At 38.4% G+C, this 508644-nt stretch overlaps 3 protein-coding genes across 18 annotated transcripts; 1 reads left to right on the top strand and 2 right to left on the bottom strand.

Moving 5' to 3' along the window:
• The first annotated feature begins 55522 nt into the window (after window positions 1–55522).
• On the top strand, window positions 55523–298538 carry AK5 (adenylate kinase 5). 3 transcript variants are annotated; one of them, XM_036825077.1, is made up of 14 exons: window positions 55523–55957; window positions 60220–60406; window positions 67080–67175; window positions 71093–71262; window positions 71360–71473; window positions 111360–111551; window positions 180232–180322; window positions 187563–187639; window positions 233152–233194; window positions 235378–235422; window positions 262721–262884; window positions 265119–265235; window positions 277927–278115; window positions 297147–298538. In XM_036825077.1, exons 1-14 carry the CDS (start codon window positions 55898–55900, stop codon window positions 297213–297215), a joined length of 1614 nt encoding a protein of 537 aa, XP_036680972.1. In that variant the 5' UTR covers window positions 55523–55897; the 3' UTR covers window positions 297216–298538. The 3 variants fall into 3 exon arrangements, with proteins under 3 accessions (XP_036680972.1, XP_036680963.1, XP_036680980.1); XM_036825068.1 differs by having other exon boundaries at window positions 67008–67175; window positions 297147–298525; XM_036825085.1 differs by lacking the exon at window positions 265119–265235 and having other exon boundaries at window positions 67008–67175.
• Window positions 298539–298619: 81 nt separating this feature from the next.
• On the bottom strand, window positions 298620–412293 carry ZZZ3 (zinc finger ZZ-type containing 3). 11 transcript variants are annotated; one of them, XM_036824975.1, is made up of 16 exons: window positions 396405–396569; window positions 395098–395265; window positions 394634–394731; window positions 373224–373357; window positions 371456–371609; window positions 364839–366394; window positions 322359–322497; window positions 319364–319511; window positions 319162–319277; window positions 317761–317832; window positions 316635–316736; window positions 315874–315969; window positions 313324–313476; window positions 307404–307538; window positions 304421–304521; window positions 298620–304105 (listed from the first exon to the last, which is right to left on the bottom strand). In XM_036824975.1, the coding sequence occupies exons 6-16, from the start codon at window positions 366341–366343 to the stop codon at window positions 303961–303963; spliced, it is 2712 nt and encodes a 903-aa protein (XP_036680870.1). In that variant the 5' UTR covers window positions 366344–366394; window positions 371456–371609; window positions 373224–373357; window positions 394634–394731; window positions 395098–395265; window positions 396405–396569; the 3' UTR covers window positions 298620–303960. The 11 variants fall into 11 exon arrangements, with proteins under 11 accessions (XP_036680870.1, XP_036680891.1, XP_036680937.1 ...); XM_036824996.1 differs by lacking the exons at window positions 395098–395265; window positions 396405–396569 and adding an exon at window positions 412161–412293; XM_036825042.1 differs by lacking the exons at window positions 394634–394731; window positions 395098–395265; window positions 396405–396569 and adding exons at window positions 385874–386185; window positions 412161–412240 and having other exon boundaries at window positions 319162–319274.
• Window positions 412294–433650: 21357 nt separating this feature from the next.
• On the bottom strand, window positions 433651–496610 carry USP33 (ubiquitin specific peptidase 33). Of its 4 annotated transcripts, none has more exons than XM_036869097.1 (24): window positions 496397–496609; window positions 470200–470331; window positions 469943–469996; window positions 469448–469510; window positions 468155–468307; window positions 465807–465909; window positions 465000–465069; window positions 463394–463507; window positions 460810–460888; window positions 459263–459674; window positions 457067–457207; window positions 455692–455807; window positions 454360–454532; window positions 454165–454259; window positions 453130–453163; window positions 451446–451491; window positions 450823–451003; window positions 450293–450419; window positions 448961–449130; window positions 447750–447831; window positions 446992–447100; window positions 436812–436914; window positions 435252–435320; window positions 433651–434850 (listed from the first exon to the last, which is right to left on the bottom strand). In XM_036869097.1, the coding sequence occupies exons 2-24, from the start codon at window positions 470278–470280 to the stop codon at window positions 434693–434695; spliced, it is 2733 nt and encodes a 910-aa protein (XP_036724992.1). In that variant the 5' UTR covers window positions 470281–470331; window positions 496397–496609; the 3' UTR covers window positions 433651–434692. The 4 variants fall into 4 exon arrangements, 3 of the variants coding, with proteins under 3 accessions (XP_036724992.1, XP_036724969.1, XP_036724978.1); XM_036869074.1 differs by having other exon boundaries at window positions 433656–434850; window positions 454165–454235; window positions 496397–496610; XM_036869083.1 differs by lacking the exon at window positions 463394–463507 and having other exon boundaries at window positions 433667–434850; window positions 496397–496521.
• Window positions 496611–508644: the final 12034 nt, after the last annotated feature.

Consider the following 508644-nt stretch of genomic DNA (forward strand, 5'->3'; position numbering starts at 1 on the left):
GTAACATTTTAAAACTTTTTTGAAAGGTGAGAGAGAAAAACGTGTGAACCCATAAACTTTAAGAAATTATTTCCTTTTTCGCGTAGGGCTGCCAATTCTTTGACTATATGAAGCATGATGTGGTGGGAAGAGTAAGCTTTGGGGCACAAAAAGATGAGTAATTGGATCAGTTACAAATGAAAAGATGGGTGAGTGCTGCAACTAACAGGCTTCGGGTCTATTACCTATTAAAAGTATGAACATGGAGAAATTAGTGAAATTTTTGTTTCTTCTGTAATTATAGAGCTAAGACATCTCAGAGTATGAGGATTTAATAAGATCCTGTGTATTCATTCCATTATGTTCATTATATGCATTTAAATTCTGCTTTGCATCTAGCACGACATTAACACGTGTTTATGCTGCTTCCTAATCTTCATGAATTTAACATTTAATGGTAACATGGAATTCTTATGCCTCAGCCAAAGTAATTGCCCTTCTTTGGGGCAATACAAAGTCTCAACGTTTTACTATTAAAATAATATTGTAAAGAGTATCTTTGGGTATTGGCTTTTTACACTTGCGAATTACTTTCTTGGGATAATTTTCCTGGAGTAGGAATGTTGAGTCAAAGGATACAAAAGTTTTGGTGGCTATGAATGATGTTGCTCTCCAAAGTGTACAAATCTACAGTGCCATCAAAATACGCAACCTAAGACCAAATTATACCATTTTTTTCTAAATTCCTTGGGATAAAATGTTACCTCAAGGTTGTTAGACTTCTAATTCTTTAATTACTATCAAGATCTGATGTCTTGTGTTTATAAAATATCTGTACGTCCTCTGATGTAAAGTTTATGTTCATAACTTTGTTTTACATATGAGTTTGAATGATATCTTTATAAAGAAGTGACATTGACCCTAGCCATATTTTATGCTATTGCTTTCCCAGTCTCTTGTCTCTCTTTCCATTTTGTTTCTCTTGCTTTTGCACTTTGTGATATCTTTAATGTTAGGTAGTCAAATTTCAGGCTTTCTCTTGTGAAGACAAGAAAGTTAGCACACTACCACCATGTCTTGTACCTGAATGCCTCAAGTTTATTTAGGTCTCAGATCAAAAATTTTATTTTCTTTTAATTGTATATTTAACTCTTCAACTATCTGGAATATATTTTGGTATATTCTATAAGATGTTTTAATATGTTGACTACTGCTGCATAACAAACCACCCAAAACTTTGTGGTGTGTCCACACCCAGAGACACAAGGATGTAGAAACAGGGAGACATGATTCTGTGGGAGCCATTGCCATAATGATCTACCAGTACTTTTATCAAAATTGGTATTTAATTATCCAGTATAATTTTCTACATAATGCTTACCTTTCTTATTGACTCATGATATCTCTTGTATTAAATTCTTACAAGAAATAGAATATTTCTAAACTCTGTTCTCTTCAATTAAAATAGGTGTCTAGTTTGGGGCCAGAACCAACTTTTTTTTTTAATATTTATTTATTTATTTTTATTTTTGGCTGCGTCGGGGCTTACGTACAGCACATGGGATCTTTCATTGAAGGGTGCGGGCTTCTCTCTAGTTGTGGTGAGCAAGCTTCTCTCTAGTTGTGGGGCACAGACTCCAGAGCACGTGGGCTCTGTAGTTGCAGCGCACAGGCTCTCTAGTTGTGGCGTGGGCTCAACAGCTGCAGCTCACGGGCTCAGTTGCCCCACAGCATGTGGGATCCCAGTTCCCTGACCAGGATTGAACCCGCGTCCCCCTCATTGGAAGGCAGACTCTGAACCACTGGAACACCAGGGAAGTCCCCCCATGTTATTTTAATTATTGTTGCTTTTAATATGTTTTGATATTTGGCCATTAGGGCTAACCATTTCAGTACACTTCATTTTTCATGAAATTCTTTGATGACTTTGCCTGGTAATTTTCCAACTGAATTTTATAGTACTTCTTTCAATTTATAAAAAAAAAAAATACTATTTGGGTTTTTTCAATGGGATTATGAAAAATCTGTTAATAAATTTGAGAGAAGCTGACATCTTTATCATATTTAGTCTCTCATTCAGGAAGATGGTAGTTTCATTTATTTGTGGTTCCTTTTTTAAATTTCTCAGTAAAACTTTAAGTCAGAGGTCACTAAATTAAGCTACTTCATAAGCATTTTTAACATTTGTTGTTATTCTTAATGGATGTCCTTTTCATTATGTAGGCAATATATATATAAATGATTATAAATAATATCTATAATATTATGTATTCTGTTCAGTTATTGTTGGGATGCAGGTCATATTTTGTGTCCAACTGCTTTTTCATTATTTTAATAAGAATTATTTAATTATCTTAATATTCAAAATTATTTAAAACTTTTGTTTCACAAATTGTTTTGGCTTTCCTAGTTTTACAGTAATGTTATCTGCAAATTATCTTTTTGTCTCTTCCTTTCCAGTATTATTTCTTGTATTGTATCTTGTATCAATATTTCATTTTCATGGCTTATGTTATGGCTTAATATTAATATATTAATTGCAGAAGACTTTCTTGTTTCATTTTAATTTTAAAAGAATGGCTTTGGCACTTTTCCATTAAGTCTGTCATTAGCTCTTGGATTTGAGTAAATACTCACTGTTATGTGAAAGGAGTAGATTTCTATTTCTCTTTTTTCGTTGAACCACTGATTTTCAAGTATGGGGTGGCCAGCTTCAGACCTTAATGTAGGACACATGAGCAGTTTTAAACACTACTCAAAGTGGGAAATAATAATTTTTTAATCTGTTAATATGTGAAATAGCATAGTTTAAAATTTGGTTAGGGGCTTCCCTGGTGGCGCAGTGGTTGAGAATCTGCCTGCCAATGCAGGGGACACGGGTTTGAGCCCTGGTCTGGGAGGATCCCACATGCCGCGGAGCAACTAGGCCCGTGAGCCACAATTACTGAGCCTGTGCGTCTGGAGCCTGTGCTCCGCAACAAGAGAGGCCGTGATAATGAGAGGCCCGCGCACCGCGATGAAGAGTGGCCCCCACTTGCCACAACTAGAGAAAGCCCTCGCACAGAAATGAAGACCCAACACAGCCATAAATAAATAAATAATTAAATAAATAAACCCAAAGTTAAAAAAAAAAAAAATATTTTTTTAGAATTGTTAACCATACTCAGATACAGAGAACAGATTGGTGGTGCCAGAGGCAGAGGGCAGAAGGTGGGCAAAAGGAATGAAGGCATTCAAAATGTATAAACTTCCACTTAAACAAATAAATCCTGTGAATAGTGACTGTAATTAACAATACTGTATTGTATATTTGAAAGTTGTTAAGAGAATAGATCTTGAAAGTTGTTAAGAGAATAGATCTTAAAAGTTCTCATCGGGCTTCACTGGTGGCGCAGTGGTTAAGAATCCGCCTGCCAATACAGGGGACACGGTTCTAAGCCCTGGTCCGGGAAGATTCCACATGCCGCAGAGCAACTAAGCCCGTGTGCCACAACTGCTGAGCCTGCGCTCTAGAGCCCGTGAGCCACAACTACTGAGCCCATGTGCCTAGACCCCTTGCTCCGCAACAAGAGAAGCCACCGCAATGAGAAGCCCGCGCACCGCAACAAAGAGTAGCCCGCTGCTCGCCACAACTAGAGAAAGCCCGCGTGCAGCAATGAAAACCCAACATAGCCAAAAATTAATTAATTAATTAATTTTAAAAGAAAAAAGTTTTCATCACAAGAAAAAAATTGTAACTATGTGATGATGGATGTTAACCAGACTAATTGTGGCAGTCATTTTGCAGTCTATGCATATATCAAATCATTATGTTGTGCACCTAAAACTGATACAATATTTATGTCATTGTATCTCAATCTTTTTAAAAAAAGGTTGTTAACCTGAGTCTGCATTTAGACTACAATTCAATTCAGTTATTCATTAAATGAATAATTGACTTAGCAACTAAAAGAGAAAACAAGCATTTGATTATCAGATCAAAATTACACACATCTATACACGTGTATTCATGGCTTCTCTAATAAAAGTTTTTATGCCTGAGCCTCACAGTAAGTAAACCATGAAGTCTATCCATGCTGGGTTTTTAAATAGCCTTTTTTTAAAATTGAACTATAGTTGATTAACAGTATTATATTAGTTTCAGGTGCACAGCATAGTGAATCAGCATTTTTACAGATTATACTCCATTAAAAGTTATTGCAAAACAATGGCTATAATTCCCTGTACTATACAATATATCCTTGTTGCTTATGTATTTTGTACGTAGAGGTTTGTATCTCTTAATCCCTTACCCTGATTTGCCCCTTCTCCCTTTCCTCTCCCCTCTGGTAACCACTAATTTGTTTTCTATATCTGTGAGCCTGTTTCTTATTTTTCTATATACATTTGTTTGTATTGGGTTGGCCAAAAAGTTCATTTGGGTTTTTCAGTAAGATGTTATGGAAAACCCGAATGAACTTTTTTGGCCAACCCAAATATTATTTTTTAGATTCCACATATAAGTAGTATATAAGTAGTATACAGTATTTGTCTTTCTCTATCTGATGTATTCACTAAGCATAATATTCTCTAGGTCCATTCACATTGCTACAAATGTCAGAGTTTCATTCATTTTACGGCTGAGTAGTATTCCATTGTGTGTGTTTGTGTGTGTGTGTGTGTGTGTGTGTGTACACATATATATATATCATATCTTCTTCATCCATTTGTCTGTTTCTGGGCACTTGGGTTGCTTCCATATCTTGGCTATTGTAATAGTGATGCTATGAACATTAGGGTGTGTGTGTCTTTTTGAATTAGCATTTTCGTCTATCCGTGCTGTTTTCACTATTGTTCTTTAATCAAACAGTAACTCAGATTGACTCTATTGATTCTCGTGTTGGATCAGTGTTTATTCTTGCTCTCTCCTCTTACCTACATCCTATCATATCTTCTTTTTCGTTCTCTTTTTCTCTCTTCTCTTTTGTGCACCAAGAACACCATTGTGTTATTCATTCGCTTGGTGGATATTTATAACACCAGTTATGTACCAAGCATTGTGCTAGTCACAGGCAACAGAAGAGAGAGCAAAAACTGAGCAAGTCTCTGCCCTCGTGGAGCTTACAGTCCAGGGGAGAAAGACATTAATTGTAGAAGCATTTAAGCAAATGTAAAAGTCTTAACAGGAGAGTTCCTAGTAGGGGACCCAAACCTTATAAGAAAAAACCAGGTTAGGTTTCCCTGAGGAAATTGACTGAAGTGAAATTAATGAGTTACTGAGGCAAAGATGGAGGGGAGGGAAAAGCTTTCAAAGCAGAGGAAATAGCTCTTGCAAAGAACCTATGGAATCTTGCCTTATTAGAGGAGCTTTTTAATCACTCATAACATTGTGCTTGCAGTTCAAGAACAAAAGAGAGAGTGCTGTAAGGTGAAACTGCATTGCTAAGCAGGTGCCTGCTCCCTTCAAATCCTTGAGGGTCAGGTTCATGGAAAGATTCAGAATGGTAAAGATCATGCTGGCTCCAAAGAGGAGAACGGCTGCAGGTAGAGCATTGGGGAAGCTGCTGTTACAGTTCAGGCAACGGTAGCTTGGACCAGAGTGGTAAGAGTAAAGATGATGAAAAATGGAGAGAACCAGTAAGAATTTTAAGATTATAACCAGCAGAACATGATGATAGATTATATTTAGGAAGTAGGAGAGAGGACAATTTTAAAGATGACTTTTGGATATTTGACTCGTACAACTAAATGCATAGTAGTGTCTTTTTTTTTAACGTAAGACTCACAGGAAGTGGACCAGGTTTAGGACTCGTATACAAGTGAGGTCTGGCTTAAACATTTGCCCAGATCAATTTGGAAGACAGACTTGCATTAACTTATTATAAGAAGTACTTCTGTGACTACTAAATAAATTTTGTTAGAAAATGAAGTGAGTGGGAAGGATAAGTTTAATCAGGATCAGAACATGGCCTCAGAGAGATTTTGCAATGTGGTTTATACTATACAGTTTAATTGCTACCAGCAAATCTGTTTGCTACAACAATCAGCACCACAAGTATTTGCTGAAAACATTTCACATCCAACAGTCAAAATATTTCTTTGGGCAAGATAATACTCAATAAAAGGACATTAGATACATAATAAAATACATATGGAAAAAATCAATTAAAATGAAGCAAAAACATTTCTTTCCAGTATATTTATATCATTTTCTAGTACTGTTTTTTTAATTTTGCACCATCTTAAATTCCATTTCAGTTTGGCCTCAAATACTTTTCTTCCCTCCTTCCAGTGAGCCATTTAATAATAATTTGTTTTTTGGTTTTTTTTAGATTCCATATATATGTGTTAGCATACGGTATTTGTTTTTCTCCTTCTGACTTACTTCACTCTGTATGACAGACTCTAGGTCCATCCACCTCACTACACATAACTCAATTTCGTTTCTTTTTATGGCTGAGTAATATTCCATTGTATTTATGTGCCACATCTTTTTTATCCATTCATCTGTCAGTGGACACTTTGGTTACTTCCATGTCCTGGCTATTGTAAATAGAGCTGCAATGAACATTGTGGTACATGACTCTTTTTGAATTTTATAGCTGATTCACTTTGTTCTACAGCAGAAGCTAACACAACCTTGTAAAGCAATTATACTCCAATAAGATGTTAAAAAAAAAAAAGAACACATGGTGTTATGGGGATGGATGGTGGTGATGGCTGCACAACAATGTGAAAGTATTTAATACCACTGAACTGTACACTTAAAAATGGTAGATTTTATATTATGTTTAATACAATTTTAAAAAGGAAGAAAAGAACATATGGTAGACCTAGGTTTTATATTTCTTGTGAACCCAATCAGGAACTAGAATATAGCCTAGAATATAGTCCTATACATATATCCTTAGAAAATACTTAGTTGTAATTTGATAATTATTAGCATCATGATTTAAATTAGTAGATATAGTACAGGAACAAATTTTATTCTGTATGTGACTTGCTTTTCATATGATGGTATACAATTACTTTTGTTTACTTCTCACCAACCTTCTTGTACCTTGCAATTTGGAGTTTTAGTCCTCAGCATTAAAATGTTTTTGGTATTTCTTCCTGTTCCAGGACAAAAATCAGAAAAATAAAAGGTATTTATTTAAAAAAAATAAAAATAGGGCTTCCCTGGTGGCGCAGTGGTTGAGAATCTGCCTGCCAATGCAGGGGACACGGGTTCGAGCCCTGGTCTGGGAAGATCCCACATGCCACGGAGCAACTGGGCCCGTGAGCCACAATTACTGAGCCTGCGCGTCTGGAGCCTGTGCTCCGCAACAAGAGAGGCCGCGATGGTGAGAGGCCCGCGCACCGCGATGAAGAGTGGTCCCCACTTGCCGCAACTAGAGAAAGCCCTCGCACAGAAACGAAGACTCAACACAGTCATAAACAAATAAATAAAAGAACGTGAATTTCTTTAAAAAAAACAAATAAAATAAAATAAAAATAAAAATAAAAAAATAATAGTTTGTTAGGCTTTAATCAGTTTCCAACTCATGACCTTCTCATTAACTTCAGAACTAACGCAGAATAACATTGCTTCAGTGCAAGAGTAGAGCAAATGCCCTTCAAAGTCTCATTTTTGGAAATCCTGTGTTGTCATGAAAATGCCATTATGACCTGGACAGAAAGTCATGTTGAATACTTTAGTGATGTAAAACTTGATATCTTATTAGTAGTGTAATGCTCCCTTGTCAATCAAGAAGCCACTGGTTCTGTTGGTACAAAGACAATTGATAGAGTTTAGTTCTCCGTGAGCTAAGAATTTCCTACAAATGCAACTGATTTTATTCAGTTGATTTTTATTCAGTTGTTTATTGCTTTTATTCATTAAGCATCTTTTGAGACTCTATGGAGTCCCAAGGGCATTTAATAAATACTGTAATTATACCATGTTTAGTAAAGTGTGGGACATTCTGAAAGCCTCTCTTAGGAAGATACTGGAGTGGTGTGGAGGGGAGGGAGGAGTTGTGTGTTTTATAGAAAGTTGCTAGAAGGGTACTGTTGTAGGCAAAATAATGGCTCCCTAGAGCCTGTGAATGTGTTTACCTAAAGTGACAAAAGGGACTTGCAAATATGATTAAGAATCTTGAAAAAAAAAAAAAGAGAATCTTGAGTTGGGGAGATTATATTGAATTATCTGGGTTGGCCCTTTATAATCACAGGAGTCCTTATAAGAAGAAGGCAAGAGGATCCAAGAAGAAAAGGAGATGTGATGACAGAGACATTAGTCAGAGTGATGAAGGGCCACCAGCCGAGGAATGTGAGTAGTTTCACAAGAAGCTGGCAAAAGAAAGAAAATGGATTCTCCCCCAGTACCTGCAAAAGAAACTCAGCTCTACCAACTCATTTTGGACTCATGACCTCCAGAACTAGAAGCTGATAAACTTGATTGCTTTAAGGCACTGAGTGCGTGGTAATTTGTTGCAGCAGCAAATAGGAAACGACTATAGGTACTTAAACTGTGAACAGTCGTTACTGTCCTCTGGAGATCTGAGAATGAAGATTGGGGTCTTAGAGGGCTTTTACTCTCCATTCTTCACACTTTTTTGTTTTATTATGGATTTATATAGCATCTTTACTAAAAATAAATAATCATTCAAAGAGAAACTAGATCATATTAAGTGAAATAAATTGTATATGGAATAATCTCTCAACCATGTAAAAAATTAGATGAAAATAAGAAGGAAGCTTACTAAAATGTTAGCAGTTTTCAGTCCTGGGTATTGAGATTGTGGATGTTCAATATTCATGTACCTGTTCATTCACTCAACAGTTTGTTTTTTTTTTCTTTTTTTTAAATTTATTTGGCTGCATTGGGTCTTCATTGCTGCACGCGGGCTTTCTCTAGTTGTGGCGATCGGGGTCTACTCTTCATTACGGTGCACGGGCTTCTCATTGCGGTGGCTTCTCTTGTTGTGGAGCACAGGCTCTAGGGGCGTGGGCCTCAGTAGTGGTGGCATGCGGGCTCAGGAGTTGTGGCTCACGGGCTTTAGAGTGCAGGCTTAGTAGTTGTGGCTCAGGGGCTTAGTTGCTCTGTGGCATGTGGGATCTTCCCAGACCAGGGCTCGCACCCTTGTCCCCTCCATTGGCAGGCGGATTCTTAACTACTGTGCCACCAGGGAAGTCCCTCGACAGTTATTCATCTATCTGTGCTGGAGAATGTGCTAGGAGCTGAGATTGCAGATGAGAATAAAATAGAGACGACCCCTGCCCTCATGGAATTTAGACGTAGTAGGGAAGGTGGATATTGAACAGACAATTACACAAATTACTAATTATGTTTAGAGAAGTTCAACAAAGGAGAAGTACAGGTGATGTCATCATGTCCTAGGGCAGGCTAACCTAGTCAGGGGATGCTTTCCTGAGGAATTTCAGCTTAAAACTAAAGGATAAATGGGAATTTGCCAGACAAAGGTGGAAAACAAAATTTTCTTAATTTTCTGTAAAGAGCACATATCACTTTTACTGTTATAAAAAATGAGTCCTTCTAGTGTTTTTTAAAAAGGAATAACTAACACTCCTCCCTCTCTTTATATCTGGAAACACAGCTGCTCAGTGCTAGAAATGGTCTGCTCATACGGCTTGATTTAGCCAAATTTAGTATAATGAACAGACATTTTCCTCTCTTTCTCTCATATACTTCAGTCAATTGAAATATTTAAGTTAATAAATTGAAGCCACTGGACAAAAAAAGTAAAATAAAATAATGGTTAAATAGCTTCTTTGTCCAGAGCTTACATTAGGAAACTATGAGATTTATTACCTTTTGATAGCCAGTCTATCAAGAAGAGCTGTGAAATGCACTTAACATTAACCTTGAGGGAAATAAAACCCAGGTTCTTTGCCCATCACAGTGCTATTTTTATCAGATCAAAATTAAGGAACACAAGGGAAGGAACAAAGAACAAAAATTATTTTGAAATCAACACAAAGTGTATCACTAAAGGAATTTTTCTTAAAGTAATTTCATAAATGAAATAACTGGATATTAAAAACACCCAAAAGTTCCAAATTTCTCAACACTAAAATCTTCTGTTACAATTCCCAGATGAGTAGTAATTTTCTGAACTATAATTTGTGATTACCTTCAGATGGGTAGAGGGGAAAATAACATCTCTATAATAAATATGCCCTCATTAATAAGTACTGTGACATCAAAATTTCTAAATAAGTAAGATCAATTTTAAGTGATCCTTTTTATTTATTTGTTTGCTTGCTTGCTTCTCAGTACACTTAGATGTCTGTAACATTTTGAGCAATAATGCCCTTTAATTAGAATCAGCATAAATGTGCCTATGTTCAATAAAAAAGTGTTATAATGTAGAATTGACTTATAATAATAATGACATAATAGGAAGTTATATGTCAGTTGCAACAGAGATTTATATCAGCTAAATTACAAATAGGAGAGACTAAAAGTAAAGATATCAATGTGATAATAAAATGGAAGATTTAGAATTCAGATAGTCTTGCTTTAGATGAAATAAAGTATTTTGGATCTGTGGTGGATTGAATAGTGTACTCCCAAAATTCTTGAACGCCTGGAACCTCAGAATGTGACTTTATTTGAAAAGAGGGTCATTGTAGATGTAATCAAAATAAGGATCAAGGGGCTTCCCTGGTGGTGCAGCAGTTAAGAATCCTCCTGCCAATGCAGGGGACAAGGGTTCGAGCCCTGGTCCAGGAAGATCCCACATGCCATGGAGCAACTAAGCCCTTGCGCCACAACTACTAAGCCTGCGCTCTGGAACCCGCAAGCCACAACTCCTGAGCCCGTGTGCCACAACTACTGAACCCACGTGCCTAGAGCCCATGCTCCGCAACAAAAGAAGCCACCGCAATGAGAAGCCTGCGCACCGCAACGAAGAGTAGCCCCTGCTCACTGCAACTAGAGAATGCCTGCGTGTAGCAATGAAGACCCAACACAGCCAAAAATAAATTAATTAATTAATTTTAAAAAATAAGGATCAAAATGAGAACATACTAGATTAGGGTGGACCCCTAAATCCAATTATTTATGTCTTTATAAGAAGAAGAAAGCACACAGAGAGACACACACAGAGAGAAGAAAGTCATGTAAGATGGTTGAGGACAGCAACTAAAAGCCAAGGAAAACCAAGGATTGCTAGGAGCCACCAAAGGCTAGCAAGAAGCAAGGAAGGATTTGTGCTTCTCCAGAGCCTTCAGAAAGAACATAGCCCTGCCAACACTTTGATTTCCAACTTATAGACTCCAGAACTGTGAGAGAAATTTTCTGTTGTTTTACACCACCTAGTTGGTGGTAATTTGTTATGGCAGCTCTAGGAAACAAATATAGGATCTAATGTAGCTATTTTCATAACCAACCAATATATTTTAGTATTATGCTGGCTGCATTCTTTATTTTGTCCTCTTCTTTAACCTCTCTTATTGTAGAAATAGAGACTAAGAACAGTTTGTTTTATGATGATTATAGCAACCAGTATTTATTCACTCAACAAACATTTGCGCACTGCATTAGTGAGGATAATTTTGCCCAAAAGCAACAGAAACTTCCACTAAAAGTGATTTAAACCAAAGATATTTAATTACTTGGCAAGACAAGCAGTGCACTGAAAGGTGGTTTCAAGGTTGGTTTGCAAACTCAATGATTTCTTCAAAGAAGACCAAGAGTCCTGTTCTGCCACCTCAGCCTATTGACTCTGGGATCCTGATTTGTTTGTCATGGTAGCAGGATAGCTGCTGAAGCTCCAAATATCATATCCTTGCATATCAAGAAAGACAATCTTAATGGCCTCCTAGCAGACTTCCCCTTACATGCGATTATCCAAGGCTTGGTCACATGCCTATTTCCAGACGTGACAAATGGGCACAGGATTAATAGTAACCAAGGTCAATCACTGTTTGTCCCTGATCTCTGGTAACTGCTTCCAGTAAAAGCTAGGATTCTGTGAGCAAAGAAGGAGGAGTAGAATCTCTGAGGAAAAGATACACATATTTAATTTCACACGGCAAAGCCAGATTTCTCTCCAAAATAGATGGTCCATGTAAACTACTACCAACAGTGCATGAGGATTCCTATGCCCCACTTGTCATTTCTCTCTCTCTCCTTTTTTTCCCATTCTAACAGGGGTAAACCGATAGCTCATTGTTTTAATGTGCATTTGCATTTCTCTGAATACTAATACTTTTGAGCATGTCTTCATATACTTGTTAACCTCTTAGAGTTCCTTTTTTGTAAATTGCCTATTCATATTCTTTGCCCATTTTACAGTTGTGTTTTCTATCTTTTCCTTGTTTATTTGCAGGTGTTCCTACAAAGTACAGATATTTAATCCTTTATTGGTTTTAGACATTTCAGATATGTTCTACCCCTCCTGTCATTGGTTTTTCTCCTTGGTTCATGTTGTCCTTCATTGAACAGAAATCCTAATTTAATGAGATTAAAGTATATATGCCTCACAGAGTTACTGTGAACTTTAAATACGACAATGTATATAAAACTCTTGGCTACGATGCCAGGTACAAAGTTAAGAGCTTCCTAAATAAATCTCAGATATTATTGCTATCATTGTTATTCATTTAGCCCTATTTTTTCCCAGAAGAGTCACAACTGTCTCTTGTTACCATAACACCCTACATGTATTTCTATTGTAGCAATAGTTTTATTGTCTCTTATGGTGGACTGATTGCATCTTTGAGGTCAAGGACCATGCCTTTTTCATCTTGTATTCCCATGATCTAGGACATACCAAATAAAAATGCTCAATAAATGTATTTTGAATAAACATATGAACAAATGAGGTTTCAAAAAATTTAAATAATGAAGAATACTAACTGGGGGAAAGAATAACTATAGAAATCATGGGAAAGTTTTATATTAAAAATATAAGATAGGAGAAAATAGTTTAAAAAGACACATCTGATAAAGGTCTGTTATCCAAAATACAGAAAGAAAATAAGAAAATGAATACCAGATTTTAAAATGGACAAAAAACCTGAACAGACACTTCACCAGAAAAGATATACAGGTGGCAAATAAGCATATGAAAAGATGATCCACATCATAGGTTATCAGAGAAATGCAAATTAAAACAACGAGATACCACTATACATGTATTAGAATGGCCAAAATCTAAACACTGACGACACCAAATGCTAGCAAGGATGTGGAGCAAAAGGAACTCTCACACATTGCTGGTGGGAATGCAAAATGGTACAATTACTTTGGAAGGCAGTTTGGCAGTTTCTTACAAAATTAAATGTACTTATACCACACAGTCCAGCAATTGTGCTCCCTAGTATTTACCCAAATGAGCTGAAGGCTTATGTCCACACAAAAACTTGTGTGTGGATGTTTATGGCAGCTTTATTCATTTTTGCCAAAACTTGGAAACAACCAAGATGTCCTTCAGTAGGTGAATGGATAAATAAATTGTGGTACATCCACACAGTGGAATATTATTCAGTGCTGAAAATAAATGGGCTATAAAGCCATAAAAAGACATGGAGGAATCTTAAATGTATATTACTAAATGAAAAGTCAATTTGTAAAAGCTACATACAATCAGTATGTTCTTCCAACTATACAACTTTCTGAAAAAGGCAAAACCATAGAGACTTTTAAAAGATTAGTAGTTGCCAGCGATTGGGGGAAGGGAGAGAAGAATAGGCGGAGCACAGAGAATTTTTAGGGCAGTGAAGCTATTCTATATGATACTACAGTGTGGACACATGTCATAATACATTTGACCAACCAATAGAATGTACCACACCAATAGTGAACCCTAATGTAAACTATGGACTTTAGGTGTTAATATAATTACATCACTTGTAACAAATATACCACTGTGGTACAGAATGTCGTTAGTGAAGAAGATTGTGTGTATGGTGCAGAGGAGGGAGCAGAAAATATAAGGGAACTCTACTTTCCATTCAATTTTGCTATGAACCTGAAAATTCTCTAAGAAATAAAGGCCTACTGTATAGCACAGGGGAAAAATAAAAAGAAGGTACAATCTGTTTGCAGGACATATATTAAGTTAACCTTAAAAATGCATTCTAATATACATTGGGTGCAGACAAATACTGTTTGATTCCACTTATACAAGGTACCTAGAATAGTCAAATTCATGGAGTCAGAAAGTACATTGGTAGATGCCAGGGGCTGGGAGTTAGCGGGGGAGGGGGAATGGGGAGTTAGTGTTTAATGGGGACAGAGTTTCAGTTTAGGAAGGTGAAAAATTCAGGAGATGGATGATGGTGAGAGTTGCACAACAATGTGAATGTACTTAGTGCCACTGAACTGTACAGTTAAATATGGTTAAAATAGTATGTTTTATATTATGTGACTTTTACCACAATAAAAAAAATTTTTTTAATAAATAAAATGCATCAATAAAAAGTACAGACCATGTTATTCTTACAGAACAAGAAAATACAATTGGTGAGGACCAAATTCAGTGAATTATTCTAAAAGAAAATGACATGGTATGTTAAAGAAAGCAAAATGAGTCTATTATTAGTAAGAAAAAGTAGGGACATTTTAAAATGATGATTCTATGTGTGATATATAATTTTATTTTGATTAAGTGTTATTTTAACCACAGTACTAACAAATATTTTTAACCACATCAGCTAACAAATAGCAAGATGGATAGATTTAAATTGCAAATAAGCAAAACAGTTGTATGGGGCAGTCAGCCAAAGGGAGCAGGACAAAAGTTAAAGGGCATGAATAATCTATAAGTTAATAATCATTACTAGACCTTTAGTATTGGCTATATATATCAACACTTGACATATTCATCAACAACTAAGAAATTCTTTGAGACTCACAAAATATTTTACCAGCCTAAAGATTATTTTAAGTAATGACCCGGAATATTCCCAAATGTCACTGCATCTCTGCAGAGTTAAACTCAGCATTTTGTATAGCTTCCTTGAATGTATATGGATGAGCAAATGATCATCATTTATACCTAAAGAAATTAGGGTTTTAATTTCAGTTTCATAAATTTGGGTTAGACATCAGAAAGAAATTTATGACCATAATGTTTTTTAAGAAGTTTGTAAACTACCTCCTCTGGAGATTTTTGTGAATTTTGTAAAAACTGCATCTTTATAATGGTTTTGGCAGTAAGGCTTCTGCAGTTATCATCAAAAATTATATGATTCTGTATGTACACCTTAATCTTCCTATTTGTGCATTTAATTTTCTTATTGTCTAAGAAGCATACTTACGATGTAGAGCCCCTTCCAAGGCCCCCAAGACCAACAGTGATCAGTCTTGACTAGACATGCTTTTCTCAATATCCTATTTGTTGAATTTCCTCTGTTGAACCTAATGATCTTAAATATAACCACCATGAATTGCTATCTATGGAGGCTAAAGCTGAACATAGAACCTCTAGAGGCCATCTTTTGGCCTCTTGATTCTGTTATGGCCTAGTGGTTAAAAGTATAGCCCTTGGAGTCAGTCCTGGTCTCGGCTAGACATTACTAGCTATGTCTCTTTGGTCAAGTTATATAATTCTTCTAAACTTTGGTGTCCTCATATACTAAGTGGAACTAATAATAATGCATACTTCATGAGATATTGCGTATATATGTATGCTAAATAAAGCCCCTAGTTCAGTGTCAGATACATGACGAGTGTTCAGTTAATAGTTATTAACATTTCCTTCTTCCCATCCATTATGGTCAGCCCCATTCCCTGTCTCCAGCAAGTTCTCTAGTTTGTTCTCTGCCTGCCCCAATAGAACACCAAATTGTGGGTCTAAGGGGTCAAAAATTATTCTGGTAATTTGATTTGTAACTGCACGGCAAAATGTACTCCCAGTGCCTTCCTGAGTTTTACTTAATTAATAAAATTAATAATTTTCAATGTTCTTGTTTTTCCCCTAACTTCAAGGAAATCTTTGCAAAATTCAAATTAGTATTTCTAATAGTTCTATCCATGGGAATAGTAAAATAGAGTTAAGTTATACTTCACATTGCCAGACACCTCTCTCTGTAGTGGCATATTTGGGGGAAAAAATGAAATTTTCACATAAATTAGATCTTTCATAGAATTTTGAATTTTATTTGTCTGTTCTGATGAAAAAGCCTAATCTTTCCATGTGTGGTTTCAAAATCTTCTTCGCCAATAAGAGATAAATTGTTTTGAATACAGAAGTACATATCAGTGAAAGATATGTAGGGTTATGATGTCAATAACTTTCTATAGCTGCATCCTATTGTTTCAAAAAATGCAAAGTAAAAATTACTTTAGTTCTTAAGGGCATCATTAAAGTGTAGAGGTCTCAGAACAAATTGAATCAAAATAAAATGCATTTTTACTCCTTTTGTTTGTACCACAAAATGAATATGAATGCTTTGCTTACATTTCATTTCTTTTTACAGTTGGAACTTTTTATCATTTGAAATCTAAGTTGATTTTTCCAGTAAGTAAAACAAATTTTAATGTCCCCGTGTAGCTCTCTCTTGTTTTCTTCATCCCTTCTTTAAAGGAGATTTATAATTATTTATTTCAAAAAAAAAAGTTAATAAGGCCATTTTAAGCCAGGCTCAAGGATTCAAAATAAAGTTTAGACTTAATTAGAGAAAATTGTCTAAAACTGATCTTGGAGAGCTTAGTGAAGACACAATTCGGGCAAGAGGAAAGCATTTTCTGACTAAGTACCATGTGCCAGGCATCACAGTAAGCCCCATAGATGCAAAGTTAAATAGCACAGTTCTTAGTTGCAAGGGGCTCATCCTGCAGGAAGGGAGGCAAAGAGCAGCCACTTGAATAAGTAATAGAGTAACAGGGTTCTAGAGCTATGATGAAGGTATATTAAAGTCTTACTGGAGTGTAGAGAAATCGTTAATTCCAGTTAACTTCTCTAAGCCTAGTTTTTCTATTTGTGTAATGGAGACTAACATTAGCCCTATCTCATAGGTCATTAAAAAGATTAAATGAGATAATAATGTGAAGCATTGTAGCTTGCATGTGGTAAGTACTCAGTAAGTTTAACAGCTGTCATTATTCTTAGTATTGCTATAATTATTATTAGGAAGAGTCAGGGAGGGTTTCACTGAGCAGGCAATATTAGAACTGGGTGTTCAGAGATGGGGGGAAAGAATAAGAATTTGCCTGATCGGAAGGGGCAAGGAGAATTCCAGGCAGAGGTAAGGACACAATCCAAGATATAAATTGGGGAAAAGCATGCTGTTAATTTTTGAGGAAGGACGAGTAACCCAAGTAACTGGAATGTAGGAGCATGGGTCTGAGTGATGAGAAATGGGGCTAGATTGTGAAGAACCTTGGGCTCAATGCCAAGCACAGCTTCATCCTGTGGACAGTGCACAGCCATTTAAAAAAGTGTTTTTCCAAGTAGCAAAGTAATACAATCAAATTTATGTTTTAGGAAGACAGCGGTAAAGATACTAGAGACAGGAGGCTACGATAATAGTTTAAATGAGAAAAGCAGTGATAGCTGACAGACAATGCTTATAATGTTCATATGCTAATTATTTGCCTATTTATGTATATTCTTATTACACCTCTATAAAGATGCTATTATCTCCATTTTACAGATGTTAAACTTAGATATACAGTTGCTAAATCATTTGCTTAAAGTTTCCATGGGTAGGAAGTGTTAAGGCTAGGATTCAAACCCAAAATGTCTTACTCCTGAGCCTGTATATTTAACCATTATCCTTCATTGCTTCTCAATTAATAAGAGTCTAGCTAGAGAAAAAGCAGTAATGGAAAGGGAAGGTGTATTCAAGGGGCATTTTGAAAGTAGAATCAACAGAATTTGATGACTGATTTTTTCACTCAATAAAATTTGAGTGAGTTCCTACCACATGGCAAGCACCTGCAGCTAAAACAATGAAAAAGTAGGCATGGCACCTGTTCTCAGGACGCTTATTTGCCAGTGGAATAGAAATCTGTGGTTTATATTAAGAACAAAGAAAGAAAGAAATAGAATGATAGTTAATAGAAAGTAATACAAGGGGAGCTACTTTACTTAGGTCAATTGTGACTCTGAGAAGGTAGTCTTTAAGCTAGCATATAAAGAATCCTGGGCTTCCCTGGTGGAGCAGTGGTTGAGAATCTGCCTGCTAATGCAGGGGACACGGGTTCGAGTCCTGGTCTGGGAGGATCCCACATGCCGCGGAGCAACTAGGCCCGTGAGCCACAACTACTGAGCCTGCGTGTCTGGAGCCTGTGCTCCGCAACAAGAGAGGCCGCGATAGTGAGAGGCCCACGCACTGCGATGAAGAGTGGCCCCCACTTGCCACAACTAGAGAAAGCCCTCGCACAGAAACGAAGACCCAACACAGCCAAAAATAAATAATAAATAAATTAAAAAAAGAAAAGAACCCTAATAAGCCAGCCATGAGGTAGAAAATCCGAGTTATTGGAGTTCAGCAAAAGGGGAATAGTGGCATGAGATGAGGTTGGAGAATTAGGCAGACACCACCTTTAGGGCCATGGTAAAACTTGCACCGAAGTCTGAGTGTTGCAAAACGCTCTAAAGAATTTCAGGGAGAGGAGTGCATTGGTGTTGAGGGAAGAAGAGTGAGGAGCAACTGAGGATTCTTTCCGAATGGGTGACTGAGACGATGCTGTTTCCAACACGAAAGGCATATACAGAAGAAGGAGCAAATTGGAGTCATGAGGGTAATAGCGAGTTCAGTTTGGGATACTTAGAGTTTGAATTACCTACAGAGCTGCCAAGCCAAAAACACAGGTCTAGACTGAGCTTACTAGTAGAAGAGTCAAGGGTAGACTGCAACATTTGTGTCATAAGCTGGTCCTTGAAATCAGTGGTGATATTACTCAGGGAGCACCTGCAGACCAGGGTTTAGGCAAAGAAAGATGGAAAACCAGCCTGAAAGGGGGCGATCAATGTGGAAGAAGAAGGACCAATAGGGAGAGAATTTGGGGGTGTAGGGGCTTGGGGAAGACACGTGCAACAAACATCAAGAAGGAAGAGGCCTGGGAAGAAGGGCTAGATTTGGGGATTCAGAGGTCATTATGATCTTTGCTAGAGCCATTAAAAATCATCTCTCCTTTTTTCACAGAAATCCATCCAGAGCCTGGACAATCCAATTGCGGTAACATGGGTAAAATCACTTACATGCAACTGTTATATATAGATATCTTTACATTTTATATACCTGTTAATATGATTAGAATGATTCATTATTTCAGTTCCTGTTATTGTTTTGTGTTTCCAGAGGGAAAGATACAGTAAGCTGGTAGGAAAGCTTCAAGAAGCAATTTAAGCTAAAATTTGAAACAAGAGTATGTTTTCCATAGATGAATTGGGGATGAGGGGTGGGGAAGGTGGGGGAGGGATTTCAAATACCCAGAAGGACACAAACAAAATTGCAGATGTCCAAAAGCAAAAGAAGTTCTAGAGAGATGGTAATTGGATCTATTTAGTGGGGCTGACTAAGGGTTCTTTTATGACAGTCGTTAGTAGTAAAGCTAGAAAGCTGATTCGTGATAGAATGTGGAGGAGCTTAAATGCAAGATTCCACATGCTGGAATCTTCTCCTGTAGGTGATGAAGAATCCCTGAGGACGAGGAAGGAAGGAAGAGACAGGATAAGACTACCATTAACCTGAGAATGGTGTTCAGCAGACTGCAGGCAGCAAGGCAAGTTAATATGAAGCCCTTTCCCAGTTAGGCAGAAGTCAGATGACTAGACTCTAGCAAGTGGAATCCTCATCAATCAAGATAGTGTGCAGGGCCGGCACACGAAATTGAAGAACAGATACCCTGAAAGACACTAAAAACAGAGCCAGACTAGAACATCCAAAATCTATTCATCCATCTAAAAAGCAATATGGAATATGAGAGCCAAGATGTAGAGTCACAACAAGGTGAGAGTAACTGAGAGATCCACAGGAGGTAGACATGGCAGAAGGAAGTGAGGCTGAAGAAATTCTCAAGTCAGGTTACATAAGCTGCCACAGTCCGGTGGCGAGAGGCAGAATGCGAATGGGGTTGCAAATATAAGAGATATTTCAAAGAAAGAATCCGTGAGATTTGTTGACTATTAGATGCCAAAAAGGGGGAGAGTTTTGGACACGGTGAATGCAAAAATGGGGATGCCATTAATAGACATGGGGAGAAAAGCGAAGGCTAGTTTTAAAAGGTGATGTGAAGGTGAAGAATTTGGATTTGGACATGTTATTTTGAGGTGATGCTAGGTCCAAGTAGAAGTGTCTTCAAGGTCACTGAAATATGAGATTGGAGGTCGGGATTGGAGGTAGGCCCTGTTTGTATAAATAGAACAAGATGAAGGTGTTGGAATGCATGAAATTCCAAAGAGTCAGAGGTTTAAGAAGAGAGAAAAATCAAGAGCCCAAACCAGAACCTCTCGGTTTGAGACAAGAGTAGAAAGGGAGAAAAAAGAACTAATTGAAGAGGTAGGAAGAAAATTAAAATAGACTAATGTCACAGAACCCAGAGAGGACTGTATGAATGGAGATGGCCACAGGTGAGAGTAAATGCTGGGGGATAGTAGCTTCAGGCTCTCGCCACTGTGTCAGTGCCCTCTCTACATTCTCCTCTGCCCATTCCCCAGCACTTCCTCACATAAGTAACTCCCCTACTTGGTCAGGGCATCCATTGCCTCCAGAGGATAGCAGGAATGTAGAAAGAAATGGTCAACACTCATATTTTGAATTCCAAAGTAGGCCCCTGAAACTTTTTTGTTTTAAAAAGCTGCACTTTAGAAAAATTGAGGCCTAATGTTTCTTCCAAAAAAGTGCCAAAGTAACACCCACTTACCATCTTCTAGGGAGAAGAGTTTCAAGAGCGAAAGAAGAAAGCTTAGACTCTGACAGGTCCTCACAATAGGCCTTTTTCCTGCCCAGCCAAGAGCCAGTCTTGGGAAAGGTAGTAGATAACAGGCCCACCATGTGAACTTTGAGGGGAGTCTCTAGACAAGGTTTGTGTCTGCTTCACATCGGTGCTCTGCACGTGAGTCACAAAGCGTCCCAAAGAAGTGCCTTGGGCCCCACAAGGGGAAGGCAGTGGGACAGAGAAGCCCAGTGACAGCTATGGGTGGCTTACGGCCCTGAGGATGGGAGGGGACACCTTCTCCTTGCTTCAGAGAATGAAATATACAAAGCAAACAGCCAGAGGACCAAAGGGCCTTAGAGTCCTTAAAAGGGGTCATATCTGCAGACCTCTGTGTGAACTGTGCAAACAGGAAACCAGATGCAGACCTAGTATATGTCAACATGAGCAATTACCAGCCACCTCAGAGAATTCCAGAGGAGAATTCTCTGCTTATTCAATGCCATAATGCTATACATGACCCCTCTAACACCTGCTCCCTCTCTCTCCCCCCTTAAATGAGATGCCATCCTAGGGAGAGGAGGGAGAGAGCTCTGAACTGGGCTACATTTAAAGCTAAATTACTAGAAATTACCATATTTACCTGAGTTTACCTCAAGTTACAAGACACAGCTCTCTACTATGAGGTGGAAACAAGTGCTGGAAGTAGAAATTAAATTTTATTATGGAAAAATAAAGTGAGTTATCATCTTTTGCACACCCTACTTGTTTGGAATTTGCACCTGCTACACATATAGGCGTAACGACTATGTTGCTCCTTGAATAATTACAATATTCTAGTTTTGATACAGACCCCAAAAGACACAAAAATGCTAAAAATTAAGAATAAAATCATACCTAAGCAATATGTAATAGTGCCACATGAGGTTATGGATGTCAGAGAAAAGTAAGTTTTTTATTCCATTGTAGATAATTAAGTGATAGTGCTACAGCCATTCAATTTTCACTACTGCTCTTCTAACAATAGCTATAAAGGACATCAAATATAATCTGTACAGTTTAAGTATGTCAAATACCATTCGACTTCTATTCTAAGAACATAGAAATGGAATCTTCTAAAAACAAGTCAATTAAATGCTTTTGAAATTACTTGGACAAAGGATCAATTTTTACCCCAAAATGTTATTATCAGGGAAGAAAGTGCTTTTAAAAATCCATTACATTATTCCAGCTGAGGGTTGTGAGTGAAGTGTAGTGATGATTTATTTTATTACAAAAAAAAAAAAAAAAGGTTTATAAAGAAAATCTAACTCCATTAAGAAAAAAAAAGCAGTATATTCCTTTAGTGCCAAACATTGTCAGATTTGATCAATTTAAGATGTATGCAATCCTGGCTTTCTCGGGCACCCTAATCAGATTGCAGAGGTCAAGGTGGTGAGCATAACAAAAACTAGGTCATGAATACAGTCTGGCTCTGAACTTTTATCCAGCAATTCTGCTGGATAAAAAAATCTATCAGTGTTGCACCACAAAATGTTCCAGTAGCCTCAGGTCTCTTCTACCTTTGTGTTAATTCCTTTACCAAACAGGGGACTTACGGAGAGGTTCAGGAAGTCTCTGTTCCCGGATATTTGCTGAATAGTCTTAGTCCTAGGGGCCTAGATCATCAATCTAAATGGGTCCCTTTTCTGTTTCCGATGAGTCCCTTCAGGTGGCCATTACAGGAAACCTGTAGTGGGTAGATGGATTGGTTCTACATCTAGGTCCTTCCTAGAAGAGACAAAGTGTACTAATCCTAAAATGTAAAAGGCATTTCCACTTCAAAAATCCAAAAGAATACGTACTCTGCTAGTACAGATTCATGATTTACCAAAGCCTGGGAAACATGCCTGCTGAGAGGGCTGTGCTTTTCCAGTGGCAAGAGTGAGGAGGGAGCCCTGTGCTCTCTGGAACTCATGGATCATCATCAGCAAATTCTCTTATTTTCTCAGTCACTTCTCTCATCATTTCCTTCACCTTCTTGCTTCATTGTAACCCTGGCTCGCCCCTGGGATCCTCTACATACAAGCTGCTTTTCCTCCATTTACCTGGAAATATCGGGCCTGCAGGTAAAATAAGATGCAAGATAGGTGTCCTCCTTACTTCACCTCCACGTCATTCTCTTTCTTTCCTTTCTAAAATTATCTGACTTTGAATCTCAAATCATCTGTCTATACTAGCCTTACCTCTTCTTGTTGCAATCATCCACCAAATTTTAATTCCTGGCTTACATCACTCTCTTCAACACAATTACTATCTTCACCCTCAGTCACTTCAAAATCCAGGTAGATGATCCTTCCAGTAGTCTAGCCTCTCCTCCATGATCCTTTACCTCCTCTCCTCCATGATCTTGTCCATCACTTTACATCAGCCACTCATTCCTATGATATATCTTAGACCTTGTTATTACCAAAAATTGCAAACCTTCCATAATCTAAAGTTCCAGCCTCTAACTTCCCACCACCACCTATTTTTCTAGCTCACTCTTTTAGAACCCTGTCTTCAAACATTTCTGATCATATCAAAACCAACGCTTCATTGATTCTATCACCTTTTCACTTTTCCTCACTTCATCTCAAGTGCTCATGTCCCTCTTCAAATAATTTGACTTCCACATTCAGTCATTACAATCCGGGCTTCCCTGGTGGTGCAGTGGTTAAGAATCCGCCTGCCAATGCAGGGGACACGGGTTCGAGCCCTGGTCCAGGAAGATCCCACATGCTATGGAGCAACGAAGCCCGTGTGCCACAACTACTGAGCCTGTGCTCTAGAGCCCGCGAGCCACAACTACTGAGCCCGCATGCCACAACTACTGAAGCCCGCGCACCTAGAGCCCATGCTCCACAACAAGAGAAGCCACCGCAATGAGAAGCCTGCGCACCGCAACAAAGAGTAGCCCCCACTCAACACAACTAGAGAAAGCCCGCGCACAGCAACGAAGACCCAACGCAGCCAAAAATAAATAAATTAATTAATTTTAAAAAATCATTACAATCCATTCTCTTACATTCATATTCACTTCATCATATTCCAGCATACAGCATATATGCTTGCTTAAAGCCTAACCCCTGTTACAGCCAACTCTCCATTGACAACATGCTCAAAACTCAATCTAATACATCATCAAACATGTCTTCAGAATATACCCTGAATACAACTGATTTTTACCACCTCTGCCATCAACACCCTGGTCCAAGCCACCATCACTCTCTCTCTCTTTCTCTCTCTCTCTCATTGTAATAACCCTCTAACTGGTTTTTCTGCCCTCTCTCTCTAAACTCTACTCTCCATGCAGTAGCCATAGTAAATCTGTTAACATGTAAGTCAGATCACATCACTCCTCTGCTAAAAACTCTAATCCCTTCCATCTCACCCAGAGTAAAAGCCAATGTTCTTACAATGACTTACCAGGGCTTACCAACCAAATATTTGTACTAAGTAAATATTTGTTGAAAAAATGAATATTTATGAATAAAGAACTATTCTAAAAATGTATCCATAGTATCTAAGGATGCCCTCTCTGTGCTTTCCTCCCTACAGCTAAGAGCTTCAGGCTCGAAGTGGGTTATACCTGGCATACCCTCCAGACCACTAGTGGAAACTTCTTAATTGTACTTGAACTCTGTGAGGTCAAGGACGAAGTGTTGGTTACTTTTATAACCTTATCCTTAACATGATGGCTGGCACAGAGTAGACGCATATATTTGTTGTGTTTACCACAAAATACCATACGTGAGGGAAGAAAGGATCTGTGTAGAATCAGTGAACCTGCCCAGGTGGCTTGAGAAATTCATTACCAATATGAAATAATTAGATCCCTGCTGCCACTCATCCTAAAGGTTACTGCCAAAACCTCTCACATGATAAAGTCCTTCATCAGAAATCAACAGCTGCAGTTTGGAGTGGATTCCCATTTGGGATCCATGTCTGAAACCCAAGTTTGGCTTCTGTGTCCTTGATCTTTCCATCTATATGCGCTTCTTTCCCACTTGGCAGCACTCAAACTTCCTGTACTTCAGTGTCATTTGCTTTAGAGGATAACTGCCTGCTGCTTTGGAATGGACCCAACAGACTCTATAAAGTGACTTTCAACTCTGTACACTCCGTATTGTAAGTCAAACCATCCTCAATGAATTCCTCTCAAACATGATGGAATCTCATCCAGGTGTTTTGGTATGCTATAGTATCACAGAGGCATGCAGAGAGAAACTTTTATTTAAAATAAAAATATATATGCTTCTGTATTTATAGATACTTCCTGGAAAGAAAAATAAGACACTATTAATCAAGTAACCCTTGGCAACAGCATAAAGTGTTAGCATAGAAGGTGAAAAAGCACAAATTTACTTTTTCACTTCTATACCTTTTGAAAGTTTTAAACCTTGAGTCTATAAGTTTATGAGCTCAGAAACATCCTTCCCAGCTATGTTTAGGGATTGCTTCTGCTTCCCGGCTTACATGTCCTTACAATCTGAGCTCCTCTCCTTCTCGTTCTGGAGCCCTTGCCTAGAGCTCTCTTCAGTTTCAGAAGAAAGATTCTTTTCATTTTATATATTTTCAAAGTAGTTTAATCTAAGGGAGAAACAGGATAAATCTTTATAGAAGCTTTGCAAATGTACTTTGTTTCTGTGTTGGCATGTCCAGTGGACTCATTCGAACCATTTCACAATAATAATAAGAGCTAGTGTTTATTGAGCCTGGTCTAAGTGCTTTACATGCATTAACTCATTGAAAGCTCACCAGAACTCCCTATGATAGTACTAATTCTATCCACATTGTTCACATGAGGAAAGTAAAACACTGAGAGCTTGAGTAACTTGCCAAAGAGCTTAAGTAACTTGCTGGAAAGAGCAGAATCAAGATTCAAAACCTGGCAGTCAGACTCTAGAGTTGCCCTCTTAAGCTATGCTATCTCTTTGCATGCAAAACTTTAAAAGAGAATTTTCTATGAATTACAAATGAAGAAATGTGTGTATGGGACTTCCCTGGTGGTCCAGAGGTTAAGACTCCATGCTCCCAATGCAGGGTGCTGGAGTTCGATCTTTGGTCAGGGAACTAGATCCCGCATGCTGCAACTGAAAAAAGATCCCACATGCTGCAATTAAAGATCCCACACGTCGCAACGAAGATCCTGCGTGCCGCAACGATGATCTTGTGAGCCGCAACTAAGACCCGGTGCAGCCAAATAAATAAATAAATATTAGGAAAAGAAAAAAGAAATGTGTGTATGGATTTGATCTAGTTCACTGTAAGTTTTTCAAAGTAAAATTTTGGCTAGCTAGTTTCTATTCGACATGTTATTTTATTATGAATTGCTTTCCTTTCCCCCTGCTTTATATTATACTCTCTCTCTATATATAAACATATATATATATATATATATATATATATATATATTTATTTTTGGGAAGTTTGTATACAAGTTACAGTATCTATGGGTCTGATAGAATTGGGGACTGCTGGCTAGGGCAATAGTTCCCAGTCTTTTGGATTTCAAAAAAAGATGGTAGTAGCTATAGTACAATGAAGATACTATGTTTAGTGGTCCCTTGATGAATACATTCTCTCACTGACCTTTCAAAATTAGAATGCAATTGTTGTAACTCAGTATCAGTTGAGGCTTCCGCTTTCCCTTGGGGATTTGTGGAAACTTGACTTGATGCCTTAATTTCAAGCTTTGTGTGAGTACAGGGCTCTTTCTATATCCTTCCTATGTCTCCACTCAAGTACTGCACTTGGGCACAAAGTTCAAGCCTACCAGTAATTTCCATGAAAGCAAAATAAAATAAAGAAGCAGTACTTTTACAGAAGATTTGGTGTCAGGCAAGTGGCATCTGTTGTCTATCACCAGAATTAGAAGTCCAAGCACTTCTGCCCACTGCATGTTATTATCAAAGGCTCCAAGGAAAACACAACACAGTCAAGCACTGGAAGGAGCGATGCTTTACTCATGTAAAGAAGAGACAGGGCAAGATCAGCTTCAGGAGTGCACAGTGGTTTCCCATAGCCAGTGGGTCCCTCTCAGCAGCCAACACAGAACAGCTGGCCTGCACGAACCCCTGTTGTGCGGCAACAGAAGGACCCTATCGGTTTCCTGCAGGGGACAGATACAGCAGTGGGGCTGGTCAGGTGTCCTATGACACACACACACTAAGCAGAACAGAAGAGTACACATTGGGTGGGAAACAGGGAAAGATATTCCCACACAGGTGACAAGTCTAACACAGGCTGCAGGTGTACTTTATCTCTTGATAAGTAAATGTTCCAGGTTCCAGGGCCATTCTTATGCAGCCAAGAAGAGACTGAAAGACTGTGTGCATGAGACTGCCTTTCCAAATATTTAGAAATATCATAGGGAAATGACCTAGAAAAGTACAGTGCAACAAAGTGCTAGGAGGCTGAGTGAGGAGGGATTAGAGCAGGAAGGCAAGGGTAAGAGGAAAAGGATAAGAAAATGTGATGAGAAAATGGGATATTAAAGTTAGAAATGCATTAGATCTTTTTCCTAAAGTGACTTAAAATACCTTAAATGACAGACAAATATGACATCTATGGGTAATAATTTAAGTGGCTTAAATACTTTTTTAAAGCTGGAAATGCTAAAAATATTCCCTAAATGAAACAAAGCATGTCATCATTCATTGCATCTGAAAACATTGAGTTAGTAGCAAAACGTGGAGGAAAAAATATCCATTCCAAGGAAATTTCTAAATCAAACTACAAAGATATTAACAGATGACATTATTAGTTTAAAAATAATTATTGTCTTTATTAAGCACAAAATTCAACCAGATTTTTAATTAAATAAATAACTTGCCAACTGTTTTAGTCAAGTATATACATTTTTTTCTCAGCTTTTTTTTTCTTTACATCCTTACTGGAGTATAATTGTTTTACAATGGTGTGATAGTTTCTGCTTTATAATAAAGTGAATCAGCTATACATTTACATATATCCCCGTATCTCTTCCCTCGTGCATCTCCCTCCCACCCTCCCTATCCCACCCCTCTAGGTGGTTACAAAGCACCGAGCTGATCTCCCTGTGCTATGCGGCTGCTTCCCACTAGCTATCTATTTTACATCTGGTAGTGTTATATATGTCCATGCCACTCTCTCACTTCGCCCCACCTTACCCTTCCCCCTCCCCGTGTCCTCAAGTTCATTCTCTACGACTGCGTCTTTATTCTTGTCCTGCCCCTAGGTTCTTCAGAACCTTTTTTTTTTTTTAATTACATGTATGTGTGTTAGCATATGGTATTTGTTTTTCTCTTTCTTACTTACTTCACTCTGTATGACAGACTCTAGGTCCATCCACCTCACTACAACTAACTCAATCTCGTTTCTTTTTATGGCTGAGTAATATTCCATTGTATATATGTGCCACATCTTCTTTATCCATTCATCTGTCAGTGGACACTTAGGTTGCTTCCATGTCCTGCTATTGTAAATAGAGCTGCAATGAACATTTTGGTACATGACTCTTTTTGAATTATGGTTTTCTCAGGGTATATGCCCAGTAGTGGGATTGCTATGTCGTATGGTAGTTCTATTTTGAGTTTTTAAAGGAACTTCCATACTATTCTCCATAGTGGCTGTATCAATTTACATTCCCACCAACAGAGCATGAGGGTTCCCTTTTCTCCACACCCTCTCCAGCACTTACTGTTTGTAGATTTTTTGATGATGGCCATTCTGACTGGTGTGAGGTGATACCTGATTGTAGTTTTGATTTGCATTTCGCTAATGATTAGTGATGTTGAGCATCCTTTCATCTGTTTGTTGGCAATCTGTATATCTTCTTTGGAGAAATGTCTATTTAGGTCTTCTGCCCATTTTTGGATTGGGTTGTTTGTTTTTTTGATATTGAGCTGCATGAGCTGCTTGAAAATTTTGGAGATTAATCCTTTGTCAGTTGCTTCATTTGCAAATATTTTCTCCCATTCTGAGGGTTGTCTTTTCATCTTGTTTATGGTTTCCTTTGCTGTGCAAAAGCTATTAAGTTTCATTAGGTCCCATTTGTTTATTTTTGTTTTTATTTCCATTTCTCTAGGAAGTGGGTCAAAAAGGATCTTGCTGTGATTTATGACATGGAGTGTTCTGCCTATATTTTCCTCTAAGAGTTTTATAGTGTCTGGACTTACATTTAGGTCTTTAATCCATTTTGAGTTTATTTTTGTATACGGTGTTAGGGAGTGTTCTAATTTCATTCTTTTACAGTAGCTGTCCCGTTTTCCCAGCACCAAGTATTGAAGTGGCTATCTTTTCTCCATTGTATATTCTTGCCTCCTTTATCAAAAATAAGGTGACCATACATGCATGGGTTTATCTCTGGGCTTTCTATCCTGTTGCGTTGGTCTATATTTCTGTTTTTGTGCCAGTACCATACTGTCATGATTACTGTAGATTTGTAATATAGTCTGAAGTCCAGGAGCCTGATTCCTCCAGCTCTGTTATTCTTTCTCAAGATTGCTTTGGCTATTCGGGGTCTTTTGTGTTTCCATACAAATTGTGAAATTTTTTGTTCTAGTTCTGTGAAAAATGCCATTGGTAGTTTGATAGGGATTGCATTGAATCTGTAGATTGCTTTGTGTAGTAGAGTCATTTTCATAATGTTGATTCTTCCAATCCAAGAACATGGTATATCTCTCCATCTGTTTGTATCATCTTTAATTTCTTTCATCAGTGTCCTATAGTTTTCTGCATACAGGTCTTTTGTCTCCTTAGGTAGGTTTATTCCTAGGTATTTTATTCCTTTTGTTGCAATGGTAAATGAGAGTATTTCTTTAACCTCTCTTTCAGATTTTTCATCGTTAGTGTATAGGAATGCAAGAGATTTCTGTGCATTATTTTGTATTCTGCTACTTTACCAAATTCATTACTTAGCTCTAGTAGTTTTCTGGTAGCATCTTTAGGATTCTCTATGTATAGTATCACGTCATCTGCAAATAGTGACAGCTTTACTTCTTTTCCGATTTGGATTCCTTTCATTTCTTTTTCTTCTCTGATTGCTGTGACTAAGACTTCCAAAACTAAGTTGAGTAATAGTGGTGAGAGTGGGCAACCTTGTCTTGTTCCTGATCTTAGAGGAAATGGTCTCAGTTTTTCACCATCGAGAACGATGTTGGCTGTGGGTGGGTCATATATGGCCTTTATTATGTTGAGGTAAGTTCCATCTATGCCTACTTTCTGGAGGGTTTTTATCATAAACGGGTGTTAAATTTTGTCAAAAGCTTTTTCTGTATCTACTGAGATGATTATATGGTTTTTATTCTTCAGTTTGTTACTATGGTGTATCACATTGATTGATTTGCGTATATTGAATAATCCTTGCATTCCTGGGATAAGCCCCACTTGATTATGGTGTATGATACTTTTAATGTGCTGTTGGATTCTGTTTGCTAGTATTTTGTTGAGGATTTTTGCACCTATGTTTATCAGTGATGTTGGCCTGTAATTTTCTTTCTTTGTGACACCTTAGTCTGGTTGTGGTATCAGGGTGATTGTGGCCTCGTAGAATGAGTTTGGGAGTGTTCCTCCCTCTGCTATATTTTGGAAGAGTTTGAAAAGGATAGGTGTTAGCTCTTCTCTAAATGCTTGATAGAATTCGCCTGTGAAGCCATCTTGTCCTGGGCTTTTGTTTGTTGGAAGATTTTTAATCACAGTCTCAATTTCAGTGCCTGTGACTGGTCTGTTTATATTTTCTATTTCTTCCTGGTTCAGTCTCGGGAGGTTGTGCTTTTCTAAGAATTTGTCCATTTCTTCCAGGTGGTCCATTTTATTGGCATATACTTGCTTGTAGTAATCTTTCATGGTCCTTTGTATTTCTGCAGTGTCAGTTGTTACTTCTCCTTTTTCATTTCTAATTCTGTTGAGTTGAGTTTTCTCCCTTTCTTTCTTGATGAGTCTAGCTAATGGTTTATCAATTTTGTTTATCTTCTCAAAGAACCAGCTTTTAGTTTTATTGATCTTTGCTTTTGTTTTCTTCATTTCTTTTTCATTTTTTTCCAGTCTGATCTTTATGATTTTTTTCCTTCTGCTAACTTTGGGGTTTTTTTGTTCTTCTTTCTCTAATTGCTTTAGGTGTAAGGTTAGGCTGTTTATTTGAGATGTTTCTTGTTTCCTAAGGTAGGATTGTATTGCTCTAAACTTCCCTCTTAGAACTGCTTTTGCTGCATCCCATAGGTTTTGGGTCATCGTGTTTTCATTGTCATATGTTTCTAGGTATTTTTTTATTTCCTCTCTGATTTCTTCAGTGATCTCTTGGTTATTTAGTAGTTTATTGTTTACCCTCCATGTCTTTGTATTTTTACAGTTTTTTTCCTGTAATTGATATCTAGTTTCATAGCATTGTGATTGGAAAAGATACTTGATATGATTTCAATTTTCTTAAATTTACCGAGGCTTGATTTGTCACCTAAGATATGATCTATCCTGGAGAATGTTCCATGAGCACTTGAGAAGAAATTGTATTCTGTTGTTTTTGGATGGAATGTCCTATAAATATCAATTAAGTCCATCTTGTGTAATGTATCATTTAAAGCTTGTGTTTCCTTATTTATTTCCATTTTGGATGATCTGTCCATTGGTGAAAGTGGGGTGTTAAATTCCCCTACTATGATTGTGTTACTGTCGATTTCCCCTTTATGGCTGTTAGTATTTGCCTTATGTATTGAGGTGCTCCTATGTTGGGTGCATAAATATTTACAATTGTTATATCTTCTTCTTGGATTGATCCCTTGATCATTATGTAGTGTCCTTCTTTGTCCTTTGTAATAGTCTTTATTTTAAAGTCTATTTTGTCTGATATGAGAATTGCTACTCCAGCTTTCTTTTGATTTCCATTTGCATGGAATATCTTTTTCCATCCCCTCACTTTCAGTCTGTATGTGTCCCTAGGTCTGAAGTGTGTCTCTTGTAGACAACATATATACAGGTCTTGTTTTTGTATCCATTCAGCCAGTCTATGTCTTTTGGGTAGAGCATTTAATCCATTTACACTTAAAGTAATTATCAATATGATGTTCCTTTTACCGTTTTCTTAATTGTTTTGGGTTTGTTATTGTAGGTCTTTTCCTTCTCTTGTGTTTCCTGCCTAGAGAAGTTCCTTTAACATTTGTTGTGAAGCTCGTTTTGTGGTGCTGAATTCTCTTAGCCTTTGCTTGTCTGTAAAGATTTTAATTTCTCCATCGAATCTGAATGAGATCCTTGCTGGGTAGAGTAATCTTGTTTGTAGGTTTTTCCCTTTCACCACTTTAAATATGTCCTGCCACTCCCTTCTGGCCTGCAGAGTTTCTGCTGAGAAATCAACTGTTAACCTTATGGGGATTCCCTTGTATGTTATTTGTTGCTTTTCTCTGCTGCTTTTGATATTTTTTCTTTGTATTTAATTTTTGATAGTTTGATTAATATGTGTCTTGGAGTGTTTTTCCTTGGATTTATCCTGTATGGGACTCTCTGTGCTTCCTGGACTTGATTGACTATTTCCTTTCCCATATTAGGGAAGTTTTCAACTATAATCTCTTCAAATATTTTCTCAGTCCCTTTCTTTTTCTCTTCTTCTTCTGGGACCCCTATAATTAGAATGTTGGTGCCTTTCATGTTGTCCCAGAGGTCTCTGAGACTGTCCTCAATTCTTTTCATTCTTTTTTCTTTATTCTGCTCTGTAGTAGTTATTTCCTCTATTATTATCTTCCAGGTCACTTATCCGTTCTTCTGCCTCAGTTATTCTGCTGTTGATTCCTTCTAGAGAATTTTTAATTTCATTTATTTTGTTGTTCATCAGTGTTTATTTGCTCTTTAGTTCTTCTAGGTCCTTGTTAAACATTTCTTGTGTTTTCTCCATTCTATTTCCAAGATTTTGGATCATCCTTACTATCAATACTCTGAGTTCTTTTTCAGGTAGACTGCCTATTTCCTCTTCATTTGTTTGGTCTGGTGGGTTTTTACCTTGCTCCTTCAACTGCTGCACATTTCTCTGTCTTCTCATTTTGCTTAACTTACTGTGTTTGGGGTCTCCTTTTCGCAGGCTGCAAGTTTGTAGTTCCCGTTGTTTTTGGCATCTGCCTCCAGTGGGTTAGTTTGGTCCAGTTTGTTGTGTAGGCTTCCTGGTGGAGGGGACTGGTGCCTGTGTTCTGGTGGATGAGGCTGGATCTTGTCTTTCTGGTGGCAAGACCACGTCCAGTTATGTGTTTTGGGGTGTCTGTGACCTTATTATAATTTAAGGCAGCCTCTCTGCTAATGCATAGAGTTGTGTTCCTATCTTGCTAGTTGTTTGGTATGTGGTGTCTAGCACTGTGGTTTGCTGGTCGTTGAGTGGAGTTGGGTCTTAGCGTTGAGGTGGAGATCTCTGGAAGAGCTTTCACCATTTGATATTACATGGTGCTGGGCGGTCTCTGGTGGTGCAATGTCCTGAACTCAGCTCTCCCACCTAAGAGGCTTAGGTCTGACACCCGGCCTGAGCACCAGGACCCTGTCAGCCACATGGCTTGGAAGAAAAAGGAGAAAAAAAAGAAAGAAAAATAAAATAAAATAAAATAAAGTTATTAAAATAAAAAATATATTATTAAAAAATTAAAAAGTAATAAAAAATTTTAAAATAAGAAAAAGAGAGCAACCAAACCAATAAACAAATCCACCAATGATAGCAAGTGCTAAAAACTATACTAAAAAAAAATTAGAGAAAAAAAAGGACAGACAGAACACTAGGACCAAATGGTAAAAGCAAAGCTATACAGACAAAATCACACAAAGAAGTATACACATACACACTCACAAAAGGAGAAAAAGGAAAAAATATATATATATTTAAAAAAAGGAAGAGAGCAACCAAATCAATAAACAAATCTATCAATGATAATAAGCTCTAAATACTAAACTAAGATAAACATAAAACCAGAAATAAATTAGATGCAGAAAGCAAACCCCAAGTCTACAGTTGCTCCCAAAGTCCACCACCTGAATTTTGGAATGATTCATTGTCTATTTTGGTATCACACAGATGCAGGGTACATCAAGTTGATTGTGGAGATTTAATCTGCTGCTCCTGAGGCTGCTGGGAGAAACTTCCCTTTGTCTTCTTTCTTCACACAGCTCCTGGGGTTCAGCTTTGGATTTTGCCCCGCCTCTGCGTGTAGGTCGCCTGAAGGCATCATTTCCCGCCCGCCCAGGCAGGACGGGGTTAAAGTAGCATCTGATTAGGGGCCTCTGTGTCACTCAGGCCGCGGGTAGGGAGGGGTACGTAATGCAGGGCAAGCCTGCGGCAGCAGAGGCCAGCAGTGACCCTGGCAGTGGTGGGCTGCACAGGTTCCCGGGAGGCGTGGTGTTGATAGTGACCTGTGCTTGCACACAGGCTTCTAGGTGGCTGCAGCAGCAGCCTTAGCGTCTCATGCTGGGCTCTGGTGTCTGTACTGATAGCCATGGCTCGCGCCTGTCTCTGGAGCTCATTTAGGCGGTGCTCTGAATCCTCTCTCCTCGCATACCCTGAAACAATGGTCTCTTGCCTCTTAGGCAGCTCCAGACTTTTTCCTGGACTCCCTCCCAGCTAGCTGTGGTGCACTAGCCCCCTTCAGGCTGTGTTCACGCAGCCAACCCCAGTCCTCTCTCTGGGATCTGACCTCCAAAGCTCGAGCCTCAGCTCCCAGCCCTGGCCCGCCCCGGCGGTTGAGCAGACAAGCCTCTCGGGCTGGTGAGTGCTGGTCGCCACTGATCCTCTGTGCGGGAATCTCTCCGCTTTGCCCTCTGCACCCCTGTTGCTGCACTCTCCTCAGTTGCTCTGAAGCTTCCCCCCAGCCCACCCCCCATCTCCTCCAGTGCAGGGACTTCCTAGTGTGTGGAACCTTTTCCTCCTTCACAGCTCCCTCCCAGAGGTGCAGGTCCTGTCCCTATTCTTTTGTCTCTGTTTTTTTCTTTTTTCTTTTGCCCCACCCAGGTACGTGGGGATTTTCTTGCCTTTTGGGAAGTCTGAGGTCTTCTGCCAGTGTTCAGTAGGTGTTCTGTAGGAGTTGTTCCACTTGTAGATGTATTTTTGATGTATTTGTGGGGAGGAAGGTGATCCCTATGTCTTACTCCTCTGCCATCTTGAAGGCCCTCTGTGTAGAGCGCTTTTGGCCACTGTAAAATTTTGACTTTTTCTCTGAGTGTGATGGGAAGCTGCTGGAGGGTTTTGGGCAAAGAATGACATGATTGGACTTAATTTTTAACAGGATCACTTTAGCTGCTGTGTTGAGAATAGTGGTAGGCCACAGGGCATGTTAGTAGGGAGAACTGTCAGAAGGCTATTGCAATAATGCAGGTGAGAAATGATGGCCTTTGGACCGAGGTGGTAGTGATGAAGGCAGAGAGAAGTGCTTGGATTCTGTATGTTGTAAAGCCACAGCAAACAGTTTGTGGCAGATGAAAGAAAGAGAAGAGTCAAGGATGACCCAAGGCTTCCGACCTGAGCCACTGAAAGTATTGAGTGACCATTAACTGAGGTAGAGAAGACTTTGAAAGGGCAGGCAGAAGAGGGATGACCAGGAAGCTGGCTTTGCAATATTAAATTTGAGGTACCAGTTAGACTTTAGAGTAGGATCATCAAGTAGGAAATTATATACAGGAGTTTCCGTAGTTTGAGGAAAAGTCTAGGCTGGGATTATAAATTTGGGAAGACTAAGCCTATTGATGGTATATAAAGCCACGAGGCTGGATGATGTCATAATGGGAGTGGATCCATAATGAGAAAAAAGGGTCCAAGGGCTGAGGCTTGGTACCCTCTACAATTAAGAGTTGGGAAGATGAAGAGGAACCAACAAAAGTAACAAAAAAGGAGTAGCCAATGAGGTGAGAGGAAAACTGGGATGTATTATTCTGCCACATCTAAGTTCATCCTGATTTTAATCTGAAACTTCCATATGCATATGTTGGTAGTGTGAATCAACAACTAATTGTGGACTTCACCTGACTTCTTTTCCATCTACTTGAAAAATTCATAAAATCCTCCTTCCCAAGGATGGCACAAAGACAAGGGGAGACAGAGTCTGTAAGAAGGAGGTGTTTAGTGCTCATAGATGAGTGAGGATGAGGGACCAACAACACAGAATATTTGAATTTACTAGTGTCCCAGAGCACCCAGCTATGACAGCTAAAATGGAGTAGAGGGGAACTGTAACCACAGGGAGCAAAACATTAGAGCAATATTAAAAGTGTGATATTGGATTATTATATGGCTTAGGAGTAACAGTGCAGCATTCAACTGTGATTAACTAATAATTAATTTCTTTATTATGAGTAATCAGAGAGACAAGAGCTAAGAAATTCAGTCAAAAGCACAAATGTTTGATTTAAACAATAAAAGATACCTAGATTATAGAAATGGATGGATGCACTACAACGTCTCTATTTTCATCTCAATGGTTTTAGTCCTGTTTTTATACTTTATGTCATTTTGAATTAGGAAGCTTGAGAGATGTTGCACTGTTGGTTTTTTCAATGTATATTATTAAACACCTTTTTAGTATGGAGAAATGCAATGGATAAATAAGAAAAGGACATTGCCAAAGACAGAAAATCTTTGTACTTTTTGTTATTTATGCATTTAGAGAACTAGTAAACTATGCTATTTTAGGAATACTTTCTTGTTATCTATCATTTTCATAAATAGTTTCTCTCTATGCCTTTTCCATCTAGACAGGTGCCTATTGAGCTCTTTAAAGAGAATTAAAGTAATTTTTGATGTTTTAGAACAAAATAGTTCCTACTAGTTCTGAAAAGGAAGAACTGGGGGCTGAAAATAACCTAATTAGCTACTTTTGAGGATCAAATAAAAATTTCTCAACTCTCCATTTTTATTGTCTAGAAAACCAGTCTCAAGAATTTCATTTATTTCTAAAGTTAATTTTCACATTTTATTCTCATTTCTTTGTTTCTTTTTTTTTTTTTTTTTTTTGCCATGCCTTGCAGCATACAGGATCTTAGTTCCCTGACTAGGGATCAAACCCATGCCCTGTGCAGTGGAAGCACAGAGTCTTAACCACTGGACCACCCAGGAACTCCCTCTCATTTATTTTCCTGTGATTCATTGAAGAAGTATATTTTAACTTAAAAGACTCTACAAAGTAATGTCAACAACAAGTAGAATTTAACCCCCAGTGTGGCTTTTGGTAAGCATAGGCTGTCTATATTATACAGTAGGAGAACTAGCTAAGAGATTTATTAAGCTTGATTCATCTAAAGCAAATAGTAAAGAGGGACCAGTAATTCTGGCTTCCCTGTTATAGAAAATGTAAGAAGATCACAACATATAATAATCATAAGAATGGTAATTGTCAATGTTTAGCATGGTTTGTGTGTCAGAGACTGTACTTGAACTCTACATTCATTACTCCTAAGCCTTATAATAATCCAACACAATAGCTATTATTTTACATTTTCTAAAGATGGAGAAATTAAGGCAGAGAGATTAAGCAATGTGCCCAAGGCCACACACCTAATAAGCAGCAGAGCTGGGAAATGAAGCTGTGCTGTTTCGTATCAAAATAGGTTTGGTCATAGATGGTTTTTCTATATTACATTACTTCCTCAATACATTACTTTTATAAAAGAACTGAGTTTTTCAGACTTTTTGTGATCCAATTATTTATTTCACTCAATAATAGCGTATAGGAATCCAGAGTCAGGTCAGGAATCCAGACTTGAAAACTTAGGTGTATAAAGTAAATGTAAATCCTTTATTTTGGTTACAGCTATTCCTGATTTCCCTTGAGCCCCTCATCCAACAAAGAGTAGGAACAAAATTAACTGTTAGTTCAATATGTTTTAAAGCTTAGTACTACATAATCATTTAAATACTCATTTGGGTAGTATTTCAGTCTTTCTTAGATAAACATATGTAGTCTCTCAGACAGCCTTTCCCTGCTTCTTTCCCTAAAATGGTCTTCATGTGATGAAGGTAGGGTGTGGCCTCGTTGGGGAGGTGCCAGGGAAGAGTCTGTCAGGTACCTGGTCCTCTGCTTCCCCTGGTCCCTGCGTGATGTCCTTTAGTTCAGCTGCTGCTTGACTTTGAGCTGCTGGAGTCAAGATCTGAAACCTATTGTCTTGGTCAGGAGCCAGTCCTCCCTGTCTCATCTCAGGCAAGAGAAAGAGACAAACATTCCTTTCCTGACTGCCCAGGGCTACTTGACTGATTTCATCTTTCTTGGAAGTAACCATTGTTCCCTTTTATGAACACTTCCACCCTGCTGTGGCAGAGTTAATTATTCCCTTTCTGTGATTATCACCGATGGTCTGGCTTCTGATCTACTGTCTCAGTGTGGAGTGAGTAGGGGTTCCAACAGACCCCACAGATGAAGTATTCAGATCCCTAAAACTCCCCTTGGACACTGATGGTACCTTGTGAGACTGGGCCTGTTCAGCTGGAGGATTCCTATTTAGCATCATGCTACATCTCTTTTCTGTGTGTGCCTCTTTGTCTCGTGCTGCAGCAGTCCCCAGCAAGTCTCTCCCTCACCCCATCTCATGGATGTCCTGCGGCACAGGGGAGGCCCCTCTGCTCATAGGTATCCACTGTATCTCTTGGAAGTAGTGAACTTGCAGGGAGTAGTTCCTGCTCCCACCCACCTGGCTGACTACAGTCACAACACCTCTTCCCAGTGTTCTTTCCCTCCCTCCAGTAACCCTAGGGCAGGTCAACAAGCCAAGAGTCAGCAAGCAACCACCAGGCTTGAGATGTCAGGCTGTTCTCCTACCAGCTACCCTGCAAATTTTCCCAAGGAGGGAAACTCTTGGGCTCCCTTCCCTCATCTTCAAGGAAGGAAACTATTTGAGCACCTCTCTTCCTTCCTCCATGAGGAGAGGGAGAGAAAACCCCTAAAACACTCTAATTTCCCAGTTTCTCACCTCCTCATCTCTGTCTCATTGGTAAAAGTCATCAATCCAGTTTTCCCCTCTCATGTGGGAACAAACCAGAAGTCTCTTGCTAAGAACTAGGATTTTTAAATTTTAAAAAAAATTTTAAGTTTTTAAAAATTGAAGTGTAGTTGCTGTACAATATTATATAAATTACAAGTGTACAATATAGTGAGTCACAATTTTTAAAGTTATACTCCATTTATAGTTCCTATAAAATATTGGCTTTATTCCCCATGTTGTACAATATGTCCTTGTAGCTTATTTTATACATAATAGTTTGTACCTCTTACTCCCCTACCCCTACATTGCCCCTCCCCACTGGTAACCACTAGTTTGTTCTCTACATCTGTGAGTCTGCTTCTTTTTTGTTATACTCACTAGTTTGTTGTATTTTTTAGATTCCACTTATAAGTGATATCATACAGTATTTGTCTTTCTCCATCTGACTTATTTCACTTAACATAATACCCTCCAAACCCATCCATGTTGCTGCAAACGGCAAAAATTCACTCTTTTTTATAGCTGAGTAGTATTCCATTGTACGTGTGTGTGTGTGTGTGTGTGTGTGTGTGTGTGTATACATATATATAGGTATATATATATATACGTCACATCTTTGTTATCCATTCATCTGTTGATGGACACTTAGGTTGCTTCCATATCTGGCTATTGTAAATAATGTTGCTATGAACATTGGGGTGCATGTGTCTTTTTGAATTAGTGGGTTTTTTTCAGATATATACCCAGGAGTGGAATTGCTGGGTCATATGGTAGTTCTATTTTTAGTTTTTTGAGAAACCACCAAACTGTTTCCCACAGTAGCTGCACCAACAGTGTAGATGGGTTCCCATTTCTCTACATCCTCATCAACATTTGTTGTTTGTGCTCTTTTTGATGATAGCCAAACTGACAGGTGTGAGGTGATATCTCATTGTTTTGATTTGCATTTCCCTGATGATTAGCAATGTTGAGCATCTTTTCATGTGCCTGTTGGCCATCTGCATTTCTTCTTTGGAAAAATGTCTACCTAGCTCTTCTGCCCATTTTTTAATTGGGCTGTTTGTTGAGTTGTATAATCCTTTAATATACGTTGGATATTAATCCCTTATTGGTCATATCACTTACAGATATTTTCTCCCATTCAGTAGGTTGTCTTTTCATTTTGTCAATCGTTCCCTTTGCTGTGCAAAAGCTTTTAAGTTTAATTAAGTCCCATTTGTTTATTTTTGCTTTTACTTCCTTTACTTTCAGAGATAGATCCAAAAAAAAAAAGATTTATGACAAAAAGTGTCCTGGAACTGGGCTTTTTTCAAACTCAGCATTAAAGAATTTAGTAATATTATTCTCAGAAAGATGTTATCTCTTTTGTAAGCCTTGCACTGTTTGTAACCTTCTGGAGCTAGAGAAGATTTCAGTTAATACTTCACACTGTCCTATAAGGATGCCTAATATTTAGGATTTAAGACATTTCATTCATTTTACTTTAATTCTTAATGTAATTGTGGTTTGGTTTTGTTTTGCTTTTGTCCAGAAGATTCCCTACTTTATTTCTCTCTGTGTGGTGAGGTTCCCATTAGTCACTGAGAGTCTGAAAATTTATTAAATGAATTTCTTCTGATAATTGTTACTGGTATAATTATTTAATGACTAATTTTAATCAGCTGCTCTTTGTACAAAACATATTTTTTCACTAAGCAAGCACAGAATCATAAAGTTCAGGCCTAAAAGGGACTTTAGATGTTAATTCACGCAAATCTCTTATTTTACAAATGAGAAAACTGAAACTCAGAGAGGTTAAGTAATTTGGCTAGTGTTATATTGTTAGTTTATTAGTAGTTTGGTCAGGACTCCCTAGTCCTTTGGAGCACTTACAAATATTGAATTTGGAATTATTTGTATAATTTTTCATGTATAATCTGGCTTACCCCACCCTCACTAAAATTAACACACTAAATTAAGCTCTGTCAGGGCAGGAACTGTCTATTTTGTTCTCTGCTATATCCCCAATGCCTAACACAGGCTCTTGTATATAATAAGTGCATAATAAGTATCTGTTAGATAAAGGAATGAATAATGGATGGTTGGATTCAACAAACAGGTATGTAGATTCTACCATGATTTAGAAACTAGCGCTTGGTTTGGGAGTTGCAAAGGTGAATAAGACTGGGTCCAGAAAAGAGGCAGACCCAGAAACCAAAGGCTACAGGAACCCCAAGGAATGATTCACTGTGGGAAATTGTGTTTCTTCTTCTCCTGGAATGGGAAGGCAGCCCTGGGTAATAGGGGCTGAGAGCCTCAGCCCTGGAGCCCTTCATGAGCTCCTGCAGGATCCAAGACATAGATCTCCGCTCAAGACCTTGTACATCATTGCCCCTTAGACAATTGCATATTGCATTTCTGTTCTGTTTTATTCTAGAAGAGTGGCTCATAGTAAGTTAAAAATACACGAATGTGTCCACAATTTCAGTGGAACAGATGACTCACAGTTCAAATCACATGAAGGGAAATGATTATAAGTCAGCTGTGAACTTACCGGTTCCAGAATAATTTAAGGCACTAGCCTGCCTAGTTCAATGAAGACACCAGTGGAATCTTTTCCATATGCGGTTCACAGTCACATGTAGAATTGATTTCCCAGGTCCCTTAGGATCCTTTTGATGTTGCCATCTGGTGTTGCAATAGTAGACAGGTTATGTCATTGTCGGGTTGAGTTGTTTTTTCCATCGAGCAAAGTACCAAAGGAGAGAGATGAGATTCCTTCTCCCTGTCCTCACATTCAAACTTTTAGTCACAAGAAGTCAGAGGCCATGAAGAAGTGCTCTCTGTTCATATTAATCACTCAACGAATTATTACCAGAGTCTGTTCTAACCACCAGAGGGAAAGTGGTAAGTGCCACTGGCAAAGAAGGATACACACTCTCCCCAGTGGCATCCGTTGTACCCATGCATTAGGTCTGCCATCTCTCTTCCAGGAGGGTGCCCAGGTTGGGAAATACACCATATGGCTGAGGTGGAAATGAAGATGCAGCAGCTGGATGTGAGTAGAGTTGACATAGAAAGCAGATTTGTAGAATTATATCACCAGTCCCTGACACTGTCATGGATCGGGTATTTCAAAATGAAATGCCTCATATAGACATTCAACAGTGGGCAGTGGCCTCAGCAGATCGTTATCCATGGGTCAGTTGACTAATATAGGCCTTCTATACAGAATAAAATAGTTCAGAATTTTGTTTAAATAAAGAGATCAGATAAGCAAGAAAAAAATAGTATATAAAATCATAGTGAATGTAGGAAATATATAGCAGAGATATTGAACACAAAAAATCTTTCACTATTAACAGAAATAAAAAATTTTAAAGAACTTGGAAAGTTAAGAACAAAGTCTGAGCAGTCTCAAGGAAAAAAAAAGAGGCAGTATTTATGCTATGAAGTTTGCAGCCTGGCTGATAAAGACATAAAATGACCAAGGTTTTGAGATTTAATGTATAGAGTTGCTAAATCAACAACTAAAATTGTTCTAAAATTTCTAGCAGAAAGAGTATAAGGAAGCAAACAGGAAGAGCTCATTTGCTCCACTGTGTGGCGTGTGAAAGTGTGTCTGTGAATTAGGATTAATAGGCAAAGTTGTTCACAGAGTTGATTGAAACCATTTGTACATATTCATATATACATTCATATTGTACAGCTAATCCATACATATTCATATCAATGTAAAAGTGAAGATGATGGCCATTACTACAAAACAAGGTACAATTGGCACTATCAGTGGACATGTAAAACTATACAGGGCTGTTCACTGGTTTGGTCCAGCATCTCCTGGTCCCTGCCTGGATGCTCATGACTGTCATAAGAGTGGTGATAGTTCACCATCAAATCATGTTTACTCATCAGAGAGCCTAAGAATTTAATAGGACTCTATGAACTTTACTAACATTTGCACAGACACAGAATGTGAAGTTACTTTGTCACTGAGTAATTTAATTCATTATGTATTCTCAAACTTTAAAACAATAGGTACCAAATTGCTGCTATGGAAAATATTTCTTGCTTATGAAGATTCAAGGTATTTACCGGTTGAATAGTCTAATGACATATGAAGCAAATGAGATTACCAGTGAAATCCATTCTTTCTTCAACAATTAAAACAGTTTGAAGCTCTAGACATTCATACCTTTCCAAGAATTCAAGACTTTTGAAAGATGGTTCAAGGAAAAATAAGCCAGCAAACCCATATTTACCAAGAACCAAGGTAGCAACTTCACTTTGAAGTTGTTCATAAGGACTTATATGAGGTAGTTTTTAGGTCTGGTTTATTACCACCATTTCTAATTTACTTTAAAACATAGAAGTGGCTTCCTGAAGACAATGAGAAGGAAGTTAAAGTGGTGAAGTGAGAATAGCAAGGGCAAATTGAGGACTGAATATGGGGAAGGAGGAGGATCCCCATTCCACACTCCATCAGTTTCTTTTTATTTCAGGGGTAAGATTGTTCCACCACGTCTTCCACAAGCTCAAATGACAAACTGTTGTCACAGTTATAATACTTCAATGCATAGATATTAATTATCATTCTCATTCGAGTATTCGATGTACCACATCTCATAAAAACAACATTTAAAAAACGTTAGAACAGAATTCTACAGGATTATATGGGAACCAGTCATTTCATGCTGCAGAAACCAAGGAAAGCTTTATGAAGAGGATTATATTTCATCAAGAGCCCCGAAGCAGGAAGAATTTAGATGTGCAGAATTGGTGAGCTATTCCAGGCAGAAAGAAGAGCCTGAGCAAAGGAAAAAGGCATCAGGCAAATGCATCCAAGGAACAGGAAGTGAATCAGTTTAATTTGAGCTCACAATGTGGGAGAGGGAACAGTGGATAATTAAGATCAGGGTCTTAAAAGATAGAATAAGACATTCAGTAGGCAACAAAATGGACTCTGGAGGCAAAGAATTAGGTTGAGTTTCAACTCTGCACTTACCAGCTCCATTAAGCCTCAAATAACTCAGTGAGTTATAGAATAATATTCTCATTTTTGTAATAGAGAAAACTGAGCCTTAGACTGGTTAATAACCTGTGGGTATCAGAGAGCTGGGTAAGAAAGAGACAAGAGTGGAAATTAGGACTCCACAGCCTATGCTCTTTCCACTCTGCTCTAGTGTCCTCTGCTGCATTGTCATCTTTGGTTTAGTAGCCTTTTCCTCTGTGGACACGATGAGCATTTTGCCACATGGGCTGTGTCTTTGTTTCCTAAAATCCTAGCACAGTGTCTGGCATATATATGTGATCAATAAATGTTAGCTGCATGAAAGAATAAGTATCTAGCAACCTGTTTTAATGGCAGAACTGAGCCCAGGAGAGAGGCTAGGGCTGGAGATAAACAGATGTGGAAGACACCTGCTGACAGGTCATTGGTATAGCCAGCAGACAGATAAGTTGATATGTGCTTGTAATAAATTCAAAGACCATTTAATGAATACATTGACTTCAGGGTGAGCATAAGAATACTTTCTCTTTCTACTCATATTGAATGGTAGCTATCAAGTCCAAAGATATCAGGATGACTATCACCATGAAGCCACCAGGGTCATGTTAGGAAACACCTTCTTCTGAAGGCACGTACTCAGCATAACGGAGATTGACAAAAACTTCTTCTCTTTTCATAAAGGCAGTTCCAACGTTGGGACTTTCAACATTTTCGTTAGCATGAATAATCTTCACAAATAACACCTGCCAATTTCTGAAAAATTACAAATGGGACTGTTGTGAAAGACAAGAGAAACACAATTCAAAATTTCCCTAAAAGGAATGTGCCATGGTCTTGTGCTGTGTTTTCTAGAGATGAGAGGAGTGATGACCTCTAGGAATCCATTTGGAGCTTATAATTTGATAATAGATTAACCAGTGAAAGGCTTTGTTTTGCTTTAAAAATGGAAGTGTAGTAATGGCCAACAGTTTTTCAGAAAGGCGGAAACAAGGTCATAACAACCTTTTTTTTTGTTCTGATGATTGTGATTCTGCAAAACAGTGACCAGTGGCAGATGAATGAAAAGACACCTAGCACATAGCACCAATTATCAGGGATTAGTAGACACTCTGTTTGATTGGCTTAAATTGCATCCTGTTTTCTAGCTATAGGCATGAGAGATAATAGAGAAGGCAGTTGAAATGCTCAAGCGTCGAATTACAGACATGAAAAGAGAAACTTGTATTTATAACTTGATACGGTTAATCCCTCCACTGCCCCCCACCCCCAAATCTAGGCTAGTCAGTGGAGATGGGGTTTGAAAATGATCACCCTAAAAAATAATGGAGCAAATAAATTTACAAATTCAAAACATATCAAACAATGGGGTTGAAGAAGAAGTAATATTTAAATGTATTATAAATTACTCAAATCATCATTTTAGAGTATTCTTCATGTACATGACACTGTGATGAGCTGTATAGTGGTACAACCATGAAGACATATTTTGGGGGCTGGAGCAGATGATAGGAACAAAAGTACATAAATCCTATACAGGGTACAATAGAGATACAGGTTTTCCACACTCTCTGAAAGTAGACCTTTCCTATTAAGTAATTTGTAAGCCAAAATGGTGTAAAGCAAAGAAGCAGGTATCTTAGGACACATCTTGCTAACGGATGCACAAAAAAATCAAGATATGGCTATCATCAAAAAGACAAGAAATAACAAGTGTTGGTGAGAATGTGGAGAAAAGGGAACCTTTGTGCACTGTTGGTGGGAATATAAATTGGTGCAGCCATTTTAAAAACGGTATGGAGGTTCCTCAAAAAATTAAAAATAGAGCTACCATATGATCCAGCAATTCTAATTCCCAGTGTTTATTCGAGAAAATGAAAACACTAATTCAAAAAGACGTATGCACCCCTTGTTCATTGCAGCATTATATACAATAGCTAAGATATGGAAGCAGCCTAAGTATCCATTGATAGATGAATAAACAAAGAAGATGTGGTATATATGTACAATGGAATATTACTCAGCCATAAAAAAGAGTGAAATCTTACCACTTGCAACAACATGGATGAACTTAGAGGGTATTATGCTTAGTGAAATAAGTCAGACAGAGAATGACAAATACTGTATGATTTCACTTATATGTAGAATCTAAAAAACAAAACAAATGAACAAACAAAACAAAACAGAAACAGACTCATAGATACAGAGAACAAACTGGTGGTTGACAGAAGGGAGAGTGGTGGGAGGACAGGCAAAATAGGTGAAGGGGATTAAGGGGTACAGACTTCCAGTTAAAAAATAAATCACAGGGTTGTAAAGTAGACCATAGGGATTATAGTCAATAATATTGTAATAACTTTGCGTGGTGGCAAATGGTAACTAGACATTGTGATCATTTCCTAATGTAAAAAATATCAAATCACTATGTTGTACACCTGAAACTAACATAAGAGTGTAGGTCAATTATAATTCGATGAAAAAGAAAAAGAATGCTGAAAGACAATAAATAAATCAAGATGAAGCACAGATGCTCACAGACACAGTTCAAAGCTATGGCAGCTTGACGCTGGGGTGCTGAGTGCAGTTCCCAGGGAAGGAGCTTGGTGGTGCCACTCTTGCTGCACAGGTCGTGTGCTGCCTCTATAACGCTAGCTACAAAACAAGTGCTGAATGCCAGTTTTTATTTTCTCCTTTTTTGTAAAAGCAAAAATCTTCGATTTCTTTTGGTTAGAGAAAACAGGTACTAATGCAAGTCTTTCATAAAAGCAAAGTGGCGTAAAGCGAACTATCAAAAACCAGGGGATACCTGTATAAGCACATTCTAGAGAACACCAAGGAAGAAATTACTTAGATCCACCAGGGCTGAATATAGATGGCTTTTATGAAGAAGGTACATTTAAGTGGATCCTTGTAGCTATGGGAATATTTCACTAAGTGGAAAACAGATGAAATTAATAATAAGTTGAGGGAATTAAATAAGTAAGGGCTCAGAAATACAAAAGTATAGGATTCATAGGTCACATGTGATCAGTATAGTGGAAGATATACCTAGTAAGGTAAACTGGAAAGAAATAATGGAGTGCTTGGAATTCTGTGCTAAAAAATTACAAGTTATTCTCTACACCAGCACTTTCCAAAAGAACTTTCTGTGATGAGAGAAATGTTCCATATCTATATCTATATTTATATCTAATTCCATCCAACATGGTGGCCACTAGCCATACATGACTACTTAGTACTTGCAGTGTATCTAGTTCAACTGAGAAACTAAAGTTTTAATTTTATTGTTTTAAAATTATTATTAAATAATGTGTTAAATTTAAATAGCCATAGGTGGCTAGTGTACCATATTGGACAGTGCAGACAATGGTAGCCACTAAAATGTTTGCACAAGAGAGTGACATGATTGGAGAAATGCTTTAGTATTAGTTTTCCTTTGCAAAATCTAAAATGTTGATTTATTCGGGGAAGGGACCTCTTTAAATTAGTCACTGCCCATGTTATCTCTACTAGATATTTAGTTTTATGATTTCACCTAATTAGAAAAACACTGTGAATGCTAATTAATTGTATTATAGAGGAACAGTTAATAGAGAAAATGTGACTAAATGAAAAAGATTTTAAAAAACAGTAGCAGATGGTAAATTCTGGTAAGTTTTAAAAATTTCTAGCACACCAACATGAATGCCTTGTGACTCTTGAGAAACAGCACATTTCATTCCTTGGATGGAAAGATTGTATCTTACTCATCCTAAGCTGATTAATATACGTATTACTAATAGACTGTTCATAAGACATAGTAAAAAGACAAAAATAAGCAATGTAGACACTTAAAAGGGCATACTGGTTCTGACACATATGTGTGATTTAGAAATTTTAGGCCTCTAGGCTCACAGAATTGCCGTTTTTCCATAATGATAAAAAAGAATAGTAAAAACTCAAATGTGTTCTTTGCATTCTGTGAAAACAGACTTAAAAACATAAATTGATGTCATGGATTTACTTTTCTCTGGGACTTCTATGAGACTCAAAAAAGCTTTTACTTCAAAGCTTCTGTCAGAATATTCATTTAAGTCAAGATGAAAATGCTTCTCTATGTATTTTAGCTAGAGCATTTAAATTTAGAAGCTCCTTGGAGTTCAAGTTGTTTCCTTATTTGTATTTATCTTAGCCAAGTTAGGTTGACTGGTGAAGACCCGATTTGATGGAATTACAGATTTCCCATTGGTAGGTAAAATAGTCATGCTGATGAATGGACATTGAAATCCTAAAACATTAAGTTCCAAGTATGTTCCTGAAATAACTGGAAATTCCTCTCTTCTACTTGCACAAGAGGTTGACTTCCTGCGACATGTACATTAACCTAACGTGAGCTCAGATGGCCGCACTTAAGCCAAAGGTTGTGTATGAAAACAGAAAATTGGTCAGTGAGTAGCAGAGAGAACTCACCATGTGCCAGGCCTCCTTCAGAGCAAGTCAAAATTCCATTCCGTGTATCTGCTTTTCTAAGTTAGCAAGCTACTTGTGGCCAATTAGTTAATAGTCTACTACCCTCAGGCCAAAAAACATGAAGTCATCCTTGATGTTTTCTCTTTCTCTCATATACCACATGCAATCTGTCCAAAAATCCTGTTTGTTCTATCTTCAAAATATATCTAGAATCTAACCAGTTCTCATCGCCTCTACTGACTTCATCTCTTCTATGAATCACATAGCCTCCCAACTGTTCCCCATGCTCCTACCTTTGCCCTCTGACCTCTTCCTAAACCAGAAGACAGATGTGCCTTTAAAAAACTTAAGTCAGATAGAAAACAAACTTATGGTTACCAAAGGGGAAAGGTAGGGGGGAGGGATAAATTAGGAGTTTGTGATTAACATATACACACTGCTATATATAAAACAGATAAACAATAAGGACCTACTATATAGCACAGGGAACTCTACTCAATATTCTGTAATAACCTATATGGGAAAAGAATCTGGAAAAGAATAGATATATGTACACCTGAAACTAACAAAACATTGTAAATTAACTATACTCCAATATAAAATTTAAACAAATTTTTTAATATACGTCAGATCATGTTAGTCTTGGCTCAAAACCCTTCACTAATTTCCCATTTCATTCAGAGGCAAAGTCTAAGAACTTACTAGGTTTACAAGGTCCTACGTGATTTGGCCGCATTCCCCTCTGCCCTTCCCCTCCTTCACTCTGCTCCAGTCAACCCACTCCCTTGCTGCAGCCAAAACATGTCAGGCATCCTTCCTCCCTAGGATATTCGAACTGGCTGCTCCCCCAGATACTGGCAGGGTTAACTCCCTCACCTTCTCAAATCTTTGCTGTAATGTCACGTTCTCCATGACACCTTCTCTCACCACTCTACTTAAAATTGTAATCAGCCACAGGCTCATGAAAAGATGCTCAACTTTGCTAATCATCAGGGAAATGCAAATCAAAACCACAATGAGATATCACCTCACAGCTATCAGAATGCTATCATCAAAAGTTTACAAATAACAAATGTTTATGAGGATGTGGAGAAAAGGGAACCCTTGTACACTGTTGGTGGGAATATAAATTGGTGCAGCTACTGTGGGAAACAGTTCGGTGGTTTCTCAAAAAACTAAAAATAGAACTACCATATGACCCAGCAATTCCACTCTTGGGTATATATCTGAAAAAAAATGAAAACACTAATTCGAAAAGATACATGCACCACAATGTTCACCGCACCATTATTTACAATTGCCAAGATATGGAAGCAACTTAAGTATCCATCAACAGATGAATGGATAAAGAAGATGTGGTATATATATATATATATATATATCCACACACACACAATGGATACTACTCAGCCATAAAAAAGAACTAAATTTTGCCATTTGCAACAAATGGATGGATTTGGAGGGCATTATGCTAAATGAAATAAGTCAGACAAAAATAAAAACTGTATGATATTGCTTATATATGGAATCTAAAAAATATAACAACTAGTGAATAAATAGTAAAAGAAGCAGATTCACAGATATAGAGAACAAATTGGTGCTTACAGGGGGGAGGGGCAATATAAGGGTAGGGAACTGGGACGTACAAACTATTGGGTGTAAGATAGGCTCAAGGATGTATTGTACGACATGGGGAATATAGCCAATATTTTGTAACAACTGTAAATGAAAAATAACATTTAAAATTGTATAAATTTTTTTTAAAAAACTGAAACTGTCCTCTGGCCCTCCTTACTCTCCTCTGCTTTTTCTTTTTGTATGGTATTTATCACATTCTAACAACCTATATCATTTATAAATATAAAAAATATATATGATTTATAACATTTTATTGTTTCCACCTTCTAGATATATGTTATACGCATGTATTTTATTTGTCTATGTGCTGAGCTGCACAGCAGTGCCTGGCACATACTAGGAACTCAAGAAATATTTGACTGAATGAATGATTATAAAACACTATTTTCCTTTTAATTTGTGTAGCTTAATCATGTATTTATAAACCATTATATTTCTAGACATTACAAAGACATTGTCTGAGTTAGATTTTCTCAGCACCTAAACTTCCACATGGTAAATCAGGAATCCCTACAAATGGCATTAACTCTTTCTAGTCATCATGGTGCAATTTTAAAAGGTTTCAACCTATTTGTTTTAAAAAAATATTAGAAAGTTTACTTTTTCCTGCTAGGATATCTTTCTAAATTTCTTTGGCTGAGTCCTAAGCATTCTACACATATAGACACAGATAGTTCATTCCTGCATTCATGCATATCTATTTTAAGCCAGACATTGTCCAAAGCACTGAGAAAACAGAGATTTCTAGGACATGGTCCCTACTGATGAGGAGCTCAGAATCTTACAGTGAGAGAGACTAAACTGTAAGTAAATTATTACTTACAAACAACATAGTGTTGAGAGCAGCAATTTGACTCTAAGTGCAATAATAAAGGCACAAGCAAAGGGCCATGGATTGCAAATTCACTTTTGATCTGCTTATTAAATGATAAAATAGCATGGAACTGTTAGGAGGGCATGGGATTTAAGAATGAGATGGTCTTGGGTTTGAATCCCGTACTTCACCATCTTTTACTTTTTAACATATGTCTTTATTGAAGTTTAATATACACACAGAGAAGTGCACATTCTATTTGCACAGCTGAATGCATTTTCACAAGATGAGCACACCCGTGTAACCTGCACCCAAATCAAGGAGCAGAACGTGAGCAGTTTCCCCTAAATCCTTCTTGAGCTCCCTCTGTCACTTCATTCTCCTATGGGTAACCACTGTCATGATTTCTAACAGCATAGATTTTTTTGGCCTGTTTTTGTTCTTTATATAAATGGAATCATACAGCTTGTATATTTTGTGTCTGGTGATTACTCAATATTATGCCCGTGAGACTCATCCGTGTTGTTACATGTAGCTGTAGACTGTTGATCCTCATTGCTTATAGTATTCCATGCTGTGAATCTAACACAATTTATGTGTTCTACTTGTTGGTGATCGTTGGAGTATATTTTAGTTCAGGACTATTTAAAATAGTGCTTCTGTGAAAATCCTAATACATATCTTTTGGTGAATATAAAAAATACATCAGTTTCAATAGTTATTCCCAGTTTTCTAAAGTGCATGTTTACATTCCCCCAGTAGTGTGTGTGAGTTCTGTTCTAAGTGCTTTTTTTTTTTTTACCATATACATATTTATATGAGTCATGTACCTTTGTGTCCCCACCATAACAGCCTACCTCAACGTATCTACCTCTATCATATTATTAAAACATAGTACTATATTTACCTGTACTTAATTACTACAAGTCCATGTCTCCCTACTAGACAGTGAACGCTTTGAGTCTTGCTGTTTGTATTCGTAGCTCCAGACACAGGTCTGGATCATATAAGATTATTTCATAATTGTTTGATCAATGAACATATTAATGAATAGATAGATCAGTATATAGGATTTTCCTATTCTTAGTGTATAAATTATATACTTGGAAATTTTCCTAAAGCTTTCAGACATTGTAGGAGAGTTTTCAATCTCTTACCTCTAACCTCCACTAACCCAAAAATTCCTAGAGGTCTTTGAGATCCAGAATCAAAGTGTCTGGCTCAGCTACTCGGCCAGTGTGGAGAAAAGAAATAGAGCATAGGGAGATTCTGCTTTGGCTGAAGAGTTGTGTTATACATCATTATTTCAGCCTGCATTTACCCCAGATTTCACAGACCAGTATGTATACTCCACATTTACAAAAGAGTAAAAGCCTCAGAAAGACCTTCTAAAAAAACCCTGTAAATAAGGGGCATACTTATCAGGCCAATGTACACAATATGGATAGTCTCATGTATTTAGATTTTTTTCTGGATAAACAAAATATTTACAAATGGCCCTGAAAATACAAATGGCCCAGTGGGTTGTCAATTAGTGAGGGAAACAGAATAATTAGGAGGGAGATATTGGGGGGTTTTTTGTGCAGAATGAGAGAAATTCAACACTCAAGATTTCAATAAATAGGAATGTTGTGTTGTCTTTTCAACCTCTGAATCATGAAAAAACTTTCAAATAGAAAAGAACCTTAAACAATTAGAAAATCTATAGAGATAAACTTGTTGTTAAACATGTTTTGTTGTTGTACTTGTGTTTTGAAACACATTTCCCCTCAAATACAAAATAACATCTGCTAAAAAAAAAGAAAGGAAGGAAGGGAATAGGAAAGGAAGAATGGAAGGATGCAGGCCTTTGTAACATCGAAAGGCATGGTGATGATGGAGTTCTAAGGAATGAGGATGCATAGGGATTTGCAGTTGCACTGATAGTAACTTCTAGTATAATCTTGGAATTAGGCTCTCTGAATCTCAGTTATTTCATTTACATAATGAAAGTAATACATATCTCACAGGTTGATTTGAGAATTAAATATGGCATATGCAATCTACTGTATAAAGTGCTTGTCACAATGCCTGACTCATAACACTCAATGAATTTTTACCTTGTATTAGGGCCAAACTTGACATGACATCATTACTATCAACTATACCAGGGCCTGTGGTAGATCCCGTTAGACTCCTCTCCTGGGGTGAGGAACTGCAACGTGAGAAATATTTGACACTTTATCAGTAAAATTTTCTGCAGTTAAACTTGCCCTATTTAAATTATAAATGGCATACATATCTGTTAGGAATGAATGAGCATTTAAGCATGGGTTCCAACCATCTCTGTGGGGTTTGGTAAGTTGCTGCCCTGGGTACAGAGCCCTTGAGCCTTCTCAGGTGGATGCAGCCAATGGTCTCTCCTCTGAGACAGCTGCTTAATAGCGACAGAGCAAGGTTCAGCCCTTTGCTGAGACATCGCCTGTGTGTCAGCAGTGAGCTAGAGAAACATTCCCACCAAGAGGCTCCTCCTCAAGGACGTCTGGATCTTTGGAAAGTTCTAGCTATCACCTCAAAAGTTATCACCATTCCCACTTGCTCTGCTACTTCCAGCAAACAATCTGGACTCCACCCCCTTGCATCAAATCAACAGTTAAGCATGTTTGATTTTCATCATTACATTTATCACTATCTGATATGTTCTCACTTATGTCTTTGGTGGGAGAGGGGTTAATTGTTTATCTGCTCTTCATTTATCTTATGTTGTTTCTGCATTTTTATTTGCTTATTGTCCATCTGCACTTCTTACATGCACTCTCCAGGAGAATGTACATTCCTTGACAGAAGGAATTATGTATGTCTTATTCACTGCTGTATAACTCAGCACACTCTCCCAATGTGGGAGCAGAAGAGATTCTGCCTGGAGACACTAGGTATGCAGTAAGCATCTTGATTCCTTGCAATGATGTATCCCCAAGTAAACAAAGGAACCCTTTATTTACCCACCCTTAGAATTTCATATCAGGGAGCGATGAGCCGGCTTTCCCATGGCAAGAATGTATTTGTTGTTCCTTGTCCCTTCTATTCCCTCTCTTCCAAACAATCAGCCTGGCTTTTAAGCATTACACTTCCCCCATATAGCCCTTCCATAACAGGCTACAACTCCCTTTGCAAAATTAATTGTGAATACTTGCTTCTTTCGTACGTCTGGAACACACCAAAAAGCACTGATTGTCAGTGTATGAGGCTACCTGAAAATCTGCCATATCTCCAGCTACTACGTTTTTTCAGGCTATTTAGAATATTTAGTGCAATGCAGTCTTCATTATCCACTCTCTTTATACAAGCAAGTTGCCATCCTTGCCTGACTACACTAAAGTGCATTTAGAATCATATATCCATTCAGGATTCATTCCTCCCTAGGAGAGAAGATGTGAGCTGTACTCTGCCAAATTCTTGTCTGTAAAGGGTGACCTTGAAAGGTCCCGCAGACAGTGGCCTCTTCAGTCCTAGACGCTTTGCCTCAGCTGTGCCTGCTCATAAAGTAAACTCTCAGGCCATGGATCCTGGTAGGTATCAAGCATTGTTGCACAGGGAACAGACAATGCTTCACTACTGCCAAAACCTGCTCTTAAACAAGGTAAAGAATGTCAGAAGCTGGAACTATAAATGATGTGGCATATTCTGAGGGCAGAAACCAATTTCTATGGAACACCTGCCTTACTTAAGGCTACCATATGACACATGGTTTCACAAGTGTTCAGAAAACTTCATTTACTTTACAAAACTCAATTAATTCTTGAGTTCCCTTCCTGGATAAAACAAAACTGCAGCTATAGTGAAGGCATGAGTAGCAGTCTTTACTGTGACAAGAAATAGAACCAAGAAAAGATCTGCAAAAGATGAACTTGAAATGGACATCCAGACACTGGTTTCTGGAAGCAGTGGCAGTGTTGCCTCTCTCCCTGGCCTGATCCCAGATGGCAATGCCTATCAGAGCCTCCTTTCCTCTGACATGCCCTCCCACGTGTTGGGTCTTGTACAGAATTAGAGGTCATGTTCCCAGGGTGGCATGGACCATTTTCAAGCAGGCAATGAAAAGACATCATAATGGGGGAAATGGGAAGATACTTGACCCGTAACGCTGCTTTATCCCACCAACCCATACCCACCCCAGGGCGCACCAGCGGCCCACGGTCCACCAGCAGCACCCTCCTCTGATCGGATTAACGGTGGCATCCAGTCACTACCAAGCACGTTTCCAGTTTAAGCAGTCTCTGGCTCTCAACCACCACCCACTTCTCGCCTCCACCTTCCCATTCCTCTCTACAGACATAATTAACTAGTTGATTACTTACTAATCCTTCTGTTAGGGAAGATTTCAGCCTCACTGTAAGGCCTTATTCTGAAATCTGTAAGGATTTGTAACACTAACAGGGAAAAAAATTCGAGACCAGCTAGCAAAACTTTCCTGAAGGATAGAAATACTCAAGATCTAAAAATTATCTTAAGGGGATGGAGTCAACACCCTCAATCCCCTTTTCTCCTTACTCCCAGCTCCCTGTTATGAAGGATCGGTAACCTTAGGAATAAACGATAAATTCTGTGACATTTAGGTTTCTTCCTGGGAGCTCCTCGGGCATGCAGGAGTAACTCGTGTGTGTGGTGGGGGGTGGGGTCGGTGGGGATGTCGGGAGAGGTGAAAGGGTCGCACGTCGCTACAGACCCCGACTCTGTTCCTTTGGCCACCTGGTCCCAGGTTGCTGCGTCCCGGGGGCGGCGCGCGCAGGGAAGCGCGGCGCCCGGCGGTGGTGTGACACGGAGGGGCGTGACTGCGAGCCCCTCGCGCGCACCCTTCCCCACCCCCGCGCCCCGCTCCGCTCGAGCAGCGTGACTGGCCGCCGCCGTCGCCGCCCGCAGGCCGGGTTCGGGAGGCTCAGAGCGCGGCGCGCCGAGCGGGACAAGCAGGCGGGCGGGCTGCTGCCTGGCGTCCGCCGCGCTGTCCTCCTTCCTCCGCCCCCTCCGCCCCTCCGCTGGCGGCCGCGCCGCCTAGAGCCCGGGAAGCCGCGGCTCCGAGCCCGCAGCTCGGGCGTGGGGACCAGCACCGCGGCGGGGGCGACGGGAGCGCTGAGACCACAGTCGCCGCGGAGAGGCGGAGGGGGCGCCCGGCCTGGGGAGGCAGAGCCGAGCGCGTATTTGCGCGTGAGAGCGAGGGCTGCGCGGCGCTCGGCGCGGACACCGCCAGCCCCAGCCCAGATCGCCGCAGCCCGGGAGCCTCCCGCCTGCGCCCCAGGGCGCGCGCGGAACAGCCATGAACACCAACGAAGCCAAGGAGTATCTGGCCCGGAGGGAAATCCCGCAGCTTTTCGAGGTAGGGGGCTAGGTCTGGCAGAGAGGACGGGAGGATCGGGGGAGGGCATCCCCGGGGTTCCGGGTGAGAGGCCGCTCCCCGTCCCACCTTGCAGACGCGGGGCACGGAAGTGAAGGCGCTTGCGGAAGCTTGCTCGCCCGCTTGCCCAGGGGTAGCTGTCTGTCTGGCGGGTTGCGGGGTCCTTGTCGGATGGCTGGACTCAGAAGCCTCCATCTCGAAAATCAAGTTTGTCTTCGAACCGGGTTCTGGAAGCAGGCTTTCCCCAGCGCATCCCTCCCATGTGGACCCCCAGGATGGGCTGCTGGCGGCGGCCGGCCGCGCTCTCCCGGGGCGAGGATCAGGCTAGGTGGGTACGCTGGCGCCCAGCAGCCAGCAAGGACTCGGAACTGGGAATCGAGAGCCTTAGTCCCTTCGCGCGCCGAGGGTTGGGACCCCCGCGTTGACGGGGAAGTGAGGACGAAAGCAGCCCTCCACAGGGACAGCTTGGAGGAGAGGGATGAAGATGCAAAAAACAAATCCAAACCCATCAAGTGCAGCACTGCCTCCCGGGTGGCTGTCACCCAGCGCTGCTCTGCGCTTTCGGTGAATGAACTCCTGAGCACGTTTCCCCGTCACCTTGGAAGGGATGCTTCTCCTTCCTCGCCTCCCCAGCCCATAGCTTTCGCCTGCCCTCACCAACCCATCTAGAGAAGGCGAGTCGGAGACGGAGTGGCGAGGCGGGCCTGACTCCTGTTGCTCCCGTCTTCCGACCGCAACACGGCATCATCTGCACCAGAGACCCGGGGAATGGGGAACACTTTGGGAATGTGGGAGAGGAGGCTTGGTGGATGAACGAGAACCTTGGTTAGTTCTAAACCATAGGCTACGTCGCGGATCGTCTTGTTTCCTTTCCTTCTCTCCGTATTTGAATTTTAGAACATTCCTGAATCCTATGTGTTTTTACTTAGGTTAAGGGAAAAAAAAAAAAAAAAATGGAAGCGAGCCAAGCTTCATAGAGCGGGCTCTGAAACCTGTTCCCCCATTTCTCAAAGATGATAGACTGTAGTCTCATGTAGTAAACTAAAAGTTATGCGTTGCTCTTTCTCCTATTTGGGGGGTTTGTTCTGCTAAAAGGGATTTTATGACACTACTTGGGAAAATAATTTTGTCTCTGTTTTCCCAAATTATCTTTAAATGGGCCGCCATAATTACAGATCTCCATTTTCCTCTCACCTCCATAAGCCACCGGTTTCAGGTCCATCTGAAGACAAGATTTCCAGGTAAATCGCCCACTGGCACAAGCCTAGTATGTGAAACCCCAATCTAGCGAGTGCGTTACTAGTATTTGAAAATAATCAGGAGGTGTTGCATAAGGACAGGTCTTGGGGGTATGCAGGATTCTTGTTAAGAATTTTTCTTTTCTTTTTTTAATTTTCAAAAACTAAATATGGAGATGAAGAGCTGAAGGGTTTTGTCATAAATACTACTACTGAGATCAATGTCATCCCTAAGAGAGTAATTAGAAACATCTGCAACAGGGCCACCTGATTGCAAAGTGCTTCTTAATAGTACATCTTTTTTCTGTATACATGTGAGTACTGTTTTTCCCCCTTGGTAACCACAGAGAATTTTGATAGTTTGTGTATGAAAATCTACAGTGTATGCAAATAAGTGATGGCAGGCATTTTTGTTCAGGTGCTATGCTTTTCCTTGGCTTTTCTGCATATGAATGGGTGTTTTAAAATAGTGCACACCCAGGAAAGGAAGTCAACTTGCTTAGGTGAAATACAGATATACAGTGTACTTAAATGCAAGGCAATGGGAAGCTGGAAGGAGACTGCTGGTGACCTCCAAAAGCTCCATCCTTCCAGTAAGAAGAATCTGTGCTGTGCACAGCACAAGAGAGAAGTAAAACTTGGCAGTTCTCCATGTGATGAGTGTAGACAGCAAAAGCAAATGCTTTAAGTTTGAGGGAGATTTTCTCCCTCAAAACCACAATGTAGGTATACAAAGTTTCTAGGCATACAAAGTTTAGCAATTAGATATCTATCAAGCCCAAAACATTGGTCACAGTTGTGGATACTAGACACCATTGTAGACCAAATGATTGATTATTGAATCTACATATTGTCAAGCAACTAGCTGTATCTAACTGACCTTTTCAGATTTCTTTCTGACTTGAAACATCACATGGGCTAAATGGGATATCTCTGGTAGGTTCAAGTTTGAAATGTGTTTGCATTTTTAGATTAAATGTTAAAACAAAAACCACTTTCCCCTGATGAGTTCTTAACTCTAGCTAACCTTATGGTGTATATATTGATCTTGTATCGCTGTACCTTAGAGCAAAGATTTGGCAATTAATTTAAATACTGGGGCAAATCAAATTAGATTGTTCAAGTTCTCAAAGGGTTGACTCAAGTAGACCGAGTAAAAAATGTTTGCTGGTTGTTTTGGATCCCCTGTGGTGACTGACTATTAGAAGAATGGATTTAAATTATCTATGAAGGAGTGGACCTCATTCCCCCTTCTAAAATCAGTACCCTTTGTGGAGTCAGATATGTTTAGGGAGGCTGGAACCATATTTTCCAGGAAAAAAAAAAAAAAAAATCTTCATTGAGTACGTTCACTCATTTTAGGCAATAATAGGGATAAAAAAACTAAAAACCTAATCTTGAGTGACTCGAATTGCAGTTGGATTATGTATGGGGCACAGAAAATCTGGCACTTTTTAAATTCCATATCATATTTTTGCAAGATGTAGAGAGAGGAATATATGGGTTTTGGAATCAAAACCATTGAGTTGGAATCCTAGGCCTACGAGTTTCTAGCTGAGTAACCTAGATCAACTCACTAACATCTCTGAGCCAGGATTTCCTGGTCTATAAATGGTGATAATGATGCCACATAGGACTGAAAGTGCATTGGGTAAGCTAAAGCATGCAAAGATACAGAGTAAGCCCTGCCACAGAGTTAGCTACATTGAGGTAGGAGGAATCCGAGGAGTTAAACGCAATGTGTGTGTATCTGTGTGTGTGTGTGTAGCACAGACCTTGACATACAAACTGGGTGTGGATGCCCAGGTTAGTTTTTTCTGCTCCCTCTGCAGTTGAACTCCTCTGATTGAACATTCTAACCTACATTATTTAGGATTTCAGAGAACAAATGTACCTGGTAGGAACTGCCTACCATTTAGAGCAAATTACACAAGAATAATTTGAAAATAAAATACTGTATTTAGGAAAGATGTCAGCTTTTCAAAGTGTGTATGTTTTGTGCATTAATAATGGTGATAATAATCCTCTATGCTTTTTCCATGAAATATTCCAAAGGAAAATATTTTGCACATCAGTTCAGTTCCCAGGAATCAGCATTTCCAAATTTATAGCATTTTTAGAAATTAGTACTTATGAAATATCAGACACCAGGTTTTCCTCTGCAATTTCAATGGATATCGTAGTGATTTATTATATATCAAATGTTTTTCTTTAAACTCAGTCTTTATGGTTTGAGTGAAGTTTTTTTTCTAAGTAGAGAACAGTTCAGTATGTACCTACCATGTGCGAAGGAAAGTGTCAGAGGCTGGATATTGCGAAATAAATAAGACCCACACTGTACTGTTGAAGAGTTTATAGGTTAGAAGAGGAGACCAACACATAAACTGGTGGTTTTAGTATGAATGACAGGTAAGATAGTTTTTTCTGGGTATCATGAACACCAAGGAAGGGTGTTGGGTCCACAAGCCAACCTGAGGGCTCAGGGGAGACTTCCTGATGATGATGATGATGATGATTAAAACCACCAACATTTATTATTTACTATGTTCCAGGCACTTAATATGTACTTTACAAATATTTACATACATTATATGTATGTAAAATACATTATATTTACAAAATATTTACATTTTTTAATCCTTAAAAAACCCTCTGAAACTGAGGCTTGGAGCCTTTAAGGATGGGTAGGAATGAGATAAATCATGACTGGGGCATTTTTACACACTGCACTTTATCTCATATTGATAGGGTTCTTCCATTTTAAACAATATAGGTGGCCTTAATTGTTTAAAAGACAGAGAATGCTGAGCTGAAAACTAATGGGTCAAGAATTTGAGGGGGTATTTTAATTATTCAATCAGAGCATAATTTCAACTCTAATTGTTTTTTTTTTTTTTTTAATGCAAAGAATCAAAACAACCCAGAATTTAAAGACGGGATATACACTGTTTTGACAAAGGTGGTTTAAAAACATATTTTCTGTGGGCATATTGTGTTGTATTTCAGAGCCTTTTGAATGGACTGATGTGTTCTAAGCCTGAAGACCCAGTAGAGTACTTGGAAAGTTGTTTACAGAAAGTAAAGGAACTAGGCGGCTGTGACAAGGTGAAGTGGGATTCATTTGTAAGCCAGGAGAAGAAGACCTTACCTCCGCTCAATGGAGGGCAGTCACGGAGATCCTTTCTAAGAAATGGTAATGTATTCGTAGAATAGTAGACAGTTTATAATTAGAGCAATTTTCTTTAAAACCTACCATACAAACTGTAGGTAATGATTTAATTTAGTAGATTTCCCAGCACCTAAAAGGATATTTGGTCCTGTAATGTGACTATTCTGTCTCTGCTACTAATTCTAATCACCTCCATGGTAAGACAAACAAAATTGCATACCGTTGTCCAGCACTTCACTAAAAGCTCAATGAAATTTTTTACTGACTTCATTAGTTTTTTTTATTCTTCTTAATTAATTAATTAATTTATTTTTGGCTACGTTGGGTCTTCGTTGCGATGCGCGGCCTTCTCGTTGCGGTGCACTGGCTTCTCATTGCGGTGGCTTCTCTTGTTGTGGAACATGGGCTCTAGGAGCGGGGACTTCAGTAGTTGTGGCATGTGGACTCAGTAGTTGTGGCTCACGGGCTCTAGAGCGCAGGCTCAGTAGTTGTGGCACACGGGCTTAGTTGCTCTGTGGTATGTGGGACCTTCCCGGACCAGAGCTCGAACCCTTGTCCCCTGCATTGGCAGGCGGATTCTTAACCACTGCTCCACCAGGGCATTCATTGTAAAACGAATTACATTAGCAAACTGAATTTTTCTTAAAATTGCAAATTAGACTTTTCCAAATAAATGAGTAGATAACAGACAAAATTGATAGTTATTATATAACTACAACATTTTTTTATTAGCTCAGAAGAGATTTAACTTATTGCTGTGTTTCCAAATTCAGAGTTCATATTAATGCATCTGCATAAATGCATGTAAAGTTTATACTAGTTAACTCAAGAAGGATTTATTTAGCAGCTACTGAATGCAATGCATGAGATTAGGCATTTGGGTGCTACAGAAGAAATGGGATGCATAAACTTGTTTAACAATTTTAGGGATAGTTTGGAACTAAGAACTGGAATTCACTAGAGGAGATTCATGGTATTCCAGCTTTCTGAAATATGTGCTTATCAAAATTAGTTCAATATCAGCCAAGCAGCCTTTTGGGCTCCAGATAAAATTGAGAAGTACAATAGTATGTGCAAAATGGAATCAGTTCCAATCAGAGGAAACCAATTAACTCTTTCCCAGTGGCCCAAATCATTCTATTTTCAAAATCTAAGCCATTCTCAAAAATTGTACCACGAAAAGTTTCAGTTATACAGACAGAATTTGAAGCAGAGACAATCTATTTGCAATAAATACAAGGGGGAAATAAATCTTAGTTTGTTTTATCTTACTTAGTCATGACCCACTTAGATTTTATTTGACCATGATGTGGGGAAAAGTCAGAGTGTGTTAATTTTTAAGAAACACAAGCAGGGAGAAAAAGCAGAAATGGCGTTGTCTCAGAAACATCTCCAGAGAGGAGAAGACTCCTTCTCTGTCAATGCAGGGTCACCACTAGGTGATTTAGGCTTGGGTGCTCAAGAGAGAACCTTTAACCAATTACCACTGCAGCACACCACTTGGTAAATTACTGCTTAAGTGAACAAAATGATATTTTTGTGAGCTTGAAGGGTTCATACACCTTCCCAAAAGGGCTAACTTCCTTCCCAGGGTGTCATCATGTGTTAGAATCTGGCTCAATGTTAAATACATGCCGTAGGCCCTTGTTAAATCAAGTGACATAAACATGGGGAATTTCTTTTTAAACCTTAAAGCACTAACAAACCTTAGGTATTACTGGATTTAGTCTAAGATATTTTTATGTTCTTAAATTTAAGTCTAAGAGGATGTGACATTCACTTAGTCGAAAAGCTGGTTATATAAAGTGACCGTTTTGTAACAAAATGAAATTTGAATGCTTCTATTTTATACTGTTACTTGACTTGATTATATGTAGAAGCCAGGCAGGCCAAGTATGTAATAGAGAATGGTGGAGACTGTGGTCAAACTAGAGAACAGAACTAGCGGGAACAGTCATTGTCTAAAGGCAGTCAAGCACAAATTTTGGAAAAATGTCGAGCTGAACAAAGCACATCTATGAGGCTACATTGGGCCCACAGATGACCAGTTTGGAACTCTTGATCTAGCAGGATAAGCTAAAATAGGAATGGAAAATGTAGATTTAACTTTCATTAGAACTGAAATCACTTGTTAATTTTAGAATCTCCATATCTGCTAGTACTTTACCAGAATTCCAACTCAGAGATCTTTTAATTAATCATCAAATAAAACCTTTCAATACTATGGTGACAAGAATGTTGTATCACACTGTCTAATATCTGGAACGTAGGCTAAAATACAGAAAATGGTTTCTAAACTGATTAATCCTATAATAATAAAATATTATTTTATGAAATGCTTTGCACATTTGTGCTTTGTAGGTTTTTAACTATGATTTACAGAATAGCTTATTAAAATCGACAAAATTGCTAACTTCCCTGTAACTTTAAGCACTATTATTATTTCTAGAAACAAAAAGTGATTCATGCATTTTTTTGCTGAAATATTGACATAGCCATGCTAATATATAATTATCATGAAAAATTATTCTGTGAAATAGAACATTTTAATAATTTTTAAGCAAATTACTTTCCTAAGTAAAAATATGATAAAAGCAAGGATAAATTATTAGCTGACAGTTCTTTAAAGCATTGTACCGTAAATATGAGGTGAGCATCCATTTTTTTCTGCCATTTGTATACAATTGAACAAATAATTACTCACAAATAAGAGTTTTAGTTCCATAGCTCCAACTGTCCATAGAGCTTTTCTTCTGGAATATCTCATTGTCATCTTTACTCAACATGTCCAAAACCAAACATATCATATTTGCTTCAAAACCAGCCCTCCTTTTCTTATTTACATGAAGTCAGTCTATGAGTCAGTTGAGCAATAAAATAACCACTTATTGAGTACTACGTGTCAGACACTCTTTTAAGAGCGAGAATGTAGCCACCAAAAAAGATCAAACATGGCACCTGCCCTCATGAACAAACATGGCACCTGCCCTTATAGTCTAGTGATGAAGTCAGGTGTTAAAAATATAATTAGAAGCACAATGGATGCTATAGAAAATACCATATGCTATAGAACTAACCATATTAACAGGAGATGGATCCAACCTAAGCCAGGGTTCAGGGCAGGCTTCCTGGAAGAAGTGATATGCTAATACTAAGAGACGGAAAGGTGAGTAGGTGTCAACTAGAGAAGGATGGAGGAGATTGAGAGTATACTAGGGAACAGAGAACAGAGATTCCTGACATAGAGGAAGAAGCCAGGATAAAGACAGGAAGGAGAGAAGCCCAGTATTTCTGGAGCATAAAAGAGAGGGCAGAAAGATACTGGATGAAATGCAATATGTTCCTTATTCTTTTAGACTTGACACCTGGCAGTTGTTTTTGAACTGTCATCTTCTGTCATCTCTCATATCTGAATCCGAATCATGTCCTTCATATCCAGCCATTCGTTTCCATTTCCCCTGCTTGCCCTCTAGTCTAAGTCGTCACCTCTCACCTGTGAATTACTTTAACAGCCTCCTAGCTGCTACTCTTTCTGCTCCTAGTTTCTCCCTACTCAAATCCATTCTAACCACCACCAGATTAATTTTCCTAAAATATATATTTCATATTCCATCATGTCATTTCTCTACCCCCCAGAAACCTCCGCTGACTTTCTACCAGATTAAAGCTAAACCCTTTACCCTGGTGATCAAGGCCCTCCACATTGTGGCCACACTCTACCTACCCATCTTCTGGCTTTTCTCCATGGGCACCATCTATTTCAGCAAGACTGTTCTCTTTGTTATTGGTTCAGCAAGTATTTATTGGACACTAACTTTGTGCCAAGCATAGTTCTAGCTCCCAGGGATACAAAGTTCCAGATAGGAAAGGTCCCTGCTCTTATGAAACTTATTCTAATGGGAGAGGACAAACAATGAATGAATTAGAGGCCTCTCAGATGGTGAAGTGGTAGGCGCTGTGCAGAGCATTATTATAAGGGGTGATGTCCTTGAAATTAACTGGCTGGCTACCCTAGATTAAAAGGTCAGTAAAGTCCTCTTATAGGAGGTGACATTTAAGCTGAGGTGTGAATGACAAGAAGCAGTCAGCCATGGGATCAACAAGGAAAGAACATTTCAAGCAATGAACTGTGGTGTAGAAGCAAGCAACTCGTAGAGTCTACAGTAGTCCAGATAAATTATGGCGGCCTGGGGAAGAGTTGTGGTAGTGGAGATGGAGAAAAACGTGTGCATTTGGGATATGCTTTGGAGAGAAGTCTATGGGAATAGATATGAAGAGTGAGGGAAGAAGGTAATCAAGGATAATGCTTAGAGTTTTGCCCTGCGTTGGGTGAAGCAGTTCAATTTCAAGGCAGAACTGGATAATGTTGTTAGTGCCTTCCCTGACGTAGCCCTTCCCAGAATTTTCTAAAGAATACCCACTGTTGGGACTTCCCTGGTGACGCAGTGGATAAGAATCCGCCTGCCAATGCAGGGAACACCGGTCCAATCCCTGGTCCAGGAAGATCCCACATGCCGCGGAGCAGCTAAGCCCGTGCCTGCTACGGAGCCTGCACTCTAGAGCCCACGTGCCACAACTACTGAGCCCACGTGCCACAACTACTAAGCCCGGGTGCCTAGAGCCCGTGCTCTGCAATAAGAGAAGCCACCGCAGTGAGAAGCCTGCACACTGCAATGAAGAGTAACCCCCTCTCACCACAACTAGAGAAAGCCTGCGCACAGCAACGAAGACCCAACACAGCCAAAAATAAATAAAATTAAAAAAAAAAAAAAGAATATCCACTGTCATCTGTAGACTACTTCACTCTTTTCGTGGAATTAAAGTGAGTTCCATGAGTCAGTAGTCAATGACCTCATTTACTGTATCAACAGAGAATGGAAAGTTCTACCTGATCAACATCTCCAGAGGAAATGTGAGCATTATGCAATGCTAAAATCCAGTAATCCGCTTAGCCAGATTTCTCATGGCAGGCCAGGTGACCTCCGTCTCCTTTGTGCAGGTGCTTTTTGGGTAGTTAGGGCTTCTCTTTGCCTCCTTGAATACCAGCACATGGATGAGGAAGGAAAGATCCATGAATCAAACAGCAATAGCTGGTAGAGAGCATCTGCCTCACTTGGGCTTGCCAGCTCTGTCCTCTGATCTATTTGAACATGTCATTTGTATTTCCGATTCTGAGTCTTTGTGTTTCATTTCTACCAACTGAGAAATACTTTCCACTTTTCATCACCTGTTCTAGTCTTTCGAAGTTCAAGTCCTGCCTCTTGCAGTCTTTTTCTACCACTCCTGCCCAAATGGATCTACCCATCGATTGAACTCCTATGGTGTTTACCATAAGAGATATTCATTTTAGCACTTATCCTGCCTGGTGTGCATACTGCTGTCAGATATAAGCATGTAAGCTCTAGTTTGTAAGCTCTGTGGGGACAGGACTACATCTTATTTTATTCTTCTACTGAACCATCCTCAACACACTAACATGTCTGACAATAAATAGCAAAGATTTATTGCTGTTGTAGATGTAAATTTAAATCTTCATAGTTACATTTTTAAATCAAGGAGGTTAAAGATAATAAATATTGGGAATGTAAAGTTAAATGATGTTGAAAGATGTTCCAAATACAGAAATTGTTTGCTACTCTTTACCTGTCTTGTGACAGTACCTTAAGTTTTTGTGCATTATGCCACCAAACCATTCCACTGGACTACAGTAGAGTACCTGGATCATAGTGAGTGCATATCTATATTTATGGATAAATGAAACACGTTGTGCATAAGCATTGCCTCCATCGGCCGCTGCATATGGTTATGAACGTTGTGAAGGTGTGCGCTACAAAACTCTAGGAGCACCATTTTCGGTGACCGGGATGTATACCAACTACCAAGCAAGACTAGGCAGTACTTAAGAAGGTTCCTCGAGGGCAGAGGTTGGCAACCTATGACCCATGGCCAAGTCTGGCTCACTGCCTGTTTTTTATAAACAAAGTTTAATTGGAACACAAGCACATCCATTTGTTTATTTGTTTATTGATTGATTGATTTAATTCTTGGCCATGTTGGGTCTTTGTTGCTGCGTGCCAGCTTTCTCTAGTTGGGTGAGCGGGGGCTACCCTTCATTGCGGTGCGCGGGCTTCTCATTGTGGTGGCTTCTCTTGCTGTGGAGCACGGGCTCTAGGTGCGCAGGCTTCAGTAGTTGTGGCACGCGGGCTCAGTAGTTGTCGCTCGCGGGCTCTAGAGCGCATGCTCAGCAATTGTGGCGCACCGGCCTAGTTGCTCCGCGGCATGTGGGATCTTCGCGGACCAGGGCTCGAACCCGTGTCCCCCGCATTGGCAGGCGGATCCTTAATCACTGAGCCACCAGGGAAGCCCCCATTTGTTTATTTACTGTCTACAACTGTTTTCCTGGCTAAGTGGAGTATGAGACTCTCTTCCTCAAAGCCCAAAATGTTGATTATCTGGCCCTTTAAGGAAAAGTTTGCTGACGACTTAAGGGGACGGGAGTCTTCTTCCAGTTGAAAAAAATCAGATTCATTTAATTTTTAAATTTCTTCAACTAATTGGTTAAGTGCAAGAAAATGTTTTATTGTGCTTTTTTTTTCCGTTTCAAAGTTATCTTACTCTTTTGCAGTAATGCCTGAAAATTCAAACTTTCCTTATCGACGGTATGATCGGCTCCCTCCAATCCATCAATTCTCCATAGAAAGTGACACAGACCTCTCCGAGACTGCGGAGTTAATTGAGGAGTATGAGGTCTTTGATCCTACTAGACCTCGACCAAAAATCATTCTTGTCATAGGTATGAGGACAGAAAGCAAAATTCTCATACTGTTGCTCACTTTGTTTATATATTTACATTTCAAAAATTATGTCAGCTATACATCCTATTTGCAAATAGTTGGATAATGACAAACAATGGAAACAAAAGCTTGAGAGACAGTAGATGGAAATATTTTTAGCATAATTTTCAATAAAACATATATTGTTATAATTATATAATCTAATGCTTATTGCACTTTTATAGAATCTCATTACAATGTCGTAGAAATTCTCTGTAATAAATCAAGATTTACCATCTTGTGGTTTTTATTTGCTTAATTTTTAACGTAGATAGCTGAATCCATTAGAAGTTTTCTAAACATGATATGTTTTTTCCCTTTAATTCAACAAATTGAATTTTTATTCACTATTAACTTCAGAGCAAAAAATAAATAACAATAATAATATGTTGGTAAAGATTCATATAAATGAATCTTCCTTATGACTGGCACCAATGATAAAATCTAAGTTTGATGTTATTAGACAAGCAAATCTAATAGAATAGTGTTTTACACAGCACGTAGCATCTGAGTATTAATGAAAATAAGAAGGATAATAGTTAATTTTTTAAATTGCCACTATGAATCTTATGTTGAATATGAAAATATCAGTCTGATGCCATTTCACAAGGATTAGATATTGAAAATGTCTTAAGTAATTTTGCAGAATGCATTTTTGACCACTTTTGCAAATTCTAACTTCCTCAGAAGCTATAAAATTTTGAAGAGACCTGTCAACATGAAATATTTGTAGTCATTGTCTCACTTTCCAATTCGACTCAGCTTTCACAAAGATGACCAAAAGCAAAAATCTAGCAGAAGATGTTAAAGCTATTCTAGCCAGTAACTGTTAGCCGAGGGCCAAATGTATACAGCCCCCAAGCAAAGAAGTACGGCTCCCAGAAGATGTAACGATGATGGCAACTGGGGAAAAAACATGCAAATAAACACACCAAAGTAGAACAAGAATTTAAGTTCACCAGTCTAGAAGGAGGGATGTTTGTACATCTATAAGTGTAATGAAATTGCAAATATGTTTATCCCTGAATTGTTATATTATAGAAAAATAATTGTAAGATGAGAGTACACAAATCAGCTTTCTAAAAGTCAAAATATTCTCATGGTTTATGGCAGCCACTATTATGCCATAAATCTCTATCTATTCTTGAAGATGGAATTTTTGTGTGTGTCCTTAAAACTTTGGGGTTCTTACCTAGAAGACAAGGAAATGCTTCATTAAAAAATAGAGCTACAGGTGGAGGAGAATTGGAAATTATTTCACCATTTTATAATGAGATATTCTTTCAATTTTGCTTTTCTTGTTGTTAGTACAATATTGGTGATTATTATCAGGATAAACAAATGAAGGCTTGACTGTCCATGAAAAAGGTGTAATACAAGTTGTTCTTGTATAAAACAGCACATATATGTGAATTTTTTGTGCATTGTGAATTTTATATGAAAATGATTAAACTATTTCAGTAAACTAAGACCTGTGGAGAAGATATAAATGCTTAAATCTCCTACACTTCACAGTTCTTTTTTACTCAGTAAAATCAACTTGCTTCCCAAGGGTGTGATTTTGGTTTTAGACTTACACTGTGTGCTGTAACATTTTATGCATTACAAGAATGTTACAGAACCAATGAGTGTAAATAACTTTTAGAGGACTGAGATAAAAGAACAGAAAAAGTGAATCTGAGGTTATCTGAGAAAATTGGGACAATTTTATGACTTTTGAGGAATTATAAAATAATTGTACCTGAACCTTACAAATTTTTATTAGTTCCAACCTGAAAAAGAGTGGGGGAGGTACAGATATCCACATCCAAATACGCAAAATTTCCCCTCTGGCAATACAGATTTTTTTTTTTTAAAGCTAACCTTCTTGGCACAGATATTAATGAATCTCTCTTATGTTAGCATAATCATAAAATCTGAGTTAGATGGATCCTAATATTTATAAGTAGAATTAAATAAATATAGCAAAATTAAACTTACTCTGGTTTCAGGGAGAAGAAAGTAAGATTAATTTGTTAGGAAGCTCTGGTAATCAAACTCATCCAATCAATTAATGCTCTTCTCTGTCAATTGTGCTAATCGTATTTTTTTGTTGTCTGCTAATGCCTCCATTAATTGACAAAAAAATTTTTTTCCTTGAAGGTGCCATAACTTTCTTAGCATGTTTGAATTTTTTAAAATTCAATATGTTCTCTTATTTTGATGATTTTTCAGATCAGGTGTGAAAATATAGTTTATGAAAGATAACTTTCATTCTTCAGGGATCAAATTAGTTTGAATTTGTTGACGGCGTTGATCATGTAGCTATTTGTCTTCAAGCCAGCCCATGGTTTGCCCATGGCTTAATAGGCCAAAAGCAATTTGGAACCAAAACTTTTCATTTGTGAAGTAATGAATTTAATACAGTAGTAGTTTATAATGGTAAGTCTAATAGTATTGGATTTAGAGTTTCTTAGAAAGACAATGTCAAAGATGTAAACAAATTTCTATCATAAGTTTAATAAGGCAATGAAAAGGCAAAAACCAGTTTTATTAGGATCATTATTTGGGATTGAGGTTAAGGAAAGGGTCTCAGTATACTAGTATATTTTAGAATTCTGCACATTAAAATTTTTAAAGAGGAAATAAGCCCTAGCCAACCAAGTTCAGTCACTCAGAACTCTTCTTACAAAATCCAGAACAAAGCAAAGCAAACACCATTCTTTTTTGCTTATGTTATTTGCAACAAGAATTTTTTAAATTGTACTAAATAATGGTATGTAAAATGATTGTTACCCCTCAAAAAACTTGATAAATTGAATTAGTAGAGAGAACATCAACTCACTTTTCTATTGAATTTTTTTTTAATATTGCTTAACCAATTATAATTATGTTTCAGTGAATATCACCAAAAACAGTTCATTACTTATTATCATTGACTTTTAAAAATATTTTTTCTATAGTCAATAATTTATGATTAAGTATTTTAAAATATTTTATTTTTATAATTGCCAACAAATAACAAATCAGACTGGGATGATTGTTATGTGCTTTAGTTTGAAATTTGCTCAGACTTTAGATTCCAATTAGTCTAGGTTGTCTAGAAATATAAATTGACTAAAATGATGTAATATGATTTGGAAATAAAATCTGAGACATACATTTTATAATTTTTTAGTGCTTGTGCTTTTAAAAAATAAATGGCAGTTACTGATTATTGGTATTGATTTATGTTGCAAAATATTGATTATTTCATGCTAATGTATCACAAAATCAAAACTATCATGAGTTCTATGAAATTGTTCTACCTTAAAGATCTCTTCAATTCACTCTGCGTATTTATTGCATAAAACTTCTTTTGAATTTTAAAGGATATAAGGCAAGGAGATGCATGAACAGACAATTCAAAGAAAGATTTAAATAAGCCATGTCAACATTGGTGTGCCTTTGGTTAAAACTAATTTTTACATTTCACGAAACTGCACATTAACTCTTTGTTCGGATGTAATACATTTCTGCCATTGCAGTCATTGTTTTTTGTAACTCATAGATTTTTCTTTGATTACAGAGGATAAAAGTATTAGAGTTTACACAGAAAAACGGAAGCGGTTTCTTTCAACTGCATTATTCAATTTTTAAAACTAGTAGTTTACTAAAATCGATAAGGGAAAAAATGTCTCTTTCATCTAATACAATCAATCACGACAATTCTACCCTTTCCTCGGCTAAATCTACACCTTCTCTGCATTCAGAGGTAGCACTGAGAATGCCACAAGTAGAATGGTTTCTGCCCTGGTACTGGTCTAGACTCTGCATCTCAAGATGACGATAATAGTTGTATAAAAGGGTGTTTCTTATTGTATCAGAAGGTCCCAATTTTGCCTGTTTTAAATGATAGGTGGTCCAGGAAGTGGAAAGGGTACTCAGAGTTTGAAAATCGCTGAACGTTATGGATTTCAGTACATTTCTGTGGGAGAATTATTAAGGAAGAAGATCCACAGTACCAGCAGCAATAGGAAATGGAGTCTTATTGCCAAAATAATTACCACTGGAGAATTGGCCCCTCAGGTACTGTTGTATAATTTGCTTCTATTCTGCAAAGATTTTTATACCACTTGTGAGTGTAAGTTTAACTGTGGTTTTTCATCTTTTTTCTTAAAAAAAGGAAACAACAATTACAGAGATAAAACAAAAATTGATGCAAATGCCTGAGGAAGTGGGCATTGTTATTGATGGATTTCCAAGGGATGTTGCCCAGGCTCTGTCTTTTGAGGACCAAGTAAGAATGTCTCCTTATCTTTTAAATGGCCTTTTTTTTTTTTTTTTTTGCTTAAATCTTTGAGATTAAAAATATATATATATTTCTTGGAAGACTTGCTCTTATTTGGAATGAATTCTAATCTGAAAATGAACAAGTACATTAATTTGGGTTGGCAGAAGGTCATTTCGTTGGCACACATGCTTAAAAACTGAAGACAGTCTCTGCCAAGAAGAAAAGATAAAAACCAATAATAGAATTCATTATTTTTTATCAAAAATGCAAATCTCTCTAACCTTTACTTCAGAATACTTTCCCTAAGATTGTATTTTTAATCTTTAATCACTTAAAACAAGCCTTATTCAGTACTGCCCAGGGATGTAAAATATCACCCTATACTCACAATCTTACCAGTTAAGGAAGCCCTCTTCACTGGGGTATGAAACACTAAACCACCTATCTATAACAAGGTAGGGTTCAGTTTGCCAAAGTTTACTCAAATTTGAGTAGACTATGCCTGCTCAATACCCAACAATCTATTTTAAAGAGGAATAAATCAATTAAAATATTTTGTATATCTATTTAATCTTTGAAAAGCTAGTGTGTCTAATTTTTCATTGAAAAATGTTAATTACAAATAATAAATTTTAAGTCCTGGTGTAAAAAGTGAACGTCCATTAATACCTTTCTTCCATTCCACTGCCCATCCTCTCCTGAGAAATAGAAATAGTGTTAAGCTTATTATATATCCTTCCAGGCCTTTTTCTACATACTACACTTTTACACACCCAGGCATGGACGTGTGTGCATGCTCATATACAAATGCAGTTTTAATTTTCATAGCTCTTTCCAAACTGTCCTCCAAAAAGAATTTTCCAAGTTATAGACCCATCGATGTTGAATAACAGTATATTTCTCCAGACCCTTTCCAACCAGATATAATTCATATTTAAAATTTTTGCCAACCTGGTAAGTAAGAAACAGTAATTCACTTTTTATATTTATATTTCTTGAGTTATTACTGAGGTTAAGTATATTTTCAGATACTTATTCACCATTTGTATTTCTTCCCTGTGTGAATGCCTGCTTTCCTTTGCCTGTTTTTCTACAAACTTGTTTTCTTTTTTCTTATTTAGAGAAGCCTTTAACATATGACCGATATTATATCAAGGAGGACTAAGTCAAATAAGTTGTCAGTTTACGTCTCATATAAAAGAAGTGTGGAGTTAGGCAGTTCAAGGCCAAAGATAGCTTCATGAAAGCTGTCTTTGAATATTCACATTAACTGCTTTGGGGATGATTATTGCGCTGGAATATCTTTCTCCCCTCCTCAGATCTCTCCCTCCCACAGCAAGTCCAGAACCTCTTCTTACTCAGCTTAAGGGCTTGGTTCTAATTGCTCTGGCCTTGAAGAGAGAAAAACTAGAAAAATCAATTTTCTGTTTTTGCTATTGCTGCCAAATGATATTGCTGTGGAAAATGGGTACTATGTCAGCCATTCCATGTGATTCGTGGCTACAGTGGAAGCATGAGAGCCAAGCAGGCAGGAATTCACACCCAAACCTGGTCCACACTTCATTTCAAATGAACTGCACTTGGCGAGTACAAGCAGAAAAGCTGAGTGATTCTTTGTGTCTATTGCTTGTCAAACATGCTATGTCTCTTGCTTCTCCCCTGGATAATAACTCAGGCAGATCCTAGAGTTTTCCTGGTCACAGATAGTTTCATTTTTAGGTATTAAAAAGCCCAGTCCACAATTATATCTCAGTAAATCCGGGAAAAAATTTAATAAAAAAAAGTCCAGTCCAATATAAATCAAAACTTCAGTTTCTCATTCAGTTTAACATGTATCTGCTATCCTCAGCTTGGGCCTGGTTCAGGCTCAGAAACCTAAAGTGATGTCTCAGAATCCTGAAATTCTTCCTCACATTGCTTGCAGTGGGGCAAGTAGTGAGGAAGGGGCAGAAAATGCAGGACTCTCCAGCAGCTCTCTCTGCATATACCTGATCAATCTCCACCTTCTCTTCTATAGCCTGGTCATGAGTGATGGGCCTTCACCACAATGGGTGAAGGGTCACGATATCGGTTTGAGGACACCTGCTAGCAGGTTCCATGAGATGGTCTGGTATCTCTCTGTAGAATGTACAGTCACTTGCATTTACTGTTCTGAGCCACACTTCTGAGGCTAGAAAAGTCCAATGTAACATTTTCTTAGGTTGCCACTGTAGCAGCCTGGAGGTTCTTGCCCCCCAGGCAGTCCAGTGGTGTCTGAAGTTGGTGCTGCCTTTGATGAGGTGCAGGAGTTTGGAGAGTGCAGAGGCAAAGCTGCAGGGTTTATGTAAAGCAAAGTGTTAGGGTCAGCCCCTATTACTCCACACCCTATGTAGGCTTAAGCTCCTGTGATGTCATTTTTTGGGGTACCATTTCTGACACCAAATGTGTGGGGAGTTTCCACACCAATTCTCCAATCCTCTGACACCAACTAGATGTCCAAGAATTGAATTCAACTCTGACACTAAATATCTGGAGTTAGCACAGACCCTGCAGGTTAAGGCTCAGTCCTACATGACTGCCCCCCGCTTCAGACATCATTCAGAAGTCCTAAGGGCACCTGTATTCTCTCCAACCAGCTGTAAATTTGGAGCTTTCCCCTTCAGATTTGATAATTCACTAGATCAACTCCAAGAAATCAGGAAAATGCTTTATTTACCTTTCCCAGTTTATTATAAAGAATACAACTCAGGAACAGCCAAACAGAAGAGACGTGTAGGACAAGGTATGGGGTTGATGATGGGGACCTTGCATGCAAGGTCTCTGGGTGCACCTCCCTCCTAGCACGTCAGTGTGTTCACAAACACAAAAGCTCCCCAAACTTCATTGCTGAAGAGTTTCTATAACCCAGTCTTCAAATCCCCTTCCACTCCGTGGAGGCGGGGGAGTGGGGCTGAATGTTCTCACCTTCTAGTCTCATGCTTGGTCTTTCCAGCAAACCAACTCCATCCTGAGGTTATCCAGTGGCCCTGCCCTGAGTCACCTCATTAGCTTAGACTCAAGTGTAGTCAGAAGGTGCTAATTATGAACAACAAAAGACACTGCTATCACTCAGGAAATTCCAAGTGTTTTAGAAGCTCTGTGCCAGGAATCAGGGACAAACACTAAATATATATATTTTATTATACCACACTCCTCAAAGTTTTTCTTTAACCAGCTTTTTTTTTTTTTTTACTGAACATGTGGGCGTGTATAAACACACAGGCAGAAATTTTTCCCCAAGACTTCCTCACAGGTCCAGAGCATAAGAAGAGATGGATTTCTGACATCAGCCATATATACTAGTGATGGTAAGACCACTGTAACAAAAAGACCTAACACTTAAGTGGACAAAGAAGTGTATTTTTTTTTTTTCTCATAGGGAAAAATGTCAATGTGAACAGTCCAGATTGACTGGGCAGCTTTTCTCCTTCAGATCATTTAGGTTTTTTCCAAGTTGTTGTTCTGCCACCTCCTAGGCCATGTCATCAGCTGTCTGATCGAAGCAGGGTTGCCATCACATATGGGTTCCAACTGGCACATAAGGGGAAGAGAACATGAAGGCCTGAAGTCCCAGATCTGGAAGTGGCATCCATCACTTCTGCTCACATGACGTTATTGACAATTTAGATGTGTTGTAATTGCAAGGCAGGCTGGGAAATTTAGTCCAGTTCTATTACTGTGGAAGGATGGGAGAACCGACTAGCAGCTTCTACCCAAGTTTGCCCCTCTGACCATCCAAATGTCTCCACGCTCCCTTCTTCCCACACAGAATGTACTCACTCGCTCCCCAAAGAAAACAGCCCAGAACCCCATCATCTAGTTCAAAAGTCGAGAATCTTTACTTGATATTCAGTTCTCTCCGTTCGGTCCAGATTTGACTCCTCATCACAGACACCTATAAACATCAAGTTATCTAACCTCCCTGCCAACAATAAACAATGGAGGAGTAATACCAGAAGAAGGGAAATAAAGGCTCCTATTCAGAAAAGGGAATTTGGGCAATATAAATGGTAGTCCCTGAACCACAGCAAATAAATCCTGTGAGGCAGGGATTGCCAAGGGTCTCTGCCCTGAAAGTGGAGTGATTTCCTGGCTTAGCCCATGGGCAACTTGACGTTCTCTCTCAAGGAGTAACTCTTTGCCTGTTCTCTTCTGAGTCCCCTGGCCCTCTGAGAAGTTCTCCTTACTGTCTATTATTCTGCATGGTCACAGGTCACATCAAAGTGATGTGTTGGAGACTATGCCTTCCTTAGGGGAGGTATGTTAAGTGTGAGAAACACACAGGCTTTTTCTGGCTAGGCTTATAGTTGCTTTGCATTTTCTCAAAAATTTGGTAGGCTTCTGCTCTTTTTGCTTGCAGGTAGTTCCATGTACCTGTAACTACATTCAAAGTTCTTTTCTGGACATATCAATAGATATTAAGCTGCTTTGTCTGTTTTCTCATCTTGATGGCAGTTACTTTGAGGCCATATAAAACAACAGGCTTGGGGAGGAAGGCAACATTCTTAGTCTGGGTTTTGCCTTAGGGCTGGGTCCCTGCTTTTGGAAGGAGCTGGGTAGTTATTGGGAGTCCTTTGAACAACACTAGCCACATATTCTGCTGTTAGAGGTATAGAGGCAGTTGGCTTTTTCAATCTTATGAGGTCTTAAATTACCAGATACTTTCTTTGTTCTTTATCTGCTTGCAAATTGGTCAGTTCTTTCTTGGGCTTATCTATTTCTTGTTATATGTTGCCAAACACAACAGAGAACATCAACACATACTAACATTCTAGCTCTTTCTAGCCATTTCTTCTCTAACTGTGGGTTCCATGGTCTGCCTTTCAAGTTATCACAATAGTTATTCCAAGTTATCACAATAGTTATACCAATCATTTTGCAATGGTATAACAAGGGTCACCAACTTCCAATCTAAAATATCTGTACCTTTATTGCCCAAGAAATCCAATACCATATAATTTAGTTTTTGATGTAGTAGTGTCCTACTCATATGACTATTGTCTGTATTATTTAGAGTGAAGCCAAGATGCTATAATAAAAAGACAGTGGTACAGTGGAGTAACACAGAAACTCATTTCTCTTGTATGTGACAGCCTCTCCGTGAATGTGGGCCCTCATTCATTCATAGCTTCAGTCCTCACATTCATCCACAGATGCAGGTTCTTTCCAAGTTATTGTTCTTCCAACCCCTAGGGCAATGGTTCTCAGCTTTTTTAGGTCATAAGACCCTTTAACACTTTTAAAAATTATTAAAGAATTCAAAAAGCTTTCATGTACATGGATTATATCTGTTGATATTTAGCATATGAGAAATTAAAACTGAAATCTTTAAATATTAAGTTATTAAAAGTTACAATAAATCCATACAGGTTAACAAAGATAACACATTTTTATGAAAAGCAACCATGTTTTCCAAAACTAAAAAAAAAAATAATAATGATATGAGAAACATTGCTTTACATTTTTACAAATCCCTTTAAGTTCTAGCTTAATATGAGAGAGCTGGATTCTTACGTCTGCTTTTGCAGTCCAGCTGCTGTGATATCACACTTCATGTAGCCCCTGGAAAACTCCTGTACATCTGTGGGAGAATGAGAGTGAAAAGGAACACAGTTTCTCAGTGTTAGTATGAAAATAGTTTTGATCTGTTTCCTCCCTGAAAGGGTCTCAGCAATCCCCAGGGGTCTCGAGAGCACACTTTGATAACCACTGCCCTGGGACATGGTTGACATCTGCGTGGTGAAAGCTAGGTCGCTGCCATGGTTACTTCCAGGTGGTTGGAAGAGGGAGAAGAGTGGAGAAGGTACGTGCTCAACTGCTTAAGTCCCAGACCCCAAGGCAGCACACGTCACTTCTCACAGTCCATTGATGAGGACTTAAGAAACATGGCTACATCCTAACCCTCAGGAAGGTTGGGACACAGAGTCACGTGGTCACGCATGGGCCTGGCTACAGAGCTGTTATTATGGAAGAGGGGAAAACGGATTTTGAGAGACAACCAGCACTTTGCACCACAAGTGACATCTGTGCCCCGTCTTTCCTTCCTGCCCTTACTTCTCAGCCTGAGCTGAGCTCTCCCAGCTCTCAGGCCTGCCGTTTGAGGGGAGACATGGTGACTCTCCTTATCACCATAGTCTAGCCCAGGTTCTCCTCCTTGCATTTTCCTTCCTATCTGAAACATTTCTTCTCATCTTTGGCCTGATTGTTGGAAAGAGATAACAGATTAGTGAGGGGAAGGGAATCCAGATAGGCAGGAATGGGAAGTCTCAGATCTTTTCACCACCAACCAAACACACTGCACAGCCAAGATTTCAATAGACAGAGTCCACAGTCAGAACCTAAGCAAGTTGGTTTTTAAAGGTTGTAGAATTTCATATTCCACGAGCTAGGAGTGGGGAGAAAAGCTTGATTTCTGTAATGAGGATTTATTAACAACACAGTAAAGCTGAAACCAAGAACTCTATGGTGCTATTTTTGAAAATGAAGGTGGAAAGCTTACACTAAATCTATTTAAAAAAAAAAAAACAAAACAACAACTGACAGTAATTAACAATACATTCAACTATCTGGCCCCAGCTAATTTTCCAATTTTATGTATCTCCCTACTCATTCTACACCACACTGGACTACTTCCTGTTTTTTGCGGTGACCTGCTCCTGCTATTTCCTCAGTGCTATTTATATCATCCCATAACTTGCTTTTTTTCCCTGTGCATTCTGTTTTTGAGCTCCATCTGTTTCGATACGTATAGACCAAGCTCATTCTTATAACTATTTCATAATGTTGCATCCTATAAATATATCATGTCTTATTAGTGGAATTTCAGGTTGCTTTAAAATTACTGCTATTACCAACAGTACTGTGATCAACATCCTTGCACACATCTCCCTTTGCATATCTCAGAAAGATCTCTCAGGAATATTTCTAGAAATGGGTTTTCGAGGGTAGAGGGAAGCTCTGTGTGTGTGTGTGTGTGTGTGTGTGTGTGTGTGTGTGTAGTTTTAACTCTATATTTTAAATTTGTTAACATGTTATTAAAAAGTGATCTTATAAATTTATGATTACTTCTTTCCTATTTCCCTGATCTCACCAATACTTTGTTTCAAATTTTATTTTCGGTTACCTGATAGATTAGAAATGTTTTTGTATTGCTATTTGAATTTATATTCTCCTAATGACTAGTGAACTGAAATATTTCAGAAACTGTGTTTACTGGCCATCTGCATCTCCTCTTTGTAGAACTGCCAAAACATAAGCTTGGTCCCTTGGATTACTTGAGTTTTTATTAGTGATTTGAACATTCGTGATAATAATTCTTTGTTATATATCTTGATTATATTTTCCTCCATTTATATTTTTCTAAATCATGTTTGGAAAACATACAGAATCAGGTCCTATCTTTTGTCCTACAGAAGTTTGAAATTTTAATATGGTAAATTTATTAGTATTTTCCTTTCGGCTTTAGCATTTAGATCTTAAGAAAGCATTCCCTATAGTCTCAAAAATATTCTATATATTTTTCTAGCTATTTTTAGTTTTGTTTTGAAGGTTCAGCTATTTATTCTATCTGCATTAATAGTTGTATATAGTGTGAGGAAGAGATAGAATTTTATTGTATGTTTTAAATGGAAATTAAAAATGTATCCAATGGTCTGAAGATCATGTTTTGACTAGTGCATCTTTTTTCCACTGAAATGACTTCTTCCTGTATAGGCATGGGTCTGGTACGTGGCTTCTCGCCTCACTTGCTTTGTCTGTTTATGTATTTCTGCCTCAATATCATGATTTCAATCAAGGAAACCTAAATTATACCTTGATGCCTGAAGGACAGACCCCTCCCCTTCTTCTTTTCTAAATTGGCTATGCCTATGCATTTACTCTTCTTTATGGATTCTAGAATCAATTTGTCAGACTCATTAAAAACTGTAGAGATTTTTATTTAAATTTCAATATAGATTATATTTTATACAGATTAATTTTCAGAGAACTGACATTTTCCCATCCATGAACATTACCGTATCACTCCATTCATTCAAGTCTTGTTTTATGTTCTTCAGTAAGTAAAGTTCTTTAGTTTTCCATAGAAAGTCTTGTACATTTTTTGTTAGCTTTGTTCCTAATTTTGCTACTATTATGAATGAGATACCTTTTTGCTAACCAATTCTTCTTAGTGTTCAGTTGATCTTTGTGGAATTAGTGTTTGTGTTTGTGAGCGTATCTGTCTGTCTGTCTCTCCCCCTCAGACAGGATCCTATTCTTTTCTCTGTCTCATTTATGCTGTAAACTTCCTTGCATTCTTCTTCCTTTCTCACCATTATCACCCCCATGACCCCCAAACCTGCCCTGCTAACTTAGCACGTTCCTTTACTGTATCGGGTTCCATTAAATGTTTGTTGGTTGGAAGTGGAAAATAAATATTAGCGTCATGGAAGGTAAGAAAACTGAAGCTCAGACAAGTTAAGTAACTTGTCTAAAGCCACCAGCAAGTGAAGTCAGAGCTAGGATTCCAAGGACGGGGATACAGATATTCAAGACCACTAGCTTTCTGTCAACTTGAGATCCCAAACTGGCAGCCCTCAGGCTGAATGTGGGCTTCAGACAATGTTTTTGAGTGTATCAGATTCTAAAATTGGAAGATTGCATATTAAAAGGCAGATTTCTGGCTTGTCTGGAAACTTCTGGAGATTTGGTAGCTCCCGGTCCACATTCCTACATCTGAGTAGTGCTGCTGGCATGGGACAGTGTACATGCTCTCCAGTTCATGGCAATCCCTCATTCCCACCCCAGTTGGTAGCTCGCCTTTGCATCACCAGCCTGGCCCTTAGAAGGCACTGGAGTCCGTACCCCACAGTGCCATGGCTCTCCCCAGGGTCCTCCCCTTGTCTCAGCTGTGGCTGATTTTAACTGTTGTTTTGTCACCAAAAAAAAAAAAAAAAAAAACCTCACAAATATACGTAGACCCTCCATAAGTGACATATGGCTGTCTGACATAGTGGGGGCCACACTGTCAGCCTATATATTAAATATTTGTGAAGCTTAATTTCTCCCACTTGTCAAATTAAAAAATCTATTTAAAATGAAGATCTAATATTCCTTCCTGCACTCCAGTTCATCATCTCGAGCCATCTTCTGGGGTGCTTACATCGCACTTGAGGAATTATAGACTGGGGGATTAAATATGTCTGATTCATTAGAGATCATTAGCAGAATAACTGAAGTAATGGCTTCTTTAACGCAAATTCAAACTCCCATTTAAAGCAGCAGTTCACTGTGGTTTGTTTCCTGAGATGTGTTTTGAGGTGTGGTGTTCATAGTTAAAGTACTGATGCTTAGTGAAAACAGGCGCTAAGCATTTTCACTTGGGTTGTAGTGGAATAAGGGGTCAAGTGAAGGAGGTAATGGGGAGGGGACTTTAAAGTCCCCTCAAGACACCCTAGCTTTGGCCATTGCTTGGGAATATTTATTTTAAATAAAGTAATGACCCAGGATTATCCCTATAATAATGTCAGTCTTACTCATTTGCATCCCTTCAGGCTTCTTGAGTAAGAGAAAAAGGACTCCAGGAATTGTACCTCCAAGGGTTGTGGCCCGGGACAGACACAGCTCTTGTGAATTCCATTTCTCATGAATTGTGGGATAAAAGAGGGTGAGACCTGCTGGAGCAGGTACATACGACAATTAAAAATTTATTCTTCTTCTAGTTGTGATTTCCTCTAGGATCTGTAATTTAGCCTCACCTTTGCCATTTAAAAGGAGTCTAAGAATAGAGTTAAGTTCTGAGTTGAGTGAGTGAGATTGGATATATGAGAAATTCTCAACTAGATAAATATAGTTTTAAAAAATGCTTAGAGATAAAATAAAAAATGCTCAGAGGGTTGTCATCCTACTTTCGTAGTGAATTGATTTGACAGACTCATAATTTGATTTGCTATTCCTAAGGGAGACAAATTTGATTTGCTTCTAAAGGGTAGTGATTTAATTTTAATTAACAAATTTTTTTGTAAGCATTAGCATGCTCATGCAAAATAGTAAAGAAAATGTGGATGTTTTCCCCCTGGAATTAATGACTTGAAGCTTGCTTTTTTTTTTTTTTAACATTTTTATTGGAATATAATTGCTTTACAATGGTGTGTCAGTTTCTGCTGTATAACAAAGTGAATCAGCTATACGTATACATATATCACGATCTCTCGGGACATCGTATTTAAATAGTGGTTGAAGTTAGGCTTCTTTACTAACATGTCTGGTGCTTGGTTTGGGAGGAAGACTCAAAGAGCTGGGGTCTGGAACAGCTGGAGTTCCTCAAGCATCTTTTCCTATCCCATCACATGGAGGTCTCAGGGTGACTGGACTTCACAGTAGCTCAGGGCTCCAAAGGCATGTCACCCAAGAGAGCCAGAGGAAGCCCTATCACTTTTTCTAACCTAGCTTCAAAGGTCATGCATCACATCTATCACTTTCTGTTTGTTAGAAATCAGTCACTAATTCTCCCATATTCAAGGAGCAGGGACTTAGAATCCACTGTTTTTTTTAATTAGGAGAGTGTCAAAAAAAAAAAAAAAACTTGTCAGCATGTTTTAAAGCGCCACACCATGACACTCAGTAAATAAATACCTACTCATTCTTCACTTTGCTCACATCTATCCCTTCCCTTCATTTCCTTTCTTCCTAGTCTTTTCATGCTACGTGCTCACTTCCATCTATTGTCTTCACTTTTCCACCTTTCTGGTCCTTATTCTCTCCACATCCAGTCTGTCTTGTGTCCTGTGACCAGATTAATCTTTCTAAAAGACCACTGTCATTAATTCATTCTTCTGGTCGAAAGCCTTTAATGCCAATTACTATCCACAAACATGTTTCTCCCTGTATGGTTTGTTTCATAATCAGGTATGTGCCTTGCCAAAAAATGTGCATTGTTCAAGTCCCTTCACAGAATTACTGAATTAGAATTTCTCGTGGGTGGAACCCAAGAATCTGCAAATTAACAAGTTAAAAATCTTTAGCAAAGCTGATTCTTAAGCACACTAAAGTGCAAATTGATTTAGTGTTTAACAGCACACAGCAAAGGTTCTCAGCCATAGCATGTTGCCATAGTTATGGAGCAAGCCGGCTGTTGCTAATAATACTGAAGTTCTGAAATTAGAGCATAAGCCCACAGTTATCCCAATAATGTCATCTTCAGTAGTCTTCACACTTGCTTTTTTGAGTGGGAGAGTAATTCCTTAGAATGGGAGGAATTTCACATAAGCTGTGTTCTCAGTAATAGTGTCATAGGGTTCTTGGGTCTCTGTGAAATCACTGCCCCGTGCAATCTGATCTGAGATGGACTTGGCTTGTCTTACCATCTCTTGAATACATTTTGCCCTTGCTCTCTCATTATTTGTCTCTCCTTGATAGTCATTTTTTGCTGTTTGTCAAATCTCACCCTCCCCCGGACACCTTCCCTTAGGATCCCAAGTCTTGGAGATTTCTCTCTACTCTCAGCTAGTTGAGCAAAATATTTTACTGTCTGTAATATTTGTATAACACTTATCATATAGTACCTTAAATTGTTAACTATTAGTTCATTAGATTTCTGTGTCAGGTTCCAACAGGAAAGATATAGAACATGCAAACAGGCTAAACAGAAAAGTTTTATTAAAAATTATTGATAGGGTATGTATAGGACACAAGGAAACTACAAAGGATAGTTCAATATCACAAGGCTGGTAAAAGTGGGATCAGTTACCATCCCCAGGCTCACAGTGCAGTAAGGGGAAGAAGTTCCTTGAACTCAGAGAAAAGACAGATATATGAAGAAGGCTTCCTTACTGAAGCCTTGACCTTCAGTAGAGAGAGGTAGCCAGCCTATGATAAACCCAGAGGACCAGAACCAAGGGAATAGGTATCCAGACTTTCATCTCCTCCCTTCCTCTGATCTCCTCCTGATGTTGACCGCAGCCCAAAACCAACTGAAAACCACAGAGCGACAGAACCCATTGATTCATTCCAGAAAGTCAGCCAGCCAGGCCCAGAGCTGGGGAGAGAACGGTGGAGAGTGGAGCAAGAGAGGCAAAGGGAAAAGATACTGCACAATTACAAATTCATTAAGGCAGAGAGTCTTGCATCTACTTTTTGTCATCCTCACATCCCTGTAATGAGCTACTGCATATAGTTGTTGTTCTGTAAATATATCTTCATTTTTTAATGCCAGCACCCATTGGTTTTATTTCCCCAGAATGCTGGATAAGGATGAGTGATAAAAGGCTTTCCCAATGTTAACATTTTGTATTTTTTGCACAGTGATTCATTCAAACAGAAACTCCTGTATTTCCTTAATTTCCAGGCCCAATTCCCTTAATGTCTTTAGTAGAAAAGGCCAGTTCCTTGAGAAAATGCAGATGCAGTTATAATTTGAGTCTCCTCAGTAATTACCAAAAATATAAATTCAAATTAAACTGGCTGTCATATATTTTGGAAGCCCACAGTACTCTTATCAGATCCTACCAATTTAGCCTCACTGACTCTAAGCACATCACATTCTGTGTAGAGTAAATATGTGCACAAGTGTGCCCCGTGTTATGAGAAAATAAGGTCAGAGATGCTGAATTTCTATGAAGAATAAACAGGGTCATTGTTTACATTACAAAAGAACTCCTACCTTTACAGAAAGATTCAACTGGGATTTTCATTATTTGGGTAGAAACAAACATATTTTAGTTTTATAATAGTTGCTTTTTAAAAATAAAGGCACAGACAGGTTGAAAATAAAGGACAGAAAAAGATATATCCTGCAAATACTAAATATAAGAAAGCTGGAATGACTTTATTGGTATTAGGTAAAGTAGACTCTAAGACAAAAACTCTTAACAGAAATAAAGAGGAACACTTCATAGTGATAGAAAGGTCAACTCATCAGAAAGATAGGAAAATTATAATGTGTATATACCTAATAAAAATGTTTCAAAATATGTGAGTCAAACAGTTGACAGAAATAAGGTGAGAAACAGACAAATCCACACTCATACTTGGTAATTTTAACAATCCTTTCTCATTATTTCACATAAAAATGAGACAAAACATCAGTAAAGACCTGGAAGATCTGAGGAACAATAAACATAACTGGAATACAATATCCAACAACTGCACAGTAGACATTGTTTTCAAATGCACAAGGGACCTTCATGAAGATAACCTATATACTCGGCCATAACACAAGTCTTAATACATTTTAAAAGTTTGAAATCTTATAGAGTATGTTCTTTGGCCAAAATGGCAGAAAAAGCATTTGACAACATTCAGTATTTGTTTATGTAAAAAACTCAGCAAATTGGGACTAGAAGGGAGGAACTTATTTATTTATTTAATATTTATTTATTTATTTATGTGACCACACTGGGTCTTAGTTGCAGCATGTGGAATCTTTAGTTGCGGCATACAGGATCTTCAGTTTCACCATGCAAACTCTTAGTTGAGGCATGTGGGATCTAGTTCCCTGACCAGGGATCAAACCCAGGCCCCCTGCATTGGGAGCATGGAGTCTTAGCCACTGGACCACCAGGGAAGTCCCAGGAGGAACTCTTTTAATCTGATAAAGGGCATCTATAAAAAAACCAATAGCTAATATCATACCTAATTATGAAATATTGAGTGCTTTCTCCCTACGATTGGGAACTGCAGAGATGTCTACTCTTACCACTTCTATTAAACTTTGTACTGAAGGTTCTAATAATAGCTAAGACAAGAAAAATAAATTAAAGGCATAAATATAGGAAGGAAGAAGCAAAACTGTCTGTAGGTGTGTATGACATGATTGTTTACAAAGAAAATCCTAAGGAATCTACAAAATGACTACCAAAACTAATAAATTTAGCAAGGTCACAGAATACAAGGTCAAGGTACAAATCAATTGTAGTTCTATATATTAGCAGCAAATTTCTATGTATTATAAAAATAGGGTGAGCCATCTCTGGCTTATTATTTAACTTCCTATGATGATTCCTTATTAAAATATTGACTTAGAAGGATATCTCTATTCAAATACATAGTCATTGGTACCACTCTATAAATGTGGATGGGACAGAGGATAATACACTTGTGCTTGTTTGCATCAAAAAAGTAGTAGTGACTAATTTTCTAATGTGGTGAGTAGTACTTGATTATTGCATTTAATATGGTGTAGTCTTCAGTTCTCTCTTTTGTATGTGTGTGAATCATGGCCAAAAAGAAAAATCTCCCCATTCGTGCTTTATATCTCAATATACTCAATATCCTCCATGAGTACATAGATTCACAGAAGTACAAATTTTAGAGGCTACTTTATCCTGCATATCATAACTGGTGGTCTCTGCCTCTGGGGTTCTGGGTCATTCCAGAGGCAAACAAAAGTAGGCAAAATAAGCACTTTCTCAATCAACTGACAGCAAAAGTACAGCTTTTACTACATGGAAACTCTTAGCATTTTTTAAAAACCTTTAAAAAGAATCTTTGAATTAAAAAAGCTTGGTAGTACCAATCTCATTTTGTAAATGAGAAAATTGATTCCCAGAGAGGTTAAGTGACTGACTGGATTTCATAAATCTAGTTAATGTGAAAGCCAGAGTAACCCTTGAGCTAGAAGAAGCAACCCACACTTCTATGCCCAGTGCTCTTTCCACCCAACTATATTGTCTCCCTGAGCAATTGAAAAGGTCAAGTCTAGTCTCAAAGGACTGGGTTGTACCCCACAAAAGAACCTCTTTAGACTTAGATCCAAAAGGCAGTCCCAAAAACATTTTGAACAGTGGACAACATATTAAAATGACTTTTTAATTCCCCAAAGGATCTATTTTGAAGGAGAAAGCACATTTAGCTTTATTAGTTCTGTGATGTTTACTTCAAAATCATTGTTTGTCTTCATAGTCATTTCCGCATAACTGTTTTTCAAGCATGTCTAAGAGTTTTATCAATAGTATATTGTCTGATTCTTCTCTGCCGACTAAATGTATTTGTATTTAAGAGAATAATTTTGAATTACATATAATGAAAACCTCTTTAAAAGTACCAATTGTTAAGCATTAAAGCAAGTTATTAGAACCAACCATTGATTCTTCTTGTCTAGAAATTTTTAGAAATTCTTTAATATTATTTTTGCACAACTGAACACTCAATATTTACTGAATGAGTGAGCAAATGAGTAAGTGATAATAAAAGGATAATAGTCTAAAATCTCTGGTGGGCCTTTTCATATCCATGGTTCTTTGCTTTCTATTAAAAGTTAATAATGAGTCTTCTGAAAACTCACCCAAGTATGTTATATTTGAACTACCAAGTATTCTAATATATATTATTCTTTCAGCTGTGTGTATGTACACATGTGCATGTATGTGTATACATACACAGGGATAGGTAGATAAATAGATAGACAGATAGATAGGAAGGAGAGAAATATTTGGAAAGTGTTTCCAGCTCAGATTTGTTTCTTCCCAAATCACTCATACATTTCAAAGCACTAAATGAATAAAAATATCCTCTTAGAGTTATTATATTTCAGCGCTCTGGCTCACTGTTAGAGCAGAAAGGCCAAGATGAAGGCAGCTGTTGTGGCAAAAAAAGACTCAGAAGTCTGGTTTCAGCTCAGTGGCACCAGGACAGTTTGAAAAGACCCATTTTTACAATAGCTGTTGTCTTCTAGAGCCTTGGAAAATTACTCATTGACTAATGGGAAAGTAAGCTAAAGATTAGCCTGCTGAAACCGCTGAGTAGAATATTGAAAGTGGAAATCAACCATTTTGGGAAAAACTTCCTTGGTTTTAATTTTTTAAAAAACCGTCTTCTCTCCATCACTACTTAGCATTTAAAACTCTAGTTAATTGTATTGCTTGTGTGTGTGTGTTACTCATTATGACTATAGAGTGAGATTGAAACTAATTCTTATGCATGGCTTATGGAACCATCTCACTAATGTGTATAAGCCAGCAGTGACAAAAATATTTCATCTGGTGTACTATATTCAAATGAGAATGGCTCCCTGGCCTGCTATGTTGAGAAAGATGTTGAAGCTGAATCCGGAGTGCTATGATCATTAGCAATGATGAAACTCTGCCCATTCCAGATAGAAAGCCTCCTGATGGGCCGTATCTGAGGTGTATAGACTCGAGATTATAACACTTTGAATTCCCATCCCAGATGTTCTAAAACACTGAACCTACTAAGCCCATTTATTAGCTCGTTAAAGGAAAAAAACATATCCTTTACCCACCTCCTAGAAGTGGGGTTGCATTTAAGGAACAGGGGATAGGATGGGGATACCCACAGAGACTACTCCTGGTTGTCAGAAAGACTCCTGATTTCACATATAGTGCTGGTCATTTCATTGGGTAGTCTCTCAGCTTAGCTCAGTCCTCTTGATGTAACCATGTCTACCAGGCCATCAACTTCTAGAATAAACCTTGAGTTCATCACATTCTGATACATCAGAGCAATTAAGAGCTGGAGGCCAGATTATGAGATACATTATTAATACAAAATGCAACTATTATACTTCTGGTGCTTGGTAGTATTCAACAAAATCTCACTAAGTGAATGAATAAGTGATAGAAGAGGAATTTGATTATATCAGCAGGATTTCTCATAGATCCAGTTTTGCTTACCAAACATAGACTTGGATATAATTTCTTCATTTCTTCCTCTCTCTACACACTTACCCCCGGAAAAGTGGAGCCCTGGAAAGTTTCTGGCGAAAGAAGATATCCCTTTTAGTCATGTGGTATTCACATGGGCCACAAGCTTCACAACTCCAGGCCCTGTTCTGTGTCTCTGTTGTGCCCTGCCCCTGGCTTTCATTTTGGAACTGTATTCCAACATAGTGGAATTTCCATTGTATTGAAATAATACCTTATGTGTCTGCTTCCACATTGGATTGGGAGATCCTTGTGGGCAAGCACCATGTGTTGCCCCTTCTGCATCTCTTTCATCCAGTATGGTAGTTGGCTCATAGTAGATGCTCAATATATGTTGAACTGAACACCTATAAATGCATTTCCAAGTAGTGCTAGAACTCTGCTTATCAGATTAAAAAAAAAAAAAGAAATGAATGAAAAAAGAGGATCTAGTTTAACCACTGTGGGCACATATTAAAATAGTTAATAAACACTTACAGATTGAGTGGAAGAATGAAGGAGTCTTCCTTAGTGGTTCTCATACTTATGATGTCTGAGAAAATCTTAAAAACAAGATGTTCTAAAGATATGTTTTCAAATTCTGACTGGAATTTGGGTCTTACTTAATGCCTCAAATGTTGTCTGAGGATATGAGTTTAAAGTATTTTTCATCATTATCTATATGAATGAGAAGAGTTACTCTAAGATAAGCTAAGCAGAGAGAGAATGTAATGTCTAAGGAAGAGAGGGAAATACCATCCCCCCTCCTCCAACTACTAATAACTTAATAGTCTTTTCTGAATTTCCTTGGAGACAGCCTTTGTGTTTAAGTAAATGCTAAGCAATCAACATAGATAAGTGTGAAACAGAACTGTATTCAGCATGCTCTTCTTTTTTTTTTTTTAAACATCTTTATTGGAGTCTAATGGCTTTACAATGGTGTGTTAGTTTCTGCTTTATAACAAAGTGAATCAGCTATACATATACATATATCCCCATATCTCCTCCCTCTTGCGTCTCCCTCCCACCCTCCCTATCCGACCCCTTTAGGTGGTCACAAAGCACCGAGCTGATCTCCCTGTGCTATGCGGCTGCTTCCCACTAGCTATCTATTTTACATTTGGTAGTCTATATATGTCAATGTTACTCTCTCACTTCGTCCCAGCTTACCCCTCTCCCTCCCCGTGTCCTCAAGTCCATTCTCTACATCTGCGTCATTATTCCTGTCCTGCCTCTAGGTTCTTCATAACCATATATATTTTTTTCTTTTTTTTTTAGATTCCATATATATGTGTTAGCATATGGTATTTTTCTCTTTCTGACATACTTCATCTGTATGACAGACTCTAGGTCCATCCACCTCACTACAAATAACTCAATTTCGTTTCTTTTTATGGCTGAGTAATGTTCTATTGTACATATATATGCCACATCTTCTTTATCCATTCATCTGTTGATGGACACGTAGGTTGCTTCCATGTCCTGGCTATTGTAAATAGAGCTGCAATGAACATTGTGGTACATGCCTCTTTTTGAATTATGGTTTTCTCAGGGTATATGCCCAGTAGTGGGATTTCTGGGTCATGTAGTAGGTCTATTTTTAGTTTTTTAAGGAACCTCCATACTGTTCTCCATAGTGGCTGTATCAATTTACATTCCCACCAATAGTGCAAGAGGGATCCCTTTTCTCCACACCCTCTCCAGCATTTATTGTTTGTAGATTTTTTGATGATGGCCATTCTGACCAGTGTGAGGTGGTACCTCATTGTAGTTTTGAATTGCATTTCTCTAATGATTAGTGATGTTGAGCATTCTTTCCTGTGTTTGTTGGCTGTCTGTATATCTTCTTTAGAGAAATGTCTATTTAGGTCTTCTGTCCATTTTTGGATTGGGTTGTTTGTTTTTTGAATATTGAGCTGCATGAGCTGCTTATAAATTTTGGAGATTAGTCCTTTGTCAGTTGCTTCCTTTGCAAATATTTTCTCCCATTCTGAGGATTGTCTTTCATCTTGTTTATGGTTTCCTTTGCTGTGCAAAAGCTTTTAAGTTTCATTAGGTCCCATTTGTTTATTTTTGTTTTTATTTCCATTTCTCTAGGAGGTGGGTCAAAAAGGATCTTGCTGTGATTTATGTCATAGAGTGTTCTGCCTATGTTTTCCTCTAAGAGTTTTACAGTGTCTAGCCTTACATTTTGGTCTTTAATCCATTTTGAGTTTTTTTTTTCTTTTAACGTTTTTATTGGAGTATAATTGCTTGACAATGGTGTGTTAGTTTCTGCTTTATAACAAAGTGAATCAGTTATACATATACATGTGTTCCCATATCTCTTCCCTCTTGCATCTCCCTCCCTCCCACCCTTCCTATCCCACCCCTCTAGGTGGTCACAAAGCACCGAGCTGATCTCCCTGTGCTATGCGGCTGCTTCCCACTAGCTATCTATTTTACATTTGGTAGTGTATATATGTCTATGCCACTCTCTCACCCTGTCACATCTTACCCCTCCCCCTCCCCATATCCTCAAGTCCATTCTCTAGTAGGTCTGTGTCTTTATTCCCATCTTGCCACTAGGTTCTTCATGACCTTTTTTTCCCCTTAGATTCCATATATATGTGTTAGCATACTGTATTTGTTTTTCTCTTTCTGACTTACTTTACTCTGTATGACAGACTCTAACTCCATCCACCTCACTACAAATACCTCCATTTCATTTCTTTTTATGGCTGAGTAATATTCCATTGTATATATGTGCCACATCTTCTTTATCCATTCATCTGTCAATGGACATTTAGGTTGCTTCCATGTCCTGGCTATTGTAAATAGAGCTGCAATGAACATTTTGGTACATGACTCTTTTTGGATTATGGTTTTCTCAGGGTATATGCCCAGTAGTGGGATTGCTGGGTCATATGGTAGTTCTATTTTTAGTTTTTTAAGTAACCTCCATACTGTTGTCCATAGTGGCTGTATCAATTTACATTCCCACCAACAGTGCAAGAGGGTTCCCTTTTCTCCACACCCTCTCCAGCATTTACTGTTTCAAGATTTTTTGATGATGGCCATTCTGACCGGTGTGAGATGATATCTTATTGTAGTTTTGAATTGCATTTCTCTAATGATTAATGATGTTGAGCATCCTTTCATGTGTCTGTTGGCAATCTGTATATCTTCTTTGGAGAAATGTGTATTTAGGTCTTCTGCCCATTTTTGGATTGGGTTGTTTGTTTTTTTGTTATTGAGCTGCATGAGCTGCTTGTAAATCTTGGAGATTAATCCTTTGTCAGTTGCTTCATTTGCAAATATTTTCTCCCATTCTGAGGGTTGTCTTTTGGTCTTGTTTATGGTTTCCTTTGCTGTGCAAAAACTTTTAAGTTTCATTAGGTCCCATTTGTTTATTTGTGTTTTTATTTCCATTTCTCTAGGAGCTGGGTCAAAAAGGATCTTGCTGTGATTTATGTCATAGAGTGTTCTGCCTATGTTTTCCTCTAAGAGTTTGATAGTGTCTGGCCTTACACTTAGGTCTTTAATCCATTTTGAGTTTATTTTTGTGTATGGTGTCAGGGAGTGTTCTAACTTCATATTTTTACATGTACCTGTCCAAGTTTCCCAGCACCACTTATTGAAAAGGCTGTCTTTTCTCCACTGTATATGCTTGCCTCCTTTATCAAAGATAAGGTGACCATATGTGCGTGGGTTTATCTGTGGGCTTTCTATCCTGTTCCATTGATCTATATTTCTGTTTTTGTGCCAGTACCAAACTGTCTTGATAACTGTGGCTTTGTAATACAGTCTGAAGTCTGGGAGCCTGATTCCTCCTGCTCCATTTTTCGTTCTCAAGATTGCTTTGGCTATTCGGGGTCTTTTGTGTTTCCATACAAATTGTGAAATTTTTTGTTCTAGTTCTGTGAAAAATGCCAGTGGTAGTTTGATAGGGATTGCATTGAATCTGTAGATTGCTTTGGGTAGTAGAGTCATTTTCACAATGTTGATTCTTCCAATCCAAGAACATGGTATATCTCTCCATCGTTTTGTATCATCTTTAATTTCTTTCATCAGTGTCTTATAGTTTTCTGCATACAGGTCTTTTGTCTCCTTAGGTAGGTTTATTCCTAGGTATTTTATTCTTTTTGTTGCAATGGTAAATGGGAGTGTTTCCTTAATTTCTCTTTTAGATTTTTCATCATTAGTGTATAGGAATGCAAGAGATTTCTGTGCATTAATTTTGTATCCTGCTACTTTACCAAATTCATTGATTAGCACTAGTAGTTTTCTGGTAGTGTCTTTAGGATTCTCTATGTATAGTATCATGTCATCTGCAAACAGTGACAGCTTTACTTCTTTTCCGATTTGGATTCCTTTTATTTCTTTTTCTTCTCTGATTGCCGTGGCTAAAACTTCCAAAAGTATGTTGAATAATAGTGGTGAGAGTGGGCAACCTTGTCCTGCTCCTGATCTTAGTGGAAATGGTTTCAGTTTTTCACCATTGAGAACGATGTTGGCTGTGGGTTTGTCATGTACGGCCTTTATTATGGTGAGGTAAGTTCCCTCTATCGGCATGCATCTTCTTTCGAAGTGTTAGCTTCTTTCAAGCCACATAAATCAAGATAATTTACACTTGAGAAAAAGATACCAGCCTTTTCTTTGGACTGATACCAAAGTTGAAGGGCAAAAAGTATTTCCATCTAAACTTCAAATAGAAATATTCAATAATGGCTTTTAGTGGTGAATTTTCAGCCTGTATTCCACTCAGTAAGTCTGCGCATGGAGTATTAATGGAACTATCACATAATTTCTTATCTACTTTACATTCTCATATCAGTTAGCACTTAATATACTCTTGAATTTCATTTTCCTCCAAGAAATGCTTTTAAAAGTTTCGAAAATGCACTTTTTGCTTTAATTTCTAAGTCACTTTTCTAATACTTCCTTTGAATGGATGCAGTATGTCTCAAAGCATAAAATCCAGTTGTCTAAAATCAGTAGGTCAGGGAGAAACTGCACTGTTCTTGCTTTATAAAATGAATATATTTTATCTTATTTGCTGCAACCAAAAATATACCCTATATTTTACTCCAACAGTTTTGGTGTTTTTTTGGAAAACTGATTGCTATGCAGTAAACCAGACAGGGATTTGGACCACATGATCATTAAGAATCTTTCCCTCTCTTCTTTGCTTCCATGAATTTAGAATGTAGTGGACAATATAAGTGGGGTTTGTGCCCACATACCAATGACAGGATCTCTTGGATAGTTATTCCTATTGTCAGTATTATGGATTTAAATATTAAATGTTTGTAAAGAGGCAAGGTATAGAGAGGTGCTGCTTTAGAAGTTGGCTAAGCGTGAGCAATAGCCACATGCTGAGATCTTCCACTTCAAGGTCTGTCTCTGTGGTGATTTTCTTGGCTGGGTCTGGCAACATCAGCCAACATCATCATACAATTGTTTGACTGCTTTCTTAATAGATACTGTTTTCTGTGGTCTAATCAGTCCTGTGTCACGTGCAGTAGTAATGAAGAGTGCAGAAACCGACCACTATGAATCAGGCAGGCATGGCTCATCCCACAGGTGTAAGAACAGCTGTTGTATTTTTGGACTCTACCCATTTGTCTTCATTCCACTCTCCCCTCCAATGTCAGGAGGTCTTTTTGTTTTATTTCAGGGTCGTTTGCCTAATGCTGGCACTACTGGTTTCTCCTATTTCCTAAATGATCATTAAAATCAAGCACATCTATAAAGACAGTATTAAGAATAATGATCATGTTTTACATTGTACTTTATTTGACCACTATTCATAAGGAGCACATCATTGTAGACAGTTCAGGTTCATTAGCTCTTCCATTAGATGATCTGCTTGCCTTCAGTCTCTCCCTATCCAGTCTGCCCCCTGCACTACCATTGGCATTCATTCTAAGGCACAAAATAAAACGTATTACTTCCATGTTTATAAGATAAAACCCCAAATGCTTAGCGTGGAAAGCAATGCCAGCCCATCTAGTCTCGGTTTACCTTTCCAGAACTTCAATTTCTGGCTCCCGATAGGATCCTAGTAAATATTAAGTGAATGAATAAATAAATGAATGAAGTAGATGCCTGCATAATCAAATTAGTGCTGGGGAAAAAATATCTTGGAAAAAATAGTATTATAAGTTTACATTCATTTCCATATTGTCATCCTGGTATATATTAAATAAAACCTTAATCTTTTCCTCTTCATTAAATTCCTCCATTTTGGCAGCTTAATGTACTCCAATTGCCTTTATTGAAATGAAGATTTGCACCATAAAAATCAAACCACAGAAATGTACTTTTCATAAACTAATGATATCTTTTTGCAACCATTAATGATATACTCTGTTCAGCAGATATGATTAATTTGACATGTGACAAATTATGAAAAGACAGAGTAACGTAGATAACTATTTAACTAAAGTAGTGGAAGCAATATGCATTGGACTGTAAGAGATCACCACTGGGCCATGGAAATGGATAGAATAGAGTTTTTCAATGAGAAACGCCCAAACTATAAAAAATAAAGTTTCACATACTAGCTTTCTCCCCAAGTGAAATAAAATGATTAGTTTCTTTCATTTTTATACTTAATCATATTGATCCACTTTGGATTTTTATTGTTGTTATTTTACTTTTAAAGAGCTTACAACTTCATTAAGTTACTGTTTCAAGCACTCATGTCTATATACAGTGTTTCTTATAATATAAAGCAAAGGTTAAAACATAGTTTCCTGGGTCCCATCTCCAGAGCTTTTGATTCAGTAGAATGGAGTGGAGCTCATGAATTTGCATTTCTAACAAGCTTCCAGGGATGCCCATGCAAGGGCAGCTGGTGTAACGACTACTCTCTCAGTAACAGCTGTAGGGTCTTCTTCACATTGTTATCAGAGTTTGCTTCAGTGAAACAAATTTCATTTAATTCCTGTAATTTCACGTAATTGTAACAGTAATGGAAATCTGGAATGGCAGTTTTCTTGTAAAAAAGAACGCTTAGGGAGAATATGTTAACTGACATCCAGTATTATAAAAATAGCCATATGGAAGAGGCCCTCCTCTTTATTCCCATATTTTTTAAAGCATTGTGCTAGTCATATTGTATTATAATTATTGTTTCATCTCAACTACTAAACTATAGCTCCTTAAGGTCAGAAAAAATGTCTTATTCCTCTTCCTAATCAAAGCCTAATACTCTGTACTGATCATTGGAAATATGAGAGATTAAAATGATATTTGGGGAACAAGAAAGCCTATCCTTAGTCTACTAGTCCTCCACCGTGATCCCTAAATCAAATACGTGCAGGGACAGCAACTAACAGCAAAAGAAATGTATATTCTTTTACTGTGAAACTTTGTCTTTAAACCCAGTGGAGCCCAAGAGTACCATCTGAACCACATGGAGAATTCCTTTCCTCTAGGCTATCAGCAGCTTAGAGCCTAGGACCAAATCAGGCCAGGAGACCTCCTCCAACCCTAATCTCACCCACTAAGTCTCAGATTGTCACAGTGTCATCACAGAAATGTTCATCCAGAGAATGCCATTGGAGGAGAAGACAGGAAGTAGAGCCAGGAAGCCGTGAATTGTGCCAGTGCTTAGAGGTGCCCAATGCAAGCCTTCTGAAAATTAAGTCCAGCCAATCTCACTAGCTGCACTAGAAAGAAGCAAGTTCAAAAAAAAAAAAAAAAAAAAAAGATGAGCAGCAAAAAGAAAGAGAAATGAGTATTACTTCTCAACCTCTTGGAAGTAAAAGAGAGGATCTTAAGTGAGAGAAACCATGCCCCTACCTAGGACTGTAGCTCAGTGAAAAGTCTTGCTCTGACCAACTTTGGCCACACCTTTCTCCTCAAAAGTGAAGAGAAGAGGATGAGGAAGAATGGAAGAAGAGTCTTGAACTACTTTCCTTAGAGATTCACATTATCCTACTTTTTGTCCTTTTCTGTAAACCCAAGGGTCTTAATATAATAGCTCAAGTCGTGGAGTTTATAACCAAGTTGTGTGGTGCAGAGCCCATGCGTGTTAATTGGGAAAAGAGAGTAGACCAAGAAAACAGATGACAGAACTTCATATTTGCCAGGGTCCCAGTTCATCTGTTCCTGTGTCTAGAATTTTCTACCTGTACATGTCAAACTTAATTTGGAGAGATTCCCAATCAAGACATTAATTGCTTCCCCTATCCTGGAAAAAAAAATTGCCTACCTGTTTAGATGGTCTTCTCTCTAGGAGGATGATGTCTAAAAGATTCTCATCTTGTGAGCTGCAAACTTCATGCAAAATTTGGGTGTTGCATTCCTCTTAGGCCCACATGCTGGCTCTTCTCTATGAATTTCTGGTCTTTTGGAAAGACCACTCTTTCCTCCCCTTCTTTCTCTAGTTAATCCTTTCTTATCTTCAGATTTCAGCTCAATTGTCAGTTCCTCATAGGAGCCTTCCATGATCTCCATGATAAGGTTGGATCTCCCTATTATAATATTCTCATAGTAAGAGCTACTTACCACAGTTATAGATTTATATTTATCTGTGTGATTCTTTGATTAAAATTTGTCTCCTCCAACTGGCCATAAGCTCAACCAGGGAAAGGACATACCTGATTTGTGGTCATTGTTAGTCTTTGGTGTATAGAATAGAATCTAGCACATAGTAGGTACACAGGTTTTGAGTGTGCTGTTTGATAAATTATCACAAACTTGCTCCAATTGTTATATATTCTTGCTAACATTTGGTATTGTTGGTCTTCTTTCTTAATTTTAGCCATTCCGGTGGGTACGTATTTCAATTTGCATTCCCTGGATTATTAATGATGTTGGCACCTTTTCAATTCATTAGTCATTTGGATATCCTCTTTTGTAAAAATACCTGATCAAGTTTCTTGCCCATTTTTCTATTGTTTTCTCCTTCTCTTATTGATTTTTAAGATTTCTTTTCATGTTTTCAAAACAAGTCTTTTGTTGATTATATGTGTTGCAAATATCTTCTTCCACTATGCAACTGACATTTTCACTCTCTTACTAGTCTATTTTAATAAATATATTAGTGTTTTTTAATTTTAAAGCCATCCAATTTATCAAACTTTTCTGTTATGGTTAGGGTATTTTAGGCCCTATTTAAGAAATCCTTGTCTTCCCTAAGGTCTAGAAGCTATTTTCTTATATGTCACCTTCTCAAATCTTCATCATTTTATTTTTCACATTTAGATCTGAAAATCCATTTGGAATGAATCTTTGCATATCCTATGATGTAGGGAGTCAAGAGTTATTGTTTTCCATATGAACATCCAATTGACCCAGTACCATGTATTGAAAAGACTGTGCTTTCCTCACTGCGCTGCAAAACCACCTTTGTTGTAAATCATATATTTGGGCAGTGGATCTGATTCTGAGTTCTCTCTCTGTTCCAGTGGTTTACTGGTCTTCCTTAAAACCAATACCACACTGTCTTAATTACTGTAGATTTGTAATAAGTCACACTATCTGGCAGTAAGTTCTATCACTTTATTCTTTTTTTCAAGATTGTCTTGAAGATAGCCTTGGCTATTCTTGGCTGTCTGAATTTCCAAATAAATTTCAGAGTCAATTTTTCAATTCCCATATACACATACACAAAAAAAACCCTGCTGGAATTTAAAGATTACATTAAATCTATAGATCAATTTGGGAAGAATGACATTATGATATTGTGTTCCATTCATGAATATGACATATACCTCATTTTATTTAAATCTTTAATTTCTGCCAAGGTCTGTGTAGTATTCTTTTTTTTTTTAACATCTTTATTGCAGTATAATTGCTTTACAATGGTGTGTTAGTTTCTGCTTTATAACAAAGTGAATCAGTTATACATATACATATGTTCCCATATCTCTTCCCTCTTGCATCTCCCTCCCTCCCACCCTCCCTATCCCACCCCTCTAGGTGGTCACAAAGCACAGAGCTGATCTCCCTGTGCTATGCGGTTGCTTCCCACTAGCTATCTATTTTACGTTTGGTAGTGTATATATGTCCATGCCACTCTCTCACTTTGTCACATCTTACCCTTCCCCCTCCCCATATCCTCAAGTCCATTCTCTAGTAGGTCTGTGTCTGTATTCCCGTCTTGCCACTAGGTTCTTCATGACCTTTTTTTTTTTCCCTTAGATTCCATATATATGTGTTAGCATACTGTATTTGTTTTTCTCTTTCTGACTTACTTCACTCTGTATGACAGACTCTAACTCCATCCACCTCACTACAAATAACTCAATTTCGTTTCTTTTTATGGCTGAGTAATATTCCATTGTGTATATGTGCCACATCTTCTTTATCCATTCATCCGATGATGGACATTTAGGTTGCTTCCATGTGTGTAGTATTCCTATACCACTTTTCACTAGATTTTTCCCTAGGTAATTAAATGATTTTTTTATTATTTAACTAGCATTTTCATTTCATTTTAAATTGTTTGTTCTTAGTATATAGAAATAAAATTGATTTTTGTATACTGTCCTTCTAGGCAGAGACCATACTGAATTTGCATATTTATTCTTATGGCTTTTAAATTCTTTTGGATTTTTTACACATACAATCATATTATCTCAAATGACTATTATATTTCTTCCTTTTAAATCCTGTGGGGAGTTTTTTTTTCATGTCTTAATTTACTGTCTAAGATCTCCATTACAGTGTTGACTAGAAATAATGATAATGGACATCTTTATTTCATCTCAGAGGGAAGGTTTCAGCATTTCCCAGTTAAGTATGATGCCTGCTGTAACTTTTATGTATTTATTATTTATCAGATTAAGGATATTCTCTTGAATTCCTAGTTTGATAAGCGTATTTATCGTGAAGGGATGTTAAGTTTTACTAAGTGCTTTTTTCATATTTAAGATGATCATATGATTTTTTTTTTCTTTTTTATTCTGTTGGTTTGGTAAATAACAGTGCTTGATTTTTGAAAGGTAAACACATTTTTCATTCATGGAATAAACCTGAATTGGTCATGGTGTATATAATCTTTTTATACATTGATGGATTCATTTGCTAATATTTTACTTAGAATATTTGCTTGCATTCATGAGTGAGATTGACCTATAACTTTTCTTTCTTTCAATGTCCCTGTCAGGCTTTGGATTCAAAGATTATGCAGCCCTAATAAAATGAATTGGGAAGTATTTACTTCTTTATATTTAGTAGAAGGGTTTCTGTTAGATTGGTGTCTGATACAATTCACTAGTGAAGCCATCTGGGTTCAGAGTTTTCTTTGTGTAAGTTTTGAATTGTGGATTTAATATCTTCCATAAATAAAGAGCCATTCTGGTTTTCTGGTTATTCTTTTTTTTTTTTTTTTTTGGGAGAGTTGTGTTTTTCTAGAAATCTGTCCATTTCATATAGATTTTCCAATTTGTTTTCATGAAGTGTTTCTTAATATCCTATTTTATCATCTTAATCTCTGTACGATATTTAGGGGTACCTTCCTTTTTATTCTCAATATTTTGCCTTTTCTTTTCCTTGATTAGTTTCACCAGGGATTATTGATTTTATTAGTGTTTTCAAAGAATGAACCCTTAGCTATAATGTGTTTATTATGCATTTTAACTATGTATGTAATTTAATTTATGCTCTTATTTTATTCCTTTTTTAGTAGACCTAAAAGGTCTGATTTTTTTTTCTTCTTTTTTTTTAACCATTTTGAGATGGATGCTTAGATCACTAATTTCAACCTTTCTTTTTTCCCCTAACATATTCATTTAAGGCATTAAATGTCCCTGTAACTATGGATATAGCTACATCCCACAAGTTTTGGAATGTTATATATAATTTGATCCTAATTTAATTCAAAATATTTTTATTTCCATTGTGATTTCTTTGACCCAGGAATTATATTGAAATGTATTGCTTAATTTCCAAACAGGGATTTTCTATTTATATTTTTATTATTTATGCAAAGTTTATTTCCATTGTAGTCATTAAAGATAATCTGTGTGATCATTTGAAATTTGTTTAGATTTCCTTTATGGCTCAGAATATGGTCAACTTTCTTAAATTTTCTGTCTGTATTTTAAAATTTTTGTGTTCAAGTTGATGGTTATAGTTTATAAATATATATCAATTTGTTAATTATATTAAACTCTTCTATATCCTTACTGATTTTTTTCCATATTGATTTTTTTGCCACTTGTTCTATCAGTTATTTGGAAAGATTTATGAAAATCTCCCATTCTGACTGTGGATTTGTAACTTTCTACTTTTAGTCCTGTCCAAGTTCAGTATACTTTGAGCATATATTATTGGGTAATGCAAATTAAGAGTTATGTCTTCCTGGATAATTAAATCTTTTATCATAATGAAATGACACTCTTTACCTCTAGTAATATTTCTCTCCCTAAAGTCGACTACTTTGTCTGATTTTTTTTCACCTTTATTGAGGTATAATTGGCAAATAAAAATTGCATCTGTTTAAGGCGTACAATTTGACGTTTTGGTATATATATACATTGTGAAGTAGTCACCACAATCCAGCTCACTAACATATTCACACTTCACACAGTTACACTTTTCTTCTTTTTAAAAAAAATTTTTTTTGTGATGAGAACATTTGAGATCTACCCTCTAAGCAAAGTTCAAGTACACAATACAGTACTATTAACTATCTGTGGTCACATTGCTGTACATTAGATCTCCAGAACTTATTCATCTTACATAACTGATACCTTGCACCCTTTGATCAACATCTTCCCCTCCACCCAGCGCCTGACAACAACCATTCTACTCTCTGCTTTTGTGGATTTGACTACGTTAGACTCCACATAAAAGTGAGATCATGTCCCACAAGGACTCAGAGGCAAAGAATATACAAATCAATTTTCACTGCAAAGTAAAGGAGCTGTTACAGTGGAGGATTACTGGACTGAATGTCAATATTATGACATAGTATGAGTGTGTTTCATGTTTGGTAATTTCAATCATTGTTGCTTTTGTTGTGGTCATCCATTTACAATGCTTGGTGTCAGTCTATTTATCTCTTGTAAAAATAAAATACAGTGTGTGTGTGTGAAAAAAAAATAACAACAACAAATCTTGATGCTTACCTCTCACAATTCATCAAAATTAACTTGAAATGTATCAAATAAATAAATATAAAAGCTAAACTAGAATTCTTTGTGACTTTGGTTTAGCAGAGGATTTCTTAGAACACAAAAAGCACAATCCATAAAAATTTATAAACTAGAATGTATAGAAAACAAAATTCTCTTCAAGAGAAACCATGAATAAAATGAAAATCAATCCACCATCAAGGAGAAAATATTGGCAACGCATATGTGTGACAAAGTACTTTTCTCCAGAATATATAAAAAATACTTACAACTCTGCATTAAGTAGACAAAGGAAAAAAACAGGCAAAAGATTTGAACAGATAATTCACAAGAGATAATATAAAAATGGTCAATAAGCTCATAAAAATGCTCAACATGATTAGTCATCAGGAAAATACAAATTAAAATCACAATGCGATATCATTAAATTGGCTAAAATAAAAACAACTTACAACATCCAATTTTGGCAGGGATGTAGAGCAGCTAGAGCTCTGAGATAGTGTTGAAGGGTGTGTAAAATGATATAACTACTCTGGAGAACTCTGTTGGGCAGTTTCTTGCAGAGTTATACATACTTACTATTTCACATAGCAATTCTACTTCTAGGCATTTACCAAAAGAAATAAAAACATGTTTCCCAACAAAGAAAATATTTGTAGCAATTTCATTTATGATGGACATAAACCTGAAGACAACTCAAAGCTCATCAATGTGAATGGATAAGGAAATTTTTGTGTAGATATACCATAGACTACTACTCAGTAATAAAAAGAAGCGACATACTGACAAATGCAACAATACAGCCGAACATCAAAAACATCATGCTAAGTGGAAGGATCCACTCACAAAAGACTATCTATTATATAATTTGAACATACTAACTGATTACATTTTGTGTTTAAGAATGCTCAATATCATGACATAAAAATTCTCCCCAAATTCAAGAAATTTCCATCAAAATTCCAGCAGAGTATATTATGAAATATGATAATCTGATCTCAAAATTCATACAAAAGGATAGGAAAGTTCATTCCAGGACTTATTGCAAGGCTATTTTAATTCAAACAGAATGGAACAGAATCAAAAGCCCAGAAACAAATTTATGGACATAAGAGAACCTGGAATATGATAAAGATAACATTAAAAATTAATGGGGAAATAATGAATGAATCAATAAACTGTTCTGGAACAAAAAAAAAAAGTGAGATCATGCAATATTTGTTTTTCTGTGTCTGGCTTATTACAATTAACATAATGTCTTCCAGGTTCATCCATGTTGTCACAAATGGCAGGTTTTCCTGCTTGTTTAAGGCTGAATATTTAGCTGTGTGTGTGTATATATATATATATGTATATATATATATATACAATACTAATTTTCTTTACCTATTCATTCATCAAGGGACTTTTAGGTTGTTTCCATATCTTGGCTATTGTAAATAATGCTACAATGATCAAGGGAGTGCAGATATCTCTTTGAGATACTGATTTTATTTCCTTTGGATATATACCCAAAAGTGGGATTACTGAATTGAGGTAGTTCTAGTTTTAATTTTTTTTGAGGAATCTTCATGCTGTTTTCCATCATCGCTGAACCAATTTCCATTCCCACCAACAGTGCACAAGGGTTCCCTTTTCCTCACATCCTCACCAACACTTATCTTTTGTCTTTTGATAATGGCCCTTCTAACAGGTGTGAGGTGATATCTCATTGTGTTGTTTTCTTGTTGTTGTTGTTTGTTTTCGGGGGTATTTTTTGCCGCACTGCACAGCTTGAGGGATCTTAGTTCCCCAACCAGGGATCGAACCTGGGCCCCAGCAGTGAAAACGCCAAGCCCTAACTGCTGGACCGCCAAGGAATTCCCCCGTTGTGGTTTTGATTTGCACTCCCCTGATGATTAGTGATTCTGAGCACATTTTTTTTGTACCTGTTGGCCATTTGTATGTCCTCTAATGAGAAATGTCTGTTCAAGTCCTTTGCCCTTTATTTTGTAGAAAATGGATTGTTAAGCATTTTATTAATTTAAAAAAATTATTGAGGAATAATTGTATTAATTCCAATTATATTAGTTTCAGGTGTACAACCTAATGATTTCATATTTGTATGTACTGCAAAATGATCGCCACAGTAAGTCTAGTTAATGTCCATCACCATACATAGTTATAAAAATTTTTCCTCCTGATGAGAACTTTCAAGACCCACTTTCCTAGTGGATACTTTCAATTGATATTTTCAATTTTTTTTTCCTTTGCCCATTTTTAATTGGATTTGCTATTTGTATGGTTTTACCACCTTTCTATTGGTTAATGTTTCCATGGTATGTTTTTTCCATCCCTTTACTTTTAGCATTTCTGTGTCTTTATATTTCAAGTGTACTGCTGTATCAAGCACCTCTGATGCCCTACCTTATATTCTCTCAGCCCACCTTTTACTTGGCCTTTGCTGCTGTGACCAGTTTTGTACCCATGTAATGCTGCCCAGGACAGCAACTCACTGACTTCCTGCCCTGAGATATACACATTGTGAAAGTGTGAAGGAGGCAATGTGCCAAGGGGGTACTTTTGACCAGCAGGGGACAGGCTCTGATAAATAGAGGCTCCTCACACATGTCCCCTTAGAAGGGCCAGCAGCATGGCGTCCCAGTCTCCATCACAGTGACTAACCCGACACTGCACCTTGGCACTGGCTTGCCCCCTCCTCTGCATTCTCCCCGGTCCCCACTCCTGCTTTCCTGTCTATGGCTGCTTTGATGCTACAAGACCACATGGCCTGAAAAGCCTAAAATGTTTGCTGTCTGACCCTTTACAAAAAAAGTTCGCTGATTCCTGTTCTACGGATTATGACACGTATCACTAACTTATTCATGTCTCATAGAAATCAGTACTTTTACCACTTCCTAAACAAGACCTTAGAACAGTTGAACTTCATTTACCTGCCTCATGACTCATCTCTATTTTAAGTACCACAAGATACTTTTAATATTTTTTATATGGTCAATCTTCATTTAGGTTCACCCACAGATTTATCATTTCATTACTCTTCATTCATTCCTCTGGGCCAGATTTCTATCTTGGATCATTTTTCTCCTACCAGAAGAATATTCTTTAATATTCCCATTAGAGTAGAATTTCTGATGAGAATTCTCTCAGTGTTTGTTTGAAAATATCTGTATTTACTTTTAGTTTTTGAAAGATATTTTGACTGGATATTGAAACCTAGATGGGCAGTTATTTTTTATTGGCACTTTAAAGATGTCATATCATCGTTTTCTGGCTTTCATTGTTTCTTTGGCAAATTTAGCTGTCTTGTTATTGCTCCTCTGAAGGTAATCTATCATTTCTTTTTTCTGGCTGCTTTAAAGATTTTTTTTTTTTTTATTATTCACTGATAAGACAGTATAGACTCCCAGAGATTAATTTTGTCTAAACAAATCTTTTATTCTTCTATTGTGCCATCTTGCCTCAGATTAAATATTGGGTACAAAAGGAGTAATATACTGAGCCCTAGACTGAAATATAAGGTTTTATCATGTATATTAATCTTGATACTTCACTGTGTCCTATTATGCTCTTCTGTATATGGACATTTTAATATTGTCTTGGAAGAAAAAAAATCAGAACAAAGGAAATGGAGGAAGGAAGAAAAGGAGGACGAAAGGAACGAAGGAAGGGCTAGAGTGAGACTATGGACACACCTGTCAGAACTTGAGAGCATTATGGGAAAAAACATGACTGGGGTAAATTATAAATAAAATGATAAAAGGCAGTTGACAAGAGAAATATGAAGAATAAAGAAAATATAGGAAGAAATTATTTTTAACATACTTGATATTTTGTAAGAGTTTATGAAAAGACTGTGTGTTCCACTACACACAGACTTAATGAGCTGAACCTCATATTCTGGATTCCTTCACTCCCACAAAATTCAGGCTTTCTTTATAATACTGTCACTGTCTGTCTAGATGTCTATGTCCTATCACTGATTTTTTTTTTTTTGTCTGTCTAGCCTTTCAGCAGTTTTATTATGATGTGCTTAGATCTGAGTTTTTTCTTCTTGGTTTTTATATTGCTTCTTGAATCTGGGACTTGATATTATTTATGAGTTTAGAAAATTCTTAGCTATTACATTTTCAAACACTGCTTCTTCATTTTCTCTCTTCTTCTTCTAGAATTTTCTAACTGTTGTCTCATATGTCTCTGTTGCTCTTTTCTGTACTTTTCCTACCCCTCTCTCCCCCTTGCTTCACTCTGGATATTTTCTCCCAAACTTTTAGTTCACTAATTCTGTTTTCAATGCCTAATTGGCTATTAACACATTTAGTATAATGAGGATATGGGATGATTCTAAATGGAATTTAGTCCTGTGAAGGCTGATTCATGCAAACTCTGATGGTATAGCCCTTTAGGATTCCAACCAGGAACCTAAGTTGGGAGCAGCAGTAGTAGTTTCTAGAGCTCCTCCTCCGTGGTGGGCCCCATATTCCAGTTTTTGTCCCCTCAGCCCCATAGTCCGTTAAGAGCTTTGCCCAGAAATTATCTCCATGTTAAATGATAGCAAAGTCCAGGTATCTATCCTTTTTCCCTTTTTGATCTAGTCTAGCCTCTGCAATAATGCTATTGTATGTATATTCTGAATGTATATTCAATAAATGCTTAATGGGTGAAAGAAATGATTTCTTTTACACTTTCCCTATAGGCAGAATTAAGAAAGCAAATTTTAGCCCAGTATTAGAAAGAATTTCCCAGTTATTAGAGTTATCCAGTAATGACAGGGGCTGCCTCAAAAGTAGTGAGGCATCACAAGAAATGCTCACAAAGAACATTCAAGTTTAAAGGTTCAAGTTTAAAAATCACTTGTCAAGAGATTGTAGAGATGATTACAGGTTTGGCATTAATTTGGGCTAGATAACCTCCAAGATTTTCTCATCTCTTATTTCTGTCATTCCAGTTTTTGTTCCAACTGTGATCTTCTCTCTTTGTGGGGTTTTTTTTTTTTCATACTTTGCTTCTTGGTTTCTGACAGTGATCTGAACTATGGAGTATAGGCCTTTTAACACGTCTTCATAAAGAATAGGGCAGTCAAAAGCACTGACAGTTAAGAAGAGAGCTCACTAAAATAAGCTCACTTAGTAGTCTGATGCTGTGAATAATACATCTTTGCTAATCAAAGATGGTCATAGGTTCTTTTTAACAGAGTAATCATTCAGATAAGGACTTTGAGAAAATGGATAGAGGAAGATTGACTTGTCCATATAATGACAGGGAAAAAAAGATTGATTTAGTTGATCCAATGGGAGAAAAAATATCAGCAATTGGGAAGTTTACTTCCATGTAGACAAAAGTGATATCTTGGTCTTTGTTCTCATTTATTTATTTACTCACTCATTCATTCAATCAGCAAATACATTTTGAGAACATAGGCTAAGAAAAGGTATGCCAAGGATCCACTTTGTTTGGTGATACTTTTCAACGTTTCATGAGTGAATTTCATGAAAACTTTCTAGGTGCTTCACATCTTCTGGGAAAGAATGGTATCTGCTTCTATTTTACATTTTGGGGGAAAAAAACATAAACAATTAAATTTTTTCTTTTAAAATTGAGCACTGTTGGAGAACGAGGGTCCTAATGAGTGGGCATATGTGGGGGTGACTAGGAATCAGGTGAGCATGCTTGTGGCTGAGATCACTGCTGAGCACAGTCAGCTGGTTATCCCAGCTGCCATGGAGGTCTCGCCTGTTCCACGTTTTAATTTTTTGTATCACTGGTTATATGTTGTTTAGTTTATACCAAGAGAAGACAGCAAGTTAATTACAATTATAAAATTAAATAACTTTGCAGATTCACTTCAAAGTCATCTATATCAGACCTGAAGTTGTGTTCATTGATCAAAAATCTTAGATATAAAAAATATATTAAAAAATAAAAATAAATATCAAATATGTAGGAATAATTTTTAAATGGGCAAGAACATTACATAGAAAACTACAGAGCTCTGCAATAAAAAGTATTGGGAGAAGTTAAAGAAACAACAACAACAAATATCTTAGATATTCTACTCGTTTCCTGTAAACTTACAACTGCTTTTTTTTAAGTCTATTAATTAAAATAAACAAAATGCAGTTTTATTCAAAGTGTAAAAAAGTCTTTTATAAATTTCAAGCTAATTTCAAAAGCCAATTCTAAAAGACAAAATATAGTGATGATTACATATTTAAGTCTCCCATAACCTCATTGTGTTAAGTAGGGAGAAGCACATACATTGCAGTCTGAAACAAAACACAAAATGTATTAAAGTATTAATAAGTAAAGCAAAATTTGTTTAAATGCAAAATGCAAGAATTTCTAAATGCAAGTTTTACCTGCATTCAACACTGAGCTAGTAGCTGAAGTTTTTTCCATATTTTAATATACAATATGACCAAACCAAGAACAATATAATGTCATTTTAATTTTTTTTTAATAAATTTATTTTTATTTATTTATTTTTGGCTGTGTTGGGTCTTTGCTGCTGTGCATGGGCTTTCTCTAGTTGCGGCAAGCGGCGGCTACTCTTTCTTGTGAAATGAAGGCTTCTATTGTGGTGGCTTCTCTTGTTGAGGAGCATGGGCTCTAGGCACGCGGGCTTCAGTATTTGTGGTGCGTGGGCTCAGTAGTTGTGGCGCACGGGCTTAGTTGCTCCACGGCATGTGGGATCTTCCCGGACCAGGGCTCAAACCCGTGTCTCCTGCATTGGCCGGCAGATTCTTAACCACTGCACCACCAGGGAAGCCCTGTCATTTTAATTTATTTGTCAGAAATTGTCTTCTCCCTTATATGCTATTCAAAGTAAATTTAAAAGGATGTCATTTGTTATGTTGGGTAAGACTGAATATTACCAAAGATTTTATTTAATTTGAATTTTGCATTATAATATTTGATAGTATAAAAGTTTTAACTTCAGATAATCTCTTTACCATATATCACACAAAAATTACAAAGTGATTTTGTAAATTGTTAAGGGTTCTCAAAAGCTACTTAAAAGTGTTTTATGGGACATATTAAACTACTGAGATGGGAAGGGAAAAATAATTGAGAAAACTGAAGTTCAGAGATATTGAACCTTTTGCCCAAGGACAAATGACTAATAGCAGATTCTACATATAAAATCAGCATGATCTGATTTTAAAATTCATGCTCTTAATCACTTATGCACGTATGTGCCTGTGCTTACACCATGGCAGTGGGAACTGGGAGAAGGGGAATTTGAGTAGTGTTTCAAGACAAAACTCCACAGTCCATGGTGATAGCTCCGAGAGACTGAAGTTTTGATAAGGGTTATAAATGATATTAAGATTTCTAGCTGAGAATTCGAAAAGACACAATGTTCATAGCAGCGTTATTTATAATTGCCAAGGTACGGAACTAACCTAAATGTCCATCAGCAGATGAACGGATGAAGAGGTGGTTGTATATGCCACTTGCAGCAACATGGATAGACTTGGAGGGCATTATGCTAATGAAATAAGTCAGACAGAGAAAGACAAATACTATATGATATCACTTATATGTGGAATCTTAAAAATACAACAAACTAGGGAATAAATCAAAAAAGAAGCAGACTCACAGATATAGAGAACAAACTAGTGGTTACCAGGGGGAAGGGAGGAGGGGCAATATAAGAGTAGGGAATTTTAAAAGGAGTTATTATGTGATTATATGAAATCACATTTGTGAAACTTTTGAAAATTGTAAAGCACTATAGAATTTAAAGAATCTTTCATTCAGGACATCCTTGGTGGCGTAGTGGTTAAGAATCCACCTGCCAATGCAGGGGACACGGGTTCGAGCCCTGGTCCAGGAAGATCCCACATGCCACAGAGCAACTAAGCCTGAGCACCACAAATACTAAGCCTGCTCTCTAGAGCCCACAAGCCACAACTACTGAAGCCCGTGTGCCTAGGGACCGTGCTCCGCAACCGCAATGGGAAGCCCACGCATCACAACGAAGAGTAGCTCCCATACCTACTCACCGCAACTAGAGAAAGCCTGCGCACAGCAACAAAGACCCAACGCAGCCAAAAATAAATAAATAAATTTATTTTTTTTTAAAAAGAATCTTTCATTCAATTAAAAAATAGTTTTAAAAAAGACATCTAGTTGAGAGATTCAGGAAAGTAGTGTTGCTACCATAAAAATAAATAAATAAACAAATACATATATAAGCAAGATGGGAATTTCATTCAGGTAAAAAGGTGCTGGGACTGATTTGGTCTTGCTGAGTCACATGTAATATTAAGACTTTCAGGGACTTCCCTGGCGGTCCAGTGGTTAAGACTTCGCCTTCCAGTGCAAGGGGTGTGGGTTCAATCCCTGGTTGGGGAGCTAAGATCCCACATGCCTCGCGGTCAAAAAACAAAACATAAAAACAGAAGCAATATTGTCACAAATTAAAAAGACTTAAAAAATGATCCACATCAAAAAAACTTAAAAAAAAAGACTTTCAGGTAGAGCCGTCATATAAGCGTTTGATAATGTAGGACATAAGTGCTGTTGAAAGTCAGTGCTGAAAATGTACATTTGGAATCCATCAACAAAAGATAGGTGGTTGAAACCAGAACAGTGGAAGGGAGCTGAGAGAATAAGAACCTGGAGAGGGAAAAACAAAACAAAACATTATCTAAGGCTCATAAACATCATTATTTGTGAGTGTTATATTTTTAAGGAAAAAAATTTGAGCAAAGAGAAAAAGAAAATACAGAACAAAAAGTTAAATGAGAACCAGGACAATATAGAATCATGAAAACCAAGAGATAGTAAACATGGCTAAAATTCGTTGAGCGCCTACCATTGATCAAGTTTGTGCTGATCTTATTTAATCTTTATAATAACTCAGGTAGGAGGTTCATGTATCTCTTTTGACAGCTGAAGGCATGGAGGCTTAGTAAAGTTAAGCCATATGCCCAGAGCTCAGCTGGTAAATCCTAGGGCAAGAACTGTAATCCATGTTTCCCAGACTCCAGGGTCCATTTTCTAGCCAGTGGTCTCAAGAGTGCACAAGGCAAACCACTGTAGTGTGGGAAGAAAATGTTAAAATTACGATTATCATATGTCACCCTTTTAAAATTGTATTTTTGTGTGTATTTTACAACATACATACTATTATACAATATATTACATACATACATATGTATGTATGTACATATGTCATACATACAATATATTAGTATGGTAGTACATGGCTATCATACATTCATGCATAATTTATAATTTAATAAGTATATAGTTACTGAGGTAGATGCTCAAATAATTTACTAACGTGAGGATACAGTAAAAAATTTTTGGAGCTCGTTTCTTTAAAGCGCTATGCAAAACTGCCTCTTTTTCTTGTCCCATTTTCAACAAGAAAGTACATTCACTTTAAATGATCATGTTATCTTTTACATACATTACTAGTTCTAACTGAGTTAAATAAAAACTGTTTAGTTCATAGGTTCTTTTCATGTTATTCCTTGGTATTTTCAGAAATTCATGAAGGCCTTTGAGCCATTTGATTCTTTGTAATAGTGGAGGGAACAGAGACCATAGACCAGACAGACCTGGGTTCAAATATCACCTTTGACCTTACTGACCATGTGACCTCAGACAAGTACTTAATTTCTCAGAGCCTCAGTTTGCTCATCTTTAAAATGGAGATAATATTTACCTTGCAGACTGTTGTAAAGTTTAGCAACAGCATAAGGAAATAACTTAGCACTGGGCCCGGCATACAGTACATACTTTTAAAGGGGCAGCACATAGTAATAATAGCAACAGTACTTGTTTACTGTAGAGAATATCTGTAGCTCAGTAGTCATTTCCCCTCTAAACGGGTCACATCTACCTTTGGCAGAGTTTGGCCTATGTTGATCTTAACTTGAAACTTGAAAACTTATTTGAGCATAGACAAAAAGTATTTTCCAGAAATTTGGAGGGCCACTGTACACGGCTCTGTGAGTTGAAGTATACCATTTACATGGACTGTAATAGCAATAGCTCCTCCTGGCCTTGTGTGGAGCCGTAGCCCTGGAAATATGCTGGCAAAAACATAGAGGGTCAAACATATGGCAGCCTCCACAGACCCAGAAGAGAGAAATGCCACTGCCCACACTCACATTGGTTGGTATGTTGAATGCCTGTCTACTTGTTTGATGCTCTCCACAGATCTGTACTCCCGACTTGGTGGTGTTCCTGGCCTGTACCAATCAGAGGCTCAAAGAAAGATTACTGAAGCGCGCAGAGCAACAGGGACGGCCTGATGACAATTTGAAAGCTACCCAAAGGAGACTAATGAACTTCAAGCAGAACGCTGCTCCATTGGTTAAATACTTCCAGGAAAAGGGGCTCATCATGACAGTAAGTTAGATATACTTTACATGTCTAGTACAAGAACGATCTTTCAGATTTCTAATTATCCTATGTTCTTCTCATTTAGAAATCCTTTTACTTTAAAAAAGTGACTTTTCTTGGGTGGAGATCCAATGAAAAAAAATTGGTAATTTTGACCTGATTTGCCTTTATTAAGCCATGATGGTAAAAACACTTTCACTTTAGTTTAATTGATTTTACAAAAAATGATAAATTTTAACCTTGGCTAGAATTCTGTGGCCCCCAAGTTTTAAAGTATTTTTACATAATTTTTTGATCATTTTAAGCAATATTGGCCCAGTTTCTCAACTATTCTGTCTCTGAAAACCTAATAAAATTGATAGGCTTATAAACAGAATTGATACAGTGTTATATTAGACTTAAATTGTAAGTTAGACTTTATCATAGGTTACCACATAAAGAAATGAGATTCTGATGGCCCAAAAAGTTATTAAGGGTTTGACTTGTCATAAAGAAGTGATATTGTCTCAAAATGGAAGGCATCGATCTTTCTGCTCCATCGATACAATGCAAATATTAACTTTGTTCATAAATAGTTTGTTTTGTGTTTAATGATACTGAATGTGCCAAAGAAGGATGAAGCTGAATTACTGGTTAGTACAGTTATTAGAATACAGGAAGCTGGAGGTGAAAAGTCAGCTAAATTTATGATCCCCACACATCAGAGATTCAATTATGGAATAGAGGAGACAGAGGATCGTTGGCCAGCTGAGGCATTTTGCAGAAGAAGACGCTAAAACCCAGAGCAGCTCGGGGTGCTCCGTGGTGGTAGCAGACCTCGGCATAACCCTCCCTTCAGCCCTTAGCTCTTCTCACGAGACCAGAGATTCTTGTCTAGTGGGGCTACAAGCTGAGGCGAATCTGATGAAAGTGATACATGCCCATCCCAATAAAATGCACATAAGATGCTTTCCATAAATTTTAGGTAAATCTACTGAAGCCCATCCACAGCGCTCCTATGACCTAACAATGACTGTGTTAAAAATCTCTTCATTAGCCTAAAATGCCCTTATATTGAAAGAGACAGTCAATGACATTTGAATAATAATCTCTTTGCAGTCTTTTTAGCACTATAAAGAAATATTTATTAGAATTTGCCCTTTGAGTCAAAGTTGTCATGTCAGAGAATTATAAGTCTGACCTGAAAGTTGTTCACAATGCCAGAGTCCATTTATGGTCTAAAAGAGACATTGAGTGATATGAAAGATTCAAGAAAATCAGGGTGGATGTTTCTCTGGCTCTTTTTTGTTGGGGTTGTTGCTTGTTTCTCCTGGAAATTAGCAATGCTGACTTCTGTGTCGTGTCATAAAAATAGAAATTTACCCTACAGACCAAAGCTCAACTGCAAGCTGCAGAGCCAGAGTTTTAACTGATGTTTGCAAGGCTTAAAGGTATTACCAGAGTGTCTCTGATTACTCCCTGCTTGTCACGTTCATCATCACAAGCAGAAGATATTTCCCAAATGAATGCAGAATGGGGACTGTTAATCTACTAATATTTTGCATGGAGGTGAAATGCCATTGCCTCTAATTGAGGGAGTCAATACCAATGCGGATGACAGCCTGTAACCTCCCTGCTAAACCCCATGAGCTTTAAGATAAATGCCTCTAATTACTGGGAGAAGACTTGCATTGGAAAGTCACCTTTTGAAAATCGGTGAACACAAACACAGGCTAAGCTCTGGGAAATGTCACTGGAAATTTTAGTCTGACAAAAGAGGGAGTGCAGTATCCTGAAGCACATGTCCTCCTTCAGAACCTGGATCATAGGTCCCTCTGGGAATTAAAATATACTTGGTAGCATTTCTGCTTTTAAAGATGAGTTAAATTATTAAAACGGTTATCTGATTAATCAAAAACATATTAAGATTTTAATAAAAATCTGGGAGTTAATAGATTAAACCCAAATATTTCCTTTTCTCTGTAATTTTTTTTCTTTTGCTTCTACCTGCCCCCCCTAATTGATTCATTTATTCATTCAGTAAATATTTATTGAGAACCAACTGGTGCCAGACCCTCTGCTAGGTGCTAGGGGCGCAATGCTAAATAAGCAAAAGGTAAGGATCTTTATTTTATTTCCTGACACTCTTCAAACTCCTAGAACAGTGCCTCTCTGGTACACAGTACGTTGCCAGTAAATGAACAGAGCTTGCAGTCTATGGGGAAACAGATATTAAACAATGAGTTATTAAGTGTGATGACTGTTGTAAAGGAGAATGTACAGGGGGGCCTCACATATATGTCGTGCACCACAGGAAAGCCCCGTAGTGAGTAGAACAGACTCTCTCTGCCCGCGTGTAGGATTCATCATTGATCTTGGTGTGAGGTTCTTAAAGACCACAGAGACCACATACCTCTCAGTCCAGGTGAGAAACTTTATCTTGGTGCTCCTCTTCCCTAGGGATTTAGAGTCTGAAACCCTTCACCTGGAATCTCAGCTCCACTGCCATTTAATAAATTCATGGTGCTCTAGGACTCAGTCTCTATCTATAACTTGGAAATGACGTTACCGACATAATAATGTTGTATGGGTGAAATGAGAGAATGCATGTAGCCTGGCGGACGATGGCAGTGCAGAGGTCATGGTTCGGATGCACCATGTAGCCACAGTGCCTGGTGCAGATTCCTGCTGCATCACCTACCACCCGTGCGACCTCCTGAAGGTTACTTATCTTGTCTGTGACTCAGATGCCCGACCCATGCAGTGGATATAATCATCGGTCCTACCTCAGTGTAATTGTGTGGAGTAAGTGGATATCTAGTGCTTAGAATGGTGTCAGGAATGTTGTGACATATAAGTGATTGAAATTATTTTGTAATTTTCATATTTCCTCCTTTTTCTTCCTTCCACCTCTAATGACCATTTTTGGAACCTACAATTACCACTAACAAATCCGTGCTCTTGGAGGGTACTCTGTTGCCTTTTCTCCCATAGATAGATTGTTGAAGAAGTCCAAAATGAAGAATTTAGATTTTAAAAACTTTTCCCCCAATTCTCTTTTTTTTCTTTAAAAGTGTCTGTTAATCAGTTAGAAAATTGTCCCAGTGTTTTCTTTGACTTCTTTATCACCCGTGTAATCAAGCTATATAATAGGTATGTGTCAATATGGTAGTTGAATTGTAACAGATGTCAACCCATTCTTTTTTCTTTTTCACTTCAACATTAACTGTATCGATTGGCAGATTTGACTGAAGAACAAATCCAGTTTGAAGAGAAAACCTAATCAAAATAGCCAGGAAAACAGGCTGTTGCCTGAATACTGTATCTTATTGACATCGTTCCCATCACATGGACTGCTTCACTTTTATTCTTTTCTAATACTTGTCTGTATACAGTCATCCATGCAAGTACGAATTAAATGATAGGAAATCACAAGGCTAGTATGTTAGGGACTTCATAGAATCTTTTCAGACAAGCTTGTATGTTGTTTTTTAACTTACCGTAGGTTGGATGTAATAGCTCATCATGTCTTTTACAGCCTTTTGCTCCTAATTAAAGATTAGGATGCTGTGAGTTCCCAAAGTTTATCAGAAGTTTTCTTTGAAGTTTGTTTTAGTATTCCTGGGACTAGGAAAGCTACTTATTTAGTCTTACTGAGTAAGCTATGTCTCATGACATTTTGGAGCTCTTGGACTTCGTGAAACTGTATAAGAACCCCAATAATGTGTCTGCTTAGAGATAATTTTTTATCTTTATTGTATTTTATTTAGTCTTTGTTTTAGTCATCTTCACAAGGTGGAACCCTTTTTAAAGAAATAGTGGGAATTCCCTGGTGGTCCAGTGGTTAAGACTCTTGTGCTCTCACTGTGGAGGGCCCTTGTTCGATCCCTGGTCAGGGAACTTAAAATTCCACAAGCCGTGCAGCACGGCCAAGAAAAAAAAAAAGAAATATTATTAGTTGAAACAGGTCAAGTCTTTACAAGCTTGATGAACTCTTTAAAAAATATATGCTGTTTTGTTTATATTTTTAAGAAAAGGGTCTTTTTAAATGCTTGAAAAATAATAGGGTAAAACGTAGTGTTTATGTTATTATTTTCCAAAATGCATGTGCCATTGGATATTCCACTCAGCTGGAACAACACTCAACTTACCAGGGAAATGGTTGCACACTCATGTGCATTGAACAAACGCTACCTAATGTGCATGGCAATCAGTGAAGGTCCACATTTAGTTTTAGACTGTGAAGTAAGCTGATGGTCATTTTTCTTCTGGACTTTTTATAGGAGGAAGCAAGAGAAGCATAACTTAAAAATGAGAAGTCAGCTAGAGTCATAGGATGTATGAAGAGGCCTACTAACTAATACCCTGATTAACTGACTGGATCTCTTCAGCCAGGAAATGTGAAAGATGTTAAAACAGGATTATTTCTTGTTCACCAACACCAATTTTCCTAGGGAAGCAAGTGAGAGACTAATTATAAACCATCTTAGCATATAACAAGGCCACATAGGCCAGTGATTTCCTATTTCAGTAATTAATAGATCAGGAAAAAAATTTTAATGGGGCTAAGATGAAGTTGGTTTTTTTTTTTTAAGACTTCATTTTTTTAGAGCGGTTTTAGGCCCACAGCAAAACTGAAAGGAGGATACAGAGATTTCTTGTATTCTTCCTGCCCCTACACAGGCATGGCCTCCCCCATTATCAACATCCTCCACCAGAGTGTTATATTTGTTACAGTTAATGAACCTATATTGACACATCATAATCTCTCAAAGTTCACAGTTTACCTTAGGGTTCACACTTGGTGTGGTACATGCTATGCTTTTGGACAAATGTACAGTGACATGTATCCATCATTACAATATCATATAGAGTATTTTCACTGCCCTTAAATACCTCTGTGCTCTGCTTATTCATCCCTCACCCATCCACATCCCCCAGCCTGGCTCCTGACAACCACTGATCTTTTTACTGTCTTCATAGTTTTACCTTTTCCAAAATGTCATATAATTGGAATCTATATAGCCTTTTCAGATTGGCTTCTTTCATTTTGGTTTCCTCCAATGGCTTGATAGCTCATTTTTTGGAACACTAAATAACATTCCACTGTCTGGATATACCACAGTTTATCTATTCACCTACTGAAGGGCATCTTGGTGGCTTCCAAGTTTTTGCAATTATGAATAAAGCTGCTGTAAATATCCGTGTACAGATTTTTGTGTGGACATAAGTTTTCAGTTCATTTCAATAAATACCAAGGAGCATGTTTGCTGGTAAGAGTATGTGTAGTTTTGAAAGAAACTGCCAAACTGTCTTCCAAAGTGACTGTGCCATTTTGCACTCTCACCAGTAACACATTTGGTGTTGTCAGTGCTCCAGATTTTGGCCATTCTAGTAGGTCTGTAGTAGTATCTTGTTTTAATTTGCATTTCCCAAGTTGACATGTTAAAAAATTTTACTAAATGAGGGCATTGGAAAGGAAAATAATCTATTATTGCCATTGTTTGAAAGGGATATTTTTAGCACAAAAAATTAGGAATAACATAGCTCCAAATAAAGTCTCTAAACAAATCTGTTTGACTATAAGAAAAATTCCCAACATTTGCCTTATTTTTGTCATTTTGTTATGGATTAAGGAACACTTCATCATAAACTGGCATCAGTTCTGGGGAACCCCTGGCATAGAAAACACATCCTTGTCAAAACCACACTATTAGTGATTCACCAGGCATTGTCCCTGAGCCCCCAGATAACCCCATTGGCACTACATTTGCTTAATTTGCCCGTATGACTGCCTTCAAATTTGAGAATGCTCCCATGATGTATTTCAAATTTACCACTGAAACTATGTAATTCCCATCCCACCAGGCACTCCTAACCAGAGGGAAAATAAACAGGAATAGTAAAAGTTATAGACAGAACTGCTGAATAATCATTTCTTAATTAACTTCAATTTTCATAGGCATCAACACTAAGATTTTAAATACAAGTACACTTATCCCTAAACTCCTAGTGCACAGCCATTGGTTAATTATCACCATCTCCACTAGCATCACTGCATGGGGTGGTAGGAAAGAAATCTAAACAGCACAAGCCCTCTGTAAATTCAGCAGCCCACATAAACAGAAGAAAGGCAATGAAAATACCCGATAACAGTTTACTCAGACAAACCCATTCTCCTAAAATTACTAGGAGGAAAATTCTGTTACTGCATCCCAATGCTTGAGGTTGATAAATTTGTAATATGTAACATAATGAAGCTATATTTCCTTTATATACCATCACTGATTATATGCTGTTTAAGCATTCATTGTTACGTAACCAAAAGCCCCCACTAATTCCTATTTGGTGGATTTAGTAACTAAGATAGAAAATAGTCAGGGAGGAGTTTTCAAAGGTTAATAAATGGGAAAGGCTATGGGGGTATTCTGTAAGATATTTGCTTGGGTGATGATGGTATATACGTGCACCTGGATATATGGCCCTCTGAATTGTTTTAAATTCAAAGTACTTTTTCATACAGATGAAATTATTTTCAAAACAGAACAGACTCACAGACTTAGAGAATGAACTTACGGTTACCGGGGGGAGTGGGCAGGAGGGATAGATTGAAAGTTTTGGATTGATGTGCACACACTGCTATATTTAAAATAGATAACCATGCAACTTCCCTGGTGGTCCAGAGCATAAGACCCTGCGCTCCCAATGCAGGGGGCCCAGGTTTGATCCCTGGTCAGGGAACTAGATCCCACATGCATACCACAACTGAAGATCCCACGTGCTGCAACTAAGACCTGGTGCAGCCTAAATAAATAAATAAATAATGAAATAAATAAATAAATATGTTTTTAAAAGACAAAGGAAAAAATATATTAAAAAAATAAAATAGATAACCAACAAGGACCTACTGTAAAAATAAATAAATAAATAAATAATTTTTTTAATTCAAAGTATTTTAAATCTAGTTGACAGTACTTTCTGGCATCAAACCTAATACCGATAAAGCCTCAATGTGAAGCACCCCAAAGAAACATGAGAAATATCCATTTTTGGCTTGACTTAAGAGCAGCTTATAAGGAATCACACTGTCTGGGCAACAGACATTTATCAAATCCTACTGTGTGCAAAGCTGGCAAGACAGTGCTGCCCTAGAAAAAGTACCATGGCCTACTTTAGGAGGGTACCATCTCTGTGGGTTAGTCAGTGGGACCCATTTAATTTACCTAGTGACACAGACCTTTGTATCCTGGCTTTAAAATATCCAAAACTAAATTGAAAAGTGAATCTGATTACTTTCGTAACTGTCATTATTGTGGGCTCTAAAAACTAAAATACGATTATGATATCAGTTTCATTCTCGGATCTTTTATATATAGAAAGGAAAATAAAAGCACTGAGAGATCACTATTTGCTCATAAAGTGGCAACCTACTTGTAGCAAAGTAACATCCACATTCCGGGGCAAATTATGCTGGTTCCTAAACAGCATCAAAACAAAAGGGAGAACAAGCAGATACTGTATTTATAGCTAATTCTGTCGTTCTGTCTTAGTAACAAGCAAGCACCCTGACACAACTTTTCCATACGCAAAGCTCACGCAGTATCAGACCTATCCATACTCCACTGTCACAGAGCAAACCAAATGGCTCAGAGAATGCAGCTCCTTTCAAAGTGGGAAATTAATGCCAACTACATGGCGAACCTATTGCCGTTGCCTGATGAGAAGAGCTCTCACGCCAACAAATGCAATATACTCATTGTGATGTTTCATACAGATGTTTACAGGAAAAATGAGGATGAACTTAAAGAATGAACATGGTTCCATCCCCAAAAGGATATAAGATATTTTTCTGCTGATTTTATTATTACAAATACCCATGAAATAGAGTCCAAAAAGCTCTACGCACTACTCTTTAATCAGCTAAAGTATAAACTAGGGTCCTTACATGATAACCATGAAATAAGTAGTATGGATAAAATCAAGATAATATTCAAGTGAACACATGTGGAAAATTCACATTAAGAAAATCCCAATTCCAGGAACTATTATTGACAAGTCTACCTAAGAATACTTTAGTTTAAGGCCTGGGGCTGCCTTCTACAATAGCTTGTCTTTATTCATAATTTTTTTTTAAGTAAAATAAAGCAGATTAGTAGATAGTTGGTAGCTGAATGTCATGTCACACTGACAGCTTACTGTAAACTCTTGTTTCAACTCTTCAGTTCCTGACAGGAAAATGTACACACACACACACACACACACACACACATTTTCAGCTGGTCACTTCTCCAGGAGAAGCTCTCTGATCAGAACAATAATTATGATAATAGTGTCAGCAAGGGCTTCCCTGGTGGCTCAGTGGTTAAGAATCCACCTGCCAATGCAGGGGACACAGGTTCGAACCCTGGTCCAGGAAGATCCCACATGCCATGGAGCAACTAAGCCCATGAGCCACAACTACTGAGCCCCCATGCCACATCTACTGAAGCCATGTGCCTAGAGCCCATGCTCCACAACGAGAGAGACCACCGCAATAAGCCCACACACTGCAACGAAAAGTAGGCCCTGCTCCCCACAACTAGAGAAAGCCCATGCCCAGCAACGAAGACCCAACACAGCCAAAAATAAATAGATTGATTAAATTAAAAAAATTAGTGTCAGTGAACATTCCACACTTCCAGAATTAGATCTTAATTTATTTTAATATTTTATACTGAGACTTATCAGGAACATGAGTAAGAAAATAATATTTTTTGTAAAGTTCTTGGGCTAAATTCTTTCTGTTTCAGACAAAACTAATTGGAATTGATCAATATTTTTAAATAGAGACACTATAACTAAATTAAGTGACCAAAAATAAAAGAGAAGAAGACAAAAGAAAAGAAAAGAACAGGCATTTAAGACTTACCAGTGAGGAAAATACAAGAATATATTATGAATAGATGGTGTCAAAAAACAATAGCTAACAATTTATAAGTGCTTAATATGTGCTTGGTACTATTCAAAGTGCTTCACATGTGGTAGGTCCTTAATCCTCACCAGATCTCCATGAGTCTGATATTATTATCATCTCCATTTTGTAAATGAGAAAGCTGAAGCACACCAAAGTGTAGCTGGCCCAGGATCCCATAAGAGCAGTAGAGCCTTGGCCCAGATGCAGAGCGCTGACCCCAGAGGCAGCACCTGTGATTGCTCTGTTTTCCCTTCATTGAAGCATGGCACCTATGCACTCTGGATCTTGAAGAGAAAGCCCATTACTGCTTTCTCCAGGCATTTATCATTTGATAAGCACCTCTATTCAGCTGTAATCGCTTCATTTATATTTCTTTGGAAAGAATAAATGAGAAAATTAATTCTGTTGGTGCATTACACTGAGAGGTTTTTCAAAAAGTAATTTTACTAGATAACAGATGTAAAATAATTAAGATAATTCATAAAATTGATTAATCTGAGCACACATTACAAGAAGACAATTTAACTGGGAATGGCCAGTTATTGGGCCTTGTATTTTTGTTTATCTACACTACCCGTCATTTCTGATCTTGCTCAGTTCTACAAATCAAATGTAAAACCATGGCTGCAGTTCTGCTTCAGGCAAAACCCTATCCTTATCTACTTGGAGTTTTATCATTCATCTTCCCCATTATGACAGGCCTTTTACAGTCATCCATTCAAGCAGTTTTATCGAGGGCCTGTTGCATGTCAAACAAAGGGGCCACATCAGGCACTGTAGGGAATAGAGAGATGATATGGAGGTAGATCTGCCTTCGTGGAGTTTGTGTGCAGGCAATAACGTAAACATAAATAACTTGAATATAGCACAGGAAGGGGTAAGTGTCACACACAGAGGTGTAATAAGCCAGGAAGAGTCAGGGGCAGGGAAGTGACTTACTCCTGGAAAGATTAAGAAAGGCTTTCCTAGAAACATTGGCGCTTGTGGGTTGGGGAAGAGAACCCAGAAATGGAAAGGAAGGGCATTATAAGCAGACATGAACAGACACAAGGCGGGGAGGGTATATGACGAAGTAGTGAGAATTAGAAAGGAAGTGGGGGGTGGGGGGCTTCCCTGGTGGCGCAGTGGTCGAGAATCTGCCTGCCAATGCAGGGGACACGGGTTCGAGCCCTGGTCTGGGAAGATCCCACATGCCGTGGAGCAACTAGGCCCGTGAGCCACAACTACTGAGCCTGCGCATCTGGAGCCTGTGCTCCGCAACAAGAGAGGCCGCGATAGTGAGAGGCCCGCGCACCGCGATGAAGAGTGGCCCCCACTCGCCGCAACTAGAGAAAGCCCTTGCACAGAAACGAAGACCCAACACAGCCAAAAATAAAAATAAATAAAGGAGTTCCTTTAAAAATAAAAAAATAAGAAAATAAAAAAAAGAAAGGAAGGGGGACAGATGTGCTGAGATCAAAATGAGGAAGGCCCTGAAGTGCTCAGCTAAGGAGGAAGGGTTATTCTGTGGGCAGGGGTGAGCTTTAAAGGCTCTGAGCAAGGGAATGACACAACTGGAAATATAAGCTCATAGCTGTGTGTAAGACATTGAATGGAGAAAGCATCTGGAAGGGATTTGATAAGGACCTAAGCTGGGATGGTGACTGTGGGTGCCACAGGGTTTTATTTCTCCATGGGGCAGAACCTACAACCATCTGGAACCAACCGCAAATGTGGGAGTAACCAAAAAAGTGCTTGGGGAAGAATAGCACTCATAAATCACCTGCATATGAGATATAACATGCATTTTACCAATTTAATTATTTTGATTTCTTATTTGGACAGCATTCATGGCAAAGTTGAAAGAAAAGAGGATGGGAAAAGAAAACTAATGTACTAAGGATTGTGATTAGCTAAAGCATTGTAAAGTGACATTAAAATCCAAGCAAAGAGACAGCAGAGTCCATTGAATTTCCAATTATTCTTTCCACAAATAGTTGTTTCAAAATAACTCATTGAGTAAATAAATTAATAAATTTAGTAAAAACTTATAGATATATTTGGAACCATTTATTTTCATGGCAGAGAGTCCTATACATTTTACACATATGAGGACATAGTTCCATTTAACCACTGCACAGTAGTCAGTTATAATCAAAAATATAAGGTTTGTACCTGTTAACGATATGTTTGATTACAAGTAACAGAATAGCTGAATAGCTATGGCTTAAACAAACAGGTTTATTTGACTTGTGTAAAAATAAGTACAGAGATGGATCATCTAAGGCTAGTACAGTGACTTAATGGTGTCATCAAGAAACCGTGTTCCTTCTATCTTTCTGTTCCACCCTCTTTGATGTGTTTCTTCATTGTAGCAAAATGGCGGCTGCTGCTGTAGTCATCAAATCCAGAATTCCAAATAGGACAAAGAGGTTAGGGCAAAAGGCTGGGTAACCATATCTATTACCCTTTGCTAAGAAAGCAAGTGCTTTCCCATAAATCCCCTCTCTCTCCTTCATTGACTCACACTTAGGTCTCATCAGTCAGAACTAGGTCACAGGTTTCCCCCTGCCTTCAAGGGAGGCTGGGAAATGAATTATTTAGCTTCCCAGCCTCTGATGTAGAGGAAAGCAAAGGAAAAGAGTTAGGACAAATGTTAAATAAACCAACCTGCAATAACCACTACAAAGTTTAAAAAAAAATTCCATTTTCTTGGTTTAAAAAGATATTGGGAAATACATTTGCTACCAATTCTGTCCAAAATAGTTTGAGTAGAAAGTGTCTGTGCTTCATAATAGCTACATTTCAGTAAGTACTTTTAATATTCCAGGACCTTTATCCACTTTATATTCAAGTCTCACAATCGTCCTTAAAGTTTAATGAAAGGAACAGGTTCAGAGATGTTCAGGAACATACCATAAATGCCAGAGCCAGTAAATGAGGGTGCTGAGGTTTGAAATAGGTCCTGTCTCACAGAGTCCACTCAGTTAATAACAAGGGATTGAGCCAGACTTGCAGCCAAGAAAAGAGTTAGCCTCCCTCTCAAAACAGTCAGGAAAGATATCGATAAAGCCATAGTAATGGGAATGACAAGATGTTGTTGACTGAGAAATCTAATTCTAGGAGAAATGGAGAAGGACTAACATACTAGATCAAATGCTATGCCAGCTCTTTACCTCTTTTAATCTTTACCACTTTTAATCACTCAACCCTGTTAGGTAGGTATTAAAATTATTTAGTGCCTTGGATGTGCCAGGTGTTATAGCTAACTTAGCTGATTTCGGGTAAAGACAAGAGCTTTGCTATCCTTTCTCAGATAAATCCTAAACTGTACAACCTGACTCTTGCCTCACCCACTTTGTGTCTCACTCTGACATTACTCTTCCGTCTCCGGTCTGCCCTGTATCACCCTTCAGACTCAGCACGTGCTGTTGTCTCATCTGCTGTGACTGGCTCCCCTCTCATCCTGCCTCTCACCTAGCCAGCCTCTGGAAGCCTCAGTCCCAAGGGTGGTGCCTCCACCTCGTTTACCCTGACCTAGCAGGTGAGGCATAGACAGATATGCAGACATGCCCCTGCTCTGAAGGAGCTCAGGTGGAAAGGGGGAGAGAGGGGATAAACGAGTGGCCTCAAAGCATCTGACCATTATGATGATAGAAGGAGGCACAAAGGGCTGCAAGATGGAGCAAATTGCCTCTGCCTTCTCCATGGTAACTCCTGTGGGACTGAATGAAGTCCAAATGCTCTGGACAATCTATGGAGCTTACTCCACGCATTCAAGGAAGTAATCAGACATTTGAAATTACTGAGTGAGGAGTCCTAGTCATTACCAAGTTCAGGATTGGAAACAGAAATAGGTGGACAGAAAAGACTGAATCAAATGCTGAACAGCCAGGGAAGGAGTGAGGAAATAAATTTTGTATTAACCATTCTAATTTCTTGTTGATTGCCCCCTCCCTAATTTAGGAATTTAATTGCACACAGTATCAAATAAACTTAAAAATCTACTCATTCATCAATTTCTTTTTAAGCAGTTGTTTTGAGATTTCTAGTTAATAGGAGGTACTCAAATATTAATGAAGACATTGATTTCTGGCCTTCAGATCTTCTATATGAGTAGCAAAACAACCCTGAATTTAAAAGGATGTCTGTAGAAAAGAAAGCTGGGTGTGCATAAGTTGTAGCTGTTCTCTTCAGTAACCAGCTTAGCAGGGACTGTGCAGCCAGAATAGTACCAGATACACAGAGTGATTTAAAATATCAATATTTTTGAATTAATGCATTAAGTTATGAGTTGCATTGAATGAGTTAGTTCTAATAAGTTTAGTGGTAACAAGACCTTGTTTAGACTTCATTCATTTGGATTGGATAAGTAGCTTTTCAGTAGTGTTTTAAACTCAGGCTTTCAAAAATTCATGCTTTCCCCTGTGGTCTGGCCTCTAACTGTTGACAATTCACAGGTTACTTGAAGGTGTCAGCAACCTTGAGAGATTTCTCAGAAAATACTAAGTATTGCTTCAAACAACTTCTACAATTGCTGTCAAATTCAGGATCAAGGAAGAAAAAAAGAAACAATGGATTTTTTTTAAGAATCTTGTTTCTTTTTTTAAATATTTATTTATTTATTTTATTATCCATTTATTTATTTTGGCTGAGCCGGGTCTTAGTTGCAGCATGCGGGATTTTTAGTTGCGGCATGGAGACTTCTTAGTTGTTTCTTTTTTTTTTTAATTAATTAATTTATTTTAAAAATATTTTATTGGAGTATAGTTGCTTCACAATATTGTTAGTTTCTACCGTACAGCAGAGTGAATCAGCAATATGTATACGTATATCTCCTCTTTTTTGGATTTCCTTCCCATTTAGGTCACCCAGAGCATTGAGTAGAGTTCCCAGTGCTATACAGTAGGTTCTCATTAGTTAATTATTTTATACATCGTATCAATAGTGTATGTATGTCAATCCCAATCTCCCAATTTAGTTGCTTCTTACTTGCGGCATGCCGGCTCTTAATTGCAGCATGCACGCAGGATCTAGTTCCCCGACCAGGGATCAAACCTGGGCCCCCTGCGTTGGGAGCGCAGAGTCTTATGCACTGGACCACCAGGGAAGTCCCAAGAATCTTGTTTCTTACCTGAAAATCTAGTTTGAAAATATTGAGATTGTTATGCAATGGGAAATGTGATTTTTCTTCTATCCTGAAACTTATTAAAAATGTGAATACAGACATGGCCATCATTTGATACATACTTGATAATGTTTATTTTTAGTTTTTCTACCACAGCTTTAGAGTTCATATGTTCATGATAAATTCATTCTGACAGAAGTCCCAAAAGATTATATGATCCCTTACAACTGAATTCAGTAGTAATTTCCAACTAAACCCTCTCTCTCTCAGAAGATCTTAAAGCCTCGGGTGCAATCCTCTTGGCTCTATTAGCAGTGTTGGATGACTGCAGCTTCTGATTGCGTTTTCATTTCATCAATTCCATCTGAATTTCTAAAACACTGAAATTTGTTATTAACAATATCAATTAATTAATTTCCTAAAATTGTATGGATAGACAATTCCATAATGGCACTGCTCTACTCCATGTTCTGTGAAATGATAGCTCTGCTTTAAAACTGGGAAGAGAAGAGAAGAGAAGAGAAAAACATAGGAAACTTCAGTTGGCTCAAATTATTTTCTCCTACTTGTAGTTGCTCACAGACTGCATTCTCTTGAGCTAGGGGCTGTTGCCCGAGCTTTTCCCTCTCCCTGCTGTCCTGATCGTCTTCGCCACTGCGTTGACCTGGCTGGGCTGTCACACTCGAGATGGCTTCCTCTGGGAATCCACTCTGTCTGGGACAGATGCCTGCACCTATGAGATCTCCAACACCCCTTTTGATTCCTATCATGACAGTTATTACCCTATTTTATAATTCTACTTCTTTATGATTCTAGTATCTTTCAACTGTAATTCTCCTGTCTTTATAATTTCACTGTCTACTTTCTTTTGTATCACTTTACTGTTGTCTTCAATATTTTATTTCTAGCACCTAACTTGGAGCCCATAAGTCCATATATGGGGGGGGGGGAGGCAGCAAAAACAAAGCCAAAAAATACCTTTCACCTTGAAAACCTTTTTTCGCATCTTTGCAGTTAATCCTAGGTTACATCTTTTAAGTATTCTACAGGAATTCCCTGGCAGTCCAGTGGTTAGGACTCCGTGTTCTCACTGCCAGGGGCCCAGGTTCGATCCCTGTTCGGGGAACTAAAATCCCACAAGCCATGCAGCCAAAAAAAAAAGAAAAGAATTCTAGTCTTTACATTGCCCTAAACATGCTTTGTTTTCCTTTTAAGTGTTAGGTCTCTTGATTCAAAGTTTAACTCTTAAATTGCACATCAGATTTTGATTTTTTTGTTTTTGTTGTTCCACACTCTCATAAGGTAAATTAGAATTCTTCAAATAATGCAAATTTCAGAAAGAATATGCAATGTTTGAAGCAAAAGTTCCATGAGGGAAAGTATTTTGAGTGATTTCTTTACCACTAATATGCCAAACTCCTAGAACACTATCTGGCATGTAGTAGATGCTCAATAAATATTTACTGAATGAAACATAGATTTAAACCAACACCCTAATCACATACTGGATTGGAGACATAAAGAGAAAAAGATGAACATGGCCAGACAAGTGAAAACAGCACCATTTATCAACAGAGGAAAACAAGGCCAGTGATTAAAAACTCAGAGGCAAACCGATCATGGTTGTAGGCCTTTAACCAGCTCTTGGCCTTGCACAAGTTACAGAAACTCTCAGGTCCTCAGTTATGACATTGGAAAACTGAATCTCATATTACGTACCTCCTAGGTAGTTTGTGAAGATTGAGGGAGAAAAGGTAACTAAAGCATTCAATACAGTGCCCAGCAGAGAGAAAGCACTAATCAGGCATGGCTGTTATTATTATTATTTGGATGGTATTGCCCCCTGCACTGGCCAGAAGTATTATTAATGCTATAGCAACCGCATGTGCTGTGCTACTTTCTTATCTTGATTCTTTTATTATATCAGATTTATGACAAGAGAAAAATTCCTGTGATCCAGAGACATTTTTTAAAGGTAGCTGTTGCAGCTCCTATGAAATGATGAACTAAGAAAATTGAACCCAGCTGGAAGAAGCATTGCCAAACCTCTCACCAGCTGTAAAAGCCCTTCAGAAGCTATTTTATAGACTCTTGATGTTGATTTCTTTCTTCTCTCTTTTCTTCTTCCAAGTTTGCTTTCACTTGGAAGCAAATCTCTTCCTTGATTTCTTTCCCCTTTCTCCCTCCCTGAGGATGTTCTCAGACACCAAGAACGATGGGTAGGGCTGCTGGTTCCATATATTTGTTCATGCCTGTATCATTCAAAAACCCTGCTCAATTTCTAACATATTCAAAGGAACCCCATGCTAGGGAAATACTACAAGGAACTCAATGATAAATATGACATTCAGCAAAACCTAGTGTGGTATCATGGGCCAAAGGCTGGCTTTTTTTTTTTTTTTTTTTTGGCCACACCACGCAGCATGTGGGATCTTAGTTCCCTGACCAGGGATCAAACCCATACCCCCTGCAGTGGAAGCATGGATTCTTAACCACTGGACCACCAGGGAAGTCCCCAAAGGCTGGCTTTGAAGTCACAAAGACCAGGGTTTGAATCCTGGCAAGTTTCTTAACTTCTCTGGAGTATCCTCATCTGTAAAATGGGGCTGGAGTTAACCGACTTGCAAGATTAATTAAGGTTAGAAATAATATGAATAAAGGACTCATATCACATGGGTGGTTAAATAAATGACATCTGCAGTTATTAGTGTAATGCATAGTCCAAGCTCTAAAACACTTAGAAAAAGTCTAATAAAAATATGTCCAAAATATTCATAATGAATAATAGCTTATGTTTGTTGAGCACTTCACTGTGCTGAACAACATCATGCAAGTATGTTTTAGGAAGATGACTATACCCAGCGATAAATTCATCATGTGCTCATAATGTCTAAGGTATATCCATTCAAAGTGATGGATTCCATGGGAAAGCAGAAATCCATTTCTGAAAACTACTCATTACTTTTCAAAATGACTCAATCAGGAGACAACACCAACAGCTACTTATTTTAATGGAGACATTTTTCAGAAGAAATGTCAACCACAAATCTGTCTTGGCAGATGCATGCTATGTTATTTTCTCTCTTTTTCCTTCTCAACATTGGCAAGCAGAGCTGCCTGAAGGCTGAGCAGCTTTCAAGTTTCAATCCAGAGGAGGGAAAATGGAGTCTGTTTACTTCTGTTTTTAATTCTTTTTATGTAAAAATTTTATTCTTCCTTTTGAAAACAAATGATATTTATGGAGAGCGTGTGTGTGTGTGTGTATGCCTACATGTGAGTGGGTGCTGGGGGTAAAGAATGCAGACAAGTATCAGGAGAAAATAAAAAGCATCCATTATTCTGCAACCCAGAAAAAAACGCTGTTAACATTTTGGGTCTTTTCCATGCCGTGTTTTTCTATGATATTTTGATAGTATGGCAGCTGAAATCATATTGTGCTATACATTAAACATTTTTTAACTTAAAATTATATCATGAACATGTTTGCAAGATATTTATTTTCCCTTTTAAAGCCATAATAGTAATGAATAACCTAGTGTATCTACTTCAGAGAATTGACATGAAGTCCAGATTAGAAAAGATGTGAGGGTCCTTCGTAAGTCACTTGTAGAGCACACAAATGAGATTATTATTTACTCTGATCCATATGATTTGAGGAGTCAAAAAGCCCGTATTTATTATGCATTTACAGAGCACTCTGCAAATCACTGTGGGGATCCAGAAAAGACTTAACACAGCTCCTGATCCCAGAGAGTTCACAGTCTGGTCCAAGGAATGAAGCTAAAATATGAAAACATTAGAGAAAAGCAGAGGGTTAAGCACTTCTTTTGACTATGAGTAGAACTGAGCCTTAATTATTTAAAAAGAGCTCTCAGATCTTGAATTCCTTCTATCCTTGGCTCTTTCAATTTTAAAATGAGTCTTGCTTCAGAGAATTATTTTTTTCTTACCTCAGACATAATTGTAATTTTACCCCCAATAATGTGATTTGCCAGTTGAATAGTAAATTTCCAGCCCACCTGGAAAAAAAAAAAAAAAAAGGAAGAGAAAGAAGAAAGAAAAGGTCTATTTTTGTAAACTCAGATCATTTATAATGATTTGTTTAAATTAAAACTAGTATTTTATAGAGAAAGACCCCTGGACTAAAAATAAAAAAAAGAATTATAAAATGAGAAAGCTTCTTAAGATTCTGTTAGTTTATGTTACAGAAAAAAATCTAAACTATTTTTTTTGCCAGAAGCATATAAGGGGTATTTTTACATAATTATGTTACTATGGAAAATTCCCATGTTTGGTTATGTCTGAAAGGTGGAATTAAGAATAATTTTTATCTTTTTTCTACAAATTTTTCTACTATAATATGTATCCTGTTGATAATCTAGAAAAAAGAAAATTACTAAGAACTCATACGCTCAAAGATCAAAAATAACATTGTCAAACCAGTTTAAATAAATAAGAAGTGGGAGAATTCAGCTCAAGTAAACAAAACACAGCAATATGATATCTACAGGAAACCAGTGCAATATTTTCCATGAGGGAAAAGTACATACTAAGCTTCCTTGAACTCTACAGAACCTCTCCCCAGATGATTCACTAGCTTTCCTTCAAATTATTTATTTGGTTTCACGGTATGTCAAACAACTGTCAAATTCAGCGGCAGTGTTTTTTCTCTCTCCATGAAGTCTACTGGGAATTCATGCTATCAAAGTTGTCCAAAGTTAAATAACTTCGTCAGAGTCAGGAATTGAATTAACAGACCGAGGGATAGATCTTGGATTAGCTGAGGCTCAGGGATAAATTGGGAAAGGGACCAAGTAGAGGGTTTAGCAAGATGTAGAAAATGCAGGAATAGCATAGAAAAAAAGTTAAATGAAACAGTCAGCAGAAGGAGAAAGAAATGGATTTTCTTAGGGCTCAGCCCAAGGAAGGCACTAGATTGTTTGTCCATTCATTAATTCAATAAGTACGTATTGTTGGTGGTGATTAGATTACATAAAGAGCAATAGAGTCTTAATTAAAAGCAACATCTTAAGGCTGGTAGAGGAAGATGAGGCAAGGAGGGGAAGAGAAAGTAGTCAAAGATGGGGGAGAAAAGGAGAACCGGGTACCATACCTATACCATACCTAAATTAAAAGTGCTGCAGGAAGTGAGGCATCAACTGTCCAAAGTTGCTTCTGTGGGAAGTCAAGTAAGATGAGGACTGAAAAAAAACCCGTTCCTGTTATAAATTGGAGGGTAGTTAGAGAATTTTATTGTCCATTGCTCGTTTGGAGTAGACACCAGATAGGAGTAGGCAGTGGAATAAGTGGGAGGTGAGAAGAGAGGTGGATAGGCAGGGGTCAAAAACTCAAGGCATTTGACTGTGGGGGAAAAGAGAAAAAGAAAGCAGTAGTTAGATGGAAGAGTGTAGCTGAGGAAGCAGTTGTTGCTTTTGTTTGTTTTACATCCATTGCTTTTGTTTCAGAGAGGGGAGACTTGAGTGAGTTTCAATGCTGGTGGAAGGGACATGGTTGAAAGGAAGAGGCTGACGCGACCCCATGAATGTAAGCAGTCTTATCTAAAAGTCTAGAACAGGTCCAAACCAGCAATTCAACCAATTTCAACAAATATATGTTAAGTCCTTATAGGCTAGGAATCAAAACTGAACAAGATAAGTTCCCCGCTTTTTAGAAGCTACAGCTTGATAGCAACTCACAGGAAGAGAATCTATTCAGGGGAAGAGACAGGAAGCCACATAACTAATATGTGTCAAAATAAAATCCAGAAGACAATTACCAGAAGAACAGGACAGACAATACAAGCCCACGAGCCAGTACAAAATCTCCTGAACATTCCCCACACAGGCCGTCCCATTTCATCCTCCAGCCTTTGCCCCTCTTGCTTAAGTTGCCCTTTCTCTTTTGTTCTTCCTTTCAGATCCTGTCTTTTGCCCCTGGTTACTTCACCTCTTTTCCCTGACTATTCGGGCCTCTGTCAGTCTCCTCTGTTTCTGAATTCCTTTACCACTTAACATGTGTACTGCACAGTTCAGCTCTTAACTATTTCTGGGAGGCAGTGTTGTATTAAGGGAAGGAAGCCCGACTGCATGGTCTCATGGGTCAAATCCAGCCTGTATCACTCCCTACACGCAGGACCTGAGCAAGTCCTGCATCTAGTTTCTCCATCTCTAGAATGAGCAGGTAAATCTACCTCTGAAGGTCGCTATCAAGAGTACATGAAATATACATATGTGTAACTGATTCACTTTGCTACACACCTGAAACTAACACAACACTGTAAATTAACTATACTCCAATAAAACTTTAAAAAAAAAAAAAGAGTACATGAAATAATATTTATCGGGCAACTGAAACAGTCTGGGCTCTTGACCCAGACTGTGTGTGTTAGAATCTGGGTTCTACTGGGGCATCTTGGGCAGGTTAGTTAACCTATCTGGGGTTCAAATTCCTCCTTTATAAAAGGAGTTTCTAACTGCTGCCTACCTCATAGAGTTGTTGAAAGAATGAGGCAGTATCAATAAAGTTCTTAAAACATCACTAGGCATGTAATAAGTACTATGTAAATGGTCGCTGTTATTATTATTTTCTTCCCTGCTGTGTATTATTAGACTAAAAAATAGTTTACTTAAAATGTTTGCTACTCACCCTTTAGCAATATTAGCAATAGTTCTAGTTTTCAGGTAATTTCATTTCAGTGAGCACAGTGTTTTAATTTTTAAGAAACTTCTGTGTTGTTTTGACTTTTCTGTTTATTGTGTGTATTTAATAATGGCTGTATTATATATGCTTCCCCAATTGTGGTTCAATACTTTAATACTTTAAAACTGCTAAAAGTTCAAGATACAGTTCCAACATGTATATGTGGTGGGTGGGTGAGGGCATCCCCACAGCAATAAGCAATTCTCTGATGCTAGCTGGGTGTCCTACAATTCAACTCAATTCTGGTGCTGTCTGTTCGGAAATTGCATCAGATTCCACAGGTTAAGGACTCAGTCCCACAAGACTGTCCCCCCACCATCCCCACTTCAGAAGTCAGGCCTGTGCTTCTGACCTACTAACTATAGCTTGGAGGTTCCAATGACCCCTACCTTGGGTTCAATTAATTTACTAGAGCGACTCACAAAACTCAGAGAAACAATTTACTTACTAGATTACTGGCTTATTATAAAAGGATATAACTCAGGAACAGCCAGTTAGAAGAAATGCTTACAGAGAAAGGGCATGAGGCATGGCTACGAGCACACCACTCTCCCCAGATCTCCATGTGTTCACCAGCCCAGAAGCTTTCCAAACCCTCTCTCTTCTTTTGTGTATTTATGGAGACTTCACTACAGAGGCATGATTGATTAAATCATTGGCCATTGGTGACTGAACTCAGTATCCAGCTCTACTCCTCTGCCTTCCCTGGTGGGAGGTAGTGGGTGGGGCTGGAAGTTCCAACCCTCTAATCACGGGGTCGGTTCTTTGGGCCACCAGCCCCTGTCCTGAGTGGGGAGATGCAAAAGTCACCTCATTAACAGAACAAAAGACATCTTTATCATTCTCATCAGTTAGGAAATTCTAAGGGTTTTAGGAACTCTGTTCTGGAAATAGGAACTAAGATCACATAAGTATTTCTTATTATAAATCACAATATCACAGCCACCATTATCTGCCCAAGCAAATAAAATGTCACAACTCATGAGTCCCTGGAAAGGCCACTTTGGCATCAGTCTGATCCCTCTTCTTAGCTTGTACTTACCCTATACATAAAAACAAAGGATTAGAAATAATTAACTAAAATAATAAAGCTATAAATTATGCAAATTACAAAATTTTTAAAAAGTACTCCAACAGAAGTCTTACTCTGAGCAGGCCATTAGCCAATGCACAGAAGAAATAAAAATGATCAACAAACACATTGTAAAAACTTTTTACTTCACTAGTCATCAGAAAACTCACATCAACAGTAAGACTATTTTTTTTTGTTATTGAAGTGTAGTTGATTTACAATGTTGGTTACTTTCCGGTGTATAGCAAAGTGATTCAGTCATATTTTTTTTTCCAGATTCTTTTCCATTACAGTTTATTACCAGATATTGAGTATAGCTCCCTATGCTGTACAATAGGACTTGTTGTTTATCTATTTTATATATAGCAATTTGGATCTGCCAGTCGCAAACTCCTAACTTATCCCTCCAATCCCACCTTTCCCTTTTGGTAACCATAACTTTGTTTTCTAGAAAACTCTATTTTATGTATCAAATTAAAAGAGATTATTTAAAGTATAATATTCAGTGTTGGCTGGTAATATAAACTGTTGCCACTTTGGAAAGTAATTTGGCAACATATATCAAGAGCCTTGCCAATGACATGCCTTTTGACTCAATAATTTCACTCCTAGAAATCTGTTCTGGTGAAATGACCATAGATAAGGATAAGTGTTTATGAAGAAGAATATTCATCAAAGATATATTTGCTTCCTTGGTGATTTCATCCACCCTCATATCTATAAATTCTCTCTACACTCTGACTTCCAAATTTATACCTCCAAGTTCAACCTCTTCCTTGAACTCTGGACTCCCCTATCCAACTGCCCACTTGACATCTCCATCTGGGTGTCTAATAGGCATCTCAGACTTAACTGTACAAACTGACCTCCGGCTTCCTGATCTCCCACCACACACCCCCCAACCCTGCTCTATTCCAGTCTTCAGCTGATGCCACCTCTATCCTTCTGTGGTAGCTTAAGCCAAAACCTTCATAATCTCTGACTCCTCTCCAGTCTGCCAACAAATCCTACTGGCTCTTCGTTCAAAGTATATCAAAATTCTTCTGCTTCTCAGGACCTCCATCACTACCATCCTAGCCCAGGATACACCATCTCTCTCCTGGATTATCATGATAGCCTCCTAACTGGTCTCCTTGCTTCCATGTCCCCTGAAGGCTAGTCACATAGCAGCCCAAGGAAACATTTTAAAAAGTTAATTAGCTTATGTCATTCCCCTGTTCAAATCCTTTAACAACATCTCATCTCAGAGTAAAAACCTAAGTCTTTACCCGTGTGGTCTTGTATCTGCTGCGGTGTCCTGTTATCGCTCTGACCTCATGCCTCCTTCTTTCCTCTTTGTTTATTCATTTCACTCACTGTACTCCCTACTGTTTTCAGAATGCTGCAGGCACAGTTCCACCGCAGGGCCTTACTTTTGCTGTTCCCTATCCCTGGGGTGCTGATATCCACATGCCTTGCTTCTTACCGCCTTCAAGTCTTTGTTCAGATGTTACCTTCTCTTTGAGATCTTACTTGACCCATTATTCAAAATTGCAACATCCTTTCACCTGCACTCTCTATCCCCTTTATCTGCTTTATTTTTCTCCAGGACTTTTATTACCTTCTAATATGCCATTTAATTTATTTTATTCATTGTCTACCTCTCCCTATTAGATTGTAAGCTCCATGAAGGCAGCAATTTTTTTGTATACTTTATTCATTGTTATTTCATAATGCCTATAATAGTACAGGGTACATAGTACATGTTCAATAAACATTTGTTGAATGGATTAACAAATTTACAAGAGCAAAAAAAGGAAATAAAGTCCAACAATAGGAGAACTACTCAATAGCGGCACATTAAAACAATGAAACGTTTATAAACATGGAGTCATGTTTTCAAAGACTTTTAGTACCATAGAACTGTGCAAAATTTAAAACTATCTTGTAACATTATACTTTTTTTAATCTTGAAGGAAATACAGCAAAATCTTAATTTTGCTAAGTCTTTTCTGTACCTTTGGAAGCAGACAAAATAACCAAGGTTTGGAGTCAGATAGGCTAAGATCCTACTAAGCCTCCTTAAGCCTCCATTTGTTCATCTGTGAACTAGGCTAGCGCTATCTCCAGAGAACTTCTATACAGATTAAAAGTATATAAAACATTTGGCCCTGTACCTAGCACGTTGTAAGCCTCTGTAATTTGAATACACTATTGTTATTTTTTGTTTTAGTTGTCATTATTATCTCTCATCTGTTTAACGATCTTTAACTGTAATGTGGATAAGACTGTAATATTTACAGATTAAGGAATTTGCTCAAGTTCATATAGCAAGTGAGTGGCAGAGCCAGAATTCCTTCTGTGTCTGCCTAGCTGCAAAGCCAATGCTCTTTCTATCACCCGCTTCTACCTCTACGCCAGGAATAATGATTGCAAAGTTTTATTTTCACTGTGAGTCCCAAAAAGTTTGGTATCAAGTTATCTGTCCTCAGTTGCTTTATTTTTGACACTCTGCTTTGGATGCATGTGCGAACATAAACCATATGTCTTAGAGTTAAATTATCAGGAAAGAACATGTGGTTTTAACTTGTGGACTATTTTCAGTCTAAAATCTCTCTCTTCACTAAGGTCAAGTCATAATGACAAGGGATTGTCACTGGGCTAAAATGCTGGTAAATCACTCAGTGATTTAAAATTAACTTTTGGCTTATATACTTTCCAAGTGGAGAGCTTAGTGATTTTTTAAATTTCTTGAATAATTACAATTAATGCATATTAGCCCACACCCATCATTGATAAAAGTCAATGATCTGTCTGTGAGTAGAAGCATCAACTTCAGAAAGGCCGAGACTCTGCAGTTACCGTCTGTTGGCCTTTGGTTCCAAAATTAAATATTCTCAGGAGAACTTGCAAGGTATATTATAGAGGGTTCTTCTTTCTCCTGATTGAATAATGTGATAATAGTTTAATAGTTATATATACATCTTTAAAGATATATATATGTATATAAAATACTAATTTAATAATCCAGCTCCATTTAACAATCAAATGTGGTCATATATCACTCATTAAACACCTACACTATTTGCAGTTTGTACCAGACTACCAAATGCTTGGTTCATTGAAATGGTGCTCATTTTCATCCTTATTCAAACCCTTATTCAAAGAAGGTTTTGTTATCTATTCTACATCAAGAAAGCTGAGGCTCAGAGAGGTTAAATAACCTTTCTTAATCAGGATATGATACAGATACAGATTTTAAACCAAGATCTATCTAATTCCAAAGCTTGTTCTCTCTCTAATACACAACCTCAAATTTATTCAAAAAAATATATGTTAGCAAGATTTACTTTTAAAACACAAATAACAATCTAAATTTCTAAGTAAATGTTATATTAGCAAATTGTTTTTTTCAATAAAAACAGACTACTTTTATTTTCTCTAATTTTCTTCTTCAAATAAGTAATATAAACATCTCTCTTGTAGTGTTGTAGGCGCTCCGAAATTATTCAAGTTAGTACAGTCTTGTTATCATCGTAGTCTGTTATCACACAAAAATTCTTTATTTCCTGTATCAATTAAACATTAGAGCTATATTAATTTTGGCCTCCTCGATCTATTTGTCTGAGGACAAAATGGGACTATACTGCCTTTTGTATAATATACAGTATATGAAAATGGTAAATGCAAATAAAAATAAGAATCTGTAGTATTAGAATTACTTGTATTACAAGGAAAGAGTATTGATATTTTACTTCACATGCCATTATTACTTTTAAAGTTAGTAAACATTTAAGTAGTTTCCAGAAGCATTTTGAAAAAGCATTCAGGATAAATTCATTATAAATTATTAAAGGAAAATGGACAAGTTTTGGAGTTGAGAGTACAGCCGTGCTCTTCCAAAATACAACTTTAAAGTCACTGCCAGTACCTGCCATTTCCAATATGGCACTTACTATTGCTGTGAAGTAGCAATTATATCAGCTTTGAGAAAGCCACGTAATTTCCCAGCATTACTTTTCTTCCCAAAACAGCATCCAGTGCTGTTGAGAGACACTTTTCTCAAAGGCATGTTTCTGCCCTGTAGACAGGCTGAAGTGACAGGAGTCTGGGACCAGAGATGAGGCAGATGCCTTCTTCACGGCTCTGGTCCCGCCCCACTGCTTCTCACGTGCTCACACCTGTACCAGGCAACATGTACACAGCTTTTGTTTTCACACTTCACCTCCAGCCCTGAGTAGAAGTCCAGGAGTGGGCTTGGCTGCCTGACACTTTTTTCCAAAAGTCACTGAAAAGTGATTAAGCCCCAAATCTCAAAGCTGAAAGGAAGCAAATTCTCCCTTTCAGCCTCTAACAAATCATCCCTTACATGATCTCTCTCACAAATTCTCAGGCGCCCTCACGCCTTACAGGCTGTCTCAAAAGTAAACCTTCACACCAAGCAAAAGAAATTGCAAACAGACTGGGGGGAATTTGGATTACAATTTATTTTTCAGCTCCATGTATGATAACTGAATAATTTACTCTGTCTTAGTGAACGGGGTTTAAAAACTTCAGATGGACCAAGATTGTCAAAAGGGATATGTCAACCTACATAAAAGGCAAGCATAAAATTGTTCAAAAGATGAGTTCATTCGGGAATAGCAGAGGAATACAGGCGAGTCCGTTGATGGTTTGGGGTAGGCTGTATTTATGGGCAGAGAATGTTAAGAGGGGAGAGTTCAATTAGAGACTTAAAATCAAAACCAAAGCAAGACCAGCTTTGAAAATTTCCCTAGCAGACAAAACCAGTGCAGTCATACAAATCTCTTTCAGCTTATTTTGTGAGACCACCTGACCTAGATCAGTTCTTGTTCATGCCTCTGGAAACCATAAGTAAAGCTTCCCAAGGGTAAATATGAGGCAACCCCTGACCAATTCCCTGTCATTAAAGAAAATTCCAATATTAGCAGTTTTCTATAAATTGGGCATTTACAGGGAAATGGGTCTTTCAGTCCTTAAGTTTTGTCTTCCTGAGGGCACATGCAGGAGATGTTCTATTTTATAGCCGATTTAGATTGAAATTCTTTCACAGACCATAGATTGGTAGAGAAACACTGAAGGCATTCCTTCTCTTGGTTCTCCTCCCATTTAGTACTTTTGGAAAGCCGTAGTGAGTAGAAGAAAGGGAATATTTTACGTCACCTCGTGTAGGAGTGAACTGCCTGCCTCCAGCCCTGGGCAGTCCAACTCAGCAAGCCTGCCTCGCAGGGCAGGACCAGCAGCCAGGGAACCAGGCTTGGGACCCTCCCTCCCAACCGGGCATTGCTTCAAAAAAGCCCAGTGCCTTCCCAACCAGGCAAGTACCTCCAGGATCCCTCTGGCTGTCTGTTGCTCTCCTGAAGTTAACAATGACTGCCATACTTTGTTCCACAACTACTTTCTAAAGTCTTCCTTTCTACCAATCTGCCTTTTTATATTCTTTTTTGTTGTTGTTAAATCATTTGTGCGTGGCTGGATGTCCCTTTTCATTACCTGCTAACTCCATTCCGTGCAGAACAAGAGAGGATGTGGGCATGGGGAGACTATAAATATCCACACTCTTTTTCCATTCACATGTCTTCACACAGTTCAGGGCTTCTCTCTTGCAGTCAGAATTCTGCTTCGGCTCTGATTCATGATAATGTGCTTTTATTCCTAACTATAGTTCTCACATAACCAGGAGCACTTCTTGGCATTATTGACAGCCTTCCAAGAACATATGTATGTGGCTTACTTAAAAGAACAGTCCTAGCTTGTCCAGGAGCTGGCTAGTCTGTCTAGATAGGCAAGAGGCGACAGGGGCCCAACCTTAAAATTTTCCTTGAAGACTAGAGATGTCCAGATGGAAAGAATATTTTATAGCCTTGGAGGTGCTATTTGGAAAGGAGGTTTCTAAGGAGGCAGCAAAAGCAACAAGTTTGGAAGTCAATTCAATGATACTTTTAGGTCTGCTAGTAAGCCTTTTCTGTCTGGAGTCCCCTGGGCTGGTTCATTTTATTCTCACTGTTGCCCACCCCTCAGGCATTTGAGAATCGACTTGAAAGTTTGGTTGCAGAGAATATGGGCTCTCAAGTCAGGCAGTCCTGTGTTCTGATAGTAGCTCTGTCATCTACCACCCGCATGACATTGGAGCAGCTTACCTTTATTGGGGTCAGCTTGCTTCTCTATAAAATAGAAATAATAACTCCTACTCCACAGGATTATTAAGAGGACTTAACATTTAGGAGCTTCTTAATGTTAGGAGCCTAACACGGAATAAACGTTTGACACATTAAAGTCTCCATTATTTCACGACTCCATATTTAGTGTGCAAAGTAGAGAATAATAGAGGGAAAGGGAAGACAATTTTTAGTTGTTAAATTTTGGTGCTTACAGTCAGAATGGCCATCATCAAAAAATCTACAAACAATAAATGCTGGAGAGGGTGTGGAGAAAAGGGAACCCTCTTGCACTGTTGGTGGGAATGTAAATGGATACAGCCACTATGGAGAACAGTATGGAGGTTCCTTAAAAAACTAAAAATAGAATTACCATACGACCCAGCAATCTCACTACTGGGCATATACCCTGAGAAAACCGTAATTCAAAAAGAGTCATGTACCAAAATGTTCATTGCAGCTTTATTTACAATAGCCAGGACCTGGAAGCAACCTAGGTGTTCATCAACAGATGAATGGATAAAGAAGATGTGGCACATATATACAATGGAATATTACTCAGCCATAAAAAGAAACGAAACTGAGTTATTTGTAGTGAGGTGGATGGACCTAGAGTCTGTCATACAGAGTGAAGTAAGTCAGAAAGAGAAAAACAAATACCGTATGCTAACACATATATATGGAATCTAAGAAAAAAAAAATGGTCATGAAGAATCTAGGGGCAAGACGGGAATAAAGACAGAGACCTACTAGAGAATGGACCTGAGGATATGGGGAGGGGGAAGGGTAAGCTGTGACAAAGTGAGAGAGTGGCATGGACATATATGCACTACCAAATGTAAAACCAATAGCTAGTGGGAAGCAGCCGCATAGCACAGGGAGATCAGCTCGGAGCTTTGTGACCACCTAGAGGGGTGGGATAGGGAGGGTGTGAGGGAGGGAGATGCAAGAGGGAAGAGATATAGGAACATATGTATATGTATAACTGATTCACTTTGTTATAAAGCAGAAACTAACACACCATTGTAAAGCAATTATACTCCAATAAAGATGTTTAAAAAAAAAAATTTGGTGCTTATCAACACTCCTTGGAAAGATCCATCCTGGGAGAAGGAAGAGGGATTGAAGTGACAGAATTCCTTGATTTAACTAGTTCTGCCCAGGCTGCTTGACCCTCTCAGAAATGACCTGTGAGGGGAGACCTGCTGTCCTCCATGAAAGCATGCGCTCATCTGAACCTTTGGATCTCTCAATCCGCTTGTGATTTTGTTTGTTGTTATTATACCTAATCCTTACTAATGCAGCATGCTCTGTTAGCATGTGCTTATCTCTGATAAATCAAAAATAATAACCCACTTTCTTCATACATTTTTAATCACTGTCACTTACCTGACCTTGAATAATACTACTGGATTTTTTTAATGTTTCCTATGAAATTTTAGAAAAGTGTTTTAAAAAATTCTAAGAACAAAAAGTGCACAACACAGAGAGAAATGCATGACATTTCCCTTTCACAGTAACAGGCATGAAAATATGGGGACTTAACCCAATCATGATAATACTTCTTTTATGAGCACAAACACCAAAATTTAGACATCCAAAGACATACACACCTTTTCCCCCATCTTTTCATGGAAAAAAATATTATTAAATTTCAGCACTCCAGGAAATTAGAAAAAGGAGAAGCCTTAACAAAACCAGGCTTATGATTAAATTTCTATGTTTAATATTCTAAAATAGAAGTATGACTCTTAATCATTTTTAATACATTTAACTTACTAATGTCAAAATGCCAATGTTTCAGAAAGAGTTTCTGAACCCTGTTCTCTCTTTGATCAAGAAAAAGTATCTACCAAATCCCTTTGTATTTATAAGGACTCAGATTTACTCATGCAAAAAGTAGCATTGGGTAAAAGGGACTTTGGGAGGTCTTCTTGCCACCTGAATGCCCCTAGACAAAAATCTTTAGCCACAGTTTCTAAACATTTTGACTTTCTTCTAAGTAAAATATTAATAACTAAATATAGTGTGTGTGTACAAGATGAAAGCATCTTGTATGTAATTAAATGTCCAACTTTTGCTCTTAGAATTTTAGCATGGACACTTACCAGTTAAAAATTCTACATAAACACCATTTTATTGTAGGGATTTATCTAATTTGCTTAGCCTTTTTTTTGTTCTTTGATGTTTAGCTTTCCAAGTTTTTACTTTTGTTTATCCATGTCCACACTTTTAATTATTTTTTTCAGGATTGTTTCCAAGAAGTAAAATTTCCATGTTGTTTTTTTAATTCTTTTTTTTGGTTTTAGTTTTAGTTTTTGTTTTTGGCTGCATTGGGTCTTCGTTGCCACACACAGGCTTTCTCTAGTTGCAGAGAGTGGGAGCTACTCTTCGTTGAGGTGCACAAGCTTCTCACTGCAGTGGCTTCTCTTGTTGAGGCACCCGGGCCCTAGAGCATGCAAGCTTCAGTAGTTGTGGTGCGTGGGCTCAGTAGTTGTGGCTCCCTGGCTCTAGAGCGCAAGCTCAGTAGTTGTGGCGCACAGGCTTAGTTGCTCCACGGCATGTGGGATCTTCCTGGACCAGAGATCAAACCCATGTCCCCTGCATTGGCAGGCGGATTCTTAACCACTGCGCCACCAGGAACGTCCCAAGTTCCTTGTTTTTAATTCTTGATATCTATTGCAAAATTACCTTCCAGAATAAGCTGGTAATAGTTTAAACTCCCATGAGTTGTGCACAGAGAGTTCCCACCTCACTGAGCTCTTGTTAACAATGGGCACGATCTCTTTTTAAAAATATTTTATAGTTGAGACATAGGCTTAAAAATGGAAGAGTTCTTAGATATCATTTGGTGTAACCTTTCATTCAATAGAGAATTTGTCTTCTCAATCCTTTTACTGTAAGTTCCTTGAGGAGAAGGACTCTCTTATCCATCGTTATAATGCCAATACCTACCATACAGTGATACATTATGTTTGTTGAGTTAAAGAGTGAATAAAATAAATAAACATATGATTGAATAGACATCCTTAACAGTCATCTAATTGCCAGATGATTTTTCAGAATTTGCATACTCCCTGAAGTAAATTGTAAATGCTTTTGATGAAGCAAGTATGTTCTTTATTTTAGAAGTAACTTCTAACTCTTAAGTGTTACACTGTAATCAGTATATCAGAAAATTCTATTTTAAAATATTATTCTAACATCAAAAATTACCCAATACACATATCTGGGGAAAACTCTAATTCGAAAAAATACATGCACACATTGTTCATAGCAGCACTATTTACAGTAGCCAAGACATGGAAGCAACCTAAATGTCCATTGACAGATGGGCGGATAAAGAAGATGTGGTACATATATACCGTGGAATATTACTCAGGCATAAAAAAGAACAAAACAATGCCATTTGCAGCAACATGGATGGACCTAGAGATTATCATACTAAGCGAAGTAAGTCAGACAGAGAGACAAATACCTTATGACATCACTTATGTGTGGAATCTAAAATATGATACAAATGAACTTACTTCCAAAACAGAAAGAGACTCACAGACATAGAAAACAAACTTATGGTTACCAAAGAGGAAAGGTGGTGGAGGAGGGATAAATTAGGAGTTTGGGATTAGCAGATACAAACTACTATATATAAAATAGATAAACAACAAGGTCCTACTATATAGCACAGGGAAATATATTCAATATCTTATAATAAATCATAATGGAAAAGAATATGAAAAAGAATATATATATATGTATGTATAACTGAATCAGTTTGCTGTACAACAGAAACTAACACAACATTTTAAATCAACTATACTTCAATTTTTAAAAATTGCCCAATAAACTGTATGTATGTCTTCAGCTGACAAAATACGTATATTGGAGAAACATGTCCTTTCTGACGATTTAGAACGTCATTTTTCAACTGAGTTAACTCTAGCTCAGTCTGTAAACACTCACCAGAAATTGGATTGGCATCTCATGTTCTTTACCAAAGCATGTGCCAAAAATATAGAATTTAGTTTTAGCCTCTTGTTTGCCTACCATTCTTAGTACTATCTCATAATAATTCAAAATGGGTATGCTCATCTCGTTTAAAATCCAGACCACTCTAGAAAAGCTGTGGGAAACTTGTCCTTGAACAGTTTCCAGTTTTGTTTTCTTAGCCAAGCAAAATGCCCTTGGGCTTGCTTTTATTCTTTCTCTTTTACCTCACTTGATAGCAAAGTGACCAACTAATTCTCCAAGTAGTTATCATGAAATCCTCCAAATAAGAATTTCCTTTTGAGTTAAAATTCCCTATTACATTTCAATTCAGTTCTTTGATGCCAATTGAGTTAATGCTTTTTCTAAGAACCAAGAGAAGGAAACCAAGAGGTATCAGGTTTAACAATATTCCCTCCAAATATGCTTTATTTTCTATAAGTACAAGTTTGTTTTACATATAATAGAGAGACCTGAAAGTTATCATTGAAAAAGCTGTTAATACATTAGTTTAATGTTCACTAAGTTTCTCTGATTCCTCAATTTTAACAGTATTAGTAAGTGCATTCTTATTAATTCATAAAATGAATAAATGAATTCTTTTGACATGACTTATGTAACATCAATAACAGGATCACTATTTACTCTGTGCTTATTACGTGCCAAGCAGTGAGCTAAATGACTCATATTTATTATTTCATTTAGTCCTCTCAATAACGATATACTTTAAGGTATTATTAGCCTCATTTTAGAGATGAGGAAACTGAGACGAGAGAGAGAGACTTGAAAGTACTTGGCCAAGACCACACAGCTCTAGAGACTCAAGCAGGGTCAAAACCTTGTGGTCGCAGTGCTGCAGTGTAACACAAGGCAGTTCAGATCATTGGTGTAAAGCAGGAATGCTGAAATATTTTGTCTGGCATGCAAAACTTGATCAGTAGCCCCCCTTGATGCTGCGCTGAGGCAGGTGAGCAATTCAAGCTCTATCAGAGTGTTTTGGATGCCTAGTAGTGCCAGCCATAAAGGCAGGAAATGAGATGACAGCCTGCCTGCTGAGATCTGCCATCCATGACTAGAAAGAAATGCTGGAGCAAGTGGAAATGAGAACTCACCGTCTTAGAACGGGACTTCCCTAGAGTGTTGATGCTCTGTGTCCTATCTCTATTCTCCTCATGTTTTGCTCAATGTGAGAAAAGTTGCCGTTGTTGTTTTACAGTCTCTGTAAGTCACAAATATTTTGATGCACTGAATTTGCAGCTGTTCTTCAGGGTCCCTGCTGTGCTTCCTAGGTCCCTGTCTGGGGATATTGTACAGCAGATAACCTGTAGGGCTGGGAAACTGTATCCCACTGGATCACCTTAATGTTGCACTGGCTACTTTTTTCCTATGCCCACACAATAGAATGCAGTAATCAAACAGATTCAAAGTGCTGGTTCCATACAAGAGACGATGTTGTATAAGGAAAGGATCATGATTTGGAATGTGGAGGCCGGGTTTGATTGTCAACCCTGCCGCTTGGTATATGTGTGACCTAATGACTTAATTTCTGAACCTCTGTTTTCTCATCTTTGGAAATGGACAAATCATATTAATATCTATTTCACTAGGTTGCTGTTATGCTCAAGTGAAAGAATGTGGATGCAAATATATTGTAAAATACCAAGAGCTAGGTGCTTTAGTTATTAGAGATTTGTGTAACAGCTAATGTGTAATTTTTTTAATGTCTTTCAGTTTCTTATAAAAAAAATAGCAGTAAAAGTCATGCTTCAGTGCTTTAACACATTCGCCACAGCCTCAGACTTCTGGCGCTGCCTGAAAACTCAAAGAAGGCACCACTGGTTTATGTCACTTGAAACTCCAGACACTGAGACATAAACTCCAGACAATAACTAGGGAACATGACTATAATTTGATTTACAGTCTGCAGGCACATGGTTCAGGCTCCCTGCCTCTCTCCTCATACTTACTTAGTACAAATCAAGAGGAAGGGCAAGCACTTTGAGGCAGGCTCTGAGGATGCTTACCTCCAAGCGACTGGGGAAAGGGAGGCTGCCATGTCTACAGCTGATGTAAAACCAAGCTAAAACGTGAAAACTTCAGTGCACTCAATGCCAGGGAAAAACCCCGTCTTCCTCTTTTAAAATTATTACTGGTTTAATGAGTGGTGTGTGTAGGTATTCCTGTGGGTCTTCTCTTTGATTTTTTTTTCCTCTTTGATTTTCCAAAAGAACCATTAGCTTTTTGGTGTTGTGTTTACTAGAAAGGTTGCACAATGTCAGCCAATGTACAAAGGGATTTGGATAAAATGAGAAATAAACAGAAGTCCCACTTTCATTAAGTGATACCATTAAATAGCATGGCTCTGTAGTAAAGCTGAAGGAAGCAATTATATCACTCTACCTGAGTGTTCAAAGTAATGGGACAGTCACTTGCCCCAGAAGTATGAAGAATATCCTCTCCTCATCTTTTGTAGGCTGATTCTCCTCTCAGACTTTGTGTTGTCATTCTTGGTTTCTCTCTTGACCCCTCCCCCCTCTTCTCCTCATACTCTGTGGCAGCTCCAAGCCCAGACATCAGGCTCCTCGATACTGGGGTCCTCTCTACTTGGATGTCCCATGGACAGTTTAACACAGTCCGTCCAAGACTGAATTTACAATCTCTGCCCTTCCCCAACCCTGTTTCTACCCTACATCCTTACCTCAAAAAAATGTTAATACCATCTCCTAAGGAGCCTCAGTCACTCTAGGCCACCCTCTAATCAGTGACCAAGTTCTCATCATCCTAATCCCTAGGTATCTCTTTGGGTTGGCCCCTCCTTTTTATTCCTACTGCTACAGCTATCATTTAGGCCCTCCACCCACTCCCTTTCCTTCCTGTTGGCATTTCTACAATAACCTACCAATTTCCCTTTTTCCAACCCAATCCCTTCCAGACAATAAGCACATGCTTCATGGGTGACATGTATGATCATGTCACTCAACTGATTAAAATCCTTCATTGCTTTCCTGTTACCTCTTGAATAAAATGAGGATTCCTTAGCATGAACTTAGGACTACTCTACCATGTTCCTTTCTGACTCTCCTGAAATACTAGTGGTTCCTTAAGTGGGGAATACAGTTTTATACCTCTGTGCTTTTGTAAAAGATGCTACTTTGCACACCTTTTACCCTTGGAGAATTCCTACTCATTCTTTAAGACTTAACTTGAATGTCACAATCTCTATGAAACTTTCCTCCTCTCTGTTTCTCTAGCAACTTGTGAATACCTCCTCCTTGATAACACTTATGTTGTTTTATTATGTTTTTTTAATAAAAATTATGAAACAGCTTTATTCAACACAGCCAAGGAAAGTATCAGAAATTTGCAAGGTAGTTCAATAGAAGTTACCCAAAGTGAAACACAGAGGGGGAAAACAGGGAAAAACAAACAAACAAAAAGCCCACAGAACTGAGCATACCAAATAATCTAACATACATGTTACTTGAATCCCAGAAGAGGAATGAAAGAGAATAGGGCAAAACAATTTAAATTTAATTTAAATTGAAGAAATAATTTTCCAAAAATTAATGATGGACACCAAATCACAGATGCAAGAAGCTCAGAGAACACCAAGCAGTGTAAATACGAAAACAAACATAACGTCTAAGCATATAATAATCAAACTGCTGCAAACAAGAGATGAAAAGAAAATCTTGAAGGCAGCCAGAGAATAAAAGACACGTTGTATACAGAGGAACAAAGATAAGAATCACAACACACTTCTTGTCAGAAAACTTAGAAGCCAGAATATAATGAAGTTACATCTTCAAAGTGCTGAAACGAAAATAAAAAGGTCAACAAAGAATTTTGCACCCAGTGAAAATACCTTTCAAAAATGAAGAAATGAAGACCTCCTCAGACAAATAAAAATTGAGAGAATTCATTGCCAGCAGACCTACAATTCAAGAAAAGTTAAAGGAAAACTTATTTTTTCTTATTTTTTAATTACTTGAAAAGAAAACTGTCTAAAGTAAAATCAGGGAATTCCCCGGCTGTCCAGTGGTTAGGACACTGTGCCTTCACTGCCGAGGGCCCCGGGTTCAGTCCCTGGTCGGGGAACTCAGATCCCACAAGCCACGTGGCATGGCCAAAAATAAATAAATAAGTAAATAAATAAATAAAGTAAAATCAATAGGCGTGTAATTTGTGTTTGTAGCATATTTAAAAGTAAAATGTACAGCAATGTAAATTGTAAAATGTAGGAGCATAAAAGATGAAAGGTAGGAATATACGATCCTAAGAGCCTTACATTACCCGTGAAACAGCATAATAGTGTTTGAAAGTGTCTGATTAATTAAAGGTGTATACTAAAACAAGGTTGCATTGATGAAGAAACCGGGGAGAAGTCATCATATGAACTGAAGTGAGTGTATGTGAAAAAGTATGCAAAACTGAGGAAGCTCTCCAGGGAGGATAATGGAGCTGCAAAGGCTACAAGGACTAAGGTTGATGCAACTAAAGTGACAGAAGTATGTAGACTCTCTAGACTGAGGGGAGGCTTAGATATCTTAGGACAGCAAGCTGCCATAGGTTTGAACAGAGAAGAGGTACAATAAACAGTGTTTGAGGTGGGTTATTATTCCAGCTGCTCATCTGGATGGGGGACATGCTTTCACAGGCTTGGGAAGTCTGGGCAAAAACACACCACAGCAGGCACAAGAGAGAACACACTGCATTCATTCTGTAAAATCATGTTTCTTAATTTTGCTCCCCAGTCCTAACCACTAATGCAGCATTGTCCCACGGTCCTGTGGTGCAAACATGTCATGTGCCTTTTGACCTTGGTGGGTCTAGGGCGATCCAGCATGAGAAGGACCAGTGATTAAGTAGGAGGGATCAGTGTATGGCAGAGATCCCTAGCTCTGGGTGAGCCCTGGCAGGAGGCTTCAGACTGTCTCCCTGTGCGTAAGTGCCCCCCTTGCAATGGATGCAGTTGGCATCTTTGGCACCTCCTCTGGAGACCTGCTCACTGTGATTTGCAGAGTGCTTTAACCACCATCATTATCACAGACCCCTGAAAGGGAGAAGCTTCAGGTTTCTTGCTTCCTTTCTCTGCTGACAGCAGGTAACAGGACGATTATTTGTCCTCTGGATTTATGAGTCCGACAGATTAGCATCAGAGATTCCTGAGGGCTGTACTCTGCACACTCTTAAAGGGCCATTTAGGGTCTTTTGTTTCTAGGGATTCAAATAATCTTCATGGTGGCAGTAAGAGACCTGCAAATGCAGTAAGTTTGAGGATGGAGGAACATGTTCTATGTCCTGAATTTATGATTTAGTTAGTGGTTTCCTTAACTCCGTGACTAGTACACGTGGGCTGAGGCAGGTATATCCGTCTTTAAAGAATAGGCAAGATGTCCAAGTTCAAATTTGAAAAGAAAATAAATGTTGCGGCAGAAACAAGGGAGATAGTAGACTTTGTGGATAGTGCTGTTTGCGCCCCATGTTTTTGTAGCACGGCGTTTTTCAGATTTTAACTTGTACATGACAAGAACCTAAAACTCATAAATAACTGATCTGGGTCAGTGCTTAAAGTATGCATTTCACACAGGCCTTGAAAGCCAAAGGAGTCTAAAACATATTTGACTATCCCCTGTGGGTTTTCTGTTTCTGTAGCATGTCAACAGCTTGCAGGGTTCCAAGGAACTAATAATTATTAATGAGAGCATCCTGAAGGTTCGCACTGAGCCCACAGAGAAAAGAGTGTTGGAAACTGTTCAGAAGGCATGCACTGGATAGGCCAGCTGACATGTGATGGCTGCCAGGTGCAGCTCCTATTGGGCATCTTCCCCAGCAGGGCTGGGGTGGTGAAAAGAACTGCTGAGAACATTATACAGTGCTGTATGTCAATTATATCTCAATAAAACCGGAGGAAGAAAAAAAAAGGAACTGCTGAGGACGCCACACCTCAACCCTGGAGGCTGGAAGGAAAGTGCAGTAACATGCAAAACCCAAGCCTAGAGCTCTCAGGGCTTCACCTCATCATAACAGCTCACTTTAAAAAAATTTTTTTTAAATTGTAGTTGATTTACAATGTTTCAGGTGTAATGAATCAGCAAAGTGATTCAGTTTTACATATACATATATTCTTTTTCAGATTCTTGTCCGTTATATGTTATTACAAGATATTGAATATAGTTCCCTGTGCTATACAGTGGGTCCTTGTTTATCTATTTTATATACAGTGGTGAGTATCTGTTAAACCCAAATTCCCAGTTTATCTGTTCCCCACCCCCTTTCCCCTTTGGTAACCATATACTTAAGAGCTCACTTTTAAGAGCACTTGCCGAGCATCTGATACTGCACTAAGCACTTCACAGCCAGTCCTCCCAAATCCCCATGCCGCTGTGAGCAGTATTGTTATCCCTGGTTTTACACACTAGAAACTAAGGTTTAGAGAAGGTACATGACTGCCTAAGGTCACAGAACTAGTAAGTGCAAGAGCAGGTCTAGCACCAATGACGACTGCAGAGCCTGCGTTTCCAGCCATTTGGGCTCTACCCTCTCCCGCCTGTATGTATCTGGAGGATGTTCATTCAGCTTCTCAAATAGTTGCTATGTATAACACACTGTGTTAAACCCCAATGGAAAATTGTGAGCACACGTCTTCATTTAGTCAACATGCATGTATTGATCACCTCTGCTGTACCAGGCACTGTGCTAAGCGCGGGGCACAGACACGGTTAAGACACGACCCTTCCCTCAAGGAACACACTAACTGGTGGTGGGGACAGACAGGTAATCCCACAGTACTGAGTACCAAGTACTGTCAAGATAGATGTGTGCCACGGAGACTGGGCCCTCTAAGAAGGTCAGGGAAAATATCCAAGAGGAGGTGTCTCTGAGCCGAGCCATGAAGGAAAATAGGAGTTAGCTGGGTGAAGAGTGGAGACCAAGGCAGTCTAGGCAGAGAGAGCATGGAGGCAAAAGCATGGCATGGTCAGGAAACAGCAGCTTTATTGTGACTGGAATTTAGACCAAGGAGGGGACGTGGAAGAGGTGAAACTAAAATCTTAACTTCACTTTTCAATTTAATACTATTAATGCTTTAAGTTTCAAGTCCTCTCGGAACATTAATAAAGAAAATTCTCTCTTTCTTAAACAAAAGATTCAGTTTAGCCCAGATTCCAGTTGTCCATTTATTTCTTCAACCAATATTTAACTCCAGGTGAGTTTGTGCAAGGCACCGTGCTCAGCACCAGAGGCTGCAAAGAACAATCCAGAGTCCCTGCTTTCAAAGACATCGTGTACAGGAGGGTGAGACAGATACACAAACAGGCAGTTATAAAATATGTCTTTACTGAGTCCTCAACAGAATTACTTCAGAGGTTTGCTTAACAGAATTCTGAAATAGGAATTCTGAACCATCCTTCTTCAGCTCATAAACAAAAGTCCATAAACTTTTGGGATTCCCAGGTAACTCTATCTCGTCATTACCAATATTCTCCTATCGTTATCACCTAGACCACTCAGCATTGCCTATTGTATTCAGCTAAACTCTAGAAAATACTGTTATCCAAAAGTAACTACCATATTATTAAGGAAAATAAATTCCATGTTGATGTGGACACAATCCTACTGAGAACGCTAGAAAGTGTTAAAATAAGCAAGTAATAGTTTAATGAGAAAAAAACTTAAACCCAATTATTAACTTTCAGGGACTGCTCGCCAGGCCTCCCTCACCATGTACACATGGCGCCTTCCCCCACCCCTCAGTGCAGGGAGATGCTGTTCAGGTTGAAGGCCATTGCCACACTGCCTGGGTTTCTCAGGCAGCAGTTTTCACCCAGCAGTTCCTCTGTGAACTTTTGTAAAACAGATTTTCAAGCATTCCTTTCATTAAGAATTTTTTTTTTTGCATAAAGATGATATTAAGACCTTTCAATGTTTTCCCCCATAAATTAGATGAACCAATTCCTCTTAAATTTTATTGTAAGACCAATTTCCTAATCCTTTAGTTATTCTTCTGTCTGTGCTTAGAAACTGTACACAAAATGTAAGACTGGGGAGAATGATGGCAATGACTATTTGATTTCAATATTGCTATCCCTTCTAAGAGCTTGCAACACAGTTTTTATATGTTTTGATTCTAGCTTATGCCACCAACCATCTGTGGGCTCTTGAGCAAGTCATTCACATTTTGGGGCCTCAGTTTCTTCAACTGTTAACCAAGAGTTAACATTGGATACTAGATGTTCTCTAAGGGATCTTCCAGCCCTCAAACCCTACATGGTATGATGTTATTGTTAACAGTAACAGTAACACTTCTGCAGCCAGTATCACAGGATTCTTGAGGTACCTGTCATCTGGAACCTAAATTTGGCTAAGTTTATTGCTAAAAGTAACCTCTTGTGCAGACAACTCACTGATAAGGCTAATAAAAGAAATGCAAAGAGAATGAATGAATATGTTCATCAGTTTGACTGCCATAACTAAATTAAGCTTACCCCTAAACAGAATTTAGTACCATATGAGAAAAACCATTATTATGATAAATATCAACAGAATGATTTTCAAAAATCATGATGAGCTTATGAATAGATTCCTCAAAAAGACATTTAATAGAAATGTACATCTGCCTGGATTTTTTGAAAAGTAAAAATTTAAGCATAAAATGATTCTTTTGTAATAAGATTTACTTAAAATTAAGAGTCACTATACTTAACAAAGACATATTTCAGACATTTCCAAACAAAACAAGAGTTCACTTTCTTGTACTTGAGCTTTCTGCATTATTCGATTCCTGCCATTGTAATAAGTTCAAAAGAGGGGGATCAATAGAGAAATAAAGAGAGGACAAATATCACCATTGCAAACTATTCATAACTAGAAAATCCAGGGTACTAAACTAAAAGCTATGTATTAGTCTGCTTGGGTTGCTGTAACAAAATACCACAGATCATGTGGCTTTAACAACAGAAATTCATTTTCTCACAGTTTTGGAGACTAGAAGTTCAAGATCAGGGTGACATCAGGCTTGGTTTCTTTTGAGACTTCTGTTTCTGGCTTTTAGAGGGCTTCCTTCTCTTTGTGTCTTCACGTGGCAGAGAGAGAGAAGCTCTGACGTCTCTTCCTCTTCTCATAAGGACACTACTTCTATCAGATGAGGTCCCCACCCTTATGACCTCATTTAACCTTAGTTACTTCCCTAAAGGCCCTGTCTCCAAATACAGTCACACTGGGGGTTAGGGCCTCAACATATGTCTTCAGGGGGAGGACACAATGTAGTCTACAACAAGCTGTTAGAAAATTTAGTAGGAGGATTGGTTCAAGATGACAGAGTAGAAGGATGTGCGCTCACTCCTTCTTGCAAGAACACTGGAATCACAACTAACTGCTGAACAACCATCAACAGGAAGACACTGGAACTCACCAAAAAAGATACCCCATATCTAAAGACAAAGGAGAAGCCACAGTGATATGGTAGGAGGGGTGCAATCACAATAAAATCAAATCCCATAACCGGGGTGGGTGACTCACGACCTGGAGAACACTTATACCACAGAAGTCCACCCACTGGCGTGAAGGTTCTGAGCCCCACGTCAGGTTTCCCCACCTGGGGGTCTGGCAATGGAAGGAGGAATCCCCAGAGAATCAGACTTTGAAGGCCAGCGGGATTTGATTGCAGGACTTCAACAGGACTGGTGGAAACAGAGACTCCACTCTTGGAGGGCACACACAAAGTAGTGTGCACATCAGGACCCAGGGGAAGGAGCAGTGACCCCATAGGAGACTGAACCAGACCTACCTGCTAATGTTGGAGAGTCTTCTGCAGAGGCAGGGCATGGCTGTGTCTCACCATGGGGACAAGGACACTGGCAGCAGCAGTTCTGGGAAGTACTCATAGGCATGAGCCCTCCTGGAGTCCACCATTAGCCCCACCAAAGAGCCTGTAGGCTCCAGTGTTGGGTCACCTCAGGCCAAACAACCAACAGGGAAGGAACCCAGCCCCACCCATCAGCAGACAAGCAGATTAAAGTTTTACTGAGCTCTATGCACCAGGGCAACACCCAGCTCTACCCACCACCAGTCCCTCCCACCAAGAAGCTTGCACAAGCCTCTTAGATGGCCTTATCCACCAGAGGGCAGACAGCAGAAGCAAGAAGAACTACAGTCCTGCAGCCTGCAGAATGAAAACCACAATCACAGAAAGATAGACAAAATAAAAAGGCAGAGGATTATATCCCAGATGAAGGAACAAGATAAAACCCCAGAAAAACAACTAAATGAAGTGGAGATAGGCAACCTTTCAGAAAAAGAATTCATAATAATGATAGTGAAGATGATCCAGGACCTCGGAAATAGAATGGAGACAAAGATCGAGAAGATGCAAGAAATGTTTAACAAAGACCTAGAAGAATTAAAGAACAAACAAACAGAGATGAACAATACAATTATTGAAATGAAAAATACACTAGAAGGAATCAATAGCAGAATAACTGAGGCAGAAGAACAGATAAGTGACCCGGAAGACACAATGGTGGAAATCACAGCCACAGAACAGAGTAAAGAAAAAAGAATGAAAAGAAATGAAGACAGCCTAAGAGACCTCTGAGACAACATTAAACGTGCCAACATTCGCACTATAGGGGTCCCAGAAGGAGAAGAGGGAGAGGAAAGATCCGAGAAAATATTTGAAAAGATTATAGTTGAAAACTTCCCTAACATGGGAAAGGAAATAGCCACCACCCAAGTCCAGGAAGCACAGAGAGTCCCAGGCAGGATAAACCCAAGGAGAAACAGGCCGAGACACATAGTAATCAAATTGACAAAAATTAAAGGCATAGAAAATTTAGTAAAGGGACTGGTCAAAAACTGAGAAATAATAAAGAAAAAAGGGTTCCTACTTACTGTATCAATGAAAATAACAAATATCTGCTACTTAAGCTAATATGGCATTCTCCAACACTGAGCAGATAAAATTGCCAAGCCTTAATGGGAGAAATAAAGAACAACTTGAGTGAAAGCCAACATATACCTTGCTCCTGACTGTAATATTTAAGAAGACTCAAAGTTCAAATCCAATCAAAATATCAAAATGTAATGTCAAAATATAAAGAACTTAATAAAATGATTGAAAAGTGCAAAATATAGATGTATGTTAAATCAACTATTTTTAAATGGTGATAATGCTCTGTGGAATGAACAGTTGTCAATACAAAGAAAAATCAATGCAACTCAAACTTTATACCATAGGCTACAGTAAGCTCCAGTTGAACAAAACAGCCAAATATATGAGTTTTTCAGAAAAAAATGCAGTGGTATAATTGCTCCAAGCCTGAAAGTAAATATATTTGCTTTTACTTTTGGACCAACATAAGAAATAATAAGTAAATGAATTTTATTATTAAAATATTTACACTATGTTATACTAGAGATATAATGAAACCAACATGAATGTGATAGTTATATTCACATCTAAACTTCACATTTAAAGAAAGCTAAAAGCACAATAACAAGCCCGTATTTACAGATGGATATGAATAAATATCATTTAGGAAAAAAATGTTCATACTTGGCTGGTAATCAAGGAAATATTGATTAATCAAAATGTGCAGTGCCACCTCACAGCTATTTAAATTATCAAAAATAATGAAGTTCTACATTGACAGAGCTGTAGTGTGTACTAATACATTTCAGGCAGCCATGTAAGTTTTATACAATCATTATGAAAAAATAGTTGAAACTATGTAACAAGATCTTTCAAAATGACCCTATCATTTTATGTAGCAATATTACTAGGACTATGTGATGATAATTATAGCTACTACACTGACTGAGAACTTACTTGAGTAAGCACTGCACCAGACACTTTATAGATATGATTTCCCATCCTTACTAAAATACTCCAGGTGGATATTGCTGACTGTGCTTTAAAGATGAGGAAACTGAGATCCAGAAAGGTTAAATAAATCAGAGAGGTCAGAGAGGTTCAGATTTTGGTTTACCCAAGTTCTTTCTACCACACCATGCTGCCTCTGAAGGAATGCAAAAGAAAAATAGGAAAAGAAAAAGAGAAAACAAAGGAAAGGGGAAGGGAAAGAGAAGAAAAAGGAAGAAAAGAAATAGGAAACTTCTTTCGACTAGTCTGTTTGACTCTTAAGGGAAACTAGAAATAGCCAATGCCCAACGATAGCTATGGAAGCCAATTCAAAGTGTAGAACAACATCAATCAAACTGAGCACACCCCTTTTATGAAGTAATTCTTCTAAAAGTATGTAATGATGGCACTAATAATAATACAAAATTGATGAACAGCAGGACTATGGATTATTCAGTAGTCATGGAGTGAGAGGAAGTATAGATTAGTGGAAATGAATTGCGTGGGTGCAGGTCTGTCCCTTACTAGGTGTTGAACAGTAAGGTTAAACTCTTAAACTCGGTGTTCCTTAATTTCCTCATGTGTAAAATGAGGAGAAATTAGTGCCTACTTCATAGAGATGTTAGTGGGCTGAATGAGTGGATAAATGTTGAGCACCAAGAACGGTACCTGATCTGTGTGTGACAGTAGAAATGATTGCAAAATGTGATAACACATTAAATATATGTTTTTCAAAATGCCAAGAAAACACTATGTGAACACATTCAGAAGGGACATAAAGGCAAAGAAATATTTGCAGTTTTAGGTCGAAAAGCTCCATATTTATCTTTCTATAACATTTGAAAAATGCAATTTTTTAAATTAACTTTAACTTGCAAAGGCAGTGTTTTGCCAAGGACTTGTACATAATGTAAATATGAAATCAAACAGTAATTCTCTGAGAGGGTTAGAGATAATACACACATTCAGGAATCCATAATGACTATCACCATTTTACCCCCCTTCCTTAACAACTGTTTATGCAAAAATTGTTGGCACTTCACATATTCCTGTAAAAGGCAACCAGTCAAGAAATGGAACTCGGAATCCTTTAATGACCTATTTAATGCCACATAATTCAGAAGAGAAAATAAAGTCTAGTGGCTGCTTAATAAACAGAGGTAATTTGAAGCCTAACTAGGTAAAGTTTGGTCCATATATCCATTATTAGGAGTCAGATAGAGGGGAACAAAAACAGAAGCACATACTTGCACATTGTAAAATCTCAGTTTAGTTTTATGAAAACAGAATATCCAAAATATCATGACAGAAGAGCTAAACTGCCCTGTCCTGAGCATCTCCCCCACTTCATAGTAATCTATTAACAGATTTTGGTGAATATACTCTTTATTCCTGGTACTAATAATGCACATTATTAAAATGCTGTAATACACAAGTCAATTCATATTACAATAAAACTACTCTAAATATTTGTTGTTTTGTAATTTATGCTGTATTAATTTTATTATTTATAAATGAGATTAAATTTGGTTCAGCATTATGCCCTATTTTTTACATGGTATAACTATTATTTATTCCATTTTAAATCCTTAGGTAAACTATCTATATAGCCATAAAAGGAAATCATAAAATTTAATATCCAATTGTAAATAATATTTTTAATCAGAGGTAAGACAACCATTACTACATTTAATCCTGCTTTTAAGTAACTAATTGAAAATGGCTTTTATTTCCAATTTTTAACTTTAAGTAAAGATTTGAGTCAGATTAAGAATGGTTAGTTGACCTACTCATGTTTATTTCCTCTCCATCTCAAGAGTCCAGTAAAGTGATGAGGAAGGATTTTTTTAATGTACAAAGTACAAGGACAATGATAACAGGAGAGGCCATCCATGACTAAGAAAGTCCAATAAATTTTTGTAAGACAGAAGGCAGGAAGGATACAAGTGACTGATTTAACAGGAAGGAAGGAAGTCACAGTTTAAATTGTATAAAAGGAGGTTATGAACAAGAAAAAGCAAGGCCTTGGAGAGGTTCAGGATTTGGATGTAGCAGGTATGGCAGAACATAAAGATAAGCTCAGCACCAAATACAGACATTTATTGAAAAAGAGTTGTCTCCTCCCACCTGATTCCCATGAACAGAACATGATTACCCATGCTCCTCCCCCTAGGAGGAATTCTGAGAGCTCTTCTCCACAGAAATAAACCAGGAAAAACTCAAGATGAAACACACCAAGCATATTAGTTTGCTAGGGCTGCCATAACAAAGTACCACAGACTGGGCAGCTTAAACAACAGAAATTTATTTTCTCATAGGTCTGGAGGCTTAGACCTCTGAGATCAAAGTGTCCACAGGCTTGGTTTCTTCTGAGACCTCTCTCTCTTTGGCTTGCAGATGGCCGTCTTCTCCCTGGGTTTTCACATGGTCTTGCCTCTGTGTCATCTGTGTCCTAATCTCCTCTTATAAGGACCAGCCATACTGGATTAGGGCCCACCTGTATGACCTCATTTTAATGTGATTACCTCTTTAAAGACCCTATCTCTAAATGCAGTCGCATTCTGAGGTACTGAGGATGAGGACTTCAATATATGAATTTGGGGAGACACAAGTCAGCCCATAACACCTAGTACAGCAGCCAAGGTGAGATATAGGCTGAAAGTGGATTGAGAGCCTGGCCACAAGGTCGTTAGACCACGGCCCCTTGCCCTGCCCTGTGCACTGCATCAGTGGTCAAGACCCTCTCCTCTGGCTAGAGATCAGTCACACCTCTTGAGAAACTAATGGGCCCCAATGAAGGATATTCTAACATTTGAGAGGTATCTTGGCAAAATGGCCTAGCTCATGAATATGCCAACCATACCAGGGGAGAAGTGGGGGAGGGATATATTGGGAGATTTGGACTGACATATACACACTACTATTTATAAAATAGATAACTAATAAGGACCTACTGTATAGCACAGGAACTATACTCAATACTCTGTAATGACCTATGTGGGAAAATAATCTAAAAGAGTGGATATATGTATATGTATAACTGATTCACTTTGCTGTACAGCAGAAAGTAACACAACATTGTAAATCAACTATACTCCAATAAAAATTTTTTAAAAAATACTCCGACCGAAAAGAATTTTGAGGAGAGTTTCCAGCATGAAACAGTATAAACAACAGAAAAACAACAGTATAAACAACAGAAAATAATGAATCTGGAAGAAATGGAGACATGCAGGAAATGAGAGAAAACATTAATAATATTCTAGTTACGTCTTCAGAGCAATAGGAGAAAATAGTGTCACCACAGGACAGGAGCAAGATGCATAAGAAAGCATTAATTATTTAAAGGAAAAGTGATCTAATATTATTGAGAGATCACAACAATAAAGAGGTGCAAAGAGGTGTGAGAGATAAATCCTAAAACTGATAAATCATGAAATAGCAGTATAACTATATTATTCATAATTGCAATAACTTCCAGAAGAAACACCTAAAATAAAAATGTGTTTTACCTGCAAGAAAAATTAGAGTGCTCCATTAAGCCTTACAATAACATATTCTTTTTCTTTTTAATTGTGTGGATGTACTGTTTTGATTTAATTATTTTTAAGTTTAAAAAAAATTGGGGGACTTCCCTGGTGGCGCAGTGGTTAAGAACCTGCCTGCCAGTTGGGAGGTTGGAATTGACATATATACACTAATATGTATAAAATGGATAACTGATAAGAACCTGCTGTATAAAAAAATAAATAAAATTTAAAAAATAAAAATTTTTTTAAAAATTTAAAAAAATTAAAAAAGAAACCTGCCTGCCAATGCAAGGGACACGGGTTCGAGCCCTGGTCTGGGAAGATCCCACCTGCCATGGAGCAACTAAGCCGGTGTGCCTCAACTACTGAGCCTGTGCTCTAGAGCCCGCGAGCCACAGCTACTGAAGCCCGCGAGCCACAACTACTGAAGCCCGCACGCCTAGATGCCGTGCTTCACGACAAGAGAAGCCACCCGCGCACCACAACGAAGAGTAGCCCCGGCTCGCCGCAACTAGAAACAAAGCCCGCGCGCAGCAACGAAGACCCAACGCAGCCAAAAAAAAAAAAAAAAAAAAAAGATTTGGAATAGTCATAACCTTGCTTAATAGAATAGCTGTGTTCCTGGCAATACGTGTAGATTAATTTTTATAAATCAATCAAGATTCGTTACCTCCGAGCCCTTTTAGTAAAGCCCAATCAATTATTTTAGGCTCTGTGAAGGAATATAGGATCTGTAAGACAGCCCATTCCTTCCATGAGTCTGTGGTTTATTCAGAATGACAACACTGTAAGGCAGCATATTCCCAGTACTAAATAAAAGTAACGGACTGGAAAGCCTCAGGACTTCAGAGAAGAGATGCTCTGACGTGGCCTTCAGCTCACGGAGAAGGGGGGCAGGAGTCGAGCAGTGGGAAGAGGCAGGCAGTGAGCGGAGGGGTGCCGAGGCCTTTCCCAAGGGCAGGACAGGAGGCAAGTGGGAGCAAAGGCAAGCAGCTCAGATGTGATGGTGAGGCGGATAGTATATTAGTTTGCTAGGGCCGCCGTAACAAAATACCACAGAACGGGTGGCTTCCACAACAGAAATTTATTTTCCCACAGTTCTGGAGGCCAGAAGTCCAAGATCAGGGTGTCAGTGGGTTTGGTTTCTTCTGAGACCTCTCTCTAGGTGGAAGATAGCCACCTTCTTGCTTTTTTCTCACATGGTCTTCCCTCTGTCTGTGTTGTCTGTGTCCAAACCTCCTTGGCTTATAAGGACATCAGTGATATTGGATTAGAGCCCATCCTAACGACACCATTTTTATTGCTTACCTCTTTAAAGGCCCTATCTCCCCAAACAGTCACAATCTAAGGTATTGAAGGTCAGGGCTCCAATATTTGCATTTGGGGGACACAATTAACCCATACCAGTAGTAAACCAGCTTGGCAGCAACGGAAGATTTGTATATTTTTTAATATTTATTTATTTTTATTTATTTATTTGGCTGCGTCGGGTCTTAGTTGCAGCACGCAGGATCTTCGTTGAGGCATGCGGGGTCTTTCGTTGCAACACGCGGGCTCTCTAGCTGTGGCACACGGGCACCAGAGTGCACAGGCTCAATAGTTGTGGCTCACAGGCTTAGTTGTCCCGCAGCATGTGGGATCTTAGTTCCCTGACCAGCGATCAAACCTGCGTCCCCTGCATTGGAAGGCGAATCCTTAACCACTGGACCACCAGGGAAGTCCCAAAATTTGTATTTTAAAACGGGGGTGTAATGGGAATAATTCTGAAGGAGCAATCTGGAGAGGCCATGCCAAGTGTGGACTTTATTTCATAGGAAATAACATGTCCCTGAACATTTTTGAGCAAGACGTAGGCAAGATCAGCCTGGTGGTGGTATGTGGGATGCTACGATCAGGAGACCAGATCAGAGGTCGGCGAAGAATTAAGCAGTTATTGCAATATTCCAGTTAGGGGGTGAGAGTGATTTTAACTGTAACAATGGCTGTGGCAATGGAAAGGAAAGATATTAGAATATTACAGATGGAAAAGTTTAGAGATTCACAATATTTACACCTCCAAGGAACTTTGAAAATTATTTTTATAGCATAGGGAACTAGATTCAATATCCTGTGATAAACTAATGGAAAAAATATGAAAAAGAATGTGTGTGTAAAAATTACACAACATTGTAAATCAACTATACTTCAATAAAATAAATTTTAAAGAAATAAAATTAATTTATCCTGTCACTGGAAATTTCTAGAATGTCATTACAACCAATCAGAGCCTTTGACTAGCATGAGCTAACTACTGTTACTTTACCAAGTTAACAAGGGCAAGCAAATAAACTCAAGGTGTTAGTTGGCTCTTTGAGAATTTTTGTGAGTAAAAGTACAACCTCCATTAGGTATTCTGAAATACAAAATACCTAGAAAAGTAACTTGTGGTTGCTTATCACTGCTTTCTGAAACCCCAGGGAGACTCGCAAGTTGGAAACTACTGACTGGACCCAGAATGTCTCCATTTATAGGTAAAGAAATGTAACCAGACACATCCCAAATCACACTTCAAGTTTATTAGCAAAATGGAGCCAGAATGAGCCTCTTGTATCTTGTTCAAAATCAGTTACATTCTGCTAAGAATTAGCAGGACCTGGCATGTCTGCCTAGTTGCACTTTTAGGGAACAATCAAGTTGCTTGAAAAGTAAATAATAATCCCCTCATTTATCTTTTGCTTAAGACTAGATTTTCCATCATTAAATGTTTGCTTAAGCAAGATAAACCATTATTTCTGGGTTAAAATTGGCTGCTAAAACCACCACCTGGATACTTTTTCTAACACTGATTTCCAAGCTACTTATTTTCTGATTATCCTGCCATTTTAAACAAGAACAAGCATTACTGATTCTTCATCCGTTCTGACCTAATGGCACATTAACAATCACACTGTTTAAAAGTTCCATTGTCATATGCATAAATAAATGGGGCCTTAACAGGCCCAAGGTTTGAATCCCTTATTCCACTCCATGACGTTTTTCATCTTCCATAACTCTGCCCACAGACTATCACAAGGGTTGGGCATTCATTGCTTCTTCAGACCAGCCTCAAAGATCTCCATGGTGATGTCTATATTTTATGGCATAAGTCAAGCTGCTAGATTAGCAGATGGTTGTTATTAAAGGGGAGGAAAAGTGAATCAGAGATGCCCTGTCCCTGTTATATGCTACATTTAGGGAGAAAATTAAACTGTGTATTCTCTTCTGGATGATCACCACCCCTATCATTTGCTCTCTTGTTCGTTCCCTCTCTCTCCCTCTCTCTCCCTCTCTCTCCCTCTCTCTCTCTCTCTCTCTCTCTCTCTCTCTCTCACTCTCTCTCTCTCTCTCTCTCTCACTCTCTCTCTCTCTCTGTCTGTAAGCTGTTCTCAGCATTCAGGTACAGCCTTTGCTGCCAAATCTTTAGTGTCTCAGAGTAACCCAAAATCCATGTAGAATATTCTGCATCTTACCTTTCTTTTTTCACAGTAAGCATTCCTCATGTATGGGAAACTGATAATTTAGAATGAAATGTGGGAGAAATACTTTTAAATCTTGTCAGCTACCTAACACCTGACATTTAAGAGAACTCATGCACTACTGAAAACAAAGTGTGGGAAGGATGAGATCGATTTTAATAAAAAGAAGAAGATTGATCAGAGCCTTGAGCTTTCTCCTCTTGGCCTAAAGGAGAATGGCCAAGCAGCAAGACGTTTTTGGTGGGGTGACCAGAAGAGTTGCTGTTTCAATAGACAGGCTGAGTCCCAGACGACAGATTAAGGAAGCAAATTCAGAATATCAGAGAATGTGGCAGAAAGTAGAGATGAGCTGGAGGATTGGAAGGAAAAGGAGCTAGCTCGGGGAATGAGAACTATCCTGTCTGGAAAACAGAAGGCTCAGTGATAACCGAATAGCATAATTAAGGATGTGTAAAGCTTATGACATTGATTACAGTAACTGACTTCTTTGACTAAACCAAAGCCTGAGTTGCAATGGACTATTTGGAGGCCTGCCATGTATTTAAGCTAGATAGCCTAAGGATGATTTTCTGATGTCCAGAGGGACACTGTAGAATTATTTTGATGTGACGCAGTATTGATGAAAGTCAAGACCACATCCTCCTGAGAGAAGAAAATGGCGGAGATGGGGAAGGAATGGTAATGTTTCAATTTTGAAACATGTGGGAAAGATATTTGCAAATTCTTGTTCCAAATGCTGGGAAAGAAATTGGATGAATCTATGGGTACCACAAGAAGAATTTCTGGGCCTCACTGATACGAAAGAAGAAAGGAGAAAAAGTGGCATTATCTGGGGCACAGAGATTGCCTGGTGCAGCAGAAATGCTGAATTATGTAAGTAAAGTACAGAAAAGTGACTGGAGGATGCAGTGAGAAGGGAGAAGACTACAGAAAAGAGGAAGATAGAGGAAATGAATACAATTTTACCTTTTTAAAGAAACTGATAAAGTGATTAATGTGGAATTGGGGAGGTAAAATAATTGCAAATTATTACTATTTTAACAATTGTCATTATTTTGAAACCACAGTTCCTCTAAACTTCTTTTTTAAAAGAGGATGATTTACATGGCAGGCAGACCTCAAACATGGGTCTTTGTGAATTCGAGTGAGAAATGGGCCTCAGCTGGACACTCGAGGTCTGATATAACCCTGTGATTCTGTGGTTTGGGGAAGGATCACCAGTTATAAAGGATAGTTAGCTGTTTGAAAGGACACTTGCAGAATATTAAGAAGTGCATTCTGCTCTTGTCTGAATATCATACCCGGTTACAATCAGTTATGCTTAGTTTCACAAAAAAATTCTTTGATATAACGTGATCTCCAATAGGATGAAATGCCTAGACCATATACTCATCTATAATTATTCATAACCTCATTATCTGTCATAGTTTATAAAACAGAGATGTGAAAGTTTTGACCAGAGCACATTTCACTACATGAAACTTGTATTTTGCCAGACTGCTGTATGTGTCTTGAGGGGCTCATTACCACTGTCATTAAACAGTTGATAAAACTGTAACACTGGACACTTAGGTGAGCGTGTAGAGCCCAGAATTTGTGAAGCTAACAACCAACTTCTACACAGAATGACAAACCCAGATAACTCATAAAGAGTAAAAGAAAAAATATCAATGGGAATAAACACTGAACCAGAGAGATGATCAAAATCACCAACCCATCCAAAAAAGAAGGCCTTTATTCCAGTTTTGAAAGAATGTAAGAAATAAAAACAAACCCCAAAATGTTTTTTAAAAATTCATAAATAAGATTTCTGTTCTATTTACTTTATATCCATTTTACAGCATGATTTCTTAGTTTAAAAGTGAGGAAATTCTAAGAAAGCTCAGATTAAAAAAAGGCAGAGTGAAGCCTTAATAAGAATACTTTAAAAGTACATGTTCAATCCCTTTAGAAGAACAATAGATTATTTTTATCTGTGTATTTTAAAGAAGTTCTAGAAATTTGTGGTTAATCATTATTTGTATATTGACTTGAAAGCTGCATTATCAAAATTTGTATATGAATAGTACCTGGGCATGTTTTGTCTTGGGTTGGATTCTGCAGCAGCAGAGCTTCTGAGAGGGTCTGTTGAGGGATTGCTCTCAGAAGACACCTGTCATGGAGTGAGGGGAACCAGGGAAGGCAGGGAAAGAAGGCAGATACAAATTAAAAATTTCAGGAGCAGTCCAGACTCAGCTTGATCTCACCAGCAGCTCCGTACAGAGAATTGCACAGAGATGGCCCAGGGGATAGGGGGCTGCTTCCAGGCAGCACCTGTCAGCCAAGAGCAGTCCTCCAGAAAAGGGTTTGGGGGTAAGCTGTTAGCAGCCAATACTCTCAGCAGCTGGGGAGGGGTTTACCAACCTGGTATATATATTGGTCTCTCTCAGGACCTTCTTCAAATCAAAACATCCTCAGGCTGTTGATGTGGCCCAGTGTCTGTCCATAGCAGATGCTCAATTAATAGCTAATGGGTGGGTAAATAAATGGATAGATGCTACAGGAAAGACACCGAAAACCAGATAATAAAAAATAGATAATAATAATAATTAGCATTTATAAAACATTTGCCATGTGCAGACACTATGCATGGATTATTTTTGTGAGGTAGGAACTGTTATTACCCCCCTTTTACACCTGCAGAAACTGAGATGATGTGTTTTCCAGAGTCACATAGCTGGTGTGATATCAGAGCTCACACTCTTAACCTCTTCATTATACCAAATGCTCAGAAATGAGGAAGGTGGAATAGAGTAAAACAAATACTGAAGACCACTGACCCTGGGTCATTTATAGCTTCACAGAGTGGCTTCGTTTTCCTTGTAAAAGATGGAACTACCAGCTGCGCCTCCCTCCTTCTAAAAGGCCGGGCATATCAACTCCAAGATGGTTCTTGAATAAAATAAGAAATTTTAGAATCCTTGGAACATGCAGAGTGGTTGAAATATCTAGAAGATTCCCAGTCTTTTTGTCTCTGCTATGTGATAGATTAACCACTGAATAAGCACATATACAATTATACCTTCTAAATTGGTTGTTTAGGTTTAGGCCTGGCTGCAGTTAAAAATATACCATGAATTGGGCTTCCCTGGTGGCGCAGTGGTTGAGAATCTGCCTGCCAATGCAGGGGACACGGGTTCGAGCCCTGGTCTGGGAAGATCCCACATGCCGCGGAGAAACTGGGCCCGTGAGCCACAATTACTGAGCCTGCGCGTCTGGAGCCTGTGCTCTGCAACAAGAGAGGCCGCGATGATGAAAGGCCCGCGAACCCCGATGAAGAGTGGCCCCCACTTGCCACAACTAGAGAAAGCCCTCGCACAGAAACGAAGACTCAACACAGCCATAAATAAATAAATTTTTTAAAAAAATCACGTTGGTAATTTAAAAAAAAAAATACCATGAACACTATTAGACGGCCTGAGATTAAAATGGATGTTAATTATTTTTCAGTATTCCTCCAAGGAGCAAGTGTCCAGACTTAAACTCTCATGAAATCTTATGGGGGAAATCATCAAACACATTTGGGGCCGTGCTAATGAGTGGCATTGCTCTTCTTCAGGGTAATTACTGGTTTGCTCTGTGCCGTTTATAAGCTAAGCGACTTAAAGTTTAAGCCACATCCCTCTGTAATTCACTTGACATGTTAAAGAAAAACTTAAAATAACACATTTTAAATGAATACTAATATTATCTTAAAGTGAGATAAGTATCTGGCTACTTACAAATCTTTAAAAATTATGTATCTGAATTTTAAATAGAGAACTCGTATTGCCTTCTCTTCAGTGTGTGCTCAGGGGATTATGTTTAACCCCCTCGGCTGTCGTCCAGCTGTGTTCACTGCGACCAGGGAAACGCAGAACCTGAATCTGCACACTCATAATCATGATTCTCACTCTCCTGACAAGACCGCTAAGTAGGTCATGATTTTATGCCAAAAGGAAATGGCCTTTTAGTGGTCAAAGGACTGTTTTTTATACTCCGTGGAAACCTGTTTTGGTGCTAGTATTAACGTCATTGCTGTAGTTTCTCATTCCAAATTTATCACTTTGCCCTCAATCTTCCATTTTTGCCTTTCCTACCAGGAAATAGTGATGGGACGTCTTTTTAAATATTTTAAAATTCAGGAAATCATTTTATGTTACAGTTATTCCCAGCTTTCGGGGTAAACACAGAAATGTAGCCTAGTTCTTAGGGCATGATTTTTATGATACCTTATACTTCTTTTTGAGACAGAACCGTTGAGATCACAATCCATTTATTTATTCATTTATTCACTTGCAGAACGTTTGGTCCAAAAAAGATTGTGGAAAAGTGAAAGTGAGGCACAGATTGGGGTGATTTGTTGCTATTGTGGCTTTTATTTCCTCTATCAATGTTATAATGATATTTATAAAATAAATGTAAGCCAGGGAGATTTTTATTGATTTTTTAAAATTTTTATAGGCGTATAGTTGATTTACAACCAGGGAGATTTTTAAAAAGCAGAAGCAATGATGAGACCTAAGAAGTTGTCAGAAAGAGATGTAAATCATTTTGGACTTAAAAGAATTTATCCCATTTTAAATGCTTCCAGGAAATGTGATTCTACATAGACAACCATTTGCTACTCCCTAGTATAGTAATAGGTAACACTTTTTGAGATTTACTATGTGCCAAGCTCTACAGTAATAATGGATTCTCTTACTTAACCCTTTTAGCAGTCCACAACCATGTGATGTAGGCACTATGGCTATCACCTTTCTATGGATGAGGAAAGAGGCTTAGAGAATCACAAAGTCACACAACTAGTAATGGTAGGGCTAGGATTTGAATCCAGATGATCTAGCTTAAGAGTCTTTCTCTACACCTTATCATTTCCCTTGAGGGTTACCTGTGGTCAAAGCAAAACAATGAATTATTATTGACATTATTGAGAAACCTCATTCTCCAACCAGATAAAGAATTGTGTAGATCTGGCTGCGTGTTTTCTGATTCCTAAATTGTTGTCACATAAAGAAGAATATCTTTATTAGATCTGGGGCAGCCACAAACCCAGACAAGAATATTTATGGGTCCTAAATATTTGGGACTCAAATGCCCTCATCTCCTCTGACACTTTCTCTAATCCTCAAATCCCATCTACCCACACATCCTTCTTAATCCCCCTTTCCTCTCTGAGACCAATTAATTCTCCTTTCTCCTCTGATCTCCCATGTACATTTCTCTATAGCTCTGTGACTGCCTTTATTCTATATTAATGTTAGGGTTCAAGTGAATGTCCCCTCACTGGACAATGAATTCTTCAAGGGCAAGAGTATTATTTTACCGAGCACTGAACCTCCAAAGCATGGCATATAGTAGGTGCACAAGATGTGTTTTTAATGAATAAATTAATACAAGTTTCCACACACTCAATAGTGTCATTTTCTCACTTACCTTTAATGGAGAGGACATTCATAACAGGCGAAAATGCAGTCTTCTTTATTCTACTATGTGATACTGGAGTAAAACATCTTTGCATACCACACCCACAGCACATGTTAGGTACTCAAATATTTGTTGAGTAAATGAAAACCATCTATGAGAACCTTCCAATAGCTTGCAAGAGGTCTTGCAGGATGTGATAAATTTCCTAAATATCCTACAAAGTCACTTCATCATTTTGTAAAAGCTGATATATTTGCCTTTGCTTTTGTGTAATCAAAGCTGCCTTATTCTATGAGCCTAAAGGTTGCATTTGAAATTGACATTAGTTTTGGTTTTCTCAGGCTCAGCTTTTTGTCCTGAGGCTCTTAACAGATTCTCATTGGCTTTGGTCTCCACCGGCACGTCCCATGTGTACCATGTGGAATGCTGTCTATAAAATTTTGGAGAAGTCTGTTGCTTTGCAAATACTATGCACCTTTTATACCTTAGGTAAGCTTACCAGTTCCCAGCCCCTTTAGGAGGAAGTTCACCATGTCCACGATGGCAGAGATAAATCATAAAGAGAAGCAGACTTGGCTGGAGACAGCACAGAGGCTAATCACTTTTCAGAGGCTATGCTCATTTCATCTTTGAGGGAAGTCACACCTTCATAGAACAGAAACTCTCATTGCTGATATCTACGGGAGGCTAGACAAGATTTCTTCTAGGGTCTCAAGTGTATCTGAAAATGAAAAAGAGGAATAATTAAACAAAAATTAGCCTCAAACAAACAAACAGAAGTGATGGAGAAGGTGAAGCAGGACACACATGGACAAGTTTCCACGGGATGAGATAGAGGCATGTTCTGCATCTGTATCCCCTTTTTCACTCATCTTCATCCTCTCTAGCCACCCACCTCAGCTACTGCCTTAAAGATCTATCAATACCATACTTATCCAACAGAATCAACCCAGGGCTACACATGATTTGAATTTGCTGAGTGCAAGATTGGTTGAGTGATATGTGGCCAATGGAATTTCTAGATGACCCACTTCAAAATTCAACAAATAAAATATAGATATTGCTTATGGATGACAAGTAATCTCTTTTTCTACATGTTGCTTCTAGTCAGTGGTCTAATGACTTTAGCAGAAGAATGTGAAGAGTAACCATCCTCTTAGTTGAGTCAGCTAAAACCACATAAAGTCAGCATCAGAAGAATTTATAGGGATTTTTTATCCATTTACACATTAATTCCTCTCCTGTCCATGGACCTAAATATAAATCCTATTATTATAAATCTGATTTCCATTCTCATAATTTTTTTTTTCTTGCTTCATTTATATTTTTCCTAAAACTTGGAACAAAATAGCTGGATTATCCAAAGGGCCCAATGGCTATTAAATTGTTAAATAATCCTCCATTCTTTTTTTTTAATTACTTTTTACCATCAAACCATAGCCATCTTGTTAATAAGTTAATTACTCTGAAACAAAGACCAGATTGTTTTTTGGGGAACTTGGTACTAACCACATTATCACAAAGTACTAAACCTGGGGTTAGTGCATAAAGGAAAAAATGAGGATGGTTGTTTAAATGGCTCTGAAATTGGAAATGACCTTAAAACTAAAAATAGAGGGGAAAAATATGTATACACACTACCATGTATAAAATTGCTATCTAGCGGGAACCTGCTTTATAGCACAGGGAGCTCAGCTCAGTGCTCTGTGGTGACCTAGATGGGTGGGATGGTGAGATGGGTGGGAGGGAGATCCAAGAGGGAGGAGATATATGTATACATATAGCTGATTCACTCCGTTGCACAGCAGAAACTAACACAACATTGTAAAGCAACTACACTCCAATTAAAAAAAGAAAAAAAGAAATGAATGTGGGATAACTAACTGCATAGGATTTATTCTTCACAGACCTAAGCAGCTTAGTCCTTAAGAGCACACGTGTAGTATAGTAAGACAAAAGTAAGACACACCAGAGTTCATACCCAAGCCCTGTTCTGCACCAGTTTTGACCTTAAATAAGTATTACCTTTCTGAGCTAACTATTTCCTTGGGAGAGTGACACCTCGGGTTGTTCTGGGTGTTATTGAGGTGTTTACAAAGTGCTTCGCCTATTGCCTGGCAGATAGTAAGTGCTTAATAAATGGTAACTACTGTTATGCCCATGAACTCATCTGTCACCTTCCTGTGGACACAGCCCAGCACACAGTTAGTACATGCACATGCCCAGGGATTTCTGGTAGAGGAAGCAGCTACCAGATCAAAAACCCCAAGAAAGCTGTCAAATAACTTCAGGAAGCAAGAAGGTCCATCACCACCCAATCCCTTCTCAGAAGGTGAATCCCAAAATTTTAAGGCAAAGCCACCCTCATTTTCTTCAAAGAAACTGTGGCTTTCATACCTTTATTCCTTGTCACTGAAAGAAATGCCCTTCCTTTCCTTTCTTCATTTCACTTAGTCTCACTTGTTCAGACTTTGACTCATGGATCAGCTTCTCCAGGAAGCCTTCTCTGACCCTCCCCTAACCCCACACTGCCCACCTGCACAGTCCCAGCCCCCAGGACACCCCATGTACACCCCATCAAGGCCCTTCTTGCATGGAACTGTTATTAACGATTTACTTATCAGTTTCTCAACATAGACCTTAAACTCCATGAGGGCAAAGGCACTGCCATATTTGACTGAATTAAATTATTTCCTTAAAGTCATATTTATAATACTTCTTGTCGATGTCTCCAACAAGGGGAAACATTAGCACGATTCTTCTAAGAGCTATTTTATTATCCAGAACAATTGCTGGCTACTCCAATAAAATCTGTTTTCATCAGTGTTAAATGCCATCCTAAAGAAATTTGTGTAGAGAGACAATCTCTCAGTACTGGTAACATAGAAAGTGTGTATTAACTAAAAAGGAATTTGATTTAAAATCCTAACTCTTTTTCTGCTTGTAAGCAATATGTTTCATCCTAAGGTCCCGTGTTGACATTGCAAGATACATTTCCCTTTGTTTTTCCTTTTCTGAGCTGATCTCTTTGATTCCACTTGATCTCCACTAAATCTCCCAGGTAATTATGACCTGGCCACATTTGGCTAGGGTTGTTAAAGTCAACACCGCTGTTGAGATATTTTTAAAAATAAAAGAATGAAGCATCTCAACTGGGGGAAAAAAAGGAAAGGAAAAAATTAGTGAAAGAAAGAATGAGCCTGATCTTCCTGAGGCCTAAATTGGCCCCTAGTCACACTTTGGTGCTTTGGCAGCAAGTGGTTTTTTCAGGCTTCCAGGGTACCACTTAGGGCTCTACAGAGGAGACACTTGAGCACTAGAGAGAACGGAGCCTGTGATTATGAAAGGTACCAAATGTCACACGAGGCTGAAATTTGACTTCTGAGGCTCTTAACTAGTTTTAGTTTGGATGATCTCTTGGCAGAGGTTTAAATCTTTATGCCAGCACCTTGTAGTTTTATAAAGTCTCAAATTGCTGGAATGCTGGGAGGAGAGGGAAAAAAGAGAAAATAGGAAGGGAAAGGGTATTTTAATTAATTGAATTTTCTGGTTAATTGAGTCTGACAAGTATTTGTTGTCTAACTGCTGGGCTCAGCACCCTGCTAGGTGCGGTAGAGGAAATATAGGAACCATGTGATGTGATTCTTGTCTACAGTGAGTATATCTTGCCTATTTTCCTCCATTTTCTTCTTGTAACTTTTCTTTATCAAATCTTTTCAAAGTATTTTAATCCTTGTTTGTGCCTTAATAATTACAGAATACCTAACATGATTTAATCTTCTTTTCATGTACTTTCAGTACCCAGCGCATATCTGGGACAAAGTAGGTGCTCGATAAATCTTTACTGAGTTGAATTGCATCTTGTAGATCCATCCTGATCCTAAGACATATTCTAAAACTTTTCTTATCTGACAAAATCCACTGTATCAACCTATTTGCTGGGCTGCAGATCTATTTCTTTAATTAACTTCTGAGTGAGAAGCAACGCATCATTTAGTAGTATCATCTTAAAAATATATTAAATCCGTTCACATGTACTAAAATAGGGGGTTTTTTCAGCTACACCTCCATTAGACTAATTACAGGTTCGATCTCTGGCTGGGTAACTAAGATCCCGCAAGCCACGTGGTGCGCCCCCAAAAAAATGAGTTCCCTGGCCTAGTGGTTAGGATTCCGTGGTTTCACTGACAAGAGCCTGGGTTCAATCCCCAGTCAGGGAACTGATGCCACAAGCCTCAACGCAAGGTCAAAAAGAATAAAAAGGATATCTGTGCCTTTTATATATATGCTTTCTGTGGCAACTTAATTTTACTTTACTTTTTTTTCCAGTTTGAGATATAATTGACATATTACACTGCATAAATTTCAGATATACAATGAGATGATTTGATACACATTTATGTTGTGAAAAGATTCCCATGATAAGGTTGTTAACACACCCATCACCTCACATGATTACAGTGTGTGTGTGTGTGTGTGTGTGTGTGTGTGTGTGTGGTGAGAACATTTAAGATCTACTCTCTGAGCAACTTTCTAGTGTATGATACAGTATTGTTGACTATAGTCACCATGTTGAATATTGGATCCACAGAATTTATTCACCTTATAATGGAAATCTGTACCCTTTGACTGACATCTCCGCATTTCCTCCACCCCTTAGGCCCTGGCAACCACCATTCTACTCTCTTGTTTCTGGAGTTTGGCTTTTTTTTAAGATGCCACATGGAGCAACTTAACCTGAAAATTGTCCTCTCATAGTGCCAACAGATCCATGAGCAAAATATTGAGCACTTGATATCGGTTCATTATCTGGACATTGCTCAGTCTGAGGATGTCTGCTCTAGGGCTCTACTTTAGCCTGCAAAGTATTAAAAATCAGCTACTGTAGCCACATACCCTTCAGCTCAAAAACTGTTCCAGACCCAGTTTCCACCACCAACTTGGATTCTTTATTCTTTGACTCTTCCCAGCAACCTTCTGCAAGTCCTGAGACCTAGTCTCTCCCCTCTTATTGCAGGTGGTCTGGCTTTGGATCCACCATCCCCTAATGAGACAACCAGAGTAAGGAGCTCTGGGAAAGGAGTCTGGAACATTGCCCCCCAGTCAGGGGCAGGGCTGAAGCCCTGGCTGGGACGTGAGGAGGAGCAGCTGAGCCAAGGCTGTGCCTCGGGTGCGGGTGGAGAGAGAACCCCTGGGGCAAAACCAGAGCAGCCTCTACAGGAAGTGCTAGATAGAAAATGGACCCCGACCAGAAATCTACTCTCCAACCCCAGAGAGGCTCTTAGAAGGAGGGTACGCCTACCCTTTCTTTGATTACTGAGGAAGGATTGAGTGGTAATGAGAGGAGAAAAACAGAGTCCACGCTAGATGACTTCAGTCCTCTTAAGAAACTAAAGGGCAGGGTTGTTTAAGTTGTAGAAGGCTACTGGGGAAGGTACAACTAGAGTCAACAGTAGACAAAGAGGATGGAGAAGCAATAGCCAGCTTCCCTGTGAAACTGATGACTTTAAGCTAAAGAGCACGAGAGAGAGCTCTATTTGCAGTTGGGACATCTTCCGCCTCTTGCGGTCAGCTTTGCCTGTCCTTGCTCCTTCCGATGCTCCTGGCCAGCCTGCAGAGAGGTTCTTCTGCCAACAGACACATCCATCTGGCAGGATACGCATATTATACAGAGAAATAAAATCACCTAGTATGGCCTCAAAATGGAAAACAAGATCAAGAATATTTGAGTCTATTGCATCTGGACCTGGCTTGGCTTGGCTTCAGTCTGTCCTGAGAGTACTCCTTTAGGGCTTTAACTCTGGTTTGTTCTGCAAGAGCCCAGCTAAGATCTATGGCTGCCCCATGGAGCTGAGAGCTGATCTTGACAGCCTTGGCAGTTCGATGTAGACAGATGTGGATTCGGATCCTGGTTCCACCACCTACATGATTTGGCTTTCCCAGACAGAATGCTGTCCCTACTTGCCCCACCCCCAACCAAATCTACTTTGATGCTTCTCTTCAAATTTTGTGTTTAATTATGAAGATTTAGAAACACAGTTCTGCAGAATAATATAAACTGTGATTACTCCATCGCTCATAACTACAGATTTCACCCCTGGGACCACAAGTTTTTTAATGATCACTATTTTAGTGCAGACTCCAATTTTTGTTGGAGGAAAACAAAGTACTGTAAAGAGGACACCAACCAATCAATTCTTTAGAAGGAAGTCTTGAGACATATAAAAGAAAAGATTTGAAGGGCCAGTGTTTTGCATGCTGAAGGATCTCCAGTAGCAAATGATGAAAATCATTTGGTAGAGAGCATACTTAATTGAAATCCCTTGCAGGAAACCAGGGAGAAGTAAAATGTTGAAGAAGCTGGTATGATGCTCAGAGAATGATACTTATGGGATATATAAAACTGAGACAATACTAATAACAGAGCCGGTTTATTTCCTTTTCAAATGTTGAAGCAGAGAAAATATAGGAGACAGAGCTAAGTTTAATGAAAGTGGAATCTAGAAAGACTGAACTGTTATCCTCCTTTTCGAGTCCTTTTAGGATATTTTATACACCTAACATTCCCAGCTAGCAGAGCTAAGAATACAGAATACCTTGTCTCTATGGAGAAGATCTGGGCAGCCTCTTGCAGTCTGAAAATCAGAGCCAAAAGAAAACAAACAAGAACTCATTTCTGCCATTAAAATTGCAAATCGTCATTGTTGCTTTCTCCTCAGATGGTGCCTAATTCTGCTCAATCTACTATAATTTCCTTTCCTAACCTAGATATATTTTGTATGATTTTGAAAGCTGTTACAACATTTGTTATTCAACTTAAAACATGTTGTGAGTGAACTGGGGAATTTGGTAAGCATCTCATTTTGAAATTTCCAGTTGACTTCCCCAGCCCTCTTACATTAAATGACATAAAACAAATCATTGCAGACCGTGTCCTCTGTGAGTTCTTTCCCTCAGAATAAGAAAAGAGGTTTGTTAAGATTGCTAGATATTAAATAACAATCACCAAAAAGATAAAGGGCCCACCTAATCACAGAATTTCAGAGCTGGGAACAACCTCGGACATCATCTGGCCTAGTGGCATACAGTTACATCTGCCCCCAAAGCTTGTTTCTGACCCACGAGATCTATAGAAACTGTTATTTCTAGAAGCTTCATCACCCTATACCTATGCTACCCCTGCAGTATTATCACTTCTACTATCCTTTGTATTTTGACGTTTACAGCACGGGTTCTTGCAGGTCAAAATTAGAGAGAGAGAGAGAGAAAGAGAGAGAAGGTAGGAAGGAAGAAAGGAAGGAAGGGAGGGAGGGAGGGAGGGAGGAAGGAAAGGAAGGAGATCGTTGCTACTTGAGTTTCAAAACACTATTTAGAAACCCCAAAACTGAGAATGCTTTGGTGTAGACGAGGGTTTCTCAACTTCAGCACTACTGACATTTTAGGCTGGATAATTCTCCATTGTGAGAGGGCTGTCCTGTGTACTATAAGGTAGTTAGCAGCGTCCCTAGACAGTAGCCTCCCCCTCCCAGTTGTGACAACCAAAAATATCTACCAGCATTGCCAAATATTGGGGCAGGGGCGGGAGGGGTGGACAAAATTATTCCAGGTTGAGAACCATGGATGTGTATGGTTTGTGCAAAAACAAATAATAAGTAAAAAGTCTGATGATTGAAAAGCCAGTTCTCCACTCACCATACACACAACCTCTCCAACACTGAATGTTACCATTTTGTAAAGATCTTTGTCCATTAAGTGGCAGTTGTCCTGATAGTACTCAATCAGAATGCTCTCCAAGGTCCGTATGCCACATAATTTGCCAAATGACTAGAGACAAGAGTCCCATGCTAGTCCTGGAGCGGTCAAAGTGGGATGTTACAGAAAATAAGGAAGTCTAGGTTAAATTCTGTGGTCCTGATGCAAGAGTGAGTGGGCTTCAACAACATCTGTATAATCCCAGTGTTGAGTTGGCTATGTGGGTGTCATCTTCCTTCCTTGGGGCTCCTTGTTCGTAGTCCAATCACTTAAGAGTGGTCAGTTGAAGAATCTACCTAGGACATAGTAGATACTCAGCAAATATTTGTTGAGTGCTTTCATGAATGATGTTTTACTTTTTGCATTTTGCCTTTTGGATTGGACAATTAAATACTTTTAGTCTGCCAGAGCTAAACATATCCTTGTTCAAATCAATTGGAGGATAGAATATCTCCTAGAAAATCTCAAAGTCAGTTGTATTCCTTGTTACACAATCCCCAAGTTTAAAAAAAAAAAAAGTGTATGCGTGTGTGTGTGTGTGTGTGTGTAGCAATCAAAGGTCTATAGAAGATACTCCCTCAGCCTTAAGGAGGAAAAAGAAGGACTGCAGTTACGCCAGGCTCTGTATTGAGGTATTAAATATACCATCTCTTTAGTCCTCACAATAATCACATTGTATATATGCTAAGAACAGGGAAATAAGTTGTTCAAGATCAGACTGCTGCTACAGGGAAAGCAGAAATTCAAATCAAGCTCTGGTTGAGTTTTAAGCTGCCTAAGCCAGTTTACAAGCTACCCCTGACTCACTTGGCCCATGTGCCCCGGGCCTCGGCCACTTGTTGAACCGAGAGCTGTCCACCGATGCCCTGCCTTCCAGCGTGGCTGACGGACCCAACCAGCCTCTTAAGGATGAAGGCTGGGCTTCACCGTCCCCAGCCTGGTGGGAGCCTGTGCAGAGATGGCTCCCAGACCCAACCAGACCAGACCTGCAGGGGGTTGGGCACCTTCCAGCACTTCTAGATCCAGATGCTTTGCCACTCCCTGGGGCATGGCATCTGGCTTCCCACGGGCTGCCCCGGGGTCTAGGAAACACAACCAAGAGGTGGGGGGATTTAACTCTTCATAAGGAAAATTTGGACCAATGGAAGCACGAAACTGAAAAGACAGCATATACATGCCTCTCCCTACCTCCCTCCTCAGACTGTTCTGAGATGTACTGGTTCCATTTAGCCTTTCTGGAGACCAGCTGTGACTTTGTGAAGCTGGGGCCCAGATCAGTAACATGCCACCTTACATTTGCTTTGCTTCCTTCTTTGTCTCACTTCCCTTTTTCTTTCAAACTTACTGCCCTGGGGTTACATGCATACGCACACCCCCAATAAAGTGTTAACCTATAAGTTTTGCCTTAGGTTCTGTTTTCTGGGGAACTACGGCTAAAACATAAGTTTATGTTTTTTTATCTATAAAATGATATGCTGCCACCCATCTTTCAAAAGCCCAAGAAAAAAATAGAAACAAACCCCCTCTTAGTAGAACTTACCCCTTACTGATGATAGCTGACAGACATTTTGAAAGAAAAAAACCAGCCATGGTCTATGGGTGTGGGAAGCAGTGCATTAAGGTGGCACTAATCTTGCCTTGGTGGTCCCCTCGTATCTGCCCTAACCACCATCTGCTTTTCTCCCCCTTGCGTTTAGACAAAAGGGCTGTGTTAACACTCATTTGAGCAGCAGGGCTATATTTGTCTATGATGATCATATGTAGCCTGATAGGATGGAAAGTGTCGGTCATCCTAAGTGCAAGTCCTACTTCTCCTTCTTGTTAGCTGTTTGACTTGAGAAAGTCATAATATCTGAGTAGGTATTTCCTCACTTGTAAAATAGAAACAAGACAATCTGCCTCACCTTTCCCATGGGCTGATGTGACATAGTGAAAGTACTTTAAAGCACCATACGATGAGCTTTAACTGTGTAAGGGGAGATTAGGTAATAACTTTCTAATTTGGGCTTCTAAATTCCTCTCACTAAAGATAATGAAACACTTCATTAGGAAAATATATAAAGGAATAAATCACTTAAATATTTTCAAATATCTTCAAGATAATAATTAAGATTAAAAACCAAGATGGAATAAAAGAGACTGTATTTCCCCTCCCATGAAACAAACAAAAATAAATAAACAGAAAATATATATTAAAAAAAAAAAAAACAATTTTAAGACACTGGACATCAGACAATGAGGTGATTCCCTGAGAGAAAGGAAACAAATGTGGTGGGCCCTGTGATTGCCCCCAGCTTATTACTGGAGACTTTCCAGCTACAGTGCAGGGAGAAGGAAGCCTTGTGGAGATGGGTAGACTCCAAGAGTTGAGGAGATGGAGCTGAGAGTGCAAGAGACCCAAGGTGGCTGGACTGCAGAGGACAGAGTGCCAGAGATGCACAGAGAGAGAACTCTGGAGATCTGCAGAGGGTTCCCCTCCAGCATCCAGCAGAGTACTAATCAGGGCATGCCTATGAGCAAACTGCCCAAAGCTGAGGGAAAAACCACCCAGAAGGATCAACAGGAACAGTAGCTGGGGCTCACACCAGCCTGAGAAGAGTGCCTGTTTCTACAGCCAGACTGGAAAATCCCTTAATTCACAAGGAAGTGGGTAGAGTACTTCAAAGTGTCTTGCCTCAACAGGGCGGAATAATTAACCCTAAACTAAACACTGCTCTGGTCCAGTCCAACAAATCTTAAACACAAGACCTGAAAGGATCAAGTTGTTTCCAAGTAACTAAACTTCATTCCAGAATGAAGCTCAAGAATATAGAAATACAAAAACACCTACCATCCAACATGGTCAAATTGTCAATGCCCGGCATCCAGTAAAAAATTACCAGGCCTGCAAAGAAACAGGAAAATATGCCCCATGATAATGGGGGAAATCAATCAAAACCAACTCAGTTGTAGGAATTAGTAGAGAAGGATATTAGAAGTTATTATAATGGTATTTCATGTCTTTAAAACCTTAAATAGAGACATAGATATTTTTAAAGACTCAAATCAAACATCTATGGATAGGGGCTTCCCTGGTGGTGCAGTGGTTGGGAGTCTGCCTGCCAATGCAGGCGACACGGGTTCGAGCCCTGGTCTGGGAGGATCCCACATGCCGCGGAGCGGCTGGGCCCGTGAGCCACAATTGCTGAGCCTGCGCGTCTGGAGCCTGTGCTCCGCAACAAGAGAGGTCGCGATAGTGAGAGGCCCGCGCACCGCGATGGAGAGTGGCCCCTGCTTGCTGCAACTGGAGAAAGCCCTCGCACAGAAACGAAGACCCAAAACAGCCAAAAATAAATAAATAAATAAATTTATTTAAAAAAAGAAAATCTATGGATAAAAACTACAATGTCCAAGATGAAAGATACCCAGGATGGAATTAATAGTATATCCATACAATGGAATACTACTCAGCAATGAAAAGGAATAAACTTGATAAACCTCAAAATAATTGTGCAGAGCGAAAGAATCCAGACAAAAATATTTCATGTTGTACGATTCCTTTTACATGAAATTCTAGAAGATGCAAAGTAATCTCCAGTCACAGAAAACATATCAATGATTACCTGATGCGGGGGGGGGGGGGGGGAGGGCAGGGGGAAGGTATCCCCAAGCGGCACAAGGAAACTTTGGGGGGAGGTGATGGAGATGTTCACTATTTTGATTTTTATGATGGTTTCATAGGTGTATACAGATGTCAAAGCTTATCATTTTGTACACTTTAAATACATGCAGTTTATTGTATGTCAGTTATAACTCAGTAAGCCTATTTTAAAAAACCAAAGAGACAAAAGTGTATTTCTAAAAACCACTGAGGGACTTCCCTGGTGGTCCAGTGGCTAAGACTCCACACTCCCAATGCAGGGGGCCCCGGTTCGATCCCTGGTCAGGGAACTAGATCTCACATGCTGCAACTAAGAGTTCACATGCCACAACTAAAGACCCCGCATGCAGCAGTGAAGATCCCACGTGCTGTAACTAAGACCCAGCACAGCCAAATAAATAAATATTTAAAAACCACTGAACAACTTGGGAAATAGAGGATTTATAAATGTAACCACATTTTTAATATTTAAAATTGTGTAAATTTTAGAGAATGGTAAAATATTTGAATCCATAATTTTTGTTACATCTAAACCTATAGTGTCTGTAGACTATACCTATAGAATAGCATCTATAGTATTTGTATAGTAGCTAAAATTTGGTTTGAGGGGTCTCTTTTTTCTTTTTTTTAACAATAAATTAGAAAATCTATCCCCATGTTGTTTAGAAATATTTTTTCATGAAGGAGGCAGTGGCAGGGAGGATTTCAAAACAAAACTAAGAGCCAGAAAAGCACAAGTTATGGGTTTTTCCAAAGCTTGTTTTAGAAATTAAGAAAATTCTACACAACTTTCTTAACCGTGAGTGACTGTACACTTGCTCCCTAACACCCCTGTCTGTTTGATATGAGGTCCAGGATTGAAAAGCCCTATAAATATCTGATTAAAGACTCAGTTCCTGTTGTCCTGCTTCATTAGAGATAAAGTTGTGTGATGCATGTTCATTATATTTTGGAATGAATTAATTTATGTATTCTCACGTTCCCAACTTGTCTGTCCTGATTTCTCCCAGTTTGATGCCGACCGAGACGAGGATGAGGTATTCTGTGACATCAGCCTGGCAGTTGACAGCAAGTTATTTCCAAACAAAGAGGCTGCAGCAGGTAAGTCACTGTGTCCTTTGGGCTGCAGTATACCCTGATCCCCTGCCAAGCGTCTAGGGCTTTGTAGTAAGGTTGGAGCTCAACAAACTGCCGTAAGGTCGTAAGGATGATGTTGTCCTCAGGTCTTTGCACCTTCTGGTTTAAAAATATAGGCACAAAACAACATAGAAAAGAGCCATACATCTGGCTCTTAACAGTTACTGCCTTTCTTCCAGTCATTGCACGTGCAAATTAGCAGGCAGTCACAATGTAGCAAAGGACCTCTGTTACTATAATTTTAAAAAACTGATCTAACCCACAATTTGTGCAACAATAGAAGTTACAGTTTCTCCAGAACTCCCTAACTCATACATGTCTCTCCTGTGCCACCTGGGAAAAGCCTCCTCTTTGGTGTGATAGCTGCTCCCATCCCCACCCACAGCCCCTGTTGTGGCCCTGCCCCTTCTCTTCCTATGTCTAGAAGTTTGACGTTGGACAATCGTGCAGGGTAATCATACCCCTTTAAGTAGGCGGTACTCACATTTCTGCCCTTGACCCTTCTCTCACTCTCTTTTACTCTTTCTCTGGGTCAGCTCCTTGTCCGTCCTGGTTTCAACCATCAATTCTACGTGGGTGACTCTCAAATCTTTCTCAGTCCTCACCTTTCTTCTCAGTTATGGCCTCAGTGAATAAAGACCAAAAGTTCCGGGCTGTACAGAAAAAGGCTAAACACCTAAAAGTTTGAAGCCGTATTTGAAGCTCACTGCGAGTAGGTTCGAAGAAAGACAGAGTTTTTTAAAAGGCAGTAGTCTTTCTGGACAGACCCACAGAGCACAGACAGCTGATGTAAACTCGCCTGCCTCATTTTCCAGTGATATTTACAGAAAGATGGCCTATTGCAGGGCAAGAGGGAGTGTTGAGAAGCATGTAAGATCATGTAAACAAAAGTACCACTGCTCTGAAAACTGCTGTTGACACCTGTGCTTTTATTTTAATGTTTCATTTAGAACATTCCTTTAGACCTCTAACAACAAATATCTGTCGGCTAGATACCCTCAGTTTCCAAACAGTGGAGCAGAGGAGAAGATTTAAGCGGCCCCTTCTTTAGAACTCCCAGCATTTTATGGCTCTGAAGTAGCATTTCTCCAAAGTAGCCTCGTCCTATAGTGATGCAGCTGGGCTGGCTTGTGTGCAATTCAGTAAACTGTGTCTTTTCCTCTTCATGTCCCCTTGGTAGAGTGCACGGTGCCTGACCCACAGCAGAGGTTTCCAGGAGACCACTCCTTCCTCTCTACAACTCCGAGCTTATGAACAGAGGGGTCTGTGCTCACAGCCTCGACTCCCCCTAGCTCCCTTCCACTTCCAAGACCCCTGAAAACTGGGTTCTGCTCCAGCCTTAAAGTAAACATGTTCTGTCTGTAACAGCCCTGGTGAGCGAAGGGAACCCGGGAGGGCTTGTGGTAAACCAGAAATAAGCCATACCTCCCCTTCCAGAGGCAGCCACTTCACAGCCCCAGGTTACTGTGCCATTAAGGAATGGGCCAGTGTTGCTGGATCCTTCTCTCTTTCCAGAGAAAACAGAAACCTGCACCAGCAGGTGAAATCTCCCAGCTTGTAAATGTTGGTGACTCAGTCAATTAAGCAAGCCATGTCCGTGGCCTCTGCTCTGTGACTCGGCAGCCCCCAGGTTCTCTCCCTTGGCTCTTCCCTTCTCCTGAATCCTCTCTCTGCAGTATCTCAGCTGTCCCACTGCTCCCATATCACCTCCACGTGAATAGCTTTCAATTCCTTTAAATTTTTTACATAAAAATCGTATATGTTTAAGATGTACTACACGATGATTTGATTTGTGAAATGATTACTACAGTCCAGCTAATTAACATACTTCATCTTCATATAGTTACCATTCTTCTGTGTTTGATGAATGAGCATCTGAAACATATTCCCTTAGCAATTTTCCAGTATTCAATACATATTATGAACTGTCGTCACCTTGCTGTGCATTGGATCTCTAGGCATATTCTTCCTACGTAACTGCAACTTTGTACCCTTTGGTCAAAATCTCCCCATTTCCCCCACCTGTGTGTCTGTGGTAACCACCATTCTACTCTCTGCCTCTATGTATTTGACTTTTTTAGTTTCCACATGCAAGGGAGATCACACAGTTTTTCTCTTTTAAGAGAACCAGGCAAAAGTGTCCCTGCCCTCACACCTCACACCGATCACGGATCGTCGTTCCTCAGAGACACCTTGGGAGTCCAGGCCTCCTTCACTATCCCTAGCGAACTCATCGAAGCCTTTGTCATCCCTTGCCGGCCTTTTACATCATCCCTGGCCCGGCCCGGCCGTCTGTTAGGAATCCTGTTGCTGCCATGGGGATCCTCCCAGAATGCAGCTCTGATCACCTGACAAAAACCAAAACAAAGCAAAACCTTCCATGACTTTCCTGCAGGCTGAGCACCAGGGTTCTTACCGTGACAAAAATACCCTTAGCTTTCCTGCAGTGGTCCTGTCCCCGTCAGAGCGTCACCTCCCCTCCCCCACACCAGCCTCCTCCAGCTCCTGAATGCCTCAGGTACCTTCCCGCCTCTGGCCACTTGCACAAAGTACTTGGAACCACCTCTCTCCATTTGCATCCCTCTACTCTCTCACCTCCTCATCCCGTCCTTCACCTGGCCGGGTCCTGCTTTGTATCTCAGTTTAAACGTGATTTCCTCAAGGAAACGTTCTCAGACCCCATCCCAGACTACATCCCTGTGTAGTGCTCTGCCCTTTACCTTCAGGGCATTCATCGCAACTGCGATTATATAATTAGATATAGGATTGTTTGTTAAAAATCTATTTCCTTTACAAGAGTGCAAGACTTCATGAGGACAGAGAGTGTACATGAGCGTTGGTCTGAAACCCAGTATGGATCTCATGCGAGATGCCACATTAGCCCTTTCTCTTCTAGCTGGCCACCTCAGCTGGGCTACTCACCTGGGCCCGTCAACTCACAGCCACACCAAATCTCCTTTGGCTCCAGAGCAGAGTGTGCATTTGCTTGCCTCCAGGCCAAAGAATGCCAGCCCCTGAACCTCTGCACCCCGTCTGCGGCCATGGAGTAACTAAAAAAAAAAAAAAAAATCCCCCCTTCTCTTCTCACCCAGAACAGTCCCCCAACACCCAGTTCCCTCGAGGAGCTTCCTTCTAGCCCCAAATACTGCCAGGATATTTTTTTCCAAAGAAATACAATGCCCTTCTTCAAAGGAATTCTAACACAAACTGCTACTAACACTTCCAAGCCGGTGGAATTAGAGCTGGATTCTCCAGTGCCTAATGCCTAAGGCGCTTAGGAGGGATTTAATGTTCAAAGAGCGAATGATTAAGATCGAGATCCACACCATTGTAAAGCAATTATACTCCAATAAAGATGCTAAAAAAAAAAAAAAAAAAAAGATTGAGATCCACAAAAGTAAAACTGTCCTTTTATCCATTTTTCAGTCATTCAGCATATATGTATCGAATGCATAGAATTTCTAAGTTTTGTTCTTAGATTCAGAGATGTAATACAACCCCACCTAAAGCTGCCGACGGTTTAGCAGAAGAGACAGGAGAAGGGAGAGACCGCTTTCCTCAGACGGGGCAGGAGAAGTGTGAGAGGAGCTTTGTCTGCAGACGCCCTTCACCGTGCAGGAAACCCCGCCTTGCAGGAGTCTCCCTCTATCTGGTACTCCAAGTGGGAGGAGGGCCTTCCTAAAACTTCAGATCGAAAGTTCCACGAGGAGGAAAAAATCTTTACCAGTGTCCCAGAAGGCAGTATGGTTAGCCTTCCTGTACCTCTGAAGGCAATTTGTCATCTTCCCACTTAAATTTAAGGAGACAACCTGAAAATATTTCCAAAGACCATTCAATGTCTAAAACTAGTGACACTGAGTGCCCCCTGTGGGGTTCTATTTCAGCTCATACCTTTCTCTGTTATCTGTGGGAAGGATACTTTTAAATCTGAAAAGAAATCAAGAAATTCAAAATAGGGGGAAATGAAAGCCATACTATCACTTTTGCAAAAGGTCCTAATTTTGCTGTCTTCTTTGAGTAACAAGATCATTGCAGTTGTTTTATGTGTTCAATTGTCCAATGAAAGATGGCAAAAATGTGTACATATGGTTATATTTACCTCCCTATTTTGTATGTCAAGCCTTAGACTATTATTAAAGGTCCCATTTTCAGCAAACCAAGTAACCAATACTAAAAGAAAATGAAAGCTATTCAATCTTTATCTGAGCTGATAATGACATCCTTTGTCTATGCCTTCTATGATCTATTAGTACTGTTGCCAAGAGCAACAGCATGTCAAGAAATTCCACCCCTTGATGATACAATAAAATTTCTGTTAAAAACATTTTATTAGGAAAGCCAATCTCTTCTTCCTTATAAGCAGAAGTTGCTTTTTAAACAAAGACCTCTTCATTCTACCATCGCTGAAGATAGTTTTCTAATAATCTTGTTCCATTTTCAAATATTAATGTGTAATATCTCTGTTAACTGGGTTGTCTAAGAGCCCTTCAGGTTGTACTTTATTAAAACGACCAAAAGAACAGTTTCTAATTAAATAAGTAGGACACAGGAACTGAAACAGCTGTATGTTTAATTAGCCTTTGTGTTCAGATCACGTTGCTCACTGCACATGAATCACTCTAAATTCTAAGGGGAGGATATCATTTGAGTATCTATCACACCTAGTCAGTGGTGAATAATATCCATATTGTGGAAGTAACGAAAGCTAGTTAAAATTGGCATTGCCTTTAATGGTGCTGTCAATAGCTGCCACCTTGACTGTCACAGGCTGGAGTGACACCTCTTTATTCCACTTTCTATTCTTCCCTTTCCACAGCCGCCCAGTGACCCACTTCATCATCGGCCATTCACCGTTCCTATTTTCTCAGAATGTAGAAGAGATAGCACGTTCCTCCAAGGTCCTCCCCTGTAGAGCACTGTAATGAAAGATCATGTTTATAAAGCCATTTGGATTTTGCCTGCTTACAACTTGGAGTCAGCAGGCTATGTTAGAAATGGGAGCAGTGACTTCTGTCTTTGATCTCAGTCACTTTCTGCATGACCTTGCCCAAGCTATATAACTTCTCCACAGCTCATTTTCCTCTTTTCTAAAGTGACAGGGTAGGATTCTATGAAATATTAAATTCTAAAATGTCCATGATCTTATAATGGAAAAATGTACGTTTTACTTCTGCCACCTTTACTGTCTCCCAACACATACGTGCAAACTGGTCTTCCAACTGGGTTCTGAGACATCAGGTAGTTTGGCCCTAAGGTACACCTTTTATTTATAAGGTACACCTTATAAATAAAAGTATTTATCTGAAAAAATACTTAAAGCACAGAGACAGAAAAATTACAAGTATATAATCCTTCTACTTAAAAAATTATATATAAAATTAACGTTTCCATATCATCCCTCTAGTCTCACTTTATTAATAGTCCTCCCAACTCCATTCTACAAGCACCTCATTAACACTGGTGTTGCCAAGGGCATCACCAAGAATTGTGCAGTACACACTTATGCAACTATACATGGTAGCTCTACAGTTAGTTACTTTTCCAAAATGGTTTGATGGGTCAAGTATCTCCATTTTGAAAGCCTTTACTGTACTTAAAAAAAAATTTTTTTTAATTACAAACACAGTAAACAATGGTGTTACTGCTTAGTACTTAGTCGATTTGATAACGGGTTAGTACTTAGTCAATTTGGTGAACAGCAGGGGTAATGATGAGAAGAAAGAAATGAGGAAAGACTGTGTGGGGACACACCTTGATCCTTTTTCTGGAAGAAAGTATGGAAGCAGCATCTCTGGGAGAGGTCCATATCTGAGAAGTGTGTGAGATGCTTGACATTTTTTTGAAAACTCATCTTCATTAAACATTACTCATTGCATATTCTGAACAAGAGTTATTTGGCAAGGGCAAGTTTACAATGAAGCATGGGGTGGTTGGTTTCTTCACAGGGTGCCTGGCTTTTTATGGACAGCACTGAATTCTGTCTTTCTGGCTAGTTAGGTAATATATATTTCCCAGCAAGAAAGAGTCATTAGATGAGGACGATGAATCAATTGTGCTTCAGGAGTCCCATTAAGAAAATTACTGGTTTAAGTGTGAGCCTTGGGGATTAATGGAAGGTAATTCAGTGTAACCTGTAGTACCTAGGGGGAAAAAAGTCTATATTAATACATTAAGTTAACCTGATTTTTCTCACCTTCAGGGACTAAGGTGACCCAAAGGCTAGAGGAAAAACTTCTCAGGTTCTCATGGAGTGAGCAAACTCAGCCCTTCTTTTCCTGGAAACCCCTTGCTCTACTCTCACTCCATACTTTGCTCCTGGTGTTCCTTCTTCCTCAGCCACCATTGCACACCCTTAAACCACTTCTCCTCCTGGACCACCCTTATTTGCCCTCACAGTTTAGACTTACAAACTATTTCCTTGTGAAGAATCCCACCCCCATCATCTCCTCCACTACTAATCAGAATTAGTCTTTCTTTTTGGTTTCTGAACCTTGCTGTTGATAAATTCATCTCCTCCACAAGATCACTGTCTTCTTAAGGGCGCAGACAGTGTCACCAAACCGTACTTGGGTCTACTCCCCCACATGCAGTAAAACCAGTCTGCTGACACCGGGTTGTGGTGAAGGAAAGTGCAGCATTTATTGCAGGGTGACCAACAAGGAGTTCAGAACAGCTAGTGCTCAAAAAGCCCAAATTCTCCGTGGGTTTCAACAAAGATTTTTAAAAGCCAGGTGAGGGAGAGGTGTCCCAGGGCATGTGATCAGTTCGTGCACAATTCTCTGATTGGTTGATGGTGAGGTAACTGGGTGGTGTCACAGGGGTTAACATTATTGTTCCTTAGGCACTAGTAGATCTGGGAGCTAGGTGTTCATGATCGTCATGTAGTTAATTTCTTCCATTTGGTGATGGTTTTAGCATCTGTAAAACAACTCAGGAAATGTGCATCAGATACTATTATCTAGGTACTTCAGAGAGGAGCTAAAGCAGAGGATATTGGGGAGGGGGTCTGTCCTGGGAAGGCCCCATAGGGTCCTGCTCTGTTACATCTGCATTTTCCATCTGCAGGCCAAACAGTGCCTGGCAGATGGGAAGAGTCTGGAAATATTTGTAAATAGGACAATATGGAAACTTGGTGGGTGATTGTTTGCCTTAGAAATGTACACGGATGACCTCCATCAGGTAATCTTTGTTTTCCTAATCTTAGGTTCAAGTGACCTTGATCCTTCAATGATGTTGGACACTGGAGAGATCACTGATACAGGATCTGATTATGAAGATCAGGTACTTAGAATCTAAAAATATTTCTCTATTTAAATGTTTCTAATTTTAGTCTTTATAAATGTTTCATGAAAATTAGAATTACAAATCATTCTGTGAAATGTTTACAGAGAACTAAAATAATCTATTCCATGATAAATCATACAGCTTTTATACATTAACTTTGGCCCTTTAACCCTCCCTTATCCACAGATTCAAAGTGGCAATTAATTAAGGAAAGATTTGTGGTCAAATGTTACATGAGATAGAAGTGAGGTAACATGAGGTTCTGTTGGCCAAGAATTTGCCTGTGTCTCTATCCCTTCCCTGTAATAAGCCCACACTGTATTTACTAAGCATTTGTTACAGGTTCAGGGCTTTGCTTTTCTCTTTCTAACCTTTGAAAGGGACTGATGACCAAGGACAACACAGCCAAGAAATTAAATATATTTTCTATTTGAATAAAACCAAAGAAATTTATCTGGGTCATTTTTTCTCAGCAGAAGAACTCTTCCTCCTGCTCTATTTTAATGATCCAAAATAGTTGGCAAATGATCCCAGTCTCTAATTAGGCCTTATTTTTTAAAAAGCATCATGTCTGATACTTCCATCTCTCATCAGTGCTCCTCTGTTGTGGCTGAAAGCCAAGTGAGCATGTTCTTCTGAAATTGTTTTTCCCCCATTTTCAGCTAATATGTGTAACAAATAAAGGGGATAGATATGACCAGTGTCCAAATGTAATGGCTGTCTCTCTGTTTCATATACATATTCAGAAGCTATTTTCACAAGCATTATGTTTCTTCCCTTATATCACAAAGCAAGGAGAAGATATTGACAAGTATTTAAAATATTTTTTAGCATATATTAAGCACTTCAAACATACTAAATATTGTGCTAAGTTCCTTAACTTGACTATCGTACTAATTCCTCACAACATCTCTAGGAAATAGGAATTATTATCTTTATTTCATAATTAAGAGAATTAAGACTCCAGGAGTAATTTGCGCACAGTTACACAAATAGTTTCACAGTGGGGAAGTGAACTCAGGGCACCTTCCTTAACACCTGCACTCCGCCACCCTCATCCTCACCTCCAAAGACAGGCCATTCAGTGGTGCCTTTTTGGAGCCTTTTCAGTTGCTAACTCTTAAGACCCCAGCAGAGGCAAATGCCAGACAACCACCGTGAAGGGTGAGCTCACCATCCAAAATTACAGACTGCACCAAGAAATGAACTGTAGCAAGAAATCCAGCTGATTAAACAAATGGAAGGGTTCACACTCCAAGGACTGGGGATAACAGAAAAGCCTGAAAGAAATCTTAATCTGGGAATATTTAAAATATCCAAGGAGATAAAGGGAAGATTAGAAACCATGAAACAAGTGCAGGAAAGAATGGAAAGGAAGAAGCAGGAAGGAATAGGGAAGAAGAAATAGAAATTCTAGGCACAAAAAAATAGTCATTGCAATAAAATTTCAATTAACAGGTTGAAGAGTAGACTAGACACAGCTAAAAAGAGACAATGATAGGGGTGGGGGGTGGGATGAATTGGGAGATTGGGATTGACATATATACACTAATATATATAAAAGAGATAACTAATAAGAACTTGCTGCACAGTACAGGGAACTCCACTTCGCTGTACAGTAGAAACTAACACAACATTGTAAAACAACTATACCCTGATAAAAAAAAAGAGAGAGAGACAATGATAGAGCTGAGGAAATTTCCTTCAAATGAAACAGAGAGCTAAATCATTGTCAAAGGAAGAACTTAGGAGACACTGAGGATGGAATGATTGGGTCAACATATTCTAACAGGAGTTCCAGGAGGATAAAATGGAGCAGATGGGGCAGAGCTGCATTTTAACAGATAATGGTTGAGGACTTTAAAGAGGTGAGAAAAGACAAGTCCCCAGATTGAAGGAGCACATCCAGTCCTGAGCAGGAAAAAAAAAATCCTCGCCTATTCTTTTTCCATTTAGTTCCTCAACAAATATTAACAGAGCACCTACTATGTGCCAGGTACCGTTTAGGCACTTGGACTATCTAATTGTATAAAACAGGCAAGGATCTTCCATACAGGTGGGGAAGACAGATAGCAAACAATAAACATAATATATTAGTAAATTCTCTATTGTTAAGTGCTATGAGAAGAAAAAAAAAGTAGAACACGGTAGGAGGGTTAGGAATGCTGGGTTGGGGAGGGCAGATTACAGTATTAAATAGGAGAGTCAATATTAACTAGGACAGCCTCACTAAAGAGGTGAGATTTGAGCAAAGACATGGCATATAATGTAAAACATCGAGAACACAGAGGACAAAAATAAAATATTAAAAGTGAAAAGGCATTACCTATAAAGGAACAGCAATTTGGGGGACAGAAGATTAAATGAAGCAAGGGTTTGCATTTATTGAGTACTTACTGTAAGCCAGACACTGTTTTATGGTTTACATGCATTATTGCTAATCTTTACAATAACTCAAGAAGGTAGCTCTGTTTATCCCCAATTTACAGCCCAGGAAACTGGAGCTCATAGAGGTTAAATGACTTCCCAAGACCAAAGAGCTAAAAAGCAGTTGAGTCAGGAATCAAACTATGATCACCCCAGAACCAAAATCTAGTTTATGCTTTCACACTCCAAATAAAGCCATTATCAAGGTCACTGGTAATCTATTACCAATTCCAGTTAACACTTTTTTTTTTAAATAAATTTATTTATTTATTTTTGGCTGCATTGGGTCTTCGTTGCTATGCACGGGCTTTCTCTAGTTGTGGCGAGCAGAGGCTACTCTTTGTTGCAGTGTGCGGGTTTCTCACTGCGGTGGCTTCTCTTGTTGCAGAGCACGGGCTCTAGGCGCACGGGCTTCAGTAGTTGTGGCTCACAGACTCTAGGGCGCAGGCTCAGTAGTTGTGGCGCACGGGCTTAGTTGCTCTGTGGCATGTGGGATCTTCCCAGACCAGGGCTTGAACCCGTGTCCCCTGCATTGGCAGGCGGACTCTTAACCACTGCACCACCAGAGAAGACCCCCAGTTAACACTTTTTATTTATCTTTCTTGACCTTTGCTGCCTTTGATCCACCACACTTTTACTGTAAAGGGCCAGGTGGTAAATATTTTAGGCTTTGTGAACCATAAGGGATTTGCTGCAGCTACTCAAACTTTGCCATTGTAGTGCAAAAGCAGCCACAACTATACTTAAACAAGAGTATGGCTGTGCTCCAGTAAAACTTTATTTATGGACACTGAAATTTGAATTCCACATATTTTCCTGTGATTTATTTCAACTATTTGAAAATGTACAGCCCATTCTTAACTGAGAGGCTGTGCATAAACAGGCAGCAGAGTGGATTTGACCTGCACGCCGTAGTTTGCTGACCGCGGCTATAAACCATCCCCATTTCTTGACAGTGTCCTCTCCATTAGCTTCTAACACTTCTATAGTATTTAATACTGTTCTAAGTGCTTCACATTTATTTCCTCATTTTATCCTGAGACAATTACGTGAAATTGACATTATTATCCCCATTTTACTGATAAGGAAAGTGAGGTACAGAGAAATTAAGCAGTTTATTTAAGGTCACACAGCTGGCAAGAGGTAAAGACAGAATTCAAACACAGCCGTCTGACTGCAGAGGCAGGATCAAGAAAGATAGGTGAGGCTCTGCTACGGTAACAAATAAAAGTCAAAATCTGAGTGTTTTCCTTCCAGCGAGACCTCCAGAGGGATCATGGATGGGAAGGAAAAAAGCATGGGAAGGGAGACTTGCTCTTCATTGCACATTTCTTCATCCCATGATCATCTGACATCCCTAGTCACTGGCTCTCCCTCTGTGCGAAGAGGCAAAAGGATGGAAAACGGAGCTTACTCAGGTGCCCAGGAAGAGAGAGACGGGTTTAGTGAGTGCGAAGCCAGCCTGGGCCACAAAGCTCTGTCCCCCACCATGTGTTCTCTCTCTGGCACTCCTCCTACTTCTTGGCTCACTCTTTCTTGCTTTCCTTGCTGAACTCCACTCTGTTGGTCTATTATTTCAGTGCAGGTGCCCGCCAGCATCTTGGCCAGGGACCCTTCAATCCTCACTGCACATATTCTCCTTTGAGAAGCTTGACCACAGCCAGTTTCTCTTTTCCTAAGGCATGGAAACCTCAACAAAGTTGGGGCTCCGTTCACAAGGAATAGTGAGGAAATGTGGGCATTTCAGCTTCACTCAGAATTCCCTGGTGGGCTCCCAGAGCCTATGTCTGCCTGCTAAACAGCACTGGCTGGGTTTTCCATGTGCATCTCAAACTCAACACGTCCAAAACTGAACTCACCATCTTCCCCCACAAAATCTGTTCTTCCTTCTGTTTCCCCTATTTCTGTGAAGGATACCACCATCCTCCCAGCTGCCCAAGCCAGAGACCAGGGCATCTTCCTAGTCTCCTTCCTTTCTCTCTCTCCCTACATCAGTTTGATCAAGAAGCTGGTCAGCTGGTCAGTTCTCTGGTGCAGGCATCTCTCCTTCCCTCCCCAGTTCCACTGCCACTGTCCTGGTTCACACCCTGACCCTTCTTCCCCAGGACCGCTGAGACAGTCTCCTAACCAGTCTCCCTTCCCCAGGCTCCTCACCCATCAAAATCATCTTGCTGAAAAGCCAAGTCAATCATCACATTCCACTGCTTAAAACTCTTCATGGCTCCTCATTGATGTTAGAATTAAATCAGAACCTCTTATCATACATGGGAACTTTCAAATTAGAGTCTGACCCTCTCCTTTCCTTCCCCAAACTCATCCCTTGCCAATCACCAAAACACACTGAATGCTCCAGCCACACCAAGCCATTTGCAGTTCCCCCCAAGTGGGTTGTGCTTTGCACAGTCTCTTTCCTCTATGTGGAAGCTTCCACAACCCTATCACCCCTATGCCGGATAACCCCTACTCATGCTCCATCAGAACCATGCTTCTCCTTGAGGAAGCCCTTCTCATTACATGTCACCTTCTTGGGGGATCCATGAGACCCTGTGTTGTAATATCCTCTTGCATTGCAGGGACTGTGTTCTGCTCTCCTGCCCAACACACAGTATGTGCTCAATAGATGTCCAGTTTTTTAAAAAGTCAATAAAATGATTTCCTGTTCTTCTACTTAATATGTAACTTTTTGATAACTTGCTAACTCTTTCGAGCCTGGGTTTCCTCTTCTCAAAAGTGATGACAGTAACCCCACTTAGACATGCTGTTTGGAGAAGTAGGGAGTGTAAGGTACCTTGCAGGGAACAAATGCTTCATAAATGTGAACCCCTTTCCCTCCTCTCCCAAACCCAACTTTTCAGCAATCAGTGTCTTTCTGTAGCTGACAGAGGCCACCATGGCTTCAGTTAATTGAATGCTAATGGAGCACTTATGGTTTTCAGTCTGGCATGTAGGAGCTTAAAAATTACCACTGTCCTAACAAGTAAAAAGCTGAACAAACTGAAAAGTCTCTTCTTAGAAGTGAGGTCATAAGGCAAACTGCTGCACCTAAAATTGGAGAAACAGGCAGATTCAGAGAATCACAACTTACCAGAGCAGAAAACCTCCACAAGAACCAGGGCCAGGGTAAGAAAACCTAAACTGTAATTGATGAATTGCTGGAGACTCAATGTAGGCAAGTCTGAGGATAAAAATTCCATGGGCATTAATTACATGGGACTGAGTGAACTGATGAGGATGAGTATAATTTTTGTGACTTTCTGTTTGAATTAAAAAAAAAAATCCCACAAGGACTCAGAGGCAAAGAATATACAAATCAATTTTCACTGCAAAGTAAAGGAGCTGCTACAGTGGAGGATTACTGGACTGAATGTCAATATTATGACATAGTATGAGTGTGTTTCATGTTTGGTAATTGCAATCGTTGCTTTTGTTGTGGTCATCCATGTACAATGCTTGATGTCAGTCTATTTATCTCTTGTAAAAATAAAATACAGTGTGTATGTGTGTGTATGTGTGAAAAAAAAAAAATTCCATGGGCATCCAGTCATGGGGTCCCCACACTTTTGTGGGTTTTACCACTAGGAGCTCTACCAGATTCTCACAGTGACTATCAGTCTCCTCATGCTTCCAGCAGGCAGAGGAGAAAAAAAAAAATCATTTTGAAAGCCACCTGAGCACTCTGTCCTTAACAAGGCCTGCTCTCAGGAGAAACTCACCTACTGGGGTTTTATTAGAGCCTAACCTACCTAGGAGAATGGAAATACCCAACTCCATCCTCCTCTAGCCATCCTGTCTCATCTAAGGGGGGGGAACCTGAGAAGCAGTGGTGAAGTTCACAGTCCAAGGGCACAGGCTCACCAAAAGACTGAGACCTAATCATAGGACTATGTACACTTCATAGAACGTGTCTCGTCCCCCCACACTTTACCACTACAGTACTAAAAGCTTATTTACTGCAGTTCCTTTTACCTAGTACATCACATCCACTTTTCAACAAAAAATTATAAGGCATACTAAAGGTAAAAACACAGTTTGGAGAGACTGAACAAGCATTAGAACAAGAGTCTTCAGATAAGTCAGGAATACTGGCCTTATCAGAATAAGAGTTCTTTAAAACTATGATTAATATACTAAGGGCTTAAATTGAAAAAGTAGACAACATGCAAAAACATATGGCTAATGTAATCAGAGAGATGAAAAACCTAAGAATCAAAAAGAAATGTTAGAGATCAGAAACACTGTAAGAGAAATGGAGAATGTCTCTGATGGGCTCAATAATACACTGGACATGGGTGAGGAAAAATATCTCTGATCTTGAGGATATGACAAGAGAAACTTCCAAAACTGAAAGTCAAGAGAAAAAAGACTGAAAAAAACCCCCAGAATATTCAAAAGCTGTGAGACAATTACAAAAGGTGTAATATATCAATGTATGTAATGGGAATACTGGAAAGAAAAGAAAGAGAGAAAGAAACAGAAGAAATATTTGAGGCAATAATGATGGGAATTTCCCCAAATTAATGTCAGACACCAAACCACAGATCCAGGAAGCTCAGAGAACACCAAGCAGGTTAAATATAAAACAAACAAAAACTACATCTACCCATAATCATATTCAAACTGCAGAAAATCAAAGACAAAGAAAAAAATCTTGAAAGAAGCAAGAGGAAAAATATATCTTACCTACAGAGAAGCAAAGATAAGAAAAACATCTGACTTCTCCTCAGAAACCATACAAGCAAGAAGAAAGTGGAGTGAAATATTTAAAGTGTTGAAGGAAAAAAACCCTAGACTTTAGTATCCTGTGAAATTATCCTTCAGAAGTGAAAGAGAAATAAAGACTATCTCAGACAAACAAAAATTGAGGCAATTTGTTACCAGTAGACCTGCCTTGCAAGAAATGCTAAAAGAAGTTCTTTAGAGAGAAGGAAAATGATATAGGTGAGAAATTTGGATCTACATAAAGAAAGGAAGAGTATCAGAGAATGAATAAGTGAAGGTAAAATAAAAACTTATTTTTCTTATTCTTAATTGATCTAACCAATAATAGTGTGTTCAAAATAATAGCAACAATATATTTGATTATGTGTGTTTATGTATGAGTGAAATGAATGACAGCAAGGGATGGAAGGGAGGAATTAGGAATATTTTGTTATTACAAGGTACTTGTACTGTCAACTTATTTGAAAGTGGATTTGGATTAGTTTAAATGTATATTGCAAATTCTAGGGCAACCACCCTTTCTAAAAAAAGGTTTAAAAAGAAATATAATCGATATGCTAAGAAAGGAAAGAAAATGGAATCATATAAAATGTTCAGTTAAAGCCACCAATGCAGAAGAAGTTTGGAAGACAAAAATAAAAACAAAGAACATGGGCAATAAATAGAAAATAGTAACAAATATGCTAGATGATAATCCAACTATATCAACAAACAATTTAAATATCAGTGATCTAAATACTTCAAAGACAGAGTTTTTCAAAGTAGATCAAAATACAAGATCCAACCACATGCTGTCTACAAGATACCTATCTTAAATATAAAACACATATAGATAAATGTAAAGGAATGGAGAAAGATATGTCATGTTAACACTAATTAAAAGAAAGCAGGAATAGCTATATTAATTTCAGACAGGGCAAAACTTCAGAGCAAGGAAAGTTACCAAGGATAAAGATGGGCAGTACATAATGATAAAAGGGGGGGGCTCAATACTCCAGGAAGACATAACAATTCATAATGTATATGCTCCTAACAACAGAGTTTCTAGATGCAGCATCTGCCCAAGTCCTTGATCCCATTCCTTCCATTTGCCCCAGGACCTTGCACCATTAACTGATACTGCTTTATCTTTCTAAAGTTCTCATCTTCAGAGTATCTTTTTTCTCTAAGAAGCCACCATCCCCACTTTGAAGAAAGAGGTAGCCATCAACAGTGCCAAGTGTCATAGAAAGGCCAAGTAGGATACTGTCTTTCCTCTCCCTTTTCCTTCAACACCATATTTGGTGAAAGAGATGTCAGCTGCCCTGCTCCTACGTCCTCACCTTCCATTCTGCCCTATAAAACAACTTCTGCCTACCTATTCCCCTAACAGACAATTAAGAGTCATCTAATTAATGTCAAGTCAGGAGAACATTTCCTGTTTCTTACAATGTCTGGGACTCCAGATGCTTGATGGCACTTCTGCTTTCTCAGAACTCTTGGCTCCCTTGGCTTATGCCACCTCTATGGCCATTATTTCTTTGTCTCCTCCCCACCCCCCAGCATGGTTTTTCTTACTCTGCCCTGCCTTTAAAATATTGTGTTCACCAAGTTCCTTTTTTTTGTTTGTTTGTTTAATGCCAGCTTTCAAGGAAGGAAGAATATGTCTGACACTGTTATATACTCATTCTGTTTAAAACCCGTCCAGATGCCTTAGTGGGCTCTGTCAGGAGTGGGAGGGTCCCTCTTCTTTTACAGCTGCTTCAGCCATGCCCATGACTTCAACTGTATTAATTTATGTATTAATTCAATGAATGTAGAGACTATCTGATGTGCCAGACTCTTATATGAGCTACTGAAAATATATGGTGAGCAAAAGAAGACACGGTTCCTACTATCATGGCTTTTATGGTAGAAATAGATAATAGTAGAATAATCACATAAATATAATATTAAAACTGAATTAAAAGTGTTTGGGAGAAGAAGTACATACTGCAGTGTGTATGATCAAGTGGGATTTATCCCAGGGATGCAAGGATTTTTCAGTATCCACAAATCAATCAGTATGATACACCACATCAACAAATTGAAGAATAAAAACTATATGATCATCTCAATAGATGCAGAAAAAGCTTTTGACAAAATTCAACACCCATTTATGATAAAAACTCTCTAGAAAGTGAGCATAGAGGGAACATACCTCAACATAATAAAGGCCATATATGACAAATCTACAGCTAACATCATTCTCAACAGTGAAAAGCTGAAAGCATTTCCCCTAAGATCAGGAACAGGACAAGGATGTCCACTCTTGCCACTTTTATTCAGCATAGTTTTGGAAGTCCTAGCCATGGCAATCAGAGAAGAAAAAGAAACAAAGGGAATCCAAATTGGAAAAGAAGAGGTAAAACTGTCACTGTTTGCAGATGACATGATACATAGAAAATCTTAAAGATGCTACCAGAAAACTACTAAAGCTCATCAATGAATTTGGTCAAGTTGCAGGATACAAAATTAATTCACAGAAATCTTTTGCATTTCTATACACTAACAATGAAAGATCGGAAAGAAAAATTAAAGAAACAATCCCATTTACCATCACATCAAAAAGAATAAAATACCTAGGAATAAACCTATCTAAGGAGGCAAAAGACATGTACTCCAAAAACTATAACATGCTGATGAAAGAAATCAAAGATGACACAAACAGATGGAAAGATATACCATGTTCTTGGATTGGAAGAATCGATATCGTCAAAATGACTACACAACCCAAGGCAATCTACAGATTCAACGCAATCCCTATCTAATTACCAATGGCATTTTTCACAGAACTAGAACAAAAAATCTTAAAATTTGTATGGAGACAAAAAAGACCCTGAATAGCCACCTAGAGGGGTGGGATAGGGAAGGTGGGAGGGAGATGCAAGAAGGAGGGAATATGGGGATATATGTATACATATAGCTGATTCACTTTGTGGTACAGCAGAAACTAACACACAATTGTAAAGCAATTATACTCCAATAAAGATGTTAAAAAAAAAAACAAAACCCAAATAGCCAAAGCAATCTTGAGAAAGAAAAACGGAGCGGAGGAATCAGGCTCCCTGACTTCAGACTATACTACAAAGCTACTGTTATCAAAACAGTATGGTATGGCACAAAACCAGAAATATAGATCAATGAAACAGGATAGAAAGCCCAGAAAAAAACACACACCTATGGTCAATTAATCTACAGCAAAGGAGGCAAGACTATACAATGGTGAAAAGACATTCTGTTCAATAAATAGTGCTGGGAAAACTGGACAGCTACATGTTAAAAAATAAAATTAGAACACTTTTTAACACCATACACAAAAATAAACTCAAAATGGATTAAAGACCTAAATGCAAGACCAGTTACTATAAAAATCTTAGAGGAAAACATAGAACACTCGTTGACATAAATTGCAGCAATATCTTTTTTGATCCATCTCCTAGAGTAATGGAAATAAAACCAAAAATAAACAAATGGGACCTCATGAAGCTCAAAAGCTTTTGCACAGCCAAGGAAGCCATAAACAAAACAAAAAGACAACCCACAGAATTGGAGAAAATATTTGCAAACAATGCAACTGACAAGGGATTAATCTCCAGAGTTTACAAACAGCTCACGTGGCTCAATACCAAAAAAACAAACAACCTAATTAAAAAATAGGCAGAAGACCTAAATAGACATTTCTCCAAAGAAGACATACAGATGGCCAAGAGGCATATTAAAAGATGCTCAACATTGTTAATTATTAGAGAAATGCAAATCAAAACTGCAATGAGATATCACCTCACACCAGTCAGAATGGCCATCATCAAAAAATCTACAAACAATAAATGCTGGAGAGGGTGTGGAGAAAAGGGAACCCTCCTATGCTGTTGGTAGGAATATAAATTGATACAGCCACTCTGGAGAACAGTATGGAGGTTCCTTCAAAACTAAAAATTGAACTACCCATATGACCCAGCAATCCCACTCCTGGGCATATATCCAGAGAAAACCATGGTTCAAAAGGAGACATGCACCCCAATGTTCATTGCAGTGCTGTTTACAATAGCCAAGACATGGAAACAACCTAAATGTCTATCGACAGATGAATGGATAAAGAAGATGTGGTACATATATACAATGGACTATCACTCAGACATTAAAAAGAATAAAATAATGCCATTTGCAGCAACATGGTTGGACCTGGAGATTATCATACTAAGTGAAGTAAGTCAGAAAGAGAAAGACAAATATCATATGATATCACTTACATGTAGAACCTTAAAAAGTGATTCAAATGAATGTATTTACAAAACAGAAAGAGACTCACAGACTTAGAGAACAAACTTATGGTTACCAGGAGGAGGAGAGAGATAGATTGGGAGTTTGGGACTGATATGTACACACTGCTGTATTTAAAATAGATAACCAATAAGGACCTACTGTATAGCACAGGGAACTCTGCTCAATATTCTGTAAAAACCTAAATGGGAAAAGAATTTGAAAAAGAATAGATACATGTATATGTATAACTGAATCACTTTGCTGTACACCTGAAATTAACACAACATTGTTAATCAACTAAACTCCAATATAAAATAAAAACTAAAAAAAAAAGAAGTACATAGTGCAGTGCATAGATGTGGTCAGGTGATCAGTGAGGTGAGGAGAGGCTTTTCTAAGGCAAGAGATGCTTCAGTTGAGACCTGAAAGATGAGTAAGAGGTAACCAGGTATGTGTGAGAAAGTGAAAGAACAGGAAAGGATGGGGGGCACAGGGGATGTTCAGAAAGAGGAAATAGCCTGTATAAGCAGAAAGAGTCACAGCATCTGGAATGAGGCCAGTGTGACTGATTGCAGAGTAAAGGGGAAGGGGGTGTGAGATGAGCCTGGAGAGTGGGGCAATGGGAAGTACTGAAGAGTTGTTTTCTTTTGTTTCAGGTAGAGGAGGGTGTGTTAACATCATATTTGTGTTTAAATTAAAAAAAAGATTGTTCTGGCTGCAATATGAAGAACACTTGGAGGAAGGCAAGAATGGATCTGGGAAGTCCAGGGAGAGGCTGCAGCAGTCCAGGCAAGAGATCATGAATGGTACCTTGGAGTGGAGTAGTGGAGGAGATGGACAGGAAGGGATGAATTTGAGAGGTACTTGTGAGGTAAAATCAGCAGGACTTTGTGTTGGAATGGAAATGAGAGCCAAGAGGCAGTAAGCTGTTGAAGATGATGCCTGGGTTTTTAACTTGTACAGCTGGGTGGATGGTAGTGACATTCACTGAGCAAGAACACTAAGAAGACACCAGCTCCATAAGGAAAGAGCATGAGTGTCATTTTAGACATGCTGAGTACAAAGTGCTTTAATGCACCCAAGTAGAGAATTCAAGTGAAGAGTTAAATACACTGGTCTGGTGCTTAGAGGAAAGATCTGGGCTGGACATATAAATTTGTGAGCTTCTGAATATAGGTAGAGCTTGAAACTGAGTGGAGATGAGATATTTAAAGAAAGAGAGCAGAATAGAGAAGAGAGAGAAGAGGGTCTAAAGCTGACTACTGAGGAAATTTAAAGGCTGGGTAGAGGAAGACAAGGCAGCAAAAAAGATGTGAAAGAAGCTGTTAGAAAGATAGGAGGAAAGTCAGCAGAATGTAGTATTCTAAAAGCCAAAGAAAACAGTATTTCAAGAAGCAGAGAGTGTCAAGTGTTCATTCAAAGATTAGAAAAAGGGAGAATGGAAAATGGCCATTGTATATAGAAACGTGGAGGAAATTGTTGACCTTCCAAAGAGCTGCTGGGGGAGGCTGTCTTGTTTGTTTGTAATAGAAGACACTTGAACATGTTTAAAAACTCATAGGAATGATCCACTCATTCATGAGAAGGATAATAGACAAGATAGAGGCAGTTTCCTCTGAATGCAGGAGGAACTAAAGCACAAGGTTTTCAAGCACAGGTGGAGAGACAGGCCTAAGAACAGAACAGGGACCACACGCGCGTTGTAACAGAAGGAACATCGATCGGCTAGGAGTGTGGGTTTGTATGTTTAATAGTGGGACGCTGATGAGGCAAAACCATCTGTTAAGAGTGCAAGATTTGAAGCAAGTGGAGGATTGAAACGTTGTGGAATCCAGCAAAGAATGAACTAAGGAAACCTAACAGGATTGGAGTCTCATATACAGTATGAGAGCCCATTTGACATTAGTCCTGAAAATTGGTTTTTGACCCATCGATCCTTTTCATTTTTTTCCATTTTTTTAACAAATGTTAGTTGGGTGTCCCAGAGGTGCCAGACACTCTTCTAGGGCTAAATATACAGAGGGCAGAGGAACTCCCAAGGGACACAGGGATTGTCCATAGTATGCTTCACTCAGTAATGGAATTTTACCGAATATGCTAACAGGGCAGAGCATTAGCAGTGTAAGGGATGGTGCACCAAGGACAGGAAGGGGAAGTGGACAGACCACAGTTAGGGAGCAAAGCCCAGAAGACCTAGAAGTACATTTGACTTCCTTAAAAATATAAGTCTATGTCACAAATATGAACCAGCTCTTTATTTAAAAGAATATTTGATCCTAGCATTCCTACAAGGATCATTTCAAACCCTGCTTCTTCTTCCTTGAGACCTTCTCTAATAATTAGAGTAGACATTCATTTCTTGCCTGTCCCACTGAACACCCAAAACACTTGAGGTTCATACCCTAAGTCTTAGCACTTGATTGTATGTAATTTTGTATTTCATTGCACACCGACTCATCTTACTCCCTGATTGTCTCCTTCATGCATCCATTATGAGAAAGAGCATTACTGTGGAGCCAGACAGACCTAGTTCAAATTCAGTGCCACACTTATGGGTTGCAAGTTACTTAACCTCTTCAAGCCTGAGTTTCTTCATCTGTAAATACAGACATAATACCCCCAGGCTATTTGGATTAAAAGAGATGATCCACGTAAAAGCACCTGACACAGTCGACCATCCAGTAAATATTTCCTCTTCTTTCTTTCCGTCTTGAGAGGGAGGACGCTATCATGTACTTCTTTTGTGTCTACTACACTGTGACAGGGACAGTGCCAGGATCAAAATAGACTTACTGGATAAAATCATAATGCCACATTCCCCGGTCAGAACAGATAACAGACTTTAACGTGTGTGTGCACGTGGGTGTATTTCAAAAGAATTTCCGTAGAGATATTCAGCTTCTAAATCAAGAAATATTACACTAAGCCAAAACCTGTGTTAGATTGTTTGTAAAGCTGATTTAAAATAGTGCCATTCCCAAAGCAGTATATTTCAGCAATACAGCACTGATCATAATTTGGAGATTTATCGAGTTGTAGCTGACACCCTGAGTCCTATTCTAATGGGTAAGTCAGGCTTTTGCGGCAAGTTCTACAAGGACTGACTGAAGCTGGGAAGTTGGAATGGCCAGGTTTACCTCTCAGCTCTGTAGGAAGTACCTGTACTTGGTAGTGAAAACTATTGGTGGCCTCTTGGAAGCATGAAAGCAGGGACTTAGGAGAGGGAGAAGGACCAAGGTCAGAAAGATGTAAGTCTAGCTTTCCCCAAACACTAAAACAAAAATATCTGCTGCATGTTCAGGCAGCCAGCCCTTCCTGACTGTCTCCATGGGCCACGGGCCGTTTACAGCTAATTGATTCTGTAAGAAGAAAGACAAGTCCCATTTTCAAACCTCATAAATTATATAAGGATGTATTTTCACCATTCTTCACTGAAAAGTCAGGGATATCCTTCATATTTTCAGTATAGATATTAAACACTAAACAGCAGCATTGTCACTTAGGTTACCAATTTTGAGCCAGAAGTTCAGTATATTTCCACACCCTGAGACATAAAAGTGAATGCCTCATCACAATGCAGGTCTGGTGTGACCCATCACAGGACTAGAGGAGAAATCTTTGCAGAAGGAAATAAGAACTGATAGAATTCCTCATTTCAAAGCAATAGGATATACTCCAGGGGTAAAAACATATGAAGGACTGATCAGTAAAGACCTTTTGCTTTTTCTTTTCAAAAACCCTATTATTCTTGTTAGACAGGTTTTATAATTAATTTCATGAGCTCCTGTGACATCTTATTAATCGGAATAACCTTGAATGCCCTGTCATTTTGAAGGCAAAATGAAAATATTTGTGATAACATAATAGCATCCCTGCATAATAAAGGAAAGGAAATAGAACTCATGTTTGACCCATGATGTGATGTGCCTTGGAGCCTTAAAAGACAGGAAACTGTTGTTAATGGGAAACCAGATAACCTTCTGGGCTTATTATATATTTACAGAAGTAAGGGTGGGGAGAGTGTACAAAAGCCTGAAAACCCAATCTAAAAGCAAACACAGGCTCATACAGACTTAAATGTGAGTGGCAAGAAAGGGATGTGAGGAGGTTGCCCTTTGCTCCTTGGAGTCGGTTGCCAAGGAGCGAGGTTACCATTGTCCACCAACTGATGAATTACCTGTCTTTTTCTATGGGGTTTCGGCAATTTTTGTGTCAAATCCATGGAATGGATGGAATGCAGCTAGGAAGGAATGGTGGTTGCAGCTAGGCAAATAAAGGCCCCCAGGCTTAGAGTCCTGGGCAGGTTTGAGTTCTGTTTCTACCGCTTAGTGGCTTCGTGATGTTGACACATCCACTTACTTCCCCGAGCCTCAGTTTCCAGATCTATAGAACGAAGAAAATAATGTGAAGATTAACGAGCTGATTTCTATCAAGGCATCCTATCAGCTGTAAAGCACTATACGTGTAGTTACAGAAACATAAAGTCTTAACGTGATGATTATTTACTGTAAGTTTCTCATATCCTCTTTTGAATGTAGATAGAAAATACTATAGAACAACAGTTTTACCATTCAGGATTTTGGAAGGACCCCTCCCTTCAAAATACATTAAATAATAGCACAGAGAGGAAGAAAATAATAAAACAGTGAAAATTTACTTGGGATTCCAGTCCCATCCTGAAAGGTTTCAGCAGACTTGCCTTACTTTTACCAGTACTTATTCCTATTTCTGTCATAGCACTCATCACATGTGTTATGACCATTTGTATACATGTCTTTCTCCCCCAGATTATACCTAGGGACCCGGACAATGTCTACTTCACTATAATTCCTCGATTCTTTGCATAATGCTTGAGAAAGTACAGGAAGGCAATTCAGAAATATTTTCTTCACAAACAGAATAAAGAAGAATCTCAAAGGGAAGTACAAGGAAGAAGCCTGATATTCTATGAAATATAAACAGAGAGCAAGGATTAAAACAAATCTACATGCAATGGTGACATTTTTTAATTTACATGTTTTCAAAAGAGGGTAGCAGGATGTTAAGGGATCTAAAAACTATCAGACGAGAAGTGGTTGAAGGATCTGGAAATATCTAAGTGGAGAAGTACGTTTTCCTGAGAGTACGGCCTGCCCACTCCATGGTGGGCGGGGCTTGTGGTCTGGTTCACAACTCTGTTTCCAGTGCCTTGCACAGCACCTGACTCATGCTCAACAATGAACTGTTCAGGGAAGAAGTTCGGTTATCTGTAAGGGACTATATTATTTTAGAAGAGGGAACTAGACTTCTATATTACTATGTAAGAGAGAATCAGGTCCTAGAGATGGTAATTACAAAGGTGGAATTCAGATCAATGTAGGAAGGAGTTTTCTAACTAGTGTTATCCAGCTGGATACCTCACTGAAGATATTCAAACAAATTCTAGGTAGCCATTCTTCAGGGATGCTTACAAAAATTGATTTTTGTACTGGGTGGGAAAATTATATGCCTCCTAAGGTCCTTTCCATCTCTGAGTCTGTTTGTTTAAGAAAGGGCCAAAGTGTGTGTGTGTGCGTGTGTGTGTGTAACATCAACTCCCACTGTCATTATCCCAGAAATATCTAAATATCACCCCCACGAGCCTGCTTCAGTACCTAAACTCCTATCTCTATGGAATCTAAAGGGGGGTGATACTGTGTCACTAGAAGGTCTCTCTCAATTTTTCATCATTAGCTTATATCATTTAACCAAATGTAACTAACTGCAGCTGAATAAAATTTCTATCATCTTAGAACATTTTTAATTGTACAACCCTTTTCAGGCTTAAATTCAGGCCAGTAAAAATTATTGTATTATGAAATATCAAAAATCATAGGAGTTTTCTTTTAAAAGGTAACCCTATTATGAGGAGTAGAAACATATTAAGTAATTGTTGGCCATTGACCCTGAAGCACAAATGAGTTCCTTATCATTAAGCAGAGCTGGTGTTGTGCAGGGGTGTACTGTGGTTAAAACCATGGGTTGGGGTGTTAGACTGTCTGGATTTAAGTTCTGGTTCTGCCAATTACTACCCGTGTGACCTTGAACTTCTCAATGCCAAAGTTTCCTCACTTGCAAAACGGGGGTTTTGTGAAGACTAAATGAGATAATATATACCATACACTTAGAACATAATAATTGCTAAAATGTATCAAGTACCTACGGAGAATCAGACACAATGGTAAGCAGTATTCAGTTATCTTAACAACCCTACCTGCAGCCCCAAGTTTCACTTGAGACTTAGAGATACTAAGCAACTTTTCCCAGATCACACAGCGGGAGAGAGGCAGAGCTGTAACACACTGCACCCTCTCCATCCCCTCCAGTGCCAGAACCTGTGCTCCTAGCCTCCACCACCTCCTCACTGAGGAGGTTGCCCTCTAGCCTTGCATTTATGAGGGATTTTTAGAGTAAGAACCTGCAAGAAAAGTAAACATAATAATAGCTAAAATTTCTTGAGTGCTTTCTATGTTCCAGGCACTATTCAGAGCACATTACATGCATTAAACCTGGCAGAGCACATTACATGCATTAAACCTGGCCACAATCTTGTGAGGCTTTTTTTTTTTTAATTCCCATTTTACAGATGTAGAACTAAGACCCAGAAAGGTTAAGTAACATGTCAAGGATTCAAAACCAGGCAGTCTGACATCACTGAGACTGTTTTAACCACCACACTATGGTTCCGCTTCAGGATAGCCCTTGAAGGGGACTTTGGAAAACCAGGAAACCATGCTCAGTTCCAAGATCTAAAGGAAGACGGGGTGTTGGGGTAAGGAGGAATCAAAGATAGTTGGAGCTCATTTACCCTTTGATGATTTTGCTAGAACTCCCCACGAGGTCAGGAGTAGGAACGGGCCCAGAGAAGAACAGACAGGATGGACTTTGGAGGCACGCCATGTGGCGGTAGGGATGGGGCTTCTGTTTGCTTGTCTTGTCTTTTTTTTTTTTTGGTTGCGTTGGGTCTTCGTTGCTGCGCACGGTCTTTCTCTAGTTGTGGCGAGTGGTGGCTACTCTTCGTTGCAGTGCACAGGCTCCAGGTGCACGGACTTCAGTAGTTGTGGCTCGCGGGCTCTAGAGCGCAGGCTCAGTAGTTGTGGCGCACGGGCCTCGTTGCTCTGAGACATGTGAGATCTTCCCAGACCAGGGCTCGAACCTGTGTCCCCTGCATTGGCAGGCGGATTCTTAACCACTGCGCCACCAGGGAAGCCCTGCTTGTCTTGTCTTTGATTTAGAAGTTTGCTGACTCATGAAGAACACACTTGGTTCTAAAACTTGCAGTTTTTTACTGTATGTTCATAACCTTGAAGAAAATTTAGAGTCAGCAGCTTTTACTAAGTGCCTATCCTGTGCCCAGAGCTCTCATGATCTGGCTTCATCTTAACCACAACCCTGGGAGGAAAGTATCATTATCCCCAAGGTCACACAACTAGTAATGTCTTCACTCCAAGTTCATCTCTTTCCAGTAAGTCATGCTGCTGCCCCAGAATCTATAATAATGATCCCCAGAAAACCTCTACTCACACATGCACACAAAAACTAGCTTATATTTTATCCTAGTATTTGCAATCATAGGAGTTAATCTCTTCACAGGCTTATATAAAATGAGCAAGCCCTATAAACAAATGTCTAAGATTGTAAAAAATGTCAAGTCTGTCAAAATGTCAAGACTGCTTCTCTTTCAGTACATAATATGCTTCCATTTCCTTGTTTGTTTTTTTTTTAGTTTAACAACTTTTTTCTTATTTATAAAATCAAAACTACATGCCAGGGAAAGTTTGGAAAATTACAATGAGTATAAAAAAGAAAATTAACATTAATATTTTGGAGCATTTCATTGATTACTAGATAGATATTTAATCAAGTTATAATCAAACTTTTTCATTTAATAATATAGACTTTCCCATGTCATTGAATCATTTTTGTAAACACACTTTTAATGACAGTATAAAATATAATTCTACTATTCTGCTATAAATATAGTACTAGGTGTACTATATTTATTTTCATCATTCCCCCACTGCAGGGCACTTATTTTTCATCTTTTCACTGCTATAAACATTGCTGCCCTGGCATATCATTACACATCAACTTTGCCCAAATCTCTGATCATTATTCTAGGAGAGATTACTAATACCGGGATTATTGGGCCAAAGTGTATTAAGGGTAGTATTGCAATATTTCCACTTCTTTTTAATTAGATACACTTCAATAATAAAGCAAGGATTATTGATGGGACAAAAGAATTCTAAGGAGGAAGATTTTTAGATAAGGCTGTTTATCTAAATTGTTTGAAATAAGAGCTGTCAAACTGGGTCAGATTTAGTCCCACATGACTCAGGATGCAGAGTGTACATTAAATACTAAAATATCTGCAGTCCATTGATCAAGAGGCCAGTCCTCCAAAATGTCAGTCACCCTTGTGGCCAGGCTAGGTTAAGTCTCTAGGACGTGTAGCAGAACCCCTCCCAGGCTTTTCCTTGCAAACAAGTTAAGTCCACAATCAGTCCTTAATTTCACAAGCAGTTGCTTAGTTTCTTTGGGCCCGGCTCTGTGCTGGTGTTTCCATGACCTTCTTCCTTTCTCTAGAAACAACATTATTCAAAACGTCCAAGAGTTTGTGTCATTTCCAAACACATAGGCTTTCTTAAATACTTAAAGCTAGTTCCCAGAACATCTCCATTAATCTTCTTATGTTTCATTTGACCTTCCTATTATCTATGGAGGAAAACGTGTTTTTAAAGGAACGAAAGAAATTTGTAGAAGCAGAAGTAGGAAACAAAACTAAATCGATTTTTATAAGATATATAAGACAGACTAAAAGATATAGAGAATGATATAGCAAACACCATTTACCCACTTTCCAGCTTAAGAAATAAAATATTGCAAATAATTGAAGGCTTCTGTGCCCTGCCACAATCACTTCCTCTGGCCCTTTCCAGAGGTGTCTACTATTCTGAATTCAGTCTTTATCAATCCCACATCTGCCTATATTTCTACTCTGTGTGCAGCTATGTCACTAGAATATATGTTCCAGGAAAGCAGGCACTTTGCTTTATTCACTGCCATATCACCAGCACTTAAAACTGCATCTGGCACAGAGTAGGTATTCAATAAAGATTTATTTTATGTAAAATAGATTGTGTATTTCCAAGCAATGTAGGGGTTTTTTTTTTCATGTTTCTGACCCTTATAAATTGTTCCATGTTGTACACATCCTTCTCAATGTATGCTGATAACGTAACTCTGCTTCATTCATTTTTACCGCAACATAGCATTCCAATGTAAGACTATAACACAATTTAGTTATCCATTCTTCTGACAATGGGCATTTAGGTTGTTTCCAATGTTTAATTCTGTAAATTTGGTGCAGTGAACATCCTGGCACTTTCTTATCCAATTGTGTAGGAGTTTCTCTATAACAAATAACAGGGGAGAAAGTGGAAAGAGACTGGCCCTCGTCTTTCCTAAATCTCTTCCTCTTCCAAATCTCTGCTGGGGTGAATGGAAAGATGGGAAATCAGCACAGCCCCCTGGGCATCACAAGTAAAATGGAGCCAATTGGCCGCCAATCTTTCAATGGGTTTGTGCATCTTCAACCTTACTACGCATTTCCAAATTGCTCTCACCAAACTGATTCTTTTAAATATTTAAATGTAATAATTATATACCCAAAGTAATTGGATTTATGCAATTCTGTCACTTTGTGCAATTCTATCAGTAAAAAACTGTGTAAGCACAGTTATGCTGTACTTGAAGTATACATATCAACTCTAAATTAGAAACGTTTTTAGCAACAGTGGTACAGTAGTTAGGTAAGGACTGTAGCCTGCCTCCATGCAACCTTTCTGTATTTTTCTAAATCAGGCCCTGTCCTTGTAGGTAATGGAAGTTTCATTCTCAGTCATGGTATGAGAAGCCCCTTCTTCCTCTCCTTCAGGGTCTTACTAGAGTCTGAGAAGACTTACCTGGTCCAAAAAGTTTGAGGAAGAGTCTTTGGTTTTCAGCTCTTTATGGTCAACATGAGATGGCTTATTGTTCAAGCCTGTGTTTATCCACTCAAAAGTGGACTGCTGCACTCACAGCAGGCACGCTACTGTGACTGACCAGCTGGACCACAGGGGCCGTTGAGATCCCAGCCATCCACCTTCCAAACCCACTATTGGTCTTGGTGTTTCCTGGGACTGTTGGTGTAGGAGTGGGGTCAGGTCCCCTCAATTCACAAACTACCAACCTTTTTGCTGGAATATTTGCACTCTCCTGGCTGGGAAAGGCAGTATTGGCCCATTCCCCTCTCCTCAATTCCTACTTTAATCGTACCCTTTCTTGGACAATGCTATTCCTAGAGCTTAGCATTCTCTTGTTTATTTATATTTGTCTTTGTAAGGAACCAACAGCAGAAAATAAGACATGATTACTGCTTCATCACATATCTGACTAGCTTTATTTCTAGAGATTTTTAATCATTTTGATTTTCATCAGCTTTTATTTACTCTGAGAATGATTGCATTCAAATGACGTATATTTAAATTCTATAAACCAAACCATAGCTATCTGGTTGGCTTTATGTTTTCCAAAGAGATTTCACATAGATTTACCAAAGCAGGAAATTAATATTTATTAATTTATTAATAAAGAAAAAAAACATCGTCAGTTGAAGAGATAGCACTTCTTTCTACCTGCAGCTCTTCACTATGGAAAGTGAAGTCTGGGCAAAACTATGTATTAAAAGCTCTCTAGGAGACTTTAATGTGCAGCTGGCGTGAGACCCACTGCCACTAGCTTAGAAGGCTGATGGCTGAAAGGGATCAAGTGCCCAAAAATAGTAGAGCAGATCAAAAGCACCAGGAGCAGTGCTTTCCAAAATGTAAGAAAATATGATCTTTTCAAATTTGTTTAAATGTGAAAAATGTGTGCCAGTTCATGAAGGTGACCCCAAGTCAGGGTAAGTGTAAGTGGGGTGCCAGGGATTTTGCAAGTTCCATACAGTTTTTCAGCTTTGCCTTTGCCAAGTGTCTGGTGGAGAAAACCACCAGAGAAGCTCCTAAAACAGCAAATAATTTCTCAAGATTTACAGTTTTTAAATACCTACAAAGATTAGACTGTAGTCTCTGAACCTGCAGGAAAATGGGACTAAACCCCACTCCAAAAGCCGTTTCCCCTCTGAGCAGGGAGAGGTCTCATTCGGCATCAGCCTGAATAAAGACTTCTCAGGAGACTTCCCCAGTGGCACAGTGCTTAAGAATCCACCTGCCAATGCAGGGGACACAGGTTCGATGTCTGGGAAGATCCCACATGCCGCAGAGCAACTAAGCCCATGTGCCACAACTACCGAACCTGCGCTCTAGAGCCCGCGAGCCACAACTATTGAAGCCCCTATGCCTAGAGCTCATGCTCCACAACAAGAGAAGCCGCTGCAATGAGAAGCCCGTGCACTGCAACGAAGAGTAGCCCCAGCTCGCCACAACTAGAGAAAGCCCGCGCACAGCAATGAAGCCCTAACGCAGCCAAAAATTAATTAATTAATTAATTAATAATTAAGTAATTTTAAAAAGACTTCTCAGGAGGTTAACAGACTGTGTTCTGGTATTACACCTGCTGGAGCAGAGCCACCTGGACATGGGTACATTTCCCCATCTCCAAACTTGAGCTGGGGCCTAGAAGGTGAGTAGGATTTGACCAGGCAGAGAGCGTGTGTGCAGGGAAGAGAGAACACATGTAAAAGCACAGACTGGAAAGAATGAGCAGGGCCCACAGTTCCAAGTAAGATTACCAAGCATCCCAGCTTGCCTGGCTCTGTCTTGATTTAAAAGCTGAAAGTTCCACATGCTGGGAACCCCTTGCTCTTGGCAAACAGGGATGGTTGGTCACTCTAGTCTCAAAGAACGATGAGGAGTGGTGTGCAGGGCATCACTGAAGTCTAAAGCCTGCTCTTCTCAACTGTCTCGTGCAGCTTGTTCTGAAGGCCTATAAAATTCCTCTGCATGGGCCTGTTTGACCCTCTTTCCAGTGTCTGGGGTCTGATGTCTTCCTCTCTAAAGTTTCTTTTATTTTTCTAGAGCACATCCTATAATAGCTTCCCTAAAAACAGCTGATGGAAGGTAAAAATTTTTGTCTTCCATTAATAAATGGTTTTACTCTTTCCTCATAATTTTCTGATGGGTTACTGGGTATTTAATCCAAGAGTGGCAGTCAGCTTTCCTCAAAATGTTGAAGGCATCATGCCATTGTCTTCTACCTCACCGGACTGAAGTCTGGGGTTATTCTGATTTTCCATCCTCTGTCACTGTGACCTATGTCTTCCCACCCTCCCCCAATCCCTGGAAGTTTTTAAAGATCTGAAGTTTCACAGTGATGTGCCTTGGTGTGGATCTTTTTTCATTCATTGCACTGGGCATTTGATGTGACCTTTCAAGGTGGAGACTCAGGTCCTTCAACCTTGGAACATTTTATAATTTTTTTTTTTTTGGGGCTCATTTTCTACCTTCTGCTATTGCTGCTCTTGCTTTTTAGTTAATCCTTTTCTTTGGCCACACCACTCGGCATGTGGATCTTAGTTCCCCAACCAGGGATCAAATGCACACCCCTTGCACTGGCAGGGCTGAGTCTTAACCATTGGACCACCAAGGACGTCCCCTGTTCCTGCTTTATCGGATGTTAGGCTTCCTGAATTGACCCTCTCATTCTCTTCTCCCATTTTCTGCCTCTCAACTTTTCTATTACGCTTTGCTTTCTGGGAAATTCCTTAACCTCACCTTCTAATTGTTCTACTGAATTTATTTCAGCTATTATGTTTTTAATTTTCAAGAGCTCTTTCTTCTTTTCTAACTGTTCCTTTCACATGTCATAAGTTTTTATTTTGGGCTGTAATATCTCATATATTTTCTGAGAATAATAATGTTTAGATTACTTTCTAAATTTTCCTCATTTCTTACATTATTTTTATTTCTTTTGGATGTATTTTGTTTATTTGGACCCCTTTCTTTCATATTTGAAGGTTTTTTCCTAACTTTTGGGATCCACAGCTGTCCATTTATATTAAAAGTGAGGCAGGTTAACAGCTCTGTGTGCATGGGGGCTCTGAAGTAGGAAGCTTTAGTCCAGCATGGTCAGGCAGTGTATTAGTTTCCTAATACTGCTATAACAAATTACCACAGACTTAGTGACTTTAGACTGCACAAACTTATCACTTATAGTTCTGGGGGTCAGAAGTTCTTAAAGTTGAGATATCAGCAGAGCTATCTTCCTTCTGGAGGCTCTAGGGGAGAATCTGTTTCCTTGCCTTTTCCAGCTTCCAGAGGCTGCCTGCATTCCTTAGGTTGTGGCCCCTTCCTCTGCCTTCAAGGTCAGCAGTGTAGCCTCTTCAAATCTATTTATCCCTCTCCCTCCCTCCCTTCTTCCCTCTCTGACAACTACTGCTTTCTTACATCTCCTATTCTGACTCTGACCATCCTACCCCTCTCTTTAAGAGTTCATGTAAGGGCTTCCCTGGTGGCACAGTGGTTAAGAATCCACCTGCCAATGCAGGGGACACGGGTTCGAGCCCTGGTCCGGGAAGATCCCACATGCCGTGGAGCAACTAAGCCCATATGCCACAACTACTGAGCCTGAGCTCTAGACCCCACGAGCCACAACTACTGAGCCCACGCACCACAACTACTGAAGCCCGTGTGCCCAGAGCCCGTGTTCTGCAACAAGAGAAGGCACCGCAATGAGAAGCCCGCGTACCACAGCGAAGAGTAGCCCCCGCTCGCTGCAACTAGAGGAAGCCCGCGTGCGGCAACAAAGACCCAACGCAGCCAAAAATAAAAATTTAAAAAAAAAAAAGAATTCATGTCATTATATCTACCCCTACAGCTTCTGAGTCAGTAAGTCTGAGATACAGTCTGAGAATGTGCATTTCTTACAAGTTCCCAGGTGGTGCTGATACTTCTACTCCAGGAACCACACTTTGAGAACTACATACAGATCTAATGCATACCTGTGAGCATTGCCTTGTTCACCTCTATATCCCCAGCAGCTAGCATAGTATTTGGCACATAGTAAGGCCTCAATCGATGGGAGCTATTATTATCATCATTACTAATATAAGGAGCTGGGGCAGGAAGAAGAGATACTATTTAAATTTGTCTTAAGTTTCTTGAACTAGGAAATAGTTGCTTAAATATCTGTGACTTTTGAATCATTAAAATTTTAATTTTAATTATATTTTAAATTAAATTTTTTTAAAAATTTTATCCTATTTTAAAGAAATAAAGCTTACAATCTTTTATCTGGTACTGTGCATGTACCAAGTGGAAACACTGACATTCAGAGAAATCTGTGAAGGCTCTAAATCTCACTCTTACAATGAGCAGAGTGATCATTTCAGGCTTCAGGTACATCTAGAATCTCAAAAATACGACACAGTTCTAGATTTTGTCCAAGAATATAAATATAAATTTCTTTAATAAAAGAGTCATCAAGACAGAAAAAAGAACATATTCAAATGCAGGGACTGTGTCCAATGGATGCTGATAAAGTGACTCAGACCTTAACAGAATGGGTCACCATACGCACAAAATAAGCAAAGGGGTAGATAGAGATTATGTCATTCCTAGCTTCATTGCAAAAGATGAATCAAATGAAGAGCTTTTAAAATGATAATAGGGCTTCCTTGGTGGCGCAGTGGTTGAGAGTCTGCCTGCCAATGCAGGGGACATGGGTTCGAGCCCTGGTCTGGGAAGATCCCACATGCCGCGGAGCAACTAGGCCCGTGAGCCACAACTACTGAGCCTGCGCGTCTGGAGCCTGTGCTCCGCAACAAGAGAGGCCGCGATAGTGGGGGGGCCCGCGCACCGCGATGAAGAGTGGCCCCCGCTTGCCGCAACTAGAGAAAGCCCTCGCACAGAAACGAAGACCCAACACAGCCAAAAAATCAATATTAAAAAAATAAAATAAAAATGATAATAAATGTCACAGGAAATATACAAAGCATGACAAAGAAAGAGTGGATATCTTTATGTAGACACACTCCTCCAGCCTTTAAACAGGGATTTGTTACCAAACCCAGGTTAGAACATTCATTTGTTTGCTCATGTACATTAGCACCAGTAAAAATGAAAAAACATAATACCCATTGTCTTTTGGAAGTTAATTTGCCAATCCTGCCAATCTACATTTCAAGTTGGTTTAAAATGATTCAGAGGGTCAACCAAAATATACTAGGAATATCATTTGAAGAACAGAAAATTTTCTTTGTAGAAGGACAAACAGTAAGTAGTCTTTGTAGAACGACAAACAGTAATTTTCTTTGTAGAAGGACAAACAAAGTAGAAAGCATTTCTGACTTTCTACTTTCTAAGACAATTTCCTGTTTTTTCAAGGTCCATAAGCTCTTATCCTACTAAAAAGTTGTAGACAAGAGACAAGATGGTCTATATTATCCACATCATAAACTTTAGCATTACAGCTTCCACACAAGAAGATGAACAGGCCAAGGAACATTTTCACTGTCTTGATCTGGGTTAACTTGGCCTGGCACATTGTAGGTGCTTAACAAATATTTGTTGAATAACTGGATGGATGGATGGATGAATGGATGGGTGGATGGGTGGATGAGTGGAAGGATGAATGGATGAGTTATATGTGAGTCCTGAATTTTCTGTTTAATATTTTTTTTACTTGAGTAGTACATGTTTATTTTATAGAAATTATAAGATGTATTTAAAAGGAAAGGAAGGGTAAGCTGGGATGAAGTGAGAGAGTGGCATGGACATATATACACTACCAAATGTAAAATAGATAGCTAGTGGGAAGCAGTCGCATGGCACAGGGAGATCAGCTCGGTGCTTTGTGAACACCTAGAGGGGTGGGATAGGGAGGGTGGGAGGGAGATGCAACAGGGAGGAGAAATGGGGATATATGTATACGTATAGCTGATTCACTTTGTTATACAGCAGAAACTAACACACCACTGTAAAGCAATTATACTCCAATAAAGATGTTAAAAAAAAAAAGACAAATACTGTATGATATCATTTACAGGTGGAATTTAAAAATTTTTTATAAACCCAAGTTCATAGATACAGAGAACAAATTTGGTGGTTGTCAGAAGCAGGGGCTGGGGGGAAATAGGTGAAATGGGTGAAGGGGGTCAAAAGGTACAAACTTCCCAGTTATAAAATAAATAAGTCCTGGGGATGTAATATACAACATGGCAACTATAGTTAATAATGTACTGTATTGCATTTTTGAAAGTTGCTAAGAGAGTAGATCTTAAAAGTTCTCATCACAAGAAAAAAAATTATAACTATGTGTGGTGAAAGATGTTAACTAGACTTATGTGGTGATCATTTTGCAATATATATAAATATCAAATCATTATGTTGTACACCTGAAACTAATATATGTCAGTTATACCACAATAAAAAATAATAAAAATCTTTAAAATGAAACAAACAAAAAAACAAATAAAAGGAAAAGGATCTATAACCATGGACCCACGTTTAAGCCATTTAATATGCTAACATTTTAATTTTTATAAAGAACTTTTGTGTATACATACATTTTTATAAAAGTGGGATCACAGTATTTCTACTCTTTAGTTGCCTATTTATTCACATAATACTATGTTGTGAACCTCTTTCAATACTAATCAATATGCTTCCTCACCATTTTTGAGTAGTTGCATAAAAGTAGAAAAAAACACAATAATTTGAGAATTTTGTAGGTCTCTATACCTTAAAATAATAAAACTGGATTTGCTGAAAATATTCTTGAGATAAGCTAAGATTATTATTATTAATAACTTGAACCCTGCTTTAATGAAGAAAAGTAATTTATGTCAATTCTGTGTAAACAAGAACCTCTGCATTGCTTCAGGTTATCTGAAAATTTTTTCTCTTGACTAATTTAATTGTATCCCTGCTGCCTTATCTGAAGCTTAACATCAAATCCTTTTCTATGGCATGCAAAGAATTCTGATCTTAATGGATAATCCTGTGAGATTATCATAAATATGGATTAGTTGGGTGTGAATTAATGAATCATTTCAAAAAATTATAGGAGAACGTTGGAGGGAGGACCTTCTTCTTCCCTCCTAATGTTTGAGGGAGGCCCAATAACTAGAACCCCTTCTCCCTGCCTGACTTCTGAACAATTGAGAATTCTCCCAAACACTCCCCCTCTCCTCTGGAGAGGAGTAAGTGGCCAGAGCTCAGCAGAGTTAGTCTGTTAATAAGTTAGGCCCACATTGATTTAGTGCTTTTATAAAGCATCTCATCTGAGTCAAGAAAATGTCAATATGTCAATTCAACAACTACATATTTAACACCTACTAAATTCCGGACACAGTGCCAGATTCTGGCGTTACCAAATTTAATTAAGATTCTCTTAGTCCTTACCTTCAAAGATCTCAGCCTTGTGGGAAAGACAAGCATGTTACAAAAACATACCCTCATTATGTGAGTACCTTAGTATAACATGCTCTGTGAGCACATCGGAGAAGGAGATTAATCCCAATGAGAGGAAGGAGAGAGATTCTTGAGTTCAGTCTTAAAATGGGCCTTCTAACAAGAGGAGTTGTAGGAAGCTAGGCAGGTCATTCTAGGTAAAAATAAAAGGCTTGAGATTGGAGCCTTTCGAGGTTGGAAATGGTTGTGCACACAGGGGAACAGCCAGGAGGGTATGTGGGAGCAAACAATGACACACATGAGCCTGGAGGGGTGTCGTTGACTGGCTGGCAGGTCTGAATCCTGATGAAATTTCTAAGCCCTCTCTCTCCAGGACATATTTTTCTCATTCATGAAAGCAAAGTGCTGCCACTTCAGGGTCCTGTGGACAGAGAATACTGATATCAGGCCAGGAAAAAAAAGCAACAGCTCAAGATTACCCTTTTTAAAGGCTCACTGCCACTTTCAGTAGATGAAAAATGTGTATCTGCAATTCACTGAAGGCAGTGAGTAGTTTGTTCTTGAGTTGCTGTGGCAACTGCTCAATTAAGTGAAAAAAAAGGACGAAACAAATGTACTCTAGCTGTTCTTGAGCTTAGCATTCTTTTTTTAAAAAGAAAGAAAGAAAGAAGGTAACGTGTGGTGAGATATTTTCTCCAAGTCTTTCCTAAGACTCTGCGCCTCACTTTGCATTTCAAGTAACGTGTCCTGCTTCCCTCTCCCTGCCAAGCCAGATGCTAGGCCTGCTGTCTTCGTGGTTGGGAACGTGAGCCCCAGATTTCATCTCAGAATTTTCTGGGGTAACATTTGCTTACATCCAACTTCCACGGAAGGCCACTTTTATAGGTTTCTATTGTTAAGGTAGTGGAGTGGATCCTGTAAGGGAAAAGCAGGTGGGAATAGTGGGTGGGTTCTAGCACCCCAGACATAGAACATTAAACAAGAGATGTGACTTTTCTGAAGACACAGAAAATAACTCCTGCCTGATATACTAAGAAACAAAGGATATAATAAGAGCACCTTAGATGTGTACAATAATTTGCTATTTATAAAACTTTTAATTGCCTCCTCTCCTCTTAGCCACCACCCTCTGGCATGGGCATTGTTCTCATCACTTTAGACAGAAGAACACCTCTAAGCCATGGTTCAGGGAATGATCTTAATGCAACACGGAACCAATCATGTCACATCCCTGCATACAGTCCTCAATGCCTCTCTGCTCTTTGTTCCTGGGGTAAGACCTGAGTCCTCACTGTGGCCCTGAGACCCCGCAGGATGCCTCAGCGCACCGTCCTCCCAGCCTCCCGACTCTGTATCCAGCCCTGCTGGCCTCCCGCGGCTCCTCTAGGCTGTGGTCTGCTCCTCCTTTGCAGCAGCTGAGGGCTCTTCCTGCTGGGACAGGCTTGTCTTTCCCCACCCACCGTCCCCCCTTGCCCACTTGGCCAACTTAGCGCCCACTCCCTGACTCCAGTGCATACCAGAGCTCCTGTTTTAATTTTCCTAAGACCCTGTGTTTTATATACATCCATATTTAATATACATTTCTTTATGTGATTATCTAATTAATATGTCTCCCCAGCTAGACACGAAGCTCGTAAGCGCAGGGACCATGTGTGTTTGCCCACCCAGGCCAGCGCTCGGCAGAGCGGGCCTTGGTGTTGAATGAAGGCCTCACTGACATGACCAAAAACACCCAGCAGTTTGGACTCAAACCCAGCTCCTAGGAATCCAGCGCCTTTCTTAGCATGCCACACTGCGTGGCAGGTTTTAGAAATGGAAACCTGCTCCATTGGGTAAGACACTACACAAATATGAGACATTGAAATCTAGAGAAAATACAGTGTGTTCTGTGGGACCAGATTAACTTAGATGTGGACATGTGTGGATGTACAACAAATAGTAACTCCTGGAATATGTGCTAACATAACTCCTGCATAGAAAATAATGTCATCTCCTCTCTTGTTCATTCATAAATCGGGAAAAGCTTACTGGATCTTTGTATCTGATCCCCTGGCTCACGTCCAGAAGTGTGACATTGACACTTGTGTCACCCCTACCCCCAGGCCTCGGTTTCCTTTCTTGGAAAGCAGGGGTCCTGATTCCTCCTGCGCAGGGTTCCTGAACATACGACCATGAGTATCCCTCTTTCCACCCTGCCATCTCTTGCACAGGGCCTGCTGCTGAGTACTGAGTGTAATCAGTGACAACACTCGGGAAGGTCAAGGCTGACAATGTATGTGTGCATTTGCGAAGCTAATGGTCAAAACCTTGTCTTACCTGAGCTTCCTTTATTTCTGCTTTGGCAGTTGTTTCTTTTTTCTGCGCAGCGTTCTGTACGAGGGACTTTGAGCAGTAGTACAAAGCAGGCTGGTTTCCTTGTCTCCTATATCAGATTGCTTTTTGGTAGTGGGTTGAATGTGTGCTTTTCCAATATGATGTCATCAGTACCTTTTAAGTATTCCCCAAATACTCTTTGTCAAAAGTTTTTCAGATTATAAAATGTTTCTCTTTTCCCCTGTGGAACTTTGTACTAAGATTTGAAAACAAAGAAGTGATATAAAGTGCGTGTTCCAGGAGGCTCACAGCTAGTTCACTCCAGAAACCAAACTTAGGTCTCTTCTGCATTGTCTTGGGAAAGTTATAACAGAGAGCCCAAATTGAAAAGGCAGAGTCCTTGGGATGAAGGATTTCCAAATACTGTTTCAAAATAAGAGGTGCTATGTATCAGTGAACTACTGCTGTGAAACTGCCCAGAATTTAAAACAACATCCATATATTATTTTTCTTGAGACACTAGCATTGACTGAGCAGATCCGCTGATCAAAGCTGGACTCAGCTGGACTCAGCTCTCACACATCCACAGTGTGACGGTCACTTTTATGTGTTAACTTGGCTAGGCTATAGTCCCCCATTATTTAATCAAACACCAATCCAGGCATTACTGTGAAGGTATTTTGTAAATATGGTTTAACATCTACAATCAGTTGACTTTATGTAAAGGAGATCATCTTTTTTTAAACTGAGATATAACTGGCATAATATTGTGTTATTTTTAGGTATGCAACATAATGATTTGATATATGTATATATTGCAAAATGATCACTGCAATAAGTCTAGTTAACATTCATCACCACACATAGTTAACAAATTTTTTTTCTTGTGATGTCTTTTAAGATCTACTCTCTTAGCATCTGTCAAAGATACAATACAGTATTGTTAACTATAGTCACCATGCTGTATATTATTACATCCCCAGGACTTATTTACCTTAGAACTGGAGATTTGTACCTTTTCGCCACCTTCACTCATTTTGCTCATCCCCCAGCCCCACCTCTGGCAACCACCAGTCTGTTCTCTGTATCTATGGGTTTTTCTTTTTAGATTCCACAAAAAAGTGAGATCATATAGTATTTGTCTTTCTCCGTCTGACTTATTTCACTTAGCATAATCCCTCAAGATCCATCCATGTTGTTGCAAATGGCAGGGTTCCCTTTTTTATGGCTGAATAATATTCCATTGTGTGTATATACCACATTTTCTTTATCCATTCGTCTGTCAATGGACAGTTAGATTGCTTCCTTGTCTTGGCTATTGTGATTAATGCTCTGATAAACATGGGAGTGCAGATATCTTTTCAAGAGAGTGATTTCATCTCCTTCATATAAAAACCCAGAAGTGGAATTGCTGGGTTGTATGGTAGGTCTACTTTTAATTTTTTGAGGAGCCTCCATACTGTTTTCCATAGCAGCTGCACCAATTTACGTTTCTACCAATAGTGAGATTATCCTTGATAATACGGGTGGGTCTCATCCAATCAGCTGAAAGGCCTTAAGAGCAAAACTGAGGTTTCCCTGAGGAAGAGGAAATTCTATGGTCTACAGTGTCACCTCCTGCCCTAGAGTTTCCAGCCTGGCAGCCTGTCCTCTAGATTTCAGAATTGCCTAGCTAGTCTCCACAATTGTGTAAGCCCATTCCTTGTAGTAAATCTCTGATAGAGATAGGGATAGAGACACATAGGTAGAGTTATATCCTGCTAGTTCTGTTTCTTTATAGAACCCTAACTGGTCAGCTGCTGGGTCAGCCAGGGCCCAGCTGGTCTAGGATGGCCTCTCTGGGATGAATGGAATTCTGTTCCACATGGCCTCCCATCCTCAAGCAGGCTACCTCAGATTCATCCTCATGGCAGGGGCGGGGAACCAAGGGAGAATGTGGAAGCATGAAAGGTCCTTGAAGCATAGCCTCAGAAATGGCACACCAGCACCTTCCTCATTCTGTTGGCTGAAGCAAGTCTGACTGGCACAGATTCAAGGGCGTGGAATAAGACTCACCTCTCAATGAGAGTATGTGCAAAGTGACATTGCAAGGGCAAGAATGCAGGGAAGAGTGAAAATGTGAGGCCACAGTTGCCACTAACCTATCACAGACTGTTTGATATGATGATGTAGAAAAGGAACAACATCAAAATTATTTTGTAAAAATACACACTACTATATATAAAATAGATAACTAATAAAGACCTACTGTATAGCACAGGGAACTCTACTCAGTACTCTGTAGTGGACTATATGGGAAAAGAATCTTTAAAAAAAGAGTGGATATATGTATATGTATAACTGAATCACTTTGCTGTATACCTGAAACTAACACAACATTGTAAATCAACTGTACTCCAATAAAGATTTTTTAAAAATTATTTTGTAACAACCAATATGCCTTTTCCCTCTTTTTAAGGCAGTAAAACTATAAACTAAAATATTCAGAGCCTTAATTTTCTCACTTGCAAATGGAGGATAGTATAGCCCACCTCATGATATTAGCATAAGAATAATGAGATATCTGTGAAAGCAACTGCTGTAGTGCCTGGCAGGAACTCAACAAATGATACTTCTCTTTGATGGTAACACTTGAGCACCTACTGCATGCTATAAAAGAGAAGGCAAATATATTTGAGGCACAGGACTGGACATTTTTTTTAAGTGTTTTTGTAGCGTCATTACGCATAGGTAGAATCAATGGATAAAGAAAATGAATGCATATACAATGGCATATTATGCAGCTGTAGAAAAGAAGAAAATCTTGTCATTTGTAACAACAAGGATGGATCTTGAGGGCATTGTGCTAAGTGAAATATGCCAGATAGAGAAAAACAAATACTGTATGACCTTATTTATATGTTTAATCAAAAAACAAACAAATTCATAGGTACAGAGAACAGATTAGTGGTTGCCAGAGGTGGGAGGTAGGATCAACAGGTTCAAACTTCCAGTTAGAAAATAAGTAAGTCATGGAGATATAAGGTACAGCATGGTGACTATAGTTAATAACACTGTACTGCATGTTTGAAAGTTCCTGAGAGAGTAGATCTTAAACGTTCTTATCACTATGAATGGTAACAAATGCTAATTAGATTTATTGTGGTATCATTTTGCATATACAACTATCATTATGTTGTACACCTGAAACTACTATAATGTTATCTGTCAATTGTGCCTCAATAAGAAATATTCATAGATAAAAATTATTTTTAATACAAAATAATTATTTGACAAAAAGCTTGGTCAGTATGTGGTGATTCCAAAACAGTGTTTGAATTTGCAAGGAAAAAATACACCGTATGGATACAAACACAAACCAAGCCCCATAATTTGTCTCCATGGTTTTGAACTTTCTTATTTTAATGGCACATTTAGAAGCTATAGTTTTAAATGTTGGTGCCCAGGGTTTGGAATCAGACGGACCTGAGTTCGAATCTCAGCCCTCACATTAGCTCCATGACTCAGGCACCTCCCTTAACCCCTAAGACACAGCTTCAAATATGTAGACTGGGAACGAGAGCACCTTTTTCAGTAGGCTGAAAATGAGAAAATGCCCAATAAATGTAGTTATTGTTATTATAACCAATATGATAAAATGATGGAAACATTAGTTCAGGGTTTAGAATGCACTGAAAAGCTTTTTTTTTTTTTAAATAAATTTATTTCCTTATTGATTTTTGGCTGCTTTGGGTCTTCATTGCTGCACACAGGCTTTCTCTAGTTGCGGCAAGCGGGAGCTACCCTTCGCTGCAATGTACAGGCTTCCCGTTGCAGTGGCTTCTCTCTTGTTGCTGAGCATGGGCTCTAGGTACACGGGCTTCAGTAGTTGTGGCTCGCGGGCTTAGTTGCTCCGCGGCATGTGGGATCTTCCCAGACCAGGGCTCGAACCTGTGTCCCCTGCATTGACAGGCAGATTCTTAACCATTGCACCACCAGGGAAGCCCCTGAAATCCTTTTTTAAAGTTGTCTCCACTGCCTACTTCACCTGTTAGCACTTTTCCCCCAAAAAACTAACTCTGCACATCGGGGTGTTATTGCACCAGCAGGTTGGGGTGTTTAGAGATGCAAATTCTGTACCTGGAATAGTCTGGAAGTTTATCCGTGAACCATCGAACTTGCTGATCTTAGTCTGTCCCCAAAGACTGTCAATGCAAAGAGGTATTACCACACAGGGTAGCATTAAGTAAACAACTCACAACTTAAGCGGATGATAAGGAATATAAAGGAATCATAATTTGTGATGGAAAAGCAAGAAGAGCAGCAACAAAGCACCCTTCCTGGAAACCGTAAGACTGCCAGTTTCAGCACGTGTACATGCCGGACCTGTATAGCGGCCAAGTGCTTAGAGCACTGAACTAGAGTCCTCCAAAAGCTCTAAAAACATGTTGATTTTAAGTCTGGATTTGGAACATTATTAACCTTAATAACTTCTGTATCAAATTAGTGGTAAATGCCTTCAGGTAGAGGCAAAAACTGAAATTCTATATACTTGCACCATTGTTCACCCAAGAAAGGATTTTGCAGCTGTGGATAAATTCAGTAGGATTCAGTGAGGTTGCCTGCACGTAACCTAACTACAGTTGGCTTAAACAATTTAAAAGGTGGTTTTCTCTCTTAACCACAGTCCAGGGATGAATGGTTGTGGGGCTGGTGCAGCAGTGGCCACACGCGGTCAGACCGGTTCCCTCTTTCCTACCTGCCCTCCTCGGCGTATGGGCAGACCTCCCTTCAAGGTCGCAAGATGGCAGCAGTGCCTCCAAACAGCGCTTTTCCCCACACAACCATTTGCAAAACTGGAATGGGTGAGGCTGATTCTCCCCGTGTGTGTCCCTCTGTCTTCTGAATAGGGAGGAAATCTCTCCTCTGAAGCACCCCACCCTCCCGCAAAGATTGCTTTTTACATCCTTTTGGCCCAGATTTGGCCACAAGCCCGTACCCATCATGCAGAGGATGGGAAAGCAAGGAGTTGGCATTTTCAGCATCCGAAGAGGGAGATGGCTGCAGCCTGCAAGAAGAAGGTAGGCTGCTGAGTAGGGGTCTAGGGGTGTCTGCCGCAGGGCTTAGGGAGGAGGGCAGAGGAGGTGGCCCTGGCAGAGCTCTGGTGCCTTCCATGCCACCTCCACCCAGAGTGGCTCCATTCTTCTTCCACATAGAATCCTGCCCAAATAAAAGCTTCCGTGAATAAATATCATCTGTAACCTTCAACTGCAAACTCAGATACCTAATATACTAGTATACTAATACCTGATATAAGTCAGTGAGTCAAAATTATTTGTTCACTATTACATTCCCAGCATCTAGAATAGTTCCTAGCATATAGGAGGAGCTTGTATTCATTTCCTATTGCTGCTATAACAAATTGCCACAAACTTGGTGGGTTAAAATAACACAAATTTGTTATCTTACAGTTCTGGAGGTCAGAAATTCCAAATGGGTTTACAGGGCTAAAATCAGGGTACCGGCAAGATAGCATTCCTTCTGGAGTAGTTGGGGGAAATCCATTTTCTTGCCTCTTTCTGCTTCTAGAGGTTGCCCACATTTCTTGGCTGGTAGCCACCTTCCAGCAATGGCATCACTCCGACATCTTCTGCCATCACATCTTCTCTGATTGCGTCCATCCTGCCTCTCATAATGATTCCTGTGGTTACACTGGGCCCACCCAGATAATCCAGGATGATTTCCCCATCTCAAGAACTTGAGCTTAGTCATAACTGCAAGTCACTTTGGCCATGTAAGATAACATATCCACAGGTTCCAAGAATTAGGAGGTGGACATCTTTGAGGATGTGCATATCATTCTGTCTACCACAGAGCTCAATAAATATTTGTAGAAGTGTTGAATGAACAGTAGAATCTCAGCATTGGAAGCTGCTTTAGACAGCATGTAGTCTAACCTCTTACAAGGTCTAGGAATCTCCTCACTGGCAGATAGTCATTCCATGTCTGCTTGAATACCTCTGGTGCTGGGGGCTCTCCACTTTCCAAATTAACCTTTCCACTGTTGGACAGCTATAGATCTTAGACATTTAGACCTTTCTTCCTTAGGTTACTCCTGCCCTTCTTTCCAGAGAAATCTACACATTGTATCTTCTATATGACTCTTCTTCCCCAATTTTGGATTAAAAAAAATGACTTATTGTCTTTATCATTTACAAATCTTTACTTAGCACATCTCCCTCTCAGTTGCTGGGGTTACAAAAAGATGAAAGACAGCCTCCCATCTTCGAGGGGGTTATTGTGAAAGTGAATCCTACACATAAGAAGTTAAATAACAATACAGTTAAATGAGCTCATCCATGTTAAGTGCTCAGTACTGTGCCTGGCATGTAACAAGTGCTCCAAAAATGTTACCTGCTCCTGTTGCTGTTATTACCATTCACAGGTGCTCTGGGTCAAATTACTGATGCACCTGGAGTTCGCTGATGCAGCAGTGACTGGAGAAGGCTCAGGGAGGAGGGGGGATGGGAGGAGAGGCAGAATGTAAACAAACTCAGGGCAAAGGGGAAGGCATTCCACGCTGGACAAACACAGAAGGCAGGCGTTCAGAGGCCAGATTAAACAGGTCAAGTTCTAGGAAAATTAATAGATTTATTTATCTCATGTAGGGTTTATCTTAACTAGCTTGGGCAAAACAGCATGAACTTTATCCAAGTTGTAGGTAGCAGCTGTAGATAGCAACTGCCCCGCAGTCTCTCCAAGCTCTCTCCTCATGAACCCTTCCTGGGACTTGTAGAGACTTAAGCCCCATGGTTTCAAGTCTAGTGATTGCTTCTAGTGGAAAGAACACTTCTTTCGACCTGCCTCTTTGATTCCCAACTCCAGCCTGGAGATCATCTTTAGCTCCTCTTTGCTCTATGCTCCATGGCCACTAACTAACCCTGTCCCACTCCTCACTCAGCCTTACCCCCTAAAACCTCAAGGAACTGAACACAGACATTGAAGTTGGAGAATAACGAAAGTGAGAGAAGTAGAGGCAAGGTCAGAGCTAGACTGTAGATGTATGGGTGGTCCGTGGAAAGCTGTTTGTTGCATCTGTAATAGTGATAAGCACGAAGTGCTTCAGGCCACCGAGAAAGCAGGGGGCGCACCCGTGACGAGCAGAGGACTCAGAAGGAAAAGGAATCAGGAGGAGTTCGCAAGGAGTTCTTCCAACCCTCCACTTGCTCACCCCATCCAGATCTGCCTTCTCCCAACCTTACTTCCTTTTTAAAGAAAGATAGAAGGACAAAGGATGATGAATGATTCTGTGCAATATTTTTCTCTCTGAAAAACACATGAACACACATCCAGTATGCTTTAATCTAATAATCTGATTTTCCATTTTGCTGAGACTATCTCATAAAGAGCCTATATCCTCATAGCATCTACAAAAGTACCCAAGACAGGCCAATATGCTCTGTAGTTCCCAATGATTGACACTAAGCTTTGCCATTTCATTTCTGTTTCATAAGGAATCAGAAAACAAAAGTGGTAAAGGCCAAATAACTCTCCTTGGTAAGACTCTAGTCAGGTGTGACTTTTTGGCCAACATTCACTTTAAATGAGGTGAAATCAGAATGAGAACTTTGATCCCTTCTTTAAACCACCCCCCTTGCAAAGCCCTAGGGCCAAATCTGGAACATGAAGCCAAAACCAAGTGTTTCCTCCGTATTCTTCCAGCAATGAGTTGAGTTGGACATATTTTTGAGATGATGAAAGCAGGAACTTACAGAAAAACATCAGGGAAAAACTTCTTTCTTTAAAATTTCTTATTAGAGACACGAACATTTCAATTTATACATAAAAGAAGAAAAATACCATTCCTCCTCAAGAACTAGATCTGTAAACCACTATTTAAAGTAGTTCATGTAGAGAACCTGCAATTTAATAAGATGGGGAAAAGGCTAGCCTAGCATCTCCTATATTTTTTCCTCCCTGTTTACTCAATTATACAAGTACTTCCACAGCAAGACCTCTAATTGTGTAGACTTCAGTGAAAGAGAAATGGAACTTGCTGTAAAATAAATTATTGGGTGTAATTAAATTACATACCACTTCCCATACTTTTTTTTTCAAATTGCCCATTACTTTATTTATTTATTTATTTTTTAAACATTAAGCCATTTTCAACATGACTTTTTTTTTTTTTAATTTTTTAATTTTTGGCTGTGTTGGGTCTTCGTTTCTGTGCGAGGGCTCTCTCTAGTTGCAGCGAGCGGGGGCCACTCTTCATCGTGGTGCGCAGGCCTCTCACTATCGCGGCCTCTCTTGTTGCAGAGCACAGGCTCCAGATGCGCAGGCTCAGTAGTTGTGGCTCACGGGCCCAGTTGCTCTGCGGCATGTGGGATCTTCCCAGACCAGGGCTCAAACCCGTGTCCCCTGCATTGGCAGGTGGATTCTCAACCACTGCGCCACCAGGGAAGCCTGCCCATTACTTTAAATGAAAACATTTTTAGAAAAGAGCTGTAAACACTCAAAGCATTTCTCAAGGACCATTCTCCCTTCTTCCTGCTGATGCAATGTAGGTATTGTTCCATTTTCCAATATTCTCCTGCTGAAGATCTGAGGAATTTCAAAACTTCATTCACCAGTAAAACTTGAGAGTTCCATTTTCAAATCACTTGATGAGCAGGATCCAGCTTCAGTCCCTCTTTTAGCAGATGAATCCATCTTCATCTCTATTCATGTGACACCATGAGCATTCCCTACCCTTGTGTAGTGCAGTCGCTCGATACACTCTGTCCTCCTGCACTTGACACACAGACAAGTCATCACGCTCCTTCTGGGGCAGCAGGAGAGGTGTTTAGAACACGAGCTTGGGAATCAGGAAACCCCACTGGCTGGAGCATCCTGAACAAGTCACATAAGCTTTCTGAGCCTGAGTTTCCCCATCTGAAATATGGGAAATAGCAAACCTGCCTACCCGCTAGTGTTTTCTGGAGGATCAGATGAAATCACACATATTACAAACACTCCAAATATTACCCAAATAGCAGTTCTGATAACCATTTTTAAAATTGTTTATGTGAGTTGTTTTGCTGTTTTTGTTCCTTAACAGGCATAAAGAAAGAGAATCCAAAAATCTCATTTTCAGGCCCCAAAATGGGGAAATGGTACTATTTTATTTGTTCTTTTTTAATTATTCTTCTTTCCTGTTAAGATTTTGGTTCTCAATAAAGATGAACCCTTCTGAGAACTGCAGGACCTTTTGCACCTCAACCCCAGCCCTACTTCCCTGCTATTGCTTCTTATAATCAGAGATAGTGTCTTTAGACAAATTCAAATAGAAAATTCTCATATGCTAACATTTCATGGTTCATGATTCTCCCAGAATTTGGATGATCTGCTTAGTAGTAGTTGAAGTAAGAAAAAGTTAGAAAACACTGCTCCTCACATTGTCTCAGAAACTACAGAATCTCTTTGAAATCAATTTTTTTTGGATTTTGAAAAGAAATTAAAAATGGATTGTTATCTGTGCTCAGTGCCAGAGAAAGAAAATAGTTTTTTCTTTGCAGTATTTGTGAATTTTAGGGCCAAAAATTAATCTTTGCTGTGACATTTTATTGTCATATAAAGCCTCTTTCTCATAATCCCACTTGAAGCTATACACATTTTTTATTCCATGAAACACACACACTGGTTTGTTTGTTTTTTTTAATTTATTTTTTGGCTGCCTTGGGTCTTCATTGCTGCACGCGGGCTTTCTCTAGTTGTGGCGAGCGGGGGCTACTCTTCGTTGAGGTGCACGGGCTTCTCACTGCAAGGCTTCTCTTGTTGTGGAGCAGGGGCTCTAGGTGCGTGGGCTCAGTAGTTGTGGCACGTGGGCTCAGTAGTTGTGGCTCGCGGGCTGTAGCACGCAGGTTCAGTAGTTGTGGCGCATGGGCTTAGTTGCTCCGCAGCATGTGGGATCTTCCCGAACCAGGGATTGAACCCGTGTCCCCTGCATTGGCAGGCGGATTCTTAACCACTGTTCCACCAGGGACATCCACACACACACTGTGTAATACAAACGAGAACTAGGAAAACACTCCCAAAATGACCTACTACTTCCCTCTCTTTCCCAGGGGAGGTTTTGTTTTGTGGTCCCCAAAAGGATTTTAAAAATCAACACTGTCTACTCAAGGAGGGGCAGTAGAAGATCTGATGACTGCCCCCCCCCCCCACACACACACACACACATAACAGTAAGAGGATGCTGATGAGGAAATGTAGCTTTGTATCAGGGCACTGAGGTCAGTCCTCAGCCCAGCCCTGCGCAGCAGTGGAAGCTCAGATACATCCCAATCCAGTGGTACAACAGAACTTTAGTTGCATCATTCCTATCAGGGTTGCAGCAAGGATCCAGTAAGATCATATCTGTAGAAATGCTGCCAGAGCTGTAAAGTACTGTTTAAGTGTCAGCTTCTTATTATGACATGATCTGCTTGTGACAGGGCCACTGGTCCCGTAACCAGGAGCAGACGCTATGCTGACATCAAAGCAGGATGAAGAACGAACTTAATGCCTTATGATTGGTGAACCATCTATGAAGCTATGTTGTTTTGATCTTGCCCACCACAAATTCAATAATTCAAGGCACTGGGAGCGACAAAACATCCATATCTCAAGGTGAAGATAATAGGACCACTGATCCAAAAGGAAAACACAAACACACACCAATTAGCTGCTCTTCCTACAAAGAATACCAGAATCCAGCCTTGCAAAAGTAGTTGCTTGCCTACAGATCCACGCAGGGAAGTAAAGTTGAATGCAGGTTGCTTTTACTCTCCTTACGGCTCTGGCTTGACTGGGAATGAGGGATAGAGACCAAAACCAATCTGTAGTCCAAATCCAGCTTCCCCATAAAGCCACCAATCCTACCCTGAGGTTCTAAATGTGTTCAACAGGATTCTAGATTTCTCACCATCAACTACCAACATATTATCAAATACCTAGCACAAAAAAAATGTGGCAACCTGAGTTGGGTTTTGGGGGCTAGTGGTTTTGCTGCAGGCTTTCCCACCTTCACCAGCATTAACAGCGTCATTGCAGGCTGTGTCTGGGGTCCAGACTAGTGAGTCACAAATGGCACTTACATAAATCTGTGCCTGTTTTCGTACTACCTCTCTTTGTAAGTTTCTTCATATTTGGTATGCCGCTTCATGCCCCCAAAGCCTAGTTTTACCCTGCAGAAAGTCTTCTATGTCTCACCGTACCCACAAAGCCTAACCCCACATTCAGACTTACAGGCAACAAAGGGCTGAGTGGATGGAGCAGCAACAAGGTAAAAGGCTGCAACCCCCAGAGGCACCCACAGGTACCCAGGGTGGAACTCGGTCGTTAGTGGGTTGTGTTTTCTCCAAGAATGCCTCACCGAAGATGCAGCTACAGTGGAACCGGATATAAACACCTTATCAGCCATTTCTCCAAGAAGCTTATCTAACATTTTGCACCTTATATAACTGACATTCTGAAATTAATGCCTCTTATGCAGAACACACCTAGCATTTGAAAAGAAAAGAGATAAGAATTAGGGCCCCCGGAGGCTGTATGACATCTTTTCACCAAAACCAGAAGTGTTTGCCTTTCACTGGGTGTTTCATGTATGTGTGTGTGTTTAAGATGTCAGATAATTTTTATCTACAAAAGATCAACTGTGAAGTCTATTGAGCATCACTGGGAAATAACACCCTGCAATCAAACATCCCATTCACCCGGGTTTTCATGTCAGTGAGTGCAGTGCAGCACTTTCCTGAGGGAGAGTTTTTGACGGTTGCATCTATGCTCCAGAAACTTGTTCACTATCAATGCATTCATGGAAATGAAGCTGGGGCTCATCTGAAGCATTTGGGCAAACAGAACAGAAGACTGTGAATAAGAGCTGTGGATAAAAGCAGGTCAGACTCAAGAAGCCAAATAAAGGTCAGAAAGGCCCTTTTATAACCTGGTGCATTGTTTTATGAATTCAGATTAACCCTGATCAGACTCCCAAGACATGATAGCCAGGTACAAGAAAGATCTGTTACAGTTTGGTCTATAAGGTGGGTGTAAGTCTGATAACTCAACGATAATATTAAAAATTGAGAGAAAAGACCTCATGGTTTCCTCTCAACATTACCTGAATATATTCAATAGCTGTTTGACAAGCAATAAGCAGAGTCTGATTAAACGATTCTTTTCCAGCAAAACCTATTGAGCCTCTTTCTATGTAGCTGCATCTTAGGCAAACATATTAATTGCTTCAAATAGGTGCCTGTCTCAGGTGGGCTTCCCTAGAAGCAGAGGCTAAGATGGGGATTCTTTGCAAGTGTGTTATTAGGTGTGCTCTTGCGAGACACGGAGAGATGCAGGATAGGGCAGGGGAGAAGCCAGCTGGATGTTAACTTCAACTTGATCTCAAGGGGACCACTGGGGAACAACTTACACCAGAGTCATCCCAGCTTGAGGGAGGGACCAGACTCCTGTGTGCTCTTAGCAGCAGCTGGGGGATGGGTGTACCAGCCAGGTGAGCAGCAGGACACTAACAGATCCACTATGGTAGCTAAGCTGATGGGACTAAATCTCTAGGGGCCAGACTGTGTGGTAGGAGATGTGGTTCTCATCCCAACCCTGGCCTCACTAAGGACATGATGATATGGCCACGGGCCCCTCACATGACCTCTGCAACTACCAATTTCCTCATCTGTAAAATGGGAGAGCGGGGGTGGTAGAGTTGGATTAGACGATCCCTGCACAATGTGAAATGCAATGATTTCAGTAAGGGAAGTGGGGGGAAGCTCACTGAGGAATAGTGGATGTTTTTTTCTATTCATGGAGAGGACTTAATTAATGTAAATGTGTCCCTGAATAACTAGTCCATTGAATACTCTTCCCTCACCTGGAATAGCTCTGGATACACAGGCACATCTAGGAAGACAAGCAATAAAGTTGCCCTGAAGGCGTATGTTCTAAAAAAGGATGGCAAGGCTCTGTTTTCAAACAAAGTGCTTTTGTGGCAGTTTACCTAAAGGGAGCATTAATCCAACCAGGCAACCTCATTTAACTGACTCCTGTATCAGAGCAAATTAGAGGCAAGAGGCTGGAGTAAAGCATGAGCCAGAGGCTGTCCCTGAAAAACTACACAGCCTCTAGGGAGAGCAGTTTGGAAACATCTATCAAAATTATAAATACATTTATTCTTTGACTGCACAGCATGCTCTCTGGGAATTTATCCTACAGGTATATATGTGTGAAATGACATTTATATGAGTTTATTCATTGTGCTACTTTTTCAAAAATAGTCCAAGATTGCGAACAACTCAATGGCCCATCAATAAAGAACTAGTTAAAAACAATAACAACTATGGTACCTTCCATACAGTGGAATACTGTATAACCCAAGAACATCTGTATGGATACAGAAGGTTCTCCTGGATATATTGATTAGTGAAAAAGCAAAGGGAAGAACAGTATTATCAGATTAGTATGTATATTATAATCACATATGCATATATAATATGTTTGCTTCTTTCTGTGTAATGGAGGTAATAAGATCATATAGTTATACTCAAGTGTATCCATAGATATCTAGAAGTCACTTTTTGTGTATCTGGAAAGATACCCAAAAAAAACTTCTATGAGTGGTTATCTCTAAGGGATGAGGGAGTGAGAAAATGGGATGGATAGAGACATAGGTGGGAGTGAGAAATCTCACCAATGCCTTTTTACAGATTTTCTTTCTGGATTTTTTTCCCAACCATCATGGGTTTTTCTGTAAGGAAAATGCAGGATCTGTTTGATTAAAAAATAAAATGAAAATTTTAAAGGCAGGCATCAATCAAAGCTGGTCATTCCAACTTCCCTTATTTCATGCTTTCATTCAGGGATTGGCAAACTGGGGCTGTTGGTTAAGTAGTGAGACCATATGGTTCACAATGCTGAAAATGTTTACTATCTGGCCCTTTCCAGAAAGTTTGCCAAGTCCAGCTGTAAATCATGGATTGTTTGTAAAATAGCTGTACTCCTCCTGTCAGTGAGCTTCAAGTACTTCTATCAGTTTTGTCTTCTTTACATCAATTTTTCTGACCACAGAGAGTTATGCACCAAGGGAAAAGGCAGGATATTGCACCCGTTACAAAGAGCATGAACTCTGGGGACAGACAGCCCAGGTTTAAATCTGGGCTTTGTCCCTCACTACTATGTGGCCTTGGGCAACTAACTTCTTGAACTCAGTATGGTTTTCATCTGTAAAATCTGGGTAATAATGGTAACTTCTTCACAGAGTCATTTGGAAGGTTAAGTATGTTAATGCTGGCAAAAAGTTTAGTACAATGCCTGTTAGTATTATCATCTAATATTTTGATTTTTTATAAACAGGGTGATGACCCGTTAAATGTGTTTGAAGAAGACACCATGGGAGGTGAGTTTTCTTTACTGATCAGACCGAAGTTGTCATTTTAGTAGCTCTGAGCATGTCTTTTTTATTAAACACCACTAAGAGATAATAAACTACCAACAGCATGTACTTTTCCCGTAGCCAGGGAACATGATTAAGATTGGGACTCTTTGGATCTCTCCCTTCTTGGTCCATGTAAAGAATCAAAGGGACGCCTTACTAAGAGATGCATTTCCTCACTGCCCAGAGAACATGAGCCCCAAGATGCTCAGTGAAGAGAGGCTGCCCTGGTTAAAATGTTTGGAAAACACAAAACCCAATCCCCTTTGGAAGATTCACATACATAAGAGCACAGCAGGACTCCCACATGTCCTGTAGGAAAGAGAGCTGGCTATCTTTAACTCACCATTCTTCAAATTTTATTGGAACACAAAAGTTTTTTTCCTGCATCGTGGTTACTACTCTGCCGTGTACCATTGGGATGCAACCTAAGAAACACCCAAATTATACTGCTTCATAATTTTGTCATGTTAAAAGTCTTGCCAAAACTAAAAAAAATCCAACCATAATTAGCTACACATGGAAATGAAAATAGATTAAAATTATGTGAATTTGAGTTTGTCCAAAAAAAGATAAGTTTCATGATTGCCCTAGAAAAAAATACCTTCTATAATTTCCACTCTGTAATAGCTGTTGTTATAATTATGGTCCGTGGAAATATATTTACATTGACTGGGAGCATATACAAGTAAGTGAATTGGCTTTCTAAATAACCCCAGCTCTAATCCTGCTGACCCATGAGCAGGAGGCAGTAGATAAAGTGTCATTTGATGATAATGGCAAGAGCAGTATGTAAAAATTGCAGTCACCAAATGACATAATGGTGATTCATGAGGAAAAGGCACATAAACATGAGCCTAGTGCAAATAATCAACTCAGTCCCAACTGGATGGGGATTGATTGATTGCTGAATAAAATTTCCTTTATTCCTGGTTATAAAATTAACACACATTCATGTGGAAATTTTTTTAAGGTAGAAAATAAGAGCCATCTAAGACCTTATGGCCTCTAAATAATCATGGGTAACATTCTGGTTTATTTTATTGTAGTGTATTGCCTATATACCTATTTTTACATAGTTGTGAATACACGTGTATATACAAACATTATCTCCAATATTTTGTACCTATCATAACATAAGCATGTTCCCATGTCATTAAAAACTCTCTATAAACTTAATTTGTAATGACCACATTGTATGAATGTACCATCATTTTATGAATGTACCATCATTAATTTTTTAAAATAACTAGTAATTTTTAGAAAATAACTATTTTTTTTAAACTGGAATTAGATAACCATACTACTACTAATACTAACAGTAATAACCACTTTCCTAGATTGCAAATACATTAAATGTTGCTCAGCTTCATAAAAGTAAACTAGAAGAAAAAAGTAAACTAGAAGTATGGAGAACATGAGATGACCATTTGGCTCCATGTGTTAAAAGCATCAATCTATCTGCCTTTAACAGAAAGCTCCAGATAATACTCGATTTTTCCAGTCACCATGGGCTACTCTGTAAAGAGACTGAAGCATCTGTTTGATTGCAGAGAACAATAACAAAAAATCCTTTCGTGTGAAAACCAAATGGTTCCGAAGACCCCCAAGTTCACCTCTTTCCTCTGTTTCCAGCTCTTTTTCCCTTGTCTCCTTCTTCTTCTACCCCAACTCAATTCTTCATGCCCCATTCCCTCCCTCCCTCTCTCTCTCTGTCTCTATCTCTCTCTGGTAGAGTTGGGCCTTTCACTCAACTAATAGTGGATTCCTGCAAAAATGTAGCATTGTGTATATAAATGAACCACTTCATGACTGCCTACTACATCATGTGACAACTGGAAATCTTTTAGGGCTCCACAAACTCTGCAGAGTTTCGCACTTTGCCAAAGATCCCTAATCATTCCTTTGCCTTAAAGCAGTGGTTCCCAAGATTCAGTTCTCACTCACCACCTTCATGACTTTTGTTTTATCTCTATGCTATCTATTCTATATATATTATATAGAATACTGTATACTATAATACATAATGTAATAGTATATATTATACTATACTATATACTATATAATACTATATACTATATAGTATAAAACCAGGGTTTCAATACAGTTTTTCTTTCTGTATAACCTAGATTATTCTTATTTTAAAGGTTTCATGGAAGATTTGAGAAAGTGTAAAATTATTTTGCTGATTGGTGAGTAACAGCCCTCAAATTTTCAAATATAATTGCTAATAATAACAACGTGGTAAGGAAAAAAGACTACTCATTTCTCAACCTGTTTTGAAGTCTTGGCCTTTTTTTAGTCAAGATTATACCCCCTGAGGCTTCCAGATCATTCCTTTCATTTATACAGTTTTATATTACTTTGGCTTTGTATCTTTTCAGCATAGACAAAGCAGGACTCTAAGGAATATCAAACTCCTGAGTTTAGCTCTATGATAATAAAATGCATTATAATCCCATGGGAAAAGGATGCCTATGTCTGTTAAAATCTAACACCTTTTCTCTTTGAACTATGACCTGCTCCTCCCTAAACTAAATACATCAGTAACCACATATTCAAGTGTACCTCAATAACCATAGCCTGCATTCCATACAGCTAACAAAAAAGCAATCTCTTTTGTTTTATGCCCTAGTACAAAGAAACTCATTGGGAAACAAATTGTGGGATAAAATTCATTTGGGGTTAACCAGCATTTTCTGAGCACCTATTATGTTCCAAGTTATCTCCTTTAATCCTTACACAATCCTATAGGTTCGCGGTCCATCCCTATTACATATCTATTACACAGACAAGAAAAGTGAACCTCAGAAGGTTAAGCAACTTGTCCAAGGTCAGAAAGCTTATTAGTATGAGAACCAGATTTCCAGTTTTTCTCTTGGGAATAAATGGGACTAGTTACGCAGCGGTTAAAATTACATAGAATAGGACAAAATATCGTCAGATCACCTCCCAAAACTTAGTGCTTTTCCCTCTAGCTAGTCAAGTCTATAGAAAAGTTAATACACTCACTTAATACTGTACATTTTTCAGAAAATACCTATTTATATTCAGAAATAATGAAAAGGTCCACGCCTCCTCAATGAGTGGGAAAAAGAATGGTTATCAGCACCCTAGAAATATACTCAGATATGCTTAGAATCTTGTACCCTAAAGTCAGGATTCTTCCTTGGAAATCTCTCAGTAAACCTCCCTCATTGTCAGATGAAGAAACTGAGTCACAGAGAATTGAAGGGGTTTGAGCCAGGTCATTCAAACAACTGGTGGCAGAGAGGAGACCAGGGTCCGTGGCTGTGGTTCCCCATTTCCGGGCCCTCCTCACCCCACCACTGAGTTATGTGGGTTGTCACCCTAGACGGTCACAACCACATTTAATCATCCACCAACTACTTACTGACTATTGGACCCATGCTGGGCAGTGAGCAGGGATCAGAGAGTTTCCATCTTAGAGGAAAAGGAGAACTAATCAAATTATTATCACAAACCTTGAAAAGCATTGGGAAGGAAACAAAGAGCTGAAACAGCGAACAAGCAGGGTGAAGTGTTTGGGGTAAACGTGGGTGATCAGGGAAGGCCCTGTGAAAGTGGCATTTAAGCAGGGAACTAAAGGAAAAGATGGATGACTGAAGGGATTAGTGGGAGGTGAGAGGAAGACGAATTCTAGCCAGAGTGAACAGTGTGTCTAAGCAGTGAGAATTCTTGAGCTCAACTGAGTTCTGTTTCTGACCTGCTTGTCTCTAGTTGACCTTAGCCTTGGGAAGTGGATGGACTATTGCCGCACTTAGTTTACATGCTTTTCAGAAAGTAAAAGTACATTATGTCTACTCCTTACTGAAAAGAAACTCATCACCATAATTTCAAAGAAAATTCCCCTTTCCACACAAATTTTAATCCATTATCTTGACATCTAGACTGTACACAATAAATTATACTTTCTGTCCAGCTTTTATCTTAGAGGCCAAATTAGGAAAAGGGGAGACTCTTTAAAGTTGAAGTTCAGGAATCCAAAGAATGAGGCTTTATTATCACATAGCAATCTGTGTTTTTAATAATGTGGTCCCAAAAAAAGCTTTTTAAAATAGTACAGCATGTTTTGTGGTTGTTGTTATTGTCTCTAAGAATAATATTATTTCAGATTTACCCATTGTTTGGCACCATACTTGAATTTTGAGTGTATTTTCAAATATTGCTTCTATCTAGCCAGGCCTAAAGATCTCAGCTCACCTGTTACTAAGCCCTGTGCCCTTCAGAAGGTGAAAGAGCACAATATAAAATCTGGCATCAGGACTTCCCTGGTGATCCAGTGGTTGAGATACCATGCTTCCGATGCAGGGGATGCAGGTTTGATCCTTGGTCGGGGAACTAAGATCCCACACGCCATGCAGTGTGGCCAAGAAAAAAAAAAAGTCTGGCACCAGACAAACCTTAAGACCCTCCAGGGTCCACAGACCACACTAAAAGCTGCTGCTCTGAATAAAGGTTTCTTTTTTTTATATCAACCAGACTCTCCTGTACTTCAACTTGTTAGTCAGTCACTATTCTAGAAAAGAAAGATTTCAGCTTACTGTTTGGGCCATGTACAAAGGAACTGCAATAAGAAGAAAAATGATGGTTCTTCTTCTAAGCTATTTACTGGATTCTGCTTGAAAATTAAGGCTTTAGTTCTAAATATACTTAAGCCTTGAACAACATGGGTTTGAACTGCGCGGGTCCACTTATACGCTGATTTTTTTCAATAATAAATACTACAGTACTACCCGGTCCAGGTTGGTTAAATCCACGGCTTCAGAATGATGGACCGGCAGGAACCAAGTATTCAGAGAGCTGGCTATAAGTCATACATGGATTTTCGATTGCAGGGAGGGTTTGCACCCCTAAGCCCCGCATTGTTCAAGGATCAACTGTACTTTCTCAACAGATGGCAGGATGGTATTTTGAGGCTGAATTATTGCAGGTCAATTTGAAGCTCATAAAAATACTCGGGATGTCATCGACACACCCATAGCAGTTTTGATGAGCTTTAATCAACAACAGTCAGCTGATTTCAGTAAAGTAAGTGTGGTTTTGTCTATATGAGAAGATGGCTGAATTTTTCGTTTTTCAAATTATTGTCCTGACAGCTACCAAGACAAGTAAGGTTGTAGTAATAGCCAGAAGCTAGGTTGACATCTTCACGGTTAGTCTTAAGATAATAATATTAATATTCCTAAAGTATCCTGGTTTAAAGTCTCCTGGTTCCCTTTTGTCCACAGAAGGGTCCAACTCCTTAGTCTGGCCTCCAAAGCTCTCTCCCTACTGGCCTCAATGTGTCTTCCCCTTTTCCCATACAGGAGTCTTCAACCCCGACCTTACCTGCACCATTATTAACTCTTGAACTTTCCTCTGCTTTTGGCAGTCCTCTCACCTGAAATGTCTTCTCCCCTGACTAATCATGCCCCAAGGTCAGGTTTAATTCTTAGGTCTCTGTGCGGTCTTCTCTGATCTCCAGCCTTCCTCCTCCGTGCTTCTCCATCCCTGTGTCTGCATCACTCATTTAGATGTCCCAGAATGACTAGAACAGCAAATATTTGCTGGAATAATGAATTCTTTAGGAAGCAGTGTGGTCAGTTTCCATAACAACTGAAATAGCAATTGGAATTCCTGGACCAGAACTGACAGGCAGGTTGCTGCTGCTGTAGCTGCTTCTGGCAGGATGGTTTTCAGGTTAATTAGGAACCTAACCAGATGCTTCTTACGCCATGTGGCTGGTGCTTTCTCATGGAGAACAAGCCGCACCAACTCCTCCCCATCCCAAGCTGCTGCTATTTCCTGCTCATTTGCAAAATAGTTTTAAGTGGGGACAAAAAATTGCACTGACTGCCATCTGAGTCGAAAAATGTTCAGAGAAAGTGTACCGTCTGGATCAAAGGGAAAAGTGACAAGGATGGACCTAGTTGGCCCTTTGAATGTTGTTGTGAAAATTATTGCCTCTCTGTTCATGAAGAAGGCAGCTCAGTAGCTATTTATAGAGAAATGCCTTCCAAAGAACAGATAAGAGATCTCACAGGATAGGGCCTGGTGATCAAAAGGATTGAAAAGGGTTCTATGGTTGTTCACAAACAAGATATGAGAACTGTGCTGGGGACTTCCCTGGTGGCACAGTGGTTAAGAATCCGCCTGCCAATGCAGGGGACACGGGTTTGAGCCCTGGTCCGGGAAGATCCCACATGCCGCGGAGCAGCTAAGCCCGTGCATCACAACTACCAACCCTGTGCTCTAAAGCCCGCGAGCCACAACTACTGAGCCTGTGTGCCACAACTACTGAAGCCCATGCGCCTAGAGCCCATGCTCCACAACAAGAGAAGCCACCGCAATGAGAAGCCCACGCACCGCAACGAAGAGTAGCCCCCGCTCGCTGCAACTAGAAAAAGCCCGCACACAGCAATGAAGACCCAACGCAGCCAAAAATTAATTAATTGATTAATTTAAAAAAAAAAAAAAGAAGAACTGTGCTGATGTACGAGACTGGGACGCAATCGTTGCCGAAAACAGAAAATTATTTGGAAAATGCAAAAATATCTTAAAGAGCCTCGTGACATCCCATTAACAGGCTCCTATAGTTTTTCACAACCTTTTCTGGTGCATTTCTTTCCTTTTTTCTTTTTTTAACTCTCTTGATCACTATCTTGCTATTATCCAATCTATTTTGGCTTCGTTTTCCCTTCTCTGCTTTTCATGGCCTGCCCTAACCCCCAAATGTAACATAACCTGAATTCCCATTAATTCCTATCCAAAGCCTTGGTAGAAGTTCTTCAGTTTGGAAAATCATCTGACTTTACAGGAGAAGTGTGAGCCTAATGGCATAATGATCAAGACATCATTCAATGGCTGTAGCTTTCAATGTAGCAGGAACACTGAGGGCCTTGTGTACCTTGGCATTGGTGCTGATCCACCGCTTTTAAGTAGTAAGCTTTGGGAGGTACTTGTATAATATTTTGTGTTATTCTGTGCATTTTTTCACCACCAACTAGTCCTATTTATTTCCTGGAAGACAACTAAAGAAATGAGAATTTTTGCTTAAAACCCAATATCTCAATGCCTGTCATTATTTTATTAAGGTCTATTGTCATTTCATAGTTGCCCTGTTATTAAAGAACTATGAATAAATCTAATTTTTAGAGAGTATTTCCTTGGAGATCAGGTTAAACATTTTTGGTGGAATTGACTCATGTATTTGGTCAAATTACAAATGAAAACGAAATCTGATTGTTTTAACTTGATGTAGCTATGATAGAAGGCAATGTTTATTGAACACTTGCACAGCAGGCACTGTACAAAATGCTTTATAATGTTATCTTACTTGACACTTGTATCTGCTCTATGGAGTATTATCGCCATCCTATTTTTCAAGTAAGATGTCAGAGAGTTAAGTAATTTACTAGTAAATGATGGATCCGGGGCTTGAAAGCTTGGATTTTATCATTAGCAAAGATGCTGCCAGATGTTTTCCTTGAAGTGACAGGCTTACTTTATTACTTTTCAAGAAAATGTTTGCCAGATACTCAAGTCTGAAAAACCATAGTTTTATCTGTTGTTCAGTCTTTCAGAAGGTAAAAATGGTGTTCAACTAAAAAACAGCTAGTTCAACAACTCAAACGATCACACAGTGCTTTTCTTGAGAAAACCATTAAATGTACCTGGCTGTGCTGAAGTGCCTTACGCATCTTCCCATTTTGTCTCACAAAATATTACAATAATATGTACTTAAGGTTAAAGTTAAACTTTTTCATTGCTTCATCAAGAGCGTTCTTAAGTAACAATGGCATTGTTTTCTTTCTTTCTTTCTTTCTTTCTTTTTTTTCTGTGAGTTCATGGTGGTGAAGAATACTAGAATAATTGGCTTTGATTGGCACCGCAGGTTTACAGCCATTGCTTTTGCATCATCAGTGAAAAGCAAATAACCTCTTAGTATTGTAATGAAAATAGGGGACCGGAGTCTGTGGCCCACACTATGAGAACCCTAGGGTTAATTGGATTTGCGGGTGTGTTGTTGGGCAGCTATATGAAACCCCAGACTTAGCGTTTGGGGATCTTGGAGGGAAAAATTCCCTTGTGCCTTGTTTTCACTTGTCCTTTCAAAAGCAAATAACTGGACTTCCCTGGTGGCACAGTGGTTAAGAATCTGCCTGCCAATGCAGGGGACACAGGTTCGATCCCTGGTCCAGGAAGATCCCACATGCTGCAGAGCAACTAAACCCGTGTGCCACAACTACTGAGCCTGTGTGCCACAACTACTGAGCCCATGTGCCTAGATCCTGTGCTCTGCAACAAGAGAAGGCACCACAATGAGAAGCCCATGCACCACAATGAAGAGTAGCCCCCGGGGCTTCCCTGGTGGCGCAGTGGTTGAGAATCTGCCTGCCAATGCAGGGGACACGGGTTCGAGCCCTGGTCTGGGAGGATCCCACATGCCGCGGAGCAACTGGGCCCGTGAGCCACAATTACTGAACCTGCGTGTCTGGAGCCCGTGTTGCGCAACAAGAGAGGCCGCGATAGTGAGAGGCCCACGCACCGCGATGAAGAGTGGCCCCCACTTGCCGCAACTAGAGAAAGCCCTCGCACAGAAACGAAGACCCAACACAGCCATAAAAAAAAAAAAAAAAAAAAGAGTAGCCCCCGCTCACCGCAACTAGAGAAAGCTGGAGCGCAGCAACAAAGACCCAAAGCAGCCAAAAATTAATTAATTAATTAATTTTTTTAAAAAAAGCAAATAACCTCACAAATGTGAGGAAGCAGTTAGGGGAAAGGGGTGCATCTACCTAAAGTCCCTGTTTCTCTGGGCTCCTGTGGGCCTGGAAAAGTTCTGAACGTTTCTCTGTACCCCGTGGTGCAAGGGATGCCTGAAAGGAAAGTCTGGGTGCTAGTCAGAACTGGCAAAGAGAAATGCATCTGGAGGACCAGGAGGAGACTCCAGAAAAGGGGCTGAATGGAAGGTGGAGGGGATACACCCCGGGGAACCAACAGCACCGGCAAGACCAGGACTGAAGGAAGGGTGAAGAAAACCCTCCAGATGGGAGACAGCCCTGACTTGGAAACTGAACTTTGAGCTTGTCGAAGTCCACTTGGGCTAACAAAATACCATAGACTAAAAGACAGAAATTTATTTCTCGCTGTTCTAGAGACAGAAAGTCTAAGATCAAAGCACCAACAGATTCAGTGACTGGTGAGAACCCATTCCTGGTTCCTATACAGCCATCTTCTCACTGTGCCCTCACAGGGTGGAAGCGGCTAGAGAGCTCTCTGGGGCTTCTTTTATAAGGACACTAATCCTATTCATGGGGTCTCCACCCTTGTGATCCAAGCACCTCCCAATGGCCCCACCTCCTAATACGATCACATTAGACTTTAGGATTTAACATAGGAATGGGGGAGGGGGACACAAAGAACTGGACTATCAGGGTTATCAAAACTTATTGGATTAGGCTAAGAAAACCCAGCCTAGACTTGGTTGAGTTTCCACTATGAAGAGAAAACAGGCAGCTCATGAGCTAGGCTGAGTTCACATAGAGAAATATGTTTCATCTGACTCCAAAGCCTGTGGCTTGCCCTAACTGTGAAACGTCATCCCTGCTCTAGACACAGCCACGTGATTGCCACAGTTCTTTCTCCCCTGGAGGCGTGCAGTTACTAAGGGCCCCTTTGGCGCTCACCCTGGCCATACCTGTTTTTTCAAAGTCCAGGCCATTCAAGATGGAAGTAACAGGAGACACACTGGGCCTCTTTCCAAGACAATCTCAGATGCATTTACAAAACAATGGGATATCGTTCTAACGTTGGAGAAATGCAGGCATTATGTGCTGACTATGAACCTACTTAATTACATAAACCTTTTCACTGCAAAAAGCTCTAAGTATTGTTTGACTAGAACAAAACACTTTCTTCATTTATACAGACCAAATTAATAAACCTTTATCGAGGGCTCACTATGCTTAAAGAACTGTGAGGTTCAAAAAGACATTAAACATCCTTGGAACAGTGCATGACATGGCAGAAGGGGTTTTTTTCTCCATGTTTTTAAAATTATTTCCTCAAAGAAAAGAATGTTGCTGAGTTAAGTCATCCAGAAGGGCAAATTATTGCTAAAAAGAAAAGAGCACAAGTGAGTAAGTTTTACCAGGTAAAGTGAAGGCGACCTCACACCCTCACACTCATTGTCTCCCTATCCATTTGTTGAGATCTTTTTGGAGATGCCATTAATTCAGCAACAGAGTCACCTGGTGAAGTTTTAGGTACTGAGCCTGTTCACTCAGTCAAGGCCACATCTCCAAGCTTGACTCACTGAAAGCCCCTTTTGCTTGTTCCAAGACCCACGAAGAATGATCACTGGACACTGGCAGATGCTACAGACCCAAGACCCAGCACTGGAGATGAGAGAACACCCAAAATCTTGTGTTTGTGTCCAAGCTCTGTGTGCCCTTGGACCAATCCCTTAGCCTCTCTATAACATAATTATTCTCCAGTTTGTGGGTCGCCCACCCAAGAGTATGGGATTTGATTATATCTCTAGTCTGTCCCTCCTACCTATCTTGTTGTGGTTCCGTCTTTATGTCTTTAGCTGTAGAGGATCTTTTCTAGTAGGTTTCAGTCTTTTTCAACAATGGTCATTCTGCAGATTGGTGTGATTTTGGTGTACTCATGACAGGAGGTGAGCTTAGGGTCTTTCTACTCTGCCATCTTGGTCACTCACCTCCTAGCCTCTCTGAATTTCTTTTAAATGGCAAAATAACGTTTGTCCTCTATTCACCCCAAGTTTGAATAGCCAATGAGTTGACATGTTGTGAACTGTTTTCTTAATTGGAAGCATGTACAACAGAGACATGGCCGCAAGGGAATGAAGTGTGAAGACAACTGAATAAGCCAAAGTTCCCATCCTCTACCTCAAAAATGTTTATTTTATTTACCTCATAAAAATATTAAAACTGACATATACTGAGGACTTACTATGTTCCATATACTGTGCCATCTTTATACATATTATCTTATTTAATCATCAGACCAATCATCTGTACTCATATTCTTCCCCATTTTACAGATGAAGAAATGGAGGTCCAGAAAGGTTAAGTAAATTTCCTAAGGTTGCACAGTTAGTTAGTGACAGAGTTAAGACTCAGACCAAATTTCTCAGACTTCAAAGCTCATGCTATCGAAGGTTATATAAATATATAGTGAGGAGGCCAAAATCTAGGTGTGGTTGTGAGAATACGGTAGATGAGGGAAGGGTTTGCCATAATTCTTTGAATAAGTACCTCAATTTTCTATTTTACCTTGTTCCTGTATATCTAGCTATTGATGTCTGAAAACAATGACAAAATAATAAGACATCAAATGAGTATCAATGAAAAAGACTTCTGAGTGCCCCAGCTATGTCTCTCCCAGTCATGTGAAATTCCATATTAACTTCAAAAAAGGAAACAATTTGATCCCATATCTGAAGCATTACTGAACCCTTCCCAAAACACATTGATTTCAGAATATATTGATACGTTGCATCTTTTACTAAGACATATTGTGGGTACCTTTTTGTGAGCTTTACCAAAACTATTTCAGAAGGCCAAGGGCTACAACTAGCAAATGTCTGAGGATGTGGTGCTGGGTGGATCTGAGGAAGCTTGGTGCTTCTGGGGTTTTCTTGTGGGTTGGATGGAGTACCCTGACTCCATATTTATCTCAAATGATGGCTTAGTGTGGAGGTGGAGGAAAAAATGGCCTAAGCTAAAGGATACATAGACTTTAAGGGGGCTGCTTAAACTCCCCGAATGATAAATCTGTTCCCTTGCTGCTATATTAAATTCTTCTATTAGGTATATATTCTTTTGGGTTACTTTCATTAATTCATTTGGTACATTTTTTGAGTTTCTACTATATGTCAGCAAAGAGATAGACTTAAGTGTACAAAGATAAAAGACAAGGCTCCCTAATCTCAAGGAGCTCACGTTGTAGGGAGGGGACAAAGAAATGGTACAGCTGGTACATGCAATGGCAGAAGCATAGGTGATAGAGAGAAAGATGAAGTGGAGACATGAGGGTGGAGAGAGAGAGTCAGAGCTGAGTCCTGAGGAAGAAAAGGAATTGGCCAAGTGCAAGTGGGAAGACAACTGGGGTGGGCCCACGCACAGAGAGGGAACAAGTGTGCAAGAGGGAGCCCCAGAGGTGAGGGGGTGGGAAGTGGTGCGAGGCAGAGCTGGAGACGAGACAAGGTCTGGATCGTGACCAGGCTAAGAAATCTGAACTTAATCCTGTAGCAATGAGGAGCCGTCAGGGCTTTTCCTCAGTCATGTGTCATCAGACTCAGGTTTCAGAAAGAGCACCGTGACAGCAGGGAGAGGGAGCCAAGGCTACGGTGGGGAGGTCAGTCCACAGGTCATCTGGATGGTCATACAGGTGAGGAACAAAGAAGCAGTTGAAAGGGAAAAGAGGAAACAGATCCAAGAGATTGTAGGGCATAGAATCAACAGGATTTAAAGATCCATTGTGTGTACAGGTGAATGAGAAGAATTAGCATGGCTCAGAAGTGGCTGGTTTAGACCACCGGGTGGACAGAGGTGCCATTCAAGGAGATAAGGAATGTGGGGAAGAAGTGGGTTTTGGGGAGCCATAAAGAGTTCAGTTCTAAACATTTCAAGATTGAGATGCTTATGGGACATCCAGAGGTAATGTCCATTAAACAAGAGGTTTTTGAGATCTGTTACCAAGAATACAAGTTCTGGCTATAGACAGAGATGTAGAATTCACCAGGATACCAATGGTAGGTGAGGACATATATGTGGGAGAGATCACCCAGTGAGCTTGGGTAGAGGGAGGCTAGAGGAAAGGTGAGATCTGGAGGCTTGGAAACACCCATCCCAGAGCCAAAGGAGGAAAGAGAGGAAAGCAGAAAACAAGAGCAAATAGTGTCATAGAAGGCAAGGGAGGAGAGAGTTTTCATCCAGGAAAGTTTAAATAAAATGTGATGAAAATTGTCTGTTGGGTTTAGCAACCAAAGAGCTATTGGTAACTTTGGTAAGAGCAATTCCAGTGGAAAACAAGAAAGTAAAGCCAGTGGGTTTGGGGTGATTAAGAGGTAAGGGAATGAAGATGTACTCAATTCTAAGAGAAAGAAAAGACTTAGGGCAGTATCTAAAGGAAAAGGAAGCTCCAGAGTGAAATATTTCTTAAATATAAGAGAGTCAAGCACATTTGTATAAATAGAGAGACAGTACAGAGTCTAGTTAAGAGTATGAACTACGTGAGTTCAAATCCCAGCTTTCCCATGTCCTAGCTGTGTGACCTTGGGCAACATCCTTACACTCACTCTTCCTCAGTTTCTTCATCTGTGATGTGGAAGCAACGATAGTACCAAGGTCATAGGGTTGACGGAGAATGAAATGAGTTAACAAGTGTCACAGTGCTCTTAGTAAATACTCAACAAGCATTAGCTATCAGTATAACTACTGTATATTGAGTTAGGGGAGAGAACCAATAAGAAAGAGAATATCTTGATAAAAGGGGGACGAAGATGGAATCAGAAGTTAATTGGAACCTACAATTGGAACCCATCAGCAGCCATGACAGATGTTAAGAGATTGGTTAAATTCCTGTATCTGCTTCTGATGTCGTTCATTCAAATTAAACACTCCCTAAGGGATTGATTGTTAAATGGGGTTTTACCTAGAATAGATGTGGTTGGCTAGGATCAGGGTGAGTTGAGGTGAGAAAGTATCTCTTAGACCTTTGGCTTAAGCCTGCCTATTGACTGCCATTTCCTCTTGTGGACATATTCCTGCAGTTGTTTACAACAACACAACAAGTTTTTACTGTGGAAGACCATATTTAGCCTTGAGGAACGAAACAGAATAACAAGCCAGTGATTAAGGGGGCAGTGACTGTTTTGGACTTTGGCCTTCCTATACGTAACATTCCCAAAGTATTTCCCTCTCATTTTGCTCCAAGCTCTAGAACTGAGAGTCTCAGAGCACCTTTTTAGCTGTAAAAACCTGTTCATTTGTTTATTTATTTATTTTTGGCTGTGTTGGGTCTTCATTGCTGCACGCAGACTTTCTCTAGTTGCAGCGAGCAGGGGCTACTCTTCATTGCAGTGCTTGGGCTTCTCGTTGCGGTGGCTTCTTTTGTTGCAAAGCACAGGATCTAGGCGCGTGGGCTTCAGTAGTTGTGGCTCGTGAACTCAGTAGTTGTGGCACACAGGCTTAGTTGCTCCACGGCACGTGGGATCTTCCCGGACCAGGGCTCGAACCCGTGTTCCCTGCATTGGCAGACGGATTCTTATCCACTGCATCACCAGGGAAGTCCCTTTTTAGCTGTAAATGAAATATATTTAAACCATCAGATGGTCAAGGCAATGAAGGACCCTTTCCTCGTAAGCGAATGCGGCTATTTTGCTTTAACATGACAGGTTCCTGTGACCCAGTTGATATTTTCTTCCCATATTTTCTGGGGCACTGACTCTGAAGGCAGTGCTCCTGATGGTCCTACCATGCCTCGAGGAATGTCTTCTACCAGAAAGCTGATCACCATGTTCGCACCACACACTTGCCCAATGACCTTAGTTTAAAGGGGAAGGAACATATTTGGTCCAATTATATATTTCCCTGCTTGGACTAACTCCTGGAGTAAACACGTGGGAAGCTGGCGTGGGCAGAGCAGCATGCAGAGCACAGTTGTTTTTTCTTGGAAGTCCTCAGCTTGGTCTTGGGGGAAGCAAGCCCCCAGACTGTCCCTCATTCCAACATCTATTGTTGAGAATGGAAGAGAATGTTAAGCAGTGAGAAACCTGGCACTTAGTAGGTGTTCAATATAAGTCTTTAGAATGAATGAATGAATGAATGAATGAGAAAGCAAGATGAAGAGAGCTAAGATTACGTTATTGTCCCCACGTTCCCCAAGCTCAGTTGTGGTAAATAAAGACACGGTGTCAGAAATAACAGTATTAACCTGTCTTCTACTAATAACCATTTTGGAGTAATAATGATAAGAGCAGAGGTTTTAAGTAAAACTATAAGCCTTGGTCATTTTTAAGAACCAGCTATAACTAAGAGATTCTTCCTCTGGATGGGTCCTGAAAGAGCAATATGGACTCTTCACGAAGGCTTCCTGGCCCCTTCCCACCAAACAAAGACAAAAACAAATATGGCTTTTGCTGGGTAAGGTAGCATGTGGCTTCTATATCAGAATCAAGTTCCAGTCACCACTATGTAGCTAGCATAGATACCAGGAAGCAAAATACAAAACAAAGAGCTAGCAAATCATTCCATTGGTTGTATTGATTCCGAGTGTCACCATCCTTCAGAGAAGGGAGTATGGACTGGAGTTCATATGTTGCTAAATTGTCATTAAAGATAGGAGAGCAAGAAAAAGCTGGATTATGCCTCATCACTACAGTAAATACAAGGGAGAATTTTTTAACTTTTTAATGTCATCACCCCTCAAGGAGCTTATAATCTATTTGATGAAGCAAGAATTAATGCTTATGAAAACTTTAGAATCAATACAGGGCAGGCAGACAAAGGAGCTATTCAGTGAGTGTTAGCAGGGATGAGGGGATGAAGAAAGCACAATGGCTGAATGGTTGGGAGCCCCTTTTTGGAGAAGCTGAGAACCAAGGGGAGCCTCAGAGAATGGATGGGGTCCCCTAAGTTTGGGAGAGGGTTGGGGAGATGGGGGGCTCCAAGAAGGGAAATTTTAAGTAAGGAACCAATCACAGTGGTAGGAGTATGCCCCTCCTGGCCCAGGGACAGAAAGGAAATGGCCAAATCACAGAAGCCCTGGATGCTGCGGAATGATGTGATCAAAGAGATGTTGACCAAGGACCAGTCCAGGGCTGGTAAACAGGCAAGCAAGCACCAGGAGGGAAAAACTTCCCTTGATGAATCTGCCCATACACCCCTCATATTTACCTTCGAGTTTTACAGGATTTTTTTTTTTTATGTTCTCAGGGAAAATAGGGGTAGGAGGATGCAAACTTAGAAAAGGTTTGTGGGACTTCCCTGGTGGTCCAGTGGTTAAGAGTCTGCCTTCCAATGCAGGGGACGTGGGTTCAATCCCTGGTCGGGGAAAAGATCCCACATGCCACGAGGCAACTAAGCCCGCATGCCACAACTACTGAGCCTGCATGCTGCAACTACTGAGCCCGCGCACTCTGGAGCCCGCGTGCCACAACTAAGAGCCCAGACACTGCAACTAAGACCCGACGCAGCCAAAAATAAAATAAAATAAATAAATTTTTTTTAAAAACAAGAAAGAAAGAAAAGGTTTGCATCTCTAGTATCTCAGACTGAACAAAAACAACTGGTTAGAGCCCTTGTTTTCAAGTCCTCTCCAAAGAAGGAAGAGCCCTAAATTAAAATGTTAACTCCAACACTGCACAACATCACTGGAAGGGACTATCCTAGGCTTGAGCCCCAGTGGAGAGAACTGGCTGCATGTGCTTGGTCTCCCTGCAGGTGAGAGGGTCTCTTTCTGTTTCACAGCCACTGTCTTTAAGAAGGTCTTCCTAAGACCTAGTCAAAACCTGCTCTGTCAAAACTTCTGCTCTTTTGTCTAATCCTGCCCTGCAGAGCAGCACAGAACAAATCAGCTTCCTCTCTATCATTGTAGCCATTCAAATATTTGAAGACATGTATAACTCCCTATGAGTCATGTTTTCATCTGATTAAGAACATCCAGCTTCTTCTGTTATTCTATAGGCTGTAAGCTACTTGAGAGCTGGGCACTGTGCCCAGCTTGTGTCCTTATGTCCTCAATCCTTGTGCCCTCAATACTGAAATACTGTATTGCTCGTGTGGATTCTCCATATTAACTTATGGAATAAATGCATAAATACTAATTTCATCATTTTTCACCCCCTCAGGTCTCTTGAACACATGTAGCCAAAATTTCTCCAGAATTTTTGTTTAAGGATTTTTCTTTTTACAAAATATTACATCTTCATTCTAGAAAACATGTATCAACAACAACAAATCACCCAAAATCCCAAAGCCTGGGAGTGAATAGTATTAAGATTTTGACTTACATTCCTCTTAGATTTTTTTCTATGTATATATATTTTAAATATATGTTTTTCATTAAAATGAGAACATGCAACTTTGAAACCTACTTCTTATACTTAACAAGATATCATGGGCATCTTTCTAAGACTGTAAAACTGAACAAATGATTTAATTTTTTAAAGGTATTTTGGTAACTGAACTGAAACAAAACAGAAAAGCACTTGGATCGTAAGTGTTTAGCTTGATGAATTTTCACTAAGTGGATGCACGCATCTTACCAACACGCAGATCAAGAGATTAAGCATAACCAGAATCCATGGTTCTGAAGAAGCTAGGGGCAGGACAGGAATAAAGATGCAGATGTAGAGAATGGACTTGAGGACACGGGGAGGGGGAAGGGTAAGCTGGGGCGAAGTGAGAGAGTGGCATGGACATATATACACTACCAAATGTAAAAGAGATAGCTAATGGGAAGCAGCCGCATAGCACAGGGAGATCAGCTCGGTGCTTTGTGACCACGTAGAAGGGTGGGATAGGGAGGGTGGGAGGGAGATGCAAGAGGGAGGGGATATGGGGATATATGTATATGTATAGCTGATTCACTTTGTTATAAAGCAGAAACTAACACACCATTGTAAAGCAATTATACTCCAATAAAGATGTTAAAAAATAAATTAAAAACATAACCACAATCCCAGAAGCGTCCCTGTGCCCTCTTCTATTCACTGCCCCCTGCAAAAAATGCCATAGATATTTTTGAACTTTATGTAAATGGAATCACACTGTATGTATTCAGTTTTATCTGTCTTCTTTCAATGCATCATTTTAATGACCGCATACTATTCCTTTGTATTGCTATATTATAATTTATTTAGTTTATTCCTATTGTCATGCATTTTCACTAAATTTTTTGCTTTCATTAAAAATGCTGTGAATATCTATGTAACTAAAACATGATTTTCTCCCCTTAGGATAAATCCATTGACCTGAAATCTTTCGAAACTTTTGACTTATATTACCAAATTGCCCTTTAGAAACTTTACACCCATTTTATATTCTCATCACAGTGTATAAGATTTCCAGTTTCCGTGGTATGGCCCAAAATTGAACACAAAACCCCAGATGTAATCCAACTAACATCCACTGCAATGTCCCTAACCATCTTAAATATCCTCACTTCCTTTTACAGTACAAAAATAGACTGCAAGCACAAATATTCTCCAAGTTCTCTAACAAAGACAAAAACATAGAATAGTAGTGTTGGAAATGACCTTGGAATTTATCTAGTCCAACAAGCTCATTTTCATATGAGAATACAAAAGCCCAGAGAGGAGAAGTATCAAAGCAGACAGATTCCCAACGAAAACCAAACCAGAAAATCATATGTAGAAAAAAAAAGCTGCAAAGAAACAAAACAAAATGTATTTTTGGCAGTTACATTTGGGGAGTGAGACCATGAGAGATTTTTCTTCTTTTCACTTTTTCAAGTTGTCTAAATATTCAATAAGGAGCATATATTTCTTGTACAGTTGAGAAAAATTATTTTATATAAAAGAAGGGAAAAAATAGAGAGGAGAAGCTGGATTATAAATTGCCTATTATAGTCATTTAATGCGTGCCTAAGATCATAGTGTGAAGGGTCTACAAAATAGGGGAAAAGGTGGCTTGATAAGTTTAAGAATTTGGAAGAGGAGGAGTACTCTAGAAGAATGAAGTCCAAGAATTCAGAGACCCAAACAAGCAGAGCCTGATGAAGCAACTATTAGAAGGCTCCAGTCTGTAAGTTTGATGAGTTGTGTCTGGAATAGACCCTGGAGACCTCTGGGTGAAGAAACAAAGGACAGGGTTTTTAGTGATATTTACTTGTGAGCAGTTTGGAAATCTTGTCTCTGTCCCTGTTGGGATGAGATGGGGTTGGGGTGCTATGAGCTGTAGGAGCATCATGGGGTGTAAATGTTTAGGAATCACCATCATGGTGCCTGTGATTTCCTCTCCCCCAAGACCTGAACCTTCCTTGTCATCTGTCTACGTTAAGAGCTAGAGTCGTGGAATCCAGTTTCAGCGTCTTGTCTTAATTAGACATTTCACATGTCTCGCTATGGCTGTGATGGTTTTAGCTGAATGAATCGCAGAATCACAGAACATTAGAGTTGTCAGGACAGAGATAAAATCATGTCTCCCAAAAGTCTCTAAGCTAATAACTGGTGGGGCCTGATAGATTTGACAGGTTTAACAAATAAAAATATGAGACACAATTAAATTTGGATTTTAGATAAGCAGTGACAGTGTTTAGTATAAGTATGTTTCATGCAATATCTACTGGACAGCTTGTATTTCAGCTGGCAACCCTAGGGGTCCATGATTAAAACCCATCTCCCGGTGACCATTCTGATTGACTGAAGACTGTACAGTGCTTTTCTGCACAGCAGGTTGGTCTGATTTCCAGAATGACCTTACATATGAGCGGCTATAGAGCTTAGTGGTTACCAAGGTACAGTTGGCCCTTGGGCATAGTTTTTTCATCTGTATAATAAAGTTACAAAGAGCACCTACTTCACATAGTTGTAAGCATTAAATGAATTATTACAAATAAAACATACAGATAGATACTTATTAGGGTCAAATATCAAGCCAAAAGCACTGTGAACCGGATACCTTTATCTGAACAGTCTGCAGTGACCTCTCGAACTTGTCTCTGACCCACTCCGTTGGTACAATATAGGCCATAATCCCCCTCCCGTTATCTCCAGCTCGATGCTGAGAAAACAAAAAGTTCCCTCATCTGCAACAGAAAAGATAGCCTTGCTTTTGATAAGGCTATCAAACCATTATAAGGTTAAGGCTATCATTAACCATTATATTCACTCATGATAGAATCATTATCTCAGAATTATTACATTGTAAATATTAAAAGAAAGATCAACACTACAGACTCCCTGCAGTGACCACTGGGGCATTCGCAGCAAATGGCCTTCCTTAGATTATCTAGCCTAGAAGTTCAAATCAAGCTAACCATCAGAATCACCTGAGGAAAATTTTTTTAAGATCTCTTTTTATTTTGAAAATATTTCAAATATTCAGCAAAGCTGAAAGAATTTTATAGTGAACACTCGTAAACCCACTGCCTAGATGCTGCCATTAACATTTACAATAACTGTTTTCTCACGTATCTTTCCCTCTATCCACTCCTTTATCCATCCATCAATACATTTTTTTTTCCTTACATATTTCAAAGTCAATTGCCAATATCTGTATACTTTCCCTGGGGAAATTACTAAAACTATAAATTCCAAGGCCTCAACCCCAGAGGTTCAGAGATCTACTGATTCAGCAATTTTTCAACCTCCCCAGGTGATTCTGATGCACAGTCAAGTTTGGGAACGTATCAGTCAGAAGAAGCTAAGTTATGCTGTAGTAAGAAGCATAACTAAAAATCTCTGTGATGTAGAACAACAAAGATGTTTCTTCTTTTTCTTCTTCCTCCTCCACCTCCTCTTCTTCTTCTTTTTCTGGACTAATGCTACATGTATGTCAACAGTTGACTGGGCTTCACTCTGGTAACCATGCTGATGGAGCCCCTACTATCCAAAATATTGCTAGTTTCATGGCAAAGAGAAAAGAGACACAGAAAACCATGCATTGGCTATAAAAACCTCTGCCTAAATATGACACACATCCACCTCTGCCCCCAGTTCATTGGCCAAAGCAAGTCACTTGGGGACTTTTAAGTTCAAAAGGTAGGGATGAGTAATATTTCCTCAGGGAGAAGCACTATTGAAGAGAAGCTGGAATATTTAGGAAATGTAATATAAAAGAGCACAGGAAACCACTAACTTAATCCAGACTTTGATTTACAGACAAGGAAGCTATAGCATCTGAGTAGGCAGAGTGACTCTCCCAAGATCTCTCGGCTAGTTCAAAGCAGGAATGGTCTAGAACCAAGGTTTCCTACCTCCCAATGTTAGGAGGCTACCTCCCGGAAGCTCCCAGATCATTCACCATCCATTCATTCAGTCATTTATTCATTGATTGATCTAATAACTATTGCGTGCTTACTATACACCACGTACCGATAAATAAGGCACAGTCCCTGCTATCAAGAAGTTCCCAGTCCCATGTGAAATTCTTCCACATAACCTTCAGCTGACCCTATCACTGGCATTCTTCATCCTATTCAGCAAATAACCTGAAGCAGCAGTGCGTTTCAGAACGAATAGAGATACTGTCTTTGAGGATAAAGATCTATTTTTCTTAACTGTTTCTGGTCAGAGAGAGCCAATTCCCAGCAGCCCTGCTGAAACTCTGTATGGTGACACAGCTCACCCAAGATACAGGATATTTAAAGTGACTCATGGGCCCACAATGGTTGAGGATCATTCCTAGGTCACATTTCATGATCATTTCTAGGTCATTTCATGATCTGATGGCAGAATAGTTTTTCTCTTAAAGGAATCATTCAGTTACAAAAACCTGAACCCGATCTTGAAGCCCATTTTCATTCAGACAGAAAGAAATATTTCAAGAGGTAGAAATCTGATAGATTTTTAAACAACACTGAGGACTATCTAAAAATAGGATAGTTTGATTTGCAGAAGATTTGATACCTTCACAGGCTGTGACTGTGAAGACTATCTGTCTTTAAAGATGTTAAAATAGTACCACAATATAAAATGATGTATCTAATCTTTGTAAAAGCACAGAATGTTAGAGCTGGGAGGACTTCTAAGCATCACTAACACGAGCTGCCTCATTTTACAGATAATAATCATGATGCTTATTGAGTATTTCACTGTGCCAGCTACTGTTCCAAGCAGTTTATATGCATTATCACATTTTGTCCTCACAACCAATAGGCGTGATGATCATCTCTATTTTGTAATTGAAGAGGTTGAATCTCAGAGAGGATAAGTGACTCCATTAAAGTCATCTCACCAGATAAAGGTCTGGGGTGTGAACCTAGAACTCGATTCCTTTGGTCCAGGGTTCCTTTAATGGGAAAAGGAATATAGTTGTCACTCTTGTGGGGCCATAAGGCTCCTAGACATTGATTCTATTCAACAACTGCCTGTGATACCTTGCAAGGTTCTGTGGGGAGACCAACATAAATAAAGCAGTTTCTACTCTCTGTGAGTTTCTGCCTGGCAAAGGAAGGGAGAGAAAATGGGCAAATTATGTGTCTGGAAATCAAGGGAAAAGAGAATTTTAAGATGTTTATCAGTGGTATTAAATGTTACTAAAGAGTCAAAGACAGTAAAGACTAGAAGAAGGTCATTGAATAAGATGACAATTATGCAATTACTGTTGAACTTTAAAGATCAATTTCAGAGAGTGATGCGGGTAGGAGGTGGCTTGCAAGAGGCTAAGGACTCAATAAAAGAGGAGGAAATGGAAATGGGCAGTTTCAGGCTACTGGAAGAAAGGGAAAGAACGTAAAGACAACTAGAGGATACAGACAATGGTGGAAATATTTTTATTTGGATGGGGAAGAGCTAGGCATGTTGTTTACAGAAGAGATGGTGCCAACAGAGAGGAATGAATTTAATGTGCACTAGAAAGAGAGGATCAAGTGTTTGGAGCAGGCAGGAAGAGAGGATCCATTCACCATCAAAGTATTTACTATTTCAGTCACTATTACAATGTAGACAACTTAGAAACACAGTAGACAACTATATTTGAGGCACTATGTTTGGGCACTGTGGTAAGCAAAGCATACCCATATCCTGTAGAGTCTAATATGGAAGACAGACTTTAAGTAAACTATAGATGATAGATAGGTAGATAGATAGATAGATAGATAGATAGATAGATAGATGATAGATAGATAGGATAGGTGATAGAGACAGTAGATGGATAGATGATAGGTAGATATAGATGATGGATAGATATAGATGATAGATAATTGATAGATATGATAGATGATAAGAGATAGGTGAAAGATATATACAATGGATATATAAATAATAGATGATAGATAGATAGATAGATAGACAGATAGATAGTAATTATATACTGTGAAGAATGCTATGAAGGAAAACGCCGAGGTGCTACAAGAGCCAAAGCAGAGAAGTTAGCCTTAGGCTGACTAGTTGTATAGCATCTTCCAAATGAGAGAAAGGAGAGATGGAAGACAAAGGATGAAGATACACATATTTTGAAATTGTTGAGGAAAGAAGATAATCTTCACCTTCTTAGTGAATAATAGGAAGATGTAAATGCCTGAATAAGAGTATGCTTGAGGGTTTATGGACAATGGGGAAATATGTTAGAATCCATCCTTGGACATCGAATTTGGTATCAGCAAAAGAAGACTGTATCTGCCAAGAAGCATTAAAAGCTATTATGAAGTTAGATAGAAACCCAGTTGGCTCAGTTTTCTGAACTTCTTATGGAATTCTTAGCAACCCAGAGTAGATGCAAATCAAGTAAATGGTGGGTTGGGCAGAGAGCAGGCTGGTGGTTCTCATCACAGTCACAATAGAATTCAAAGGGTGCAAAGGATTCAGAGTTACTAGAAAGGGCCTGGCATCCAGCTGGTCAGGGAGGTAAGTGGAGCCCAAAGGGAATGGACCTACTCGATGAGGTCACAGTGAGAACAGAGAACAAGTTGAGAAGAAATGAGGTCAAGAGAAAAGAGACAGGGAGAAGAAGAAGATGTGAGCAGGGTGGGAGGACAGACCCAAGTAATGATGAACTCTCAGCTTCATCCAGATCAAAGGCGAGCTAAAATTGGGTTAGTGATGAAGGTCATTGGTGCTAAAGAGGTTTAGAGAACACTGAGGCTGGGGTGGGATGGGAATTAAGGACTGAAAAGCTTTGTTGATGACATTAGAACCTGTAGAACGCTGTCCCCTCTGCTTTGCCTTAGAGAAAATAAACTTTATGAGTTTTCCAAACCAGATACATATATTTGTAAATGTAGTCAAATGTGTGTGTGTGTGTGTGTGTGAACACACACACTAATATATATCTTAATTACCTCCTATACTTGTTGTTGGATTATGTTTGATTCCAACCTTGCTATGCTGGATGACACCCTGCAGATGTTAACTCAGGAAGAGCTAATGGGATGAGTAACCGCCTCTCGTTATAAGTAGCATTTATCAAGCACCAATTATTTTTGGCAGAGAGATTGACAAGGGAGATTTGGGACAAAGGGACAGATTTCAGAAACTTTTCAAATGTAGACTCAACTTTTCAAAGTTGCTTAGTGACTGGGCAGGAATGGAAGATGAGGAGGAAGGAGAGCACAGGTAGAATGAGGCAGCGAGTTGGTTCTTATTTCCCCCCATTTTACAGATGAGGAAACTAAGACTCAGAGAAGTTAAAAGACTCACCCAGAACCACTCGACTAGCAAGTGGTAGAGCCAGGGGTTATTACTCGACCCGTCTGTCCTGTGCCCTTCCCAGTACACCATGCTCCCTGTCCCACCGTTCTCTGCAAGGCCTTTTCATGTTCCAAGTCACTTTGCTGAAGATACCAAGCTCAGCCTTTTGCTCCTCTTTTCCACACTTCCCAGGTGTTAGCAAAGGTAATCATACGTGTTTTCCCCTGCCTGAGCGAGGAGTCCCGCCCAGCGCCCCTGCAGTGATGTTGACAGGCCTGGCTTGCAGCCCCCTCACACTGCTGTGATGCTGGGCTCACCTGCCGGCGTCCCCTTAGAGGGTGAGTTCTCTGATGGAAGACAGGGCCTCTGAATCTTTCGATTCCCAGCTCTTAGCACAGTGTCTGACCCACAGTAGCTGCCCAACAGATGTTTGTCAAATGAAGAGCAGTATTAATAGGCTTCAGGCTTAGTTCCAGGTTGCATCCTACAGTTAACAAGATACAGTAAAATATCAACCAAGGACACTAGAGCCTGTTCTACACCATTACTATTCAAAACACTGTTAAGTGTAATGGAAACTTATGTCCATGCATTTGTTTGTATTTGGGATCCAGCTAATTATCAACCTGACATCAGTATTTACTTGGGCTTTCTTTCTGAGTGCAGAATGTGCTCTAACACACCAGCTTTGCCATTTTGTTCTTTTCACTCTGAGGCCAAGCACCCTGCAAAGTCACATAGGAGGCAGGTCTTCTCCTGCAGAGCCCAGCTAATGAATCCAGGAGCTGTCCCCTGAGAGGATTGCCCCAGAAGATAAAAAGCACGCTGGAAAAGGTGGCTCAGGCGGACATGCTCAGGTGATGCAGCTTATTTCACTTCCACCTCAGAGAACACGAGGTACCAAGGAGAATGCGCCAGGGAGAGTCCAGCCACGGACCCTGGGCTCCCAAATCTCCTGCAGGCTCTTCTTCCCCTTCCTTCGGTGCAGCGTTAAGGAAAGGGGTGCACTGAGCTGGAGGTCCACAGTACCTACACTTCTCACAATATAGCACCTTTGGCCTCACATGGAAAAAAATTTTAATCACATTGGTTGAGAATAAAGATTTTTCACTTTTTTTTTTTTTTTGAAGTGTTGACAGACCCTTTTGAAATGGAACCTCCTACCCCCGGCTGGCTTTGTGAATCACACCATGCAGTATTGTGTATAGGTTTGTTCAGGGGTTGAGCCTTGGGTAGTGATACAGGAAAAATCAGTGAGATGACAGTAAATGTGACAGCACATCTCTGTCAGTCATCTCAAAACCAGAGACCACAGCCCACTTGTTCAGATACATGGCACCTCGAAAGAGTTTTTCCCATGTAACAAATTATCCCAGAAGGACATCAAGGCTCCTTTGCTTTTAATTTAAAAGTCATAAGTGAAGGCCTCAAAGAAATGTCAGTGACAGTGTATGAAAATTCATACATCTCCTAGCAGTTTTTGTGCCTCCATGGCAGTGATAATAATCACTTTGTTCTCGGGTTTGGAGCCGTGGGAAGAATCAAACCATTGTGTAGATTACTTAAAATTCCACTGTGCCTGCACCGTTTGCCCAAGAATGTTAAGAATTTGCAGCTGTCGCTCCCACGAAAGGTTTCTAACTGGGGCAGTGGCTGCTGCTTCACACACAGCTGTGGTTAATTTGAGCTGAAGATTTTTAATTGCCTTTGTGTCGAGATTTATTAAATAATATTTTAGAGGAGCAAAAACTGTAATAGTCATATTAGTAGGTTGCTGAAGGAAGAAAATAATTGGAACGCAGCATTTTTGCCCTGTAAGCCAAGTCTGAAAATATCTTTCCCATGTGACTGGCTTCCAGCCATCTCAGCAAAAGGGTTTCTAGGTAAATCCGGCCACAGAAGCCCTCGTGGCCGCTGCAGAAGCCTAGCCCTTTGTTCCCCTTACTCCTTTATCTGGAAGCGCTTCTCCCCTGAGTGGCCTTCCCTTGTTTCCACTCTCCATTTCCATTATCTCAGGAGACAGAAGTCATAGCGCTTGGAGCAAACGTAGCATTAGCTGGCAATCGGCCGCTCCTGCTAAGTGGTCTGCATTATTTTTGCAAGCCTTTGTAATTGCTGTTTTCCTACTACATCTAGGCCATCCATGACAATACTGTGAGGGGTCTGAACCCTCCCCATTTGGCTGAGAGCAGCTGTACAGATGAGCAGAAGTCAGAAAACGTGGACCTTTCCTGGATTTCCTGCCAAGGCAAAGGAGAGGGAGTGAGAGGCCCTTCTACTGATGAGGGACCACAACTAATGCCCCTCAAGAGGGGTCTTGCCAATTGTTCTGAGAAAGGAGTTTTGAATATGAAGAGAGGCCAGCCAGGAAAATTGCAGAACAAGTCGTAAATCCTCATGGCTATGCTGAAAACCTCAATTGTGTTTTACATTTCAGTTCAATATTTCCTTTTAACAGGGAATCCTCCAGGCGTTAAGAAACACCTACAGTGTACAGGTGCTGTGCTATAGGCACTGCGGGGCAGAAAGTCGAGTGGGAGACCTAGACCAAGCATAAGACAGGCCAAGGGCACCCAAGCCCTGGTTACATCACTCACCCCAAGGGAGGTGAGGGGGACAAGCTGATGCCAGAAGGGGGCAGCACTGGGTCCAGGCCTAAGGGATAAAGAGGATCTTGATAGTTAGAGGGGGAAGCAAAAGCCTTCCAGGCTGAGGACCCAAGAATAGCAAAAGCACGTTGGAAAAGCATATCTTGATGTCTATGGTTCCATTTATATAATTTTCTCAGAATGACATAGTTATAGACAGATTTAGTGGTTGCCAGAGATTAAGGATGGAGGGGCTGTGTATAGGAGAGAAGTGGGTGTAGCTATAAAAGGAAAACATGAGGGATTCTTGTGGTGATGGAAATGTTCTATATCTTCATTGCATCAATGCTGATATTCCGGTTGTGATATTGTGCTATAGTTTTGCAAGATGTCACCACAAGGGAAAATTGGTAAAGGATACATGGGATCTCTCTATATTATTCTTATGAATGTGAATCTGCAATTATCTCAAAGTAAAGTTTTTTTAAAAAGTATGTCTTGAGGAAGGGACAGTCTACAGTTGGACATGACAATGTTAGGTGAGGATAAGAAATGAAGAAAAAGGTTGGAGGGGCTTCCCTGGTGGCGCAGTGGTTGAGAGTCTGCCTGCCAATGCAGGGCACACGGGTTCGAGCCCTGGTCTGGGAAGATCCCACATGCCGCGGAGCAACTGGGCCCGTGAGCCACAACTACTGAACCTGCGCGTCTGGAGCCTGTGTTCCGCAACAAGAGAGGCCACGATAGTGAGAGGCCCGCGCACCGCCATGAAGGGTGGCCCCCACTTGCCGCAACTAGAGAAAGCCCTCACACAGAAACGAAGACCCAACACAGCCATAAATAAATAAATAAATAAAAATTAAAAAAAAAAGAAGGTTGGAGAGGTTGGATGGGACTAGATTCTAGAAGCTAGAAATGCCACTCTAAGGAGTTGGGATTTCATTCTGTGAGGAATGGCAAGCCACTGAATGCTCTGAGCTGGGCGGTGACATGCTTTTCAGGCAACTCACCCTGCTAGCAGGTCTGCTGGACCTCAAAACCTCACCCATTGCCCAACGCAGAGGCGGGACGGCTGCTGTACACCGAGAGCGTGAGGACCTGAACCGTGGAGGTGAATCTGGACACAGCAGCCAAGAGAGGTGGGAACACCTCTGAGAGCCAGAGTCCAGGCTTCGAATCCTAGACTGCTACTTACTTGCTCTTGCCACCTAAGGCAGCTAACTTCTCAGTGCCTCCGCTTCCCCATCTGTAAAATGGGAATAATACCAGTGTCTGCCTCTCTTAAGATAATTTAAATGCTTAGAGCAGTGACCAGTACAGTAAGCGCTTGGCAAAGGTTAGCTATTATTATTTTCAAGATGTAAAAGCTTACAACTTAGCAACTAGTTGAACTTAGGGAGGGGCAAGGAAAGAGTCAAGATGTAATGTTCATCAAAGGACTATGGGAGATCATCAGTAATAATAGCTAGAAAACAACAGAAAAATTCATATTGAGGGACATTCCATAAAATAACTATTTATAATCTTCAAAAGTGTCAGGGAAACACAGAGGAACTGTTCCTTTGGGAAGAAGACCAGAAGGACATGACAACCAAAGGCAGCACATGATTCTGAACTTGATCCATCGGCTTCAGAGGACATTATTGAGATGATTGGGACAATTCCACTGAAATGTGAACAGGGTCTGAAGATGTAGTTATTTAGGAGGATGTGTTTGGTTCCTTGTCTGTAGGAAATGACATTAAAGTGTTCTGTAGCCATGAGGCATCAGGTTGGCCGCTGATTCTTAAATGTTTCAGAAAATTCTTTGTACTCATAACTCTTCTGTAGGCTTGTGTTTGAAAATGAAAACAATATTTTTATTGAAATATAGTTTATTTACAATGTGCTAGCTTCAGGTGCACAGCACAGTGATTCAGTTATATATTTATCTTCTCTTTTTCAGATTCTTTTCTCTTATAGGTTATTATAAAATATTGAGTATAGTTCCTCGTGCTATACAGTAGGTCCTTGTTGGTTATCTATTTTATATATAGTAGTGTGTATATGTTAATCCCAAACTCCTAATTTATCCCCCTCCTCTTGCCTCTTTGGTAACCATAAATTTGAAAACAATTTATTTTAAAAGTAATGGCTAGCATTTGTTGAACATTCACAGTGTATCAGGCACTGTGGTCCGTGCTTTGCACATGAGTGGATTCAGTGCCCCAGGAAACTTCTCTGACATGCGTGTCTACCAAACTGGGATTGTGGACCCCTGCTCTGCCCCCTGTTCTGCCCCCTGTAACAGCTGGAACTCCTCCCCACTAGACCACCTATAGTGACTGCTGTTTTTTGTCTACAACACCATCTGCCGTCCATGGACAGTAAGCTTGTTGAGGGCAAGGTCTGTGTCCCATTCTCCACTGTATCCACAGCTCTGGACACGCTCCCGGTAAATCATCACTGCTCAGTCCATGCTGGTGGATGAAGCACTGAGGCCTGCTCACCATGGTGATTATAGCCCAAAATGAGGCACCAGATTTGGGATGGATGTCTAATACATGACTTCTTTTCTAGGTGGCCCAGGCTCTGGCAAAGGCACACAGTGTGAAAAGCTGGTGGAAAAATACGGATTTACACATCTCTCGACTGGCAAGCTCCTGCGGAATGAGCTGTCATCAGAATCTGAAAGAAGCAAATTGATCAGAAACATCATGGAACGTGGAGAGCTGGTGCCCTCAGTAAGCAACAGCTGCCTTCTCTGGCTGGGGAGAGATTTGGGAGTGTTGCAATTAATCTAAGCTTCTGGAACAAAGAAACCCAAAAAGGACAATAGCTGTATTTCATTTCTTTCTTATGTAACAGTCCAGAGGCAGGCGGGAGGTCTGCAGCAGAGACCCATCTGCCAGACCAAGTTGTCCAGGCCCAGGTTCCTTCTGTCTTGTTGCTCTTCCAGCCCCTTGAATGTTACCTTGTTTCATATTTTCTTCTAAAATTGGTCCCCGCTTTAGAGTTAAAATCTTCAAAGCAGAAGTGAGCTTGGTGCAGCAGAACCTAGAATTAGAACCCACTGGAAAATAAAAAACAACATTTTGGTCTAGTTCTGAGAGGAATAATGACATTAACTTGAAATTTGGTATCTTCCTTGTGTGGCTGAAGTAAAGAATATCCCTTTTATTTACCTTTTTTGGTTTGTTTTCAAGTCACTGCCCATCTCTGAGAAGCTGGATGCCACGGGTATCAAAAAACATTCATCCCTTCCAGCCTAGGTCCCACACTAGGCTCTGTAGTCAGGGCTCGTACAATGCAGCCCTATTAGCTAACAGAGCTTTAGGCTTCCTCTTCAACCAGCTACAGTCTGTTTCCCACCTGGAAGCCAGAATGGTCCTCATGAAAGGAAACAGACCATTGCAGTTGACTCTCAGTGGGCCTCCTTCTGCCCACTCTTTTCCCCCTACAGTTTACTCTTTTCACAGCAGCCAGAGTGATTTCTTGAAAACGTTTATCCCCTTCCCCAGAAACTTCCAACAGCTCCTCACCACACTTAGAATGAAATCCAGAGTCTTTCCTGTGGCTCTGGACTCCAGCTTGCTCTCTGACACTGTTTCCCACCACTCTCACGTTCACTCTCACCCAACCAGTCACTTCCTCATTGTTCCTCCCACAGGCCAGGCTGTTCCTGCCTCAGGGCCTTTGCACTTGCTGTTTCCTTAGCCAGAGCCCTCTTCCTTCATATATGCATACAGTTTGCTCCTTTACTTCATCCAGATCTCTACTTAAATATCACAATTTATCAAAGAGACCCTTGCTGAGCACCCCATCTAAAATAGCACCTGTAACATTCTGCTTCTTCTGTCCTGCTTTAATTTTGTTCCTAGTAGTTCTCTCTAGCTGATTATTTCTATATATTTACTTGTTCGTCTATTATCTGTCTTTTTCACTAGAATGTAAGCTTCATGCAGATTTAATTCATTATTATCTAGGGATAGTTTCTGACCACCCTTACAATGGCTGCATTCCCCAAGTCCCTGCCAAAAGTCAGAGGATGCCTGGGACCCGGAGAACACAAGGAATTCCCCCCAGTTTGGGCAGCTGGTGGCATTTTCCTACATCTGTTCCCAAGCTTCCATGTATCCCTCCTTCCTTATTTTCCATAAGCGGAAGTTAAATCAAATTTTTTAACAAAGTGATATTGCTAGAAAATGCTGCTTCATATCTACTGAAAGTCTCCTCAAGTCAGTGCGTGTCAAAATTTATAAAATATTTACTGGAACAAATCAACAGTGAAGCACATTTTATACCGTGTTTTGTCTAGTTTTAAACTGGCATTAGGCCTAATTCAAGGAGTGCTACTGTATGAAATACAGCACTATATTTCACCTAATCTAAGATGTCATTAGACACCCCAGTAAAATATAGCCAATAAAAATATACCGGTAAGAAAAAAACACTAACAATTAAACTATGACCCAGCACTGACTGTAAGATACCTACCAATTCCATAGACATTAAAATGGGGGGGGTGGTGAGATTTGGAGTTGATGAAATACAGTATATTGCTGCCTGCTGTTAATCTTTTTTTAACTAATTTGTATTGGAGAATTAGTTGCTTTACACTGTTGTGTTAGTTTCTGCTGTACAGCAAAGTGAATCAGTTATACGTATACATATATCCCCTCTTTTTTAGATTTCCTTCCCACTTAGGTCACCACAGAGCGTTGAGTATAGTTCCCTGTGCTATACAGTGGGTTCTCATTAGTTATCTATTTTATACATAGTAGTGTATATATGTCAAGCCCAGTCTCCCAATTCATCCCACTCCCGCCCCTTCCCTCCTTGGTATCCATAAGTTTGTTCTCAACATCTTGCGGTTATCTCTCTCCCTCCCGTGATGGGATGGCTCGGGAGAACTGCGCTGACTCCAGTGCTATTCTGTGGAAGAGCTCGGGTCCTGACTGCTCTCCCTCCGCTCCAGGGCCTCATTCTGGAGCTCCTGAAGGAGGCCATGGTGGCCAACCTCAGAAACACCAAGGGTTTCCTGATTGATGGCTATCCTCAGGAAGTGAAGCAAGGGGAAGAGTTCGGACGTAGGGTGAGTGTTGTTATGGGGATCATACCAGAAAAAAAGTAGGGGACATCATCGAGGCTGGGGGATAAATTGAAAGTCTATGCCTTTCTCAATTACATGAAATAAAACTTTCTATTACAAATGGCAGAAACTCAGCATGCAGGCCAAAAAAAGGGTGGAGGGTGGGAACGCTGGTGGTGGGTTTATGGGTTCAAGTAACTAAAACTTCCAAGAGCAGTTCACACTTGGTTGGATCCATGTATTCAAATTTGTTCATCAGTGATCTGACGTTCTCCATCTCTTGGATATTCTTTCTTTGTGTTGGCCTCATTTTCTTCCTGTTACAGGCTTATATTCTACCATCTAAGTGATCTCACAGAAAAGTGTTTCTATTCTCCAGCAAAAAACCTAGGATTTTGTTTCATTATCCTGGATTATCAGGTCCTGGGCTCATCACGGAACCAATCACTGTGGATATCCAGGAATATCCTGGTCCAGCCTGGAGGACCAGGGCAAGGATGGGAAGAAAGGAGGGAGAATGGGCACCACACCTGAACCAGGCAGACCAAAGTTTTCCTGATTGATGGCTCTCCCCGGGAAGTGAAGCAAGGGGAAGAGTTGGGCAAGAATGGGCACCACACCACAACCATGAAAAGAAAGGGAAGGGAATTACCCAAAGAAAAATAGGATGCCCTTAGAAGAAGGCAAGGAGAAACGTCGCTGGACAGGCAGAGTCAGATATATGTACCCCTCTGACCATCCCAGCATCAGATATATGTCCCACCCTCTTCACTAGGAGGCCACTCACAGGGGAACAGCAGGAAGTAAAAAATATTGTTCCTATCATTTATTGAGCCTACTCTGGGCTAAGTCCTGGGCTACACACTTTACATACATTATCTCTAATTTTACAAAGTCCAAGCAAGAGGGAAGCAATTGTCCCCATTTATTAAACAAAGATTCCAGAGCCTACAAGAATTAATATTTATATAGAGATCTCTTTAGACTAGTTTTAAAAACACTTTTATATATGTTATTTCATTTGATATATTTTTAATAACCTTTTAGATAGAGAGAGGAGGTAAAGGTGATGAGTTAAGCCCAGAGAGGTTACATGACTTGCCCACAGCCCCACAGCTAGTAAGTGCCAACTCACTGGTAAGTGACAACTACCGGTAGGACTAAGATTTGGGGGGCCCATCTCCATCCATCTCTAACACTGCAACGTTGATTAGGGGTAATGGTACTTGTGTGTCCCCTGGGAGTTAGTTTGACCTCCTTCTGAGTCTCTGTTTTAATTAGTTTCCTTAGATGGTGTCTAAATACTTAAAGGACAATTGCTCACCTTCCCTTGCATTTCCTATTTGCAACCAGAGTCAGAGAAGAAATTCCCTGGCCCAGTTGCCAAGGGTGGGCTCTAACCCCCAGGACTGACTTTCTGAATCTCAACTCAGGAGCCTTTATCAACAAGATGGGGGTGAGCAGGGAGAAGTGGATTTGTGTGGCAGCACCTGGGACTGTGGCAGTTCCAGGTGATTCCTGATGGGCACTCATGTACCAGAAATCTAAACAGCCTTCTCCCACCAAACAAACCACTTTAAGAGCTCAGATTTCTATATAATCAACCACTTTTTTACAAAATGGAATTGGGAGGATTGTTCTAGTTTTTTTTAAAATCATGGTAATATTTTACCATGTTCTGTATATTTACAGAACATAAAATTTACCATCTTAACCAATTTTAAGTGTACGCTTCAATCATGTTAAGTGTATTCGTATTGTTGTGCAACCAATCTCCAGAACTCTTTTCAACTTGCAAAACTGAAACTCTACACTTATTAAACTCCCCATTTCCCTGTCCCCCGCCCCCTGACAACCACTGTTCCACTTTCTGTCTTTATGAAGTGACTACTCTAGGTACCTCACATAAGTGGAATCAGATTTGTCCTTTTGTCACTGGCTTATTTCATTTAGCATAATGTCCTCAAGGTTCATTCATGTTGTAGCATGTGTTAAAATTTCCTTCCTTGTTAAGGATGAATAATATTTTGCTTATCCATTCATTCATTGATGGCTACTTGGGTTACTTCGACTTTTTGCCTATTGTAAATAATGCTGCTATGAATGTGCGTGCACAGATTGCTCTTCAAGACCCTGCTTTCACGTCTTTTGGGTATATACACAGAAGTGAAATTGCTCGATCATATGGTAATTCTATTTTTAATTTTTTGAGGAATCAATACATATGCATACATACTGCCAGCCATAGTGGCTGCACCATTTTACATTCCCACTAGCAGTGCATAACGGTTTCAGTTTCTCTACATCCTCGCCAACACATATTGTCTGTTTTTTTGATAGTAACCATCCTAATGGATGTGAAGTGGTATCTCACTGTGATTTGGGTTTGCATTTCCCTAATGATTAATGATGTTGAGCATCTTTTCATGTGCTTGTTGGCCATTTGTATGTCTCCTTTGGAGAAATGTCTGTTCAAGTCTTTTGCCCATTTTTTAACCAGGTTGTTTGGTTTTTGTTGTTGAATTGTAGGAGTCTGGGTTATGTTCTGGATTTTAACCCCCTATCAGATATATGATTTGCTAATATTTTCTCCCATTACATAGGTTGCCTTTTTACTCTGTTGATTGTGTCCTTTGATGCACAGAAGTTTTTAATTTTGATATAATCCAATTTATCTATTTTTGCTTTTGTCTCCTGTGCTTTTGGTATCATGTCCAAGAAATTATTGTCAAATCCAGTGTCATGAAGATTTTCCCCTGTTTTCTCTTAAGAATTTTGCAGTTTTCACTCTTACATTTAGGTCTTTAATCCATCTTGACCTAATTTTTGTATGCGGTGTAATGTAAGGGTCCAACTCTATTCTTTGCATTGAGATCACCAGTTGTCCCAAAACCACTGATTGAAAAGACTGTTTTTTCCCCATTGAGTGGTCTTGGACCCTTGTCAAAAATCATTTGACTGTGTATCCGAGAGTTCAGTTTTGGGTTCTATATTATATTCCATTGGTCTAAGTTACTGACTTTATGCCAGTACCACACTGTCTTGATTACTGTAGCTTTGTAATAGTTTTCAAATCAGGAAGTAAGAGCCCTCCAACTTTGTTCTTTTTCAAGGTTGCTTTGGCTATTCAGGGTCCCTTGAGATTCCACATGAATTTTAGGGTGCATATTTCTATTTCTGCAACAACAACAAAAAAATGTCATTGGAACTTTGATAGGGATTGCATTAAATCTGTAGATCACTTTTGTAGCATTGACATCTTAACAATATTAAGTATTCCGTGGATTGTCTTACATTTTTGTTTATTCTGATCTTCTAGCCAGTGTCCAGGCTGTAAATAAGGCTCCTGGGGATACTCTTGAACTGAGGAACAAGGGCATCTTTCCTGCACCATCTCTGAATTAGGGCCTCTGCAAGGCCAAGGGTGAGGGGAGATCCAGAGAAGAGGAAGGGGTGGTCAGGGGCCCTTGAGGGGCTCCCTGCTTATTGGAGATTGGCAGTTGTGTAAACACGCCATTAAAACAGAAGAGGGCAAAACCTTAAAAAAAAGAAAAACACACACACACACAAGGGAGATGAGCGCTAACTGCTGCCAGTCAGCAATGTTGATTGAGGTTCAGGCTTCAAGGTGGCAGCACCACACCAGATTATCTCACACTTGACCTTGCCCGTGAACTTAAGGTCCGAGAGTCCTGGCAGGGTCTCTGGTACAGTCAGGAAAGGTCACGAACTTGCTTGGAAGTGCTGGGGAAAATATCCTTTTCAATGTCTTTTTTAAATTGCTCTCAGTGGTAGTACAACCTTCTTTGAAACCCCCAAATGGCCAAGTGTGATAAATAAGGTGTAGGGTAAAGATAAGCATCTTTTTTGTCAACTGCTGTGTGCAAACAACAAAATTATGATCTTTGTTCTCCTTTGGGAACTTTTTAAACTGGGTCTGAAGGCAAATATCTGAACTTAGGCCTATGGGGTCCGAACTGTTTGGAGCAGTGACAGCACTGTGGCACTCATGTAGCGCCTCCCAAGGTGACATCTTTAAAGCGCATCACTTATGCTGTCTGGAGTCAAAAAAGCTGGATGTTCACCTGCGTCATAGATTAGTGTGACCCTGGGCATGTCACTCAACTTCAGATTCCTCCTCTGTAAAATAGAGAGAATAATGTAGCTGCCAAATCCTATTTAGAGGGTTTTGTGAGCATCAAATGATGTAACACATATAAATGTGTTTCCTAAGCTATAAAAGGTTATAAAATATTATCTACTTTAGGGTCACCCATTTTTCAATCACATTTCATTCAAGCCCATAAATTCTTGCTCCGTCATGCCTTTCTCCTTTGCTTATAACCCAGGATGGGTGAGTTCAGGACTTTAGATGGCCAACCAGTCTATCCCTGGCCTTTGGGTAAATATGAATTCAAATCATCCATACGATCTTCCTAAAGTAAAGCAAAACTTCCTTCCCCACTGTGGGTCCCATTCAGAGAGGTTTTAGAAAGTGTCAGATAAGAGGCTTAACTAGAACTTAGGAGTGATAAAGAGTCATCAACGTGATGACTGGATAGTTTCAACCAATGCTAAAATTCATGACGCACTTCCAAAAATATACAAGTGCCCCCTTTCATTTATGAACCGGCGACCTTCACGTGAGATGTCTACGAAGACAGACCTTTGCATTCTGCTGGAAGGAGTTTGCAAAAATCAAGCGTGATCTTGATTTGTCCCTGGGTACAGCAATTTAGAGATTCTAATATCAGTTTGGCTTGTGTGCAAGAGAACACATCCAGCCCTCCAAGACAAGCACTGCTTTAAACCTGACCAGAACAACAAAGATGCTACAAACACGGAATGAGCCGCTGTTGATTCATTTATGCCTTGAAGGGACTCAATCATTTGTACAGCCCCCTCCAAATTACAGGCAAGCAATTCATTTGAAATGTGGCAAAGACAAATACAGATGTACGATTTTCCCCAGAGATTCAGAGTAATAAGCCTGGCTGAGAGCACAGTGAGTGTTTTTTGTGTACCTGTCAGGCCTGCGACTCTGTTTGAAGCCCATTCAGGCCTACGGATGGTTTTCCAGCCCATAGACGCGTCACCAGCCCTTCTGTATCACAGAGACTGATGTGTCTGATGCTTGGGACCATCTGTGGCTGAAAAGAATCCAGTTCAGTTAGTTAGGCTGATGTGTTTGCATACTGTAGCTGCTTGCTCTGAGGGGCAGGTCCTTTGAGGATCTGCTTGGCTACCATACACAACACCACTAAAGACCAAGTGCAAACTCATGTCCACAGCTTAGGGTTAAGTCTGTATGTGCTTTCTCTATTACCACCCTATCTTCTGTTCCCAAGCCTAGTCTCCCCACCATCGAATTAATGATCTGTGCCTTCGGTATCCAACATAGTGTGTTAAGGAAGGGAAGGTTGTCCCTGTGTGTGTGTGTGTGTGTGTGTGTGTGTGTGTGTGTGAGAGAGAGAGAGAGAGAGAGAGAGAGAAGGAATATGAAGGAGGAGTTGGAGTTTCTAACCACCAGCTCCCACCCCATTTGCGAACCCCTGGTTTTAGTCACTTCGTGGCACAGGCCTGTATTTAGAGCCTGGCTTTATAAGTCCAAGACAAGTCATTTAACTATACATAGTTCAATTTCCTCTTCTATAAAATATAGGTGGAAAATAGCTACCTCCAGCCATTAAAAAAAAAAAGAAAGAAAGAAAAGAAATCTTGTCATTTGCAACAACATAGATGGATTTAGAGGGTATTTTGCTAAGTGAGATGAGTCAGACAGAGAAAGACAAATACCTCATGATCTATTTATATGTGGAATCTAAAAAACCAAACAAACAAACCAAAACAAAAACAGCTTCATAGATACAGAGAACAAACAGGTGGTTGCCAGAAGGGAGGGGGTGGGGAGTGGGCAAAAAAGTGAAGAGGATTAAGATGTACAAACCTCCAATTATATAATAAATAAGTCACAGGGATATAATATACAGCATAGGGACTATGGTCAGTAATATCGTAATAACTTTGTATGAGGACAGATGGTAACTAGACTCATCATGGTGATAATTTCATAATGTATGCGAGTGTTAAAGCATTATGTAGTACACCTGAAACGAACATAATGTTGTATGTCAACTATATTTCAGTTAAAAAAAGAAAAAATTGCTACCTCAGTGCTTGTTGGGAGGATTGGCTGAAATCCTTGAAATGTGCCTTATATATGTATAAGCCTGCATATGATGTTCAATAAATTGTTATGGTTTTTTTTTTCAAAACTATGTATATTTTTTCTGATTATAGAAGTAGGAATTATATAGATATGAGACAATACAGGAAAATGTAAAACAAAGACTAACTAACCACCCAGAGATAACAGTCTGATGTCTGTTCTTCCGGTCTTGGTTCTACCTATTTTCATGCAGTTAAAATCATACAGGATACATAACTATCTGAATAATAGCTGTTATTTTTTGAGCACTTAAAATGTGCCCAGAACTGAACTAGATGCTTTACCCATGTCATTGTATTAATCTTTACAATCCTATTCAGGATTGTATTAATTGTATTAATCTTTACAATCCTATTCAGTAGGTATTATTATCCCCACTTTATAGATTATTCTCATCTCAAGGAGGGTGTGTGCTTAACCTGACTCCCTGGTGTGAAATCGAAACACTTTCCTGTGTTGACCCAACATTTCAGCAGCCAAGCTAAACACATGTTAACAGAAGTGAAATGCACGGGTTTGCTCTTGCCTTTTCCTCCCAGAAGCCTCTTAGCTGAAATTCTGCCCTTAGCCTGACTATGCAGATGAGTTTCCTGGATGTGTGGATAATGATGGTGTATCCCTCTGCCTGACAGCTCTGAACTGTCTCATAACACTGTTCATCTACAGAATCAGTGATTCTGTTTATAAGTGTATTCTAATCTTCGGAATGAACTCCTAGGGAAAAAAAAAAAAAAAGGTTATGAGTCTGGCCAAGGAACGTTCTAGTTGGTGTGTCCTAGTGGTTTGGAATTGTGGCAAGCCTTGGGACCACCTCGGGATTTTCCACTTGAGATTTTCCACTCTCTTTTTCTTTTTTTTTTTTTTTTTAAGAAGAGAAAGGAAATTTTAAATTTATTTATTTATTTATTTATTTTTGGCTGTGTTGGGTCTTCGTTTCTGTGCGAGGGCTTTCTCCAGTTGCAGCAAGCGGGGGCCACTCTTCATCGCGGTGCGCGGGCCTCTCACTGTCGCGGCCTCTCTTGTTGCCGAGCACAGGCTCCAGATGCACAGGCTCAGTTGTGGCACACTGGCCTAGTTGCTCCGCAGCATGTGGGATCTTCCCGGACCAGGGCTCGAACCCATGTCCCGTGCATTGGCAGGCGGATTCTCAACCACTGCACCACCAGGGAAGCCCCTCCACTCTCTTCTTCCAACTTCCGGTTCATTGCAGAACTTTTGAGCTATGTAATGGCAGCACCAGGGCAGACGTTATGGTGGCGATGGGGTGGTATTATTATTATTAGGGTTGCGTGTTCAGCAATGCTGGAATGACCCCATCACCCCTCCTCTACTGAGGTTCCCCAAGGGGATAAAGCTCAGGAGTGAGAGCAAATGGGAAATAGGCCTGTGGCTCTGTTGTTAGCCGGGCCTTACCTCCCAGTGCAGTGAGGCTGGTAGATGCACTGAAGTGCACAACTTAGGCTAAAAGCACAGGTGGGGCCTCTGACTCTTTCTAAATTCAAATCTGACCAACAGGGGCTTTTACAAAGTGCAAAGGGATGAAAATGAATATTGCCAGGCCCACATTAAATAACATTAGCTCACATTTATGCAGTGCTGGAAATGGGCCGTGTATTAACTCATTTAATCCTCGGCAGCCGTCCTATGAGGCAGAAACTCTTGTCATCCTCATTTAAAGTGAGGAAACTGAGGCACCCAGAGAGAACAAGAAAGCTGGTACTCTGAACCGTAGAGAGCTCCTGAATGGCAGGACCCTGCCTACTGGTAATATGGCCTAACCCGTGTCCTGACTTAATCAGAAGAAAACTAAAGTGGGGGTCAGAGGAGAGCAGGGTAAACGCCTCCTCCTGCTCTACCTGCTGGAATTCTCCAGGCAAAGCCATCATCACAAGTCAGCTGACATCCTCATCCTGGTGGGCTGCTCTCAGCTGGAGTGAGCGCTGATCCCAGCTAGATCCCCAGAGGCAGCAAAAGCAAGTTTCTGCAAAATAAAATTAAATCACCTCTGACACCGTCCACTTCTTTTCCTACTACCCCACCCTCCTCTCCTGGCTCCACTTGGCCCACCAGGCATCTGGCTTGAGTCCCATTCTGAAGGCTCTGGCACCCTCCACTAGGGTGAAGTCACCAGGCTTTGGAGTTACACGCAGCTGGCTCAGGACTGTCACTAACTAGTGCTCAGTGATTTGGGGCAAGTTAACCTCTGTGGGCCTCCATTTCCTCCCCACAGGGGTTAGAGCGATGGCACAGTGCGCCAGCTGCTGAAATGTTCTTACATATCTCAATGCCCTCCCAAGGGTACTTGTGCTCTAATAAGGGTCCCCTGAATACCCAAAGGCCATGAAGAGCCCAGTACTGCTGTGGCAGAATTCCAGGGAGCCAGCAGGGGAGTGCTGGGGACATGGAGTTGTCCCCAAGTCTCTGTGACTCATCCAGACAAGGACAGAGTTCTCTGTTCTCCCCTCCATGGGATGTTAGAGCAGGGGTCCCCAGCCCCCAGGACGCAGACTGGTACGGGTCCTCGGCCTGTAAGGAACCAGGCCGCGCAGCAGGAGGTGAGCGAGCGAAGCTTCCTCTGCCGCTCCCCATCGCCCCCCATGGCTCCCCATCGCTTGTATTACCTCCTGAACCATCCACCCCCACCCCATGGGTCCGTGGAAAAATTGTCTTCCACGAAAGCATCCCTGGTGCCAAAAAGGTTGGGGACCGCTGTGTTAGAGGCTAACCACGGTCCAGGGAAAAAAGGCAGAGCTACTCCAAGGGACTTTCTAAAGAAATATATCGGGGCTTCCCTGGTGGCGCAGTGGTTGAGAATCTGCCTGCCAATGCAGGGGACACGGGTTCGAGCCCTGGTCTGGGAAGATCCCACATGCCGCGGAGCAGCTGGGCCCGTGAGCCACAATTACTGAGCCTGCGCGTCTGGAGCCTGTGCTCCACGGCAAGAGAGGCCGCGATAGTGAGAGGCCCGCGCATCGCGATGAAGAGTGGCCCTCGCTTGCCACAACTAGAGAAAGCCCTCACACAGAAACGAAGACCCAACACAGCCATAAATAAATAAATAAATAAAAATTAAAAAAAAAAAAAAGAAACATATCAAAGCATTTTGAAAAATGATTGAATGGTATTTCACTCAAACTTTTCAAAAACTTTTAGGTGTTAAAAGCATCAGTGGAAGAAATGAGCTCTGAAGCCATGAAAGGACATGGCAGAAACTTAAATGCATATGGTTAAGTGAAAGAAGCCAGCCTGAAAAGGCTACACACTGGATGAGTTCAACAATGTGATATTCTGGGAAAGGCAATTCTATAGAAACAGTTAAAAAATGATCAGTAGTTGCCAGGGTTAGGGAGGAGAGAGAGGGAGGAATGAATAGGAAGAGCACAGGAGATTTTCAGAGTGGTGAAAGTATTACGTATTATGCTATAATGGTGGATCATGACATGATGCAATTGTCAAAACCCATAGAATGTACAACACAAAGGATGAACTTTAATGTCAACTATGGACTTCAGTTAATGCTTCAGTATTGTTTCATTAATTGTAACAAATGTACCACACTAAAGACATAATAGGGGAAACCAGGGGAGGGCAATTACATGGTAACTTTCTGTACTATCTGCTCAATTTTCCTGTAAACCTAAAACTTCTAAAACTTAAAATTTATTAATTAAAAAAAAAAGAATCAGTGGTACAGGCCACTTCCAAATGGAATGGCTGCTCGACAGCTTTTTATGTAGGAAGGGAGTGCTGACTCCAGGAGAAATAGGTTTAGTCAAACCCCAATCTTGGCAGGAGAGCAGCTTCTCAAGGTATTATTTTGTGAAGCATCACCTGGGAATCTTCTTCAAATGCAGAGTCAGCAGGTCGAGGATGGTGCCTGAGCATCTGCATTTCTAACAAGCTCCCAGATGAAGCCTGTGCTGCCGGTTCACAGCCCACACTTTGAGAATCAAGGTGGAAGCTCCCTCTCTGTCCTGCACTTATTTCGGTTCATTCACTGCCAGCTCCTGCTCAGACACACATTATCTCTGTTTGTACCTGAATGAGTCCCTGAATTGTCGTCCGTGTCCTCACAAGTGGCCTGAAAACCGCCACAGTAAGAAAAATCGCCCAGTCTCCAAACACAACCCCGGCCGGAAACTGCTCCAGGAGCCGAACTCTGTAACTGAGCCCTAGGCTGCCTCCCAAGCTCGCCCTCTGCTGGTGGACAAGGGTCATTGTCTTCTAAACTTTCACCCAGCTTTCTTACTGCTCAAATGCTCTTTTTTTTTTTCTTCCAATTAATAAAGACAGAAGAGTTAGATGACATGTTCCAGAGGTTTATTTTGGAGAATTTTTCCACTCTGTTTCTTAAAGTACATCCTTCAGAGGCGGTAGATAAATCATTGAACAGCACTTACTGACAACTTACGACTCTGCGTGTTGTCTTAAAGTCCTCGCCTACCCTGACTTTGTTCCCATCCCTCCCAGGTGCTTTCCACAGTGGGGCGGTAAACTTTCGTTTACATGGCAAGATCAGAAGAGAGCAACAATTTCTTCTGATCCAGGGTTGAGATTGGTAGTGGAGGCAAGGTTGGTATCCTCCAGAGAGAGACATCAGAAGCAAAAGAACACTTTAAGGGAAGGATGGGAAGATGGGGAGAGACACACTACTGATCATACAGTATCACTCATTCATGAAAACATTTCTTTGTTACCTACTATATACAAGACTTGGAATCAGGAGCTGAGCATTCCTAACGCCTACACACAAAGAAAGAGATCATAGCTCAATATGGGAAATAAGCATAGTGGCTGATACTTACCAAGTGTTTCCATATGCCAAGCAATCTACTTACATTACCTTATTTAATTGTATTTAATCTTCACAGCAATTCTGTGATCATGCTCATTGAACAAATGAGAAAGTTGGGGGTGCAGAGAAGTTGAGTGACACTTTTAGTTAATGATGAAGTCAGGTAACTTAAAAAAACAATTTGTTATTTTCTCTAATAGGGTTCTGGAGGTTGATGGGCTCAGCTGGCTGGTTCTCACTCGAGGTCCTTTATTCAGTTGCAGTCAGATAGTTGGTAAGGCTGAGTAGACATGTCTGGAGCAGGGGCTGGGATGTCTACAACAGCCAAGGTCTGGTCAGGCATCTCTGTCCACATGGCCTCTCTGTGTGGCTAGCTTGGGCTTCCTCCCAGCCTAGCAGTCAGAGTCATTGGACATCTTAGATGGCAGTTGACCAGGCAGGAACTGCAAAACTTCTTATGATCTTGCTTCTAAAAGCTTGTGGCCTTACAATAGCCAGGACATGGAAGCAACCTAAGTGTCCATCGACAGATGAATGGATAAAGGAGATGTGGCACATATATACAATGGAATATTACTCAGCCATAAAAAGAAATGAAATTGAGTTATTTGTAGTGAGGTGGATGGACCTAGAGTCTGTCATACAGAGTGAAGTAAGTCAGAAAGAGAAAAACAAATACTGTATGCTAACACATATATATGCAATCTAAAAAAAAATGTTCTGAAGAACCTAGGGGCAAGACAGGAATAAGGACGCAGACGTAGAGAATGGACTTGAGGACACGGGGAGGGGGAAGGGTAAGCTGGGACGAAGTGAGAGAGTGGCATGTAGTTATATAACACTACCAAATGTAAAATAGATAGCTAGTGGGAAGCAGCCACAAAGCACAGGGAGATCAGCTCAGTGCTTTGTGACCACCTAGAGGGGTGGGATAGGGAGGGTGGGAGGGAGGGAGATGCAAGAGGGAGGGGATATGGGGATATATGTATATGTATAACTGATTCACTTTGTTATAAAGCAGAAACTAACACACCATTGTAAAGCAATTATACTCCAATAAAGATGTTAAAAATTAATAAATAAATAAAAAATAAAAGCATGTGGCATCATTTCCACCATGTTCTGTTGGTCAGTTACAGTTCAGCTCAGATTCAAGGAGGTAGAGGAATGGGCTCTATGTCTCAATGGGGGTAAGAGCTTAAAGTACACGGAGGTAATGAATCAATGAAGACCATCTTGGAGACAAGTCACCACACCAGGATTTGACCCTCAGCAGCCTGACTCGAACCTCTGTGTGCTCAACCATTGTGCTCTCCTGACCCGCACGCAGTACAGACACAGCCACAGTGTGCTCCTGGAGGCTCATGTAAGGCATAGTGGGGGACAAAGAAGGAGGTGATTAGCTTGTCTCGGTAGGTCAGGCAGGGCTCCCAGCGGGAAGCACCACACACACACACACACACGCACACCCCTCCCCTTAGTGTGGAGGACAGATTGTGGAAAGCCGCTGATGTGGAAATAAGGAGCCGTGATGTCCTGTCCCAACTCTGCCACAATGTAGGTCTGGGACCCTGAGAGGAAGCAGAAGTAAAGAACTAGGGATCCCAGGTCTTCCCAGAACCTCGCTGAGTGGAATTTCTGAGCGTGTTGTGCCCCCTCCCCATCCCCAGATTGGAGACCCTCGCTTGGTGATCTGTATGGACTGCTCGGCAGACACCATGACCAACCGCCTTCTCCAGCGGAGCGGGGGCGGCCCGCGCGCGGACGACAGAACCGCTCTCACCAAGCGCCTTGAGACCTACTACCGGGCCTCCATCCCCATGGTCGCCTACTATGAGACGAAAACACAGCTGCATAAGGTGAGTCACCTCACAGCCCCCCAAAATGAACCAGCCGCCCACTTTTTTTTCAAAAAAAGAGAAAAAAATAGGTAATTTCGGTTAGGGGATCTTGGAATTAGAACTGCATACAGCTGCACAATTTGGGCCAAAATATGGGTCCCTTACTCTTTTCACTTTTGTATGTCATCATACGGACCATGAAAACCTGGCCATACAATGTTTATAGATGCCATTATGGTTGCTGGAAACGGTCCTATTTCCAAGAAAGAGGGAGAGAGGGAAGGAGGGAGGGAGGCGGGGAGGGAGGGGGAGAAGGAAGGGAGGAAGGGAGGAAGGGAGGGGGAGGGAGGGAGGGGGAGAGGGAGGGGGAGGGAGGGGGAGGGGAAGGAGGGGAAGGGAGAGGGAGGGAGGGAGGGGGGAGGAAGGGAGGGAGGGAGGGAGGAAGGGAGGGAGGTGTGGATGAGGCCTAAGTTCTGCCTCCCAGACCTCAGCTGCACAGGAGGATCCAGAAGGTCTCGTCTAGATCTAAAATTCAACAACTTTGCATTTCTAGATTTTTGCCTAGTTCATAATTGGCCCTTGGCTGCCTCAGTTTCTTGCAATGACTAGTGTTATTGGGAGAAGCAACATATGGGGCCAGGAGAGCAGATGAGGTGAAACAATGAGGAAACGGGTGGTGTCAACTCAATGATCACAAGCGCTAATCCATGCTGAGTCCCTGTTAAGTTCACGAATTTGGGAAAACTACCCAATCCCCATTCATTCACTCATTTAATAACTGTGTATCAAGCACCTCCTATGGCCCATCCACTGCCATGGTGGTTTGGATGCAGGTGATAAGATGCGGTTCTTGCCTGCTAGAGCCTAGGGTTTAGTAGGGGAGAGAGACACACCTGTGATCACAGTATGGGGTCAAAGCGAGCACAGAGTGAGTTCCAAGTGCCCTTTACGCTGGTCTGAGGGGAGGCAGAAGGCGTTGAGGAAGGTCACCAGAGGAGAACTAAGCTGAGCCCGAGGTGCGGGTGCTGTAAGGGGAGCAGAGCCCCTCACACAGAAGGAGCTCGGCTGTGACCTACAGTGCCAAGGAAACGAGGGACAAGAGGTGGAGGTGGAGAGGCAAGGAAGGACCAGATCAAGATGAACTTATCATAGGAGCAAATAATTATCCTGAGGATGATGATGGGAACTACCAAAGGGGACAGACATAGTCAGGGTTTCCGTTTAGCAAGCTCCCTCCATCAGCCTTGTGGAGAATGGGTCCCAAGAAGGTCAGGCCAGGAGACCGCTGGGAGGCTGGGGAGTATCCAGGAACCAAACCCTGAGGACCCAACGCAGAGGAGAGAGAGTGAACAGCTACTCTCTGCTTTTCCCAGGAAGTTAAAAAGAGACATCAGTCAATCAATAACAAACTTGTCTCGGAGACAGCTACATGATCCATTCCTTGGGGAAAACCACTGATAATGAATTCTTATCTTCTGAGCCTGTTAATGGTCCATTTTCCAGACTCCTACGAACTTAGCCCTGTGTCGAATCTGAAAGGTGCTCCATGATTTAACTCAGAGATGTCATGTGTGTGACATGACAGCCGTCATCCCCACCTTCTGCACCCACAGCAGACACTGCTAAGCCATCGTGGCGCTTTCCTCAAGACCCAGACGTGGCCTCGTGATGTTGTTAGCACAGCGCGCCAGGCAGCTCCTTCCAATTGCTAGGACTTGAGCAAGACGAATCCTATTTGCTGTACTTCATATAACCTCTGGTTGCTACATAAAACAAAGATCTAGATCTTTAGAAACAAGCAAACAAAAAGTGCACTATGTAAGAGCAGGGTCTTAAGAATTCAGGTGGCAGAGGCCTTTCCAGGATTGGTGATTTCCACCCTTCGTGCTGCCTAGAACACACGTGGAAATTACCTTCCACTTTCAAGATTTGCAGAGGTGAGAAAAGTCCCTAAGTAATTCAGAGTCAGAAAAGCCCTTTTACCTCTCTCCTGTATTATTCCAACCTAAATTCTACACACTCACAAATGATTGGCACGTGCATGCGGGGCTAACCGAGTTCTCAGATAAAGCTGATTTCTGGGATCCTCCTTAGAAATTTAATATCTAAGTTAATGGGAAAGGGAGTTTCCCGTCCCATGCGGCTCATCTCTGCAGCTCCCCCCCAACCGCATTTTGGAGATGCTGGCTGTTGGGTCTGTGGTGAGGTAACATGTATGAACCACTTGGCAAATATTTAAAACCACTCCAGCCCTGACTCCGGAACAGCGTGGGCTCCAGCCCTCAGGACTCCCAGAGGGCCTCTCTGAAGAAGCTGCTTTGTCCCTGCCTCTGCCCGGGGCTGTCCTCACCCGCGCAGCTGCAGAGATGAACAGCCTTCCTCCCCCACCTGGAGTAGAGACAACACAGGGCAGCCTAGTGCTAGCCCAGGGGCCCAGGGAGGTGACAATGTTTTGCAGGTGCCCCATGGGGCTCGCCAGCAGCTCGGGCCACAGAGGGGGACTGGAGGAGAAGCAAGAGAGCAGGCCAGCTTGGTTTCCACTGGAGGTGAAAGTCTCTGTCCCTTTGTGTCCTCTGGCCTTCTGGGCTCCTGCCTGGTCTCCGAGCATCAGCTTAATTGCCTCTGATTTGAAGCGACAGCCTGTGTCTTGTTCCTGCAATGCTCTTCGGATTCTCAGTACCCCTTCCCTGTCTCGTTGGTTGTTGAGCCCAAGGCGGGGCTGCTCACTCTCCAGGTGGGCTCCTGGATCATTTAAGGAGTTTTCTTAAACTAGGTGGGGGTGGTGAATGCACTTCAAGATGCAAGTGAGATGAATCAGTAGCTCAGTGAGATTTCTTTAGGAATTAGAGCTGCCCAGTGGTCCAGCCCAGAAACAGAGGACCCTCCAAAAGCACTTCCCTCAGACCTCAGTGTTGCCCAGTTATGCTTACACTCGATCCAGCCCCTGACACCTTTACTGCCTAATGATAATCAGCCCTTTTGGCCACCAACTAGCTGGAAAAGTGCAATGAAATTTCGAACAAAAGTAATGAAAAAGCAAAGCAGAACTTATATAGTCACTGCCTTATTCTTTGTCTTTGTTATGCCATCATCATACAGTAAAGTTAGAACTTCCTGTATCATAAACCAAGGGATAGAAGCATATGTGAATCGAATGGATCCCCTGACCTTCCGTTTTCCTCTCTTACAACGCCAGCTTTGCGCTGCATCTGAGAAAGAATTAGAACTTTCGTCCACGTCACTCCATTCCTCCTTGCACTCAGGGCAGACATCAATTAGTCAGCTGTGGTACTACCTTCCTACCCAGTCTGGACGCTGCCTCAGAAACTTTCTCAACACAGCAATACAGGTAGTCACACACAACTCACTAGAGCTGATCTGTAAGAGAAAGCTTTTTTCACCTTGAGGGAGAGTATTTATTATTGAAGAAATAATTGAAATGTAGCATTTTGAAGTGAACAACACAATAATTGTCCAAAGGTTGCCCACTAGAGAGAATACTGGCCTGGGTATAAGAAAACCCAAGCCACGGTGGTGGAAATGAGCTTTGGGAACTTGGTGAGTCATTTAACAGCTAAACCTCTCAGCAGAATAAAATGGATGGACAGAATGGGATCTCCTGGAACACCCTAGGTCTGTCACTCCATGCTTCTCAGGGAAAAAAAAAAAACAAAAACACACATATATTTGTAATCATAAAAGTAACACATACTTGTTTTAGAAAATATAGAAAACTAGGTAGTCCCATCACTCAGAGGCAAACATTCTGGATTATTTCCTTCAAATATTTTGGCTATGAATTTTTAAAGCATAATGGTGACCACAGGTACATTCATGAGGTTGTAGGTAACAGGCACCAACCCTAGCTGGCCTAACCTGAAACACGGAGCTTACTTGTAAGGTTATGTGAACCAAGGCTGAAACGCAGCAGGTCCAGGAAGCCCGTGGGACCAGGCTTCCCTATGCTCCTCACACCTGTCTTTCCCTCCTTCTCTCTCTCATCTTGATTTTTCTCCTTCTCTGGCCCAGAAGCTAGAATATGGCAAACGAGCAGCTTCCATGTTCATGTTACCACAACAGCTCCAAATTCCAGAGAGAAATATTCTGATTGGCCTTGTTTTGCTCCAGTCCCTGGTCCTATCAGCTATGGCCAGGCAGGCGGGGTCACGTGGAGCTTTTCTCACTTGTGGCTGTTTTATTGAGTGCATAGCACGTGTCAGATTCTTGGTGCTGGAGACACAGCAATAAATAAGACAAAGTCCCTCACTGAAAAGAGAAGAGCAGTAGACAAGAAAATAAAATAATTGCTAATAGGATTAGCTCTATGAATAAGACAAAACAGAGTGACTTGTTAGGGGTGGGGACTTTAGACAGGTGTTTGGAAAGTCTCTAAGGAGGTAGCATTTGAATTAAGACCTGACTAATAAAAACATGGTTGCATGGTTGCCTGGGACTCTTCCCTGAAAACTGAAGGGAGAACAAGGAATTTCCAGAAGAGAAGATCTTGTGAACTGGGAGAAATTCCAGAAATAGCTTCCTCAAGTGGCAAGTACAGAAGTGTATAAATTGATATTTAAAACCTCTCCTTTTGCTAAGGATAAAAGTAACAACTACTTTTTAAAAAGAAACTAGAAAATTTAAGAGCATAAAGATAAAAATTATCCAGAATTCTTCAACCCAAAGATAATCATTAATGACCATTTTGATATATTTTCTTACATTTGAGTTTCTTCTTTTTTTTTTAAATAAATTTATTTATTTTATTTATTTTTGGCTGCTTTGGTTCTTTGTTGCTGTGCAAGCTGTGCGTGGCTTTCCTTAGTTGCGGCGAGCAGGGGCTACTCTTCGTTGCGGTGCGCGGGCTTCTCATGGCGGTGGCTTCTCTTGTTGCAGAGCACGGGCTCTAGGCGCGCGGGCTTCAGTAGTTGTGGCACACGGGCTCATAGTTGTGGTTTTTGGGCTCTAGAGCGTAGGCTCAGTAGTTGTGGTGCACAGGCTTAGTTGCTCCACGGCACGTGGGATCTTCCCTGAGCAGGGCTCGAACCCGTGTCCCCTGCATTGGCAGGTGGATTCTTAACCACTGCACCACCAGGGAGGCCCTCTTGATTTTTTAATATACTTTTTGCTCATGGCATCATAAGCCCAGAAATACCCCCAGGCCATAGAGGAAGCGGTCCTGGTAACAGATGATATCCATCCCTGGGTTATTTATTAGTCTTAATCAATTTAAAACATAAAAAGAGAGGCCAATGACTCATTAAACATTCATTCAACAGATGCAGAAAATCCAGTTCCTTGGCAACTTGGCTTTTGTAAAGGAGAAAATAAGTTATTCGTTCAACAGTTCTTCTCCTGCAGTGTCCCAGCTTCATAAATAGCTTAGCCATTTTTAGTACGTCCCAAAATACAGCTGTACCCATTTATTGTTCTGGGTAGTCATCCAACCTGGCAGGAGACTTCCTGTGAACTGAGGGATAAAGAATGAGAAATGTAGTTGTGCAACTTCCATGAAAGGAGAGGAAGCAGAAGGCAGCATCGAATCAAATTTTACCCCTTGGATGCAAAATCTACTTGATAGCCCTTAGTCAAGTGCATTCCTAAGATAGGAATCTAGCACAAGGCAAGGAAAAACCCAGATTACTTTTATACCTTGAATCCTCTGTACTCAAATTCTTCATTTTGATTCTTCTTTCAATTGGCTAAAATAACTCTTGAACTAATTTTTTTTTATTTATTTATTTTTTTAATTTTTATTTATTATTTATTTATTATGTTTATTTTTGGCTGTGTTGGGTCTTCGTTTCTGTGTGAGGGCTTTCTCCAGTTGCGGCGAGTGGGGGCCACTCTTCATCGCGGTGCGCGGGCCTGTCACTATCGCGGCCTCTCTTGTTGCGGAGCAGAGGCTCCAGACGCTCAGGCTCAGTAGTTGTGGCTCACGGGCCCAGTTGCTCCGCGGCATGTGGGATCTTCCCAGACCAGGGCTCGAACCCGTGTCCCCTGCATTGGCAGGCAGATTCTCAACCACTGCGCCACCAGGGAAGCCCTTGAACTAATTTTTAGTTCAATCTCTCTACGAATACCTGAGAATGTCACTATGGTGGTTTGTTACACAAATAACTGTCTCACAGTATATAAAATTTAGGTCACAATATTTCTCTATGGCAAGTCAGTAAACGTTGCTCCATTGTTTTGAAGCATTTAGTGTGCTGGAAGAATTTCGGCAAAAACAAATTTGGAAGTAAAGTTTCTTCAACTAGTATCTTTAAAGAAAAAATTTTAATGTTTTTCCGTGTAATTTAAAACTGGAGTCCAGATATAGGTCTGCTTTTCAATGATTTTCAATGGCATGACAGTTTTTTTTAACTCAAGAACGTTTGCTGTATTTTTTATGTACCACTGTTCCTTGTTTTTCTCAGGAACACATAACTCTCTTCCTTCTACCCCAGTGCCATCCAATGGAAATTAAATGTGAGCCGTAGGTGTAATTTTAAATTTTCCAGTAGCCGCAATATAACGTTAGTTTCAGGTGTACAACATAGTGATTTGAAATTCAAATACATTACAAAATGATCACCATAATGAATCTAGTAACCATCTGTCCCCTTCCCAAGTTACTACAGTACTGTTGACCATATTCCTTAGGCTGTATATCACATCCCCATGACTTATCTATTTTATAACTGGAAGTGTGTACCTCTTAATCTCCTTCACCAATTTGGTCCAACCTCCCGAACCCCCCTTCCCCTCCCTTCTGACAACCACCCATTTTCTCTCTGTGTCTATGAGTCTGTTTTTATTTTCTTTTGTTTGTTTGTTTTGTTTCTTAGATTACACATATAAATGAGATCATGCGGTATTTGTCTTTCTCTGTCTTGACTTATTTCACTTAGCATAACATCCTCTAGATCTATCTATGTTGTTGCAGATGGCAAGAGTTCATTCTTTTTATGGCTGAGTAGTATTCCATTGTGTTTATGACCACATCTTCTTTATCCAGTCATCTACTGGTGGACGTTAAGGTTGCTTCCATATCTTGGCTATTGTGAATAATGATGCATATATGCTTTCAAATTAGTGTTTTTGTTTTCTTCGGGTAAATACCCAGAAGTGGAATTGTTGGCTCATGCGGTAGTTTTGTTTTTAATTTTTTGAGGAACATCCATATTGTTTTCCACAGTGTGTGCAGCGATTTACATTCCCACCAACAGTGCACAGGGGTTCCCTTTTCTCCACACCCTCGTCAACACTTGTTATTTGTGGTCTTTTTGATGATAGGCATTCTGACAAGGGTGAGGTGATATCTCACTGTGGTTTTGATTTACATTTCCCTGATGATCAGTGACATTGAGCATCTTTTCATGTGTCTGTTGGCCAACTGTATGTCTTTTTTGGAAAAATGTCTATTCAGGGCCTAAGCAGAGGGTTTTTTTAACCCATTAATTTTCACTTCCCTTTCTCTCCTTGTTGCCCTGAGAAGAGTTCTTCAACATGTAGAAAAACTTTGGGATTTCCTGGATGCCTGGCCTCTTCGAGCAATGCCCCACCTCAGCTGAGTTTACTTCTCAGTTCTGAGTCTGAGGCTTCCCCTAATTCAATCTGGACCTGCCCTGGTTGAGTGCTACTAGCAACCTGGATTTGGAGAAAACTCTCCCTCCTGCTCGCTGGCCCAGGAGAAAGGAAGGTACATGAAGGAGAGAGTGACCTAGAGGAGCCCTGAGGTTCTGTCCTCCCGCTTGACAAATGAGGCATAAATCTTCCATCTGTCTCTGGGAGACTTAAGAAACCCATTCCTTATGAGTCTGTTTGAAATACTCTTCTCTCCACTCCGCTCCCTTCCTGATTGTCAGGCCTTCACTAGATTCCCGCAAAGAGCTTTTGATTCGGTACAGTATTCTTTGCACCCCTGTGGTCCTGTTGAACTGAGTTGTGCTCACTGCAGCCTTGTCTCCTCCCAGGACAGCAGGCAGAAGAGAACGCCAGACTTTTGTTCTCTTCTGTACACATTCCTGATTGTCTTCCTCTGTGGTTGCTTTCATCACATGGCGGGTTTAGGTTTTGCTTTTACCCAGCTCAGGGCAGTCCCTTCACTGGGCTCCACCCTAACTCAGAACCTCTGCAGTAGTCACTGCCACGGATTCTACCAGCAGAGAACTGGTGCTGTTCCATCTAAGGTCCTTGATATAGCCCACAGACATTTATGGGGCATCTCCAACTTCCAAATGCTGGGTGGTTAGTGCTGGGTATTCAGAGAGGAAAAGAGACAGATGAAACTCTGCACCCACAGCAAGGTTGTAAATGTTATCAATAGTAATAGGATTTACAGAATGTTCCAGGTCTTTGGGAGCAAAAAAGCTTGGATCTGGAAAGGTAGGTAACAGCTTCAGAAAGAAGCAGACATTTGAGCTGGGTCCTAAAGGATGAGCAGAAGTTCGAGCCAGATGGAAGGGAGAGGACCAAGGCTCTGACATGAGAAGGAGACCAGTAGTGCTAGCACAGGACGTAGTGTGCACAGATGGATTAAAGTGGGGGGCAGACTTGACTAAAAAGCAAGGTAGAGGCTTCATTCCTCCTTCATACAATAAATATTCTAGACCAGCATTGTCCAACAGAGATATAATCTGGGCCAAATAGGTAATTTACAATTTCCTAGCAGTGGCATTAACCAAAAAAAAGTAAAAAGAAACAAGTGAGATTAATTTAACAATATATTTTATTTAACCTAATATAGCCTAAATGTTATCATTTTAACACATAATCAATATAAAAAATCGTTAATGAGATGGTTTTATATTTTTTTCAATCTATGTCTTCAAAATCTGGTATTTAAGCATATCTCAATTCAGATTCTAAATTTTCATCAGAAATACTAGAATGGTATTTGTATCTCATAAAATTTCCAGTTGAAAAGGTAGATCTCACATACCCAACTTGTTCAAATATATTTTTTAATGATCCAATAATTGAGTCAAATATTAGTTTTAAAAGTTAGATTCACTTTAATTATAGAATATCAAATACTTAATTCCTCATTTATACTAGCCACATTTCAAGTGTTCAGTAGCCACCTGTGGCTAGTGTTTACTGTATCCTGGATAGTTCTAGCCTCTTCTAGAAAGTTTGAACTAAGTACTGCAAATAATGAAGGGAACCACTAATTTCAAGCAGGGACATGGCTGATCAGATCTGTTTTAGAAAAGTCACTTTAAGAAAGGACAGTTTTTTGTTTTTTTGTTTTTTCATGTCTTTGAGAAGATCTGTTAGTCAAATTTAAACTACAGACAGAATTGAGAGGAAGAGAAAGAAGGAAAGGGAGTAGCAGATAACATTTTAAATGGACAAACTGCTGGTACTTTGGGAAGCCCTGTGTATAGAACCATCATTAATGTGCAGATTATGAATCATCCTGGTATTTTTGCTAAAGCTTGTCCTTAAAGCTCTCTAAAGTAAAGGTGTACGTAGTCCTCCTTCTTTCTAAGGCCTTGAGAGTGAGGAGGAATGTGTGGCCTGACCAGATCTCTGAAATGGACGACTCCCCAGGGGCAGCCTTTTCCATGACCCTGACTTTGGAAAAGCGCATCTAATGATTGTCCAGAGACGTGCACAAGTGCTGCATGTGAAGGGCTTGGCCGTGGCTGGGCACCACGCTCTCCTCTGGCTGTGAGGGATCCCTGTGGTGTGGGGCTCTGTCTGGTTGAACAGAGGACAGGGTTAGAAGAGGAAAAAGGTGGCCAACAGCCACACAATCATCATAAAACACTCAATAGCAGCTTGGTTTTTTCCCAGGAGCCCCATGGCGCCAATACATGAAAAATGAAACTCAAGCAATGTTTTGAACAGTGTGGGAAAATTCAGGAAAAACACTCCATCTGGGCAGTGTTTGAACCGGCCAACTGTTTTTTTTTTTTTTTAACATCTTTATTGGAGTATAATTTCTTTACAATGGTGTGTTAGTTTCTGCTTTATAACAAAGTGAATCAGCTATACATATACGTATATCCCCATATCTCCTCCCTCTTGCGTCTCCCTCCCACCCTCCCTATCCCACCCCTCTAGGTGGTCACAAAGCACCGAGCTGATCTCCCTGTGCTATGCGGCTGCTTCCCACTAGCTATCTTATTTTACATTTGGTAGTGTATATATGTCCATGCCACTCTCTCACTTCGTCCCAGCTTACCCTTCCCCCTCCCCGTGTCCTCAAGTCCATTCTCTACATCTGCGTCTTTATTCCTGTCCTGCTCCTAGATTCTTCAGAACCTTCTCTTTTTTTTTTTTTTTGGATTCCATATATATGTGTTAGCATACAGTATTTGTTTTTCTCTTTCTGACTTACTTCACTCTGTATGACAGTCTCTAGGTCCATCCACCTCACTACAAATAACTCAATTTCGTTTCTTTTTATGGCTGAGTAATATTCCATTGTATATATGTGCCACATCTTCTTTATCCATTCATCTGTCTATGGATACTTAGGTTGCTTCCATGTCCTTGCTATTGTAAATAGAGCTGCAATGAACATTGTGGTACATGACTCTTTTTGAATTATGGTTTTCTCAGGGTATATGCCCCAGCCAACTGTTTTACAGTTCATAAATTCATAGAACTAAAGAGTAGACAAAACGTGCAATTCCCAAGGTGGTGTAACTACTTTCCTAATTTGCAATCTGTTCTGCTGATGGCTGGGCAGAAATACTATCTCTGACTGCTCTACTTTTCCTTCCAGAAGTCAGGTGAAACCTCAGAAATTTAATCATATTTCCTGTTCACTTGCCTTTAGTTTTTTTATTAAAAAAATCTTTTGTATATTGATCAGGATATCACTTACTGCAGGATTTTATATCAAGTCTTAGACCGAAAGTGATAAATTCTTCAAGTCAGAAGCAAATCCACTCACCTGGTTTTCAATTAAATTAAATATATTAAAACCTCATACATTCTGACTCTGCTGATTTAGAACTGGAGATCCTTTGGGAAAAGATCATGAAGCTTACTTTTACTCTTCATGGGAAAAGAGGGTTGCTGTAAATTAATATTATCACATTGATTACGGGATGAAAACTTACCATATGTGGGAGGACACCTTATTTTCGAGTTTGCACAATTGCTGAGGAAGTTCTCTTCACACTGTACAATTAGTATGCTAATTACACAGGATTCTTATCTGTTCATCAAGGGCTAAACACTAGCACCTTGTGAGCTCATTTAAATTTGCTAAAGTTGTAAGCACCAAGAATAGTTCTTGTAGCTTAGAAAGCACTTAGGAAGTTGGTTCTTTTCCATTTCCTATGAGTTCCACAGTTATATATGAAAATATAAAAGCCACTTGTTCTCTTAAAATACTCCCCATGTGGGAATTAGATGAGATTCAGGAAATGATCAGGTCATCTCTGAAGAACTGAAGGAGAAATCTGGAGAGTAGACAGAGGGCTTTGATCCCACTCAGTTCAGTTGGGCTCTCTTTTGCTCCATAAAAATCCAACCTATACCTTCCCCCCCACCCCCAACACACACACACAGAGCTTCTATAAGAAAAAAGATGTTACCTCATTGCCTCTCAATTTTTGTTCTCAGAATTCTGCTTCTTGGGCCTAATGAGGGTCTCAGATTAACTTCATATATTTCCCACTCACCCAAGTCAAAGGCTGCTTTTTCCATGTAGAAAGTCTGATTATTTGATTCTGTCTTGAAATCTCCTCACGTCCTTGGGCTCCACAGAGGCACACACCACAGCACGTGACTCTGGATGGCAATGAGCAGCTTTCTTTTATTTAATTAAATAAGTAAAGGCCTGGATTTAAGCCACAAAGCAAAATGAAGAGGGAGGTTTTGGATGGAAATAGAAGCGGGAGATGGCCCAGCTAAAGCTCCGGGGCGTGACTCACTCCTTCAGCCCAGCTTGCAGCTTCCCCCAAACATCAGCCTTGGCCTGATTGACAAGATCCTGCTGCAAAGCCTTCTGCCTCCCAGTCTCAGATGTCAGAAAGTATCAAGTGTCGCCCTTCAGATGCTTGTGCTCATTAGCCCTTGTTTCTAAAACCAAGTTGCCCAGCTTTTACAAGAGAGAATCCATATCTTTCTATAAAGTCCAGATAGTGGGTCAGAAAATGGGCTCCAAGAGTATGTTTCTGCTCCTACAATAGCCTGTTTCTGTGAGGAAAGGGAAGAAGGAATGGGAAAATAAGGGTACTTTTTTTTTTTTTATTGAAATATAGTTGATTTACGATGTTGTGTTAGTTTCAGGTGTACAGCAAAGTGATTGTTATACATATATATTTATATTCATTTTTTAGATTCTTTTCCATTATAGGTTATTACAAGATATTGAGTATAGTTCCCTGTGCTATACAGTAGGTCCTTGTTGGTTATCTATTTTATTTTTTTTAATTTTTAAAAATATTTATTTATTTATTGGCTGCTTTGGGTCTTAGTTGCGGCACACGGGATCTTTCTTTGCAGCATGCGGGCTCTTCATTGCGGTGCGTGGGCTTCTCTCTAGTTGTGGCACACAGGCTCTCTAGTTGTGACACCTGGCCTCAGTAGTTGCAGCATGAGGGCTTAGTTGCCCCACAGCATGTGGGATCTTAGTTCCCCAACCAGGGATCGAACCGGGGTCCCCTGCATTGCAAGATGGATTCTTAACCACTGGACCACCAGTGAAGTCCCTGCTTATCTACTTTACATAAGGTAGTGTGTATATTTTAATCCCAAACTCCTAATTTATCCCTCCCCCGTGCCTTTCCCCTTTGGTAGCCATAAATTTATTTTCTATGTCTATGAGTCTATTTCTGTTTTGTAAATTAGTTCATTTGTGTCATTTTTTTTAGATTCCACATATAAGTGATATCATATGATACTTGTCTTTCTCTTTCTGACTTACTTCACTTAGTGTGATAATCTCTAGGTCCATCCATGTTGCTGCAAATGGCATTATTTCACTCTTCTTAATGGTTGAGTAATATTCCATTGTATATATGTACCACATCTTCTTTATCCATTCATCTGTCAATGGACACTTAGGTTGCTTCCATGTCTTGACTATTGTAAATAATGCTGCTGTGAACATTGGGGTGCATGTATCTTTTCGAATTATAGTTTTCTCCAAATATATGCCCAGGAGTGGGATCACTGGATATCTAGAGGATACTTTCCAGATACCTATCTAGGGCCAATCTCTGAGGAAACAAATGCTGAGTAATGGTCTTGTCCTCACAGAGCTGGCCATGCAGATATTTGGGATAGTGGTGGCTTATGTCTGGCCAAGGAGCGAAAAGTTGAACATCACAATGAATTGCAACCAGCTGAAGATGTTGAAAGAGCCATTAGTTCATTATGATGATAAGCGGGGAGAGGTAACAATGGAAAGAAAGGTTGTTGTAATGAACAAATGTGTTTTCGTCAGAGTCTAGAAGAAATTCTCGATAATAGTAAACCAGATTATGTGAATGTGACACTAGCATTACATTGAACGAACAGGTTATCAGTCCAAAAAATGCAGAAAAATAGAGAGGATGTAATCAGTGTTGTTTTAAAAGAATTTTTTTGTACTAATAATTTATCAGTGTTAAAAGAGACATGATGATTATTAGACAGGCGATAAGAATGTGGGAAATATAGGCATGGGTTTCCTTTGGAAGGACGACAAATTTAGAAAAGCATATAAGGTTAAGAGTGTGGGGTAGTATTGGTTAGAGAAGAATGGGTTGGAGGAGGGAAACAAATCAGGGCTAGTTAGTAAAATAGGGGACATGTTAAGTCAGTTAAATGCAAGTAACTAGAGTTCAACAAGAAATTATGGAGAGGGGACTTCCGTGGTGGTCCAGTGGTTAAGAATCCACCTGCCAATGCAGGGAACTCAGGTTCGATCCCTGGTTGGGCAACTAAGCCCACACACCACAACTACTGAGCCTGCGCACCACAACTAGAGAGCCCGTGTGCCACAGCTACAGAGCCCATGTGCTCTGGAGCCAGAGCGCCACAACTGGAGAACCCATGTGCCACGTATGCAACTACTACACGTCGCAACTACAGAGCCTGTGCACTCTGGGGCCCATGGGCCACAACTAGAGAGAAGCCCGCGCACCTCATGGAAGAGCCTGTGTGCCACAATGAAAGATCCCGCGTGCTGCAACTAGGACCCGATGCAGCCAAAAATAATAAATAAATAAATAAATATTTTTTTAAAAAAATTATGGAGAACAGATAAATAAAGAGGAAGCTGAAAAATATTGACCACCTTGTAAGGACCAGAGAGGTCCCAGAACTAGCTGGGGTTTGTCCAAATGAAGCAGATCCTGTAACCAAGCTGAAAGTCCCACTACAGGCGTCCCTGGATTAGGTAATTATATTATAATGAGAATATTTACATGCACATGAAGTAGAAGGTGACTTGGGGTCAACCCATAGTCTAATTAGCTTCCTCTTCTGGAGAAGATATGGAGTGAATTTTGAGAAGTTTTTCTGCCATGGACAAAGCATTGGCCACCAGGACAGAGAACTTACAAGATGTACCGAAGGGTTGTAGTGAGTCTTTGTGCATCTGATGCATCTCCCACTGATATGATCACGGATCGTGTAAATAATAAGCCTAGTGTTTGTGGATTTACCTCTTCTCACCCACCCTCTCTGAGAGGAGGCAGGAAATTGAGTTCACAACCTCTTCCTCTCTTCCCTCCTCCTAGGATTTGAAAAGGCGAGGTCAGGTGACTGCTCAGCAGGGCAGTGGGCAGTGGCAGAGGACAGAGTGTGGATGGGCCTGGAAAACGTCATGCTAAGTGAAAGAAACCAGTCACAAAAGGCTGTATATAGTGTGATTCCATTTATAGAAAATGTCCAGAACGGGAAAAGCTATGGAGATGCAAGCTCATCCCAACCTACTCTTCTAGCCTCCTCCCCTTCTTCTTCCCACAACCAAGCTGTTTTTGCTGTATCCTCAAGGAATGATCCATTGTTCCCTGAAAAATCCAGGTGCTTTCAGACCTCTATCTGTTCTCTCCATAGGGAAGGCTCTCATTCTTCTTTATTATCTTCATATACATCTCTATTCCTCTAGACCCAGCCTACCTGGCAACACCAAACTAAGCTGAACAATCCTACTAAATTGATGCCTACCAGTAGGGGCCTCATCCCCACGAAAATGTGAACTTAGATTTGGAATAGCATTGCATATCAGAGCTGGAACCAAACCTGGAAGTTATCAAGTCCTAGTTCAGTCTTTTCATATACTAGAGGGGGAAGCTGAGACCCCAGGAGGATCAGTGGCCAGTCCAGGTCCTGAAGTTCACCAAGGACAATACCAGGTATCATCTCTCCTAATAGTGCTCTTTGCCGTATCCTTCAAACTTTCTTTCCTTTCAATTAAATATGTATCAAAAATTTTTAATGTTCCTGTGTTTGATTATGTCAACCTATTCCTTAAAAACCATTACCCAACTCCCCATTATTCTTATATAATAGTCTATTAGCCTCTTTATAGTCAACCTCTTATTATTCCAGCTTCACTCCTTGCTACTCCCACTAATGTCAACCATCCAGCTATTATGAACTGGTGGATGTAATATACAAGGATGTAGTCAACAAGTACAAGGACTTTGGAGTCAGAGACCTGGGTTTGAACCAGGTGTCTGACACTTGCTTTGCTGTATGACCTTGGGAAATTTAATTCATCTTTCAGGACCTGAGTTTCATCATCTGTGAAATGGGGATAACAATACCTGTCTCCTAAGATCATTGTTAGAATTACCTGTTTGTTTAAAAGCACTAGTGCTAGGGAGGAGGGGAGGATGGAGCAGGGGTTGGAAGAAGGGAGCAAGTGAGAGGAGAGGGAATGAGAGAGGAGCAGAAAAGGGAGGGTGTGACAGAGGGAGGGAGCCCAGTAGGGAGTGAGGGAGTGAGCAAAGCAGGGATGGAGGGATGGACGGGATTAAGAGAGGGCGGGATGGAGGGGAGAAAAGGAAGGGAGAAAGTAAAGCAAGGGTGGAAGTGAAAAAAAATAGCACTTATGCCTCATTAGTAGTAAAGTGTATTATTTTTAATGATGATGACGACGACGACTTTCCTCAGGAAGCTTCCTGCCCTCCCAAGATTGTGTTAAGTATCCCTTTATCCAGAGCTCCTGTGCTTACCTGACAACAGTGTGAATTCCTGTTGTTTGTCTCTACCCTTGAGCTGTGAGCTCCTTGAAAGCAGGACCATTGGGTCCATTTCACCAAGGTTTCTCCAGCATGTAATATATTGTTGGCACCCAGAAGATGTTTGTTGGTTGAAAGGGAAAGGAAGAAGAGGTAAAGCAACAAGCAAGATGCTATGAGGGACAGAAAACAGCAAAGTCCCTGCCCCCCAGATGGAGAGCCGCCAGGCAGGGAGACAAACAAGCTGTGGGTTGCTCTTTAACCCTCCTGTAAGAATCAACTATGATACGTTTATGGGGAAGAGGGGGAGAAGCTGAAAAAATGTTTTTAGGTTTTATTTTTTCCTTGCTGTGAGATACAGCATACACACAGGAATGCATAAAAGTTATATGTAAAATTTGAAGAATTATAAAATGAACACCGTGTAATCACCATGCAGGTCAAGAAACAGCAGACAATCACAGAAGTTCTGCCATGTCTCTCCCTCCCAGTCAAATCTCCATTCTTCTCCCCAGGAAGTAACCACCATCCTGACTTTCATGATAATTATTTCCCTGGTTCACTATGGTTTTATCAACTGTGTATGGATCCCTAATCGATATAATTTAGCTTTGCTCGTTTTTAAACTTCATATAAATTGAATCATACTGAATGCATATTTTTTCAACTTGTTTCTTTCCCTCAACCTTGTGAGATTAATCCATGTTGTTGGATGTAGCTGTAGTTTGTTTGTTTTTTCCATTACTATAGTATTCCATTATATGACTATGCCACAATTTATTTATCCATCTACTGCTGATGTACATTTGCAATTTTTCCGGTTTGGGACTATTACAATGCTTCTACAAACATCGTTATTATCTATTTTCTAGGATATTTAAACGTGTACTTTTTTATTTGGCTGTGCCGGGTCTTAGTTGTGGCACACGGGATATTTGTTGCGGCGTGCGAACTCTTAGTTGCGGCATGTGGGATCTAGTTCCCTGACCAGGGATTGAACCCGGGCCCCCTTGCATTGGGAGCGTGGAGTCTTACCCACTGGACCACCAGGGAAGTCCCTAAATGTGTACTTGTTTTTTTTTTTTTTTTTCCTTTTGAGCATTCATTCTACCTCTGGAATCCCAGGGGTTGTGAAATCAAAACTCGTTTGCACAAAGAAGGTAGACAGGAATTGAAGCAATCATCTAGCGTTTCTCAAAGTGTGGTCCGAGATGACCCACATCAAAATCATCAGTAGAACTTGTTAAATTCGCGGATTAGAAGGCCCAGCCCAAATTCACCAAATGAGAACCTCTGGAGATGAAGTATGAAAAAGCTGCGTTTTAGCAAGCTCACAACCCCGCCCCTTCCACGAGTCTCATTCGGATCACCAGGCCTCTACTTTCTATGGATGTTACATGTGCAGTGGGACAAATCTCAGTGGTTGGCACAATGTTAGGAAATTTTGAGAGGAGGGGGTGGTAATGCCTTCACGCCCAGGAAATCAGCTCCCTCCTACTTCCTCTGTTGTTGGCTCCTTGCCCTGGCGTATCAACAATCTCCAAGAGGGCTCTGCCCTTAGCACTTAGCACACCTGCAAGTTGAGGTCTCAACTTCTGCTTTCTTCTCCGCACCCGTCCTTCTCATCCCCCAACCTCTGCCCTATTCCTACCCTGCTCCAAACACTCCAGAACACTCAGAAGTCCCATTTTAACTAACTCAAAGCCTTTCCGTGACCTTTACCAATACTTTATCTACCTCAATAAGCATGTAGCTTTTGCTGTTGTTGTTAGATGGGCTATAGGTTCACAGCAAAATTGAGCACAAAGTAGAGTTCTCATATTCCCCGTCCCAAAACACACACAACCTCTCCCACTATCAACATCCCACACAGAGTTCCCCGGTGGCCTAGCGGTTAGGATTCCGAGCTTTCACTGCAGGGGGCCTGGGTTCAATCACTGCTCGGGGAACAAGAGATCCTGTAAGCCGCGGGGTGTGGCCAACCCCCCCCCCCAAAACAAAAATATCCCACACAGGAGTAGCACATTCGTTATAACTGATGAACCTACATCAACACATCATTACCACTCAAAGTCCATAGTTTACATTAGGGTTCACTCTTGGCGTTGCACATTCTATGGGTTTTGACAAATGTATAGCGACATGTATCCACCATTATAATATCACACAGGATAGTTTCACTACCATAAAAATCCTGCGTTCCACCTACTCATTCCTCTTTCCCCCCAGCTCTCTGATCTTTTTTTACTGTCTCCACAGTTTTGCCATTTTTCCATTACGTCATATTGTATGCAGCCTTTTGAGATTGGCTTCTTTCATTTAGTAATATGCATTTAAGTTTCCTCCAAGTCTTTTCGTGGCTTGATAGCTCGTTTCTTTTGAGCACTAAATAATATCCCATTGTTTGGATATACCACAGTTTATTTATCCACTCACCTAAGGACATCTCGGTTGCTTCCAAGTTTTGGCAATCATGAATAAAGCTCCTATAAACATGTGTGCAGGATTTTGTGTGGACATACGTTTTCTACTCCTTTGGGTAAGTACCAAAGAGCACAAACTGCTGGGTCATATGCTAAGAATGTTTAATTTGTAAGAAACTGCCAAACTCTTTTCCCAAGCGACTGTACCCTTTTGCATTCCCATCAGCAACGAACGAGAGTTCCTGTTGCTCCACACCCTCACCAGTATTTGATGATGTGTTTTAGATTTTGCCCATTCTCATAGGTGTGTAGTCGTGTCTTGTTTTTTTCATCAGGCACCTAGTTTTTAAACAACTACTCTTTTCTCTGTGATTTTGGAGTCCTGTGTTTTAAAATTTTGCACAGCAACTTAAAAGCGGGTAATCTTTTTTATTCCTAAAAGTGGCCTTATTTACAAACATTTCTTAAGACTAACTTTCTCTTTCTTTCCTTTTAAACATAGATAAATGCAGAGGGGACGCCAGAGGAAGTTTTTCTTCAACTCTGCACAGCTATTGACTCTATTTTCTGAAGGCAAAAATGCATGTATGTTAAGGAGAGTGGAGACAGAGAAAAATATTAAAAGTTCATCCCTTAACACAGTATATGTTTCCATTTAAACCTTTTGTGTGCCCCCCCCCCCCCCCACCCCCCCCGCCAAATCCTGACATTGCTGTTTGCTTCCCAGCTTGACCTGAGAGGTGTCTGGAAATCATGCATGGTGTATCTGGTATTATCCAACCTTTTCTTCCTAAGTCAGACAGCTGTCTGCAGTCACAGCAGCACACTTTTCTATCACCTCTGAGCTAAATTAGTACATGAACAGCAGTGCAGTGCCCATCTGTGTCAGTTGTGCCTTCAGGACTTACTAGTCTGATCATTTGGTTCTACTCTCCGCAGATAGGGAGGAGTTAGCACCCCTAACGCCCCATCACATCTTCCTTCCTCTTCTCAAGATCTATCTCTTGTTACCTGATTAAGGCCCTTAAGATGGGGGGGCAGGCCTGGGCCTCTTCCTCTGGATGCTGTTTCCTCAAGTCTCATCCAGCTCAGAGCTGAAGAGATTGGGTTGACGAGACAACACCAATTGTTCATAAGAAATTTGATTAAATTTGAAAAAATGTGATAAGAGCTTTTTTATATGTGAAATTGTATAGCTTTTCCAAGATAGCAAAATCTAGACTAGTCACCGGTAACATTTCTCTATTCATTTCAATGATGCTGGCTACTTGGAATAGTGTCGTATTGGCTAAGTGAAGAAATAGGATAAATCATCTAATAACCTAGTCTCTTCTATACCTGGTGGTGCACTTGGGGAATTACACGTTAAAACCAATGACCACACAGAATTTAAAAGCATGAGGGGGTTTGTTATCACATTCACTGGACTAATGTCAACTTATGGCTTTGGTTTTAAATGATTATCTATTTAGTTACCAAGCAGGTAAGAAATATAGTAACAAAACTGATGTGGGTGGAAAGGGCATGTCAGTACACCATGTTTAACAGATCCCAATGCTGTATTTGTTCCATACAGGCCTTTTCCAGGGGTTTGCAAACCTTTTATCCGTATGTAAAATTGTGTTTCCTCAAATCAAACTGGTGAAGTTCGGTTTCTCTTTTGTGCTATCAGTTGCCAAATAAGAGTTTCTTATATATTCTACTGGAATAACTGCATCTTCCATTCAGTCACTAGAAAAGACCATAGTTTCCGTTTGCATGATTTTTTTTTCTTCAATCGTTGTGCAGATAAGGATCCATTTCTGGGACAGAACTGTATTTTTAAAATCTTTTTTTTTCTTCTTGAAATGGATATGTACAAATAAAGTAAATGGAACACAGGATAACTCTTTTTCTATTTATTTGTAACTCACATCATTCTGGAAAGCATTTGAAGCCTTATTCCAAACAGAATTAGAAGCAAACACAGTAAGAGTTGAGATTTATGATATGCTCATATGGTTTTAATTTTGGCCATAGGCCAGTTTTGAGCTATTACAGAAAGAACTTCCAGTGTAATTCATGATACATGGTTATTTCCTTTTACTCTAGCAGTCATTCTTAAACAGAAATGTCAGTGTTTGCTAAAGAAGAAATTAAATTTCTTTGGTTACAATTACGCCTCTATTAACAAAAAGGGGCATGTTCCTACAACTCACACAGTTGTCAAATACTTTATTACTACCCCGAGTTGTAACACTCTCTACAGGGGAGGACAAGGAATATTTGAGCAAATTAGAAAAAGAGAGTTACAGGATGAAAATTATCAGTTGTGCCAGAAAACACAAAGTGACTCTTTGTAGGAATTAACATTCTTTAAACACATACCACATATTGGTCAACAGCCCATGCCCACCACAGCTTTGATAAGACAGCAGGGCAGCAGACAAGCCCAGCCATGGGTTTTATGGCTGCAGTTGGCCACCCTCTTGAAAAAGATCAGCAGGGGTAAATGGCTTTGCCCGGAAGAAGAGTATCTAGAGGTGCAAAGCAAGTCTTCTACAGAACTGTTAAAACAGGTTGACTGACTTGAATGGCTTGATATGACATCACTGAAGTCAGAGGATTCTAAAGCAGGAAAGGACCTTAGAGGTCTCTGCCCCTCGAAGAAGACCCTGTCTGTACGTAGAAGACATCAGAACACAGTCCAAGCTCCTTTACAATGATCTACATTCAAGGCCTCACCTGATCTGGTCCTCTGCCCTCTCTCACCCCAACAACTACCACTCTCCTCTTGCTCATTTGGTTCAAGCTACACTGGCCCTCTTAACGTTGCCTGAACAAGCTAAGCTCTCTACTGGATCAGGGCCCTTGCCCTTGCTATCCTTCTGCCTCTTCCTCCAGATTATCCACAAGGCTAATTCCCTCTCTCCACTTAGGTCTCTGTTCAAATTTACCCTTGTTGTTGACGTGTTCTTTGATTATTCCCTCTAAATGGCAGGCTGGTCCCGATTCGTCCATCATTATTTTTTCAAGCATTATTTTTCTTCACAGCATTTATGTCTGCGTAAAATTACATAGTATTTTTTATTTACTTGTTTACCGCAAGTCTTCGGCATTAGAATATAAGCTTCAGAAGGGCAAGGCTCTGTATCCTCAGTCCCACACATAGCAGTCATTATGGAGAGCTAACATTTAAATCCTCTGAACCTTAGTTTTCTCATCTGTACCGTGGAGGTCACAATAGTAAGCAACCTCATAGAGGTGTTGTGCTGATTAAACAGGTTAATAATACATGTAAATCATTTACTAGTTCCTAGTGCTCAATAAGAGGCAGTTCTGTGTCAACATTTGTTGAGGGTCTCTCACCTCCACAACTGAGACTAGGACCCAGAATTTCCATGCTAGTTAACATTACATCACTCTAAAAACATGGCAGAAAATGGGGTCCCAGAGAGAACCAACATGTCAGCCACCCAGGTTTGAACCACACCCTCCAGATAAAATAGGATGTAATCATCCTTTAGTCCTCCCAGAGCCCTGTAAAGGAGATCTCCTGAGGCAAACCCTCTAAGGGTCCCACAGATGCACTCACAGACACACTCAGACACAGGTGGTTTCTCTAACTTCCTAGAGAAAAAATGTAACCAAAACATTGGAACTACTACCAATAAATATTTATTGAGAATCTACTAAGAGCCAGGCCCTAGGGATAAAGATAGACACGGATGGTCTCTGTCCTCATGGAGCTAAATGTGACACCATGCTCAAAAATCCATTTAATCAGCTACTTGAACTGTAGGGGAAAAGGTTTTTTTTTTTTTTTTTTTTCCATCTGGGATCATATAAACAGAAGCCCATTTTTCTTCAAGATGTGAAATCTTTAGAACCTAAATAGGACATAATCTTGTGTAAAAATCTACTTGTTATCTGGAGGCTTTCAATCTACCCAGTGTACCTAGAATAATGCCCTTCAAACTTTGTTATCCACAGTAAGAAATATAGTTTATATAGCATGCCACTCTTATGTTTATAACTAACATAGAAATTTGCAAAGTATTTATCCTTAATACATGTCATATATTATTTTTTTAATTTCATAAAAAACAAATGTTCCTCATACCTCAGTAAATTGTTGTGTTCTGCAATTTAATTTAAACAAAAGAGAAAAGGAGAGAAAAATGGACACAGCATACTATTAGGTAAAGTGAGAGGCACCAAACATGCATGGAAACAAATCGTACCCGAGGCAGAAGACCCAAGTCTTCAGTCCCAGCTTTGCCTAAAGCCTCATGACCACATGTTTGCTGTCAAATAAGAATATGTAAATTATGTGTTTTCCTAATTCGTCATGGGGCAGACGATTTCACAGATGGATGGGTTTCCCCATCCACAGATATGCTGCTCTATTCTGAGCTATAAACCTGGACGTGTGCTCAGGTTTGTACTCTAGGGTGCATACCGCACCAGAAGAAAAGACAGAAAAGCAACTCCTGCACACCTCCACCTCCACCATCTCTGAGACCCCTGACACAAAGGGAATATTCTTGCTCAGACGCTGACTCTGAAACAATCTGTCTGGCTTAAAATCTAAGCATCACCACTTTACTAACTATATGACCTTGGGCAAGTTACTTAACCTCTCTGGCTAGATTTCCTCATATGAAAACAGGATAATAAATGAACCCGCCTCATAAGGTTGTAAGAATTAAATTCGTTACCGTATGCTTGCTTGGCACATAATAAGCACTCTATCAGTGTTTGCTATTATTCTTAGCACACATCACACACCAACCAAAATCCCCTCTGCCTAAAAACCTTAAAGCAGTGGTTTTAGGTGTCATTAAAAGTTCCTTCACTTCTTAGCAAATAACTTGAGCAGAATTATTTCAGGAAATACAATTGACCTACTGAATACTACTAAGTAAGTGATGCTTTAACAAGTAGGTCTATGTTGTCTTTTACAACCAATGCTTCTATGTAGGAGATGGAAGGCCTACTTGCAAATGAGAGCCCTGTGCATTCCTGCAGTCCTCACATTAAAACAACAACAAAACACATTACCACCACTACTACCCTTTTAAAGCCATGAGGACTATTTGCTTGGAACTGAAAAATGCAAAATAAACACATCTTTGCTCAAGCAGAAAATAAGCCTCTTTGTTACTCAAAATTCTCAAAATCTTTGTCCTTAAAAAATACATTTAAGTGCATTTATTTTGTCTATTCTGCTTATATAAACATCAATTGTGTCACTCTTTCAAAGCATACTTCATACTTTATGGGATTTTTGAATGGCTCTGAATGGTTCTCCAAAACTGATTGGTATTACTTCTATGCAAACACAGAAGTTACAGAAGTTACCATCAAGTGCTACTTCAACTTTACTACAAGTTGAAGGTAGATCTCTGGCATATTCACTTGAAGTTTAATAGCCAAATGCCCAGAATGTTAATGATTCCCCTCTTCTTGCCCCAACTAATAATTCCAGAGCAAAAACTCTAACTCAAGTCCATCTCCTTTTCTTCTGATGTGATATATTTTATCAAAATCATCAGTATTCTTTAATCAATATATTACTTTAAAATTCTCATATTTCTATAGTTAAAATTATATTACTTTTCTCAATTAAAAAAATTCAGGGTATGATTTCAGTACCCTGCAATGTATTGAAGAGGACTGGTAAATAATGTCCCCTTGATTTAAAATTGGAAAAAACAGGAGACTCTAAAAATTGCGTCAGTATACCTAGTCAATCTTAGAATATTTATATTTTCTTTTCCAGTAGTCAATAATAATTTCCAGGGAATACAGTGATTTTCAAAAACCACTTATTTAACACATGGGGGGCTTATTTCATCAGAAAGAATGATGGTTAGGTTAAAAGTTTTCAACCTAAGTTTAGTTTTCACATCTGGACATTAATAATTGTCTTTTTTCTTTAACCATGGTACATATTCTTTTTTGTTAACCTAGTTTAGTGTTTCAGCACACACACTGAGTGAAAACATTACCATCTTTTACAGAGCTTCTCAAGTTTACCTTCTTTTCCATCATATAGTCCTTACTCTTTTTAAGGGACAGATAGGTAAAGGAAAAAAAAAAAAAAACCTTAAAAAAAATTGTTCTGGTTTTAATACTAGTAAAAATAAAATCCAAAATCTAACCGAAGGAAGTCACAACAAGCATTCTATAATATAAACAGACAGTATCCACATAGTTTATTTCTCACAGTTCTCCTGACAAATGAACATTATTCAAGAACATACTGTATACACAGATAAGAAGAAACATACAAAATGTTTTAAATGATGCACAACAAAATCCAGCAGTATAAAAGAATGCATGTGAACTCTTGCTCACTGCACAGACTAAATTTAATCACTTGTTTAAATAGTAATAAAAATACAATCTTTTATGGATCTTGTGCAGACTACAAAAGAGGGAAATTATTACCATATATATGATTTTTCTATTAGGCAGTTTTCTTCAATGAGTTGCACTGACAACTCCAAATACAGAGGCAGAAGGCTGTGTATTTTAAAGGAATTAATGTTGTGAATTAGAGACTTTACACGGTTACTACCACTGGCACTTTTCACCATAGTTTGTACACATCACATGATCATCTTATATAACATTACATTTAAAAAATATATCTGAGTGACAATTTTATAACATTCACACACCATGAGTTGGTTAAGGAAGCAATGCCACAGTTGCCTCCTGTAGTGCTTCACTGTTGGTAATAAGGACAGTTCATTGTGGTTAAAAGAAATTAGACATCAAGATGGTTAAGCAGCTCCAATTTACTAAAGGCCATCAGCGGCCACCACTGGGACAGTGAGTTCTTTTAAAGTGTATATATCCTAGAAGCAAACACCGTCATTGGTTAAAACTTTGCCTAAGGAAGTCAGTTTCTGTGCTGGAAACTATTTTCACAAAACTGAAAGCTACTAAACTGTTTTAATATAAATACTTTGTCTTCTCATTAGCATATTTATGACCAAGTTCTTTGAAACCTTTGGAATTTACTCTCTCTTTAATATGTGCTCTCATTTCCATCTCACCCATTTAAGATCACCACCTAAAAGGCTTTAAGGTGGTGGTGAGAATTTCACCAGGGAAACCCTTTTGCTCACCAGGAATGTTCAGCTGCTGAACAGTGATCTAGAGCCACAACGGTGCAGAGCTGTTGACGAGAACACTCAGGAAGCTGTCATGCTGTGAGTGTCATTTCAGGGAAAGTAGAGAATCTTTCCAAACTGTGCACATAATTCACAATGATACCATTGCTATGTGTTGAAGAGGACTAGTATATGATGTTCTCTTCCATGTCATCTGTTTGCTGGAAAGTAGTTTGGGTCAAGGTAATTATAACTGGTGCCCTGGGACACACAGTAGTCTCTGTCTAAGAATGTCTCTGACCTATAAACAGGTTCTAGTTGGTGATCTTCCTTGTGAATATCTGTTTCATGAAGGCTGCAAAGAAAACACACACACACACACACACACACAAACACAAACACATCATTACATGGCATTGGATGCATTTTGGTCTAGATATTATCAAACTTCCTCACAGCTCTACCTGTTTAAATCCGTTAATCTATCAAAATCTCTAACGGAAAGTTACTTGAGATATGGTATCAGTAAGGAAAATTTCTTAATTGTCTAGAACAGCAAAGTTTAACCCATTAAGTGTGGTGATTTTCTAAGCAGTTTAGAAATCAAACTCACTAGTGTCTGAGAAGCTCCTGTCAAAATTTAAGACTTACAATGAAGGATAACACTTACCAGTCTGAACAAGAATCACAGAAATCCAAAGACATTTCTGGAGGACAATCCTGGCAGTGCCACCGAACACCCTGGATAGGTTCTATGCCACAGTTATCACACTATTAAAGATTCAGAGAGAAAAAGTGTTAAACTATATTGTTCTCAAGCTTTCTTTTTTCCTGCTGGGCAACACATAATGTGCACACATTCTCTCCTCTCTCCCCATGCACCAGATAGTGGGATAACACAAAAAATGATTGTAAGTTAGGCACAATTTCTAGCAAACTAGCTGAAACTCTATCCATTCAAGTTTGAGCTACAATACAAATGGGTGAGAGGAACATTGTAATATGCTTTAATTTATTTTAAAAAACCTTAAATCATCTGCAAACTTGGGCATTTGATTATTAGTAGCTATTGACTTGAAAGGTACCTCAGACCAGTGTACAATGACTGGGATTGAGAACCACTGACTTAATACCATAGTTAAAACTATCCAAATATGTTACAGAACTATTTAAAACAGGCTACCACAGCTAACATAAACCCAAGTGAACACAAAATCCTCTCTGAACTTTCATCTTATTGAGTTACTTTCCAAAGCCTTGAAGGCTCCTAAGAACCAATGCCCACCATGAAGAAAAGGCAAATTTAGCTCTTTCTCAGTGTTGTGGCAGTGTGGTAGCCCTCGGTGTGTTCTGCGCAATCTTGGAAATCAAAGTAAATCTCATTTCTAGTTTCTTTGATCATCAGGCCAACTAGAGTGGCTGACAGACTGGCAAACAAGCCACAGCTGGGTCTTACAACAAAATTATAAGAAGTGGAGAGAGTTTCTTCCTGGAAAGACACAGCTGTCAATTAGGAAAATCTCTAAATGGAGAAGCAGGACCACTGCAAGATCAAGAAAAGAAAATCATTTAATATAGTCTGGCTAATAGCCACTCCAGAGGATCAGAGGTATAAGAATTTTGTTTTAAATTTATTAAGTCACAGCACACACCAGTATTTTTATGTATACCACTACCAGCAAATCTGTAGTTCATGGTCTCAATTTTACTTCCTCCAATCCCACCAAGTATAGCCAGTTCTAATGTCTAAGGTGTTCTCAAACCTGTCAATCTTTCTATTTCTACAGCCACCAGTCAAGTTCAGGACATTCTCATCTTTTGTCTAAATTAATGAAGAGAATCTCCAACTAGTCTCCCGGCCCTCAGCCTTGTTTTCTTCCTATCCATTCTCCATACTAATGCCAGAATGATCTTTTTCCCCCTTCACTTAATTTTTTTTCAATTACATAAAAAATATACATGAACAAATTATTATTTAAAGAATTTAGCAATACTGTAGTCAGAGATTAAGAGTTATCCACTCTAAACCCACTGCCTTCCTAAGGGTTGTATTGTTTAAGAAAATAGAATGATCTTTCCAAAATGCAAATTTCATGTTACTCTGCTTAAAATCCTTCAAAGTTTCTCCAACATTTTAGAAGAGTTTAAACTCCTTAGCAAAATTTCCAAGGCAACTAAATAGCCTCTCACTACTCTCCAGTATGCACGCTAGTCACACTCAACTAATTCACTCATTTAACTTCTCTAAATCACTTATGAGATGAAAACAGAATAGGGAAGGATGTGAGTCCATCTTGCTTACTGCTGAATCCCTAGCACTTAGCAAAGTGCCTGGAACATAAATGGATATTTCAAAATTTTGTGGCATGAATAAATGTATTTCTACTAGCCTCTCAAAAAACAGCAGAGATAACTGAATCTGAAAGGGGAAAAGAAATTTCTGATCCATGAACAACAGCAACAACAAAAGAAATAGCTCTATGGATGAATGGATAAAGAAAATGTGTTCTCTCTCTCTCTCTCTCTATACACACACACACACACACACACAATGGAATATTATTCAGCCATAAAACAGAAAGAAATCCTGCCGTTTGTGACAACATGGATGAAACCTAAGGACATTATGGTAAGTGAAATATATCAGACACAGAAAGACAAATACTATATGATCTCGCTTAAATGTAGAATCCAAAAAAGTTAAATTCACAGAAGCAAAGAATTAGAATGGAGGTTGCTGAGGGTTGCCAGGGGCTGGGGGGCGGTGGGGAGGTGGTGGTGGCCGTGGTGTCATTGGTCAAAGGGAACAAGCTTTCAGTTATAAGATGAATAAGTTCTGGAGGTCTAATGTACAACACGGTAATTATAGTTAATAATACTGCATTGCGGGCTTCCCTGGTGGTGCAGTGGTTGAGAATCTGCCTGCCAATGCAGGGGACACGGGTTCGAGCCCTGGTCTGGGAAGATCCCACATGCCGCGGAGCAACTAGGCCCGTGAGCCACAATTGCTGAGCCTGCGCGTCTAGCGCCCGTGCTCCGCAACAAGAGAGGTCGCGATAATGAGAGGCCTGCACACCGCGATGAAGAGTGGCCCCCACTTGCCACAACTAGAGAAAGCCCTCACACAGAAACGAAGACCCAACACAGCCATAAATAAATAAATTAATTAAATAAATAAACCCAAAGTTTAAAAAAATAAAAAAATAAAAAATAATACTGCATTGCATACTTGAAATTTGCTGAGAGCAGATGTTAAGTGTTTTTATCTCAAAAAAAATAAATAAAAGATAACTATGCGAGGTGAATTTTTTTTATATTTTAAATTTTTTGTACACCTTAAATATGTACAATTTTTATTTGTCAGTTATATCTCAGTAAATTTGGGGTGGGGGAATAGCTAGAAAAACTTCTCATCTCATATATTACCTCAAAGTATACCTGTATATTTTTCTTCTCTATCTCTACTGAATCATATATTTCTTGACACCAGTAACTGTGGCACACTACTTTGTATAAATGAACAAGACAAGAGCTAAGCTTACTTTTATCTGTGCGCTTGAAAGCTGTGGAGCTTAAAGCTTCAAAAACCACCTTAAATATATCCTATCACCCTTTCAAAAATTAAATGAATAGAAAAATTAAGTAGAATTTACCTTGAAGCCCACATGTTGCACAAATCCACTTTCAGCTTGCATTTGCTGAAGTTTCTGTTTTTTTAACTTTTTAAACTGTAATAGTTCCTTATATTCAGGTAAATTCCTATACATAATAGGAATACTTTCTTCATCCTATTGAAAAAAACAAAACACAAAACAGAAATGTGCGTTTCATAATTAAAATGAACTAGTATAAGAAATACTGATAAAGAATATTTTTCTATTGACAAGATATTTTTCACATTGAAGAGACCCTCAACCTTTTAGGGCTCATAGAAAATCAGCGCTGCTATCAGCAGTATTTTAGGCTAATACTTCTGGAGGGCTTCTTAATGCAATAGTAATACTGAACTGTAGTAGGCATCTTCATAATGCAAGTACCAGGGGAACAAGGCATGACTCCCACCTCTGTCATACACTAACGCAGCTTCAACCCCATCCCAACAAGTTCATGGCGACTTGGAAGACTCCTTGTAATCTACTTCTTCCTGATCTGCAGGAAGCTCCTCTTCTCCAATCTAACAGATTTTTAAGCTTCCTCAGGTAAATATGACATTTTCTTAACAACAAGCAAACTAATCTCTGCTCTGTTTTCTGCTCAGTACTCCCAATGATCAAGACAGTATATTCCTCTTACTCAAATGGATAAACTTAAGTTACAAAGATTATTATTTACAATAAAGAAATGAACAGTAAAAGCTATATGAATTTGAAGTTGACAGATGAATCACTAACTGCTTCCTATTCTCCCAATTTATTTGTGCTCTGCCACCCAGGATCCATTTCTTCCCTTTGCTACCTCATGACTGATCCCATGGTCACTGATTTCCACAACCCTCCTAAAAGCATCCCCAATTCATTAATCCCATGTTCCATCAATTCCCAATCCTGGACCAGACAACCCCTGCACCTCCCGTTCCTCCTGCTCTCCATGTTAGGTATTATTAACTACTATATTTATATTATATCAAGGAAACTGATGTTTATAGAAATTATATAATTTGCCCAAGCTTACATAGTTAATTAGTTGCAGAGTCAAGTGATTTGAACCCAGATTTGTCTATATAACTAACCCCTTACACACCTAGCAGCCCAAGGCCTAAATCTAAGTGTTATCCTTAATTTTATACTGTCATATCTAATACAACAAAATTCTATCACTATTTAATACTACCTAAAATCTCTCTCAAATCAGTCCTCTATAGTATCCACTCCCTCCTCTGTCTCACTGTTGCTAAAAATGGCTTCCTCGCTATCTACAGTGTCAAGTCCAAAGTCCTCAGCTGGATAATGATTCTTTACAATCTCACACTTCACCTACCTTATCTCCCACTATCTTTCATCCATTTCAAATTCTTGTCAACTAAATATGTTAAATTATAGCTACTGCCTTCCTATGTTACCCCTGAGAAAGACAACATAAATAATGTAATAAATATATAATACCAATAAATACGATGTAACCCAAATAATTAATGTAGTAAGAAATTTTATAATAAAATGTATTAAATTTAGATATTTTAGGCAAATACAAAGAATACAAACTCTGCTAAATTTTTTAATTTGCATTTTAAGTCTAAGGGTATTATTAAATTTGTTCAACAAGATTAAGTTAGATATATGTATACATATAGCTGATTCACTCTGTTATACAGCAGAAATTAACACAACATTGTTAAGCAATTATACTCCAATAAAGATGTTAAAAAAAAAAGTTAAATCACCTCACACCCACTAAGATGGCTACTATCAAAATTTTAAAATAGTAATAATAATAATAAGTGTTGACAAGGATGTAGAGAAATTGAAACTTTTGTATACTGTTGATGAGAATATAAAATGTTGTAGCCATTATGGAAAACAGTACTGTGGTTCCTCAAAAAATGAAACACAGAATTACCATATGATCCAGCAATTCCACTTCTGGGTATATACCCAAAAGAATTTGAGAGCAGAGACTCCAACAGATATTTGTACACCCGTGTTCACAGCAGCATTAGTCACGACAGCCAAAAGGTGGAAGCAACCCAAGTGTCCACTGACAGAAGAATGGATAAATAAAATGTGGTATGCACACTCAATGGAATACTATTTGGCCGTAAAAGGAAGGAAATTGTGACACATGTTACATGATGGATGAACCTTGATGACATTATGCTAAGTGATAGAAGCCAGTCACAAAAGGACAAAAACTGTATGATTCTACCTATATGAGGTACCCAGAGTAGTCAAATTCAAAGAGACAGAAAGTAGAATGGTAGTTGTCAGGAGCTAGAAGGAGGAGGGAATAGGGAGATGATGTTTACTGGATGCAGAGTTTCAGTTTTGCAAGACATAAAGAGTTCTGGAGATTCGTTGCACAATAACATAAATGAACTTTAACACCACTGAACTGTACACTCAAAATTGGCTGAGATGGTAAATTTTCTGTTATGGGTATTCAGCACAATTAAAAATAAAAATTCCATACTATTCAGCCATCAAAAAAAAAAGATAAAATCTTGCCAGCTGTGGCAACAAGGATGGACTTTGAGAGAATTGATGCAAAGTGAAATAAGTCAGAGGAGAAAGACAAATACCGAGATTTCACTCTTATGTTGAATACTAAAAAAACATAAAATAAATAAACAAACAAATTAAAACAAAAACACACACAGGTACAGAGAACAGATTGGTGTTCTTTCCACAGAAGGGAAGAGTGGTAGGGGGAGGGAGAAATGGGTAGAGGGGGTCAAATGTATGGTGATGGATAGAAACTAGATTTTTTGGTGGTGAGCACACTGTAGTGCATATATATTCGTTGAATTACAATGCTGTACACATGAAACATATAATGTTATAAACCAATGTTACCTTAAAATGAACAAAAAAACAAACAAATATTTTTAAAATGCTCACCCATAAACAGATTCGCTAGTTATAATCATTTTAAATTTACTTAAAGGAGAAATACTATGACCAATTTCAAGGGGGTCTAAATGGTATAGAGATTGTCTCTCTAGCTACTGCTTTTCTGAAAAAGAGAAACCAAAATCTATAAATTTTACACTAGAGGATTCATAAATATACATTTCAATAGCTATTTTAAAGTAATCAGAATGATGTGAACTGGTGCTCAATTAAAAATAAATAAATAAAATCAACCAAACAAAAGCTAAATCAAATTCAACCACCTATACTATACTATATTTTGCCAATTTTCTCAAAATGTACTTCTTTTAAGCATCCCATCATCACTCCTCACCTAGCTAAGTTTTATTCATCCTTCAGTGGCCAACTTGACTATCACTTCCTTGGGTCTTCCACTTAAACTCTCAATCTGGATTAAGTACCTCTAAAATAATTACAATGACACCTACTTTTGAAGTATTTTAAAAATTTTGTAATTTATTGATGTGATTACACATTTATCTCCTCTCACAAAACTAAGATTTATGAGAACCCCAATATCATAGATATTCTATTCATAACTATGGAGCTGACCTCTAGCAGAGCCTGTTACATATTAAGTGTAAATAAACATTTCTCAAACGAGTAATTCTAATAGTCACAAAATACAAAATTACACACAAATGCCATATCTTAAGACACAGCAGAATCTAGCTGTTTTTCAAAAAGACAAGTTTAAAAAGAAAAAAAAAATGTAAGAATACAGTCATTTTACAGTAGTTTCATACCAAAGTATACAATCAGTGTTTGATTAATCTAGAAACAGAACAAAGGAGACTTATTTTTATCTGCTGACTTTTCATTAAAATCTCCTTTTCCAGTTACCATATATAATCAAAGTATTAAGAAAGATATAAGGCAATATTCATGTCCTTTAAGCAAGGAATCAGAATCATGTTACTTATTGAGGAAGAATTTTAGCATAGTAAAATAAAAAATATTAACAGCAATAAAAAGGAATCTCTGAATGTAAAGTAAGATGAAATGAATTAACCTAAATTAGCATCCAGTTGATGACAACACAGAGAAGAATTAGTCCAAGAGGATTTAAAAAGTATAATTTGACTTTATTTCTGTAGTTGGGTATATCCTAAGGCAAAAACAGTGCTACCCAAAAAACCTGTTTTCAGTGTCATATTGTTGATGGTAGTGTTAGTATTATTAAATTCTGAGACTACTGTGGGCAGTATGAGACAAAGAAAGTAAGCATTATGTTGATGTCACTGATAACTGGAATTTTCAGCATGGGAGAAAAATGATACATATTAAAGATCAATACGGGTTAAGTAAAATTCCCACAGTCCTTAAGTTGAATTTGAAATAAAATGATGAATTTATGATGTCTTAATTTTAACAAATATATAACATATTTCTCAGCTCTATCCACTATATAGGCTTAGATACAATGATCAATCCAATAGCAAGTAACATCCTATATCAGGATAGAGCCTCCGAATACCATTTCTCAATAAAAGAAAGCAGAACTGACTCCAGGTCTGAAGCAGGAAATATACAAGATGAGCCTGGAATTTCCTTGTCCTACCAGACAGTAAGGAAGCTATAAAAGATTACTAGAGTCTTGTCAAAAGAACTCAAATTCCAGCTTGAATAGGTTACAACCAACCAATGGGACAATCTGTACACTAATAAAGACAATAATATCAATGCACTGAAACACATTAAATATATTTTAAGTCCAACAATTCATAAGAATACAAAAACTGTAAAACCTCATGAGTCAATCTGGAGGATATTAGAGAACAAACTCATTATTTTAAAAACAAGAAAATAAAGGGAAGAATCAAGCAGTTACGCTGCGTTTTCTGTATGTAACTTAGGATAATCAAATAGCTGATGGGGGGGTTACTTTGTGAATATTCTATCAAATAAATGAAGAAAGAATTTTAGGGCTTCCCTGGTGGCGCAGTGGTTGAGAAGCTGCCTGCCAATGCAGGGGACACGGGTTCGAGCCCTGGTCTGGGAAGATCCCACATGCCACGGAGCAACTGGGCCCGTGAGCCACAACTACTGAGCCTGCGCATCTGGAGCCTGTGCTCTGCAACAAGAGAGGCCGCGACAGTCAGAGGCCCGCGCACCGCGATGAAGAGTGGCCCCCACTTGCCACAACTAGAGAAAGCCCTCGCACAGAAACGAAGACCCAACACAGCCAAAAATAAATAAATTAATTAAAAAAAAAAAAAAGAAAGAATTTTACTATTTTGTAACATCTAATGAGTTAATGGATCTAAGCAACAATGTATGCTATGTCAAACTGATAAAAGTATACATGAAGTAGTCCTGCCCACCCTAACAAACAAAAAACAAATAAATCTGAATCTGATCAGTTATCTAGACCTATCAATTTATAGGAGATTCAGGGAACAGAGGAACAGGTTAAATGACACCAAGAAGATGCAAACAACAAAATCCAAACTGAGGTACATTCTACAAGACAAATAACCCAGTTTTTCAACAAAACACATGACAGGGGAAAAAAGAAGACAGAGAAAAGGTGTGTGGGGGGTGGAACCTACTGCAATTTATGACTGGGGAAATGTGAACTGACTGTGTATCTGGATTATATAAAGAATTACCTTTTAATAAACATGATAGTGATATTTTGTAATGTCTGGAACTTGCTCCAAAATAATCCCAGACAGAAAGTTGGGTGGGTAGGAAGTATAGATGAAAGTAAGATTGCCACAAACAGATAATTGTTAAAGTTGAATAATGGGTGCACATGGGTTTATTTTTGTATATGCTTGAAAGTTTCTTCATGAAAACATTTTTAAAGCCCATTGTAAAACAAGTTTGACTAGTTAATTAAAAGAAAAGAAAGCAACATTGTCTGAAGAATAGGAATAATTAGGAAATCCTGGTGCTCCCATTCTGTATCCTGATCTGTATAATACATAGATAAAGATAGATAGATAGATAGATATAAATATAGTATAAATAGATAACTTACTGATGCCTCCTCCATAGCAGTGTTCATGTGGCTACGAAAACAGGATCGGTCATCATCTTCATCCATATACACTGGTGGTTCATGGGAAGTCATGAAAGTGGAAGGTTTAAAGAGATGCTTATTAAGGGGGTGCTGTCGTCTGCTTGTTGAAGACTAAGTGAGAAAACAAATTTTTAATTGGGATAGTGGACAATCATTAAAAGAATCAAAAATATAAATGCTACTTCCTGCAAGTCTGCCTAATCAGAAGGACTGCACCTCTACCCTTCAGCATACTCTTACGTGGTCGCTTTTTCTATGTTACCTGGATTTTTAAAAAGACAACAAGCCTTAAATAAAAACAAACCAAACCAACAAACAGAAATGCAGGCAGAACACCTATGTGGAGTATAATGGACCATATGTCATTATGTAGCTTATATTTGTATCCCCAACATTTATTACACTCTTGGCATTCACATGCTGAACTCCTCTTAAGGTCATCTTACAGATGATCAAGGAGGATGAAGTTAGCCAAAGCCTTATAACTATACTTAACTATCAAGTAAAAAGAAAATTTCCACAACACGATCAATGTCTGAAAACAGTATCTAACACTGATTGACTGCTTACTCTTTGTCAATGTCACTTAACCCTCAAAACATTCCTGTAAAGTAGTTATTATCACTTCTAATTTAAAGGTGAAAAAACGGAGGCACGAGGAGGTTAACTTTCTTGTTCAAGGTACTGCAGCTAGGCAGTGGTAGAATCAAGATTAAAAACTAGGCCTCTGTGGAGCCAAAGGCCTCCCTTCGAACCACTATGCAGACTTGCTCTCTTCACTAACAGCACCGCCACAAAGAATAACCTCAGCCACATAGAGAACCATCATTTCATTTCAAAATTCAAACTCTAACCATGTCAGGACTTCCCGGTGGCACACTGGTTAAGAATCCGCCTGCCAATGCAGGTGATAACGGGTTCAAGCCCTGGTCCGGGAAGATCCCACATGCCACGGAGCAAATAAGCCCATGCACCACAACTTCTGAGCCTGCTCTCTGGAGCCCATGAGCCACAACTACTGAACCCACGTGCCACAACTGCTGAAGCTCACACGCCTAGAGCCTGTGCTCCGCAAGAAGAGAAGACACCGCAATGAGAAGCCCGCGCACCACAACAAAGAGTAGCCTCCGCTCACCGCAACTAAAGAAAGCCTGTGCGCAGCAGCAAAGACCCAACACAGCCAAAAATTAATTAATTAATTAATTAAATTTATTTAAAACAAAACAAAACAAAAAGCCTCTAACCATGTCTATGACTGGGCTAGATCTCTGCAGTCAAAATATCTGTCAACTTAAAATTCAGTGCACCCAAAGAAGGGAACACATTTAGGTTTCCTTGGTATTCCTTTTGTTATCATCATCTAGTCTTAGTGGTGAAAATATAAGGTGCACAACACATCTAAAGATAACCTAGAAATCACGAAAATTAAAGCTGTTAAGTTAAATGGTGGTTATCAAAGTTCCAACATTCTGAAGTTACAGGATGAACTCTACATATCTAAGATAGATAACACTATATTTGGGGAGAAAAAAATCCAAAATATTTAAAACATCTGACAAATTAAAACAAGCTTCCATAGCTTGGTAAAAAGAATAAAAACAAAAATTTTAAAACATGGAGCTATATAGACAATATTTTTAATGTAAAATTGTGTAAAATAGTTAGCTTCACTAAGGAAGGGTAACAGCATTAGATCGGCTCCTAGCTTCTCTTTAGGTGAACGGTGGCAGTTGCGGGGGAGCGGAAGTACCCAGATGATTTACCAAGGAAATGAAAGAAGGCCAATTATGTGCTTTATTTTTTGCAATTAAAGCAAAAAATTGGCTATAATTCGATGCAGTGTTCTATGTAGGAGAGGGACGGCAGCTTTCTCACTGTACAGAGCAGCAGAGAACAGTGGAAAAGGCTTAGGTGCAGAATCAGAAGATCAATGATTCCCAGACTTACCAGCTATGTGACTAGACAATTTACTCAGTGTACTTAGTTTTCTCATCTATAAAAAGGTTGTAGAACAGTACCTAGCCCAGAGCATTCAACAGTAAGAACAAAAGCTATCTATTAATATTATCATGAGTAAAGTGAAGGTGATACTACCTACACTTCTAGAATTATAGTGAGGATTAAATATCTTAATAAACATTTCTAACCTTGGATTTATACAGTATATGTATAAAACAGAAATTGATTATATTTATTGAAGAATCAAACATCCTAAAAACTTTAACATCACAAAGGCCTTTCTGACATACATACAATCTAATATCTTTCAAATAGCACTCATTCACATAAACTAACCTACTCCTAAGAAAATAATGAATAATCGTCATTGAAACTCACTGAGTAGTAATAATGGAATCCTACCATATATAAGAAAATGTTTAGAGTGAGTCAAATTTTAAAAATAAAATAACCCTGTTCTGATAAATATATAAACTTTTACACAGGAACTCTGACTTTGATGAATTTAATCTGATATCTAAGGTTTACTTTTACCTATTTTCTTTTTACCTTTTTGGAGTATATATATAAGTTTGGTGTTCTGCCTGGGACTGGAATGCCAGCTTTAGTTAGTTTTATGAAATACTTCTGCACTCGGCTGGCAACCTAAGGAAACAGGACAAGCCTTTTTAACGTAATAAATGACAAGACATGCAGTACCAGAATAGTTTTTTAAAATAGTTTTTAAAACATACATGTGTATCTTAATGAATAGTAACAACTTAAAATCTACCATAAATCTAGAAATAATTTTAAATTGCCACCAAAGACACTTATGTTTTAAAATATAGACAAAAAAATTGTTAAAATAAATTAAATCTGTTTGATTCCAAAGCTAAACACATTTTCAACTTGTGAACACTAGTGCCTGTAGCATCAAAACACATCTATTAATATCAATGGGAATGTGAAGGAGAAAACTGACAGATATTTTTTTAGAAAGACAACCAGGGAATACTGACTAAGGCACTATCACAAATCTATTCGCACAGTCTAACCAAAAAGCACAAACTGGTGCACTCATTAAACATTCAAGAGACACCAAGTCCATTACTTTTTTATTTTTTAGTAATGATCCAAAGCAGAATTATCTCAGAGTTGTTTCTAAAATCAACAGAAAAATACACAATGTTATTTTTTAAAACTCCACATACTATAGCACTGTGTAGCTAAATATGAAGGGGCAGGTCTACTGATTTTAGTTTCACTATCCTTCATTTAAAAAACCATCAAAAAACATGCCAACAATATGGGGCTATCTCCTCAATTACCTGCTTTGCTGTCCTATTGCCCAGTTCATCTGCTATCTTCTGCCAGCGTCGAGATTCTACTTCTTCAGGAGGGTATTTCAAGAGTAGTTGTTCAAGCTTTTTCTAAGCCAAAGCAAAGACCAAATTTAAGAAAGTTTAATACTGAGTTTCTAAATAAATACATTCACCTTCCATCTTAAACTATAATACTCCCTCCCCAACTTTGGGGGTTAGGTCAACTAGAAATCCTCATGCTAGAAAAATTTCTAGTAAGGAATTTAAGACTTCACAAGAAAAATAAGATTAGAAAATAAACCTATGAAAGACCTTATAAAGATTTTCTATGCACTTCAGTAAAAAAAGGAAAGCACCCCCAACAAAGAAAATAATTAATTAATATGTTACATATCTTAGTGATTTCCACTGACCACTTTATCTTGCTAGACTATGCTTAGGCTTGCCACTATGGATCTGACAAAACTATGTAAATTCATTTGTACTTAGAATACTAAAAGAGATCTTTTCCTCCTTTGTGTGGTCCTTCATTCAAATATTTAATTTTAATATTCTGACCTATCTCCTGAATTCTCCCAGAGTCCTAAGGATGCAAAATAGTCCAAATGTTAGAAATAAAAGTTTCCTGAAGCTTTTTATAAACTGATAAACTCATTATAGCTGTGGGGCTAATCCTCATATGAGATAGAGATGTGTCTCAAACCTTACCCACAAACAATCCTAGCTATATGCCAAAATGTAAGAGAACACTCTGACCTTGGCTTTGCCAGCTCCCCTCCAAACAAAAACAAGAATTCACTTTGAAGCACAGCTTTACTTGGCTCCAGGTTTTTCTGTCTCACAAAGCTGCATTACAAAAACTTTACTCCATCTGTTTCAATATCTTTTTCAATCCCCCTCCCAAAACCCAGGTTCCTTATTTAAAAATTATCCCCAAAATGGAATTCATATATTCTCAGAATGCGAAATTCTTGAAGTATGCAAAAAGGTATACAGAAACAAGTTTAAATATTTTAAATTCATGGTTAAGAGGGATTACATACAACAATATACACTTTACTCATAAAACTGGCTCTAATTTTAACTGCTTTTTTTTTTTTTTAAACCTACACAATTTAGAAATATCTATTACCTGTTCTTCGACAGTCCACAACTGGTTAAATGTTTCAGGTTTGGTATCATCACACAGGCGTCCTCTTATCATCTGCATATAAAACAAGGTTTTTGTCAGAGAGAAAAAACAAAGACTACCCTTTGATATAGCCAAATAACACACAAATTGTGAAATTTTTAATTAATTTCAAAATATGTGAGTAAATTTATTTTTTTAATGTGTACATAATTTATTGCTTACAAAATGTTTTCATGTTCTTTTATTTCATTTGGTTTTATACTCCTAGCAATCTTGAGATATAGGTGACAGCAACTTCATTTTAAAGAAAAAGAAATGTTACTTTTTCTTTTTTTTTTTTTAATAATCATTGTTATATTGCTTATATTTTATTTGAATTACCTTTCTTTGGTAGATTGCAAATCATCTGAAAACCAAAGAATTCAAAGATTTTTAACAAATCCATTTTCCAATTAGTGTCTTGTACCTCAGAAGAGTATTTCCATCCCAATCTTTTAAATAAAGCATCACATCCACCCTCACAAACAAAAGTGAAGGAAACAAAGCATGAATACATACCAGGTGCATCTTTCTCCTTTGTTATCTATTTATTCTTTACTTTTGAAATATGAACAGTTTTATTTCTAGCCTAAGGATGTGGGGAAACATCTTGAAGAGATCATATGTACTGACTGTTTAGGGCAGTTTTAGAAATAATCATGTACCATAGTATATTCTTTGCTAACAATGAGGAAATTATACGTGGAATTTTTTCCATAATATTTTTAATGTGCTGGTCTTTTTATTTAAGTAATAATAAAGTAATATCCTAAACTTATGTCTTGCTCATAAAATGGAGCCTAATATCTATTTTACTAAAATGTACATAATATTTTTAACTGGTTACACAGCTTAACATACCCCTATCTTTATGGCTACTGTTTATTTTAAAGAAATGTTACTTTTTCATTCTGAACCCACATGTTTATGAAGTTCATCTAACCAACAGCAGCAAGGCCAGGTTACAACCAGCAAACCCTAGTTACATTCCACTACACACAAAGAGCTCTTATTTTTAGAATAAACACTGTATTATGTGTCAGGCACTGAACTGGGCATGTTACATGTACTACTCATTATATTCCTCACAACAACTCTACAACATAGGGTGATAACAATCACACTTTATACAAGAGGAAACTGCAGCTTGGAGACTTTAATATAGATGACATCTGAAGTTCCACAGCTAGTAAGCGGTGGAGTTATGATTTCAACCCAGCTTTTTCTTAACTTCAAAGTTCATGTTCTCACTATACCTTCAAGTGAAAGACTGCTTGAATTTTAAGAATACAAACCAGCAAAATGTTAAAATGTTTTGTCTACAATTCAAATTTTCCTGCTCCAACACTTTATCCTGCTTACCTGAGGACGACTGTTTGAGCCTTCTGGACCATCACTCAAAGGCAACATAGAGTATGAAAGGGACTCTCCATCCTTCCTAGGATCTAAAGGACTTTTTGGTCTAGCAGGTAAACCTACTAAAAAGAAAACCATGTATAGGATTATTAAAGCAAGACTTTGTCAGGTAGTTCTCTAATTAAATTCATATCACGTAATTTCTTACCTTTATCAAAAACTAGCTTAACTCTCCTAGTATGTCTTTTGCGATTTTTAAATTCTCTTTCAAAGTTCCCAAGGCTATTGGTATATTGGTCCCATACAATCTCAGGCAATTGAACAACTCTCTGTGGATATGGAAGCCCTATATCAGCCTGGTGGGGGAAAAAAATGAAAGTGACAAACTAAGTTTAATTCAATAAATTATCAACTACAACCAAATTTTCAGATGACTCCAAATCTAAATAATCATCAACTGAGCATTTCTATTCACTTTTTGAATCCAACAGCCAATGAAGTTAATACAGTCTAAACATTAAATGGTAGAAATGATAGCCAAGTAAAGGAAAATGAACTTAACAAAACATAAGCACTATTTTTAGAGGTCTAAAGCTGAACTATATAAACATACTGTACTTTATCACTAACACACTTTAAACAGAAATAGCAAAGAAAGATTTTTATCTCTAAGAACAGCACATGAAATGTGTTTGACTGAAATATAATAGATATGACTTGACACACAGAATTCATTTTTAATGGACCCATGTGTTCCTGACTTATCCATAAAACTATTAATTATTTTCACACTATATAACTCAGCACGTGTACAAAAAAACTTATCACATTTTGAGAATCAAAACTACATCTTTAGTTTACTTGGAATTCAATTACTTTGCCAACCACCTTTAGGGAAGTTATTAGTTGTCATAATTACTAAAACCAGGTCATTATGATCAATCTTTTGATAGGGATTTGGGTTTCATAGGTGGGTGTATTTGTCAGAACTCATATAATGGTAAAATTGGGATTTCTGAATTTCATTGCATGTAAATTTCACCTGAAAAAGTTTTAAAAAAGAATTTTAGTTAACGATATGCATTCTGAAGTGTTTTGGTGTTAAGTGTGTATGTCTGCAACTCTGGAATGCATCAAATGCATTCCATCTTGAAATAAGATAGAATGGTGGATGGAAGGATTGCATAAACATACAATCAAGCAAATATAATAAAATGTTAATGGTAGAATCTGGGGGTGGATGTGTGTGCTAACTATACAGTACTTTCCACTTTTTTGTCTACTTAACATTTTTCAAAATAAAACGTTGAGAAAAAGATCAGGTCATAAATTATGAAATTGGCAAGCAAAATCCACTTTGTGACACAGAATTCTTAATTTTTATTTTGCTTGTGACATATTATATTAGCACCATCATCATAATAGCACATATTAGTCTAAGGTTCAACTTTTGAAAAATTAGAACAGAGTGTCTTTTAAAATAATGATGGTAGTAATATCAAAGAAAGCTAACAAGCCGTAAAGGTTCCCTGCATTCTATATACCAATATATAATCCAAGTTTCCTTAATTTCAATTAGGAGTTTTTAGATGTCCACTAAAACAAAGAGATCACATGTCAACAACTTAACTACTCTGGTAAACCTAAAGAAAATAGACAATTTAAGCATACATGAGTTAACACAGAAAAACTGAAAAGTCAAACTTCTAAATTAAATCCAGCAGAAAATTTTCTTTCCAAGGAACATAAGTCTTTCATGATTACCAAAGTGTCTGGGATTTAATACACATTTGTACATTTTTGAAAAAATTCTTAAGATAGTCAATATCATATCCCTGTTTCTGAGATAAAGTGGAAAGAAATTCAGTTCTAAACTAAACACAGAAATGGAAAACCAGCAAATAACCAACCACATACGTATCTAGTAAATGTGCATAATTGCAACTTTTTGCCCACCCAAGAACATGAATAAAATGCAATTAAGGTTAAAACACCATCTGTTTTAGTTGAATCAATGATAAGTAAACACTGTAAGTACTGTATCTTTTTGCACCAGCAAATTGTTTCATGACAGCAGTGCAGAATCAATAAACACCTAAGTGGGCCCACTATAACACAGAGGATGCAATAGGGTTCTAAAAACTCTAGAAGGTTTAACAAATCAATATATAGATCCTACGTCTATTATGATATTCAGTGTTCTGAAAGCACAGAGGGAAAGGAATGCTTGCCAAGTAAATAACATAACTAGATAAATCCAAATCCAAACAATAATCATCTAAATAAAATGAAGTCCCCAGGGCTGTTCCCTCAACACCTGGTAGACCACTTTTGTGACTCATTAAAAACTAGTAACTAATAACTAAATTTGTCATACTGAACAGGCTAAATTTTTGTGTTGTTTAAGGTGAAAAAGAGGATTCTTTTTCATAGTTTTTCAGTTTTAATCTTTTCAGACAATGTTGATTAATATTTGCCTCTCAAATTTACTGAATAATTAGTGGGCCCCTAGTTCAAGACACATACTATGGCATAAATGCACATCTAGATTATCTCTATGTTTACACACTAAGAAAGTCATAAAAACTTGGATCACTTTCAAATGGTTAACTGCTTAAATATGAAAGTTATGTTTTAAGGAAAAAATAAAATTATAAGGAATTTTACACTAAAATAAAAGAACATTTCAAAATTAAGTAAAATTTATATACCTCATTCTCATAGACTTGGCAACCATAACCTTAAAGACATTTAAAATATAGTTTTTGTTTGTATCACCATTGTTTTCTATCTCACTACGTTCAGAGTTAGAAAAGTAACTCTAAACTAAGCAGTAAATAAATATTAAAGTATTTTTTCTTTTAGCTTCAACAATCTTGAAGTCCTGAAAGCAAAACAGGGAAAATATTTTTAAGATGGGGAAGGAAGAAAGTAACAGAAAAAGACTATAAAAATGGCTAGGAACAGGACATCAAGTTTCTATACACACATCCAATTAAAGCTCCTAGCTATCTTCACTGGGGTATATTTTATTGTGTGTTTGGTGGGGGTGAAGGAAGGCAGTATTCTGCCTTCAGTAATATGGTTAATTACAGAAGGGGAAAAAATTAAACATTTAAAAAAGTATGTATTCATATAAAAAGAATAAACCGAGTTATTACCAAATACATCTCAATAAATCTTAAAAATTGCTCAATATATACCTTCTTCTGGAGTTTTTCCACAAATCCAATGGGATTTTTTAGTGCTTCTCTCTGATGTCTGCCTAAACTTTCAAGGTCCTGGACTGCTTGAGAACGTTGAGCCTCGAGTACAGCAATCGTCTGTAACAGTCTCTGATAACTACAGAGACAAAAAAAAAAAAAAAAAAAAAAAAAAAAAGCCCTCACTAAAATTTTCTAGTTACAACAATAAATAAAAACTGAGTTCAAGCCGTGATCTACTATTAAGTCACACAGTCTTTGTAAAGTTACCTGAAAGAGTTTTAGTAAAACATATTACTGGGAATAAATGAGGTCTTCCTGAGTTACGAAGTACCTAGTCAGAAAATATCAGAGAAAGCAAAGCCTTATTCTCCCATCTAAAGTTCTTAATTCTTGAACCGGAACAAGTACAGAAAGTAAGAAAGCAAGCATCTTGACTTTCCAGCAATCCAAGTCATTAAGAAACAGCTAAATTAAAAAAAAAATTTTTTTTGTTTAAATCGTAAGATTTTTAGCACCAGGAGGGATCACCAAATTCAGTCCCTCTGTTGTACTCTGTTGGAATAAGAAATCTGAGGCAAATTTTCTTGACCAGAGTTACAAGAAACTGTCACATAATTCAGACATGATCTTAGTTGTCATGGTTCTCATTTGCTCTTTCTGTTATACCTCGATTCTAGAGGAAGTTTACTTCCCTGTCAATTCTTAAGTATTAAACATTTTTACAGAAGAAAGGACTCAAAGATATTTTTTACTTCCCTGCCTATAACAGTCTATTTAGCACAGCTAACGTAGAATTTTACCCACACAAACCTACTCTGTTCATATTCTCCTCCCCCCCACCCCAGTTCAAATTGTCCTGACTCTCTAATGTCTAATTTCACATATCAATACACGTAAGGAAACATGTTAGCACAAAAACCCTGAATACTCAAATATATTTTGCAAAAAGAACCAAGAACAAACCACTCCAAGTTCACTTCAAAATAAGTCACTAGGTCTTTAAAATATTAGTGAAGCACAATTTTTCTTTATGGCTTTGAATAAATTTCATTCTGTTTCCCAACAGACTGTAAACTCCATAATGGCAAACACATCTGAAAAGTCCACTGTTTTGTTTATTCAGTGTGCAGCACACTTCCCAACATATAGATGCTCAGTAAATATTCTTTGAATGAACAAACGGACAGATGTTCCGTGCAATCAAAAGTATACTGAAACTTTTAAGTCTGGAAGTTAGCAAACAAGCAGAAATTTCAAGGGTAAAACAATGCAATTTTGATGTTCACAGCCATGGCGTAACTGCAACAGGACATTCTCTATTAGAACACCGTTTCAGCCCCCTGCCTAAAACATATTCTTATTCTCAAGTCCCTTGTTAACTAACCCCTGATGAAATGTTTAATAATCAAGGTAAAAACTCCTAACACTGAAGGGTAAGGCTTCTCTCAAGCTAGAGATACTTCATTCAAAAGTTAGAACTGAATTGGAAAGCAAGGGCTGTACTAAGTTACTCCTGGATCAGTTACAGAGGTTAAGCCTAAACTCACTTTCACTCTGCCTCTGTTTGCTTTGAGGTGTAGGGCGTGTACAAACCTTGAATGTGCTGGTGTTTTCTTACCAGGCAGGCTCACCCACGCTCAATCTTAGGGTGATTGTACTGAGTCAGGTAGAACCTAACTTCTCTATAATACTCTTAATTGCCATATTTCACCTTCAGAACGGCTATCCCATGTAGCTGAATAACCAGACTTATCATGGTGTCTCTGTGATATGACTGACCCCTGCTTTAAATAGGAGGACACACTTCTGTATCATCAATATGAAAATGATTATGAGTCTATTAAACTTGCAGCAAACTACTGTAAGCAAGTAACAATTAATGAGGCACAAGTAAGAACAGAGTTATAGGAAAAAACAAGCAGAGGCTTGAAAAAAGTGCTACAGTCAGTCACTGCCACTGGGAAGAAAGGCCTCTATTTGAAGTCAGTAAATTATAACAATTTTTACTGTACGTAAATTATTCCACAATGATTCTGACTTTAAAAAATAATTCCAACAGAGATGACAGAGAAAGTATAACTCTTCACTCCCTATTTTGCTTCTCTTCAATCAAGATAAAATGATTAGCAAATTGAAAGACCTAATATATACATTGGTAAAGACTTAAAAGTCCAGAATAAGTGAAAAGACTGTAAGAAGATTGTGAATTTAAGTCTTCTAGGCCAGCTAATTTGAATAATTTCCTAGAGTATTCAGAGATTTTACCAATAAGATTATCATACATATCCCTAAGCAGAAATGGAGGAAATAAAAAAATGGCATGACATCTAAAACACAGTATAATACAGACAAATCTAATTTCAATCCTACCCATCCACTCACTTCACCTCTAAAAGCAAACCACTGGAATCTGACCCAGGCATCAATCGAGGCAAGATTCATCTGTTCATTAATTTAGGCACTATCCTTAAAAGCTTCAGTAATTATCAAAGTAAATCAGGAACGGAGCTTAGGTATAATAGAGGATCTACTACTACACCAGAGAGGGAGTGAAGGAACTGGATGGGAATGAATGGGACAGGACTGCCATGTTGTGGGGGATGGAGGATGGGCATGTGAGGGTCCATCATACCAGTCTGTCTACTTTTTTGTATGCTTGAAGTTCTCCACAATGAATTAAAAAGAAAACTCCAACTTGAGTTCAAATTAACCGGTGATGTGGCCACTGTACTCTTCCTGGGCTAATCGGATCATACTCGCTATTGTATTCAGCTCTGCTTTGAGAGACAAACAGGTTCATGACCACACAAGATGGATGGGAGACTATGTAATATGAAATAACAATAGTGTCAAACATTTACTGAATGTGTACTATATATATTATACAATGTGCAATTAGTCAATTCTCATAATCAATTTACAAGATAGGTACCATTACCCTTATTTCACAGATAAGTAAACCAAGGCACAGATCATGGCAGCCATTTGTTCCACAATGTGATGTGAGGAATAATTAGCCAAGAAATGGGAACCTCCAATAAAATATTATTTCAATCTTTATGTAACATGCAGTTATGTGGAAAAGGAAATAGACTTGCTTTATAACGTATAAAGGGGCAAACTAGAATCAAATTGTGATAAGGCACAATCTGAAGAAAAACCTTTTCTCAGTCAAAACCAATAAAAGATGGTAGGATAGCGCCCAATCACCATAGATGTTCACAGAGATATTTAAAGGAAATTGAAGCATTAAAAAATCCTGAAACTCTTTTACTCCAGTAAAACATGCTGCTTTCAATTCTGCTATTCACTGAACCAAGTAAGAGGATGGAAAGACTGAGGGAAAAAAAAGTATACACTTTTACATGAATGCAAGTAGAGTACAGCTTCCCCACATGGACAACTTTGTATTAAATCTATCAAAATTATTTTTTATCTATTTCTAAAGCTGACTCCAATGCAAAGAACAGCAAGCTTAGCTGTGGCAGATAATTGTTAATTTTATTTCTGTTTCATGTCTTCAACATAAAAAGAATTTTAGCTTGTATACTGAGGAATCACATTTGACTAAAATAGAAATACTCTTCAAATCTACATCTAAGTTACTTTCACTACCTTTCACTCTCCAAGCCTTCCTGAATTCTTTACTCACTTCTGTGAATTTTAAAACATTTATATGAAAGAGTATATTTGTAAAAATACTGATGTCTGAAAGAGGATACCAAGAATTAACAATCCAGAAGTTTAATTGTATTGTCCAATTTCTAGGCAGTGATATTACACACACTATGAGAGAGTGAGAGTGAGAGAGATAGAGGAGAAAGATTTTATTTCCAAGCAAGCCAGAATCTTTTTCAAGCTGTCAGATTTCAATTCTATTGTGGAAGGTTACATGGCATTTGTAATTTTAAAAAACTAATGGGGAAACTATTCTTTAATTAATTTATTTATTTATTTATTTTTGGCTGCTTTGGGTCTTCATTGCTGCACACGGGCTTTCTCTAGTTGCAGCAAGCAGGGGCTACTCTTCGTTGTGGTGTGTGGGCTTCTCATTGCGGTGGCTTCTCTTGTTGTGGAGCATGGGCTCTAGGCACATGGGCTTCAGCAGTTGTGGCACACAGGCTCAGTAGTTGTGGCTCGCGGGCTCTAGAGCACAGGCTCAGTAGTTGTGGCGCACAGGCTTAATTGCTCTGCGGCATGTGGGATCTTCCCAGACCAGGGCTCGAACCTGTATCCCCTGCACTGGCAGGTGGATTCTTAACCACTGCGCCACCATGGAAGTCCCTGGGGAAACATTTTTAAAAATCTAAACTGAGGGTTATTCTGCCCCTAAAACTGGCTTGATTATTCAGTCATTAAATAGTGTCACTAAAGACCCCACCATCACCAAAAAAAAAAAAGGAAAAAAAACAAAGCTATTCTAGATCAGGAGTCTACAACCTATGGTCTGCCTGTTTTTTTAAATAAAGTTTTATTGGAACATAGCTACCCTCATTTGTTTACACAATGTCTATGGCTGTTTTCTAGCTACAATGACAGAGTGGAGTAGCTGTAAAGTGGAGTTGATCCCCAAAGCCTAAAATATTACTATCTGCGCCTTTAGGGAAAAGTCTGCAAGGCCCTGTTCTAGATCAAAAGATACAGAGACATGACAACCAAACGTAATGCATAATCTGAGATTAGCTCCCACAGAGGGAAAACGGACATTTGGGTGTATAGATGGAAAATTTTTAATATATTGCTGTTTGTATCAGTGCCAAACTGGTGTAATAAGGTATTTAACGTGATGCAGGAGAATGCCCTTGTTTTTAGGTGACATATACTAACATATACGGGTGATAAGTCTACAACACACTTTAAAACAGCTTAGCAGGCACTCCCCTAGCGGTCCAGTGTCTGCGCTCCCAATGCAGGGGGCCTGGGTTCGATCCCTGGTCAGGGAACTAGATCCCACATGCCACAACTAAGATTTCGCATGCCACAACTAAAAGATTCCACATGCCGCAACGAAGATCCCACGGGCCTCAACTAAGACCCGGCGCAGCCAAATTAACTAACTAATTAATTAATTAATTAAAAACTGGCTTAGCAAAAAGAAAAGTTTTATAGTATATGAGGTGGGAATGAAGATGAGGGGGAAAGAGTAGCATGATTATTATTAGCTGGAACACTAAGCTTGATTAAACACACTGAAAAAAACTAGAGGGAGTATCATGACATAATAATAAATCTATTAATTTATACTGTAAGAAGAAAAGGAAAAGGGGTATACGAAAAACTTACAATCAGATGACTTAACCAATGTTTTCACATGTGTGCACAAATGCACACTTGTATGCATTGTGAGTAGAAGGAAATAAGAAAAAGAAGAGCAAGATTTATTATAGATTTTATTTTCAACAGGACAAAGTTATGTATAGCAAATTGGCTCTCAAAAATAACAATAACATTTTAACAAAATTTTAAACAATAACAAATTTCATCATAGCAATCTACCAGGGTAAAACAATTGAGGGAGGAGCCTCAATTTACTCTAACTATACAATTATCTTAACTAAGTGTGGCATTTTCTACTGTCTGCAAAATATTGAGCTCACCAAGTATATACATGATTGAACAGAAATTACTTTTATGAAAGTAGAACACATGGTTTTTAAAATTATTGTCTTCCTTCACGAAGGATTTGAAACACAAAAACTACAGGATTTGCAAATTCAATAATTCACAAATGGTCTTTCTCACTTTTCATTAGAGAATGATCAAAAAGACTTTTATGAAATTCTGTGTTAAGACAGAAACTAATACCTCAGCTCCTGATAGTACATCTTTCCAGATATAAAGATCAACCCTGTATTGAAAACAACTAAAAATGCTGAATTAAAAACAAATAAAGAGGGACTTCCCTGGTGGTACAGTGGTTAAGAATCCGCCCACCAATGCAGGGGACACGGGGTTCGAGCCCTGGTCCGGGAAGATCCCACATGTCGCAGAGCAACTAAGCCCGTGCGCCATAACTACTGAGCCTGTGCTCTAGAGCCTGGGAGCCACAACTACTGGGCCCACACAACCGTGTGCCGAGAGCCCATGTTCCACAACAAGAGAAGCCACCACGATGAGAAGCCAACTCACAGCAACGAAGAGTCGCCCCTGCTCACCGCAACTAGAGAAAGCCCACGTGCAGCAACAAAGACCCAACACAGCCAAAAATTAAAAAGATAAATAAATAAATAAAATAAAAATAAATAAATAAATAAATAAAAACAAATAAAGAAAAAACCATGTACTTTTTTATTTTAAAAGCACAGAAAAACCAGTAAGATACTAAGACTTTTTATTAACAGGCCAAAATCTACGTGAAGGCATAAACTGGGAGAATCAAATGCAGCACAACACCACTTTGGCCTTGAGGGCAGGTACTTCACTTGGTCAGGGAACAGAAAACAAAGCCAACAAGGTAGGAAGTCCAATAAGAGACCCTCTCCCATCAAGGTGTGACTCTACCCCCCTCACTCCCACCACCCCACAGGAGACTTGCTTTGGGACTCAGGAACCAAGTACATAAAAATTTCAACCATAAAAAGCTGTTACCACAGATAGTCCTTGTATATATTTGCTGCCCCAAATCATATTAACTGCGTGGCCTAAAAGAACTGAAGCCATGACTATCATTTAAAGCCGTCATTCTGGACTGGTATACACACACCCATCCCCACCAACATACCCACAGAAGTGAACGCAATTTTCTTGGGAGGAATACAACTTTATTGCTGGCCTCAAAGATAACTAATAAATAATTTTCCAAAGAAAGTGAACAGCTCACATTTTAAAATTATCAAGCATACAGGAAAACTAGACACAAAGAATAAGAATAAAACACAAGCTTGAAAATAGCTATAGGGAATAGGAAACTACAAAAACTGAGTATATAGCTTTGAAAAGGAAGCAAATTAAAATTCTAAAAATATAATAGTTAAAACTAAAAGCTCAACAGGCACAAACTTTGGCTTCCAGAAAAATGTAGATTAGGCAAATTCAGAATAAACCCTTCATTGAAGACAAGCTGAAAAAAAATATGTAAAAACTCTGAAAAGCATCAATGAGCTAACAGAATCATAAATATTATCAGGTCAAGATCCATGAGAAGACAGAAACCAGAAAGTGAAACTATGTTGTGGGGCGCTTTTGCCCAGAAACAATTTACTGATCCAGAAGAGGAGATTGAGAGACTTCTGATAGCTTAAAATGGAAGAAGATCAAGCTGGAGTCTAGGGCCTACCAAGGGTGAGGCTCTGGGAAATCAGCTTATGCTCTGGCCTGGGATCCTGAAGGGCTACACCCTAGGAATAAGGGTGAACAGGAAGTAAAAGGCCCTCTCAAAGAAGACCAGAATATCTTAGTTTGTAATTAACTAGTAAGGCTGAAGATGCACATACCCCAAGACTCAGACATCCCATATACAGGAATGTAACTTCAAGAAACTCTCAAATATACACAGCAGCATATATTTTGGGCAGCCTTATTCATGACAACTCCAAACCAGAAACATCCCAAAGGTCCATCTAAGCAGAATGGATAAACTGTGATAAGGGTATACAATGGAATACTATACAGCAATGAAAATGGACAAACTACATCTATTTATACAACACAAATGAATATCACAAACATAATGTATCACAAAAGAATACTAAACTACACTGTTTCTGAATACATACATAGGTGGTAAAACCTTTTAAAATAGCAAAGAATGATTTTCACAAAAGTAAGACAGTGGTTATCTCTGAGAAGAAGAAGGGGGTGTAACTGAGGAACTATTCACAGGGGACTTATGGAGTGCTGTCAATATTGTATTTCTTAACCTAGATTGTGGTTAAACAATTATAGGCTTTTTGATTCCATAACTACTCTATATCTGTATGTAAATACTTCATTACTGTTATATGCATGAGATATTGTACCTTTTTTTTTTTTTTTAAGGGAAAGTTTTCTAGGGAGACAATGTTGCAGAGAGATCACGTCTACTCTTTTCTAACTATTCAGGATTCACATAGGAGTCCTACTTCAAGTCCAAGCTCCATCAGCAACTAACTATGGGACCTTATTCAAGTCATTAAAAGTTGGGCCTTAGCTTCCTCAGCTATAAAATGAGAAGAATGGACCTGATCAGAGATTGCAAAAACTTTTTTCAAAGTGAAACATTCTAGGATTATAAAACACTTGTTCAATTCTGGTCAATTATTTTATGTTCTTCCTGAGTTAAAAATGGACTCAGTTTATACTGTACACATAAATACAGCATTAAGTCACTGTTGACTTCATACAGAACATATCTAAGACTTGGGTTCATCAGCTCTGCCCATAGTGAGGAGTAAGTGCTTTCAAAGGAGAAGGTATTTTAAAAGATCCAAGGAGTAAGTTTTCCCTACAATGCAATGATACATTAATGGCTTTTCTCTCAAAGAAGCTACTTCCAAAAAGAAATTACCTGGAATATGGTGGCTGTGGTTTATGAAGAGACTGGCTATTCCCTAAATCACTGAATAGTATACTTCCTGAAGATGGGAATTGTTAGGTACACCTATCCCTCTAGTTTTTAAAATATATGTCTTACCTCATTTATTACATTATACAATCCTTGAGAGAAAAGCCATTTTTCTACTTCTTTAATACTGTCCCATAGGATATTAAGGTTCCCAAGACATAGAAAGTGCTCATAAAGATGAAAACAAATAAACAAAATCCACAAGAGAAAATATGATCTGAATAGTTATTTGGATGGATGGCTTTTCAGTGGTTAAACAACTGTCTACAGAACACTGTTTCAATGGTGTATATACGTTCTTGTGATTTCTTTAGATATGGTAAAGGTACATATAGCCTCAATCCTTTCAACAGTTAAGACTCAGATGAACACACAAAAGGTATACTTAAGCAAATTCATGGATGACATGAAGCTGAGAAGGACAGCAAATACTTTAGATGAAAAAAAGTCAGGATTAAAAAATAACAAGCAACTTCTAGAAAACTAGACACGAAGAAATTTAACTACATAAACAAAAAATCTGGAATTGAACTACAAAATAACCAGACAAGTACAGGATGGCATGAAGTTGCCTTAACAGGCATAAAAAACTGCGAGCCTCCCAGTTGATCCTAAGTACAATTATGAGGTTGAAGTGTGAAGTGGCTGCTCAAAAACATATATTAGCTTGAACTTGTATGAACCCATTCAAACACTTAACCAAGCATGCTCAGTGTACAAAGAGCACTACATCAGCTGTTCCTGAAGGATACAAGTATAATCGACATGCAGTCCTACCCTTAAGACCATTACAATTTAAGTAAGAGGGTGTTCATATGTATATTGGTAGTTGCTTATTTAAATACTGAAAAAACAAGAAAGCTTATAAAATTCCTAGTCAATTCCTAAAATTTGCAAGAATTATAGTGATTAATGTACTGTAAGAGAAAAACACATAGGTAAAAGTTGACTAACCATGATGAGCTTATAAGCATGAAATGAACAAAGTTATCATTCCTGGGAAATCCAAACAATATTTCATACAAGAAGCAAAAATCAAGTTGAATCCTGAAAAATATGTGGTATTTTTAAAGGAAAAGGGAAAAGGAGGTTAAGATATTATAGACAGAATAAATAGCGCAAGAGAAAGCACAGCGGCAGGTTAAGTGTGTGTTAAGTTGAGAGAATAGTGATAGTATGAAGAATATAAAACATAAGGACAAGTTGAAAACACAAAATAAAAAGTCTTTAAATGACTACTAGAAAGAGCTGTAGATCTGATGGGACAAAGAGATATGGTTTCTAGTCCCATTCTGACAAGCTGTGGTCAAGATCAAATCTACTAGCCTGTATCATATCAGGCCTTCAGTTTCTTCTTGTACTGATACAAAATAAGACTTTCTAAAATCACTTTCCACTTCTGTAATTCCCAGAAAGTACCACTTGAGCATCTATATTCAAAAATGCAACAGAAAGCAACTGGAAGTTTTGAACAATGATATAAGAAAGCATTTGCATTTGGAAGGCTAACATGGCTGCAACGTGTAAGATAAACTTGAGAGAAACGAAAATGGCAATGGAAACCACATAGAAAGCTATGTGGCTAGTGTATAACATTACATGCTAAACACCGTATTTTACACTGACATATACCCAGAAGTTTTTAACCAGCTAGGGTTCTGAAAAGTTAAAAGAAAGTAGTTGGCAGAAGACAGCACATTAAAACTGTCTTCAAAATATGAGAGCTTGTTATGTAGAAAAGGGAAGAGACATATTCTAAGTCACCCCAAGTCAAAATCACATCATTCAACAGAAGTTCTAGGGAAGAACTTCAAAACAAGGAAAGATTTCATAAAGCAGTGAGTTCCCTGTCACAAGATAAGTTTAAATAGATACTGAATGATCACCATCAAAGGACACTGTACAGGTGTTATAAATTTGGCAGAAGTTTGGACTAGGCTTTCTTTCATCAAGGACACTCCAAAATAAGTTTCTAAAGATACTAGAAAGAGTGTTAAAAATAAATTTCTTCAGTCTCAAAAGGCTATATGTTATGATTCCAATAGTATTACATTTTGTAAAAGATAGAACTACAGACATAGTAAAGAGATCAGTAGTTCCCAGAAACTCAGGGGAAAGGAGGAGGGTTGAGTACAGGACACAAAGGTAATTTTTTTTTTAATACCAGTGAAATTATTCTGTATGGTACTGTAATGTTGGATCCATGACATTATGCATTTGTCAAAAACATATAAAACTTTAACGCATAAAGAATGTACCTTAATGTATGCAAATTAAAAAAAAATCATTTAGTAGGTCAGGGGACCCTAGGAAGGAATATAAACGGTGACACAAGGATCTAACTGTACAATAAATGCATGAAACAACCTCACTAAAGCGGGTAGAAGGAAAAGGTCCTGACCTAGGTAACTCTGGAAATGAGCAGCATCTCAAGGACAAAAGGTAGAAGGAACTTCACATAAGCACTATATTCTGCTTGACATAGTTATTTCCCATAGAAGTAAGAGTTAACTATTCTAATACCGCTATACACATATAATGGAATTAAACAAATAAATGGGTGGTGGATGGCCAGGTTTGCTAGTTCTGGAGAATTTACAGAAAAATAAGGGGAGGAGCTAAAAGGATCCATATGGTAATATAATGAATTCGAGATAGAGTCAAAGTATGAACTCATGTTTAGCTTTGTATATATACAGATGATTACATATAGAAATATTTATAGATATGTGTATATACACAGGTTAGTAAACACACATATATTTTCTTGTCAGCTGAGACGGATAAATAAAAGCAACAACAACCCCAGCAGCCAGCACACAGAACCCAAATATTGACTTCTAACACTGTTCTGCAATGAAGGGAAATGGGGTTCCTTACAGAGAAGGCTGATTCTAGGACTGGGGCAGGAAATACACAAGTTGAATCTGGAGTATTTTAAAGTGTCAGAAAGTAAGAAAGTGCTTGAAAAACAAACAAACAAATACATAGAACAAAAATACACCACCTTAATGGGACACAGGAGCCAACAGAAAGGTTCCCAATGGCCAAAGCTGGAACAATTTGAGCAATAAAATAGAGTGGTACTAAATTATACCCAAAGTATGAAAGTAAATATTTATGAGTCTATACTTATATAAATAAATGACTGAAGGAAGAATGAGGGAGAGTGAGAAGGAGGAAGCGAGGGGGGAAAGGAGGAAGGGAGGGGGGGGGAGGGGGGAAGAGAGGGAGGAAGGGAGGGGGGGGGGGAGGGAGGGGGAGAAGGGAAGGAAGGAAGGAAGGAAAGAAGGAAGGGAGGGAGGGAGGGAGGAAAAAAAAGAGAAAAAAAATCTCCCATGTAGAAGATTTCCAAATAATTTATGGAGACACTCTGCCCTCAAGGAGAGAGAACATAACTCCCCACTCCTTAAGTGTAGGCTGTGCATAGTGACTTCTTTCCAAAGAATAGAGTACGGAAAGTGGAGAGTAACCTTACAGTGGAGAAACCTGACAAATACTACCAGGTGATCAAGGTCAACAACTGCAATAAATCATAGTAATAGTATATCCTTTGGGAAGAGCTAAAATTGCCATTATATGCAGATGACATGATACTATATATAGAAAACCCTAGACTCCACACAAAAACTACTAGAACTGATCAACAAATTCAGCAAGGTAGCAGGATATAAGACTAACATACAGAAATCGGTTGTATTTCTTTACACTAACAATGAAATATCAGAAAGGGAATGTAAACAAACAATCCCTTTTAAAATAGGATCAAAAGAAAAAAAAGTACTTAGGAATAAACCTGACCAAGGAGGTGAAAGACTTAAATGCTGAGAATTTTTAAACATTAATAAACATTAATAAAGGAAACTGAAGATGATTCAAAGAAATGGAAAGATCCCATGCTCTTGGATTGGAAGAATTAATATTCTTAAAGTGGCCATACTACCCAAAGCAATCTACAGATTTAATGTGATCCCTAACAAATTACCCATGACATTTTTCACAGACCTAGAACAAATAATCCTAAAATTTCTATGGAACCATAAAACACCCAGAATTGCCAAAGCAATCCTGAGGAAAAAGACCAAAGCAGGAGGCATAACCATCCTAGACTTCGGACAATATACAAAGCTTCAGTAATCAAAACAGTGTGGTATTGGCACAAAAACAGACACATGGGGCACTTCCCTGGTGGTCCAGTGGTAAAGAATCCACCCTACAATGCAGGGGACGGGGGTTCGATCCCTGGTCAGGGAACTAAGAACCCACGTGCCACGGGGCAATTGAGCCCACGTGCCACAACTACTGAGCTCACGGGCCCCAACCAGAGAGCCTACGTGCCGCAAACTACAGAGCCCATGAACTCTGGAGCCCAGATGCCACAACTACAGAGCCCACACTCCCTGGACCCTGCACGCCACAACTACAGAAGAGAAAACCTGTACGCAACAACTAGACAGAAGTCCACATGCCACAACGAAGAGGCTGCACGCCACAACAAAAAGATCCTGCATGCCTCAACGAACATCCCGCATGCCGCAACTAAGACCCAACGCAGCCAAAAATAACAAATAAAATAAATAAATAACAAATCTTTAAAAAAAAAGACAGACACATGGATCAATGGAACAGAATAGAGAGCCCAGAAATAAACCCACACGCATATGGTCAATTAATCTTTGACAAAGGAGGCAACAATATACAATGGAGAAAGTCTCTTCAGCAAGTGGTGTTGGGAAAGCTGGATAGCTGCATGTAAATCAATGAAGTTAGAACACACCCTCACACCATACACAAAATAAACTCAAAATGGCTTAAAGACTTAAATATAAGACATGACACCATAAAACTCCTAGAAGAGAACATATGCAAAACATTCTCTGACATAAATCGTACCAATGTTTTCTTAGGTCAGTATCCCAGGGCAATAGAAATAAAAACAAAAATAAACAAATTGGACCTAATCAAACTTACAAGTTTTTGTACAGCAAAGGAAACCATAAACAAAATGAAAAGACAATCCGAGAAAATATTTGCAAATGATGCAAATGACAAGGGCTTAATTTCCAAAATATACAAACAGCTCATACAACTCAGTAACAAAAAACAACCCAATTGAAAAATGAGCAGAAGACCTAAACAGAAGACATACAGATGGCCAATAGGCACATGAAAAGATGCTAAACATCGTTAATTATTAGAGAAATGCAAATCAAAAATACAATGAGGTACCACCTCACACCTGTGAAAATGACCATCATTAAAAAGTCTACAAATAAATGCTGGAGAGGGTGTGGAGAAAAAGGAAACCTCTTACACTGTTGGTTGGAATGGAAATTGGTACAGCCACTATGGAAAACAGGATGGAGGGCCCTCAAAAAACTAAAAATAGGGTTGCCATATGATCCTGCAATCCCACGCCTGAGCATATATCTGGAGAAAAACATGGTTCAAAAGGATACACGCACCCCAATGCTCCTTACAGCGCTGTTCACAATAGCCAAGACATGGAAACCACCTAAAAGTCCATCAACAGATGAGAAAGGATACATGCACCTCAATGTTCCTTGCGGTGCTGTTCACAATAGCCAAGACATGGAAACCACCTAAATGTCCATCGACAGATGAGAAAGGATACGTGCACCTCAATGTTCCTTGCAGTGCTGTTCACAATAGCCAAGACATGGAAACAACCCAAATGTTCATCGACAGATGAATGGATAAAGAAGATGTGGTACATATATATATAGTGGAATACTACTCAGCCATAAAAAAGGAATGAAATAATACCATTTGCAGCAACATGGACAGACCTAGAGATTATCATACTAAGTGAAGTCAGAAAGAGAAAGACAAATACCATACGATATCACTTATATGTGGAATCTAAAATATGACATAAATGAACTTATGTATGAAACAGAAACAGACTCACAGACATAGAGAACAGACTTGTGGTTGCCAAGGGGGAATGGGGGTGGAGGAGGGATTGGGAATTTGGGAATAGCAGATGCAAACTATTATACAGAGAATAGATAAACTATTATATAGAGAATAAACAACAAACTCCTACTATATAGGGAACTATATTCAATATCCTGTGATAAACCATAATGGAAAAGAATATGAACAAGAATATATATATGTATAACTGAATCACTTAGCCATAGAGTAGAAATTAACACAACACTGTAAATCAACTACACTTCAATAAAATAAATTTTTTTAAAAACTAGTATTTCCCTTGGTATGAAATGACAAAAATGGCACTTTACCTCTGTGGTCTTCCTCCCAAAAACCCACAACCCCAGTTTAATCAAGAGGAAAACATCAAACAAATTCCAATAGAGAGGAATCTATAATACTCCACTGGTATCCCTCAAAACTGCCCAGGTCATCAACAAGGAAAGTCTGAGAAACTGCCACAACCAAGAGAAGACTAAGGAGACATAAAAACTAAATGTAATATGGTATCCTAAGTGGGATTCTAGAACAAAAAAAGGACATTAGTTAAAAATTAAGGAACTCTGAATAAGGTATGGACTTTGGTTAATAATAACATTGATTCATTAATTGTAATAAAGGTAACATACTAATGTAAAATATTACTAATGGGGGAAATTGGGTAGGGAGTGATGGGAACTCTCGGTAATATGTTCTTGATTCTTCTATAAATCTATAAATCTTTTTAATAAAATAAATTTCTCAACCTTCCCTATAGCCATTATTCCTTTACTATCTTGGAATAGCAAAAGGGAAAGTATTTGGTTGAAGTATGTATTTAAGATTCCACCAGTTGAAATATCAGAATTTAAGACATCCCATCTAATTATTTTAAAATTAAAAATTTTATGTTAGCAAATTATCATTTATTTTGGGTTAAACTTTACCACATAGAGGAATCATTTTAATGATTCTAGAACTTGCCAAGTTATAAATAATTCTCAGCTGCTATCTCTGCTCCATATATTTGTTGAAAACACCTTTATAGTATTAATTTATTCTGCTTAAGAGTGATCACTGCTAGAGTATTTCAAATGTAAAATCTTTGTCCAATAAATCTAATCTCTAGACCTACTACAGTTATTCAACTTAGGCTACTGAGTAAGCACAACTCTAGTCTTTTAATTTTAGTGCTTCAGCATAGTAGTGACATTAAAATAAACACCATTATGCCTGACCTAGCTACTACCTACTCTTAAAAAACACATTCTGGGGACTTCCCTGGTGGCACAGTGGTTAAGAATCTGTCTGCCAATGCAGGGGACATGGGTTTGAGCCCTGGTCCAGGAAGATCCCACATGCCGCAGAGCAACTAAGTCCGTGCGCCACAACTACTGAGCCTGCGCTCTGGAGCCCGCATGCCACAACTACTGAGCCCACGTGCTGCAACTACTGAAGCCCACATGCCGAGAGCCTGTGCTCCACAATAAGAGAAGCCACCGCAATGAGAAGCCCGCGCACCGCAATGAGAAGCCCGCGCATCGCAACAAAGAATAGCCCCCGCCTGCTGCAACTAGAGAAAGCCCGTGCACAGCAACGAAGACCCAACGCAGCCAAAAATAAATGATTTAAAAAAATAAAAAATACATTCTGATGGGGAGGCTGCAGGGAGGAAAAGTTTAAAAATAATAGTTCTTCCAGTTTAATAATGGTAGATGTTTTATAAAACAGTATTAGGGACTTCCCTGGTAGTCCAGTGGTTAAGACTCTGCGCTCCCAATGCATGGGGCACAGGTTCAATCCCTGGCCAGGGAACTAGATCCCACATGCCACAACTAAAAAAATAAGATTCCACATGCCACAACTAAAGAGCGTGCACACCACAACAAAGATCCTGCATGCTGCAACTAAGACCCAGTGTAGCCAAATAAACAAATAAATATTTTTTAGAAAACAGTATTAGACCAACTTTAGCATTTACAACACAGTGGTTCGTAAAGTATATTTATGAGTGGTAAAAAATGTATTTAGGTGTATATGCATCTGTTAAGAACGCAATTTACATAAAATTTTAAAATCACAAGATGGAATAAAAATTTTTTTACTTCTGTATTGATATTGCTACCTTATAATCTCAATATACTACTATTAACTTTACTCTTTGCACAGCTATTGTTACCTTCCTTGTAACTCTCATTTCATGAATATTTATTGAGTATATATTAGTTATGTTAACATATGTGATCATATTTATCCTTGATCAAAAAACGTTTGAAATAGGTATTATTACCACGTTACAGATGACATAACTAAAACTTGGAAATACAGGTAGATTCCTGCCACAAAATTCTTTCCATAATATCATTTACACAACATAATTTATGTGTAATATTGAGTTTAGATTTCATACACTAGGAAAATTAGCCTAAACCAAAAACTCAGAAATTATCCAAAACCTAACATGAGGCCTTAATTTCCTGCTCCATTTAAAATATAACAGAATAGTAATAAAATTAGCCTATTTAACAACTCTTCCTTTTCCTACTCATCTACTAGTACAAATATTAATTCAATAACAACACAACAGAGGAGAAAGAAGAATATCAAGGTTTTTTTTATTTAAATGTATCATAAATATAGTAAACAATGTTTTAACTTAAACATGTCATTCATAATAAAAAAAGAGGTTTGACAGTCTCAAACAGTTGTACAAAAATACCTGCCCCTTCCCCAAAAGGCTTCATTATGTATGTTCCCAATGTGTAGGTAGCCCCCGAAAGAAGTGTAATTTCTAATGTGTTTCAAAAGGTATTTCCATTAAGGTTTCATCAAATATCCTGAAGATACAGTCATTCTTTCAATGGTCTCTACAATAAAAGTTATCAGATTTCTCTTTTCTGAGTCTATCTTAGTACCTGGAAACTGGCCTAGGATAGATCTAGATTGGAGTCTACAATCTCTGTCTATAATACTTTAACCACAACAAAAAAAAAAGCATGACAGTTAAGCTATATTTTCCTTGTCTCATCACTTTTTGTTTTATTTGGGTCTAACTTAAATAGAAGGCTTAAACAAGCTTCAGATATATTTCTATACTCTGATGCCAAAGTACGGTTTTTAACATAGTTTTTCTTAGTTCCAAATACTTGAAGAAGCAGCATGATTGCATTCCGTTTTCATTAACTCATTCACCTCCTACGCTAAAGTACTGCATTAAACACTCGGGATACAAAGGGCCTCTTCCTATCAGAGGTACCAGTCAAGGGGGCAACACAAATAAGTAAACAGCCAATTACAACATGGGGTATGAGTGTTGTAAAGAGGAATGCACACAATATAGGAGGGCTTTGAACAGAGGTCTCTGAGGGTCAGGAAAAGCTTCCCAAAAGAAGTTCAGCTGAGACCAGAAAGAAGAAAGGGAATTAGCTGGGGAAGAGGTGTAGAGGGAAGAAGAGTTCAAGAATTTTTCCAACCAAACAGAAGGAACATTATGCAGAAATGTTTCTAGGCAAAGCACAGAACCTAAGACCAGAAAAGAGGTTTGGTACGACTGGGAGTGAAGACAGAGTTGAGGCTCGAGAGGAAGAATGGGATCAATCACACACGGCTCTGTAAAGTCAAGACTGAACTTGATTTTAAGGGCAATGGGAAGCTCTGGAGGAGTTTTAAAGCTGAAGGAAAAAAATGTTGCTTTTTACAAAAACCATTCACACCAGAACAAGGAGAATGGATTAGAGTGGAGCAAGACTCCAGAAGGAGACCAATTAATGAGCTCTTGTTGTAATAACCCAGAGGAAAGACAGACTGCATTAAGGTAGTGAGCATGGAGAAAGAATGAGGTAAGTAGGTAATTTGAGAGATTTATATGGTAGGTTCTATAGCACTTGGTGACTGCCTGGACAAAAGAAATATTCAAAAACAAAAAAATTTCAAGAAGGAGGGCCAGTGAAGCCAACTTCTAATTTTTAAAAAAAATCTAAGGTAAAAGGCTATGTCCACTAGATTTCATACAAGGAAATCATTAGCAAGTCACTTCAGTGGCGCGCTGGGAGGTTGAAGCTAGACTTCAATACTTTAGGATTGAGTGAAAAGTTAACAAAGGAGAAATGGGAAAAAGAATCAATTTATTCAAGAAATTTAGCTGTGAAGGGGAGAAAGTAAGTAGTTGAAAGGTATTTGGGAAATGAAAAGATAATCTTTAAATCAGGAAAGACTTAAGCATGTTTAAATGCAGATGGGAAAGGGACCATTAGAAAGGTTGATTCTGAAAACTCAGTTGAGAGTAGTAACAAATAGAGCAAGGTCTCTAAAAGAAAGTAAGAGGGGATGGGACCCGACTCACTGGTAGAAGGCTTAGCCTCAGGTAGGAAAAAGAAATCCCTTCACTTTAGAGTCTGTTTTTCCTCATCATCATCACCATCATTTTGTATTGAAAGCTTAGTACTTCTAAGATATTATGTTAAGCTCTTTACAACCGCTGGCAGCCCTATATGTATTACTACTCTCTTTTTGCAGATGAGGAAACAAAACTTCAAGGAGGTTAAGTAATTTGCCCAAGGCTTCAAGTAGTGGATTTGAACCCAGCTAAGCCTCTCTGACTCCCAAGAGCATAATCAGTGCACTATACTCTCACTCATGAAGGATGGGTACAGATGCAGATAAATGTGGAGCAAGATGTTGACTGAGGTAGCAGTTCTGCTCCAGTGCCTTTTGTTCCCCCATGAAGTAGGAAGCCAGGGTATCTGTGGAGTGAGGTGCTGGTGGCTTAGTGAGAGTAAAAAAGATTTTAAAAAGTCATGAAAAAAAAGGTGATTAGGGAGAAATGGAAGGTACATACCACCTGAGAGGCCCCTAACTGTAATTGGAAACCATAAATTTACAGTGGTACCAGTATGCAGAAGTATGTGATCTTCCTTCAGTAGGAACAAAGGAAAGGCAATGGGAGAGGGGAGGAAAAAATGTTGGCAAGAAAACTATGCAGTTAAAGATCAGGGAATCCAAGGCAGATAACAAAAGGAAGCAAGGACAGATAAGGGCAAATACAGAAAACATAGAGTTGTTAAGTAAGAAACTGTATATTCTTCTATGTATTTATTTGCCAATTATCAGCTGTCCATCTATTCTGGGACAATTACTGGGGGAGGAAAACAAAAGGTAAGCCATATACATATACACTGCAATCACATCTCAAATGTTATGGAAAAGTAAGAGCTTCATAAACATTCCTGAGATATTAAATAATTAATTGAGACATTGCAGACATAAGAATGGTGAAAGGGAACAAAATACCTGGAAGAACTGAAAGCAAGCAAGACTGTCACTAAAATACAATTGGGATGGAAATGGGTAGTGGCTTAAAATGTGTCTCCCTACACTACTATATATAAAATAGATAACTAATAAGGACCTACTGTACAGCACAGGGAACTCTACTCAATATGCTATAATGACCTACATGGGAAAAGAATCTTTTAAGATATATGCATAACAGATTCACTTTGCTATACACTTGAAACTAATACAACATTGTAAATCAACTATACACCAATTTAAAAAAATGTAAAGGAATACATTAAATAAATAAATAAATAGATAGATAGATAGATAGATAGATAAAATGTGTCTCCCTAAACTCCTCCAGGAAAGAGACCAACTCTTACTCATCTTTACATATATGGTTTTGCTAAGACTATTCCAAGCTTACAGCAGGCACTCAACAGATGTTTGCTGAACTGAATTACGTCAGGGCAAAGCAACAGCAGCCCACACTGCATGTTTGTTGATTAATAAAATTAATTTTAAAAGATCTATAGCCATGAATCAGTGTGATACACCACATCAACAAATTAAAGAATAAAAACCACATAATCATCTCAACAGATGTAGAAAAAGCTTTTGACAAAATTCAATACCCATTTATAAAGACTCTCCAGAAAGTGGGCATAGAGGGAACATACCTCAACATAATAAAGGTCATATATGACAAACCTAGAGCTAAAATCATACTCAATGGTGAAAAGCTGAAAGCATTTCCTCTAAGATCAGGAACAAGACAAGGGTGCCCACTCTGACCACTTTCATTCAACATAGTTTTGAAAGTCCTAGCCACGGCAACCAGAGAAGAAAAAGAAATAAGAGAAATCCAAATTGGAAAGAAGAAGCAAAACTGTCACTGTTTGCAGATGACATGACAGTATATACAAAGAAAACCCTACAGATGCTACCAGAAAACTACTAGAGCTCATCAATGAATTCGGTCAAGCTGCAGGATACAAAATTAATACACAGAAATCTGTTGCATTTCTATACACTAACAACAAAAGACCGAAAGAGAAATTAAAGAAACAATCCCATTTACTGTCACATCAAAAAGAATAAAATACCTAGGAATAAACCTAAGGAGACAAAAGACTTGTACAGTACTCTGAAAACTGTAAGACGCTGATGAAAGAAACTGAAGATGACACAGACGGAAAGATATACCATGTTCTTGGATTGGAAGAATCAACATTGTTAAAATGACTATACTACCCGAGGCAATCTACAGATTCAATGCAATCCTTATCAAATTACCAATGGCATTTTTCACAGAACTAGAAAAAAAAATCTTAAAATTTGTATGGAGACACAAAAGACCCAGAATAGTCAAGGCAATCTTGAGAAAGAAAAACAGAGCTGGAGGAATCAGGCTCCCTGACTTCAGTCTATACTACAAAACTACAGTCGTCAAAACGGTATGGTACTGGCACCAAAACAGTAATATAGATCAATGGAACAGGATAGAAAGCCCAGAAATAAATCCACGCACCTATGGTCAATCTACGACAAAGAGGCAAGACTATACAATGGAGGAAAGACAGTCTCTTCAATAAATGGTGCTGGGAAAAGTGGACAGCTACATGTTAAAAAATAAAATTAGAACATTTTTTCACAGCATACAAAAATAAACTCAAAAGGGATTAAAGACCTAAATGTAAGAGCAGATACTATAAAACTCTTAGAGGAAAACAAAAGCAGAACACTCTTTGACACGAATCACAGCAAGATCTTTTTCGATCTGTCTCCTAGAGTAATGGAAATAAAAACAAAAATAAACAAATGGGACCTAATGAAACCTAAAAGCTTTCACACAGCAAAGAAAACCATAAACAAGACGAAAGACAACCCACAGAATGGGAGAAAATATATGCAAACAATGCAACCGACAAGAGATTAGTCTCCAAAATTTACAAACAACTCATGTGGATCAACGTCAAAAAGACAAACAACCCAATCAAAAAATGGGCAGGAGACCTAAACAGACATTTCTCCAAAAAAAAACATACAGATGGCTAAGAGGCACGTGAAAAGATGCTCAACATCACTAATTATTAGAGAAATGCAAATCAAAACTACAATGAGGGGACTTCTCTGGTGGCGCAACGGATAAGACTCTGCGCTTCCAATGCAGGGGGCCCGGGTTCGACCCCTGGTCAGGGAACTAGATCCCACATGTATGCCACAATTAAGACTTTGCATGCCACAACTAAGGAGACCACGTGTCACAACTAAGGAGCTGGCGAGCCACAACTAAGGAGCCCTGGAGCCGCAACTAAGGAGGAGCCCACCTGCCGCAACTAAGGAGCCCACATGCTGCAACTAAGGAGCCAACAAGCCACAACAAAGGAGCCCACCTGCTGTAACTAAGACCTGGTGCAACCAAACAAATAAATAAATCTTAAAAAAAAAAAATACAATGAGCTATCACCTCACACCAGTCAGAATGGCCATCATCAAAAAATCTACAAACAAGGGCTTCCCTGGTGGCACAGTGGTTAAGAATCCCCCTGCCAATGCAGGGGACACGGGTTCGATCCCTGTCCAGGAAGATCCCACATGCCGCGGAGCAATTAAGCCCGTGCACCACAACTACTGAGCCTGCGCTCTAGAGCCCGCAAGCCACAACTACTGAAGCCTGTGCGCCTACAGCCCGTGCTCTGCAACAAGAGAAGCCACTGCAATGAGAAGCCCGTGCACCACAAGGAAGAGTAGCCCCTGCTCGCTGCAACTAGAGAAAGTCCGCGTGCAGCAACGAAGACCCAACGCAGCCAAAAAAAAAAAAAAAAAATCTATAAACAATATGCTGGAGAGGGTGTGGAGAAAAGGGAATCCCCCTACACTGTTGGTAAGAATGTAAATTGGTATAGCCACTATGGAGAACAATATGGAGGCCCCTTCAAAAACTAAAAATAGAGCTACATATGATTCAGCAATCCCATACCTGGGCATATATCTGGAAAAAAATATGGTTCAAAAGAATATATGCACCTCAATGTTCACTGCACTGCTGTTCACAATAGCCAAAACATGGAAGCAACCTAAATGTCTACCAACACATGAATGGATAAAGAAGAAGTGGTACATGTATACAATGGAATATTACTCATCCATAAAAAAGGATGAAATAATGCCATTTGCAGCAACACAGATGGACCTGGAGATTATCAGAATAAATGAAGTAAGTCAGACAGAGAAAGACAAATATCATATGATATCACTTATATATGGAATCTAAAAAGAAAAAAAAATGATACAAATGAACTTATATACAAAACACAAAGAGACTCACAAACTTAGAGATCAGACTTATGGTTACCGGGGGAAGGGTGGTGGGGAGAGATAGACTGGGAGTTTGGGCATGACATGTACATACTGCTGTATTTAAAAAAGATAACTGGGCTTCCCTGGTGGTGCAGTAATTAAGAATCTGCCCGCCAATGCAGTGAACACTGGTTCGATCCCTGGTCAGGGAAGATCCCACATGCTGCGGAGCAACTAAGCCCGTGCGCCACAACTACTGAGCCTGCACTCTAGAGCCCACTAGCCACAACAACTGAGCCCGCATGCCACAACTACTGAAGTCCACGTGCCTAGAGCCCGTGCTCCACAACAAGAGAAGCCAACACAATGAGAAGCCTGTGCACCACAACGAAGAGTAGCCCCCACTCACTGCAACTAGAGAAAGCCCATACGCAGGAATGAAGACCCAATGCAGCCAAAAATAAATAAATTCATAAAAATAAATAAATAAAATAAAATAGATAACCAACAGGGACCTACTGTATAGCACAGGGACCTATGCTCACTACTCTGTAATAACCTAAATGGAAAAGAATTTGAAAAAGAACAGATACATGTATATGTATAACTGAATCACTTTGTTGTACACCTGAAACTAACAACATTGTTAATCAAATATAATCAAAAAAAAGGATCTATAGTACTGAAGCACCAGCTTTAACCAAAGGTAATTACCCTAGCACTGAAAGACTTGTGAGCCCTAAATCACAATGCCAGTGACCGACTCGGATTTCACCTACACTTAATTAAGAACACTTAATAAGTCAAAATAGATGCTGGTCATACACAATCATTTATTTTTACATGATTTATGAGCATGATTAACAAGCCACTGTGATTTTTTTTCACCCCATCTTTAAAATAGTTCTAAATTAATTAGTTAAACCTAGGACTCTGAACATGGCAGATAAAAATTACTATGTCTAGGAAAAAAAAAAGTCTTAAAACTAGAACCATCTATTCATTCAAGAGCCTGCCAATTCAAGTTTCAGCTAGGCTAGTAAGACATTAGAAAATCGTATTTGTAAGAATAATACCTATTTTTAAATTAATCATAACAAATCCGTGTAATTTGAGTTTGCATTTTTGTTGTGGTCTTCAAATGTTACTGCATATTAGCTGAAGTGTTCCAGAAAACTGAAAGATTTCAATCGTTTCTTAGAATCAAAGAAATGATGGAAGATGTTCTCAAGGACGTATCTCTTTTTTCAGTAAATGAGTATTAACACAAATGAAGACTGAGGGAAACTATATCTGATAATTTACAGACATTTACTTATTACTTGCTCTTCAAAGTTTAAGACCAAATCAATAAAAATATGATCAGAGTGCAACATGTTACCATAAAACCACTTCTCACATAATGCTATTTGGACTGGCCCTTTAAAATTCTATGCTGCCTGTCATCTAATGGCTTATAAACAATATAAGAATTTTTTAATATTATTGTAGATTATAATAGTTATGCTTAATAAATGTCAGAAGACATCTTATTATAGATGCCAAATTAAAGATTAGCACTCACTTTTAAGGGTCATAAAAAGAAAAAAGGAAAATACATGTTCTAAGCTTAAAAGTTTTTCCCCTAAAAATAAATTTAACTTTTTTTAAAAATTTAATTTTATTTATTTTTTATTTTCTGGCTGCATTGGGTCTTCCTTGCTGTGCGCGGACTTTCCCTAGTTGCAGTGAGCGGGGGCCACTCTTTGTTGCGGTGCGCTTCTCATTGCGGTGGCTTCTCTTTGCTGCGAAGCACGGGTTCTAGGCGCGTGGGCTTCAGTAGTTGTGGCACTCGGGCTTCAGAAGTTGTGGCTCGCAGGCTCTAGAGCACAGGCTCAGTAGTTGTGGTGTACGGGCTTGGTTGTTCCACGGCATGTGGGATCTTCCTGGACCAGGGCTCAAACCTGTGTCCCCTGCACTGGCAGGCAGATTCTTAACCACTGCGCCACCAGGGAAATCCAAATTTAAAATTTTTAATGAAATATTTTAATTGAAAAACCAATCTGAAATTTCTCTTTTTAAGTTGAATGATTAAAAATTAGTAGGGAATTCCCTGGCGGTCCAGTGGTTAGGACTCAGCATTTTCACAGCCGTGGGCTCAGGGTGGATCCATAGTTGGGGAACTAAGATCCCCCAAGCCGCAGCACGGCCAAATAAAATAAAATTAGTCTCAGTATTGAAACTTTTAGATGGGTTCTAAAACTATCCTATATATAGCAGTGATTTTCAAACTGGCTGAATATTACAATCATTTGGAGAGCTTTTTAAAAAAGAGAGAGAGAGGGGTGATTGAGATTCCACAGACTAAATCAGAATCTCTAGGGCAAGTCTAGGCATTCATGTATTTTTAAAACATCGTAAGTGATTCTAATGTGCAGCTCTATTCTGCTACACTGTATCAATCCTAAAAAGCAATAAAGATTCATTAAGAATTATCAGTATTAGGGACTTCCCTGGTGGTGCAGCGGTTAAGACTCCATGCTCCCAATGCAGGGGGCCCAGGTTCGATCCCTGGTCAGGGAACTAGACCTGCATGCCACGACTAAAAATCCTGCATGCCACGACTAAAAATCCTGCATGCCGCAACTAAGACCTGGCACAGCCAAATAAATAAATAAATATCTTCTAAAAAAGAATTATCAATATTAGAAAAGAAACTACTATTTACAGTTGAGATGAATGAATGAAATAATTTAACAACTAAGGGGCAAAGATAATGTATAACTGCAATACAATTTTAAAAAATTATTTGTGAGCTAGAGATTGTCATACTGAGTGAAGTCAGACAGAGAAAGACAAACATATGATATCACTTATATGTAGAATCTAACAAAAGAGTACAAATGAACTTATTTACAAAACAAAAGTAGAGTCACAAATATAGAAAACAAACAGGGTTACCAGGGCTAAGGCGGGGAGGGATAAATTGGGAAATTGGGATTGACATATGCACACTACTATACATAAGAGATAACTAATGAGGACCTACTGTATAGCACAGGGTACTCTGCTCAATACTCTGTAATGGCCTATATGGGAAAAGAATCGAAAAAAAGAGTGGATATATGTACATGTATAACTGATTCACTTTGCTGTACACCTGAAGCTAACACAACATTGTAAATCAATTATACTCCAATAAAAATGTTTTTAAAAAATTATTTATGAGCTAAATTTAAGTCTTTACAAATCAAGAAAGCAAATTTAGGCAGTGTCATGTACCAGAAGTAATATCTCTAGTAAGCTATGTGAGAACAGTCAACTCACCAATCCCTTATGTTCTACACCCATTCCCTGGATCTCTAACCTTGCTGTTTGCTTCTGAATGCAAATATGTTTGAATTGAGGCTTCCCACATCTCAAAAACTTTCAATAAGCATTTGATAGTATCAGCCCTCATTCCCTTTACAGTTAGACATACATAGTCTTATGCCTCCTATGTTGTTTCTGGTTAAAAAAAAATTTAAAGAATACTTGTGTTTGTTATAGACCAGCTCTTTCTCCATTTAAATTATATACACACACAATATTTTTTTAAGCTGGAAAATTTTTCACTTACATGGCTTTGACTGAAAAAAAACCTAAAGGCAAAAATATAATCTGTTTAGAAAATATTAGCCTGTATACTAAAAATAGAAACATCATTTATTTTTCTTAGCTAAGGGAAACGAAAATTATCCATGCCAAGAAAATCAGTATTTACAGAGTGTGCCCTTATTTTAAAAGTGTCTGACGATCTTTACTTTTATCGCCTTGTTTGGGTTATAGTTGGCAAGTTCTACCTTCATCAGTAAATGACTAAAACATCATCTAGCTGCTGTTTAAAGTATTGGTCTAAACACACAATCCCTAATATAACAGCATGCAGGAATAACTCTTCCATCTCTGAAGAAATTTGAGTATAACTGATATTTCTCTTAAATAGAAGCTTGTTTTCACTTGCATTTAGCTGAATTATACTTTTGAAGTCCTAACCATAGAATAAATTTGTGAAGACCAGGTATTAAATAATGTAATAAATACCTTGATTTTATTAGAATCTTTTAAAAGAAAGAAAATTCCTTATTCTCCACTGCTATTCCTTCCACTTCTTTGGTGGGGAGACACAAAAACTAAAAGAAATGTGGTATACACTAATTGGGATTCCGGAACTAAGGAACTCTGAATGCAAAGTGTTTAATATATTTTATATATATTATATATATGTTAATTGAACTATATTATATACAATTAATAAAAATGTATCAATTCGCTAATTATAACAAATATATTATACTTCTATAAGATGTTAACAGAGGAAATAGTGCAGGGCGTATGGGAATTCTCTGTACTTCTTAATTTTTCTGTAAATCTAAAACTGTACTAAAAAATAAAGTCCATTTAAAAAATTTTGGAGAAGTTTATAGTTTCTTCACTGAGGTGGTAAAATTTGACTAGCACACCCTCAGGACTGTTATGCAGACCAAAATAATAACAATAGTAACAATTTTAAACTTTTATAAGAAATTAAGAGTAGAAAATGCCTGGTCTGAGAGTCAGGAAACATGGAACAAGTGGCAACTCTGCCACTAATTTTGCAATCTTGAACATGACTTATCTTTTCTGGTCTAGGTTTTTACACCTATAAATTTAGAGGGATAAAACAGCCTCTGAAACCATTATCATCACACCAACTGTAAAGTGTTAGAATAAATCTCTTTATCCAGTAGGTCATAATAGTAAACAAGCAATTTTGCTGTTCCTCTAAAGAGAAAAATAAAAGCCAGGTTTAATTACATGGATGATTAGCATAATAGCTGCCACTTCTACAACTAGGAGCTGACTTTCACCACGCTGAACCCTAGATCTAGTCTAGTCATTTATTAAACGATTTATTAACTACTGTTATCTTCATCCTAAAGTAGCAAAGAATTAAAAATAACATGGACGACTGGATATAAAAATCAGATGTGAGTACAGTCTTCAAAGCAAAGAGAAATAGGGCTTCCCTGGTGGCGCAGTGGTTGAGAATCCGCCTGCCAATGCAGGGGACACGGGTTCGAGCCCTGGTCTGGGAAGATCCCACATGCCACGGAGCAACTGGGCCCGTGAGCCACAACTACTGAGCCTGTGCGTCTGGAGCCTGTGCTCCGCAACAAGAGAGGCCGCGATAGTGAAAGGCCCGCGCACCGCGATGAAGAGTGGCCCCCACTTGCCGCAACTAGAGAAAGCCCTCGCACAGAAACGAAGACTAAACACAGTCATAAATAAATAAATAAAAGAACGTGAATTTCTTTAAAAAAAAAAAAAGCAAAGAGAAATAAAATGAAGAGGAAAAAAAAAAAACAAAAAAAACCCAGAAGAGCCCAGGGTGTGCCTAGCTAGCTTCAAGTTCCAAATCCCTCACAATATTTATGTTTATCTACTTTCATATCAAAACATAGCTTCAGAGTCTAACCATGGGCAAGGGACCAGAAGTTATAATCCACTTCTAATATTAGAGAAGCAAGCAAATGTAAAAAGAACATTCATTCTTCAAAGAAGCCTTAATGAATGGGGCGGCAGGAATGACTGCACAGCATGGCACCAACAGTAGAGGCATCTACAGCCATCAATCTCCACAATGGTGTAACCCCAGTTGCTCCCTCTTCTCTTTCTCTCTTTGCTTTCACAACTCATGATCAGCAGACCAAATAATTCAAGGAAGCCTTCTTTCTACTTAACAAAAAAATGCCACCACCACCATCACAGTACATGAACTTAGGGTAGTCAGAAAGGCTGTTCAAAATTAAACAGATGCAGAACTATAGAATATAATCAAGGAGTAGGATGGTCTTTACAGAGTATTATTTCCCAGAATTTTTTACAATGATGACTAGAAAAATGAGACAGAGGAGGTGGGGAGAGATCCATAAAATATTCTGAATCTTTAACAAAGACGGTAATGATTAAATCAATGTGAAGAAACTACATCATGTACAACAAACCTGGTCCCACCTTCAAAGAAACTCACAATCTAGGAGAGAAGATAGTGATAGATGATGCATATGCAAAATGGCTATAAAGTTTTTCTGAAATTCTTCAGAGCCAACTTCATTAGTCACATTAGGTTCAGGTTAGTGAGGAATGAAAGAACATCAGTTTCATTACTTACAATTTCATTTCTGACACAAAGTATATTTATTTCTCCATGTTGTATTTCTGTACCAAACCTGATTAAGAAACCAAGTAAAAATTAAATATCCTTCAAAAATAATTGCCACTGAGGATATTCTGTAAGCTGTTACAAACTGAGTTCCAAAAACATTTTGAGCATGATGGTTGTTGAGTCCAGTAAAGTGAGGCACTGATATCTGTAAAGTGAAAGATGTTCTACTTATTTTTGCTTTTTAAATAAAACTTAGCAAATCAGTAGTACTACCTTATAGCCACATGCTACCTAATATCAATATAACCACTATGTGATTCCTGTATGTCAAAGACCCCTTCAAATTAACTAATATTTTTATCACATATTTAAAAGGAAATAACTATAACACGGAACCTTCCCGAAGGCTCCTAAGTCTACATACATTATACATTACTGAGTTCTCTTTATCTTATTAACAATTTTCTCTTAAAGAATTCTCATTAATTGGCTAGGCATGCTTCCCATCCTTGCCCTTGCAGAAACCATGATTCCTCTCCCCCAAATCACTGGTCTTTCTCTAAATAACCAGTATTCATATTTATTATCATTAGTATTACTGGCTTCAATTTCCCAGTATGAAGAAAATTCACAAGTCTCTAATTCCTAAGATCCCTTTGTGTTCTTCTTAAGAATGATAGCAATACTTAAAATGTCAGTCTAATTATAATAGATCACCATGATTTGGCTAAAAGTAACCCAAAGTTGTTTTCACTGTGAAGTGAATGCCAGCTGAGGCCAACAGTTTCTCTAAATGTATTATTAGGATTCTATAACCCTGACTTCAAGAGAGAATCTACTAATATTTTTTTAAAACTCCCCGCTTAAGCAACAAGTTAATGATTAATAACTGACTTTTCCTTGTTAAAAACAATGATTTTCATATTTTTGTACCAAGCAACTCTACTGGTAAAAATAAAATAAAAATTCTGGCACATGCTTCCAATATATATATACTTACTTATAAATTATATGTTTAACTGTACTTATTATATACATTATAAACATATACAAAGAACCCCCAAAATTCTTAAGAATAAGGAAAAATACATATAAATAGCATTTTCTTCCTATCTCCCAATGGATTTTCTTGAGCATCCTCTGGTATGCACATACCTCACCCATACTTTGTCATTCTTTTTACTGTGTTAAAATTCACATAATAAAAAATTCACCATTTTAACCATTTTAAAGCATACAATTAAGTGGCATTTAGTACATTCACAATGTTGTGCAACCATCAGCCCCTAGCAACCATTAACCTGCTTTTTATCTCTATGAATATGCTTCTTCTAGATATTTCACATAAATGAAATCATACAATATGTGACCTGTTGTGTCTGGCTTCTTTCACTTAGCATAATATTTTCAAAATTCATCATGTTGTAACATGTAAAAGTACTTCATTCCTTTGTATGGCTGAATAGTATTCCACTGTATTGATAAAACTTCATTTTTTAATCAATTCATCAGTTTATGGATATTTGAGTTGTATCCACCTTCTTACTATTGTGAACAGTGCTGCCATGAACATCTGTGTACAAGGGTTTTTTATCTGAATACCTGTTTTTAAAAATTCTTTTCAGTATATATCTAAAAGTGGAATTGCTGGATCATATGGTAATTTTATGTTTAATATATCAAGGAACTGCCAAACAGATTGCTACAGTGGGTGCACCATTTTACTTTACATTCCCACTAGCAATGCATGAGGGTTCCCACAACCCATTTTATAGATATCTAACTAATCAAGAATACAATTTGACCCAAAACACCAACTGCTCTATAATGGGCATGTTTTGACCACCTACACTGCCCACCAACCTCTTTCCTAGAAGATATCCTTGCAGAAAGGATACGCCACAACAGACTGCCTCCAGCTCCACCCCACCTCCCTCCCACAGTAATTCCACCCCTGACCATTGATAATTTTGCCAGGGATAGAAACCTGACCCAGGAGAGTCCATCTACTGAAAAGTCAATAACCAGGTTCTCATTAGAGAATGTGAGAAGCAGCTCTGCAGAATAAAGATCACGCAGTGTGGGGATCAGGGCAAACAGTGGGAAGTCATTGCCATTCGCAAACTGAAATTACGGGGGAAAGAAGGCAAAAAGTGTGCAAAGAAACATTGGTAAAGAGAAAAACCACAGTCCGTGCTGCACAAAGAGAAGCAGAGGTAAGAGAGTACAATCTTGGATACTGACAGGTTATAATTTCATGAGGCTTGGTTAGACTTTATTTCCTGACATTGGATATTCTTAAGACTGTCTACTATTTATTCAAAATAAACTTTTTTTTAATTTGACATACTTTGAATGGGTTTCTGATTCCTGAAACCAGCAAGTTCTTACTAAAACAAGCTCTGACTACCTTGACTTTATTTCTCTCACTAGTTTTAAATAACCTGAAGAGGTTCCTCACTAATTAATGGATTTTAATATTTTGTATTTAAATTGAATACCTTTTGAAGAACCATACAAAGGCTTTCACAGGGAGTTTTTAAAAGAATGTGAGTATCATTCTTTTTAATCCACACTTTTATAGCCTTCCAAATAATGTGGTTTTTTTCCCTCCCTAAAGACTCCAGGTTTCTTGTGGTAATAAACCTTAAAAGATGATCTTTCAACTTGTTCCTAGTACCTGTTTTTCTAAATCTATTCAACAGAATTCTTGAGTTTTCCTTCTTAAATAGGAAGCTGAGTGCAACTGTATTGTGGTCAATATTATAAAAGTTGCACAGTCATCTAGAAAAAATCCTGACCAGTCAGACCAAGATTCACGTATTTTCCCTACTCAAGAGTTTTAGATTACCCACTCTAAGAAACAATCCTCTGTAACATCTAAAAAGTTCACCTTCTATTCTGGAATTGCAAATAAATTAAAGTTTCAAATAATTGCGACAAGCTAGTAATTTCTAGTTATAAGCTAATACTCTAACAGGCAACACACCTCAAATATAAGCAAACTACAAATCTGTTAAGGTATCTGATCATTTCACAGTAACTTCAAAGGCACAGGATATGTCTTGTCATATTTAATTATTTCTAGTATCTACTCAAAATTATGAGTTCGTACAGAGAAAGGTGGATAATAACCTCTGATGAAAATCTTTAAATAACAGGACAGACACACATACATAGACAGGGATGCACATTTTCTTTCAAGTCCTTCAATTCAATAAAGACAACCTCAACCAAATTCTTATCATTCCATATGCTTTCTAAAGGCTACTGGCAAAACTCTAGATTGTAAAAATATATCTGAAGCCATGTGAAACATTCTGATCATACCAAACTTGTAAATTTGTTTTATAATACAATGACTTCCTCTCTTTGGGTCTGGTATTAACAACTGAGCTTACTTTTTTATGTGACCATGTAGAAACATTATTTTAACCAGGTACTGTGTTCAGACAACCATCCCTGATCATGAGACACATCCTTTTATCTCCCCACCCCCTGCCATTATCTCTTCCCAATTCCTGAGTTTAGTGAACTATGTGAATGATTATGCAGGCTATTCATTTTTTTTCTTTTGAAAATTTAAAGTCTAGATTTTTTTAAGTAAAAAAAAGGGAAATCATCACTAATACTAACTCCATAAATTCAGAATCTTAAAAGTCAAACTAATGGTATAAAAAAATTTCTAGTATGACAAGCATGCCAAATTTTTCTGACATTTTCAAAGCAGGATAAGGCTTGACATATCAATGATGATACATCAACCAACTAGTAAGGCATGGATACCTCAAAGAGCTTGAGGTTCACTGTACGGTACATGTTTACAGGAAATTATAATTTGCTATGACAGAGAACACAAGGAGTAATTAATCAGTCATGGGAAGATATGAAAGATCTCACAGAGATAATGATATCTAAACTGTGACAGCCTTCTCCCTTTGCAGACAGGGAAAGGAAGGTAACCAGGGAAAGGGGGTAAGAGTGGACTAGAGCAGGCAGTTAGGCACATGAGAAATTCTAGAGTGAAAGAATACAATCATCAAGGAACTAAAGGCTTAATCTGTTTCAAATATAGCGTGAGAGGCAGAAAGTAAAGGAGAATATTTTAAAATCATGCAATAATTCATTTTAAAGAATAGGTTTTATTTTAAAGACATTTATGCCAGCTACAATACAGGAATCCATGGGGGAAACAATACACTCGCATCACAGAAAGCAACTGAGGAACCATTTCCAATAATCTAGAAAAGAGAAGATAGTGGCATTAATTTAAGATTAATGTAAGAAAGTGACATTAATAATAAAGAAATAAAGTTGAGTCAACATTGGTGGGAGAGGAGGGTATGGTGAAGAAGTAACTGAAGAAAAATAGGAGTACGTTTTTCTAGACTGGGCAAATGAAAGACCCTACCAACTAAGTAAAAAAGATGGTGTTGTTTATTGGGTGTGTATGGAGGAAGCAATGATGAGTTCAACTTTAGACATGTTCTACTGAGTTACTGTGAGATATGTAAATGGAGATATCTTATAAACGGTCCAAAGTTCAAGAATAATCTGACTGGACATATAAATTTGGAAATCCATCAGTATATAAGATGGCAATTTCAGAGCAGTGAGAATGCCCAGAGAGCATGCAAAATATGAAGTAAGTAAACAACTGAAGCCTGAGCAGGGCCAAAAGTAAAGGGAAGAGCAGAGAAAGAGAATTCAAAATCATATATATGGATAGACAGATTAGATAGACATATATGAAACAATAATTAGAATTACAGAAATCAAATCATGTCAACTTTATAGATGAGAAAACTGACAACCATAGAAGTTAAAGACATTTACCCAGCTCCATAGTACCAGTTTAAAACAGTAATGGAAGGGGACCGGAACACTCCTCAAATCTAGTCCAACCTCTGAAAATAATTTACAAATAAAAATTTTTTAAATATTGAGATTTTACAATTAAACGAGTTAGCATTTTAAAAACACAAACACTGGGAATTCCCAGGCAGTCCAGTGGTTAAGACTCCGTGCTTCTCTACCAAATGTAAAATAGCTAGCTAGTGGGAAGCAGCCGCATAGCACAGGGAGATCAGCTCTGTGCTTTGTGACCACCTAGAGGGGTGGGATGGGGAGGGTGGGAGGGAGGGAGATGCAAGAGGGAAGAGATATGGGAACATATGTATATGTATAACTGATTCACTTTGTTGTGAAGCAGAAACTAACACACCATTGTAAAGCAATTATACTTCAATAAAAATGTTTAAAAAAAAAAAAAAGACTCCGTGCTTCCACTGTAGGGGGCCCGGGTTCCAGCCCTGGTTGGGGAGCTAAGACCCTGCATGCTGTGTGGTGCAGCCAAAAATAAAAAATAAGTAAATAAAAAGAAAAACACAAACATTATCTACTCATGATTGGTGCCTTAAAAAAACCTCTAATTTTGACAGAAAATATTATATTTGTTGCTTTTAACTTGACTCTTCACACCCATATATATGTTTTCAAGTGTTTATTAAGAAGATACTTTAGGTTTTCATTGTAATCTTTTTCACTCACACTTCCTACCCTCATTGCCAATAAACTTTTAGCATGACCCTTGCTCTCTAACTAAAGTTTAAGCAGAGCAAAATAATCTTATGCTCTTATATTCTGAGACCTATTACTTAAAACATGATAAAAATACATTTAAAAATTATGGGGAAAGATAATGTGAGACAAGTGAAAAGTAGCAAAGAAAGAAAGAAAGAGTTCAGCCAAAATTTTTCAACTTAATACAAATGATAAAAATTATGGTACCAGGCAAAATAGATTTCTGCATAATACTCTACATTTAATTTTATTTAAGAAAAAAATATATACAAGAAACTGGATTAAACTGATAGTCGTAAAAAGGGAACATTCACCATGGCTTTCTGAAAATATAATACAGAAAGTTTGGTCCAGCAAAAAGATCTGAAGGGTCTAAGAAAAACAGCTAAATAAAATCCAGATACATTACATTACTCCTTAATCATTTATGGCTACCATTCTAAACCTAGTAAACAATGTTTCGTATCTTCTCGTATGTCACTTTCTCTTTTATCCTCCTCCTGAAGTATATATCAACCAGTAACCCAATTTTTTACTTCTGCTTCAACCATAACAATACCTCATCAACCCAACTAAAACAATGTCAAGTTTCTTTTACCTTCATTCTTCAATTCAAATTGTTATTATTCCAATTTCTCTGACTTAAGCTTCTTAGAAAAAGAAGTTGCTTAAACTGATTTTTAAGGTATAACTAAAAACTAGGGACTTCCCTGGTGGTCCACTGGCTAAGACTCCACACTCCCAATGCAGGGGGCCCAGGTTCGATCCCTGGTCAGGGAACTAGATCCTACATGCATGCCGCAACTAAGAGATTGCATGCCACAGCTAAGACCCAGCGCAGCCAAATAAATAAATAAATATTTTTCTTAAAAAACAAAAACAAAAAAACTAGCCCTCACTGTCACAGGAGCATCAACAAAAAATCATTTCCAAATGACCAAACCGTAGGCTGGGCATGAGTGTCACGAGAAGAAAACACACCTAATGTATATTAAAATTAAATCAGAGATTTTCGCTTCCAGTTATGACAGAGTAGCTAACACTGAATACCCTCCTGCTATACATAACTAGAAAACTGGAGAAAATATAGAAACAATTACTGTTAGACAATGGACAACAGGCAGAGCAGAACTATGACCTGTGAGACAGGGCAAACAAATGAGCTAAGCCCTAGGATCCCACTCACTTTCTACATAGAAGTACCATCAGTATCATGAAATAAGAAGGGGTCTGGATGAGCAGAGAGACAGAAAACAGAGTTTGGGCAAGCTGAAGCAGCTGGAATTTGTGGGAGAGAGCACCAAAGAAGAAGCAAAACAGAAAAGGATGGAACACAGAAACCTAGAGTCTTTGGCTGAACATAAAGCTGCACATATAAAACAGGACCAAGCAAAGAGTAACTACTAGTATTCTCACGAGGCTAGCTAGAGTCATTAGGGTTTCAACTAGCCAGAGTAAAGACCTTTTTAAAAGAGACACCAGAAAGGCCATGGCATAGATGTGAGGCTAAACTAGATCTAGAGCACAGGCTACTCTGGACTTCCCCCTAACAGAGCTAAAAGTATAAGCCTTATTAAGACCAAGCTTATTATCAAGTAAATTAACTGCCTGTCAGATCAAATTTCAACACTTTTTAAAGAAAGAACAAAATCCAGACCGTCAACAACATATTTACAGTGTTCACCACACAAATATTACTAGATATGTGAAAATAAAATCGTAACACACTACAGAGAATTCTGTCTACTGAGAGAACCCTGAACAAATTACTCAGTCTCCTCTCATCACTTTACAAATTTCCCTCTGTTAAAATCAGAAATTAAAGAGACAAGTAGAAGCAGCTTTCCATAATAATGCAAAGGAAATGTGGTAGAGAGATTCCACTAAAGAAAGAGGGAGGAAGGGAGGAGGGTGGGGAGGAGGAGTAGAACAGTCAGACAGATCTTCCCACTTATTACCATACATTATAATACCTGATGACACGCATCATCACAGAAACAGTATATATGGTATAGGCTACTAATACGTAAAAATACAACATTTTTAGCCTACTATAAAAATTTACAGAAATAAACCTCCTGCAACTAAAAGCTAAGCTTCAATCAGTCTCAAATAAATGATAATTATTTTAGATGGGTTTTATTTCTAATGAGTATTTATTGCCATGTATAAAGAAACAACTACTGTTTATTCAAAATTTAGATACCTGGTAACTTACATAAGACACAGCCTCCAAATCAGAGAGGAAGCAAACAAGAAAACCCAAAATTTAAAAAAAAAAAATTTCATGAAGTAATGCTCATTTACTAAATCAAAAAGAAATTTCTCAGTGCATCTTAAAAATCATGAGACAATTCTTACAAGCTTGGTTATTCTTGGTTTCCAATTTGAAAGAAAACTAAAAGCAATTAGAAGGGAAGGCTGAGTTATTAGAAGATAAGTACCATCACAGCACAAGTGACTAATGAAAGTCAACAAAAATTAAGAAGAAAATCATAAGAAGCCAGAGAACTTAGAAAAGAACATCGAAAAGAAGCCACATTCTACGAACATAAAAAGCGGAGAAGCCCAAATCATTTAACACAGGTGAAAACAGACCTTCTGGCAGTGATGCCAGAAAAAGTATCACCACATAACCTCTGCCAGCAAAGATGACCCTAAATCAAAAAGAACAGATTAAATTACACTGGAGTACAAATATAGTTCAATCACAGGCAGATAGTTACTTTTGGAAACCATTGACATTAGTTAAAATAAAAGATGTTGGTATTCAAAGGAAAAAAACAAAGAATTCACTGAATATTTTGACTAGTCAATGGCTTACTCCACTTCAACCCAAAATTTTATACTTAGGACACTTATCTCCCTCCTCCCATTAATCTTTGTGTCAAACTACTGGGGCCAATCTGGCTCTTGTATTCCACAGTGTTTTCCCATGAGTCTTCCCTAGTAACTTTTGACTTTAATATACCTAACTGCATTCTAAACTACCCTCCACAAACTATTTTTTGAGCATTATCCAAATCCTCTATGTAAAGTCAAGTTGTAGCTGTAATTATATTTCCCCAGTTTACTGTACATGGGAGTTATCCTTCACAGACACACTAACAAAATGTTCTTCAAAACAATGAACACGGGCTTCCCTGGTGGTGCAGTGGTTAAGAATTCACCTGCCGATGAAGGGGACACGGGTTCGAGCCCTGGTCCGGGAAGATCCCACATGCCGTGGAGCAACTAAGCCTGTGCGCCACAACTACTGAGCCTGCGCTCTAGAGCCCACAAGCCACGACTACTGAAGCCCCACGCGCCTGGAGCCCGCGCTCTGCAACAAGAGAAGCCACCACAATGAGAAGCCTGCGGACCACAACGAAGAGAAGCCCCCGCTCGCTGCAACTAGAGAAAACCCGCGCACAGCAACAAAGACCCAACGCAGCCAAAAATAAATAAATAAATAAAATAAATTTATTTAAAAAAAAAAACAACGAACATGAAAGTCTTTCATTCAATAAACAGGTTACTTACCTATAAGGCTGATTCTCTGACAGATAAAACCAAATAATTATGATTACAATTACAGAGCTTAAACTTGTGCTAACAAATTTTGAAAACTGGGTATCCAAGATCTGCTCCATTAGAGTACTCAACCTAGAAATCCCAAAAGTCCATGGAATAAATCTTTATTGGATCAGGGAATCTAGTTCAGACTATCAATTAAAAGAATTTCTAGCCCCATTTCTACCCAGAATTCATCATACCTTAATAACCTAAAAACCTTGATTATGAGTTAGGAAACAGGGACTGTATACTGCCACCTGGTAGTATATGCTGTCTACTTCCAAGTAGCTGTGGGTGTCAAATGAGAAACTAGATGAAATTACTTTGTAAATTATGAAACACAGTACAAACGTAAAATTATTTTATCCAGGGCAGGATGACAACTCTAGTGCTTTCTAAGCAAAATCCATCCCTAGTCTTGGAGTTTTCTGGTCCTTTGAAAGAAATTACCTTGACAAACAATAAAAAAGCAGTCTCATAGGAAGTAGTGAATCTAGAAGAATTGATGAGGATTTTCCTATGTTGCTTCTGAAACTGATGAAGTATCAAATGATTCCTCATAAGCATTGTGCAACAGAAGGACACATAATTATTCACTACATTAATGTTTTCAGAGAATCAAGTTTGAAACTACAATTCTTGTAATATTCCTTAATATGATTTGAAAACAAGATTTTTACCTGAAGACTACATGAGCAACACTCTTAGATGAGCAATAACTATCTTACTCTTACGCTTTCATTATCTAGAAACTTACAAATCAATATCAACATTAGCAATATTATCAATGAGTTAAATCATTTGTAAGACCTCAGAAATCTAGAAACCCTAAATCTGACTTTCCACCCTCTATCTGTTCATAAAAGCTTTCATGAAGCTATCCAAGGCCCTTCAAGTACAAATTTATTTAAGTATTCTTGTACAATGAGAATTCAGAGGCAACTGACCAAATCACATTTTTATTTGAAAATTTATTTTCCAGTGACTGCCTTGTGAATTGGAAGGAAAGCTCTGAACATTAAATCCCAGGGCCTGAAATCTTCCATATCTTTTCTCCCTAGAACCAGAACTTCAAAATTTAGAGGTCAGTTTCAGTGTCTCTGATTCAAAATCAGCAAAAGGTCCATTCTCAAACAGAAAGAGCAATCCACACACAGTTAAGCACATGATCTCAGTTAGTCCAGCTATTTAGGCCAAAAAGAGAGTCATTAGGTATTATCTACGACTTTAACAGACTCTATCAACCTTGAAGATGAGAGCGTCTTGAGATAAAGTTTATTTCTTTTTGATTCCCCACCCCCTAATCTTTAAGAAGGCATATTCTAGTAAAATACTCCACAGATGGAATCACACCAGAAAAGAAGATACTCTTTAGTCCCTTGATCACAGTGGAGTTCTCCATTTGGATAAATAAATACATAAAAGCACCTATGGGTTTATATGCTGGAGAAGAGGAATGGCATCTAGAGAGGAAACAGGGCAAGCACCCAAAATATCCGCAAGTTCATTTCTCTGGCCTATGGCCTAATTACCATGAATTGGGTCTAAGTCTAGGACTCGACATACAATATCTTTTCAAACATTTACAAGTGATTAGATGACCTTGTATATGATATCCTTGCAAACAAGATGGATAAATTATAGGATGAATGCTAGGATAGAAGGTTGCTGATTAATTAATGTTAATTCAAAGAACTGTAACTGGAACAAAGAGCTATGGCCTCCTGGCTCCAGACAAAGAGCTACGTCACACTCAGTGTCTTCTATTCATAATGTATTTTCTAAACTGGCCATCAGGAAGTACTCATTCCCTAGTGGTGGAGATCTGTGTGTGCAGGGGGACAATAATCCATCTATCCCAAGTGTCTTTTTTTCTTTCTTTCTTTCCCCAAAGTACCTTTTAACATTTTCCAACTGCCAGAAATTTACTTGAGAATTAAAAGCACTAGACAGGTATCATGATGCTATTTTCAACAATGACAATTTGGGTAAAAAGAGTCAAAACATTTTCTCTAACCATCTCCTGGTTCTAGATAGGAACAGGGATTTTACTGAAAGAGATTACATCTGATATGATCAAACACCTCATCCCAATTTTTCTTAAATTATCTTTAACCAAGATGCTAATCAAGATGCTCCCTCTCCATCCCACTTCTCCTGATCTGCTTCCTTTGGGGGAAAAAAAAGTTAGAAGTGAAGGGTCAAAAGGTGCTATTTTCAAAAGATTTGGAAAAAGCAAAAAAGCAAGAAGGAATGAATTCTGTTGCCCAAAGTCACCCAACAAGGCACTAATTTAACTTGAGAACACTGTCCTAATAAAGCAACTATCATCCAAATTCCAAAGTACTCCATATATCCTAAGGAACCCATGAAACTATTGCTCTCATTCTCAAAGGTTTAGGAATATGCATCTCACTCTTCAAATGTTATGGCCACTACCTTTAGATAATCATTTTATAGGAACATCATTCTTCAGAATCACCAGAAGAGCGCTTACCAAAAAAGTAACATAATGTACTAATGGGAAAATATTTTCCATGATTAATAACCAGTTAACCCTTAATAAGAGAGTACCTCTTTTGCCGAAGAAACAATAAAAAGCAAAGAATAGGATTAACAGAATATCATTTTGTAAATATGCATACTTCCAGACTTTTCGGTATTTCCCCCAAGACACATGCTCTGCTTCCTAGTGCCTGCAGGAAAAAACTCTACTTTTGAAAACTGATACATGATACTAATGGTAAGAACTCAACTTATCTCAAATTGAAAAAACTTCATTTATGAATTGTTTTTCATCTCAAACTGGACTTCAAACATTTCAAATACATGAAAATGCTAACAGTTCCACAAAATAAGTAAAATGCTCAGATAAAATGATCTATTAAGCACAATATTAAAATGCTGTTTATAAAGAAAACAGAAGAAAATTTTCAGAAAAGAGACCTATGCTAAAAGGCCACCATGTTATCATATACAAATCTAAACTATCTATAATGCGTGGTAAAAGATTATTATATTCTACAAGCAGGATTTGATACTTTCATCCAATATATAGCAGGATCTGACAGCTGCCACAACAAAAACATTAAGAAGGTTCCTCAAATAAGTATTTTTACACAGTTTATATAATCTGATTGTGATATTTATTCAAAAGCCTACTCGGTAGAAGTAAACGTGATTAAGTCTATCTTTTACTATTGCTGATCATGATATTTATGATAAGCACTTTTGTTAACAGTTCCTTTCACGATTTAGACATAGCTCCAATTCATTTGTTATTGCCCAGAGTACTTTAAAGAAAATCTAAGCAAAATCGTGATAAATCTGGACACGGAATTCTTTATTTTAAAAAGTACCTTTATCACAAAGGTTGAGAACAGATAGTATTTTAAGATACAGTCTCCCCTTATAATTTAGAATCAGGAAAAAAAAAAATCTGTCTCAAATGCTTTATGTAAACTATAGAGCAGACTTAACTCTTGCTAATAAGCTAATTACAACATACAACTAGCTGTCGCAGTATTAACAGTAATATCTACTTCTCTATATCACAAAAGTCAAAGATGATGCATAAAGCACATTGTTTAAATCAAAAGTTTTAATTGGAAATTAGATGTAAGTAACTAAGATAAATGTAGATTTGTAGCCTGCCAGATTTCCCTTATTTGGATGATGTTTATTCACTCATTAATTGTTCTACATTATGTGGATACCATATACACTTCATAAAGCTCTACAACTATAAATCAAAGTGTATTGTGATAACTAAAGATGTTTCTATTTTATAAATTAACTCAAATGATATAAAACTTATTAAAAATAAAAACACCATCAACCATGTTTCCACATGTCTTTTCTAATTTGAGATGTGTGAAATCTCAAAACTAGAAAACCGTATTACCATTGAGAAGGCTAATAAAGCTGGATGTTAGTCTTTTTTTTTGGAAAATTTTTTTTAAGAGTTGAGAATATCATTGTGTTAAACCCAAAATTTCAGCTAAAGCATTAATTTTAGCTGTAATAAAAATGCTATAGACATTTATGAATAAATGAAAACTTGGGGAATAATAAACAAAGCAGAATTCATGGTTACCATATTTACACATACTCTTTGTTGTGTTTCAGTGCCACATGATCTGATTCAAAGTAATAAACATCAGGATCATCATCTTCCTCTTCTGTAATGTGCGGAATGGCACTCTCTTTGGCAGATGGCAAATGTCCAATATTGAGTCTTGCCTCTGAGGATGGCTTATTTAGTCCTTCACTCCCATAATTTTCAGAGTCACAACATATGCCTTTTTCATTGTGAGAAATTTCATCGGGATTTGTGAGAGACTGACTTATATTATCACTAACAGGTGCATTTGTTTCACTGGGATTAAGATTATTCTCCTCAAGTTGTCCATTTTCTCTGCAAGGAGAACTGTTTTTAGTGGGACTACCTCTGGTAGGGGCTGCCCTCCGGGGTGAAGTTCTCAGAGTATACCGATGTTCTTGAGGTTCTGATAAAGACATCATTTGAGCTGAAATACAGTCTAGAACAGAAGATGGTTCTGGTTCTCCGGAGACTGGCATACTCTCAAGACTTGTGTCCAGGGCGTTATAGGTGTTTTCATTACACTGCTCTTTTGAGGCACTGCTATCTCCCACCACATCTACTTCCTCCTCAGAATCCCTTAAAGATGAATGAATTTCAGAAAAGGGGGCTGTAGCTGGCTCAGTAGTCAGCTGATTAACATGTTCCACAGGCAGGCAGGCAGTTACTATTTTGTGGTCCTCCAACTTGACCTGCACTTCTGAATTTGTGCAAGGCACGTTATGGTCTATATAACTGTCCTCCTTCCTACTACCAAGGAACATTGAAGTGTGGGTATCCGAATCCCCATTTTCAGCTACTGATTTCTCCTGCAACACATAGGAACCAGTGCTATTTTGTTTAGTGTTCCCATCGGACTGACAGTCATCACAGTTTACAACAGCTGAATCACTGTCATCAACACCATTGACAGCCAAATAGCCCGTGATTTCTTCAACTACTGTAGAATTAAGTGGCCCTTCCTCACTGACATTCACCTTTTTAATTTCCCTTTTCTCACAATCATCCAGTATAAGACATCGACAAGCTCGTTTAGTCCCTTGAAAATCTGCATCATTGTCCACTACTGTACTCCTCTGTTCTACTGACTCCTTGTCTGATTTTATAGGTGAATCTTCTTCTGAACTGTTTGGTGCTTCAGATCTAAGACAACGCTTAATTCGTTTTAAAACTGGTGAAACAGGTTCTGTTTGCCTTCTTTCACAATTTTCTACAGACTGCCTTTCTACGTTATCTTTTTCTGAAGAAGGAAGTCCTCTTTTCCTAGGGCTTACCCATGACTCTCGAGTACTCTGCTGTTTTATATCAGTAGTTCTTCCATTATTATTTCCTTTCTGAATTTGCACAGGCTCTGGTCTCTTCTTTGGTGATCTTGATCGTACTTGAGAATGAGAAGAGATTTCTTCAGGATGAGCAATGCTACGATTCCTTAAAGTTCTACCACAAAAAGATTCATCCAAGCCGTTTAACCCCACTGTTGATCTTGTAACACGAGTAGATCGGGAAGCAGCCATACTATGGCAAGTCCCTACAATACGGTCATCATGATCCACTCATTGGGAAACCTTCAAAAACGTAAACAAAATAATGAGAAAAAGGTAATAGTTAATACACCTAAAACAAAAGTATAAAGCTATAACTTTTTAATCCATGTATAGCCATATTAAATTTTGTGATATAATTATTTTATTAACATTTCCAAAAGTGATAACATTAGCTAACAATTATATGGCACTTAATACATTCCAGGAATCATTCTATATGCTTTACATACGTTAACTCACTTAAGTCTAACAACAATTAGAATAAGTGCTTATTATCATTCCTACTTCATAAATGAGGAGATTGAGGCACATACAGTTTAAGTAATCTGTCCAAATTCACACAGCTAGTAAACTGCTGGGCAGGGTTCTAGATTCCATGCTCTTAACCTTCCTCGCTATGTATCTACCTCTCAGATATACAGGGGCAAAGGGCCCAGAAAGATCTCTCTCAAAGACAGGACTTCATCTTGGTTATTAAAATAATAATCTTGAATTTATATAGCAGCTATCACATAAACTATCCCAATCACTTTTCATGTTTTCTCAAAACACTTCTGGGAGGTAAAAAGACAGGCTCTGCTCTTTTTAATTCACTCTTACTAAAATGAGTTTCAGGTCAAATTCTTTGAAAACAAACTACGTGGCATCCAAAAAATTTTGGTTGCAGTAGAATGTTTTATAACTAAGCAGATGAACAGAAATCGCAGTAGAATTTTTTATAACTAAGCAGATGAACAGAAATCACAACCGTAGCTTATACTTGCTAAGAGCAATACAGAGCAAAGCCAAGCCACCCTAGTCTCTAGAAGTAGAGCCACAAATTAGCAAGTGAAAGGAAGTATTCTAAAGAGGATAGAAGAAAAAGGGAAAGAAGCACACTGCCAAACAAATATTACATTTAAGAAATCAGGAATACACATATAACCCCATCCTTTCCTTCTTCAACTCCTGAGTATATGTGTATGCCACAGTATTAATGCATGTTGAGGAGATGAGCAGGCTTTCTGCTGTGGATGCTTTGGTGTTTCTATAATACAAATGAGAAGGAAACTGAAAACTGCCCTGATTGATCCATTTGGATAAACTGAGTGATTCAGTGATTATTTTCCAAGGTTCTCCCAACAAGCAGAATTAAAGGAGCTGTTACAATTTCAAGTCTCCATTCTTCTGCTCCTCCTCTATTTAGCTTTCAAAAGATACTTTGCCACTTCACTGCCTGACTTCGAATAGGGTGCAGGATGGACAGAGAGAAGAGGCCAGTAATGGTTGTAGTACAAAGCTGCACAGGACCCTCTTCCCTCATCCCTTTTGCCAGCTTTCCCACAAGCTCACTCTCCCATAACCCTCCAAATGCCATTCTACCCCTCTCCCCACAAATCAAATACAATCTCTCCTTTGCCTCAACTTAGAAGTATCTAACAGTTGGAAAGGTTATTAAGAACTACAGAAGATACAGCAACACGGTATCACATACAAAAACAAGAAACTGCCTTCTTGTTCCTGCCTGCTGACAAAATGAATAAAGTGAAGAAGTATCCTGCAAAATATGTAAGTCAGTTGAATTTAGTTTTGTTTCAGAGTATGGCATACTTCTAAATTTTTAATTAACAATTTTTTTAAACCTTACAAGACTCACAAAATCAGCCCTGGGATTAAAGTGTGAAAATTCTTTCTAGAGAATTCCACAGCAATCACATGAACAGTAAGTATGGAACACTGATCAGAACTTAAAAATAATGCTTTTCAAAGTAAACTTTTACTCTTTTGGGACTCATTAGTCAGACCTGATGTATAATTCTCTTCTGTTAAAATCTTCTTATCAAGATTACAGTCTATTTTTATTCACAGGTAATAAACAGTGAATGACCCATAAATATCCACTTTTAATTACAAAAACTTTAAGTTAAACTTCAAATGATGTTTCAAAAGAGCACAAACTAAAAAATATTAAAATCAATGTATTTGTTTCATGCACCCAAATCTGGAGCTTTCAAATTTGAAGATTACAGATTTTTAAATATTAAATACCTATGTAAATATAACGAAGAAAACAAGTTAATTTTATAAACTTTATTTACAAAACCTAATGCAAATATCTTTAATGCCAATTTGATTATATTTGTGATTTATGGTTCAAAAATAATATTGGCAATAGTAATATTTTATAAACACACACACAAAAAACCGTTTATCTTTATTTTTTAAAATATGATGCCAGTCAAGGGCATATAAACTTCAAATGATTCCAGTAACAGGCATTCCTAGCCCTTTTCTCTCCACACCAATCCAAATGAGAGCAAAATTTCTGCCTTATCATTATTAATGAAATAATCCTATTATTAGTAGTACCCAAAACTACTAACAAAGAATGTATATATATCATTATAAAACACCACCTATAATGAGGGTCTGTTTTATTTCTTCACCATTCCAGTGATCAAAACACTGATCAACATGAAATATTAAAACTTTTTTCATTTCTTTTGCTCCCTAAAAATCTTTTTATTCCGTTCACAACTACAATGAAGTCCAAGTTTTAGAGTTCTCAAACCCTATGCTATTGGGCCATATTTTAAACGAAACTGTTTTGTGATAAGAACCCTTGTGGTACCTCAAACTCTTGCAACTCAAAGTGTGGCCTGAACACCTGAAACTAACACAACATTGTAAATAGACTGTACTCCAATAGAAAGTAAAAAAAAAAAAAAAAAGAAACCAATAGGATATTTTGTACAGAAATTTGGTGACTCATATTTACTGTCCTTAAAGTATAAAAGTCTTAAAAAAAAAAAAAAAAAGTGTGGCCTGAGAACTAGCACCATGGACATCTACTGGAAGCTTGTTACAAATGCAGAGTATCAGGCCCTGCCTTAGACCGTCCAATTAATCTGATTCCCAGGTCATTAAATGTCTATTAGGGTTTGAGAAGCACTGCCTTAGACCACTGCATCCAGACAGTAGTCTATTAAAATATATCAAGTTTCAAACTAAATTAGACCATTTATAACATATCCTTTAATTCTTTATTCAATCCTAATAATAAAAAATTTATAAATAAAACCATTATCCCTTTGGCTAAGGAAGCACCAAACAGAGGACTATAAAAACCTCTTGCCTGAAATTAACATATTATATATACTTAAGGTATTAAATTGGTTAAAATTCTGAAGATTAGAGTTAAGTGAAATTTCAACACTCTTGCTTCTAATGATTTTTTTCTTCTGTTCTAAACTTTTTCTTCATTATCTTTTCTATTTTTGAATAAGCATTTATAAAGACACACATTTTCTGTAGTTATCTGATAAACTGAGTGCAAAATTCAATTACCTAAAAGAGACTAACAATGTTCCAATTATCTCAACCAAGTCTCAACATTGTTTTGCCATGCTTTGTAAATAAAGTATTACAGACTAAAGCAGTTGTCTTCCTCATTTTAGCTGCATAACACAAGAGTTACTAAAGAAATTCAGTGAAGAGGTTTGGAGTACAAAATTACATTCCTGCCAAAAATTAAGTTGCTAAAGGAAGAGAAAGAAACTCATTTACAAACAACATATCTCAGAAAATACCCCTGTTAGTTAAGTAAATAGTTAACATGGTTTAAACATTAGCCAGCACCCAACTAGAACTGGTAATTCAATCAATCACTCTAGTTTTAGAATTAAGGGAAACTGTTAGTTAACAGATTCATATGGGCAAAACCCAATCTAGCAATTAGAATGACATTTTTCCTATGTTATCCACCAACTAATGAATATGGCATTTTCTACAATAGAGGGAAGAGAATATAATCAATCACTAGAATTCCTCTCTTCCCCACCTTCGTAAGTTTTCACTCTATTGCAGAACATATCTCAGAAGGAGAGTCAACCAAATTTTACCCTGTCCATTCACATTAAGGCCCAAATCCTACCTATAATTCCATATGTCTCACCCATTTATTTACTGTTGAACTACCCTCTCCCAAATTTGAATCTACTTGTAAGATCTAATTATAGGATTCTCAAATATAATTATAGGATTCTGAAACGCTCTCTGAAACAGTATCAGCTATGTTTCAGATCATACATTTCCAGCCCCTGTGATCACATCTGTATCACTGTTTCAGTGACTGAAAGTAAAATGGTCCACCTAATGAAACACTACTCCAGCTATCTATCACCTTTACTTTAGAAATCTCAAGATATTTCAAAGACACTGCCTGTAAGCTTTTGTTCCACTATAATTACTGAAGTAGTATGGTTTATTTTGGGAATTGAAGGACTGGCAATCCTTCATTAACATCAATGTTCTAGCTGGTATTTATTTAGTTTTATTAAGTGAACAGTTTTTAGGAACTGGTCATGATACCATGCAGACAAACCAAAGTGAAAGGCAAAAAGAGCAAGAGCAATTGGGAAGTGTTACCAATGATTCTTTTTCTATTTGTCTAGAACATAAACAGGAACTGTTTAATAACAGTTTAGGGACTATCCTTGTCATACAATTATTTTAAGACAAATTTCTTCGCTGAGCAATTACCACTATTATCTATAATGTCAAAAGTATCTATAAGGTTAAAAGAAGGAGAGTGAGACCTGGGGACCTACCTATGCAATTCAACTTAAGGTTCTTAATATCAGCCTCTTTGAACCCTGGGAACTCTATTACATACTATCTTGATCCCTTGTTTAAAGGGATCTCTTCTTTCTTCCCCATTCAGAGAGGGGCGAGGGGGTAGGCAGAGAGACATAGATATAGAGAGAGCTGAATGAATATACACTTAAAAAGACAAGTGGGGAAAAAGAGAAGTCAAGGAATTTCATACTACCCTTGAATCAAAAATACCTAGAGTGTCAAAGAAAGGTATAATGCTCTAGAGATTCCAATGTACTTTAAGTTACTTCATTTATCCCCTGTTGGGAAAATACTTCATCCCTACACCATTCCCTATAGCTCTGCACTCCTATGAACAGCTACCCAGACTGCACAATTTTCCATGCACCAAAGGAAGTATAGAAAAATAACAAGCCTCCTCTCCTTAATTACAGGCAAACAAACAGACTACAGTTGTCTTCACTACTACAAAACTAAATAACTTACCTGTACAACCAAAGATCTATCATTGTGGAAATATTATCTCTTTTCCTTATATCCTGAAGGAGTTGGAGCTATGATCTAGAATAGAGCTTAAGCATCATGGTTTCAGACTCTCAGCTTCAGCCATGGAGAATACTAGAACTTCCTAAATTCCTTTCTTTAAAAATAAAATAATAAAAAAAAAAAAGAATTAAAGAAGGAAATTAACTTATGCTAAAATATTTTAGTAACATCTTTGGTAATTCTTGTTAACTTTGTAGCCTCAGAGATATCAAGAAACTGGAAAAGGATTTTCAGAAACCAACAAAAACAAACCAAAAAGAGCTTGAAATATACTAAATCTTTACAACAACTCAGTATTATTTTGAGTCAAAATGTAACTCAGTTCTTTTCTAGAGTCTAAGGCAATATTGTTTTGAGGTGACCCAAAGACTGCCCTTGATAAGAAGATTTCTCATACAGAATTTATAATCTCTTACTCTTATTCTAGAGGCCTTCCCAAAGTTTGGCTTTCAGGTATTTAAAACTAGGGAGTGAACAACAAAAATAATTTAGATTATGTACAACAAAGAATCAACCAAGTCTTCTGCAATATATATACATTATAACTTTGGTTATAAAGTGCTACAAGACTTTACAAAGGGAAATTTTTTATAAAGGGAAATTTCTATTATTTTTGGCATATGGATTTTCAACAAAAACAAAAACAATAAGGATTTTCTGGCTTTAGTACCCAGTTGGCCAGATATTTTAATTAATCTAATTATAATCCATTTCTTGGACAGTCTGGTTAATTACAGTTTTACTTTATAATAATGTATTATGATATCCTTTTCAGAGAATCTGGATAAATGGGTTACTATGAGTGCCCATCCAAAAACAAGGAGGAACACCAGGAAAAAGACTAGCGATGTTCATGATGGAAATTGTCACTTTATTATAAACATAAAACTAGATATTCTAAAAGTGACACTATTTTTGGTAAAGGATTGCAACTTAAAAACTAATGCAAAAATTTTTTAAAAATAAAAACTGATGCAATTATCAAGCTTTGTAAACTAGATTTACTGCCTAGGAAAAATAAATAGATTACAGTTTTAGTCAGCAAGAGGGCAACAAGGCTAATATCTAATATCTATAGATGTAACTTCTCCCAGATATGTCTTCTAAATTCTTGAAAAGCACAAGGTAGGAAAATTGTCTAAATAAAATTATTTAATACTACATTAAAAAATGTTCTAAATTAACATGAGGAGGGTGCACAGTGAAAAATGGTCCTACAAAAAAGTAACCCTTGACTTGAAACTTCACTCTTATAACAGATTCGAATTGCCAACGCCTTTGTACTCAACCCTGAAATCCTTTCACAAACATGGTAAAGCATTACACTGTATGGTGTATGGAGATGGCAGCAATCAACAGAGCCAAAGAGGATCCACAGTTTAGGATGTGTCTCTGAGTATTCACTGGCACGCCCATTCCAGCGCTCTATCAAGTTCCAATCAGTAACGTTACTATCCTATTTGGGTAGGGTTTGCTGTTGAAACATCATCCATTATGATCTTTGCCAGGCAAGGAGATCTGCAACAGTTATTTTCACAGAAGAACTGATACTTACAGCTGAGTCCTACCAGTATTAAGATAAACAGGATCATGCAGATGATTAGGCAGATTAGGCTTCTTAAAAGCCTAATACAGTGAAAAAGAAACTTCAGTTACTTCTACTAACTAAAGCCCGCTTGGTCTTAATTAAGATTACATTTTTTCTTACCTTTTTTAAAAGTGTTTCGCCTAGTATTTGATTCCCAAGCGTCTGCATTTATCTGTCATCACTGTTAATGTCCATGTTACACTGAGACTTCAGGTATTACTTATTTATATGGTTGTACTAGCACAACTTGATATCTGTGAAGGGAAACCACAATATAGTCACTATGGATGTGTTACTGTTTACAGATTTGTGGATAAAACTGATAATATTTCTTAACACACCACACACTGCATTTTCTAATAAATTTCACAAATAATTCCTTATATTTAGCTACAAAATATGTGTTATTTTTTAGCAGACTAAGATGATTTGTTAATACTCTTACAAATGCTTCTCACAGTACCCACATAAAATATTTCAAATTTAATTCTAAATTAAAATTCTAACAAGTTTTAGAGCTCCTTAGATTCCTTTTCTGACTACCAATGTAGACATACAGATATATCTGTAATTTCTCAGACATTAATAGAAAAGTACTTTTTTGTGTTTTATAACAATATTAGGGAATAAATCTAGAAAGCTTAAGAATGCAGTAAAAAAGATGACTTTCCCCTAAATGTGACTTTAAAACATTCTATGTCTTTTAAAGTAACGTTTTTGTCTTGGTTAGATTATCCCTCTGTGACTAATTTGACCATGTTATTTTGAATATAAATAGAAAATAAATGTGACAAAATAAGTGAAGAAACAAATCAAGATGTAGCTGTACAAACGTTCCTTAAAAAAAAGTCAGCTTCTTAAAAACATACACATGGTTGTAGGTTACAAGTCTGAGAAACACATCAATGTGCTTACAATGATAATGAAAAGCATTATATAAAACTTTTAAGTCATTTCTACCCATTTATTACTGGAAAAATAAGCTAAAAAAAAGTCATATATATGTCAAAGAAATCTATCAGTGGCATTCTAAAATGATTCAGCATGGTGTACCATTCCAAATTCCTGTATAATAAAAAGAAAGAGTAAAAATCTACACAGAAAATGCACATAGCCTTATATCTGTTTTGTGGATAAAATTTGTTACTGGAGTTGTCAACCTGATATGTTCTCAGTGAAAAGTTTCACTAAAATACAGTAGAAAACTAACATAATGTCAATTATATTTAAATATTTTTTAATTGGAGGAAAAAAAACAATAGACAGCGATTAAGAAATACTAATATCTATCCTCAAACACTTCATTCCTATTATTTGTTTTCTTTTTTTTTTCCCCCACCGCTCCACTCGTCTTGTGGGATCCTACTTCCCTGACCAGGGATTGAACCTGGGTCCCCTGCAGTGGAAGCGCAGAGTCCTAACCACTGGACCGCCAGTGCATTCCCTCATTTGTTTTCAAATGTTAAAAAAGACTTTAGGAAATGCCATAAAAAATTAATACAGATCTAGCTATTCCTAAATTTAGAAGTTGATATAAATTCTCTTGTAACAAGCAAGGAGTTAAAGTAGTCAAAACTCTTCTTATATTCCCTACATAGCAGTCTTCATTTCATGCACTATACATTTCATATTTAAGATTCTGCACAAATACTATATGCTTTCTGGAGCAGAGAAGCTACTTAGAACTGTGACAAGCTACAATAATTTTTAAACTTGAACTATTTAAATATAGTAACTTACTTCCAGAAGTTTAAAAAACTTAGCTACTTTGTCTTTTGAAAAGCATACAAAATAGAAAACAAACCATTTAAATCCCATTCCTAAGGCCTTATTTATTCTTTGCCACAGAGCATTGCTTGTTTTCACGTACTAACAAAATTCATTGACTATTCAAGAATTCCAAAAGCAAATCCAGAAACCAATCTTTACTGAAAAGAATTACTTTTCCTACCATTTGCAGTCTAACACTAGTACTACTGTGTTAAACAGATTACGGATCTCAGATTCATGGCACATATGAAATCACTTCAAAAGACTACAGAAAATCTCACTAGAAAATATATCAGTTCTACTAATATAGCAAAGTTATAAGCCACACAACATACTATAAAAGTAAAACTGTGACATCCAAGCTAAATGCAATCTAAATTATAAGACACTGAATTTTTTTTTTTTTTAGTTTTATAAGACCTTGGGGAAAAAAAACTCAGAACAAAGGTTATAATATAGATTCATATTTCACACCCAATTCTTCAGTTGTTATAAGCAAAAATACTGAACACATGCACTGCACTACACTATGGCTTTAAGTGATTTTAAAAGAAAACAGAGAGAGGGACATTCAAAGCTGGTTGTAAAAAGCATTAAGATAATGGTCAAAGACAGAAATACTTTTCCTAGACAATTAAGTTTATCACAGTTACTTGCTATAGAGAGCTGAACCGAATTTTCACTTGGTACAAAGTATGACCAAGAAGATCACACTTTCCTGGCTCCCTAAATTGTTTGTAACCACAGGTGCAATGTCTTGGATGCCTCCTACAGATTTCAGAGATAAGCCTATTATATAGTCAACAGAAAGGAAGTAGAAAGAGCATCAGATTTGGTGGAAGGAGAAGGAAATATGATTCTCTACCCACCATCAATAGTAACTGTTTGACCAAGAGAAAACCACTTTGCACTTCTGCGTTTCATTTCTTCACCTATAAAACTGGAGACATAATACCTGCCGACTACATCTCAGGGTTACTATGAAGTTCAGTGAGATTATACCTGCAAAGTAGGCAAACTTTAGTGTGCCTAAGAAATTCCTGGAACTAACTGCCCCAGAAATTCAGATTCAGCAGTTCTGGACATGCACACATAAATCTTTATTTTTAATTAACCACTTCAGGTCATTCCAATGCAGGGGATTCCCCCAAAGATGAGGCTCACCCTTTGGAAAAAAAATCCCATCACTTTCTTCTGAAACTTTAGTGTTTGTAAGCATTACCCTAGGGGCTTATTTAAAATACAAATTTTTAAACCTCATCCTTAGAAATTCAGATTCAATAAAGTTGGGGCAGGACACAGAATCCTCATTTTTATCAAACAGTACAGGTGACTGAGATGTAAATGGCTCATGACCCATCCTTTTACAAACCCTGAACTAGATTCTTCCCCCTATACGTTTCTCAAATCGTTCCCCACCTCTCTAGTGTCATCCATGACTAACATTAGGCCTTCATCACTTCTCACTTGAACTAACCCACATGACTTGTAATTGGTCCTTCTACTTTAAGTCTTGTCCCTTACAAATGCATGGTCTACAGCGGGGTCTGAAGTGCACATTTCTGTCACTCTCTTATCTAAAACCCTTCCAAGGGACTTCCGCTTCTGGCCAAGACCGGGTAACAGAGATGAGATTTACGTTCCTATCCGAAACAACTAAAAATCTGGGCAAAATGTATAAAAATGTTTTTCAGACACTGGAAACCAGACAATATAGGAGAGTGATCGATGAAAGAGAAGAAACAAATAAAGCAAAGCCCCAGCTTCCTGCTTGGAGAGTTTCCAAGCTTCAGAGTGAGGAGGGTGATCCCAGGCAAAGCAGTCTCCCTGATTTAAGAAAATGAAGCACAGAGTGTGGGGAGACCCAAGTAGCTAAGGTTCCCAGAACACTTGTACCAGAGAGAAGGCAGCTTCAGAGAGAGCAAGTAAGACCTCAGGAGATCTGCAGAGATCCTCCTCAAGTCTTGAGCTGAGCACTGATCAGTATATGCAGTGCACCCAAGGTCTGGAAAACCACTCTTACCCATAGCCAGGGGTATGCTAGAAAATGTGTAACAACTAAGGGCAGTTGGTGGTTTATAGTTCCTGGTTTGCAGGGTTACCAATGACTCTGGTGTGAATACTCCTACCCATGGCCAATTTCAAGCTATCAAGGAATATCACTGAGTGAAAGATGGGAAGAGATACATGGTAGCACATTAAACATTACAGAATATTTCTAAAATAGTGATATAATAAATTACCACCAAAGCATCAAAATAGTAATAAGTAATAATATAATTTGGAAGTAATGAGTTTTGAGTATTTATCACCTTTATTCTTAATATAATTGATTTAACTGTAAGTATATATAATTTAATTCTATTAAGAATTAAGCCAGCTCACAAACTTCCCGATATTTTGAAAACTGGCCCTCACAAGCTCTAGTATACCACTGCCCGTGGCTCACACAGGGCCAGGAATAGTTTGTATACCTACCAGCCAGAGTAGAAAATCTCGTAATTCATAAGACATCAAGTACAGTGCCCAGGAGGGCATCACCTCAGTACTGGGACAAAATGAGCTCTAGACTAAAGACTACTCTAGTCCCACCTAACAAAGATTAAAAGCAAGCCCCAAAAGAATAAATCCATTTGCAAGGAACTTAACTATATCCCAGAACAAAGCTCAAAAATATTTATAGGAATACAAAAACGTCCAGCACCAAACAACGTAAAATTGACAATGCCTGGCATCCAATAAAAAATTACCAGACATGCTAAGAAACAGGAAGATACTACATATAATGAGAAAATCAATCAATAAAAAAGGACACATACATGAAAGATTTACTAGGCAGGAACATTAAATCAGTTATTATAACTGTAGTTAATACATTCAGAAAGATAAATGGAAAGATTAAACATGTTAGGTACAGATATGAAAGATATTTTTAAAAACTGATTCTTCTAGTAATGAAAAATGCTGGTTGGGATAAACAGCAGATTAGATACTGCAAAGAAAACGTCAATGAACATGAAAGCATAGCAACAGAAACTACAAAATAAAACACAGAGACAAACAAGACTGAATAAAAAAAGCATAAATGAGCTGTGAGACAACGTCAAGCGGCCTAATAGATGGGTAACTGGAGTGCACAAAAGAAGCAGAAAAAAATGTCTGAAAAAGTAATGGCCCCAAATTTTTCAAATTTGACGGAAATTATAAACACACAGATCACAGAGACTAAACCCCAAGCACAAGAAACATGAAGAAAACCACAGCACATCATAAGCAAATTGCTTTAAACAAGTTTAAAAAAAAAAAAAAGAATATCTTAAAAGCAGACAGAGAAAAATGACACATTATATACACGGGAAGAATAAGATTGAAAGCAGACTATTCACTGGAAACAACACAAGACACAAGACAGTGAAGTTTATCTTCATACTGAAAGAAACTATCAACTGATAATTCGGTAGTTTTTGAAAGATATGTTCTCTAAGGTGAAATAAAGATGATTTCAAATGGTTAATGTTGGAAGATGCCATCACCAACAGAAATAAGCTATAGGAAATGTTAGGGGACTTCCCTGGCGGTCCAGTGGTTAAGACTCTGTGCTTCCACTGCAGGGGACGTGGGTTCGATTCCTGGTTAGGGAACTAAGATCCTGCATGCTGCGTGGCGCAGCCCCCACCCCCACCAAAAAAATGTTAAAAGAGGTTCTTCAGGCAGAAGAAAAAAGATACTGGTTGGAACTCTGGATCTAACCAAATGAATGAAAAGCACCAGAAATGGAAAATGAGGGTAAATCTAAAAGAGTTTTCCCCTTAGTTGTTATATCTCTTTAAAAGATAACTGGGACTTCCCAGGTGGCACAGTGGTTAAGAATCCCCTGCCAATGCAGGGGACACGGGTTCGAGCCCTGGGCCAGGAAGATCCCACATGCCTCGGAGCAACTAAGCCAGTGCACCACAACTACTGAAGCCCACGTGCCTAGAGCCTGTGCTCCGCAACAAGAGAAGCCACCGCAACTAGAGAAAGCCCACACGCAGCAACAGAGACTCAATGCAGCCAAAAATGAATAAATAAATAAATAAATATATTTTGTTTAAAAAAAGATAATTGACTATTTAAAACAAAATAATACCAATATACTGTGAAGTTTATAACATGCACAGAAGTAAAAGGTAATAATAGCACAACAACCAGGAAGGTAATAATAGCACAACAACCAGGAAGGTAATAATAGCACAACAACAGCCTTACAACAATACAATGTTGTAAGGTTCTTATACGACATGTGAAGTGGTATAATATAATTTCAAGATACTCTGTGATAAGTTAAAGATGTAGACTATGAACCCTAAAAGCAATCACTTGCAAAAAAAAAAGATGATAGTTAATAAGCCAACAAAAGAAATAAAACATAAAAAAGAAAAAATACTAAATCCAAAAGAAGGCAGAATAGAGGGAAAAGAGAACAAAGACAATATAGGAAAAAATTTTAAACAATAGCAAGGTAGTAGGTTTAAACTTAACTACAACTAATGTAAATGGTCTAAAATCAGTTTTAAAATAGTTATTTGGAAAAAGTTGCTTGGAAAGAATAACAATCAATAAATTTTTAAAGATTCAAGTAATATAAATTAACCATGATGGAATTAAATTAGAAATCAATACTAAAAGTATATCTCAAAAATCCCAAAATATCTCAAAATAAATAGCATGTTTCTAAATACCCCATGAGTCAAAGAAGAAAGAGAAATGAAGGGAGAAATTAGAAAATAGTGTAACTAAATGAAAATAAAAACACAACATATTAGCATCTGTGGGATGCAACAAAAGCAGCACTTAAAGGAAAATTTATAGCAGAAAGCATTAGAAAAGAAATAAGAACTCAACATAACATCGACTTCCACCTTAAGAAACTAGGGAAAAAAGATTAATATAACCCATATAAAAAAGAAAGGGAATAATAAAGAACAGAAATCAATGAAAATTGAAAACAGAAAAACAAAAATCGGGCTTCCCTGGTGGCGCAGTGGTTGAGAATCTGCCTGCCAATGCAGGAAACACGGGTTCGAGCCCTGGTCTGGGAAGATCCCACATACAGCAGAGCAACTAGGCCCGTGTGCCACAACTACTGAGCCTGCGCGTCTGGAGCCTGTGCTCCGCAACAAGAGAGGCCGCGATAGTGAGAGGCCCATGCACCGCGATGAAGAGTGGCCCCCGCTTGCCACAACTAGAGAAAGTCCTCGCACAGAAACTAAGACCCAACACAGCCAAAAATAAAAATAAATTAAAAAAAAAAAAGTTGTAGAACCATTAAAATCCCTTATAAAAAAAAAAGAAAAATAAAAATCAATAAAACTGATAAATCTCTTGCCAGACTGATCAGGAAAAAAATATATAAATTATTAATATTAAGAAACAAAGAGGGACTTCCCTGGTGGTCCAGTGGTTAAGAATCTGCCTTCCAATGCAGGGGACGTGGGTTCGACCCTTGGTCGGGGAACTAAGATCCCACGTGCCGCGGGGCAACTGAGCCCACGAGCCTCAACTAGAGAGCCTGTGTGCCGCAACTACAGAGCTGGCGCGTTCTGGAGCCTGCGTGCCACAACGAGAGAGAAGCCCACATGCCACAACAAAAGATCCCACATGCCGCAACTAAGACCCAACACAACCAAATAAATAGATAAATAAATTTTTAAAAAAAGAAGTGGTATAACTGTAGATTCTGTATTTAAAAGATAATTATTCCAACAAGGGAACCAAGATAAGTCAATGGGGGAAAAATAATCTTCCCCAAAAATGGTGCTAACAAAAATGGAATATCCACATGAAAAAGAAAGCTGGACACCTATTTTTGCATTACATTCAAAAATTAACTAAAAATGAATCAAAGACCAATGTGTAGGAGCTAAAATTATAATATTCTTAGAAGAAAAATAAATATAAATCCTTGTTACCTTGGATTAGACAATGGTTTCTTACACATGACCCTAAAAGCACAAGCAACCAAGGACAAATACTACATGATTCCACTTATATGAGGTAACTAAAGTAGTCAAATTCATAGAGATAGAAAACACACTGGTGGTTTCCAGAGACTAGGGAAAGAGGGTAATGGAAAGTTATTGTTTAATGGATAGAGTTACAGATTTACAAAATCAAATTAGTTCTAGAGGTGGATGATAGTGATGACTGCCCAACAATGTGAATGTACTTAATGCCATTAAAACTGTACACTTTAGGGACTTCCCTGGTGGTGCGGTGGTTAAGAATCTGCCTGCCAATGCAGGGGACACGGGTTCGAGCCCTGGTCCGGGAAGATCCCACTATGCCGTGGAGCAACTAAGCCCATGCGCCACAACTACTGAAGCCTACACACCTAGAGCCTGTGCTACGCTAAGGGAAGCCACTGCAATGAGAAGCCCGCACACCGCAAGGAAGAGTAGCCCCTGCTCGCCGCAACTACAGAAAGCCCACGCACAGCAACGAAGACCCAACGCAGCCAAAAAAATTAATTAATTAATTAATTTAAAAAAAATTTAGCCATAAAGAAGCTATGTGTTCTCAGGGAATCCTGTGCATAGCTCTTATCATACCACTGAGCACATGTGGTATTTTCTGAACTCTTTTTTAAAGCAAGAACTCTTAAATTATATGCTAAAGAAACAGAAGAAAGTAAAGCTGCTCTAGTTAAAAACAAGGGTAAAGGACAGTAAGCTTGCCCACCCTCCCTCAAACTATTCCCCTAGGAGTATGAAAATTACTACTTACTATACTCTTCTATTCACTTGTATTTCATTCACCAAAACTAGTTTATAGCAAGGCCTCTCGTATCATTTCCCTGATGCTTAGAAAACATTAATTAAACATTATTACTGAGACATTATTCAAACTAAAAGTAAATATGGAGGATAAATCAGTAAGGGGAAAAATGTTTAAGAAAAGGGAAACAGTATCAATGGAGGTACTGAAACAGAAAAAGCCTTGGCATATCAGAGGAACCGAAGTGAGGCCAGTGAGGCTGGACCTTAAGTGGGCAAGGGAGCAAGCATCATGAAATAAGCTTTAAAGCAGACAGGTGCCAGACCATGAAGGGCTTTGTAGGCTATGATAGGAATTTGATCTTTGGGTTTTTTTTAATTTACTTTTTAATTTTGTTATGTATTTTTAATCTGAAGTATTTACTCCATAGAAGAGTTTTAAAGAAGAGAATGACGCAATCTAATACACAGTTTTAAAAGATCATTCTGGCTGCTGTGTGAATGTGAACTCAAGAGCATAATGGGAAGGGAACAAGAGTACCCTAATAAATTTGAACAAAGGGAATAAAAGAATAAACGTTTAAGCAGGAAAGTGACTACATCCAATATTGTCACTTGTTTTCATTCATTCAACAAATACTAACTGGGACCAACTGTGGTCCCGGCACTGTTCTGGACACTGGGAAGAGGAAAGTTTCTGCTTTCACAGAGCTTACGTTTTGTATAAACAATTCAACAGATAAATTATGTCAGATAAATACTACAAAAAATAAAGCAAGATAAGACAATGAAAATGATGGGAGTGGTCAGGGGGGAATTCTCCAATGACCTAACATTTGTTTAATTAATTTTTTTATTGGAGTATAGTTGATTTACAATGTTGTGTTAGTTTCTGCTGTACAGCAAAGTGAATCAGTTATAATATACATATATATACCCTTTTTTAGATTCTATTCCCATATTGGTCATCACAGAGTATTGAGTAGAGTTCCCTGTCCTATACAGTAGGTTCTTATTAGTTATCTATTTTATATATAGTAGTGTGTATATGTCAATACCAATCTCCCAATTTATCCCTCCCCCACCTTTCCCCCTTGGTAACCATAAGTTTGTTTTCTACATCTGAGACTCTATTTCTGTTTTGTAAACAGGTTCATTTGTACCATTTTTTTACATTCCACATATAAGCGTTATCATATGACATTTGTCATTCTCTGTCTGACTTACTTCACTCAGTATGACAATCTCTAAGAATGACCTAACATTTGAATAGCGATCATGTAGGACCTGGTAGGCAATGGTAAGGACTTTGGATTTTATTCAGAGTGAGATGAAATCCACTGGAGAATTTTAATCAAGGGAGTACCATGATCTGACATTTATTTAAAAGGATCATTCCAACAGCTCTGTGCAGAACAGACTGTAGACAGCAAGAGCAGAAACATGAAGGACAGTTCCAGAGGATGTTACTGCTATGGGAGAAATACCAGTGCATTATCAGAGGAAGTGGCAAGACAGTAGCCACTTCAACCTAGATTTTGAAAGCAGGCCAAACCGAATTCACTATCATTAATACTCTGGATGTGAGCTTTAAAAGAAAGTCAAAGATTCTAAGAATTACTCCTCCTCTGCTCAGGAGTACTCTGCAAGGTTCTGTCCTGCTCCCTCTTTTGTTACTGCCTTCTTTCATCCTTGTACAATAACTTCAATGCTGTGGGCTCCTCAATCTATACATCAGCTTCTACATTTCCCTTCAGAGCTTCAGTTCTATATCCAACTGCCCACTGGACTCCATAAAAACCTCAAATTCTACTTGTTCAGAAGTGAATTCACCTCTTCCCTTCAGCCCCAATACCAATACCTGGTTCCTCCATCAGAATTACTTACCTAAATGAATGATACTACAAAATACCCTACTGCCAAAACTAAAATCCTAGGAGTAACCTTTTTAATTCCCTTTTCCTCTATCATCCAACCCACCCACCCATACCCATATCCAATCATTCATCATATTTTTTTTTGTACATTATGTGCACTTTAATGATGTCACAGCACAAGGGTAAGGAAGATCATTTTAATCTGCTTTCTCTGACTTACAGTATATTAGTGAATGCTCTAATGTTAGTTAGGAAAAATTAAGGGAGTCAAATCTTCAGCAAACAAAACAATAAAGTTATAGGAGAAGGATTAATGTTTGGGAAATGGTGTTATTACGACCTACAAATACACAAGTTATCTTTTATAAACACCTATATCTAACTCCACAAAGAACATATATTCCAAGTTGTTGATAAAAATTCACATTTTCCCAATGATTTACAACCTCAACTGCACAGATGAACTATCAGTAGAAAATCTTTTGATCCCAAATACATAAACCTTTTCATAAAAACTCTTAAAAATGTTTTTTAAACAAATATATACCACCAAGTGAGAGAGTTCATTTGAATGCTGCCCATTTTACAGTGATGGAATGAAATGTGAAAGGCCATCATAATGCCTAAGGATAATTTAAAGGTCTCTATTAGTATTCCAAGTTCAAAAACTGGACTGCATCAGAAAAAAAATTAAAAGAACAAAGAAGAAAACCTCAATAGAGTTCTCCAAATTTCCCTTGAAAACAATATCTATTTCAATTTTCCCAGACACAGCATCAAAAGACTTCAACCAGAAATATTTAAAGCTAGGTACTTTTTCATTTTGGGGTCTTCTGACCTTCTTCCCTTGGCTAGAAAGTCAATTACAATTTTGCACTTCAACTTGAAGTAAGCTCCTTACAAACAGAGGATAAAATCAGCGTATTTTTCCCTTACCAGAGGCAAAGTCTAAAGTCACTTTGTAATAGCTAAGTCAGCCAGACTCAAGGAGTCTAGTGGCTTATAAACAAACTATTAACTGTTCTTAACTACATATCAACAAAGCATGTTTATTTCTGTAGTAGAAGTTCTAGTCTACCAAGCAAATTAAAGAAACCTAGGAAGACTGGAATAAAAGATATTTGAAAACACTGGAAAACTCAAAATCAGTCTTTGAAAAAATCTGTAAACATGAATCAAAGGTGATTCATCTATACGGTGTAAAGGTACCTACAGCATATATTTGAAAGGAATCTTAATATACTGGGTGTTGGGGTGGGAGGAGAGTTTCAGGTTCCAATCCAAACTAAACTACTTACTAGTTATGTGACCTTGAGCAATTAACTGACACTCATTCCTCACCTGTGAAATGGGGAAAAAGCATTCCTACCACACAGAATTATCCTGAGAATTAAATGAAATAATTTATATAAAGTACTTCCAGTACATATTACATAATCAATAGATACACATAATAATGATTGTTAACATGTATTATGTCCAATGCTAGGCACTATACTTTATATTCATCATCTTATTTAAAACTCTCAAAAACCTGGGGGGAGGGGGGTCCTATTATTATTCCCATTTTACACATGAGAAAACTAAGGCTTGAAAAGTTAAATATTTTCTTCAACATTACACAGATAATTAAGTGGCAGAAAAGAGTCTTAACCACTTTGATACTGTGCTTTACAATAACAACTTTCTCATTATACCTTCACAACAATCTCAAAAGTATACAGGATAGGCATGATATTCATTTCCTGTAGCATATGGCAACAAACTCAAGAAATGCCTACGATCACACAACTAATAAAGCCAGAATTTGAGCCTAGGTCTTATTGCTCAAACCAGAGTTCAATTTATGAGACTATGTGGCTCTCTACATTATGGTATTAATTCTATAAACACTGTGAATGAAGAACTCCTTCCAGAAGAAAACAAGAGAGGTTATATTTAATAAACAGATGATACATGCCCTATGTTAATACTTCCTCCCAATGGCTGTCAACAGTCAAATTTACCAGAAGTTAAAATATAGATTTACTGGGCTTCCCTGGTGGCGCAGTGGTTGAGAATCTGCCTGCCAATGCAGGGGACACGGGTTCGAGCCCTGGTCTGGGAGGATCCCACATGCCGCAGAGCAACTGGGCCCGTGAGCCACAATTACTGAGCCTGCGCGTCTGGAGCCTGTGCTCCGCAACAAGAGAGGCCGCGACAGTGAGAGGCCCGCGCACCGCGATGAAGAGTGGCCCCCACTTGCCGCAACTAGAGAAAGCCCTCGCACAGAAACGAAGACCCAACACAGCCATAAATAAATAAATAAAATTAAAAAAATATATATAGATTTACTTAAGAATATCAATAACAACATTACCCTACTTACATGAAGTCTGTGAGAATATCCCAGTGCTAATCAAACGCAGAAGGTATTTTGACAGGTCCATTACTGTTTTCTGCATATGCTTCTTGTTTAATGAATGACATCATTTAACAGAGAACTAGAAGAGAGTTTTATACTTCTTTGTAAGTCATTCAGTCTCTCCTGCAAACTCATTCCCTCTCTCTGTTCATGAAGAGGGAAAAGATTTCCATCTTTGGAAAGGTGTGAAGACTGAAGACAAGACAGCGCCTAAGGCTTGATACGAAAAGTGCCCTTCATTGTATTTATCTCCTATTTGTCTCCTAGAATAGAAAACTTAAGAGAAGCAAGCCAATTAAATAGTTAATATTGACACAACATGATCAAACAAATGATCTGTAAGATCAAAATTAAAATTGCTTCTTCTATAATTACCTATAGTTTGACTGGATTTTAGTCATGACAGTATTTTTAAATATTTAAAAGAAACAGCTACTTATTTTTTAACCAAAAGGGGTATGAGCAAATATGGTCATCTGATTCATGACAAAGGTAAAACTATAGTACAGTGGGGAAAGAAAGGTTTTCTTTAATAGATTACAGAGGGTCAACTAGATATCCATATGGAATAAAATGTGATTTGACTACTACCTCATGCCATACACAAAAATCAATTCAGACAGACTACGGATCTAAATGGGAAAGGTAAAAAACTTCTTTAGGGCTTCCCTGGTGGCGCAGTGGTTGAGAGTCTGCCTGCCAATGCAGGGGACACGGGTTCGAGCCCTGGTCTGGGAAGATCCCACATGCCGCGGAGCAACTAGGCCCGTGAGCCACAATTACTGAGCCTGCGCATCTGGAGCCTGTGCTCCACAAGAGAGGCCACGATAGTGAGAGGCCCGCGCACCGCGATGAAGAGTGGTCCCCACTTGCCGCAACAAGAGAAAGCCCTCGCACAGAAACGAAGACCCAATGCAGCCATAAATAAATAAATAAATAAATTTAAAAAAAAAAACTTCTTTAAACTTTTTAGAAAAATTTAAAAACTTCTTAGCACGAGAACAGCTTCATCATCTTGGAACAGGCAAAGATTTTCTTGAACAGGTCACAGAAAGCAGCATTTGAAAAAATGGACTGGGAATTTCCTGACGGTCCAGTGGTTAGGACTGCTTCCATTGCAGGGGGCACTGGGTCGATCCCTGGTTGGGGAACTAAGATCTCCATCGTGTTGCGGCCAAAAAAAAAACAAAAAAAGAAAAGAAAGAAAAGAAAAAAGAAAAAAAATGGATCAACTGGATTATGTTACAATTTTAGAACTTCTGTTCAGCAAAAGATACCATTAAGAGAATGAAAAGGCAATCCAGAGTGGGAAGAGATATTTGCAATGTATATTTCAATCAAAAAAGGACTCATGTTCCAATATATTTTAAAAATTCCTATAAACCAATAAGAACAAGATACACACCTAATATTTTTCAAACAGGCAAAGATTTGACCACACAAAAAATGAAAGCCAATTAGCCAATAAACATGAAATGATGCTCTACTTCATTATTCATCAAGGAAACAAAAATCAAAACCATCTGACTATGATTTTTTAAAAAGGCAAAACAAAAATTGACAAGAGGGAATTCCCTGGCGGTTCAGTGGTTCAGACTCTGGCGCTTTCATTGCCAAGGGCCCGGGTTCATTACCTGGTCGGGAAACTAAGATCCCACAAGTCAACACCACGAAAAAAAAAAAAAAAAAAAAAAAAATTGACCAAGAATGTGGAGCAACCAGAACTCTGATACGCTACTGGCAAGAGTGTAAACTGATATAACCACTCTGGAAAACTGTCAATATCTACAGTTCAATAAATATACACCATCTGACCCAATCATTTCAATCCTAGGTATACAGCCAATAGAAATGCATACATATGGGGGAAAAAAGGGAAATGCATGCATATGTTCATCCAAAGACATGTATAAGAACGTTCATAGCAGCACTATTTGTAACTACCTAAATGCCCATCAACAATAGATATATAACTTGTTGATTATTCACACAATGAAATAGTATACAACAATGAAAATAAGCTAAAAGTTCATGCAACAATAAAAAGCTCATAAGCATAATGTTTAGCCAAATAAGACAGACACAAAGGAGTACATACTGTATGTTTCCATTTATATAAAGTTCAAGAACAGGTAAAACTAATGTGTGTTGATACAGTTGATTTAAACATGGCTGACCCCATCTACATGTATATATGTATATGTACACATACACACACACACACACACAGAGCATATGACGCAAGCAGCACCAATCACAGTTCCTCCATGAGATCTGTTTATATGGCTAATGAAATAGCCTAACAGATAGGATTTTTCTCTAGAGTAGCAAAAAATAAGGTTGAAACTCCCCGTGGCCAAGCAAAAGAAGGAAAAAGAGCCCTAAAGGGCCATCATTTAAACAGTTTGATTTAGTTCTGCCTGAAGCGAGATAAACAATCTGAACTTTTCAACTTCATAAGTCAAAAATATTCCCTTAGTTGACTGATGACTTTCAAAAAATGAAATGCGAATGCATCTATACATCATTCTGAGGTCCAAACTAGCTTGGTTGTTCATGGAACAGACTAGTTTGGAAATGATTCTTGGACTAGCAAGACTGATTCATTTCAAGATACATTAACTGAGCACGTTATGTTACTATGCACTTACCATCATTAAGATAAAATCTCAGCTCTGTACAATGGTTCACCTTCAGTAAACATTTGTAACGTAAGTATTAATAATTCAGCAAGGCCTATGTGAAATGTCTGATGTAAAGATCCCTCTATTAACTTCAATTTGTATAAATGTCTTCCTTTCAGTAATATTCCTCACTAAAACTATCTTTCAGAGCTGCCTAGCTGTACATAACATTTTGAAAATGGTTACAAATAATTACGATTGTAAGTGCTTTTTTAAAATATTAAAAACAAGTCTTACACATATTGTAAATCCACTATACTTCAGTTTTTAAAAGTCTTATATTTATAATGATTTTAAATTCAAATTCTGCAATGCTCTAGAGTGGTTATGAATTTATCAATTAGTTAAATTTAGAGAAAAGGCTAAATTTCCATTAATTTTATTCAGTGATTTTTATCTTTAAGGATGTTATGTAATGTCAGTTTCTTTAAAAGCCAGTCACAGGTAACAAATGATTACTTAACCCTTTCTAAAAGACATGTTCCATCTGTCCTAAGAATTCTCAATGGTTTTGGTCAACACAACAATCAAGGACCAACAATGAAGACTACGAAAAGTCTTCTAACACAACATTTTTAATCAACTATATGCCAATATAAAATTAAATTTTTTTTAAAAGACTAGGAAAAATCTTAAAAGCAAATAAAAAATCAACAGGAGACAAACTACGGTAAAGAGTCATATTGAATTAGGACATTTTACCATTCTTCTCTCAGGACAGAGTCCTCCCAGAAATATTTTTTGATATCATCATCAAGGGCTGAATATCAAAATGCAAAACCCTTGAAATCTTATCAGATCTCTAGTAATTCCTCTAAGTTCTTGAATTTTTACTGTCAATTATCTCAGAGAGGACAAAAAAATTTCACCAGTATACTAATCCACCTCTAAGTGGATGCTCCACCACCTTTAAGAATCTATAGAGGTTAAGGAGTTCCCAAGCTAGTTTTGATATTTCAAAAACCTAAAACTGCCATAACAAGTCTCATATAGTTGATTCTCATTATTCACAGTAGTTATGTTCCATAAAGTTGCCACAAAACACTGAATTAGCCAATACTGAACCCTTTCTCCCAAGGGAAATGCAGAGTTAAGTTCCTGCAAGCCTCTGGTCACATTTTCATCATCTGATCAATACATAACCTTGTTTTATGCATGTTTCTGTTTAAATACACCTTATTTAATATATATTGTTGATTCATTAACATTGAACTTACAGCCAACAGCACTGTAACTAGTACTAAAATGAAACCTGTCTAACACATATTTTCTATTTTCTCTGTAAGATACATCACAACCTTATTGCACTTAGGAACACTAGACAGCACTTCAGCACGACACTTGGAGGTCACTTTAAACAGCAAAATCTCACCCCAAAAAACACAAAAATGTGAAAGACATGGCACTAAACAGACCATGAAAAGAACACTGTTTACAGTATGCGAGCTGAAAGAAGGCAGGTCATGACCTTGTTCAACCTCAGTTACGAACATGTGCCTTGGGCAACTCAAATTTTTCACCACTCTGCAGGTCTGTGAATGACCATGAAAGCTCCAGGAGTATTGATTTTGGTGTTACAAATAAATTTTAGCAAGTAGGTGAATTCATAAATTCAAAACCTGCATATAATGAAAATCAACCATATTTACATTCTTATCAGTCTACCTGTTTCTTGACTAGAAAGTTATATGGCCACGTTAGTTATCTCAGTGCTGATCATAAGTATTAATAATGCAATTTTTTTAGTAAAAACCTTTGAAAATATAGATTAGAGGGGAAATAATAAATGAGAAGTTTTATAGGGGAAGAGTTGGGAACTGTTATCCAGAAAATACACATACCTAAAAAACACATAGAAGATAATTATATCTTAATTCTATCTTTCTGGCTAAGAAAGTTTAATGTGCTAATATAATTGACCTAAACTAGGATCATGTGTTTAGAACACATGATACTGCAAAAACATGGTAAAGCATTCTCACAAGCATAGAGCACAGTATACAACTGCAGGCTTCTGGACTTCAATTTACTGTTACATCAGTGTGGAACACTTTTCTGGTTAATTCCCTCACTTCTTTCAGTCCTCTGCTCAGATATCACTGTATCAGGCTTCCCTGATCACCTACATATGATATTCCCTGATAGCCACTCCTTGCCTCCACAGAACCACAATCTCCATCCCCTTTACCCTACTTCCAGTTTTTTTGACAGCACTTATCACCATCTGAGATATGTTTAAATCATATGAAACTTCTAGTTAATAGGTCAAAAATGATCAAATAACAGCCTTTTAATAAGGTTCAATGGAATATTTGCTTGCTACCTCCCACAACTTAAATATAATCTCCACTAGAAGGACTTTGTCTGTTTTCTTCTCTTTTATAATCCAGAGCCTAGTCAGAGCTTGATGTCCAATACTATTTGTTAAATGAATAATTACTATACAATCATCATTAGACACATCCTTAATGTAAAGTACAAATATAGTTTAACCCATTTCAACAACCACTTAATATACTAGTGTATTCCTTTCCATTCCTATTTATATGTGCATTTTTAAAGTCAAAATTCACATTCATATTCTTAATTTTACATCCTGCCTCACACACACTTAACATGTCACATGGTTAAGTCTTAAAATTGTTAATGGATATAGAAGAACCTTGTAAGTAGTCCCTAATTCAACCATATCCATTCTGTTAGGACATTTAGACTACTTCTGATATTTTATTATTGATTATAAATAACCCTTTGATGAATGTCCTTGTACATTCTGTACATTTCTGCATCCCTGACTACTTGTTTAAAACAGATTTATCGGGTCCTAGGATGTGAACTTTTTTAGGGTTGTGATGAACACCATCAAGTTGCTTTTAAGATAAAGCTTTTATATTTTATACTTGTTAATATAAAGCTGCATATGTTAAAACTTCTAAATTTAAGGTGACTACAAAATAATGCATTAAAATATCCTTATTAAGCATATTTTATATAGAAAGGTGGCTTATACTACAATAATTTGCTATCACTTGGTGTAGCTTTAAGTGTTTTAATGTTACTAATGAAAGACGATTTTAGATTTAGGCTAACCAATTTATTATTCCATTTAATGTTTTCTAATAAACCTAATCAACTTTTTTAAATTTTAAAAAAGTTTAATCTGATATTCTGATTTAAAAAAGAAAAAACTGCATTTCAAAGAAAGTGTGTGGCAGTGAAGAAGGTCTAAGATTTTTTTTTTTTTTCCAATTCCTGCACATCTTGGAGAAAAAACAAAAAACTGAAGATGGCGTGTCATAAATATGGCAGAAATCAATAAAGGTTAAAAGGGACACTTGCTAGAAGTTCTGTGAAGGTGTTCTGATATTCTGCTCAAGGCTACAGAATGGTTATAAATACTGATTCTAAGGTATTTCAATTTACCTAAGGAACATTTTCTTATCTGAAAAACCACTGAGTAACTTGACATTGAGGCAGCAATGTTTACCAGAGAAACACATAGGTGCCGAATGCCAAATGGCTGATTATCAGAACTTCAGACTAAACATCTCTCTCAGGAACCACTGCCAAAGGCCAGTTCACTCCATTGTTTTGAGGTCACGGCCCAACTGCCCACTGTTAAGAAACCCCAGTGTAAAAGATTATTTACCAAGGAACACAGGACATCGTGGGGGGGGGGGGTAAAAAAAAGATGACAAGTGTCATCCAGCTTCCCTACTAAAAGACAGAGTTTTACGCTGTTCTCCTTTATCACGTCTAATTTCTGGTTTTAATATCAAACGCTTATCTCTAAAGTCTTTTTATCTTTTTTTTTCTTGTCCTGCCTATTTCCCTATTACCTGTTGGTTTCAAGTGAGAGAAATCCAAACTCAAACGGGTATAAGCAAACAAAGGAAAATTACTGACTTAGTAACTGAATGACCTAGGGGTAGATTTAGCTGAGGTACAGGGATTCGATGTCATTAAAATCCAGTTTTTATTCCACTTTTAGCTCCATTTTTGGATATTTAACATTCAAACATATTTATTATCTACTTTGTTTTAGATGTTGTGGAAGCAGTGGAAATAAGACAGGTAAGGAAGGTCCCTACTTTTATTGCGTTTACACTCCAGTAACAGTGAAGTCTTGAGATTCACTCTGATTGGACTAACTTCAGTCATGTGCTCATCTCTCATGAACCAATCACTTGGCCAGTGGTGAGCTGATCCGGCTTTAGCCTGGATAATATACTCCACCCCTAGGACTAGGGATGAGCCTACACTGGATCACATTAATGTCCTTTATCTTTTTATACCTCTCTTTCTACAATAATACCCCTTTTCCCAATCAGTATGTTCATCAAAATCTTATAGAAAACACCTAAATTGGATATTCCAAATTAAACCCTGCTTTATAACTAAACCACTTCTGATGATTTTATTTTTCACTAAAAAAAGTTTTATCTTTATCCAGAAGAAATAAATTAATGTAATTTTTGTTCTTTTCTCCAGAAATGTCAGCATAAACTTCACCATACAGAGCTATGAAATTTTCTATAAATCGATGGAAAAGTTAGCGCAGACTCACATTTTAAACTAATCATACAAATATAAAAGATAATCTTTTCCCTAGAAGTGAAAGGATAAAACTTTATGATTCTATGATTTCATAACAAAAGTAGTAAAAACATTTAGGTTTAAAATCTTTCGAAAATTAACATTATGTGATATCATTTACATAAAGTTCAAATCAGAGAAACTAATCTATACTATCAGAAGTCAAGATAAAGGTTACCCTTGGCATGGGGAAGTAGAAAGTGATTGAAAGGAGGTACTGCTGGGACTTCCCTGGTGGTCCAGTGCGTAAGACTCCGTGCTTCCAGTGCAGGGGCCTGGGTTCAATCCCTGGTCAGGGAACTAGATCCCATATGCTGCAACTAAGACCTGGTGCAGCCATGTATATATATATATATTTTTCTTTTTTTTTTTTTTGGAAGGGAGGGAGGGAGGAAGAAAAGAAAGAAAGGAGGTACTGCTAATGTTCTGTTTCTTGATCTAGTTGCTGGTTCAGTTTCTGGAAATTCACTGACCTTTATACTTAATGATGATGTGTTTTTCATATTTATGTTATACCGCAACAAAAACGTTTTGAAAAAGTTTATTACATTTGAAATTAACACTCCTATATACAAGAAGCTAGAAGAATAAACTTACAGTAGAGATATATCAATAGGGACCAATAATAATGAAGAGGCACATTTCATTTTCTAGCAGGTAAAGGTATGCCTCTTAAGTAACAGGCCACAATTACTTCTATCCCATTATTTTAGAGCCCAACTATCGTTCTTCTTCCCTTCCCTTTATACTATCATTGTGACCAAATCCAAGTTTCCAATCATTCTGGGCTAATCTCCATTTCTTCCAATTTATATCTAGCAATAGCTGTTCCAACAGGAACCACACATTTATGAACACACAATATAAACAAAACATATATTTTTCATTTATAAAAACTTTTCTGGGATAATTCAGGAACTCAAATTCCATATGTACTCTAAGTGCATTTGCCACCCTAATTTGTCATCAATAAATTGAGCATTAATTGTTTTAACTCTAAAAAAAAAAAAAAAAATCGCTGGATCCCCTCATAAAAATCACTCAGAAAAGCATGCAGTTAACAATGGCACACATACAAAAAGCAAACTTCCAATGCAATGATTGAAAACACCCTCATGTTATTCAGCCCTGAAGACACACCCTAACAGCTTTTTTGACACTTAGAGGAAAATGAATATGGACTTTATATTTAGATATTTGGTAACAAACTACAATTCTCTGAGGAGAGATTTTCTCTTGTATAAAAGAGGAAAGCATACCAATCTTAATATTGATAATTATCATATGAATAAAATGAGATCATTGTAGAATGTTGTCAGTTTCCTTTATCCAATTCAGGGGAGTTTCTAAACTCACAAGATATCCCCTTCTCTGTTTTTGAGCAGTTCAAAGCGGTAACAGGGTATTTTTAAACATGATGCAAAAAAAAAAACCTTTTAATTACCTTTATTGGAGAAGAGAGTTACAAATATGTCAGGGTGGAAAAATGCAATACACACTGCAGTGACTGGAATTGAAGGTATCAGTACATATAGCCTGAATCTAAACAAAAGGAAACATCAGAAGCACAAATTGAGGTACATTCAACAAAATAACGGGCCTAAACTCTTCAAAAATGCCAAGGTCAAGAAATTTGAGGAACTGTTCCAGATTAAAGGAGACTAGAAAGACAGGATAATTAAATACAACGCATGATCCTTGATTTTAAAGCGATGAAAGTAATTATTAGGATAACTGACAAAATTTGATTATGGACTATAAATTAGATATTATATTAATGTTAAATTTCCTGATTTTGATCATTGTAACTGTGATTTTTTAAAAGAATATCCCAGTTAAGGAAAAAAGTCTGGCAGTATACCTGGATCTAGTTCCATTCTATGAAACTTCATTACAGCCCTTCATTACCTGAAAATAGCTGCCACCTCCCGTTCTCCACCCATTCCAACCAAGTCATCCCTTCTCCACAGTAAGCACTCCAAACTCCTTCAAAGGTTCTCAGACACTTCATCATCATCTGGTTACCCTCCTCTTGACACATTCAATTTTTCATTTACTGTTCTTAAAATGCAGCTTCTAGAAGCAAGGCCAACATTGTAAACACGTTCTAACCAACATGGAATACATATTACGGCATATCCCTTATTATGGACATAATCCCATTAATACAACCTGGTACCTCATTTGTTTTGTTTTGTTCTTTTTTAAACAACTCACACTGTTGGATCTCTGAGATTATGCAAAACCAAACTCCTAAAATTGTCTATCAAATCCAGCTAGTTCTTCCCCCAGTTGCAAAGGTTTCTCTTCTCAGTGGCCACACCATTTAAATCCCCCTGAAGCTTTTAATCAAGTCATCACTTCTCTCCTTCCTTTGAAACTCCCATCTTTGACCTGCATTTCCTTCTAGATTTCCTCCTACCTCTGAGATAAATTTTCTAAGGCTTTTCCCCTCCATTTTCTCATGCAATGTGACTCCTCTCTGCTCCCTACAAAATGTACATGTCCCACCCTTTCTAACCCTCTCTCCATAGGTGAAGTCAAACTCTTTCAGATAAATTTAATCTATAAACAGTTTTATATTTCTAGCCCCAACCAACACCAAAAACTTCAGACTGGCATATTCTGAGCTCTCAATCTAGATATCCCAATAGTTGTATTCAACAAGTACAAATCCCTAGTCATTTTCTTTCTACCTCCAAAAAACTATCTCCTCCCTATGTCAACAATCTAAAGGACATATATCTAATCACCCAAACTAAAAAACTTTGAGACATCTTAACTCTTTCCTTTTCCCATCAGTATACAATCAATAAACCCTACTTCTTCTACTTCTGAAATGTCCTGAAAAAAACTTTCTACTCTTTCTGTCCTATTGTTATTGCTCCAGGTCAGGCCATCATCACCCCATTTAAATAACTGTAATAGCCTAATTAATCTCCTACTCCAATGTATTATTTATCTGTTCACAAATATATGTCTTAATAAACAGAGCCCTGGCTGATTTTTCAGTCCCCTCATTAGAAAAAAAAAAAAAGAACAAACAAAACACCACAATGACTTTCTCCCATCTTCAATTCCTAGAAAACTTTTCTTCCTCAAAACCCAATTCAATGATCCATCAGAATTAAATGCTTTCTCTTTTGTTCCCATAACACTTAAATCTTCTATCACAGAATTTACAATGTATAGTTTGATGTGTGTATATTCCTTACTTGATTACAGGCTCCTTGAGGGAACAGTGCAATTCATGTTTTATTCTCTAGTACAATTCCTTAAAATTGGTGAACTGAATAGAATTCTACTCAGAGAACTTTTTCAATCGAATTCCATACTTTTTCAGAAATTCTTCACTTTTAAGTAACTCACACCATAGGTTCCTGCCTGTGATTGCAGACAAAATTTTGAAAGCTGTTTTTAGTCATGTATCCTTGCCAGTTGAGGTGTTCAGAAAATAAGCACAACTGTATATTTATGCAAAGTATTAATAAAAATGTTAAAATAGACAAGGACAAAAAAAGCCTTTTTAGATACATCTCTTAAGTTTGACATAAATCCCTCTGTACCAGTATTTAAGAAAGGTTATTTTACGCCTATTAATGTAATGGTCTTAATGCTGATGAACTAGCCTATTTCTCTACCTTACCTCCAAGGACTGGAAAATGATTTCAAAAACTACTGTTTTTTTTAAAAAAAAATAAGACTTTGTCGTTTCTAATCTTCTGGCATACTCTGATTCACCACAAATTAACAAAAGCTATCAACATCTCTCTCAGTTCCCTTGTGTCATTTAAACGATCTAAAACCTGTGGCATTAGCCAAATAGGTAGAAAATGAATTCTTGGAATCCAATCAAGGGGTGAAACAACCTGAGTGGGGTTTACAGAACTTTATCAGGCAATGGAATTAAAAGGCAGTTACAAAAAGCCTTAAACTTGAATGGAGAAGAAACCAAAGGGCATTGGAGTCCCACTGATATCATAGGGACGATTTTTGTTAAAGGTTCAATGTGTCCGTGTGCAGAATGAGAAAAACCACCTGGACAAAGGCAGCTTCCGAAGCCGATCAATGTCAGGCTGATAATCAGCCAGTCAAGAGATGGTAACTGGTCTGTGTTCATAAACTGTGTCACAGAAATTTCAACTTGCTTGAGACAACAAAACTATTCCCTTAAGTGAGTGACTCTCTGCCAAGGTGAATTAGAATTAAATACTACTAAAATTTAAGTATTATATATCAAACCCACAATATTAATATTTCCATGTTAAGTTTACAACTACGTATTTTTTCTTTAAGCTTTTATAGTGTTTAAGAGAACTTTAACATTATAGAATCTGACAGTCTTATAATTCTAAATTTAAAATAGTAACTGACCTCAGTCTTAGGACATTAAGTTTAAAGGTATAAAGTATTTGGTTTGGTTAATAAGCAATATTGGAATGCTTAAGAGAAATTATGACTGACTATATTTATAAGTTCCACTTATTAATTTTAAAGGAGTTTTAAGTATCCGGGAAAGTCCTGCTTGTTGAAATTTTACATTTACTCTGTAAGGTATATAAAGTGCTAAAAAAAATAAAATAAAATCCAGTATAATTAATGTGTAAATATAAGGAATGTAATGAAGTTAAGCAGCAGTAGTAGTGCTACTAACAGCTAACAGTCAAAGAGCATTTTCCTAGTGCTCAACATTGTTCCAAGTACTTTACAATATAAAGTCATTCATTCAACAAATAATCACTGAGCATACACCATGAAGCTCTGAGAATTAAATCAGTGAACATAAATCAGTGAATTATGAAAACATAATTTCAGCCTTCGTGGATCTCATATTTTAATGAGAAGAGGCAAACAATAAATATCAAATATGATAATTACTGTGAAGAAAAATAAACCAGGGAAACTGAAAGGAGGAAGTGCTCTTTTAGATGGTATGAAGAGGGTCACACCAGTAAGCATCATTCACAGGGAAGTTATGTAAATGATGCCCCTTGGAAACTCCTTCATCAGGGAAAACCTCTCTAGACCAAGTGACATTTGAACCTAAGAAATGAGGGAACAAGGCATGCAAATATATAAGTGTATTACAGAAAAAGAAAACAAGTACAAAAGCCATTTTACCTGGAAAGGGTGTTTTAAGGGAGATTTAATCTCTTCAACGAGAATTACTAAGATATAGTAATCAAAGGGTCATCCCCCCACCCAGGAAAACAAAAATATTCTTAGTTTATATGAAACTTGCTAAATTTATTAATAGAGTAATAAAATGTATAAGTTGAACTTAAAAGACAAGTTTTTTAATTTGTTAACTACTCAATATTATTTTACCAAAACTTGTAAATGGTCTTCCTTACACCCAAAAACAGTCACAGACATCAAGAAACAATGATGCAGGGCTTCCCTGGTGGCGCAGTGGTTGAGAATCTGCCTGCCAGTGCAGGGGACACGGGTTCGGGCCCTGGTCTGGGAAGATCCCACATGCCGCGGAGCAACTAGGCCCGTGAGCCACAATTACTGAGCCTGCGCATCTGGAGCCTGTGCTCCGCAACAAGAGAGGCCGCGATAGTAAGAGGCCCGCGCACCGCGATGAAGAGTGGCCCCCACTTGCCACAACTAGAGAAAGCCCTCGCACAGAAACGAAGACCCAACACAGCCATAAATAAACAAATAAATAAATAAATAAATTAAAAAAAAAAAAAAAAAGAAACAATGATGCAAAAAAAAAAAAAAAAAAGAAACAATGATGCTTCATTGCTCTAAGTAATTCATTAGAACTAGAGATCTAAATTTATTTAATGAAACTAGATGCTCTTTACCACATAACAATCATGGAATAGTCTCCTCTTTAAACAAGGCTGTCTCCCTTCCAGTATGAAAGTCATTTTCTTAGATGTAAAAGAAGTAAAACAGGATTTGAGTAGTTGTCATTATTTAATATCTCCCCAATGAATGGGCCTCTTTCTTCCTTACTTATCTTGCTGAGTTTAGCTTAAAGCCCTCCTTTGTTGGCTTAAGCATTTTTTGCAAACTTTAACTCATTCAGAGCTCTAGCCTCCCCATACTCCTACTGACACATTTTAGTATCAACCATCAGTTATAAACCATTAGTAATGCAGGTATTCTTGATACGTTTTCTTTTGAAGTTTATTAGAAATTACCTATGTGAAAGTCACAATATTTTCTCTGGATGACTCATGCACTTTTCTCCCCTCAGTGGAAACTTTTTGTAATTTTAATACATGTTCCATTTTTTTAAATAACATGTTTCATTTTTAAGTGCCTTCTATCAATATTGTCTACATCATCTGTGGTCATTACCAATCTTTTTTCTGACCTTTCTGAAACTTGCTTTTCTGTGAATTCCTACCTAATAATTTAAAATCCAAAGTGACACAGTCTCTAACTTTTGATTCCCATGATTTCCATTTCTATCTAGGAGACAAAGAACAGTATTTTGGAAAAGCATGGACTTTGAAATCAGACAGATAGATATTTGTCACTTACTAGCCGTGTAACAAACGTCTCTGAGTCTCCATTTCCACATCAATAAAGAACAGATTTAATGAGCACCTATTTTATATCAAGTGCCTTATATACTCTACATGTAAGTAGAAAGTATGTATCATTTATATTGAGGAAAACAAGAGCTTAGATATAAGCAATTTTCTTAAAGTCACAGAGTTTCTAAGTGCTAGAGCCAGGATTTAAATCCAGGTCTATCTGATTCCAAGCCTGTGTTCTTTTTGCTACAACACAAAGAGGAGACTATAAAATGGGTCCACTTGCCCAAAACAAATGTTCAATAATAGTTAATTCCACACTGTTCTTCCTTGTTGGTCGGAATCAATTTCATACCAAGAGTTCTCTTCCACATTCAGGAGACTAAACTGCCAGCGAATAATATATCAAAAGCTCTGATAATCTTTATTGTTAATGTATTGTTTAATTAATCCACTTAATTAAAAGTAAAAATTCTATTACATTATGCCACGTAATTTTCAGACATTTTTGTGTTAAAAGAGCCTTATATGCAATCATAAAAACCCAGGGTTAGAGAGACAAAAAGTCAGGTGGCTGAACTACCTTATTCAGCATAATGTGCTACTCATCCTCAAAATTCTTAAAACAATGTAGCGAAAAAGGGTTTTTTAAAAAAAAAAAAACTGTCATTCTTGTGAGGTGTTCAGATCAAGACAACAGAAATGCTTACCATAGTTTTCCAGAAACCAAGCAACCACCAAACAGAACTCTGTATTTGTCAATATCATCATGGAACTATAGTTTCCCTTAATTATCTTCTCTTTCTCTTCTCCTCATTCTCTCTTCATACATTAGATTGTGAATAGCCAATTAAGTGAATGAAAGAATGTTTCCTAGGCCCAAACACTACCATTCACATCACTTTGAATCCTGCCAATCAGTTAATTGATCAGAGTGAACAGAAACTAAGAGCTAGAATAGTATTTTTTTTTCCATTTCTTAAAAGTAAGTTAAAAAAAGGTTTATGGATTAACGTTTATACACAGGTTTTTACTACTAATAATGTAGTATGGTACTATATTGAAGGACTTCTAAAATGCACCAGCTGACTTTTTAAAAATCTATAATAAGCTGAAAGTGAGACTGACAAAAAAAGAAAAAGAAATCATTTAGATTGATGGAAATGTTCTAAAACTGGACTGTGGAAATGGCTGCACAACAATGTAAATTTACTAAAAATCAATGAATTATACACTTAAAAAATATGACTCAAATCCTCCCCAAATAATCTATTATTAATAAGGTGACCAGAATGCTTTCTTATACTATTACCTTGAAATAAATGCCATCATTTAGATTTATTATTCTGCAAATATGCATGCTTACTTGAAATGAACCCCAAGTATGGTTTCAGCACATCAGGGCCTCTAAGTACTGAACTACAACTGTGGTCCTCTTTAATAAACAAATACAATTCTTGAATATATGAACTTATCATTGTGCAAAATTTTAAATGAAACACTAACCCGTAAGAGCTGCCTTACTACAATTGCACACAAAAGTATAAGGGAACAAAGAGTTTGGATAAATAACACCTTGATGAATAAACTTAAGTGATTTCTATTCTTAAAAACCAAAGTAATGAAATCACAGCTACTTCCAGTTCTGTTTCTGTATATAAAACACAATATTTTAGCAAAAACAGTCCTTGAATATAAGATCTGGAAGAAAATTCAAATTCCATTGTAAAATTTGACACACAAAAAATTCATTAGAATATATATCAATACAATGGAGCTCGAACAACAAGGAAGACACATATACATGCATATAAATGGTCCTGATGATAGCATCTCAAACCCCAAAAGTAGAGTTTGAATGCTTAAGTTCATATCCTAAACCCTGCGTTCAATGCCTGTGTGACACTGAGCAAGATACTTAACCTCTCTGCCTCAACTTGCTCATTTGCAGAATGAGGATAAAAGTAAACATCCCTGGACTTCCCTGGTGGCGCAGTGGTTGGGAGTCCGCCTGCCAGTGCAGGGGACATGGGTTGGAGCCTTGGTCCGGGAGGACTGCACATGCCTCAGAGCAGCTGAACCTGTGCACCACAGTTACTGAGCCTGCACTCTGGAGCCCGCGAGACACAACTGCTGAGGCGTGTGCACCTGGAGCCCGTGCTCTGAAATGGGGGAGGTCACCGCAATGAGAGGCCTGTGCATAGCAACAAAGACCCAACACATACATACATACATAAATAACATCCCTACAAGGTTGTTGTGAGGACCAAATAATAATGAATACAGTATTTACATGTATCTAGCATACAGCAAATGTTCAATAATTTTAAATTAGTATTATTTTTATAATGGTAATAAAAATCATCTAGAGTAGCCCTTCACAATGTTCAATATACATTCAAACTGCCTGGGAATCTAGTTAAAATGAGATTGTTATCAAGAAGGTCTGAAATTTCCATTTCTAACAAGCTCCCAGACAGGTGTCAAGGAAGGACACTTCTGAGTTACAAGGATGGTTCTCAAGCTTTGGCACACACCAGAATCATTTGGAGGGCTAGTTTAAAATAGATTTCTAGGTTTCACCCCAGAGTTTGAGAGAATTTGCACCTTTAACAGATTGCCAACTGAAATTCCCAGGACCATATCGTAAGAAATAATGCTCAAAGGTTCTCAGCTAGGATATGCATCAGAAACACCTGTGGGGTTTTTGTTTGTTTTTAAATGTAGGTGCCCTTACTATACCCTAGTATTGCGTGATCTCCTAACCTACTAAACCTGAAACTCTATGAGTGGGGCCCAGCATGCAATGTTTTTAAAGAATAAAAACAAACAAAACTTCCAGGCGATTATGATGTATGCTAAAGTTTGAGAACAACTGCCTTATAGTTACAAACGAATCAAAATTTCCTTCATGAAATTTTGCTAACTATAGAAAGGAAAGTACCTACCCAAAAATGTGCCTTAGGTCAAACTGGAAATTGTCCTGACTCATTCACCAAGAACAGCATTTATTCAAATTTAGTGGTAACTCTATAACCTTTACAAAAGTCAATTACTTTCTCCTTCACTCTTCATGAGATGTTCTCCTATGACATGATGCCCAAAGTCAAACATTTAAAATATCCAGGCAAAAAAAAAAAAAATTTTTTTGTGTGAAATTAGTCTCAATTTTTGCATAACGTTTAATTTCCACAAAAGCTCAGCAAATGAAAGAGCACTGGGGTACAAAATGTAGATACATGTTACTCTTAAATTATACTTGAACAAAACATCAAATTTTGACAGCTACAGGCCATTTATAATATTCTGGTCCTAATAATTACTGAGTGACAGCAAGCAAAATTCGTTTATAAAGGAAATTAAGTGTATCTCCCAGGCTAACTGTGGGACTTAAATGAAAGAAAAATTATGTGCAGGAACACAGTAATAAATCTTTCCTATGCCTTCCTTTACAATTAAGAAAGTGAAATGGAGGGGTAGAAAAGAAAGTACAAAGGGAGAATTTCTCATAAGAAAGTTACACTTAACACTTGAAGCCAGCCTGAAAGGAGTTGCTAACTAGGTATAGCTGACTCTCAATTTTTTAGTAGTCTATAATTTGATCTATAATCTGTATACCACAATGTTATACTGTTAATAAATACAAAATAAATATTTTAAAAGTAAAATGACTTAACCTGAGACTTTTTATGAGAGGGGAGGGAAGGGGCGGGGTGGGTACTCACGACATTCTTTGAAATAACAGCGGATACTACAGGGTAGCTGTCATAAAAATTTGAATGGGAATCACTGCTTGAAAGGAATTCAAAGAATGAAAAGAAAGCTGCCAACTCATAGGATAAAAGTCCAAAAAGCCATTAACTTGTCAGGAATGCTATACCAAAGTTTTCAAAACAAAATTTTTAAGTAGGAGGAAAAAAAAAAAAGGTGAGGTACTCTTGAAGGCCATCAATGACAGAAATTAAAAGCATCCTGTTTGCCCAAACAGCATAAAACACAAACAGGGTCTACCACACAATCTGAAAGCAAAGAAGGTGGTTCTTTGATGTCCCCTTCTAGAGTTCCTTAAAACTATGAATACCATGAGAAAAATGTCTAAGTGCTGAGATGTCCAGGTATAAACTAGATCAAGTTCTAGGATTTCTCAAGTTACTCATATCAAAACAGGATAACAATGCATTAATGTTTATAAAGGAAGTTAAAGTTCAAAACCAGACAAAATTATTCTATGGTACTAGAAATCAAAATAGTGATTTCTCATGGGCGTGGGGAGTTAATGACCACAATACAGCACAAGACAGTTTCCGGGGTTTTGATAATGTTCTACTTCTCAATAATAATTACACAGGTTTGTTCACATTGTGAAAATTCACTGAACTGTACACTTAGGAGAACTTTCTGTGTGTATTAATATGCTAATCATATTTACATTTTTTAAGTGGGGGAGGAGGAAATTTCTCCCTCAGGAAATGAAACGTATTACTGCAAAAGCAACATTAAAAATTTTTAGGGACTTCCCTGGTGGTGCAGTGGTTAAGAATCCGCCTGCCAATGCAGGGGACACAGGTTCGAGCCCTGGTCCAGGAAGATCCAACATGCCGTGGAACAACTAAGCCCGTGCGCCACAACTACTGAGCCTGCACTCTAGAGCCCACGAGCCACAACTACTGAGCCCACGTGCCACAACTACTGAAGCCCACACACCTGGAGCCTGTGCTCCGCAACAAGAGAAGCCACCGCCATGAGAAGCCCACGCACCACAATGAAGAGCAGCCCCCGCTCGCCGCAACTAGAGAAAGCCCATGCATAGCAACAAAGACCCAGCAGAGCCAAAAATAAATAAATAAATTTATTAAAAAAAAAAATTTAGCGGAGACCATTCAGATTAAGAATTACAGGTTTGGGGGCTTCCCTGGTGGCGCAGTGGTTGAGAATCTGCCTGCTAATGCAGGGGATGCGGGTTCGAGCCCTGGTCTGGGAAGATCCCACGTGCCGCGGAGCGGCTGGGCCTGTGAGCCACAACTACTGAGCCTGCGTGTCTGGAGCCTGTGCTCCGCAACAGGAGAGGCCATGATAGTGAGAGGCCCACGCACCGCGATGAAGAGTGGCCCCCACTTGCCACAACTAGAGAAAGCCCTTGCACAGAAACGAAGACCCAACACAGCCAAAAAAATTAATTAATTAATTAATTAATTAAAAAAAAAAAAAAAAGAAGAATTACAGGTTTGGGGTGGGGAGTAGAGAGTTAATATAGGTATTACAAAGCTCCTCAAGGGCTTTCAGTAGATAAATCCCACAAACATACATACACACACCTTTTTCAGGAGGAAAAAATCTTGGTACCTCCCTCTATAATACAGCCAAGCTAAATTTCACTCTATTTATGAAACACATAAATCTGCTTCTAATGGGGAAGTGTATATGAGCTGCAGTATCTACTTTCCTTAAACTTCTGTCCAATTTTTAAAAAAAGTTATTAGTAAGGAGGTAAGTAAATGCCAGAACACAATTAGCAACTGCTATTCCTGGACCACTTCAGTGCCCTTTTGAAAAATAAACTCACCCCTTAGGGGGTAGCAGAATTCTAGTAGAAATAAAAGATATATATTATGCTCCAATCCCTATAAATCTAATCCCAATCCAAGGTAAAAGGAAATTTCATCACACCTGGTTCCTCATCTGCAATTCTCTTTATGTAATACCCAAGCACAGGACATACGTGTTTTCAAATATTTATTACACTTTCATACTCACAAAGTTAATCTGGTTTTTCTTCCTAGCAATTATGTAACCACACCAGTCTGTAGCCAACAGAAAGTGTTCGTCAATATTTAATAAAGTAATAGCTTGGAAAATAACAGTTTTAAAGTGTAAGTAAGTATAAATATCTCACTTTTTAAAAAATTATTTTATTATCTTGAATAATTATTTCATAAAGGAAAAAACAAACCACACCTTCGTAAACAATAAGAACTTTAAACATTTAAAAAGCTCTCCTTGGCATGGATGCCCTCACTAATGCTCACATAGAATTTCTCAGATTCATTATTTAATTTCAGTAAATGCACAACATTGTCGCCATTCTTAACAGCTGAAAAACAAAGGAATTGTGATTCTGGAACTTGAGTCCTAGAACTGCTAACGAACACTTTTTTTTTCTAAATATTTTAAAGGGATATGATGTCAAGTTGTGTATTACTATTTAATGAGAGAAACACCTTAAGCACACATCCTAAATTGTTGATCTTAGAAGTTTATTTCTCTAATTCCACAAAATCTACCAAAGTAGTTTTTCTCTTTACAGCCTCTTGTACTGTACCTTTACATAGTTTCATATTTTATCTTTTCAAGAAAGGAGAAACTGCTTCATTTAATCCTACTTAATTCTGGTATATGGGAAAATAATATTTCAAATTTTGGTTGACAAAAGGAATTATAAAACATTGTTTTGTACAAAATGAGCTTTTATTATCCTCAAATTATAAAGTGCTTTCAAAAATCGATAAGAAAACAAACACAATAAAGAGACCAGGGCAAAAGATATTAAACATGTAGTAAGAATCATCTAAAAAACAATACTAATTTTTTTTAAGTTTGGGATTAAAAATAAGCAATATAAGATATAAACATTTAAAATGTAAAAATGAAACACGCAAAACAAAGAAAAATTATTTAATAAATAGACTTGAGACAATTACCGATTTGCAGGAAAACATTTACATTCTCATACCAATGCCAGAGGAGATAAAAAGTTAAATTTATTTAAATCTAACTTAGAAAAACTAAAATAAATAGTATTAAGATCAGTATTATTTATTTATTACATTTCTAGAGAAGGAAGAATTTCGTAAGATCAGAAATAAAACAAAATTAGGCCAATGATTTGATTATATTAATTTTAAAATTCTGTTTATCTGAAAAACTCACAAAAGAAATACACCTATTAAGCATAATGTTTCACCCCAGTAGTAATCTAAGAAAAAAAATGTTATAATACGGCTTATCCCCTATTACATTTTTATAAACAATACTTAATGTTGATGTATAGAGCCAACAGCCACTCCAACGTGAATATAAACTGATCCTTTTGACAAATATCGTGACACAGTTTTAAGAGCCTTTAAAATGTAACTAAAAATTATACCTGTAATATACTAGAAGATAATATTATATATAAGAAACACCTTATATATAAATGTTCTTCACACTCTTATGCAAAAAACTAGAACAGGAGAATGATATACATCTACACATGGAACATCATACAACCACTTATAATTATGGTTAAGAATACTCATTGTGAGAATGGGAAAATGTTACCTAACATTAGGTTAAAATCAGGACATGAAATTAAATATGTTTTATCTGTAAACATGTAAAAGATATGTTTTTAAATAATGGAAGAAATACATCAAATTTTTAATATGGTTATATTAATTCCCAAGATTCAAAATCCTCAAACCAGCCATGAAAATCATTAAAACACACACAAATATACACACTTAATACCCAAATCAAGTGCTATATACCATCACTCTACCACTGAAGGGTGGTTTAAATTAACATTAAGGTTTAAATTAACATATTAAAAGAGACTGAAAACGCAAGCAAAGCAACAAACAAAATCTACTACAAAAAGAAACATTTCTCACCTCAGGACATTCAGCTGTGCTAAGGATGAAGACTCACTATCAGGATTCAGAACTATACAACTGATTGACAGACAGGTCATTTACTAATTCTAATTATCTGCTCTGAAAATTCCTTCATCAACAAACGTGCTTGTCTTTAGCCAATTGGTTAATTATTACTGATATCAAATATTAAATGTAATAGAGTCTTACTTGGGAGGCAACTCCTTGAAATATTAAATAAGGAAATAAGTAGATAAAAGCAATAAAATAAAACAAAGAAATTTCATACACAGCAGCCCCATTTTTTTGGGGGTATCAGATGAGTTCTGTTAAGTGAATTTTCTAGAAAACTGAAACAAATTTATTAAAAAGCTTTGAAAACGTTTACCCTTATAAGAATCTTCTAAAAAGACACCAATTTCTTAATTCCTTAAACACAGTACATAGAGTAAAAGTTTATTTATGATTAAGATCATCATTGTGACAGACCATGTACTATACTACTCTACAACACTGTGATTCCCTCAGAAGTTAATGATTATAGGACTGTATGTCTCCATGTAATGGCCTTAAAACACTATCCTTGTATAGTTCCATATACTTTTTAATAGCTCTTCTTCAGTAGCCTTGAAATAAGATGACATTTCAGTTGTCAGTGTGCCTAACTCCAATGGCCAACCTTGCAAATTGTAATCTGTGGGCTGAAATATCAGATAACCAACCCTGTTGGGGCTGCAAAATGTTAAGTTATTTACTCCAGTTAGTAGTTTCTGAATAAAGCTCATAGGCTTATTATACTTGGTTACAGTTATTTTGAAGCCTCAGGATCTCTGCTGTTTGAAATGACTAAAATCACAATCACTCAAAAAATGTTTAATTACTAACTGCAACTTACACATATTCTGGAGTTCCAAAATAATAATAACTGAATAGTTTGATAGTCTCCTCAAAGTTACTCAACTCACTTGTCTCTGACCAGAGAAAAATTACCTACGTAAGTTGAGAAATAACAGATGAAAAGAAAAAGAAGGAAAGAAGTGAGAAGGACAAGTTCAAATGAAATGGCAAAGTCCATACTGCATGGTTCTAGAAGGCAAGACTTAGGACTTCGGGAAATATATACACATAGTGTTTTTTAAAGTATAATTACAGTGGTTATCACGGTATTAACTATAGAAAACTGCACTACAGTGTATACCACATATATATTAAATAGTACTATAAAAATCAAGACTGGGAATTCCCTCGTGGTCCAGTGGTTAGGACTCCGCACTTTCACTGTTGAGGCCAAAAAAACAAAAAAAACAAAACAAAAAACATGCAAAGACTTCCAGCAAATATTCCTTGTACTTAAACTGACAATGAATTTTCATATGAAATGGCAGATTGTTTAAAAAGCGCCTGCACGTACTTTCATTGATATTTCTGGTCAAGTAATTTCCTGCAATGTCTTGGACACTGGTTCAGTAAGAGGCAGGAAATAAAATGTACATTCTTCATATAATTAATATGTAACATAGGTATTACACTATATAGTTACAAAGTTACAGGTCTATGGAAACTAGCATTGTGTCATATCTAAAGAAAAAAAATTCAAGTGAGGATATCATATTATCACTTTTGTTAATATCCTCTGATTACTGAAGCTCATTAGCTCTCATAGATCACTTCTATGACAGTAATAACTGAGAAAGAGGAAAATAAAATTTCCTGGTTAAGTTTTACTCAAGCAAAACTCAACTCACATAAGATATATTTCTCTTGTATTTTCTCAGTATATTTCTACCCAGTATATGGGTATTTTAGTGTCTGTAAAAGTCTGGTAATTCCTAAGATCCGCTACCAAAAACAGTTTATAAAACAAAGTTGTACGAATAAGTAACATATATCATTACAAGGATCAGATGCACATGCGAACTCTCAAGGCCCAATTCCCAAGCGAAACTTTGTAAAGTTTGCAAAGGCCATTATAGAACTGAGATCTTTTGAATCCACTGTCATTTTCACAAGCTCCTATTTCTAAAAACATAAAATAAGTAAAGAATTCACAAAGTTCCGATTAAACATCAACTTCAGTCGATTTTTTTTTTTTTTTTTTGGGGACAGGTGATATCAAGCAAATTTGGGGGTGGGCTGAAACCTGTTTAAAAAAAATTATTTAAGAGGAAAAAATTGCCTCACATACTGATTCCAAATTCTGGTCAACTCAAGTCACCCTCCCGCCATCATGAACAGACTATTTTTGGACCATGGCTCTGTCAACCTTCTACCACCCTTTCTTTTCTCTGCAACTTCTCCAATTCCATTTCAGTATCAACCTATACACACTCCCATGTCTCCTTTTCCTCTTTCCCGCATCTCACCTCTCAACACTCACTTTTATTCCCCAACATTCCTACTTTAACTATTACAAGAGAAAACTACAGTGACCAAAACGAGTGGTCACTTTTTTTATGTGACAAGTGTGATAAATAATATTGCTGGTAGTTTGGAGGGAAAAATACAAAAAACAATCACAAAATGCTGCTTAGCAACTTTTGAGTATATGTACGTTTGTCTGTATTAACTACTGATGTATCTTCCACTCTTCAGTTGAGAACTATTTAATTAAGCTGATAACTTTTTAAACTTCTGGAAAACTCCGATATACACACTTGGGTAACAGTTTAGAATATATAAACATATAAATATAAATGTAAACAGATAGCACAACTATTAAATATAAAAATATAAAACTCAAGTGACAAAACATTTAAATCTTTAAATCTTATTTCACATGTACTTTATTTTTGTACAGAGCGACTAGCATACCACTCTACGGTAAAAATAATGCTATCACTCAAGCTATTTTCACAAAACTATACCACCAAAAAATCTGTACAAAAAATTTACTTTTTTAAAGCATGTATGCATGAGTCAAAAAACCACTAAATAAAAATATAAGTGAGCAGAAAAAAATTTTACTGATTGCTAATGCTGTGATAGAGGATCTTAAAACAACACCCCTCCGTTTCCTCCTCTGTGTTAAAAAAAAAAAAAAAAAAAAAAAAGGAAAATATCTGGAATAATACATAGCTACCGCTAAGAGTGTTTACAGAGATTTAGGACTGAGGGAGGCAACTTGGTAGAATGTAACAGGAAGCATTTTACCCTTTATTTTTCTCCGTACTAAGTGTAGAGCAAAATAACACGTTTGTAGTTTAAAAAAAATTATGACTGGATTACCTAATTATCTGATTAGTTTGCGATTAATTTACCACTACGAATACTAAATAAATCCAGACTGCTCAAAAATACGAAAAAAAAAGTATACTATAAATTCACCTTTGATAAAACATTGAAGGGTTGGAGAAAAACTAATCTTACGTCAAACTCCTTTAAGGAAAAATTGAACTCAAGCTTTGATATCAAAATTTACGAAAAGAAGTTTGCTTTTAAATTTGACTTAAAACATTCCACTATTGCCTTAAATACGTAAACTAAAACAATCATCCCTGAACAACAAAGATGGCAAACTCATAACAAGAGTAATCAAAATCCTATCGGAAAAAAAAAAACTTATCGATAATTATGGGTTAATAGGCACGTACCAAAAAAATTAAAAGAATGGTTTTATTCTGACATCAGGTATTGTCAGAGATATAAAGGATCCCTCCAAATACTGCCAAAAGTTATCGTAAACACAGTTAGAGTGATGAGGAAGTTATCAATGACCAAATAAATGGGAGTAAATGATGCCCAGAGAGAAAAAACGAAATGCGTTCTATTTTAAGCGTCTGAGAAGGGGCCGTGGAGAAAGGTTCTGCAGCAGAAACAAGCGACAGAATGGTTAACAGGTCTGGAATTCTTCAGAAAATGGCAACAAGGGGAAAAACTGACAAGAACGTCTGAAAGTAAGAGGAACGGTATCCAATGGAATCATCACGTCTGTGCGAGCACGGCTCCGTACTTCCAGTGAGACGGGGGAGGAACTATCACTGAGCGGGGGAGAAGGAGCCCGGGCTGAGGGGTGGCTTCTGCAGGTGGCGAAGCGCCCGCAGGGGGGTGGGGAGGAGGATCGTGTCGCCTCAACTGGGTCAATGTATTCCCTTCAAGACTAGAGGAAGATGACGCAGCACGGATCCCGGCACCAAGAGGCACTTGCCCCCGGCCCCTCCCTCGCAACTTGCCTTGTAGAAAGAGTTGCGGGTCCCAGGCCCCCGGAACCCAGGGATCCGCCATCCAGGACAACTGCTCTGCCAACAAGGTCCCGCGAGAATCGGGAGATCTCGCGATACAAACCCGCTAGCATCTCGCGAGTTTCCTCTAGAACCAACATGGCGATACAGAGAAATCAGTACTTCGGCATTTAGAAAGGGTTTCATTTACGAAAAGAATGTGTATAACAGAGAACGAGCAGGAAGTCTTTTCCGCTTTATATTTCTCTTCATACCCCACTAGTAGAGATGAAAAGCGGCAAACAACCCTAAAACCTCCGACAACCACGGTTGCGCTACACAGACACAGCAATCCTCTGCCTCAGCCAGCCTCCGAGCCTGTCACGTGGAAACAGTCTCGGCGTGCCGGTCACGTGGACCACTACTGAGCGAGCGCGCGCCCGCCGCCCTCCCCAGAGCGCTCCCCGCCCCCCTTTTGCCCGCGCACACGTGCGCGCGCCCCCCCGCCCCACGTGGGGGCTTCGCCGTCGCCGCCGTCGCCGCCGCCGCCTCCAGCCCACCCCCTCCTAGCACTAGGTTCCAAATCCGGGTCCCAGAGCCGATCATCCCCGGGATCCCTCCTCCTCCATCCCCCCTCCCCCGCATCTGGCCCCCACCACGTGCCCCGAGCGCCTGCTCACCTTTCGGGCGGGGCCGAGCACCGCAGGCCACTCCGGGAGGCGCCGCCGCCGTGGCCGCTCTCCGCCCCCGCCACGGCACTGGCTCGGCTGGCCGCCGCCGCAGGAAGCTCGACAGCGGCGCTGGGGCGCTTCCAGGTGGGTCCCCGCCTCCCGTTCCTGCCACTTCCCGCAGCACCAGTGGCTCCTTCCGGTCCCCTCCTTTCTCGTCCTTGCTGGGACTGGCGGGCGGCGGCGGCGGCTGCGGCTGCAGATGCAGGCGCGCTCACTACACCGCCTGCTGGTAACCGCGGCCGGTGCAGCGCCGGCGGCCCAGGCGAGCCGGGGACTGCCGAGGTCCACCCCCGCGATCCGCCCCCGCTCCTGGGCGAGGGTTGGTCTTCTGAGGGTGGGACCCAGTCCATCCCCTACAGCTGTCTAACTTGTCCCTAGCCTTGGAGGAAAGGCGTCCGTGGAGCGCCGCGGTTGGAAGTCCGCTTCATCCTGCCTTTTGTGGCCTCTTGAGAGATTTGTACACCCTCCCTCCTTAGTAATGTGGTCTCAGTTAGAAAAATAATCTGTGTGTGTATATTGTATGTGCTCCTGCCTACCTCATCTCCCACCGCATAGCTCCCTCGCTCACCTCTCTGGCTTTTCCTCTGTTCCTACAACACGCAGGCTCGATCCACTTCACGACTTCGCCCTTGCTGTTCCCTCTGGCTGCAACACTTCCTCCAGATTTCTTTTAACTCGTTCGGCGCGTATTTCAGGTCCTTGGTCAAAGGTCGATATCTGAGTCTTCGCAGACCGCTCTATCCAAAGGAGCACACTTGCACCACCGCTTTTGCTGTCTTTACACGCTTAAATTTCTTCATGACAGTTATCACTTGCAGACCTTATTTATCTGTCCTCTGCCACCAAGAATGTGAGATCTGGTAGGGTTTTTTTGAATTTTCTTTTATTTGTTTGTTTCTGTAACAGGTTCTTATTAGTTATCCATTTTATACATATTAGTGTATATATGTCAATCCCAATCTCCCAATTCATCACACCACCACCCCCACCCCTCGCTGCTTTCCCCCCTTGGTGTCCGGACGTTTGTTCTCTATGTCTGTCTCTATTTCTGCCCTGCAAACCGGTTGATCTGTACCATTTTTCTAGGTTCCACATATATGTGTTAATATACGATATATGTTTTTCTCTTTCTGACTTACTTCACTCTGTATGACAGTCTCTAGATCCATCTGCGTCTCTACAAATGATCCAGTTTCGTTCCTTTTTATGGCTGAGTAATATTCCACGGTATATATGTGTGACATCTTCTTTATCCATTCATCTGTCGATGGGCATTTAGGTTGCTTCCATGACCTGGCTATTGTAAATAGTGATGCAATAAACATTGGGGTGCATGTGTCTTTTTGAATTGTGGTTTTCTCTGGGAATATGCCCAGTAGTGGGATTGCTGGGTCATATGGTAATTCTATTTTTAGTTTTCTAAGGAACCTCCATACTGTTCTCCATAGTGGCTGTATCAATTTACATTCCCACCAACAGGGCAAGAGGGTTTCCTTTACTCCACACCCTCTCCGACATTTGTTGTTTGTAGATTTTCTGATGATGCCTATTCTAACTGGTGTGAGGTGATACCTCATTGTACTTTTGATTTGCATTTCCCTAATAATTAGTGATGTTGAGCAGCTTTTCATGTGCTTCTTGGCCATCTGTATGTCTTCTTTGGAGAAATGTCTATTTAGGTCTTCTGCCCATTTTTGGATTGGGTTGTTTTTTTAATATTGAGCTGCATGAGCTGTTTATATATTTTGGAGATTAATCCTTTGTCCGTTGATTCATTTGCAAATACTTTCTCCCATTCTGAGGGTTGTCTTTTCGTCTTGTTTGTAGTTTCCTTTGCTTTGCAAAAGCTTTTAAGTTTCATTAGGTCCCATTTGTTTATTATTGTTTTTATTTCCATTTCTCTAGGAGCTGGATCAAAAAAGATCTTGCTGTGATTTATGTCAAAGAGTGTTTTTCCTATGTTTTCCTCTAAGAGTTTTATAGCGTCCAGTCTTACATTTAGGTCTTTAATCCATTTTGAGTTTATTTTTATGTATGGTGTTAGGGAGTGTTCTAATTTCATTCTTTTACATGTAGCTATCCAGTTTTCCCAGCACCACGTATTGAAGAGACTGTCTTTTCTCCATTGTATATCCTTGCCTCCTTTGTCATAGATTAGTTGACCATAGGTGCATGGGTTTATCTCTGGGCTTTCTATCCTGTTCCATTGATCTATATTTCTGTTTTTGTGCCAGTACCATACTGTCTTGATTACTGTACCTTTGTAGTATAGTCTAAAGTCAGGGAGTATGATTGCTCCAGATCCATTTTTTTCCCTCAAGACTGCTTTGGCTATTCGGGGTCTTTTGTGTCTCCATACAAATTTTAAGATCTTTTGTTCTAGTTCTGTAAAAAATGCAAAAAATGCCATTGGTAATTTGATAGGGATTGCATTGAATCTGTAGATTGCTTTGGGTAGTATACTCATTTTCACAATATTGATTCTTCCAATCCAAGAACATGGTATATCTCTCCACCTGTTTCTATCGTCTTTAATTTCTTTCAGCAATGTCTTATAGTTTTCTGCATACAGGTCTTTTGTCTCCCTAGGTAGGTTTATTCCTAGGTATTTTGTTCTTTTTCTTGCAATGGTAAATGGGAGTGTTTCCTTAATTTCTCTTTCAGATTTTTCATCATTAGTGTATAGGAATGCCAGAGATTTCTATGCATTAATTTTGTATCCTGCAGCTTTACCAAATTTAGTGATTAGCTGTAGTAGTTTTCTCATGGCATTTTTAGGATTCTCCATTTATAGTATCATGTCATCTCCACAAACAGTGATAGTTTTACTTCTTCTTTTCCAATTTGTATTCCTTTTATTTCTTTTTAATCTCTGATTGCCGTGGCTAGGACTTCCAAAACTATGTTGAATAATAGTGGCGAGAGTGTACATCCTTGGCTTGTTCCTGATCTTAGAGGAAATGCTTTCAGTTTTTCACCATTGAGAATGATGTTTGCTGTGGGTTTGTCGTATATGGCCTTCATTATGTTGAGGTAGGTTCCCTCTATGCCCACTTTCTGGAGAGTTTTTATCATAAATGGATGTTGAATTTTGTCAAAAGCTTTTTCTGCATCTATTGAGATGATCATATGGTTTTTATCCTTCAATTTGTTAATATGGTATATCACATTGATTGATTTGCATATATTAAAGAATCCTTGCAACCCTGGGATAAATCCCACTTGATCATGGTGTATGATCCTTTTAATGTGTTGTTGGATTCTGTTTGCGAGTGTTTTGTTGAGGATTTTTGCATTTATATTCATCAGTGATATTGGTCTGTAATTTTCTTTTTTTTTAGTATCTTTGTCTGGTTTTGGTATCAGGGTGATGGTGGCCTCATAGAATGAATTTGGGAGTGTTCCTTCCTCTGCAATTTTTTGGAAGAGTTTGAGAAGGATGGGTGTTAGCTCTTCTCTAAATGTTTGATAGAATTCACCTGTGAAGCCATCTGGTCCTAGACTTTTGTCTGTTGGAAGATTTTTAATCACAGTTTTAATTTCATTACTTTTGATTGGTCTGTTCATATTTTCTATTTCTTCCTGGTTCAGTCTTGGAAGGTTACCTTTCTAAGAATTTGTCCATTTCTTCCAGGTTGTCCATTTTATTGGCATAGAGTTGCTTATAGTAGTCTCTTAGGATGCTTTGTATTTCTGTGGTGTCTGTTGTAACTTCTTTTTCATTTCTAATTTTATTGATTTGAGTCCTCTCCCTCTTTTTCTTGATGAGTCTGGCTAATGGTTTATCAATTTTGTTTATCTTCTCAAAGAACCAGCTTTTAGGGTTTTTCTGTTTTTAGAATTTTTGAATTTTATTTTTTTTTATACAGCAGGTTCTTATTAGTTATCCATTTTATACATATTAGTGTATATATGTCAATCCCAATCTCCCAATTCATCACACCACCACCGCCCCCCCCGCCACTCTCCCCCCTTGGTGTCCATACTTTTGTTCTCTACATCTGTGTTTCTATTTCTGCCCTGCAAACTGAGAACCAGCTTTTAGTTTTATTAATCTTTGCTATTGTTTTGTTTCTATTTCATTTATTTCTGCTCTGATCTTTATGATTTCTTTCCTTCTGTTAACTTTGGGTTTTGTTTGTTCTTCTTTCTCTAGTTTCTTTAGGTGTAAGGTTTGATTGTTTATTTGAGATTTTTCTTGTTTCTTGAGCTAGGCTTGTATTGCTATAAACTTCCCTCTTAGAACTGCTTTTGCTGCATCCCATAGGTTTTGGATCGTTGTGTTTTCATTGTAATTTGTCTCTAGGTATGTTATGATTTCCTCTTTGATTTCTTCAGTGATCTCTTGGTTATTTAGTAACGTATTGTTTAGCCTCCATGTGTTTGTGTTTTTTACGTTTTTTTCCCTGTAATTGATTTCTAATCTCATAGTGTTGTGGTCAGAAAAGATGCTTGATATGATTTCAATTTTCTTAAATTTACTGAGGCTTCATTTGTGACCCAAGATGTGATCTATCCTGGAAAATGTTCCATGTGCACTTGAGAAGAAGGTGTAATCTGCTGCTTTTGGATGGAATGTCCTATAAATATCAGTTAAACCTATCAGGTCTATTGTGTCATTTAAAGCTTGTGATACCTTATTAATTTTCATTTTGAATGATCTGTCCATTGGTGTAAGTGAGGTGTTCAAGTCCCTTACTATTATTGTGTTATTGTTGATTTCCTCTTCTATAGCTGTTAGCATTTGCCTTATGTACTGAGGTACTCCTATGTTGGGTGCATATATATTTATAATTGTTATATCTTCTTCTTGGATTGATCCCTTGATCATTATGTAGTGTCCTTCCTTGTCTCTTGTAACATTCTTTATTTTAAAGTCTATTTTATCTGATATGAGTATTGCTACTTCAGCTTTCTTTTGATTTCCATTTGCATGGAATATCTTTTTCCATCCCCTCACTTTCAGTCTGTATGTGTCCCTAGGTCTGAAGTGGGTATCTTGTAGACAGCATATATATGAGTCTTGTTTTTGTATCCATTCAGCGAGCCTGTGTCTTTTGCTCAGAGCATTTAATCCATTCACGTTTAAGGTAATTATCGATATGTATGTTCCTATTACCATTTTCTTAATTGTTACTGGTTTGTTTTTGTAGGTCCTTTTCTTCTCTTGTGTTTCCCACTTAGAGAAATTCCTTTAGCATTTGTTGTAGAGCTGGTTTGGTGATGCTGAATTCTCTTAGCTTTTGCTTGTCTGTAAAGCTTTTGATTTCTCCGTCGAGTCTGAATGAGATCCTTGCCGGGTAGAGTAATCTTGGTTGTAGGTTCTTCCCTTTCATCACTTTAAATATATCATGCCACTCCCTTCTGGCTTGTAGAGTTTCTGCTGAGAAATCAGCTGTTAACCTTATGGGAGTTCCCTTGTATGTTATTTGTCATTTTTCCCTTGTTGCTTTCAATAATTTTTCTTTGTCTTTAATTTTTGTCAATTTGATTACTATGCGTCTTGGTGTGTTTCTTCTTGGGTTTATCCTGCCTGGGACTCTCTCTGCTTCCTGGACTTGGGTGACTATTTCTTTTCCCATGTTATGGAAGTTTTTGACTCTAATCTCTTCAAATATTTTCTCGGGTCATTTCTCTCTCTCTTCTCCTTCTGGGACCCCTATAATGTGAATGTTGTTGGGTTTAATGTTGTCCCAGAGGTCTCTTAGGCTGTCTTCATTTCTTTATATTTTTTTTTTCTTTATTCTGCTCCACAGCAATGGATTCCACCATTGTGTCTTCCAGGTCACTTATCTGTTCTTCTGCCTCAGTTATTTTGCTATAGATTCCTTCTAGTGTATTTTTCATTTCAGTTATTGTATTGTTCATCTCTGTTTGTCCTTTAATTCTTCTAGGTATTTGTTCTTTAATTCTTCTAGGTCTTTTTTAAACATTTCTTGCATCTTCTATATCTTTGCCTCCATTCTTTTTCTGAGGTCCTGGATCATTTTCACTATCATTATTCTAAATTCTTTTTCTGGAAGGTTGCCTATCTCCACTTTATTTAGTTGTTTTTCTGGGGTTTTATCTTGTTCCTTCATCTGCTACCAAGTCCTCTGTCTTTTCATCTTCTCTGTCTTTCTGTGAATGTGGTTTTCGTTCCACAGGCTGCAGAACTGTAGTTCTTGCTTCTGCTGTCTGCCCTCTGGTGGATGAGGCTATCTAAGAGGCTTGTGCAAGCTTCCTGATGGGAGGGACTAGTGATGAGTAGAGCTGGGTGTTGCTCTGGTGGGCAGAGATCAGTCAAACTTTAATCTGCTTGTCTGCTGATGGGTAGGGCTGTGTTCCCTCCCTGTTGGGTGTTTGGCCTGAGGCGACCCAGCACTGGAGCCTACCCGGCTCTTTGGTGGGGCTAATGGCAGACTCTGGGAGGGCTCATGCCAAGGAGTACTTCCCAGAACTTCTGCTGCCAGTGTCCTTGTCCCCACGGTGAGCCACAGCCACCCCCCACCTCTGCTGGAGACCCTCCAACACTAGCAGGTAGGTCTGGTTCAGTCTCCTATGGGGCCACTGCTCCTTCCCCTGGGTCCCAATGCGCACACTACTTTGTGTGTGCTCTCCAAGAGTGGAGTCTCTTTCCCCCAGTCCTGTCGAAGTCCTGCAATCAAATCCCATTAGCCTTCAAAGTCTGATTCTCTAGGAATTCCTCCTCCCATTGCTGGACCCCCAGGTTGGGAAGCCTGACCTGAAGCTCATAACCTCACTCCAGTGGGTGGACTTCTGTGGTATAAGTGTTCTCCAGTTTGAGTCACCCACCCAGCAGTTATGGGATTTGATTTTACTGTGATTGCGCCCCTCCTACCATGTCACTGTGGCTTCTCCTTTGTCTTTGGATGTGGAGTATCTTTTTTGGTGAGTTCCAGTATCTTCCTCTCAATGACTGTTCAGCAGTTAGTTGTGATTCTGGTACTCTCGCAAGAGGGAGTCCTGAGATCCTTTTAGGCAGGGACTTTGTAACCTTTGATCTTGCTGTATCCACAGAACCTGTGTCTGGCACAAAGCAGTGTATGATACTGTATTAAAGTATATCAAGGAACTGTCGTGAGCATGCAGGAAAATAAAGGCCCAATACCCATTGATGGAGATAAGTACTTACTTTGGGTTGGTAGTTTCATTGACAGCCTCACCATTTATGAGCTGTGAAAAAGCTGAACTAAATCTCCTTCCCTCTATATAATTTGAAGATTATATTCCAAAACTATCAAATGCAGTGGTAGAAGCCATTTTAACTGGAGCTCTTCAGCAATTGTCCAGTACTGCTTCATTGCTTTTGTTTACCTTGTGTTTGAAACTTTTTTTTCAGGCAAGTGGATATGTGCCTCCTTTTATTTTGCTAATAAAAGTTATTAAATGCTTGAAATGCCTTTTTGTATTTGTTTTAGTTGAGAGTTCAATTCAAAAAAACATCTGCTTGGAGACCAGGGATGGCAGGTATATTTTTATACTGACACATCAACAAGCCTTTATTGAATCTAATTAGTTCCAGGCCCTATACTAGGACTAAAGATACAAAAATTAACAAAACAAGGTTTCCCTACCTTGCTCTATATGCTTTTAAGAGCCAAGTACTAATTTATAGTAACCTTAACAATTAGCTCTTCTTGAGTCCTATGTGCCAGGCAGTATGCTATGTACTTTTTACACCGTATCCTATTTTAGGCTTCCAGTAATCCTGAGATAGATGCTATTAGTGGGGGGCACTGAAATGTACTTCTCAGATCCCCTTCAGGAACGAGGGATATACTACCCCAGCAGCCAGGAGTGTTGCCCACAGACAGCCATAGCCATCAGCTGTCAGCCGCCTTCTGGCATTGCCTAATGTCACACCCCTTCCCCAGGAGGCAAATATCTGTCTACAAATTGTTGGAAGGCCCAGCCCTCTCACCTCAAGTTGGGACAGTTCTGATGGGTCATCCCATCCCCAGAACAACCTGCATTCCATTAAGACTGCATTGCAGCTCGACTTCTCCCTCTGCCCCATTCTTCCCTTCTCTCTCACAAGTGATGATCCAAAGAGCATTCCCTAATAAATATGCACAGTAATCATGTAAGAGTCTTCCTTCTGGAGAACCCAACATGTGACAATATTCACATTTTTTTTGATGAGAAAATAGGCTTAGAGAGGTTAAGTAGCTTACCCAAGTTTGAGCTGCAGAAGTTCTATATAGAGATATAAATAAAGTATTGTGGCAACAGAGGAGGACTTGGGAAAGGTTTTCTACAAGGGTTGGCATTTCAGTTACAGCATGACTTTGCAGAGAAAAAAGACCATTTTCAGCAGAGGGAACTGCATGAATGTGAATGTGTGGGAATGTGAGAGGGGAACTACAAGTAGCCCCAACTGGCTGCACTCAAGGGTCTTTAAACCAAGCACTAAAGGAGCGATCTCAACTGACCCCAAGGGCTCCAGGTTAGTACTGGTTTTGACATTTATCACATCACAGATCCAGAACCACTTTCTTTTTCCACAGTCCATTTACAGTGTAAAGAAGATTTTGAAAAAGTCCCTCAAAAAGAATAGTAGAGTTAGAAAAATCACCATTTTGCAACCTGTAATGAAATAACTGAATCAAGCAATAATATCAGTAGATAATACTATTCGTTGATAAGTTGATCAGTAACTTTACGATGAAAGGATTGAGCTCTTACCATCTGAACCCACTGATCAATCCTTGTATCTTTATTTCTTTTTTTTTTAATTTATTTAATTAATTTATTAATTTATTTTTGTCTGTATTGGGCCTTCGTTGCTGCGCGCGGGTTTTTCTCTAGTTGCGGCGAGCGGGGGTTACTCTTCTTTGTGGTGCACTGGCTTCTCACTGCGGTGGCTTCTCTTGTTGCAGAGCAGGGTCTCTAGGCGCGTGGGCTTCAGTAGTTGCAGCACAGGGGCTCAGTAGTTGTGGCTTGCAGCCTTACTAGTTGTGGCGCACGGGCTTAGTTGCTCCGCAGCATGTGGGATCTTCCCGGACCAGGGCTCGAACCCGTGTCCCCTGCATTGGCAGGCGGATTCTTAACCACTGCGCCATCAGGGAAGCCCCAATCCTTGTATCTTTAAAAGTGGGATAACCAAATACTGTATGACCCCCTCACTTCACCTGGCTCATCAAACATGTTAGACAGTTACATTGGTGTCTCCCAGTGAACTATGCCTCCTGGTATTCAAGCCCTTATATAGTTCCCTCCCAAAAGAAGATGGCCAAAAATGGTACTGTGTCAGTTCCAGTTCCAACCCTTTAGAAGCCTGCAGCATTTTCTTTCACCTTCCTGGAATGTAGCTGCGGGGGAGTAAGGGAGAGTGGGCTATCCTTCTACAGAGGGAAGCCATATGGAAAGCCCCTGGGGGACGAGATCCTGGAGAGAGAGGCCTTGATGGAAATAAATGTAGTGCCTCAGCCAACAGCTCCAAGGCCCTGGTTATGTGAGAAGCCTTCTTGGACCTTCCAGCACAGCAAATCTGCCAGCTCAATTAACCTCATGAGTGACTCCAGACAACGCCACAGGGAGAAGAACCACCCAGACCCAGAAAATTATGAAAAATAATAAATCTTCATTTTAAGTCAGTAAGTTTTGGGGCCCTTTGTTACACTACAAAGGATCATCTTCAGTTTGAGTAGCATCATGACTTTACTGTTGGAGAACTACACCAGCTGCTATGTTCATGAACAGTCTCATACTTCAGTGTCCTCAGGTCCTGCAGCAGAACTTCACACGGGTGAGAGACAGAGAATTGAAGGAACTTAAACCCAAAAGGCTTGTCTGATAAATCTGCACCTGAATAGTTGCTATCATAAATAACTATGCCTCCATAATTTTGCCAAACAATACACACTTCAGACATGAATTATCAAAGTCACTATCTACTTAGTATTCGGAGCCCTATAGAGGGATGGGCTGGTGTCCTGGACTTTCTGGCACTGGTGACATGTGAAAAGCACTGTGGGATTATGCATCTGACAGGGCATGTTATATGCACCCAAAATTGGGGAGAGAGATGCTGTGCATTTACTATGTACTTTGTATCTTTTAAACATTTAGTTTCGTAACAACTCAAGGTAGATACTCATTTTGCAGATGAGGAAACTGAGGTGAGAGAACCTGCCAAGGTCACACAGCTAATAGGTGGAAGAGCCCGTATTCAATGCAAGCAATTTGACTATTGTAGATTGATTGTATTAATGACCTTAATTGTTCACATCTCTGTGTATCCACGTCTTTTGCCAAGTGCCTATCATTAAAAGTAGAATGTATTCCCCCCTCCTTGATTCTGAGTTACACCACGCAACTTGCTTTTTGGTCAAGCAAATATTAGCAGATAGGACATATGCAGAGACTTGAAAACGACTTGTCTCTCTGCCATGACCAAGAGAACATGTTGAAGGACATAAGAAACAGAACCAATTTGCTCCAGTCATCTCCATGGAAGTCATCGTCGATCAGCCCAACCCTAGAAAAATGAGTGAGCCTAGCAAAGTTTAGAGGCCAGCTTAGCCACCCCTCAGCTGACTGCAGATACACGAGTGAGGAGTGAGCCCAGGCGAGATCAGCCAGGGCCTGATTAGCTCATTTCCCCAGACTTGTAAAATAAATGTTCTTGTATACTACTGAGTTTTGGGGTTGTTACATAGCATTATTGTAGCAAAAGTAATTGATACACTGGCTCTGAAGCCCATTCTGCTAATGACTATTGCTCTTCAGATTGTTCAAGCTTTAGGTGACTGACGCTTAAGTAGATACATTCGGCAAAGAGTTAGAAATTTGAGAATAGAGTTTGTAAGAGGCATTGATGGTAGTAAACTATACTTGAGAATCATTTTCAAAGAAGTGATATTGGGACTTCCCTGGTTGTCCAGTGGGTAAGACTCCACACTCCCAATGCAGGGGGCCTGGGTTCAATCCCTGGTCAAGGCACTACAGGCATCCCCAACCCCCGGGCCATGGACCAGTACCGGTCCACGCCCTGTTAGGAACTGGGCCCCACAGCGGGAGGTAAGCAGCGGGCGAGCGAGCGAAGCTTCATCTGCAGCTCCCCATAGTTCGCATTACCGCCTGAACCCCCCGTTTCTCGCATTACCGCCTGAACCTTACCCCCCAATTTTGTGGAAAAATTGTCTTCCACAGAACCGGTCCCTGGTGCCAAAAAGTTTGTGGACCACTGGGGAACTAGATCCCACATGCATGCTGCAACTAACAGTCTGCATGCCACGACTAAGACCTGGCACAGGCTAAATAAATAAATATTTTTAAAAAGTATTTTAAAAATAATAAAATAAAAAAGTAAAAGAAAGCAGCCGCATAGCACAGGGAGATCAGCCCAGTGCTTTGTGACCACCTAGAGGGGTGGGATAAGGAGGGTGGGAGGGAGGGAGATGCAAGAGGGAGGGAATATGGGAACATATGTATATGTATAGCTGATTCACTGTTATAAAGCAGAAACTAACACACAATTGTAAAGCAATTATACTCCAATAAAGATGTTAAAAAAAATAAATAAAAGAAGTGATTTCAGGGAATTCCCTGGCGGTCCAGTGGTTAGGATTCCTGCTCTTAGTGCCAAGGGCCTGGGTTCAATCCCTGGTCAGGGAACTAAGATGCCACAAGCCGTGCGGAACGGCCAAAAAAAAAAAAAGAAAAAAAAAGTCATGATGTTGAAAGCAAGGGAGTAAACGTGCTCTCTAAATAAGAGGATATGTATTTACAAAGGTAGAACAACAGAGATTTATCATTTAACATCCAGAAAGAGAAGCCACAGTAGGCAGATATGCAGAGAGGGAAAAAAATGTGTGGAAAGCAGCACCATGCAACTTGAAGGAGGGAAGTTTCAGGATATAGTTGTCATTGAGAAAGTCATTGGACTTTCTAACTGGAAATTTACTTGTGACTTCTGACAGAAGCATAGGTTTTGGAATCAGACACATGTGGGCTTGAATTCTGACACTTAATAGTTGTATGGGGACTTCCCTAGTGGCACAGTGGTTGAGAGTCCGCCTGCCAATGCAGGGGACACGGCTTCGAGCCCTGGTCCGGGAGGATCCCACGTGCCGCGGAGCAACTACGCCCATATGCCACAACTACTGAGCCTGCGCTCTAGAGCCCACGAGCCACAACTACTGAGCCCACATGCCACAACTACTGAAGCCCGTACGCCTAGAGCCCATGCTCTGCAACGAGAAGCCACCACAATGAGAAGCCTGAGCACCGCAACGAAGAGTAGGCCCTGCTTGCCGCAACTAGAGAAAGCCTGCGCGCAGCAACAAAGACCCAACACAGCCAAAAATAAATTTTTTAAAAAAGTTATAAAAAAAAAAGTTGTATGTACTCAGGAACATTAATTTGTTTGTAAACACATTTAGCCTAGTGTCTGACACTTGCTAAGAACTCAAAATTAGTAGGGATTAGTAGTGGTTGTGTTGTTAATAGTTTTGAATGATAGCCCATTTTTTTCCCCTAGAGAGACAGGAGGTAAGGGGGCAGGGCACAACCTTTAGAAGAATGACACAGCCCAAGGACATGACATAAACTGATTAGAAGCAAATAGGTCCAAGATGGCAGACAAGTCCACTTCCAGTAGACCTTGAGCCTCAGTATACACTCATTGTAACACATCAGCAAGCTAAATGACACACCCACAGGCGCCATGACAGTCCCAAGGCTGACCATAAAGATCAAGAAGTGGGCAGTGGCCCAATTTCTGGAAATCCCCACCCCTCCCCAAAATAGCTGGAATACTCCTCCCACTCATTAGCCTATGAAATTACCCACCCCTATAAAAACTGACAACCCCCATACCCTGGTGCCTTTCTCGCCTTCTGAGACAGCCCACACTCTGTGGAGTGTGTTTCTCCATAAACAAATCTTCTCACCTATCACTTTGTCTCTCTCGGAATTCTTTCTGTGAAGAGACATCAAGAACCTGAGCTTCATTAAGTCCTGAGACCAGGTGTCTGATCTCAGTTAAAATACTGTGGGTTCAAGTCCCAATCTGGGTTTTGGCTGGGTTTGAGTCCCGGCACATGGGTTCAAGTCCCGATCTGAGTTACACGGCAGTTTCTTCCTAATCTCCTTACTCACAATCCTTCAAAATGGTAACTAGTATATTCAAACTGATCATCTTCCTTTGAGACTTAAGGAGTAGCTTCAAAATACAAGGAAATTGCATCTTTCTGATATAATTAACTGCATATAATATTCCAAAGTTAGTTATGAAAATAGTAATGATTGCTAATAAGCCATATAAGAGGAAAAAAATTTTTTGAGCCAGGTGGCAACAGTAAAAGCCAGAGATTTGAAAAGTAAAGAGGGTAAATACTGAAGTGGAAGCAAGGAGTGAAACAGAGCAGGACCCTGTGCGGCCCTCCCGGTATAAGCCCTTTCTATGTCCCCTGTTTCTTGTTTGTAGGAAATAGGCTTCATTCAGCCTCCTAGACCTTCCCTGTATTCCAAAGGGCAGACTCAAACAGTTGCTAACCAGGGAAATGAGGGAATGCAAAAACAAAGGAGGAGCAGTCAAGTAACAATAGTTAAGGGGCTTCCCTGGTGGCGCAGTGGTTAAGAATCCGCCTGCCATTGCAGGGGTCACGGGTTCCAGCCCTGGTTCGGGAAGATCCCACATGCCGCAGAGCAACTAAGCCTGTGCACCACAACTACTGAAGCCCACACGCCTAGAGCCTGTGCTCCACAAGAGAAGCCACCATGAGAAGCCCACACACCGCAATGAAGAGTAGCCCCCCCCCCCCACCATTCACCGCAACAAGTGAAAGCCCTTGCGCAGCAACGAAGACCCAACACAGCCAAAAGTAAATAAATTAATAAATTTTTTAAAAAAAGAAACAATAGTGCAGAATGGGGTGAGATCCTGGTTCCTCCTGGGGGATGTGCATAACAATTTGATACATATCTCTGAGTTCTTCTACAGGAACTAAGATCCCCACCCAGGTGGAAGATGGTAACTTCAGGCTGAGCATAAGCACTGGACCCCAGACCAATTGGAACCAGAAGGCTGATGACTGAGATTCCTGGAATACCACCCTGTTACCTCACCACCAACAAATTAAAGGAGGGTTACACATCCGGCAGCCCTGCCCCCAAATTTTGCCTATAAAGATGTCTCCCTGAAACCTACTGGGGGAGTTGGGATGTTTTGAACACTAGCTGCCCTGGACTTATTGTCTGGCGCCTTACAGTAAATGCTGCACTTTCCTTCACCACGACCTGGTGTCAGTAGATTGGCTTTACTGTGCACAGGCAAGGGGACCCAAGTTTGTTTCAGTAACAAGAGTGTAGACCAATCAAGTAAGAACTTTGTCAGTAAGTATGATACTGGCACAAAAACAAATATAGATCACAAATATAGAAATATTAATCAATGGAACAGGATAGAAAGCCCAGAAATAAACCCATGCACCTACGGGTAATTAATCTACATTAAAGGAGGCAAGACTGTACAATGGAGGAAAGACAGTCTCTTCAATAAATGGTGCTGGGAAAACTGGACAGCTACATGTAAAAAAATGAAATTAGAACATTCTTTAACACCATACACAAAAATAAACTCAAAATGGATTAAAGATCTAAATGTAAGACTGTATACTATAAAACTCTCAGAGGAAAACATAGGCAGAACACTTTTTTTTTTTTTTTTTAATTTATTTTTGGCTGCATTGGGTCTTCGTTGCTGTGTGACGGCTTTCTCTAGTTGTGGCGAGCAGGGGCTTCTCTTGTTGCAGAGCATGGGCTCTAGGCACGCAGGCCTCAGTAGTTGTGGCTCACGGGCTCTAGACCGCAGGCTCAGTAGTTGTGGCACACAGGCTTAGTTGCTCCGTGGCATGTGGGATCTTCCCGGACCAGGGCTCAAACCCATGTCCCCTGCACTGGCAGGCAGATTCTTAACCACTATGCCACCAGGGAAGTCCCAGGCAGAACACTCTTTGACATAAATCTCCCGAATATCTTTTCAATCCGTCTCCTAGAGTAATGGAAATAAAAACAAAAATAAACAAATAGGACCTACTTAAACTCAAAAGCTTTTGCACAGCAAAGGAAACCATAAACAAAAAGAAAAGACAACCCACGGAATGGGAGAAAATATTTGCAAACAACCTGACTGACAAGGGATTAATCTCCAAAATTTACAAACAGCTCATGCAGCTCAATATCAAAAAAGCAAACAACCCAATAAAAAAATGGGCAGAAGACCTAAAAAGACATGTCTCCGAAGAAGACATACAGATGACCAAGAGGCACATGAAAAGATGCTCAACATTGCTAATTATTTAGAGCAATGCAAATCAAAACTACGAGATATCACCTCACACCAGTCAGAATGGCTATCATCAAAAAGTCTACAACAGGGCTTCCCTGGTGGCGCAGTGGTTAAGAATCCGCCTGCCAATGTAGGGGACACGGGTTTGAGCCCTGGTCTGGGAAGGTCCCACATGCCTCGGAGCAACTAAGCCCGTGCGCCACAACTACTGAGCCTGCGCTCTAGAGCCCGCGAGCCACAACTACTGAGCCTGCGTGCCACAACTACTGAAGCCCGCATGCCTAGAGCCCGTGCTCCGCAACAAGAGGAGCCACCGCAATGAGAAGCCTGCACACCACAACGAAGAGTGGCCCCTGCTTGCCGCAACTAGAGAAAAGCCCACGCACAGCAACAAAGACCCAATGCAGCCAAAAATAAAATAAAAAAATTCTACAACAATAAATGCTGGAGAGGGTGTGAAGAAAAGGCAGCTCTCCTACACTGTTGGTGGGAATGTACATTGGTACAGCCACTCTGGAGAACAGTATGGAGGTTCCTTCAAAAACTAAAAACAGAGCTACCGTATGATCCAGAAATCCCACTCCTGGGCATATATCTGGAGAAAAACATTGTTCAAAAGGATACATGCACCCCAGTGTTCATTGCAGTGCTATTTACAATAGCCAAGACATAGAAGCAGCCTAAATGTCCATCAATATGTGAATGGATAAAGAAAATGTGGATAAAGAAATTCCAATATACAATGGAACATTACTCAGCCATTAAAAAGAATGAAATAATGCCATTTGCAGCAACATGGATGGACCTGGAGATTATCATACTAACTGAAGTAAGTCAGACAAAGACATATATTATATATGATATCACATATGCAGAATCTTAAAAAAATGATACAATGAACTTATTTACAAAACAGAAAGAAACCCACAGACTTAGAGAACGAACTTATGGTTACCAGCGGGGAAGGGTGGAGGGAGAGATAAATTAGGAGTTTAACATATGCACACTACTATACATAAAATAGGTAACCAACAAGGAACTACTGTATAGCACAGGGAACTATACTCAATTATTTTGTAATAACCTGTAAGGGAAAAGAATCTGAAAAAAATAGATATATCGATATATGTATGTATAACTGAATCACTTTGCTGTACACCTGAAACAAACACAACATTGTAAATCAACTATACCTCAATAAAAAAAAAATTAGGTGTGGCAAATTGGTCTAGGAAATACTAACTTCCCTCACCTTCTCCCTCCCAATAAGGGAAAATTTAGCAAGAGTGAAGGCAGGGGAAGGTGCAAGTGAAAAGGGGAAGGTTGAGAAAGTCTATGGTGTGGATACTTAAATTTGTTTTGTTTTATTTTTGACCATGACGTGGTGCATGTAGCATCTTGGTCCCTGACCAGGGATCAAACCCGTGCCCCCTGCAGTGAAAGCGCTGAGTCCTAACCACTGGACCGTCAGGGAAGTCCCGATACTTAATTTTAAAATGTACTGAGGTGTATTACAATGGATTACCATTTCAGCCATAAAAAAGAATGAAATGTTGCCATTTGCAGCAACATGGATGGACTTAAAGGGTATTAGGCTAAGTGAAATAAGTCAGACAGAAAAATACAAATACTGTATGATATCACTTATGTGTGGAATCTAAAAAATACAACCAACTAATGAATATAACAAAAGAGAAGCAGACTCACAGATACAGAGAACTAGTGGTTACCAGTGGGTAGAGGGAAGGGGGGGCAATATAAGGGTCAGGGATTAAGAGGTGCAAATTATTAGGTATAAAATAAGCTACAAGGATATATTGTACAACATGAGGAATATAGCCAATATTTTGTAATAACTATAAATGGAGTATAACCTTTAAAAATTGTGAATCACTATATTGTACACCTGTAACTTACATAATGTTGTACCTCAACTGTACTTCAATTAAAAATTTTTTAATTAAAAAACAATGTACTGAGGAAAGTGAAAGGGCATGAAAAGTACCCTGAATGAATAAATAAATTCATGGGAGAAGAGAGGAAGTCAGAGAGGGAAACAGAAGGGCTTCTCCTTTCTCTAATGCAGAAAGATGCCAAATATTAAGAGGTGGCAACAGAAGGAAGACAAAGAAGCTTATGCCTCCTCAATCTTAACAAAAGAGGGATAAGATTATTTACTGCAACCAAGGGAAAGGCAAGGTTTGGAAGAGCTGGTGTGGTAGTATGTTATCCTGACGAACTGACAAAGGATCACTAAAGATGTCACTAAACTCTGGGAGCTAAATTGATGCAAAAATAAGTATCTTATGATTACCATGTAAAGGTATATAGATATAGTTAGTCTTCCCATCTTCACTTTTTAAGTTCAGTGATTCTAAATGGTTCTGAAATTCTATGCCTTCTTAAAACTACATTTTAAAACTGCAAGCAGTTTAGTAATAGTTCAGGATATATGAGTATCAGAGTATATACTTCTTAATTAACCCGAATCCATAATCTTGCAATGCAAAATCATAACCTTTCTGAGCAATGGAGTCATTGTCAGGATCAAGGAAGATTAAATTTTTTAAACTTGGGGGGTAGGGTTGGTAACAACTGCTTTTTGACGCCAACTTTTTTTTTGGCCTCACGGTATGTGGGATCTTAGTTCCCTGACCAGGGATTGAACCTATGCCCCCTGCAGTGGAAGTGCAGAGTCCTAACCACTGGACTGCCAGGAAATCCCCTTTTTATTTTGAAAAATTTCAAACCTATTGGAAGTTCCAGGAATAGGGTGAACCCCTATATTCACCAATTATTTTACTTAACCTTTTTAAAAATCAAAGTACAGTTGATGTATAACATTATATGTTACAGGTGTACAATATAGTGATTCACAATTTTTAAAGGTTGTACTCCATTTATAGTTATTTTAACATATTGACTATATTACCTGTGCTGTACAATATACTCTTGTAGCTTATTTTATACCTAATAGTCTGCATCTCTTAATCCCCTCCCCCTGTATTGCCCCTCACCCCTTCCCTCTACCCACTTGTAACCACTAGTTTGTTCTCTGTATCTGTGAGTCGGCTTCTCTTTTGTTATATTCCCTAGTTGGTTGTATTTTTTAGATTCCACGTGTAAATGATATCATACAGTATTTGTCTTTCTCTTTCTTATTTCACTTAGCCTAATACCCTCCAAGTCCATCCATGTTGCTGCAAATGAAAACATTTCATTCTTTTTATGGCTGAGTATATATATATATATATATATATATATATATATGTACATTTCACATCTTGTTTATCCATTCATCTGCAGATGGACACCTAGGTTGATTCCATGTCTTGGCAATTACAAATAATGCTGTTATGAACATTGGGGTGTATGTATCTTTTTGAATTCATGTTTTTATATGTTTTGGATATACACCCAGGAATGGAACTGCTGGGTCATATAGTTGTTCTATTTTCAGTTTTTTGAGAAACCTCCATACTGTTTTCCACAGTGGCTGCACCAATTTACATTCCCACCAAGAGTGTACAAGGGTTCCCTTTTCTCCACATCCTGGCCAACATTAGTTATTTGTGTTCTTTTTAATGATAGCCATTGTGACAGGTGTGAGGTGACATGTCATTGTGGTTTTGATTTGATTCACCAATTATTAACACTTGCCACCTCTTTGCACTCTCTCTCCCTGCTTTATCTCTCACATATGTTTATTTCATATAGCATGACGTTAACCCTAAAAACTTTACCATGTATTTCCTACCAAGGTCATTCCCTCACATTACTACAGTAGTTATCACACTCAAGAAATTTAACATTGATACATTACGATTATCTAATATATACTCCCTATCCAAATTTCCCCAACTGTCCCAGTATCACTCCTTATAAATTATTTCCTCCAATCCAGGATCACACATTACATTTTGTTGTCATGTTCTCTTAAACTTCATCAGTCTTTTTTTGTCTTTCATAACACTAATTTTTTGAAGAGTCCAGGAAAGCTGTTCTGTATAATGTGCCTTTTTTAAACAATTATCACAATTCCCCCCCGCCTCATGATTAGATTCAGATTAAATATTTTTGGCAGCCCTCTTACAAAGATGTATCCTTAAAAGTTACACATTTTGAAAAGGAGAAAGAGAATAAGGGACTACATCATCAAGTGCCAAATTATGTTAAGTATAATATATATAACAATACACATAACTATCATAATCTTATAATCAAGTATGGCAGACACACAGATTTTCAGACCATTCTTCAAGAAAGCACTTATTACCCAGATGAGAGGAGAGTGCTTGGCTGATAGCATCTTGCTGTTAGTCCCTCCAGGGTCAATATGAGGTACTCTCTTTTCCAGGTAGCCACTAGTCAGTGACAGTACAAGAGCCTAGCCATTTCTGCCCAATGCAGGACTTCTCTAATGGACAATCTTAGCTCCAGATCTTTCCACAGAGCTGGCAGAAACTCTGTAAGGTCAGCATTATGTTCTGATAACTCCTGCTCAATCCTGCTTCCTCCCATTTTCTTTCACTGATGTTACTTCCCAAGAAATCATTTGTACTTCTAACTCCATCTCAGTGTCTGCGTCCTGGAAAACCCAACCTGAAACATTCTCGTTTAAGAGATGAAAAAAGCTGGAGATAGAGAACTCTAAGTGCTGTTCCAACTCATAGCTGGAAGATGACTTATCTACTAGGATTTGAACAGAAGCAAACTGACTCCAAAGTCCAAAAACTAATCACCTTCATGTTATAAATCAATGTAGTATTCTTAAAATATTGTAGGCTCTCACTATCCCTTAACTGCAATTTTTCTATTTCTCAGCTTAAGTATTTCTAAGAAAATCATCCTCAGAGAAACCATATCTTTTATTTGACACCTGTTAACACATATGCCAACTTTTAGCTGAGAGTCTGTGGGACTGCTAATAATCCTTTACGTACTATTTTGTTATGTATTTTGATGATTATAATGTAAAAAAAAAATTATATAAACCTTTAGAGACTAGTATTCTTTTTTTTTTTTTTTGGCTGCCCTGCACGGCATGCGGAACTTCCCCAACCAGGGATCGAACCCATGCCCCAGTAGGAGCACGGAGTCTTAAGCACTGGACCACCAGCGAAGTCCAAGACCAGTATTCTTTACCATATTATATATCCCAATGACAGATGCTATTAATGAATCTAATAGTAATACTATAATCTGTTTTAAAATAATTCAGTGGGAGAAAATATGGTGAATAAGAACAGTGGTATAAAGTTGCAATGACTTTAGTTGGAGTCCCATATCTGCTACTTCTTTGTTGTACGATTTTGGGCAAACCACCTGACCTAAGTCATAGGGTTATAATTGGGATTAAATATAAGTAATGCGGGACTTCCCTGGTGGTGCAGTGGTTAAGAATCTGCCTGCCAATGCAGGGGACATGGGTTCGAGCCCTGGTCCGGGAAGATCCCACATGCCGCAGAGCAACTAAGCCCGTGCACCACAACTACAGAGCCTGTGCACTAGAGCCCACGAGCCACAACTACTGAGCCCATGTGCCACAACTACTGAAGCCCGCATGCCTAGAGCCTGTGCTCCACAACAAAGAGAAGCCACTGCAATGAGAAACCTGCACACTGCAACAAAGAGTAGCCCCTGCTTGCTGCAACTAGAGAAAGCGTGCGCACAGCAACGAAGACCCAGCATAGCCAAAACTAACTAAATAAATAAATATATTAAAAATATATATATATATATATATATATAAGTAATGCCCTTAGTTGAGTGACTGAAACATCATAAATATGTAATAAATGGCAAGCACTATTAAAAACTAATCTTTTTTGATTATCTCCTAAATACCAGGCATTACACTGATCTCTGGTGATACAAGACAGATCAGTAATATCATTCAATCCTTGAAGAGGATTATAGCATAATCATGAGAAAGAAGAAAGCTAAAAACTATTTTTTTTACAAAATTCAAATAGATTCTAATGGCTGATTATTTCATTTCACTAAATACCAAAACTTCAAATACTATACCAAATGACTTCTTATTTTGCATACTTCTGATTAAGAAATAACAAGACATTAACATTAACAAACTTTATACCCTTCACCCTTAATATCTATTAAATAAATACATCCAAGTTATACATTTTTAAATCATTTTTATTGAACTAATTTTAATAACACTGTTTTAGCTGGTGGCAGCTGCCCCAAACCAAAACAAAGCCATTGTGAATGCTATTCAACATTCTCAAAGTAATCCAGTTTGTTTTTGTACTTGGAATATAGTTAAACTTTTGACATCACATAATCAAGCAAATAGCAGTGCATATTATATTATTCAAAAAGACTTTATGCATTTCATTTAAAAAATCATTTTGCAAGAGGCTTCAGCTTTATCGACAATCTCATTGACACATTCTATACTCCATGCTCTCAAAATAAAAAGTGCCCTAAAACTAACCCTAAGTTTTTTTACTGATATTAATGAATACTATTCAGGGTTATAGGAACTGAAATTTAACATTTTACAGTATAAGAGGCAATAAATTACTAATATCTGTTGACACAAATTCCACTCAGACTAAATACACCATTGATACACTCAAAAAGACATTTTGTAAATATTAATATGCTAGTTTATATGCTGCAGTGCAAAAGAAGTGACACCCTAACAGTTTCCTGAGCTTTAGGAGATTAACAACATTTTTCTGACTACTACTCTCCATTTAAAATAGGCTCTTTATTATATGAAGCCATGTCAAAACTATACAATTAAATTAGGTTTTTGGAGAACTGAAAAGATTGGTCAGAATTATGGTGGCTTAGAGTAATGAAAAAGTTTTCAAAGCAAAAGTATTTACAAAGCTACAAAGGATACTATGGATTTACATGTAGTATAAAGATCAAAGATAACCTACTGATTACCAAATGATCACAATTATTCCTTCTTTTTTCAAAAATATTACACTGAAAGACTTTATGATAAGTTATCTAGCATTAAATATACCAACCTGTAGAATATTATACATTTTGACACATTCTTCCATAATGCCCAGTAAGAAGGAATAAAAGATAAAATATTAAAAATCAAGAAAATAAACATGCTTTTAGGAATGTTTTTGCATGGGAATATGTCAGCAGAAGTGAAAGTGATTTCTCATCAGAACTCTCTATATCCTCAAAATTACAAAGACCGAGTTTCTACTTCAATTTTTTCTTCTGCTTGTACTACATCAGGGTCAACATGAACAACCGGAGGTCGTAGGATAACTTCAGGCCCCCCACCATATATAGACTGTAGAAAATTCCATGTTTCTTCAGAAATCTGACCAGAATCTGCTCCTAAAATTAAGTATATAGAGAAAGAATAATATTTACAAACCTACATATTCATACTGCAAAAGCTTTCATAATGTACCCCCAGCATGAATACTCTAGGAATAATTGAGAACTTTTGGAACATGAATCTTCAGACTACCGGCCCACACTGTTATAAGTTGCAACTTTATGGTCTGCCTTAAAGAGTTAGAGATCCTTTTCCCTGCCTCCTATTAACAGCCTTAAAATCTTTCTTCAGATAAAAATTAAACATTGGCAATTTTTCCACTATTTGTCTTAATTCATGTATGAATTACATCATTGAGCTGGATATAAAGGTGGTATAAACGGCTAGTGATGATATATTCTTAACAGTGTGACAAATTACTAACAAATAAAGGCTTAATAGTATTAGTCAAACTTACCTTGCCTGAGTATCACATTGCCACATTTGGTGACTGCAATTTTAGTGTTATCAATAGGACCTGGAGGATCTAAGTCAAAAGGAAAAACAAATAATCAAAATGTATAAATGCACCAAAGAACTGCATATTTCTATGCCTGAATTAATGAAGGATACAACTGTATAATCAGATTATTTTTTAGTCAGATTATTATAGTCAGTTCTTAACTGTCTTCTTTTGAGTTTCTTCCTTTTTGGGTCTTAATTCCCCCAAAATGGAACCAGGAAAGAAGCTGAGAGAAGTTCTCTCAGTACCATCCAAAATTTAATAAAAATGATTTCTTAAGTATCCATTTGGGGATTACAGGTTAAAATGCACTTTTAATGCTACAAAAGAACAATTCTTTGTAATTTAAAAAGAAATGCAATTCTTGGTTTTAGACCGTCATTAAACTAAAAATAAAAGCATTATAAAATGAAATGTTAAAATGCATCTTTTTTTTTTTTTTTTTTTTTTTTTTTAAAAAGCTGCGCCCTGCGGCTTACAGGATCTTAGTTCCCCGACCAGGGATTGAACCGAGGCCCTCAGCAGTGAAAAGTGCGGAATCCTAACCACTGGACTGCCAGCAAATTCCCAAAGTGCATCCTTTTTTTTTTTTTTTTTTAATTTTTTAATTTTATTTATTTATTTAGTTTTGGCTGTGTTGGGTCTTCGTTTCTGTGCGAGGGCTTCCTCTAGTTGCGGCAAGCGGGGGCCACTCTTCATCGCGGTGCGCGGGCCTCTCACCATCGCGGCCTCTCTTGTTGCGGAGAACAGGCTCCAGACGTGCAGGCTCAGTAGTTGTGGCTCACGGGCCTAGTTGCTCCGCAGCATGTGGGATCTTCCCAGACCAGGACTCGAACCCGTGTCCCCTGCATTGGCAGGCAGACTCTCAACCACTGCGCCACCAGGGAAGCCCCCTTTTTTTAATTTAAGGAAAGAAACCCTGTTTTCCCCCTGGATGCAAAAGTACAGTGCATGTTCATTATCAAAAACTGTTTTAAAAAAAAAAAAAAGGCACAAGAAGGAAATAGATACTGTTATCCTACTACAGAAAGACAGGCAAACTGTTCTAGTACCTTTGAGGTCTTTCTGCCTTTGCATATGTTTGCCTTTTTCTTTTTTTAAACAAAAGGTTCCAACTATGCATACTGCATTATAAGCTTTTTCATATATCAAGAACATCTTATTTTTAAATTTTAAACACTGTTACACAAATAATTTTTAAAGTCCACATAGTATCCTATTGTAATGGATAAACTATAATTTAACCAATCTTATTGTTGGAAGGATTTTTTAAAAAATTTTTCAATGTTAAGATCACAGACTAATTTTTATTCAGTTCCTTTATATCTGCTATGAATATGCTATAATCCATGAAAGTTTTTAAAAAATTAAAAATAACCAACATATAAACTAGAATGTACGTTTTTTTCTCTCTTGTTCTGTAGTGTAATCCCAAGTGCATGTAGATATTCAAAAAACATTTGTTAAATAAACAAAAAATCTGCAAAGAATTTCGTCTTTCAGTTAAACACTTACCTCCATCCTTACCCTTCACAAAACTTTCCCATTCTCTAAACCACTGCATACTGATGCAATAAAAAGTAGCTGGAGAATCCTCCTCTTGGAATGCTCTGTTGAGCTATAGAGGGAAAAAAATTAGTCATCTAAAATCTAGAACTTGCTTTGTAGCAGAACAATACAACCATTCTACTTCAGCATCTGATAAGGCCAATTCCTCACACACAAAGAATGTGACTTAACATTGATGCTAAGTTAACTTAATACTAGGATACATGGTAACACCTAATAAACATTCTAGGTTATATCTCAAAGTTTATCAAGTATACACAAAAGGGGCATAATGATTGGATAAGTGAAAATGGTCAAGGAAAAGTCTTCAAAGCAATAAATACTCCACATATTTATTAAAAATCTGATGTGTAAATCTTATTTAAACATACCATACCCACTGTCTACATCTTACTTCCATTCACTTAAGATACTGGTAGACATGTTGCTATTACAAACAGAATGTTGAAATGAAAAGTTCTGTACATGTTATTTCGTAGACAATAAACATACATATAGGACTTCCCTGGTGGCGCAGTGGTTAAGAATCCGCCTGCCAATGTAGGGGACACAGGTTCGATCCCTGGTCAGGGAAGATCCCACATGCCGCAGAGCAGCTGAGCCCATGCGCCCCAACTACTGAGCCTGCGGTCTAGAGCCCACAAGCCACAACTACTGAAGCCCGCGAGCCACAACTACTGAAGCCCGTGCACCTAAAGTCCGTGCTCCGCAACAAGAGAAGTCACTACAACGAAGAGTGGCCCCCGTTCGCCGCAAAGAGAGAAAGCCCAGGCACAGCAACGAAGACCCAATGCAGCCAAAGATCAATAAATAAATATTAAAAAAAACAACAACAACATATATATAGGATAAATTCTCAAAAGTGGTGGGATAGTCCTTGAAGACCTTCTACTTCCTCCTCTCGTCCTAAGGCCCAAGAAATGGGTATGTGACTCAAACTAGGCAAAACTACTAGAAATGGAAATCTTCAGAGGAGTAACCTAATGATTTGAATGGAGTCATTCCAATGTCAATTTTGTTAGCTATACAGGAATACCTTGGTTCCTGAATTTCTGGAGGTCTGGTTATTCAATTTTTCTTTTCAATAAATTTCTTTTTTTTGCTTAAGTTAGCCAAACTGACTTCTACAACTTTCAATTAAAAAACCGAATTGGGGAGTTCCCCAGTGGCCTAGTGGTTAGGATTCCGGGCTTTCACTGCCCTGGCCCGGCTTCAATCCCTGGTCGGGGAACTGAGATCCTGCAAGCCACGCAGCTCAGACAAAACAAAACAAACAAAAAGGGCTTCCCTGGTGGCGTGGTGGTTGAGAATATGCCTGCGAAGGCAGGGGACACGGGTTCGAGCCCTGGTCTGGGAAGATCCCACATGCCGCGGAGCAACTCGGCCCGTGCGCCACAACTACTGAGCCTGCGCGTCTGGAGCCTGTGCTCCTCAACAAGAGAGGCCGCGATAGTGAGAGGCCCGCGCACGGCAATGAAGAGTGGCCCCCGCTTGCGGCAACTAGAGAAAGCCCTCACACACAAACAAAGACCCAAAACAGCCCAAAATAAAAAAAAACTAAATAAATAAATTTTTTTAAAAAATTAAATTTAAAAAACAAAACAAAAACAAAAAACCAAACAAAAAACAAACCCCAACAAAACGAGACGAAACCAAAAACCAAACTGACAGAAAAACTGGCATAGAAAGAGGGGAACAGAGGCTTCTTCCCTGGTGGCACAGTGGTTAAGAATCCACCTGCCTATGCAGGGGACACGGGTTCGAGCCCTGGTCCGGGAAGATCCCACATGCCACAGAGCAACTAAGCCTGTGCGCCACAACTACTTACGCCTGTGTGCCTAGAGCCCGTGCTCCGCAACAAGAGAAGCCACCGCAATGAGAAGACTGTGCACCGCAACAAAGAGTAGCCCCTGCTCGCCGCAACTAGAGAAAAGCCCGTGCAGCAACGAAGACCCAACGCAGCCAAAAATAAAATAAATTAAATAAATAAATTTAAAAAAAAAAAAAAAAGAGAGAGAGAAACAGCAACAGGGCCTGAGGAAAATGAAGGGTATTTGAAAATTATCTAATTGTAATAGTGTGAAAAGACAGTGAGACTCCTGAAGATATCTCATGCTGGGTAACTAAATGCCCACGGTACATACTACCTATGGAGAAAAACAGTGAAGTTCAGCTCATTTCTCCCCTATGATCAAATCTAATCCAAACCCTGCCATTGTCCCCAGAGATCCTTATAATAATACCTCAGAAGTACCTCTATGATCTGGCCCCATGATTTGACTTCATCTTCTAGTACTTTCCTCCTCATTTATTCACTTGTGGTCACACAAACCTCTTTGTTATTCCCAAAATCAAGCAGATACATTCCTGTCTCTCAAAGCCTTTGCATGGGTATCCCTTCTTTTTACAGACATTTGAATATCTCCCTCACCTCCTTCAAGTCTTTGCTTAAATGTCACCTTTTCAATGAGGCCGATCTTGATCCCACTGTTTATAACTGCACCTGACTCCTCCCCTCATCACTATACTCCTGATCCTCTTATCCTGTTAGATATCTTCTTTCACCATAGAACTCATTACCTTTTGATATATAATGTATTTGTTATTTATTAAATGTAAGCTCTTTGAGGGCAAGGATCTTTCTGGGACACAAGGTAGCTGCTTCCACAGAACAATGAAAGACAATGAATAATGTTGTGGTTGCCTCTGATGAAATCAAGGCATGTTTATCTCCAGGTAAAGAATTAAAGTTTGGATTTCCTGTGATGTACAACTTATCCTTAGAGAACTGAGATTTCTGAAACGTAATGTTAGACTGATTCTGTCAGATGAATCCGTTTCATTCACAGCATTACCAGGTTTGGACACTTTCAGGACTTTCTTTCTCTCTGGCATTAGGACATTTCTTCCTTATGTGTCTAGGTGGGGGCTTTTGAAAACTGAGTTAAGTATAATCACCCCAGTTATTTAAAGGCATCTGTTTCTCTCTAGTTCTCAGAAATTACACTGTTGCTCTAAAAGGAGTTCCACCTCTCTACTCTCTTCTAAAATACCTATTAGAAAAACATTGGATTCTGTATCTATCCAACGTGTCAAAACTTTTGTTTTCCACCTGTTTATCCTTGTGCTTCATTTTAGGAGAAACCCTTCACTAGATCTTTCAGTACACTAATATGCTCTCCAGCAGTATTTATTCTGCCATTCAATCAACCCATCTATTGAGTTTTGTTTTGTTTTTAGGATACAATATCCTTATGCATCTCTCTGAGGATCAATCATTTATTTTAAGGCATAACTTAGGAAGACACAATTCTTTCTAGGTATTACAAGCTATCTAAGGTAACGCCTTCTTTAACCAACCCAAGGGTCCACATTCACTGCTCAATCCAAGCAGACGCCTTCATGTTTGCTGCTTAGTACAATGCAGGGGGCAGAGTGCTGAGATCACTATTAGTATCTGACGCTTCCATGCTTAAAGCCTGTGTGGTCATTTCCCATGACATTGGTTCGCTTCTTCAAACTGATCCTATCTGCTTTCTCAATTTTTCAGAAACTCCACTTAATTTCCAGTCTAGCAAGGGCACCTATTTTTGTACTCTAGTGTTCTGTTTTGTTTTTTAAAATTTTTTTGTGGCATGCGGGATCCCAGTTCCCTGACTAGAGACGGAACCCAGACCGCCTGCATTGGGAGCTTGGAGTCTTAACCACTGGACCGCCAGGTAAGTCCTGTTATTTTTTTACACTAAGACATTGCTTTTTTGCTTTTTTTCAAAGGGGTGGTGGTAGAAAAAGACAAAAAAAACCCTAGTTTTATGGAATAATTATAGACTTGCATTTTATAAAACAGCTTCATTAAAGTATAATCCACACAGCGTTAGTGTAAAGTTCAATGGTTTTCAGTAAGTTTATAATTGTGCAGCCACCAACACAATCCAGTTTAAAACACTTCTGACACTCCAAAAACTCCCCTGTGCCAGTTTACAATCAATCACTTCCTCTCAGCCCCAGGAAACCACTGACCTACTTTGTGTTGTTTTTTTTTTTTAATTAATTTATTTATTTGGTTGCACTGGGTCTTCGTTGTGGTTCAAGGGCTCCTTAGTTGCAGCTCGCAGGCTCCTTAGTTGTGGCAGGCGAACTCTTAGCTCCGGCATGCATGTGGGATCTAGTTCCCTGACCAGGGATCAAACCTGGGCCCCCTGCATTGGGAGCACAGAGTCTTATCCAATGTGCCACCAGGGAAGTCCCTATCTTTTTTTTAGATATTTCATATAAGTGGAATTAGACATTACATAGTCGTTTTTGTCTTGTTCCTTTCACTTGGCATAATGTTCCTAAGATTCATCATATTGCTGCATGCAGCAGTAGTTCTACCTTTTTTATGCTTAGTAGTATACCACAGCTTTTTTATCCATTTGCCACCTGACAGACATATCAATTTCCAGTTTGGGGCAATAATGAGCAATTCTGCTCATGAACATTTGTGTACAGGTTTTTGCAGACATAAGTGTTCATTCTCTGGAGTAAATACCTAGGAGTGAGATTGCTGACTCATGTGCTAAGTGTTTGTTTAACCTATAAGAAATTGTCAAACTGGTTGTCATCCGGCATGTGACACCACATGCCCACCAACAGTGTTTATATGAGAATTCTAGTTGCTCTACATTTTTGTCAGAACTTGATATTGTCCACTTCTTTATTTTAGCCATTCTAAGAAGTGTGTAATGGTATCTCACTGTGGCTTTAATTTGCATTTTACTGATGACTACTGAGAGTGTGTACCTTTTCATGTGCTTATCACTCATATCTTAAGGATAATGTGTATTAAAATATTTTCTTATTTTTAAATTGGAATATCTATCTTCTTGAGTTGTACGAATTCTTTATATTATATAATCTGGATATATACAAGCCCCTTGATGATAAATGATTTACAAATGCTTAGAACTGGATTTGGGCCTACCTTCCTAACCTACAATGTTTCTTCCAGTATCACCATTGTTGGTCTTACTGAATGTCTCATTTCCTGAGATGATATCCCATATCACCTCTGATTATGTAACAAATTTTACACAAAATAAATGAAGCAATAGGCTCACATCCATAGAATTCACTGACTTTACCATATGGCATCACCTAAAAGTTGCTGGCCTACTGAATACTGTTTTTGTGCCTGGGTGGCAAAACACTGTGGGGTTGGTACTATCCTATAGGATGGAGTATATGCCCCAAACTAGAAACAACCCTATGGTGCTGTTTTTCCCACAACCAGAAAGCATGAGGGTAGGTACCAGGTAAAGGAAGTAGGAGAGTTTATCTATTACTACCTACTGACACAAAAGCTTTTTTGCTTCTAGTTATCACAACTTTGGCCTCTACTAGTTTAGAGGTATTAGGTTCCAAAGGGACACAACAATGATTTTACTGGACTGGAAGATGAGACACTCCTCTGGCCATTTTGGGTTCCTCATGTCACTGAACCAAGAGGCAAAGGGGGTAAGGCTATATGAAAAGTAGAATAAAATGACTACTACACAACAGAAACAGGGAGAACTATGTCTGAAAATCAGGTTATACCCACTGTATTAGTTTCAGAGGGGGGCTATAGCAAATCACCACAAACTTGGTGGCTGAAACCAGATTATTTTTTCTCTCAAAGTTCTGGAGGTCAAAAGTCCAAACCAAGGTGTAGGCATGACCGTGCTTCTTGTGGAGAAGAAGGGGAGATTTAGGGGAGATTCGGTTCCTTGCCTCTTCAACCTTCTGCTTTGTGAGTGTATATTCCAATCTCTGTCTTCTGTCTTCATATGGCTTTCACCTCTTCTCTCTGTGTATCTCTCCTCTGTGCATCTCTTTATAAGGGCACTTATCATTAGACTTAGGGTCCATGCAGATAATCCAGGTTGATCTTGTCTCAAGATCCTTAATTATATATAAAAAGACCCTTTTCATAAATAAAGTCAATTCACAGGGATTAGGACACGGAAACACCTTTTTTGGGGACCAGCATTCAATCCACTATAAGCACCATTCAGTATTTCCATATCCACAGATTAAAAGCTCATAAACTAGAGAAATCTAACACAGGCAAGACTACAAAGAGCTCAGACTCTTCAGGAACGAAGGTCTGGGTTACTTTATCAGGTAACTAACCAGCTGAAGTGCTGGCTGAGAAAACAGAGAATATGGAATGGGTAGTTATAAGCTGTAGACACATATTTCTTCCTTCCCCCATGCACTGGGTTGGCCAAAAAGTTCATTTGGTTTTAAGTAGAACTAAAAGACACCTTTTTCATTTTCACGAGAATTTTATTGAACAATGTATTCACTAACCCAACAAACTTTTTGGCCAACCCAATACATATTTGTAAATATTTCTAAATTTGTGAAAAATTACCAATTTATTTTTCCTTTCTTTCATTCCTCTATTTCATATAAGGTATGTTGTTGATGGTTAATCTTATGGTTTATTCTTTAGATTGCGGAATATAAAAGGGAGATTATGACTAAACTGACTGAACTAAATATGAATGATCATCATCCAGAAATGGATATACTGACTGATGGGACTTCGGGTTTCCTAAGTTTAGGGAAAGGATAAATGCTGCATCTATTGGTACATGAGCTAGCTGCATCATGTTAGGCAGAAACATGATACTACTGCTACTGTTGTTGCTGCTGTATGAATGCATATGACAAGGGGGGCAAACTATACTGTATTTATTATCTGTTAATGCATCATTTCCATTCATTCTTACTCTCTCTTCTATGAAAAGAGAAGACTTCACTTTCCAGGATCGCTTGCCAGTAGTGCTCCAGATCAGCCACTGCCAATGATACATGCAATATATGGAAGGCACAAGAGAAAGAGAAACTTCCCCCACGTCCTCTGGTGGCAGCTGTGGCAGGACTGAGGCCTCCACAGATGGCACAAGTAGTGTTTTGCCACCACTTCCAAGCATCTTCCCAAGAATCCCTCACTCGGTGCCATAGGCAGCTAACGTCTTTAACAGCAGCATCCTCGGGATAACCCACCAGGGTCCTGGGATTAGCGGCTTATCAAGTCTATCAAGTTTCTGAGCATTCTCCTGAGACTTGCCAGTGGTAAGCAACATAGGTAATTTCCAGAAGCTTTGTGCAATTAAAAAATTCTTTTTAGCTTTGAAACAATCTCAAACTTACAGGAAAACTCCAGTACAATACAAAGAAATTTTCTTTTCCTAGACCATTTCAGAGTAAGTTGCTAAACACACAAGGACTTTTTCCTACACGTTTAACACAGATGATAAAAATGTGGAAATTAACATTGATATAATACTAGCACCTAATCCTCAGACTCCATCAAGTTTTTCTAATTGATCCAATAATGTTTATAGCCAGAAGATCCAGTTCAGAATCACTTGTTGGGACTTCCCTAGCGATCCAGTGGTTGAGACACCACGCTTCCATTGCAGGGGGTGCGGATTCGATCCCTGGTCAGGGAACTAGGATGCCACATGCCACTCAGACGAAAAAAAAAAAACCAAACAAAAAACAAAAACAAGCAAGAATCACTTGTTGCATGTAACTTCATATTTCCTTTAAGGTGGCACAGTTCCTCAGTCTTGACTTTCACGATCTTGACAATTTTGAAGATTACAAGCCAGTTGTTTTATAAAATGTCCCCCAATTTGGGTCTGCCTGGCTTTCCTCATTTGATACTCAGGTTATGCACTGTCTACCAAACAAGTGATGATGTGTTCTTCTCATTGTATCCTATCCTAGCACATGATTTTGATATGTTCCACTGCTACTGATGTTCACTTTAATGACTTCATTGAGTTGGTGCCAGACTCTTCTTGCTTAGTCTTTTCTCTTCGAAATTAATATGTATTTTGTGGGGAATAAGCTGGAACTATGTTAATATTCCATTCCACATCAGTCTTTCAATTTATTCACTTATTTATTTATAACAGTATGAACACAATATCTCCTATTTTGTTTAATGCATTATAATACCATTATAATTTATTTTGAAGCATAAATTGTACCAAATTTGGCAAGTAAAAGTCTCTTCAAGCTGGCTTCTATGTACTTTTGACATTTCCCCATGATTCTTCAAAAACTTCTTTAATTTCTGGAACAGTAAGAAATTCCAAGCTCATCTTGTAATTCCCCTGTCCTGGCCCTGAAAGCAGCCATTTCTCCAAGGAGGGCTGGTTCCTTTTACTGGAGAAAGATGTTTAGAAGCCAAGATCCGAAGAGAGCTAGGTAGGCTCAATCCTCCTGGAGTTATTACTGCTTCCAGGCCTTTGCAGTGCCAGAGTTAGGAAATTAACTTAGGTGCATCATTTATTTCTATATATGTGTACACATACACACATTTATACCTCTATATGTATATATGTATCTATCACAGTGAGTTCACAAAGATGCCTACAATTTTAATCCAATAACAAAGAGTCCATTTTAGTTTCCTCTCTTTTGATATCTGTAACTCCCTTATCTGACAATAAGAAATCTGGCTCTCATTACACTCATATTATCTGATCAATCCTACACATGGAATCAATCCCTCAATTTTACCACCACCACTAAGCTGTGCCGCCTCACACACCAATCTCCAGCCAACACGGGCATCCACTGTTACGTTGCGTGGGCTCCAACATCCCTGACCAGGCCCACACCACTACAGAGAAGCTTTCTTTACCTTGTCTGGGCTCTGAGACCCCACTCTGAGCCACTGTCCCCACTCCTACCTCCAGTATGGCAGCCTTCCAGATTTCCTGAAAGTCAGCTATGGTCTTCTTGATCTTCACTGCCCAGTCTTTTTAGTAGTTATTTAAGTCTTTCATTGCCTGTATTCCTATTCTACTCAAAAGACTTAGAATGGCTTCTGTTGATCAAACCCTAATGTATGGGACTTCCCTGGTGGTCCAGTGGTTAAGACGCCATGCTCCCAATGCAGTGGGGCCAGGTTCAATCCCTGGTCAGGGAACTAGATCCCACATGCATGCCGCAACTAAGAGCTTGTATGCTGCAGCTAAAGATCCTGCACGTGGCAATGAAGGTCCTGTGTGCCGCAACTCAGATCTGGCGCAGCCAAATAAATAAATAAATATTAAAAAAAAAACAAACCCTAATGGATATAGTCATTAGCCATTTATTTAAGCATTCGTGGAATGAACTACTTTTAATATTCAACTAAAATTTGCCTCCTTATATTTAGAAAGCAAATGAGGCTCAAGCACAATAAATCAATCCACACCTGTAATACCTTCCTGTGTATGTGAAAATTTCTTTACTTTAGGCAAGGGCACACACACACACAAAAAAAACACCCCTAAATCTATGAAAAGAAGCCTGTGGCCACAACATGGAATGTACTGTTCATCTATAATATCTGCTCAATTAACTTCTCTCCTTCTTTTACTAAAAGAATCTCAATCTTCCCTTATAGAATTATCCCTCCACCTAATATAATTTCAATAGAAATATCAATGAACATGCCTCTCAGGTGACTCAAACTCTAGTAGGATTCTCTACTAGGAATCTGAATAATAAATAAATGGTTGGAGGTGTATTACTGACAGCAGCACTTTGAAGAAACTTACTTCTTGCTACCTGGACAAATGGAACTATACTAGTCTTTGTCCATAAAACCTGGTTATTCAGCTCTTCCTATTGATTCTGTGATCAGACTTTCTGTTGCTTGCAATCAAGAAATGCCTCATAACATACTCACTTTGTGGGAACTAGGTATAAGTATAGAGAGTCCCCCCATACAATATTATATTTCACAAAGGGGTGGAAGTAAAGAATGCAATCTGAGTAGATGCTTTCAGAAAAACCACTAACTTAAGGAAACTTATAATTTACCATTTCAATAAGGAGATTTCTTGCCAGTGCCAATACATAAAACAAAATTTATTACCAATCCATGAAAACAAAAACCCCCAAAAGAAGAACTTAACTCACTAGAACTATAGTCACCTGACTGGGGTCTCTCACTGTTATGAGCCCATGAGACTTAAAATGTGTTACAACTCTTTCATCCAATCATTTCACTAACATCGTTCCTCTAATTGTCAGTTCTTTATCTTTATTCTAGATCATTTTTATAATTTGAAAAGCATCATCTTTTTACCCGAATAAAAATTTCCAATTCAACTTTTCTTCTTTTTTCAATTTTCTCCGCCTCAATCTGGCAAGTGTGACAAATGTACAGATGGTTGACGGCTGGTCCTCCTCCATACCTAATGCATGAAGAATTTAATAAGTATGATAATCTGGAAGTAAGCTGATGTTCTCGGAAATGTGTCCAAGTTTTAGTAAAATGTAAAAACCAAATTATCGTAAGGACCTGATTTTATGTTTTTCAGGGTCGCTGATTTTATCAGTTTATTGACTTACTGATTCATCTGTATTTCAACTTTCCCTTACAGCTACTTTTGTTACAAAATATGTTTGTTGCAACAACATAAAGTAAAAGAAGTGGCTGTCAAAAGTTAGTATACAACATATAAAAATTCAGTTATACACAGCCACAGTTTTAATCAAGTTTTAATTAGAAGGAGGCTTCCCCTGGCCACTAAGTAAGAATTCATAGAATGAATTATTGTCAATATTTAAGAAAAAATATTTAAGAAAAATATCACAGCATACTTTTAGAGATGCAGATCATCAGAACATAAAACTTAGAATTAATTATCTAGACTAGGGCCACACTAGCCACAAAAGTCTCTCTACTCACACTTCAGAGTGAATAAATGAAGGAAGAAGGGACTATTCCACATAAGCAACATACAGCACAGGGAGCATATACAAAATAATCCAATCTCCTTTTAACGAATTTCACAAACTGATTTCCACAATACCATATTGTCTGATTTTAAAAAAACAAACCTGCTATATAGGTTATCCCAAATGTTCTGAGGCAGCATCAATACCAGGTCTTCAATATAACTAGCTTTTCGTGGAGGAACACCTAAAAAAGTTTAAATGGGTCTGTCTCATTCTTAAATTCCTTTATATTACTTTTAACTGATTAATCACTGGCATTTTTTCCAATCATTATTCTTAAAAGCTCTCCCCAAAAGGTTAAAAATTAAGTATAAGAATACGTTCCTAAAGATGAACATATTTCTTGAAATAGAGAAAAGTAAGTTAACCAAGATGTTCAAGTACTTAACTTAGATAAATCTTTACTAAGCCTTGACTGTGTATTGGGGCAAGCCAGAGATAAATCAGAGACAATCTTTCCTTCATGGAGCTTATGAGCTAGCAGTAGAAATGAAGAATTTATATGAATAACCATAATAAAAGGCAGGCACAGATAAATGCCATAAAAGGATTATAGGGAGATTCGGAACCGAAAGAGACTTAAGTTAGTAGCTCAAGTAGGGAAATAATAAGAGAAAAATCCACATACAGAAATATTTTCAAGGTTTAGATTTCTAAATCCAATACGGGACATTTCTACTATCTCTTGTGGTTTCACTGCAAAAATAATTAATTAATGAGAATATCGAGTCTTCAACCATGAAATTTAATTAAGGTGTCACACTAAGGTTGTCATGGGAACAAGCACTAACACAGTCAGTCACAAAGGCATAAATTACATTTAGCAAATAACTGCATGAGGTTTTTTTGTTAAACTCCGAGTACATTTTCATAGTTAGGAAAAGAGCCAAGCTATTCATTTAGACAAAAGGGATAAGAGCCACGGATACAGTTGGAGCTGCATGTCTCTCAGCTGAGAAAAATGATGGGCAATAGAAGTGTTCACTGCACCATAATTACCTGTTTATGCATCTGTCTTTACTATGAAATTAAAGCTATGCAAATAGAAATAGTGTTTCTGGTATTTTCAGGCTCTAGCACAGAGTTTGGAACAGGTACTCAGTAAATATCTGTTCTATGAAAAGGCTACAGATTGCCTATAATTAGAAGAAAAAGCTAATTTCTGAAACCATAGCAAATTAAACCCATTTAAGTTGGAATGTAGATGGGGAAATGGAAAATAAATGGAAGAGGAAAATTCTTGGCTCTTTCCCTATTTGTAAATTATTTAACAGCAAATCCCTACCACTACTTTCCATTACAGAGTTTCTTACCTCCATGAATACAGAGAAAATCATTATTTGAAATAGGGCCAGGTTCAGCAAAGGTCTTAAATTTATTTAGCCACTGTCGAGAAATATAAAACTGAAGGAGACTTGGTTCCATTATGTTCAACAAATTTGATATCCTCCGCCTCTCTTTTTGTGCTTCTTCACTGCTCTTCCTATTAAGGGACAGTGATTCATTAAATTTAATATGCATTTTACTCCATTAGATTAGTAAGTGGATTTTTCCGCTCACTTATTAGACTTAGCACACACATTAACAGTCATCCCTCTATATCCATGGGGGATTGGTTCCAGGACCCCTGCAAATACCAAAATCTGTGGATGCTTAAGTCCCTTATATAAAATGGTGTAGCATTTGCATATAACCTATGCACAGCCTCTCATATACTTTAAATCATCTCTAGATTACTTATAACACCTAAAAAATGTAAATGCTATGCAAACACTGGTAAATACAGCATAAGTGGTATGTAGATAGTTACTGGTGTGCAATTTTAAGTTTTGCTTTTTGGAACTTTCTGGAATCTTCTTCCCCCCAATATTTTCAATATGCCATTGGTTGAATCCTCAGATGTGGAACCCATGGATATGGAGGGTGGACTGTACTGTGACTCTTGTTAGGTCTTGAAAATTATTCATGAGAAATATACTTTGTTCCACCCTGCCCCCACTACATTACACACTCTAGGGGTAATACTATATCTTAACTACTAGTATCCACGTAACTATTGCTATAGAACAGACATTCAAATGATTGTTAATAAGATCTAAACAGTTAATCTGCTTTCCTGTTTTAGTTGTTATTACAATCTTTTAGAAGATACTAAAAGGTACCAAGGATTTATTTTTATATTAATACCTCCTTTTTTTTTTTTTTTAATTTTTATTTTGGCCATGCCACGTGGCATGCAGAACTTCCCCGACCAGGGATTGAACCCATGCCCCCTGCGTTGGAAGCGTGGAGTCTTAACCACTGGACCACCAAGGAAGTCCAATACCTCCTTTATTAGCTATGTTAGGAGAAAATTTGGTTCTTAATTCCTACTGTCAGTGCCTAATTTTTAAAATTAAAACCAGTCTTTCTAAAACAAAATATATTCCTTTGCCCTTCAACTAAATGACTTAACATTCTCTTAACAAAAGATCGTTCTGCATGCAACCTTTCATTTTTACTCACATAATGAAATGAGAGCAAAACAATTTCTAATCTTTACTCAGCAATCCACTTTGAAAGTCTTAGAAGTCACTGTTAACCTCAACATGAGATGTTCTGTCATATCTGTCAAAACAGCCTATCCAGGAGAGCTATTTCCTCACCTGTAGAAGAGAACATAAGCTTCTGCATTTTGTACAGTAGATTCTGAAACTTCAGTGACACTTTGGTCGTCAAATTCATACCAGAGATTATTTAAATTGTTTCGGCAGTAGGCAATATAGTGTCCACCTGAATTTAAGCAGAAAAAATTTAAATAATTTCAGTAATAAAAAGATATAGCAAGAACTATCTTCATATTTTTTTCCAGTAGGTACCCTTACCACCACCACTTGAGGAAATGAAAATCAGGACAGAGAACGTAATCTTAAAAACCCAGTGTAAAAATAATCATGTTAAAGTCCTTATTATTTAGCTTTACATAAAAACATAATTTCCAGTATTTTAAACTTCAGAGTAAAATTATTCAATTTCCTAAAATTTCTGACATGTGTTTAATAACCAAAATAAAATAATTAATAAAAATCTACTTTTATACTTTTTTCTTTTGTTCAATCAGGTCTTGTTTAAGAGATCAGTTCAGATGTTTCTTTTTTTTTAAATCTAAAAACGTATGTCAAACTTGGATACTTACTACTTGCAGTTCCATGGTGACAAATGACTGACAGAAGATCATAGGTAATAATTTGAGCTGGACTATCTTTAGCAAGAAATGGCTGAAGATCCAGGCCTTCCAGTGGAAATGAAACATGGGTACTGATTTTGGTGGAAAACATCAGTTCATGTCTGAATCTTTTAAGATGGATGCACAAAATCTTTTTAAAGGAGAAACGTAGGATTATTTAAAATTCTACTGTTTCATATGCTACATAAGAGTCTACTAAATATACATATTGTCAAGATTAAACATTATCCTGCAATTCTGATAACCTGATTCCAGAGATGTTAAAATGTGGAAATGATGAAACATGGTACTTCCTAAGTTCATAGCTACTGGCTTCTCCAATTTTACACTTTATACCTGCAAGACCCTACAGTATCTGATTAAACTGTGTTCAACATAGTTTTACTGCTAAAGGCACTTATTTGGTATGCAACTCAGTATTTTAAAAATGGATAATCTTAATAGGGTATACACAGCCACTGGTCAATAGAACCATTCCATTCTTCAACCAAAGCTAAAGAATTTACTACCCTGTGTTATATTAATGCCTTACCTATCACATAAAATAAATTAAATTGTGATAAAGCCCATACCTCAGGAAACTTTTGTACTTTACAAAACTTTACTCCATTCCTCAATCTAAGGGGTGAAAAGAGAAAACCAATTTTAATAAACCTGTTTCCCATACAAATCTACAAAACCTTTAGTATTTTCAAATATACAGCAAAATCTTTTAGAAAATGCAGAAATAAAGGTATCAGACTAAAAATGCTTACTACTGAATTATACGCTACCAATTAAAAAAATACTAATAAAACACTGGAACCCCTTATTGTAAAAAAAATTACTTAAATTAAGACATCAGTGATAAAAAATTAGAGTTGTATAATTCTTTGATGAAAATCTTCTACTATCTATGGCCTGGCTATGCCTTTATAACATTCAGATAGGATGTAAAACTGGGTAAAATAAAATCCCAATTTTATAGAATTGGTTGGTCAGGTCAATATATTACAACCTTTATTCCTAAATGTGAAAACAAATAACTTAAAATAGAGTGGTTATTATTAATAATCAAAAAAAAATTTTTTTTGGCCATACCAAGCGGCTTGTAGGCTCTTAGTTCCCCAACCAGTGATCGAACCCGGGCCCTCGGCAGTGAAAGCGTGGAGTCCTAACCACTGGACTGCCAGGGAATTCCCAATAATCAATATTAATTTATATTTGACAGATCTCTACTTTGGATTCTGGGGTAGATGCAAGTTCTTTTCCATCTTCACTATTATCTTTTTCCTAGTTGGCACTGTTTTTCCAAGAAAGATTCCCCCCTCTGGGCCAACTCCGTCTTCAGGTATAAGCTGTGGCTTCAAGGACAAACTGATAATAAATACTTTCCAATTCACTAGAGGTGTATTTTTTTTCTAGAAAGTACAAGGCAGCTTTTCTTCCTTATTGACCTAACAATATACTATTCCTTTTTGTGATGAAGAAGACCAACAGCTGCAGATCAACATTTCCCTGGGTTTTTGACAAAAGCCAGAAGTTTGTATTATGAAGACTCTATTAATAGATCTTATTCGTAGGCCATTATTTTTCTATCAGAGAGATTCAGAAAAATTTTCCAGTTCACTCTACCTCAGACATATTTGCTTTCAATTCTCCATTTACTTTTCTTTTCTAACTCATCAACAAGAAGCCTTAAAAGCCTAAACTTATTACAAGATAGAAAAAGGCAGCTAGTAGTAGATATAAAGAAATAAAATCATACTTTTCTTAACTGTCTTTTTTATTCAGCCCTCATACAGCAGGTAACATTAGAGATGGTATAACCTTTGTGAATTTTACACAAACTTGAAACTATGTACCTTTATAGTCACTTTCACTTCCTAAATCTAGCCTGTTAAGGTGGTAAACCAGAAAAGAATATTGCGTTATTTATGATGACAGAATTAACCTATGTAATAAAAATGTATGTTATACATCCTAGTATATATTTACAACATATTTGGAAAATGTTTTATGCAAAATTACATACTTATTTTATATCTTAAAATACACTGTCACATCTTAGCTAAGCCTATTAAATTTGTTAAATTTTTAACCTCAGATTTGTTTTACAGAACAACCAGTCATTTTTCACTAGGACAAAGCTTACTGGCCTTTATATTTTTCTAAATAAAACGGAAAATTAACCCCACATGCCCAATTCAAATTACCAAGAAAAATACCATTTAAAATACAAAACATGCAATTGAAAGCACTGCCAATGACACTTACTTTTTGCATTTTTCACAACTGTACATATTGTCACCTGAAAACAGAACAGATCTGGTCATTCCTCTCAAACTAAAAGCAAGTTATTTTCTTTTGGTTCTGCAATTCTTTGAGCTTGCGATGCTGAACCCGTAGAACAGTAACACAAGGCTCACATTTTTTAGTCTCTGCTCGAGTCAGCACGTTTACCACGCCTACAACACCCTTTACCTGCTCTTTTTTCAACCTTGAAGGCGTATCTCAAATAACATCCTGTATACTTATTCACTCAACAAAATTTACTGACTGCTTGTTATATGTCCAAGCAAGGTGCTGGACACACAAAAATAGTGAAGGCTTGGATCTTAAATACTATGGAGAAATTCAGACTAATCCAGATATACAAGTAGGTTTTTTATATCTTGGTTGAATTTTCTCTTTTTTCAATCCCAGAGAAGACTTTAGACACTTCAAATACCGTATTGTCTAGTACTATAGGAATTTGTATCAATTATTTCAGGATATTATTTATAGTGTTTATGTTGTCACGGTAGATACTGGCACTGTGGCAATATGGGCAAGTACTATTTGAGCTGCCTCAAAACTCAGCTTCGGGCTTCCCTGGTGGCGCAGTGGTTAAGAATCCGCCCGCCAATGCAGTGGACACGGGTTCGAGCCCTGGTCCGGGAAGATCCCACATGTCGCAGAGCAACTAAGCCCGTGCGCCACAACTACTGAGCCTGCATGCGCTCTAGAGCCCGCGAGCCACAACTACTGAGCGCACATGCCACAACTACTGAAGCTCACGCGCCTAGAGCCCATGCTCCGCAACAAGAGAAGACACCGCAGTGAGAAGCCCGCACACCGCAACGAAGAGCAGCCCCCGCTCGACGCAAATAGAGAAAGCCCGCGCACAGCAACGAAGACCCAACACAGCCAAAAATAAATTAAAAAAAAAAAACTCAGCTTTTATGAATACATTCTATATTTAGTCCCACTAGTATTTTAGATCACTCACAACAGTTTAGCCATAGATGAAAACTATTTCGTATTTCTTACCTTTTAGTTCATCTCTGGCGAAGAAGGCAGCAAGACAATCTTGCAAGGTTACTATTGGACCCCAAAACCAGCTAGGGACACATGAGACAACAAACCTGAAACATTATTGATAGAAAAAAGAAAGGAAATGTTCTGCCAGTACAGCAGAAACAGCAGTTTTAACAATCAACTAATACAAAGAAAACACATACATACCTCTTCACATATTCCATGAAAAAAGCTATCCACCCTTGTGGAGCATATGCTTCACCACATGATCCTGCTTTGACTATAGATGTTGGATGACTTGATGAATGCAGCTTAGCAAGGTCTTCCTTGCCAGGAATCGGCAAGGACAGGTCTTGAAAGGTCTCGAGGGTTACAGACACCTAAAATTGTTTTGTGTTTTAAGAATGGGATGAAAATAATCCAGCACAAACATCTGAGGATAGATTTTAGACGGCAAAGATCAAAGCAAATTATAATAAGAAAGAACAAAAAAACAAACTGCTTTTTATATAGTAATAACAAAGCTAAAATAGTAATAACGAAAGCAAAATTGCTTTGTACCAAGTGCTGTTCTAAATTTAATCTTCACATAAACCTTATGAGGTAACTACTAACATCCCCATTAGTCAAGGACATTGCAGTAAAGAGAAGTATCTCACACACAGCCACTGTAGCCTGAGGTCCAAACTGTTACGCACTACTGCATTTATTTTTGAAAATGACCTCTAGTGATAGTTTTTAAATGTAGCTTAAAAAACAAGATGCGAAACCTAAACAGCTGAAAACATTTCAGGATAATTCCATTTAAATATCTGGTAACAAAATAGCCTACATTAAGATAACCCTATTGAAAACCCTTAGATTTGAATTAATTCTAACACAATAACTGAAAACTTACTTTGGGTTTTTTTTTTTTTTTTTGAGATAGGTCATTTTACATTCATCTTAACTATATTCATCACTGCACTGAAGTAAAACTGTTCTTAAGAAAACCTCTAGGAAACTCAGGAATTTAGAGGTATTATTAAAAATCTTATGATGATTTTCATTCATGCTCTTGTGTATGAACATGATACTACTTTTATTATCTGAATCCAAACTTAACATGGGAAAATATTTACAAGCCATACAACCAAGTGGAGAAGATATATACATAGCCTTGTGTCTGTGAATAACAACAGTTTCCTACTAATTTCATCAGCCTTGGGAGAATATGCATGTGTTACAAATTCTCATTGCTGAGCAACATATCTCCTTTGTATGTGACCAGAGATGAAGAACTAAGTTAATTCTTCCTGCTAAATGCATGCCTGTCCAGTGACAGGTCAAGACCCATCCTTAAATCAGTATGTTACTATTGCTTCCAAAAAACAAGTTCTACTCCTAGAATCAATTTATACTTCTGCAAACACAAGAAATACTGTATAATCATCAACAACAAGGAGAAGAAATTAAACTTTCACACCATTTTGTCAGGTTTTTTTTTAAAAAGAGCATTTGAAAGAAATTTCCTGTGTATTATAATTCTTTCATACTCACCCTATCACAAGTCAGACACTGCACTGAACTAATGATTGTTCCATCAAATATGTCTGAAATAACACTTCGGTATTTCTTGTGCTGTTTTTTTCTCTTTGGAGATGATGCAGACTGAGCTAGGATTGAAAAACAAGTATAGAAATTTTTTTTAGAAATCAAAGTAGTTCCTTTAGCATTTTTTTCTGAAATCTTTTAACAGCAAAATTACTATGCTGAAGAAATCTGTCAAAATACCATTCAAAAGCATTACCTAAAGAAAACACACACACACACAAAAACCTCAAAGAGAAACCATGATGAAATAGAAAGTATTCAGCTTCCCATCTTGACTTCAACCAGAATAGTTTTGCTTTTACTTATTTGTTTTTGCTTCCAAGTAAGGCTTTATTTGAAGAAAGGATTCTATTAAGCTTTGAGAGTTCTTTATATATTCTAGATACAAGTCCTTTGTCAGCTATGCGATTTGCAAATATTTTCTTCCAATCTTATCTTTTCATTCTCTTAATGGTGTCTTTTGCCAAGAAAGATTTTAATTTTTTTCTTTTACAGATCATGCTTTTGATGTCTTTGATGTCTTTAAAGAATTCTAACACAAGGTCATGAAAACTCTTATAAGAGTTTTACAGTTTTACATTTTCTAATACTGGAACTCTCATACATAGCTGGTCGGAAAGCAAAATGATACAGCCACTCCGAAAAACAATTTCATACAACATTAAGCATAAAACTAACATAAAACCAATAACCCCACATCCAGGTGCTTACCCTTAACAAATGAAAATTTATGTTCATACAGAAACCAGTACATAAATGTTTATAGCAACATTATTCATAATTGCCAAAAACTGGAAACAAATTCAAGTATTTGTCAGTGAGTGAATAAACAGTAGTACAGTCACACAATGAAATACTACTCAGTAATAAAAAAGAACTATTCAGACCTGCGATGTGACTGTATCTCAAATTCATTACGCTAAGTGAAAGCAGCCTGTTTCAAAAGACTACATCTGTATGATTCTATTTATATGACATTCTGGAAAAGGAAAAACAATAGGAATAGAGAACAGATTCACAGGGCTGGGGCTTTGGTAGGAGTAGTGGGATGGTCTGGTAGTATAAGGGAATTCTTTGGAGTACTGGAACTGTTCTATATTCTGTTTGTGGTGATGGTAACAATCTATGCACGTGTTGAAACTCAGACCCCTACACCAAAAGAGTGAATTTTGTTGTATGTAAATTTGTGCCACACACACACAAAAATTTTAAATCATGGTTGTGTAAAAGTATGCTGTCAATTTAAAAAGCTTGAATAATATTTCATAATTAACATTTTAAACTATCAAAGCAAAGGAACCTGAATAACTGAAACTTCTACCTTTTTTGTGTGTGGGTGCCAATCCTGGCCACAAACTGCCTGATTTCGGAGGGCTTGCTGATAAACGTGGGTTAACACCTTCACTTGATGGGAAGGTCTGTGATGTAGACAGCTCATTCAAATGGACATCAGTAATATATTCTGTAATATTTAAAATTTGTATTATTACCTTAAATAGTAAAATTATTCCACCTGTCAAATAAAGCTTTCTTCATCTGAGATTTTGAACACAATTCACATTAATAAATGTCAGGTGAAATACCTGATAGACATTACGCTTGCTAAGCAAACTAACAGTGATTTTCCCCCTAGGAATCTAATTAACGTTTATAACACATTACTGTTGTAAGCAATCCAGAAAGTGTGCAAATATAAGTGTGGAAATATAAAGCCAAAGAGGATCATATTTATCCTAACTTAGTATTTAAAAAACAAAAGCAATTTAGGGCAGTTTTTTAGAAAGCTTTAAAACCATATGGGAGAAAAAGAGATTATCCTCCCAAACTGACATAGTAAGCAAAATCTAACAAGAAATTTAGGCATAAAGTAATTATAAATTATTTTACTCTGTTATAAAAGGAAATAAAACCCTCTGTCAGAAAAAAACACCTTTTTTGGAATTAAATTATGAATCAAGAAAATATAAGCTCTATGAGATCTATCTTGATTTGCTGTTGGGTTCCTAGTACATAACATATATTCCAGGGCAAGAGACTGCTCAAAAAGTATTTGAGTGAAGAAAAGAGAATTATACATAACAGACCCTGAAACAGAATGATTTCAGGGAATTTTCCAGATAATGCAAAATAAATGACTTTTATTACTTTCACAGAGGCATTTCTCATTATCCCAACCATAACTAAAAGCAGACTGCATAATATTGCGGGAAGAAAGAGGAGGAGACTCGCTCTAGCCTTTCAGAAGGGAATAAAGTTAATATCATCTAGGTCAGGGATTGGCAAATGATTCCTGTGAAAGACCAGATAGTAAATATTTTAGGTTTTGCGTGTCATATACGGTCTTTGTCACATTTTTCAATCAGAAAATGTAAAAGCCCAGATCCCTAATCCAGGTCATCAATTAGTTACTAATTGTAAGAATAAACTTGCTATGGAACAATAAAGAACCAGTATGTCAAGTAATCAGGCTTAATCAGGCTTTTGATGAGGAAAGGCTAGATAGCAGACGGCTAAGTCTTTCAATACTGAAATTTCACATATCTATTGACTAAACAACTTCTAACCACATCTAAACTTCTAACATAACATCAGTATAATCAAGGAGCCTCACACGTTTTCCTGACTAGAAGGCATTTATGTACTGCACATGGGTGAACCACAAGTATTCCTGTGGTTAAGAAAGTATCCTTCTCCTCCAGAAAAAATGTGGGGTTCAAAAACATAAGTAAATTGTTTAGTAGTTCCTACTCTTCAGTAATTACAAATGATAAATTTTTTATGTTCCTTGTCTACCACTTATTTTAAGGTCAGAGAATCTGAACCTCTGATGGTTTAATTTTACGTGCTTTGGAGAATTAAATACCACATTAAGCTAACACAAGTTAACCCTAGAAGAAATAAATGTAAAATGCAAAGCAACCTAGCTCAACTATCTTTCATTTGGCCACGTGCTCTTTCCCAAAGGAACAATGACATGTATTATGGTATAATCTATCGTAACAGGGTTCATTATAGTTAATTAAACTCCTATGCCAAACATACACCAAGTATTTCGTAGCTGATATGACTCCAATGACAGCAATCTAAATCTAACAGTCTACAATTTGGATTATTTTGCTATTTTGCAGATCTCAACCAAATCTGCTTTAAATGACATTAACTTAACACTCACATGCAAATAGTACTAAACTCTACTAGTTAGAAAGCCCAAAAGTAACATCTATTTAATACCCTCTTTCTTTCAATTAGTATGGTTGAACTATAATGTCATATACGACACACAAAATATTAAGCTAAAGCTATTAATTATTCTATTTCATTTTTATTATGCTAAATATAAACTGTGAACATTAACATGTAAATTAGAAATGTATTCTAAAGTCACATGTCAAGCTAATTCCGCTCTCCCCAAATCAGAAAATGGTAAAATTACAAATATCATCTTAAATATAAACACATCTTGCACCCTTTGTCTAAAAATGAAACACTATCATTTGCAAATTATAAAAATTGTCACCTGAAGCTCTGCTGTGTATTTGCACTTTGACAGTTTCCTGATTGTTCAAGTCAACTGTTTCAGACACAGAGTCTCTATCTAATTCTCCTTCAGAATTCGCTTTAATAATCTTATTGCACATCTTCTCTTTTTGCCAATCTTTTGACATTTCTGAATTGTTTTCATCATCCTGAATTAACATTGTTGTTTCGTTATTATCTTCAGAAAAGCTTCTAGACCCATTTTCATTTTCGGCTTTATCACTGCTGCTACAAGATTCACAAGACTGAAAATCTGCATCTGACTGGCTCTTGTCTTCCTCCACGGTCTCCTCAGTCATTGTAGTTTGAGGATCCTCTTCTACTTCCATGACCTGTTCTTTCAGTTCTTCATGAAGCAGATCCATTAAACATCGAAGGAATTCTTGAGCATCCTAATATATAAGCAACATAGATATTACCATTTCATTAAAAATACATGTATGTAGAAATGAGAAAATATACAAAATGTGGTTAGCAACTGATTTCTAAATGTGTAGCATTATACTAAGGAAATACAACTTTGTAGACATAAGGCATTGGAGGGATAGGAAGCACTAAGTTCTAAAAAGTTATGTAAATAAAACAAAAGTACTTAAAAAACTGAACATGTATTTCAATTAAAACTAAAAAAAACAATAAGCAACAGCAACAAAAAACTGAAGATGATCTGGAGGTCAGCTTTAGTACTGCTGCTATTTTAAAAAACTTGAGGAGTAAGGATTTGCCTCATCTGACAATAAGAATTCAGAGAGATATCCTAAATTCAAGTATAAGTTTGGCTTAAAACTAAAGCTTTATCCAATTTTGCACTGTATCTCAAAAATCCTTGATCAACCTAGAATGTTTATTGAAAATACAAATTCGTAGGCCCCAACTTATGTCTACCAAGTCTCTGTGATCCAGGAATTTGCAACAGAAAAAGTTAACAGAGAACAGGTATTGTTTTGAAAAAGAAACATATGTGAGGACCAGGTATTAACATGAAAAAAACATTATATAAAGTACAATAATTGAAACTGCCATTGGTATCAATCCAAAAAATTACAGGTCGATGAAACAGATTAGAAAGCCCAGAAACAGACCTTATTATATATTAATGTAAGCATAAAAATTAATAAAGAAGAAACTTTTAAAACCAGATAAGAAAATTCTTAAATCTGTAGTTTCGTACAATTTGTTAGCTGTTTGCAAAAAATTAAATTTGGATTATATTGTAATGTGAAATAAATGACACATGTCTAAAGAATTTTTTTTAATTAAATCAGAAAATACAGGTAAAATTTATCTCTGGATGTGGAACTTTTCAAAGCTAAAAGCACTAGAATATACTGACATATTTAAACACCCCCAAATTTAAAATTTCTAGAAAAATATGAAATTAAGAGAAATGTGGAAAAATGTAAGCCAAAAATATATGGGGTTATTATGCTTAGAATTGCAAATGAGTATATAATAGCATAATGCATAATAGCATTTTGCAAATGTATTAAAGATTAATATTATGAATAAAAAGCAATAAAGACGTACCTGCTGAGAATACCCCCGAAATGTTGGATTTACAGTTTTAATTCCTTGAAACAGATTAGTAGGCACAACAAATCCTGGCCTGAGGAAGAAAACATTTTTAGGAAGAAATCTGTGATTTTTAGTTTTTATTTTAGAAATGAGCAATCAGGGACTTCCCTGATGGTCCAGTGGTTGAGAATCCACCTTCCAATGCAGGGGACACGGGTTTGATCCCTGGTCGGGGAACTAAGATCCCACATGCCGCCGGGCAACTAAGCCCGCGCTCCACAACTAAGGAGCCTGTGTGCCACAACTAAAGAGCCCGCATGCCGCAACTACAGAGCCCAAGTGCTCTGGAGCCCATGCAACACCACTGAAGAGGCTGTGTGGTGCAACTACTGAGCCTGCACGCTCTGGAGTCTGCGTGCCACAACTAGAGAGAAGCCCGCGTGCGCAATAAAGACCCTACACAGCCAAAAATAAATAAATAAATATTAAAAAAAAAAAAAGAACGAACAATCAAAAATTCAAAGAGTTCAACTGAAAAGTATCTGTGTTTCAAAAAATCATTCAAAATTGCCCAGTACTGGGACTTCCCTGGTGGTCCAGTGGCTGAGACTCTGCACTCCCAATGCAGGGGGCCCAGGTTTGATCCCTGGTCAGGGAACTAGATCCCACAGGCTGCAATTAAGACCCAGCACAGCCAAATAAACAAATAAAATAAATAAATATTTTTAAAAAAAGGGCGTGTGTGGTGGTGGTGGGACAAACTGGGAGATTGGGGTTGACATATATACACTAACATGTACAAAATAGATAACTAATAAGAACCTGCTGTATAAAAAAAAAATAAAATAAAATTTAAAAATTAAAAAAACATATATACTGAGCCTGCGCTTCTGGAGCCTGTGCTCCGCAACAAGAAAGGCCGCGATAGTGAGAGGCCCGCGCACCGAGATGAAGAGTGGCCCCCGCTTGCCACAACTAGAGAAAGCCCTCGCACAGAAACGAAGACCCAACACAGCCATAAATTAATTAATTAATTAATTTTTAAAATATATATATATATATATATATATACAGGGATTTCCTTGGTGGCGCAGTGGTTAAGAATCCGCCTGCCAATGTAGGGGACATGGGTTTGAGCCCTGGTCCGGGAAGATCCCACATGCCGCGGAGCAACTAAGCCCGTGCGCCACAACTACTGAGCCTGCACTCGAGTCCACAAGCCACAACTACCGAGCCCCCGAGCCACAACTACTGATGCCAGCGCGCCTAGAGCCCGTGCTCCACAACAAGAGGAGCCACCACAACAAGAAGCCGCGCACCACAACGAAGAGTAGCCCCTGCTCACCACAACTAGAGAAAGCCCGCGCACAGCAATGAAGACCCAACATAGCCAAAAATAAATAAATTGATGAATTAATTTTAAAAAAAAGAAAAAAAGATTGCCCTTTCGTTTAAAAAAGAAAACACAGTGAGAAAAAAAAAGAAAAAAAACAAAAACAAACAAAAAAAATTGCCCAGTATTATGCTTCACAGGTTCATCAAAAGAGCTTATTTTTGATATTTAAGCTACATAATTTATTGTTCTCCTCCCTAATGAAATGATTATGCTCTACTATATGATTTTTCAAAAAATACTTCTAATTACTTAAAATAATATTTTAATTACTTAAAATTCCTGGGATAAGTATATCTAGTACACTATCTAAATAAAAATTTTAAACCAGCCATCAAATACTCATGAAAACAAAAATGAAAAGTAAACCAGATGAGAGATTTAATCACTTAAAATTCTGTACTATGACACTTCTGAAGTTTAGTAAACTTCCAAGAATATTAAGTTTATAGTTTCAGGGCAAAGAAGCTTAAACATAGCAGTTAAGGGTTAGTTCTAGCTATGCAGTAAGGGACTTAGAAACATTAGAACCCTTGGCAGCAATGGGTAATACCCAATAGGGATAAATAACAAGGGAGAATTCTGTCTCTTGACTATTAGAAATGTGAATGACATATACCTTCACATCCCCAAATAATTCATTAAAACAAACTTTTCCTAGCATACTGAAATGACAGTAATAACAAATTTTTAACTCAAGAGATACTCTTTAGTAGGGAGTCAAATATCTCAAAGAAAACTGAAGCACTTAAGAATATAAGAACATGAAAGCTTTGGTGATTGTTTTCTTAGGAGAAAGGCTGGGCAGTTCTTAGGAACCATTAAATGCAACTTTCTGAATAGTTCTAATATAAAATATTACAGCAAACAATTATTTTTCTAATGCTACACTTAGAGCAAATAAACATAAGCAGAAAAATAAACATTCATATATGCCTCTATGGTCTGATTTTAGCATTGTGAGAATGCCTACTCCTGAATTAAAAATCAGAAGTGTCAGTAACAGCAGCTTTAACAGTTCAACATTTTATCTCCAGTCCAGATATTTCATTTGGATGTTCATTTTCAAATGTAACATGCCCAAAACTGAATGTCTCAAATCTGTCTACTTTTTACAGCTTTATAAATGTACCTGCAAGTGTTTAATATTTATGACATTCATTTAAAAATATAATAATGAAAATAAACATATTAAGTACATACCTGCTTTTATGCCACAGCTCTGTCATCAGTTTGAGATAACTTTTACAAATAGCTGGTTTCTTATCTGTTCGGGCTAGTCCTCCACAATCAAGAAAAAACTGTGTCAAAGGTGGGCTAGTTTAAAAAAAAAAAGAGTGCAGTCACAGCTTAATACTGATTGACTTCTAGTCATTCAATCAATTGACAGCACATAGAGCCCTGTATCTGTTACTTCTTTGCTCCCTTTTACAGCTTCACATTCTTTCCTTCATTATCTTGCTCAATCCATCAAATCAGATTTGACCCACCACATCAGAGTCCTCAATGCTGCCAAACCCAGTAAACACCTTTCATTTCCCCCTCAGTAGCATTTGTCACAGGTGGTTTACCCCCTTCTCTTGACCAATGTAATGCACTTTTTTACTTTTCTTCTTGACCTCTTTGGTAACTCTTTTCCCTCTTTATTGTTTTTTCTGCTTTTACCAGGTATCTAACTATCAGGGTTCCTCAGGACTTGATCCTATGACTTTTCATCTCTTCCCTGGGTGATCATCTGCAGAACATTCCATACTGCACCTACCTACTTTACAGGACTATAATTAAGAAAAAAAACCTAATTGCTTTATTAGAGACTTTCCACCTATAGAAAAATATAAAATATTTTCCTAGGACCTCTGAACTAAAAGTGATTTGAGGAATTAATTAGTTCAAGCTCCTCACTTTCTAGATGTAAAAACAAATAACTTCCTCAAAGACATACAACCACCTAGGGTCTGAGCCAGGACCAGCAGTCTTAGGAAACTGTAGGCACGATCAAAGCAACCCCATTGGGACAACAATGGATTATGTCCCAACTCAGTTTCTTGCCTACTCTACCTTAAGAGTTACTCAACAAGAAAGAGGAAATAACTTTTTCAGGAATATTTACACATTTAGGCTTTAGTTAATCCAGATAATTTTTTAAGTGGGGGCATTTCAGAAAAGGGGGGGAGGCAGCACTATGTGTTGAGAGGGGTGAGGGAAGAGGTACAGCAAGGATTTAATGGGATCCTGTTGGCTAGGGGAATTGAATATAATTGTCACCTCTTTCCCATATTACTATTAATGTATATTTCTTTCTTTTCTCCTCTCACTCCTTTTTTGAGTGTACTACAGCAGCACGGTTTTCTGCTCCAAGAGTAACTCTATTATTTTTTTTTTATAATTTTATTTTATTTATTTATTTTTGGCTGCACTGGGTCTTTGTTGCTGTGCGTGGGCTTTTCTCTAGTTGCGGCAAGCGGGTGCTACTCTTCATTGCAGTGTGCGGGCTTCTCATTGCGGTGGCTTCTCTTGTTGCAGAGCACAGGCTCTAGGCTCGCAGGCTTCAGTAGCTGCGGCACGTGTGCAGGCTCAGTAGTTGTGGCTCATGGGCTCTGGAGCACAGGCTTAGTAGTTGTGGCACACAGGCTCAGTAGGTGTGGCGCAAGGGCTTAGTTGCTCCGTGGCATGTGGGATCTTCCCAGACCAGGGATCAAACCCGTGTCCCCTGCCTTGGCAGGTGGATTCCTAACCACTGCACCAGCAGGGAAGTTCTCCAAGAGTAACTTTAAAAAACTATACTAACAAAATTAATTTCTCTACTTACCAATTGGAAAGAGCCTGCAAAGCTGCATTCATATAACAAGTATTTCCAATATTTTTCAAACCTGTAAGACCTATTAGGAAAAATTATAAGTTATGTCATCATTCAATAATGCAATGACTCAATTTTATGAGTGTTTGCTGAATATGTAACTAAGTAATTATTATGGTTCCCAAACTATGTTAAGGAAATACAAAATACATTATAGAAATACAAACAGCAACTTGAATAACTCAAAGAGGTCAGACTTACACCAAAGTGTTAATTTTCAGAAAATTATTTAAATATATCCTTAAAGGGTTAAGATTCCCTTACATCAACTATAAAACAGAAAAGTCTGTACTAAACTATAGTTTATACTAAGAACTGTGGGCTTTAGTAAAGTGATATCAGAGAAACGAAGCATCAAAGTTGTCAGTTTGCTTTTTCACAGATACAATTTTACTAGGTCAAATTTCAGAATTTTTTTTTAAATACAATTACTTTATTGATTTCTTACAATCAAATACTGCCAACTAGCATTACTTCCACTCATGCGTCATTAAAAACAAAAGGATATTTCCTTGGTATTTTCAAGTGATGCATAATACAATAAATAAACAAAAAAGTTAGAACTTAAAAATGCACCCTGATTAATTATGTAAACTGATAATTTTTTTAAAAAAGCATAACCGATAATCTGATTCCTAGAATTTTTTTTTGTAATTATCTTCTGATCATCTCTAGATTTTGAAATTTTCACATGATACAATTTCCTAAAGAAATGGACAGTAGCATACAAAGGAGTGTTATACAGGAGAATTATTTTACCTCTTGCCTTAAGTTCATCTTCTTCTTCCACTTCTATGTCCAGATCATCAAATACAGCAACCAGAGGAGTTTTTAATGTTGTGTTACTGGGTATTTTAAAATCCTTGATAACAGAAAAGATAGCAGGCTTGAACAAATCCTTAGGTCAAAATTTTTTTTTAATTTGTTCGCAGCTTATCTGTAGACTTCTACAATCTCTCCCGATACTTGTTACTAAAGTAATTTTGCATCCTTTTATGCATATGAAATAGTTTTAAATATTTTTTTAAATTCCAATATTAATTCCTGAGAATTGGATTAACTCAAGAGGTTGCAACTGGTGACTTGGTCAAATGCTAGTCCACACTGTTTTAAAAAAAAAAGGACAAAAACTGAAACAAAAGCAAAACTTTGAGCTAATATTTTAAAAACTGGGTGAGCTCACATAAAAATCAAATTCTGCAAGTTCTCTTCTAATAGCAGAAGATCAAAGTACACTGAACCCATTTAGCAACCATCAGTGGGAGGAGGAAACTGAACAGCAGAATGTACTTAGCACGTGTTCTGGTTCTCCAGCTTACTACAGCCTATTCCTCTTCTTCAAGGCATGCATATATGCACTTATACCCACCCACTTTATACATTTACTTTACCCTCCTGGCATCTGTAGATACTAGATATTTCGGTAGGCCCCATATTCTCACTTTGGTGTATTGAAATACAGAGAAGTAGAGCAGCTTTAAAAAAAATCATTCAAAATCTTACCTCCTACAAAATTGTTTGAAAAATCTTAATGACATCTGAATGGTTTCCAATACTGTTATTCTATAAATAATGTTCTGATGAACTGGGTTCAAACAGCCCGTAAATTTTATACTGCTAAAAAAATCTGTACAAATAACTTTTTTTTTCTTCTGAGTAATTTCTTCAACAATGGGATCATCAGGAAGTTGTATGAAATTAAATTCATGCCTTTTATGTGTTATAAATATAACTCATCAGGAAATTATTTACAAGCTATCAGAAAAGTATCAGTATACTTATTCAACCAGATTCAGCATTCACTAAGAGTTTGCAATCATAATCTATTTGGGCAGAAATGGCAGATAGCTGTTTTAACTTACTTTTCTTTAGTCAGTGATGATTATTTTCTCGATGTGTTTTAATTTGTATTTCTTCTTTGTGAACTATCTGTACTTATTCTTTAGATTATTATAAATTGTTATCAGTTCCTCATGTGATTCAACTTTTAATTATCACATTTTTGTTAATAGTGTTAGAGGGTTCAGGCAAACTTATTTTCAAACTACCATGGCATTCAAAAAAAAACCAAAAAACACGTTTTTGAATGATAAATAGGTATCAGTAGGAGAAACAGTAATGACGGTAATTTATGAACTAGAGTTATTCAACTATGAAACTAGAAATGCAACAAGTATACCTTGTCTAAAATCTAGTCACTTTAAGTTATATAATGTGTGAGGCAAGCAAATTTACTATCACAAATATCTACCATCAGAACATGATACAAAGATACAACACAAAAATCTTAAGAACTGGTATCAAAGAACACAATTATAGAAATACAATGTGATTTCTATAACACAGAAGGAAAAAACTCACTGATGTGTTAATTAAACCATACAGACCAAATGATGATAAGACACCAACTATTCTTATTTTTTTCATTCCTTTTCCTATTTTTTCTTTTTTTCTTTTTTCTTTTTGGCCACGCTGCACAGCAGGCGGGATCTTAGTTCCCCAACTAGGGATCAAACCCGTGCACCCTGCAGTGGAGGCGTGGAGTCTTACCCACTGGAGGGCCAGGGAAGTCCCTCCCTTTCCTATTTTTTATATGACTAGAAAAGTCTCAATATTAAGTGACCAATCTTTGCAAGCTTACACATCTTTTGTAACCAAACACTGATGCTAAGCTTTAATGTATTCTATCTGGTTTTCAATAAATTAGTAAAATGTTTACAGTAATATACATGGGGGTGAAGCAGGGAGGGAAATGAGGAAAAGAGAGCAGAATTAGGGCCTATCAAAGAAGGCCCATCACCTCTCCTAGAATCAGATTGGCTAGAAAAAGAACACTATTTAAACCAGCTGTTTTTTTAAGTTTTTAAAACACATCAGGTGCTTTTCCATCTTCAGACAGGTGTGGGCTCCAATTTCACTCTAATCCATCACTCTACAAAAGAACGAAGGCCAGCTTTGGTGTTTCATTTGAGGAAAAAAGGCACATTATGGAAAATTTTTAAAGTACAGGTGAAGTAGGGCTCTTTTAGCTTTCAGCTACATGACATATTCTGAAATTATTACCTGAAAATATTTGATATTTTAATTACACAGATTTAGATTATTACCTGGACACTATTTTCTTGTGTTTGGTGAAGTGGTTTTACATGAGGTAATGAAGGCTGAGTTCCTAATTTTCTATCCAAAAATACTTCTTTGCTGCAAGCATAACACCATACTCGAAGAGTGGTAAGGTTCACAGTTAGATAATGCTTTGTCTCCTGTATAATTTCATGGGAGAGAGAGAAGAGGAGCCAAAATTATAGTTGAAAACCTTTCAAAGGATCATAGAAGATAAACTGCTGGCCTTTGATGAATAACAATATACTCAAAAGAGAAAATTTAAACTGGAGCACCAAAAAAACCATTTTTTAGATAAATTGCTAATGCATAGTGAATAGTAACAATATCTAAGCCTACTCCAAAAGTTATTCTATTGTCATTTTCCACCACTATTCATTATAAAGATAAGACTCATTATAAAGATAAGACTCTGCTTTGCAGTTAGCAAGTAATTATAATACAAGAAAATTGACAATAGCACAGTTAACTGTTCCAGGAGATCAGAATGGCAAAAGAATATAAATGACATGAATCAAAGCACAAAACAGCTCAAGCGATAGTGAATATGATCTTGGATATACGAAACTCCAGCCTTTCTCAACTAGAGTTCTGCAAGAGAATAATGCCCTATAGACAATGATCTGAGTAACTATTTTCTCAATTCTCCCAAGAATGGTACATAGTACCACCATTCTAGATGCACCAAAGAGAAGTAAATTAACTATGTACCATGATGCCTGAGAGCCGTAATTAATTCTTTTGAGGAACCCTGGTTGAGAACAGTTAATGCTGTAGAGATAAATATGAACAAGACAGTTCATTCTCAAGAAAATGTATAGTTTAGAATGGGAGCTCTATCTAATCTGTAAAAGAAGCATGCCAGAATTACACACAAGCACCAAACAACCAGGGTGACGTAGAAAGGGGACTCCAGTAAGGAGGATGTAGAGAAAAAGGTATATGAGTTGAGACTTGAAGTCAGCCAGGCCCTGTCATAGCCTAGGCTTCTATTCTTGACTTCAACTTCCATATCCTACTAATACCTTCAGCTACCACCTCCATACATCTGGAGGTACGTTTCTTAAATCACTACTCTCTTAACTACAACCTCTTTCTAATATTGATCTTAGCAATTCCCCTCCCCACCTTTTTATAAGCTAAGATTTAACTTGTTTATTAAAAAAAAAAAAAGAAAAACGGACAAAATTTTGAATTACAACTTAATGTTGTATTTGCTCTCCCTTTCCTTCAGGCTCTCTTTAAAAAACATCTTGCACGAAATTTTTCTACATACATACCTGAGAATGTATGGTGCTATGATCTACTTGTGATTCACCACAGCCAACATATGAACATCTATTCTATAAATAATTATATAAAAAGGAAAATTAGCTTTTTATAACATGTAAATTTACAATAATAGCATTACAATTACATTTACAATGAAGTTCTGATCACATGTTTTAACGGAAACATTAAATGACTTCCAAAGTCAGTTATTTTAACCAAAAGGTACTAGGCACAACAGAATACAACCAGAATATTTCTAAGCTAAAAGATATGTCACCGCTAATAAAAGGTGAGGGTAAAATATTTTAGTGATTTACCAAACTCTGCAAAAAGCACTGCAAGTTAAAGCCCAAAGTTTAAAGTTTAATTTTTATAATCGATAATGATCTTCTTAAAGTATGTTCATTTATGAAGTCCTCTAAGTGTCAAAAAAAAATCTTCTAGTTAACCTTATTCAGATATAAATTTTTATATCAAACTTTTGAGAAGAAACATATACATACCTCCAGGCACGCCCAAAGGTTTGGTCCTCTGACTTTACAATCCTGACAAGAACCCTATGAAAGGAAAATCACACAGACAACATTACCATTACATAAATACAGCCAAATATATACATTCACTAATATCATATATAACAAATTTGGATTCATGAACATAGAATATTGTAGTAATTTATAAAAAACACATATTTGGGAGAAAAACGAATATGATTTTTTAAAGGATTTTTTAAAGGAAGAAAAAAAGCCCTCTTTCTTACATGAGATTTTTGTATTAAATCTTCTTTAGTTATTTCACCAACTGAATCCAAATGCGGACAATGACCTCGAAAAGCTGACATTTTGTTAGAAATGTTTTCCTGTTTCTCAAGGCTTTCCAAATGAGGTAATACCTACAGAAAAATTGACCAGAAAAGTCAATTTTAAAAGTGCTAATATATTAAAAATTATTAAAAGATAAAACAAGAAGCATACATGTTTATAAGTTTGCCCTACAAAAGTGTATATTTTCAAATATATCTAGGGTACTTTCACAATTGAACTTAATTTCAACACTGGAAGTTTCTCTACTAATAAATAATCATTTTATTAAAATTGATACCTATGAGTCAATGTAAGTTTGTTTCTCCATTACTTCTGCTGCTTTTTCCCCCTTCTCCCATTTCACTTTTTAGAGGTAAATAAAAGGGGAAAAAATTCAGGTTATTCAATTTAAGTATTTTTATCCCCTCTTATTTTTCGTTTAAAAAGAATTAACCCTTAGGCTAGAATTGGAATTGAAAAGAAAAAGAATTCAAATGGAAACCTTCATTTTCACACTAGCAACAGCCCACTGATGATATAAATGAAATAGTTTGGTATCCTAGCAATAAACCAGGATAGTCACTTTATATCAGAGTTTCTCAACCCTGGCACCACTGACACTTCAGGCCAGATAATTCTCTCTTGTGGAGGGTTGTCCTGTACATTGTAAGATATTTAGCAACATTTCTTCTTCTACCCACTAGAGGCCAGAACACCCTCACTACCACTCTGAGCTTTGACAACCAATGTCATTAGACAGTGTAAAATTATGTTCACTGGGGACAAAGTCATCCCAGGTTGAGAACCACATTATCATATGATCCTTCCAACAACACTGAGATAGGCACCGTTATTATCTTCATCTGCATATAAGGCTAATAAGAGAAGAAAACCTAACTGAGTTCACATTGTTAACATAAGATTCAAACTAGGATTCAAACTAGGATTTGAATCCACCTATATATCTCATGGGTAAGAGCCAAGGACTCTAAAGTCAAACAGACCTGAGGATACCAGTAAGTGCTGAATGTCGTACTCCTACCGTAAGGATTAAATGAGGTAGTACATGTCATGTGTGTAGCACATACTACACATACACATAAAACTTTATTAGGCACTCTGCATCATCCCTTGAGGTTTTTTTATATGACCAGTAAAGGTCTCAGACCTCCCTCCCCTATGAGACAACCAGTTTAAGACTGAGGTAGTTTCCCAAATCAATAATAATTGCCCTAATATTCTTCAGGAGTTTCCTCAATTCCATTAAAGTAAACAGAAGGCAAAGTATTTTGCAATCCCAGTGAACTTAATTTCCTCCAAGACATCACAATGTACTGTAATGTCACTAAATTTTATCTACCTCTACTTTAAATCTTATGAATCATAGAGCAAACTTATACACTGTATTCAATGCCCAGATTATCTTATGAATGGTTTAAGTGAGTGATTTCCAAGTAAAAGTCTCAAGTCTAACTCAGTAAGGATTTCTAGGTCTTCTTTGGACTGTACATTCTACCTATCTATCTATGTATCTATCGGCTGCGTTGGGTCTTCGTTGCTGCACACGGGCTTTCTCTAGTTGCAGAGAGCAGGGGCTCTCTTTGTTGCGGTGCACAAACTTCTCAATGCAGTGGCTTCTCTTATTGTGGAGCACGGGCTGTAGGCACATGGGCTTCAATAGTTGCAGCACAGGGGCTCAGTAGTTGTGGCTTGTGGGCTCTAGAGCGCAAGCTCAGTAGCTGTGGCGCACGGGCTTAGTTGCTCCACAGCATGTGGGATCTTCCCAGACCAAGGATCGAACCCGCGTCCCCTGCACTAGCAGGCGGATTGTTAACCACTGCGCCACCAGGGGAAGTCCCGGATTGTACATTCTTAATAACAGGGCATTTCATGAACTTTCATTTTGAGAACATTATTTGGGAAAAAGTTAAGAAACTTTCTAGGAAAGAATAAACAGTTATAAATGTGCTGAAATATTAACACATTAGTAAACACATTAAATAAAAAGGTTCTATCAAATCAAATCAAATGATAAGTCCAATATTATACTACAACCTACAAAATACAACAGGAATAACTCTGGGGTTGATATTGAATAAGTCATTATTTATAAATACCACATTACTACGTAATATTAAATAAGCCATGCTCCTCACTTTCAGAGCATGAAGATAAACTTAAAATAATTGTTAATATTTTCCATGTTTTATTTATGTATGGAGGAGGGTTTCCCACCCACCTCTCACTTCCTTTTGTAATTAGATATCTTTTCCCTCTTATCTAATTACTCCCACTTGCAACCATAATGGAGTGACAGGGACCAGATTTACCCTCTCAAATAAGTAAGAAACCAGACCAAAAAATATAAAATAAGGGTTTTCAGACACAGACACTGGATAATAGGCACTGCAGGACACTGATCCGTAAGAAGATAAAAACAAGGTGACTGCCCCAACTTACTGCCTGGAGAGAATTTCTTTCTAGGTCACAGTACAGGCAGAAGAAAATCCAAACAGATTTTGGTGATCTCTCTAAGTTGAAGAGACAGAGTTGAAAATTCAGGGAGCCCAAGGTGAGTAACACACAGTAAAGAACTGAATAGAGAGCAAGTGAACTCTGGAGATTCGTAAAGGGCTACAATTATGTTTTCAATCCAGTACTGATGAGCATGTGCCTGTGATTAAACTACCCTAAGAAGGGGAAGGAACTACTGGAAAGGAGCAGGTAGAACAATTCTCAAAGCCAACCCAGGTCTGTCTGTGTTTCCACCAGCCAGAGTTGAAAGATTTCATAATACAGAGGGAATAAAATAGCATACTCAGAAGGGTATTGCCTTAGTATTGGGAAAAAATTATCCCTAGAAGAAAGACTACTTTGGTTCTGCCTTCAAAAAGTTCAAAAGAGAGCATTACTGTTCCCAAGGAACTTAACTGTGTCCCAGAAAAAAAATGAAGAGCATTTAAAGGAATGAAAAAAACCAGCACCTGACAAGGTAAAAATCAAATGTCTGGCATCCAATCAAAAACTATAAGATATACAGGGGCTTCCCTGGCGGCACAGTGGTTAAGAATCTGCCTGCCAGTGCAGGGGACACAGGTTCGAGCCCTGGTCCAGGAAGATCCCACATGCCGTGGAGCAACTAAGCCCATGAGCCACAACTACTGAGCCTGTGCTCTAGAGCCTGCAAGCCACAACTACTGAGCCCATGTGCCACAACTTCTGAAGCCCGCACACCTAGAGCCTGTGCTCCGCAACAAGAGAAGCCACCACAATGAGAAGCCCGTGCACCACAACGAAGAGTAGTCCCCACTCGCCACAACTAGAGAAAGCCCGCACACAGCAACAAAGACCCAATGCAGCCAAAAATAAACAAATAAGTAAATTAATTTTTAAAAATTATAAGACATACAATGAAGGAAAATCTGACCCTCAGTGGGGAAGAAAAAATAAGAGACCCAGACATAAGACAGATGATAGAATAAAGGATACAAATGATAAGGAGAGACATGAAAGATAGGGAAAAAAAGAAAGAGAGACCCAAATCAAGTATCTAGATGTTAAAAAAGAAAAATCTGTGGTGAAAAATACAATGGATGAGATTAAGAGTAGATAAGACAAGGCAAAAGAATAATGAACTTGAAGACACAGCAAAAGAAACTATGAAACACAAAGACGGAGAAAATTAAACAAGAGCATCACTCAGCTAGATGGAAAAGTCTGAATAGGATGAAAACTAAAAAACCTACAAATTGAAGCAACACAAGATATAAGAACAAATAAAACCACAGCATATCAAAAACAAGTTGCTTAAAACCAGTAATAGGACAGACGTCTTAAAAGCAGCCCCAAAAGACCCATAATGTATACTAGAAACAACATAAGCTGGAAAGCAGAGGAGCAACATCTTTGCAGTTTACTGAAGGAACACTGTCAACCAAGAACTCCATACCTAGGAAAATATCTTTCAAAAACAAAGGTAAAATAAAGACTGCTTTAGACATAATAAAGCTGAAAGAATTTATCACCAGAGTATATACCTGCACTATAAAACCTGTATGTATGCTTTAATAATTTTCCATATAAATCATACACAAATACAGATACAGAGATATACATGGCCATCTTTTTTGTCAATAATATTTTATTTTTTCAATAATATTTTAAAAGACATCCATTTATGTCAAAATTTTCATGGATACATATGAAACGCATTCACACATGGATGCATGCATTCAATCAATTCTTCTAATAATAGACTTTCACTTTGCTTCCATATTCTGCCACTAAAAAATCTATGTAAACATAATGGGTAGGCCTTTATATTTGTATTACATGGGCCAATTTATAAAAATAGATTTTACGGCCATGAAGAACCTAGTGGCAAGACGGGAATAAAGACACAGACCTACTAGAGAATGGACTTGAGGATATGGGGAGGGGGTGGGGTGAGATGGGACAGGGTAAGAGAGTGTCATGGACATATATACACTACCAAATGTAAAATAGATAGCTAGTGGGAAGCAGCCGCATAGCACAGGGAGATCAGCTCAGTGCTTTGTGACCACCTAGAGGGGTGGGATGGGGAGGGTGGGAGGGAGGGAGATGCAAGAGGGAAGAGAAATGGGAACCTATTGTATATGTATAACTGATTCACTTTGTTATAAAGCAGAAGCTAACACACTATTGTAAGGCAATTATACTTCAATAAAGATGTCTAAAGAAAAAAAAAAATAGATTTTACAAGATTACTTTCTAAAAATGCTATAACAATTCACATTTCCACTCATAAGGGAATACCATTTTCTGCACATCAACACCATTTTCTATACTAGTAACCAGTATTATTGGTTGTCTTTTTTTTAACTGTTGTCATTTGATGGGTATGCTGTTATATTTCACTAGTATTTAACTTGCATTGCCTTGACGTGCCTGGCTAGCTCAGTCAGTGGAGCATGAGATTCTTTAATTTGCATTACCTTGACAACCTGCGAGACTGTCTTTTCATGAATTTTATAGTCTCCTAGATTTGTTATTTTATTTAATGGCTCTTTAAATCTTTGCCCTTTTTACAATTGGGTTGATAGCCTCTTCTTGTAAACAGAATCCTGTCTTTTATACTGCAACCATTTTTCAAACTTACTATTTGTCTATTAAGTTTTTAATTTTTAATTTTGATGAAATACACATAAGTTTACCATCCTAACCATTTTTAAATGTACAGTTCAGTAGCATTAAGTACACTCACATTGTTGGGCAATCAATCTCCAGAACTCATCTCATCTTGCAAAAGTGAAACTCCACAGCATTACACAGTAACTCTCCATTCCCCCTCCCACCAACCACTGGCAACCACCATTTCACTTTTCGTCTCTACAAATTTGACTAGTCAGGGTACTTCGCAAGTGAAATAGAGTATTTTCTTTGTGACTTATTTTACTTAGCATAATGTCCTCAAAGTTCATTGATTTTATAGCTTGGGCCAGAATTTCCTTCCTTTTTCAGACTGAATAACATTCAATTGTGGTGATATCCCACTGTGGTTTTGATTTGCATTTTTGCAATTAGTAATGTTGAGCATCTTTTCATGTGCTTGTTAGGCATTAATTTATATATCTTCTTTGGAGAAAAGTCTATTCAAGTACTTGAGCCATCTTTTTAATCGAGTTGTTTGCTTTTTTGTTGTTGAGTTGTAGGAGTCCTTTATATACTCTGGATATTTAACTCTTTATCAGATACACGATTTGCAAATATTTTCGCCCATTCCATAGGTGGCCTTTTCACTCTGTTGACTGTGTCCTTTGATGCACAGAAGTTTCTAACTGATATAGTCCAAGTTATCTATTTACTTTTGTGACCTGTGCTTTTAGTGTCATATCCAAGAAGTCGCTGCCAAATCCAATGTCACAGTTCCCCCCTCTATGTTTTCTTCTAAGAGTTTTAGTTCTTATGTTTAGGCCTTTGGTCCACTAAAGTCAATTTTTGTATGTTTGTGTAAGGTAGGGATCCAATGTCATATTTTTGCATATGGATATACAGTTTGCCCAATACCCTTTCTTGAAAAGACTGTTTTTCTCCCACTGAATGGTCTTGGCACTCTTAAAAAACAGTTGACCAGGGGATACTTTACTAAGATGGTGAAGTAGGCAGACCCTGAGCTCACCTCCTTCCACATACACACAAAAATTACAACTATTTACAGAGCAACTATCTATGAGAATGACCTGAAGACTAGCAGAAAAGGTTTTCCAGAACTAAAGATATGAGGAAGGAACCATGAAATAGATAGAAGGAGCAGAGATTCAATATAGTCAAGACCCACACACCTGGGTAGGCAACCCACAAACAGGAGAATAATCACAATTGCAGGGAATTCCCTGGTGGTCCAGTGGTTAAGAAGCCACCTTCCAATGCAGGGGACGCAGGTTGGATCCCTGGTTGGGCAACTAAGACCACACATGCTGCAGGGCAACTAAGCCTGTGCACCGCAACAACTGAGCCTACAAGCCACAACTAAACTAGAGAGCCTGCACACCACAACTAGAGAGAAGCCCACACGCCACAATGAAGAGCCCACGTGCCACAATGAAAGATCCCGTGTACCATAACTAAGACCAAACACAGCCAAAAATAAGGAATATTAAAAAAGAAATCACTATTACAGAGTTTCTCCACAAGGAGTGAAGGTTCTGAGCTCCACACTGGGCTCTCCAGCCTGAGGGATCTGCAAAGTGAAAATGAGCCCCCAGAATATCTAGCTCTGAAGGTCAGTAGGGCTTGAGTATGGGAAAGCTGGAGGTCTGCAGGAAACAAAACTCCACTCTTGACTGGCAACCTCTACAAGAGGCAGCACCTGGCAGCCAACCAGGCCAGGGGCCAGCCCCAGCCACTAGCACACCCACAGCAGTCAGTGCTGCCACAACAGATGACCCCACAATTGCCCCTTATTTGATAGGGGATCAATATCCAAATTATACAAAAACTCATACAACCCAACATCAAAGATGCAAGCAACCTGATTTAAAAATGGGCATTTTAAATAGACATTTTCCATAAAAGACATACAGGTAGCCAACAGACACATGAAAAGATGCTCAGCATCACTAATCATCAGGCAAATGCAAATCAAAACTGCAATGAGATATCACCTCACACCTGTCAAAATGGCTATTATCAAAAAGACAACAAACAAGTGTTGGTGAGGATGTGGAGAAAAGGGAACCCTCGTGCCCTGTTGGTGGGAATATAAATTGGTACAGCCACTATAGAAAACAGTATGGAAGTTCCTCAAAAAATTAAAAATAGAACTATCATATGATCCAGGAATTCCACTTCTGCATACTTTTCTGAAGAAAACAAAAACACTAATTAAAAAACATACATGTGCATCCCTATGTTAATGCAATATTATTTAAAACAGCCAAAATATGGAAGCAACCTAAGTATCCATCAACAGATGAATGGATAAAAAATATGTGGGGTGTATACACACACACACACAAAATGGAATACTACTCAGCCATAAAAAAGAATGAAACCTTGCCATTTGTGACTACATGGATGGACCTAGAGGGTATTATACTAAGTGAAATAAGTCAAAATAAGAAAGACAAATACGTATACATGGAATCTAAAAAACAAAACAGAAACAGACACATAAACACAGAGAACAGGTGGTTGCCAAAGGGGAAGGGGTGGGGGCATGACAAGAAAAAAAAATTAAAGTAACTACATGAGGTAATGAATGCTAACTAGCTTGACTGTGGTAATTACTTTACAATGTATGTTTATATGAAACTGCCACATTGTACACCTTATATATAAAAATTTTCATCAGTTATACCTCAATAAAGCTGAAAATAGATTTTCTTAATATTTGACTATATGTGTGCGTTATTTTGGGCTCTATGCTATTCCATTAGTCTATATGCCTACCTTAGTGCCAAAACTATTATTAACTTTCTTATGGTATGCTTTATTATTAAAAGTTTGCATTTTTATAAAATCAGACACATCTCATTCTATAATAGCATCTGAGTTTCCAATCTTAAGGTTTCATTCACCCTAATTTATAGAGCTAAAGCTGTAGAATACCCTTAAATTTTTTTTAACAAGGCTTTTAATCTATCTGGAGTTTATCTTAAGACAGGAATCCAATTTTATTTTCTTCCAGATAGGCAGACATTTGTACCAGTGTCTTTATTATACAATCTACGCATTTCCCACTGAATTATAATACTATATTTATTCTTTATTAAATTGGCACATAAAATATTTCTGGATTTTCTATTTTTTTAAACTAATCTGTCTATGCCCATATTATATTAATCTAATTCAGAGACTAATATTCTACACAGAATAGTTTGATAACTGTAAAACATACTTCCTTCACTGTTCCATTTCCATTTCCTTGGCTACTCTCTAAGTACACTAGACAACCTGATAATTTTACCTCTTCTGTTCCAATATTAATGCCAGCTATTTAATTTTACTGTTTTAATGCATTTCTTAGAACCTCTAAAGGCAATCTTGAATATAAAGGTGATTGTAAGCATCCATGTCAGGGTCCTTATATTAATGCTTTGCCATTTAGGATATCTGCAAATATCTGGATAAATTATCTGGATAATTTTCTTCCATTCTTAATGTACTTAACATTTTTAAAATCAGAAATGGTCTTCCAAATTGAAGTACAGGGACTTCCTTGGTGGCGCACTGGTTAAGAATCTGCTTGCCAATGCAGGGGACACAGCTTCAAGCCCCTGCTCTGGGAAGATCCCACATGCCATAGAGCAACTAAGCCAATGTGCCACAACTACAGACCCTGTGCTCTAGAACCTGAGAGCCACAACTACTGAACCCCTGTGCTGCAACTACTGAAGCCTGCGTGCCTAGAGCCTGTGCTCCGCAACAAGACAAGCCACTGAAATGAAAAGCCCGCACACCACAATGAAGAGTAGCCACCGCTGGCCACTAGAAGAACAAAGACCCAACGCAGCCAAAAATAAAATGAATTACTTTAAAAAACTGAAGTATAGTTGATTTATATTATTATATTAGTTACAAATGGTCTTAATTAACTCTATCGAATGCCTTTTCACGGCGGAGTCAAGATGGTGTACTGGGAGGACATGGAATTCGCATCTCCTCACAATTAGGGCACCTACCAGGCACTGGTGGGGGACCACGGAGACCTAAGGGGACAGGAGGAACCCCCAGAGACCATCCTGTGGGATCTCAGTTCCCAGGCTGGAGGTCGGGCCCAAGCTCCTGTGGTGGGAGTTCCAAGTCGAAATCACTGGACTAACAGAGAACCTCAGACCCCAGGGAATATTAATCAGAGTGAGGCCCCCAGAGGTCCTCATCTCAGCACCAAGACCCAGCTCTAACCAACTGCCTCGAAACTCCATTGCTGGATGTCGCAGGCCAAACAACCAGTAAGACACGAATACAGCACCATCCATCAAAAAAAAAAAAGAAAAGAAAAGAAACAACAAAAAAATATGTTACAGGGCTTCCCTCGTGGCGCACTGGTTGAGAATCTGCCTGCCAATGCAGGGGACACGGGTTCGAGCCCTGGCCCGGGAAGATCCCACATGCCGCGGAGCAACTAGGCCCGTGAGCCAAAACTACTGAGCCTGCGCGTCTGGAGTTTGTGCTCCGCAACAAGAGAGGCTGTGACAGTGAGAGGCTCACACGCCGCGATGAAGAGTGGCCCCCGCTCGCCGCAACTAGAGAAAGCCCTCGCACAGAAACAAAGACCCAACACGGCCAAAAATAAATAAATTAATTTAATTTAATTTAAAAATATATATATATATATGTTACAGATGAAGGAAGAAGGTAAAAACCTACAAGACCAAATAAATGAAGACGAAATAGGCAACCTACCTGAAAAAGAATTCAGAGTAATGATAGTAAAGATAATCCAAAATCTCGGAAACACAATGGAGAAAACACAAGAAACATTTAACAAGGTTCTAGAAGAACTAAAGAGCAAACAAACAGTGATGAACAACACAATTACTGAAATTAAAAATACTGTAGAAGGAATCAATAGCAGAATAACTGGGCAGAAGAACACATAAGTGACCTGGAAGATAAAACGATGGAAATAACTACCAGGGAGCAGAATAAAGAAAAAAGAATGAAAAGAATTGAGGACAGTCTCAGAGACCTCTGGGACAACATTAAATGCACCAACATTCAATTTTAGGGGTCCCAGAAGAAGAAGAGAAAAAGAAAGGGACTGATAAAATATCTGAAGAGATTATAGTCGAACACTTCCCTAACATGGGAAAGGAAAGAGTCAATCAAGTGCAGGAAGCACAGAGAGTCCCATACAGGATAAACCCAAAGAGAGACACTCTGAGACACATATTACTCAAACTACCAAAAATTAAATACAAAGAAAAAATATTAAAAGCAGCAAGGGAAAAGCAGCAAATAACATACAAAGGAACCCCTATAAGGTTAACAGCTGATCTTTCAGCAGAAACTCTGCAAGCCAGAAGGGAGTGGCAGCACATATTCAAAGTGATGAAAGGGAAAAACCTACAACGAAGAATACTCTAGCCAGCAAGGATCTCATTCAGATTCGATGGAGAAATTAAAACCCTTACAGATAAGCAAAAGTTAAGCGAATTCAGCACCACCAAGCCAACTTTACAACAAATGTTAAAGGAACTTCTAAAGTCAGGAAACACAAGAGAAGGAAAAGACCTACAAAAACAAACCCAAAACAATGAAGAAAATGGTAATAGGAACATACATATTGATGATTACCTTAAATGTAAATGGTTAAATGCTCCAACCAAAACACATATACTGGCTGAACAGATACAAAAACAAGACCATATATCTGCTGTCTACAAGAGACAAACTTCAGACCTAGGGATACATATAGACTCAAAGTGAGGGGATGGAAAAAGATATTCCACGCAAATGGAAATCAAAAGAAAGCTGGAGTAGCAATTCTCGTATCAGACAAAACAGACTTTAAAATAAAGACTATTACAAGAGACAATGAAGGACACTACAAAATGATCAAGGGATCAATCCAAGAAGAAGATATAACAATTGTAAATATTTATGCACCCAACATAGGAGCACCTCAATACATAAGGCAAAGGCTAACAGCCATAAAAGAGGAAATAGACAGTAACACAGTCATAGTAGGGGACTTTAACCCACTTTCACCAATGCACAGATCATCCAAAATGAAAATAAATAAGGAAACAAAAACTTTAAATGACACATTAAACAAGATGGACTTAATTGATATTTATAGGACATTTCATCCAAAAACAACACAATACACTTTCTTCTCTAGTGTGCATGGAACATTCTCCAGGATACACCATATCTTGGGTCACAAATCAAGCCTTGGTAAATTTAAGAAAACTGAAATCATATCAAGTATCTTTTCTGACCACAACACTATGAGAATAGATATCAATTACAGGAAAAAAACTGTAAAAAATACAAACACATGGAGCCTAAACAATACGTTACTAAATAACCAAGAGATCACTGAAGAAATCAAAGAGGAAATCAAAGAATACCTAGAAACAAATGACAATGAAAACATGACGACCCAAAACCTACGTGATGCAGCAAAAGCAGTTCTAAGAGGGAAGTTAAAAGCAATACAATCCTACCTCAAGAAACAAAAAAAAAATCTCAAATAAACAACCTAACCTTACGCCTAAAGCAATTAGAGAAAGAAGAACAAAAAAAACCCCAAAGTTAGAAGGAAAGAAATCATAAAGATCAGATCAGAAGTAAATGAAAAAGAAATGAAGGAAACAATAGCAAAGATCAATAAAACTAAAAGCTGGTTCTTTGAGAAGATAAACAAAATTGATAAACCATTAGCCAGGTCCATCAAGATAAAAAGGGAGAAGACTCAAATCAACAGAATTAGAAATGACAAATGAGAAGTAACAACTGACACTGCAGAAATACAAAGGATCATGAGAGATTACTACAAGCAACTATATGCCAGAAAAATGGACAACCTGGAAGAAATGGACAAATTCTTAGAAAAGCACAACCTTCTGAGACTGAACCAGGAAGGAACAGAAAATATAAACAGACCAAACACAAGCACTGAAATTGACACTGTGATTGAAAATCTTCCAACAAACAAAAGCCCAGGACCAGATGGCTTCACAGGCGAATTCTATCAAACATTTAGAAAAGAGCTAACACCTATCCTTCTCCAACTCTTCCAAAATATAGCAGAGGGAGGAACATTCCCAAACTCATTCTATGAGGCCACCATCACCCTGATACCTAAACCAGACAAAGATGTCACAAAAAAAGAAAACTGCAAGCCAATATCTCTGATGAACATAAATGCAAAAATCCTCAACAAAATACTAGCAAACAGAATCCAACAGCACATTAAAAAGATCATACACCATGATCAAGTGGGGTTTATCCCAGGAATGCAAGGACTCTTCAATATACGCAAATCAAACAATGTGATACACCATACTAACAAACTGAAAAATAAAAACCATATGATCATCTCAATAAATGTGGAAAAAGCTTTCCACAAAATTCAACACCCATTTATGATAAAAACACTCCAGAAAGTAGGCATAGAGGGAACTTACCTCAACACAATAAGGTCATATATGACAAACCCACAGCCAACATCGTTCTCAATGGTGAAAAACTGAAACCATTTCCTCTAAGATCAGGAACAAGACAAAGTTGCCCACTCTCACCACTACTATTCAACATAGTTTTGGAAGTTTTAGCCACAGCAATCAGAGAAGAAAAAGAAATAAAAGGAATCCAAATGGGAAAAGAAGAAGTAAAGCTGTCACTGTTTGCAGATGACATGATACCATACATAGAAAATCCTAAAGATGCTACCAGAAAACTACTAGAGCTAATCAATGAATTTGGTAAAGTACCAGGATACAAAATTAATGCACAGAAATCTCTTGCATTCCTCTACACTAATGATGAAAAATTTGAAAGAGAAATTAAGGAAACACTCCCATTTACCATTGCAGCAAAAAGAATAAAATACCTAGGAATAAACCCACCCAAGGAGACAAAAGACCTGTATGCAGAAAACTATAAGACACTGATGAAAGAAACTGAAGATGATACAAACAAATGGAGAGATATACCATGTTCTTGGATTGGAAGAATCAACATTGTGAAAATGACTAGACTACCCAAAGCAATCTACAGATTCAGTGCAATCCCTATCAAACTACCAAGGGCATTTTTCACAGAACTAGAACAAAAAGTTTCACAATTTGTATGGAAACACAAAAGACCCCAAAGAGCCAAAGCAATCTTGAGAAAGAATAACACAGCTGGAGGAATCAGGCTCCCTGACTTCAGACTATACTACAAAGCTACAGTAATCAAGACAGTATGGTACTGGCACAAAAAAACAGAAACCTAGATCAATGGAACAGGATAGAAAGCCCAGAGATTAACCCAAGCACATATGGTCACCTTATCTTTGATAAATGAGGCAAGAGTATAAAATGGAGAAAAGACAGTCTCTTCAATAAGTGGTGCTGGGAAAACTGGACAGCTACATGTAAAAGAATGAAACTAGAACACTTCCTAACACCATACACAAAAATAAACTCAAAATGGATTAAAGACCTAAATGTAAGACCAGACACTATACAATTCTTAGAGGAAAACACAGGCAGAACACTCTATGACATAAATCAAAGCAAGATCCTTTTTGACCCAGCTCCTAGAGAAATGGAAATAAAAACACAAATAAACAAATGGGACCTAATGAAACTTAAAAGCTTTTGCACAGCAAAGGAAACGATAAACAAGACAAAAAGACAACCCTCAGAATGGGAGAAAATATTTGCAAACAAAGCAACTGACAAAGAATTAATCTCCAAAATATACAAGCAGCTCATTCAGCTCAGTATCAAAAAAACAAAAAACCCAATTCAAAAATGGGCAGAAGACCTAAATAGACATTTCTCCAAAGCAGATATACAGATTGCCAACAAACACATGAAAAGATGCTCAACATCACTAATCATTAGAGAAAGGCAAATCAAAACTACAATGAGGTATCACCTCACACTGGTCAGAATGCCCATCATCACAAGGTCTACAAAAAACAAATGCTGGAGAGGATGTGGAGAAAAAGGTACCCTCTTGCACTGTTGGTGGGAATGTAAATTGACACAGCCTCTATGAAGAACAGTATGGAGGTTCCTTAGAAAACTAAAAATAGAACTACTGTATAACCCAACAATCCCACTACTGGGCATATACTCTGAGAAAACCATAATTCAAAAAGAGTCATGTACCACAATGTTCACTGTAGCACTATTTACAATAGCCAGGACATGGAAGCAACCTAAGTGTCCATAGACAGATGAATGCATAAAGATGTGGCACATATATACAATGGAATATTACTCAGCCATAAAAAGAAACGAAATTGAGTTATTTGTAGTGAAGTGGATGGACCTAGAGTCTGTCATACAGACTGAAGTAAGCCAGAAGGAGAAAAACAAATACCACATGCTAACACATGTATATGGAATCTAAAAAAAAAAAAAAAAGGTTCTCATGAACCTAGGGGCAGGACAGGAATAAAGACACATATGTGGAGAATGGACTTGAGGACACGGGGAAGGGGAAGCTGGGATGAAGTGAAAGAGTAACACTGGCATATATACACTACCAAATGTAAAATAGATAGCTAGTGGGAAGCAGCTGCATAGCACAGGGAGATCAGCTTGGTGCTTTGCGACCACCTAGAGGGGTGGGATAAGGAGGGTGGGAGGGAGACTCAAGAGGGAGAAGATATGGGGATATACGTATGCATATAGCTGATTTGGTTTGTTATACAGCAGAAACTAACACAACATTGTAAAGCAATTATACTCCAATAAAGATGTTTCTTTTTTAAAAAAAAAGCCTTTTCAGCAGCTACTGATGGCTTTCTAGACTCCTTGTTTCATTTGTTGATATTATCTATTATATTAACAGACTTGATACTAAGGATCCTTGCACTGATGTAATACACCCTATTGGGTCAAAATATACTATTAGTCTGTTGTTTCATATTTAGATTCTATTGGCTAATATTGTATTTAGAAATTTTGCATTTCTAGATGTAAGTTAGATTAACCTTTCTTGATAGCATTTTTAATCAGGGGTAAAAGTATCGGGTTGGCCAAAAAGTTTGTAACATCTTATGGAAAAACCCGTACGAACTTTTTGGCCAACCCAATATGTGTGCTTCACAGAATGCACTGAGTAGCTTTGCATCTTTAATAACATAGAATAGGGTTTTTTAAAAAAACTATGTTGTTTATAAACTAAATAAAAGTCAGCTGTGAAACCATCTGCTATGCTGCCTCTTTCAAGGACAGATCTTCAATGACCTTTTCAATCCTTGAGCAAGAACTGATCAATTCAACTTTTCTGCTTCTTGGGTCAATTTTATTAATTTATATTTTGCTATAAAATTATCCATTAATCTCGACTATCAACTTTGGCATCATGGCATAACATGTAGTATTCTCAAGAAGGTTTGCATAAAATTCCGTTAACCTCTCCTATACCTGGGTATCTATGATGTCTCCTTTCTCATTCTTAATATTGTGTACTTTTATTCCATTTTCTTCTCTTCTATATGAGGTTTATCTAATTCATCGGTCCTTGCAAAGAACCAGCTTTGGGATTTATCCTTCCCACTATTTTTGTTTTGTTGTTTCCAATTCCATTAATTACAGTTTTATCTTTAATCCCCATGTCCTATTTGGTTTCTGTTTTATTTTCTTAATCCCTAAATATGGGAACTGAATTCTCTTAGTTTTATTTACTTAATAATAAAAGTATTTAAACTATACATTTTCCTCTTAATACCAATGTTTGCCAATGAGATGGAAATGTTCTTCTCACTGCTTTCTAGACAGTATGTTATCTCACTTTTGACTGTAAAATGTTTTAAGTGCATCAATACAAGAATGGATATATATATACATTCACATATATATATATGTATATATATATTCATGACTGAACACTACACATCAGTTTAACTTCATGAACTGGATGGATAATTTATCAACATGAATAGATCTAAAGGACATAATGTTGAATGGAAAAAAAGGAAGATGCAGAATAATACATTCTCTATGATACCATTGAAGTAAAAATTTAAAACCTGATGGAAGAATATATTAGGAGTTTGGGATTATCAGATACAAACTACTATATATAAAACAGGTAAACAAGGTCCTACTGTATAGCACAGGGAACTATATTTAATTATCTTGTAATAAACTATAATGGAAAAAAATGTGAAAAAGAATATATATATGTACAACAGAATCACTTTGCCATACACCAGAAACTAATACAACATTGTAAATTAACTATACTTCAGTTAAAATAAAAAACAAAACAAATAAGAAAACAATGTACAAAAAAAAAGCCCCAAAACGAAACATGCATAATAGCACATTGTATCTGTATGTACATATCCACTGTAAAAGCATAAAAATATAGTTTTGAAGGTTATGTACTCAGAATGTTGCCTCACAGCAAAGAAGAAAGGGGGACTAGGGAAAGATTAGTTCTCTCCATTCTGCTATTAATGTTCTGGTATTTAAACAACTTAATGAGAATTAATTTGCAGATAACATGACACTATACACAGAAAATCCTAAAGATGCTACCAGAAAACTACTAGAGCTAATCAATGAATCTGGTAAAGCTGCAGGATACAAAATTAATACACAGAAATCTCTTGCATTCCTATACACTAACAACAAAAGATCAGAAAGAGAAATTAAGGAAACAGTCCCATTTACCATCACAACAAAAAGAATAAAATACCTAGGAATAAACCTACCTAAGGAGGCCAAAGACCTGTACTCAGAAAGCTATAAGATACTGGGACTTCCCTGGTGGTCCAGTGGTTAAGAATCCGCCTTCCAATGCAGGGGACATGGGTTCAATCCCTGGTCGCGGAAGTAAGATCACACATGCCACGGGGCAACTAAGCCTGCATACTCTGGAGCCTGTGCACCACAACTAGAGAGTCCGCGTGCCTCAACTACTGAGCCCCCACGCTCTAGAGCCTGCACGCCACAACTAGAGAGAAGCCTGCTCACTGCAACGACAGATCCCACATGCCACAATGAAGACTCCGCATACTGCAACTAAGACCCAACACAGCCAAATACATAAAAATAAATAAATTTATTTTTAAAAAAAGAAAACTATAAGATACTGATGAAAAAAATCAAAGATGAACAAACAGATGGAGAGATATACCACGTTCTTGGATCAGAAGAATCAATACTGTGAAAATGACTATACTACCCAAAGCAATCTACAGATTCAATGCAATCCCCATCAAATTACCAATGGCATTTCTTCACAGAATTAGAACAAAACATTTTACAATTTGTATGGAAACACAAAAGACCACAAATAGCCAAAGCAATCTTGAGAAAGAAAAATGGAACTGGAGGAATCAGGCTCCCTGACTTCAGACTATACTACAAAGCTACAGTAATCGAGACAGTATGGTACTGGCACAAAAACAGAGAGATAGATCAATGGAACAGGATAAAAAGCCCAGAGATAAATCCACGCACCTATAGTCACCTAATCTATGACAAAGGAGGCAAGAATATACAATGGAGAAAAGACAGTCTCTTCAATAAGTGGTGCTGGGAAAACTGGACAGCTACATTTAAAAGAATGAAATTAGAACACTCCCTAACATCATACACAAAAATAAACTCAAAATGGATCAAAGACCTAAATATGAGGCCAGACACTATAAAACTCTTAAAGGAAAACACAAGCAGAACACTCTTTGACATAAACTGCAACAAGATCTTTTTCGATCCACTTCCTAGAGTAATGAAAATTAAAACAAAAATAAACAAATGGGATCTAATTAAACTTAAAAGCTTTTGCATAGCAAAGGAAACCATAAACAAAACGAAAAGCCAACCCTCAGAATGGAAGAAAATATATGCAAGCGAAGAAACCAATAAGGGATTAATCTCCAAAATATACAAATCTACAAAACTATTAATCTACAAAATTCTAAGACTCCTCTGGAAGCTTGGGGATCACAGGTTGGGAATTACTAGAGAGCAAAAAAAAATTCAAACTGTGCATGGAAATTAAGGCTTTCCATAATTTGACCTCAATTTGTCCTGACCTTTGCAATCTTTTATCAGACAACTTTTCCCTCTATCTACCCTATCTGGACAATTTGAAATCTCCTCAGCAATAATGATGGTAATAACAACTGAAAAATCTTCCAGATTGAAATGATAGCATCATGCTGTATGATGTACAGCTTTGGCAGGGGCTCAAGTGTCCATCTGTAGATTCAAAACTGCTTCTTAAGATATTACTTTTAAGGGGGTGGGGAAGATTTTACTTTTTAGCAGTACAATCCCCAAATCTTCAGGCCCCAAATTCTGACCCGGTCATCCTAATAACAGAATAGCAGACATTCAAGTTTTAATACAGGAAAAGTATAGGGACCAGTGTTATTAATATTTGTTACACATCAAGACATAGTTGGTAACCTAAGGAGAACCTTTTAATATTGAAAAACTGCCTATATTCCATTATCTAGTCTATTCCAAAAAGTAAAGCTATTTATAAAGAATCAGAATCAAGCGACTGTGACAAAAAAAATCTGTCAGGAGAGCTGGTTGCTAATTTATTAGTTACACAGAAGATTAATATGAATCCAGAAGAAACTCTGTATTAGCAGATGGCAGAACTGCCCAAAATTTTTAACAAAAATCTGGATAAAGACACAGAAGGCAGGCTAGTGAAATCTAATTATAAAATTATAAAAATAATTAAAGAAATGACATTTTATTTAGAAAAATGAGCTAAGATTAACAAGGATGGATATAGTATTCTATATTGGCATTCAAAGAGTCTACTGTCTAAGGTAAGGCCAAAAAAAGGGTTTCAGGTATTTAGATTCTAGATGCTAGAAGACGAAGGAAACAACAGTGCAGTTCTCACTCAATTTATAAACAGAATAGGTTTCAGAATAAAAAGAGAAGCCAGTCTTATTGTACTCATAAACTAAGTAAATCATATAGTGAATGTTTTATTTATGAAGAACACTAAAAGCTACAGAATACAAATGCCTTCCATAGACAGTCTTAAATAATTTGAAAACTGTATCGTCATAAAGACAACACTATGGCTAAAAGTAAAGTTTCTGGAGCAAGGCTACCTGGGTTCAAATCCAAGCTCCACTACGTCCTAGGTTTGTGACCAGGGTTAAGTCACTTCTCTGTGCCTCAGTTCCCTCACCTATAAACTTGAGATAATTACAAAAATCTACCTCGTGGAGTTGGGGGGGGGTGTTATATAAAACATTTGTTAACATATATAAATTATTTCAAACAGAGTGAGAGTAAGCACTCAATAAATGTTAACTATTATGAGGAAAAATTGAAAGTATGGATGTTATGTTTAGACAGCAGAAGGCAAAAGTTGGAGGACTTGAGGGGAGCTCCCTGGCGGTCCAGTGGTTAGGACTCGGCACTTTCACTGCCCAGGCCCTGGTTGGGGAAATATGATCCCACAAGTCGCTCCAAGCAGCCAAAAAAAAAAAAAAAAAAAAGTTGGAGGACTTGATACATGCGTTCCAATTATTTGGACATTATGACCAAAGTAAGAGAGATCTTTTCTTTTTTACATAACTTGAGAAATTTAGAAATAGCAACTCCAGTCAACGGTGAAGATTTTCAACAATTAGAGCTATATAAAAATGGAAGGTGGAACCTTGGGAAGTAGGATGTTCCCCATCATTGTTACACACAGAGGCTGGAAGACCAACTGTCAGGTGTTTCAAAGGACAGCATTTTGCCCTGAAGTCAATTCTAAGATTCTCTGACTGCAGAAAAACTGATTTGTCTGTCAGTAGTTTCAACCTATACAACTGTTCCATTACTACAACTAATCTGACTAATCCAACTGTACTATTTTATCTTTTACTTTTTTAAACTTTTTTTTTTTAAGTAATTAGTTTATTTATTTTTGGCTGTGTTGGGTCTTTGTTGCTCTGCCTGGGATTTCTCTAGTTGCAGCGAGCAGGGGCTACTCTTCGTTGCAGTGCGTGGGCTTCTCATTGTGGTGGTTTCTCTTGTTGTGGAGCACGGGCTCTAGGCACACGGGCTTCAGTAGCTGTGGCTCACAGGCGCTAGAGCACAAGGCTCAGTAGTTGTGGTGCACGGGCTTGGTTGTTCCGGGGCGTGTGGGATCTTCCCAGACCAAGGATTGAACCCATGTCCCCTGCATTGGCAGGCGGATTCTTAACCACTGCACCACCCTGGAAGCCCCCAACTGTACTATTTTATTTTATTTTTAATTTTATTTATTATTTTTAGCTGTGTTGGGTCTTTGTTGCTGTGCGCGGCTTTCTTCTAGTTGCAGCGAGTGGGGGCTGCTCTTCACTGCAGTGCGTGTGCTTCTCATTGCGGTGCCTTCTCTTGTTGCAGAGCACGGGCTCTAGGTGGGCGGGCTTCAGCAGTTGTGGCATGTGGACTCAGTAGTTGCGGCTCGCAGTCTCTAGAGCGCAGGCTCAGTAGCTATGGCACACGGGCTTAGTTGCTCCGCAGCATGTGGAATCTTCCTGGACCAGGGCTCGAACCCGTGTCCCCTGCACTGGCAGGCAGATTCTTAACCACTGCGCCACCAGGGAAGTCCAACTGTACTATTTTAAATATTAGGTTTCAAAATTATTTCAATTGTAAAAATACAACATTATAATAACCTTACAGCTTATTTTTCCGTATTTACCATAGAAGAAAATTACTATACAACAAAAGCAAGCCAAAAAAATTGACAATGGAAGTATCAATATCAGCAAAGAGTACAATGGGCAGAAAAGTTTATTTTATTCTAAATCAATCCATAATAAGAGTTTGTGGAAACTTTTAATCTATAAAATATGCTGATGAGCACTTTTTTAAAAAAATATTTATTTATTTGGTTGTGCCGGGTCTTAAGTTGCGGCTCGTGGGCTCCTTAGTTGTGGCATGCGAACTCTTAGTTGCAGCACGCATGTGGGATCTAGTTCCCTTACCAGGGATCGAACCCAGGCCCCCAGTGGATAAGACGTGAGTCTTATCCACTGCGCCACCAGGAAAGTCCCCTGATGAGCACTTTTTTATTTTTAAATTTATTTATTTATTTATGGCTGAATTGGGTCTTCGTTGCTGTGCGCGGGCTTTCTCTGCTTTTGGAGAGCGGGGGATACTCTTCGCTGCTGTGCACGGCCTTCTCATTGAGGTGGCTTCTTTTGTTGCAGATCATGGGCTCTAGGCGCGCAGGCTTCAGTAGTTGTGGCACACGGGCTCAGTAGTTGTGGCTCACAGGCTTAGTTGCTCTGCGGCATGTGAGCTTCCCCGACCAGGGCTTAAGCCCGTGTCCCCTGCATTGGCAAGCAGATTCTTAAACAATGTGCCACCAGGGAAGTCCCCTGGTGAGCACTTTTAAGAACTGTGTTTCTTGTCGTTTAAACAAATATTCTAGCAAACAAAAACTCCTTAAAATCTTCGCACAGATCTCACAGTCCTATAACTCTTCCCCTAATCGTTCTTAATTTTCGTTCAAACCGTAACAAAGAAAAAGAAATTTAGTACTGATCTTCTAATTTCCCTTTTCTTAAAAACATCTGTCCCTTTGACCCTTAACAGTCTAATTAATGAGAAGCTTACTAAGTCTATTAAGAGAACTATATAATCTCCTGATTGCTCTACATGCAATCTAGCTGTTCTAGAACCTATTCTTAACACTGCCACAATAAACCACCCAAAAGCATAGCTCCAATCCAGCAACCTCGTTTTAAATAAAATTCCTTAATCAAGATTTGCAAACATTAATCAGCATTTCCTACAAAGAAAAAAAATCTGTCCAATAACAGCAAAGTATAGTCAACTGTAGCCTTATCTAGTTGAGATAATTGTGACAAACACTAGGCAGAGGGGGAAGAGAGAAGAGGGAGGAAGCAAGAGGAAGAGAAATGGAGAACAAGAATAAATGAATATAACAGAGTTCTAATAGAAGCGCAAACCAGCTGATGGTAATTTTCACCCTAAGTCACTTCTGAGCAAGATGGAGGGGTAATTAAATTAACAGAATATCAACATTATGGGACAGTCATTAAAACTACTTAAGTAGAACATGTAGAATCACGGAAAAACAAATGCAACCACCATATTCAAATGAGAACCACTCTAAGAAATTTTGTCAATTTTTTCTTTACCAGAATATTGTTGATTAGAAAAAAGAATCAGAATTTATTCATCTAAATAATGCCTCTACTAAAAATATTAGCAATTCCTCCTTCAGAATTTTATAAATAGTTAAAAAATGAAAGAAATCTTCTTATTCTATGTCACATTCAGTCTCATATTTTCACCATATTGCCATACTTCAGGACGCACTAGCCCCAGGCATTTACAGGCTAATTTAACAAAGGCCCAATCAAGTATGGGTCAGACACTGTGTATCTAGTGGGGGTGGCAGCACTGTTCAAATCTCCACCCTACTTTCCCTTTTGAATGACTGGTCACCTACACTCTACTTTATCAAGACTCTTCAACACCCTGTAATTCCTTTATTCTCCTGAAATAACTAATTTGAATGTCAGTGACCTTCTGTCAACCCTCCTCAATCACAAGTTACATAACTCTCAAACCTCAGTGCCATTTTAGAGTCCCTCCTCATTTTCTATATTCTACCAGTTACCAAATTCTACTGCTTGCTTCTTTTATCCATCACTTCTCAACTCACATTTCTTCTAGATCTCCACCTAAATTGAGGCTTTTACTTCACATCTTGATTATTTAATAAGAATGCCTATTAACAGACGCAGTTGACATCTGGTCCCCATCCCTTCAGCTCACCTTGCAGCTGGTACAGATAGTATCTTGACAGCTTCCCACCTCCACCAACAGGAGCCTGCCCAACCCTAGCTAAGACAATGGGAAGTGCTTGAGAAACATTTCAAGAACAATCTCAATCAGTGAGGACTGGAGTAGGTGGAAAAACTCCCCAGCTACCCTTCAGTTAGTAGGACAATTCTAAGGCAGCTCTACAAAAATCTCCACAGGATTAACCCCCAGTTGCCCATCACTGGCTTTTTTTTCCCTTTCCGGACTCTTTACCCACTCCCTCACTTGTGCTTCCTGGCATCTCACCTGCACCCATGTTATCTCAAGGTCTGCTTACAAGATAGCACTTTGGAGAAACTACAAGGGCCACAAAAGTGACACTATCAAGATCTCGCTTAACCTAAAGCTGCCCAAGTGTTCTCTTGGTCTCAATCATCTCCCAATTACAGCTCATTCTGCATTCATATGGATCACATACCTCTTCTAACCAAACATCTTCAATGAAGCCCTTCGTAATTTGTCTTTTTCATCTCCTATTTCTAACTTAGGTAAATCATAACTTATTATCAGCCAAATTGTCGTACTGATCCTTTCTCAAATATAAGTTGTACCTTTCCAGGAACGCAATAATCTATTGTTTTTAGAAATGTCCTCCAATATTTGCCTGTTGAAAACCTTGCAAAGCTCACTCATCTCAAATATCATCTCTATCAAGATTCAATCACAAGTAATGTCTCCCTCACCTAAATTCCTGACTGTAAGTCATAAGACATTTTACCACAGTTCTGTAAAAAAACTACCCTACTTGACCACAAGCCTGACTCTAAATTCTTTAAGGGTAGAAACCATGTTCCATTCTTTTTATTTTCCAAAGGGCTTTCTTTCCCTGATAGACCCATAGATATTGACCTACATAGCCTTCTAAAGTAACTTTTGAAAAGAACATTTATTTTTATATATGCATTCTTAAGTATTAGTACAAAATTCATGCTCCTTTTTATAGACAAACAAACTGAGCTTATCTCAGACTCTTTGGGACTAACCTATTTATCAAAATGCTCCTGAAATCGCATGCAGACTTAAAAAAAAGAAGTTTAAAAACAACACTAAAGGGCTTCCCTGGTGGCGCAGTGGTTGAGAGTCTGCCTGCTAATGCAGGGGACATGGGTTCGAGCCCTGGTCTGGGAAGATCCCACATGCCGCGGAGCAACTAGGCCCGTGGGCCACGGCTGCTGAGCCTGCGAGTCTGGAGCCTGTGCCCCGCAACGGGAGGGGCCGCGATAGTGAGAGGCCCGCGCACCGCGATGAGGAGTGGCCCCCGCTCGCCGCAACTAGAGGAAGCCCTCGCACAGAAACGAAGACCCAACACAGCCAAAAGTAAATAAATAAATAAATAATAATTAAAGGTGCTAATAATTAAAAAAAAAAAAAAAACACTAAAGAAAGCTGTTACTTATTCCTTTATTTTTGGGAAATGACTACATTTCATGTTTCTCACCAAAAATCTTTCACCATTTATGTACTTCATTTCCTTGCAAAGAGTCCAGAGTCTGTCACATGTTATACTTCACAGTGCTCCAATACTTAGCTGAATTCCAATTTATATCAAAGTTTACTTCAGCAAGATTATTTCAGGCTTTAGGGAAATTCTGATCCTTACACAATCTCGAAATGCTTCTGTCACGGGAAAAGACTTTACTTCTTGGCATTTCTAACTCAGAGGACTGGCATGAGGATCAAATAAGATTGTATACGTGAAAGGTCATTGAAAATTCTAACAATAAATAAATGTAAAAATTATCTCCTTAACTCTGAATTTCAAACGATTAAAATAATCTATTTACTACAATCTAACGTCATTAAACGCACTGTTATTTGTTACAAATAGGTTATAAAGGCGTAAGTTATAAAGAGCTCAAGACAAAAAAGTGAAAGCTGGCTATAAACCAGATCAAAGATAAGAAGCAATCTTAAGTAGACTATCTCTCTTGCATATGGCAAAAGGTCAAATATTTTATTCCTGCAATACTTTTGTACTGTCCTTTTTTTTTTAATCCTGCCAAAGTAAATTAAATAACATAAAGCCCCCGGTGTAGTATAACTTATTACTATTACTTTTCCTTAAAATTAGCAGTCTTTCAATAAGATTCCTACTTTTCCCCATGTTTATAGCATGAATTCACTAACAATATTCGTATTAGGTTCAAATCAAATAGCTTATTATCTGCTTTGGTCAGACCTTTCCAAACGATACAATTGTCTCAACCAGAAATGGAAATAGAACAGCCTCATTATTTTTTGAAACAAGTTTTCCTCAAAAGAAAAATAATCTGATTAAACTAAAAAATTCTATTCTATACATCTATTAAGCAAGAAGTCTAGAGATCCTTATCGTAAGTTTAGAGCCTATGCTCCTGCCAGCGTTTCCCCTCTGGCCCAATTTTCCTGGCCTTATACTGATTATATGAGAACGTAAACCCTAAAAACACTTGAGTGCAAAACACCCAGAATCATCCAACAGCTCAACTTGCATCCTGTAAATATTCAAATGAAGAGCATTTTGTAGTAGGTAAAATATGTAAGAGTAAAGGTCTGGGAAACCACACACCATGGAAACTGACTCAAACAAAAGCTGCGGATGGACAGACCGCAAGGGGTAACCTCTGAAACAATCAGGATTAAATATTCGTCTAAGAAAAATTTCAGTGACGATGACGCCTAGGTTTTCCTGCTGACAACACTGAATAACGGGACCCCTGGGGCTGCACAAATGGGTCCGATCACCCCAACTACGCCGCAAAGCGAAACCAGAACCCAGGAGCCAGCGCACTGCGGGGCTTTCAGTCGACTGAGCCCACCGTGCTAGGCTGATAAGCCGGCATGCGGAGACCGAGGAAAAGAGCGGAGGCCCGCTTCGGGACTCTTCTCACCCCTCGTTCCTCCCGCTTCCCAGGGGAGCGCCCCCTGGGGACCCTTCCTCAAATCTACGACTGACTCGCATCCTCCGCCGCCCCTACTGGGGAGGCCACCAATCATCCCTGCAGCGCAGAGCACCGGAGGGGCCTAGGCCTTGTACCCACCCGCGCGCCCACCACCACCCCGAACCAAGAAAAAGAGGCCGCTGCAGCAGCCACAGCCCCGGCGCGCGGGAGCGAAAACACAGACCGACCCCTGGCTGCAGGCGAGGCGCACTTCGGCCCCGCGCCCCTCCCAACAGCTACGCGCTCACCTCCACGGCCTTCCCCACGGGCCCCGCCAGCGCGGCCGACGGTGGCCTGCGGCCGCACCTCCCACCAGCTCCTCTTTTCCTCCCCTGGCCTAGGAGGGGGCGGCGTCGCTTCTGGATGGCCGGAAAACGGACCCGCAGCTCAGCCTGCGGGATACCAGCCTCCCGGCCACTTCCCGCAGCAGCTCCAGCTCCTTCCGGTGTCTCCGCGACCGCCGCCGGCGTCTAGGGCGTCGCGGGAGGGCGAGGAGGGCGGGCAGAGGCGGGGCTGCGAGGAAAGCTCGTCCCGCCTCTGGGGCGTGGCCGCGGAGGCCGGGTCCAGGTGTGGAGACCCAAGCTGCTCTCCCCGCTGGGACTTCCAAAGTAGCTATAGGCACAGGGACCGTACGTGCATAGCAGTTTTAGATTTGGGGCACTTTTCGTTTCTACACGTGTTCTCCCCCTCTTCTGCAGTCACACTACGACCATTAGCAGGTCTGTCTCTATGCATTACAGAATTTGCGTTAAGGCTGTCCACTGAAGGGCCTCAGGTTTCCGACCTTGTGCACAGAAAAATTAGACTACTTAATTCAATTCAACCCTTTTTCCTTCCTCTCCTCTTTCTTCTCCCAACGTCTTAGGACATAGACTCTCTGAAAGTCATTGCGTTTCTTTTTCCACATCTACAAAGTAGAAATTCATCTCTCCCATTTTCCCTTAAGCCAAAATCAAGATCAAATCAAATATTTATTGAAACGTTAGTATCTGCTTAGTGACTAGAGCATTTGAAGAGATCTGCCTTGTAATTTATGGATCTGTTAAAATTCGTTCAATTGATTGATATGCAAACAATAAAAACAGTTAAATTAATATTAATTAATTGTTCAAATTGCCAGTTTCAACATGTCTGTTTACCTCTATCTTTTTGGTCTCCCAAATGGGAGCTTGTACTCAAGCGTTATGTAAGATGCTCAATCTCCATCAGAAACAAATAGAGAATATGAGAGCTTTCAATTCTATTTGTATGGTAAAAATAGAAGAAATGAAGTTTTGCCAGCATCCTATATAGGGATTGACACCAAGGCCTCAGTTTGCACCACAACCTATCCTGGGTTCACTGATGGTCAGCATATTTCAAAATATTGCAGTTGACATGCTTCAGGATGTCAGCAATGTGGTTAATTTTTATTTTTAAAAAATCAAATATCTAAATGTTTTTAAATGTTTATACTCCTCTGTAAAGACATAAGAGAACGATCATGAAAATCATTTGTTCCCCGATGTCTTGTAGCGAAGTACTATCTGACTTAAAGGAGAGTTTTATAGGTTTATTTGAAAAAAGACAAGTGTTTTAAATTTTCTGACCTTTGCTGTGATGACAAGTAGCTGTCAGTGATATGCTAATAACAAAAAAATTTTTTAATATATACATTTATCCTATAGCCCAAAAGTAAAAGTTGTGTTTCAAAAATGGGTGAGAACTGCTTTTGGAAAGAAACTGGTACAATGAAGAGAGCATTTTGAAAAAGGAGGTTTGAAACTGTTTCCATTATTTAGTAATATTGCTGCCAAAAATTGTCACCTATAAAAAACTCATCTCTGCATCAAGAGACACCATTAAGAGATGAAAAATCAAGCCAGCAAATAGAAGATATTTTAAATATGTATTGGGTTGGCCAAAAAGTTCCTTTGGTTTTTAAGTAAAAATAAAAAACACATTTTTCATTTTCACCATGAACTTTATTGAACAACATATTCACCGTTTTATTCCACTACCTTCTGCCATTTTTCAGGCAACTTCATGATTCCAACTTCCCAAAACTTTTTATCTTTTTGAGCAAAGAACTGTTCCAGGTGTCTTTTACAGTCTTCCAGGGAACTGACATTTTTTCCATTGAGAGAATTTTGTAAAGACCAAAATAAATGGAAATCCGAAGGTGCAATGTCTGGTGAATACGGTGGATGAATCAGAACTTTCCAGCCAAGCTGTAACAGCTTTTGCCTGGTCATCAAAGAAACATGTGGTCTTGCGTTATCCTGATGGAAGATTATGCATTTTCTGTTGACTAATTCCGGATGCTTTTCGTTGAGTGCTGCTTTCAGTTGGTCTAATTGGGAGCAGTACTTGTCGGAATTAATCGTCTGGTTTTCAGGAAGGAGCTCATAATAAACTCCCTTCCAATCCCACCATATACACATCACCTTCTTTGGATGAAGACTGGCCTTTGGTGTGGTTGGTGGTGGTTCATTTCGCTTGCCCCACAATCTCTTCCATTCCACGTTATTGTACAGTGTCCATTTTTCATCGCCCGTTACAATTTGTTTCAAAAATGGAACGTTTTCATTATGTTTAAGTAGAGAATCTCATGTGGAAATACGGTCAAGAAGGTTTTTTTTTGCTTAACTTATGTGGAACACAAACATCAAAGCAATTCACAAAACCAAGCTGGTGCAAATGATTTTCAATGCTTAATTCAGATATTTTGAGTATGTCGGCTCTCTCCCGTGTGGTATAACGTTGATTGTTCTCAATTAATGTCTCAATGTGATCGCTATCAACTTCAACTTGTCTACCCGACCGTGGAGCATCATCCAGCAAGAAATCTCCATCACAAAACTTCGCAAACCACTTCTGACATGTTCGATCAGTCACCTTCTCCATACACTGCACAAATCTTTTTTTGCGTTTCGGTTGCGTTTTTACCTTTCTTGAAATAATAAAGTATAATATGCCAAAAATGTTGCTTTTTTTTTCCCTTCCATCTTCAATATTAAAATGGCTACACAAAAATTTACCAGTTTTGATAAGTTTTTTTTTTTAATGCATGCTGATATGGCAGCTGTCACAATACAATCTAACAAAATTGTTTCGAATGAAATTAACAACTAAGCACTACTAGAGCCATCTTAGGGAGAAAAACCAAACGAACTTTTTGGCCAACCCAATGTAACTAATAAAGAGCTCATAGGGCTTCTCTGGTGGCGCAGTGGTTGAGAACCTGCCTGCCAATGCAGGGGACACGGGTTCAAGCCCTGGTCTGGGAAGATCCCACATGCCGCAGAGCTACTGGGCCCGTGAGCCACAACTACTGAGCCTGCGCGTCTGGAGCCTGTGCTCCGCAACAAGAGAGGCCGCCACAGTGAGAGGCCCGCACACCGTGATGAAGAGTGGCCCCCACTCGCCGCAACTAGAGAAAGCCGTTGCACAGAAACGAAGACCCAACACAGCCAAAAATAATAAATAAATAAATAAATTAATTAATTTTTTAAAAAAGAGCTCATATATAAATGTGTGTATATGTGTGTGTGTATGTATGTATATATATATATATATATATATATATATTTCCATGAATCAATAAGGCAACTAAATAGACAAAAGGCAAAAGTCATTGCTCCAGAAATTCCTGCATGGAAAATGTATCAGGCATGTTATGTTACCGCAGAGTGTGAGCAAATTTAGCTCAGCCTCAAAGTCTCCCCACCAACCTGCTTTATAACGAACATCCTCTTTGGCTTACCTGTCCTTCAGGAGTCCTAAGGCAAAGGGAAGACAAATGATGTGACTGTTCAAGGCAGGTGTGGCTCATTGTCTAGATGACAGCAGGCAAGTGCCTCTCATGTTGACACCAGGTCAAATCCTTGCTGTGGATCTGTCCTTATAAACGAAGCAAATGCACTCTGACAATGCAATCTCTCTCCCACTTTTAGCGTTCATGGATTCCCACCCTCCCTGCGAACTCATGGTTTACATTTATCCTTTTATCCCTTTATCTAGAATCCTTAATCCCTTACTTTTCTTCAAATAATACCTCAACAATAGGCTGTAAGGAAGGATGCTATCATTGGGAAATCTATCAACTCCCCTCTCAGAGAGGAGAGATTATAGATTCCATAGTGTGAACACCCAGCTGAATCACACTAATTCTGGTACAGAACTCTGGAGGTGCCATTCGTGTCCCATATGATGTGAACTGTATGCCCTGGAGCTGTGCATCAGGCCAGGTAGTGAAGGCTCTCCAAATGGGGCTGATGGTGGGGATGGGGCAGGACAGGGAATGAATATCAAAGCAAATCTTTCTCCTTTTTTGCAACTAAGGGCAAGTATAATAGCAAAGCACAAAACATACATTTCAATGCTCATGTAATTGAGACTGAATAAGCCTTCGCAAATGCTGTTCCCTCAGATACACTTTTGTCAGATATACTTTGACCAGATACCAAACTGCTATCCCTCATTTACCTAATTCCTACCTAGATATTCCCTGTTTAAAGTAGCACTCTTGGACTTCCCTGGTGGCACAGTGGTTAAGAATCCACCTGCCAATGCAGGGGACACGGGTTCGAGTCCTGGTCCGGGAAGACCCCACGTGCCACAGAGCAACTAAGCCCATGTGCCACAACTACTGAGCCCGTGTGCCACAACTACTGAAGCCCACGTGCCTAGAGCCATGCTCCACAACAAGAGAAGCCACCGCAACGAAGAGTAGCCCCTGCTCACCGCAACTACAGAAATCCCATGCATAGCAACGAAGACCCAATGCAGCCAAAAATAAATAAATTTATTTGAAAAATAATAAAGTAGCACTCTTAAACAAACAAATAAATTAATTAAATAACATAGCACTCTTCACCCCATTATTTCTCATTTCAGTATCCTGTTTGTTTCTTTCAGAGAATTTATTATGAATTTGAATTATTTTAAGATTTTTGTGTGCACCTAATTTTTTGCCTATCTTCTCTGAACTGTAAGTATTTCTGTCTTGTTCACAATTTTCTCAGAGAGCACCATTGCAGGACTCAAATATTTGCTGTCTCTCAACTGGGGACAGTGGCTATTAGCCCCCTGGTAGATATTTGGCAATATCCTTGAAGAGGACTGGAGGAAAAAAGAGTCACATTCCTTTGCATTAACGTGACAGGAGGGTCCAAAACACTGTTAGTGCCACTGTTGAGAAACCCTGATTTAAACTGAGGCTTTATGTTTTTGGTTATAAGTGACAGAAACCTAATTAAACTGTGGTTCCTAATTTGATGAACAAACTGAATTTGGTAGGGGGTAAGCAGAAACCAATTTTATTCTCTCTCATTACTGTCCCTGAATATTTCTGAGGATCCCTCTCTATTCCTCAGACAAAATCTTAGGCAAAGCCTTTAGCTTTTTTCCCTGGTATTATGATCTCTTTATCATTCATTTCTTAAATTTTCCATCTTACAGTTCTAAGAGCAGAGTTCCTAGCTTAAAAAATCCCAAATAATGGGCATATTGTCTTCACCTGGGTTAAGTGCATGCCTAGGGGCATTCAACCAGAGGGTCAGGGGCATAAAAGAACAGAGCAGCTCCAAAGACAATTGTGTGGATGAATGGAATGAAAGTTTCCAAGAGAGAAAAATAGGGGGTCAAGTCAACCCAATATCACACACACACACACATACACACAAATGATATTGGTTTAAAGGCTGAGAAAGAAGATTTCTGATGGGCCAGAGGAGGAAGGATTTTTTTAGGCAGAGAGAACAGCATAGGTGAAAGCACATCAGCAAGAGGCCATGTGCTAATTTGGGAACTTGTAAGGGGTCGATATTACCAGAGCAGAGCCTGAGGTCAGGGAGTAACGGAACAGACTAGACGCAGAAGGCAGATCATGAGTGATCATGTCTGCTAAGTAGACTTTTCCCTCTAAAGATCCATGAAGAACTTTGAGAAAGGTAGCAACATGATGAGATGTATATATTAGATTACTTGGATAGTAATGATTAGCATAGTTTGGAGACTATTGCAGAATCCAGACAAAGGAAGGTAAGGGCCTAGCAGTGGAGATGGCTGTGAGAACTACTTAGGAGATAAAAATCAATTGACTTTGAACCGACTACATGGGAGATAGAACTTAGGAAGTTTCCTCTATGGATCCTCTTTATTTCTATTTTGAGAGTTCACTAACAATTTTTTCTGACTCTAGTCTCAGTCTACTCTAGTACAGTGCCATACTTCTGAACACAACTCTTCCTAAAACACAAATCAAATCATGTAGCTCTTTAATGACTTCTTGTTGCCCCAGAGAATTTTTTCTCGCCAAGGGTCTAGGGTGAAAGGAGAATATTTCCTAGGGTTTAATATCTAAGGATCTTGCACTGGTCTGAACCAGAGAATACCTTTCCAAATTGTGTGCCCTAGGCACCTGCTCCCCTAATCCTAGTCCCCTTTGGCTTTAGCATTAGCCAGATTTACTCCTCCTATCTCATTTTTTGTTATACCCAATGAAACACACTGCCCTCAAACTATTCTAATCTACATCCCATTCTCCTAAAAGGCAAAACACTTGCTTGTGCCTCTCCTATTTAGTGCTGCTTTCTCTAACCTTATCCCTTAGAATGACCTTTTGTCCTTTGCCCTTTATCTTAAAAGCGAACTCTACTCATCTCTCAAGAGTCACCTCCTAGGAGAAGCTTTCTTCAACTTTCCCAGGTCACGTGGGTCCTTCCTTGTATTCTATGTCATGCTCTCTAGTGATATTATACTGCTGATTATAAATTATACAGTGTAATGTCATTATTATATATTGCAATAATTTTTTCACTTTTCAGTCTCCTGAACCAAACTATGCGCAGGGATTTTTCTTACTCACCCTAGTATTTCCAGCATTGAGCACACTACAGGGCACAATGTAAGAAATGGACAAATCAATAAATTTGCTGCTTAAGAAGATGAATAAATGTGAAAATATTAAAGAAATATGATATAGTGTCTAACTTGAAAAGACAGTAGTTTTCTTTTTCTTTTTTTTTTTTTTTTGCTCTGTTGGGTCTTCATTGCAGCACTCGGGCTTTCTCTAGTTGCAGTGAGCGAGGGCTACTCTTTGTCTTTGTTGTGGTGTGCAGGCTTCTCACTGCGGTGGCTTCTCACTGTGGTGGCTTCTCTTGTGGAGCATGGGCTCTAGGCACACGGGCTTAAGTAATTGTGGCTCACAGGCTCTACAGCACAGGCTCAGTAGTTGTGGCACACAGGCTTAGTTGCTCCGCGGCATGTGGGATCTTCCTAGACCAGGGCTCGAACCCGTGTCCCCTGCATTGGCAGGTGGATTCTTAACCACTGCGCCACCAGGGAAGTCCCAGTAATTTTTTTATACTTTTAAAAATGTTTATCATTTAAATGTATAGACAGCAGATACAGTTCTTTTCATTTTGTTACTTTTAGAAATAGCACACGGTTTTCTAGACCTTTGTAACGTTATGAATTCTAAATGTACAAAATAAGAATTCTTGTTTCCTTGAGGTTTAATTTTAGTATGATTGCTCTTTATTTTTTTAAATATTTATTTATTTATTTAGCTGCTCCAGGTCTTAGTTGAGGCACGCGGGATATTCCCCGCTGCGTGTGGGATCTTCACTGTGGCATGCAGTATCTAGCTCCTGCCTTGGGAGCCCGGAGTCTTAGCCACTGGACCACCAGGGAAGTCCTTATTGCTCTTTTTTTTTTTTTACATTTTTTAATTTAATTTTATTTATTTGTTTATACAGTGGGTTCTTAGTTATCTATTTAGTACGTATTAGTGTATATATGTCAATCCCAATCTCCCAGTTCATCCCATCACCACGACCCCCCGCCACTTTCCCCCCTTGGTGTCTGTACGTTTATTCTCTACATCTGTGTCTCTATTTCTGCCTTGCAAACCAGTTCATCTGTACCATTTTTCTAGCTTCCACATACATGCATTAATATACGATATTTGTTTTTCTCTTTCTGACTTACTTCACTCTGTATGACAGTCTCTAGATCCACTCACATCTCTACAAATGACCCAATTTCGTTCCTTTTTATGGCTGAGTAATATTCCATTGTATATATGTACCACTTCTTCTTTATCCATTTCTCTGTCGATGGGCATTTAGGTTGCTTCCATGACCTGGCTATTGTAAATAGTGCTGCAATGAACATTGAGGTGCATGTGTCTTTTTGAATTATAGCTTTCTCTGGGTATATGCCCAGTAGCGGGATTGCTGGGTCATATGGTAATTCTATTTTTAGTTTTTTAAGGAACCTCCATACTATTCTCCATAGTGGCTGTATCAATTTACATTCCCACCAACAGGGCAGGAGGGTTCCCTTTTCTCCACACCCTGTCCAGCATTTATTGTTTGTAGATTTTCTGATGATGCCCATTCTGACTAGCGTGACATGATACCTCATTGTAGTTTTGATCTGCATTTCTCTAATAATTAGTGATGTTGAGCATCTTTTCATGTGCTTCTTGGCCATCTGTATGTCTTCTTTGGAGAAATGTCTATTTAGGTCTTCTGCTCATTTCTAGATTGGGTTGTTTGTCTTTTTACTATTGAGCTGCATGAACTGTTTATATATTTTGGAGATTAATCCTTTGTCCTTTGATTCATTCACAAATATTTTCTCCCATTCTGAGGGTTGTCTTTTCATCCTGTTTGTAGTTTCCTTTACTTTTCAAAACATTTTAAGTTTCTTTGTCCCATTTGTTTATTTTTGTTTATATTTCCATTACTCTAGGAGGTGGATCAAAACAGATCTTGCTGTGATTTATGTCAGAGAGTGTTCTTCCTATGTTTTCCTCTAAGAGATTTATAGTGTCCAGTCCTACATTTAGGTCTCTAATCCATTTTGAATTTATTTTTGTGTATGGTGTTAGGGAGTGTTCTAATTTCATTCTTTTACATGTAGCTGTCCAGTTTTCCCAGCACCACTTATTGAAGAGACTGTCTTTTCTCCATTGTATATCCTTGCCTCCTTTGTCATAGATTAGTTAACCATAGGTGTGTGGGTTTATCTCTGGGCTTTGTATCCCGTTCCATTGATCTATATTTCTGTTTTTCTGCCAGTACCATATTGTCTTGATTACTGTAGCTTTGTAGTATAGTCTGAAGTCAGGGAGTCTGATTCCTCCAGCTCCATTTTTTTGCCTCAAGACTGCTTTAGCCCTTCAGGGTCTTTTGTGTCTCCATACAAATTATAAGATTTTTTGTTCTACTTCTGTAAAGAATGCCACTGGTAATTTGAAAGGGATTGCATTGAATCTGCAGATTGCTTTGGGTAGTATAGTCATTTTCACAATATTGATTCTTCCAATCCAAGAACATGGTATATCTCTCCATCTGTTTGTGTCATCTTTGATTTCTTTCATCAGTGTCTTATAGTTTTCTGAGTGCAGCTTTTTTACCTCCTTAGGTAGGTTTAGTCCTAGATATTTTATACTTTTTGTTGCAATGTGAATGGGATTGTGTCCTTAATTTCTGTTTCTCATCTTTCATTGTTAGCATAGAGGAATGCAAGAGATTTCTCTGAATTAATTGTCTATTCTGCAACTTTACCAAATTAATTGATTAGCTCTAGTAGCTTTCTGGTGGCATCTTTAGGATTCTCTATGTATGGTGTCATGCCATCTGCAAACAGTGACAGTTTTACTTCTTCTTTTCCAGTTTGTTTTCCTCTTATTTCTTTTTCTTCTCTGATTGCCGTGGCTAGGACTTCCAAAACAATGTTGAATAATAGTAGCGAGACAGGACATCCTTGTCTTGTTCCTGATCTTAGAGGAAATGCTTTCAGTTTTTCACCATTGAAAATGATATTTGCTGTGGGTTTATTATATATGGACTTTATTATGTTGAGGTAGGTTCCCTCTATGCCCACTTTCTGGAGAATTTTTTATCATAAATGGGTGTTAAATTTTGTTAAAAGCTTTTTCTGCATCTATTGAGATGATCATATGGTTTTTATTCTTTAATTTGTTACTATGGTGTATTACATTGATTAATTTGCGTATATTGAAGAATCCTTGCATCCCTGAGATAAATCCCACTTGATCATGGTGTATAATCCTTTTAATGTGTTGTTGGATTCTGTTTGCTAGTGTTTTGTTGAGGATTTTTGCATCTATATTCATCAGTGGTATTGGTCTGTAATTTTCTTTTTTTGTAGTATCTTTCTCTGGTTTTGGTATCAGGGTGATGGTGGCCTCATAGAATGAGTTTGGATGTGTTCCTTCCTCTGCAATTTTTTGGAAGAGTTTGAGAAGGATGGGCGTTAGCTCTTCTCTAAATGTTTGGTAGAATTCACCTGTGAAGCTGTCTGGTCCTGGACTTTTGTCTGTTGCAAGATTTTTAATCACAGTTTCAATTTCATTACTTGTGATTGGTTTGTTCATATTTTCTATTTCTTCCTGGTTGAATCTTGGAAGGTTATAGCTTTCTAAGAATTTGTCCATTTCTTCTAGGCTGTCCATTTTATTGGCACATAGTTGCTTGTAGTAGTCTCTTAGGATGCTTTGTATTTCTGTGGTGTCCATTGTAACTTCTCTTTTTTCATTTCTAATTTTATTGATTTGAGTCCTCTCCCTCTTTTTCTTGATGAGCCTGGCTAAAGGTTTATCAGTTTTGTTTATCTTCTCAAAGAACCAGCTTTTAGTTTTATTGATCTTTGCTACTGTCTTCTTTGTTTCTATTTCATTTATTTCTGATCTGATCTTTATGATTTCTTTCCTTCTACTAACTTTGGGTTTTGCTTGTTCTTCTTTCTCTAGTTCCTTTAGGTATAAGGTTAGATTGTTTATTTGAGATTTTTCTTGTCCCTTGAGGTAGGCTTGTATTGCTATAAACTTCCCTCTTAGAACTGCTTTTACTGCATCCCAGAGGTTTTGGATCATCCTGTTTTCGTTGTCATTTGTCTCTAGGTATTTTTTGAGTTCCTCTTCGATTTCTTTAGTGATCTCTTGGTTATTTAGTTACGTATTGTTTAGCCTCCATGTGTTTGTGTTTTTTACATTTTTTTCCCCTCTAATTGATTTCTAATCTCATAGCGTTGTGGTTGGAAAAGATGCTTGGTATGATTTCTATTTTCTTAAATTTACCAAGGCTTGATTTGTGACCCAAGATATGATCTATCCTGGAGAATGTTCCCTGTGCAATTGCAAAGAAAGTGTAATCTGCTGTTTTTGGATGGAATGTCCGATAAATATCAATTAAATCTATCTGGTCTATTGTGTCATTTAAAGCTTGTGTTTCCTTATTAATTTTCTGTCTGGATGATCTATCCATTGGTGTAAGTGAGGTGCTAAAGTTCCCCACTATTACTATGTTACTGTCGATTTCCTCTGTTATAACTGTTAACAGTTCCATTATACATTGAGGTGCTCCTATGTTGGGCACATATATATTTATAATTGCTATATCTTCTCCTTAGATTGGTCCCTTGATCATTATGTAGTATCCTTCCTTGTAACATTCTTGTAACATTCTTTATTTTAAAGTCTATTTTATCTGATATGACTATTGCTACTCCAGCTTTCTTTTGACTTCCATTTGCATGGAATATCTTTTTCTATCCCCTCACTTTCAGTCTGTATGTGTCCCTAGGTCTGAAGTGGGTCTCTTGTAGACAGCATATATATAGGTCTTGTTTTTGTATCCATTTAGCGAGCCTGTGTCTTTTGGTTGGAGCATTTAATCCATTCACGTTTAAGGTAATTATCGATATGTATGTTCCTATTACCATTTTCTTAATGTAATGGGTTTGTTTTTGTAGGTCCTTTTCTGCTCTTGTGTTTCCCACTTAGAGAAGTTCCTTTAGCACTTGTTGTAGAGCTGATTTGGTGGTGCTGAATTCTCTTAGCTTTTGCTTGTTGTAAAACTTTTGATTTCAACATCGAATCTGAATGAGATCCTTGTCGGGTAGAGTAATCTTGGTTGTAGGTTCTTCCCTTTCATCACTTTAAATATATCATGCCACTCCCTTCTGGCTTGTAGAGTTTCTGCTGAGAAATCAGCTGTTAACCTTATGGGAGTTCCCTTGTATGTTATTTGTCATTTTTCCCTTGTTGCTTTCAATAATTTGTCTTTAATTTTTGTCAGTTTGATTACTGTATGTCTTGGCGTGTTTCTCCTTGGGTTTAAACTGCCTGGGGCTCTCTGCGCTTCCTGGACTTGGGTGGCTATTTCCTTTCCCAAGTTAGGAAAGTTTTTGACTATAATCTCTTCAAATATTTTCTTTGATAGGTTCCTTTCCTTCTCTTCTCTCCTTCAGGGACCCCTATAATTCGAATGTTGGTGTGTTTAATGTTGTCCCAGAGGTGTCTTAGGCTGTCTTCATTTCTTTTCATTCTTTTTTTTTTATTCTGTTCCATGGCAGTGAGTTTCACCATTCTGTCTTCCAGATCACTTATCCGTTCTTCTGCCTCAGTTATTCTGCTATTGATTCTTTTTAGTGTATTTTTCATTTCAGTTATTGTATTGTTTATCTCTGTTTGTTTGTT

This window comes from Balaenoptera musculus, chromosome 1 (assembly GCF_009873245.2).
Source record: "Balaenoptera musculus isolate JJ_BM4_2016_0621 chromosome 1, mBalMus1.pri.v3, whole genome shotgun sequence".
Classification (NCBI taxonomy): Eukaryota; Metazoa; Chordata; class Mammalia; order Artiodactyla; family Balaenopteridae; genus Balaenoptera; species Balaenoptera musculus.

Coding starts and splice junctions, on each gene's coding strand:
- ZZZ3 (XM_036824996.1), bottom strand. CDS start 366,343: ATGGCTGCTTCCCGATCTACTCGTGTTACAAGATCAACAGTGGGGTTA. Junction 317,833..319,161: donor GCTCAAACAGTCGTCCTCAG/GTAAGCAGGATA, acceptor TTTTATATGCAG/ATGATAAGAGGACGCCTGTG. Junction 316,737..317,760: donor TGTGGACTGTCGAAGAACAG/GTAATAGATATT, acceptor GCTTTGGCTTAG/AAAAAGCTTGAACAACTACT.
- AK5 (XM_036825068.1), top strand. CDS start 55,898: ATGAACACCAACGAAGCCAAGGAGTATCTGGCCCGGAGGGAAATCCCG. Junction 55,958..60,219: donor AAATCCCGCAGCTTTTCGAG/GTAGGGGGCTAG, acceptor GTTGTATTTCAG/AGCCTTTTGAATGGACTGAT. Junction 111,552..180,231: donor AAAAGGGGCTCATCATGACA/GTAAGTTAGATA, acceptor GATTTCTCCCAG/TTTGATGCCGACCGAGACGA.
- USP33 (XM_036869097.1), bottom strand. CDS start 470,280: ATGTCAGCTTTTCGAGGTCATTGTCCGCATTTGGATTCAGTTGGTGAA. Junction 465,910..468,154: donor CACAAGAAAATAGTGTCCAG/GTAATAATCTAA, acceptor TCTGTTATCAAG/GATTTTAAAATACCCAGTAA. Junction 460,889..463,393: donor GAGCTGTGGCATAAAAGCAG/GTATGTACTTAA, acceptor TTTCTTCCTCAG/GCCAGGATTTGTTGTGCCTA.